At 37.5% G+C, this 533,387-nt stretch overlaps 7 protein-coding genes across 19 annotated transcripts in view; 2 read left to right on the top strand and 5 right to left on the bottom strand.

Moving 5' to 3' along the window:
* Positions 1–17,775: 17,775 nt before the first annotated feature.
* On the bottom strand, positions 17,776–79,868 carry roq (roquin). Of its 2 annotated transcripts, XR_010953572.1 has the most exons (5): positions 79,614–79,868; positions 40,764–40,926; positions 37,327–40,692; positions 33,502–34,045; positions 17,776–29,321 (listed from the first exon to the last, which is right to left on the bottom strand). XR_010953572.1 is itself a non-coding variant. In XM_067788292.1 (4 exons), exons 2-4 carry the CDS (start codon positions 40,923–40,925, stop codon positions 33,770–33,772), a joined length of 3,804 nt encoding a protein of 1,267 aa, XP_067644393.1. In that variant the 5' UTR covers position 40,926; positions 79,614–79,868; the 3' UTR covers positions 17,776–33,769. The 2 variants fall into 2 exon arrangements, 1 of the variants encoding a protein (XP_067644393.1); XM_067788292.1 differs by having other exon boundaries at positions 17,776–34,045.
* Positions 79,869–82,251: 2,383 nt separating this feature from the next.
* LOC137252495 (mediator of DNA damage checkpoint protein 1-like) lies at positions 82,252–87,785 on the top strand. Of its 3 annotated transcripts, XM_067788289.1 has the most exons (11): positions 82,252–82,390; positions 82,455–82,577; positions 82,631–82,813; positions 82,867–83,380; positions 84,226–84,783; positions 84,865–85,797; positions 85,828–86,244; positions 86,294–86,583; positions 86,657–86,729; positions 86,876–87,187; positions 87,251–87,784. In XM_067788289.1, the coding sequence occupies exons 1-11, from the start codon at positions 82,379–82,381 to the stop codon at positions 87,463–87,465; spliced, it is 3,630 nt and encodes a 1,209-aa protein (XP_067644390.1). In that variant the 5' UTR covers positions 82,252–82,378; the 3' UTR covers positions 87,466–87,784. The 3 variants fall into 3 exon arrangements, with proteins under 3 accessions (XP_067644390.1, XP_067644389.1, XP_067644388.1); XM_067788288.1 differs by having other exon boundaries at positions 84,865–86,238; positions 87,251–87,785; XM_067788287.1 differs by having other exon boundaries at positions 84,865–86,244.
* Positions 87,786–87,832: 47 nt separating this feature from the next.
* Positions 87,833–95,908, bottom strand: mge (translocase of outer mitochondrial membrane 22 homolog mge). The gene is made up of 3 exons (XM_067788290.1): positions 95,316–95,908; positions 95,092–95,130; positions 87,833–88,373 (listed from the first exon to the last, which is right to left on the bottom strand). Exons 1-3 carry the CDS (start codon positions 95,418–95,420, stop codon positions 88,065–88,067), a joined length of 453 nt encoding a protein of 150 aa, XP_067644391.1. The 5' UTR covers positions 95,421–95,908; the 3' UTR covers positions 87,833–88,064.
* A 20,324-nt stretch (positions 95,909–116,232) lies between these two features.
* Positions 116,233–484,406, bottom strand: Eip63F-1 (Ecdysone-induced protein 63F 1). Of its 8 annotated transcripts, XM_067788280.1 has the most exons (9): positions 436,289–436,625; positions 435,559–436,170; positions 412,276–412,314; positions 412,128–412,167; positions 225,158–225,301; positions 133,473–133,626; positions 133,253–133,401; positions 130,965–131,077; positions 116,233–123,559 (listed from the first exon to the last, which is right to left on the bottom strand). In XM_067788280.1, exons 2-8 carry the CDS (start codon positions 435,592–435,594, stop codon positions 131,001–131,003), a joined length of 639 nt encoding a protein of 212 aa, XP_067644381.1. In that variant the 5' UTR covers positions 435,595–436,170; positions 436,289–436,625; the 3' UTR covers positions 116,233–123,559; positions 130,965–131,000. The 8 variants fall into 8 exon arrangements, with proteins under 8 accessions (XP_067644381.1, XP_067644383.1, XP_067644380.1 ...); XM_067788282.1 differs by lacking the exons at positions 435,559–436,170; positions 436,289–436,625 and adding an exon at positions 484,063–484,406; XM_067788279.1 differs by having other exon boundaries at positions 435,559–436,625.
* Positions 484,407–497,637: 13,231 nt separating this feature from the next.
* LOC137233636 (transmembrane protein 267) lies at positions 497,638–499,773 on the bottom strand. Of its 3 annotated transcripts, XM_067756829.1 has the most exons (4): positions 499,479–499,773; positions 499,173–499,410; positions 498,797–499,114; positions 497,638–498,730 (listed from the first exon to the last, which is right to left on the bottom strand). In XM_067756829.1, exons 3-4 carry the CDS (start codon positions 499,085–499,087, stop codon positions 498,356–498,358), a joined length of 666 nt encoding a protein of 221 aa, XP_067612930.1. In that variant the 5' UTR covers positions 499,088–499,114; positions 499,173–499,410; positions 499,479–499,773; the 3' UTR covers positions 497,638–498,355. The 3 variants fall into 3 exon arrangements, with proteins under 3 accessions (XP_067612930.1, XP_067612929.1, XP_067612931.1); XM_067756828.1 differs by having other exon boundaries at positions 498,797–499,410; positions 499,479–499,771; XM_067756830.1 differs by having other exon boundaries at positions 498,797–499,410; positions 499,504–499,771.
* Positions 499,774–504,872: 5,099 nt separating this feature from the next.
* On the top strand, positions 504,873–518,438 carry Arp3 (Actin-related protein 3). The gene is made up of 8 exons (XM_067788260.1): positions 504,873–505,095; positions 505,285–505,465; positions 505,989–506,195; positions 506,257–506,364; positions 509,728–510,019; positions 510,081–510,325; positions 516,090–516,173; positions 516,255–518,438. The coding sequence occupies exons 1-8, from the start codon at positions 505,052–505,054 to the stop codon at positions 516,348–516,350; spliced, it is 1,257 nt and encodes a 418-aa protein (XP_067644361.1). The 5' UTR covers positions 504,873–505,051; the 3' UTR covers positions 516,351–518,438.
* A 9,050-nt stretch (positions 518,439–527,488) lies between these two features.
* Nulp1 (Nuclear localized protein 1) overlaps positions 527,489–533,387 on the bottom strand; it is an 8,586-nt gene continuing 2,687 nt past the window's right edge. The window contains exons 4-10 of the mRNA XM_067788255.1: positions 532,599–532,786; positions 532,224–532,534; positions 531,732–532,139; positions 530,213–530,354; positions 529,833–530,156; positions 529,424–529,710; positions 527,489–527,789 (exon numbers count right to left, since the gene is read on the bottom strand). Of these exons, the coding sequence (XP_067644356.1) occupies positions 527,611–527,789; positions 529,424–529,710; positions 529,833–530,156; positions 530,213–530,354; positions 531,732–532,139; positions 532,224–532,534; positions 532,599–532,786 (1,839 nt within the window). The 3' untranslated portion in view covers positions 527,489–527,610. The remainder of the gene's footprint in view (positions 527,790–529,423; positions 529,711–529,832; positions 530,157–530,212; positions 530,355–531,731; positions 532,140–532,223; positions 532,535–532,598; positions 532,787–533,387) is intronic.

The raw sequence follows: 533,387 nt of genomic DNA, 5'->3' as shown, positions 1-533,387 counted from the left end.
CAAAGACAAATTTACAATCTTTTAAATCTTTTGGAACAAAAATACCTGTTGTAGATTTGATTTTAAATGTTCACGTAAACTACTTAAAACTACTGATGAAGTTGTATTCTCAGATGTTGGGACAACAAGTTCACCAGATATTCTAAAATTTTGTCCAAAAACCATTTCTGCTGGAGTAGCCGAAATATCTTCTTTAAAAATTGATCGCAAACCTAAAAGTACTATCGGTAACTCTTCGTACCAATCTCTGATCCCATTTCTAGCCATTATTGAAGACTTAAGTTGCCTATGAAAACGTTCTACCATTCCATTAGCTTGGGGATGATAGGAAGACGTTGTTATTTGATGGCTTCCAAGAAGTTTAGTTAATTCTGAAAATAAATTCGACGTAAATTGAGCACCTGATCTGTAGTTATTTTCAATGGAACCCCGAAACGTGATATGTATTCGTTAAAAAATTGTCTGGCAATCGTTGCCGCAGCCGTTGGCCAACGTGTAAACCTATCAATTATAGTAAAAATATAACGATATCCTCTTGAAACAGGAAGAGGGCCCACAATATCTAAATTAATGTGTTCGAATCTACTATTAGGTATTGCAATTTTTGTAATTGGTAATTTTGTATGGCTATACATTTTTGACTTCTGACAACTTATGCACTCCTTAGACCACAAATTAATTTGTTTATTCATATTTGGCCAAAAATATTTCTTAACTATTAATCTACGCTTAGCTTTTGTACTAGGATGAGTGATTCATGTAATGTATCAAAAATTGTTTTCCGCAAATTTTTTGGTACAAATGGTCTAGGATTTTCTTCTGAAACTTCACACCATATGCTAAAACTTAACAAAGGAATTTCTATCAATTTAAGATTTCGGAAAGTTTGCCCAGATATTAATTCTTTAAGTTCGTTATCTTGCTGTTGCTCTTTTTGTAAAACTTTAAAATTTAGATTAGCATTTTTGATTGCATCTACCTCAAAATCTCGTGACAAAGTATCAGCTACTTTGTTATCTTTTCCTTTAATGTACTGAATATCGTTAGTGAACTGTGCAATGAACTCAAGGTGTCTCGTTTGCCTAGGACTGCGTTCAGTTTTCGAATTTAAAGCAAAAGTCAATGGTTTGTAGTCTGTATATACCGTAAATTCTCGTCCTTCCAAAAGATACCGAAAATGCTTAACGTTTAGGTATATGGCTAACAACTCCCTATCGAATGCACTGTACTTAGTTTCTGAAGGAGTCAGCTTCTTTAAAGTGGCTCTGATTTGCCCTTGAAGTGTTGTTGTATGACACCACCTATTGCTGTATTTGATGCATCAACATTTAAAGCAAGTTTTGCATCTTTATTAAATGATTTAACAAGTTGATGTGTCGTCCCAAATTAATGTTTTGTCGCGTTTCTTATTCGTTTTATTAATTAAATTGTATAAACAGGTTTTGTACTCAGCAAGATTTGAAATTTATCTGTGATAGTAGATACCTATAAATTTTTGTGCCTGTTTTATTGATTTTGGAAGTTCAAAGTTACGTATGGCTGCAATTTTCTCATCTAATGGTCTAATTCAAAAACCAGAAATATTGTGTCCTAAGAAATCAATATTATCAACAACTCCAAAAACTGCATTCCTACTGTTGTTGTGGAATCCCTCAAGTCGGTGTTTATTGTCTTGGAATTTGTCAGCAGTATCAATTTTTCGTCCTTGTGGTTGAAGTTAATAATTATTTGAATAGTGTTCTATTGAATTATCAATGTGGAATAGCATCGATCAACTTTTATTGTTGGCTGTTATTTAAAAACTGTGTTTTTACAAGAAAGCTTCATTCATTATTAAACGGCAATTAGCGTCTTCATTTATTCGTGATGTGTATGACGTCTGCGCTATTTATTTAATTATTGATTGAAAGAGTCAACAGGTAATACAGTTTAGTAGAGACAAGGAGCCGCAATATCAGTTTTTCATGACGGCATTCAAGCTTATTGGTCAAAATTGTTATGGACATGTATTTTCATTTATGCAACATTCATTGAGCTCAATTGAAATTATCTTATAATTGCCATCTACACACATCATATCCATCTACCCATTGCAACAAAAGTCAATTATAAATAACATTTAGATACATATTGAAAACTATAAAAATTCAAAGTAATAAATTTACAAAGTTAAATTAAATTAATACAATTAATCTATTACTAATACCCTACAATATTCATGTAAAATTTAAAGATTTGAGTTGTTTCCATGATTACATATATAAAATTTGATAGCATAGCACATACGGCGAATAGGAGACCTTTGGGAATTGCCTATATTATTTTGTTTGTTGTACGAAATTAGCTTTCCAAGAAAGGGGGTAAGACCTTCCAAGTTCGGAATTGTTCCTTGGTAAATAGTAAAGCAATTCACAAGGTCTCCTATTCGCCGTATGTGCTATGCTATCAAATTTTATGTATAAAATCATGGAAACAACTCAAATCTTAAAATTTTACATTTTATATGTCGTATACACCTGTGAATTGCCCAAGTGTTAAATCCTAGTATGTATGTGCGTACACCTGCATTGATTTCGTTAACAAAAATAGTTTTTACACTTTTTATGGAAGAAGAATATTACCAAATTAATAAGAGTTGTAAAAGATTTCAAACTTGTACTTTTTCAGACTAAAATGATTGTGCTACAAAGCTTTGTAATCAAAACGACTTCTAAAATCTTAACCATGGTATAAGAAGGTAATTCCATTATTAGTCGTCATATTAACTTCCTGACAATTAAACAGATTATGCGATTTCGTGCTACCACAGTCAACACTCAGATAGGGGTATATGACCTCAACTAACATCGTTTCTGTCAGAGTATCGCTGGTGGTGCCCAAAAAGCTCGGAGAGCATCGGATGCCTCACTTTAGCTTCAAAGCAGAGCCTCAACGTTTTTTTCATTTACATACCGTCACCTTCAACTTTGAGGTCTTGAAACTTCTAACCAACAAAAGGCTGGTAAATGTTAGAGTGAGTTAATATTGAAAATCGCCGAGCGTTGATTTGAAAATACCCCCTTATGAAAATTTTTGATTTGGCAACGCTATGCTAAATGTTGACATCAAGAGGAACTTCAATAATCTGTTTTTTTTTATCAAAAATTACAACCTAATAATGACAATTGGATTAATTACCTTTCTCTTATACCATGATTCTTAAAACATTTTGAAACTTTTTTGCAGATTTTTATAAACTTTTAGCACTTTCGAATGTTTTCTAACCTGGTTTAAATGAGGGCAATTCCCTCAATCTAGTATTCGTGGAAAGTGTATAATATTTTCCACGTTTTCTAGGCTAAATTTACCACACACAGAGAACGCCCCATTTACACAAGCACTCCTTTCGCTTTAAAAATGTAATTAGCGACGAAGATGAAATATAAAATGCATATTTTCTGCGATGAAACACTTTTAAAAGTTGCGCGCACAAAAATTCTAAATTTTTTTTTTTTTCTTTATTTCAGTTTTCAACAAATTTGTCAAAATTATAAATTTACTATTCAAACATATGTACATGGGGGTTGTGCATGATTCAATTACTAGAGGTTGTTTTTACGGTGTAAGGAAAACGGAGAAAAATTGAATCCCCTTCAGCGAAAATTGTAGTAGAAAAGTACATTTAGTAGTATATTAGAAGTGATTATAAATTGGTAAATGCCAACAGGTTTTAGGGGATATAATTCATTTTCTACTAAATATTTCGTGAATTGATAAATAGTTATGTTAGCTTGGCTATTCTTTCAGAATTTGTTTGAAGAATGCCGTACGTTGGAAATTTATTCAAAAATACATCTCAAAATTTATTTCAAAAACTCCCTATGTAAGCATAAGTTCAATGCATTTTAACATAAGAAAGAGTTAATGAAAATCATTCTGAGATAAGACGTTATTCAATATAATTCTAATATAGGGCATTTTTGTGACAATTCCTGAAATGGGAAATTTTTGAAAAATATTTTGTGATAGGACGATTTTGAACAGGCAACCGAAATGGGGTGATACTCTACTCAGCAGCCGCAATGAACTGACAAAAAAAAAAATAAAAGAAAATTGCTTATTGTCTTAGGCTGGGTTTTCCAGCGTGAGTTTATACATCGAACAAGTGGCAACGTTAAACTCTAGTCAACTTTAACTGGAGTTTAAACTCGCACTGAAAAGCCGGGCCTTAGAACTTTATTTGCCGGCCTTGACTTTGACAGAAGAGTTAAACTTTTGTGAGGCCCTGCTACACAGGGAGTATTCACCTCTTTATTCTGAAATATCGTTTCCGTTAAGTATTCATGGAAATGTTTCGGATAAACCGTTAATTTAGAATATTTGGAACACGTTCGTTTGATACTACCTCACGAAGTCCGAATATATCAAATAAGTATATACATAATATTCCATATATAAACCGATTCCCCAAATTCTTAAATGGAGACGAAGGTTGCGAACATACGGAATGAATTAGTTAACATGCTCAGTGAGTACATTTCGTTATGGCATCTCCATTATTTACTAATGACAATTTTACGTGAATCGATTTAATTGTCGAGTTTTTGACGCTGAACGATGAATTTTGAATTGGTTTAGGTTTCGTATGTTCATAGGTTTACGAAAGGGTTCGTACTTTTCATAAAACCTATGTTCAGCCACACTAATAGATCATGGCATAGTTAATAAATTCATCATAAAATTAAAAAAAATGTTTAGGAACTATGCAATTCTGTACTTATCGGGTATTTGTAAACTGATTGGTTCCTATTTCTGCTGCTAATAATTTTCGAAAAATCGCAAGGAAACAACAGTTACCGGATGTCAATTTGATATGGGAGCAAAATGGCTGCAATTGTCAAAAAATGTGTCCGTCGAGCAAACCTCTTGTGATTGAATCATGGGGGTTGTGTATAGAAAATGTAGAAACCGTAGAAATTTTTTTACAAACGTATTTTGTTGATTCGTGTAGAAAACTTTTGGCAGTAAAATAGAAAATTTTCTATGTTTCCTTAGATTCTAGACAGAGAAAATACCCCTACGGTTTATTCCCATAATTTTTTTTAAATTCATCAAATTACTTTGAATTCACACAGAGAATTAATGAAATAATTATTAATTTTTTTATATTAAAGGGCTTATTGGTTTCAATCTTCCATACAAAATTCAAATTCTTATTTTCAATAATTTGTAAAAAACAAAAAACAAAAAAAAAAAAATCCACATCTTTGAATAGCTGTGCATGCATTTATTTTGCTTATGTTCAAAGCTAAAGAGGAAAAGGCCATTCTTAATTTTAATAATTTTTTTTGTAAAAAAAAAAACCAAAATTTGTTTAAGGCTGTTCATGATGCAGTAAAACCCGAGGTGAAGCCAATTTTACAAAATGGTGTCGCATTTAATAATTCTCGCGCTCAAAACTTAAAAGTGTTCCTTCTTGATTTATTCTGCAGCATTGATTTGTTCCGTATGTATTATACAAAAATACTACAATACTACATTAATGTCATCCTGAAATATGAAATAACGCACAGGAAAATAAAGCCCGCAATTTGTATTACCCTTTGTGGGCTGGTGTTATTTCCTTTTTGTAGAGGAATAAAGCCCGCGTTCACTACTCCCCTTTCTCCGGCGCTAATTCCACTTGCATTACTTCCATCAACAACTAAGGAACATGGAAACAGATCGTTGACGTCAATAAGATGTCTAGAACAACTTATTGAAGTTGAGAATGAGTATCTGGGATGCTTGTAATATAAAAATTCAGAGCTTATAGATCTACAAAAATAAGTTTGTTGGTTATCACATTTTAATTTTGTCTGGCTAACTCTGGGCGGCCACCGTGGTGTGATGGTAGCGTGCTCCGCCTACCACACCGTATGCCCTGGGTTCACACCCCGGGCAAAGCAACATCAAAATTTTAGAAATAAGGTTTTTCAATTAGAAGAAAATTTTTCTAAGCGGGGTCGCCCCTCGGCAGTGTTTGACAAGCGCTCCGGGTGTATATCTGCCATGAAAAGCTCTCAGTGAAAACTCATCTGCCTTGCAGATGCCGTTCGGAGTCGGCATAAAACATGTAGGTCCAGTCCGGCCAATTTGTAGGGAAAAGCAAGAGGAGCACGACGCAAATTGGAAGAGAAGCTCGGCCTTAGATCTCTTCGGAGGTTATCGCGCCTTACATTTTTTTTATTTAACCCTGGAAACATTTAGAACAGCATGAAAAACTCCCAGCCTTATTATCAAACCCGACAGAGGTTGTTCTGATTTTCTCTATCTATCCACCTACCTCTCCTCTGTCTCAACCGCTTTATCCTCTCTTTCAGATCTTTTTAGACCATACAGTTCAATCCCTGTGGGTTCTTCCTGTTTATCTTAATCGACCTACTCAAATTCCTCATTCCTTTCATTCTTCCATAAATCTTCCCCATTTCCTCTTATTTTCCTGCTCTTGCTATTATCTAAGTCTAACTCCACTTTAACTCTTAAACTTATCAGAATGTTATTCTTACTTTTCCTGTTAACCTCTTATTCCTACTTTTTCACAAACTATTACGCTTATTCATACTTTCACTCTCATTTTCCCTCTTTCTCTTTATTTTTCTGACTTCCCTTCAAATTCCTCTACTTTCCCATCTCCATTTCCGCTTTTTTATATTATCTGTTCTTTCGATTTTCCTTTTCCAAAGCGGAGATACATCGAGCTGGATTTTTTCCGCAAATTTCATTAATAAAGTAGTAAAAGAGTAGCAAAATAGTAACAAAAATTTTCGCTCCCCACTAATTCAAAATTCATGACAGATTATGAGGTCCGTCAAAATTTTTATTGTTGCACTAGTGATTTCACTTGTCTGATTTTATTGCATCATGGGACTGTTGCTTCGGTAATGAAGCAAGTGAATTAAAAAAAAAAACTATTCTGTACTTGTGTCTCAATCTCTCGAGTGCTATACATAGTACATGGTACATGGTCTCTGTCTACAGTGTCTCTGCAAAATTGGAATGCTATAATTGCTTTGCAATTTAGTAAATATAAACTATGGAGTTTTGAGTTGCATATTTGCCATGACGTAGCAAATGCATATTCGTATACGTTTTGACGTCTTGTGTAAACATACTACACCAGTTTTTAAATACTATAGTTCAGGATTTTGTGAAAGTGGTGATGCTAGACCACTTTAACTTATGTGGCATATTCTTCCCAATAAATTAAGTAAATGCACGCGCTTTACATTTGCTACGTCATTGCAAATGCGCAACATCAAAATCCATAATTACTTTTTCAACATTGAAACTCAAATCTGTAAGTGTCAATTCAAAACAAAGTGTGAGAATTTAAAAATGAAAAATTGCTCTCGATCCGTAGCTTTTATTTCCTTTGGGATACATTTACTATACTAATGATCAAAACTCTACAACTTCTTAGGCCTAGTTCATATTCATAATTAACTCCTAATCGTTAATTAAATAACTAGATTTCCCATATAAATGTTTCCCTTCGATTATCGGTAAGGCAAGGTGCACATGAGAGGCTACGCGTCATAGACGCTGCAGGCGAAATTTGTACGCTTTGATGCCGAACACATGTATTTGAATGGAGAGCTGCATACGAGGCGTCAACTGCATGAAAGCGACATAGCATGAAATTTTCGTGTAGCTAAGCGTACAGCAATGTTGGTCGCTGAGCGTGCGTACGCTTGAAAAAAAGGAAGAACAAGATGTTTGTTTACATTTTTTGTATGCAAATTTGAGTAATTAGTTAAAAAATGTTAGTTTAGTTAATAAATGTGCGTGAAAGGTATATTACCAAAGCGAAAAAGAGTATTAAACACCACAACAGCTTGGTTAGACATTGTTGAAGCGTTTAAAAGGCTAAAAAGTGTTGGAACCTAGAAATCACCCTTTTCTCTAGTCCGCGGTGGTTTAAACCTGCCTTTCATAATTTACAAAGGCACGGGGATGCATACAACGTTTAATACGTATTTTCCTTTGGTTTCGGGGACGGATATAGCTGAAGAAATTTAATTTTTTTATTTTTTTCAATAATTGTTTGCTTTTTGTAACGACCATCGAAAGTAGCTTCGTGTGCAGATCTTGAGGCGTAGAGAAATTGTAGCTATATGAAATATCTTGTACGCGTCTATGACGTGTAGCCTCGTGTGCACCTTGCCTAACTATGAACTAATTTTGGAGATGCCAATTTTTTTTTCATAAAAAAACTACCACCTCTAGGAAAGCGAATTCAGTACCAGGTGTTGTCACAAATCACCCAGATTGTGCATTCACGAGTTCAAAATTGCTTCGTTCTGCGCATCTACGTCACACTTGACTGCTTGAGTGAATGAAAGAAAGAGAGAAAAAACAAGAGCTAAAGGAAAATATCGTAAAAATTGCCCATAAAAACACCTGATCTAATGTTTACATGCGCAATGCGCAATCTTCTATTGTGTGATTTGTGAGGTGTTGTTATCCCAACAGCTGATTGCTTCTTCTTGAAAATTTTCCATACAAAACCTTGTACAATAATATGTCAGTTAGTCGAAATCTATGGAAATTTTCTTTTGACTTAACATTTTTCTGCACGGTGAATTGGTTAAATTCGCTTTGCCACCACCTGGTAAAGATTCACCTTGACCTTGAGTATAATTGGTAGCACGAAATAATAAGTTACGTTCCAATGGCGCGTGAACCAGATACGGTTAGAAATTTAACAAGCAAGTGCAACAACAACGTTGTGATCCTGATATTTATCTGGTTCAATTTCTGATCCGTATAGCAGTTCTGTTCGTTTCGTTTTCTGCAGTAGATTTTATGACATCCAACCACTTTTGTGTTGGTAGCACTCATGGCTCAATTATATGGTTGGCTATCTCTACAGAAATAACATACAATAACAGATTGTCAAAATCAGCGTGTTGGTGTTAGACGAATGTAATGGAATGGAAACATAAAACTTAGCAGCTTTTGTGTGTAGTAAGAAAATTTTGTCAATGTGTTGGTTTCATTTTGTGTTTGCCATCATTCTGAATGATGACAAAGTGTGTTATCTTATCTGTCAACTGCCTGACAGGCTGTTCAATATGGCTACTTTTCAGTGTTTTGACAGGCTGTTCAATATGGCGGCGCCTATCTTCAGCGGGTGATAGAAAGAGATACAGAATGAGACGGCGATAGTCAAATACGAATCAGGTGATCCAATCACTTTGGAATTTTGACGTTTATGCAGAAGAGATCACACTTAGTCATCATTCACAATGTTTGCCATCTCCTTCTGACAATCCCTACTCCAGTGAAATGAAAAGAATAAAATCAGCTGATGAGATAAGCCAACCATATAGTTGAGCCATGGTAGCAGTGAAATAAATATGTGTACATATGTGTATACAGATAAAGTTAAAGCGGGAGTCATTGGTGCCGTATATCGTACCGCTGTAGTCGTATCCCTAACGTAATCAGCTGTTTATCGTTACGACGGTTAACCAAAAACTAATTGGTTGGCTACGATACGGTTACGACCTAAGCGGCACCAATAATCGATTGCATTGATTCTCATAAGGTTGGTCGGATCAGCTGTTATAAGGTTACCGATACGGTTACCGATAAAGCACCAATGTCTTCAGCTTAATCCAGATCGTTCCAATGAGATTTGATCGTGAGCTAGAGCTCGATAAGTCAATGGAACCTCCTAAAAAGAAACATGAAGATTTGGCACATAATAATCTAGTTCCTCGGGATGGCACTTATGTAAACGCATAGATTATCTATTGACGATTTATTGTAGATTAGGGCATGTGTAAAGGTGGTCTAAATCTTAGCATTAGAATTATATAAATACTTGGTTTGAATTTGAATTTGAAAAGCTTGGTGGAGGATCGGTACTTTCATTTTGGCAACGAACTCAAACCGGGGTTTTCTGCCCGAATATAGCTGAAGCTGGGGGAAAGATTGAAGTTCGGCCGTTCTTTAAATTTGACGTACATTACAGTAACAAAATAAATTTTTAATATTTATCTATGTAGATATAGTAAATAAGGAAAATAAACCAGGACACACGGTGAAATCTTAAACATTTGATGGAAATGTATGTATAAATATATTTGAAATTAGAAATGTCATTGCAAAAATTCTTACACCAGATAAAAGAAATAGTCAATAAGAATACACAGAAATCGTATATTAGTATTTATCAATTTATTAAATAAATCTACATAATCACATTTTGTTTTTAGTACGAAAAATATCGGCAATATGGAGTGAGGAATATTACGCAATATATGTGACCCGGTCTATGAAAAGGTGGCTTATGACTCAAAAAGAAATTGCGAGAAACAGCTGTTAACAGCGGTTTTTTTTTTTTTTTTTGAGTCATAAGCGAATATGGGCAAAGACCAGATCCAGTTACTAGGAGGAGAACTTACAACCATACTAAAAAAATTCAGGGGCCGTACAGAAATCGTAAAACGTACTCGTCCTAGAAAAAAACAACCTAATGACGGATATGCTCCAGAAGTAGAATTTTCGCCTCGCGATGATTTTAGGACAAAAGGGTTCATCAAAATCATCGACAATCTTCACAGTGAAAGTATATGGAAGTTTCAGAGAGATTTGCATTTCTCATCAACTTTTCCCCAAGTCATGGAGACCTCCACGAAGCCATAAATAACTTAATTCGTTTTTATTCTAGAGATTTGGAAGAATTTTTCATTGAAATGAAACAATTCCAAAGTTGCGTGAGCTCCAGATACACTGATGCACAAAAAACTCATAGTCATTTGAATAAGATTCTAATGGAAGATCAATTAGCCGATGTATTTCCTAACACAGAAATAGCTCTTCGGATTTTTTAACATTAATGATCACAAATTGTTCTGCCGAACGATCCTTCTCGCAATTAAAAAGAATCAAAGCTGCTTGCTGCGTTGTAGACGCGACAAGAGCGACTCGAGATGTTCGGTATACTTTGCATTGAGTCAGATTTATTGAACAAAATCGATATTGATGATATAATTGATGAATTTGCCGAAAACAAATGTAGAAAACGACATGCTTAAAATGTAGATAGTAATTTTATTGATATTATTACATTGTCACAATAAAATTTTAATGAAAGGTATAAGTTTGTATTTTTAATCGAAAAAAGAAGGGAACGGACGTGAAAAAAGGGCCCCCAAATTAGTGGTTGCCTAAGGCCCCGTTGGGGGCTAATCCGGCCATGCCTGTATGTTTGGTACTCATGCCTTTTTTATTTTCCACTTTTGGCATTTGGAAAAAATATCAAGGTTATCATATATGTAATGCTCTTATATTGCTACTACAAACGAGGTACACTCGCAAACATCAGAGTGCCGATATATCAAAGGAACCTTTTCCTTGGGTGTCTTTTTTTTATTTCGTAGGAATTGTTCTCAATAGTTTCATAGCAGATGTTTTTCTAATTTTATAGTAAGTTCTCTTGAAATTTGTTTTAACAATGGTTTTATTCAAAGCATTAATAGAAGAGACAAATTAATATTTGATTTGAAATAGTTTATAATATGCGTTCGGCCAAGTAAACATACTGTAACGAATTTAGGGAAATTCCGCTTATTTTACACCTTCTGCAAACGTTCGAATCGCTAAATTGTCGAATAAATAACTCCAATATTCAGTAATGCAAAATGGTATTTATTAGATTACTATGGGAGTAATACAAGTATACTTCACAATTATACTTCACATCGCAAGTAATAGCGTGTTTAAATCAAACTGTTTACTTTCTACACAGCTTTCGCTACTTTTATACTCTCTGTTGTCTCGTCCACTCATTTCTCCTAAGGTCTAGTAACTTCTCGAACTTCATGCTTGGTTACCAGCCATATATGTACATGTATATTTGTAGTTTATAGTCTCGCGCATAGCCATATGAGTGTGTATATGTGAGTACTACTTCGGCTGATGACTACATGTATTTGTGAGTATCTCTCCGTTACCTTGTATGTATGTGTGTAGATGATGATTGAATTTACTTTCTTAATTGGCGCTTAAATGTTTAAACGGTTATTGCCGTCCGCTTCTTTTCTCTGCCAACCGGCGTCAATTGGTCACACAAAGAAGTTTAAATCGTTTTTCACCTGGTCCTCACAGCGGAGTGGGGGACGCCCTCTCCCTCTGCTTCTATAGGCGGTTTCCGATAGAAACACTCTTGGCCGGAGCGTCATCTTTCATTCTCATAAAATGGCCTATGTTGCTCTCTGCGTAGAGCTCATACAGCTCATTGTTTTTCGCCATTCCAGAGCTGATGTTGTTAGTGTTGATGCTGCTTACCAAATAAACGAAGTCTTTTACTACACCTTTTCCAGTTTAAGTTCAGAAAATTACAATTCAAGTTCAGTATTTCCAATTTCAATTCAGAAATTTACATTTCAAGCTCAGAAATTTAAGGGCCTATTACGGTACACAACTCAACTTGGTTGGGTTGTAATTAAAACAACTCAACTTTCAGACAACTCAACTCCTGTTTGGTATTACGAATTACAACTTATTTCAGTTGAAGTTGAATTGGTGCGGCCAAGCTAAGAAAGTGATGATTTGACAGATAAATGAACAGCTGATCAATTTGTGGCAGAAATTTAAGCATTTTCAAATGTGATTTTTTTATTAATGTTATATGAAATCTATTTTAAACTGGCGAAAATGTTGGTGATTGACATGTCGCGAATACGGAAACATTCGCGTGATCATTCCAATCCCTTGGAACTACCAAGCACCAAGTAAGAAAATGTTTAAGTGACAAATAATGAGCTTCATATGAAGTTATTTTGCAGATTGGAGAGGAAGCATTTTACTCAGTACTAAACAAAATTAAGAACCATTTCCGCATACGCGTTCGTATTTTAAAATTATGCGCCACACTCCGATTCCTTGCTGACGGCAGCTATCAAATATGCTGTGGAAATGATTTTGGTGTTGGACTGGTATTAGATATAATTGAGGAGCGTATTTGTGCGAAGTAGATTAAAACCCTAACAGAAAAAACCATTTTACTCAAATAGGATTCCCAGGAGTAGTGATTAGTATCAATGGGACTCGCATAATTTCACCTATTTTGGCTGCATCCAAACTGCGACCAGCCTCGTCCAACTATGGAATGCCACTACATAAAGTCAAGAAGTTATTCAATGTAATTCGTTTAAACGTTGGTTTTTCTAGAAATGTGTACAAAATTGTTTATTATTGTTTGATTAAAAAATGTTTAACTACCGGCTTTCAATTTTTTGTTTTTTTTTGGTAACGTTTTATAAGCCCGTGCACCATCTAACTCTTATCAAAGGTGGTATCAAAAGACGGGTTTCCATCTCCGTTTTTAGGATTCGAGAGCGAAAATTAAAAATTTTCTTTCTTTCGAAAGATATTTACAAAGACCCACAAAATGGCCCGAGAGGGTCCGAAATATGAGGCCCGGTCCACAGTTTTTTTGCACAGAACATCTTTCTGCGTTGGCAGCCTTTGGCCGCGATTCGTAAAAATAATCCTGGATGGGTCCAACACCTTTCTGCATTGCTGTATACAAAAAATCTGGCAAAATACAACAACCACATGAAATTAGATTTTATTAGAATTAATGTTTGTGGTAATTCTTTACGACAGCATGACACTGCTAATACGTGTCCAAAAATATCGAGAGAGGTATTAAACGACGCGTCTTGACATCAGTATTAATAATCCGAAGGCGGAAAATACAAATTTTAAGTCGTTCAAAAGATATTAAACACAAACCGAAAAAAGACAACAACATTACAACAACCACATGAAAATCGCCAACTTCAACTGAAAATATCTCCGGACAGAGATAAAATGTTTATTTTCCGCTTTCGGATTATTGTTCTCGAGATTAATAGCGTCTTTTGGCACCTCTCTCGATATTTTTGGACGCGTATTAGCAGTGTCATGCTGTCGTAAAGAATTACAATTTTTGTTTTCGGATTCTTAAATCGGAGGTCAAAACGTGTCCTTTGATACCAACTTTGAAAATTTTTGTTAAAAATTAGGTGGTGAACCGTCTTCTAAAACGTAACATTTTTTCAAAACAACTGCAAAATTGTATGAGACAACTGCTAGTAAGCAGTTGTAAGATTTTGACGTCTTTGACAACTACACCAACACAAGGTTGTAAACGGCAATGCCACAAAAAGTTGTAAGGCTAGACAACTCAACCGAAATTTTTTTTGACAGGTTGAGTTGTAATCTGTAATACCAAATTGCGAAATTTCAACCCAACCAGAGTTGAGTTGTAAACGGTAATAGGGGCATTACAATTCAAGTTCAGAGTTTCCAATTTAAGTTCAGAAAATTACAATTCAATTTCAGAAATTTCATTTTAAATTCAGAAATTTACAATTCATATTCAGAAAGTTACAATTCAAGTTCAGAAATTCCAATTTAAGTTCAGAAAATTACAATTCAAGCTCAAAAAAATACAATTCAAGTTCAGAAAATTACAATTCAAGTTCAGAAAATTACGATTTAAGTTCAGAAAATTTCAATTCAAGTTCAGAAAGTTTTATAGATAAGTTTTCTTTCATGCAATTGCAATTACCATTGTGACATGGTAAATGTTAGGGCTAACAATCTGATTGAAGTCCTACTATCTGTTAAGAAATCATTGGACTTCTTAACTCACTTAAATCAGTTTTGCTCACATGAAGGAGATAGCGAAAAAAACCCGTTTCCTCTCCTCTCTCTAAGAGGTCAGTTACAAGGACATCCAGCTATATTCTACATAAAGGTCACAAGCACATTGATCTGCATTGAGTGTGACAGCGGTGATGACGAAATCAACGGGCCGTCCACAATCCCGCAAGTAACGTATAAGTACTGTGTGCACAGATCAAGTCTTCCTCCACCTGCCTCTCGGAACTCTGTGGAACGCTCCCACTTCCACTGCTTCCAAACTGCGGTGTCGACTGTAGTACTTTCATGGCCGGAGCGTCCTCTTGCACTTGTTGCAAAGAGTTATCCACCGTTTGATTTCTTAGCTCGGGATGTACAAGCCTTGGAGAAAACTTGGGGTACGGTTTATCCAAGCTAACATTGTCAACGAAGCATCAACACTTCCACAAATAACATATAAGTATTGCATTACGGATTATGAATAGGAATAACTTTTGAAAAATAACACCCTACTTATAATTTTCTGAACTTGAAATGCAATTTTCTGAACTTGAAATGAAAATTTTGAACTTGAATTGTAATTTTATGAATTTAAATTGGAAATTCTGAAATTGAATTGTAATTTTCTGAACTTGAATTGTAAATTTCTGAATTTAAATTGGAAATTTTGAACTCGAATTGCAATTTTCTGAACTTGGTTGTAAATTTCCTAACTTAAACTGGAAAAGATGTATTTCGAAATTATGGCTGCCAACAGTAGCGTGGTTGTCAAGGCGCATATGTACTGACTCTTTGCCCGATGACAGCAGGTACTTCGTTTTGTCCTCATTCACCATCAAACCCATCTTTACCGCTTCTTTATCAATGTCATCAGCATATCCCAGTAATTGCACGCTTTTTTTGAATATTGTGTCGGAGCGGTTAAGTTCTGCAGCTAGTAAAATTTTCTCCAGCATCAAATTAAAGAAATCGCACGATAGGGGGTCACCCTGTCTGAAACCTCGTTTAGTTTCGAACGGATCGTAGAAGTCCTTGCCAATTCTGACTGAGCTAATGGTGTTGCTCAATGTCATTTTGCACAGCCGTATAAGTTTTGCGGGGAAACCAAATTCAGACATGAATATATGAAGGGTTATAATCAATTTTCGATTGAATTGTAAAAAATTCAACGAAAGTAGAGATTTATATGTATTTTGCTTCAACTCATCACGTTTAGGTAATTTCTGAGCTGTTTAGCTTTGCTTATCGAACAATCTTCTTCAGGGTAATTTTAAAGATTGACTTAAAACCTCAAATTTCTTTTGATGTGGAGCAGTCATTCCCAGTACTGATTAAATAAAAATACATACTTGGCGCGATTAACCTTCGCAGAGATTTTAGGCCGAGCTTTTCTTCCAATACTAATTGATGGGATTAGACCTATGGTCCACCACTGTTGAAACAGCAAGTTTCTTTGGGCTCCCGTTAGAGGACATTGATGACAACTTGTGATCGGTCGCACCTATTGGATGGGGCGAAGCACTGCTACAACAACGACTATTGGACCTAAAAGTTCTATGTTGATCTGCTAGGTTAATTTCGAATCCAGTTTTCTGCGTAGAACCCGATCTCAGAATTGCTTAAACATGTCAGGGTTTCGAGTCAAGACTCTTTGCGTCACCATGGCGGCTTTGCTTTTCCCTTGAATCTCTTCAGAGGACAAGCTCTGTTGTACGCACTTGTCAATGATGTTGATAATAAGTTATTGCACAACTCCTCTAAGGTGTAATCTCTTTGGGTTGCCCAAGTCTTCCTGTTAAATTTTTTTGGATTTTATACCAGTCCGTTGCCATAGGGTTTCATAAGCTTTTCCCCTTCATAATGTAACGATTTAGTGCAATTCCGCTTATTTGCAACCTTCTGCTAACGTTCGAATCACTAAACTGTTGAATAAATAACTCCAATATTCAATAATGCAAAATGGTCTTTATTAGACTAATAACACTTCTACTTCTCGACAGATAGCGTCCTTAAATCAAATTGAAACTATGATTGCTCAGATTGCGCTCTTTTATACTCTTCGATTTCCTCGTTCCATACTTCTAGGCGTTTCTAGAATTCACTTAGTTACCAGCTATAAAATTATAACTACAGATGCACGTTAGGTTAGGTTTGGTGGTAGCTACCCTGATAGGGGAAGCTCACTGTTGAGCTCAAGGCCTAAATAGCCGCTTGGCTATCAGAGTAGATGTTAAATTCCCTAACAGTTGTAGCACTGTATAGCATTTCATCCACCGCATCCTTAATCGCAGCAACTTCCGCTTGGAATACACTGCAGTGATCAGCCAACTTAAACTTGCGGCTTACATTTAGCTCTTGACAAAAGAGCCCCCCACCAGCCTTTCCGTCAACATCGACCCATCCGGTTCCATGCCCCAGATAATTTCTCTTCCCCACTCCTCTCTCGGTGGATTCACTGGGGTGAAGGTTGTATAGGGAGCAGTTATCGGCATACAATAGTCCGTCCTGTTCGGGATAAAGTCCAAACTGGTAAGAAGGCTAGAGTGTCCGAAGTCAGAAAGCACATAGCCCATATCACGAAGCCTGACTAACGACCGGGCCGCGGCCGCCTTTCCCGCAATATCTACTGGATATATGTTCAGCATGACGTTCAGTGCCAAGGTACGTGTTGTTCTGAAAGCGCCACTGATGGTGAACGCCGTCCGTTGCACTGACACTAACATTTTGGAGGTGCTCGTCGTGTCTAGTGCTTTCCACCAGACCAGCACCCCATAGAGCAGAATCGGTTTGACCACCATCCCATAAAGCCAGTGTACTACTCCTGGCGAGAGACCCCATCTATTGAAGTGTAAAGAATTTATAAATCAACTTAAATAAAACCATTCATGACGGAACCAAACAGGTGACGGCCGGAAATCAGCTGATTGCTACTTTTTTTAATACGATTTGACATTTTAACTTCCGGCGCAGTACAATTTTGACATTAGTCCCTCCAATTACAAAAAAAAAAGTACAAGGAATTTGTATTAATGTTTGTATGTATGTATATTCATATACTTACTGATGTTGGCTGAAATGTACTAACATTCAAAAGGCACAAATAAAACTACATTTTTTTGTTTGCTTTATTGGAGCTTAGCTCCATGCACGTGTATGCATACATTTATCTGAATTATAAATAAGTTTTAACAAATGCTATAAAAAAAAAACGGTACAAAAATTATTTCGTGCATTCTTCTTTTATAGTATAAATTTTGTTATGCCTACTTGCAGAATGCATTACAGCAAAAATCTCAGTATGATTTATTTATATGATAATATATAAAATTTTAATAAGTTTTTTTTTTTTTCGTTAAAATAATCAAAAAAAATTGTAGTCATTTATTTCTTATTTTTTAATGTTCATGTTACAATCACAAAAGAGGTTTGCGTGGTAGACAAAATGTTTGACTGTTGCAGCCATTCGGTTTTCAAATCGAATTGACTAGAAGGTAAAAAAATTGCAGTTGCCCGCTAAGTTGCGAATTTCATTATTCCATGGTATCATTCTTCTGAGTTTATGGTAAATTTTTTGAATATACCAGGATCACCAGGATCTACAAATGGGGCTGCACATATAAAATTTTATGAAGTCTAAGGATAACAAGGAAGAGTGCATTAGCTACTGATAAATTGGTGTGGAGAAAACTTTATGAACATTCCTTTCCATTTAAAATTTTTGTGAATCGCTGCATATATTTAGAATCTTTGGGCCGCTTTTGCTGCATACAACCTAGTAACATAAGTAGTTTAAAAAGTATATTCTGAATGCTTGTAGTTTTTTTGCTGCAAGATTATTATACTCAGCTGAGCAGAGATCGCAGAGTATATTATTTTTGTTCGTAACGGCATGAACTAGTCGAGATATAGACTTCTATATATCAAAATGCTCTGGGCGAAAAAAGAAATTCATTTAGCCATGCCCGTCCGTCCGTCTGTCCATTCACACGATAACTTGAGTAAATTTTGAGGTATCTTAATGAAATTTGGTATGTAAGTTCCTGGGCAGATCGCTATTTAAAATGAACGAAATCGGACTATAACCACGACCACTTTTTCGATGTCGAAAATTTCGAAAAACCGAAAAAGTGCGATAATTCATTCCCTAAGAAATCGAATTACGAGCACGCCCACTGTTTACAAAAAAAAATTTTTTAACGTAAAATTTTAACAAAAAATTTAATATTTTTACAGTATATAAGTAAATTATGTCAACATTCAACTCCAGTAATGATAAGGTGCAACAAAATATAAAAATAAAAGAAAATTTAAAAATGGGCGTGGCTCCGCCCTTTTTATTTAATTTGTCTAGAATACTTTTAATGCCATAAGTCGAACAAAAATTTACACATCCTTGTGAAATTTGGTAAGGGCATAGCTTCTATGACGATAACTGTTTTCTGTGAAAATGGGTGAAATCGGTTAAAGCCAGGCCCAGTTTTTATACACAATCGACCGTCTGTCCCTCCGCTCGGCCGTTAACACGATAACTTGAGGAAAAATCGATATATCTTTACTAAACTTAGTTCACGTACTTATCTGAACTCACTTTATCTTGGTATCAAAATTGGGAGAAATCCGACTGTGACCACGCCCCGCCCACTTTTTCGATATCGAAAATTTCGAAAAATGAAAAATGCCATAATTCTATACCAAATATGTATGAAAAAATGGATGAAACATAGTGATCGAAAAGGCGTCCACCTATAGAACTATGGCCCACTGCCTTTTAAAATACTCATTAACACCTTTCATTTGATACCCATGTCATACAAACACATTCCAGGGTTACGCTAGGTTCATTTTCCTACATGGTGATTTTCCCTTATTTGACTAAGGATGGAGGAATATCGTTCCAAAAAACGTCACCCTTGGTCTACAATTTGGTCGATATATCCCAAACGTATGTGATATGGAATTAAAAAGCACTTATAAACCATTTACGCAACCCTACGAAACCAACGCATCTAAGCTCTCAGCTGAGCATGTAATGTTCGGTTTCACCCGAACTTAGACTTCCTTACTTGTTTTAAATTCAATTTGTTATAAAGATGTCAACTTTGTGCTCTGTTTTTTGCGTCCAACAAAATCTGTGTAGCAAGATCACACCTAAGCTGTACATTGAACTTTTTTTCAAAGCCAAAGCCTGAATTTAAAGCTCTAATAAAGTCAATAAAGACAAAGGAAGTATAACTCTACCATTTCTTGAAAAAAAAATAAATTAAATTTCAAATGAAACTTTTCAAATCCAATAAAACCTTTTTCAATACAAAAGAAACAAGGTTTTGAACCTTACTTTTACAACCAATAATTATTGTGATATTAAACATGTACTCTGGAACTTCATATATCGACTGCTGTGTTATATCATCCTATCCCGACTGGCGATTTAAAAATGTCCCATCTCAAACTAACGAAAAACACCATACTTAAAACTTTTATTTAGAAAATGTATGTCTCAGAAATTTTTAAACCCGCCTTATATGAGCATTAGACCGGGTTGGCCCCATACAAAAAAAAAAAAGTTGTGAAAGTCCACTCAAATTTGAAGCTGATGTTGAGAGGGTTTCGAAAACATTTTTTTAATTTTTTTTGATCCTTCGAAATACAGCGGAAATTGTTTTTTTTCTGTAACTTGATTATTTGACATCAGTTTTTTGGAATTGATAGGTAATTTTTTTGGTCTTGAAAATCTGCATATTTGCTTAATGTCCCTTCGAACTATGATGTTGTTTTAAAATTATTCGGTCAGGTAAACGGGTTTCACCCCCTAATGTATCCCTTTGGTCTTACCAAACGAAAGTACTTCCAAATTCATCACATTGTTGCTTTTGAACCATTTCCCTAAGTTAATAAACAAAAAAGTTATAGCAATTTTAATGTTATTTATAGCTACTAATCAACCTGGCTCTTATTACATGCTATTCAGTTTGTACAAATGTAAATTTTTTTCCGAAACCTTCTCAATATAAGCTTCATATTTAGGGGTGCACTTTTGCAATTTTTTTTGCGATCCGGTCTAATGAGCATTAGATTTATAATTTACAAAAATTGTGGTAGAGCGTTTTTTAAAAGAATCCTCTGAGGGTTCTTGGGTAAAATATTCAAACTAGAGGCCGATATGAGGTGATGTTCAACTCAGAAGTCGATATGTACTACTAGGGTGGCCACAAGAAATCAATTTTAGATTTTCCGCTGGGGCACCCCCATAAAATATGCAAATAGAATAGAAAATGATACATACAAAGTTTCAAGCCAATCCGATAATGTTAACACGTGCCTCATTGAGGTCAAAGTTAGGAAAAACAGCGATTTTTCAGAAAAAATTGTTGTGTGTCGTCAGTAAAAGTGAAACCTTTTATGCCAGGAACTTGACTCGTACACCATTCGATAGGTAATTTTATTTGTATTGATTTTGATCTTAATAATATTTTTAAAGAACGGTTATTTTTAGCAGTATTTAGCATTTATCAGATCACGTCATAGTGGATATCCCTAATTTTTAATTTCCATGCAAGCGTCTATGGACATTACAATATTCAATGGTATACGTGTCAAGTTCCTGCCATATATGATTTCACTTTAATGACGAAACACTAAAATTTTTTCTGAAAAATCGCTGTTTTTCCTAACTTTGACCTCAATGAGGCACCTTTTACCATTATCGGTTTGGCCTGAAACTTTGCAATAATCATTTTCTGATCTATTAGCATATTGTAGGAGGGTGCCCCGAAAGATAGAACAAAAATTAAAATTCACCACATACCTTGTAACCACCCTAATGTACTACATATATGTATATGAACATTTTTTTAGTAGGTCATGAAAAAAACTTTAAAAATCAAAGTCGAAAAAGTCAAGAAAATGAAATTTCGCAGGCTCGAAAATTATTTTTTTTAGGTATGCGTAGTGAAACTTTTTTTCCTGAGTCCAAATCCTATCGAAAAGTCGATGGCGCGATATCGGGTAACCTTCGTTCATACAAATCGGCCTACCCTAATGTACATACCTCATGGGGATTTTCGTTTTCCCAAACAAATTACAATGGCGGGTTTTTGTGCTATAAAGAATAAGAAGTACAAAAATGACGAGCAATACGGAGCTCCAAAAAATATTTTAGATGACGTTGTGCTCACTTTGGGAATTGGGATTTAAGGATTCACAGCTTCCGCAACCCAATTGCCAACCAACATACTTAGCAGGTGAGGCTCTGGCGACCAGCGATGTTGTTATATTAAATCGTTACCGAAATGATCGGGTTAGTACTTTAATGATGCTTGTTACCGCAACGTACCGGATCTATATTCGGCAAAGAGCCATCAACATCGATAACACTCCCCAAAACCTTCCAGGAGTATCTTTATCGCTGCACAAACAACAACAACAGTCTGTAAGTAAGCAAAATTGTTAAGCTATTTGTTTGTTAAAAAGTTGAAGGAACTGTGACGGTCCTCACAGAAACTATGGATATAAAATACAGACCTTAATTTCCAGTGAAATTTTGTTTTCTAATTGGAATAGTCTGGACAGAACTAAGCTAAACTTTACTGTAACCTAAATTCAAACTGAACAACTGGGCATTGGGTGACAGGGTCTGACTTCCATAAGGTAAATAGGGAAGAACTGACGGCTCAGAAAAAAAAATAATAAATAGCAATATTATAAAAGACGATAAGCATAAATATATTGGGGATTACTTTAATATACATAGGCATGAAACAAAAATGGTTTCATTTCAATGGAAAAAAGTTTAATTTGAATGTAAAAAATAATACAAAAAGTTCCCTTTAATTTGAAAAAAAATTTCATTTGACTTGAAAAGTTTCAATTGACCTGAAAGTGTTATACTACTTAAGGAACTTTTATAAAATTTTCCCTGAAGGGATCCCCTTTTTCTTTGCTTCTTTATAATTCGGAACTGTCAAAGCTCTGATGTCATAAGAGCACAAACCTCTAGTAATTGAATCATTGGCATGGTTCAACTATATGTTTGGCTCATCTCTACAGCAACAACATAGCTTTGCTTAGATTGTCAAAATCTGCGTGTTGGTGTTAGGCGAATGGAATGGAGAGAAAACATAAAACTTTGCGATTCTTGTGTGTTGTGGGAAAAGAATGCGTTAAATTGGATCCATTTACTGAAAAACTAACTTAAAGTGATGTGAAACTATTTTTTTATAAAAAATTTACAACCACGGTGTTGGTTACATATTACGGTTGCCATCTCCTTTTGACAATCCCTATACCAGTGAAATGAAAATATTAAAATCGGCTGATAAGATTAGCCAACCATATTATTGCGCCATGATCATTTAGTTAATGAATAAATGAAAAAACAAAAAAAAAAGAAGAACAAAAATACAAATTTTAAATCAACAGCAACTTTAGTAACAATGTTCAATATACATACATATCGTTCACAATTCACAAAAGCACCAACCATCTCGGTATGACATATTAAAAGATACACACAGGAAAAATTTGAAAGTGTTCGAACCAAGCCACTTTTAAAAAGCAATGTATGCATGTAATGAATGTGAAAAAATGTTTTTCGCTTCTACTGTAAAATTTTAAATTTGTTGTTTAGGGCCTTTGTGCATTAAGCTAACGATATGTATGTATGAGTGCAGCTTTCAACGTAGGTAATAACACTACTAGTTAAAATATAATCAATTAATTAATTAATTAATTATTTTCACATGATTTTTTCTTCTATTAATATATAATATTAAAATTATTTATACACATAAACACGAACGTTTGAAAAAGATGATGGTCACTTTAAAAGGTATGTTTTTATATTTATGTATGTCATATGTGGGAAATTTCGAAGAATTTTGCCACAAAATTAAATAAAGAGGTAAATAATCTCTAAATATATATATCAGCAATGGAAAGATTTTGCGAACTGTTTTCAAATATTTATAATTGGCAACATAAAAGTATCTACTTTTTGGTTTTAAACCAGAGCTACCGGACGACTCCCAACTGAAAAGGTCGCATAATAACCGTTTTTTAAGTCGAGATATGTTAATTTCAGTCAGCAAGTATATAGCTGTTACTTTTTATACTCAGCTGAGCAGAGCTCACAGAGTATCTTAATTTTGTTTTGTGAGATAGATATAGTCTTCTATATATCAAAATGATCTGGGCGAAAGCCATGTCCGTCTGTCCGTGAACGAGATAACTTGAAAAAATTTTGAGGTAAATAAATAAATAAATTTGGTATGTACGTTCCTGGGCACTCATCTCAGATCACTATTTAAAATGATCGAAATCGGACTATAACCACGCCCACTTTTTCCATATCGAAAATTTCGAAAAACCGAAAAAGTGCGAGTGCCAAAGACGGATAAAGCGATGAAACTTGGTACGTGGGATATTGCTAATCAAGGCGAATTCAGTACCAGGTGTTGTTACTCCAACAGCTGATTGCTTCTTTCTTTTTGATTATTTTCCATACAGCGCCTTGTAATTTTATATGGCAGTTAATCGAAATCAATTAAATTTTCTTCTGACTTGATATTCTTTTGGTTGAATTCGCTTTGCCACCATCTGGTATGGATTCACCTTGATTGCTAACATTGTGAATTCATACAAGTGAAAAATCTTTCTATTCGTTTTTATTCTTGCTTACCTAGCTGTCAAATAATTCCTGACAGGGAGAACGGCTGTCGCGAATGGCCAGAGAATGGAAGAAAGCTTTGTTTTTTGCTCCCGGGCTAAGAAATTGAAGTGCCATAAATTCACGTTTGTGTTTCAAACCAACTTTTGTTTCAAATGTATCCACAGAAAATGAGACTACAAATAATATTAATTTTTAAAATGTTGTTAATAGACAAAATATGAGGAGCCAGTTAAGCAAACATTTTAAAGTATGTAAATAACGCGATGTAACAGTCGTCTTAAAAATTGTTTGAACAACACTATTGAGCAAATGATTTAAGTGATCGAACAGTGATTTAACAGGTGATGCAGGCTGTTTACTATTGTGAACGTTTTTTTCAATCATTCGCCACTTGTATGAATTCACAATGATTGCTAATAAAAAATGCTCGCAATGAGTTTTGAATTCGAAATCAAAACAAGACAGCCTACAAAATGTTTGTGATTGTAGCAGCACAAGTGTGACAAGAAAAAATTTAAATTTAGGTACATTCGATTATTGAATACAAAAACAAAAACATTTAAACAGCAATCAAGGCGAATTCAGTACCAGGTGTTGCTATCCCAACAGCTGATTGCTTCTTCTTGATTATTTTCCATACATACGAAATCCAGTATCAATGTATACTAAAAATCCATTAAAATTTTGCACAGCAAATTTCTATTTTGTTTCGAAATTTAAACTTTTACCATGTTTATACTAACATACATGGTGGATGTTAAGATCTTGTAAATATGGTAGGCGACAAAAATGTATATATGTAAATATATTTTAAATTCGTAGATTTTAATTGATAAGGCCCACTTGCAAACGGCAAGTTATTTTTTAGTAAAAAAAATTTCACAAATTTATGAGCCCATGTCAAGTTAACTCTGAGTTACAAAGCTAACTGCCGTTCTGCAAGTGGGCCTAAATTATTAAAATTAAAAAAAAGACCTAAATTAGAACAAATATTATTTGAAGTTAGGCGAATTCCTCATTCCTCTAAGTGTCGCATAATTTTCCAGTTAGCGTATATTGGTTCAATAATTGATTGCTGCAAAATCTTTATCCATTGTCGAAAAAGATATTTTATTGTGACATCAATTCTCTCGAAATATATGTATATAATAACCAATGTGCGCTACTTTAAGAACACTTTACAAAAGTGTTATTATAACATGCAAGCTTTTACATTAACATTTTTATATGTAAATGCTAAAAAAAAATATTTCTAACGTTCATGTCATCTGTATGTAATTTGAGATAGTTTACTAAATTGTTTATCCTTTTCTAGTACATACACATACACACATATTTATTTATAATAATAAATAGGATCATTTTTTTAACGCGCGTACGAGTAGATAACAATTACAAAAATACAATTAGTATCAGATATCAGCATAATCATCGAACTAGCGACCGATAGAATTTTTACAAGTTTTTTTTTTTTTTGTTTTTGAATCGCACAGGACTAATTTTATATAAAAAAAAAACAATTTATATAGGGATATAGAAAAGGCTTTGAACAAAAACACCATCGATTTGAATAGTTCCTATTGCATATCGACAACTGTATGAAAAAAAACCATAGCTCAGAATTTGTTTCAAAAAAACCATTATATATTCGCGAAAGTCCGAGTGCTTTTTATTTTGGAATTTGGTAAAATATGTGGGTAATGCTGCAGGACTGACGCTGCAAGTTGAAATCTGACATCTTGCGGAATTCAAGCGGTAGTAGAGCTTACGATTTCTCGAACATGTTCGAGAAGAGATTTCTCGCGAGATTCTCGAATCTCGAATTACTCGTAAGGCTCGCGAGCTTCTCGACATTCAACTTAATCGATTCATTGCTGTGTTATATAGAGCTTACGATTTCTTCTGGAGCACAAGCCAAAATGTCCGCAAAACCACAAGTAAAAAAACCCCAAATGTATAGAATATTGGCAATGCAGCGACTGAATTGAAAGTCGAGAAGATCGCGAGTATTACGAGTAATTCGAGAATCTCGCGAGCCTTACGAGAAGAGATTCGAGAATTTCGCGAGAAGCCGTGTTCTTGATATCTCGTTGAAAAATAAAATATTGCGAACAAAATTATATGTATAATAAATATGTTTTGAGTTAAATGTCATTGAAGCAATATAATCAACAAAAAAGTCACAAGTAAAAAAAAAAAAACAAGTGTATACTGTCCATACAGCGATTAAGTAAGAATGTCGAGAAGCTCGCGAGATTTACGAGGACTTCGAGACACGAGAATCTCGCGAGAAGTCGAGTTCTCGATGTCTCGAGTCTCGAAAATCTCGCTTGTGTTCGCGAAGAAATCGTAAGCTCTAAGCGGTAGTATACCGTAACGCATTTCAAGGGCGCAATTCATAGTTTCTACAACACAATTGTCAACCACACAAACCCGTGGAGGGTTCTGTTTCTTTGGCAGGCGAGGCTCTGGTGACCCCAAACGGGGTGGGTTGGCCTAAAAGGTTCAATGGGGTGATATTAAATCGTTCCCGAGGTGGTGGGACCTTAATGTTGATTGTAACCAGAACTTACCGGATCCATATCTGCCAAGGGAATATCAACATCGAAAAACTCCTCAAAACCGTCGTGATGTGTCCATCGCTATAACAATAAGAATATCTTATTGTTACACTTTTTGTAAGCACTATCTTAACAATAGTAGCAAGTGTAACCTAAACATTTTTCCAGCTGTGATTTGCGTTTCAGTGTAGAAAGTTTGAGAAATAGTTAAAATTGTTGTATATTTTGTTTTTTCTTTCACTGCAGTATCAATAGATATAATTTCAAATTTAGATATGGTAAGAAGGTTTAACTGAGTTTAGTGAGAAAATTGTAAAGTGTGCGGTAGATAAATGATTTCCACATAATTTATGAAATTTATAATGTCGCGACCGTTACCCTCTTTTTGACCTTTCCTGGGCATTACTTAGACTGTGCAACAGCCGGCTGGGTATTGGACCAAACCCACTTTTTTGTAGATATTGAGGCTTAAGTAGACAAAGTACTGTCTCCGTTTTTCGAAGTTAGACTCCAAAAGTAGATATCGGCTTTCGAAGTTCGAAATTCTACATTTCGAAATTTTATTTTTTTTGTCAACGCGTTCAGCAAATTAAAAAAGTAAAAATGTGGTCGTGGTCCGCCTTTCTCTTTTATTTGAATGGCTGAATTCTTTTTTTTTTTTTTTTGAAAAATTACAGTTCGAGCAATTACAGTGGAGAGTATGTGCAGACATGAAAGTAGTAGCCGCTATCATGGGACTATCTGACTTTTCACCTCGTATAACAGCTGTTATACTAAATTTCTCAAAAAAAGAATTCAGCCCTACAAATAAGGGGAAAGAGCGGACCACGACGTTTTTACTTTTTTAATTTGCTGAACGCGTTCACAAAAAAAATTAAATTTTTGAAATGTAGAATTTCGAAATTCGAAAGCCGATATCTATATTTTAGGGGCTAACTTCGAAAAACGGAGATAGTACTTTGTCTACCTAAGCCTCAATCTCTACAAAAAAGTGGGTTTGGTCCAATACCCAGAAAAAAGTTGATTTTGTCGCATAGTGTTATTAGTTTTTTTTTTCAATTGTAATTTATCTCACTATATTTCTAACTTCTTCAAGGCCTTTTTCCATCTAATAACTCAATGCTTGCTTTTGCAGTTTTATTTAACTCCGATTTGTAAAGCTAAAAATATTAAAAAAAAAATTGTAATTTGACTGCTGTCTAACCCTGTCGAACGTTACTAAACCAACGTTTGTGTTACCCATGCTAGACTTTTGAAACAAATTATGAGATTTGGCGTTCATCAGCTTAGGCTCCGGTTTTTTGTGCGAGTTTTAACTCCAGTTAAAGTTGGCTAGAGTTTAACCGTGCCAGCAAAATTTTATCTTATCGAACGAGTGGCAAGATTAAACTCTAGTGAACTTTAACTGAAGTTTAGGCGCGAACCCGGCCTTAGTTGCCGATATGTATTAAAATACATATACAAATATGTATTTATCAAGCATACATATGCACATATGTTTAGTTTACATAGTAGATAGTATATATATTTTATTTATCGTTTTGCTGTATATTTTTTTTTTCGTATAAATTTTCTAGTTTATATAAATTAGTTATCAGAAAAAATAGTAATTATATTATTAAAAAACGTCAATTTCATCAAAATCAATTATCATCATGTCAGCATATCATCATCATCATGATATTAACTTACATCGCACAATAGCGTAATTTAAATTTCTTTAAGAAATATATATATAATATACAATGTAGTAGATATATGCATGTATATAATAATTTTAAATTTAATTATTTTAAATGTTAAGTTTTTTTTTATATATAATTACATGTTATATAGTTTTATGTGTGTGTAGTATGTAAATGTTGAGCCCAGCGGGTAGTAATTTTGTTTTATAGCGAAGACGCTGTTTTGTATGTAAATATGTATATATAATTTATTTTTCTTTTTAAACGACTGATAAATATTTTTTTCTTGTTAGAATCAGTCAGAAGTACGTAAAATAGCGCAACACTGAATTTTTTGTTTGCTTAATTAACCCTCAATTATGCGGATGCTGTTTAAGGCCATTTATATTTGAAAAAAAAAAAACAAGTGTTCCAGTTAAGTTTTACAGGAAAATTATTAATTTTTTAACTTAAATTTAATAACAATAAATAATTTATGTAGATGTTCATTGCTTTCTTACATATCAACGATATTTTTTGGACACCGAAATACAAAGCGACCGCTTGTGTGTTTTTATTTATGCGCTTACTAAGGGTTAAATTTATATAAATATTTTTTTATTTATTTTTATTAGTTTACTACCTGTTGGGCATTTTGTTGTATATTTATGTATTTATATATGTATGGATGTGTGGGTAGAAGATTGGTTGTAGGTGTGTGTGACTGCATAAAAGCGGCGACGTCATGCATTTAGTGATTGCATTCTACAAAAATATTACATTATTTGAGTTTTTTGTTTGTTTTTAAAGGTCTATAAAATATATAAATATATATATATATATATATATATAGTTTTAAGTTGATCACGTCATCAGAATTTTTGTTGGTAGTAACGCTAGCAGTTTCGTAATCGGTGTTGACAGTATAACAATTTAAAAAAAAAATTTCATTAATAATTACATAATAGGTGTAATTTTTGCATACCAAATTTTATGAGTTACCTGCTACCCTGTTGGAAATTCATGTAACTACATATAATTTTATTAATGTTCAACTAGTTTTGCCCGTCACGCCTACCTTATGTTACTTTAAACAGACTACTTTTACATGGCAATGGCAAAGTGTGTTTGCAACTGTATGCGAATTAGTCGACTTGCAGTTTATTGAAAAAAGGAATAATTTTAATATTACCAAATTTTAAAATATTTATGAATTCAATTGCTTTAATGTATTAAGATTTGCTGTTATTCATAGTCATCCCTATCACGCAATCCATCGTAAACAGCTTTCACACAGTGCGATCGACTATAATGGAAGTTTCGTCATAGGGCCACGTATTTCGATACGATCCGATAGCACATTGCTACCTGCTGCCATACGATTGTTACATTTTCCTATTTCTTGGCATACACCACTTGCTATCTTACAGCTTGCAGATCATAAAGTGGCTAAACATGTTATGTGCTTTGACCAAAACCTTGCGCTTAGGCGTTCAAAGTTTGATCTCCACCAGATATAGAAAATTGTTTTCGAGTCATTTCGTATTCGATATTGCCTACCAGATATTTTCAAGGCGAATTCAGTAGCAGGCGTTGTTATCCCAACAGCTGATTGCTTCTGCTTGATTATTTTCAATACAACGCCTTGTACTACAAAATGTCAGTTAATTGGGATCAACGAAAATTTTCTTTTGACTTGACATTCTTCTGCACGGCGAATTGGTTGAACTCGCTTTGCCATCACCTGGTATGGACTCGCCTTGGATATTTTTAGAGCGATACCACGGCGAATTCAAGGTAATTTGATGGCATGCCATCAAGTGATATTAATTCGTCTTGAACGACACTAAGAGAGAATTTTAAATTAGTATTTTTTATTTAATATTTTGTCCCTATATGTTGGCATGCGCTTACTTCCTCAGCTATTTTCATAAATGGCTTTAGTTAAGTCATATTAAAATTAGCTATCTGAAAAAACTCAAATAAAATATAAGTATAAAAAATAATAAGAAAATAATAAGTATGAAAAAAATTAAAATGCCTAAAACCATAAAATACTGTGCATAGCACCTAATACTGTAAATCTATGGTGTATATATGTATTACGCGTTCAAATTCACGTGTGAATATATTGCGCTTTCACCGGCCACTTCATAACCTCCACACCAGTGGCGGATCCAGGGGGGCGATGGCTCTGATCTGGAACTTATGAAAATTATAAAAGTCTGTTTTAATTACATATAATTTTAAAATTTTTAGATTTTGTGTATGTATAATGTATAAGATCGTCCTAGTCGCCCCCACCCTCTCCCAAATCGTGCTGGATCCGCCCCTGCACAACACACACTATAAAACTAAACATATCAAGGCATAGACAATATTTGCTATGAAATGTGACCGGTTGGTTAAGCCACCACTGCTGTAAATTATTATCTGCGATATTTCGAAATACATCCTCTGAGTTTCGAACCATATTTTTTGGGCTCACGCAGCTTCTTCAACACCATACTTTAGGAGTTCCTAGCGGCGAGTTATTTTTTTTTTTTCAAACTAATGCCTTCATTTCTTCTGAACCTAATTTTTAGCGGTTTCGTCTATTTGTTAATATTAGTTAAGAGTTTAGGGATATGAATATTAAGCCAACTTCTGAAGCGTTATTTCAAATTTTAAATCGTGTTTGAATGTTTTATTAGTTTGAATTTATTGTACGCACAATTTCAAATATCAGTGTTGAAAATGGAAAAAACTAATTATTTCTAAAATTGCTTAATCTGTCGTATGCAGTAGTCAAAGACAAAAATAACATCTTCGGTTATGCCATTCCACTTCGCTTGGGTTTTTTTTTTTTTGAATTATTTGTTGAGTTAGACAAACTTTGAATACAGCAGGTCTATCTGCAATCAGCGCCCAACGACAATGAGTGTTGCTTTAGATAAATGCAGCCTGGTTTGAGAAACAAATTGAACAAACAACGGTAGATCGAAGTACCCGCAACAAACTTTTCAGTTTTTATACAGATTTAATCGAAATTGACATTAGGGCTGACAGTTACGTGTTATCCTAGGATGTTAACCTTGCGAAAGTGGATGGCAGGAGTCTGCTGAAATAATTGGGTTCACTAAGGCTCACCTATCAATGGTCATTGGGGTTCTGACAGGGCGCTGTCCCATGGGTATCCATGCGGTACGTCTCAATATACTGCAAACTCCATCATGCTGCAGCTGTATGGAGGATGATGAGGTGGAATCATCACATCACTTTATGCTTGATTGTCCAGCTTTTGCCAGAACAAGGCGAAGGTACTTTGGTCGCGACTCACTTGGATCTCCCGAGGATTTATCCAAGGTTGAGATTGGTATCATTCCTAACATTATCTAAGTAGCTTTATCTACGTCACCGTTACTTTATTTTATTTTATTGTATGTGGTATCACAACGGACATTCATGTTGTCCAAGTGAGCTTCCCCTATCAGGGTAGCTGCCACCAAACCTAACCTAACCTTGCGCCTTGACGGCCATTCACTTTTTATGTGTGTAATACTCTGGTATCATCATTTGTTGTCGTTTTACTACGAAACGAGCGATATCATGCGCTATTAAATATAACTCTCAGCAATGGATAAAATCTGGCAACTGTGAAATTTGAGTTTGGTGGAAACTTATTACTATCGCTCCCAATTTAAGATGTTTTCATGGTATCCCACGATCATTTTGCTCATTTTTTATTAAAAAAAAAAATACTTATGTATGTATTTAATTTTAATTGTGTCTGCACCGATTTTGATTTCAAACCAAGACTTACTGAAAATGTCAAATACTATTTTTTTTTGTATTTTAGGTTTTATAAACGTTTTTTTTCGAATAAGTTCAAAACATTCTGGTTGTACAGGGGTGGCTTTCCGTAATTCGATAGTCGACACTCGTTGATTCGATACTTCAAGCCGATATCGAACGCTCGATGATGCCATTTTAGTTCCGGTGTTTTGGTATTATCTCTTTCGTTTGCAGATTTCAAAGGGTAGTTTTTGGAGCTACCAAAATATTTTCTTTTATAAAAAGCGTTTGTTTCTTAATATCTGAAGAAAAAATCATTCCCTAAAAGGCAATTCGACACCTAATTTGGTATCGAACGTTCGATACGACGCGTCGACAATTTGTGTTACGGAAAGCGAAAACGATTATTTTATCTTCGTTCTTGATCGATATCGAATTACGGAAAACCACCCTGGTAAGTTTTGTTTACAATGGAAGCGTGACTAAGTTCAAATTTAACACTGCAATCTCAATAAATTGACAACCCTATATTATTATATCATGACATATGAACATTATTTGCGGCAATCAACTGGCTTTGCTCTTAAGCGTACAAATTTCTTTGTTAAGTTAGAATTTTTTCAAATTTATCCGCGTACTATTTCATTTTCTGAAACTAAAAATTTCAGAAAATACACATCAATCGAATTCTACATGACTTTCACACTAATGAAAAGTTAAATGTTAATTTAGAGTTAGCTTTGTTAACAACCGCTCATACAATTTCCTACAGGGTATGTTGTATTGTTTTGTTTTTTATTCCAATAATTATCATTACAACAATTTGGGATTTGGGGGAAATGTTCAGTTTTTTTCCTTGATTTCCTATCTACATATCTACATACGTACTTTGCTAAACTATACAAGAACACAGAAAGTTTCCAACGCAAGAAATTCACTAAAAAAAAAGAAATACACATTTACAATGTAGTGACGTCAGCAAGAGTGGGTTGTCTTTACCTCTCAACTAATTTGTTTTTGTGTCTTTCTTTTACTAATGTATTTTTTTGTATATATGTATGTACATGTGTACATATATACATATGTTCGTGAGAGTTCGCATCTTATGTTTAAATTGGTTTTTTTTTTCTGTTTTGTTTGTTGTTTTAGCTTTTCCACTATTTTAGCTTACCTCGATTCAAAAATTGTGATAAATTGTTGATGGTTATGTGTGAATGTATGTATATATGTAAGTATTAAGTTGCTCAGCAATTAATTATGTACTAATATTCAACTGATGATTAATAATTTCCTCTAATCACAGTTAATAATGTATACAGTATTATTGCATATCAATTTTGCTCCTTCCCCGTTTTGTGTTGGCGCAATAAACTGTTTTGCATATTGTTTTTGTCGTCCAAACTATCTGCAACTACTGGCTCTGTCTCCCTCTTTACCCATTATAATTTAATACCACTATCGTCCGCATTTGACCAACTTTTATCAACAATTTCGGAGAGCTCTTGCTCAATATCTCTCATTCGCCCACTGTCAATGGTATTTTCTTCACTATTTCGCCCTATGTTAGCAAATTGTTGTCGATATTGTTGTTGCTGTCGTTGTTGTTGGAGTTGAATTTGCAGCTCCTTGGATTTTGTGGTTGCGGCTGCTAATGCATCATTCCAGAAGTTTGTATCGATTGTTTTTAGGCCACTAGTATTCCACATCGATGAAGTCTAAAATATAAAAATTTTATGAAAAATCTTTGATATGGCTCAATTTAGACTGGTCAAGCCTTATAGATTTTTAAAGTTATTTAAATTGTATATCCTTATTCGGATTAGTGAGCTTTTGAATTTAAATATCGGCATTTGCTTCCTACTGAATTGACGATTAAATAAAAAACTATTCCCAGGGTTCGACAGCAATCCAGAAATAACCCGATCATTATTTCGAAATTAATTTTAAATATACAGTAAATTATATCGAAAATAGTTCCGAACTTATTTTAAAATTTTCACATTTAAGCGCGATATCCAGATCACAAGAAAGCCTGTAAGCCAAACTTGAAAATTATTTATTTGAAAATATGTATTTTCCTATTTTATTATTCATTTTATTACCTTTATATTAATTCCCTTTCATGTTTGTCCCCTCATTTCCATACGAATTTTTGACCCACGGAAAAGTCTTTTCGGTAACTTCCCGTTGACCTAGACACTTGATACTTAGAACATAGACCAGATCTGGAAGACATTACAACGCAAGTGAAAAACCACCCGCTGTGTGGCGCACGGATCGAGATATACAGAAAATTAATTTTAAAATGGAAATTTTGCGATCGACTTTTAACTAGCTTTTCGGTGATCCAGAGACTTGAAACTTAGCACATAGTATACGAGTCGATGGCACTACAATTCGTGGAAAACAAAATGCTGCCAGGTGGCAGACGAATCGAGATAAACGAAAATCTCTGAAAATCACTGAAAAAACGCAGGGAATCTTGCGATCGATTTTTACGTAACTTCCCGGTAAGCTAGAGACTTCAAACTTGGGCAGTAAGTCAGAACCCGGTGACAATTCAATACTTGATCAAAAAAAATTCGCTAGGTGGCGCATGGATCGAGATATTAGGAAAATTTATTTTAATTTGGGAATCTTTGAATCCATTTTTAACTAACTTCTCGGTGACCTAGAGACTTGAAACTTGGCACACAGTTTGAGGCTTGGTGACAATGCAACAGGCATGCTTAACCAACGAACCGATATCATTTCGTTACGATTTGATTTCGTCAAATTAACGAAAAGATTTTGTTTAGTTTTCTGCCATATCAAAACGAAATCAAATCGTTTATGTTGATTATTAATTTCATACTATGCTGGCAAAGCTGATTGATGGCGGAGTCATTAAAGGTGAAAGCATTAGCCAAGCTGAATGCAACTTTTCTCATAAATTTTGGCAGTACGAACATTTGTCAGAGTATTTTTGACATTACCGCCAACGAATTACACAAACAAATTACATGGAGTTTGTGTGTATGTCCGCTCGCTGTTACCACCTTACGGCTTCACCATGGCTATAGCATTGCCAGCACAATTCAAACATAAAGTATCACGTTTTTGTTAACGTTTTTAACGTTAACGAAAGCTTTTCGTTCCGGTTAAAAACGAGATACAATTTATCTTGATAATTTCTTTATCGATAATATTTCGAAGTGATTCAACGGAAACGGTGGAAATTTTTTGATAAACGATTAGCTTAACGTTAAGGTGCATCCCTGCAATGCAATTTACAGAAAACAAAATTCCGCTAGGTGGCGCGCTAAGTGAAATAACTATAAATCCTTGAAAAACGAGGGGAATCTTGCAATCGATTTTTGAGTAAATTCCCGGTGAGCTGGAGATATGAAACTTGAGCCGTAAGTCAGAACCCTGTGACAATGCAATATTTAAAAAAAAAATTCCGCTAGGTGGCGCATGGATCGAGATACTAGGAAAAATAGTTTTAATTTGGGAATCTTTCAATCCATTTTTAACTAATTAAATCCCGGTTACCTAGAGGCTTGTAACTTAGCACATAGTTCGAGACCCGGTGACAATACAATTTAAAGAAAACAAAGTTCCGCTAGGTGGCACGCTAATTGAGATAACTACAAATCCCTGAAAAACGAGGGGAATTTTGCGATCGATTTTGGGGTAACTTGCCGGTGAGCTAGATACTTGAAACTTGAGCCGTAAGTCAAAACCCTGTGGCAATGCAATATTTAAAAAAAAATCCGCTAGGTGGCGCATGGATCGAGATATTAGGAAAAATACTTTTAAATTGGGAATCTTGCAATCGATTTTTAACTAACTTCCTGGATATCTAGAGACTAGAAACCTGAAATATAGTTTAAAACTCGGTGAAAGTGCAATGTTTGATAAAAAAAATTTGAGCTACGTAACGCACAAGTCGAACTATTTAGAAGATTAGGCCATACCTTCATGTCTAGCCTCCTGAGTGTTGCAGGCGTTGTAGAATTCCACCTCGTTGAAGGCCCAACTCAAGGCACGTCCTTGCATACTTTTAGGCGTACGCGACTTTCACCACGGTTCTTTTTCACGATTTTCAGCTGTGCAAATTAAATAGCTGATAAGCGAGGTGGAATTGTCTTGTTATGATGCGAGGTGGAATTCTGTTGTTTTCGCGTTGTCAGCGAAAACTCCACTAATTCTCTTAAATCTTGCAATTTTGAACAAATAAATAAAGATAAGAATTTTCACTTAGGAATTGCTTAAATTACTAACCAAAGTTGCAATTGCCTTTTTGTAGGCACTACTAAAAAATTAAAAATAAAAATATGATAAAAAATTTTAAGGACTACCTTTATATAAATGGACCAAAAAATAGAAGCCAATTTTACCTTTAATACAGATATAGTATTGTTGAATTTTGACTAAAAAACTTTAACAATAGCTCTTGTAAAGAATTTTGGGATTTAAAATTATAAAGGTAGAGTGCGTGTTAAATTTTAAATAATCAATTAGTTAATCCCAAATACATGGTTTGCCTTAAATTGATAGATTGCGCTCCACCTTTATAGTTTTAAATCCCAAAATTCTTTTACAAGAGCTATTGTTAAAGTTTTTTAGTCAAAATTCAACAAGACTATGTCTGTATTAAAGGAAAAATTGCCTTCTATTTTTTGGTCCATTTATGTAAAGGTAGTGCTTAAAATTTTTTTTATCATCTTTTTATTCTTCTTAAAATTGCTTCCGAGATGAGTGCTGCCACCATAAATTTAAACCTCAGAGTATCTCCTGATCCCTTAAAGAAATGCCTAAGAAATCCTTGTACTTTTAAATTGATGCATGCACACCGCAGCTTGAACGAAATTTTGTAAGAATAAGAATATTGAAAAGGAAAAGTACATATTTTTAAAGAAAACGACTTCAACTTGTGCTTTCAATGGCCCACACAATTCTATGAAAATTTTTTATGCCAAAAAACATAACGCGAAAAGAGAATAGTACTAACCTTATTAATGCCGTTATAGCCATTATCATCTGCGCCTGCTAGCATATTCTGGAACGCATTAAAACCCAACTCGAAATTAGCTGTACCATCAACTGTTGCAGAGGAGCTACCGCAACCACTTTCACGATCCCTTGATAAATTGCTCAAATGATTGAATGGCAAATCAGGAATCAAAGAATTTTGCAAACAATTAAAATTATCAAATACAAATGATCTGTGCGATTGCTGTGCTTGATGATTTTGGCGCTGACGCTGTTGTTGTTGGAACTGCTGTTGAACATTTGCTGAGCGTTGTAATTGTTGACGAAACTGTAATGCCAAACTATTCTCTGTATCGTTTGTTGAGAATACTGAGTAGTGGATGCCGCCTGACATATTACGCTCCAGTAAAGGATGTTGTTCGTGATTTGCAGTTGGATTTCTGACATCACCGCTACACCAACTATCGGTATACGTATTTGTTGTATTGGAAGCATCAATAGCTGTGCTACTATGGGTATGTCCTTTGTACATTGGGCATATGGGTCCAAATTTATTGCCCATGTCCGCAGATGTTGCAGGTACTTCAAATGTTGCGGCATCGTCATCCAATATGGAATCGGAGCGTACAAAACTATCACGATCACGAAATGGAACCGGTGAATTTACACCCATTGTATGTGCCATTGAATTGCGTTCTTGTTGTTGTGTATTGTCAGCAAATGTTCCAGCCTCAACGCTAATATTGTTGTTATGTGAATGCCAAAATGATTTTTGCCTTGATTGTAAATCACCACCACCTACCAAATTATTTTTGTTGTTTGGTATTTGGGGGGGAAGTACTGTGTTTGCACTGACACTAAAATCATTTCGGAATATATATGAATCACCAATTCCAAGTCCATTTAACGTTTTATTTAGATCCATACTGACTACGTTATTGACCTTTTTACCAAAAGTAGGGGAGGGATCGTTCGATGAATACAGCGTTGTTGGCTGCTGTGCTAGTGAACCATCTCCAATAGCACTCAATATATCACCGACAGCAGATGTGCCACCACCGCCAAGCTGTTTCTGTTCCCACATGTTAGCGAGATGTACTGGATAATGTCTAATCTTTTCCGTTGGCTGTCCTATGTTAACTTTTAACTCATTCTTTGCATTAATACCGGCCCCCGTATCGCCAAGCGCTGCGCCACTACTACTGTTATTGTGATTATTACTAAACAATGATGAGGCACGTGCACACGCTACTCTGCTGCTTACGCTAGAATTGTAAAATTCTGGGGGCAAAACATTATAAATGCCGCCGCCGCCTTTGTTTGATATTGAGCTGCCAAATGTTGTAGCCACATTGTTATTATTATTGTGATATTTCGGTGGGTTGTTGGTGGCCAAGTTCGGCGGGGGAGGCGGTTGCGGCAAAGGCGCATGTTGTGTAGATAGAGGTGGTTGAAAATTTGTTGGAAAATTTCGAGGTGACAATACACCGCCACTAGAATTACTCATTGCAACTGATGCATTAGTCACATTAGCTAAACCCTGAGGCATACGTTGCGGTAAACCGACAGATGTTGGTATAGGATAATTCAATGGATTACCAAATGTAGGCGTATCATAGCGATGTGCTTGTGTTGGCACGGATAACGTTTGTCCACTGTTTGGCTGTATAGGACTATGATGGAGCGTTAGCAAGTGATGATGTGGTGGTCCTCCATGCGCTTGTAATGATGATGATGCATCAACATAACTAGCGCGCTGTAATTTATTGTGCATATTCGATGGTGGAAGTGGTGGTGGTGGGGGCCCACCGAAACGTAATGGTGAAGTAGATACTGAGACGGGTGTAGAATTATCATTACCAGGACGTAACATAGTGATTGGAGGATGTGTTGGATTGTGACCAGCATGACTGTGACCGTGGCCACCGTGACTATGACCATGACCACGGTGACTGTGCGCATGATTATGCGTTATAAAATCGTTTTTCACATTATTGATATTATTAACAACAGCACCTCCTCCACTGTTGATGACAGATATACCAGAATTTAGACCGCTGCCACCATGCTTAGTAGTTTTACTACGATTTTTAGCACGGTACTTTTCTAATTCTTCCTCCGAATGTGCAAAGGTACAACTAGAACCACGTGGACAATTGCGACGTACAGTTAGATCACGACATAAACTTATTTTATATTTTGAGTTTGTAGTCGCCTGCCCGGTGTTGCACTCCTGCAGCTTGCGATTCCCATGATGTTGTACGAAACCCACTAATCCTACAACAACTTCATGCACAGCCTCCAATGCTTTTGCGACATCTTGCCACGACGGAGGTGGACTCTCTAGCGACGGATCAATGCCAGCTAAATGTTTAAGATGGGTACGTAAACCGGATAAATTAGCTGGATCACCTGTACGTTGCAGTGCTATAACCAATTCTTGTACAGATTGCGCAAATGAGGACGGCGTTTGAAGTTTATCAATAATGCTTTGCATATGTGATTTATGTATAGTATCACCATATAGTAAGGAAGACCATTGGTCTGGTGCTATACGTAAGCCAGCTTCAGTTGCTATTTGTACAATTTGTGCATCATGTTCACGGCGCAATGCATCGTATGTACGAAATTCTTCTTTCAATTGCATTAAAGATGAATCTGCTTCTCGTTTCGATACCTTGAAACAACTGGCACGATACAACAACTGCACAACATGTCCGATACTTGTTTTCGAAGCTTGCGGAAAGCGTGGCTCTAATCTCTGCACAACATACATAACTAAGACTTTACGTGAATATGCCGTACCATCTTCGAGTGCTTGTAATACTAGTTTTAAGACCTCTTCTTGCATAGCAGGACCCAAAAATTGACAACCACGTGAACGAACTGCTGCCCAAAGATTCGAGCTTAATTGTTGTGGATTTTGATGTTGTAAAATAAGCTCGGTAACTGTACGTTCACCCAGCGAACGCGCTGCACGCAGCACACGCTCTCGACCTTCACGTTCCATTAACTGAGTATTAACTAAAGTAACTAGTTTCCGTTGCATTGGTCGTGAGAGTGGACTACCAAAATTACCATTATTGGTTACTAACGATTTGAGGTATAATGCCAGACTTTCAATACATTTGTTAGATAAATTATAGCTGTTCAGATCTTCTGGATTCAGCTGTCGTACACTAGGAGGCGTATGCCTAGCGATAGCATTTGAATCACCATCACTTCCTGCGGAGACGCTGCCGCTATCAATTCCACTACCATTGTTGTTGTTGTTATTATTTCCAGGATTGTTACTATTATTATTGGTGTTTGTGTTGTTGGTACTAACCAACTGAAGTAGAGCGTTATTTACGGGTAGATTGTCTACATCGGTTGTGATGGAGGTCTACAAATAAATTATTTAAGAAAGTAAATAAAACTCCAAGTCGTTTTTTTAAATTTGTTCATATAAATTACTTGATCGAATGGGCATTGGCGATTGTGTAAGGTGGATAGACATTGGCGACATATAGTATGACCACATCCCAGACTTATTGGCAGACGTTGATTAACTGCAAACTCATTGCAACATATGGGACAGAAGAGAAAGTCTGTCCATGAAGGCGCCTGAATTGGCATTCTGTAAAAAAAAATATACACATTCAGAAATAAAGTACACCTTAAAGTTATGATTGCCATATGGATTACTTCTACTTTTCATTAATTAAACAAGTCGGCTTATATTTATCAAAGGGATTTAAGTAGTCTAAAATTACTCCCTTAGTATTCTTTTAGGGGGAAAATTGTGCATCTTGCTGGCGTTGTTTTGTGAGGTTGGCTGTTGATGAGCCGATTATCAAAGGCTAATATTTTAAGGCCGAACAAAAATCATACTCTACAAGTCACTTATCGTACCCGTCCTGCTATATGGGGCAGAAGCATGGACCATGACAACAGTATATGAAGCGGCTTTGGGAGTGTTCGAGAGAAAAGTTCTTCGAAAGATTTATGGACCTCTACGCGTTGGCGATGGCGAGTACCGAAGAAGATTTAATGATGAGCTGTATTAAAACGCAGCGGCTGCGCTGGCTAGGCCATGTTATGCGAAGATGATGCTCCGGTCAAGAAAGTGTTTCTATCGGAACCCGCCTATGGAAGCAGAGGTAGACGGCGGCCCCCACTCCGTTGGAAGGACCAGGTGGAAAACGATTTAAACTCCCTTGGTGTGACCAATAGGCGCCGGTTGGCGGAGCGAAGGAGCGACTGGCGCGCCTTGTTGGACGGCCATAACCGTTAGACGGTTAAGCGCCAATTAAGTAAGTAAGTAAATAATATTTTAAGGCCACTGACAGCAGAGAGCGTAGTTTCATCAGCGTGGCTATCTAATGGTAACATGGCTCTTGAACCGGATCACCTTTTCATAGGCAATTAAAACAAAGAAGGAAGGCTAAGTTCGGGTGTAACCGACCATTACATACTCAGCTGAGAGCTTTGGAGACAGAATAAGGGAAAATCACCATGTAGGAAAATTACCCTAGAGTAACCCTGGAATGTGTTTGTATGACGTGGGTATCAAATGGAAGGTATTAAAGATAATTTAAAAGGGAGTGGGCCTTAGTTCTATAGGTGGACGCCTTTTCGAGATAACGCCATAAAGGTGGACCAGGGGTGACCCTAGAATGTGTTTGTACGATATGGGAATCAAATGAAAGGTGTTAATGAGTATTTTAAAAGGGAGTGGGCCTTAGTTCTATAGGCGGACGCCTTTTCGAGATATCGCCGTAAAGGTGGACCAGGGGTGACTCTATAATGTGTTTGTACGATATGGGTATAAAATTAAAGGTATTAATGAGGGTTTTAAAAGGGAGTCACCTAGTCGTATATGTAAAGGCGTTTTCGAGATATCGACCAAAATGTGGACCAGGGTGACCCAGAACATCATCTCTCGGGTACCGATAATTTATTTATATGTACATCTAAAACCACGAACAGTGTTCCTGCCAAGATTCCAACTGCTTTTGATTTCGCCCTGCATAACTTTTTCATTATCTTCTACTTAATGTGGAAGGTGTCACACCCATTTTACAAAGTTTTTTCTAAAGTTATATTTTGCGTCAATAAACCAATCCAATCACCATGTTTCACCCCTTTTTATATTATAAGCTTTTATTTAGTTTCACTTTTGTTGTATGTAATGGAATCTTGCAAGTTAAATTTGATACACTTTCCGGTGTCCGATTGAGCTGAAATTTTGCAGACATGTATAACTCCGATGACAATGCAATATTACTTTGTTAGAATTCGATAAATTAATCGATAACACAGTTAACGGTAAAGATTTGTGTTTACTTTGGCATAACAGCCTAAGTCCCATACAAACCCGCCGGTACCTATCCGTGGATTGTGATATTTAGACGTGGTGAATTACGCGTGGTGAATCTCACGCTTGCGAAAAGCGGAGACACAACCCTCTGTTGTATTTCTGTGTATAACCATCATAACTGAATTTTTAAGGCTGTTTAACTCTGTAATCTTTTCTGTAATTTATTTTGCTTTTGGAAAAATTACCTATTTGAAAAAAGCTGGCTGAAAAATATTGGCATAACAGCTTAAGTTGAATCAAGAATGGGAAATCTTGGAAAATTTGAGCAGATGTGGCAATTTCGCGCGTCCGTTGAACGAAATATTGACAATCTGCTGATCATCGCTAGGAAATTAGCGACATTCCATCAACTAAGCAGCACTTTAGCAATACTACTGTTATTATTTGGCCGCCCAAACACACACATATTAATTGTGCATTAAATCTAAAATATACAAATACACCATAATAATTTACACGGCCAAAGCCATAATAATTTATACGGGTCATCGATTCTTTCTCTGATTCAAAAGCTGAACTACCAGCGCTACCGTCATCAGCTCAGTGTCATCATTGCCAGTAGCGCCAATAACACCAAACTCGTGCCTGACACACAAAAGTCGTTTCACTCAATAGCGCAAGTGAAATGTGCTACGCACTCACTACTAAGTAGCGTCAAAAATTCGCTTGGAGTCATTTCGTCAATGAGCTACCATTGAGCTGGCACCGTAATGGCGCTGGCGCCATGCAATTTACATCACTAAAATTGCGCGAATGCCCAGGCTCATGACTTTGTTAATCCAGATGGTGAAAACGAACACTCAAAGGAATGCAACCTTGCAAACAACAGCCGTCATTTTCAAAGTGTAAAAATTCTGTGATACAATGAACGCTAACGCGGTTAGGCTCTTATCGGTAATACTATGTTCAAACAGAAAAATAAATTGAGGAAATTTCGATTTGAATTGAGTGCTGTTCATACAACTCGATTTAGCTTACACAATAGTAATTTGATAGCTGGTTGGCTCATCTCTGCAGCAAGAACATACCTTTGTTCAGACTGTCAAAATGAACACGCACATTATTAGGCGAATGAAATGGAATGAAAACATAAAACTTTGAAATTTTTGTGTGTTGTAAGAAAATGTGTTCAATGTTTTGGTTTCATTTTGAGTTTGACAATCCCTACTCCAGTGAAATGAAAGACATGAAATCAGCTGATGAGATGAGCCAACCATATAGTTCAGCCATGCGTAACTGACGTTAAAATATACTCAATAAACACACTTTACAATGTTGCATTTGCAGTTTGAAACAATTTATTACGCAATTTTTTTTAAATTGGCAATTTATTATTACAATTTATTATATGACAAATTGCGTAATAAATTGCCCAAATAGTATAAATTGCCAATTTGGTGTGTGTTTGAACCTAGTATAAGTGTTGCATACTTTTCTGCGCACTTGATTTTGTTTTACAGATTTTTGGCGATGGAATTTTAGCTAAGCGAAAGTTGGAATATTAGCCGTGTTTTTTTATACACGCGTATAGGTTTAGTTTGCGCGTGAAAAAAAACGCCTATCCTCGCTTAGATAATGCTTAGGAGACCCATCTAGCGGCAGTGGTTCAACAACTAGCTACAGCTACAGCGTGTACCGAAAAGCGGAGACACGACCCTCTGTTGTATGCCTGTGTATAACATATAGCTAAATCAGTTGCGATGAATTGTGGACACACATAGAATACATAGAATTAGTGTACGGGCAAAGAGCGTAGATTAATAAGAGGGAGCATTGTAGAGTCGTTCATTCTCCACAAAGTGGGACGGCTACACCAGGAATACACCATACGTTTTGCTCCTGCTTCGTTTTCACCATCTGGATTAAACAAGTCATGAGCCTAGGCATTCGCGCAATTTTAGTGATGTAAATTGCATGGCGCCAGCGGCAATGCGGTGCCAGCTCAATGGTAACTCATTGACGCAATGACTCCAAGCGAACTTTTGACGCTACTTAGTAGTGAGTGCGTAGTACATTTCACTTGCGCTATTGAGTGAAACGACTTTTGTGTGTCAGGCACGAGTTTGGTGTTATTGGCGCTACTGGCAATGATGACACTGAGCTGATGACGGTAGCGCTGGTAGTTCAGCTTTTGAATCAGATAAAGAATTGATGACCCGTGTAAATTATTACGGCTTTGGCTATTATTGGCTGTGACTTTGAACTAAATAAATGTTGCGGACATAACAAGCAGTCATTTTTGAGTTTTATATTTTAGATTTAATGCACAATTAATATGGGTGTGTTTGAGCAGCCAAATAATAACAGTAGTATTGCTAAAGTGCTGCTTAGTTGATGGAATGTCGCTAATTTCCTAGAGATGATCAATAGATTGTCAACATTTCGTTCAACGAACGCGCGAAACTGCCACATCTGCTCAAATGTTGCTGAAGAACGTTATCCGCTGTCATAAAAAGTAACACTGCTGCAGCTCGGACACACCCTATATCGAGAAAGTAACAAATAGACAACTTAGCTTTTCTTTACAAATCGCTTGGCTGAGATTTTCATTTGTTGATTTAACTTAAGCTGTTATGCCAATATTTTTCAGCCAGCTTATTTTCAAATAGGTAATTTTTCCAAAGGAAAAATAAATTACAGAGTTATACAGTCTTAAAAAGTCAGCTATGTTGAGGCGGACAGCATAGCAAAAGGTATGGTGAATTCCTCGTACAGCCGTCCCACAATTTCCACAAAGCTTTAGAACTCTACAATGTACCATCTTATATTTAGAGAGTCTTTGGTAGGGGGTGAAACAAAAACCAAAGACTCTCTAAATATAACCAATAATAAAAGCTTATTTTTAAAAAAGTTTTTTTTCTTTAATTTTATTTCACATATTTGGTATAGAATTATGGCATTTTTTCATTTTTCGTAATTTTCGATATCGAAAAAGTGGGCGTGATCATAGTCGGATTTCGGCCATTTTTTATACCAAGAAAAAGGGAGTTCAGATAAGTACGTGAACAATTAGGACTGTGATATAAACTGTAAGCTTTAATAAGTTAGGTGTAAAGTTTTAATGTTAAAAATATATAATTATGTACAATATAGAATTTTTTTGTCGCAGACGAAAAAGCCTAATTATCGTTAAAGCTTACAATGAACTTATAAAGTGTTATATTTCTTTAGAGTCAATTTATTCCTTACTTTTTAGTTAATTTTATTAACCAATAATAAAAGCTTATTTTTAAAAGTTTTTTTTTTCTTAAATTTTATTTTTTACTTTTTAGTTCGTTTTATTAACAAGTAATAGAAGCTTGTTCTTAGAAAAGCCTTTTTCTTAAATTTAATTTAAATATGAATTTTTTTAAGTTTTTAGTAGGGTAAAATATTCTTTAAATTAGTTACGTTATCTTTACTTAGTTATTTGTAACGTTTCTCATTCTATCCATTTCTTTTAATGCATCTACTTACTTTTTAGTCAATTTTATTAACCAATAATAAAAGCTTATTTTTAAAAGTTTTTTTTTCTTTAATTTTATTTTTTGTTCATTTTGTTCCCACGAGTGTAGGACAAAAACGGTCCATCCCCTCAGAGGTCCATTGTAGAGGGATAAGGGCTTCAGTACAACAGGGTTCGCCCTGGTACCCTGAGACGCAACGTTAGCGGTATGAAATTTTTATACACCCTCATATCATTCAGCCCTCGGCACGAGCTCACCTTGGCATTGGGTCATAAATACTAATAATAAATCAGAAAAAATCCACATTCATAACCAACAAATTTTCTCTGTGGCAGAGATCGGCATCAGCTAACTTTTTTGATACTCTAATATATCCGCAGCAATTTGAGTATGGTGCGTATAAAACAACCAAGCGCAGCTAGCCTGATCTATTCGTTGACATACAAAAATTATTGTGTAAGTATAAGCTATGATGCATATGGATACAAGCTAAAACGGTTTCTCACGAACTATTCTCGTGTTTGGTTTGTTTTCGTATGAAATTTTTCATTGAAATATGAAGCAAAAGTTTGCTTCGAAGGGTGAATTTCAAAGCGCAACTGCTAGCTCAGCTAATCAGTTATCAGCTAAGTGAAAGAAATTGTGCTTTTGAAACGATACGTTGAACCAACTGTCAACAACCCATCGATAAAAACGTTGAGTGAATAGAGCGGAAAATTTGTATGCTCACTAATTTGCCGTAAAGTTGCAACTGTGCGTTCCAAGAAGTTATCACTAATCAACTTCGCCAGCAGTGTTGCTTTTGGAATGTGCCCTATGCTTTGTTCAACTCATTCAAATGAATTTTTATATATGTGCATACACATGTTCACGTGTTCTTGCAACAACAAAACGTTAAATACATACATACATATGAATATACAGATTTTCGAGAAAACATATCGTATGTCTTTGTCAAAAGTAGCTTCACTTCGGATATCAGCATCTTCGGTTGTCAGATCTTTCGCGTTCAACGCTAACGCGGTGTCAGGATGAAAAAAGACTCTCAACCAAATTACTGATACGAATCGCTACGTTTGAATAACCCTGACTGAGTATGAGTACACGATTTTTTATATCATGATCCGAATATATTGGGGCATATTCATAATCGAAATAAAATGTGACTAAGTTAGTTGAAGCATTTTTGACAGAGAGCACATATAAAATTGTGTCAAACAGTGTTAACTAACTTAAAATCATATTTTATTGTGACTTGGCCTATGTCGCGTTCAGTTTACAACTACTCATTGCAGATCTCTGCTCTGTCTGTTAAATCTGTTTTAAAATAATAACCGTGTTTTTTTTACACGTAAACGTCTATACGCTTATAATTTATATGGACTGCTAAGCGCCAAACTTTAAATACACCTCTGAAGTTGCTGCGCATAAAATGTGTACTAATAAATTTCAATACGCATTATACGCAGATGTAACTGAAATATGTGTTTTTGTTTCACCCCCTACACTAATTCTATGTATTCTATGTGTGTCCACAATTCATCGCAACTGATTTAGCTATATGTTATACACAGGCATACAACAGAGGGTCGTGTCTCCGCTTTTCGGTACACGCTGTAGCTGTAGCTAGTTGTTGAACCACTGCCGCTAGATGGGTCTCCTAAGCATTATCTAAGCGAGGATAGGCTTTTTTTTTACGCGCAAACGTAAACCTATACGCGTGTATAAAAAAACACGGCTAATATCCCAACTTTCGCTTAGCTAAAATTCCACCGCCAAAAATCTGTAAAACAAAATCAAGTGCGCAGAAAAGTATGCAACACTTACCGATAAGAGCCTAACCGCGTTAGCGTTCGTTGTATCACAGAATTTTTACACTTTGAAAATGACGGCTGTTGTTTGCAAGGTTGCATTCCTTTGAGTGTTCGTTTTCACCATCTGGATTAACAAAGTCATGAGCCTGGGCATTCGCGCAATTTTAGTGATGTAAATTGCATGGCGCCAGCGCCAATGCGGTGCCAGCTCAATGGTAGCTCATTGACGAAATGACTCCAAGCGAATTTTTGACGCTACTTAGTAGTGAGTGCGTAGCACATTTCACTTGCGCTATTGAGTGAAACGACTTTTGTGTGTCAGGCACGAGTTTGGTGTTATGGCGCTACTGGCAATGATGACACTGAGCTGATGACGGTAGCGCTGGTAGTTCAGCTTTGGAATCAGAGAAAGAATCGATGACCCGTATAAATTATTATGGCTTTGGCCGTGTAAATTATTATGGTGTATTTGTATATTTTAGGTTTAATGCACAATTAATATGTGTGTGTTTGAGCGGCCAAATAATAACAGTAGTATTGCTAAACTGCTGCTTAGTTGATGGAATGTCGCTAATTTCCTAGCGATGATCAGCAGATTGTCAATATTTCGTTCAACGGACGCGCGAAATTGCCACATCTGCTCAAATTTTCCAAGATTTTCCATTCTTGATTTAACTTAAGCTGTCATGCCAATATTTTTCAGCCAGCTTTTTTCAAATAGGTAATTTTTCCAAAAGCAAAATAAATTACAAAAAAGATTACAGAGTTAAACAGCCTTAAAAATTCAGCTATGTTGGTTATACACAGAAATACAACAGAGGGTTGTGTCTCCGCTTTTCGCAAGCGTGAGATTCACCACGCGTGATTCACCACGTCTAAATATCACAATCCACGGATAGGTACCGGTGGGTTTTGTATGGGACTTAGGCTGTTATGCCAAAGTAAACACAAATCTTTACCGATAAGTGTATTATCGATTAATTTATCGAATTCTAACAAAATAATATTGCATTGTCATCGGAGTTATACATGTGTGCAAAATTTCAGCTCAATCGGACACCGGGAAGTGTATCAAATTTAACGTGCAAGATTCCTTTACATACAACAAAAGTGAAACTAAATAAAAGCTTATAAAAAAAAGGGCGGAGCCACGCCCATTTTGAAATTTTATTTTATTTTTGTACTTTGTTGCACCATATCATTAGTGGGGTTGAATGTTGACATAATTTACTTATATACTGTAAAGATATTAAGTTTTTTGTTAAAATTTGACTTAAAAATGTTTTTTCGTCATCCGATTTTGCTAATTTTTATTGAGCACACATATAGTAATAGGAGTAACATTCCTGCCAAATTTCATCATATCTTTAACGACTGCCAAGTTACAGCTTGCAAAACTTTTAAATTACATTCTTTTAGAAGTGGGCGGTGCCACGCCCATTGTCCAAAATTTTACTAATTTTCTATTCTGCGTCATAAGGTCAACCCACCTACCAAGTTTCATCGCTTTATCCGTCTGTGGTAATGAATTATCGCACTTTTTCGGTTTTTCGAAATTTTCGATATCGAAAAAGTGGGCGTGGTTACAGTCCGATTTCGTTCATTTTAAATAGAGATCTGAGACGAGTGCCCAGGAACCTACGTACCAAATTTCATCAAGATACCCTTAAAATTTATTCAAGTTATAGTTTTTACGGACATACGGACGGACGGACGGACGGACATGGCTAAATCAATTTCTTTTTTCACCCAGATCATTTTAATATATAGAAGTCTATATCTATCTCGATTAGTTTATGCCGTTACGGATTACCGTTATGCGAAAAAATTAATATACTCTGTGAGCTCTGCTCAGCTGAGTATAAAAATAAAGTCCTCTATCTTTCTCTCTCTCTTCTATACTGTGCAGAAGGTAAATCATAACCCAGCGGCTACGTTGGTTTGGTCATATTATGGTAGTTGCTTAAGATCTTACGTACGGAAGCAGAGGAAGAGGGAGGCCCCACTGCGGTGAAAGCACCAAGTGGGGAACAATTAGGGATCCCTTGGAATACCTCCAACCCAATTCTCAGCTATAGCGTGCAATTATTTGCCTGCAATTGTGGCCTAAACAACCCCGCGGAAAAGATGCGTTGATGGTGAATGAGAACAAAACGGTGTGCCTGCAATCATTAAACGCCACTGTTGGGAGGCATAATTTCGAAATCGTAAAGGGTATCGTTTATTTGTGAAACAGCATTAACACAGACAACAACGTCAGTCTAGAAAACCAGCAAAGGATCACACTTGCCAACAAATGCTACTTTGGTCTGAGTAGGCTATTGAAAAGTAAAGTCATTTCTTGACAAACGAATTATGCTCTACAAATCACTTATCGTACCCGTCTTATTTAGAGCCGAAGCATGGACCATGACATCAGATGAGGCGGCTTTTTCGCCTTACAAAATCTGGTACTGTCACCAACCAAATCCTTGCCGACTTTATTTACAACTTGGACAAAGCAAATGTCGACCATATTGGACATCCACGTAGATGGCATTACGCTACAGACTATCCTACACTCAAAAATACTGGGTGTGACATTCGATCAGCACCGCCATTTTGGCGTAAGTCTAGAGTCTGAAGTCTCTAGTCGGCAGCACTTGGGGAAGAACCAATTATGAAGCATTTGGCCGGCCGCTTGTATGCTACGCGTCCCCAATTAAAGCTCGTGATATTCAATTAATCGAATATTCGATTTTCGGAATTTGATTAGTTGAAATCAAATTACATCGTCGATTATTCAAATAATTGCCTCTTGTCGCTGTTGAACGATCATTCGAATGTTGAAATAAACATCGGTAAACTGAATGAAAAATATAATCTGCCACTGCTCCGGCTGTGAATATGAATAGATTATAGAAGACATGCAGGCCTGCAGTTTCCTCCAGTTTGTTTCTTTTCGGCTCGGCGACCATATTGGGGATCGGACTCTAATCTCTTATTAATCGAAAATCGCTAATCGAATAGTTGATTTGTTTAGATTATTCGAAAAACCGCATTTTAACGATTATTCGATTTTCAAATTTCGATTTTCTACGAAGTGTGCATACAAAACAATTACGTATACGCAGCGTATGCACCAAATATTTGTCTTTGTTGAACCTCAGTTAATTCGCACGCGTTGTAGATACTGAAATCTTGGAATCTAATGTCTCAAAAACGTGTCCCCGAGTAAAATTTTCCGAACTTTCTGAATTCGAAAAGCATACAAAACTTTCAGAAATAAAACCATATTTTGGTGGGAAAGTCAAAAATTCGTCAAAAATCGAAAATTTTCACAAATTTTCGGGAACCAATTTGTGGTCATCGCAAATATCTTTATATATATATATATGTAAGGCGCGATAACCTCCGAAGAGATCTAAGGCCGAGCTTCTCTTCCAATTTGCGTCGTGCTCCTCTTGATTTTCCCTGGCCGGACGGGACCTACATATTTTATGCCGACTCCGAACGGCATCTGCAAGGCAGATGAGTTTTCACTGAGAGCTTTTCATGGCAGAAATACACCCGGAGCGCTTGCCAAACACTGCCGAGGGGCGACCCCGCTTAGAAAAATTTTCTTCTAATTGAAAAACCTTATTTCTAAAATTTTGATGTTGCTTTGCCCGGGGTGCGAACCCAGGGCATACGGTGTGGTAGGCGGAGCACGCTCCATCACACCACGGTGGCCGCCCGCAAAATCTCTTATCTTTAGCTTTACAAATAAAGGAGACATTTTTACTTTTCCAACGTGTAATACCCGATCTTTCTACGATGAAAAGTACGCTCGAAATCGAACGAGATGTTATGAGTGGTAATCGACTGACATGAGGCTTCGTGAACCGATTTCTCGAGACAGTTCAAAAAATGTATCTCGTATATAAATTATACCTCTTGGCTTCAAGAATATATGAGCAAAGTATTTAAATGCCATTTCGAATAACTCCGTTCATAACACATTGATTAAATCCAAGATTATCACAAAAGTACCTCAAATTGCTCCCAAATTGACGGCGGAAGAGCCCCGAAATAGGATTCAAAACTATCTCGAAATTATGGAAAAAATTGCCCTAGAAGTACCCTGAAATGGTCTCCAAGATCATAGTGCAATGATTACAACCAAAACCATACCGAAATTACTCCAAAGTGATCTCTTAATAACCTCGGGAGAATGCTGAAATAGTCCCCAAGATTAACAGGAAATGATCGTGAACTGGCCTCGAAATGACTACGGAAGAACCACGAAATAGTCCCCAAATGATCCCGAAATAACCCTATAATGATACCGAAATAACCTCGAATAGTCTGCAAAACCATCCTGAAATTAATCCAAAGTGATCCCTTAAAGACACCGGTAAAATCCAGAAATAGTCTTCAACCCCCTCCCGAAATTACCCAAAACCTGGGACCTATGAAGAAATCAGGAACTTAAGAAGTCAGGCGAAAAGGCCCGAAAACTCTACGCTAAACTCCAACGCCAAAAATATCTGAAACAGTATCGAGTGCGCAGAAAAGTATGCAATGTGGTCATAAGGAATAACCGGAGGTGCAGGAGTTTTTGGACAGATTGACAAGTAGTGCATCATTTCCCAGACCTTACTTACTTACTTAATTGGCGCTTAACCATTTAAACGGTTATGGCCGTCCAACAAGGGGCGCCAGTCTCTCTTCCAACCGGCGCCAATTGGTCACACCAAGGGAGTTTAAATCGTTTTCCACCTTGTCCTTCCAGCGGAGTAAGGCCGCCATCTACCTCAGCTTCCGTAGGCGGGTTCTGATAGAAACGCTTTCTTGGCCGGAGCGTCATTTGCTAGACCAGTGTTATTTATTAACTAGAATCTAACCATTTTTACTTCTTTATAGTCCGATGGAATATGCTTTATCACCTCCCTTGCAGTTTAGCAATGGGGAAAAGTGCTACCTCCGTAACTTTAAGATATACTACACATCAATCTTAAAACCGTCTGTCATTCGCTGAGTTTTGTCATTGCGTTTTCGTTCATTGTTCCGATAAGCTTCCAAATCATGCTCATGTCGGAAATTGTTTTTGAATTCTAAGGGCAAAGTAAAAATTGTTGTTAGAAAATAAAAGTCCGGATTTAACCCCAACCCATCTAAGTAACAGTCCGGATTTAACTTTTATTTTCGGCATTATAAAATAAAAGTTCGGATTTTTTTTTTTTTTTTTTTAAGTCCGAAAAATAAAAAGGATGTATGATTCGTCATGAAAATCCTATGGGTATCCCCGGGATCAAACAAAGTTTCACCTAGGAAAATTTTTTGACCCTGCCTTTTTCGACTCAAGAAAAGAAAATACCTATAACTATAGGCATGTGGTCTTATTTTGTGAACGTTTTTCCAAACATTCGTCACTTGTATAAATTCACAATGGCTAATATGATAGCTCAATTCCATTGATCAATGGCTAAAGGCTCCATTACTGATACTTAGCATAGACTTGACTTGGCTTGCGAACTGTCACTTACAGTTCTGTTAAATGAACATTGCATGTTACTGATTACTCAAAACTTGACTTAGAAGTCTGTTGAATTTTGATTTTCTATGTAAGTTCTAAGTGACGTTTACATTTTGAGATGCCATTTGTTTGTTTCCATTTCATTTTGACATTTTGTCATACAAATTGACATTTATTTAAAAATAAATTTCAACGCTGATTATGATGCCAGATTTTATGCGCCAAGTGGAGTATAATCGTGGCTAAGTTGCCAAGTTTACGCCAAGTCAAGTCTATGCTAAGTATCAGTAATGAGGGCTTAAGTATAAACTACGCCATCATGCGCCCCACGCAGTTACGCATCTAAAAAATTATGGCCGCGTTACAATGAACTTTTTCATACAGATGCATTCACGCCATGTAATGCACAATAAGTAGATTGCATGTATTTTAATGGAGAAGGGCAACCATTTGACATACAAAAGTTGGCAATTTCCAACTTTTGCTACATGCAAAAATCATTAGAAGAATTCGACATTTTCTTGGCTATGGGTGCTTTCACATTTGCAAGGGAAATTATTTTCCCCACTCTTTGGTACTTTTCCAACATTTTTCACAATTAATAACTGAATTTAAACAAAAACAAGTAAAGGTGTCTATGTTCGGGTGTAACCGAACATTATATACTCAGGGTGAGTTTCAATTGTACATTTCATTTCAGATAAATTACTTTACTACATAACACGTGGCACCGCCCGTTTAAAAAAAACAATTTTTTGCTAAGTTATAGCTTATTATTCTAGTCTACGACCCTTTTAAATTTGTTTTATGTATATCTAAGTTGACGTGGTCTTTAACCGATCCCGTCCATTTTTACTAGAAATATTTTCTGCTATAAGGAAAATATGTGTACACAATTTCATTACGATATGTTAATTTTTCTTCGAGTTATGGCTCCCGAAACATAGAAAATTGCTTAGTCAGTAGTGGGTGCCACACCCATTTTCAAAAATTTTTGTGTTTTCCAATTTAATGTTATAATTCTATTCAATAAAATTCTATTGACACAAAGCTCTTTTTCGCTAAGAAGATATAGCTTATTATTTTCGTCTACGACCCTTTCAAAAATCTTTTAACAGATCTCGTCCATTTTTCCTAGAAATATTTCCTGCTATAGGGAAAATTTGTGTACCCAGTTTTATAACGATCCGTTAATTTTTCTTCGAGTTATGGCTCCCGCAACATAGGAAATTGCTTAGTCATAAAAGAGGCGGTGCCACACCCATTTTTTTAAATTTGGAGTTTTTCCCATTTATTGTTATAAATCCACTTAGGAAATGAAATACCATTGATATAAAGCTCTTTTTTGCAAAGATATAGCTTATTTTATTCGTCTATGACCTTTTTTAAAATCTTTTATATAAAAGTGGGCGTGGTCCTTAACCGATTTTGTTAAATTTTCTTCAAATCATTCCTTATAGTAAAGGCAACCTCTATGCCGAATTTTGTTACGATAGGTTTAACGATTTTTGATTTATGATTAATAATATTTGTAAAATTGATTTTATCGTAAGTGGGCGGTGCCACGCCCATTTTCAAAAATTTTTCCAAAATTTTATCAAGAGTCTCAATATCAGTCCACATGTCAAATTTCAACATTCTAGGTGTATTATTTACTAAATTATCAGTTTTTTTGTGTTTTCCAAAATTTTATATATACAAGAAGTGGGCGTGGTTATCAACCGATTTCGCTCATTTTCAATACCAATCTATTCTGGGTCCAGATAAGCTAGTGTACCAAATTTGGTGAGGATATCTCAATATTTACTCAAGTTATCGTGCTAACGGACGGACATGGCTCAATCAAATTTTGATATATGGAAGTCTATATCTATCTCGATTCCTTTATACCTGTAAAACCAACCGTTATCCAATCAAAGTTAATATACTCTGTGTGCAAAGCACGCTGAGTATAAAAATTCAATCCAAAAATATACATACATAAGTAAGACCCATGATTCAATTACTACAGGTTTGTTCTCCACATATGAAAGAGCTTTGACACTCCAGTTTAAAAATCGGGACGTGTTGCTTTTACGAAGTAAAGAAAAAGGGGAATAATTCAATCCCCTCAGCGAAAATTTTAGTTGAAAAGTGCCTTTAGTAGTATATTAGTAGTGATAATAAATGTGTAAATGCCAATAGATTTATGGGGAAATAATTAATTTTCTACTAATATTTCTTGAATTGATAAAGAGTTATGTTGACTTGTTCATTCTTTCAGAATTTGGTTGAGAAATGCCGTGCGTCAGCATTTTATTCAAAAATACACTATTTCAAAATTTGTTTAAAAAACTCCCTATCTGAGCATAAGTTCAATGCATTTTGACAAAAGAGCATTCTGAGATAAGGTGTTCTTCAACCTAAAGGGTCTGACAAACTTGACATAGTCATAAACCCGTAGTCATAATTATAGTTTTACTTATCCATATCAATTGGCATCAGTTATTGGTGCCTTAACCTAAAAATCGTGAAATTTTCATAAAAATGAAGAAAACGCAAGAAATTACTAACATATACCACAAAAAATAAGTCTGTTAGTCAAAACGTATTCATAACAATAAATAAAATCTACAAAAAGTTAATAAGTTCTCCAACTCAAGTATTTTTAGGTTATGGATATGGCGAGAAACCAAAAACTAATTGGTTGGTTATGGTATCGTTATGGCAAGGGCTTTATGGTATGGCACCATTGACCAATTACATTGATTTCCATAAGGATGCTTGAATCAGCTGTTTTATATGGATATGGATACGTCAAGTTTAAACGACCCTTAATTCTGATATATAGGGCGTTTTTGTGACAAATCCTGAAATGGAAAATTTTTGAAAAATACTTTGAGATAGGATTATTTCGAACTGGTAGATACAGACATGGGGATACTCTACTCAGCAGCTGCAATGAATTGACAAACAAATAAAAGAAAATGGCTTATTGTCTTAGAACTTAATATTCCGGCCTCGACTTTGACAGAAGAGTTTAGCTTTGGTGCGGTCCTGCTACACAGGGAGTATTTACCTTTTTATTCTGAAATTTCGGAAAGCACTTTTCTATTAGGTGGAAGTGTTCCGGATAAACCGTTAATTTAGAATATTCGGAACACGTTCGCTTGATACTACCTAACGAGGTCCGAATATTCCAAATAAGTATATAAATAATATTCCAAATATAAAATGAATGAATTGGTTTAGGTTTCTTATGTTCATAGGTTTACGAAAATGCACGATTCCTTGGTGTCCGCACTTTTCATTAAATTACTTATGTTCAGCCACACTAATAGCTCCTGGCATAGTTGATAAATTTATCATAAAATAAAAAAAAAAATTTGTAAGGAATTATGCAGTTCAGTACTTATCGGGTATTTGTAAACTAATTGCTTCCTATTTCTACTACTAATATTTTTTCGAAAAATGGCAAAGAAACAACACAAGGAGGTCAACTCGATTTGGGAGCAAAATGGCTGCAATTGTCAAGAAATCCATTGCACGGTGGGGTATTTGATCAATCTAGCTGGCCAAAACTAAAACAGCAGTAATTTCTGTTAAAAAAGTAGTTGTCTCACTTCATTGTTATGAAAGGAAATATTTGACAGTAAATTCACGGTGTTCCGCGCAGAATTATTAAGGATCGAGCCCCGGTTGCGGAGGGACCAGGGGTCATTTTTTGGCATTACATGAGATATGTATGTCAATATGGGTATCAAACGAAAGGTATTTTACTCCGCATTTCTACTGATACTTTTAAGTAGAGTTGCCACCTCACCTTTTTTATAATTCTTGTATATCCACTACCATCTCGGAAACGGCTTAACCGATTTGAATCAAATTTGGTACATCGATATAGTATTACATTTTAAGACTTTTCACCTAGGTGTTGCCACTGAGGATGTTCTCACAAGGTTGCCACCTTCTGCCAATAGGGGTATCGGTCTCATACAAAATTGATCACCACTCAAAAAATCGCGGGTATACGAAGCGGTTTTTGTTATTAAACTTTGAAATAAACACAAGTTTATGTATTGCCAAGAAATTACTGACATGATATGCCATGAAAAAGAATATATCTTTTTGTTTCCAAAGTTTTTAAAAAATTTAATATTTACTAGTATTACAAATAGAAAAGGTAACTAGATTTGATTAAGCCTGAACAAGTGAACAAGTATTTAGGTTAGAAGGGTATATTGCTTTTTATACTCAGTGTCCTTTGCACACAGAGTATATTAATTTTGATTGGATAACGGTTGGTTGTACAGGTATAAAGGAATCCAGGTAGATATAGACTTCCATATATCAAAATCATAAGTATCGAAAAAAAATTTGATTGAGTCATGTCCGTCCGTCCGTCCGCCTGTCCGTCTGTCCGTTAACACGATAACTTGAGTAAATATTGAGATATCTTCACCAAATTTGGAGCTTATCTGGACCCAGAATAGATTGGTATTGAAAATGAGCGAAATCGGATGATAACCACGCCCACTTTTTATATATATAACATTTTGGAAAACACAAGAAACCTGATTATTTAGTATATAATACACCTAGAATGTTGAAATTTACGTGTGGACTGATATTGAGACTCTTGATAAAAATTTGATAAAATTTTTTTAAAATGGGTGTGGCACCGCCCCCTTGTGATAAAATCAATTTTACAAATATTATTAATCATAAATCAAAAATCATTAAACCTATCATAACAAAATTCGGCAGAGAGGTTGCCTTTACTATAACGAATGCCTTCAAGAAAAATTTATGAAATCGGTTAAGGACCACGCCCACTTTTATATAAAAGATTTTTAAAAGGGTCGTGGACGAATAAAATAAGCTATATCTTAGCAAAAAAGAGCTTTGTATTAATAGAATTTTACTTTCTAAATTGAATTATAACATTAAATTGGAAAACACTAAAATGTTTGAAAATGGGTGTGGCACCGCCCCTTTTATGACTAAGCAATGTTCTATGTTTCGGGAGCCATAACTCGAAGAAAAATTAACATATCGTAATGAAATTGTGTACACATATTTTCCTTATAGCAGAAAATATTTCTAGTAAAAATGGACGGGATCGATTAAAGACCACGGCAACTTAGATATAAAACAAGTTTAAAAGGGTCGTAGACTAGAATAATAAGCTATAACTTAGCAAAAAATAGTTTTGAATCAATGATATTTCACTTATCAAGTTTTACTGTAAGAGGAAATGGGGAGACATATTTCTTTTTAACGGGCGGTGCCACGTGTTATATAGAAAAGTAATTTATCTGAAATGAAATGTACAATTGAAGCTCACGCTGAGTATATAATGTTCGGTTACACCCGAACTTAGACACCTTTACTTGTTAATCCAAAAATACATCGAACTGCACACAATTTTTATACAACTTTAGATGTGCGCTGTTAGCTCCGTTGACCTGGCAGATGGGTTTTGGGGTATGTATACTATTCAGTGGACATGTGGGAACGCTACGGAGTATATTTAAAAAAATTGGAATATTTTGAAATATCGACTTTTGGCCAGCTAGATTGATCAAATACCCCACCGTGCAATTTTCGTCGATATGAAATCGAATGCACCCCATTTCTTTTTTGTTAGTACATACACTAATGCATGGTGTTGTGTTTTCCATGATTAAATTTTTTTCCACATTGAACATATTTATATTTGGACTTACAAACTATTTTCAGAAGCACTAAAAAAAATTTACATATGTACAAAATACACATACCTACTCGGATGTGTGGCAATGTAAATGTTCGATTTCAGTTGCTATAAGGTATCAAATAGAATATATAACGGGCAACAATAGATAATAGATAAATACTACAAATAAATAACGATACATATGCATGGTATGAGAATACACAAAAAAGCGATCGCGTAAACAGTGCTAATTACCGTGGAATAAGAGAGCTCCTCATGGAACTTGGGGGTGGGGAGGGAGGGATGGCCTGAAGGTTTAATGTGGCCATATAAATCGTTCCCGAGATGGTCGGGCCAGCACCTTAATGGTGCTGTGTTACCGGAGCGTATCGGATCTGTATCCGACAAAGGACCATCACATCGATAACACTCCCCAAAGCCTTCGGGGAGTAACTAATCGCTACAACAACAACAACAACAACAGAGCTTGTAAGTTTCGGTTTAGCGTGTTGAGTAAAAGGCTAAAGCTCAAAGTCAACGAACTGTGAATCTAGGACACACACCACGCTACCAGAGCACCACCTTTTTCTCAACTCCAAAGAAGGTTTTAACTGCGAGAAAAGGAGTTGCGTCCATAGTGCTTTGTCTTGAATTGAGTTCCCCACAAAGCTAATACGACTTTGTCAAATAACGTTAAGTAATATCATCAGCTCATTTTGGATTGGAACGGACTTATCTGAGCTCTTCGAAACAAAACGATAATTCACACAAGGTAGTGCTGGAGAAGATAAGATCCCTGCGGTAAACTTCGAAGTTAGCGATGGAAACGCATTCGACTTAATCTAATTCGGTGATAAGATTCCATCGGTTTTCTACTCGGCCAGCTGTACATGTACACGGAGTATAATATTATTATTATTTTATTGAAAAGATTAAATCAATTAACCTAGACAATGTAGTATTTAGCTTTAGCAACATTGGCCATCAAGCTTATTATATGCAAAGTGTAGAAATTGCTTAACAAAGCTATTAGGTAGTAAGAAAAGTAAAAATAAAATAAAAATTTATAAAATTACAATAATGTTAATCACACTTGGAAATATAAGTTGAGTTTACAAAGGAACTTAACAAACTTTTTTACGTTATCGTAACTCACATTGATTAAGACCTCCCTGAAATTGTTGGCGTGTATTTGCTGACGTAAGTTGTTTAAGTATGGACATGTTTCTATTATATGAGTTATAGTGAGGATGCTAGTAGGGTTGTTGCAGAATAAACAGGTGGGCGGCTGAGTGTTTTCTATGAGATGTTTTTGTGTTATTTTTGAGTGTCCGAGACGAAATCGTGTGTATTTTATAATGTGCCTTCTTGGCAGTCCACTAGGAAAGATAGGTGCTTGTCCACTGGGGTTTATATTTTTATAGAAATGTGAATAGTCGGCGTAGTTTTGGTTGGCTGATAACGAACAAAATTTGAGCACGAGGCGTTTTATATCGTTTTTACTTAGGGTGTTTACCAGTTTAAGTGGAGATTTTGTAGCTAGCTTTGCTGTGGAATCAGCAAGGCAATTGCCTTGTATTCCTAAGTGACTGGGTACCCATAGAAGTTTGATTTTACTAGTATTTGCAATTACTAGGTCTCTTATTTCGCAAACAGTTTTGTCGCAATAGTTGATATTCTTAATAGCGTTTAGTGTAGATAGCGAGTCCGAGCAAATAATGTATTTCTGATGGCTGTGGATTGCGTTTTGATTGCGTAAAGTATAGCAATTGCTTCTGCGGTGAATATAGAAGCTGCTGTTGGAAGTAAGGCTGATGTTAATGTGTGTTTGTCAGTGGTAACGCTAAATGCAACGGTGTGTTGTGATTTGGACCCATCTGTGTAGAGTATGTTCCAGTTGGGATAATTATCGAGAATACTTAGAAATTCCTGGAGGAATATGTCTGGCGGTGTGTCTTCTTTTTTGTATTTGGGTAGAGCCGAGAGCCATTATAACCGTATTGTCTTTTAAGTGCCATGGCGGAGCTCGGGGTTTGTAAGGTTGTGTGGTGTTGATTGGTATGTCCATATTCTTTGCGAGGTCTATAACTTTTTGCAACGCTGGTGTGTTTTTAGTTCTACGTTTCCTTTTTAGCCTGTTTTTAAGTACCGAAAGTAGTGGGGATTCGGCCTTGTCGGTTAGCTTGGTGGTTAAGCAGCCAGTGATGTATGTTATTCTGTCTTTTATTTGTGGTAATCCGGTTTCAGTAAGAATGTTGATAATTGGTGTTGTGCGGAACGCCCCAATCGCTAAACGTGCTGCGGAGTGATATATAGAAGATATTTTTGAGATGTTTCTTTGCGATGTTGATCGGAATATAGGGAGGCCGTAATCAATTTTACTCAAAATTGTTGCTTTGATTATTTTTATAAGTGTATTTGTATTACTTTCTAACTTAACATTGCTGAGGCATTTTATAGCATTAAGTCTATTTTGCAGGGACTCGCACAAGTAGTTTGTGTGGTCATTCCAATTATATTTATTATTAAATATTACGCCTAAGATCTTAAGAGTATTTACATTTTGTACATGTTGATTGTTTATACTTAAGTCTATGCTATTACAGTTTCGTTTTTTGCATATATGTAAATGCTTTGATTTAGCTATGGAAATTTTTGTGCCACTGATTTTGCACCAATCTACTAGTTTATATAATAGCACGTTAGTTTCGGTGGTAAATTTATTAACGTTTGAGACCTTTACAAAAATGCAAAGGTCATCGGCATAAAGGAAATGGTGGAAGTACTTATGTTCCTGTATTATACGACTAAGTTTATCGTATGCAATCAAGAAGAGGGTTACCGAAAGTGGCGAACCTTGAGGGATACCATTTTCAAGAGCCAACTGGCCAGTTGTGAAGTTATTGGCCCTGACCCGCATTTTCCGGTTTTGTAGGTAGTTGCGAATAAAGTTTATCATTTTTTGTCCGACTCCCCAAGATGTTAGTTGGTCAATGATAGAGTGGAGACCGACACGGTCAAAGGCTTTTTCAATGGAAAGAATGGAGACATGATTTTTCGCGGAGATAGCATTGGATATTTGTTCGTCTAGGACAAGGAGAGCATCGATGGTGCTGCAGCCTGTTTTGAAGGCTGTTTGCTGACTGGAAATAAGGTTTTTGCTTTGTATATACCACATTAGACGGCGCGCTATCATTTTCTCCATGACTTTTGAAATGCAGGGAATTAGTGATATGGGACGGTATCCATCTGGTTTATCTTTAGGTTTACCTTGCTTGGGAATAGGGATTACAAGTGCTGTTTTCCATTGTTGTGGTATGGTGCTAGATGCGAATATTATGTTGTAGAGCTGCAATAGTTTCTGCTTACCTATGGCAGGAAGATTTTGAAGAAGGGGGTAGGATACGTTATCGAGTCCAGGGGTTTGGCCTTTAAGAGTGGAAAGGCAAGAATTGAGTTCTTCGAGGCAAAGGGGGAGTTCGAGTTGACTGGATTTGTTATCTAACGTGTACGTGAGGTTAATTGAATTAAGGCTTGAACGCTTTTTTCTTATAAACTCAGGTGAAAAATTATTATCTTTGGAGTAGTCCGACCACTGTTTAGCTAATACATTGCTAATTGCCTCTGGTGTAGAAGCAATGCAGCCGTCATCAGCTTGGAGGACATGAATATGTGACGAGGGGTGGTGGCCATAAAGTGCGTTTACCTTCTGCCAAAGAGCTTTTGCTGGTGTATTGCAGTTGATGTCTTTAGTAAAGCTTACGAAGGCGGCCCTCTTTGCAATTCTAATTTCACGCTTGAACTTTGCATTTGCTCTTTTATAAGCAACTATGTTATTGGTTGTTGGGGACCTCTTAGCGGTTTTCCAAAGATTCACTTTTTCGTCTCTTAGAGCAGACACGGTGTCGTTCCACCAGTATACGGGATAGTTATGTATTCTGTGCTTGGCAATTGGTATTGTGAGATTGGCGCTATGGCGGATTTTTCTAAGCATAATTGCTGCGGTTTGGTTTATATTAACGTTTGGGTTGAGGATAAAATCATTCATACCATCCGCAATTGAATTTTGGAAAGATGGCCAGTCAGCTCGTTCTAATTTGTATCTTTTGGTTGGGTTGGGGTTTGTGTGGTTATTTTGACTAAAAAGGGAGAGAGATATAGGAAAGTGATCACTTCCATGTGGGCTATCTGCCGTTTCCCATGTAGCGGCTATATTCAGTGGTGGACTGCAAATGCTGAGGTCAATATGTGTTAGTCTCGAGTGGGTAGAGAAGTGGGTAGGGGATTTGTCGTTTAGAATTATGAGGTTATTGTTCTGGATAAAGTTAGTGAGTATTCTGCCTCTTTTGTTAAAGTTAGGGGAACCCCACATGGGACTCCATGCATTGAAATCCCCGACTAAACATATTGGGTCATGGAAGTTTATTAGTAGTTGGTGGAGGTCGTTCTCAGATATATGTTCTGATGGAGAGATGTAAGCGCTAATTACTACAAATGGGATACTGGATTTTATTTTTACTGCGACGGATAATATTCTCGTGTTCAAAGCGATTTCGGATTGTTCCAAAGAGTTATGCGCTAAGAGTGACACTCCTCTTTTGTTTGGTGAGCGTTGCTCGATATCATTTTTGTTGTAAATGCAAACGTTTTTTGGTATTGTGTATGTATTACAATTTAAATCAAGGTGAGTTTCTTGAAGTGCTATTATTTGATATTTTTTCTCTTTTATTAGTAATAAGAGTTGATTATAGTTATTTTGGTAACCATTAAGATTCCACTGAAGAATCTTAACTACCATAATCAAATAAAAAAGTTGTGATGAAAACATTGGAAGCTCTACGATCGAAAAAATTAATTTTCAATCGTAAGAGATTCCTCTGTTTCCATTGAGGGCAAGTTGATGGAGTGTATAATGTCAGTTGTTGGGGAGTGTGGTGTGGAAAGATGGGTGTCGTTTATATTGTATTGAAAAACCTGTTTGTTTAGTAATTCGCTAAATAGATTTGAGTTGCTGTTTGAGTTGAAATTGGAATTGCTTGGAAAATTGGGTTTTAGTGAGTGATTTGTTGTTGACTTGGCTTCTAGATTATTTGCGTAGTTTAAATGTAGGGAACTTTGAGAGGTTTGAGGGTTATCGTGACTCGTGGCATTTAATAGTGAGGAAGAATCACTTTTGGGTGTTGTGGGGGAAGGGGTGGTGAGAGGGGTTGTAGTATTATTACCGATGCTGGTTGGTATTGTTTTTTGTACATTGGGTTTGCTTTTCTTGTTTAATATAGCTTCTTCTAATTTTTCGTGTAATGCTTTGTATTGAATATTTTTATTGTTTACTTCTTCGGTTGCTTCTCTGAAAGAGCATTTCTTAAGCGTTTTCAACGTGATTATATCTTTTCTTTTTAGAAATGCAGGGCAATTTTTTTTGTCGGACCTATGCTGTTGTTTACAATTGATACATTCCACTTTCGTGCAGGGTAACGGTTCGTGCATACCAGAAGAACAGACATTGCATTTGGCATCAGACTTGCAGTGTTTTGCTGTATGTCCCATGGTGAAGCAATTTTTACATTGCATGGGAGATGGGATGTATGGCTCTACTTTGACTTTTAGCCATCCGACGTTTACTTCTGTAGGAAGTTCGTAGCTTTCAAAAGAGATGATATGCAGAGGTGTGTTAACAGGTTTTCCGTCCTTACCTCGACCCTCGACAATTTCTTTTTCCCTTAAGTATGTAAGGGAACCGGAGTAAATTACACCTTTCACAGTATTCAAAGTTGGGTGCGGGGTAACAGATATATCACATAAGTTTGACAACTTAGTGGCTTTTTGGAATTTGGCGGTTTGTTGGCTATTTTTAGTAAGGATCAAGAGGTCTCCCTCTCGAGTAAAGGATATTGATAGGGGTTGGTCGGTGGTTATGGATTCTAGTGCTTTATTGATAAGAAAAATATTGAAGTCTTTTATCGGTTTGTTGTTTTTGGCCTTTATTATTAAGAATTTTGGGCACGACACTGACTTTGAGGTTGAAACTCTTACGCTTATTAGGCGGACCCTCACTAAGTATCGCGTAATAGTTTGTATCACCACCCCCCGGATCGGAGGCCATGGTTAAATTTGTTAAACACTACACTGCACTTGGATTCTATTTTCTTTGTAAAGATGATTTATTTATCACAAAAAAACAAAGAACAAAAAAAAAAAAAAAAAACTCGGCACGTGTTCGGTGTTAATATATAACAATACAGTAGTGTCACTGACAATAACGAAAAAGAGTCACAAAGAAGAGACAGCAAGTACGTCTGAACTAGTTGACAGTCAATTACTCACTGACGGAGTATAATAACTTTTAACGGTGGCATGTAGTGATATACTTCTACAACCCATAAGTCAAAAGTCATATTCCTGCTAAGAATTAAGTAAATCAAATGACAACCACGTCCAATTTCATACAAGGATATATGGCGCATGTCGTACACCTCTCGGTGAGCTAGGGTTTTCAAGGGATTGTGTAGCGCAACCTTTTACAGCTTCTTCAATTGTCAGCCTCACCTACCAGTGTTTCTTTAGCAAAGGAGGATCTGGCGACCCCAAATACCTCATGGAACTAGGGGGTGTGGCCGGGATGGCCTAGAGGGTTCAATGTGTTCACATTAAATAGTTCCTGGGGTTGTCGGGCTTGTAACTTAAGATGATTTGTATAGGAACGTACCGCACCTATATCCGGCGAAGGAACATCAACATCGACAACACTCCCCCCAAACAAACAACAACGGGTGTCATATAAAAGGCTCAATAATATGTATCAGTGTTGCTTCAGACTTGGTTAATGTACCATCGATCAGAAATTCACAATGTGCCCAATCTTGTAAAAAACCTGCGCATAAAGAAATGAGCCTTACAGACTCAAAGCCTCGGGGAAGCTTGAGCGCAAACAATACGGCCATAGTAGTATAACGTCATCAAATATTGGACGAACAAACTACCTGGTTCCGTACCTGCTCTTCAATGTGGCTCTTATGGCCACAATAGTGGGGGAAGGTTGGCGAAAGGGCGCTTAAATGGCGCACGAGACGGTGAACACGTGTACAAAACAATGCAAACTGGCTGAAATTGATTTTTTTATTGCATTTATTCTAAAAACATTGTTAAAGTCCTAAACAGCGACATATATGTAGGTAGAATGAAAAATCCAACACTCTTACGGCGATCGACCCACCTTAGGCTATCCAAACCTCCAACGCACTCCCGTCGCATTGCTTCATGTAAATACTTGTGGTGTGGTGTGTTCCCTCAATCCGATCTTTCTGAAAATTTCACAACAGTGGTCACTAAAACATATTGTGACAAATATTAGCATCACTAAGCTGCTACTAAATAAATGCACAACAACAATAAAGCAGCCACGTAGAAGGCGACGAAGAGATATCTCACACACACAAATATGTAGTCATCAGCCGAAGTAGTTACTCACACGTACACACGCATATGGCTATGAGAAAGGCGTGGACTACAGATATACATGTATATAGCTGGTAACTAACCACGCATGACATATAACTGTTCGCGAAATTACTAGACCTTTGGAGAAATGGGTGAACGCGGAAACCGAGAGTATAAAAGCAGCGCAAGTGGAGTAATAACTATTCAGTTAATCAGTTTTGATATAAGCACGCTATTGGTTGTGAAGTATAATTGTGAAGTACTACTCCCATATTGCAATACTGAATATTGGAGTGATATATTCAACAGTTTAGCGATTCGAACATTAGCAGAAGGTTTGGAATAAGCGGAATTTCCCAAAATTCGTTACAATATATAAGTTTGGTAAAGTGGGCGGAGTCCCGACTCTACTAAAATGTAACTGCCTTCACTATATCTTCGTGTGGCAACTCGAACTTCGCGTAATATGTAAAGCCAAAATGAGAAAGCGTGAGCAAAAGTTGTCATTAGCAGATTAAAATTAAAATGTTCTTAGTTCTACTCCACGAAACACAAAAATATAGATTAGGTTAGGTTAGGTCCTGACCAAAGCAGTAGAAATACAAGAGGTAAAAGCTTAAATTGCAGCCGAATCAACTTTTCCAAGCAGCAATTAAAGCAACAATCTCACAGAGAAAATATTTACAAGTATATCAGAGAAAGCGGGAAACCAAAATCTAAGGACTGGAACAAATAGTTCTGCAATTACAAAATTCCCATAAAGTGCTAGCAGTTACTTTGTCCTTTGGTTTTTATTGGTATAAAAATATACATTTATTTCAATGAAAGGTAAAGAAATTTTATCAATTTATTCCTTGCTGTCCGTATAACCGAACTTTTCTGGAGGGACCTGACATCAACTTTTGTACAACGAATTTGTCCACTTTTAGCGATACTGTTCGCCACTATCTTTTCACTACTGTAATGTATTTTGTTGGTTCCCTGGTAAAGAATGGTGTCCGATACTAATCGTACGGGCCTTGTTTTCAAAAGTTATGTTTTCATCAGAGCCCAATAATGCTCAATTGGCCGCAACTGTGACCCTTTCGGTGGATTCAAGTTTTTGCTAGTTAATGTAGATTGTTATCTTCGAGCCAATTTTGGGTGACCGAAACATAATGTGCTGGAGCCAAGTCCGGCAAAAATAGGGTTGGACCATTATGATGACTTAGGAATGAAAGAAGACGTTTTTGAAGACACTCGTTCACGTAAATTTCTGTGTTGATGGTTCCCATCGTAAAGAAGGTAAAGAATACCATTTGCCTGCTTAATTCGTGTGACTTGCATATGTGTGGTTTTGGCTATTTTGGCAGAATTTCTTTTTTATACTCAGCTGAGCAGAGCTCACAGAGTATATTAACTTTGTTCGGATAACGGCAATCCGTAACGGCATAAACTCATCGAGATAGATATAGGCTTCTATATATCAAAATGATCTGGGCGAAAAAAGAAATTCATTTAGCCATGTCCGTCCGTTCGTCCGTCCGTAAACACGATAACTTGAGTAAATTTTGAGGTATCGTGATGAAATTTGGAATGTGGATTCTTGGGCCCTCATCTCAGATCGCTATTTAAAATGAATGAAATCGGACTGCAACCACGCCCACTTTTTCGATATCGAAAATGTCGAAAAATCGAAAAAGTGCGATAATTCATTACCAAAGACAGATAAAGCGATGAAACTTGGTAGGTGGGTTGACCTTATGACGCAGAATTGAAAATTAGTAAAATTTTGGACAATGGGCGTGGCACCGCCCACTTTTAAAATAAGGTATTTTAAAGGTTTTGCAAGCTGTAATTTGGCAGTTGTTGACGATATCATGATGAAATTTAGCAGAAACGTTACTCATATTCCTATTTGTGTGCTAAATAAAAATTAGCAAAATGGGATGGCGAACACGCCCACTTTAAAAAAAAATGTATAAGTAAATTATGCCAACATTCAACTCCAGTAATGATATGGTGCAACAAAATACAAAAATAAAAGAAAATTTCAAAATGGGCGTGGCTCCATTTCCAATCCTTGTGAAATTTGGTTTATGTGAAAATGGGCGAAATCGGTTGAAGCCACGCCCAGTTTTTATATTCAGTCGACCTCCTGTCCTTCCGCTTGGCCGATAACATGATAACTTGAGCAAAAATCGATATATCTTTACTAAACTTAGTTCACGTACTTATCTGAACTCACTTTATCTTGGTATTAAAAATGGCCGAAATCGGACTATAACCACGCCCACTTTTTCGATATCGAAAATTACGAAAAATGAACAAAATGCCGTAATTCTTTAGCAAATATGAAAAAGGGGATGAAACATGGTAATTGGATTGGTTTATTGATGCAAAATATAACTTTAGAAAAAACTTTGTAAAATGGGTGTGACACCTACCATATTAAGTAGAAGATAATGAAAACGTTATGCAGGGCGAAATCAAAAGCCCTTGGAATCTTGGCAGGAATACTGTTCCAGGTATTACATATATAAATAAATTAGCGGTACCCAACAGATGATGTTCTGGGTCACCCTGGTCCACATTTTGGTCGATATCTCGAAAACGCCTTCACATATACAACTAAGGGCCACTCCCTTTTAGAACCCTCATTAATACCTTTAATTTGATACCCATAACGTACAAACACATTCTAGAGTCACCCCTGGTCCACCTTTATGGCGATATCTCGAAAAGGCGTCCACCTATAGAACTAAGGCTCATTCCCTTTCAAAATACTCATTAACACCTTTCATTTGATACCCATATCGTACAAACACATTCTAGAGTCACCCCTGGTCCACCTTTATTGCGATATCTCGAAAAGGCGTCCACCTTTAGCACTAAGGCCCACTCCCTTTTAAAATACTCATTAACACCTTTCATTTGATACCCATATCGTACAAACACATTCTAGAGTCACCCCTGTTCCACCTTTATGGTCATATCCCGAAATGGCGTCCACCTATACAACTATGACCCACTCCCTTTTAAAATGCTCTTTAATACCTTCCATTTGATACCCATGTCATGCAAACACATTCCAGGGTTAGCCTAGGTTCATTTTCCTCTGGTCCACCTTTATGGCGATATCTCAAAAAGGCGTACACCTATAGAACTAACGCCCACTCCCTTTTAAAATACTCATTAACACCTTTCATTTGATACCCATATCGTACAAACACATTCTAGAGTCACCCCTGGTCCACCTTTATTGCGATATCTCGAAAAAGCGTCCACCTTTAGCACTAAGGCCCACTCCCTTTTAAAATACTCATTAACACCTTTCATTTGATACCCATATCGTACAAACACATTCTAGAGTCACCCCTGTTCCACCTTTATGGTCATATCCCGAAATGGCGTCCACCTATACAACTATGACCCACTCCCTTTTAAAATGCTCTTTAATACCTTCCATTTGATACCCATGTCATGCAAACACATTCCAGGGTTAGCCTAGGTTCATTTTCCTCTGGTCCACCTTTATGGCGATATCTCAAAAAGGCGTACACCTATAGAACTAACGCCCACTCCCTTTTAAAATACTCATTAACACCTTTCATTTGATACCCATATCGTACAAACACATTCTAGAGTCACCCCTGGTCCACCTTTATTGCGATATCTCGAAAAAGCGTCCACCTTTAGCACTAAGGCCCACTCCCTTTTAAAATACTCATTAACACCTTTCATTTGATACCCATAACGTACAAACACATTCTAGAGTCACCCCTGGTCCACCTTTATGGCGATATCTCGAAAAGGCGTCCACCTATAGAACTAAGGCTCATTCCCTTTCAAAATACTCATTAACACCTTTCATTTGATACCCATATCGTACAAACACATTCTAGAGTCACCCCTGGTCCACCTTTATTGCGATATCTCGAAAAAGCGTCCACCTTTAGCACTAAGGCCCACTCCCTTTTAAAATACTCATTAACACCTTTCATTTGATACCCATATCGTACAAACACATTCTAGAGTCACCCCTGGTCCACCTTTATTGCGATATCTCGAAAAAGCGTCCACCTTTAGCACTAAGGCCCACTCCCTTTTAAAATACTCATTAACACCTTTCATTTGATACCCATATCGTACAAACACATTCTAGAGTCACCCCTGGTCCACCTTTATTGCGATATCTCGAAAAAGCGTCCACCTTTAGCACTAAGGCCCACTCCCTTTTAAAATACTCATTAACACCTTTCATTTGATACCCATATCGTACAAACACATTCTAGAGTCACCCCTGTTCCACCTTTATGGTCATATCCCGAAATGGCGTCCACCTATACAACTATGACCCACTCCCTTTTAAAATGCTCTTTAATACCTTCCATTTGATACCCATGTCATGCAAACACATTCCAGGGTTAGCCTAGGTTCATTTTCCTAAATGGTGATTTTCCCTTATTTTGTCTCCAAAGCTCTCAGCTGAGTATGTAATGTTCGGTTACACCCCAACTTAGCCTTCCTTACTTGTTAAATGGTTAAGTTTTTCCTAACTTATAACTGACATTGGGATTATTCGTCCAAATGTACAACATTTTTTTACGTAGCTCTTCTTTCGCATTAATTTTTCTTGTTTTTGAAGCCTTGACTTCAGAAGCTAATATATTTTTAAAACTGCCTTGAAACACCAATTCATGGAAATGAAAGAGCGGTTGAGCTAGCTGAAAAGGGCGTTCCCTTTTGTTGTTGTGCTAACAGTGCTTCGCCCCGTGCGACCACTCACGAATTGTCATCAAAGTCCTCTAACGACAGTCCGAGGAAACAAGGTTGGAAATAAGAGTTTTAGAGGCGTTGGTTCCACATTAATAACACTGGTTTACAGCCAAAATGCACCAGAGACGCCATTATGAAATTCCAATGTAAAATCAGTCCCTGATTCTGAAAATCAGGGTTATTTTTAATTCTATGGTAACGTTTTTGCGATATTTACGAATTACCGTTATTTCAGAAAAATAAAAAATTGGGTCCACTTAATCATATATATCTCAAGAACGAATTGAGCAATTCCAAAACGGTTTGAAGCTTTTAAAAGGTAATAAATAATTAAAAGGTAATAAAATTTGCTATAAACTGTGCATACAACACTTTTTGATAGGCCCTGCAGATTCAAAGATAACGAGCAATCATTACGGATTTTTTCAAAATTTTTTTTTGTAAAAATATAAAAAAACTAGCAGACCCGGCAGACATTGTTCTGCCCTAAATTTGGTCTATCTGCATACATTTTAAAAAGCTTTTTCCGTCTAACTCTGCCCTCCCACTCTTCACTTTTTCTTAATCCTTTTACTCACTCCTCCCTCCGTCTTTTTCGCTTCATCTATCTTCGTCTCACTCTGTTTCTTTCTCAGTCTCCTTCTCCTTCCCTCTTTTCTCTTATCTCAAATTCTTCTTCATCATTTATTGCCAGTCCAAGTCCAGTTTGTTCCAGTCGCATTCTGAGTCCCAGTCCCACTCCGAGTCTCAGTCCCAGTCCGTCTCTGGTCTACTTCCCGGAAAAAAAGGATCGTAAATACTAATATAGGCAAATTTATGTACCAAATTTCAGGCAAATCGAATAGTACGTATGTAAATAGGTATGTGGGTATTATTAATTAATGTCTTTATTTTGGCTTAGCATGCATATTTATCAGTATTGCCAGGTTGATGCGACTAAATCGAATATCACAATGAAAATTACTTCAAAGCTCTCAGCAACAGCTTTCGTTTGATATCCATATTACACACATTCTAGGAGTATTCGGGACAATAGTTACCAGTACTTAATTATTAAATGGATATATTTACTTGAATGCTTATAACTTTTGTATTAGTCCATGAATTTTGTTGAAAGAAAGCTTGTTTTTTTTTTGTAATAAAACAGACCTTAGAGAGGAAACAAAAAAATCTGCAAAAACTAACTAACTGATATACGAATACTAACACATTGTACCAGAAGGGTACTTAAGTATTAAATGGGAATATTTACTTGAATGCTTATAACTTTTGTATTAGTCCAACGATTTTGTTGAATGAAAGCTTGTGTTTTTGTAATAAAACAGTGCTTAGAGAGAAAAAAAAATCTGCAAAAAATAAAAAGTTTTCGAGATCCTTCCTCGCAAAGTACACATCTATCTATAAATCTTATAAAATAAAGTCGCTAAATGCCATGTATGCACATAACTTCACACAGAATACTCCGATTTTAAAACGGTTTTTTGCATTTGAAAGCTTAGCTACGTGAGATGGTACAGTTAATATAATTTGAAGATATATATTATAGGGGCGTGGCAAATTGCCAAAATGTAGCTAAAAATCATAAAATTTTTGTTTAGACAGCTATAGCTCATAAACGGATGGATGGATTTCAAAAATTCTACTTTTTAGTAAAACTTTGAAATATTTACCTTCGATCTGCATCAAAAAAAAAAAAACTTGATTCATTTCTTATATCAGCCAAATTGTTTAAACAAAAGTAACATTTTTATCAAAAAATGCGTATGTGTGTTTGTTCGCTGTGAACTGTCCGCGCCAATTGCTTTTGAGTGAGGCTTGATCAACACATCAACAAAGTTTTCGAGATCCTTCCTCGTAAAGTACAAATTTTTTTTATATCTTTACAAAAAAAATTTTTAAAAAATCCGTAATGATTGTTCGTTATTTTTGAATCTGCAGGGCCTAACCTTTATTGCCTTTTAAAATCTTCAAACCGTTTTGGAATTGCTCAATTCGTTCTTGAGATATATATGATTAAGTGGATCAAATTTTTAATTTTTTTGAAATAACGGTAATTCCTAATATCTCAAAAACGTTATCATAGAATTAAAAATAACCTTAATTTTCGGAATCAGTGGGTGATTTTACATAGGAATTTCATAATGGCGTCTCTGGTGCAGAAAAAAAGTTGGAATTTGTGATCCAGTGTAATTTCTTGCTTAATTGGCGCTTCTTCTGAGGGTTAACTGGCGCCAATTGGTCATACCAAGGGAAATTAAATCTCTTTCTACTTGGCCCTTCCAGCCGAGTGGCGGCCGGATCTTATCATGGTGCTTACGGAGATGTTTCTTAATCCCTCTTGGAGGCGGGGCTAGGATGTCCCGCTTTGTGACAATTCAGCAAGATCTGTCTGTTCAGCATTTCGTTGTGCTCCTTAATGTTGGGCTCTTTGGGTGAGGCACATGTAGATGATGTTCAGGGGCCATAAAATGGCATCCCCTGGGAGCCAAACTGGTGAAGCGTAGTACATGAGCGGCGCGTCAATTGTTTCGTACGTAGTTAGCAACATGTCAAAATTTTCTTTCATGTGCTTTCGGCAAGCGCCTTGAGGATTTAGTTGCGGCCTTGTACTTTAGATACAATTTGCGCCTTGAACTTTTGGTGACTGGCAGTCGGTAGCGTAAGACCAACGACGTGAACGTCTAATATATGCGTCATCTGTTCCTTCCACATCGTAAACAGGGTGACCGTGGATGCGGTCGGTGATGGTACCAGGTCGCGCGAGGTGAAGAAACTAGAAAGACTGGGGATATAGCTGTCTATTCTAGAAACTTATTCGTCTATTGGAGGGCCATGTCCTGTTGCCATTATCGTGCAGTCACCGGCATAGGAAATGATAGTGACAGTGGGGAAGGAACTTTTGAAAAATTGAACGGACGCTTGCCGACCATTCCGATATTTTGCTGTTTATCTTTTTAGACAAGGGGGAAAAGGTCAACCTTCTATGTTTGGAGTAGCGTGCCATGGATATTTTATCATTATATTTTGTCTGCAGAATTCACCACTCCGGAACAATAGTCTATAAAAGCGTGCCCTTACTGGCGTATGCAGATGACATTAATATTATCGGCAAGAACATGAGCCACGAGTGAATTAGGAGAAAACGAAGTACGTGCAGTCTTCGAGCAAAGAGTTAGCGCCTTTGCGCCTTGGCAGCGACGCCACTGTTGGCAGCCATAATTTCGGAAAAGTAAGAGACTTAGTTTATCTGGGAACCAGCATTAACACGATAATCATCAGCTATGAAATCCAGCGAAGAATCACTCTTGCCAATAAATGCTACTTTCGTATAGGTAGGCAATTGAAAAGTAAAGTACTATCTCGGTAAAAGAAATCCGTGCTCCATAAGTACTTATCGTACCCGTCCTGCTATATGGCCCAAAAGCATGGACCACGACAACACACAGCAATGAAGCGGCTCTGGCAGTGTTCGAGAGAAAAGTTCTTCGAAGGATTTACAGACCTCTACTCGTAGGCGACCGAAGAAGATTACTATATCTCCAATTATAAATCCAACTTACCGATCCCTATCATATTGACGGCTCGCAGCTAAGCATTGTTTCCGATGTTACGGATCCAATTTCTTATTCCAAAGGCACATAAATTATATTGAGACACATAAGTAAAGGGACACAACAAGTTAAATAGGGTTACACTGAAATTAGAGCCCTTGGTCACCCCGTTACATAGAACCGGCTACCGAGGGAAGCGCTACGAGCTACATACGTCGTGTTCAGAACGCAGCAAATAATAACTACGAACGATATGCATTTTGTAGCAGAGCGGTAGGGTAGGTAAGGTGTTGCCTTCCGTGGTCATCTGGAGACCATTTTGGTCACTCCCGGAAGGTTTTAGGGACTATTTTGTTGTCATTTGGGGTTGTTTTTCGGGACTATTTCCGGTTTATCTTGGGATAATTTTTTAACTTTTTGGATTTGGGGACTATTTCCTGGTTCTCGGGGTCATTTTGAAGACAATTTCTGGTAATTTCCTGATGATCTTGGGGGCAATTTCGGGATTCCCCGAGGCCGTTTAGAAACCACTTGGGGCTAATTTAGAGATATTTTCTGAATTTCTAAAGTCACAATAATATTCCGTAATCTCCCCCAAATGATTGAGAAATTCTCTGAAAATATTCACGAAATTAGTGTTGGTTCTGAAACAAAATGCATTGACAAAATGCAAACTGACAAATGACTGCCGCTATCCGCGACATATTTAGTTTCTTCTTGCCCAAGTATGTATGTATCCTTAAAATATCAAGGAAGGAAAACCCGTATGCATTTTTGCGAGTAATTAGGTAGATTTAGGTTTAATCAAATGTGCTATGCACAGAGTGTTCCGAATACTTTGAATACTTTGCTCACGTATTCCTGGAGCCAAGACGGACAAACATATGAGATAAATTTTTTTGAGTTTCATACAACTTTTTCGAAAAATCAGTGTTCAAAGCTCTGATGTCAGCCGGTTATCACTCATCACATTTCGGTCATTTCAAACCCACTATTCATTCCAAAAAATTGTTAAAACTGCCGATTTTGGACCATTGTCTGTGCCCCATTTAGAAACTGTTTCTATAGGAATAGAAGTTACTAAAGCGATAAGAAAAAAGTGTCGACGAAGATAGTATTTTTGTATCATAAAAGTAATTATTTCGATATAACATTTAGGTAAGTTCAAATTTGCGAAGAAGATTTGTACTGATGTGAGAAAATCTTTCGGTAGAAATGGATGGAACCCTAGGAAGGATTTTTGAGGCAAAGAGAGATACCTTCCCCAATGTTTTGTCAAAGCGGTTTAACAGGAAGCGCCTCTGAAAGCCAATTATTCCTAAAATGCAAATTAATTCTGGCCCCATAAATAAAAGTGCGGAAATATATTCTTGCGAATAAATAGGTTACAAAGATGTTGGGGTTTATTCAACTTTTTTAGTATTTGCAAAAAATCTCTGTTTGGACCATTCACCACAATAACATTTTTACTCAAGTGCAGGAAATGAAAAACATTTAACTAAGCAAGTAAGGAAGGCTAAGTTCGGGTGTAACCGAACATTACATACTCAGCTGAGAGCTTTGGAGACAAAATAAGGGAAAATCACCATGTAGGAAAATGAACCTAGGGTAACCCTGGAATGTGTTTGTATGACATGGGTATCAAATGGAAGGTATTAAAGTGTTTTTTAAAAGGGAATGGGCCATAGTTCTATAGGTGGACGCCATTTCGGGATATCGCCATAATGGTGGACCAGGGGTGACTCTAGAATGTGTTTGTACGATATGGGTATCAAATTAAAGGTATTAATGAGGGTTTTAAAAGGGAGTGTCCCTTAGTTGTATATGTGAAATCGTTTTCGAGATATCGACCAAAATGTGGACCAGGGTGACCCAGAACATCATCTGTCGGGTACCGCTAATTTATTTATATATGTAATAAAACGAACAGTATTCCTGCCAAGATTCCAAGTGCTTTTGATTTCGCCCTGCACAACTTTTTCATTTTATTCTACTTAATATGGAAGGTGTCTCACCCATTTTACAAAGTTTTTTCTAAAGTTATATTTTGCATCAATAAACCAATCCAATTACAATGTTTCATCCCTTTTTTCATATTTGGTATAGAATTATGGCGTGCTTTTTTAATTTTTCGTAATTTTTGTATATCATAAAAGTGGGTGCGGTCATAGTCGGATTTCGGCCATTTTTTATACCAAGATAAAGTGATCAAAGTACGTGAACTAAGTTTAGTGAAGATATATCGATTTTTGCTCAAGTTATCGTGTTAAGGGCCAAGCGGTAGGACAGACGGTCGACTGTGTATAAAAACTGGGCGTGGCTGCAACCGATTCCGCCCATTTTCACAGAAAACATTTATCTTCATAGAATCTATGCCACTACCAAATTTCACAAGGATTGGTTAATTTTTGTTCGACTTATGGCATTAAAAGTATTCTAGACAAAGCGACGCCCATTTTGAAATTTTCTTTTATTTTTGTGTTTTGTTGCACCATAACATTACTGGAGTTGAATGTTGACATTATTTACTTATATACTGTAAAGATATACAATTTTTTGTTATAATTTGACTTAAATATTTTTTTTTAAGTGGGCGTGTTCGTCATCCGATTTTGCAAATTTTTTTTTTTAGCACACATATAGGAATAGGAGTAACGCTCTTGCCAAATTTCATCATGATATCTTCAACGTCTGCCAAATTACGACTTGCAAAACTTTCAAATTACCTTTTTTCAAAAGTGGGCGGTGCCACGCCCATTGTCCACAATTTTACTAATTTTCTATTCTACGTCATAAGGTCACCTACCAAGTTTCATCGCTTTATCCGCCTTTGGTAATGAATTATCGCACTTTTGGGGTTTTTCGAAATTTTCGATATCGAAAAAGTGGGCGTTATAGTCCGATTTCGTTAATTTTAAATAGCGATCTGAGATGAGTGCCCAGGAACCTACATATCAAATTTCATCAAGATACCTCAAAATTTACTCAAGTTATCGTGTTTATGGACGGACGAACGGGCGGGCGGACGGACTTGGTTAAATAAATTTCTTTTTTCGCCCATATCATTTTGATATATAGAAGTCTATATTTATCTCGATTAGTAATATACGCTGTGAGCTCTGCTCAGCTGAGTATAAGAACAGTTCAGAAAAATTATTGAAATAAAGGGAAATTCAAAACATCAAAATCAATATTTGGACCATCTCGGGAACTTTATACGGCCACATTAAACCTTCAAGGCCATCCCTCCTTCCCCATTCCCTAGTTCAATGAGGAGCTTGGGGCGCCAGAGCCTCCTCTGTTAATGAAACAGGATAGGTGAGGTTGACAATTGGGTTGCAGAAGCTATATATTGCGCTGGCAACCCCTTGGGATGGTTGCGCTACACAACCCCTTGAATCCACAATGCTTGTCGTTTTATACAGTGGTCACATATTCAAAGCTTTTAAACAAAGTAGTAAGCTTTTAAGCTTTTAAACAAGTAGTAGCAAGCTTTCGAGCAATTTGGTTAATTACGGTTATCCAATTTTTTATGATTAAAAATGAAATCCAGGTTTATTTGGAACTAACATTTTTCGAATAACTCGAGACCCGGTTTTAGAAAAAAGTCAACTAATCGCACACCCTATGTAAGCTTTGAAGGACTAACACCAACGATTTCCTTTTGTGTACGTAAGCAAAAACAAAGCAAATTTTTAGATTTTGTTGTTGACGATGGTAAAGCAAAACAATGACGACTACGACTGCGTATTATATCACGTCACCATTTCTATGTACAATTATAGTGTTATATTTGAGAATGTAGTATGTGTATATGTATCTAAAGATGAATGAATGTTTTGAATACAACAATGATCTTCAACAACAGAACACAACTGACTGAATAGTAGGGGGATTAATCTTTTCGTTGTACATATGTATGTATGTAAGTGAATAATTCTGTTGCTACCACTGCCAGCAATGCAATTGAAACCGACCGAAGCAACGGAAGAACGTCCACACCGAAAATGGATTTTCCACTTATGCATACATTCATACGTAGGTACCATATAAGGAAATTTATTAAAAAAAGCAAAAGCTTTTTATTAGAAGACGCAGGAATTGTATATGACAGTGTGAAGACAGAAGTCCGTGCATAAAATGCAGGTAAAAACACATAATTGAAAGTTATGCATCTAGAATTGATGATAGTTGGCACTATAGTACGGAGTGCAGCTAATGTATATATATATTACTAGATTGGTGAGTGAGAAGCCTGGCGGACAGACGTAAAGTAGGCAAATTTTACAAATTTCCATAAACGCTAGAAATAAATTGTATTTAGATATTTTGGCTTATGAGCGTCAAGTATCGCATGATCAATAAAAATATATGTAAGTGTTTATGAGGGGGGAGTGGCAAGGAAGAACGTATGTATATGCACGTAGGTATGTAGTTATATACATATATTATATATATATATATATATATATATATATATATATATATATATATATATATGGATAAATTGAATTTTATGTATGCTAAGCCTTGTTATCCACTGATGGAATGTGAACTTTCCACTCAATTATCAAAATTGGCATTATGAAATTCAATTGGCACTTCTTGACTTTTCCATTCCATTCAATAATGGCTAATCAGTAGTAGTGACTTCGTAATCGATATATGTAAACTTCAAGATGATTTTTGTTACGTTGCACTTTTTCTCCACATACATAATTTTTTTTACCTTCTCTTTTTTTCTTATTTTAACTTGTTACGCACCTTCAAAATGCACATATTACTTTTTCTTATGAATTCAAATCACAAATCGCAGCAAATTGATTCCAATTCAATAGCGTATGTTGACGTTGTAACTTTCGCAGTTTTAATGTGTGTATGCTTTTAATTGAGTACGTTTTTAAAATCTGTAGAAATGCAAAAAACTAAAAAAATATAAATCTATAAATTTCCGTCAATTATAATAAATTTTTTTTAATTTCTCTGTCAAGGAAAAGTCAAAAACGTTTAGTATGTAGAGATGAGAGACGTAGCGACTGACATTGAAGTGTCAAAAAATATGTATATATCGATTACTCGAAACATTTAACTTGAATAACTAATGATGGAACCAGAAAAATTATATCTATATGACATTTGCCGCCATCCAGTGAGTTTTGCAGCTCCGGCTCACGCTCAATTCTACGGGAATTCTCTTGGGCCCTATTCAGTAACTATGAGTTTTGAAATGTACATTTTTCTTTCATACAAATTATATGATGAAAAAGTGTACATTATAAAACTCACAGTTACTGAATAGGGCCCCTGGATCATTCAGAGACTTGAGAAGCAGATGTCGTGAAATTTTCGCTCGCACACGTGAAATGTGATAGGCAGATGTCGCCGCTGTTTTTCATTTAACTCATACCGCGAAAGGCTAAGCAGCGACATCTATTTTTGAAAAAATAGGTTTATTAAGGGCAGCGTTTCCAAAATAAAAAAAGTAATTAACAAATTATCTGGCTCACAAATTGAAATGGCACCATTAATCGATTACATTGATTTCCATAAGGTAGGTTCGATCAGCTGTTTTATGTGGTTATGGTTATATGGTTATAAGCATTGTAAATTTTACCAAGTAGCGCAATTAACAGCTGGATTTATCTGGCTCAAATCGTTGTTGTTGCATTTACATGCAAAATTATTTATCTGGCTCAGGATTTTGCCACCGGATGACGGCAATTATTATCTGGTATTTTCTCTTTTTTCTTTTTTTTTTTAATTTTTGGCTCCCTCCCTCCTAATACCGTTTCAGTACCGGTGTAAGTGTGTAAACTATATTCCAAAAAACTAACAAAATACTACCTAGTTCATTAAAAACGTTTTTTTCGAATTGTTTTTTTGAAATTTGGCAGTTTTTTCTGAAAATGAAAATTCCATTTTTAGTTTTAAAGCTTTGTGAGAAATTGGTAACGAAAATCGACGAAGTTGTGATATAAATAAACAAAAAAAAAGTGCAATTATTTTTCCGCTGTATTTTTATTGTGAAAAAATTTGCGAGTTTAAATTCCATTTAAAGTTGACCAGAGTTCATTCCTGCCACTTCGGCCGCTTAAGCTGAGATGAGCAGTAAAATTTTATGTTATCGAACAAAGTGTCAAGGTTAAACTATAGTCAGCTTTAACTAGAGTTTAAACTCGCACTGAAAAACATGGCATAAGAGACTTATTTTGTGCGGTATATGTTAGAAATTTATTGCGTTTTCTTCATTTTTATGAAATTTTCACGATTTTTGAATTAAGGCACCAATAACTGATGCCAGTTGATATGGATAAGTAAAAATATGGTAATGACTATGGCGTTATGACTATGTCATTTTTGCCAGACCCTTAAGGGCTAATTAAACTTCCTTAACCTTAACGCCATAGTCGTAGCCATACCCATATCCATAACTATCTCCAATATGATCGGTTAATGGTGCCTTAAATAAAAAAAGTGAAAATTTCATAAAAAAGAAGAAACCGCAAAAAATTACAAACATATTCCACAAAAAGTAAGTCTCTTAGTCATAACGTATCCAAAACAATGAACAAAATTTACAAAAAGTCATTAAATTCACCAACTCAAATATTTTTAGGTTGTGGATATGGCGAGAAACCAAAAACCAATTGGTTGGGTATGATATGGTTATGGCGTCAGCGTTATGGTATGGCACCATTAATCGATTACATTGATTCCCATAAGGTTTGTTGAATCAGCTGTTATAAGGTTACCGATACGGTTACCGATAACGCACCAATGTCTGCAGCTTTAAAGCCCCGACACATAGGCACTTTTTCATACAGATGAGTTTAACACAAGCTTATGTATTATGAGTAGATTGCACGCATTTTTATGGAGAACGGTAGAATGAGCGACACTGGCGCCATCTGATATTGAAAAGTAGCAATCTCCCAAATTTTGTTACAAGCAAAGCATAAGAAGAAGAATGTGACATTTGTTTTGGTTAAGGGTGTTGACACACTTTGCAAGTGAAATTATTTTTCCCACTGGTTGGTAAATTTTCTAACATTTTTCGCAGGTAAAAACTGTAATATAACAAATAAATACGACACAAAATATGTTAGCAAGTATCTTTGTTGTAAGGGGATAATGTTTATACCAGTGCTTGGCGAAATTTTTTGTGAATGGGCAAGGCGTAGTAAACTTCAATTGCCACGTCTGAAGTTCTTTTATATTTACAAAAGCAACATCTTGGTTGATTGTGGCGATGTTATTGGAATGCATAAGCTTGTGTTAAATGCACCTTTATGAAAAATGTCATTGTGGCACCGCCTTTATGGTACTTGATATTTAAGGTACGGTACAAATATCGATTGAGAATTTGACATATGTTTTAATATTCGATAACTTGATTTTCACATTTCTATATTTTTGTTTTTGAATTGCGCGGAATTTAGCTTCGGAATAAGAAGTGAAATTGGACGGAATATCTGTCAAATTATTTAATAAATAACTTCCAACAAGAAATTTTAGATTTCTTTTCGAAAATGCTAGGACAGGTAAGTAGTAACATAGTTTTGCTTAGCTTCTTCCAAAGTTTTCACACTTAGTTTTTCTGTTTAGAAATGGACGCTGGACGTCGAGGCAAATCAATACGAATTATTACATGGAAAATTGTATTTAATTGGAGGTTCTTATGATAACGGATGCAGTAAAAAGTATACGGATATAATACTGAAATCTCCTGTGAGTATTTTGTTATAAAGAAATCCAATTAATTTGTAAATGGTTCATTACAGAGCGTGGACGCAAAGCATTGTGTGTTGGATGCGACAGGCACTACCTTGTGTTTATATGATTTATATAGTGAGCTCGGCACGTTTGTGAATGGCAAACGGTTGGAATCGATGCTTAAGGAATGCATATATAGTGATGCAGAAATATGCATTGGTGAAGTGATTGGGTGTTTGTATCTAAAGGAGGCAAGTCAATTGTTTTATTTAAAAATTTGATACTAAAAAATACCTTTTTACAGCAATGCACACAACATAAAAACAATGCAACAGAAATTTTTCTGTTGCCTACACAAAGAGCACCAAGATCACTGTCTAATACGAGTACGCGTTTGTTTAGTTCGCCAGATGTGTCTCTGTCAGAATCTACAGCAGAAGACTGCAGTTTTAATATACCGGAAACACAACACATACAACAAAGGGTGTCCATTGAGGGAGATTCCAGTTTGTTGAATACCTCTGCAAAGCAATCAATTGCTGACAAGAGCGTCAACGATGATTCTTTTATACCGGAAACACAACTGCCTACAGCAACAGATGAAACACGTACCAAAAATGTTGAAAACTTAATTCAACAGAGTATGCAGCAGGATAAAACTGATGAGCTGATACGTATGTGTACGCAAGATTTCCAAGAAAATTTGTTTGGCGAAGGTGTAGACGATGATACATTCACATCCTTAATTATACCAAATATTCGACACACACCTGTGATTTTAGCACATGACCTTCATGTATGCAATAGCGGGACTAAGGGTGAGTGAAGCATTATAATTTATGTATTTATGACCACATGCGAAAAAAATCAAAATGCAAAAAATAAAGCAGGAAAGTTTGTCAATAACCTATTTTGAATGGTGCCCAGTTACAAACATGCATATAATATATGTAGACTGGCTACAAAGGTTCCAGTGATATGCACGACCTCTCATATATACATATGTATATACTAAACATGCTGTTAGATGATCTCGATCTGTTGTTCTTGTTGTAGCGATGTTTCTCCCCGAAGGCTTTGGGAGTGTTATCGATGTGATGGTCCTTTGCCGGATACAGATCCGGTACGCTCCGGTAACAGCACCATTAAGGTACTAGCCCGACCATCTCGGGAACGGTTTGTGTGGCCACATTAAACCTTCAGGCCATACCTCCCTCCCCACACCAAGTTCCATGAGGAGCTTGGGGTCGCCAGAGCCTCGGTTGTTTATGAAGCAGGATTCGCTACGGATAGGTGAGGTTGACAATTGGGTTTGGAGAAGCTATATATTGCGCTGGCGCCGGGTATATTCTAACACCCTGACCCGCTGCGTGATCTCGATCTCATTGCATGAGGTGTGCAGTGTTGAATGCTGCTTCATCACGAGGTGTAGAGTGCTCAGAGCGTTGTATTTTAATATTGCCCAACATAACTTTGATTTCCTCGCTGCAGCCGCTTTGCTTGACATCGCTCTTTTCGTTGGTTGGCGAACTCCTGTGAGTGTACTTCTCATCATAAACTGATTGTCAAGAGAACGTGTCCTCATTTTTATGTGGTTATCGCCTCACACAGTATATTGTGCAAAATCATTTTCTCTTATATACACTCATATACATTTTTTTAGACAATTCGAAGGCTAGCAGTGACGATGCTGAAATTGAGGCTCTGAATTGGTCAGCTCAGACCTCAAAAGGTGCAACAACTGAAGATTCTACACAACACACACAATGTTTACAAAGAGATGATGTTTGCACACCAGATTTATTTGATTTTCCAGAATTGGTAGATATTAATGTACCAGTTCCTTTAAACATTAAAATAAGTGAGCACAAAGAGGAAATTAAAACAACTGAACAAAATTTTAAAACGCCCGAAAAAGCTGCATCAAATGAAAATATCACGAATGTTGAGTATCCAATGCCCGATGGTGCTAGTAGTGGTGATGGATATGCTGAGGAGATCAATTTGACACCAACACAGGTGTTTATACCTAAAGCCAAACCACGGGTGAGTTACTTCGTGGATTCTACAACACAAGACTTCATTTCTAAACCTAAACAAAACGAAATGGATGAAAAAGATGACACTGAGAATGTCGGATTATCATTAAGTGGCAAAGAAAATATGCCACATACTGACTTTTGTCTGGAACAAACTCAAATTTTTCCAATACAACCCAAAGGTAAAAAAAAAGCAATTATTTCAAATCTATTACTATACCAAAATCTTAAATTTTATTTATTTGCTGATACTAAACCATTAGAAAGCAATAGTAAATTAACGTCGTCATGTGCAAATAAAGCAGCAATAGATGCGTTTGATAGAGATGTAAGTCTGCTCCCACCCACACAACTCTTTTCAACTAACTACAATGATTCGTCACGACAACATACAGAAGAAAACAAGACGAGACAAAATTTGAATTCCACTCCAGTACCAATAGCGGATACGAAACAAGCAAAAAATGTTGCTATTTTCTTCGCAGATATGGACTATACCACAGACAAGGCTGGAGATATTGTTGAAAATAGGGTAAATTGCTTTAAAAAGCCAAAGCAAAGTTCATCGTCTACGAAGAGTACACGGTCCAGGGAGGCAATTATAAATATAATCAACTGTTCGCAATCTAAAACAGAAGATATCCAATTATGTACACCCAAATGGATAGTTGATAATTTTGATGAACTTACTGTTGAACGTAATGTTGATAACGCTAAAAAACGTATGCTTTTTGGTTCTGATTCTGAAGATGAACCTGATAATGTCGAACTAAATAATTTGGTAACGAAAAAAGATTCGAAAGATTTTGAAAGGCTACTAGCTAATGTTAAAGATGCCAAACCATTAACAAAAGTTGTCGATTCACCAAAAACACTATCGATTAAGCAAGAAAAGGGCACTGGAGGCAAGGTTGTTGATTTTCAAAAGATTAGAGACGTTGTTACGAAAAAAGGTTCTGATGGCAATATTGCCAGCAAACAATCCCCCACAAAAAGAAATGTACAGCTTAACTCGAATATAACAGATAATAAAAAGAGTAACTTTGACAAAAAAAATACATCTCCGGAAAAAGGTACCAGGACACGTAGCAGCATCATACCAACAGTAGGAAAAGGGGCTATAGGAGACAAAAAAATTGGCCGCCTAGCTGAAAAACAAGATAAGTGCAGCAAAAGAATTGCACCATCAGAGGAGACAAACGTATCATCCAACGTTGATAAAGAGAAAGCCTCAATAGAACGAGAAAGACCACAATCATATAATACAGGTAAGCAGCACAGCAGAAGTACGTCGAGCGATAAGAAAACAAAAGAGCAGTCAATAGAAAAAAGAGGGAAAGCGGACAAAAAAAGTGTATCAGCAATGGAAACGGATATATCTTCCAACACTAAAGAAGCCAACGCCAACAGAGAAAGTACTCAACCAAGTTCGGATAAAAAAGATCGAGAAAGCCGCAAAAGGAGTACATCGAATGAAAAGAAAACGGTCGACGAACCCGTTGTACCTGCCAAAAGAGTGACACGCCTAAGATCTAAAACTAGTGATATAGGCGCTGATAGGGCGGTCAGCTCAACTTCAGCTCCATCGGAGCCTAAAAAATGTAGGGTACGGGCGAAAGAGGAGAACAGTGAAACTGGTAAAAGTACGTGTTAATTACTTTTCAAATTGTATTCTGATGTTTCCTTTTTTAGAACGCTTAACTCGCTCACGTTCTAAAACAGATTCACAAGAAAGTATTACATCTACGAAATCTTCAAGGTCAACACGTAGCACGAAAAAAGTCAAAAGTATAGTTGAGGAGAAGAAACAACTGACGCGTAAAAATTCTTGCAGTGAAACTTCTGCTGGTACGTCAAAATCTTCTAAACCCACTGAGAGTAAAGGAACTCGTTTGTCACAAAAAGTAGAAATTGAACGTAAGCGAAAAATTAGCACAGATAACGTCTCCTCGGATGATGAAACGAAACGTTTGCGAAGCACCGTAAGTGTGATATCATTCAAGTATTTACAGGTCATTTACTAATATAATACATTATTATAATTTCCGCTTTTAGACTCGAACGCTACAGGTTGCTATGACTATGGTAGAGCCGAAACTATTTCAATGTTTACTTGAAAATTCACCAGGTATTACAGGACTAAGTTTTTTTCAAAAAGATGACTGCAAAAGCTAACACTAAAACATAAACTTAATTTGCAACGAATTTCGTCTTTGTACCATTATTTAATAAAACCAACTATTTGTTTTTAACAAATCTATTTATTTACTGCAGGCAACTGGTGTCTTGCAAGCGATCCAACAAACGCGGATGTTTTAGTTATGGATAAAGGGAATCGCACACTTAAATTCTTAATCGCTATGGCAAAAGGCATACCGATTGTAAATTCAAAGTGGCTGGAATCTCTTAATAGTACAAAAACTGTACCACGTGGCATAACGTTCTTTTTTAGAGATAAGGATTTTGAAAATAGACACAAATTTTCACTACTTAAATCATTGGATTTGGCAAGGAAGCATAAAATATTTGAAGGCTATGATTTTTTAACTACACCAAGTATCCTGCCACAGCCGGCTGAAATGAAACGTAAATGAATAAACAAGATATACACTTTTTCCAATATTGAAATAATACTTATACCCTATACAGAGATCATAGAATGCGCTGGAGGTAAAGTTCATAATGAAACGCCACTGCCCCAACCAAACCAAAAAATTTATTTGATTTCATCATGGAATGACAAAAAACATTGGCATAAATATCGACGTAGCAACGCTAACATACGCATAACTAGCAGCGAAGGTATAATGGAATCTGTTATGCGCCAAATAACCACACCGTTAGAAACGCATATCTTTGTATAAACAACGTTTTTAGTAAATTGTGTAAATGAAATTTAAACCGGTTATTTGTTGATAAAATCAGCTATAATCGTAAACCAGTGCCAAGCTAGTTTCGTTAAAGGCCCACGACTCTTATATATGTATGTAGTTCCTGTGGGTTTCTTTTTAAATTTTAAGTGTCCTGTGTTGTACAACTTATGTTTAATAAATTTTACTAAACAATCGGATAAGTTATTTTAAGTTCAATTGAAATAAAAATATGCATAGATATGTCTTCAAATGTGCTGCAGTCCCCTATGTTTGAACGTGAATAATACTCGTTAATAAATAATTAAAGTAGTCGTTGCACTTACAATTTTTTCTCGTGTTTCGCGTTGATAAAAACAGGTTATTAGTTTTCGTTTAAGTTTTTTCAATAGTATTTAGTTTTATTTTTACTTCTACAAGAAAATTGCATATTTGTTTATCAACAAACGATGAACACCTTAGCGGGACTTCCTTCTTGCCTGAATGACCTCTAATTGGTTTGTGTGTGTTTTTTTTTAAGGATAATTAGGTTTTTGTTTGTAGGGCATTTTCTTTCGTTTCTTACAAATTTATGAGTTTAAAAATGTACGAACTTATCGAATGAGTGGTAACGTTGGTGGTGGACCTGCGCGATCCATCGCTGTGCCAGGACCAAGTAGGACTTGTTTCTGTTGCGATTTTTGCATTTCTTCCATTTGTGCGCGTTCTGTTTCAAATATAACAGGCGCAAATAGTATGACTGAGCTGGTAAAGAATATCCAGGAAGCGTTGCATGAGAACGAGTAAAGACCTTTAATGCTGGTTGTTGTAAGATCGACCATTTTACCAGTAAATCGTCGAACTGGTTCTGGGAACATTTCTGTGAGACCCAAAAGTCGTTCGCCTAAGGTTTCGTCTGGTTCCTGTAAAATATCAATATTTGTTGAAATGACCGAGGAAGCAGTAAACAAGTTATGTATAAACTCTTTTTTAATTAAAGAGAAATTTTAACTTTTTCAGACAAACTATTAAGTGCATTAATATTGTGTGGTACACAGTAAGGCGTTATCTAAACATGTATATAAATTTACTGCCGTTTGATTATGTTGTTGTTGTTGTAGCAATGCTCGCCCCACCTAATAGCCGCGACCGATCACAAATTGTCATCAATATCCTCTAACGGGAGTCCAAGGAAACTTGCCGTTTCAACAGGGGTGGACCATAAGGAAAGAAGTGTTAGAGGCGTTGGTTCCACATTACAATTAAAGAGATGGTTGGTGTCATGTGGGGACACATTGCAAGCAGGGCATACATTTTGTATGTCGGGGTTGATTCTGGATAGGTAAGAGTTTAACCTGTTACAGTATCCAGAACGAAGTTGAGCAAGAGTGACACGCGTTTCCCTGGGGAGTATGCGTTCCTCTTCTGCGAGTTCTGGATATTTTTCTTCAAGTACTGGATTCACTGGGCAATTCCCGACATAAAGGTCCGACGCCTGTCTATGGAGTTCACCAAGGACCTGCTTGTGTTTTTCCGCTTCATACGGCTGGGTTCTCAGGTGCCGTATTTCCTCAAAATGCTTACGGAGATGACTCCTTAGGCCCCTAGGCGGTGCTGGATCGTCAATCAGATGTCCTTTGGGATGCCCAGGTTTCTGGGTATTCAACAGAAACTGTTTGGTCAGCATCTCATTTCTCTCCCTGATGGGGAGTATTCTCGCCTCATTATGCAGATGGTGTTCTGGGGACATAAGAAGACAGCCCGTGGCGATTCTGAGAGCAGTATTTTGGCAGGCCTGTAGTTTCTTCCAGTGGGTGGTTTTTAGGCTTGGCGACCATATGGGTGACGCGTAGCACGTAATCGGCTGGCTAATTGCTTTGTATGTGGTCAAGAGCGTTTCTTTATCTTTTCCCCAGGTACTGCCAGCAAGGGATTTGAGGATTTTATTACGGCTCTGAATTCTTGGAACAATTGCGGTTGCGTGCGCACCAAAATGTAGATCCTGATCAAACGTCACACCCAAGATTTTGGGGTGTAGGACAGTCGGTAGCGTAGTGCCATCGACGTGGATGTTCAATATGGTCGACATTTGGGGCGTCCATGTTGTAAATAAGGTCGCGGAAGATTTAGTCGGTGACAATGCCAGGTTTCGCGAGGCGAAAAAACTGGAGAGATCAGGGAGATAGCCGTTTATTTTATTGCATAGCTCATCGATCTTTGGGCCTGGGCCTGTGGCCATTATTGTGCAGTCATCGGCGTAGGAAACGATTGTGACTCCTTCCGGTGGTGAAGGTAGCTTAGATATGTAGAAATTAAACAAAAGCGGAGATAGGACACCACCCTGTGGCACCCCTTGTTTAATTCTCCTTTGTTTTGATGTTTCGTTTCTGAATTGCACCGATGCCTGCCGACCACCCAGATAATTTGCGGTCCACCTTTTAAGACATGGGGGAAGGGTAGACCATTCCAGGTCTTGCAGTAACGAGCCATGGTTGACCGTATCAAAAGCTTTTGATAGGTCTAACGCTACGAGTACTGTTCTATGGTGGGGATATTGATTCAAACCGCAATTTATCTGGGTGCTAATGACATTTAGCGCGGAGGTAGTGCTATGGAGTTTTCTGAAGCCATGCTGATGAGGGGCTAGCTGCAAATGTGCTTGGAAATAAGGGAGCAAAATGGCTTCAAGCGTCTTTGCCACTGGCGATAGGAGAGATATCGGACGATATGACTCACCTACGTTAGCTGGTTTCCCAGGCTTTAGTAGCGGGACCACCTTGGCCATTTTCCATTTCTCGGGTATGACAAAGGTGGAAAGAGACAGGTTGAAGACATGCGCTAAATATTTGAAACCCTCTTTCCCTAGGTTTTTAAGCATCGGCATGGTTATACCGTCTGGGCCCACTGCTTTGGATGGTTTAGCGCGACCAATGGCGTCCTCAACCTCTCTAGCGGTGATGGTAATTGGTGACGCGCTGAGTTTGTGTTTATGTGCGTGTCTATTGGCTCTCCGTCTATCTTTGTCGACCGTAGGATGCATTATATATTGTCGGCAGAAAGCGCTCGCGCATTTTTTCGCATCCGACAGCACCTTATCGCCAAAGGCGATGGAAACTTTGTCTTTGTGCTTAGTCGGATTCGATAGGGACTTTACGGTGGACCAAAGTTTACCTACACCGGTAGAGAGGTTACAACCTCTTAGGTGCTCTTCCCATTTCGCCCGCTTGTGTTCGTCCACAAGCAATCTGATGCGTTGGTTTATATCCCTTATTTGTGGGTCGCCTGGATCAAGCTGTCTTATAAGGTCGCGTTTCCTCGCTAAGCTCGCGGCCTCCGCCGGGAAGTGGGGCCGGATTTCGGGAATTCTCCCGGCGGGAATGAAATGTGCCGAGGCGGATTCAATGACCTTACGGAAGGCACGCTCCCCTTGGCGGGCATCAGTCGGGATAGGGAGGGCAGCAAAGCTGCTGTCTGTTGCAGATTTATATTCTTCCCACTTTCCTTTTTTGAAGTTTATGAAAGTGCGTTTTTCGGTGACGATGAAGTCGGCGGTACTCTCGAACGAAATAAGTATGGGCAGGTGGTCGGATGCCAATGTTACCATCGGCTGCCAGTTGACGCAGTTTACGAGTTCTGCGCTCACGATTGAGATATCTGGCGAGCTATGACAGCTTCCTACCATACGTGTGGGGGCGTCTCCGTTTATTGTGCAGAACGTCGTTTCGTCTATTTGATCCGCCAACATCTCACCCCTACTGTCCGCCCGCAAGTTTGAATGCCATAGGTCGTGATGGGCATTGAAATCGCTTAAGATAATGCGATTGTTGCCAGTGAGTAAGGCCTCGATATTAGGGCGGTATCCACTGGGGCAACAGGTGACAGGAGGGATGTAGATGTTGATGATTTCTAGATTTGCATCGCCTGACCGGACAGATAGGCCTTGACATTCTAAGACATTGTCACTGCGGTCGATGCCAGGATCAAATATATGATATTGCACAGAGTGGTGTATAATAAACGCGAGGCCGCCTCCATTTCCGCTCTCGCGGTCTTTCCTGTGGACATTATAACCAGAGCAGGTCTGCAATGCAGATCTTGCTGTGAGTTTAGTCTCTTGAATCGCAGCAATGCGGATGTTGTGCCGCTTCATGAAATCGACTATCTCCGTAATCTTCCCAGTTAGTCCATTACAGTTGAACTGCAGGATTCTGAAGTGCATGAGGGGTGACGCCGCCACTCTAGGGGTAAGTGAGGGGTGACTACGCCTAGGTTGTGGAAGGCCAGGACGCAATTGCTGTTGTGGCCTTGGGACTGGGCGCCCTTGGGCAAGCATTGGGGTACCCGGATGATTTGGGTTTGCGACCTGGCAACATGGCGCGATGAAACCCGTCGAGGGGTTGCCGTCGCGGAGACCAGAACATCTAGGAAAGTGGCACCACCCAAGGCAGGAGCTGCATTGAGCGGATGTCGCAAACCTATATATTCTGTGCTGGCAGACGGTGCAAACGGAGGCAGGGACTAAGAGTCTGTTTCCCTGACCTGCACGATTGCTGCTAGAAAAGAGGGGGGAGAAGAAGACGGGGGCAGGGGCTGATGCTCAGCATTGCTACCAGCTCTACTACGAAGGTAGTAGTTATGAGTGGTATCAGCTTTTTGAGTTGTTGGCGCCGTGGGGCGCGAGCAGCAGCGGGTACTTGTTGTGGCTTGCTGAGCAGCGAAGCTGCTGGAAGGTAGTGGGGATACGCTTAGGCGTAGACTACCGGACGCCCTTGGGCGTAAGCAGCAAGGAGCCACAAAAGATTTATAAAAGTTACGTGGACGTCGGGTTTTGGGATCAAGCCCAGAACAACCTGTCCGATGCAACCATCCCTTGCACGAGACACACTGAACAGAGTATGACCGTCCTAAAAAGATTCTTTTCTGGCAAATGCAGCAAAACCATTTCTCAGGACCGGGGTCAGGAGACGGACCCGGATTGGGTTCGATATCTTCCCGGAGTAAGAGAATATGTAGCAGTCCTGCTGCAAGGAGCTGCTGGGAGGATGACAATTTGTGGGAGGGACGAAACAAATTAAATGGGGTCACACCGTTTGATTATATTATGCGACATATACATTTTCCAGCCTGGAGTTTCCAGGTACATTTTCCCCCCTTCTTCAAGAAAAAAAAAAATAGATTTATTCTTATGATCGGAAATTCGTACGACAATGATATTTTAAAAAGATTTATAAACCTTTTATAATTGTTATGAATAAAGGGTAAAACATACAAAAGGTTCATAAAAGCTATTTAATTACCTCGTTTTCCTTTTTTTGGCGGTACAGAACGTATATGGTTTATGCCGACTTAGAACGGCATTCCTGTTGAATACACAGAAACCTGGGCATCCCAACAGACATCTGATTGATGAGCCAACACCGCCCAGGGGCTTAAGGAGTCATCTCAGTAAGCATTTTGAGGAAATACGGCACCTGAGAACTCGGCCGTATGAAGCCAAAAAACACAGCAGATCCTCAGTGAACTCCACAAACGGGCGTCGGACCTTTATGCCTGGAATTGCCCGGTGAATCCAGTACTCAAAGAACAATACCCAAAACTTGCCGAATAGGAACGCACACTCCCCAGGGAAACGCAAGTCACTCTAGCTCAACTTCGATGTGGGTACTGTAACAGGTTAAATCTTCCCTATCCAGAATCAACCACGACATACAAAATGTATGCCCTGCTTGCAATGTGTCGCCACATGACACCAACCATCTCTTTAATTGTAATGTGGAACTAACGGCTCCAACATCCCTCTCATATGGTCCACCCCTGTTGAAACAGCATGTTTCCTTGGACTCCCGTTAGAGGATATTGATGACAATTTGTGATCGGTCGCACCTATTGGATTTGGCGAAGCACTGCTACAACAACAACAACAATAATTTAGAACGGCAGCTGCAAGGCAGGTAAATTTTCATTTTCATGGCAAAAATACACTCGGAATGTTTTGACAAACCACTACCCAATGGCGGCCCACTTAGAAAAACTTTTTCTAATTGAAAACACTTCTGTCTAAATTTTGGTGTTAGTTTGCCCGGGACACTAAACCAGGACCTTCGGTGTAGCAGGCGGCCGCCCTTATCAAAAGTTGATACGTACCACGATTTTTGAAGAAAAAAGCGCTGGGGATTTGAACATTTACATTAAGAGTTAAAAAAATATTAATAATACATTTTCGGCACCCTGTTAAAGCACCAAAATCGGGATTTCCTATAAGTTTTATGTATCGAAATTTTGATTTGCACTTTTTGGCTGTAGGAAATACTGAAAAGATAGCATTTTATTTACTTAGGTAATGGCACACGAATGATATCCGAATCTATTGTAACATTATTCTTAAATTTTTTTTTATATATGGCTCGAATGAAATGTTTACCGATTCTAAGAAAACGATGATCTAGTAGATAATTTGTAACGAAAAAACTAATTTCTTTGTTTTTACGAGTTACTAAAAAAATTGTTTTAGTTTTTGAAATCTCCGCGAAATATGTATGTGTTTGAAACCGGGGTCAAATTTTCAATTTTTTTAGTTATACGCTATACTTAACATACATATTTTGTTTTGACTTAACTTTATTGTAGGAGTACACCAGTTTGAAACACCCTACCTCGGAATATTTTGCAAAAGCGTTCTATCTTAGGATTTGTTTGAAACCCCCCCTATATCATAGTTGTGCTTTAGAATGCCTTAGCTTAGCTCAGGTCGTTATTCTAGATTGAAGAGGGTTTAAACATTGCAACCATCGGAGTGCATATGTTTTCTAATATCAAAACAAGAAATAAAAAAATTATAAAACCATAGGCGGGCTTTGGGATTGTGTTAGGTTAAGGCACATGGGGAATATAGAAAGATGAAAACTTTAGAAGTTGCAGTTAGCTATGTTGCTGTTGTAGCGATAAGGTCACTCCCCGAAGGCCTTGGGGAGTGTTATAGATTCGTTAGAACCAATATATCAATTGTTACCGATGTTGATGGTCCTTTTCCGGATGCCGATTCGGTAACAAGCACCATTAAGGTATTAGCTCGAACATCTCGGGAACAATTTAGTATGACCATATGAAACCACAACCGGGATTCAAGGGGTTGTGTAGCGCAATATATAGCTTCTCCAACCCAATTGTCAACCTCACCTTCGAGCGGCGAATCCCGTTTCACTAACAGACGAGGCTCTGGCGACCCCAAGCTCCTCATGGAACTTGGGGGTAGGGAGGGAGGGATGGTTTGAAGGTTTAATGTGGCCATATAAATCGTTCCCGAGATGGTCGGGCCAGCACCTTAATGGTGCTGTGTTACCGGAGCGTATCGGATATGTATCCGACAAAGGACCATCACATCGATAACACTCCCCAAAGCCTTCGGGGGTAACCTAATCGCTACAACAACAACAACCATATGAAACCACTGCTACAACATCATGAACCATATGAAACCTACAAAAATGATTTGAATTATTAAATATTGTACATAACAGCGTATGATTGCCTAATCAAAGTGAGGTTATGCGCATGTTGCCGTATATTTACAGTGCACTTTCATTGATTTTTCTTCTATCGTTTGGTATTAAAATGGTGAATGGCAAAATAAATTTAACTTACATCGTCATAATTGTCATCATCGGCGCCTTTGTTTGATGTCTGAAAAAAATGGAAGCAAACATGTAAATATTTAATAATTTCATGAATTGTAGTATCATACAACAAAAAGGTGCATCAGTGAAATTTAAATTTCCATTAGAATTCCCTTCCTTATCAAAGAGTTAAATAAAACTCTTTGTCCTTATCATTTGCCTACAACAAATAATTCAATTATAATTGCTTACAACTTTTTCAACTGCTCGTCGCTCTGGTGTTTCATCCTTGCTGCCGCCCAATGATGACATTCCACTATCCTTTTCGATAATTTCGATGTCAGGATCAGAATCCATCAAATCTTCAAACTTTATGGAATCCACTTTGGCTGCTTATGTTGTAAACGACGTACTATACGCCGTTCTCTACTGTGCAGTGGAGATATTGAAAGATCCTATTTGGAACGATGTTAATTTAGAAGTCCGATATTTTTGCTTGACCCACTACTCTCAAATCGTAAAATTATATGTAGACTTTTCGGACCCAAGATCGTGTAACTTTTTATCAATCAATATAAAAATAACGTCACAAAATGTAAAACAACCAAAAATTTGAAAAAAACACGAGAAAAGCTCTGACAACAACGCTCAATTTACTTTTTTATTAATTGAGCCTTAACACGTTTGAAACTAACTATTGCGTATTAATAAAAAATTCAATCGATTTTTTTAATTGAACTATATACATATATTCGAAAATTTGCTAATACCACCAACTTTTCTCAGATTCGGCACAACAAAAGATTTTCCGTGGGCAAGGAAAATGTACACGCGATTCGAAGTGTCAAATTGTGGTCATTACGTCATAGCGAGTGGAGTGCGTTCAGTGAATTAGATATAATTAACGAAGATATTCAACGAGTAAATTGAGTGACTGTATCTCTATACCCAGTTGCCGTTTCTATATCGATATGATAAGGCCCGTATTTTCAGTGCAAGTTTAAAAGGACAAATTAAACTTCCCTTCAAAAAACGCGAGTACTCTATAAATAATGTAAGGAATACTCCTTTGGGAGTATAGCACTAATCCAAATATAATCTGTATTCATACAAAAAATGTGCTCCAATTAACATTGCGATGTCCTAGGAGAGGAGTAGGTGATCCCACTCTCGCTTTGTTTGTGGGTATTCCATAGAGTACATACGTGAGAGTACTTTCCAAAGTACTTTCACTGTAGTACTCCATGGAGCACCCACAGAGGATCATATGCCAAAGTACTAAAGAGGGATTGTGTCGGAAAGAATTATAGGAGTGTATTTAATTTAAAATGAAAGTAAATGAAGAGGGGCAATACAACTTTTATATTTTATACTACGAATATTTTATACAAGAATAAAGAAACTAATATTTCACTATACAAACTATAGTATTGTCACGGATATTAACATCACTAAGTTATACCATCACTAAGGCGATGCCAAGGCCACGATAAGCAGTATTTACGTCAATAATCAAATCATGTATACACATATATAAGGCAGCCGAAAGATGTCACACACAGATGCATTTACTTATACGCCTATGTATGCGCGAGAGACTGTAAACTACAAACATTTACATAAATAATTCAATCATTATGTACATATCTACATAAACGAATAAATAATTGCGTCTACACATATGTACGTATACGAGCAGCGGAGCGGCAATGCACAAACACATGCATATATCTTATCTGAGTTGTCACAAGAGAGAGCAATAATTTGTGCACGTAGTTGTGGCTGGCGATTTTGTAGCCGAAACTAGTAAATTCTGGAAATCGAAGAGCCTAGAAGTATGCAACGTAAACTATAAAAGCGGGGCAGGCGAGTAAGAAGTAATTCAGTTTGATTTAAGTTGTCAAGCAGTTGCGATTAAGACGATATCTAGCGAGCAATAGCAGTATTATTTTGAATAGTAGAGTTTCATTGAGCTATCAATCAGTGTGGTTATTAAGCAAGCTATTCGTTGCACAATTTGAGTGTATTGTGAAGTACTTTAATAAAGGCCATTTTGCATTATTACAAATTGGAGTTATTTATTCAACAGTTTAGTGATTCGAACTTAGCAGAGGATTGCGAATAAGAGGATTTGCAAGTAAAATCGTTACAATTGGTGTCAGAAGAGGAATTGTTGAATAAATTCCGAAGATTGGGAATACAACTTGGGCATGGCAAAGTTCAGTGAATTGAAGATCCAGGAACTGAAAAAGGAGTTGGAGAACCGTGGATTAAATACAACCGGCAATGAGATCGAACTTCAAGCACGGCTACGAGAGGTAATGGGGTCGCAAGGAATTGATGTGGACGAGCTTGTCTTTTATCCTGATGAGGACGAAACAACAACAAAAATTGAAGAGAAAAACGAAACATCGCAGACGGTTACCAGCACAGACTTGAACATGATATTGGCTGCAATAACTGCTCAAACATCGACAGTAACATCCAAGATGGAAGCGCAAGAGGCACGTATAACAGAAATGTCATCACAAATATCCACCAACATGTCATCTCAGCTGGAATCGCAGGAGACACGCATAACATCCAAGATTGAAGCACAAGAAACGCGTATGTCAGAAATGTCGACACAGATTACATCGAAGATTGAAGCACAAGAAACTCGTATGTCAGAAATGCCGACACAGATTACATCGAAGATTGAAGCACAAGAAACGCGTATGGCAGAAATGTCGACACAGATTACATCAAAGATGGAGACACAACTGAAAGAACAAGAGGCACGCATAACAGTACAACTCGAAGCGCAAGAGGCGCGTATATCATCAAAATTCGAAGCACGTATGGACGAGAAAATAACGCAGTTTGATGAAAAAATCGAAGCCGAGGTGGACAGTGAACAACTGGAATGCGGAAGATAAAGTTGCTGCACTGTTCGTGGCATTGAAGGGGCCAGCAGCGGAAATTCTACAGAAGCGAGCATAGAAAACAGATATTCCAAATTGAGTTGCAAAACCGCTACCAAAAAGCAAATGAGACATTGCAGGAGTTTGCTTCAGATATTGAAAGATTGGCTCATCTTGCAAATGCGGACGCACCTGTGGAATACACGGAAAGAGTGAAGATTCAGAGCTTTGTAAATGGCATAAGGGATGTCGAAACGAAGCGAGCCACATACGCGAACCCAAAGCAAACATTTTCTGAAACGGTATCCCATGCATTGACTCAGGAAACGGCCTCACTATTGAGTAAACCAGCATACAAAGCTCATCGTGTAGAAGTGGAAAGACCAGATTGGGTAGACACTATTTTGGAAGCACTGAAGGGATCACAACAGAAAAATGCTGGAGTTATTAAATGTTTCAAGTGCGGCAACCCAGGTCATATTGCACGACATTGCATCAGCGGTCCCAATAGCTCCAACAATGTGGGTGGTCCTAAACGCAGAGCAGAAGGTGATGAGCAAATATCCAAGACCACTCAATCGTTAAACTAAATCGAGTCAGCCGCAAGGGGCGACAGCTGGCTCCCGCAATTGAATGCCCCATAATCTCTATCTCGCAGATTGGAAGAAGATCGAGCAATCTCACTGTTGGAGGACATGTGGACGGAAAGGAACGGTTACTGACTGTAGATACGGGTGCATCTCATTCCATCATTCGAGAGGATTTAGTCAACAAAAAGATAAGACCATTGCTTGGAGCAATATTACGTACAGCCACGGGAGAGGACACCCAGGTAATTGGAGAAGTAGAATGTGAAGTCACAATTGGGAACGTCACGGTAGTACACAATTTTATAGTGGCAGAAATTGTTGATGAAATCATAATTGGAGTGGACTTCTTAATCGACCAGGGCATCAAGATCGACATGCAAAACAAGACGATGCGATATAAAAACATGGATGTACCACTTAATTTCGGCTACGAGAGAGGCTACAGCAGTAAACGAGTGCTGGTGGAAGAGAGTCAGCAAATACCACCAAAATCCGAAGCAGTCATCTGGGCAAAGGTTGATGGAGATTGTGGGACAAACAAAATGTGGGTTGTCGAAGCAGCAAACAAATCAGCACCGAACATACTTGTAGGAAAAACCCTGGCTATGACAAAACAAGATGGACGTATTCCGGTAAGAGTATTCAATGAGTTCAAGTCACCACTCAAACTGACCAAAGGAGCTATTTTGGGAAGATGCCAAGAGGCTGAAGTAGTTATTAACTGTGAACAGCTTCAGGAACACGTTTCAGCTAGTAATACTGATCTTTCAAATGACATCACGGCATGGATGCAGGGGCTAGAGGAAGCATATCAGAGTAAGGCTCCTAAAGTACGCGAACATATTTGACCAGGATGATTCTGAACCAGGCCGCACCAACGTTGTGAAACATCAAATTGACACTGGAGATGCGAGGCCGATCCGTCAAGCTCCACGTAGTGTTCCACTGGCGAGGCGGGAAGTTGTGAGTCAAATCATTCAAGAAATGAGCGACAGCGGCGTCATCGAACCATCAGCTAGTCCATGGAGCTCACCGGTAGTACTTGTAAAAAAGAAGGATGGAAAAATGAGGTTTTGCGTGGACTACCGGAAGTTGAATGACGTAACGAAAAAGGATAGCTACCCATTGCCAAGAATTGATGACACTCTGGACTCGCTATCTGGTACGAAATGGTTTACCACGCTGGACTTGAAAAGCGGCTACTGGCAAGTGGAGGTGAAGGAGGAAGATAAAGAGAAAACAGCCTTCAGTGTCGGTGATGGTCTTTGGCAATTCACAGTGATGCCTTTTGGACTTTGTAATGCACCAGCTACTTTTGAGAGACTCATGGACCAGGTACTGAAAGGACTACATTGGAAAACATGCTTGGTGTATCTGGACGACATCATCGTATTGGGCAAGAATTTTGATGAACATCTTAAGAACTTGGAGGAAGTTTTCCAGAGAATAGCTGGCGCTGGTCTGAAGTTAAGTCCCAAAAAGTGTGCGCTGTTTAAAAAGGAAGTCAATTATTCGGGTCACAAGGTAACGACAGAGGGCATCTGCACTGCGAACGAAAAAATAGAGGCTGTAAAGGATTGGCCAAGACCACAGAACCGACATGAATTGAGAAGTTTTCTTGGGCTGTGCACATATTACCGCCGATTTGTACCAAATTTTTCCAGCGTAGCCCATAGCCTCCATGAGCTTACAAGAAAAAACAAAGCTTTTGAATGGAAGAAGGAGCGTTTGTGCACTGCCCCAATGTTAGCATATCCGATTCCAGGAGCAACATTTATTCTAGATACAGATGCGAGTGGATATGCTATAGGAGGCGTTTTATCACAACATGTCGATGGACAGGAGAAGGTAGTTGCATATTACAGCCGTTCGATTGGAAAACCAGAGAGGAACTACAGTGTTACGCGGACAGAGCTGTTGGCATTGGTAGAGTGCATTAAACATATTCACAAATACCTCTACGGCCAGCGATTCCGTGTCAGGACAGATCACGCAGCGTTGAAATGGCTTCTGCAGTTCCGTAATCCGGAAGGACAATTGGCACGGTGGATCGAGCGACTACAAAGCTACGACTTTTCCATTGAGCATCGAAAAGGTAGTACCCATGGAAATGCTGATGCAATGTCACGAAGACCATGTAGTCTGGAATGCAAGCACTGCTCAAAGGCCGAGGCTAAAGAAGACATTATAGATGTCCGGCTAATGACTATAACGTGTACGGATGAATGGGACAAGGAACAACTAAGAAAGTGTCAGCTAGAAGATACAGATCTGTCACATATTATGCAAGGGCTCGAACGAAACGAAAGACCAAGTAGAGAGGAGATGTCAGCAGAGAGTCCCATTGCGAAGTCATATTGGGCACAGTGGAACAGTTTAGAATTGATATCCGGTTGCTTGCATCGAGTATGGGAGAGTGAGGATGGTCAATGCAAGAAGAAACTGATAGTTGTTCCCAGGAAGAGGATTCCTGACGTGCTCAGCGAGCTGCACAATGGTCCAAGTGGAGGTCATCTTGGAATCACGAAGACACTCGAAAAAATTAAGCAGATATTCTATTGGGTTGGTTGCCGTCAGTCGGTCACCGAGTGGATTGCCAACTGCGAGGTATGCAACAGAGCGAAAGGGCCCAAAACCCGAAGTCATGGCCAGATGAAGCAGTATATTTCAGGTGCACCATTTGAAAGGATCGCCATGGATGTCGCAGGTCCATTTCCTACTAGCAACCGCGGAAACAAATACGTACTGGTGGTTATGGATTATTTCAGTAAATGGCCAGAGGTATACCCAATCCCAAACCAAGAAGCAGAAACAGTAGCAGAAGTGGTTAAAAACGAATGGGTTGCAAGGTATGGTGTACCAGTGGAGTTACATTCTGACCAAGGCAGGAATTTTGAATCAGCTGTGTTCCAAGAAATGTGCAAGAAGTTGGGCATTCGAAAAACACGGACAACTGCATTGCATCCTCAGTCCGATGGTATGGTGGAACGCTTCAATAGAACATTGGAGGAGCATTTAAGGAAAGTTGTAGACAAGTACCATAAGGACTGGGATACACACATATCATTATTCTTGATGGCCTACCGATCGGCAGTACATGACACAACGGGCCAAACCCCCGCAAAGGTAATTTTTGACAATGACCTTCGACTGCCAGCTGATTTGAAGTATGGGATAGATGCCGATGCGGAGAGGAATGTCAAGAAATCCACTGGTGTCTTGGAAGAAGAGCTGAGAGAGATACACGATCTGGTAAGGCAACGAGCAAAGATTATGAGTGACAAGATGAAAGCGAGGTACGATAAAGCAATTAATTCGGAAGGGTTTCAGGAAGGAGATTTGGTGCTGCTATACAACCCACAACGAAAAAAAGGTTTGTCCACGAAATTGCAGTGTAACTGGGAAGGCCCATACAAAGTTGTAAAACGAATCAACGATGTAGTGTACCGCATACAAACCACTACCAAACCACGAACCAAAATGAAAGTGGTTCATTTGGAGAGATTAGCAGCGTTTAGATCGAGAGATTTGTCTGACCGGGACGATCAGACTTAGGTGGAGGGCAGTGTCACGGATATTAACATCACTAAGTTATACCATCACTAAGGCGATGCCAAGGCCACGATAAGCAGTATTTACGTCAATAATCAAATCATGTATACACATATATAAGGCAGCCGAAAGATGTCACACACAGATGCATTTACTTATACGCCTATGTATGCGCGAGAGACTGTAAACTACAAACATTCACATAAATAATTCAATCATTATGTACATATCTACATAAACGAATAAATAATTGCGTCTACACATATGTACGTATACGAGCAGCGGAGCGGCAATGCACAAACACATGCATATATCTTATCTGAGTTGTCACAAGAGAGAGCAATAATTTGTGCACGTAGTTGTGGCTGGCGATTTTGTAGCCGAAACTAGTAAATTCTGGAAATCGAAGAGCCTAGAAGTATGCAGCGTAAACTATAAAAGCGGGGCAGGCGAGTAAGAAGTAATTCAGTTTGAGTTGAGCTATCAATCAGTTTGATTAAGCACGCGATCTGGCGGCCAATAGTAGAGTTTCATTTGAGTTATCAATCAGTTGGTTATTAAGCCAGCGAGTAGCATAAGTGTTATTGTGAAGTACTTTAATAAAGGCCATTTTTCCATTATTCAATATTGGAGTTATTTATTCAACAGTTTAGCGATACGAACCTAGAAAAAGGGTAAATAAGAGGATTTGCAAGTAAATTCGTTACAATTGGTGTCAGAAGAGGAATTGTTGAATAAATTCCAGAGGACAACAAGGACAAGGCAAAGTGAATTGAAGATCCAGCAACTAAAGAAGGAGTTGGAGAGTCGTGGATTTAATACAAGCGGCGTTAAACTTGAACTTCAGGCACGGCTACGAGAGGCAATGGAAGCGGAAGGAATTGACGTGGAAGAGTATGACTTTCATCTTGAAGGCGAGGAAGTAACAAAAATTGAAGAGAAAAACGAAACATCGCAGACAGTTACGAGCAGAGACTTGAACATGATTTTGGCTGCAATATCTGCTCAAACATCGACAATGTCATCACAGATCGAATCCCAAGAGACACGGATAACATCGAAAATTGAAGCACAAGAAACGCATATGTCAGAAATGTCGACTCAGATAACATCCTAGATGTAAACACAGCTCGAAGAACAGAAGACATATATGGCATCCCAACTGGAATCGCAGGAGACACGCATAACATCAAAGATGGAAGAACAAGAGGAGCGCTTATCATTGCAGGTGGCACAAATGGCTTCACAGTTAGAAGCACAGGAAGCAAGGGTAACATCAAAGATGGAAGCGCAGGATGCAAAAATCGCTCAATTTCAGGCAGAAGTCGATGATTTGAAGGGTCGTATGGAGCAGTTACAATTAAATCGTCCAGCAGTTTCAGCGAGTAATCCAAAGGTAAAATATAAGATACGATATATGCATGTGTTTGTGCATTGCCGCTCCGCTGCTCGTATACGTACATATGTGTAGACGCAATTATTTATTCGTTTATGTAGATACATAAAGATTGAATTATTGATGTGAATGTTTGTAGTTTACAATCTCTCGAGTACACATAGGCGTATAAGTAAATGCATCTGTGTGTGACATCTCTCTGGGCTGCCTTATATATGTGTATACTTGATTTGATTATTGACGTAAATACTGCTTGGCATGGCCTTAGCATCGCTTTAGTGATGGTATAGCTTAGTGATGCTAATATCCGTGACAGTATGTATACATAAAACCAGTGCGCGGTTGCATTTTATCAGAGTTGCCATAGTACAATTTTATTATCAGTTATTTGTATGCAATATTTTACTTTTGGCAACTCTGTTCGATCGTCATCGTGTCGTGATCAAAACGAGCAATGATCGGCTGATGGTGGTCCGCAAACGCATTACAAAGGAGTATTGTTAGAGTACTCCAACATGAAGAAAATGGAACACGTAATCCAACAATTTTTGCAGGCTTCCTTAACCCTAACGCCATATTCGTAACTATACCCTTATCCATAACCATCTCTAATGTGATCGATTAATAGTGCCTTAACCTAAAAATCGTGAAAATTTCATAAAAATGAAGAAAACGCAAAAAATTACAAACATATTCCCCAAAAAATAAGTCTCTTAGTCAAAACGTATCCAAAACTATAAATAAAATATACAAAAAGTTAATAAATTCGCCCACTCAAATATTTTTAGGTTATGGATATGGCGAGAAACCAAAAACCAATTGGTTGGCTATGCTATGGTAATGGTGTTAGCGTTATGGTATGGCACAAATCACACACAAAAAATTGCGCATTGCGCATGTAAACAAAAGATCAGCTGTTTTTTATGGGCAATTCTTACGTAATTTTTCTTTAGCTCTTATTTTTTCTCTTTTTCTTTCATTCACTCAAGCAGCCAAGTGTGACGTAAATGCGCAGAACGAAGCAATTTTAGCAAATTTAGGTGATTCGTGATATTATGGCATCATTAATCGATTATATTGATTTACATAAGGTAGGTTCGATCAGCTGTTTTATCTGGTTATGGTTTTATGGTTTTAAGTCACCATTAATTAAGGGCCAATTAAACTTCCTTAATCCTAATACCATAGTCGTAACCATACCCATATCCAATGTGATCGATTAATAGTGCCTTAACCTAAAATCGTAAAATTTCATTAAAATGAAAAAAAAAAACGCAAAAAAATTACAAACATATATGCGATACAAAATAAGTATCTTAGGCAAGGTGCACACGAGACTACGCGTCATAGACGCGTACAAGATATTTCATATAGCTAAAATTTCTCTACGCGTCTAGATCTGCACACGAAGCTACTTTCGAGCGTCGCTACAAAAAACAAATAATTATTGAAAAAAATAAAAAATAAAATTTCTTCAGCTATATCCGTCCCCGAAACCAGCGGAAAATAGTTATTAAACGTTGTTTGCATCCCCGTGCCTTTGTAAATTATGAAAGACAATTTTAAACCACCGCGGACTAGAGAAAAGGGTGATTTCTAGTTTCCAACACTTTTTAGCCTTTTAAACGCTTCAACAATGTCTAACCAAGCTGTTGTGGTGTTTTATAATCTTTTTCGCTTTGGTAATATACCTTTCACGCACTTTTATTAACTAAAGTAACATTTTTTAACTAATTACACAAATTTGCATACAAAAAAATTTAAACAAACATCTTGTTCTTCCTTTTTCTCAAGCGTACGTACGCTCAGCGACCAACATTGCTGTACGCTTAGCTACACGATAATTTCATGCTTTGTCGCTTTCATGCAGCTGACGCCTCGTATGCAGCTCTCCATTCAAATACATGTGTTCGGCATCAAAGCGTACAAATTTCGCCTGCAGCGTCTATGACGCGTAGCCTCGTGTGCACCTTGCCTTAGTCAAAACGTATCCAAAACAATAAATAAAATCAACAAAAAGTTAATAAATTCTCCAAATCAAAAATTTTAAGTTATGGATATGGCGAAAAACCAAAAACCAATTGGTTAGTTATGCTATGGTTATGGCGTTAGCGTTATGGTATGGCACCATTAATCGATTGAACATTGATTTCCATAAGGTAGGTTCGATCAGCTGTTTTATCTGGTTATGGATAAGTCACCATTAATTGGCCCTTTAGCCTTAAAAGCGCACCCTTATTTTCTTGGAGATATGGATGGAATTTAATATAATTTTTTTAAATTTATGTAATAATCTTTATGATAAGTAGATAACAGAAAATTTAGACACCCTGGAACAATCCAAAAGATATGTTTCGGTAACTCGTGACTTTAGCTCACAACTGCTAAAACGGAACAATGCGCCAAATCTTGGAAAAAACCCGCGAAAAAAGAATCGACACACATCAACTCTTCGTCTATTTTAAAGCCGCCTTCGACAGCACGAAAAGGAGCTGCCTATATGCCGCTATGTCTGAATTAGGTTTCCCCCCAAAACTTATACGGCTGTGCAAAATGACGTTGAGCAACACCATCAGCTCAGTCAGAACTGGAAACGACCTCTCCGAGCCGTTCGAAACTAAACGAGGTTTCAGATTCAGATCGTGCGATTTCTTTAATTTGATGCTGGAGAAAATTATACTAGCTGCAGAACTAAACCGCACTGGAACAATATTCTATAAAAGCATGAAATTACTGGCATATGCTGATGACATTGATATCATCGGCCTAAACACCCGCACTGTTCTGCTTACTCCAAACTGGAAAAAGAAGCGGTAAAGACGGGTTTGATGGTGAATGAGGACAAAACGAAGTACCTGCTGTCGTCGAGCAAAGAGTCAGCGCATATGCGCCTTGGCAACCACGCTCTTGTTGGCAGCCATAATTTCGAAATAGTAAAAGACTTCGTTTATTTGGGAACCAGCATCAACACTAGCAAATACATCAGAACTGAAATCCAGCGAAGAATCAATATTGCCAATAAATGCTACTTTGGACTAGGTAGGCAATTGAAAAGTAAAGTCCTCTCTCGGCAAACGAAAATCATACTCTACGAGTCACTTATCGTACCCGTCCTGCTATATGGTGCAGAAGCATGGACCATGACAACAGCAGATGAGCGGCTTTGGGAGTGTTCGAGAGAAAAGTTCTTCGAAAAATTTATGGACCTCTACGCGTTGGCGATGGCGACTACCGAAGAAGATTTAATGATGAGCTGTACGAGCTATACGCAGACATCAACATAGTCCAGCAAATTAAAACGCAGTGGCTGCGCTGGCTAGGCCATGAAAGATGATGCTCCGGCCAAGAAAGTATTTCTATCGGAACCCGCCTACGGAAGCAGAAGTAGAGGGCGGCCCCCACTCCGTTGGAAGGACCAGGTGGAAAACGATTTAAACACCCTTGGTGTGACCTATTGGCGCCGGTTGGCAGAGAGAAAGAGCGACTGGTGGGCCTTGTTGGACGACCTAAACGGTTATGGTCGTTACGGTTAAGGCCAATTTAGTAAGTAAGCTAAAACGGAAATTAAAAATTGTATGTCTGTCAAAAGATATTTCCAAAAAACATCGAAATGGCCCGAAGTGCTCCGAAATCGGGGATGATATCTATGGTATTTTTGCGCAGAATACCTTTCTGCATTGGCAGCCTTTGAAACCTCTCCCGATATTTTTGGACGAGTTTTAGCAGTTGTGAGTTAATGTAAGTCAAAACGCAAAAATATCGTACAATTTAAAAATTTTTTGAGTTGAAAACTTTGTTATGTTTACATGAATAAGGATAAGTTTTGGAGTACCGGTATACTCCTTAAATAAGATTTTTTAATAGTACTTTAGGAGTGTTTAAAGAGTGTACGAGTACACCACAATTTATCCTTATCAGGCCATATGCCAACATCACCTAATTCAGCTCGGAATACTCCTTCAGAGTACTCAATGGACTACTCACAAGCAACGCAGGAGCTGAACCAAGTACTTCATGTAATAGAATTACAAAAAAGTACACACATCCAACCATATTTCCCAGGGTCGCCGAAATAATGACACCAGACTTTTTATTCTATAAATAGCAAACAATATTCACGCCAAGGTGCGTGATAGAGTGACGGGAGAGTTTTGCGCGGAGCAAGGGCCGAGAACCATTTAATTTAACGCACATCGCGGAAAAGTTGTCATCGTCAAGCAGCATTTTGAAGCGGAACTATCCCTCATTCTTACTCCGGCAAGGTGTTGGATCCAACTCCGGAGCTAGAGATTGGTACTGTTACGACCGGGAAAAAATATTAATTTGAAACGTCGGCGCTCGAACGGCTGCAACAAACAGGATGTTTCTGGGCTGGGGTTAATAACCTACATAAAACACCTTGGTGATGATCGAGACAGATAACAGCCCATTTGAATGGCTTTTGAAAAGTGAATAACACTGACATGACAACACCTAAAGAGATGGACCGCTAATTATCTGAATGGTCTATTCCCACTTATATTTATCTACATATCTGAACAAACTTCTCCACTAGAAGGAGTCACGACAGTTTCTGATGCAGATGACTGCCCAATAATGACAACGGTCCCGGTGCCTTCTATGGATAAGCCACGTGCCAAAATTGACAGTCATCACACTTGTCTTCCAACTTTTCTACCACCACGATTTGGCACTGTCATCGACCAAATCTACGACCACATTGTTCACGACTTGAACTACGCAGATAATACAAAAATTATACATACGCGTTGAAACCACAAAGTTAAAAAACTGTTCAACACTCAAAGCACATAAATTCGATCCAAAGTACAGAAACAAAATCGCCGACTCGTTGGCCGAAGGCACTTGCGGAAACTATACACAGAACATTCTTATATGACACCATGGCTAACACATAGTAGGAGAAATATTCACAGACTTAGACCGGGCGGCCGTCGTGGTGTGATGGTAGCGTATTTCGCCTACCACACCGAAGATTCTGGGTTCAAGACCCGACCAAAGTAAAATCAAAAAGTTTTGGAACAAGTTTTTTACGCGGGGTCGCCCCCCTCGCAGTGATTTGCAACACTCCGAGTGTATTTCTGCCATGAAAAGCTGCGCAGTGAAAACTTATCTGCCGTGCAGATGCTCTTCGGAGTCGACGTAAAGCATGTCGGTACCGTCCCGCCATTTTGTAGGAATATAAAAGGAGCGCGACGCAAATTGGAAGAGAAGCTGGGCATAAAATCTCTTCCGAGGCGATCGCGCCTTGTTTATATTTTTTGTAAACATATTTTATCCCAAAAATATATACATATGATCTTTTATCTACTGAGATTTCTATCGCAAAACAGATTTTTTTCTAACAAATTTTACCGATTTTCCAGCGGCAACACGTTTTTCTGGTTCCTTATATCTCTCCATCTTTTCCAAATGTTCATCTTCAAGATCGAATTCCTTTTTTACGTCCTTTTCTTCCGCCATTGTTGCTCCGTCCTTAATTATTTTTGTGCTGAATTTTTGAAACTTAAAAACAACGGCGTTTGCTATATAATTACGAACACAAACGTATGTATATATATATGTGTAGGTTTGAATTTTTGTTGAAATTTTGCAATATTTTATCTGCAAACAATGCACTCAAAAATATATAACAAAAACTGTTTAAGGCAAATTTAGATGTCAACTTCACATAATATGACGTTTCCGAACAGTAAAATCAAATTTATTCCACGTTCGTAATTTTTGAAATAAGTGAATTGAGTACAGTGTAAAGAAAAGTATAAATCGACGTAACATACGAAAACGAACACTCTCAAAATTTCTTACGAAAACTTAACACATTCCGGTTTTAGCTGACGAAACTAACAGTTTTACTTTGTGGCTAACGAAAAGTAGCAAATATTGGTATAAGCCTGACGAAAACCACAGTACACAATAGTGTCACTCAATGATTTTGGTCGCCATATTAACCATTTGACTATGATCATAGAAATACTATATCTGTCAAAAAAAGTTAGCGTAGCCGAAGTGGGGGGAAAACTGCCTTAAGTTTTTATTAAAACTGCTAGTATTCTGGATCATCACAGTTGTTAAAGTTCGCAATTTACAAGCCGTAACGGTTAAGGCGCTACGTGTACGTAAGTTTATGGATAACTGTTGTCAATTTGTGTATACCCAAGGCCGCATTAACCCTCAACGGGGCCCTAGGCACCATCCATTTTGGGGCCCTTTTTTCACGTCCGTTCTTTTCTTTTTTCGATTAAAAAATACAAACTTATATCTTTCATAAAAATTTTATTGTCACAATGTAATAATATCAATAAAATTACTATCTACATTTTAAACATGTGGTTTTCTACATTTGCTTTCGGCAAATTCATCAAATATATCATCAATATCGATTTTGTTCAATAAATCTGTTGTGGCTCTTCAGCAGCTTTGATTCTTTTTAATTGAAGACGGATCGTTCGGCAGAACAATTTGTGATCATTAATGTTAAAAAAATCCGAAAAGCTATTTCTGTTTTAGGATTGATTTTCCATTAGAATCTTATACAAATGAATATGAGTTTTTTGTGCATCAGTGTATCTAGAGTTCACGTAACTTTGGAATTGTTTCGTTTCAATGAAAAGTTCTTCCAAATCTCTATAATAAAAAATAGCTAAGTTATTTATAGCTTCGTGAAGGTCTCCATCACTTAGAGAAAAGTTGATGAGAAATGCAAATCTCTCTGAAACCTCCATATACTTTCACTGCGATGATTTCGAGGAAACCTTTTGTCCTAAAATCATCGCGAGGCGAAAATTCTACTTCTGGACTTCTAGAACATTTCCGTCATTAGGTTGGGTTTTTCTACGACGAGTACGTTTTACGATTTCTGTTTAACCTACACCAGGTAATAATTGTTTTGTTTTTTCCTCGAAATCATTGAACTTTTCACAGAATGAAACTAAACTTTCTTCTAACGATCTGTACAAAAAAGCACACGATTGCAAATCTGCTTTTTCACTTTGCAATGACTTACTCACTGAACGCATAGCAGTCAAAATAGAGTTGAAGGCTTCTACACCCTCTGTTCCAAAAATAACCGAAATTTTACAAAATAAAAACAACCAGTGTACATTTTGAGATAATTCTTTTTTATTATTCAATATACTCTCCTTTTACTTCAATACACTTCTTTGCACGCTAATTCAATTTGTCAAATGAGTCGCAAATGTCTTTTTTAGGAACCTTGTCAAGTCGTCGGTCGTCGCCTTTTGAATGCAGTGAATTGAGTTTTATTTATTTGAGTAAAAATTACTTTCAGTTCTGATTATATATTTTTTCACTCTTTACAATTTTATGTTTGTAAGCAAATTTTAGAAGTCTTTTTAATTTTTCGGGGGCCCCTAAAATCGGGGGCCCAGGCAACTGCCTATTCTGCCTACTTGTTTATCCGTCCCTGTGTATACCTCTGAAACCACGCCAAATGACAAAGTTTTTGTTTCGGCAGTATATAGATTAATCCAAAATTTGATCTAAAGTTTCATAATTAACCCTTCAAGGCAGAAATGAGAATTTATTGGAGCACAAATGACCTAGTACCTAAATTGCCCTATATATTTTAAACTAAGCAAGATTTTCTGAATTCATATTTATATACATATGTATATAGCTACCTACTTGTTGATTTATCCAATATTGGTTTCAAGGTTCTGTCATTAGCGGTTCAGGCGATACGTTAGGTATCCAGCTTATCGATAACTACTGGCGACTAAACCGATTATTGTGCATATCTCTTAAGCCAACAGAATTTCGAATTTCACTATATAGCTACCTGGTAATAGATTAAGTAAACGTTTTATTTAAGTTTCTATCGTTAACGGTTAAGCTGCTACTTGGGCTAATCGGTTTATCGATAACTATAAGGTACTCACCTGTAGATTAATCCTCAATTTGACACACATTTCTATCATTAACACTTCAGGACAAAGTTATAATTTATCGGTACACAAATGATTCAGCACACAAACTGCCCAATATCTCTTGAACCAAGAAAGATTTTATAAACTCTCGTTTTGCATTACGTAGCCACCTACTTGTAGACTTATGCATGTACAATTTGATTCAAGGTTCTATAATTAACGGTTCAAGCGTGAGTAGAGATAGAACTTAAAAAAAAAGCATCGATACAGTTACTCATATAAAATACTCGGGTCAAAGTATCGATGCTAGTACTCATACTCAGTTAAAAGTATCGAGTATACTCGAACCAAGTGAGTACTTCGGAAGTGATTTTTTTAACGAGATCTTATGTTTTGAATTTAGTAGAAAACAAGTAAGGAAGTTAAAGTTTGGACGAAACGAACACAATATACCTAATTGTGTGCTATTACATATATTTTAAGGAAACGTCAAGAACATTAAATGAGTTAAAAGATTTTTGATCGACTTAAGGCATTCAAAAAAATTTTTTTTAAGTCAGAAAACAGTTTTCTAAACGGGGTCGCCCCTCGGCAGTGGTTTCACAAGCACGCCGAGTGTATTTCTCCCATGAAAGCTTCCCAGAGAAAATTCATCTGCATTGCAGATGCCGTTAGGGACCGGCATTAAATATGCAGGTCTTGTCCCCTCCATTTGTAAGGCAAATTAAAAATAGCACGACGCAAATTGGTAGAGAAGCTCGGTCTAGATCTCCGCGGAGGTAAATCGCATTAAGTATTTTTTCCATGGCACTAAACGATTTTTGGAGAAATTAAATAGAAAGGGGATCATAACGATTTTCCTTTCTTTTTAAACTTTTGTACTTTGGACTACCATGTCTCTACTGGAAGTATTGTTACGTACCAAATGTATATATATTGGAAATTTCTTTAAGATTAAAACTGTAAACCCCTTTTTTTTAAATTAGGCGAAGTCCTTATCCGCTTTTGATCGGATCTATATATAATACCAAGGACCACATTTCCGTCAATTTGCAAAAAGATATTAATAGATTTTGATTTATGGCTTGCAAAACTTTTAAAATTTCTTCTACTTAATGACAGCGACGCCACTCCTATTTTACAAAATTGTACCTCGTCCAAAGCTTCATAGAAGAATGAATTCCGTCGAATTGCAAAAAGATATTAATAGATTTTGATTTACGGCTTGAAAACTTTTAAAATTTCTTCTACTTAATGACAGCGGTGCCACTCCTATTTTACAAAATTGTACTTCGTAACTTTTTTATCCATTCGTCAAGTTTCCCCACTTCATCAGTATTTGTTAAAGCATTTCCCAAGGTGGGCATGGCTATAATCTGATTTCGACCATTTTCAATACCAATATATCGTCAACGATGCTATAAAAGCTGCTGACTCCATTCACCAAAGCTTCATAGAAGAATGAAAAAGCTCTATTGCATGACAAGTTTAAATGTATTGAAATTTTATGGAGTTGGTAGCTTTTCATTATTTTGTTGGGGCTGGTGATTCTGGACAATAAACACGCATTTTCCTTTTACCACCATATGTAGAAATCGTGTCCCATTCAACCATTATCAAAAGTTCTCTGCAACCAAGCAGGATTTTCTTAAAATTTTGTTGTATTATATAGGTGCTTATTTGTTGATTAGGACACAATTTCATTCAGGGTTCATTTAGCTTACTTCAATAGATTTTCGCAGAACGACAGTAATTATCGGTAAACCGATTAACCAACTTACCGCCTTAACCGTAAACGGTAGAACCTTAAATGAAATTGTGACTCAATTTACAAGCGGATAATTACATAACAAAAAACAAATTATAATTTGGCTTGCTTCAAGAGATATACACAATAATCGGTTTAGTCGTCAGTAGTTGCCGATAAACTGGATATCTCACGTAGCGCCTGAACCGTTAATGATGGAAGCTTAAATAAAATTTTGGATTAATCTACAAAGGTGTTTATATAATGCAAAAACAAGAGTTTAGCTTTATTTAGGTGCTGAGTCATTTGTGTACCGACTATTCATATTTTTGCCTTGAATAGTTAATAGAGCTTTATTCAAATTGCGGATTAATCTACAAGTAGGTGGCTATATAATGCAAGACAAGAGTTCCGAAAATCCTGCTCTCTTCAAGAGCAGTGCACGGACTTTACCACTTTATTGGTAGATCTACCAACTTCTTAGCCCATTTTCATTTTCTACCACCAAAGCCCAAAAATCCACCAACATTTGCCTTTGTAAGGAAATTGAGAAACGATTCAATTTCGAAGACGAAAAGTTACACCTTTTGGAAAATGTTGATGAAAAAATATTAATTCTAGTCAAATGACAATGATTGTTCCCTTACTTAAAGCTTTTCCATTTTACAAGACTTCCATGGAAATTCTTAACAACGAATGGCGATCATTAATGTTATATGATAAGAAAATAATAGAAAAGATATTTTCCGACGATATTCTTAAAGGATGGATAAAATTGGGAACTGAAAAGAGTCTTCTAAAAGAAAATTTGAGTGAATAAATGTTCTCCTTACCTCACAGTGGTGTAGCCGCAGAAAGGTAGTTCTCTATAATGAACGACATAAAAACCATTAAGCGTAATGGAATTTCAAGCATTTCCAATCACATATTAATAAAAGAGTATTGTATCGGACGGACTTTATTTCAGCCTCCAATTAAATTAGTAAGATTTTATAAAAAATTTTACTTTGTAGAAGGTGAATTTGTTCTTTGTATTTAATAACACACATATGGAACTAAATTTTTCTTTTGTTTTTTTCTGACAATTTTTTTTGTTGAAATTCGGTTCTTATTTTGAAAAATTTGTACACAAATTCAAACAAGAAATAAATTTGTTTATGAAAGAAATGTAGTAAATAAGCTCGCAAATATTTTCCTGCTATATTTTCATCAGTTTTTTTATGAATAATTTTGAACGAAAATAAAAAAAGTTTTAAGTAAACGATAACATGCCAAAGTCGGTTATTTTGTTTTTGTGGCAGAAAAATACTGGTACATTGGAAAATTGTTGTTGTAATGAGACGTATCGGTAAAGTTTCCTCAGTATTTCAAGCTCAAAATACAGGAAAAAGGCAAGTATGATATAGGCATTAGCTATGTATATACAAATTTATATGCATTTTTTTGTTTTGTTGACATTTTTTTAAATTGTTATTTCCGTGAAATGTGCTTTATTTGTTTTAAAATAAAATATGAATTGTTTTGTACAAATATAAAATGTAGCTATTGTTTTCTTAAAAAAAAAAAAATCTACCAAATTCTACCACTATTTAAATTTTTCGTCTACCAACATTCTCTTTTTAAAAGTCCGTGCACTGTTCAAGAGATATAGGACAATTTGGGTGCTCGGTCATTTGTGTGTCGATAAATGCTTATGCACTTCTGCTAGCGTTCGAATCGCTAAACTGTTGAATAAATAACTCCAATATTCAGTATTGCAAACTGGTCTTTATTTATATTATTTTGGGAGTAATAACTTCACAATTATACCACACAAACAATAACACCTCAAAACTGATTAGTTATTACTCAGCTTGCGCTGCTTTTATACTCTCGGTTTCCTCGTTCATCCATTTCTCCTAAGGTCTAGTAATTTCGCGAACTTCATGCTTGGTTACCAGCTATATACATGTATATTTGTAATTGGTAGCCATATGCGTGTGTATGTGTGAGTAACTACTTCGGCTGATGACTACATATTTTTATGTGTGAAATATCTCTTCGTTGCCTTCTACATATGTACATAAGAGTGATTGCTTTATTGTTGTTGTGCATTTATGTAGTAGCAGCTTAGTGATGCTAATATTCGTCACAATATCAAATATGCAAAAACAAAAACTTTGTTGTTGTTGTAGTGATAAATACACTCCCCGAAGATTTTTGGGATTGTTATCGATGTTGATGGTCCTTTGTCGGATATACATAGATGCGGTACGTTGCGGTTACAATCACAATTTAAGTACAAGCCCGACCATCTCGGTAACGATTCAATATGACCACATTGAACCTAGGCCATTTCTTTAAATTGATGATGGAATAAATAAAAAAGCTGCAGAACTTAACCGCTGTGGAACAATATTATATAAAAGCGTGCAATAACTGTCGTATGTTGTCATTATCATCATCATCAGCCTGAACACCCGCGCCGTAAGTTCTGCTTACTTCAAACTAGAAAAAGAAGCGGAAATGATGAGTTTGTTGTCCAATGAGGACAAAACGAAATACGTGCTGCCGTCAAGTAAAGTATAGGCGCATTTGCGCTTTAGCAACTACGCTATAATTTCGAAATAGTAAACGATTTCGTTTATTTTCGCATACTCCACAAGTCACCCTTCCTGCTATATAATGCAGAAAAATGGACTAAGACAACATCAGATGAGGCGGCTCTGGGAGTGTTCGAGAGAAAAGTTCTTCGAAACAAATTACAGACCTCTACGCGTTGGCGACTGCGAGTACCGAAGAATATTTAATTATGAGCTGTACGAGGTTTACGCAGACATCAACATAGTACAGCGAATTAAAACACAGCGGCTACGCTGGCAAGGCCATGTTATGCGAATGAAAGATGATGCTGCAGCTAAGAACATATTTTTATCTAAATTCGATTAGGGAAGTAGAGGCAGAATCGTTTAAAAGGTTAAGCGCCAATTAAGTAAGTACTACATACTTCACCGTCCTGGTTGGCCGAAAGCGTATTCGATCTAGTCAGCTCTCACATTGTTTAAGAAAAAGTAAGACATAAAACATGAATATCAAATTATCAACAGTTAAGTATAATATATTTTTTTTTACTCAAATAACTTTACAAAATATTGTTTAAAAATTAATTTCTATGCCATTTTCAAATATACTCATTTGTTTTAAGTGTTCTTGTTTGTTGTTTTTTTTGTATACATAATATATTTGTTTAAGTTTCTTTCGAACAAAGCTAAGTAATAATGCACGCTTCAATATACGAATGCGTACACACATACATATGCGTGTACATACATAAGTACATATAAATAAATATATAAATATGAATATTTTGATATACAAGTGATTCATAAAATTTTAGAAAACGTTTTAATTAATTAATGATTATACATAATAATTTTATAAATTATTTTTTTTTGTATTTTGGTAAGACAACAATGAAAGTCCGTTCACAAATTTAATTTGCTTACAGTTTTTGTTTATTTTTTTGGAAAATTTATTTTTTGATCCAAATTACATTTAATTTCATTTAATAATTATTATATATATATTCATTTATACATTAAGCTTGCTTTTGACTATAAATATTTATATATGTATGTATATATAGTAGGTGTGTTTGTTTATTTGTAAGAATTCATCCCCTGCAAAAAATCGTACGAAAATTATAAAACTCTTAAGAATGTCCGTACGGAAGCGGATGTATGCAACAGTACCCATAGCGATAAAAAGAAGACCTGTCCGAAAAGTGGAAAAAGGTTCATTCCGACAGTATCTGTAGAGGTATAACTAAGGTGGATCCTTCCAGTACTACCCTTTCAGGCATAAACAGGTAAAATTAGTCCCTCCTTAGTATATGCTCAAACAAAAGGGATTTTATGTGACTTAGCTCGGACTCATCCTAGCCTAGTCGCATTTTTTGTATGGTCGAACTATATAGTTGATTAAATAAACGCGTTTCTACACCATGTACAATAGGGCGGGTCGATTTAAAAATCGCTCATTGCTCTGTGAAAATCGTATTCTAGGGATCAACATAAGAAACTTTGCCGAAGGAACCATACCTCTAGAACGAATTCTGATGTCTCCCCCCTTTGGGTCGAACTTTTGGGTAGGGGCAATTTCAATTCTACCTGCTGTGTCTTGTGGTGGCTTAAAAAACAACACAAGAAATTTTACGATCTGCAATTGTGTCACAGTGATACCTTCATTTTTTAAAACGGTTGAATAAAAAACCCACACAACTATGTTTACGACATGCAAATGCATCACAGTGATGCCTTGGTTTTAAAAGAGGGTTGTAAAAACGCTAATTTCTAATAATTTTTTTAAATTTCTTTTCTATTACTAAGTTAAATTAATTTTTTCATTTACATATGTTGTGACTAAATAAATATCTAAAGAGATAAATAAACTCCAAAAAGAAAAAACATAGGCATTTCAAAGTGAGATTTTTAAAAAATTGCCCCTACGACCCAAAGGGGGGACATCAGAATTCGTTTAGAAGTATGGTTCCTTCGGCAAAGTTTCTTATTTTGATCCCTAGAATATGATTTTCACAGAGCAATGGGTGATTTTTTTGCCTCCCCACAAATCGACCCGGCCTAATGTACAACGTACATACACATATACATACATACGTACACTTGAGTAGCCTGTTGTAAAACACCAAATTGGTTTGATGTACGCTAACCAGTTAATACGTAGAGTATTTTATCTGATATTGACCGAAAAAGTCTGGACTTCCACCAATCACAAATCTCTAAGAAAAACTGCCTAAAGGGCCACTTAAACTTCCTTAACCCTAACGCCATAGTCGTAACCATACCCATATCCATAACCATCTACATTGTGATCGATTAATGGTGCCATAACCTTAAACAGCTGACATTTTCATAAAAATGAGGAAAACGCAAAAAATTACAAACATATTCCACCAACAATAAGTCTCTTAGTCAAAACCTATCCAAAACAATAAATAAAATATACAAAGAGTTAATAAATTCACCAACTCAAATATTTTTAGGTTATGAATATGGCGAAAAACCAAAAACCAATTGGTTGGTATGGTTATGACGTTAGCGTTATGGTATGGCACCATTAATCGATTACATTGATTTCCATAAGGTAGGTTCGATCAGCTGTTTTATCTGGTTATGGTTTTATGGTTATAAATCACCATTAATTGTCCCTTTAATCGATTACATTGATTTCCATAAGATTGGTTCGATCAGCTGTTTTATCTGGTTATGGATAAGTCACCATTAATTGCACCTTAAAATAGACAGAACACAAACCACATATCTTTGAAAATACTGCGTAACACAGAGAGCACAAAGCTTACAATATCACTATATCTTAAGGAATTAATAGTGGAAGCTTTTAGTTATTATTTCGGAAGCGTATGAAGATAATTTTCTGGCCCATTTTCGGATAATTAGAGTTTGTGACGTTTTCGGGGATGGGGCTACCTTTGCTACTGCTGACAGAACTCAGCAAGAAAACCCTGAAATTTCTTGCTAGAGCCGTGAATTCGCAAAGTTTTTTAGTCTATTGAAACCAAAATTAATTTGTATCGTTAGTACTAAAAACTTGGAACTAGGTTATAGAATTACTTTGCTGGCCTTTTAGGCTTGGTAGTTCACACTTCCCCGCGAAAGGCAGTAAATATGTCTGGTGCAACATATTCAAACCGAGATCAGGATAACCAATCGCCAACTTGTTGTGGCTTTCTACAACTTTTCTTCGTGGTTACGAAGTTGTGACTATATATATGCATTGTCATTCCGAGGAGGGATTCTATCGCGCCAGTTATTACATAATTGTAAGAGGTAGAAGTCATTTCTAAGAATTCACTATTTACACCAATTTATGAAGTGCCGTTTTTTGTATTTGCTCCGCAGTGGAGATTTTTTCTCAAAAAGTAAACATCTAAAGGAATATAAGGACTTCCAACTGCTAATCCAGAACTTGTTGCTTGCTGCTTGTGTTTTTTTGCTTCATACGGCTGTGTTCTCAGGTGCCGTATTTCCTCATAATGCTTACGGAGATGACTCCTTAAGCCCCTGGGCGGTGTTGTCTCATCAATCAGATGTCTGTTGGGATGCCCAGGTTTCTGGGTGTTCAACAGGAACTGTTTGGTTAGTATTTTATTTCTCTCCCTGATGAGTATTCTCGCCTCAATATGTAGATGGTGTTCTGGGGAAAGCTAACACAGGAGAGTCATATCGCCCGATATCTCTCCTATCGCCAGTAGCCAAGACGCTTGAAGCCATTTTGCTCCCTTATGTCAAAGCAAATTTGCAAATAGCCTGTCATCAGCATGGCTTTAGAAAACTTCATGCACAACCACCGCACTAAATGCCATTAGCGCCCAGATAAATTGCGGTTTAAATCAAAACCCCCACCATAGAACAGTACTCGTTGCGCTAGACCTATCAAAACCTTTTGATACGGTCAACCATGGCACGTTCTGCAAGACCTGGAAGGGTCTACCCTTCCCCCAAGTCATAAAAGGTGGACCGCAAATTATCTGGGTGGTGGGCCGGCATCGGTGCAATTTAGAAACGCAACATCAAAACCAAGAAGAATTAAACAAGGGGTGCAACAGGGTGGTGTCCTATCCCCACTTTTGTTTAACTTCTACATATCAAAGCTAACTTCACCATCAGAAGGAGTTACTATCGTTTCCCATGCCGATGACAGCACAATAGTGGCCACAGGCCCAGGCCCACAGATCGATGAGCTTTGCAACAAAATAAACAGCTACCTCCCTGATCTCTCCAGTTTTTTTGAACCATCTTTGTCTTGAAGCAGTGTGTAGTGGTTGACTGTGTCAAAAGCAGGTCAGGTGTCACGAGCACTATCCTATGATGGAGGGTATGGGTGGTTCACTCCACAATTTAGCTGGGTGTTAACTGCGGCAGTAGTGATATGCACTTTACGGAAGCAACGCTGATGGCTGGCTAGCCGAAGACTTGCTTTTAAATGTGGGAAGTAGAACGGTTTCCAACGTCCTCGCTACTGGGTAGAGGAATGATATCGGTCGATACGACTCACCATCGCAAGCTGGCTTTCCAGGCTTTGATTATGGGATTATCCTTGCTATCCCCCTTTATTCTTGAATGACAAAGGCACAAACGACGAGCAGAAACTATGCGTTATGTAGCTAATGCGCTTTTGCCTAAGGTATTTTAAAATCGGCATGACTATTCCGTCTGCGACTATTGTTTTAGAAGGCTTGGCCATTTTAATGGCTTCTTTGATCTGCAGAAGTAACGGTGAAGTGTGACGCGTCATGCTTTTGTTTACAGATGTGCCCGTTGGTTTGTAGGACATCTAGCCTTGTTAACTGAAGTATGCATTGCGAATTGGCGCCAAAAAGCGCTCGCGTATTTCCTCGAGGCCGACAGACAAAATTCATGTCAACGAACTATTCAAAAGCTGTCTAGTATGAATAACCCAAAAAAAATGCCATTCAATGAACTAGAATGCTTGCTGATTACTTTCGCTTTTAACTGTAGGGTAGTTGCAGTGAAACAAGGCAAGCTCGGCTGACTAGTTCTGCTGGGAACTTATACTAGTTTCGGTGTAGTGTACAACTAAGTAAGTGTGTATGTGTGTACTACGTTTACGAAATAATTTTTAGATTTATCTTGCATGTTTATTGCAGCATATCCTTAACACAAAACTATCACTCACGCGTTCAGACTTATGAATTATAATTTTTTTGTTTTAATTATTATTAAATTTAATATAAATCTGTAAATTTAATATCATCTTTTCTGTTATTATAATCAATGAATTAATTTTCATACGAAATATTTAACGACTTTAAAGTAATTTTTTTATTTCATTTTAATTTAGTTATTTAGCAAAGCGCTGCGTTTATAAGTTTCTTATATTGTTAAGCTTTTTACTTTGTTGCTGGTGCTTTTAAACTTCCTTTTCTTTTAAAAGCTAATAAAATTAAACTAGAATAATTAATTGTATGTTTGTATGGATGTCGTCTTTATTAATGTATGTATGTGTGTGTTTATTATTATTATTGTGAGATAATAAATATTTTGAATATTTAGGCCCGGTTTTTCAGTACAAGTTCAACTCAGTTTGTCAGTTAAACCAGGGGCGGAAACTGGTATTCCTTTCATAATATAATTCCTTTCAAAACTATTATTTTCGGATTTTTATTACCTGAGTCCAATAGAACTAGTTAAACTCGGACTTTTAAAAATAAATCCGGACTTTTATTTTTTAAGGCCAAAATAAAAGTCTGGCTTGATAACAAAGAAACGGCTTATCCGTATTAAAAAAAAATTGTTTATTTCTGATAAGCCGTTTCTTTGTTATCAATTCAGACTTTTATTTTGGCCTTAAAAAAATAAAAGTCCGGATTTAACTTTTATTTCCCGACTTTTATTTTTAAAAGTCCGAGTTAAACTAGTTCTATCGGACTCAAAAAATAAAAATACAGATTTTACTTTTATATGTGGACGTTTATGGAAAAAGTTCGAAAAATAAAACCGATGCATGATTCGATATGATATTCCTATAGGGATACCTGGGAACTCAATCACTTTCACTTAGGACAATTTTTTGACCCGGACTTTTTCGACTCCGAAAAAAAAATTATTATTTTCCGTCCCTGAGTTAAACTACGCTTAAACTTATTATGCAGTTTTTCAGTATATTTTAACTGAAGTTTAAGCTGAGCTTAAGCGGCCGATCTGGCAGGGTTAAGGGCTAATTAAATTTCTTAACCCCAACGCCATAGTCGTAACCATACCCATATCCATAACCATCTCCAATGTGATCGATTAATGGTGCCTTAACTTAAAATTCGTAAAAATTTCATAAAAATGAAGAAAATGCAAAAAATTACAAACATATTCAACAAAAAATAAGTCTCTTAGTCATAACGTATATAAAACAATGAATAAAATCTGCAAAAAGTTATTAAATTCACCAACTCAAATATTGTTAGGTTATGGTTATGGCGTTAGCGTTATGGTATGGCACCATTAATCGATTGCATGATTTCCATAAGGTATGTTCGATCAGCTGTTTTATCTGGTTATGGTTATAAGTCACCATTAATTGGCCCTTTAACTCTAGTTAACCTATCAGCCTATCAGTTAATATATCTAATGTAGGATAAAAACTGGAAAAATGTGTTGGATATTCATGTTGGATCTCAATATCTCTCAAAAGGCGGAAAATAATTTGAGAATGATGTTGAAGATCAACTCGAGAACTATACATTTTACAAAATTTCTCAAAGGTTGGATAGTGATTGGAGAATGAAGTTGGGCATCAACTAGAGAATTATCTGGTTAGAGCATGATGTTGAATATCCGTTCCGGAACTAGATTTATATTTCTCCAAGGATGCGGAAATATTTTTTCCATGTTTGTTGGGTAAACAAAATCCAGCTGTTGCTGTATCTACAAATTATCTAGATAATAAAAAAACAATAAACAATGTTGCCCTACAAAAAAGCCTACTCCAAAGACGGCTTTAAACTGTGTATGAAAAACTGCTCAGTAGTTTAACTGGAGTTTAAATTTGACTAGAGTTTAAGCAAACTTAGTTTAAGCTTAGCTTAACCAACTACTGAAAAACCGGCCCTTAATCAGGTAACTTAACAATTTAACAGCTAAACATTTTCATTTCTCAACTTTGTTCCTGCTTACCGTTTGCTTCCTTCCTTAAGGCACCATTACTGATACTTAGCATATACTTGACTTGACTTGGCGTACACTTGGCAACTTAGCCACGATTATACTCCACTTGGCGCATACAATCTGGCATCATAATCAGTGTTGAAATTTATTCTTAAATAAATGTCAATTTGTATGACAAAATGTCAAAATGAAATGGAAACAAACAAATGGCATCTCAAAATGTAAACGTCACTTAGAACTTACATAGAAAATCAAAATTCAACAGAGTTCTAAGTCAAGTGTTGCTAAGTTTTGAGTAATCAGTAACATGCAATGTTCATTTAACAGAACTGTAAGTGACAGTTCTCAAGCCAAGTCAAGTCTATGCTAAGTATCAGTAATGGGCCCTTTACTCTTTAACAGTTTAACTTTGATAAACTAACAAATTATTATATTACGATATTTTTTCTTATTTTTTGTTTTCTTAAGCAAAAAATTTGTTTTAGCATAACCAGCTTGTTTACTTTTAAGTTTATTTTTATTATGACTTGAGTATGTTGCTAATTCTTTGTTTGTATATAAAGTTTGCATGTATGTATATATATAATTTTTGTTACTTTGTAGTTAGTTAGTTTTGTTTGTTGCTGCTGTATTAATATTTGTAAGTATGTACTCTCAGTTAATGGGCGTTCAGCACTTTAAAGTAAAAGTCTCGTAAATTCTGTAAATAAAGAAAAGAAATACGTATTAAGAATTATATAGTAGAGATTAAATTTAATCAGGGACGAAGCTGTTATAACTTATAAGAGAAAGAAATAAAAGAGCTTATTTAACCATTAATCTATATACATTAGACTGGGTCCATTTATTAACCGATATCGCGCCATCGATTTTTCGATAGGACTTGGGCTCAGGAAAAAAAGGTTCCACTACCCATACCACAAAAATAACTTTCGAGCCTGCGAAATTTCATTCTTTTGACCTACTAAAAAAATAAAATGTTCATGTATACCCTGTCCCCCTGAAATTTATGGGTCGGAAATTTCTTTAGTAGATCATGAAAAAAACTTTAAAAATCAAAGTCGAAAAAAAGTCAAAAAAATGAAATTTCGCAGGCTCGAAAATTATTTTTTTGGGTATGCGTAGTGGAACCTTTTTCCTGAGCCCAAATCCAATCAAAAAATCGATGGCGCGATATCGGTTAACTTTCGTCCATACAAATCGACCCACCCTAATATATGTGCATATATAAAAGAAAGTAGTGTTAATTACACTATTTATAGCTCAAGAACGGATGAACCGATTTAACTGAAAATTGGTGGAGAGGTAGCTTAAAACAAGGAGACGGACATATGATACTTTTTATCCCGTTCTGGCTAGGGTCTTGAGATTAAAACGTGAACCTTGTAATGAATGTGTTTATAGAATATTGATAACAAATGAAAGCTGTTGATGTGTGCTTTAATACAGAGTATTTGTTTAATACCGCTGGGTGACTAGGGTCTGGAACTGGATACCCCTAGAATTTTGTGTGTAATATGGATATCAACCGAAAGCTGTTGCTTCGAGCCTTAAAGTAATTTTCAATGTGATGTTCGATTTAGTCGCATCAACCTGGCAAAACTGATAAATATGCATGCGAAGCCGAAATAAAGACATGAATTAATAATACCCACATACCTATTTACGTATGTCCTATTCGATTTGCCTGAAATTTGGTATAGAAATTTGCCTATATTAGTATTAACGATCCTTTTTTCCGGGAAGTAGACCAGAGACGGACTGGGACTGGGGTTAGGACTGTGACTGAGCATCGGAGTGGGCCTGGACTCGAAATGGGACTGGAACCAAATACATACCACCCTATGGGACTGGCAATAAGGGATGAAGAAAAATGAGAAGAACTTGAGAGAAGAGAAAAGAGGGAAGGACTGAGAAAGAGATAGAGTGAGGCGAAGATAGAGATAGATGAAGCGAAAAAGACGGAAGGAGGAGTGAATAAAAGGTTTAAGAAAAAGTGAAGAGGGGGGAGGACATAGTTAGACGGAAAAAGCTTATAAAATGTATGCAGATAGACTAAATTTAGGGCAGAACAATGTCTGCCAGGTCTGCTAGTAATGATATATTGAGATAATGCTTGTGAAAACCAATTATAAATAGAATTATTTCATTTAGATCACGATAACCAATAAATATGACAACACAATTATTTTGGTAACAAACAACCATTATAATGTAATAGTTATAATTATAACTACCAAAAAAATAGGTGTGACCATATATAACCATTGTTAGGGCGTTTCAATGAGCCAACCAACTCTGGATCACGACCAAATCTCACTGGAACGATATGGATCAGTACTATGAGCACCCAACTCATGCGTACACATAATATGGTGCCCGTTATTTACAAATTATAACATTTTTTCCCCGAAGCGCCCCATAAATCTTTATTATAAGATTGAAAACACATTCACCCCTATTCTGCATCTCGATTACGTTCCCGTTCTACGCTCCGCTTTAATCAAAGTTTGGTATTCTGCATTACGACGGAATCGTAAAGAGAAAAGGAAGAGCAAATGATTTTTCGAAATCAGCTGTTGGTACGGAATGTGTGAAGAAAATTTGTAAAAAACACTGAAAAACGTTCATGTTTTATTATGCACGCCATTTTGTACAAAAAAAAGAAAAGCAATAGAATATATTGTCGTAGTGTTATATTTTTTTGAGTGAAGTGCTTTCTTAATTGTAAATGTGTTTTTGTCGTTCTTTTGGCCAATTCACTGCCGTGGCCACCAAGTTTTGTTAAAACGGATTGCTGCACGAATATAGTTGACATTTTCTGAATTTTAAGGATGCTAATTTCATTGCACTGGTCTAAAATACTTTATAAAGGTTTATTTATTCTTTCCGCAAGGATTGTTTACGTTTTCGCTTCACCTTCCTCTACGCCGACAGCTTGCTTTGGCATATAACTGGACCCAACGAACAGACACAAATTATAGCTGTTGTTGGAAAGCAACGCATACGAAAATTGCCAGGCGAGAATGGAAAGGCAAATATTGCGAGATTTGTGTAATCCATTTGAGATGAGTGACGAATAAGAAATTGAACTTAAAAGTGGTAAAGTTTAATGACTTATTTTCTTATTTAGGTACAAAAAAACTATCGACTTAACAAGGATGCTTTCAAGTATGTGTTAGATACTTTTGCGGGGAAATACGTCTAAGGACTTCGACATCGACATGTTGTTTTTGACCTGGAAACATATAAAAATAATCATCGTCAAGCCTTCTACGTTTCTTAACAAGTTTTACTTACATTTTTGTTAAAATTCTGTTATAAATTAATAAAAAAATAAAAAGAAAATATTTTTCCGCCAACTAATTTGCAACTTAGAAAAACGGAACTACGATCGAAATGCAGAATACAAAAAATCGAACGATTCGAAGTTGGATCGAAAGAGATTGGAACACAGAATACCAAAATTGCCAAATCGAAAAAATTCCAATCCAAGTCGAAATGCAGAATAGGGCTGATTATCACAATAATCACCCCAATTATGGTTTTCAATAGTGAGAAAATTAGTGTCGGTGGTCATGAATTGGTATCGGCGTTGTCAAAGTCGATAACTATTGACAAGTTTTGATGTTTTTTTGGTATCGGCTAAAACATTATTGAAGTTGTGTTGACGTGACGTGACGCAAAATTTGTTAACCTAGTTTTTGGTGACGTCAAACGCTGCAAAACGAAATTCGGCTATTAAAAATTGGTAAAATAAGCTTTATTTATTCTTATAAACACACGTTATTTATTTATTTTTAATTAAATTTCAGAAAATGCATTCAAGGTTCGAATCGAGCTCAAGGCCAGAACAATAATTTTTTTCTAATGATAATTATTGTTATTTTTTAACAATTAACAGACGTTGACATGCTTTTACTAATTAAGACTAAGGGTCTGAGTTGGTTCCATCTCAGAAGGTATTATTATCGGAATCCGCTTATGGAAGCAGAGGAAGCGGAGGCCGCCTATTTTTTTGGAAGGCGAGTGGTGGAGCGGAGAGCTTAACTAAGATCCCTTCGAATTACCAACTAATGAAGGCAATATATACATATGTAGATTATAACAAGTAAGTATCATTTAAGTCTTTATTGACGTCAAGCGCCTTTTGTATCTGTGCGTAGGCGACGACGTAAGACCCGGCTGTTTCCATGCCTTGCACAAATCCTCACATTTTCCGCAGAGCTGTACTAACGACGATATAAAATAGCCATACAGCGATATTTTTCGCTATAAGCCTGCGGATATAACAGACACTTGCCGTCAAGTCCCAGTCCAAAAAACCGTTAATAATGGCCCTTATCGGAGTCTGCTGTCATTCGTTAAAGTTATTGGGAATGGTTTTTAGTAGGCGAATTCAAGCACAACGTACAAAATAATTGCGAACACGTGTCGTGCAGTCAGTCATTGCCATTGAGTCGAAACGTCAATTAGTGCTTGAATTCAGACCTTCGATAAGGGTTTTTATTGACATTTTAGCGTAAGTATAAACACTAAAGTATATATGTATGCTATTCTCGTGGTGTAAAAACATATTTTTTAATCAAAGATATTGTATAGCATAGTATCATTGTATGTGTGCGAGATCGTCATCATGGCGTGCGTGCGTCAATGTTGACCTTTGTTGTTTTCTGGTGCATGTTAAGGTTAATGCACGATATAATTTCATACATAAGTATGGATGCAAACATAGATACATGGAATATTCCATGGAAAATCGCAAATTTTCCCCGACTATCTCATTTTCATTGTCAATTTATTTTGGATATATCACACCCCAACGCACCAAGGAAGAAGAATATAAAATTAGTATCAGCTATGAAAGAAACAAAAAATTAAAAAAATAATATTGGTATCCACAATGTCTGGAAGTAGACTAAGCCTGTACCTGGAATATGTAAATTGCGCGTAATTTAAAAAAAAAAAAACCGGAGTGAATTTCCGTATATAAACAATGCTTTAAATAACTACTGCATCAAGTTTTCTATATAGGATATGAGAAAGTCCAAATTTAAAAGCTGACTTCGTACGTGTGCCGTACAAGAAAATCACGCGAAAGTTAAGTCAAGTTGTTTTGCTGTGTCCAGTACATACATATGTCCATCAGGAGCCTTAAGTCTTCTCTCTATGGAAATATAAGCAACCTTGTCAGCTTAACGTCATAGAATTTGCATATGATCTTAGAAATTTCGCAGTCCCGCGCTTCCATGTCAACGGCTTTATTGCATGATGACATGCAAATTTCGTCTTATTTTGATTTCGGCCAAACGGATTAAGTCGTCTACCGTCGATTCATTTACTGTTGCACCCTCTTTCGTTACCAACTATCTCTTAATGGCCGCGAACCCAGTATAGATGTATGGTTCGGCTTCAGCGAAGTCTCTTCAATGCTTCTTTGCATTCCAGGACACTTTTCGATGAATTACCATGTGATATTACTTCATTGATCGCCGCCTATAATTATATGTATATATTGACGAGACTGCAGCTTAAGCACGCTTGCTCCAGAACTTATGCAGCTTTCTTCACGCCTACGATTTCCGCTTGAAAGACACTGCAGTGACCTGACAAGCCACTAGGTTCTACTTATTTCTGGATCGACACAGTAAACACCAAATCCAACCCTACCATTAATTTGGAACTATAGCTATACACGTGTGTAGTAACGTGCTTTTTTGTGTCGCTGTCCACCAAACAAGAGCCCCATAGTAAAGTATGGGATTGACAATTGCAGTAATTATCCAATATGAGCGTTCGGGCGATAGACCCACGTGCAACCTAGCATCCTCTTGCATTCAGACAGTGTCACGGAGACTTTCTTCGCTCTATCTTCGACATGAAGCTTCCAAGACAACTTGCTATCTATGGAGTATAATTCTTAGATATTTTGTACTGTACTTTTCTTGTAGGATAACCCCTCCAAGCTTAGGCTTAGTCCATTAGGGAGCTAAATATCCAAGTAATTAATACAAGATCAGTTTTTGCCGCGTTGCCAATTAACCCGAATGCAGATGCCAAGGCATGCACATGTCGAAGCACCTGATCCATCAGAGAGCTGATTGTTGGTAGACACCCGCCGCTTATGATGACTGAAACGTCATCTGTTTGATTTTATATATTCACTGCAGACCCGTCAGACGTTGTTCTGCCCTAAATTTGGTCTACCTGCATGCATTTTAATAAGCTTTTTCTCTCTAACTCTGCCCTCCCCTCTTCACTTCTTCTTAATCATTTTATTCACTCCTCCCTCCGTCTTTTTCGCTTCATCTATCTCTATCTTCGTCTCACTCTATCTCTTTCGCAGTCTCCTTCTCCTTCTCCTTCCCCCTTTTCTCTTCTCTCAAGTTTTTTCAATTCTTCTTCATCCCTTATTGCCAGTCCCCCAGGGTGGTATGTATTTTGTTCCAGTCCCATTCCGAGTTCCAGTCCCACTCCGAGTCTTAGTCCCAATCCTAGTCCTAATCGCATTCCCAGCCCGTCTCCGGTCTACTTCCCCGAAAAAAGGATCGTAAATACTAATATAGGCAAATTTATATACCAAATTTCAGACAAATCGAATAGGACGTATGTAAATTAGTATGTGGGTATTATCAATTCATGCTTTTTTTCGGCTTCGCATGCATATTTATCAGTTTTGCCAGGTTGATGCGGCTAAATCGAATATCACAATGAAAATTACTTTAAAGCTCTGAGCAACAGCTTTCATTTGATATCCATATTACACACACATTCTAGGGGTATCCGGGTCCACGTTTTGGCCTATATCTCGAGACCCTAGTCACCCAGCGGTATAAATTACTCTGTACTAAAGCACACATCAACAGCTTCAATTTGATACCCATAATGTAAAAACACGTCCTAGTGTTACCCTGGTCCACGTTTTGGCCTATATATCGAGACCCTAGTCACCAAGTGGTATAAATTACTGTGTACTAAAGCACACATCAACAGCTTCAATTTGATACCCATAATGTAAAAACACATCCTAGTGTTACCCTGGTCCACGTTTTGGCCTATATCTCAAGACCCTAGTCACAAAAGGATATGAAAATTACCCTGTACTAAAGCACTCATCAACAGCTTTCATTTGTTATCCTTCTTCTATAAACACTTTCTAGGGGTATCAGGGTCCACGTTTTGGCCTCAATCTCGAGACCCTAGTCACCAATAGGTTTGAATACTACCCTATACTAAAGCACTCATCAACAGCTTTCATTTGTTATCCATATTCTATAAACACATTCTAGGGGTACCCGGGTCCACATTTTGGCCTATATCTCGAGACCCTAGTCACCCACGGGTACGAAAAATACCCCGTATCAAAGTATCTATAAACAGCTTCCATTTGATGCCCACATTTTACAAACATATCCCAGGATTACCCAGGTCCACGTTGTGATCTCAAGACTCTATCCAAAACGGGATAAAAAGTATCCTATGTCTGTCTCCTGGTTCTAAGCTACCCCTCCACCAATTTTCAGCCAAATTTGTTCATCCGTTCTTGAGTTATAAATACATCACATTAGAAACTTCAAAAATAACAGTATTTCTCCACTATTTAATGGATGTTATTATACAATCTATCTATTAAAAAAAAGCGCATGAAAATCCGTTGCGTAGTTTTAAAGGCTTAAGCATTCAAAGGGACTGGGACAGCAAAAGCGACTTTGTTTTATAATATGTAGTGATAGTGATACATTCAAAAATACCAAAAAATAAAGTTTGTTTGAAGAATTTTAAGGAAATGTTTAATATTTTTAACGAAAGATTATTTTTTCAATAGATGTATGCATTCTTAACCATATATATGTTGCATTAACAATTAACCATTTATGTTGCATAAATATGTATGTGCATTCCTATGTCAAGCTGATATGAAAATATATACATATGAATGTACATTCATACATGCCTATAAACCTACGCCCGAAGATAAAGAACGCAGCGAATGCTATATATGTACGTATGTATGTGTCGCATCATCCTCACTCAAAAGCAATTAGCGCGGACAGTTCACAGCGAACAACCATACAAACACATTTTTTGGTAAAAATGTTACTTACATATGTTTAAACAATTTGGCTGATATAAGAATGGAATCAAGTATCTTTTTTGATGCAGATCGAAGGTAAATAGTTCAAAGTTTTACATCCATCCATCCGTTTATGAGTTATAGCTGTGTAAACAAAAATTTTACGATTTTTTACTACATTTTAGCAATTTGTCACGCCCCTATAATATATATCTTCAAATTATATTAACTAACTGTACCATCTCACGTAGCTAAGCTTTCAAATGCAAAAAGCCGTTTTAAAATCGGAGCATTCTGTGTGAAGTTATGTGCATACATGGCATTTAGCGACTTTATTTTATAAGATTTATAGATATAGATAGATGTATTAATCTCTACAAGATTTGAGCAGACAAGATGTCAGCTAATAGCCCTATAGTCTTTCGGGCACAGAATACTCGAGCCGTTCTCCAAGATTGCGGGCCGTGGTTTAGTATTACGCAACCTTCAAAGAATAAAGATTGTTGTAAGCCATTCTAAAATCGTTCCAACCACCATCTGGAACATAGCAGGGAGGTGGCTACTATGGAGGAATCCAATAACTTATGTGTATCTAAGACGTTTATTATTACGTAGAACAGAGCTTTCGTCTCTAAGAAGATTCAAAGGAAACGCAAGGCTACCAATCTAGAACAAGGAGCTGTGTTTACTGAAAATACAGGTAAAAGGAATGTTTAAGCTGTAAAGGTCGTGGAAAGCGGAGCAGGCATGAACGAGTACAGGGATCTGTTGAGGATCTACCAGCACGAAATTCAGAAGCGGAATAGAGTATCTTGGAAAAATGTCGTTGCGGCCATCGACTGATCCAGCGAAACAACGCTGTCGAGGAAAGTCCTAGCTAGGGGAAATATAGTCCAGGTGCGCAGATGACGTTGCAGTTGTCATATTGGAAAGTGCCTTCCAACAATTAGATCTTTGATAGATTGGGCTCTTCGTGACATATATACATACTAGGGCTTATAATGTCGGGTTGGTGACCAACGCGGAGAAGACGGATATGGTCATGTGAATGTAGGAGGACGTTGGGGAGTACGTGAAGTCTATTGCCCTATCTTTCGTTGCATATTTAAACTATGGAGTCCTTGTTTGACAGATGGCCACACAAAAAAAGAAAGTACCTCAAAAAGTTAGAGGGGTATGCAGGCTATCAATGCTAAGCATAACGGGAGACTTGAAAACAACACCATTCTGTACATTCCACCTCTAGACCCGGCGGCGGAGAACATAGCCTTAGCCAACATCAACGAGTCTTAATTCCTGAGGCAGCTTGAGCACAGGTTATACGGCGATAGCAGTATACTGGATGAACATACTACCCAGTTCCCTACCTGCACCTCGATGTGGCTCCTAGAGCCACAACATCGGTGGAAGTTTGGCGCAAGGGCGCTCAAAAGGCAGATGAGGCGATACACATGCACAAGTACTGCAAGTAGTATGGTCTGCGGTATACTGCACTGATTCCGAAATGAACAGATCACTGTAGTGTTTTTCAGACGGAAGTAGTAGCTTTGACCAAAGCAGTAGAAGCACTGATGGAAAATAGCTTAAATTGACATCCAAGCAGCAATTAAGGCATAATTTAGTATAGAACATCTAGATGTGTGATGCAGTGTAAGAAACCCTCAGAAAGAAACGGGATAAAGATATACATCCATATTGAGTCTCCCTGGGCATACGGGAATAGATGAAAATGAAAAAAGCGGATGAGCTACATAAAAAGGGCACATTCCTCGAAGATTGTAAAGCAGACGTTCTAATCAGATTAGACAAAATTGAAATGAGGCGACAGTTGCACATGATGGCCACGCAGTGTAGAAGTGAATCAAGCGAAAGGCTGCAAAGGGTCGAAGCTCATGTGTATTTCTTACAATCTTAGACTCACAAAGTTTCTCTTATCATTAAAAGGAGTTGCTTGTAAGCTCATGATATGTATTCTGACGGGACACTGCCTTCAGAGTCGTATGGTTTTAAATGAGGCCTTGTCAGTGAAAGCAGATGGAGGAGGAAACGATCGAGTATTATTTGTGCTCATACCCTGCGCTCGTAAGGCTACGACTCCAGCGCTTAGCAGTGAGACAGAAGTCAGATATAGAAGTCGCTTAGGTCATAGAAAGCATCTAGTATTTGCCAAGAGGGTGGAGTTATTTTTTAACAAAGGTTCTGATTTCCCCTTAGGGGTTTTCAGTTTTATAGCTGAACAAACTTCTGGGTAGCACTATGGACTCATTCATCCTATCGTCCCTCACGGACCGCAAATGCAAATGTTGATTATTTCCTTACCTTCGTAATTAATTCGGCCGTCTTGATCTAAGTCAGCTATGGCCAATAATTGCGTAAGTTGTGTTTCTGAGAGGGGTTCACCAATCATTTCCATGGCGGTTTGTAATTCGTCACGGGTAATAAAGCCATTTCCATCACGATCAAATACCCTGTAGAGGAAATCGTAAGTATTTTAATTATAATAGCGATAAACTATTTTGGATAGGCAATTCTATCTCACCTAAATGCGGCTATTAAATCTTCGGTGACATCATCGTTCTCGTCTGGTTTACTTGCATTTTCTTCCTGCTGTTGCTGTTGTTGCTGCTCGTCACGTAACGCTTGAATGCGTCCAACCCATTGCAGGAATTCAGCCTCATTGATTAACCCATTTCCTACAACGAGTAAAGAAGGTGAGGAGAATGTTAAATGAGTCAATAAAAATAATTTTTAGAATAGATGTGTGCACATTAGTGTGCCCCTTATTTTCTGAGGTGTTTTTTCTAAAAGCGTACCCAATCAAACATAACTGATAGTTTGGTAAGTGAGATCCTGATGGCCCGGCGTAGATAGCAGGCTGTTGGTCGCAATTATTTAGTTCACCACGACAGTGGTGTGCTGTCGAGTCACTGCAGAATGGGCGTTAATGTGGTGCAGGTAGAATGGCTGATCATGAGGTAGCACTTCCTGATGAGACAACTCGACCTTAGAGATCCTCACATTAGGAGTCTCAACTTGGATAATATGCTGCTGGTAAATGAACACAAATGGGCCAAATGGGATGATCATCTAAAGAACTGTAAACTCTATGCGGGTGTCGGTAAATTGTGGTCAAACATCAAGTCCTTGTTAAACGCGACAGAAAATAAATACTTGGTACGATTTCTTGGCTTCCCTACAAATTAGAGGGATGGGAACACATTTCTTATGTCGACTCTGAACGGCATGTGCAATACAGATGAATTTTCCCTGAGAAGAAGCTTTTCATGACAGCAATACACTCGGTGTGTTAGCCAAATCACTTCCCAGCGTCGACTCCGATAAGAAAAAGTTTTTTGCAATTTAAAAACTCTTTTTTATAAATTTTGATGTTATTTTGCCAGGGAGCTGAGCCCAGGACCTTCGGTGTGGAAGGCGGAGCACGCTACCACCACACAATGAAAATGAAATGGTATATTAATCATATCCGTCTATACGACTTTCTGTTTGAAAGTAATCTAGTCCTCAATTTTAGAGACACGATGATATAATTTGGTGCACTATAAGAGGTCTTCGGCACAGTTGAAGATATTCCCGTTTTATATGATTTTTGTGTTCCCATTTCTTGGATGTTAGAAATCCCGAGATTTTCGGAACTTAAAAAAGACTGGGATCTCTAGTATGTAAGTGTGTATTTCGAGTTGCAACTTTAAATGGAAAATTCAAACTTATTATTTCGTTTATATTAGGTCGGTTGAATGTTTGTCCGCATTTTCAATACAAATCTTACAATCGATTTTTAAGTAACTTCTCATTGAGCTACAAACGTGAAACTTTACACATAGGTTAGAACACCGTGACAATGCAAGAAAAAGATAAAAATCCGTTAGGTGGCGCACGGATCGAAATAACTAGATAGGAATTTGAAAATTTTCAAACCAGCTTCTAAGTAACTTCTCGATGAGCTAGAGACTTGAAATTTCAAACTTAATTCAGAGGTCGATGACAGCCGATGACATGATACAAAAAGATTCGCTAGGGGGCGCACGGGATGAGATATTTAGAAAAATCGTACGAAACGGGCGGAATTTCGGGATTGATTTTCATGTACGTTCTCATTGAGCTACGACTGTAAAACTTCAGGATAAGACGCCGAGAAAATTTAAGAAAAGTAGAAAAAAATTCCGTTAGGTGGCACACGGATCCAAAAAATTAGATAATAATTTGGAAATTTTAAACCGGGGTTTAAGTAACTTCTCGATGAGCTAGAGGCTAAAAATTTGCAGCTTAATTCAGAGGTCGATGACAGCCGATGACACAATACAAAAAGTTTCGCTAGAGGGCGCACGGATTGAGATATGTAGAAAAATTAAACGGAACGGAGGGAATTTTGGGATTGATTTTTATGTAAGTTCTCATTGAGCTACACGCGTAAAACTTGACAGATAGGTTAATACACTGAGAAAATGTAAGAAAGGAGAAAATAAAAATAAAATAAAAAAAGATTAAGCCATTCCTTTATATCAATGGACAAAAATCAGCGAAAAATGTCTCCTTATATAAAGACACATTCTTGCTAAACTTTGTTTTTTAAAGTTTGACATAGAAATTGCAAAAATATCTATAAGAAGTAAAAATATAAAGATGAAGCGCAATTGATTGACTAATAATATCTCCTTTCCTACGTGTGCTCCACTTTTAAATTTTTACTTCTCATAAATAGTTTTGCAATTTCTATGTCAAAATTTAAAAATCAAAGTTTAGCAAGAATGTGTCTTTATATAAGGAGACATTTTTCGCTGATTTTTTCCCATATATATAAAGGGAGTGGTTAAAATTTGTATACTCAGCTGAGCAGAGCTCACAGAGTATATTAATTTTGTTCGCATAACGGTACCCTGTAACGGTATGAACTAATCGAGATAGATATAGACTTCTATATATCAAAATGATCTGGGCGAAAAAAGAAATTCATTTAGCCATGTCCGTCCATCCGTCCGTCTGTCCGTCTATCCGTGAACACGATAACTTGAGTAAATTTTGAGGTATCTCGATGAAATTTAGTATGTAGATTCCTGGACACTCATGTCAGATCGCTATTTAAAATGAACGAAATCGAACTATAACCACGCCCACTTTTTCGATATCGAAAATTTCGAAAAACCGAAAAAGTGCGATAATTCATTACCAAAGACGGATAAAGCGATGAAACTTGGTAGGTGGGTTGACCTTATGACGCAGAATAGAAAATTAGTAAAATTTTGGACAATGGGCGTGACACCGCCCACTTTTAAAAGAAGGTAATTTAAAAGTTTTGCAAGCTGTAATTTGGCAGTCGTTGAAGATATCATGATGAAATTTGGCAGGAACGATACTCCTATTACTATATGTGCTCTAAATAAGAATCAGCAAATTGGATGACGAACACGCCCACTCTTTAAAAAAAATTTTTTTAAAGTCAGTATATTATTAAATTATGTAAACATTCAACTCCAGTAATGATATGGTGCAAAAAAAAACAAAAATAAAAGAAAATTTCAAAATGGGCGTGGCTCCGCCCTTTTTCATTTAATTTGCCTAGAATACTTTTAATGCCATAAGTCGAACAAAAATCTACCAATCCTTGTGAAATTTGGTAAGGGTATAGCTTCTATGACGATAACTGTGAAAATGGGCAAAATCTGTTGAAGCCATGCCCACTTTTTATACACAGTCGACCGTCTGTCCTTTCGCTCGGCCGTTAACACGATAACTTGAGCAAAAATCGATATATCTTTACTAAACTTAGTTCACGTACTTATCTGAACTCACTTTATCTTGGTATTAAAAATGGGCGAAATCCGAGTATGACCACACCCACTTTTTCGGTATCGAAAATTTCGAAAAATCACAAAAAAAAAAATGCCATAATTCTATACCAAATACGAAAAAAGGGATGAAACATGGTGACTGGATTGGTTTTTTGGCGCAAAATATAACTTTAGAAAAAACTTTGTAAAATGAGTTGGACACCTACCATATTAAGTAGAGGAAAATGAAAAAGTCCTGCAGGGCGAAATCAAAAGCCCTTGGAATCATGGCAGGAATACTGTTCGTGGTATTACATATGTATATAAATAAATTAGCGATACCGGACAGATGATCGTCTGGGTCATCCTGGTCCACATTTTGGTCGATATCTCGAAAACGCGTTCACATATACAACTGAGGGCCACTTCCTTTTAAACTCTTCATTAATACCTTTAATTTGATACCCATATCTTACAAACACATTATATGGTCAACCCCGGTCCACCTTTATGGCGATATCTCGAAAAGGCGTCCACCTATACAACTATGGCCCATTTCCTTTTAAAATACTCTTTATTACCTTCCATTTGATACCCATGTCATAGAAACACATTCCAGGGTTACCCTAGGTTAATTTTCCTAAATGGTGATTTTTCCTTATTTTGTCTCCAAAGCTCTCAGCTGAGTATGTAATGTTCGGTTACACCCGAACTTAGCCTTCCTTACTTGTTTTATTTTCTTTTTTTTTACTTTTATACTCTACCAATTCGCCATGCTTACTTCCCTAAGCAACGAATACTCAATGCATGCTGTTGCTGCCTTGTTACTGACATTTAATGCCACAACGTAGACTTTGAATTCAAGGTCAATGCCAGTTATTCATTGAACAACGTGAAAAACTTTTAAAGATGCGCTCAACAAAATCACAATGAATATGCTGCGAATAATACTAAAAGTACTTAATATCTAGTGTGCAGGATAAACATTACATTTTAGTAAATAACAGGTAACGGTAACGTGAACTAAGTAAGAGGACTTGGACTTTACCAGCATAGATTTGCAACGCACAAGTACTCGTACTCGCTTAAATATGTTAAATAACAACCGCACAAAGAATTATAAAAGAAGTGAGTACCAATCGGGCTAATACAAGAAGATGCTAGTACCGGAGCGAAATCATTGGAAATCATATCCCGTAAAAGACTGCATACATTTCGGAACTGCCCTCGTAATCACCATGAAGTGTTTATGTTGTTACAACAACAACAACTTGAATAGCGATGGATGATCTACGAATATAACTCCAATTAATTGAAGTAAGTAGTCCCGAAGGTCGGACAAATCGCTACCGCAGCTGGTGGCAACATATCATGAAGTATTTGTTTCAATTGTTCTGCAGCGTAAAGAACGATAAAGGACGGCCCATATCAGTAGCATTTTCTAAAAGGTTCTGTGGTCTTTTTGCTGCTATAAGCACAATAACAGCAAACTTCGCTTATTCTTTCTAATAATTTATGTTGATGAAAAGGACTTTTAGTAATATCGGTTACGCAATTTTTGAATGAGTAGGATTTGACTAAATTTGGACTAACTTCCCTCAATACTTAGTGGCAATGCTACCTACCTTTCATTCAAAAATTTAAACGACCCCACGTATTAATTACAATTCGGTATCGGTACAGAACTAGGTGCTTCCACTTCTGCATTAGTATTTGTGGCGCCAGAAAAAAGTTTTCATTTTATTGTACTTTTGGTTTTTGATTTTCGTGATTGCTTATGACTCTTTATCTACATTCAAGTATATTGTCCTTTTTTGTAACAGTTTCGCGTTTTGTAAAATATTTCTTTGGAAACCCTCAAAGGTGCAAATACAAATAAGCAAAGTACTCAAAAGTATCATTTGACATATGTACAAAAATACATATGTATGTACATTAGACTGGATCGATTTATTAACCAATATCGCGCCATCGATTTTTCGATTAGATTTGGGCTTAGGAAAAAAGGTTCCACTACGCATACCCAAAAAAATAATTTTCGAGCCTGCGAAATTTAATTTTTTTTACTTTTTTTGCGGCTTTGATTTTTAAGGTTTTTTTCATGGCCTACTAAAAAAAATTTCCTTTGATTTAAAAATTTTCATGTATACCCATTCAAAAAACTGTTATCGAAAACGTTTTTAGCGGACATTTTTTGGTCGGACATGGTATACATATGAAAATTTTTTTAGTAGGTCATGAAAAAAACCTTAAAAATTAAAGTCGAAAAAAAGTCAAAAAATGAAATTTCGCAGGCTCGAAAATTATTTTTTGGGTATGCGTAGTGGAACTTTTTTTCCTGAGCCCAAATCCTATCGAAAAATCGATGGCGCGATATCTGGTAACTTTCGTCCATACAAATCGACCCACCCTAATGTACATACATTCTTATCAGACCGCATTTAAAAATTATTTCATAGGACTCCTCCAATATTGTAGCAGCTTTTAGCAGCCACAATATTTCTTTAAGGAAGCTAATGATCATTATTTGGCACCTAAACACTAAAGTGATTTTGGCTGTTTCGTAAGAAGTCACGCCAGCTATCTCTGTTTCGCGATAGCTGAAGCCAATTGGGAGCACCAACGGTGGTCAAGTCTTCCTCCACCTGCCTCTCACAACTCAGTGGAGGTCTTCTCCTGCCTCTGCTTCCAAACTGCGATGTCGACTGAAATACATTCTTGGCCGGAGCGTCTTCGCCGTAACTATCACGGACAGGACCATAAATTTTTGGGGGAATCTTTTTTCTCGAACACTCCAAGAGCCATCTCATCTTCTCTCGACATCGTCCATGGTTCAGAGCGACTTGTAGAGCGTGATTTTTGTTCATAAAGAGAGGAATTTACTTTTCAATTGCCCACTCAGTCCAAAGTAGCACTTCTGGCCAAGAGTTATTCTCCATTTGATTTCCAAGCTGACAGTAATTTTGCTGTTAATGCTGGCTCCCAAATGGACGAAATCTTATCAGCTAATGATAGGAATAGGAATTATGACGATTCAATAGGACGAGAAGAGAGGGTGAGTTCAATAGAGAGGGCATATAACGAGGTGGTCTATTTTGTGAGGGAATTCCCCCAATGCTCGACACCAATTGGAAAGAGATTATGTCAGTTACACTTTATAAAGAGATGTTACAAAAAAAAAAAAAAAAATACCCTAGCGGGTTAGGGGATCAGAATATACCCGCGGTAGGTATGCCTGTCGTCAGAGGCGACTAAAATACCAGATTCAAGGGGCTGTGTAGCGCAACCCTTCAGGTTGCCAGCGCAATATATAGCTGTTCTGTTTCACTAACAGACGAGGCTCTGGCGACCCCAAGCTCCTCATGGAACTTGGGGGTGGGGAGGGGGGAATGGCCTGAAGGTTTAATGTGGTCACATAAATCGTTGCCGAGATGGTCGGGCTAGCACCTTAATGGTGCTGTGGTACTGGAGCGTATCGGATCTGTATCCGGCAAAGGACCATCACATCGATAACACTCCCCAAAGCCATCGGGGAGCAACCTTATCGCTACAACAACAACAACATGTTACAAAAATATTGTCTAATAAACGAGTAAATGTAAATTAATCAAGCAAGGAAGTCTAAGTTCGGGTAAACCGGACATTACATACCCAGCTGTTGTTGTTTGTTTTGTGTGCTTAATAGTGTTACAAGGCTGAGCAATAATACATATACATATGGTTCTATTCTGAACTAATTTTTCTTGGAGTCATGGCTACCGAAACATAAAAAATTGCTTAGTCATAATAGGGGCAGAGCCACGCCCATTTCTTAAAATTTTAAGTTTTTCCTATTTATTGTTATAAATCTACTTGGGAAATGAAATACCATTGATATAAAACTCTTTTTTGCAAAAATATAGCTTATTTTATTAGCCAACGACCCTTTTGAAAATCTTTTATATAAAAGTGGACGTGGTCCTTAACTGATTTCGTAAATTTTTCTTCAAATCATTCCTTATAGTAAAGGCAACTCCTCTGCCGAATTTTGTTACGATAGGTTTAACGATTTTTGATTTATGATTAATAATATTTGTAAAATTGATTTTATCACAAGTGGGCGGAGCCACGCCAATTTAAAACAAATTTTTTCAATTTTTATCAAAAGTCTCAATGTCAGTCCGCACGTCAAATTTCAACATTCCAGGTGTATTATTTACTAAATAATCAGGTTGTTTGTGTTTTCCAAAATGTTATATATATAAAAAGTGGGCGTGTTTATCATCCAATTTCGCTCATTTTCAATACCAATCTATTCTGGGTCCAGGTAAGTTCGTGTACTGATGATTTTGATATATGGAAGGCAATATCTATCTCGATTCCTTTATACCTGTACAACCAACCGTTATCCAATCAAAGTTATAATACTCTGTGTACAAGTACAGCTGGTTATAAAAATAATCACACTCATACAACAGACAATAAAGCACTAATTGAACCAATGCAACAAATACACATAATGATTAAGCGACTTAAATTACTGATTCTACCTGCCTAAGCTTACCACACAAGTTGATCAGTGAGATCCACCGCCGCTTCTGGAAGAACACATAACACACACATAAACATACAAAATCATATAACTTGACAATACCTGCTCATGCATCTACGAACTATAAATATAAGACAAACGGCAACAACGGGTCTGAACGGTAAATGACACTGAAGATGGCACAACGTCGATATCGGCTTGCATCCAAACAAAATTTGACAAGGGATGACGAAAATCGTTCCAATAATCAACAACAATTATCCATGCTGACGGAAAATCAACAAAACGAAATGAATGTCGTGTAAACTGCTTTTCGGAACTTTGGCCAATCAAATGGCTGCTTTATGTAACCCCAGATTTTAACATTATTCTTCTCCTTATGGAAGACACAACCAAACGTCACTACCAAGCATAGGAGATTAGATCGTTAGAGACACTGTTACAGTAAATAAATCCAAAGTGAAGATCAGCTTATATAAATACGGTGTTATTCACCTAGATGCGCGTCTTTTTTGATATAGAAGTAGCCTCCGACAATGTGTTACTAATGAACATCTTAAAGGCCCTACTAGCACTAGGAATCAAATCAAATCACTTAGAATTCATTGACAAATTGCTGAGTGGCAGAGCTATCTCAGCGGTGGATGGTAGGTACGGCTCGGAGAAGGGGAGAAGGGTTCGAGGTTATAAATGTACTGGCCTAGACGATATGGGCTGCCAAGTGGTGGTCCATGCTGATGACCTGGAAACTTGTCAGTTTGGAGGGGGAAGGGGTTTATTTTCTGAAAATATGAATAAAAGTTTTACATTTATACCAAAGTTCCATGAGCAGAAGAGCTTGTTATTTTACTGTGGAGGTACAACATCTTCAATTGGGGGTATCGCTGGTGCTGTTTAAGCTTGTTAATTGCCTTTGAATTATTTTTGAATGCAAGATTTTGTTTATGATACAGTCTAATATATTCTCGATAATATGCATTGCGTTTGTATTTAGTCTATATCTTTATACATATATAAATTCCTAAGTAATCTAGAACAAAAGGCTCATATACTACACGTTTTATGCAATCCTCGTAAGTACTTCTGCCATATCCGGCATTCCTAACAAACCACTTTTAGACGTAAATTACAATATTATTCTCATCTTCCTCTACGCACTGATGCCAGTTCCATAGACTTATTCAAATAAGTGCCTATACTGTCGCATTCGTGTAGGTTACATAAGTATTTCTAAAAAGACGCACATACTTACCCAAATGCGTACTTACATTATGGCCTGAGATTCATACTACAGATGTTGCGGTGCGTAATTTTAAATACATGCGGATACTAATGCGAATTGCAATTATTTATAAGAAATAATTTAGTATCTACTAGCATTTATTTTTTTTTTACTAGCAGACCCGGCAGGCGTTGTCCTACTCTAACTTTCATCTTTCTGCATGAGTTTTAAGAAGTTTTTATCTCTAACTCTATCCAGCATGATAAGCATAAGCGGGGCTCTAAGAACAACGCCTAGCGAAGCGCTTCAGGTTATTCTTGACATCCTTCCATTGGATCTAGCTGGTTATCGAGCGGCGGCAACGTCAGACCTGCGTCTAAGAGAGGTGTCGTGTTGGAATAACAAGACCACAGGACACTCAAGATCCAGTATGGATCTCTGTGCGACCACAACAGTTGAGGAAACCAACTTTAAGATAAACATCCCCAGCAGGGATGACTGGACGGAGTCGGATAGGTGCCTTGCTATTGACAGCAGCATTTCCATATACACGAACGGCTCCAAGCTAAACGGTAGAGTTGGAGGTGGAATATACTCAAGGGACCTTGACCTCCAGCTCTCCTTCAGACTACGCAACCACTGAAGTGTATTCCAGGCAGAAGTTGCAGCCATAATGGAAGCCGCAGCTAAGATAGGGAAACACACCGTCGGCAAAGACATTTTTATTTTCAGCGACAGCCAAGCTGCCATAAAATCTCTTGGCTCCTACTCCTTTAATTTTGAACTAACCAAGAACGCTTAGGTATGCCCCTGTCCACATGCAAGCTAATGCTAAAAGAGCAAATCCACCGTCAAGCCGACGAAAGATGGCTACAAACACCGGCGTGTCGAACATCGAAAGAAATCTGGCCTAAATGGCGTTCTAAAAGATCCCGTCACGTGTACAACCTAAGAAGGGATACAATTTCCTCACTTTTGGGGGCACTAACTGGTCATTGCCCCAAAGGTAGCATGTAGAAAGGTTAGGAGCGCCTTATAGTCGATGCTGCAGGAGTTGTAAAGAGGATTAGGAGGAGGAAACGGTGGATCACCTCATTTGAAACTGCCCAGCACTAAGCGGAGCACGGAAGCGCTTTCTGGATGCTCCATTTCTTGATAATCTGAGCCAGGTTGTGGAGCATGAAGTCAGGGAATTGGTAGCTTTCATCAGGTCCTCAAAATGGTTCGAAGAGGAAAGATAACGGTGTTTTTCGTGGTATCACAACGGGCCTAATGCTACTGGCCTAAGTGTGCCCTCGGGCAGCCACCTCAACCTAACCTATCTCTAACTCTCCCCATCAAATTTTATTTTTTTGTTATGAATGTTAGAGAAAAGTAAAACAAAATTGCAGATGACGATAGTTACTAGGACTCGTTTATGAATTTCACATCTTTATCAGTTAGGTTTGAAAGCTGAGTTTTGAACTCCAACATTCATACTTCATATTGGGGTTAAGAAAACGCACTTTAGGCGCAATTGAAGACGCTCTTCCCACGTAGAAATAGCACAGCGAGGTAATGCTTAATCCAAAGTGACATGCGAAGCAGCACAGGAATAAATTCTTGGTCCCTACCTATGGAACGCCATTTACGATGAAATTTCCAATCTTGAGATTCGTGATGATAGTTGGATACACAGACGAAATTGCTGCATTCATTACAGCCCAAAACACAATAGAAGCACACATAAATCTAGATTTCGCGTTAACTCCAGTTGGCAGTACAAAAAACAGAGTATATAATCTTAAAAAAAGCATATCCTGCTAAAATTTTGCTTTTAAACCTTCTCCGGAAATAAAGAATCAACAAAGGTAGTCAACTATTAAGGAGTAAGGTTAGACTCGCAACTTACATATTCGGCACAAATATAATATGGGACAAAGAAATCATTTAAACAGCAAAAGGAAACTGCTGATGGGCATCATCTTATCCAAGTGGATTAGTGGAACAATCCCCATCGACCTATCAGCGCATAAAAGTCGTTAGCAAAGAAAGCAGGGAAGAAACAATTAGGTTGTGGCAAGAACGGTGGGAAAATGAACAACGAGGCAGATGTACAGCTAAACTAATTACAGATGTTGAAGCATGGAGTGCCAGAAGCTTTGGCAAGGTAAATTACTTTAAAAATATTTGCGCAGTATAAAAAGGTCGCAGATTTTAAGTGCGATGCAGACGAGAACGATGCTGAGGACACAATCTTCAAATACTCGCAATGGAGCCAGAACTAACAATTACTCGAGGAAAGAGTAGCCAAATCACTGTTGATAATGTTTCAGTGAAAATGCTGATCGACCCAGAAGAGTGGCAAAAAATCAGGAACGTCGTAGAAATCATATTCAGAGCAAAAAAAGCGGGACTACACGCAGGAAGAGAAAGAAAAGTCTTAAAACACGAGTCATATGGACCACCACTCTAAAGTTAAGCGAAAGCGTTCCCGGGGTGGGCGACGATTCCAAATGGGGTGGTTTTGGCAGTAATTATAGCCACTTTTTTTGCAAGCTAGTGGAAATAAAAGGCTAGGTAAATTAAGGAATTGCATTCAAAGCAACAACACAAAGTAAGCTAGTTGAGTTGGCTAACCGGCTTGAGATGAAATCGCTTGCGGAATAGTTGACCAAAAAATCGGCACTGTTGTGAAGGAGCCAATGAAATGTACATATGAATGTGCAGATAAACGAAAATAACAAAATAGCATCGTGGCGGCAGGGTGAAATACATACAGACAATTACACACATTCCATGTATTTATACTCAGCGTGCTTTGCACACAGAGTATATTAACTTTGATTGGATAACGTTTGGTTGTACAGGTATAAAGGAATCGAGATAGATATAGACTTCCACATATCAAAATCATCAGTATCGAAAAAAAAATTTGATTGAGCCATGTCCGTCCGTCTGTCCGTTAACACGATAACTTGAGTAAATTTTGAGGTATCTTGATGAAATTTGGTATTCCTGGGCACTAATCTCATATCTCTATTTAAAATGAACGATATCGGACGATAACCACGCCCACTTTTTCGATATCGAAAATTTCTAAAAACCGAAAAATGCGATAATTCATTACCAAAGACGGATAAAGCGATGAAACTTTATGGCGATATCCGGAAAAGGCGTCCACCTATAGAACTAAGGCCCACTCCCTTTTAAAATACTCATTAGCAATATTCATTTCATACCCATATCGTACAAAAACATTCTAGAATCACCCCTGGTCTACTTTTATGGCGATATACCGAAGTTGCGTCCACATATAGAACTAAGGCCCACTCCCTTTAAAAATACTCATTAACAACATTCGTTTCATACTCATATCGTACAAACACATTCTAGAGTCATCCCTGGTCCACCTTTATGGCAATATCTGGAAAAGGCGTCCACCTATATAACTAAGGTCCACTCCCTTCAAAAATACTCATTAACACCATTCATTTCATACCCATATCGTACAAACACATTCTACAGTCACCCCTGGTCCACCTTTATGGCAATATCTGGAAAAGGCGTCCACCTATAGAACTAAGGTCCACTCCCTTTAAAAATACTCATTAACGCCATTCGTTTCATACCCATATCGTACAAACCCATTCCAGAGTCACCCCTGGTCTACCTTTATGGCGATATCCCGAAACGGCGTCCACCTATAAAACTAAGGCCCACTCCCTTTAAAAATACTCATTAGCACCATTCATTTCATACCCATATCGTACAAAAACATTCTAGAATCACCCCTGGTCCACTTTTATGGCGATATCCCGAAATTGCGTCCACCTATAGAACTAAGGTCCACACCCTTTTAAAATACTCATTAGCACCATTCATTTCATACCCATATGGTACAAAAACATTCTAGAATCACCCCTGGTCTACTTTTATGGCGATATCCCGAAATTGCGTCCACCTATAGAACTAAGGCCCACTCCTTTTAAAAATACTCAATAACACCATTCGTTTCATACCCATATCGTTCAAACAGATTCTAGAGTCACCTCTGGTCCACCTTTATGGCGATATCTGGAAAGGGCGTCCACCTATAGAACTAAGGTCCACTCCCTTTAAAAATACTCATTAACACCATTCGTTTCATTCCCATATCGTACAAACACATTCCAGAGTCACCCCTGGTCTACCTTTATGGCGATATCCCGAAACGGCGTCCACCTATAAAACTAAGGCCCACTCCCTTTAAAAATACTCATTAGCACCATTCATTTCATACCCATATCGTACAAAAACATTCTAGAATCACCCCTGGTCTACTTTTATGGCGATATCCCGAAATTGCGTCCACCTATAGAACTAAGGTCCACTCCCTTTAAAAATACTCATTAACACCATTCGTTTCATACCCATATCGTACAAACACATTCCAGAGTCACCCCTGGTCTACCTTTATGGCGATATCCCGAAACGGCGTCCACCTATAGAACTATGGCCTACTCCCTTTTAAAATAGTCTTTAATACCTTCCATTTGATACCCATGTCATACAAACACATTCCAGGGTTACTGCAGGTTCATTTTCCTACATGGTGATTTTCCCAGACAAAATAACTTCAACGTTCTCAGCTGAGCATGTAATATTCGGTTAAATCCGAACTTAGCCTTCCTTACTTGTTTGTTATTGTAATTCTCTGCATTACTGTCAAACACATACTCGCCAGAAGTAAAAATGTCAAAGCAGCTAAAAAAGTATCAATTAGCTGATCTCTTTCCACCACCTATATGGTTCCCCCCGACGATGAAACTGTTTATAGCCAGTTGAAGTGTTTGTTCCAAGCTCGCTTGCAAAAAAGCAACTTATGGTACATTTTCCATCCCAACCCGAAAAAAAGAAAATTTGAAGGTGTCTAAACGAATTTATCGTATTATTGAAAAATCGTTTGGTATATTTTGCAGATTTTTTCAAAGGAATTTTGAGACATCTATTAAGTTTTCAATTGATGATTCGTACGATAAACAGCAAATAAATCATCCCTTTGAAGACAAATTCTTCATTTGTATCAACGCTTAGTACTTTTAGTTGAGCAAAATTGAACTGTTATACCAATTGTGACAAGTCATTTCATTAAACAATTACAATGAGCTCAAGCTAACGCATGAAAATATGCGCCATTACCCACCCATAACCCATTGAAGTGTACACATATATTGTGGCGAATTTTAGCATCACTAAGCTGTTAGTAAATAAAGGCACAACAACAAAAACATTAAAGGAAGCTACATTTGTGTACATGAACACATCAATCATCATTTACACACATACATGGAAGGCGACGAGAAGTACATGTGCAAGAGATATCACACACACACACATGTAATCATCAGCCGAAGTTCTTACTGACATATACAAACGCATACAACTAATTACCAAGCAGGAGATACAAGAGTTGTAGAAGGTGAAACGTTTAGACCTTTGGAGAAATATGCAGACGAGGCAACAGAGAGTATAAAAGCAGTGCAAGCTGAGTAATAACTAATTAGTTTTGATTTAAACGCGCTATGGTTGTGAAGTATAATTGTGAAGTACTACTCCCAAAGTAATCTAAATAAAGACCAGTTTTTAATACTGAATATTGGAGTGATTTATTCAACAGCTTAGCGATTCGAATGTTAGCAGAATGTGCATAAATATCAGAAATCCTCAGAATTCGTTACAATATATATATCCCTAAAGCTATGAGCTGTTATCCTATTGTTATATCATTACACCATTTAGTCCTTTGTTAATGGTAGCCTATTTTGTTTTGTTGTTCCTACATATTTCAGATAAACTTGTCTCATATTTACTTGTAGCATCACTAAACAAAAGCTCACTTGTTCTTACATTGAAAGCATTTAGTGGTTAAAATATGAAAGAAAAACTAAGACGTTAGGATGAATATTTAAAAGCTACGGATGCGCGTGACAATTCAAATATTTTGCCTTAATGTTTTGTAAAAGGACATCAAGAAATGTAAATTGTGGGAATAGCTAGATTATAAAACTAATCAAAGTTTTTATGAGACTACAAAGATGTGGAACAAGGTCCGAATACGGTATACTTTTTAAGAAGACAACGAAGAGTACTATAGCATCCCGTGCAATACATAGTCAGAGTGAGTCGGCCTTCTCTGCCTGAACTAAAAAGTAAAATTTTTTTCAAGTGTACTTCAAAAACCATAAAATGTTGTTCAGAAATGATACAATTTACTTCAAAATAATCATTTGTAGTTTAGAAACAGTAAACTGGACTTCAGAATAGTCAAATGTACTTCATAAGTCGTAAAATGTATTTCAGAGTAGTTAAGTGTACTTCAGAAAACATGATATGTATTTGAGAATAGTGAGTTTCAATTCAGAACCCGTAAGCTTCTAAAGTACAATTGTTTATTATGAAATCAATATTACGTTTTTTGAAGAACACCTGAAAAAGGCGTAGTTAAGCTAGAATTTTAAAAAGTTTGCAAATCACCATATCTAGGCTGCCTGATCAATCCAAATCACGGCGACAGCTGCGAGGAAATCGCTGTGGCATAGTGTGATAGCATCTGTGCTCCGTTGGAAATGAGGCTTATCAACAATCTTAATTACAAACACAATCAAATCTCTCGTCACAGGGACAAGTAGCTGCGAAAGGTTGAGTAATCAACCTGTGATCGGCGTTATTCATTGATGCGTATTATCCCTGCCAGTTTTTGATTGTAGCGAGAGCTGTGATTGGGATTGTTAGTGAAGGTGATTTTGTTCTGAAATTTAGATCACATCTCTTAAAAATTACGGTATTCCAAAAAAATTTTAGGATCTGTTAGCTTAGTGCCGTATCACAGCTGAAAATATATTGGGTTAACGTTAAAGTCTTGTCACTTTTTCTGATGGAAGATAGATGTGATTGCGATTATTGGTAAACGTGATTGTGATTTGAAATCACTACAAAATTGCGTGATCTTTTAAGAATTCCTTGTTGTTGTAGCGATAAGGACGCTCCTCGAAGGTTGTGGGGAGTGTTATCTATGTTGATGGTCCTTTGCCGGATATAGATGCGGAACGTTCCGGTAACGAGCATCATTAAGGTACTAGCCCAACCATCTCGGAAACGATTTAGTATGATCACATGGAACCTCCTTAGCCATCATGCCCTCCCACCCTCTAGAACAATGAGGTACTTCGGGTCGTTAGAGCCTCGGCTGCTAAAGAAATAGGATTCGACACGGGTAGGTGAGGTATAATTCTGTGAAGTACGATTCCCAGATGTTACCATGGGCGGGGCCACGCGACGTTGGGGTACCACATTGCCCTCAAGTGGCCCAATAAAACTAGGTTAATCCTGTACACGTGTCCACACCCCCCTAGGACCGCCGTTAGGCACAACATCATGGGGGGGAAATGCTATTTAATCGTTACTCCTTCGCATACGCATTTCTCCGCGCTCCCTTTCAGCATGCAATAATCGCGTCATAACTTGAAAATACATTTTGCTCACAACAACATTTTTGTCTGCAAATCAGGGGAACTCAATTCCTTATGAAAGGTTGCTCTGCTTTTTGTATAGAGAGCCTTTCGGTGAGAAAACGAAGGTAATGAAACTTTAGGTGTTCTGTATTTTCCAATTCGGTGAGCCAGTTTGGAGAGAAGAAGTTTGGAGAGAATCCTCCTCTCTCCTACGCATATGTCAATACTCCTTGAAACAGTCATACCCACTCAGTATCTGCGTGAGGTCTTAGTTTAGTTCGCCGTTCTTCCGCTCATACAATTCTCCTATATTCCGAACTAACGTGAAGGTCCATAGCCCTTTCCTCGATTCTTCCCACCTAGCCATTGTTCGTGCCCTTGGGTTTTTTTGGTTTCGTCAGATGGTCGGCCGATTTCAATGCCATACAGCTCGGCCATTTCACTTGACAGCAAATCTGCTGGGACTTTTCGAGATAAAATCAGGATCGCGTCGTCGGACACCGTCTGATAAACATACATATGCTATTCGTATAGCAGTAATATGGTAGGCTGCTAGTTTCTCTTTTAGGTGGATCATTTTAAGTCCGTGTTATACTGGTGCTGCATATAATATTATCGATCGGGTTACGTTGGATAATAGCTGATGGGTAGGTTCGCCTGGGCCGCTGATGTTGGGAATTATTCGGGTTAGGGCTCCATTAACTCTAGATACTTGCTCTCTCACCGTCTTGAAGTGGTCCTTAAAATTTAGTTATGAGTCAATGGTTACTCATAAATATTTCAAGAAAGCCTTTGACTTTATTTCATAATCTCCTATGGTTGGAACTAACTCATCCACAGTTCGCTTTGAGCTCACCAAAACAACTTCTGTTTTATTGCTAGCCATGTCCAGCCCAATGTTCGCCAGCTATTCCTTTATTCTTCCTACGGCGTCATTAAATAAATCAGAGTAAATCCAATTTCTTGGCCACTGCTACTACAATAATATCATCTCCATAGCCGACAATTTGCATGCCTCCGGGAAGGTCGATTTGTCGCACAGCGTCATATATAGCATTTCAGAGATTTGGTCCTAGAACAGATCCCTGTGGAACGCTACCCGCAATGTTGTGCTTTCTTGGTCCCTCATCCAAAGAGGAGTACCTGTGCCTAAAATAGCTACAAATAATTCTGCTTAGGTAACCAGTGCACAGAGCTATCTTTTATTTTGACCTCCAGTTATGGCTTCTCGGGCTGTATTGACAACTACTGGTATTTCATTTATCGTGGATTTTGATTTTAGAAATCCGTACTGGCTATTTGAAAAGCCATCTGGGCTTTCCAGTGTCAGCTGCAGATGCACACTAATAATACGCTCGCGAAGCTTTCCTGTAGAATCAAACATACAAAGTGGACTATATGAGAATGGCTAGTCGGGCATCCGACCAGGTTTCAGCAAAAGGACCAGCCTTTGACGGTGGCCAACCTAGAAATGCTTCCAGTATAGACAGCTTTCTCTGTAAGCAAAAGGCATCAACTCCGCAGCAAGTGGGCGGATATTTTTTTCGCTTTCATACTGATTTAATATTTATATGTATGTGATGCAGATTCAGTTTTATATGTGGCTAGAGCTAACTATGTGATTTATTTCCTATTGTAGCTGCCAAGGTTAGACCGCATCCGGTACAGGCTGTTTATATGATCAGAAACTGGAAAACACACATCGCGCTCGCTAGTGGTAAGTCACCCATTTGATATAAATGTTGTTAGCTTGCTAAATAGTCCGGAAAGTTAGTTGCAAGCAGTAGTAAAATATTTTATCTCATTTGGTGTGGCAACAACAAATAAAAAGGAGCAATGCAAACAATTAACTCTTAAAGCTGCGGCAAAAAAAAAATTTGTAAAGGAAATTTCCATACATTTGACAAATTGCCAAGAAAGTCAAATGAAAGGCTAAAACAAAAATTGGCTCAGTCATTGCCATTGTCAATGTCGTTTAGGCAAATACACAAATATAAGAATATCCCTGCAAAAAATAGGGCGATTAATCACTAAAGAGATTGGTCTCCCATTAATCTCTTTTGTCTATACTTCGGCATAATTGATCCCCTTTAGTCCCTTTCGGGGACAGTTGGGATTATTCAGGTTGAAATCTATGCAGCACATTTTAAGAAATATTAAAAAAAAACGGCAACGAAATGAGTAAAATAAAGAAGATTACAGGTGATTGAGTCGAATTATTTAAGAAAAATGCGGAGCCCTATACCGAAACTTACGACTACGTCGAAGAATATTTTTTATTCCTTTTTTGAAAAGCGGGCAAATAACTTGCATCAAATAAATTTGGTGGCTTGGCAAACCCTTTGACTGTGTTTCTAATGGCAGAAAATTCGACTGGACCCTATTTAAGTCCTTATTGAACCGAAAAGGGAACTAGTCTTCGTATGTTCCCATATGGGTACAAAGGGGATTGGTCCTATCGATCCCTTTCGGGTATAAAAGGGTACAATTAGTCTCTTCATAGGACATGCTCAAACAAAAGGAAACAGTTCGACTCATACAAAGAAATCAAACTTGGCATTGGTCGCATACTCCTTTGCGCTTCATCTTTGATTCATCCTAGACTACTCGCATTTTTTTCAGGGATGTTGCAGAGAAGTCATTAAACATACGTATGTATGTAGATATGTATGAATGTAGATGGTGCATACATATATTGAAATGGTAAAGAAGGGAATAGCGCACAAAAGCCACTAACAACTTATGTAACCATACACACTTTCATACATACCGAAATATATATGCAAATATAGAAATTAATGCATTGCAAAACTTGACTGCTCTTCTGTAATCGCAAAAACATTGTTTGTAGGTGTTCTCTGATAAGAATCATTTAAAATTAAATTGACTGCCACAAAAATTAGTTGTAAATACAAAGTACTAAAGTATGAACATAAAGACCCTAGAGCAAAATTCGCAAACACGCACAAGTAGGAAGGCCTTAATAGAAAGAAAATAAAAATGTGATAAATTTGCAAGTTTGGTAGGGAAGCCTTGGAAGTCTGTATGGCTTCCATTCAATGCCAAGATATTTATTTAATTTTTTGTACGTACATATGTACAGGGCATTATTCGAAATAAATATTTATTAGGATATTTACTCGATTGAAAATGTATCTTAATAAAATTATTCAAAAACAAGTAAGGAAGGTTAAGTTCGGGTGTAACCGAACATTACATACTCAATTGAGAGCTATGGTGACAACATAAGGGAAAATGAACCGAGAGAAACCCTGGAATGTGTTTGTATGACATGTGTATCAAATGAAAGGCATTAAAGAGTATTTTATGAGGGAGTGGGCCATAGTTCTATAGGTGGACGCCATTTAGGGATATCGCCAAAAAGGTGGATCAGGGTTGACTCTAGAATTTGTTTGTACGATATGGGTATCAAATGAAAGGTGTTAATGAGTATTTTAGAAGGGAGTAATCCTTAGTTCCATAGGTGGACGCCGTTTCGAGATATCTCCATAAAGGTGGACCAGGGGTGACCCTAGAATTTGTTTGTACAATATGGGTATCAAAAGAAAGGTGTTAACGAGTATTTTAAAAGGGAGTGGGGCTTAGTTCAATAGGTGGACGCCTTTTCGAGATATCGCCATGAAGGTGGACCCGGGGTGACTCTAGAATGTGTTTGTACGATATTGGTATCAACTTAAAGGTATTAATGAGAGTTTTAAAAGGGAGTGGTGGTAGTTGTATATGTGAAGGCGTTTTCCAGATATCGACCAAAATGTGGACCAGGGTGACCCTGAACATCATCTGTTGGATACCGCTAATTTATTTATATATGTAATGCCTGCCAAGATTTCAAGGGTTTTTTATTTCGCCCTGCAAAACTTTTTCATTTTCTTCTACTAAATATGGTAGGTCTCACAACCATTTTACAAAGTTTTTTCTAAAGTTATATTTCGCGTCAATAAACCAATCCAATTACCATGTATCATCCCTTTTTTCGTATTTGGTATAGAATTATGGCATTGTTTTCATTTTTCGTAATTTTCGATATCGAAAAAGTGGGCGTGGTCATAGTCGGATTTCGTTCATTTTTTATACCAAGATAAAGTGAGTTCAATTAAGTACGTGAACTAAGTTCAGTAAAGATATGTCGATTTTTGCTCGTGTTTTTTATCGTGTTAACGGCTATGCAGAAGGACAGACGGACGACTGTGTATAAAAACTGGGCGTGGCTTCAACCGATTTCGCCCATTTTCACAGCAAACAGTTAATGTCATAAAATCTATGCCTCTACCAAATTTCAAAAGGATTGGTAAATTTTTGTTCGACTTATGGCATTAAAAGTATTCTAGACGAATTAAATGAAAAGGGCGTGGCCACGCCCATTTAGAAATTTCCTTTTATTTTTGTATTCTGTTGCACCATATCATTACTGGAGTTGAATGCTGACATAATTTACTTATATACTCCAAAGATATTAACTTTTCTTTTAAAATTTAACTTTAAAAAAATTTTTTTTATAAAGTGGGCGTGGTCGTTCTCCGAGTTTGCTAATTTTTATTAGGCATACATATAGTAATAGGAGTACCGTTCCTGCCAAATTTCATCATGACTGCCAAATTACAGCTTGCAAAATTTTAAATTACCTTCTTTTAAAAGTGGGCGGTGCCACGCCCATTGTCCAAAATTTTACTTATTTTCTATTCTGCGTCATAAGCTCAACTCACCTACCAAGTTTCATCGCTTTATCCGTCTTTGGTAATGAATTATCGCACTTTCTCTGTTTTTCGAAATTTTCGATATCGAAAAAGTGGGCGTGGTTATAGTCCGATATCGTTCATTTTAAATAGCTATCTGAGATGAGTGCTCAGGAACCTACGTACCAAATTTCAACAAGATACCTCAAAATTGACTCAAGTTATCGTGTTAACGGACGGACGGACGGACATGGCTCAATCAAATTTTTTTTCGATCCTGATGATTTTGATATATGGAAGTCTATATCTATCTCGATTCCTTTATACCTGTACAACCAACCGTTATCCAATAAAACTTAATATACTCTGTGAGCTCTGCTCAACTGAGTATAATAAGTAACCGATAACCCTGTGCAATAGCCGGCTGGATATTGGACCAAACCCACTTTTTTGTAGAGATTGAGGCTTAAGTAGACAAAGTACTATCTCCGTTTTTCGAAGTTAGCCTCCGAAAAATAGATATCGTCTTTCGAAGTTCGAAATTCTACATATCGAAATTGAATTTTTTTTTTGTTAACGCGTTCAGCAAATGAAAAAAGTAAAAATGTGGTCGTGGTCCGCCTTTTTCTTTTATTTGAATGGTTGAATTCTTCTATTGAAAAATTCTGTATAACAGCTGTTATACGAGGTGAAAAGTCAGAACTTCGAAAATATGAAAAAAATTAAGTTCTAATTTTTCACCTCGTATGACAGCTGTTATAACAAATTTCTCAAAAAAAGAATTCGGCCCTTCAAATAAGGGAAAAGAGCGAACCACGACCACATTTTTATGCTCAGTTGAGCAGAGCTCAGCTTTTAAGTCAAATTTTAACAAAAAATTTAATATCTTACAGTATATAAGTCAATTTTGTCAACATTCAACTCCAGTAATGATATGGCGCAACAAAATACAAAAATTAAAAAAATTTCAAAATGGGCGTGGCTCCGCCCTTTTTCATTTAAATGGTCTAGGATACAATTTTTGTTGTTATATCGGCCTACTGATTTGTAATATCGCGAGTTAATATCGAGCTCAAGGCCTAACAATAATTATTTTATCATTATTATTGTTATAATATATTTTTTCTTAATTGAAAAAATTTTAAATTAGAATAGAAGAAAGAAAAAATTTAGACAACTGCCAAAGCTCGTTGTATAGATCCATTTCGGGAACTGCTAAATTCCTTCATCGGCAACGTTTAGGCGCCGCTGCTATAACCATATATTAAATATATTATAACAATAATAATGATAAAATAATTATTGTTAGGCCTTGAGCTCGATATTAACTCGCGATATTACAAATCAGTAGGCCGATATAACAACAAAAATTGTTAATACATCCCAGAGCACGGGGAAAAAGTGTCAATAAAATATGACACTATGGCATCATCGCCATAAACAAAGTCACTATTCTGTAACAGATGTCGCGGTGCTGTGAATATCAATTGGCAAGAACCAGAATTGAAGTAGGAATAATGAAGACAAACAAAAAACCGTTGTGATGGCTGAATAGTTATAGCAGCGGCGCCTAAACGTTGCCGATGAAGGAATTTAGCAGTTCCCGAAATGGATCTATACAACGAGCTTTGGCAGTTGTCTAAATTTTTTCTTTCTTCTATTCTAATTTAAAATTTTTTCAATTAAGAAAAATATATTATAACAATAATAATGATAAAATAATTATTGTTAGGCCTTGAGCTCGATATTAACTCGCGATATTACAAATCAGTAGGCCGATATAACAACAAAAATTGTTAATACATCCCAGAGCACGGGGAAAAAGTGTCAATAAAATATGACACTATGGCATCATCGCCATAAACAAAGTCACTATTCTGTAACAGATGTCGCGGTGCTGTGAATATCAATTGGCAAGAACCAGAATTGAAGTAGGAATAATGAAGACAAACAAAAAACCGTTGTGATGGCTGAATGGTTATAGCAGCGGCGCCTAAACGTTGCCGATGAAGGAATTTAGCAGTTCCCGAAATGGATCTATACAACGAGCTTTGGCAGTTGTCTAAATTTTTTCTTTCTTCTATTCTAATTTAAAATTTTTTCAATTAAGAAAAATATATTATAACAATAATAATGATAAAATAATTATTGTTAGGCCTTGAGCTCGATATTAACTCGCGGTCTAGGATACTTTTAATGCCATAACTCGAACAAAAATTTGCCAATCCTTGTGCAATTTGGTAGGGGCTTAGTTTCTAGGACGATAACTGTTTTCTGTGAAAAAGGGCGAAATCGGTTGAAGCCACGCGCAATTTTTATACATAGTCGACCGTCTGTCCTTCCGCTTGGCCCTTAACACGATAACTTGAGCAAACATAGATATATCTTTACTAAACTTAGTTCACGTACTTATCTGAACTCACTTGGTATTGTTATAAAAAATGGCTGAAATCCGACTATGACCACGCCCACTTTTTCGATATCGAAAATTGCGAAATATGAAAAAAATGCCATAATTATATACCAAATACGAAAAAAGGATGAAACATGGTAATAGGTTTGGTTTATTGATGCAAAATATAACTTTAGAAAAAAACTTTGTAAAATGTGTGTGACACCCACCATATTAAGTAGAAGAAAATGAAAAAGTTCTGCAGGGCGAAATCAAAAGCCCTTGGAATCTTGGCAGGAATATTGTTCGTGGTATTATATATATAAATAAATTAGCGGTACCTGATAGATGATGTTCTGGGTCACCCTGGACAACATTTTGGTCGATGTCTCGAAAACGCCTTCACATATGCAACTACTACCACTCCCTTTTAAAACCCTCATTAATACCTTTATTTGATACCTATATCGTACAGACACATTATAGAGTCACCCCTGGTCCACCTTTATGGCGATGCCTCGAAAAGGCGTCCCCCTATAGAACTAAGGCCCACGCCCTTTTAAAATACTCATTAACACCTTTCATTTAATACCCATATCGTACAAACAAATTCTAGAGTCACCGCTGGTCCACCTTTATGGCGCTATCTCGAAAAGGCGGCCACCTATAGAACTAAGGCCAACTCCCTTTTAAAATACTCATTAACACCTTTCATTTAATACCCATATCGTACAAACAAATTCTAGAGTCACCCCTGGTCCACCTTTATGGCTATATCTCGAAAAGGCTTCCACCTCTAGAACTAAGGCCCACGCCCTTTTAAAATACTCATTAACACCTTTCATTTAATACCCATATCGTACAAACAAATTCTAGAGTCACCGCTGGTCCACCTTTATGGCGCTATCTCGAAAAGGCGGCCACCTATAGAACTAAGGCCAACTCCGTTTTAAAATACTCATTAACACCTTTCATTTAATACCCATATCGTACAAACAAATTCTAGAGTCATCCCTGGTCCACCTTTATGGCGCTATCTCGAAAAGGCGGCCACCTATAGAACTAAGGCCAACTCCCTTTTAAAATACTCATTAACACCTTTCATTTAATACCCATATCGTACAAACAAATTCTAGAGTCACCCCTGGTCCACCTTTATGGCTATATCTCGAAAAGGCTTCCACCTCTAGAACTAAGGCCCACGCCCTTTTAAAATACTCATTAACACCTTTCATTTAATACCCATATCGTACAAACAAATTCTAGAGTCACCCCTGGTCCACCTTTATGGCGCTATCTCGAAAAGGCGGCCACCTATAGAACTAAGGCCAACTCCCTTTTAAAATACTCATTAACACCTTTCATTTAATACCCATATCGTACAAACAAATTCTAGAGTCACCCCTGGTCCACCTTTATGGCTATATCTCGAAAAGGCTTCCACCTCTAGAACTAAGGCCCACGCCCTTTTAAAATACTCATTAACACCTTTCATTTAATACCCATATCGTACAAACAAATTCTAGAGTCACCGCTGGTCCACCTTTATGGCGCTATCTCGAAAAGGCGGCCACCTATAGAACTAAGGCCAACTCCGTTTTAAAATACTCATTAACACCTTTCATTTAATACCCATATCGTACAAACAAATTCTAGAGTCATCCCTGGTCCACCTTTATGGCGCTATCTCGAAAAGGCGGCCACCTATAGAACTAAGGCCAACTCCCTTTTAAAATACTCATTAACACCTTTCATTTAATACCCATATCGTACAAACAAATTCTAGAGTCACCCCTGGTCCACCTTTATGGCTATATCTCGAAAAGGCTTCCACCTCTAGAACTAAGGCCCACGCCCTTTTAAAATACTCATTAACACCTTTCATTTAATACCCATATCGTACAAACAAATTCTAGAGTCACCCCTGGTCCACCTTTATGGCGCTATCTCGAAAAGGCGGCCACCTATAGAACTAAGGCCAACTCCCTTTTAAAATACTCATTAACACCTTTCATTTAATACCCATATCGTACAAACAAATTCTAGAGTCACCCCTGGTCCACCTTTATGGTTATATCTCGAAAAGGCTTCCACCTCTAGAACTAAGGCCCACGCCCTTTTAAAATACTCATTAACACCTTTCATTTAATACCCATATCGTACAAACAAATTCTAGAGTCACCGCTGGTCCACCTTTATGGCGCTATCTCGAAAAGGCGGCCACCTATAGAACTAAGGCCAACTCCGTTTTAAAATACTCATTAACACCTTTCATTTAATACCCATATCGTACAAACAAATTCTAGAGTCATCCCTGGTCCACCTTTATGGCGCTATCTCGAAAAGGCGGCCACCTATAGAACTAAGGCCAACTCCCTTTTAAAATACTCATTAACACCTTTCATTTAATACCCATATCGTACAAACAAATTCTAGAGTCACCCCTGGTCCACCTTTATGGCTATATCTCGAAAAGGCTTCCACCTCTAGAACTAAGGCCCACGCCCTTTTAAAATACTCATTAACACCTTTCATTTAATACCCATATCGTACAAACAAATTCTAGAGTCACCCCTGGTCCACCTTTATGGCGCTATCTCGAAAAGGCGGCCACCTATAGAACTAAGGCCAACTCCCTTTTAAAATACTCATTAACACCTTTCATTTAATACCCATATCGTACAAACAAATTCTAGAGTCACCCCTGGTCCACCTTTATGGCTATATCTCGAAAAGGCTTCCACCTCTAGAACTAAGGCCCACGCCCTTTTAAAATACTCATTAACACCTTTCATTTAATACCCATATCGTACAAACAAATTCTAGAGTCACCCCTGGTCCACCTTTATGGTGCTATCTCGAAAATGCGTCCACCCATAGAACTAAGGCCCACTCTCTTTTAAAATACTCATTAACTCCTTTCATTTGATACCCATATCGTACAAACAAATTATAGGGTCACCCGTGGTCCACCTTTATGGCCATATCCCTAAATGGCGTCCACCCATAGAACTACTCCCTCTTAAAATACTCTTTAATACCTTCCATTTGATACACATGTCATACAAACACATTCCAGGGTTACCCTAGGTTCATTTTCGGACATGGTGATTTTCCCTTATTTTGTCTCCAAAGCTCTCAGCTGGGTATGTAATGTTCGGTTACACCCGAACTTAGCCTTTCTTACTTGTTTATATACGTTATATACGTGTTTGTGGTTTTACTGCCGCTCCTATTTTAAAAAACATCTTTCGTTTTTTCTCCCATAATTTGCACAATCACAAAGTGCCATCTCGTAAACAAGAATGTGTAAAGAATAGATAATTTCCTTGCGTGGCTGTTTTGCTTCTAATATCACATTGCATTTAGCAACTGTCTTGATAGTATATTACATTGTGTGGGTGTGTAATTTTCCTTCTTTCACTCCACTTGGACTTTGATATGAAAATTTCATTAACTGGCATCTTGTAAAATTACTTTCGTAAAGAGATGACTACAGTCGGAAGTTCAGGTTTTAAAATAAAGAACTATATGCATGAAAAGTATAAACATGTATGTGTGGCCAGATTAGATTAGGTTCGACTGGCTGGTCCGTGACATAAGGCTGAATGAGTTTATAGATTGACCAGAATGAAAAACCACACTGAAAGCCCATTTCAAAACCCTGGACCTATGTTATAAAATAACTTCGTTATGATCCTACAGTTCCCTCTTTTCAATGATAAGAGCAAATCATTAAACTAACGTTGTAAGACCTGCGCATGATCTTGTAAGCTTTGTGGCACCGCTCTTGGTCCCAAGGCTTCTTCTAATCTCGTCTTATTTGATTGGAACATCTACGCTTAAACGATGCTTACTGTTTAGCTAGCTCATCCGATTCGATTCACATATGCCCAGTGACGCAATATATGTAGAAGCAAGTTTCCTCTTATCCCTATTAAACATAATCGTCCAATATTTGATGACGATACAATATTATAGCCGTATAGACTGCGTTCAAGTTGTCCCGAGGCGTTGAGTCTCGTTGCAGTTGTTAACGCTATGTTCTTCCCAGCTCTACAGGTGGAATGTACAGTATGGCATACAGTGCAGCCATCGGGGTTGTTTTTAACTTTAATCCGTCATAAGTTGCGTTGCTACCTAACGTCTTTTTGTCTAACACCTTCACCAGATAAGGCCTGCATACGTGAGTATCGGTCGAACGACTGTGTTGTACATGCCATATATTATATGCGGTAATAGTTCCCAGTTTCTCCCGAAGGCCCCTTTGCAGATGTAGTATGCTGCCAGAGCCCTCTTTGATCTCACCTTCAGGTTGCTTTTCCAACTTAATTTGAAGTTGCGCATCTTTTCAAGATATGTGGCCTTAGGCGAGAGATTTATCGTCATGTTCTTTAGTCTCGGGGAGTATTTGTTTTTCTTGTGAACAGGAAAAGTTCCGGTTTTGTTGGGTTTATTATTATTTAAGCCGTATCCAAGAGCTCGTTAATAGATGGCACGTATTTACATGTGATCAGAATCACTAAGTGGTCGGCGTAAGCGACTACCCTCGTTCCTTCCGCCCTAAAGATTTCTAGAATTTCATTAATTATTAGCATTCAAAGAAGAGGAAATAGCAGAATCACAGGTATAAATCACTGTGATTTAATGTCTCACTTTCCACAATTGTAAAATCACAATTTTGCTCAGCACTTGCCCACATTTTTGAAATTAACTTGTTTAACTTCGAAATAATCGCAAAAATCATTTTAAAGCAATGAAACCATAAGGCTGGCGACCGAGCGGAAAAGAGAAGCGTTGATATAATATAAATACAGGTAGGTTAGGTTAGGTTAAGAGGGCGTACGTGAATGTTACCCACACTTCCACTCGGAGACATTTTTGTTCATTGTAAGTGCCCTCAGTAAGTACAGGGGCGGAAAATTCGTTTAGCCACATTACCTGCTAGTGGTTCTCAACGAACCACTTGCCTTCCCTGATGAACACAAGAAGAAGCGAGCCGTCCACCTTTTCCCCCAGCGGGTCAAGGGGTCAGAATATACCCGCGGTAGGTATACCTGTCGTAAGAGGCGACTAAAATACCAGATTCAAGGGGCTGTGTAGCGCAACCCTTCACGTTGCCAGCGCAATATATAGCTTCTCCAAACCCATTTGTCAACCTCACCTATCTGCGGCGAATCCTGTTTCACTAACAGACGAGGCTCTGGCGACCCCAAGCTCCTCATGGAGGGATAGCCTGAAGGTTTAATGTGGCCACATAAATCGTTCCCGAGATGGTCGGGCTAGCACCTTAATGGTGCTGTGGTATCGAAGCGTACCGGATCTGTATCCGGCAAAGGACCATCACATCGATAACACTCCCCAAAGCCTTCTGGGAGCAACCTTATCGCTACAACAACAACAACAATAACGTCCACCTTCCCGGCCTCTGCCAGATTGTCGAAGAAGCGTGAGCCCAGAAATCTGAGCCTTCTTCTTTGAAGCGCCGGATATCGGCAGAGAAAGTGGTAGATCGACTTCTCTTCCTCCTCATCCTGACAGTTTCTGCAGAGGGAGCGTCGGAGCATTAGTGGGATAGCACAATGACCTGTGATGACAACCGTAAGTACCCTCACCGCAGATTTGTTCAGTTTGAGAAGGAAGTTGGTGCCTTTCCTATCCAAGCATGGCCATAAGGACCTTGAGACTTCGCATGCAACCCTATTGGCCCATAGCGAGTCCGTTGCCCTGTTCTCATATTCGTCGATTCTCCCTAGGATATAAGGATAGTAAGCCGGAACCTTTCCTAGCCATCTCATCCCCGAGTTCAATCCCTTCAATGCCGTTGTGCCCAGGTACCCAGCAAAGGGAGACATTAAGATGACTTATAGAAGCCAGAGAGGCTCTACACCTCCGCACGATGTCCGATTTTATCATGTTGGACTCTAATGCCCTTAAGGCGGCTTGGCTGTCAACAAAGATTGTTACGTCGGTGTTGGAGACCGCACTATCTTGGATCAGCTTTGCCGCTCTATCTATAGCATAGACCTCGGCTTGGAATACACTGCATGCGTCAGGAAGTCGGAATGATTGGCTTACTTGCAGATGTGTTGAGTACATCCCAGCTCCAGTTCCCTTTTCCATATTCGAGCTATGGACATTATTTCTTATGGAACATTTTTAAAGTTATTAGAGCGGCAGAAATGTTCCAAGCTTGTGAAAGTTATGAAAATAAAAATTGCTTTTCGCCTAGCATAGCTTATAGCGAGTACTCTGCCGTCAGCCTAAAACAAATACTAACCCAATTTTATATTGTAGCCATCAAGAAACTCCATGCAAAATACCAAGTCAGCAACAGTCAAAAGTTGTATGTTACGTATACGCCATATAGGCCATATATAACAAGCTAAGCCCGCAGCACAATAGATTAGCTAACAAGTGAAATGCAAATGTAAATGTTATTTGAGCAACAATGAAAGTGAAACGAAAATATCAGATAAGACGATGAGTTCACAATTTAAAATACTACACAACAACACCAAGACTGTATGAATAGCAAGCAAAGTAAGCACAAATATATTAAAGAGTAAAATTTACACAAGGGGGTGGGTCGATTTGTATGGACGAAAGTTGCCCGATATCGCCCCATCGATTTTTCGATAGGACTTGGGCTCAGGAAAAAAAAGTTCCACTGTATATACCCAAAAAAATAATTTTCGACCCTGCGAAATTTAATTTTTTTGAATTTTTTTCGACTTTGATTTTTAACGTTTTTTTCATGACCTGCTAAAAAAATGTTCATATGTATACCCTACCCGACCAGCTAAAAACGTTGGCGATAACAGTTTTTTGATAAAAAAATAAATTTTACAATCAAATTAGAATTTGTTTAGCAGGTCGTGAAAAAAACTTTAAAAATCAAAGTCGAAAAAATGTAAAAGAAATGAAATTTTGCAGGCTCGAAAACTATTTTTTTGGGTATGCTTAGTGGAACTTTTTTTCCTGAGCTCAAATCCTATCCAAAAATCGATGGCGTGATATCGGTTAATAAATCGACCCGGCAATCAATAGCAATCAAAGCAAGCACAAATATATTAAAGAGTAAAATATACACACGAATGCGAACCCCAAAAAACAATTGAAAGTGTGAAATGTGGTCACACATTTAAATTGGTGCGCCATTATGTAAGATGGGTTATGTTAAAAATATTATTGCTATTTTTGTATTAGGGTATGTGTTGATACCAATTAGTCGAAAATTCCGGGTCAAAAACTTATCCTAGGTGAAAGTTGATGGGAGCCGGGGATCCCCATACCATTTTAATGACGAATCATCCATCATTTTTATTTTTCAGACTTTTTTCAAAAAAGTCCACAAATAAAATTTAAATCCGGACCTTTATTTTTTAAGGACAGAATAAAAGTAACGGTTCATCCCAATGAAACGAATTTTTTACCAATCGATTCTCCTAAATATTTGGATTTTAAACCTATAGGGACACTTCAAAATTTTTGTTAGCAATACTAGAAATATTTCATAGAAAAACTATAACCAACTTCCATAGTACTATAATTATACTTTTCCATAGTAGACTTACACCTTTTTTTCGCCATAAAATTTTGATCCAATTGAGATATTGCCTATTAATATGATACACCGCTTTGTGTTGAAAGAAGAACGACTAGGAGTGCAAGTGATCCGTAAATATAACCGGCAAAGGATCATCAACATTGATACCACTCTCCAAAACAACAACAACAACTACAAGAGAAGGATTATGTATGAAAATGGACATAATCGGTCAGTAACCCCGCCCTACATCTGCATGTAGAAAATTACATAAAACAAAGAACTTGAGCTATTTTTATACTCAGCGTGCTTTGCACACAGAGTATATTAAATTTGATTGGATAATGGTTGGTTGTACAGGTATAAAGGAATCCAGATAGATATAGACTTCCATTTATCAAAATCATCAGTATCGAAAAAAAATTTGATTGAGCCATGTCCGTCTGTCCGTCCGTCTGTGCGTCTGTCCGTTAACACGATAACTTGAGTAAATATTGACATATCTCCACCAAATTTGGTACACGAGCTTACCTCGTCCCAAAATAGATTGGTATTGAAAATGAGCGAAATCGGATGATAACCGCGCCCTTATTTTATATATATAACATTTTGGAAAACACAAAAAACCTGATAATTTAGTAAATAATACACATAGATTGTTGAAATTTGATTCTTGATAAACATTTTGAAACATTTTTTAAAATGGGCGTGGCCCGCCCACTTTTGATAAACTCAATTTTACAAATATTATTAATCATAAATCAAAAATCGTTAAAACTATCGTAACAAAATTTGGGAGAGAGCCTGCCTTTACTATAAAGAAATTAACGAAATTGGTTAAGGACTACACCCACTTTTATATAAAAGATTTTTAAAATGGTCGTGGACGAATAAAATAAGCTATATCTCTGCAAAAAAGAGCTTTATATCAATGGAATTTCATTTCCCAAGTGGATTTATAACAATAAATGGGAAAAATTTCAAATTTTAAAAAATGGGCGTGGCACCGCCCTTTTATGACTAAGCAATTTTCTATATTTCGGAAGCCATAACTCGAAGAAAAATTTACATATCGTAACAAAATTGGGTACACAGATTTTCCTTATAGCAGGAAATGTAGTAAAAATGGATAAGATTGGTTAAGGACCACACCCACCTTTATATAAATGACTTTAAAAAGGGTCGTAGGCAAAAATAATTTTATTTTAAAATAAACAGTAGGGAAATCCCCATATCTGAAGGAAAACTGCATTATTACCCGCTAAAGGTCATCGGTGTTAGCCTATGTATCCTTTTTGCTTCTTTTAAACGAAAATTAGTTCAGAATAGAACCATACGTATATATATTATTGCGTAGCCTTGTAACACTATTAAGCACACAAAACAAACAACAACAGCATTTCAAGTGTACAGCTGGGTATGTAATGTTCGGTTTCACCCGAACTAAGACTTCCTTACTTGTTACAGCTATTTTATTGCAATTTGTTAAGTGTACATGTTAAAAAAATATTTCCGGATTTAACTTTTATTTTAGGAATTATAAAATAAAAGTGCGGATTTAATAACTACTTTTTTGAGAGACTTTTATTATAAAAGGAATAACAGTTTGGGTCCATGATTTTTTCTTATATTTAGAAAAATAATTTAATTTTTGTATAAGAAACAGCGAAAAGCAATTTTAAAAGAAAATGCTTACAATATGGAAAATACAGATTGTTGAATAGCCAACACCGGCATGCAAGAGAACCAACAATAATAGGATATATATCTACATTAAAGCGGGTCAAATTTTTTTTTCCATCAGGAGTATAGCAAAAACGTAATCTACAGATGATTCTAAGAAAAATTACTGAAGACACCATAGCTCTGAGTCCGATTTCGAGTCCCCGCCTTTTGCAAAATAGATATTTTGCATATGAATGTAGGGTTTGGCCAAAAAATCTTCATAACTTCTGATAGAATTATAGGAAAAATATCATATTGGGCTAAGTTTAAAGGTATTTTACGTACATTTCAGAATATTTATTAATATCTACAGTGTTTTGGTATTTTAGTACAGATATCAGGCTTAAATTATGAGAAATTTGCCTAAAATGAATTTTTAATTACAATATTATCATTTTTAACAAATTTCTTATAAAAAAAATTTTTTTATTTATAGCTAAAATAAGTTCAGAATATTTCCAACAACTTTCATTCAGTTTTTCTTTTTTTGAATTCGTTTTAGTAGAAAAAAATTTTCAAAAAAAAAACCTATATTTTCAATTAATAAGCAAAATAACACAATTTTTATAATTTTAATATAATTTATTTAAAAAATTATTTTTTTACTTAGAGTTGACCATTTTAACGTATTTTTCGAAATAAAAGTAATGTTATGTTATTATTTTTTAAAATCTTTTTTTGCGCTCTATTTGTGGTTGTTTTTCATGACTTTCTGCTGTAACAGCCATAACATCTTCACGTTTTTTTTCTATAACACGTTTGGAAACAGATGTTAACAACTGTAAATATCTTTCTGTTCCTTGTATATACATTGGAATATTAGGATAATCTAGTGTTGGCTCATCATAATCTAAGAATTGTACCAAGTGATCGTATGGAATATTTCTTGTGAATGCCGTTTCAGATAGTAAATTATCGTCATTAACTGATCAATTATATCAGTATAATCTGAAGCATTAAAGTCGGGGACTCGAAATCGGACTTAGAGCTATGGTGTCTTTAGCAATTTTTCTTAGAATCATTTTTAGATTATGTTTTTGCTGTACTCCTGATGAAAAAAAATTCATCCATACAATTTGACCCGCTCTAATCTACATATATGAAAGGTAGTAAAAAACGTAAAAAGCTGATAGGTCAATGATAGAAATATTAATGTCTTGCTTGAGGCGTATACAAGTTGTAGGAGGATCAGGAACTGTAGCTACTCAGATGCGAACTGTAACAAAACGAGTTTTTAATCGAATTGAATTTCTAAAATTAAAAAGAACAAGTAAGGAAGGCTAAGTTCGGGTGTAACCGAACATTACATACTCAGCTGAGAGCTTTGGAGACAAAATAAGGGAAAATCACCATTTAGCAAAATTAACCTAGGGTGACCCTGGAATGTGTTTGTATGGCATGGGTTTCAAATGAAAGATATTAAAGAGTATTTAAAAGGGAGTGGGCCATAGTTTTATAGGTGGACGCCATTTCATGATATCGCCATAAAGGTGGACCAGAGGTGACCCAGAACATCATCTGTCGGGTACAGCTAATTTATTTATATATGTAATACCACGAACAATATTCCTGCCAAGATTCCAAGGCGTTTGATTTCGCCCTGCAGAACTTTTCATTTTCTTCTACTTAATACCCACCCATTTTACAAAGTCGTTTCTAAAGTTATTTTTTGCGTCAGTAAACCAATCCAATTATGTACTATATTTTTTTTCATATTTGGTATAGAATTATGGCATTTTTTTCATTTTTCGTAATTTTCTATATCGAAGAAGTGGGCGTGGTCACAGCCATTTGTTATACCAAGATAAAGTGAGTTCAGAGAAGTACGTGAACTAAGTTTAGTTAAGATATATCGTTTTTTGCTCAAGTTATCGTGTTAAGGGCCAAGCGGAAGGACAGACGGTCGACTGTGTATAAAAACTGGGCGTGGCTTCAACCGATTTCGCCCATTTTCACAGAAAACGGTTATCGTCATAGAATCTATGTTCCTACCAAATTTCACAAGGATTGGCAAATTTTTGTTCGACTTATGGCATTAAAAGTATTCTAGACGAATTGAATGAAAAAGGGCGTAGCCACGCCCATTTGAAATTTCCTTTTATTTTTGTATTCTGTTGCACCATATCATTACTGGAGTTGAATGTTGACATAATTTGCTTATATACTGTAAAGATATTAAATTTTTTGTTAAAATTAGACTTTAAAAAAAATTTTTTTTCGAAAGTGGGCGTGTTCGTAATCCGATTTTGAAAATTTTTATTTAGCACACATATAGTAATAGGAGTAACGTTCCCGCCAAATTTTATCAACGACTTCAACGACTGCCAAATTACAGCCTGCAAAACTTTGAAATTACCTTCTTTTAAAAATGGGCGGTGCCACGCCCATTGTCCAAAATTTTACTAATTTTCTATTCTGCGTCATAAGTTGAACCCACCTACCAAGTTTCATCGCTTTAGGCGTCTTTGGTAATGGTTTTTCGAAAAATCGATATCGAAAAAGTGGTCGTGGTTATGGTCCGATTTCGTTCATTTTAAATAACAATCTGAGATGAGTGCACAGGAACCTACATACCAAATTTTATCAAGATATCTCAAAATTTACTCAAGTTATCGTGTTTAAGGACGGACGGACGGACGGACATGGCTAAATGAATTTCTTTTTTCGCCCAGATCATTTTGATATATAGAAGTCTATATCTATCTCGATTAGTTTATGCGGTTACGGATTACCGTTATGCGAACAAAGTTAATATACTCTGTGAGCTCTGCTCAGCTGAGTATAAAAAAAGTGCAAAACCAAAAGCAGGTTATCAAGAGAAACGGTTGAAATATAAGCAGGAGAAAAAAAAAAAAATTGTGAGAAAATGTGGAAACTAATCAGAATATTGTTTACCGTTAACTCCTACTTGGAACTACGTATGTGTGTATGGATGTTGAAATGAATGTACGTTACATAAAAATTCATATATTTAAATCTTTGTGTGTGTGCGTATTCTGTGCCTGCAAGTTGTTAAAGTTAACAAAGTTTTGTATATACTCCGTAAAAAATCGTACAAATAATTCCTAAACAGAGTGGTCTGCGAATGAACTCGTTTGTCTACATTTGAGGCATAATTGATGCTCGCTAGGTCCATTTGCGAGGGATAGACTAGGTTGAACCGGCGGGTCCGTGAGGACCTCACATAGACCGAATGAGTCCATAGTGCTACCAGAAGTTGTTTCAACGACCAAATTGAGAAATCTTTTCAAAATCCAGGACTTGTGTTATTAAATAACTTCGTCCTCTAGGAAAATACTTTAAGCTTTATATGACCTAAGCCTCTTGCTGGTTCTAGGTCTGACATCTGTATCACTCCTTATAACTGGAGCCTTAGCACACGCAGGTTACTGGCACAAATCGTGTTCGATCGTTTCTTTCTCCAACATGCCCTTCCTACATCTGTTATAAGTTTGACGGGTCCCTCATCGGACTACTTGAGAAGTTGGTTGACGACCAGCGTCCACAGCAGAGGTGATAGCACCCCGTCATCCGGCGTGCCCCTGTTCACCGATTTTGTGGCTTCATACAACCCCCATTGTAAACAAATATTCCTGCAATTTAACATTTTGTTAGGGCTGAATTTACTTCAATTTAGTTAAGACTATCCACGATCGCCCGTTTAGAGACACTGTTGAAATCCCCGGTATTCAAGGACTTTCTCTATGTTTATAACCGCCCTAATAATGCTTAAATTGCCTTGTCTATTGACTTGCCTTTGGTGTATGCGTTTGTGTTGTGGAGGGCAGTTTTTCATCCATGTCGGATTTTATGTACACATAATCAACCTCTCAAAGGTTTTGAACGGAAATGATGTTAAACTAACGGGCATATAGCCATGACCGATTTTATGAGAGCTACGGGAGCAGTTCTCCTAGAGCGCGGTACATGATTGAATCTTATGCACCCATTGACTATTATTTTAAGCAATTTCACGATCGCTCTACTCCAAATTTGTAGCATTGCAGGGAATATACCATCTGGGTATTGCAATTTAAACTTAGGGAAAGTCTTCGCGGCTCATTCGATCTTGGTATCGGTCAACAAGCCGGCATCACCCGCTCCGTGATCAGAGTGCAAGTGCTGACTCTTGGCTCGCCTGAATCATCTGTCGGTGGGAAATGTGTGCCGAAAGGCGATTCAAGGGACTCTTTACTATTGACCCGTTATATTTTTTTATTAGGCCGTGGACTATCTTTCCCCTTGCTAGGACTTTTCTAAACTGCGCTGTTTCACTGGAGCACGTGATATCCGCACTCGGTTAAATTCTCAACAGATCTCTATACTAGCACGCTTCGATTTCCACGGCCTTTGCCAGCTTAAATATTTCCTTTACCTGTCTTTTAAGAAGACTCAGCTCCTTGCACAAATATGGCAGCTTTGATTTACCTCTGAATCTTCTTAAAAGGCGAGCTCTGTTATATGCAGTCATTAGTATCTTTGAATGGAATTCATGAACTCCTTCAGGTATCCATATTGGTAACCTCTTGGGGTTGTCCCAGTTTCGAAACGAACTGGACCAAATTGTCTGTACGCAGATTTAAGAAACAATGAAAATACAGTTACGAATTGGGTAAAGTAAAAAAAAAAATTATTAATGGAAATAAAATGAATTAATTAAGAAGAATTCAGAGCCCTATCCGGATCATATTGTCGGCCTAGAGTCCAAGCCTACCAACCAACATAAGAAAATGTTACATGGCAGGTAAACAACTATTTGAATCCTGCTTTTCTAACTGTGTCAAAAGGTAATTTTTGGAATAATCGGTAGTTAGAAGTTTTGCTTCTACGCGATACATTCTGTTAGTCATTTAGTATATGTGAGGTCCACACCGACCGAAAAGTTCAACCTTACCAACCCAGAGGGATGCAAACAGCATATAGGCAAATCCCAAAAGCTTTTACTTTTTTGGATACGAGGATTTTACACACGGGCAAAAAACTTAAGGCCAGAAAAAAGTACAAGGACATTAAGTTTGACCTTTTGACTATCCGATCTGATGATTTTAGAAATCAAGAAAGTTGATAGTAAATTTTTGCAGAACATCGAAACGTAAAAAACGTTGGAAAAAAATTGTTTTTCCAAAAAAACCAAAGTTTGGCGGATTTCCCCATATATTCGAAAATATCCATATGTGTGCAAAGTGGGACGTATCCAGGGGCTGAAAATGTTATTTCTTTTATAATATAATTCCTTGCAAAACTATTAATTTTGGACTTTTAATATATTTGGATCAAGATAAGAATTATTCTCGGATTTTTATTACCTGAGTCCGGAAAAGCCGTTTCTATGTTATCAAGCCGGACTTTTATTTTGGCCTTAACTTTAACTAGTTCTATCGGACTCAAAAAATAAAAATACAGATTTTACTTTTATAAGTGGTCTCTTATGGAAAAAGTTCGAAAAAATAAAAAGGATACATGATTCGATATGATATTGCTATAGGGAAACCTGGGAACTCAAACATTTTCACCTAGGACAATTTTTCGACCAGGACTTTTTCGACTCCGAAAAAAAATTATTATTTTCCATCCCTGAACGTATAGTAGAGATATACGCCGCCGCCGCCGCCGATTTTGGTGGTTTTTCGCACGCCGCCGCCGAATGTCAAAAATATCGGCGCGTCGGCGCGGCGTCCGGCGCGGTAATATATTTTGTACTTATTTTAGGCTATAATTCGGCTTAAAGTTATTTTCTAAAAACAACATATATTAGGTATGCATTTCAAACCCCAGAGGTCTGAATAAAAATTTAAAATATAAGATCTCTTTTAAGTGGAATTTAGTGGAAAAATAAGTGAAAAATTTGTTGTCACTTTCTTACATTTTTTATTATAGTACTTAAGTAAATTGTTAAAGGTAAGGTAAAAGTATACAACAGCGGTCGACTGCAAAATCGCGTCCGAAAATATCGGGAGGGGTGTCAAACTGCGCGTCTTGAACTCGTCAAAAACAATCCGAAGGTGGAAAAGAAAAACTTCAACTCTGTCAGGAGATAGGAGTAAACCGCTGTTCTAGATATTACCAAATAAATAAAATTTCATTTTACAAGAACTAGAAACATCCGGAAGGTGAAGCATTTGATTTTGTCATCTGGGAGGGTTTCTCCACCAAATATTGGTAATTTTTTACGACAGCATGACACTGCTAATACGCGTCCAAAAACATCGATAGAGGTATCAAACGGCGCGTCTTGACGTTAGTATTAATAATCCGAAGGCGGAGAATAAAAATTTTAACTCGTTCAAAAGATATTAACGAAAAACCGAAAAAAGACTCACGGGTCCCTCCGAAACCGGGGTTTAAATCCATAGTATTTTTGCGCAGAACATCTTTCTGCGTTGGCGGCCTTCGGCCACGGTGATGCACAATTTTTTTTGTTGGTACGACACAACAAAACCCACATGAAAATCGCCAACTTCAACTGCAAATATCTCCGGACAGAGATACAATTTTTCTTTTCCTTCGGATTATTGTTCTCGAGATTAATACGCGTCTTTTGACACCTCTCTCCATATTTTTGGTAGCGTATTGGCAGTCGACCCCTCAACTAGACTTTTACCTTGACCAGTTATAAATAATGTATTAGCAATTTGTTCCGATAGTTACTATGTAAATAACATCAGTTTTCTTTTTTGAACGAACTATTCAACTAGATGTTTTTACATAAATACACAAGTTAGTATGTATAAAAGAGTAAGCACCGATTTCAAATATTTTAGAAACTTATTTATGTATATATACCGCTGGACAGTGAATAAATCAAAATGAATCTGAATACTTTACTTTTCGCAAACCATGAATGCAGCCATTTTCCTAGTTCACCAACTTCTATGTACCACCAAATAACGAATTGAAGTGGAGGAAGCCGCGGTATTTTTTATTCAAAATCTTCGGATGTAGCTATTTTCTCACATAAATTAGATGCATTTGGCAAAAAACAGAAACTTTTGGCTTTTAGCATCAATTTTGGCGCCTTGTTTACAAAAATCAGGCGTGTCATTTTTGAACCAAAAGCAAACCAATGTTGCCCGAAGCATTTTCCTCTGTTCTTTCCGTTGGGTTTTGGGTAATTATCAAGTTCGAGACAACTGCTAAATGTCGGGAATATTTTAATAAAGAGTATTAAGCAAGATGTTTGTTTTGAAAAAATTACCTAAAATATGGGCCTAGAATTTACACCAAAAGCTCACTTCAGATAGGGCCCATTTATATTTGACTTTTGCGTTTCTGTTATTATCGTTAATTGGAGAAAATAAACATGATATGTAAATTAAAATATTTTTTAGAATAAAGCAGATGGAGGTAAAAATTATAAAATTTTTCATGGCTTCCAGAAATTTGAAATTTTGAATGACATCGCAGGACAAAATGTAAGTTTTTTTAATTTTCGTGTGTTGCTTATAGCAATTAAAGCGGGAGTCATTGGTGCCGTATATGGTATCTCTGTAGTCGTATCCCTAACGTAATCAGCTGTTTATCGTTACGATGGTAAACCAAAAACCAATTGGTTAGCTACGATGAGGTTACGACCTTGGCGGCACCAATAATCGAAAGCATTGCTTCCTATAAGGTTGGTCGAATCAGTTGTTATAAGGTTACCGATACGGTTACCGATAAAGCACCAATGTCTGCAGCTTAAGACGTGTGTTGTCAAAGACTGTTGTATACGCAGCGTAAGCGCCAAAACAAAGCAAAATGCAAAGGTGTTCGGGCCTTTGTTTGTTAAGTTGAAGACTTAAATTTTCTATATATTGGAATTATCAATTAAATAAAATCCTTTTTCTCGAAAGGCAGCGTGAACAGTTTTTAGTTTTATTATCTAAATTTTTTCTAAACTTGATAATATTTTACAACAGAAGTCGCCTGCTAAAACACAACAAAAATTTACAACAAGCCCATCAAAACTTTCAATCGGTTTTTGCAAATATGATCTCTAGTACACGAATCAAATTTTTACCGTTTAACCAATGGGTGTCAACTCTTGACAGAAGCGAAACTTCAATTTCTCGACTTCGCATTATGCATATAAAGGTCAAAGTGCACCTTTTCGACATTTTTAGACGTATTGTAGCAGGCCAACCGGTTGTTGTTCTTGTAGAATTGCAGGCCAACCGGTCGTAAAGTATTGCGGCGACTTTGACAGATAAGCGCGCTTCAATGCTTCATATTCTACAAACAGCCAGACCGGGTCTAAACAATACATTTAACACATCTGTCGAGGCAAAGGATTCAATGTAAATCCGTCATGAATGATTCAACTCCAAAGCGAAATAAAAGTTGAAGTAAATTTAAACTTTTGATGAATTCGCATTTAATTTCCCTTCCATAAATACCTTTTACAAAATATAAATAACCATAGTTCAGGCACCCCGTGCTATTATACATTATGGTCGATATTTTCACACCAACCAAAATTACAACGCCATTGATGGGGTTACACCTGTTGGATGGTTCAGCGTCGAAAAGTAGCCTCTACAAATTCCAGTAATGTAAAGGAGCCTTTACATTTAAAGGGCGCCTTTACGTTGAATATCTGGCGGCATCCACTTACTAAAGAACAGTCATATAATGCCCCTATTGTAATTAAAACAACCTAACTTTAAGACAACTCAACTCCTGTTTGGTATTACGAATTGTAACTTATTTCAGTTGAAGTTGAATTGATGTTGTCAACCTGAAAAAGTGATGATTTGACAGATAAATGAACAGCTGATCAATTTGTGGCTGAAATGTAAGCATATGCAAGTGATTTTTTATTAATAGCAAAATGGATATTAGCATAGAATTATTTTGTGACGAAAATGTTGGTGACATGTTGCGATTAAGAAAAAATTTACGTGATCACCCCAATCCCTTGGAATTACCAAGTACCAAGTAAGAAAACGTTTAAATGGCAATTGATGAGCTTCTAATGTAGTTATTTTCGGTTAAGTAAGGAATCATTTTGCTCCTTACTAAACGAAATGAATGGCCATTTCTGCAATCGCGTTATGCACTATACTCCGATTCCTTGCTGGCGGCAGCTATCAAAAATTCTGTGGAAATGATTTTAGTGTTGGACTGGCACAACCTACAACATCTAAAGTTATTAAAGATGTATTAGGTATTATTGAGGAGCATATTTGTGCGAAGTGGATTAAAACCCAAATGACTGCAGAGTAGCAAAGCGGTTCAAAAATCGCGTTTTCCTCTAAAACAGGGTTCCCAGGAGTAGTTGGTTGTATCGATGGGACTCACGTTCGCATAATTTCACTTATTTTGGCTGCATCCGAACTGCGGCTGGCCTCGTCCGACTTCGGGATGTTGCTCCATAGGGTCAATAAGATTTTCAATGCAATCTTTCGTTGAAACTTTGTTTTTACTAAAAATGTGCACAGAACTGCTGATTATAAAATTTGTTTAAATTAATTTTACAAGGCCTAAAAACCCGCTTTCCATTTTTTATAATATTCTTTCCAAACAACTTCAAAATTTTCTGAGGCAATCATTAATCAGTTGTCAGATTTTGATGCCTTTGACAACTACACCAACACAAGGAAGTAAACGGTAATACCACAAAAAGTTGTTAGAATAGACAACTCAACCGACATTTTTTTTGACAGGTGAGTTGTAATCATCTGTAACACCAAATTGCGAAATTTGAACCCAATAAGAGTTGAGTTGTATACCGTAATAGGGGCATAAATTTCAGTGAGATTTATCGATTATCTGAGAGCTATCACATCCCTTCAAATATAATTTAACTTGTAAATCCAAATAGTGTAAATCCCTTGCGCATATAATTTTCAGTTCAGTTGTGGGAATAAAAGTAAGTTTTCGGTAAGAAACTTTTTGAGGGGTCGACTGCTAATACGCGTCAAAAATATCGAGAGAAGTGTCAAAAGACGCGTAATAATCTCGAGAACAATAATCCGAAGGCGAAAAAGAAAAATTTTATCTCTGTCCGGAGATATGGTAGTAGTGCAGTTTAGGGGCCCCACCCTAAAGTTGGGCCAAGAGTTTCGAGTGAGCTATCAAAATACGCGTATTAATCTCGAAAACAATAATCCGAAGGCGGAAAAGAAAAATGTTATCTCTCTCCGGAGATATTTGTAGTTGCAGTTGGCGATTTTCATGTGATTGTTGTAATTGTACCCACAAAAAAAAAAAAATGGTGAACGCAGAAGGACATCACCGTGGCGGTAGCTGCTAATACGCGTCCAAAAATATCGAGAGAGGTGTCAAACGACGCGCCTTGAATTCGGTATTAATAATCCGTAGCCGGAAAATAAATATTTTAACTCGTTCAAAAGATATTAATGAAAAACCGAAAAAAGACCCGCGGGTCCCTCCCAAACTGGCGGTGAAATCCATAGTATTTTTGCGTTCACAATTTTCTTTGTGGGTACGATTACAACAATCACATGAAAATCGCCAACTTCAACTGCAAATATCTCCGGACAGAGATAAAATTTTTATTTTCCCGTTTCGGATTATTGTTCTCGAGATTAATACGCGTCTTTTGCCACTTCTCTCGATATTTTTGACGCGTATTAGTAGTGCCATGCTGTCGTATAGAATTACCCATTTTATTATTAGTAGATAGTGCAAGTAGCTTTTGTTTGATGTACCAACATCTTTAATTAATGAAGACTTATAATAAAAATATGTTATGTAAGAAAGCGTTTATTAAGTGAAAATGCATAAAAGCTAACTAATTTGTTCTTAAATTTTATGCATTTTCGTTCTGCTTTATCGGCCTGTAACTTACAGATGGAAAAGGCAGTGAAGGATTACATAATCAAACTACAAATTGCAAGTAGCCGACGTAAAAGCAGTGTTTGGCAATTTTTCGGAACGTTAGAAGAGGCTCAAGTTGGAAAAACTATTGAAAAAGAAAAAGTTTTTTGCAACCTTTGTCTAACAAAACAGAAAAATGAGGATTCATCCATAATTTTTTCTTGGTAAGTTTTGAGCCTAGTACTTTTTCTATTTTACAAGTAACAAATATTTTAGTTCCAACATCCAGTCATATAGCAAAAACGTTTCTACAGGGAATCTAACGAGGCACTTAAAAACTGAACACAATATTCGTGATTTCGACGCTGAAAGTAGTTCTAACATATCAAACTTTTTTAAAAAATGTTCTAAAAAATCTTCAACGAATTCCAAATGGCTATTGGGAAGAGACTTGGCATTGTGGATGGCACGAGATTTAGTACCGTTCCATACAATTTCCAATAATGGAATAAAAGACTTCCTAAAAAAATACAAAGTTGTATTAGCTGATGGTATTTGGAGCCACATTTCAAAACCATTTCAACAACAGCGTTAGATGATGTTTATGAATGCGTTTTAAACACAGTTCGACAAAAAATCTCTGGCCAAGAACATTTTGCACTAACATTTGATTTGTGGACTGATAATTTTCGAAGAAGAAATTATATTACATTTACTTTTCATTATCTCGACAAAAATTTCCTGTTGGAAAATCTCACCTTGGAAACAAAATACATTTCAAAGTCTCACACTGGCAATAACATTTTAACAGAACTTGAACAAGTAACAGATTTTTTCAAATTAAAGCTGGGAACCAATTTTGTTGTCACTGATCAAGGTAGTAACATTAAAAAAGCCATCGATTTAGGGTGCATCAACAACCATTTCTGCCTTGGGCATGGGATACATAATTTGCTTACTATAGATGGCTATAATTCCGTCCCTGAAGTAAGCAACTTAATTGCGAAATGCAAAAGTATTGCAAGGGCCCTTCGTTTTAAAACAGATGTTTTAAGATGCCAAGCTGATACAATACAAAACGAAATTTTAGCAAATATTGACAACTTGGAGGAACTCCTTGCTTCCGAAGACTTGTGTTGGGTCGACTACGATGACGGATTTGGTCCACTAGACGATGTTCCGTTAGAAACGTATAAGCACATCAACAATCCTAATGACTTACATGGTATTTTGATGGGAAAAAGAAATGTCACTCTAAAAAACGCGGTCGCAACAAGATGGCACAGCGTTCTGTCAATGCTTGATAGTCTTGGGTCTCAAAGAGCCGCAATATATAAATTGCTGAAAAACTGTAATAAAACTGACTTGATTTTACTAGAAGCTGAAGCACAGCTTATGTACAAGTTGAAGGACTTTTTACAAAAATTCAAAGATGATGTGAACATTTTGTCTGGGATTCATATCCATCTATTTCTCTTGCATTAATTATTCGGACGAAGATAGTGACAATATTATCTGAGAACGTCGACATTGATTTGGATGAGAATAATGCAAACTTTTCACAGTTGCATTTAATTCAAAAAATTAAAAATAATATAAGAAGCAAACTAGACTATAGATTTCCAATAAATGATATATTAGTGTGCGCAGCGCTGCTTGATCCGCGCTTCAGCACACTGGATTGTGTCACGGACTACTGCAACGACAGAAATATTACGAAAGTAAATTTCTTAATTAAAATGTATAAATCCCTTATTGGCGACTCAAAAAATACCGAAGGTAATAATGATAAAGATATTTCTCCACCTTCCTCTAAAATATTGAAGCTTCCGCAGAGGTATTCCACAAATTCAAAAAATATGAATTTATCAGCAGAATGCCATTTGCTGTTGAGTTTGTCATCAAACCGAAATGTTTTAAATTTCTGGAGGGAAAAGGCTGCTGCAATGCCACTATTATCTAAGTTGGCACAAAAAGTTTTGTGTATTCCGGCAACGAGTACACCCAGTGAGCAGGTTTTTTCTATTGCTGGCCTTACTATTACAAATAAACGGTCACAGCTCAGCCCGCACAACGTAAACAAAATTATTTTTATTCACAATAACTATGGATCTTGAAAAGAAAATTTCATATAGGTATTTTTTATATGAATACTGGAAGTATATTTTTAGTGGCCTAAAATATAGACATAAAATAGCTGTTCTTACAAGATGTATCTGAATAAAAACGTCATTATACAATAAATATATTCATTTTAATCTTTAAATTCAGGAAGTGTTAAATCTAAGCATTTAGTAGAAATTTGCTGGATATAAATTTGAGAACCATACATTTTTCGAAATTTCTGTAAGGTCAGAGAGTAATTGAAAAAACTTGTGGAGATCAAAATTTATTTACCAAGTACGACGGCGTGAGCCGGCGCCGATATTTCACCAAGTCTACGCCGCCGCCGCCGATAAAGTAATCGGCGTAAACCTCTAACGTATAGAACAGTACTTGCAAGGGTATAAAGGAGAGTAGAAAAAGTATCTACGACAGTACCCGTAGAGGTATAAAGATGACCCGTCGGACACTACCAGTTCACCCAGAAACAGCTGCAATTGGCCTTTGACATGCTCAAAAAAAAAAAAAAAAAAAAAACCAATCACTTCAACCTGTATAAAGAGATTAAAACTGGCTATAGTCGCATATTCCTTTGAGACTCATCCCGGGTTCATCCTAGATTAATCGAATTTTTTGCGGGGTACATAAATATAAGTCCAGTGACTACAATATAATCATACCGAACAAAAGGCTGAGATTTTTATAACTCTTGAAACTTGAGGGCGTTCTTAAATTTTATTAAAGACACATGTTGGTAACAAGAACGTATGTATGTACGTTGATTCTAGGAAAAGTTCGCTTAGTTAATAATTCTTTTTTGTGTCTAGTCACTTAAGAGAGAGAATCGATATATGTAAGTCCATAAGATACAAATAGTGAACAGACGATAAGATGTTGATGGTCCTTTGCCGTATGAGATACGGTACGTTTCGGTACCAAGCACCATAAAAGTACTAGCCCGACCATCTCGGGAATGACTTGGTATGATCATATGTAACCTTCTAGGCCATACCGCCCTCCCACCCCCTATATCCATTAGGAGTTCGGGGTCGCCAGAGCCTCGGCTGTTAATGAAACAGGATTCGCCACCGGTAGGTGAGGTTGAAAATTGGGTTGGAGAAGCTCTATATTGTGCTGGTAACCCCTTGAATCAATTTGGTATTTTAGTCGCCTGTAACGACAGGCATACCTACCGCGGGTATATTCTAAGACTCCCCAAGGCGTTCGGGGAGTGTGCTTATCGCTACAACAACAACAACAGAAGATAAGAGGGATCCAAGGAGTTGATAAGTGCAATACAAAGTTTTATAGCTTCAGTGCTTCCGAAACCTAATTGTCAACATCATCTATGTGAGGGGAATCCTCTTACAAATATGAATGTATAATGTACATATTCAGCAGGCGAGGCTCTGGCAACCCCAAGTCCTTCACGGAACTAGGGGGTGGCTGGCGGCATGGCCTAGAAGGTTTAATATGGTCATATTAATCGTTCCCGAGATGGTCGGGCTAGTACCTTAGTGGTGTTTGTTATCGGAACGAGCCGGATCTATATCCGACAAAGGACCATTAACATCGATAACACTCCCCAAAACCTTCGGGTAGTGTTGTTGTTGTTTTGTTGTTGTTGTTTCTGTTTTTTCGAAAAAAAAAATTGTATGTAAAAAAATCTTAAAAATCAAAGTCGAAAAAAAGTAAAAAAAATGAAATTTCGCAGGCTCGAAAATTATTTTTTTTGGGTATGCGTAGTGGAACTTTTTTTCCTGAGCCAAAATCCTATCGACAAATCGATGGCGCGATATCGGTTAATATATCGACCCAGTCTAATGTACATACTTAAAAACTTTCTGGGCTCCCCTCTTTCCCATCTCCTTTCCCAAACCCTCACCTTATATTTCTCCCTCCAACCTACCAACTCTCCTCTACTCATACTAAGTACATTGAAAAAAAAGTTGGTAAAATCAACCGATTCCTGTCAGTGTCATCGCAAATACTGTTGAATAAACAATGCACAGATTGTTGATTCTTAATTAAGTGTTCCAACAGTCAAGCCAACAAAAACAAAAAAAAAATTATATTTTTTAATGTAAACATTTTTTTTTCTAAATTTTTTTTTCTATAACATTATTTTTTACAGGCTTTGATTACATCCACTAGGTGCGACCACTCACAAATAGCCATCAATATCCTCTAATGGGAGTCTGAGGAAACTTGTTGTTTGAACAGGTTTGGACTAGAAATATATATGTATAAGAATATTAGGAGCGTTGGTTCCACATTGCAATTGAAAAGATGGTTGGTATCATGTGGGAACACGTTAAACGTAGGACATACAGGATTGTGTAGAGATTCCGAGTGACACACATCTCCCTGGGGAGGTTGCTTTCCTCAACTGCGAGTTCGTGGTATTTGTCTAATAATGACGCTGTTCACCGGGCGATCTCTGGTATAGTAGTCCGATGCCTGTTTTTGTTGATGTCTCCGATGGCCTTTTCATGCTCCTGAATTTTTTCATAATATTTACGGAGATGTTTTCTTACGTTCCTAGGAGGCGGGGCCTCTTCAATCAGATGTTTGTTGGAATGCCCAGGTTTCTGAATATTCAGCAGAAACTGTTTATTCAGCATTTCATTTCGCTCCTTTATGGGGAGTATCCTCGCCTCACTGTTAAATAATGTTATAGAGACATAAGAACAGAACCATGCTCTGCTCTCTGAATTAACAATCAATAACGTTAAAATAACGATAGAGTAACATTGGCTGTTTATATGACAGAGATCTCTGTGGTACGACAGCCATACGAACAAAGTAGTGAGTGCCACGAGCGTAAGTAAAATACAGCACTACACTTCAAGTCATTTGCAAAGCAGCTCTGAATGTACAAACAAATTTTAAATTTTTCGAAGAAAATACATATATAGTTAAGTTGTTGTGTTGCCGAGCACAATTTGCCATTTGCAACTATGGATCATTTAAATATGCTTATGAAAAATAGCATAACTGATTCTAAATTTGTGAACAAATTTTGCATAAATAGATTTAAAGCACAGAAAATAATAACTCAAACAAAAGGGCCAGAAAATAATAAATCCATAATTGTATTTTGTCAGAAGAATTATTACTCCCTAATAATAGATGAAACGACTGATAAATGTATATCAAAAAACTTGGCAGTTTCGATTCGAATTTTTGATAAAAAGTGCATTGATAGATTTTTAGATTTGATACCTTTGACCGATAGGAGGACGGAGGGTATTTTTAATGCCATTATTAAATATTTGAAAAACCATTCAATACCATTTGAAAAAATGATTGGTTTCACTGCCGACAATTGCTCGATTATGATGGGAGCAAAAAGCTGAGTACAAGCAAGTTGTTCCAAATCTGCATGTTAATGGGTGTGTTTGACACATTTAAAATTTAGCTTCAATGGCCGCTTGTGATGTATTTCCCAAAAAAATTTATAAATTTTTAAAAGACCTAAACTATCATTTTTGTAACAGCCCCCTTAGGAGGTCAGACTTTCAGAGTTTTCAAGAACATTTCGGTACAGAAATGAATGTTATACTAAAGTACGCCCCCACAAGGAGGCTTTCTAGACAAGCAATCATAGATAGAATTCTTGAGCAATGGGATGCCCTCAAGTATTATTTAAATCTTTACGGATTTGAAAATAAAAGCAGTAATCAAAATATTAATCTTATAATCAAAATACACTGGATCACAAATTCCAATTTTTTTTCTGCACCAGAGACGCCATTATGAAATTCCTATATAAAATCACCCCCTGATTTCGAAAATCAAGATTATTTTTAATTCTATGGTAACGTTTTTGAGATATTTACGAATAACGGGTTTTTCCAAAAACAAAAAAATATTGGGTCCGCTTAATCATATATATCTCAAGAACGAATTGAACAATTCCAAAACGGTTTGAAGCCTTTAAAAGGCAATAAAATTTGCTATAAACTGTGCTAGCAATACTTTTTGATAGGCCCTGCAAATTCAAAGATAACGAACAATCATTACGGATTTTTTCCACTTGTAAAAATATAAAAAAAAAATGTATTTTGCGAAGAAGTATCTCGAAAACTTTTTACTTTTTTGCAGATTTGTTTTTTTCTCTCTAAGCTCTGTTTTGTTACAAAAAAAAAAATAAGCTTTCATTCCACAAAATCGATGGACTAATACAAAAGTTATAAGCATTCAAGTAAATATATCCATTAAATACTTAAGTACCCTACTGGTACACATGTGTTAATATTCGCTAACTAACTGATATTCGAATACTAACACATATGTACCAGTAGGGTACTTAAGTATTAAATGGGAATATTTACATGAATGCATATAACATTTGCATTAGTCCATCGACTTTATTGAATGAAAGCTTATTTTTTTGTAATAAAACAGAAGAGCTTAGAGAGAAAAAACAAATCTGCAAAAAAATAAAAAGTTTTCGAGATCCTTCCACGCAAAGTACAAATTTTTTTATATTATATAATGATTGTTCGTTATCTTTGAATATGCAGGGCCTAGCAAAAAGTGTTGTATGCCTTATTACCTTTTAAAAGCTTTAAACCGTTTTGGAATTGCTCAATTCGTTCTTGAGATATATATGATTAAGTGGACCCAATTTTGTTTTTTTGGAAAAAACCCGTTATTCGTAAATATCTCAAAAACATTACCATAGAATTAAAAATAACCTTGATTTTCGAAATCAGGGGGTGATTTTATATAGGAATTTCATAATGGCGTCTCTGGTGCATTTTGGCTGTAAACCAGTGATATTAATCTTATATATGAAAGTCCTATTATAAAGTATATTTTACATTTCTTTCTTATATTTTAAATGAAATAAATAATGTGAATATAGAAATTCAGTCTGAAGATATTCGAATACATTTACTTATTACCAAAATAAAAATTTTATAAAAAAATCTTATTTAGACTCCAGTCCTATTTGGATGTTGTAGCATTTTCAGGTCAAATGAAACTTTTTTCAAGTCAAATGAAACTTTTTTCATTTCAAATGAAACTTTTTTTAAGTCAAATGAAACTTTTTTCAAGTCAAATGAACCCATACTACTAAGGTAATTGTCAATATATTTATATCGTACTTTATAACGCTATTTATCAAATTTCTCTTTAAGACGACAACCTTTTCCACATTGAAGTCAAAATTTTTGCCCAAATTTTCTTTGTGAAGTTAAGGTCGGCTTAGTTTAACCTTGCCTTTTGATCGTTTCAATTTTTTAATAGATAAAGTAGCAGGGTTAAACGCTAGGCAACTTATATACTACAGTTTAACCACCCACTGAAAATAAGCACCTATATTTTTTACTTGTATCTACTCCTCTTATATATTGTTACGAATATTAGCAACACTAAGGGGTACTGCCATCTCTAAGCCGATGCTAAGCAGCGCCTTGTATGCACATCCATAAATCAATCATTATGTATCTACATAAGCGAATCAATCATTATGTTTACACATATGTACGTACACGCAGCAGAGAAGAGATGCACAAACACATTCAGATATCTTATCTGAGATGCTCCCGAAAGTATGCAATTGTAAATGGGGAAGTGTCGCTCACAAATACGCGCGCATATGAGAAGCTATACACCTGCATCTGTAGTTATAATTATATGGCAGTAACTAAGTAAATTCTGGAAGCTCCTAGAAGATGGAACGAGGAAATCACAAAGTATAAAAGCACCAAAGGTAGAGGCGCTACAAGCAGTTTTTATTAAGACGCTATCTGGCGAGCAATAGCAGTATTATTTATTGTGAAGTACTTTAATAAAGGCCATTGTTCCATTATTCAATGTTGGAGTTATTTATTCAACAGTTTAGTGATTCGAACCTTAGTAGAAGATTTGAAATAAGACGATTTGCAGTAAATTCGTTACAATATTAAGCACATTCTTCTTCTACATATACTTCGTTAATAACGTAGGAATAAAGCAACGTAGAGAACAAAGAGAAGGAACCAAAGAGCATATGTCAGCGTATTTCCTATTCACTCTCTGACACCAACTAACACATCGGTTGAATCCTCTGTATTATGCTTTGCTCTTTGACCAACGACTTACCAAACAACATAGAACCATATCAAGGTGTTGAGAGAAACATTACTTTTACCAACTATATAGTAGAGCATGTGGACTGTGGAGAGATCTTTTTTAACTATGCTGAAAAACACAACCGTAAATAGTGATATTTTCTACTCTACCTTTAATGTGTGTTAGAAAGTTTCCTGACTAAAAACAGTTTTTGGACAAAGAAGCAGAATATAACTCTAGTTTGGTTCAAATTTGCATCCGAAAACTTTTCGTACATTTTTGGATGATTTGATACATTTTTTCCCCGTTTGGTACAAAATGAAAAAATCCATTTATCATCCCTGAATGAAATCAGTTCTTTTAAGAGAAAAATCAGTTGAATTTATTGAGAATCTGTTATTTTTAAAGAAAACCGTTAACTTGTGGCCAACAGTTTCTCTTCTGTTGAAATGATCAAACAAATTTTTTCTCTTGGCAAAAAAATGCGAACAATTTGACCAAATTTTCAGTAGCTCAAGATCAAAATTTGTCTGACTGCCAGTTTGTCTGTCCGTCCGTCTGTCTAATTGAACGCAAACTAATCTGTCAAGTTTTGAGATATCGTGATGAAGTTCGGTGAGCGGGTATGTTTGGGTGTCCGATTAAACATTTGTCGGAAGGGACTGGATCGGACCTCATTTTAATACATAGCTCCCGTACAAATAATTTTTCGCAGAAGAGGGTTTTCGTCAATTCTTTCTCATTTTATTAGCTAGAAGCTTGAAATTTCACAAGATGCTTACATATGTATGAATGTATAAGGCATTCATTTCTGTACAAAAAATATTGTTCAAATAGCTCGTATACATATTATATATCCCATACACCTGATGGTTCAGATTTTATGAATTTTATAAGACTATTGCTCAGATCAATGCATGAAGGGCACGAGGCCCTCAGCATAGCCAAAAACAGTCCCGTCCTTACTTGTTATACATAATTTTACATAACAGTGCACCTACATATGTACATATGTATGCATATTCACACGTTCAAAACTTTCGTTAGTGCTATTGATTGGCAATGGTTTTTTTCCGCTTGTTTTATGTGTGTGTATGTGCCTTAGTTCAATAGTTCAGAACTATTTATTTTGTTTAATCCACTACACTGACAATGCCAGCTCACTTTTCTAACTTCCTTCCGTACTCAATTCAACTTCGGGCTATCCAAAAAAAAACATAAACGAGAAATTGCACAAAAGCACGAAATATGCCAATGATTTTTTCTTCCCGCTTATTTGATTTATCTTTTCGTACGGAGAGATAAGAAGTTTGCAAATGGTTTTAAGTCGGTGTAAGTTATGTGGCAGAAGTGCAAATTGTGGTGTAGCAAAGCAAAGAAAACTGCTCAGGAAATTAAATGCTAAACATTTTAGATATTTTGTTTAATGAAGGTTATGGATTGTGAAATTAAGTGGTAGCTGCACAATTGTGTAAATATCAATGCATTGCAAATTTAGTCATTGTTGTATTTCTGTTTTAATGCCTACTAAAGTACCACTAAATTTCATAAGCCCTTGTTTTTCTTACTCAACGCTTATGTTAGTATTTCAATAAAACTTGCATACAAGCTCTTATAATAACGGTCCATTTGGAACAAGAATGGTCCTTTACTACACCGGTCTGGTCAGTTCAACCTAACCTACGCCGTCAGGTCCGCCAGTTACTTTGTTTTGCTCACGGTATGGGGGAGTCTTGAATATACATAAGTGTAAGCATAAGAGTAACGCAGTCTTTGTAAGATATCCTATATGAAGGATACATGTAGAATGTAAGTACATGCATAGTGTGTAATATTGGTTCATGTACCGTATGGAACACTAGAAAATCTATACGTGTAAGCAGTATGTGCTATGCTATATGGAGTAATAAAGAATAAGATCGTAAGTATAGTCACTACACTGTAGCGTAATGTGTGAGCAAGGTACATGGTAGTGTTGATATGAGCGAAATCACACAATAATTCAAGGAAAACATGTCTCCTATATATAAATTAAAGTTTATGGGCATTTGCACAATTTTTATACATGCAAGTTCTCGAAGAGATGCATACACTCCTGAGCAAATGCGTCATTTTTATTACTGCTAAAAAAAGTGTTTACAATATATATATATATTGGCTTAGAGCTCAAACATACCTTGAATATAATAAAACAAAATAAAAAAATAAAATAGAATAGAATAAAATAAAATAAAATAAATTAAAAAATAAAATAAAATACAAGAAATTAAATTAAATTTAAATAAATAAAAAATAAAATAAAGTAAACTAATATAAAAAAAAAATTAATTAAAATAGAATGACAACAAAATAAAATTATATAAACAAAATTAAAATAAAACAAATTAAAATAATATAAAATAAAATAAAAGAAAATAAAAGATATCGGCAATACAAATAATTCGACAAATATATATATATTGTTTAACCACATTTGTTGTCTTTTATTATGTATATATATATATATTGGCTTAGAGCTCAAACATACCTTGAATATAATAAAACAAAATAAAAAAATAAATAGAATAGAATAGAATAAAATAAAATAAAATAAAATAAAATGAAATAAAATAAAATAAAATGAAATAAAATAAAATAAAATGAAATAAAATAAAATGAAAAAACAAAATTAAATGAACTAAAAAAAAAAAAATAAAATACAATAAAATAAAATAAAAATAAAATTATAAATAAATAAATGTAAGGCGTGATTACCTCCGAAGAGATCTAAGGCCGAGCTTCTCTTCCAATTTGCGTCGTGCTCCTCTTGATTTTCCCTACAAATTGACCGGACGGGACCTACATGTTGTATGCCGACTCCGAACGGCATCTGCAAGGCAGATGAGTTTTCACTGAGAGCTTTTCACGGCAGAAATACACTCGGAGCGCTTGCCAAACACTCCCGAGGGGCGACCCCGCTTAGAAAAATTTTCTTCTAATTGAAAAACTTTATTTCAAAAATTTGAATGTTGCTTTGCCCGTGGTGCGAACCCAGGGCATACGGTGTGGTAGGCGGAGCACTCTATCATCACACCACAGCGGCCGCCAAAAATAAAATAAAATAAAACAAACTTTACTATTTAAAATTTATAATCAATGAGTTGTCCGTTTGTTTTCGAAAAATTTTGGTTTTATCAACGAAAAATTATAGAATTGTAATTGGATTGTTACCAATTTCTTATCGGAGTGTTATGGAAAAGTTATCGATTTGTTTTTAAGAACTTATCGATTTCTCACCGAAAAGTTTTTGATACATTATAAAAGATATATCAATTTGTTTTAGGAAACTTATAAGGTGTTACTTATTTGTTATCGGCGTGTTATGGTAAAGTTATTGATTTCGTTATTAATAATGTATCGATTTGTTTTCAAAAGGCTATTGATTTCCGATGGGAGTTTTACTAGTTTGTTATCGGCATGTTATGGATTTGTTAACGACGACTCATCTGCTAGTTATGGTACCATCTATGACAAGCCGATAAGAAACCGATAACAAGTCTATTAGAAACACATAAGTCGACGATATCTATTCGTTGTCGATAATGAGCCATTCATAAATCAAAGTTTAGCAAGAATATGTCTTATATAAGGAGACATTTGTCGCTGATTTTTGTCCATTTATATAAAGGAAGTGCTTACAATTTTTTATTTTATTTTTATTTTCTCCTTTTCTTACATTTTCTAGGTGTGTTATCTGTTAAGTGTTACGCTTGTAGCTCAATGAGAACTTATAGCGTTTTCTTTTCTGAAATAAATTGTTGCCTAAGTAAATGGTAAAGCCTTAATAGAGTTGTTCCTACCCCAGAAAATGCTCAACATTTACAGTGCATACAAAGAAATTTCAACTCACCATATTCACTCATATTAACAGAGTATATGTGGAACTTAAGAGCGAATTGAGAGTTTCACAGAGTTGCACAGCCACAACGCCATTTTATACAGGGTAAAAGTGTAACGCTTTTGCGTTTCGAGCAGGCAACAATTTTCACAAAAGAACGAAGTACCCCGTAAAAGCGTTGTCTGTTTTTTAGAACAGAACAACAACCCTTGCGCGGCGCACAAAAAGCGTAACACTTTAGCCAGAAAAGAAAACGCTATTACATAAAAATCAATCCCAAAACTCCCTCCGTTCCGTTTGACTTTTCTAAATATCTCAGTCCGTGCGCCCCCAAGCGAAACTTTTTGTGTTGTGTCATCGGCTGTCATCGACCTCTGAATTAAGCTCTAAATTAAATTTTTAGCCTCTAGCTCATCGAGTAGTTACTTAAAACCCGTTTTCAAATTTCCAAATTATTATCTAATTTTTTCGATCCGTGCACCACCTAACGGATTTTTTTTCTCCTTTTGTTCCTTTGTCACGGTGTCTTAACCTGTCTCTGAGGTTTCATGTTTGTAGCTCAATGAGAAGTTACTTTAAAATCGATCTCAAAACACCAAATTTCAAAATTCTTATCTATATATTTCGATCCGTGCGCCACCTGACGGAATTTTTCTCCTTTTCTTAAATTTTCTCGGCGTCTTTCCTATCTGTGAAGTTTTACAGTTGTAGCTCAATGAGAACTTACATGAAAATCAATCCCAAAATTCCCTCCGTTTCGTAAGATTTTTCTAAATAACTCATCCCGTGCGCCCCCTAGCGAATCATTTTGTATCGTGTTATCGGCAGTCATCGACTTCTGCATTAAGTTTGAAATTTCAAGTCTCTAGCTCATCGGGAAGTTACTTAAAAGCTGGTTTGAAAATTTTCAAATTCTTATCTATTTATTTAGATCTGTGCGTCACCTAACGGATTTTTTTCCTTTTGCTGCATTGTCGCGGTGTTCTAACCTATGTGTAAAGTTTCAATCAGAAGTTACTTAAAAATCGATTGAAAGATTTGTATGAAAACCGAACAAACATTCAACCGACCTAATATAAAGGAAGGAAAAGAGATAATGAATCCTTAACGGCTTATGACGTCGGTCAAATGAAATGGCTAGTGTTTTTATTTCCACTCTCCTCTTTACAACTATTGGTTTGATATCTTTAATATTTTTTACTTTTTGGATAATTCCGCTTTGTTCGTTTGTATTTCTCTAACAGTGTTATTCTTGCCGTAAAATCTGTATCTCTAAATCAAGTATTCTCAGCTCAATTGACTTGTATTATTAAAAGAAAATATTTGTTTGAACTCCAAGTAAACAACTTGGATACAAAGTTACATAAGAAAAGTAAAATAAAGGATCAGCTGTGCTAGTTAAGACCAAATGTAGCACTTGCACATATCCAACTACTCGGTCACATCGTCAGGTCGAATATTACTATTTCGTGAGCAGCTTTTCGACGACAAACTTTCCTTGTGTCAGTGCGTATTTCTCTCTCATTACGTGTCGCCACTGCTGATACCATAGGTTTTAAACGAGTCCACAAAAACAACTGATACGATGAGTAATGACGCGCTGCATTGGAAAAATAGGATGCTGCCTATTTATGTATATTGACAGTCAAGCGGGGATTAAGACAATAATCTAACACAGTACTTCACCAAAGAGTGGCCTGAAATGTAAATAAGCACTGGGCCGACTTCGCCGGAGTATGCATCTGTATTGGGTTCGCCTGCATTAAGGGATAGAAGATAACGAAAAGGCTAATTACTTGGCAAAGGAGGGTGCACCACTCGATGAATCGACGGCAGACTTCCCAATCCGTTTGGGAGAAATCATAAGGAGACATAAGTTGCATATGATCCATCAAGCGGGAAAGGCGTGGACTGAAGCGCGGGCCTGCAAAATATATAAGATCATGTCAAAGTCTTCGAAGTTAGACGTACAGGGTTGCTTATATCTCTAAAGGCAAAATACTTAAGGCTCATGATGGACGTACAAACTGGACACTGTCTTCCGGTGTCATATACTTAGAAATTAGCCTCGGTTTAGCACATTCAGTATTCGTGTCGTGCACCCATGAGGTCAAGGCTCCAGTTACTAGGGCGGACAGAGTTGCTAGAGGTGGAAACATCTATTAACCCACCAAGAGAACGGAGTTGGGGAATTGGGGTTTTTCCGTTTGATCTTAAAACAAACATGGACACATTCAGTCTATGAAAAGTCTTTATGGACCGACCAGTTCTATTTTAACTAACCTATCAGCCAACATCTACTTGTTGCATTCGCGTCGCATAGCCTCAATTTGTTTCTACCGAGTGGGCGGCTCTCTTCGCACTACGAAAAGGATCATATGCATAGCGATGTTTCTCAATATATTCGTTATTTTTTGGGTCTCGTTGAAACCTTATAATGTTGGCTGCGGCTATAGGTAGTGATTAAAAATATAATCCCTCTACTCGTATACATCATTAGTTGGAAAATTATGCTCTATTTTACTGGATACATTTCCTTTGCTTCACATAGACGTGTACGTAACTTGGCTATCCCTAGATACCCACATTACTACTTTGACTTCGTATACTTCGATCAACCCAGTTTGTTGGGAGATGGCAGTGTTAAAATTACAGTTGAATGTATTTTCTAATAATTTTCATAATAAAAAAAATAATAAATACTTGGCGCGAAGAGATTTTAGGCCGAGCTTGTCTTCCAATTTGCATCGTACTCCTTTTAATTTTTCCCGCGAATTGGTACGATGGGACATACATGAGTTATGCCAACTCCGAACGGCATCTGCAAGGCACACCCATTTGAACTAAGAAGCTTTTCATGGCAGAAATACACGCGGAGTGTTTGCCAAATCACTGCCGAGGGGTGACTCCGCTTCGAAAAACTTTTTTCTAAATTTTCTCCACGACAAATCGTATACTATGGCTATGTCTTCCTTGATGACTGTCGCAGACGTAGCATGACCCCATTGTCCTTCTGTCTTGCACCGCTCATCGCTTTTCTATATCATCCACCAGCTGGTCATCCATAGCTTCCTGTAAAAGGATCTAGACAATCAAAATACATGAACTCGAAGCATAGTCCTTAGGATGTTTGCATTTGTATCTATCAGTAGAGAGAGTTGTCAGCGTATAACTTAAGTACCAGCGCTCGCTTGTAGTTGCAACTTATGATAAAAAGACGCTGCAAACCTGTCAGGATGAGGAGGACGAGAAGTCGATTCATCACTTTCTTATCACTTTCCTATGTCCAGAGAAAGCAGGTAGTTCGTTGAGGACCATCTATGCAGCAATATGGTCGAATGAATGTCTCACAATCCGGCACTCACTGGTGGCACTAACAATGAACAAAAATATCTCCGAGTTGATAAAAGGTTCCCCACAATGGACAAAAATGTTTCCCACTTGTTCACCGTCGACCCTAGGATCACATAGGTTGGTTACCGCATCTTGAACCTAGACCGTAAGTCAGCAACGAGCATGGCCGCCCGACTCTAATTGATTGCCCACCGTTGCAACCCCGCAAACTTACCATCCTTGTAGTTTAAACTTTATACCGCAACAATATCGAATGCTGTCAATTACTGCAACTCCATACTTGTCTTCCTCCCAAAGCATGAAATTATGCGCGGAAATGAACAATACCGTAATTTCATCAAATCAGTTCATCAGCATATTCGATTTGAACAAGTTCATTAATCATGCCTCTACCATTATGTTCAATAAGTTCAATACAAATTGACGAAAACTCAATCAGTTGAATTAAGCCCAAGTAACTCAATGGCAGCTTAGCATAAGCAAAAAAAGTGTGAAAGATAAAATCAGCCAAGTGAAAAGTTTGAAATGCATATGAGTTTATGGGAAAATTCCAGAATCATATGCTTTATACTATGTATTTATATGTACGATTAAGCTAATGTTATAATACACATTAGGGTGGGCCGAAAAAAAAATCAAAAATCTTACTGTCAGCTACCACTGGAAGATACTCACATATACCAGAAATTAGTAGATACTGCAGGCTGCCACATCGCTGCAATGTTTTTCAAGCGGAAATTGAAGCATAAGTAAAGCAGCCGAAGTTCTGGAGGAAAAGGACTTAAGCTGCCCTCACGAAAATATTGTGACGTATAATTAGCAACACTAAGGCAGACTATCATCTCTAAGCGGATACTAAGCAGTCACTTGTATCTACATAAACAAATCAATCATTATGTCTACACATATGTACATACAAGAAGCGGAGAGATATGCACAAACACATGCATATATCTGAGATACTCGCAAAAGTATGCAATCATCGGAAGAAGTATCACTCACATATACACGCGCATATGAGAAGCTATAAACGTGCATCTGTAGTTTATAGCTGGTGAGTTTATAGCTGCTAAACAAGTATTAAATTCTAGAAGAAGAAACGCCTAAAAGTATGCGAACGCGACTTCACAGAGTATAAAAGGAGTTAAAGCTGAGTAAGCACGAGTCAGTTTGATTTAAGCAAGTTATTGGTTGTGAAGTATCAGTGTTATTGTGAAGTACTTTAATAAAGGCCATTTTGCATTATTGAATATTGGAGTTATTTATTCAACAGTTTAGCGATGCGAACATTAGTGGAAGGTTGCAAATAAGAAGAATACCACTAAAATTCATTACAATATATATATTAATAATCTCACACAGTTCTTTATCAGGAACTATCCTGGTATGCAAACAAGCGTTAGAGAGACTTATCTTAGGTAAAACTATACATCTATACTGCGCTTCCAGTGATAAATTAATAGAAGGTAACGAAGTGGCCGATGAGCTGGCAAAGGAGGGTGCAGTACTCAATGAATCGACGGTAGATGTCCCTATCGGATTGTGAAAATCAAGAGGTGTGCATATGACCCATCAAGCAAAGAAGGCATGGACCATAACGCGGGGCTGATAAGATCATGCGCAATTCCGAAGATATTGCACTCACAAAGTTGCTCATATCTTTAAGGAGTTTCCTTAAGGTTCATGATGCGCGTACTAGCTGGACACTGCCTTCTGTGGCAGGAAACGGTTGGGCACGTTGTGTATTCATGTCCTGCGGTATTATTGCTTATCAATTTTTGATAACATAACTTTTGATAAATAGGAGATAACTTTCCGATAGTAAATCGATACATTTTTGTTAACTAATCGGTAACTTTTTGATAACATATCGATACTTTTTCCATAAAATTTTGAAATCGATAACTTTTGTTTTTAACAATTAATAGCTTTTCGATACATTTTTGATTGATCACTTTTTGACAAAAAATTGAAAGTTTCTTTCTTGCAAAAAAAGGCGTTAGTACCAAGTACTCGTGAAGTTTGGTGTGCAAACATACAGGTGTAAGTCTGGAAACTAATTTTTTTTCAGTTAACTACAGTTCAGCCACGGAAAGAAACAAAATAGTTCCAAAATGTTTGAAAAGGAGCTTCTTTGGAGTCTTATCGGTAACAACCCATGTGGTTTTATAATCGGCTTACTATCGATAACTAATAATAACTAATTGTAATCGGCTTCTTATTGCCAAATCACATTTTTAAAAATGAAACAGATAACTTTCCACAAACCACCGATAACAAATTGGTAACACTCCGATAACAAATATACAAGTTTCCTAAAACAAACTGATACCCTTTTTAAAATATATCGATAATTTTTCGACAACAAACGGGTAAATAGTCGATTACAAATTGATTTAATCAAAATTAACTTTTATAATGGTTTCTTAATCCCTTGGAGGGTAGTCAAATTGAAGAGGTAGCTAGCAACAAGTTATTCACGAAAAACAAAACTAGATTTTTTTTCGCCCACCCTAATGTTCGCATGTGCTCAAATTGACATGTAATGCATATGTCAGTATATGAATGACACAAAAAATAATGCGAAAATTATAGATGAATATAAAATTGAAGTTCAAGATGAATTTTGTTGTTAATATGTGAGTGGGTCCCTAATTTTATTTTCCGTTTTATCTCAAGTTCATTAGCATATGTATGTATGTATATACATACATCAATTGACACATGAATTTTGCATCGAAAATTGTATTGGCTGTAAGCGGTATGATTTGCAACACAATTCCATTATATTTATTGTGTGCTAAAAAGATGATGTCGCATAAATTGAGATGTGGAGAATGTCAGTATGCTGAACATGAGAAAATGGCGCACAACTAACGAGGTTAATATGGTAATTTTGCTGTTTTGTATATATTGTTTATACTATTTATCCCTATTAGCACGATTTAGTCTATGACATTTAAGAATAAAAAGGTGGTACCGGCTGATCAAGAATTATTGGCAGCTATTAAGCCCGGTTTTCGAGTGCGAGTCTAAACTACAGTCAAAGTTGACTATAGCTTTAATTTTTTTGAAATTTTCGTACTTTGTACTTACATATTTCTCGTCCTTTAAATGTGCTTCGCTTCCCTTTTTAACTCGCGGTAGCATTCACAATTTTTATACTCAGAGTGCTTTGCACACAGAGTATATTAACTTTGATTGGGTAACGGTTGGTTGTACAGGTATAAAGGAATCGAGATAGATATAGACTTCCATATATCAAAATCATCAGTATCGAAAAAAATGTGATTGAGCAATGCCCGTCCTTCCGTCTGTCCGTTAACACGATAACTTCAGTAAATATTGAGATATCTTCACCAAATTTGGTACACGAACTTATCTGGACCCAGAATAGACTGGTGTTGAAAAAGAGCGAAATCGGACGATAACCACGCCCACTTTATATATATATAAAATTTTGGAAAACACAAAAAATCTGATTATTTAGTAAATAATACACCTAGAATATTGAAATTTGACGTGTGGACTGATGTTGAGACTCTTGATAAACATTTGAAAAAATTTTTAAATGGGCGTGGCACCTCCCACTTGTGATAAAATCAATTTTACAAATATTATTAATCATAAATCAAAAACCGTTAAACCGATCGTAACAAAATTTGGCAGAGAGCTTGCCTTTACTATAAGGAAATTAACGAAATTGGTTAAGGACTACACCCACTTTTATATAAAAGATTTTTAAAAAGGTCGTGGACATATAAAATAAGCTATATCTTTGCAAAAAAGAGCTTTATATCAATGGTACTTCATTTCCCAAGTGGATTTATAATAATCAATAGGACAAACTTCAAATTTAAAAAAATGGAGGTGGCACCGCCCCTTTTATGGCTAAGCAATTTTCTGTGTTTCGGGAGTCATAACTCCAAGAAAAACTAACGGATCGTAATAAAATTTGGTACACAAATTTTTCCTATAGCAGAAAATATTTCTAGTAAAAATGGACGGGATCGGTTAAATACCACGGCAACTTAGATATAAAACATATTTAAAAGGGTCGTAGACTAGAATAATAAGCTATAACTTAGCAAAAAATTGTTTTGAATCACTGATATTTCACTTACCAAGTTTTATTTTAAGAGGAAATGGGGAGACATTTTTTTTAAACGGGCGGTGGCACGTGTTATGTAGTAAAGTAATTTATCTGAAATGAAATATACAATTGAAGCTCACGCTGAGTATATAATGTTCGGTTACACCCGAACTTAGACACCTTTACTTGTTAAAACATTATTTCTAAATATTTCTTACTATGCAGTGTAGGCACTGTTATTTTCTATTTTTATACTCAGCTGAGCAGAACTCACAGAGTATATTAATTTTGTTTGCTTAACGGTAATATGTAACGGCTAAACTAATCGAGATAGATACATACTTCTATATATCAAAATGATCTGGGCGAAAAAAGAAACTCATTTAGCCACGTCCGTCCGTCCGCAAACACGATAACTTCAGTAAATATTGAGGTATCTTAATGAAATTTGGTATGTAAGTTCCTGGATACTCATCTCAGATCGCTATTTAAAGTGAACGAAATCGGAATATAACCACGCCCACTTTTTCGATATCGAAAATTTCGAAAAACCGAAAAAGGGCGATAATTCATTACCAAAGACAGATAAAGCGATGAAACTTGGTAGGTGGGTTGACCTTATGACGCAAAATAGAAAATTAATAATATTTTGGACAATGGGCGTGGCACCGGCCACTTTTGAAAGAAGGTAATTTTAAAGTTCTGCAAGCCGTAATTTGGCAGTCGTCGAAGATATCTTGATTAAATTTGGCAAGAGCGTTACTCCTATTCCTATATGTGTGCTGAATAAAAATTAGCAAAATCGGATGTCGAACACGCCCACTTAAAAAAAAAAATTTTATAAGTCAAATTTTAACAAAAACTTTATTATCTTTACAGTATATAAGTAAATAATATAAGTAATTATAGGTGCAACAAAATACGGATATAAAAGAAAATTTCAAAATGGGCGTAACTCCGCCCTTTTTCATTTAATTCGTCTGGAATACTTTTAATGCCATAAATCGAACAAAAATTTACCAATCCTTATAAAATTTGGTAGGGACATAGATTCTATGACGATAACTGTTTTTTGTGAAAATGGGCGAAATCGGTTGAAGCCACGCCCAGTTCTTATACGCAGTCGACCGTCTGTCCTTCCGCTCGGCCGTTAACACGATAACTTGCCCAAAAAACGATATATCTTAACTAAACTTAGTTCACGTACTTATCTGAAGTCACTTTGTCTTGGTATAAAATATGGCCGAAATCCGACTATGACCACGGCCACTTTTCCGATATCAAAAATTACGAAAAATGAAAAAAAAAATGCCATAATTTGTACCGAATATGAAAAAAGAGATGAAACATGGTAATTGGATTTGTTTATTGACGCGAAATATAACTTTCGAAAAAAATTTGTAGAATGGGTCTGACACCTACCATAGTAAGTAGAAGAAAATGAAAAAGTTCTGCATGGCGAAATCAAAAGCCCTTGGAATATTGGCAGGAATACTGTTCGTATTATTATATATATAAATAAATTAGCAGTATCCAACGGATGGTGTTCTGGGTCACCCTGGTCCACATTTTGGTCGATATCTGGAAAAGGCCTTCACTTATACAATTACCACCACTCCCTTTTAAAAGCCTCATGAATACCTTTAATTTGATACCCATATCGTACAAACAAATTCTAGAGTGACCCCTGGTCCACCTTTATGGGGATATCTCGAAAAGGCGTCCACCCATACAACTAAGGCCCACTCCCTTTTAAAACACTCATTAACACCTTTCGTTTGATACCCATATTGTACAAACGCATTCTATAGTCAGCCCTGGTCCACCCTTATGGCGATATCTCTAAATGGCGTCCGCCTATAGAACTATGGGCCACTCCCTTTTAAAATACTCTTCAATACCTTCCATTTGATACCCACGTCATACAAACACATTCCAGGGTTACCCTAGGTTTAATTTCCTACATGGTGATTTTCCCTTATTTTGTCTCCATAGCTCTCAGCTGAGTATGTAATGTTCGGTTACACTCGAACTTAGCCTTCCTTACTTGTTTTATTATAGCTTACACCACTTTATGCTGGGTAATATGCATAAACATTAATGTGTTTGCTATTTCCAAAATTCAGTATTTTTACACGACGACAGCTAAATGTTTTTGTTTTAGACTCCAAAGAATTATCAGAACAATGAAGGCAATTACTAGGATATCTATTAAAAACTAGGAAACACATTAGATTAGAAATTTAACGGATAATCACTTAAGCCTGCAAATATAATTTGAACTTCGTAGGCAGTTGAAAAACAAAGCTTCCATAACGAAGAAACATAAATAAATTGCACTTTATATGTATTTAATTAGCGAGCTTTGCTCATATTGCTTTATACAATGGTTTTTGTAATTGATATTAGAGAAAAATTGTAAGTTTACAAACGGCGATGGTTACTAGGACATGTTTCTGAATTTCACTTCTTCATCAGCTAGCTTTTCGGGAGCTGAGTGTTGAACTCGAATCTCCAACATTCATATCAGTGCAAGCCTCTAGCTTCTAAGCCATACGAATGTCCCGTTGTTCGCTGTACAATTTTTTCTCTAATATCAATTACAAAAACCATTGTATAAAGCAATATGAGCAAAGCTCGCTAATTAAATACATATGATCATATTGATATAATAGTAACAGCGGAAGTATTAAAAACAAATACTGTAAAAATCCGAACAAATGTTACTAAGCTTTCAAAAGCGCGCTTAAAAATCATATCCACTCCATTAGGAATAAACTACATACAGAGTGTATGTGCCTACATGGTGATCAAAAGGAATATAAACAAAAAGGCAACTCTTAGAGACCAATTGTACAGCAAACAACGGGACATTCATATGGCTTAGCAGCTAAAGGCTTGCACTGATATGAATGTTGGAGATTCGAGTTCAATACTCAGCTCCCGAAAAGCTAGCTGATGAAGAAGTGAAATTCAGAAACATGTCCTAGTAACCATCGCCGTTTGTAAACTTACAATTTTTCTCTAATATCAATTACAAAAACCATTGCACTTTATAACTCTCACATCATATCGTCGCTGCGCTCACAAAAACAGTTATGTGTTTTTCAGTAACTGTTCAGGAGATCAAAAAAACGTATTTCTGGTGTCCATTTGCAAAATTTTGCAGATTTGGTATTTTTGAAATATTTTATGGAAATTATGTTATTGATGTGTGAAGGGAAAAATCATGTTTTTTAACCCATAACGACGTGATAAATATTTGCGCAGTTTTAAAGCACATAGCTGCTTTCAAACATGATTAAAATTTGCTTTTGGCGGTAGGGAAATGTATGAAATTTGTGCTCTATTTCCTCATAATGCTTACGGAGATGACCCCTTAAGCCCCTGGGAGGTATAGCTTCATCAATCAGATGTCTGTTGGGATGTCCAGGTTTCTGGGTATTCAACAGAAACTGTACGTTTAGAATTTTATTTCTCTCCCTAATGGAGAGTTCTCTCGCCTCATTATGTAGATGGTGTTCTGGGGACATAAGAAGTTAGCCCGTAGCGGTTCCGAGGGCGGTGTTTTGGCATGCCTGTATTTTCTTCAGGTGAGTAACCTTTAGGCTGGGCGACCATATCGGGGACGCGTAGCATGCAATCGGACGGCCATTTGCTTTGTAAGTAGTAATGAGCGTTTCTTTGTCTTTACCCCAAGTGCTGCCGGTAAGATATTTAAAGATTTTATTACGGCTCTGGATTTTCGGTACAATTGCGGCTGCATGCTCACCAAAATGTAGATCCCGATCGAACGTCACACCAAATATTTTAGGGTGGAAAACAGTCGGTAGCGTGATGACGATGTCGGGATCAAATGGATTATATTGCACTGAGTGATGGGTGGTCTCTTGGATTGCTGCAATGCGGATGTTATACCGCTTCATGAAATCAACTACCTCCGTGATCTTCCCAGTTAACCCATTACAGTTTAACTGCAGAATTCTGTGTTGTTGTCGCTTGCTGAACAGCGGGGCAGCTAGAAGGCTGCATATGCAGATATGTGGGTTCTATATAGTGATAATGAAATATGCAATAAAAACAAGTAAGGAAGGCTAAGTTCGGGTGTAACCGAATATTACATACTCAGCTGGGAGCTTTGGAGACAAAATAAGGGAAAATCACCATTTAGCAAAATGAAACTAGGGTAACCCTGGAATGTGTTTGTGTGACATGTGTATCAAATGAAAAGTGTTAATGATTATTTAAAACGTAGTGGGCCTTAGTTCTATAGGTGGACGCCTTTTCGAGATATCGCAATAAGGGTGGACCAGGGGTGACTCTAGAATGTGTTTGTACGATATGGGTATCAAATTAAAAGTATTAATGAGGGTTTTAAAAGGAGTGGCCCTTAGTTGTATATGTGAAGGCGTTTTCGAGATATCGACCAAAATGTGGACCAGGGTGACCCAGAACATCTTCTGTCGGATACCGCTAATTTACTTATATATGTCATACCACGAACAGTATTCCTGCCAAGATTCCAAGGGCTTTTGATTTCGCGCTGCAGAACTTTTTCATTTTCTTCTCGTTAATATGGTAGGTGTCACACCCATTTTACAAAGTTTTGTCTAAACTTATATTTTGCGTCAATAAACCAATCCTCACTTGTTCGTTGGAGCTCCATTTACTCCGATACTCACTTGGTATTTGCCAAACTTATAACAAATTGTGTTTTATTTCAAATACAATACGTATTTATAAGATATTTAAAAAGAACGTCTTTTCTTTACCAAATTACAATATTAAAAAAAGGTCACTTATATTATTGTAACACTTTTTAATTTGTATCTGTCACTGCTGTCAAACGCGTATCTACAATGAATTTGCCTTTTGCAAATTTTCATTATCCCGTTATATGCATTCCATTCGGAATAACGGCATTGCCAGCCCACTATCGATATTGCCTTCTTTTAATATGCGTTGCCATATCGTTAGTGGTGCCATTACAATTACCATGTTTCATCCCTTTTTTCATATTTGGTACAAAATTATGGCATTTTTTTCATTTTTCGTAATTTTCGATACCAGAAAAGTGGGCGTGGTCATAGTCGGATTTCGGCCATATTTTATACCAAGATAAAGTGACTTCAGATAAGTACGTGAACTAAGTTTAGTTAAGATATATCGTTTTTTGCGCAAGTTATCGTGTTAACGGCCGAGCGGAAGGACAGACGGTCGACTGTGTATAAAAACTGGGCGTGGCTTCAACCAAAAAACAGTTACCGTCATAGGATCTATGTCCCTACCAAATTTCATAAGGATTGGTAAATTTTTGTTCGACTTATGGCATTAAAAGTATTCTAGACGAATTAAATGAAAAAGGGCGGAGTTACGCCCATTTGGAAATTTTCTTTTAGCTTTGTATTTTGTTGCACCATATCATTACTGGAGTCGAATATTGACATAATTTACTTTTATACTGTAAAGATATTAAATTTTTTGTTAAAATTTGACTTAAAAAAAAAATTGTTTTAAAAGTGGGCGTGTTCGACGTCCGATTTCGCAAATTTTTATTTAGCACACTTACAGTAATAGGGGCAACGTGCCTACCAAATTTCATCATGATATGTTCAACGACTGCCAAATTACAGCTTGCAAAACTTTTAAATTAACTTCTTTTAAAAGTGGGCGGTGCCACGCCCATTGCCCAAAATTTTTCCAATTTTCTATTTTGCGTCATAAGTTCAACGTACCTACCAAGTTTCATCGCTTTATCCGTCTTTGGTAATGAATTATCGCACTTTTTCGATTTTTCGAAATTTTCGATATCGAAAAAGTGGGCGTGGTTGTAGTCCGATTTCGTTCATTTTAAATAGCGATCTGAGATGAGCGCCCAGGAACCTACGTACCAAATTTCATCAAGATACCTCAAAATTTACTCAAGTTATCGTGTTTACAGACGGCCGGACGGACGGACGGACGGACGGACATGGCTAAATGAATTTCTTTTTTCACCCAGATCATTTTGATATATAGAAGTCTATATCTATCTCGATTAGTTTATGCCGTTACGGATTACCGTTATGCGAACAAAGTTAATATACTCTATGAGCTCTGCTCAGCTGAGTGTAAAAACTTTGACAAAAAACACATAACTGTTTTCGTTAGCGCAGCGACGATATGTGTCCTGACGCATTGCCAGAAATCTTTAGGGTATTTTCCATGATTCCAATGGCGTGTTTCGAAGGAATGGTGTCATCACTGAATAGTGGCGAATGACATTTCCAAAGGCTACGCTGGATAGATCATGTTTTGGATTTTATGAAAACTCCCCGGTCCAGAAACTGAAATGACGTTATTATTATAAATGTTCGAATTCCTTATATATTTAAAGTTCCCAAGAGAGTCATCTTCGTCCACTTTCATACATTTGTCACCTTGCTTTAAACGATTGCATGCCATTTCAGCTTTAACTTCAGCTAACTTTTCAATAATGTAGTGAATTTATCGAAAAATTTAATTTTGACATTTTATATTTTATAAATTTTAAAGGAATTTGTATTTCTAAGCTGGGAGTTTTCGTTATTGCATTTTAAAGCAGTTTTTTTTATAATTTAAATTTATTTGGTTTTACAAATATTTGTCTATTTAGACATAACTGGTAAATTCTAGGCAATTGGGAACAGTTGCACAACAACAAAAGTATGGCTTTGGCTAAATGTGTTTGTTAAGAGCTCAATCATTACAGGAGTGGGTTCGAATCTCACTCCCGAGGGAAAAGGCTTTGAACAGATTTACAAGGTATAATTGAAACAGCTTTCACTTTGTCCTTGATTGATATAATGTTGTTTAAATTTTTCCTAATTATTAAATAAATTTTTGAGAAATGAAATATATTTTTTGAAAATGCCTCTCACTTGATTTAAAATTAATAATAATAATTACTTTTATTGCTTTGATAGTTTGCTTTGAGTCTAAAAGTAGAGGGCATCTAGTAAAAAAACCAAGTTGTAAATAACGCACACCCTAATGAACATACGAATATGTACATACATATGAAAGTGCATAGCTATTTGCATTCGATATATCGAGCCTTCACGGAGCCATTTATATGTTTGTAAATGTATTTTCACGTTTTTATAACAATCTGATATAAGTGCTACTTTACAAACAATTTTATATGTTAATATATATTAGAGCGGGTCAAATTGTATGGATGGATTTTTTCCCTTCAGGAGTATAGCAAAAACGTAATCTACAGATAATTCTAAGAAAAATTATTGAAAACACCATAGCTCTAAGTCCAATTTCGAGGTCCCCACTTTTACAAAATAAATATTTTGCCATTTGAATGTAGGTTTTGGCCAAAAAATATTCATAGCTTCGGATAGAATTATTGGAAAAATATCATTGGGCTTACCTTAAAGGTATTTTACGCACATTTCAGAATCTTAATATCTATAGTGTTTTTGAAAATTAGCCTAAAATGAACTTATAACTAATATATTATCCTTTTTAACAAATTTCTTATGGAAACTTTTTTCCTTTACAGCTAAAATAAGTTCAGAACATTTCCGACAACCTTCATTCAGACAGTTTTTCTTTTTCGAATTAGTTTAACTAGAAAAAATTTAAATTAAATAATTTAAAAAAATTTTTTAAGTTAAACGATTTTATGGAAAACAATACATACATGAAGTAATAATAATACCAAAAACTAGAAAATAATTAGGTGGGTCCTAGGTACTCCTCATCAATCTAGGGCGTTGATCAGACAATTAAATAAAAGCGTTGGGCGCGTGAAATTTCCAAAAATGTGAAGCGTAGCATAACCTGATAGAAATTTGGCGCGTCCAACACTTTTATTTAATTGTCTGATCAACGCCATAGATTCCAAATATGAGCCCAATCGCACCACAAATACGATTGTTTTCAATATGTCGATCCCTGCGCCACCTGGCGGCGATTTTTTTCGTAGGTCGCTTTCTATTCTTGTATGTATTATGTGTTCCAAATATGAACCAAATCGGACCACAAATACGATTTTTTGAAATATTTCGATCGATACGCTACCTATCTGAGTTTTTTTCTTATTGTTGCAATGTCAGCGGTTTCTGAACTATATTCCAAGTTTCATGCTTGTAGCTTATCGGAAAGTTACTTAAATTTAAATTACAAAATTCGTGCCGGCCGGCCGTCCACCCTGTCAAGTCAAGCTAAATAAAACCGTTTAAAAAACCTATATTTACAAGTAATAAGCAAACATTTTTTTCTACTAAAACGAATTCGAAAAAAGAAAAACTGTCTGAATGGAAGTGGTTGAAAATGTTTTGAATTTATTTTAGCTGTAAAGAAAAAACATTTTCGATACGAAATTTGTTAAAAATGATAATATATTAATTAAAAGTTCATTTTAGGCAAATTTCTCATGATTTAAATAAAAATAAATGTAAGGCGCGATAACCTCCGAAGAGATCTAAGGCCGAACTTCTCTTCCAATTTGCGTCGTGCTCCTCTTGGTTTTCCCCACAAATTGGCCGGACGGGACCTACATGTTTTATGCCGACTCCGAACGGCATCTGCAAGGCAGATGAGTTTTCACTGAGAGCTTTTCATGGCAGAAATACACCCGGAGCGCTTGCCAAACACTGCCGAGGGGCGACCCCGCTTAGAAAAATTTTCTTCTAATTGAAAAACCTTATTTCTAAAATTTTGATGTTGCTTTGCCCGGGGTGCGAACCCAGGGCATACGGTGTGGTAGGCGGAGCACGCTACTATCACACCACGGTATTGCTATTAATACAGGTTCTGAAATGTACGTAAAATACCTTTAAAGTAAGCCCAATATGATATTTTTTCTTGTATAATAAGAATTATACCGAGAGTGGACACCCTCTAGACAGCCGTAGTTGCCACCGTTTGACAGATTATCTGAGTCTAGCTTCTTCTTTGGCTTTGACGTTCTTTAATAGTTTATGAACAAGGTTGCGTACAGCTACTAAACCATTTTATGTTTGATTAATATAAAATATATATTTTTTTTTAATTTTTGTAGAGCATGACGACACTTAATCTTCCTCTGCATGCCCGCTTGCATCAATGCTCAGAGAAAGCAATTTAATTTGCCACTTATAAGCTGCATACAATAAAAATCAGGTGCGGAAACCGTTATTCTTTTATAATATAATTCCTTGCAAAACTATTAATTTTGGACTTTTAATATATTTGGATCAAGATAAAAATTATTTTCGAATTATTATTGTTGAGTCCGATAGAACTAGTTAAACTCGGACTTTTAAAAATAAAAGTCCGGAAATAAAAGTTAAATCGAGACTTTTATTTTTTAAGGCCAGAATAAAAGTCCGCCTTGACAACACAGAAACGGCTCATCCGAAAAAATACAGATTTTACTTTTATATGTGGACGTTTATGGAAAAAGTTTGAAAAATGAAAAGGATGCATGATTCGACATGATATTGCTATATAGATACCCGGGAACTCAAACATTTTCACCTAGGACAATTTTTTGAATAAGACTTTTTCGACTTCGAAAAAAAAAAAATTATTATTTTCCGTCCCTGATAAAAATAAATTCTTGTTTATTCTTATAAAAATTCATGAAAATATCCATGAATATATACCACTAAACTAGTTCGAAAATTACGTTCAGGCACTGAAAGAAAAAGACTGGTAAAATCAACCGAAATACGGGTCAATTCAACCGAAATTTGTGTCAATTTTTATCCATCGCAACAAGATGTTGAATCAACTGTACACAAATCGTTGATTCGTAATTGACCGTTTTAGTAGTCAAATGAACAAAAAAGTTGTTGCGACAGCTTTGTACGAAAGTACCTATGTTGCCATATACATACGTAAATATGTGAATACATAAATAAGCATGCTTGCTACATATACACACATATGTACGCACTTACTAACCGAAATTCAATTGTGCGTACATCAAATATGCTGGCACACATTAAACATTATACACTTTATTATTTTGTTTTATTAAACGCACTTTCACCAAATTTTATATTTTATAATTTATTTAATTTATAGTTTTGAACTTCGCTTTGCAAATAGAAATGAAAATAGTAATCACAAAACTGATTCACAATTCTTTCAGTTGCAGCTCAGCTCATTCTCAATTTCTTCTCTGAATGTAGAGTTGCCACACTTCATTGTTTCGAACAAAACTTGTAGTATAAATGTTTTATATAACATTTTAAATAGAGAACTTTTAAGTTATAGAAAAGTAAAGAATCAAATGGCAGGAAGGTAATTCACCACGGGAGTAACTTTACATGTATGTAATTCGGCAAGTTTAATTTTTGTAACACTTTAAGTTGAAATTCCAAAACAACTCAAACTTTTATGTTGTCGGAAACATTAACATCAAAAAGAATGTTTTTTATTATCTTATTAGATTCGTTCGCGTAAGTGAAAATTCGTAAAAACTTGAACAAAATGTTACTAACTTTGGAAAAATCCTGTTCGTTCAAACATAAATTTTGCAACAAGAGGGCGCAATTTTGCATTTCCCTTGGAGGAAAAGTTGTAAAATTGTACCCGATAAATAGGTGTTCCGGTATCTCATAATTTTTTGCACAGTAAATTCAAAAAAGGGATTTTTCGTTTTGTATTGATAACTGGAAAACTAGTTTTTTGTTGTTTTCCCATTTTGTGTGTTTTTTCGATTTGGTGGTTTTCTTGTTTTGGTGTTTTTTTTAACAAGTGGCACCATCGTCATAAGTACAAGGTAGAAATCGCAGTGAGCGTAAAATTCTCTTTGAAATTTGCCCATGTATTGACTGTTGATCGCTGTTGAAATAACCAGTGAGATCAGTTGTGTTAACAGAAAAATCAGTTAGATTGATTAGGATTCTGTCAATTTTACAGAATTTTGTTAACTTAAGAGCGACAATTTCTCCTCTGTTGAAATGACTAAACTAATTTGTTCGATTCGCAAAGAACTCGGTCGAATTAACCATAATTCGATTAATTTCACCGAATCTCCGTTAAGTCAAGAATAGCAAAGCCGATTTGTTGATTTTACTAGCACCATTTCTTTCAGTGTACTTATAGAAGGTATAGTGTTTCAATTGTGTTTCACAAAATTAGGGTATGACGATGTGGGGCATACCGTTCGTCGTGCAATATACTACGATGCCTTATAATTCATCCAGTGCTCAGTGAAAATCCTTACCAGGAACGTTGGTTCTTCTTTATTTAGCATAAAAAAGGCCTTAATCATTCAAACTAGCATTCATGTCTCACACGTGGGCAATGTTTGTAGTATAAGTGCTCGCACGCAGTTTAAAAGAGGTCAAAAGGAAGAATCTGGGAGCGATCATACCCCCTTTTTGGCCAACTTATCAGCTCTACAGTTACTTTCAATATGCCTGTGTGTCCTCATAGAGAGAACTGCGGCATTAAGTAATAAATGGCAGATTGATTTCAGTTCCGCTTGATAAAGGCTAGAATGACTCAGAAGCAGTGTTTCCATTTGCTACTCCGGAGTAGCAGTAGCAACTAAATATATGCTCTGCAACTGCTACATTTCTGAGCATGAACAGAGCAAAGAGCAGAGTCGTAGTATAAACAAGTGTTGGCTCTGCTAGGAGCTACGTCGTTTTTTAAAGTGGAGCAAAAGGCAGAATAAAACATATCTTTCCACCTTTTGGGATGTGATAGAAGATGCTTTTCTGCGCTGGAGTTTTTTTTGCTAGTGCTCCAGCTCTGAGTATGAGCAGAGCATATAGCAGAATAGCATTTTCAATCACTGCCCAGGAGGCGGAAAGAGAACTGTGGTCCAAAGTTCTATGAGAAGTTTCGAAATGATGCAAAAGTTATCACCAAACCATCCAGAAATGCTCTAAAATAGGTTAAAGAAAGAGCCCTCTATGACCCCTATAATAACGATTATTTGCAGACCCTTATAGTAACCAAATGTTAAGTGACCATTATGTTAATTATAACAGGTCAGAAGAGATTTACCATCACACAAATCTTTTTATTTCGGTCGCAAAATAACAGGATATCTGAAAACCCTTAGGTAATAAACCGAACTATATGATCTCAGTGATTTTGAAAATAAAAATGACAAAAAGACCGAATATATTCAAAAAATTAACATGTTTCACTGAAAAGGCCCGTTTTTGTTCGTGGATATTGGTTGCTATCCGTAATAAACCGAATTGCTTGTAATCTCTGCTAATAGATGAGGTTAGGTAGAAGCGGCTGCCCGAGGGCATACTAAGGCCCGTGCTATAAGGCCCGTTGTGATACCACAAAAATACACCATTACCTTTCCTCTTCGAACCGTTTTGAGGACCTGTTGAAGACTACTAGGTTCTTGACGTCATGCTCCACAAGCTCAGATTATCTAGAAATGGGGCACGCAGAAAGCGCTGCCGTGCGCCACTCAGTGCTGGGCAGTTGCAGATGAGGTGTACCACCGTTTCCTCCTCCTCATCCTCTTTACAAATTTTGCAGCATCGACGAAAAGCGCTCCTAATCTTTCTGCATGCATACCTATAAGGCAATGCCCACTTAGTACTTAGTATGTACTACCTACTTAGGATGTACAAGTGACGGAATCTTTTAGGATCCCATTTTGGCCAGGTTTCCTTCGATGTCTGACCCCCCGTTGTTTATAGCCATCTCTCGTCGGCTCTCTGCTAACAGACTTAAGTAAATTTCGAATTCAACTAATCATCATATATATTATTTCTAATTGCTGTTTTTATGTACGGGTCCCTTTTTCGCTCTTATTTGGAAGCCAAATCTATAAATAAAGTTTTGGTTGTAAAGATGGAGATCCGGGCTATTAGCGAGCTTTAGGCAATTTTGGTCGTAGTGCTTTTGTTTAGCTATATTTTATTAAAATAATTTGTTAAAAATAAACAATTGTAAGCACACAAAGAAATCTATTTGTACTATGGCACTATTGCGAATATTTGCACTGCATTACCGGCAGTTGCTATCATACGCTAGATGGTTTTAATTCATTAATAGAACAGCTGATTTCTGTTGATATTTGAAAGGAGACTTTTATATTGGTTGCACAAAATGCGCACGGTCCGGCTCGTACATAAATACTCTTAAATACTTGCAGTTTTGTTTACCTAAATTCAATTTGTGTGCTGTCCTTCGATTTTAGCACATATCTTTGTTGTTATTTCCTTTTGAATACTAATTTACTTATGTATGTATGTATGTGCAATATGCGTGTAAAACGATTAAAACTTTCCTAACTTTGACATGGCAATTTCCGTTTTTATTAAACTTTGACATTAAAAATCCGCGTTCCTGCTACTACTTGATGTTAAAACATTTCTGTGTATTACTTTGTTATCTTAGCCTTTGTGCGTGGGTGATAATTAGTTGCTAAAGTTCGGGAGTAAACTTAAAAGTTTTTGTAGGTGACATGGTTGCGGTGGTGAGATAAAAAGAGATGGATTGCTTAGTTCATTTTGGGTATTTTAATTTTTGTAGAGATGCAATTTTATCGGTAACCCATCCACGAGACATATAATGGAAGCTTTCAACGGCTATCACTCACTACAAAGATAAGGAGTGACGGATATAAAGGTTGGAAGTCAGTGGGGATGATATGTATACAAACGATAAGTCAGACGTATGTAGAAGCGAAGGTATCGGAAAGGCAATGAGCTTGACTATTTATCGACAGACGATTCAGAACAGAAAAGAAGAGTAGGCCGCATTACGACAATAGCGGGGAATCAACTTTCCCGAAAGGATCATATACTCCAATGTAATGAAAAATACTCGAAAGTGGGTAAAGTCATCGCAGTCATAATGAGGTGGCTGAGAAGCCTAGAAAGGCTGTGCCGCAGTAGTAATGACTAGAAAACAGAGCCAGAACCCAATCGCGGACTGGAAACAAGTCGTATGCATGGATTGGAGAGAAAGCTTCTCCATAAGGCCTCTCCAATAGACGGAGTAAGAACATCAGAGTTAATGATTCTTAGTTCCATAGCACTGCATAAAAACAAATAATAATAACAAAAATAAATAAAATAGAGGTCTATCTTTCTACTCAGGCTCAAAATGTGGACCGCAAATTATTTGCGTGATCGGCCAGCATGGATTCAGTTCAGAAACCTAACATCAAAATCAGAAAGTATTAAACAAGGGGTTCGCATGATGGTGTCCTATTTCACCTTTGTATAATTTTTACATATTCAAGCTCCCTTCCCTACCCGAAAGCGTTACCTTCGTTTCCTACGCCAATGACTGCACGATAATGGCAACAGTTCCTGGCTATCCCTCCAATTCATTAGCTATGCCCGGTGGTCTGCTATTTACCTAACATATCACCGAGCACATTGTATTGTATTGTATTGTATTGTATTGTATAGTCTTTATTTTCTCGTAAATATTTACAATTTCTAGAGTATTACAATATGAAATAAAAATACAAATAAGAAAATAGATAATGACATTAGATGCTCATTCAAAGAGCAGAGGAAATGCCATTTCATTCGTTTAGTATTATAAATGCTTATGGGGCGCATAATATTAACAAATTATAACTAATTGCTTAAAATTGAAAAGATATAAATATGTATAAGAGAAACAAAAAATTCAAAAATTAGAGATGTCAAGGTACTTTCATTGAATGGAAAAAGAAAAAAAACAAAAAAAAAAAACACCTCGATGCAAATGGACACAGGTACTTATATTATAGGTCTCAAAAGAGTTTCAATGCCCTCATGATTGAAACCAAGTAGCCACTGTTTCACTTCCCTCAGAAACGCTGCTAGCCTTCTAATGAGTCATATCTCAGCAGGTAGTTTGTTATATAGATTACGTGATACGATGGTGTAGAAGTTACGAAAAAGTGTGGTGCGAAAGCTAGGAACTTTTGTTTGAGATAACGTCTTATTTCTCAGATTGTAAAGATTGTATATTGGGCTTTGCGTATACCCGCTCCTTATAAAAAAAATTTTTAAAACTTTAAAATAGTATAAGTGCCGCACAGGAAGAATATTTAATTTTTTCAATAGCTCCATAGAGTGTGTTAAACGACCAGCTTTACATATTCTTCGGATTAGATACTTCTGTAGGATTAAAAGCGGATGGATCTTACTAGCGTAGGCACCACCCCAACAACTGACTCCGTATTGTAATTTTGAATGGATTAGTCCATGATACACCAATAACAATATTCTATTGGAACACAGTTTTCTTAAGTTATAGAAAGAACGAAGAGCTGATAACATATAAGATTTCATTACAGAAATATGTGATGACCAACTTAGATTTTGATCGATTATAACACCCAAATATTTGATTAGAGGCGACTTCGATCTCAAAACATTTACTGTCACAACTTATTTTCTCATCAAAACTGACAGTTTTGTTATTTTGAGTAAAAGTAGTTGAACACAAACGATGCCGCATACATATAGAACTGTGAAAGACAACCTCGTTTTTAGGTATTTCCTTCCCGCAAAGGTTGAAATACATCAACTTAGTTTTGCTGCTTACCACGAGCTTATGCCTTGCAAACCAAGATCTTAAAAGGTAAACATCGTAATTAATATCAGCAAAAAGATTCAATTCATTTTTCGATCCATATGCGATGGCGATGTCATCAGCAAAAGCTGTTACTTTACCAATAAAAGGCAAAGAGAATAATGAATTAATGTATATTAAAAATAAGATTGGTCCAAGAACCGAACCCTGTGGAACCCCTAGGGTTATAGGCCTGGGTTCACTTAGATTATTTTCAAGTTTAACTCTCTGAACTCATTCTCTAGATATGACGTAAACCAATTAATAATGTTACCACGAAAACCTGCGTAGCTAAGCTTGCTTATTAGAATACTATGATCAACCATATCAAATGCCTTTGTTATGTCTACAAAGAGACTCGCACAACATTTTTTATCATCAATTGACTTATAAATAAAGGAAGAAAAATCTAGAAGAGCATCTTCAGTAGAAAGCCCGGAAATAAACCCAAATTGCTTAGGGCTAAAAAATTTAACTTTGATTAAATACGACAGCACCCTATTTTTTACTGCTTTCTGAAAAATTTTTGAAATTGAAGATAAAAGAGATATGGGCCTGTAGTTATTTTTGTCATTTTTATTCCCCTTTTTAAAGAGTGGTATAACCGTAGCGCATTTTAAGTGAGCAGGAAAAACTCCGGAGGCTATACTTAAATTAAATAAATGTTTTAAAATATCAACAATGTTAAATGCTATGCTCTTTAACGTTCGATTTGATATGTTGTCATTACCACATGAATTAGAGTTACTAAGAGATTTAATTATATTAATAATTTCTGCGCCTGCAATGGCATCCAAGAAAAAACTGTTACTCGGCGGAAAGAATTCGGTATGTATTGGGTTTGTGTAGCAGGTGCAGGGCTTAGGATTACTGCTTAAATCGGAGGCTTTTCCTACGTTGACGAAGAAATCATTGAGTTTGTTTGCAACTTCCCGAGGCTCGGACACATCTACACCATTCACGTTTAATACGAGCGAGTCGCACTTTCTTTTAGAATTACGGTTTGTTATTCTATTTACAGCATCCCATTCTTTTTTGGAGTTACCTTGCGCTATGAAAAAAATGTTTTGAAAATATTTATCGCGCCTTGTACGTATTTCTTTGCTTACCCTTTTAGTCAACAGACGCGACCGATTTCTTAGCTTAGTATTCGCCGGATGCCTGTTGCTTTTTTTCCGTAATGTGTTTTTCAGCCTGATCTTTTTTAATAGAGTTTGAGTGATCCAAGGTTTAAGAGTTAAAGTTGATCTTTTAGGAAAAATAGAGATACTTGAGTAGTTTATGTGCATCGTAAGTGTTTCCATAAAAAAATTATATGCTTTGTCTACATTTGGCTCATTTAAAACTGTTTCCCATTTTTCAAAGCGAAGTGATTCATTTAAAACATAAAAATTAATTTTCGTAATAGTTGATAATATATCGCAATTGGTAATTCGCCTATTTGCATTTAAATTAGTAAGTTGAATTCCGGTCATACAATGGTCCGAAATTCCAAAGTCAAGGTTTATACCAGCATGCATATTATCTTCAATATTACTAGATCTACCATAAACATGGTCTATACAGGTCCCTGATTCTGGCCTAGTAACCTCATGAATGAAAGAAAATAAACCATGTTCTGCGAGGAGCGCAAGATAGTTGTCTAACATAGAATTGGTGCTCATTAAATCAAAATTAAAATCGCCTAATATAACAATATTTGATGCTTTTTCTCTACTTAAAAAAAGAGAGAATTCCTCATGGAACAATTTAAAAGATAATGAGTGAAATCTATACAGACATACAAAAGTGAAAGGTACATTGCATATTTGCAATGAAATTTTTATTACATCAGCGCTTGATAGACTAAAGCAAGTAACTTCACACTCGTAAAAATCACGTATAAAAACTCCAACACCACCAGCATTATACGAGTCATTTGTATTTGCAAAAAATTTATAACCAGGAATACTATAGTCATTTATTTCATAAGAAAAAATCCAAATTTCTGAGACAAATATAATATCGGGAAGATTAAAAAAGGATTCGAGGTTGCAAACTAAGGAATCTAAATTCTGCCTGAGACTTCTTACATTTTGATGCAAAACTGTAAAGGTATTGTCTTTGGATGTTAATATATTAGAGTCATTGAAGACATTAATGACTGGGCTCTTATTCGTAAGAACAGATCTTATATTCATAATTTCGAATTAAAAATAAAACAACTATTGTAATAATAAAACTTAATTAAGATTGATAACAGAAAGATCATCAAACGTTCTTATGATAACAGCTCTATCATTATCGTTTTTTTTCATTAAAAGTTTTGAATTATTTATCCATAGATATTTAAATTTCCGTTCCTTTTTTACGTTACTAGCAGCTATAAACAGAGCTCTGTAGTAATTTGTGAAGCTGTTGTTTATGTAAATGTTCTTTTTGCTAGCATCAGAAATATCGACGTATTAAGCTTATTCCTGGCTGTTCGTTTGGCTTTCATAATTTTTTTCTTGCTTTCCATAGACTTCAGCTTAACGCAAACAATGCCACTACTTTTATTAGCATTAGTATGTTTCACGCAAATTTTTCCAATGTCATCATCCATTACCTGCACATTTAATGCAATGCTAAAAATTTTTTTTACGCATTCTTTTGCATTGTCTTTGTTTACATTTGGCACACCTACAACGAATTCTACAATTGTACTTGTTCTTTCCAGTTTAATCTACTCTCCAGCTTATCAACTCTTTTTCTCAACTCTGCATTTTCTTCTTTGAGGTTTTGTATCGTATTTAGGCAATCAATATTGATTTGCTTCAGGTCAAGTATCTCTTTGTACAAGAGTTGAAGAGGTATTTTTCCGTCATTTCCATCATCGCCTGCTGCTGCCTGCTCCGCAGTTTTTTTTATGTTGTTGTGGTGCATTCGTAATGAGTACGTGTTGGCTTGCAGTCTGAGTTTGTGTTGTTGGCTGCAATGATTTTCTTCGAGACTATGATTTCTCGACGTCTAGGAAACACGTGTCGAAAATATTGAACAAACACGTTGAAGGATTTACGCCACCGAGTGCCCGACACCAAAAAATACTATATATGACGTTCGATAATGGCCTGCATTCTGGCGAGTATGCAGCTGCAATTGCATTTAAAGTTCAGAGTTGTAACAAAATGCTCAAATCGCTCGCTGGCACCACTTGGTGCAAAAAGTAGGATACGCTCCCAGCTACCTATAAAGCAATTGGCCAGCTGCGATGCTTAGAACTGACACAGAATATCTTACCATGTGTAGAGGATCACAGCGGAAATACTTCCCATAAAGGAGAGAAATGAAATTCCGAACAATTAGCTTTGGTTGAATACTTAAAAACCTGGGCCCCCTGACATCCATCTAATTGAAGCGGGCCTTTCCAGATACACACATACAAGAATTCAGCTGTTGGAGTCAAAAGAGCATAACAGGGACCTAAGAGTTCTACAAACAGTTTTGGCAAAGTCATATGCCATGAAATGCCCCGAGAACCCCGTTCTCATTGGCCAATACCCGCAACTCGCAGTAGAGTGCATGCAGAATTCTCAGAGGGACGTTTGCCACTCTGACCTCTGACACAACTTCGGTCTGAAGACTGGAATAGGCTAACTTCTTACTTAATCCGAATCAACCCCATTATACGCAAGATATGGCCTGTATGTAATGTGTCTCCAGGTGACACCAACCATCTTTTCAACTGCAATACGGAACAAACGTATCTAATACCCATGTTTCACTATTTCCACCCTGTTGAAACTGCAAGTTTCCTTCGACTTCCGAGGAGAAGAAGATATTAGCAAATACGTTGGTAGACCTATAAAATATTGAGCTAATCGAAAATGCCATCACTTGAAATAGAAAACTTTTATTTGTTTTGAAAAAAGTTTTAATTGCTTTTAAAAAAGTTTCAATTCCTTTAAAAAAGTTTCATTTGATTTGATAATAGTTTTTTTTTTTTTTAATTATTCAATGGTTTGAGAAATTTCGAAATTTTTAGGTTTAATCTTGAGTCTAATTCAGAATACAGCTTACAAAACTCATTTGAGGGTGCCATTTTTGTGCAGGATTTATTGTATATATTTTCGGTACTTGGCGTATGAGCAATTTTTGAGTGTGAATTTTTAATACTGTCTGCGGTGCAGACTGATCAGTCTGCATACTCTTGCCAGTAGGCGATTGATATCTGGCTTAGTTTTTATTCGTGATGTTCTCAATGGGACTATTGATTGTCCGTTTTTATTGCGTTGTATTAAACTCAATGTTCCAGCCAGAAACTTACGACATCATGATTTATTTGCTATTGACCTCTGCAAAACCAGGTATGCTCAAAATGAACCAATTATCAGACTGCTATCGGAATTAAATTTGTTATGTAGAGAAATAAATTTAGATATATTTGTAAATCGCAATGAATTTAAAGAAAAACTTTATATGTACTATTTTCAATATAATTAATAATCTATTTACGTTTTAGTCTGTAAGGTTTCTAAACCATAGACTTAATAAATAAATCTAAATATTAGCATCAATAAGCTGTTAATAAATAATCACACAGCAACAAAAACATGAACCAGCCACTCTTATGTAAGTGTACACATGAAAGCTAGCAACACTTATGTAGAAGGTGACGAAGAGCTATCTCACACACACAGATGTAGTCATCAGCCGAAGTAGCTACTCACAGATACACACGCATATGGCTATAAACTACAAATATACATGTAATTATATAGCTGGTAACTAATCAAGCATGAGCGACAACTGTTCGGGAAGTTACTAGACCATAGGAGAAATAGGTGGACGAGGAACCCGAGAGTATAAAAGCAGAGCAAGCTGAGTAATAACTATTCAGTAATCAATTTGAGTTAAACACGCTATTAGTTGCGAAGTGAAGTATAATTGTGAAGTATAATTGTACTACTCCCAAAGTAGGCCAATAAAGACCATTTTGCAATACAGAATATTGGATTTATTTATTCGACAGTTCAGCGATCGAACGTTAGCAGAAGGTTTCAAAAAAGCGAAATTTCCCAAAATTCGTTCCAATACGATTTATTGTCATACACTCAGTATGATTATCAAAAAAACTTGGGGTAGAGAATATACAAACTTATGTGAAAAATGTCAATTCGAATATTATGGAAAATCCATGCGACCCTTTTTTAATGAAATCTTATTGGAATTAAGGATTTTTAAAAGGATATATACATTCATACGGCGTAGCAAAAAAAAAAAAATATGCTTATAAGTATGTTTGCCTTTACGTTATCACACGTGTGTGTATATAGACGACTCCTAAAATGTTATCTACCTGTCCACGCGCAGTATTGCACATTTTTGGAACCTTTTTTAATCGGTTTAAAATAAGCGGTTGAAAGCTTTGCTGAGATTTTTCTGTGGCTTTAAGTATAAAACTTAATCGATCACAAGCCAATTTTGAATTATATTAAGCGATTAATCGTGAAAAGAAAATTTTATTTTTGCAGTAGCTTTCAGACATATGTAAACCAATGATGCCATATTTATTTTTATAAAATTCCTGCAGATTAAAGTGTAAATCTCTACATTAAATCAAAACCCCCACCAAAGGACAGTACTCGTTGCGCTAGGCCTGGCAAAAGCTTTTGACGCGGTCAACCACGGCACGCTACTGCAATACCTGGAAGGGTCCTCCCTTGGCCCAAGTCTCAAAAGGTGGACCGCAAATTATCTGTCTGGTCGGCACGCATTGTGTAATTCAGGAACATAATATCTAAACCCAGAAGACTTAAACAATACACACTTCTAATCACTTCTGTTTAACTACATCATACCGAAGCTACCTACACCACCAGAGGGAGTCACTACCGTTTACTACGCCAATGACTGCACAATAATGGCCACGGGTCCAGGCACACAATCGATGCACTTTGTAATAAAATAAACAGCTATCTCCAGTTTTTACGCCTCGCGAAACCTAACATTGTCACCGACAAAATCATCGGCGACCTTATTTACAACATGGACGCGCCAGCTGTCGACCATATTGAACATCCACGTCGATCGCATCACGCTACCGACCAAACATTTTGGGTGTGATGTTCGATTAGGATCTACAATTTGAAGAGCATGCAACCGCAATTGTTCTTAAAATCCAGAGCCGTAATAAAATCCTCAAATCTCTTGCCGGCAGCACTTGGGGTTAAGACAGAGAAACGCTCATTGCCACTTACAAAACAATTGACTGGCCGATTAGATGCTACGCGTCCCCGATATGGTCGTCAAGCCAAAATGTTACGCACTGGAATAAAATACAGGCCTGCCAAATTACTGACCTCCAAATCGCCACGGGCTGTCTTCTTATGTCCCCAGAACACTACCTACACAATGAGGCGAGAGTACTCCCCATTATTTAGAGAAATGAAATGCTAAACAGTTTCCGCTGAATACTCAGAAACCTGGGCATCCCAACAGACATCTGATTGATGGTGCTACACCTCTCAGGGGCTTAAGGGGTAATCCCCGTAAGCATTATGAGGAAATACGGTACCTGAGAATACAGCCGTATGAAGCAAAAAAGCACAAGCAGGTCCTCAGTGATATCCACAAACAGGCGTCGCACCTCTGTGTCAGGAATTGCCCGCCGAATTCAGTTCTTAAAGAAAAATACCCAGAACTCGCAGAAGAGGAACATCACTCTAGCTAAACTTCGATCTGGGTACTGTAACAGGTTAAACTCTTACCTATACAGAATCAATCCCGACATACAAAATATATGCCCTGCTTGCAATGTGTTCCCACATGACACCAAGCATCTCTTCAATTGTAATGTGGAACCAACGCCTCTAGCACACCTTTAACACCCCTCTCACTATGGTCCACAGTTGAAACAGCAAGTTTCCTTGGACTCCCGTTAGAGGACATTGATGACAATTTGTGATCGGTCGCACCGATTGAATGGAGCGAAGCACTGCTAAAACAATAACAACATTTGGTAAAGAAAAATTCGCGCTTTCCCGACTATTATGTGATTCTGACCAAAAAATAGTACAGGCTACGTTGTAAATAAGTTAGGCCTCGTCAGTAACAGCAAGTGTCCGCAATAAAGCTCGGTCCCAGAAAACTTCTGGTATTTGCCAAATGCACGGAGCTATTATACTTTAGCATAGGTCCTGGCAACTGATTGGGGTTCTTCCGTTTGGTCGTCAAACAAATTCTGAAAACACTATGGACACATTAGGTGGTCAATAAAGACCAACTTAATCTACGTTGTAAAAGTCTTATCTAATAGATGATGTAAGAGAAACGAAATTTGCCTAATGAGCTCCTACCAGTATTAATTTGAATGTTGCTCATACGCCGTGTACCCGCTCTTTTCGTTGATGTCTAAAGAAGCAAACAGTAATGAATAAATGTGTTCGAATAAACTTGTAATTAAATGAGAAATGTTCATTCATTCAAACTTACACCTTCGGCAGCTAAAATGAGAACCTTAAATGCTACAAGAGAGTTGGCAATGGGAATGTAAGTACATATGTACTTGTTATTAAGAGTTTTTTTGCTATCTTGATATGAATAACGACGAAGTTAAAGCGTTAACAAGCAAATAGCATTCATGTTCATACGTATGTAAAAAAAAAAGAAAATTGCTGTTGATAAAAAGTTTTCAAATGGTTTTAAATAATTTATGTATACAAATTTATAAACTTTAGGTGTTTGGCTAGACCGCAATCACAACGCAAAATGAAACTAGACAACGGCAGCAGTATGAAGAGTGGTGCACATACATACATATCCCTGCAAAAAATCGAGCGGTTAATCCCTAAAAAGAGCGGTCTGCGATTGATCTCTTTGGGGTATAATTGATCCCCTATAGTCCATTTTGAGTATATTTGGCATCAGTCAGTTTGAAATTTATTTAGCCAATTGAAAAAAAAAAAACAATAAAAAACAAACAGCAACAACGAAATGAGTAAAATAAAGAAATTAAATGTGATTGAATAGCATTATTTAAGTAAAATATTAGGACCATATATTCCATTATCGTAATATTTGCTTTTTTTTTATTATTCTACAACACCATTACGAAAAAAAATGAAGAATATTGTATTAGAGTTAAAAGAATTTTAAAATGCGTAAGAAGTAGAATCCGCACGGGTAGAAAAGGGATTCCCCAGTAGTACCCATAGGCGAACAAAAGAGACTTGTGTGACTATGGCTGTAGAGGTACGAAGAGAATAAGTCCGACACTATCCGTATGGATACAAAAAGGGCCTGTCAGACACTTTCCATAGGGGTACAAAGAGGAAGTGTTAAACAGTACAGAAATAATCTGTCCGAAAGTACCCGAAGGGGTAAAAAGAGGGCATGTCGAACAGTGCCCAAAGAGGTACAAAGAAGAACTGTCGAACATTCCAAAAATAATCCGTCCGACAGTACCCGTAGGGGTATAAAGAGGACCACTCCGACACTACCCGTTCAGGTATGAACATGTACAATTGTTCTCTCCATAGGACATGCTCAAACAAAAGGGATTAGTCCAACCCATATAACGAGATCAGAACTGGCTATAGTCGCATATTCCTTTGCGACTCATCCCGGATTCATCTTAGACTAATCGCATTTTTTGCAAGGATGTATGCACATTCACACATACAAGAACATTATATTAGAGTTAAAAGAATTTTAAAATGCGTAAGAAGTAGAATCCGCACGGGTAGAAAAGGGATTGCCCAATAGTACCCATAGGCGAACAAAAGAGACTTGTGTGACTATGGCTGTAGAGGTACGAAGAGAATATGTCCGACACTATCCGTATGGATACAAAAAGGGCCTGTCAGACACTTCCCATAGGGGTACACAGAGGAAGTGTTAAACAGTACAGAAATAATCTGTCGGAAAGTACCCGAAGGGGTAAAAAGAGGGCATGTAGAACAGTGTCCAAAGGGGTACAAAGAAGAACTGTTGAACATTCCAAAAAGAATCCGTCCCACAGTACCCGTAGGGGTATAAAGAGGACCACTCCGACACTACCCGTTCAGGTATGAACATGTACAATTGTTCTCTCCATAGGACATGCTCAAACAAAAGGGATTAGTCCAACCCATATAACGAGATCAGAACTGGCTATAGTCGCATATTCCTTTGCGACTCATCCCGGATTCATCTTAGACTAATCGCATTTTTTGCAAGGATGTATGCACATTCACACATACAAGAACAAATGTATTGCAATGCACTCCAACTGTGCCGAACACTCGTAAATTTGCAAAAACTGTCAACTGCAAAACAAAAAAGGGAATGCAAATAAATTGTGTCATGAAATCTGTACAGCGTTGGTAAAAAAAAACGAATAAAAAAATAACGGTTGAAATAGTGGGTTTGTGGTCGACAAGCAGCTAACAGGAAATGACAACTGTGACATAAAAATCGTGAAATGTACACGTGTATTTATTTGTCAAGTTCACGAAGAGTTGGGACCACGTTAAAGGGCTGTTATTTTAGCATGAAATGTAATTTTGAGAATTTTGAAGAAAATATATGTGGATTTAATTATACTTTTTTCGTCTTGATTGAAAACCTATCTTTAAGTATACATTAATGGGCCAGCGGCGAAGTAATTGATCAATTTAATATATCGGTACATTGAGTTGAAAGTCATTATTAATCAATTAGGGAGAATTGTAGTCACAAAATAACAAACAAAAATTATCTCATGATTTCTTTGATTTGAATTAGAACCAAATAGCTAGAAAACTAAAAATATTGCGCCAACATGCAAAAAGACGAAATTCAGTTCGAAGTCTGAGCTCTCTGGTGCGATTCAATGAACAAAAACTTCGAATTGTCTTAATTAAGGATAAGAGTAGTATTTATAAATAAAAAAACGAGTTTTTCAAATCTCACACTTTCAAAAGGTAATACACTGGTCATCTCGTATAAATTTTTATCCCGATTAGCTACGATAAGGATTGATGCACAGGAGTTGAAGTTCAGATTAAAACAAATTTAAAAGTGATATCCTTTCCTAAATTTGTTAAGATGTTGATATTAGAAAACAACAAATCAAATTTTTCATTTGCTGGGTCTGCATAGAGAATTATTGGCTTAGATAATCGCAAAATAAAATAAACTAAAAAATTGCGAAATAATGTACAAATTATGTAAAAATTATTGTACAAAACCTGTAATTATACCGAAATATTTGTGCTATTATCCTTAAAAGAATCACGAAACTGTCTAGATTTTATCAGAAGACAGCTCCGTAATGATCCATGAATTGTCCTAAAGTGATCCAGAAATGGTTTTTATTGGTTAGGAAATTATCCCTAAAATGAGTATTAAAATAAGTTAGAAGCGATCCGGAAATAATGCCGAAATAGTTTCGGAAAGAACGCGAAATAGTCGCAAAATTAAACAGTAAATAATACTGAGATAACCGAAACAAAGGATCCTTTTATTAAAAACAATTACAACTATGCCGAAACGACCATGGAAATAGTCTCGGACATAGTCCAGAAAATCATCCCGAACGCATGCTGAAAAGAAAACTAAACTGATCTCAATCCCGAAATAATATCAAGGGAAACAAGGAAATTAGCAATATAATATAAATATAGGGGTTAGGTTAGGGTAGGTTAGGTGGTAGCTGCCCTGATAAGGAAAAATCACTTGGACAACACGAAGGTCCGTTGTGATACCACATACATACAAATATAGGGGAAATTCTATACAAAAGCATTCTTAATACATTTCCAAAAATATAGAGAGGCGTATGAAAAGACGCGATTTGGATCTAAGATCGCTAATCCGAAAACGGAAGGCAAACATTTTGCGTCTCTATCAAAAGATATTAACGAAAAACAAAAAAATGACCCCGGAGTGCTCCGAAACCGGGGGTGGGATCCATAGTATTTTTGCGCAGTACACCTTTAATCATTAGCGGCTTTCGGTCGCGCTTAAAAATTACCCTATTTGGGTCCAACACCACTTTGGAGACCGAAATTGTAACCGCGCAAAACACTTGTTTTCAGAATTTCTTTTTGTGGGTACCAAAAAGTCGTCAAAATTACAACAACCATCTTTTGCGAATATCTCTTGGCAGACCCAAATTAGTTTACTTCCGTTTTCGGACTCATGATTCTGGATGCAAAATGCATCTTTTGATACTAAAATGATCCAGAAATGGTTTTCAATTGCCCCCAAAATAATTTCGAAACAATCGCAAAACGATATTGCAAGTAATTCGGAAATAATCCAAAAATTATCCTATTATGATAGATACTGAAAATAGTTTCAAAATTATACCAAAATCTATCCCGAAAAAAAAGTTCTGATGTAATACTTAATAGAATCACCAAATGATTGCGAAATAATCCGAAGATAGCCGCGCAACGAATAGTATTTAATGATTCAGAAGAGGTTTTTAATTGGTCTCAAAACTATGACAGAAAGAAGTCCCAAACTAAATAGAAAGTAATTTGAAAAGCAGAACAAAAATGATTCTGGATAGCCCCGAAAGAGTTCCCAATGCATACCTGAAAGGATCAGGAGGTAGTGTCAGCTTAAATTGAAATAAAATAAGCTTCAAGTTACTGGACAGCGCACGGCGTAGACTGTTGTAGCGTAGACTATCGTAGCGCATGTCAGAATATATGTGTGTACAAATGAATGAATATGTATGTAAGAGTCAATTAATCTCAGGCCATACCAAAGCGAGCCAAAATATATGTATGTACAAATGTATGAATCTCAAGGCAAGCTACACCACCCGCCTTTGAAAGAATGGTCATACATAGTTTGTGCACCAACTATGTATGGCCATTCAAGTCGCACAATTAACTTTTGAGTCTGTATACATTGTAATTTTGTTTATTCATTTGGCGTTCCAATATTTCATAACATAATATGAAAACAAAAATTGTAAACAAATCAAAAACATAAAGAGCACATAAACAGATAAAGTTACGTCGTAAATAAAGAAAATAACAATGTAAGTACAAAAGTATTCAAAGGTTAATTGTACCACTCGAGTAGCCATCAATAATTGGTGCACAAATCTGACTACTCTTTCAAAGGCGGATGGTGTAGCATTCAGTCAGCTTTAAATTGAAATACAATAAGCTTCAACTTACTGCACAGCGCACGGTGTAGACTGTCGTAGCGCAAGTCAGAATATATGTGTGTACAAATGAATGAATATGTATGTAAGAGTCAATGAATCTCAGGCCATACCAAAACAAGCCAAAATATATGTATGTACAAATGTTTGAATCTCAAGGCACGCTACAGTAGTCCCGAAATAATACCGGAAGTAAGCCAGGTATGCAAAGCTGTTTCAATTTAGAGTTGAAAAAATTTTTTCATCATAACTCTAATTTAGAATTTGTTCCAAATTTTTGTTGTTGGTAATAAATGCTATATGTACCTGAAGAAGCCAATAAACATAAGCTAAATTTTGGGTTTTAACATTGGAATATATATGTATGTTTTATTCACGGAACGGATGCGAAAAGGGTTCAGTATGATGCCAAAAATGTCTTGGAAATAGTCTCTGCGTGGTCCCAAAAGTACATGATCTAGTTCAGTAGGAAGTGGGTTGCACTGCCCACTTTAAAGGAATTGCTGTAACCTCAAACTATATGTCTCCTGTTAAGATGTCATTGGTCTAAATGAAATATACTCAGAGTTATAACGATTTATAAAAACGGCAGAATTTAAGGACAAAGATGACACAGCAAACTTTCACGCACTTGCGTATATCTCGATTTATACGGCCGAAATTAGAAAAATCGTTGATACTCTGCCTGTGCTTCTATACTTTCAGACTATAAGCTATTTGCATCAAGTACCATCCAAAACCGGTTGGCTGTTTTTGGCTTAACTTAGCCAAATACTATTTGAATAGTTATTATGTCCAGGAAGCGTACAGCCCGCTCTTTTCTTTTTTAAATAAAGCCAAAATACCCTTTCAGATTATTGGATATCCGTTGAATAAGTTTGAGCCAAAGACGGTCTGTTTTTCAGACGTGAATGCGCAACAAATGAAAACATCTGGACAAGAAATCTAAATTTTTAACTTACCCGAGTGACTCGCTTCGCGTATGAGATCATGAATTATTTCATCTCTCACATTTATGCCGAGATTTTTTAACATAAATTGCAGCTCATTTGCTGTGACGCGACCATCACGATTTCTGTCTAAGAGATCAAACGCCGTTCTCAAATCTAAAATAAAAAGATCAATATACATATTTTTAAATAATTGATACAACAGTTAGTCATAAGAGGAAATTTGGGATTTTTTTTTTATTCCTTAAGTAAGTACATTCGGAGATCTGGTTTGGTCTGTATGAAGAGACAAACTAAATGGATGTAATAACCCAAACTATCGGCACATATTCGCATTGATTTCAGTCACAAACCGATGCTTGAGTGATCACCATATGGCGACTGCCCGCTCAATGATATTCTACCTACCAACTTCTTAAAAGCAAATCATACGTTTTATCGAATGCCTCATCACAGCTCAAAATATATAAAATTAATGCTGGGATAGGGCATTGTTGAAACAAATTCTGAGACGACTTTTTGAACGGAATTCTTAGATAGAGCATTATTCAATATCATTTTTATTAGGGCGTTCATCAAAAGTTTGCTGAAATAGGGCGTTTTTGAAGCTGAAGCCAATATTAAGTGGCATTCCATTCAGAAGCCTTATTATTAAAAAATTAAACGAAGAACGTGTTTTGACCACAAGTGCTATTTTGGACTGCAACTGTGTGCGAAATAAACTTCTATCGCGATTAATAAATATCATTATCTATAAGTCTCGCATCATACCCGTTTTGTTATATACTGTGACGAATATTAGCATCACTGAGCGATACAAGCTCGTATGTACGTAAACAAATCAATCATCATATACACACATACATACAAGGCAAGCCGAAGTAAGTACTCACATATACACACGCATATGGCTACAAACAATATACAAATATACATGTGTATGGCTGGTACCCAAGCATGAAGTTCACGAAATTACTAGACCTTACGAAAAATGGGTGAACGAGGAAACCGAGAGTATAAAAGCAGCACAAGCTGAGGCATGACTATGCTGTTTGATTTAAACACGCAATTAGTTTTGAAGTAAGATTGTGTGAAAACTCTAAAAGTAGTCTAATAAAGACCATTTTGCATTACTGAATATTGGAGTTATTTATTCTACAGTTAAGCGATTCGAACGCTAGCAGAAAGTTTGGAATAAGTGGAATTTCCCAAAATTCGTTACAATACATAGCTAGGTATCTTGTTCTTGTTCATATAATTTTTCGAATTTAAATGGTTGAACTTCATGCAGGCCAGATGCCGTTACAGGAAGCAAAAAGTGGGGGCAGAAAGGCGTGGGTGCGAGGAGCTTGAACTGTTAGCCGCCACAAATAACGTCCGCAAATTTTACCAAAACATTCAGCGCAAGACGAAAGCTTTTAGGTCAAAAATCCTAAAGTCCTTCGCCAGCTACACAAAGTAAAAAAAAAAACATTCACAGCTACCTATAAAGAAATTCGCCAGCCAATTGTGGGCTACGCGTGTCCAATATAGTCGACGAGCTTATATAATAATATATTGGAAGAAACTGCAGGCTTGTCACCGAAACACCATCTGGACATCGATTCGGTAATACTCCCCATAAAGGATAAAAACGAAATTCTGAACAAATGATTTCTGTTACATATTCAGAAACCTGAGATGCCTAAAAGACAATTGATTTATGAGGTCCGCAAACTCTCAAAAAGATCCACCTCACAAAAATTCAGCCAATTGATTAAGATGGGCATAAACAGGGCCTAAGCCTCGTCTACAAAGAGTCAGCTAAATCGTATGCCGATAAATGTCCAGCGAACAGCGTTCTGAGAGTCCGATACTCAAAAATTGCAGTAGAGGTAAGCAGATGTCGATCTGGATACCGTACTTGGTTAAACTCTTACTTATCTAGAATCAGCCCCGTCAATGTATGTCCCGCCTCTAACTCTCATGTCCAGAAGAAGAAGAAGTCCAATTCTTTTAATGGGCCCATCACACACAAAAAAAAGCAGGATATCAAAATTTTAAAATCAGTCTTTTGACTTGGGTGTTGTCGATTTTGGGTATTAGATACGAAATATAATTTTAATTCTATGAGTCTAGTATTAGATTAAAACAAAAGTCATACGACTTAACAGTCAACCAAAATTGATATTGTAACGAATTTAGAGAATTTCTGATATTTATACACCTTCTGCTAACGTTCGAATCGCTAAACTATTAAATAAATCACTTTAATATTCAGTATTGCAAACTGGTCTTTATTTAAATTACTTTGGGAGTAGTACTTCACAATTATATTTCACAACCAATAGCGTGTTTAAGTCAAAACTGAATAGTTATTCCTCACCATGCGCTGCTTTTATACTCTCGGTTTCCTCGTTCACCCATTTCTCCTAAGGTCTAGTAATTTCGCGAACAGTTGTACCTCATGCTTGGTTACCAGCTATATAAGTATATGTATATTTGTAGTTTATAGCCATATGCGTGTGTATGTGTAACTACCCTGCAAAAAATGCGATAAGCCTAGGATGAATCCGGGATGAGTCGCAAAGGAGTTTGCGACCAATGTCAGTTTTGATCTCTTTGTATGAGTTGAACTGTTCCCTTTTGTTTGAGCATGCCCTATGAAGAGACTAATTGTACCCATTTATACCCGAAAGGGATTGATAGGACCAATCCTCTTTGTTCCCAAATGGGTCCATATGAAGACTAGTCCCTTTTCTGCTCAATAATGACTTAAATAGGCCTCAGTCGAAAGGTTTGCCAAGCTACCAAATCTATTTGATGTAAGTTGTTTGCCCGCTTTTCAAAAAGGAATACAAATATTCTCCGAAAATTTAACCCTAACTCCGGGGTATTCGTTAAGTTCTAGTAATTCAGGTTCGGTATAGGGCTCCGCATTTTTCTTAAATAATTCGATTCGATCAACTGTAATCTTTTTTATTTCTCTCATTTCGTTGCCGTTGTAATCTTTTTTATTTCTCTCATTTCGTTGCCGTTTTTTTTTAATATTTCTTAAAATGGCCTACATAGATTTCAATCTGACTAATCCCAACTGTACCCGAAAGGGACTAAAGGGGATCAACTACGTACAAATGTATATAAAAGAGATCAATCGGAGATCAATCTCTTTAGATATTAATCGCATGATTTTTTGTATGAGTACATCTGTGTGTGTGAGATATCTCTTCGTCGCCTTCTACAAAGTGTTGCTAGCTTTAATGCGTACATGTAAATAAGAGTGGCTGCTTCATGTTTTTGTTGTTGCGTGATGATTTACTAACAGCTTAGTGATGCTAATATTCGTCACAATATATTATAATTATGACCATAGTATTTGCATTTGGGACTGAAAAAGTATCACTTAATTTTTTTAGACCACCTAATATTTATGCTTGCTGTGACCCTACGCAAAAGACAGCGCTGTTTTAGCAAATTAGTTCTATACAAACTTTTTTGATTATTTTTTGCCAACCGCAACAGAAATTTGGCCAATCATATTCCGACTTTTATTATTTTAGTTTTAGCGAATGAACAGAACTATCTCCACACATCCATTTTTGCTGGTCTACTGCGCAAATTTTCTGTTTGTATCATTTAACTCAATTACATTTGCGTTGTACCATAATTTTCTATTTTATTTTAGGCTACGAATAATTTAAATACAATACAATTCATTTCATAGGGGAGGAAATCCGAAGCCGCTTAATATTTTTCAATTAAAGGTCAAGGGTGAATACAGTTCGTTGTGTTAAACAAGTGTGTGTGTGTGTACGCCATTAAATGTCGTTCATCATTAGGAATTATGAATAAACATTGCCGAAGCAGTGAACTTTGCACAATAAATTGGTTGTTGTTGTTGTAACAGTACTTGGTCCCATCCAATACTGCGACTACTCACAAATTGTCATGAATATCTTTTAACAGGAATCCGAGGAAACATGCTATTTCCACAGGGTTGGACCAGAAAGATAAGGGTATAATAAGCGCTGGTTCCATATTGCAATTGAAAAGATAAATGGTGTCTTGTGCGGCTACGTTACAAGCAGACAAATATTGGGTATGTCACCCCAGCGGGTTAGGGGATCAGAATATACCCGCGGTAGGTATGCATGTCGTAAGAAGCGACTAAAATACCAGATTCATGGGGCTGTGTAGCGCAACCCTTCAGGTTGCCAGCGCAATATATAGCTTCTCCAAACCCAATAGTCAACCTCACCTATCCGCGGCGAATCCTGTTTCACTAACAGACGAGGCTCTGGCGACGCCAAGCTCCTCATGGAACCTGGGGGTGGGGAGGGGGGAATGGCGTGAAGGTTTAATGTGGCCACATAAATCGTTCCCGAGATGGTCGGGCTAGCACCTTAATGGTGCTATGGTACCGGAGCGTACTGGATATGTATCCGGCAAAGGACCATCACATCGATAACACTCACCAAAGCCTTAGGGGAGAAACCTTATCGCTACAACAACAACAACAACATTGGGAATGTCGGGGTGGATGCTGTACAGTGTCCAGAATGAAGTTGAGCTATAGTGACGCGCGTCTTCCTTGCTAGGTTGGTCCACTCAACTGCGGATTCCGGGTATTTATCTTTAAGGAGTGGTTCACCGGGAAACCTCTGGCATAGTAGTCCGATGACTTTTTGTGTATGTCTCTGAAAATCTTTTCATGCTCCTTTTTTCTGAATTCGTAGTTCTTACGGATATTACTTCGTAAGTCTCTGGTAGGCGGGGCCTCTTCAATCAGATGTCTGTTGATATGCCCAGGTTTCTGGGTATTCAACAGAAACTGTTCACCATTTTGTTTTTCCATTTTATGGAGAGCACCCACTGGTTACATGATGCTCTGGGGCCATAAGAAGACATTCCGTGGCAGTTCTGAGCACGGTGTTTTGACAGTGTGTTCCTTCGGTCACCGTATTGGAGACGCGTAGCATACATGTTATCATGTATATTAAATTATTGTACAACGAACTTGTTTTTACTCAAAATATATTGGTTAGTTCAATAAACTTGCTAATGTCATTAGTACTAGTATTTTTAAACCTCTCCTGGATCAAACTCTACGAAACCGTCTGCTGTACATTCGCTAAAGAAACACGTAACCGTTTCTTTGTAACCTTCTTGGTAGCAAAACCTACATCTGTCATTTAAGGAGATTTCCAATCTTTCTGTAATATCTAGGAGTAATTCTAATGTAAGTTGTCGTGGAAGCTGACTGTGGAGGAGAGAGTGCAGAATGCCTAGACGGCACTTTATGCATGTAAAAGAATGTTAAAAGTGTCTGTGGGATATATAGCTCTTTCTCTCTCTAAATGAGTATTTACAGCGGTTGTATATCTTATCCTTTTGTATGCAGTGTTTGTTTGGTGGACAGCCATACAACTTACCACAAAAGAATTATAGGCGGTATGCAGGCTGTGAATGCTTGGCATTAAGGGAGCCTTGAAAATAACCCCGACATCTGCCATTCTGCACATAGAATTAACAACTGAAACGATGCTCAGTGTTCCACGATAGTTGCAATATAGCCCGTGAAGATATAACCGAAGGTCGAAATAAAGGGAAGCACTTATTACTTCGGATATTAGAAATACTTTTAACATTGTGAACTGGATGCAGATAATGACAGCGCTACGAAACTTTGGCACACCTGCTTACCTGCTCAGAGTATTTGGTACCTATTTTAGCGACAGAGTACTCCTCTTTGATACGAATAAGGGACTAAGAAGCACAACATCACCGGCGGTGCCACTCAGCGATCTGTTCTAGGGCCAACGCTATGGAATGCGATGTATGATGGTCTGCTATAAGTCGACCTCCTCGAAGGCAGGCTCATCGTCGGTCATGTAGATGATACTGTCGTAGTAGCAGTGACCAATAACCTGGATTTACTCCAGGCATTATGTAATAACGCCGTAGCAAGAATAAAGGAATAGATGACGAACAATGGGTTGGAAATGGCTAGCAATAACACAGAAGTGGCGTTGGTGACCTCAAAGCAGACGGTGGAGGAGTTAGTCCTAACCATGAGTTAGTCCTTGCAATAAGACAGACGTAGTTTTGGTGACCTCAAAGCGGTTTGTGGATGAGTTAGTCTTAACCATAGGAGACTATAAAATAAAGTCAAAGTCTCTCTTGACCCAAAACTAACTTTTAAGGTACACTTCATGACGGTGAGAGAGAAAGTATCTAGAGTTAATGGAGCCCTAACGCGAATAATATCCAACATCAGCGGCCCAGGCGAAGCTAACCGTCAGCTATTTTCTAACGAAACCAGCTCGATAATACGACCATTGTTTTATATCGAAAAGTCCCAGTAGATCTACTATCAAGTGAAATGTTCCATCTGTATGGCATTGGAATCAGCCGACCATCTAAAGATTCCAAGAAAAGCGCAAGATCACGACCATTAGTTAGGTAGCAAGAATGATGGGAAGAATCGAGGAAAGGGCGCTGGAAGTTCATGTTAGTTCGGAAAACTAGAATGGTAAGAGCGGACGAACGGCGAACTAAGCTACCATGTCACGCAAATATTGATTGGGCAACGCCGGTTTCAGGGAGTATCTACATAAGCGTAGGATAGAGGAGGATCCTTTCTGGCCACACTGTCTCACCGAATTCATGGCGAAAAACCCCTTTCGGCCCTTTTTGCCTTCTGGCGTGACATGCTTTTAAATTAGGCTTCATCAGCATAGTTGGAGGAGCAAACGAACGAGTTAATTTTGTGTTCGTGCCGTGCACTTGCCAGGCTAAGATTCCAGCTATTAGGAGTGATACAGTTTGCAGTTCAAGATGCTGCAAGCAACATATGTAGGTCCTAGAAAGCTTCTCGTATTTGTCAAGAGGACGGAGTAATTTTATAACATAGGTCCTAAATTTTGATAGGGTTTACAGTTTGATCATTAAGTAACGCTAAGAGCTCGTTCAGTCTATGTTCGACCTAATATAACCAAGTTAAAAATAGAGTCTTCAATACCAAGAGCAGAAAGGGCATCGTCTTTGGAGTTATTAAAGCACAACATGCTCTAATTAATTCGCATAACACTTAGCCGAGAATTAATTATTTTGTTTGTTTAAAAGTGCAAAGTGTGTTGGTGGAAGATAAAACATGTAACAGCTTATCTAACATTATTCAGGTTTTAGCAAAATAATCACAAAGCCCATTAATTCTAAGAAAATTTTCAGTTCGAGGTAAGGGAACTGAAACTTAAGTACCTTTTTAATATTGGGGCAGGTTCTATGAACAGACAACTGTTATTATCTGAAATGACCAAATGGGATTGTATGTGTCCCTTTCTAGCCTATCATCTGAATGAACTTATTCCCTATTTGGTCATTTTAGATAATTACAGTTGTCTGTGCATAAAACCTACTACAGCAATGTTAAAAGATACTTAAATACTATACCATTGGGAGACACATTCATACTCATTTGTGAACGTTTACACAGACAGGCACTTAAGCGAGATATAGTACTTATGTAAATAAAACATCAAAACGAAAATAAAATGTTAAAAACAAATGCGTGTGTATGTACGAGTATATTTGTAGAAATTTGCTCTATGAAATGTGAGAAAGGAAAGTCATTTTTATATCCAGCTGTACTTGTACACAGGGTATTATAATTTTGATTGGATAACGGTTGGTTGTACAGGTATAAAGGAATCGAGATAGATATAGACTTCCATATATCAAAATCATCATCCGTCTGTCCGTCTGTCTGTCCGTTAACACGATAACTTGAGTAAATATTGAGATATCTTCACCAAATTTGGTACACGGGCTTATCTGGACCCAGAATAGATTGGTATTTAAAATGAGCGAAATCGGATGATAACCACGCCCACTTTTATATATATATAACATTCTGGAAAACACAAAAAATCCGATAATTTAGTAAATAATACACCTAGAATATTGAAATTTGTCATGTGGACTGATGTTGAGACTCTTGATACAAATTTGAAAAAAAAATTTTAAAATAGGCGTGGCACCGCCCACTTGTAATAAAATCAATTTTACAAATATTATTAATCATAACTCAAAAATCGTTAAACCTATCGTAACAAAATTCGGCAGAGAGGTTGCCTTTACTATAGGGAATGCTTTGAAGAAAAATTAAAGAAATAGGTTAATGACCACGCCCACTTTTATATAAATGATTTTTAAAAGGGTCGTGGACGAATAAAATAAGCTATATTTTTGCAAAAAACAGCTTTATATCAATGGTATTTCATTTCCCAAGTGGATTTATAACAATAAATAGGAAAAAATTCAAATTAAAAAAAATGGGCGTGGCACCGCCCCTTTTTTGTCTAAGCAATTTTCAATGTTTCGGGAGCCATAACTCGAAGAAAAATTTACATATCGTAACAAAATTGGGTACACATACTTTCCTTATAGCAGGAAATATCTCTAGTAAAAATGGATAAGATTGGTTAAAGACCACGCCCACTTTTATATAAATGGCTTTAGAAAGGGTCGTAGCAAAAATAATAAGTTAAATATCAGCGAAAAATAGTTTTGTACCAATCGTATTTTGTGCCATTATAACAGGAAATGGGAAAAACATCAAATCTTGAAAAATGGGGGTGGCACTGCCCCTTTCTTACAATGCATTTCCCAATGTTTCTGGAGCCATAACTCGTCGAAAAATTTGGTGTTTAACTGGAAATATTTTCAGTAAAAATGGACTAATATTTTCAGTAAAAATCGACTTCCTTTATATAAAAGATGTTGTAAAAGTGCGTAGATGCAGCTATTTCTAGTAAAAGTTGGAAAATTTCGTTAATAACCCTGCCCTTTTTTGTAATAACGCTTTTTAGTACAAAGGCAGTTGTGTGTTTATGTTAATTGTTCTGTTATATCTTTATTTTAAAATAAACAGTAGGGAAATCCCCATATCTGAAGGAATACTGCATTGTTACCCGCTCAAGGTCATTGGAGTTAGCCTTTGTATCCTTTTTGCTTCTTTTAAACGCAAATTAGTTCAGAATATGTATATGTATTATTGAGCAGCCTTGTATGTAACACTATTAAGCACACAAAACAAACAACAAAAGCATTTCAAGTGTACAGCTGGGTATTTAATGTTCGGTTTTACCCGAATTTAGACTTCCTTACTTGTTACATATGTACATATGTATTTACCATGTACAACTCTGGTGGTGAAATGCCTGTATATTTAAGTAAACGAACCCCTCTCATTCGTATATGCGTACTTATTTTTGTAGATCCCTTTGTTATATAAACTTAAGAATTTGCCATTGTTGAAATATAGGCTTTTGCTACAAAGTACTATGAATTACATACAAATATTTTGTAAACATCAAGATTTTACTCTTGAAATATGAAGGCGGATGAAAAAATGGCAAATTCGCCCTTGACCTACTGACGTAACTGTACGTATTTCACAATAGGCGGGCAAATTATAAGAAAAAATATTTGAAGGGCTTAGAACCAAAAGGATCTAAGTAACATCAACGTTGAATTGAGATAATTAAGGTTAATGTAAATTACTTATTGTAAATTCTGGGTAAATGCGTTTGAAGTGATTCCTGTCTAAATGAATGCAGGTTAGTCAACTAATTCAAAGGATGTTTACTGCACATGGAAAATAACTGTAAATTTCCAAAAATTATTGCAAATTTTCCAAAAATTATTGCAATAAAATTTCGAACGTCGATTGTTCGGCCAAAATAACATTTTAAAATTTTTTCGAGTATGCAGTTTTGTAGCCCGTTTAATTTTAGTATAATAAAGTGTTAAACTTAAGTTCGTAGAATGTATCGCTGATTTTTGGCAATTTTTTTTTTCTTACGAGGATAAGGACTTTTTTCCATATAAAAAAAATTACGTTAAAAAATTCTTATGGGGTATAACTCAAGAAAAAAATTGCCAAAAATTAGGGAAATTTTTTACAAAACTAAGATTAACTTACTTACTGGCTTCAAAACTGCTTACTCAAAGGAGTTCTAAAAATCTTGAGAAAAAAGTCAGTTTCATTTTATTTTATTTTGTCACTGCTATACGATGATGTATTTTCATGCAAGCCTGCTTTTACATTAGTCAAGTATTGAACCCAAGTCTGCGGCACAGACGAGAGAGGGGAGAGGCTTCTTCACCTCTTTCAAATCAGCGAGACTTCTTACGAACTTAAGTTTAGCACTTTAGTATACTAAAAATAAACGGGCTACAAAACTGCATACTTGAAAAAAATCTGCATGTTCTTTTGGCCGAGTACTTAAATTTTATTGCTTGGAGGAGCGCACTTAGATCCTTTTGGCTCCAATCATTAATGCAATAAAATTTAGTACGTTTTTGGCCTGGCAAATATATGGCACTAAAATGTCCAAAATGGCTTGGATCGCATTGTCAACAAATAGACACTATATTAAATATACAAATATGGGTATAACTCAATTCAAAAAAAAAAAATTTCACTTAGATCCTTTTGGTTCTGAGCCCTTCATTTCTCAACAAAGTGCCAAAGTGATGCGCGATTTGACGACTTAAGTAGACAGGGCGTATACGCAATATTTAGTTAGGCTAAAATTTTTGATGTGTAAACGTTTTTGCTCACGGAATGGGATAAACCTGCGTGTAAACGTAAAGTGTAAATGTAAGCGTAAGCGTAATTATAGTATTTTTGAGTGGTATGCTATATGAGGGATGTAGTGTGTAATATTGGTATATTGGTAATATTGGTATGAAATGGAGTACTAGAGAATGTGTAAGCGTATGCGTAATTCACCACGATATAACGAATTACACAGTAGCTACAAAGGCCAAAAAACAGAGCTTAAAATGCTATAAAAAAAGAGCAAGAAAACGTGTTTGAAGGAACTAATGCATGGTTCTGATCCTGTTCCTTGCGGATTGGCTTATAGAACGGTGATGGCTAAAATTAAAGGGCAAAAATCAGAGCCACCTACATGCGCGATACTAATGAGAAGAATAGTCGAAACTCTATTTCCTATACACGATTACTGGTCCTATCAAATAAATAGATCCTTTAAATCAGCGGTATGATCTAGAACATAAGTATTTACGGATCTCTTTAACGCCTGCACCCAAGAAGGCGTTTTCGTCGCCCGTTCATGGAAACGTCAAAGACTGATTCTTTTGCTGAAATCTGCTAGGATGCACGACCAGCCATCCTCATACAGGTCACTTTGTATGTAGTATTCGATAGGAAAGATTCTCGAGCGCATTATTAGTGAGCGTCTCCAACAGACGCTGGAAAACCCAGGTCGCATGTAAATAATGAATTTGGATTTAGGAAATTAAGATCCACGATAGATGCAATACAAACAGTTGTCAATATAGCCCGTGAAGCCATACCCGGAAGTCAAAATAAAAGGAAGCACCGATTACTTTGGATATTATAAATGCTTTTAACACTGCGATTTGGAGGCAGATAATGACAGCGCTACGAAGCTTTGCACAACTGCTTATCTGCTCACAATAATTGGTACATATTTTGGCGACAGAGTACTCCTCTTTGATACAGATGAGGGACAAATAAAGCAAAACATAAGGGATCTTTTCTAGGAACAATGCTATGGAGTATGATTCATGACGGTGTGCGACAAACCGACCTACACGGAGGAATGCAGATGATATTGTCTTAGTAACTGGATCAGCTCCATTAATTATGTAAAGATGCCGTAGGGAGAATATAGGAATGACTGACGAACGTGAAGCTGGAGATGGATAGCAATAAGACAGAATTGGTTTTAGTGCGATCAAAGCGGACTGTGTATTATCACATATACTAGGAGTATATATTGACACAAAACTAACTTTTAAGAAGCACTTTAGGGCGGTGGGAGCCAAAGCTTCTAGAGATAGTGAACCCTTACGCTGATAATGCCCAACAACGACGACTCATGCAAAGCTACTCGTCAGCTATTATCCAACGTTACCACAGTTCGCTAATATTATATGCAGTACCAGTATGGCACGAATCTAAGTAACCCACCAAAAAGATATGCTAGCAGTTTACCGAATTACTGCAACACAAATAGCAAATGCTTATCGGACGGTGTCCGATAACGCGATCCTTGTTTTATCTCGGAAAATCCCAGCATATCTACCATAAAGTGAGATGACCGATTTGTATAACATTGGAATTGGCCGACCATAGAACAGAGCAAGGTTGCGAACAATAGTTATGTGGCAAGAACGATAGGGAGAATCGAGGAAATGGCGCTAGGTCTTCAAGTTACTTTGGAATATAGCGGAATTGTTCTAGCAGAAGCACGGCAAGCTAAATTACCACCTTACGAGTATCTACAAGAGTGTAAGATAGAGGAGAATCCTTTCTGTCCAGGCAGAACAGGCAATGCTTCTTTGCTTTTGTTAACAAAAACAAAGCGTGGTTAGGCATTAAGTTTTAGTTGAAATTTGTATCTTTTTAGGGTCTTGTTGACTATAACATATTTGTACTTTATTTGGTTAGATTTATATGGCCGCCGTGGTTTGGTGGTAGTGTGCTCCGCCCACTACACCGAAAATACTGGGTTCGTCTACCGGTCAAGCAAAATCATACCAATCAGAAATAAGTTTTTCTGAGCAGAATCGCGCCTGGGCAGTGGATTGCCAAACACTCATCCGCCTAGCAGATGCCGTTCAGAGTTGGCACAAAACATGTAAGTCCCGTCCCGCCAATTTGAAGGAACATTTTTAAGGAGCACGACGCAAATTGGAAAAGTAGTTCGACCTAAAATCTCATCGTAGGTATATCGCGCCTTGTGTTTATTTTTTAATAAAGTGCAAATAGAGAAAAAATAATAATTTAAATAAAATAAAGAAAATAAGACTAAATTATGAAGTAATATATAAAACAAATTTAAAAAAATAAAATAAAATAAAATAAAATAAAATTATTAAAATTAAATTAAATAATCAAAATAGAGTAAAAACAAAATTAAATAAAATTAAGTTAAGTTGGATAATTTTATTTAAATTAAATTAAGTTAAATTAAATAAATTTTTAATAGATGAGTTATCTATATGTTATCGGAAATCATAGAAATGTCATCGATATGTTATCGATTTTTTTTATGTTACCAATTTCTTATAGGAGTGTTTTGGAAAAGTCATTAATTTATAACCAAAAAGTTATCGCTCAATAACCGCAAAGTTATCGATATATATTATAATAAAAAATATATTAATTTGTTTTAAGAAACTTATTTGTTATCGCAGTGTTACCAATTTGTTGTGGGAGTGTTATGGAAATGTGATCAATTATTTTACCAAAAATGTATCGATTTGCTATCGAAAAGTTATCGATTTCTTATCGGAGTATTAAAAGTTTGTTATCGGCATGCGATCGATTTGTTAGCGATGACTCATCGCCTTTTTCTTATAGAGATACCTATAAAACTTTAATATAAAATCGAGGAAAAATGTGTAACATTTCTATGACAAGCCGATAAGAAACCTATAAGAAGCCGATGGCTCGATAACAGCAAACCTATTACAAACTGAAAAGTCGACGATAATTCTTCGTTATCGATAATAATCTCTATAATTTTTTCAGACAACAATATATGCTATATACATAAGCATTCGGTGAAATTTGAAGCTTCAAGCTATTTAAATGCTGTAGAAATTGCGAAAAGTTTCTTATCTCAACAATCGGTTGTAGGGGATATATGCTATATATACGACAGATCTCTTCGATTTTTTCGGACAACAATATTTGCTATATACTAAAGAATTATGTGAAATTTTAAAATTCTAGCTGTTAAAATGTGGCAGAAATTACGAAAAGTTTCTTATCTGAACAATTGGTTGTATGGGATACATACCATATATATGACCGATCTCTATGATTTTTTCAGATAACAATATATGCCATATACGTAAGCTTATGGTGAAATTTGAAGCTTTAAGCTGATAACTTGAGGAAGAAATGACAAAAATTCTATTTTCTTAAAAATCGATTGTATGGGTGATACATGCTATAGTGGTCCGATCCGGCCGGTTTCGATAAATGTCTAATCGGATACCTAAATATACTGATATTTATTGAGGGACTAGTTTGAATAAAAGCAGACAGACGGATATGGCTAAATCATCTCAACTCTTCATCCTGATTATTTCGATATACTAATTATATTTATATTTATATTTATTTTGAGTATGAGGGTGTATATGTAAGACTTCAGTCTTTTAAGATACATCAACAAATTTAGCAAGTATATAAACTTAAATCTAATACAATTTTGTTTAAATTAAGAATTGGTGGGTCTATCTATTTTTCTTTAAGGACTTACAATTTTGAGATTCGTGATACACTTAATATACCATTTGAATTTCATGAAAGGTATAAAAATTAGTTTCCAGATGTACATCGAGTTTAACGAGTACTTGGTACTCACGTCTTTTTTTCACTTACGTTGTAGTTCTTTTTTATTATTTTTTGCTATACCAAATATTTCGTTAAGGAAATTTGACATAAATGTGTGCAACATCTAACTGTCTTAGTATGTTTGTCGTTGTCATTACCATGAATTATTGTTAGCTTGCTCAGCAAAGCAATTAAATACAATTGTTTAACAAATATTTGTTTACTTCTGCAAAGTTTTCTTCAAAAGTGCTTAATATAACTTAATAATTATTTTCAAATTGTTCAACTGCCTGTCGTTAACTATGTAGTGTAGGTTTGATAATTTCGTTATTCGCTTTCATCGCGCTTAGCTTCAAGATTTATACGATTTCAGTTGTTTTTACTTCCTTTATATTAGATCGGTTGAATGTTTGTCAACTTTTCATACAAATCTTGCAATCCATTTTTAAGTAACTTCTCATTGAGCTAAAAATGTGAAACTTTAAACATAGGTTAGAAAACCGTGAGAATACAACAAAAGGGGGAAAAAATTAGGTGGCGCACGGATCGAAATAATTAGATAAGAATTTGAAAATTTTCAAACCAGCTTTTAAGTAACTTCTCGATCAGCTAGGGACTTGAAATTTCAAACTTAATTCAGAGGTCGATGACACGATACAAAATGATTCACTGGGGGGCGCACGGGATGAAATATTTAGAAAAATCGTACGAAACGGAGGGAATTTTGGGATTGATTTTTATGTCAGCTCTCATTGAGGTACAAGCGTAAAACTTAACAGATAGGATAAGACGCCGAGAAAATTTAAGAAAAGGAGAAAAAAATTCCGTTAGGTGGCGCACGGATCGAAATATTTAGATAAGAATTTGGAAATTTGGTGGTTTGAGATCGATTTTAAAGTAACTTCTGATTGATCTACAAACATGAAACCTCAGAGACAGGTTAAGACACCGTGGCAAGGAACAAAAGGAGACAAAAATTCCGTTAGGTGGCGCACGGATCGAAATAATTAGGTAAGAATTTGAAAATTTTCAAACCAGCTTTTAAGTAACTACTCGATGAGCTAGAGACTTGAAATTTCAAACTTAATTCAGAGGTCGATGACAGCCGATGACACGATACAAAAAGTTTCGATAGGGGGCGCACGGACTGAGATATTTAGAAAAATTAAACGGAACGGAGGGAGTTTTGGGATTGATTTTTATGTAAGTTCTCATTGAGCTACAAGCGTAAAACTTAACAGATAGGTCAAGACACCGAGAAAATATAAGAAAAGGAGAAAATAAAAAAAAAAAATAAAAAAAATTTAAGCAGTTCCTTTATATAAATGGGCAAAAGTCAGCGAAAAATGTCTCCTTATATAAAGACAAATTCTTGCTAAACTTTGATTTTTAAATTTTGATATAGAAATTGAAAAAATATTTGTGAGAAGTAGAAATATAAAGGTGGAGCGCAATTGATTGACTAATAATATCTCCTTTCCTACCAACTTTCCAATCCAAATAGTGTGCGCTCCACTTTTATATTTTTACTTCTTATAAATAGTTTTGCAATTTCTATGTCAAAATTTAAAAATCAAAGTTAAGCAAGAATATGGCTTTATATAAGGAGACATTTTTCGCTGATTTTTGTCCATTTATATAAAGGAAGTGCTTAAAATTTTTTTATTTTATTTTTATTATTACATTGTCGTCTGTGTGTATATTTTTCTTCGACTGGCCACGCTTTTCTTAGTTGTGAGATCTAATAAAACTTTCGTTATTTGTGCTACAAAATGAAATTCTAACATTATCGCTAAGCAGGAAGCGTGCTCGACATGCTACTCATAAATACAACTTTACTATACTGAATATATTTCTATGGCAACCCATTGGAGCTCGTTACGACTTCAACTTGGCAATGTATTTTCTGCTTAAATAAAATACAATTTCCGTCAATGTGCAAAATAAGTTGAACTTTTCTTCAAACATGTTCTCCTGCTTTTGATAAACTGCCAATAATGAATTCATATTTTGTTAAGTAAAGTTTCTGGTATCTTGAAAATACAAGGATAAGAGATTTCGTCATATTTGTAAACAGCTGGATGCTGCAGAATATAATATATTATTCTAGAGGTAATACGCAGCAATTTATAGGTCTGCTTTGGTCTCATATCTACGCTGTACTTTATTTAGGCCTGGGCCCTCAGGAAATTCAGATTCGGATTCATCCAGTATATGTGCATATTACCCTAGGAGACTAAGCCAATGATCAGTTGTCTTCTTTTCGCAATGCAGGCTTATACAAAAAGGACCTTCTCTGTGACCTACTAGATCAGATTCTCTGGGTAAGGTTAGGTTGAATCGGCCGGTCTATGACGACCTCACATAGCTTTATAAAAAGTCGATAATATTTCGATAACACATCAATAACTTCTCGATAGTAAATCTATAACTTTTCGATAACATCGGCTTTTTGAACAATATTCGATAGATTTTCGGTAACGAATCAGTATTTTTCGATTATAAACCGATAATTTGTCGATAAAAAAAATTGATATAACATTGGTAACCTTAGTAATAGAAACCAAATTTAAAACACTTCGATAGCTTATCGATAACTCGTCGATAACACACCTATTACAAAACTTTGCTTTCTTTTCCCTCCCTTATCTTCCTTACATTTGATTTCCTTTCCTTACCGTGATTTGTTGTCTGATTTCGCTCATTTGAACTCTACCCTGTACATTCTTCCCACATTACATCTGTAGTACGTACTCTGTACAGTATGCCAACACTACAAACTGTAGGCGTAGCTCTTCTTCTGTGGTACTCCATACCAATACCTGGCACTACGGATGCATTTACATTCTATATACATATTGTAACGAATTCAGGGGAATTCCACTTATTTGAAACCTGCTACTAACGTTCTAAATAACTCCAATATTCAATAATGCAAAATGGTCTTTATAAGACTACTTTGAGAGTACTTCGGAATAACACTTATACTTCACAGCCAATAGCGTGCTTAAATCAAAACTGATTAGTCATGCCTCAGCTTGCTCTGCTTTTATACTCTCGGTTTTCTCGTTCACCCATTTCTCCTAAGGTCTAGTAATTTCTCAAACTTCATGCTTGGCTACCAGCCATATACAGGTATACTTGTAGTTTGTAACCATATGCGTGTGTATATGGGAGTACTACTTCGGCTGATGATTACATGTTTTAGTGAGTATCTCTTCGTTGCCTTGTATGTATGTTGTGGAGTGTGCTATTACCTGAAGCAATAAATAAAGTTGAAGCCGCAATAAATAAAGTTGAAGCTGCAATAATTAAAGTTGAAGCTGCAATGATTGAGCCTCCCTGCCGTCGCCGTGGAGAGCATCGCCTCCAAACTGTGGCTGATTTCTTTTTTGTGAACACTAATATTGACTAGTGGGGCGGTTGCGCTCCCTAGTTTCCATTTTAAATTAAAAGAGGTAGTCACCAATGAAATTATTGGGAAAAATGAAACTTTTATTTTTTGCATTACTTAGATAGGCACGTCCGATCACACTCCGTGTAGAATTTATTTGTCTTTTCCTTTTTCCTTTGTGACGTGGGCTGCAGTTGCATTTGACATGCGCGTTGCCAACTGCCTGCGCCTGTCAAATGCACTTAAGCTCACGTCCCATAGACTAGCTTATTTTATTTTCCTTACAATGTGTGTAAATGATGATTGATTTGTTTAGAGTGGCAGCTTGCTTTATTGTTGTTGTGCCTTTATCTACTCAGTATCAGCTTAGTGATGCTAATATTCGTCACAATATGTATATACCAATATGTATATCACCCTTATAGCATACCACTTACAAAGACTACGCTTAAGCTTACACTCACACTTCAAAACTTACGATTACATTCAGGATTCCCCAATACAGTGAGCCAAGATGATTACACACCAAAATAGAGATCAGTTGGCGGTATCAGTTTTTATTATACTTAAATGTCACAGTTCCCCAGTAACTAAGATAAAGTTCTTATCATCATCGTTATTATTCATTAATCCGATTTCGGCCGTTTCGTAACAAGTCACGCCCACTATCACAGTTTCGTGATAACTGACGTCAATTAGGAGCACCAAAAGCGGCCAAGTCTTGCTCCACCGGCCTCTCACAACTCAGTGGAGGTCTCCCCCTTCCTTTGCTTCCAAACTGCGGTGTCGACTGAAATACTTCTTTGGCCAGAGCGTTTTCGTCCATTCGCATATGATATGACCTAGCCAGCGAAGCTTTGGCTTCTACCATGCCCCGATGGAATTCCGTGTTGAAAGCGTAAGAGCAATCAATTACTTTCAATAAGCGGACAGCACTCATTCCCATGTGAGAGAGCTGGTGAGGTAACAACTTAAAAAGGCTACACGCGATCTCATAAATAAATACAACATACTAAGCAAATTTCTGTTCTATATTAGCACGAAATACCACATACATACATATACAAAATTAGTGTGTTATTGTTTATAATTGTTCATAAGTTTACTAAAGTTGCTAATCATATTTTTATTTCAACTAAACTTTCACGTACTAATATCGCGTTTTATCATGTGGTTGCCATGAAATTTATCTCACTTTAAGTGGCTGATATGCTTTACATCCATGTGTAATTAAAAGTTTTTCTCGCCTTCCGTTGTACTCGTAGTAACTTGTTAACTGTTGCTATTGCTGTCTGCAGTTTGTTTGCCATCATTACACTGACAAATGCTAACAATTGTACAAAAAAACAAGTAAAGGTGTCTAAGTTCGGGTGTAACCGCACATTATATACTCAGCGTGAGCTTCAATTGTACATTTCATTTCAGATAAATTACTTTTCTACATAACATGTGGCATCGCCCTTTAAAAAAAAGTTCCCCATTTCCTCTTACAATAAAACTTGTTAAGTGAAACATCATTGATTCAAAACTATTTTTTGCTAAGTTATAGCTTATTATTCTAGTCTACGGCCCTTTTAAACTTGTTTTATATCTAAGTTGCCGTGGTCTTTAACCGACCCCGTCCATTTTTACTAGAAATATTTTCTGGTATAAGGAAAATATGTGTACACAATTTAATTACGATATGTTAATTTTTCTACGATTTATGGCTCCCGAAACATAAAATATTGCTTAGTCATAAAAGGGGCGGTGCCACACCCATTTTCAAAATTTTTTTTTTTTGTTTTCCAATTTAATGTTATATATCAATTTAGAAAGTATATACAAAGCTCTTTGATACAAAGCTCTTTTTCGATAAGATATAGCTTATTATTTTCGTCCACGACCCCTTTAAAAATCTTTTATATAAAAGGACCACTTAATCAATTTCGTTAATTTTTCTTCAAAGCATTCCTTATAGTAAAGGGAACCTCTCTGCCAAATTTTGTTACGATAGGTTTAACGATTTTTGATTTATGATTAATAATATTTGTAAAATTGATTTTATCAAAAGTGGGCGGTGCCACGCCCAATTTAAAAAATGTTTAAAAATTTTTATCAAGAATCAAATTTTAACATTCTGGGTGTATTATTTACTAAATTATCAGGTTTTTTGTGTTTTCAAAAATGTTATATATATAACAAGTGGGTGTGGTTATCATCCGATTTCGCTCATTTTCAATACCAATCTAGGTACCAAATTTGGCGAAGATATCTCAATATCTACTCAAGTTATCGTGTTAACGGACGGACGGACGGACGGAAATGGCTTAATCAAATTTTTTTTCAATACTGAAGATTTTGATATATGGGAAGTCTATGGGGTATTCCATCCCATTTCGACCAGTTCTGGACCCGACCCCTTTAGAATTGGCTGACAGTTTTTCTTCTTTTTCTAGCTTACGAAAGACGTTTTTCAGAATTTTCTCAAAAAAAGTTATGAATTTAAAAAAAAAACACCGTTTTTGTTTTCAAAATGCTATAACTTTTTCAAAAATTGACCGTTTGGAATCTTTTTTTTTTTTAATTTGTTTTTAAATGTACTTTTCGGCAAAAATAAAAAAAAATAAAAAAAAATTTTTTTTTTAATTTTTCAGTTTTTCGAGATTTTTCGAATTTCGCCATTTTTTTTTTCTCATAAAAAACTTCAATCAATTCTGCAATCATCCCCACTAATCCAGGAGTGGGCCGATTTTTTTTCATATTTTTTTTATTTAATTGAAAAAAAATTTTTCAAAAATAAAAATTTTTTTTATCAATTTTATTTATATAACAAAAAAAAAATGTAAGAAAATGATTTTTTAGTACTCTTTTCTTTATATATTATGTGTAACTAAGGGCTAAGCTTTTAATGATAGGGAAACTTTGTTAGCTAGCTAAGGTTGTAAGATCTACACATGATCTTCGACACACAAAGCCGCACGCTTGGGCCCATGCCCATTTTAATCTCCCCCAATCACTTCTATTGTGGCTCTAAGAGTCCCTTCGAGCCGCAGATGCTGAATTAGGTAGTCCGCTCGTCTTTTAATTGATAACGCTATACTACAATAGTCATATGGTCTGCGCTCAAGCTGACCCGACACACTGAGGCTCGTTGCATTTGTTAACACTGTGTTCATTGCCACCAGGCCTGCAGGTAGAATGTGCAGAGTGGCATACAATGCAGAAGTCGGGGTTGTTTTCACGGCTTTCGTAATGATTTCGAGGTAGGTTAATTTTTGTGTGGCTGTACACTAAACAAGGAACACTATGGACACATTCAATCTATGTGAGGTCTTTATTGACCGGCCAGTTCAACACTAAATAAGGACTCCATAGTACAGGATAGACTAGACAATCGCTCTAAATACCCAATGAGAGAGAAAGGGAGACGCCACTATTTTACATGCTTAAAGTATCGTTGAGGCTATCTTCACTCTCTTCCACATTGTGCTTCCATGACAACTTACTCTCTACAATAATTCCTATATATTTGGTTCTAGGTTTCTCCTGCAGGGTCACACCTCATAGCTTAGGTCGAGACCAATTCGGCACCTTATACCTCCAAGTAAACAAGACCAGATCCATCTTGTCTGCGTTGGCGCTCAACTCGACATTAGGTATGTATGTATATCTAGAAGCGCCCGATCCAGCAAAGAGCTAATTGCAACGTTACCTGCCTACGCCGTAAGTTTGACGGTTCCCACATGAAACCGCTGAGCATTTTTTTCTATTTTCATGTTTCACTGCAGTGTTGGTAAATATGAAGTAAAAAACATTAATAAGCGAAACCAAAACTTGGAAAAGAAACACAAAAACAGTCAAATTAGTATGCATAACCCGCACAGCTGATTGTACAAAACATTTAATTATAGGAAAAATTTATGTATTTATATTTATGTCGCTCATACGCTCGTGTAAGAAACTACCCATTAAATATAAATGTATATGTTTGTATGTATGCACATTATGGTGGGTCGATTTGTATGGACGAAAGTTAACCGATATATCGCCATCGATTTTTCGATAGGTATTTGGGCTCAGAAAAATAAGTTCCACTACGCATACCCAAAAAAATAATTTTCGCGAAATTTAATTTTTTTTCTTCTTTTTTTCGACTTTGATTTTTTAGTTTTTTTTACATGACCTACTAGAAAAATTTTCATAATTCGGTACAGGGACTCTTTTAGGACATTTGAGAAACTGACCTATTCGAGAAACTTATATTCATGGTGCAATTTGTTTGAAATTTCTCGAATAAGCAGACTTTCGAATAGGTTATTCTTATAAATAAAAGCTAATGCCAACACGGTTGCATTATAACTCAAGATCGGAGGAAGCTGGTTTCAAAATCATCGCTGTGTTAGTTTCGTGGCTTACACCCATTTCTGAGATATATAACAAAATGTGGACCAGGGTGAATGTGTGTATGAAACATGGAGAAAAGGAAGGAGAGGAAAGAATATAAAGTTTTATTTTTTGCAGAAGCTACAGTTAAACAAATGCCTTTGTTTACAGGGAGAGTATATACATCGCAGGGAAGAATATTATCGGGCAGGAGAACGTTCCAATTATCTATCTAAACCTTATATGTACAGATGATTGTGATTTTAAAAATTATACCTGTGTTTGTGTCGTATAGTTTCGTATTGGTTTTTGAAGACAAAAATATTGAAATCGGTATAAAGATTCCATATGAGACAATTGAGGTGAGAGAGACAGTTGGAGTGTAATAAAGAGTGGAAATGGGAGTGGGACTGCGACTAGGAGCGGAAGTGGGAGTGGGCGTGAGGGTGAAATGGAAATGCAAATGCAAGAAGCAGTGGGAGTGGCAGTGATAGTGGGACTGGGTTCAGGAGAGGGAGGAAGATAAATGGAATAAGAAATGGATACGGATATGAAGAGAAGGGGAAGATAAGGTAGAATAGAATTGGATAGAGAGTGAAGTGAAGAAGAGAGGCACACTTTTGAAATGTAGGTGAACCAATTTTAAGGCAGAACAAAGTCTGTCGGGTACTCTAGTAAAAAATTTAATAATGCTGTTAAGTTGAATGCTGTTGACATATCGAAGTTAGGAGTAAGGCAGTTTTTTGAATGCCGAATACATAAATGCCAGATAGAGAAGGAACAACTTAAAAGAATTTTTTGTGTTTCAAGCGTCCGTCCTCCATATTTTATGTAAAAAAAAGACGTGACTAACAAGTACTCGAGAGGTTCGATGTGTAAACATACATTTTTCCACGAATTTCGGGTTAGTTTTAGACAAATATTTTAAATTTAAGCTTTGTAGGCATCTGTATGAAAGCAAACCGACGTCTTTAATAAACCGATAACTCCGCTAACAAATCGATAAACTTTTGATAACAAATCGATGACTTTTAGATAACAAATCGATAACTTTTTTGGCAACATATTGATACATTTTTAATCATTTATCGATAGCCTTTCGATAATAAACCAATAACTAATCAATAATTTATTTAAAAAAAAATTATAAATTTCGGATAACAGATCGATACATTTTCGAAACCTCATCGATAAACGTTCGATAACAAATCGAAAACTTTCCCATAATAAATCGGTATTTTTTCTATAACAAACTGATAACACGTCGACAAAAAATCTATAACACATCGATACCAAATCGATAACTGGTAGATCGTAAAGCTATTAGAAAACCTTTCCTTTCTTTTGCCTCACATCTCTTCCAGATATTTCCATACCATTACTTTCCTTTACTATGCTTTCCTTATCTTTCCTCATAAAAAACTCGACCATTGATTATGCTTACGCCTATGCTTACACTTAACACCTTACGCTTACATTCAGGATTTCCCCATGAGGTGAGCAAAGATATTTACACATAAAAAAATAAAATGAAATAATTTAAACAAATTTTAAGTTAAACGGTTTTATTGAAAAGAATACTTACATTAAGTAATAAAAATACTGAAAACTATAAAATAATTAGGTAGGGCGTAGGTACTAGTCATCACACTTCTCATCAATCTAGGGCGTTGATCAGACAATTAAATAAAAGTGTGAGTCGCGTTTTAGAAATTCCACGCGCCCAACGCTTTTATTTATTGTTCTGATCAACGCTTTACATAGATTGAGGAGGAGTGTGATGACTAGTACCTAGGACCTACCTAATTGTTTTCTAGCTTTTAGTATTATTATTACTTTTCAATAAAACCGTTTAACTAAAAATTTTTTTTTTCAAGTGTTTAATTTTAATTTAATTGCCTATTATTTCTCATTCTATTTAGTTCCTCTCGTGACTTATTATTACAAGGACTCTTTCCTGATAATTTGTAACAATCTAAGTCCTCAACAATCCTTGCAAATACTTTACTCGACTCGGCGCCACGTATGCTTGTCCCTCCTCGAACTCCGAAATATTTTGATGTCACTTCTACCGGACTGTATCTAATATTTGTTCCAAATATGAACCAAATCGGACCACAAATACGAGTATTTTTAGTATCTCGATCCTTGCGGCACCTAGCGGGAATTTTCTTTCATAAATCGATTTCTCCTCCTGTAAGTAATATGTGTTCTAAAAGTGAGCTACAAATACGATTTTTTTAATATATCGATCCTTGCGCCACCTAGCGGAAGTTTTTTACATAAAGCGATTTTGCGGGGTTGAATCGAGCTCAAGGCCTACAATAATTATTTTATCATTATTATTGTTATGGTACATTTTTTCTAAATTGAAAAAATTTTAAATTAGAATAGAAGAAAGAAAAAATTAGACAACTGGCAAAGCTTGTTGTATAGATCCATTTCGGGAGCTGCTAAATTCCTTCATCGGCAACGTTTAGGCGCCGCCGCTATAACTATTCAGCTATCACAGCGGTTGTTTATTTGCCTTCATTATTTTTACTTCTATTCTGGTTCTTGCCAATTAATATTCACAGCACTGCGACAGAATGAATGTGAAAATTGTACTTAAAATTTTTTCAATTAAGAACAAATGTATCATAACAATAATAATGATAAAATAATTATTGGTAGGCCTTGAGCTCGATTCAAACCCGCGATTTTACAAATCAGTAGGCCGATATAACAACAAAAATATTGATAAAGCGATTTCTATTTCTGTATGTAATATGTTTTCCAAATATGAGCCAAATTGGACCAAAAGTACGATTTTTTAAATATACCGCTCCATGCGCCACATAGCGGAGTTTTTTTCTTTCTTTTTATTGCATTGTCATCGGGTTCTGAACTATATTCCAAGTTTCAAGCTTGTAGCTTCTCGGGAAGCTACTTAAATTTCAATTAAAAAATTCATAAACAACGCACGATACACAGAGTCAAGTTAAATAAAACTGTATAAAAACAGAACGGTTGGTCACTCTAAATATACTTATGTGTACATATGTTCATACACATCAGCATGTGGGTAAAATAAAAATATGTATATATCTATCCATTAGGCCGGGTCGATTTGTGGGGAGGCAAAAAAATCGCCCATTGCTCTGTGAAAATCATATTCTAGTGATCAAAGTAAGAAACTTTGCCGAAGGAGCCATACCTCTAAAACGAATTCTGATGTCCCCCCCTTTGGGTCGTAGGGGCAAATTTTGAAAAATCCCACTTTGAAATGCCTATGTTTTTTATTTTTGGAGTTTATTTTTCTCTTTAGAAATTTATTTAGTCAGAACATATGTAAATGAAAAAATTAATTTAACTTAGTAATAGAAAAGAAATTAAAAAAAATTATTAGAAATTAGCGTTTTTACAAGCCCCTTTTAAAACCAAGGCATAGGATAGGTTAGGTGGCAGCTGCCCTGATAAGGATAGCTCACTTGGACAACACGAAGGTCCGTTGTGATACCACATACACCAAAAATAACGGTGACCTAGATCCAGCTACTTAGAGAATCGTTGGGTAGCAACGATAAAGCTCCGAATGATACCGATCTCAACTTTGGATATATCCTCGGGAGATCCAAGTGAGTCGCGACCGAAGTACTTTCGCCTAATTCTGGCAAAAGCTGGACAATCAAGCATAAAGTGATTTGGTGATTCCACCTCATCATCCTCCATACAGCTGCAGCAGGATGGAGTTTCCAGTATATTGAGACGTACCGCATGGATACCCATGGGACAGTGCCCTGTCAAAACCCCAATGACCTTTGATAGGTGGGCCTTAGTGAACCCAATTATTTCAGCAGACCTCCTGCCATCCACTTTCGGCCAGAAAGATCTTGCTACCCTGCAAGACGTGGTATCCGCCCAACGTTTGCTGAGCTGATTCGAGGCCCAGCTATGGGCAAGGCATCACTGTGATGCATTTGCATGTCGTAAACATAGTTGTGTGGGTTTTTTATTCAACCATTTTAAAAACTGAAGGTATCACTGTGACACAATTGCAGATCGTAAAATTGCTTGTGTTGTTCTTTTTAAGCCACCACAAGACACAGCAGGTAGAATTGAAATTGCCCCTACCCAAAAGTTCGACCCAAAGGGGGGGGAGGGGACATCAGAATTCGTTTTAGAGGTATGTTTCATTCGTCAAAGTTTCTTACTTTGATCCCTAGAATACGATTTTCACAGAGCAATGAGCGATTTTTAAATCGACCCGCCCTACTATCCTTGCTTAGATAACCACAAACAAAAGACTTACCTCGCACTTGACTTGCAATAGCTCTATGATCCATTTTGTTTGTATTAAAACTTTTTGGCTACGCTGGGTGGGCAATTAGATTGGATAGCAGCTCTTAAAATGTGGCTAGCGAGCACTTTTACAAAGACTCAATAAATGAGAGAGGTCAGCGGATAGTGTGGGTAGATGGGGTGTGCTGGAATAAAATTGGATAGGTGCAGGTAGACCGTTGCAAGTAATGACTCACATTGAGCGTTTTGCTTGTGCGGTACACCCCTCCACTGCCAACAATTCGGCGCAGTCTGCTGATAATAATTTTACGTATTTAAAATACGCTATTGATACAAATGTATTTAACAAATTTTCCACACTTTCAATAGCAACAAAATATTCATTGCCAATTTATGTTTTTCTTTAGTTTGTTTACTTATTTCCTTTTTTGTTGTAATATAATTTTTTTTTTGCTGAAATGGACGGTGATTAAGTTGCTGCGCTCAAATGCTTTTTATTGCTGGTCACTGTTAATAGTTCTCTAATAATATTTCCATTTTTTTAATTTTTTTTTAAATTGGATTGTGCAATTAAAAGTTATATTAATATGATTTTACATTTGTTTAATTTGTTTTTATTATAAAGCACAACGTTAAAGCACACAAACGCAAACACATATATGTATCTTATACATTAGACTGGGTCGATTTATTAACCGATGTAAAGATTTTTCGATAGGATTTGGGCTTAGGAAAAAAAGTTCCACTACGCATACCCAAAAAAAAAAATAATTTTCGAGCCTGCGAAATTTAATATTTTTTTTGTTTTTTCGACTTTGATTTTTAAGGTTTTTTTCATGACCTACTAAAAAAATTTTCATTTGATTGTAAAACTTTCATGTATACCCTGTCCGACCCAAAAATGTTTTTTTGAAAAAAACTGTTATCAACAACGTTTTTAGCGGACATTTTTGGGTCGGACAGGGTATACATATGAAAAATTTTTTAGTAGGCCATGAAAAAAACCTTAAAAATCAAAGTCGGAAAAAAGTCAAAAAAATGATATTTCGCAGGCTGGGGTATGCGTAGTGGAACTTTTTTTCCTCAGCCTAAATCCTATCGAAAAATCGATGGCGCGATATCGGTTAATAAATCGACCCAGCCTAATATGTATTTATACATACACACATTGGTACAAACAAAAGATTCGCAGCATATCATTATGTTTTTAGCGTTTATTGTAGTTGTTCAAATTCGAGGGGCACCCCAAAATGAGAATAGCTTTATTCCCACATAAACAATTAATTTAGAGTAAATCATTTACTTTCTCCTTACTCCTACGAACCTAATATACGCTCAACCGTTTAGACGGTTGGGGCCGTCCAGCAAGACGCGTCAGTCGCCTCTTCATTAGGGTAGGTTAGGTTAGGTTAAGAAGGCGTACGTGAGTGTTACCCACACTTCCACTCGGAGACATTTTTGTCCATTGTGAGTGCCCCCAGTAAGTGCAAATTCGTTTAACCCCATTACCTCCTAGTGGTCCTCAACGAACCACTGGCTTTCCCTGGTGAACCCAAGAAGAAGCGAGACGTCCGCCTTCCCAACCTCTGCCAGGCTGTCGAAGAACCGTGAGTACAGAAATCTGAGCCTTCTTCTTTGAAGCCCTGGACATCGGCAGAGAAAGTGGTAGATGGACTCTCTTCCTCCTCATCCTGACAGCTTCTGCAGAGGGAGCTTGTTGGTATTCGTCGGAGCATTGATGCGATAACACAATGTCCTGTGATGACATCCGTAAGTACCTCACCGCGGATTTGTTCAGTTTGAGAAGGAAGCTTGTGCCTTTCCTATCCAAGCATGGCCATAAGGACCTTGAGACTTCGCAGTCAACCCTGTTGGTCCATAGCAAGTCCGTTGCCCTGTTTTCATATTCCTCGATTCTCCCCAGGCAATAGCTCAGCGGTGGCCGGAAGGCGCTTTCCACTGTGCCCAGGGACTTAACTTATGACTTATGGAAGCCAGCGAGGCTCGATACCTCCCAACGATATCCGGGTAACTGTCCCCAATTGGTAGCACCAATGGAATATAAAACGTTTTCCACCTGGTCTCTCCAGCGAAGTGGGGGACGTCTTCTTCCTCTGCTTCCAAATGAGGGTTCCGATTAAAACACTTTCATAGCTAGGGCATCGTCTTTCATTCGCTTTACTTGTCCTAGTCGGCATAGTCACTATGATGCTGTCTGCGTAAAGCTACTACAGCTCATCATTAAATTTCCTTCGGTACACGCCGTCGCCAGCGCATAGAAGTCCATAAATATTTCCAAGAACTTTGCTCCCGAGCACTCCCATAGCCGCTTCATCTGAAGTTGTTATGCATGACTTCCGTTTGCCGAAAAAGGACTTAACTTTTCAACTGCCTACCTAGTTTAAAGTAGCTTTTCTTGGCAAGCGTGATTCTTTATGGGATTTCAAGGTTATTGTAACTAAGTCTCTTAATGTTTCGAAATTATGGTTGCCAACAGTGGCGTGGTTGCCAAGGCGCAAATACGCTGACGCTTTGCTTGATGACAGTAGGTACTTCTGTTAATTCACCGCCTTACTCACCCGGCCAAAAATTGAATTAGAATGGCCTATGAAATAGCAAGGGCCTTCTTTTTATAAGCTAAATTAAGAAAAATCTGCTCCCCCTTGGGTTACGAACTAGCACACTCAGCGTCACAGCAAGATATAGAATAATTTAGAAAAAATTGGAGGTAGCCCTTACCGCTGCTGGATAGGAGTTTCTATTAAAAAGGGATATAGTACACCACGTTGAGAGTACCCCGTGCTCGTTTCGTGTTATATAGGATTCTTCAAGACTAGTTATCTTTCTCGTTAAAATGATCTTCATGAATTCCCCACGTGACCGATAAACCGTCAAACGCAGCACTTCATAACGGTTTGCTTATAGACGTTCTTAAAAGTTCCTATGTGTTCTTTAAGATGCGCAAAGTTCTCTATCTTTGTGGTGATAGACGTTAGTGCTGTCTCCACGAACTTTTCTTTGGAGTATGCGTGTTGATAACTTTTGAGCGTTTGAGTGTGCAAATTATTTTTGATGTGTACATCCAGGAGTCTTTCTAGGATTTTAAGGTGAAAGGACGCAAGCCTGATAGACTTTAATTATTGAACTTTGTATGCAAATCCCTTCCTTCTTAAGATATGAGGACTATCTTAGCTTTGGCCTCTCTATGGCATGCTTTATAGATACTAGTTAGCATTTGGAAAACATGTCAGTTGCCATTTTTAGATTTTAGTTTTAAGAATATTTGTGTGCTTCATAAGCTTTTAGCAGTCAGAAGGAATACCGGGAGAAGCGTGTACATTTCGAATTTCTTCGAAACGGCTCGACCGATTCTTATGAAATTTTGTGAGCATATTGAATAGGTCTGAGACTAGGACTGGGCCTGGAAAAAGGGAGGGGGGGGGGGGTAGTAATAGGTAAAAACTTCTTTAAAGTTATGCAGCTAGGCCAAAGTTAGGGCGGAACAACGTCTGCCGGATCTGCCAGTAATCGCTATAAAAAATGACAAATCTGTTCGTCTCCTGATTCTGTAACCTGCAGGAGAACAGGCGAAGAGCGTCTCATATAAATACTGAACATTTTTAATTCGGAAGAGGATTCCCGTCTAGTTTTATATAACACCAGTGAAACCACGAAAATGATCATGATGATTTTGATATACCGATATTCGGTATAATGGCCTGCAGTGGAGTTTTATCATTAGCGTCTGGTCGCCGTGAGAAATGGTTGCAATCGGACGTTTGTCTTACATCGGCCGACTTTTACTATGCAATGGTGTTAGATAACCCTATTTCTTGCATAGCGGTTGTCGCATAACCCGATATTGAGCCAAGCTTTTATTTGTGACGATTTTTTGATGTCAGCGATTTTAGGACCTGCATCTGAAAGGTTCGATCCCTTTGTCAAGAATGTGCCTCTACTTGTCTGCGCAAAGGCGAATGCGACATCTACTGGATTCATCGCTATAAGCGAGGGGCATGCATTCCGTGTGGGATTTGTGCTGGCGGTGAACCAGCTATATTCACTTACGAAGAACGTATTATTTATACGTGCTCATGCATAAACCAACCAAGAAGAATCAGTTGTAGTTTTAGTTTAAGCCATTTTTAGAATTACATAACAGGCAATTCCATGCTTATAATATTAAATTTCTCTATTATCTTATTTTCTGGCACTCAATTGTATTTGGTAACACAATATAGCGGATAGATTAATCTTGTGCCACTGAACGGACTTACAATATTTGTTTACGCTCACTTTAAATTGATTGAGTTTGTCACTGCTAAATGAATCAAAGGCATTCGCAATCAACAAACGATTTTGAAGGGCTTGCTACCCTTGAGCTACAAGAAGGTTTCCTAAGAAAATTATATACAAAAGCACACACTTTAATAGTGTCGTTATATGGGATATTTACAAATGATGTACATATGTATGTATATACATACATAGGAGCCTTGAAATAAGAAGGTCAATGGTTTTTTGAGCAATCATATTTGTTTCTTACACACGAATGTTATTTTGTATTATTTAGAAAATAATTTAAAACAAGTAAGGAAGTCTAAGTTCGTGTGAAACCGAACATTACATACCCAGCTGTACACTTGAAATTCTGTTGTTGTTTGTTTTGTGTGCTTAATAGTGTTACAAGGCTGCGCAATAATACATATACATATAGTTCTATTCTGAATTAATTTTTCTTCGAGTTATAGCTCCCGAAACATAGAAAATTGCTTCGTCATAAAAGGGGCGGTGCCACGTCCATTTTTTGAAATTTGAAGTTTTTCCTATTTATTGTTTTAAATCCACTTGGAAAATGAAATACCATTGATATAAAGCTCTTTTTTGCAAAGCTATAGCTTATGTTATTCGTCCGCGACCATTTTAAAAATATTTTATATAAAAGTGGGCGTGGTCCGTAACCGATTTCGTTAATTTTTCTTCAAAGCATTCCTTATAGTAAAGGCAACCCCTCTGCCGAATTTTGTTACGATAGGTTTAACGGTTTTTGATTTATGATTAATAATATTTGTAAAATTGATTTTATCACAAGTGGGCGGTACCACGCCCATTTAAATTTTTTTTTTTTAATTTTTATCAAGAGCCTCAATATCAGTCCACGCGTCAAATTTCAACATTCTAGGTGTATTATTTACTAAATAATCAGTTTTTTTGTGTTTTCCAAAATGTTATATATATAAAAAGTGGGCGTGGTTATCACCCGATTTCGCTCATTTTCAATACCAATCTATTCTGGGTCCAGATAAGCTCGTGTACCAAATTTGGTGAAGATATCTCAATATTTACTCAAGTTATCGTGTTAACGGACAGACGGACAGACGTACGGACGGACGGACATGGCTCAATCAAATTTTTTTTCGACACTGATAATTTTGATATATATCTATCTCGATTCTTTTATACCTGTACAACCAACCGTTATCCAATCAAAATTATACTACCCTGTCTACAAGTACAGCTGGGTATAATTATAAAATTGATTTGCTTTCATAAGTCACGCCAACGAGTCTGTGCATCGCTATATGTATGTATGTATTATATAAAGTAAAGGTGCCTATGTTCGGGTGTAACCGAACACGATATACTCGCGTGAGTTTCAATTTCACAGTTAATTTAAAATAAATTACATTTTCGGATTTAGTTACGAGGGATTTATTTTTGTTTAGGCTATAGAAATGTTGTGTAATGGTTGTTCGGAATAGGGGCGTGGCACTACTCATTACAATAAAACTTGTTAAGTGAAATATGATTAATGTAAAACTATTTTTCGCTGAGGTATAGCTCATTATTCTAGTCTACGACCCTTTTTAACATCCTCTATATATAAAAGTGGGCGTGGTTTTTAACCAATCCCGTCCATTTTTACGTGAATTATTTCCTGCTATAAAGAATGTATGTATTTCCAATTCAATTACGATATGTAATTTCTCTTTCAGTTATGGCTGCCGGAACATAGAAAATTTCTTAGTCAAAAAAGGAACAGTGCCACACCTATTTTCAAAAAATTTAATATTTTTTAACTTTTTGCTATAATTCTATATAGAAATTAAAGCACCATTGGATATTACGCTATAGCTTAATATATTCGTCTTCAACACTTTTAACAGTCTTATATATAAATGTGGGCGTAGTCCGTGGTTATGGTTCCCGAAACATAAAGGTTGCTTGGTCATAAAAGGGGCGGTGCAACGCCCATTTCAAAAATATTAATTTTTTTGTTACAATTCTACTTGCGAAATGAAACAACATAGATTTAAAGCTCTTTTTTTGCAAAAATATAGCTTATTTTATTCATCCACGCCTCTTTTTAAAACCTTTTATAAAAAAGGGGGCATGGTCCTCAAACCGATTTCGTTCAGGTTTTTTCTGTTTTCCAAAATGTTATATATGTAAAAAGTGGGCGTGGTTGTCATCCGATTTTGCTCATTTTAATTGGTCCCCCATTGCCAATCAGTGCCAAGGAACCCATATACCAAATTTTAATAAGATATCTCAATATTTACTCAAGTTATTGTGTGCACAGACAGACGCACGGTCGGACGGACGGGCGAACGGACATTAATTTTTTCATCCTGAGCATTTTGCTGTATAGAAGTCTATATTTATTTTATCGTTTATGCCGTTATGATCAACCGTTATGTTACCAAAATTAATATACTCTGCGTGCAAATCAGAGCGTAGGCCACAAACACAGAACGTGCTCAACAGTTTCTTCCTGCAGCTCGCACTTCCTACATCTGCTGTTACGAATGAGGCTTAACTTATAGGCATATGATGCCAGGCAGTTTCCAGTAAATATGCGCATCATGAGCCTTAAGTCTTGTCTCTTTAGAGATATCAGCAACTTTGTGAGTCTAACGTCGTAGAATTTGCACATGATCTTAGGAATTTTGCAACCGCGCGCTCCTGTTTACGCCTATTCTGCCTAATGGATCATATGCAACTCCTGTCTCCTTTAGATTTCTCCCAAACGGATTAGGACGTCTATCGTCGAGTACTGCACCATATTTTACTTCTAATGCTTCTTTGCATTCCAGGACACTTATTGATGAAGTACTGTGTGAGATAATTTTCCTATTGCGACTGCAGCTTAAACACGTTTCTTCCAGAAATTCCTGCTTTCTTCACGGCTATAAATTTCCGCCAGAGAGACACTGCAGTAATCTGCCAGAATATTGGATCTACTTATTTCGGGATCGAGTCCAACCAACCCTCTGGCGTAATTGTGGCCCCAAGGTCACTTTCGAAACTCAGCCAAGGGACCACATATTTCGTTTGCCCGATATTATATGGCGCTAAAGCTTTTTTGCAGTTGCTAACGTGATATTTTTGGCCATTAGGTCTTCACCCAGGATGTTGGGTAGTTTTGGGCTCCCTTTATGCTTATCATTGATAATCTGCATATCTCCTCAAGTTTTTTGGTTTAACAAATGCTTAAATTCACAACGAAAGAGTTTTGGTGATAGGCCCCACGTGCATCCTGAAATTCGCGGAAGCTTTCTTCGCTCTCTCTTCCACGTGGACTTTGCACGACAACTTACTATCTAGTAGAACTTCAATATACTTTGTTGTTGAAGAGTTACCTCTTCAAACTTAGGCTTAGTCCAATTAAGGACCTTATATTTCCTAGTAATAATACTAGATCGAGTTTTTCCGCGATGGCGGTTAATCCGACTCCAGACGCCCAGGCTTGTATATTCCGAAGTGCATAATCCATCTGCATTTGTCGCTTATGATGAATGAAACGTCATTTGCATATGCCGTAAGGTTGACTAGCCATCTGTTGAACCGTCTAAGCAATTGGTTGATAAAACTCTAACCTACGGCGTTCCTCTGCATACAGATTTTGTTGCCTCGCATAGACCCCATTGCGACGTGATCGAATTCGAGGAAACATTTTCACATTTTTTTTATTGATTGACGCTGTTGTAAAGGTTTCTCATCTGATGGAAAGGGCTCTAGCTCGGGATAACTAAATATTTGTGTTGTTCTTGTAGTCTTTGTAGCGATAAGGACACACCCCGTGCACCTTGGGGAGTGTTATCTATGTTGATGGCCCTTTGCCGGATGCAGATCCGGTACGTTCCGGTAACAAGCACCATTAAGGTAAAAGCTCGACCATCTCGGGAACGATTTGGTATGACCACGTGAAACCTTTTAGGCCATACCGCCCTCCCACCCCCTAGATCCATAAGAAACTGGGGTCGCCAGAGCCTCGGCTGTTGAAGAAACAGGATTCCCCACGGGTAGGTGAGGTTGACAATTGGGTTGGGGCAGCTATATATTTCACTGGCAACACCTTGAATCAATATTTTAAGCCCCTAACCCGCTCGAAGTGTTATTTACGGTCTGGAAGTGTTGCGCTAGTCAAAAAAGGCAATTTGCCTAGCGGAGCATTTTGTTAGCACTTTTTACAGCAAACTCATACCCTAATATTCCAAAATTCACTTTCATATGTAACTAAATGTCTGCACTGGCTATTTGAAAGCTATTTACCAACGGTTATACATATTTATGAATTTTTTATACACAGTGCTGGGCACCTAAATAACCCACTTTTATTTTTAGACAAAATTCACAACTGCTTTCTTTACGTTTTTTTCTTCCCATTTCCTAAGAATTTAATTTTAGTGCTTAAAACAAAAAACACATCAATTCGACAAATTTCAAACATTTGGAGTCAGAACTATTGAAATTGCTGGGATTTCTTTCCATACAAAACCATAATTTATTTTTTTATTTTTTGGAAGATGGGCAACTCCCTCTACAAAAAAATTATCTAAATTAAACAGTTTTCGATGTTGCTTTAAAATTTTCATGCTCGAAAATATTTCGAATAGAACGTTGGAAATTTTCATCTAAAATTTTGAAAATCCCTTGAAATGCTGTGAATTTTAATTGAAATTTAACAAAGGAAGCAGTTGTGAATACTGTATAAAACAAGTAGCAAAATGAACCGAGGGAAACCCTGGAATGTGTTTGTATGACATGCGTATCAAATGAAAGGCATTAAAGAGTATTTTATGAGGGAGTGGGTCATAGTTCTATAGGTGGACGCAATTTAGGGATATAGCCATAAAGGTGGATCAGGGTTGACTCTAGAATGCGTTTGTACGATATGGGTATCAAATGAAAGGTGTTAATGAGTATTTTAAAAGGGAGTAATCCTTAGTTCCATAGGTAGACGCCGTTTCGAGATATCGCCATAAAGGTGGACCAGGGGTGACCCTAGAATTTGTTTGTACAATATGGGCATCAAACGAATGGTGTTAATGAGTATTTTAAAAGGGAGTGGGCCTTAGTTCTATAGGTGGATGCCGTTTCGAAATATCGCCATAAAAGTGGACCAGAGGTGACTCTAGAATATGTTTGTACGATATGGGTATCAAAAGAAAGGTGTTAATGAGTATTTGAAAAGGGAGTAATCCTTAGTTCCATAGGTGGACGCCGTTTCGAGATATCGCCATAAAGGTGGACCAGGGGTGACCCTAGAATTTGTTTGTACAATATGGGTATCAAAAGAAAGGTGTTAATGAGTATTTTAAAAGGGAGTAATCCTTAGTTCCATAGGTGGACGCCGTTTCGAGATATCGCCATAAAGGTGGGCCAGGGGTGACTCTAGAATTCGTTTGTGCAATATGGGTATCAAACGAAAGGAGTTAATGAGTATTTTAAAAGGGAATGGGCCTTAGTTCTATAGGTGGACGCCTTTTCGAGGTATCGCAATAAAGGTGGACCAGGGGTGACTCTAGACTTTGTTTGTGCGATATGGGTATCAAATGAAAGGTGTTAATGAGTATTTTTAAAAGGGAGTGGGCCTTCGTTCTATAGGTGTTCGCCTTTTCGAGATATCGCCATAAAGGTGGACCAGGGGTGACTTTAGAATATGTTTGTACGATATGGGTATCAAATGAAAGGTGTTAATGAGTATTTTAAAAGGGCGTGGGGCTTAGTTCTATAGGTGGACGCCTTTTCGAGATATCGCCATAAAGGTGGACCAGGGGTGCCTCTAGAATGAGTTTGTACGATATGGGTATCAAATTAAAGGCATTAATGAGAGTATTAAACGGGAGTGGTGGTAGTTGTATATGTGAAGGCGTTTTCCAGATATCGACCAAAATGTGGACCAGGGTGACCCAGAACATTATCTGTTGGATACCGCTAATTTATTTATATATGTAATACCTGTCAAGATTTTAAGGGTTTTTTATTTCGCCCTGCAGAACTTTTTCATTTTCTTCTACTTAATATGGTAGGTGTCACAACCATTTTATAAAGTTTTTTCTGAAGTTATATTTCGCGTCAATAAAACAATCCAATTACCTTACCATGTTTCATCCCTTTTTTCGTATTTGGTATAGAATTATGGCATTTTTTTTCATTTTTCGTAATTTTCGATATCGAAAAAGTGGGCGTGGTCATAGTCGGATATCATTCATTTTTCATACCAAGATAAAGTGAGTTCAAGTAAGCACGTGAACTAAGTTCATTAAAGATATGTCGATTTGTGCTCAAGTTATCGTGTTAACGGCCATGCGGAAGGACAGACGGACGACTGTGTATAAAAACTGGGCGTGCCATCAACCGATTCCACCCATTTTCACAGAAAACAGTTAACGTCATAAAATCTATGCCCCTACCAAACTTCAAAAGGATTGGTTAATTTTTGTTCGATTTATGGCGTTAAAAGTATCCTAGACAAATTAAATGAAAAAGGGCGGAGCCACGCCCATTTTGAAATTTTCTTTTATTTTTGTATTTTGTTGCACCACATCATTACTGGAATTGAATGTTGACATAATTTACTTATATACTGTAAAGATATTAAATTTTTTGTTAAAATTTTACTTTAAAAAAATTTTTTTTTTAAAAGTGGGCGTGGTCCTTCTCCGATTTTGCTAATTTTTATTAAGCGTACATATAGTAATAGGAGTAACGTTCCTGCCAAATTTCATCATGATATCTTCAACGACTGCCAAATTACAGCTTGCAAAATTTTAAATTACCTTCTTTTAAAAGTGGGCGGTGCCACACCCATTGTCCAAAATTTTACTAATTTTCTATTCTGCGTCATAAGTTCAACTCATGTACCAAGTTTCGTCGATTTATCTGTCTTTTGTAATGAATTATCGCACCTTTTCGGTTTTTCGAAATTTTCGATATCGAAAAAGTGGACGTGGTTATAGTCCGATATCGTTCATTTTAAATAGCGATCTGAGATGAGTGCTCAGGAACCTACATACCAAATTTCATCCAGATACTTCAAAATTTACTCAAGTTATCATGTTAACGGACGGACGGACGGACGGACATGGCTCAATCAAATTTTTTTTTGATCCTGATTATTTTGATATATGGAAGTCTATATCTATCTCGATTCCTTTATATATGTACAACCAACCGTTATCCAATCAAACTTAATATACTCTGTGAGCTCTGCTCAACTGAGTATAAAATAATAGCGTGCTATTTATGTGACCACCACTGTACAAATGTACTATATATACTATATCCTATCCCTATGCAAATCTGTTTTGCAGTTTTACACTGGTTTATTGGTAAAAGTTCATTGAATGTCACCAAAACGAAGGTCACATGACCAAAAGCATAAATATTTACAAGCAGGGCTGGTGGGCGATAGTAGAAAAAATAACAAACAACAACAAAAACAATAGTGAAACAAAACAGCTGTTGATTATTGTATCAGTACAATTGTTATGGTGTTATGTTGGTTGGAAGCTGTAATTGTTATTGTTATTTGTTGTATTTCTATCGTGCGTTGTGAAGCAGAGCTATGGATGACGTTATCACAACGCAATGAAGGACGAGCTCCAATTTCAGCTTCCACGCATATTTTTTTATTTACATACTTTTGTTTGGTTTCTCAATCTATCAAGTAAAAAGTGTTGCCGTTATAAAACCATGAATGAAGAATAAATAACAAAGTTAAAATATGTAAATATTTAAAGTTCGTTAGTTTGGCAGTCTTTGTGGGTAGTGTGCTGGCTTGCCGTACAGAAGTTTTGAGTTTCAATTGCCGTCAAAAATTCTTGTGAAAACGTTTTTAAACAAGTTTATTCCTCGGCGGTGGATTGGCAAACCCTTCTACTATATCTCTGTTATGAAAATCTTTTTACCAAATATTCATCTGACCTATCGTTCTAAATCGGCTTATGGAACAATCAAAAAGCAGCACACCACAAATTGGATAAGAAGCTTGGCCTTGACCTCTTATTACTAAGGTATGTTGCTACAAATTATAATTGGTAATTTTAAATTTGTAAACTTGATAGCGATTTACTCATACCTGAGAACATCTTTTAATAAGAGGCTTTAAAATTACTGTTTTCGTTGGGAATAAATCAGGCGTTTATACGGGCTGAGTCAAACAAATAAGTGAATTTTGCTTTGTTAGCTCTAAGGACAATGGGACCAGTTCTCGGCTTAGATTCATATTTATATTTGAAATTCTGGCTAAAAATTCGGAATCAAGGCCCCGAATTACATGTGTCTAATTTAGAGGTGCACGTTGTCGGGAAAGTTTCGAACCAAACGCTATTTTTTTATACTCAGCTGAGCAGAGCTAACAGAGTATATTAATTTTGTTCGCATAACGGTACCCCGTCACGGAATAAATTAATCGAGATAGATATAGACTTCTATATATCAAAATGATCTGGGCGAAGAAAGAAATTCATTTAGCCATGTCCGTACTTCCGTCCGTCCGTTCGTCTGTCCGGAAACACGATAACTTGAGTAAATTTTGAGGTATTTTAATGAAATTTGTTATGTAAGTTCCTGGGCACTTATTTCAGATCGCTATTTAAAATGAACGTAATCGGACTATAACCACGCCCACTTTTTCGATATCGAAAATTACGAAAAATCGAAAAAGGGCGATAATTCATTACCAAATGGCCGCTTTCTCGATGAACTTGGTAGGTGCGTTGACGCAGGTGTTATGACGCAGAATAGAAAATTAGTAAAATTTTGAACACTGGGCGTGGCACCGCCCACTTTTAAAAGAAGGTAATTTAAAAGTTTTGCAAGCTATAATTTGGCAGTCGTTGAAGATATCATGATGAAATTTGGCAGGAACTTTACTCCTATTACTGTACGTGTGCTAAATAAAAATTAGAAAAATCTGATAACGAACACGCCCACTTTTTAAAAAAAAATTTAAAGTAAAATTCTAACAAAAAATTTTTTATCTTTACAGTATATAAGTAAACTATGTCAACATTCCACTCCAGTAATGCTATGGTGCGACAAAATACAAAAATAAAAGAAAATTTCAAAATGGGCGTGGCTCCGACCTTTTTCATTTAATTTGTCTAGAATACTTTAATGCCATAAGTCGAACAAAAATTTACCAATCCTTGTGAAATTTGGTAGGGGTATAGATTGTATGACGATGACTGTTTTCTGTGAAAATGGGCGAAATCGGTTGAAGCCACGCCCAGTTTTTATACACAGTCGACCGTCTGTCCTTCCGCTCGGCCGTTAAAAGGATAACTTGAGCATAAACCGATATATCTTTAATAAACTCAGTTCACGTACTTATCTGAACTCATAATTCTGTACCAAATATGAAACAAGTAAGGAAGGCTAAGTGGGTGTAACCGAACATTACATACTCAGTTGAGAGCTATGGAGACAAAATAAGGGAAAATCACCATGTAGGAAACTGAACCTAGGGTAACACTGGAATGTGTTTGTATGACATGTGTATCAAATGGAAGGTGTTAATGAGAATTTTAAAAGGGAGTGGACCTTAGTTCTATAGGTGGACGCCTTTTCGAGATATCGCCATAAAGGTGGACCTGGGGTGACTCTAGAATTTGTTTGTACGATATGGGTATCAAATGAAAGGTGTTAATGAGTATTTTAAAAGGGAGTGAGCCTTAGTTCTATAGGTGGACGCCTTTTCGAGATATCGCCATAAAGGTGGACCAGGGGTGACTCTAGAATTTGTTTTTACGATATGGGTATCAAATGAAAGGTGTTAGTGAGTATTTTAAATGGGAGTGGGCCTTAGTTCTTTAGGTGGACGCCTTTTCGAGATATCGCCATAAAGGTGGACCAGGGGTGACTCTAGAATGCGTTTGTACAATATGGGTATCAAACGAAAGGTGTTAATGAGTATTTTAAAAGGGAGTAGGCCTTAGTTCTATGGGTGGACGCCTTTTCGAGATATCGCCATAAAGGTGAACCAGGGGTGAGTCTAGAATTTGTTTGTACGATATGGGTATCAAATGAAAGGTGTTAATGAGTATTTTAAAAGGGAGTGCGCCTTAGTTCTATAGGTGGACGCTTTTTCGAGATATCGCCATAGGTGGAGCAGGGGTGACTCTAGAATGTGTTTGTACGATATGGGTATCAAACGAAAGGCGGTAATGAGTATTTTAAAAGGGAGTGATCCCCAGTTCTATATGTGAACGGCTTTTCGAGATATCGCCATAAAGGTGGACCAGGGGTGTTAATGAGTATTTTAAAAGGAAGTGGGCCTTAGTTCTATAGGTGGACGCCTTTTCGAGATATCTCCATAAAGGTAGACCAGGGGTGACTCTAGAATATGTTTGTACGATATGGGTATCAAACGAAAGGCATTAATGAGTATTTTAAAAGAGAGAGATATCGCCATAAAGGTGGGCCAGGGGTGACTCTAGAATGTGTTTGTACGAAATGGGTATCAAATGAAAGGCGGTAATGAGTATTTTAAAAGGGAGTGATCCCCAGTTCTATATGTGAACGGCTTTTCGAGATATCGCCATAAAGGTGGAACAGGGGTGTTAATGAGTATTTTAAAAGGGAGTGGGTCTTAGTTCTATAGGTGGACGCCTTTTCGAGATATCTCCATAAAGGTAGACCAGGGGTGACTCTAGAATATGTTTGTACGATATGGGTATCAAACGAAAGGCATTAATGAGTATTTTAAAAGAGAGAGATATCGCCATAAAGGTGGACCAGGGTTGACTCTAGAATGTGTTTGTACGTTATGGGTATTAAATGAAAGGCGTTAATGAGTATTTTAAAATGGAGTGGGCCTTGGTTCTATAGGTGGACGCCTTTTCGAGATATCGCCATAAAGGTGGACCAGGGGTGACCCTATAATGTGTTTGTACGATATGGGTATCAAATTAATGGTATTAATGAGGGTTCTAAAAGGGAGTGGCCCTTTGTTGTATATGTGAAGATAGAGATATCGACCAAAATGTGGACCAGGGTAACCCAGATCATTATCTGTCTGGTACCGCTAATTTATTTATATATATAATACCACGAACAGTATTCCTGCCAAGATTCCAAGGGCTTTTGATTTCGTCCTGCAGAACTTTTTCATTTTCTACTTAATATGATAGGTGTCACACCCATTTTACAAAGTTTGTTTCTAAAGTTATATTTTGCGTCAATAAATCAATTCAATTACCATGTTTCATCCCTTTTTTCGTATTTGGTATAGAATTATGGCATTTTTTTTTTTCATTTTCGTAATTTTCGATATCGACGCCCACTTTGGTCATAGTCGATTTCGGCCATTTTTTATACAAAGTGAGTTCAGATAAGTACGTGAACTAAGTTTAGTAAAGATACATCGATTTTTGCTCAAGTTATCGTGTTAACGGCAGAGCGGAAGGACAGACGTGTTAAAGGACAGACGGTCGGACGGACGGACATGGCTCAATCAAATTTTTTTTCGATACTGATGATTTTGATATATGGAAGTTTATATCTCTCTCGATTCCTTTATACCTGTACAACCAACCGTTATCCAATCAAAGTTAATATACTCTGGGTGCAAAGCACGCCGAGTATAAAAAGTAGAGTTTGATTAATGATGACATGTAGAACAAAGTATTGTTACGAATATTAGCAAAACTAAGGGGTGCTGCCCACTCTAAGCCGATGCTAAACAGTGATATCATGCACATCCATAGATCAATCATTATGTATCTACATAAACGAATCATAATTGCGTCTACACATATGTACGTATACGAGCAGCGGAGAAGCAATGCACTAACACATGCATATATCTTATCTAAATTGCTCACAGGAGAGGGCAATAATTTGTGCAAATATTACTCAAATGAGATGTTATAAACGTAGTTGTGGCTGGCGATTTTGTAGCTGAAATAACTAATAAGTTCTGGAATGGAAAAGCCTGGAAGTATGCAATGAGATATCAAAAAGTATAAAAGGCGCGACAGTAGAGGCGAAGAGTGAGTTTCATTTGAGCTATCAATCAGTTTGGTTGTTAAGAAAGCTAGTTGCAGAGTATAAGTGTTATTGTGAAGTACTTTAATAAAGGCCATTTTTCCATTATTCAATATTGGAGTTATTTATTCAACAGTTTAGTGATTCGAACTTAGCAGAAGGGCAAATAAGAGGATTTGCAAGTAAATTCGTTACAGTATGTTATGCGGTATACTCGAAGATTGCCGAGCAAAGCTCGGTAGCCCAGGTACTAACTGTGATACGTCGTAGACAATTTTTGGTTGCTTTCTTTCTGATTGAGTGATTTAATGTCTGTGCTTCGTTACTTTTGTGCGCCCTCTCCCCCAATCGCTCATTTAGATATATATGCAATGATATACCTTTGATAAAAAAATTAGAATCCATGCTTTTTGATGAGTTAAAGAACATTTGTTTTTGTTGTTGTTATTGATGTTTAGTTAACCCGTGAAAAACTGGAGAATAAGTTTAAGCGTAGTTTAACTGACAAACTGAGTTGAACTTGTACTGTTAGTACACGAATATTAGTATATACATATATATATATACATTAGACTGGGTCGATTTATTAACCTATATCGCGCCATTGATTTTTCAATAGGGTTTGGGCTCAGGAAAAAAAGTTCCACTACGCGTACCCAAAAAAATAATTTTCGAACCTGCGAAATTAAATTTTTTTACTTTTTTCGACTTTGGTTTTTAAGGTTTTTTTCATGACCTACTAAAAAAATTTTAATTTGATTGTAAAATTTTCATGTCGGACGCAAAAATGTCCGCTAAAAACGTTGGCGATAACAGTTTTTTGAAAAACGGGCGATAACAGTCATGAAAAAAACCTTAAAAATCAAAGTCGAAAAAATTCAAAAAAATGGATTTCGCAGGCTTGAAATTTATTTTTTTGGTATACGTACTGGAACTTTTTTCGTGAGACCAAATCCTATCGAAACATCGATGGCGCCATATCGGTTAACTTTCGTCCATACAAATCGACCCACCCTAATATAAATACATACATACAAATATACCAAAAATAGAGGCGCCTTTTCTATTTTGTTGAAAGCTTTTTTATATATACATACATACATAATATATCCGTATACACAGGGCCGCATTAACCCTCAACGAGGCCCTAGGCAACCATAAATTTGGGGGCCCTTTTTTCGAGTCCTCTCCCTTCTTTTTTCGATTAAAAAATGCAAACTTGTATCTTTCATAAACATTTTATTGCCGCAATATAATAATATCAATAAAATTACTATCTAAATTTTAAACATGTCGTTTTCTACATTTGTATTCGGCAAATTCATCAATTATATCATCAATATCGATTTTGTTCAATAAATCTGACTCAATGCAAAGTATACATAACACCTCGAGTCGCTCTTGTCGCGTTGTAGCTCTTTCAGCAGCTTTAGTTATTTTTAATTGCGAGAAGGATCGTTCGGCAGAACAATTTGTGATCATTAATGTTGAAAAAATTCGAAGAGCTTGTTCTGTGTTAGGAAATACATCGGCTAATTGATCTTTCATTAGAATCTTATACAAATGACTATGAGTTTTTTGTGCATCAGAGTTCACGTCACTTTGGAATTGTTTCATTTCAAAGAAAAATTCTTCCAAATCTCTAGAATAAAAACAAACTAAGTTATTTATAGCTTCGTGGAGGTCTTCATCACTTAGAGAAAAGTTTATGAGAAATGCAAATATCTCTGAAACTTCCATATACACTAGCGCACGTCGTTTGATTTCACTGTGAAGATTGTCGATGATTTCGAGGAAACCTTTTGTCCTAAAATCATCGCGAGGCGAAAATTCTACTTCTGGACTTCTGGAGCATTTCCGCCATTAGGTTGGTTTTTTCTACGACGAGTATGTTTTACGATTTCTGTATAACCTACACCAGGTAATAATTGTTTTGTTTTTTCCTCGAAATCATTGAACTTTTCACGGAATGAAACTAAACTCTCTTCTAACGATTCGTACAAAAAAGCACACGGTTGCAAATCTGCCTTTTCACTTTACAATGAGTTACTCACTGAACGCATGGCAGTCAAAATGGAGTTCCATAAAATCAACATGAAACCAAATTCGAATTTTTACATCTTATTCGCAACACACATCGCCTCATAACGAGTATCAGTATTTTGTGATTCATCATCAGCAATGATTTCTAGAGCTTCTAGTATGATATCAAAGGAACCGTAAACTTCATTCGTCGCATTCGAATGTGCTTCTCAGAAATTTTAGAAGTCTTTTTCATTTTTCGGGGCCCCCTATATATACATCCCACTCGAAACAAACATGCCAGTACAATTCACCGCGAACATACAAACGAACTGACTTTTGTGTCACATTTTCTACAATTTCACTCTCATCAATTTTTCATAATGCGCCTAAAGAAGTATAACATAAAAAATATAATACATAACTTCATAAAATAGTAAATGCAAAAAACTGCTAACAAGATGCACAATCAAAAACTCACCTACTTAGCTAGAACATTTCAAAACAAAAAACAATAACTCCAAAATCTGAATAAACTAGCGAAAGTAAAAATTTATAGATTATCGATATGGCGGAAAACCAAAAACTAATTGATTGGCTGTGGTAAGGTTATGACAAAGTAATTGTAAACAAACAACATTTTTTTTAATTAGCAATTATAAACATTTATTTGTAGACAATTCTTCCTCTCTGCACACCCTGCAATTATTTTCATGGCAAATTACTATTTATAAAATCTCGAACAGTTGCATTATTTATATTTGTATATAAAGTCGGAATATTTGGAGACTCTATTATCCTAGATGATACCACAGCACATAGTCGTCCATCCACAACGGCCGGTGCACCAGAATCTCCAATACACGTTTGAGCTACGTCACTTGCAGCACAAATCTTTGATTCTGGTATATATGATTTTGCCTCCGTATACATATGCACACATCTGTCCTGTGGCACTACATAAAATATAGCAGATTGGAGTATAGGAGAAGCTTTCTTAATGCCTAGAGTTGTCGAACCCCATCCACTAACTAGCATTTCTGTGTCCGGGTTTAATTCAGTACAACAAAGTCCAATTTCGTCTATTTTATCACTCCGGGAGAAGGGTTCACTCAATACAATCACACCTATATCCATATCAATTGTTTTTTCATTATAATTATGTGGAATGTTTATATCTTGTGCCTTGCGAAATTGGCCATTTTCGGGTAACTCACATAAATCGGAGACACCAGCTGCAACAGTGATTTCATCTACGGGAATATCTATCAAGCAATGCGCGGCAGTAACCACCCTCTGCATACTGATCAAAGCACCAGTGCAAAAATAACCATCATAATCATGTATTGATGCCACATATTTCCTCTTCTCTATATCCGAATTAATGCCATCCTGAATGCGATATTGGGAATTTGTATTATTGAAAAAAAAGCTAAGGGCGACAAACGCGATCGCGAAATAATTGCGTAATTTCATTGTAGTTGAAGATTTTTCGTCGATTGTTAAGTTTAAAATGAAGCATGTTATATTTTCTGGGCGCTATTTATACAAATGTTTCCTCTTGTTCTCAGAAATTAGAATACTTTTTAATCAAGCTTAAATCAATTGAGGTAAATGCTAATTAGATGAATTTCATATCAAAACCGATATGCATTGAAACCGACCCCTTCAGATTTTGATGAAATTTTGCATACAGGTACACTTTACCTATACAAACACAACGTTATTTTTAGAAATTGCATTGTGGGCGTGGCAAGGTGTCAAAGTAGTGAAAAATGCGAGAAAAATGACGATAATATTTACTTTTGCGCTGTGATAACGACGAAACGGCTCAACCAATTTCAAAGATCTTGATGCCATTGGAAATTTATTCAAATAGGGTTCGAAAACATTTCTAATACATTGAAAATGTTTTTTTCTTAAATAAAATTTTAAATTTGAAAAAAAAAAACTTCAAAGGCCAAGCGTTTTAAAATAAAATATATTTTTTTAGAAAGGTCTATTTAATATATATAACATATCCAAAAACTAAAATGGCGTATTTTTCCTTTTTTTAATTTTAAGTAAATGCATCTCTTTTTTTTTTTGATGTTATGGTACCTTTGAGCTGTGATAACTACGGAACGGCTCAACCGGTTTCAAAGATCTTGATACCAATGGAAAGGTATTCGATTCGGATTTCGAAAATATGCACTGTAAAAAAATTTTATACACTGAAAAATTTTTTCTTTCAAAAATAAAATTTTAAACTTGGAAAAAAATTCAAAGGTCAAGTGTTTTAAAATAAAATATATTTTTGTTAGAAAGTTCCATTTAATATATATAACATATCCAAAAACTAAAATGGTGTCTTTTTTCTTTTTTTTTATAAAAATTTCTAGGTAAATTCATCTCTCTATATTTTGATATCATAATACTTTTGAGCTGTGATAACTATGGAATGGCTCCACCGATTTCCAAGATCTTGGTACCTTTGGAAAGGCATCCTAATCGGCTATCGAATTCGTATACTATTGCAATGGTACCAAAATCTTTGAAATCGGTTGAGCCATTCCGTAGTTATCACAGATCAAATGTACATTTTACCGTCATTTTTCACGCATTTTTCACAACTTTGATACCTTGCCACGCCCACAATTTTTCAAAAATGCAATTTCTAAAAACGAGGTGGTGTTTATATAGGTAAAGTGTACCTCTGTGCAAAATTTCATCAAAATCTGATGGGGTCGGTTTCAAAATGTGCCTTTTTTTATAGGTTTTGATATGAAATTCATCATTATAGCTTGTGGAAGTTTTTGGGCAAATTTCGTCATATAATTTCAGGAATAATAAAAATTTAACCAATAGCTTATGCTCTAACTAAAGAAAATTTAATTAGTAGATATTGTCTATTTTTATATAAGTAAGCATTTGCACACGTGAATAGATTTCTTAATTTAATAACTGTACAATAACTGTATTTTTAAGAAACAAATAGAGAAAAGTCCAAATAAGTATACTTAATTAGTTTTATCTGTTTTCAAACTGCTAATTAGTTCTATTATACTCTCCTGGTACAAAGCCATAGTTGCTGGCACTGCACTAAATTTTGAGCAACAACACTGCCCGAAACTAACTTCCTCTGATATTGAAAAGTAGCCATCTCCCAAAATTTGTTACAAGCAAAGCATAAGAAGAAGAATGTGACATTTGTTTTGGTTAAGGGTGTTGACACACTTTGCAAGTGAAATTATTTTTCCCACTGGTTCGTAAATTTTCTAACATTTTCGCAGGTAAAAACTGTAATATAACAAATGAATACGACACAAAATATGTTAGCAAGTATCTTTGTTGTAAGGGGATAATGTTTATACCAGTGCTTCGCAAAATTTTGTATGTGAATGGGCAAGGCGTAATGAACTTCAATTGCCACGTCTGAAGTTCCTTCATATTTACAAACGCAACATCTTGGATGATTGTGGTGTTATTGGAATGCATAATAACTGTATTTTTAAGAAACAAATAGAGAAAAGTCCAAATAAGTATACTTAATTAGTTTTATCTGTTTTCAAACTGCTAATTAGTTCTATTATACTCTCCTGGTACAAAGCCATAGTTGCTGGCACTGCACTAAATTTTGAGCAACAACACTGCCCGAAACTAACTTCCTCTACAAACTTGTTTCAATCTTTGGTTTTGCCATCCAATTCAACACATTGATATATGTATTAAATTTTAAAATTCTTTGAAAAGGCGTCGAATAACACCACATAGAAATATAAAAACGACCAAGCCAACAACAAACCAAATAAACTAAAAGCCCCGACACATAAGCACTTTTTCATATAGATGAGTTTAACACAAGCTTATGCATTATGAGTAGATTGCACGCATTTTTATGGAGAACGGTAGAATGAGCGACACTGGCGCCATCTGATATTGAAAAGTAGCCATCTCCCAAAATTTGTTACAAGCAAAGCATAAGAAGAAGAATGTGACATTTGTTTTGGTTAAGGGTGTTGACACACTTTGCAAGTGAAATTATTTTTCCCACTGGTTCGTAAATTTTCTAACATTTTCGCAGGTAAAAACTGTAATATAACAAATGAATACGACACAAAATATGTTAGCAAGTATCTTTGTTGTAAGGGGATAATGTTTATACCAGTGCTTCGCAAAATTTTGTATGTGAATGGGCAAGGCGTAATGAACTTCAATTGCCACGTCTGAAGTTCCTTCATATTTACAAACGCAACATCTTGGATGATTGTGGTGTTATTGGAATGCATAAGATTGTGTTAAACGCATCTATATGAAAAATGTCATTGTGGCACCGCCTTAAAGCCTAATCTGCCATATGAAAACTAAATCAACACAACGCCATATGTACATAAGTAAGCGCGTGAAGTGAACGTATCTAATCTGTGGCTTAGTGCGTCACTACAAACCAAAAACTAGTAGCCCCACAATTGAAGGTATCAGTTAAGAAAAATTAGTTCTTCAAATATGAGAAATTATACCCTGTTAAGCTGATTTATTTTCAGATTGTAATTGCCGTGTATTATGTTTTTAAAACCCTTGCCATAAAATCGGACAAAAAAATTACACGAACTGCTGAACTGTCCAGTACGCGTAAGCAGCACAACGGATAATGATTACCTCAACTGGACTTGCCCTTAAGTCAAGCTGCAGTTGAAAACAAACCGTTAACACTTCGATAATAAATTGGCACACGCCATTCCAGTTCCCCTTTTGGCTTCAGTGTTGACTTCCGATCTGTCCTCTCTTATCCTCTTCTTTTATTTTTTCCTTTCCTTACCTTTCTCTTCTCTTCTTTTCTCTTCTCTTCTCTTCTGTTTTCTTTTCTTTTCTTTTCTTTTCTTTTCTTTTCTTTTCTTTCCTTTTTATACTCAGTTGAGCAGAGCTCACAGAGTATATTAACTTTAATTGGGTAACGGTTGGTTGTACAGGTATAAAGGAATCGAGATAGATATAGGCTTCCATATATCGAAATCATCAGTATCGAAAAAAATTTGATTAAGATATGTCCGTCCGTCCGTCTGTCCGTTAACACGATAACTTGAGTAAATTTTGAGGTATCTTGATGAAATTTGGTATGTAGGTTCCTGGGCACTCATCCCAGATCGCTATTTAAAATGAACGATATCGGACTATAACCACGCCCACTTTTTCGATATCGAAAATTTCGAAAAACCGAAAAAATGCGATAATTCATTGCCAAAGACGGATAAAGCGATGAAATTTGGTAGGGAGGTTGACCTTATGACGCAGAATAGGAAATTTGTAAAATGTTGGATAATGGGCGTGGCACGGCCCACTTTTAAAAGAAGGTAATTTAAAAGTTTTGCAATCTGTAATTTGGCAGTCGTTGAAGATATCATGATGAAATTTGGCAGGAACGTCACTACATTTACTATATATGTGCCAAATTAGCAAAATCGGATGAAGAACACGCCCACTTTTTAAAAAAATATTTTAAAAGTCAAATTTTAACAAAAAATTTAATATTTTTACTGTATATAAGTAAATTAAGTCAACATTAAACTCCTGTAATGATATGGTGCAACCAAATACAAAAATAAAAGAAATTTTCAAAATGGGCGTGGCTCCGCCCTTTTTCATTTAGTTTGTCTAGAATACTTTTAATGCCATAAGTCGAACAAAAATTTACCAATCCTTCTGAAATTTGGTAGGGGCATTGCTTCTATGATGATAACTGTTGTCTGTGAAAACGGGCGAAATCGGTTGAAGCCACGCCTAGTTTTTATACACAGTCGACCGTCTGTCCTTCCGCTCGGCCATTAACACGATAACTTGAGCAAAACTCGATATATATTTACTAAACTTAGTTCACGTACTTATCTAAACTCACTTTATCTAGGTATAAAAAATGGGCGAAATCCGACTATGACCACGCCCACTTTTTCGATATCGAAAATTTCGAAAAATGAAAAAAATGCCATAATTCTATACCAAATACTAAAAAGGGATGAAAAATGGTGATTGGATTGGTTTTTTGACGCAAAATATAACTTTGGAAAAAACTTTATAAAATGGTTGTGACACCTACCATATTAAGTACAAGAAAATGAAAAAGTTCTGCAAGGTGAAATCAAAAGCCTTTGGAATCATAGCAGGAATACTGTCCGTGGTATTACATATATAAATAAATTAGCGGTACCCGACAGAAGATATTCTGAGTCATCCTGGTCCACATTTTGGTCGATATCTCGAAAACGCCTTCACATATACTACTAAGGGCCACTCCCTTTTAAAACCCTCATTAGTACCTTTAATTTGATTCCCATGTCGTACAAACACATTCTAGAGTCATCCCTGGTCCACCTTTATGGCGATATCTCGAAAAGGCGTCCACCTACAGAACTAAGACCCACTCCCTTTTAAAGTAATCTTTAATACCTTTCGTTTGATACCCATGTCACACAAACACATTCCAGGATTACCCTAGATTCATTTTCCTACATGGTGATTTTCCCTTATTTTGTCTCCAAAGCTCTCAGCTGAGTATCTACTGTTCGGTTACTTAGCCTTCCCTACGTATTTTTATTTTCATATTTTTGTTTGGTTTCTCAATCTATCAATTAAAAAGTTTTGCCGTTATAAAACCATGAATGAAGAATAAATAAGAAAGTTAAAATATGTAAATATTTAAAGTTCGTTAGTATGGCAGTCTTTGTGGTATAGGGGTAGTGTGCTGTTGCCGTACAGAAATTTTGAGGTTCAACTGCCGTCAAAACCAACTCATGTTTCTACACGAACATATTATAAGCCGATCATTGCTCGTTTTTAACGATTGTTATCACTACACGATGTTTATTGGACTGTGGGTACTCCATAGATTACTCTGTTGTAATGCGGAGCTGGAGTATATGGTCCAGTCCTAGTACATCGCAATGTTAATTGGACCATAATTTTTGTATGAATTGTGGTTAATTTTGGAACACTCGGTTGGTCCATAGCGAGTACTCCATACATGCATGCATGGAGTACTCGCTATTTTTGTAGGGGTAGGTGAAACACAAAAAAGTTTTCCGAAGCTCTCGACTGTACCATTGGTCTAGTACAATTTTAAAACACTTTTATAGGTGTCAGTTATATTATTGGAGCACTCTTTTGATCCTAAATAAGCACTCTTTCCATGACTTAAAGAGCTCGCGCGTTTTTTGCATGAAAGATATTTTATAGGAACCCCGCTTCGGAAGCAGAGTAGGGGGGCAGAACAAGTGGAGAGCAATCTATTATACCTTGGAATCTTCGATTGGCGCCAGGTTGGAAGAAACGAAGCGACGTAGGCGAGTACTTAAGTGAGTAAATAATATCAGAAAGTGCCAGCGGAATTCCCCCCAATGGAAGGATATATGAAATCAGATTCCTGCAGTGGTCAAAAATTTTCAACTTGCTAGTCTTTGACTTCAAAGACGACCACCTACGTTTACCATCGCAACCTAAAGTAGAAGATAGAGAACTCAGCCTTATGGCAGCTTTCTGGGCACTATTCCTTAGATTTCTTTAAATAAATAAAGCTGGGAAGTTTGTAAAAAATGTGTGTGTTATATTATCCATCAAAATTGCTGACTGAAGAGATGACACTTTTATTGTTTGTTAAATATGGCAGTGCATACGACCGGCTATCTTCAGCGAGTGATAAAAAGAGACGCAGAATGAGACCACGATAGTAACTTTTAAACTCAAGTGAGCGTGTCTGTGCGCGACTGTTTCTTTTCTGCTCTCATCACAGCAGCCCCTGCACAGGCTGTTAAAAAGGGACCCCGTCTTTCATCATGCAGGCTAGGCGCCCACGGTACCATGAGAGTGGCAGCGATCTTAAATATTTCTTTCCTTGACCTATTTCTTAGGTACTCTGTTTTCCAATTATCGGCCAGGTTTGCTTGGTTATATTGCAGGTGTCCGAGAAGTACCAGTTGGAGACTGCTAACTCCTTGAATCAGCTATATATAATTATTTTTATTATTTTGATTAATGTAAGTGGATGATGCATCTCGACCGCCACCGCGACATCCAGTAGTGCCTCATATTAGAGATATACGCCGCCGATTAGGGTCGTTTTTCGCACGCCGCCGCTGAATGTCAAAAATATCGGCGCGGCGGCGGCGGCGGCGGCGTCCAGCGCGTTACTGTATTTTCTACTCGTTTACGACTGTTTAGGCCATTTATTGTTCATGTCGAAAATTGGTCGGATATGGCCGAAAGTGGTATCAACGGATGCGCATCACTGCCAGTTATAAGAAACTAATTGAGAAATTTAACCCTTTCTAACTGTTCTAAAGTTATTTAAAAAAGCAGGAGTTTTCGATGTCAGCTTAACACGGACTTTGCATCACCCAATTCACCAAGTTATTAAAACAAAACACTAAAAGAAAAGTTATATAATAAATTTATATGCTCACTCTGCATATTTTTTTCAAAAAATTAATAATGAACAATGAATTCCAAAAAAATTGTCCTCAAGTTGTTAAAAAAAGCAAATTACCTGAAAAAGGTGCCGATTTAAAAAAAAATTGTATATCCCGATTGGCTAAAAGAATAAGCGAAATCAGCGATGCAAAATCCTTTAGTAGGTTCTAGGGCATAAACACTTCTTTGAAATGATTCTTACCGCATGCTTAAGTTGAATATATATGTACGTATGAGAAGGGTTTGAAAAATCACTTGGACTTACATTCAAAAACCTGTTGTTTATTTGTGAAACTATACAATGACGTCTGAAATGTTAATTTTGATTTTCACACTTCATCAAACATCAACAGTCGAACTAGTCTGAAAACCAAGCTACGCGGTCATCCATAATGAGTTCTTATATCATAAGACCGGAATACAGCAGTTAACATCTTTCAACTTAAAATCGGTCGACTTTCGTTTTGATTTAACGAAGACTATTGAAATCAATGTTGTGAACACAAACGTCTGCAAACTTTGGTCTACATTTAAAAAATGTTATCCATGGTACTTGTAAAATTTTAACTATGTAGATGCGCCGAGGATTATACGATTTTCACCCATTACGCAATGACTTCCACTTAGATTGATGATGATTTCTAAGGAGGCATCTCTGGCCGAATAGTCACTCCCTAAAGTTTCAAGGTGTTTCTCTGGTGTAGCTCGGCAGAATAGCGCGACAAAAGCATCCGTTGGAAAGTCTTCGGAGCTACACCTAGAGCTTCTAGGAAAGTGACGTCGACGAAGGTATGAGTTCGAAGTCGCAGTCCTATAGCTTCTGTGCTGGCATATGGTGTGAGGGCCACGAGGCGTGTTAGCGACTGGTGGTCGGGATTGCTACTGTTCACACATCGGGAACTGTAGCTCTTAAAAACAGCCGAAAAAACTGGAGGCGCCCTGTGCCACCAGAGTCATGAGTATTAATAGACCATTAATAGAAACCGGAAGTCGCCTTTGCGCATGACCGCCAAGGAGCCAAAAATATTTTAAAGAAATTGTGTTCGCGATGATCATTAGGAGTTAACCCTAGGTGAAACTACGCTATGCACGAGATATGCAGAAAAAAGTGTGGCTATTTTATGTATCTCTATTTCTTTTCAGCAGACGCAGCAGTACCAATTCCAAAGGCCGGGGTTAAGTTCGAAGCCTCTGTGGAGTAAGTGAACGAGGGACAATCCCTTCGCATCTTTCTTCATTCATTCATTCTTTTGCATTCAGTCACCCCTCCTGTCCCCTCTTGAGGTGAACTTAACCTTATCCCACTTGTGAGAGCGTGAGATAATCCGACCTCTTGCAGCTGCTGACCGCGTTAGACGGCAGTTTTTGAAACCGTCAGTGTAGAGTAAAATCGCCCTTCCTTTGCATCCAGTCACCCCTCCAGCCCCTCTTGAGGGGAACTTAACCTTATCCCACTTGTCAAAACTTAGTGAGAGCGTAAGATAATCTGACATATACAAGTCTCACTGTCAAACAAGTTGCAATGTCACGTATGTGAAGATCCAGAGGTAGCTGGTTTAGGAGCACGTTTAGTGTGTCAGTTGGACACGACCTTGAAGTACATGTTATTCTTCAGAGGGCTGCCCGCTGTACTATATTCATCTTTTTAATGTTATACTGTTTATTCATGGGTATGGCGACGGTCGTATATAGCCACATTACAAGTTTGGGTTTTAAACCCCAATTTCTACTGAGGAGTATTTTACGCGAATAGAAGGGTATGTAAGATCCTACGTTTAATATTGGACTTTTAGCTAAGTTTGCTGCCTATCTCGACGCCCAGGTACTTGCCTGTCGTAGACAGAGTGTGGGCAGTACCATTTAGGGAGGGCAATAGAAACGGTGGTATATTGTTCTTGTTAGTAAACAGTATCAGCTCTTTTACTAGGGTTTACGTTAAGGCCGCTTTTGGATGAATATGCTCTAGACACCGCATTTGTCTTATGCCTTATGAACTTGGTAGCATATTTTAAAGCAAATGCCCAAAAAGGCATTTATGTCTTCGAGTGTCTTGACTGAAATACCGAATAAAGCCACCTTTCTTTTTCTATGATGATTGGAGTAGCACTAATTTGGGGATGTTGTTTATTTATATTATATGCCGTACAAACACGGGATGTAACCTTAACTAAACTGGCTTGGATTCTGAAAAGGAGTGATATTCGATTTTTATGGCACGATTCCAAGAAAATCCCATTTCAATTATTCACAAATGCCGACTATGCGACATTGCAGAACATTGACCACATCAAGCCTTTTTTCTTAGCTCTAACTAAAAGCCATTGTACTAGCAACGCCCAATGTCAATGTAGCACATGCTCGTATTTTATGTTTGTACATATCTACAATACAATAAATTAATGGCATAACAATAGCCGCGGGCGCACCTGTCAGCCGTCATCATGTCATGGCTACAGATCTCCACTAATACTTATTTGATGTACTCGTGGATGGATAATCATTTAAAAATAATTATTGCCAAAATATTTATAAAAACAAAAAAAATTTACTAATCTATATATACGTTTGTACTTATGTGGTTCGAAAATTATAAACAATATGTAAATAAATAAGTACCTAGCAAAAAATCATATAAGAAATAGTAAGAACGAAGCAAACCTATATTTCTGATAAATCGTATGATAATGCGATTAATGTTATATTCCAATTATAGAGCATTTTATGCCTTACGATAAAGCTATAAATTTTTAGAAAAATGTATGTTCTGTGGTGATATCGAATTTCCCGGCCCCTATTGCGCGGCGCCCTTGTCAGAAGTTGACGGTGTGAAATATCGAACCAGGGCGAAAAACCCAGGGCATACCCAACACAGAAATATTTTCATATTAGCCAGATCCAGTGCGCATCTGGCTCAACCAATATAAAAGTCTTTTATCAAATATCAACAGAAATCAGCTGTTCAATCAATCAATTAAATTGCACGGCCATCTGGTGTATTGTAGCAACTGCCGGTAATGCAGTGCAAATATTCGCAATAGTGCCATAGTACAAATAGATTTCTTTGTGTGCTTGCAATTGTTTATTTTTAACAAATTATTTTAATAAAATATAGCTAAACAAAAGCACTACGACCAAAATTGCCCAAAGCTCGCTAATAGCCCGGATCTCCATCTTTACAACCAAAACTTTATTTATAGATTTAGATTGCAAATAAGAGCGAAAAAGGGAACCGTACATAAAAACAGCAATTAGAAATAATATATATGATGATGTTCCTGTAGTTCTTAATGGACATTTTGGCTGACTAGTTGAATGCAGCGGTACATAAACACTGCGTAGCTACTATATATAACCCACACCTAGGTCCCATGGTAGCTAAGTCAAAACTGACAAAACTCTGAAACTTTGCAGCTATGCACACTTTCGAACTCAACAATTCAATACTTACTGATCTTTATACTCTTTTAAATATCACTTTCAATATTCAAACAGAGGAGTCACCATTCGCGATATAGCATTCCACACAGGAAAAAACAATCATGTGGTTGATTTGATGCACATTTGAGTTGGCTAGTTTGTACTCCGTTCGAACCATTTAGTACGGACAATGAATCTGCTGATATCTTTTAAAGTGTGTGCTTGAAGTGAGAATTCACACAGGAAGTGCACGACTGTTTTTTTTTGCTGTTCCCATTCTCTCAACATGCAGGCCAATTAGGCATGTGTCCGAGGAGTAACAGTTGAACACTGCTAACTCCTTGCTATGTATGTTTTTTTTTTTTGATGTAAGTGGATGATGCATTTCTACCGCTTCTGTAGCCTCCAGCAGGGACCCTACCCCGGCAAATTCGTCTGCCTTCTCGTTGCCCTCGGTGTTTCTGTGAGCAGGTACCCATATAATAGTTATAATTGGGACTCGACCTCTTGCAGCTGCTGAAGGCCTTAGACGAAGTGATGGCGTGCGCTGCTCGGCTATCTGAGTAAAGGCACACCTCACGTACCCCTTATGGCCCCTTGCGATTCCACAAAGACGCCTTGTTTCCTTTCTGTAGAACGAGGTGCATACACCCACGGAGCTAAACCAGCGCCTAATGTAGGACTCTTCCTCCACAATGCACTCAACAAAGTGTCTGTGGAGACATCGGTGCCTAGTCTTCGTGAGGGCGGAACAATGTTTATAGATAAGGATTTACGCTTTCTATCTCTTCCTTGTCCCTGCCCCATAGGCGCCCATAAGACAGTGACCTGTTAGAACATCCACTAATGCGCTAATAGAGAGGCGATTTAGAAGTATGACCGATTGCGATCGCTTTTCGTCCAGCTTGAGCCAGATTTGCGTGGACACCCTACATGTTGGTTTCATCACCCATATCTCATTAGCTTGTTCCGTGAACTGAGATCGCAGCCAGTGGTTGCAAGTATTCTGAGGAGTATTCAACCAGTCAGCACAGGTGATTGTTTGCAAGCTGGTGCTTTTCCTTGCTATCTCATTAACAGCGCAGTTTCCCGAGATGTTACTGTGGTCTTCAGCTAGCCTGTTTTAAGCTTCCCTGCACTTTAACGCCACTAGTGACGATGCATCAGTATGCAATTTGCCCACTACACACTAGCTAAAAACTGCCTGAACTAGCCTTGCTTCCAAGCAGTATTAGGAAACATTTCTGTAAGCCTGATGCCTACGCATCCATTTGATCCAAAAAAAGCATAAGGAGGCCCTAACAAAATCCACAAACAATCGCTAAACACTATTGCTAGGTTACGCAGGGTGAACCTTGTTATCAATATACACTATTCAACCCTTGCAGAAGAAGAAAGAAGAATACCAAGGGAGACACAAGTCACCCCGGCACAACTTCGTTCTGCATATTGTAACAGGTTAAAAGCTTGTTTGTACAGGATCAACCTCGACATATGTATGTCATGCATGTCCTGCATGCGATGTGTCCGCGCATGACACGCTTTATCTTTTCAATTGTTATGTGAAGCCTAAGGCTCTACCAGCAAACTCCCTATGGTCCACCCCTGCCGAAACTGCTAGTTTCCTTGGACTCCCGTTAGTAGACTTTGATGACAATTTGTGAGTGGTCGCAACAATTGAACGGGGCGAACAACAGATCATATGAAAAAAGGCTTATATAAGCTGCCTATTTTTTGGTGCATAACTGTGTACTTATGTATTTGCGATTGTATACAAATATAATCGTGTTTGCATTTGTGTTTGCTTTTGTTGTTTAGTATTTGTAGTCACACGGCATACATTGTATTCGTAATTAAAGTTATTAACTTTGATACCCTTTTGTATTCACAAATATTTCAAACTCACACAAAATTGCAATATTGAATCACTATTTATAAATTTTTTTTGCAAAATTTTTCTTTTATTGCATCACCATTTGAAGAAAACCGTTAAATTCGAGTTGAAGTTTGAGTTTAGCACAGAAAAGTGTCACGACAGCGGGTTGCTTTTAAAATTGGGGTTATAAGCTTTTTTGAACTATTTTGTAATCAAATAGCGGGAGTAATAGAAATACAGAGATTTTTTCGAAAAAAAAGATGTTTTGGAAATTTTAGAGAGTAACTGTTATTTTCCACTTTCACTTTCTTCCGCAATATTCGTGTTGTCGAACGCGTTGCCTTTTAAACACTAAATGTTAAAAGTGAAAATCGAGAGGAAAATGAAAACCATTGTTGGTCACTGCATTTGTAGTTGTGCTGGTGGTGAACGCATTCGTCAGTGCGTCGCCTGGTGTTTTCGCATTTTCCAATCATTTCATTCATACCGTGACAATTTTGCAAGTGGGGTCATCCCTACTATTATCCTCTTTCGTATTCGTTTCTTATTTCGCCAAATCCGCTCTTAATTTGTTGTTCGCAGTTTCACTCATTTTTCTTGTACTTTTGCGTTCCACTCGCAGATACAAGATATGAGTATTTCCAGTACCAACATATTTACATGTATATATTCATATATGACTGTACAGGGAACGACTGAAAGGTACAGTTTACCATATTTTGCATAATACTCTATTTTCAAAATACCCTACAGGGTATATTAAACAACTTTTTGTTTCTTTCCGATATATCTCGACCTCCTGCAGATATCTCTTTCAGGGTATTGGCTCAAACTTTCTTTAAATATGCAATTGTTTGGTTAGCTATGCATTATTGAATTCATGCAACTCAATCAAAAGTGCGGCGAGTCCAGCTACCTACAAAATTATCATGAAGTGTTACGAGCCGTGCGCATCTTGCGCAACCAATATAAAATTCTCTTATCAAATATCAACAGAAATCAGCTGTTCTATTAACTTGCCAGATTGCGCTGCCATCTAGCATACAATAGCAACTGCCGGTAATGCAGTGCAAATATTTACAATAGTGCCATATTGCAAATAGATTTCTTTGTGTGCTCACAATTGTTTATTTTTAACAAATTATTTTAATAAAATACAGGTAAACAAAAGCACTACTACCAAAATTTCCTAAAACTTGCTAATAGCCCGAATCTCCATCTTTAGAACCAAAACTTTACTTATAGATTTGGATTCCAAATAGGAGCGAAAAAGGGACCCGTACATAAAAATAGCAATACAGGGGCTTTTACAGCGAATTAAGCATGAACTTCACTAACGGTAAGCCAAAAAGCGCACCGACCAATTATTTCACATACACAAACTCTTCACAACTTGGTACAAAATTTTACTGAGTATACATAAATGCCGCACCGAAAGATGAAGATGGGTGACCTACAAGGTTTAAACCCTAACCGAGATGGTCGAGCTTGTACCAAAACTATTGGGTATTCTCTCTATCGCTGCAAGAAGAAGACGAGCTCATTATTTTACGAAATTTGCTATCTTATAAGCAACTAAGTCGGTAGACGTTGTCTTGCCCTCATGCAAAAAGTAGCCCCTCTCACTTCCTTATCGCTCTCTTTCAAATCTTTTGCCACTTTATCGGGCATTGCTCCTGCTCTTAGGAATGTTACTTGGCTGCAGTTTCCATTTCGCTATTGATGTCGACGTATTTGATGCAATATATTTTTCGTTATGAGCATGTTATAATATTGTAACGAATTTAGTGAAGCTCCGCTTAGTTTACACCTTCTACTAACGTTCGTATCGCTAAACTGTTGAATAAACAACTCCAATATTCAATAATGCAAAGTGGGCTTTATTAGACTACTTTGAAAGTACTTCACAATAACATATACTTCGCAACCAATAGCGTTCTTAAAAAAACTGAATACCGAACTACTCAGCTTTCGCTGCTTTCATACTCGCTGTTGTCTCGTCCACCCATTTCTCCTAAGGTCTAGTAACTTCTCGAAATTCATGCTTGGATACCATCCATATATGTACATGTATATTTGTAGCTTGTATCCATATGCGTGTATAGATGTACTACTTCTGCTGATAATGACATGCGGCTGTGAGTCTCTCTGCTGCCTTGCATATATGTGCGTAAATGATGATTGATTTGATGTACACAATAGTGGCAGCTTGCTTGTTGTTGTTGTGCCTTTATTTACTTACGGCCCGATTCTTAGCGTTACCGGTAAAATAGTACCCAGAACATTATGTAACCGAAAATCGTTACCAGTTGTTTTATTCGCGATTCTGGCCAAAGTTGTAACGCTGTCATCACCGAAAAACTCACCAGTGTCTGTGGTGAAATTTAAAAATTGGTTTTCTTCGCTTTACCCATGGCGGAACGATACAAGGTGGCAGCATGGGACAGCTGAATATAAACTTTTTTATTTAATTTGATACATCAACTTCCGGCGCAGTACGATTTTGTCCATCGAATTTACAAAAACGAAGTACATGGAATTTTTATTTATGTTTGTAGGTATGTCACCATGCTGCCACCGTGTATGGTTCCGCCATGGCTTTACCGAAAATGTCTCACTCGTAGATACGACGTTAACGAATAAACGGGACGATGTGTATATACATATGTGCATTCATGCATACGTTTTTACATAGCTATATTGTAAAATATACTGTGAAAGTACATGGAAGCAAATATATCTAGCAAGAGGCAACACTTTTTTACTATTATGTTTACTTATTTGCGCTCACAATTCTTTATTTTTCAGTATTGCCTTTTTCTAAACAACAGCTTATGTGTGGTTACATCGATGTTAACACCTATTTTAGTGGGTAAACAATTATCCGGCTACTTTCGTGGGCAGAATACCAAAAGGGTACAAAAGTTACCACATGAAGAAAGTTGCCGTGGTGAAGAAAATTGTTACCACATTAGAATCAGGCTGTTAGTATCAGATTAGTGATGTGAATCAATTAGTAATGCTAATATTCGTCACAATATCTTATTTGTTTGCCATAAGAAATCGGTTTGTATATTATCAACTTTTGATACTGCCTTGTTTAAATAACACAGATATTAATTATAAAGTTTCTTTTTTTATCGCTTTTTTATGCCAGAAACATATCTATGGGCGTGGAAATTTTTCCTAAACATTTTGTCGATTTAGCCTCGTGGTCGAATACGGGGACTACAAGACAAAGGACCAAGTTTGCAAAACACTCCGACGCATGAAAAATTTCAAATTATTCCTAAGATTGGCTTATTTGACCAAATTAAGTTTATTTCTAACGGATATTTTGTATGTATAGTATTTCTAAATTGAATTTATCAGTCCTACATTTATAGCATATCAATATTCACTGATGGGGCAGAATTATCAATTCTAATTTAATTCTGTATCAATAGTTGCGGATACTCTACCCATAGAGTCCCCTCTGTTTTCTAATTAATGTCTTTCCCATTTCCATTTCAACTTCTACTCTCACTCTCCCACTACCTACTACGAATCTCACTCCCACTCCGATTCCCTTCACTCTCATCTTTTCCATATTCCTCTTTTTGCCATTTCTACTAGCACTTTCAATTCTTTGGAACGATTTTCTGTCTTCCCTTGTCAAATTTGGTTTGAGACACAGCGTTCAAAACATCGAACAATCTAGGGCGAAAACTATGAACTAACACTAACTCAGAGGATCAGTTTAGCAGCCACGGTATATAAAAGCTTACCTGCAGATGACAACATAGTTACATAGGACAAACAGGACGGCAAATAAGAATGAGATTCGGAGAGCACATTAGAGATTACAACAAAAAAGCACGGAATCCAAACACTATATCAGAGTCTAGTTTCGCGAATCACATGATCGAAAATGAATGTTCCGCAGCAAACATCAATAAAACAGTTAGGGTTCTTCACATAGAAGCAAAAGGCCGACGTCTCAACGTACTCGAAAACATGTAAATCTACAAACAGAAAACATTCGAAGGTAAAATAATAAACGAACAGATAAACACAATTTCTGACACAATATTCTTAGCCTTTAAACTTGTTTACAAGAAACAAAGTAATCACACAGGTACAACAGACAAACACACAACAACAAATAAACACAAAACTATTAACGCACCAAAAAACAAACCCACAACGAAAGTCAAACAACTAAAATTACGGACTTTTACCTGCCTCAGTCAGCTACACAAATCGATCAGTAAAAACCACCTCGGTTCTAAACCCACAGCACATACACATAACTAAATATACACAAGCATCAATTTTGACAATACCTACTCATTTACCTACGAACTATAAATACAGGACAAACGACAACAACAGATCAGAAAGAAAATCGACACTGATGATGGCACAATTTCGAAACCGGTTTGTCTCGAAACCAAATTTGACAAGGGATATAGATCATTTATCCACCCTGTCGGAAAATCAACAAAACAAAATAATTCAATTCTTTCCTGCATGTCCATCCCATTTCTACTACCACACATACTCCCACTCCTACCCCCACTCTCCTCTGCGTTCCTATTCCTGTCTTTCCCAATGACATTACCACTCCTACTCTCAAACGCACTCCCACTTCCGATACCAGTCCCACTCTCAGTCCCATTCCCACTACCACGTGCACTCGGTTACTGAATAAATATACCGTATTTATTCACCATACCTCTTAAGCAAACGATTACAAACATATTTATGGTGACACCCCCAAATAATTAACCTCAATAAATATAAACGACTTTCAATCGATGTTGTGATTTCATTATTGGCGCTATATATCATACAATCGTTTGATCAAAAAACTTTGAAGTGAATGCTTCTCATCTCTTACATGGGATACAATTAGAATGAAATTACTCAACGCTGAGGCGACAACCTTATTATTAAGCTGGTTTAGGTTACATTATTAAACTCAATACAAAGTTGCCAAAATATTTGTGGAAATTGATTAATGACCACATCCATTTCTAAGATAACTTTAACGGTATTTCCAGCGAAAAGTTTGAATATAAGGTATTTGCAAAACCTTTCAGTTAATCACATCTGCTATCAAATAATGTTGCCATCTTTTCTATTTGTATGTTACCCGGTCTATGAAAAGGTGGCTTATGACTAAAAAAAAAAAACAGCTGTTTCTCGCAAATTTCTTTCTTGGGTCATAAGCCACCTTTTCTTAGACCGGGTCACATATATACTCTGTATGTATCAAAAACGTTGCCTTAATTTTAAGTGAGAAAATGAGATTTTAAAATATCATTAAGAAACTCACAAATAAGGTTTCTGTTTGCCATGATATTATATTTTTTAAAGATGAGGGTTGTATTCGATAAATTTGTTTAAAGCTATCGAGCCGTACCGATATATCTAATAGATAGATAACAGAAACAACTTTGTTTAATTCCGAAGGAGAGGGGAAGGGGTCGAGTGAATGGGAAAATAAGGGAATCTCAGAGTCCGGGTGATAGGGTGGTGGGAATATAAGATGGTGTGGTATGGGGAGTTAAAACGACAAAGAGGATGGGAAAATGGACATTTCTATCGGGAAAGCTAGCAATTTTACACTAGGCTGGATCAATGTGAAATAGTTGCATAAGACTATCCATATATTTGAACCTTAGGTTGGTAGGATTTTGTGGTTATTATTATTTTTCTGTCTTTGCAAATACAACCGATTTTTTTTTTAACTACCTTATTCTATAAATAAATTAATACTTGGGGCGATTTACCTCCGAGGATATTTAAGCCGAGCTTCTCTTCCGATTTGCGCCGTGCGCTTTTTTAATTTCCCTTAAAAGATGGCGGGACGGGACTTACATGTTTTATGCCGACTCCAAACGGCATCTTCAAAGCAGATAAAATGTCACTGAGATGCTGTTCATGGCAGAAATACACTCTGAGTGTTTGCTAAATCACTTCCGGGGCGACCCCGATGAAAAATAGCTTTTTTCTTAATTAAAAAAAATGTTTTCTAAATTTTTGGTGTTACTTTTCTCGGGAGTTGAAACCAGGAACCTCGGTGTGGTAGGCAGAGCATGTTGCCACCACATCATGGCGGCCGCCTTTGGACCTCAGCATTTGCTGTTATAGCACTACTTCGCTCCATGAAAAACGTGCGATCACTCGTCACACATTGTCATCATTATCCTCTAACAAAAGTTCATGTTATCCGTCCTGGGGTTAAATGGGGTTACACTGAAATGACAGCCCTTGGTCGGGAAAAATCCCGAGTCGCTTCGGTATATAGAACCGGCTGCCTTGAGGAGCGGCTTGTCCGACCTGATGTCATGTTGTTTAAATTTTTTCCAATTTATAAAAACAAAAAAAAAAAACTAAACATGTTTGACAGCAATCTATAATACTTGACTGAATATTTCCTCCAATATTAAAATGTGCGGGTTACCTCTGTGGGTAAGGGCAATAGACTACGAAACTAAACACCTCGACCCACCGCCTTAAAAAAAACCTAAGGAGTTTCACTTCTATTAAGGGTGGAGTTCACACCAAGCTATTAAATTAAATTTTTTTACTTCCATTATGTTTACATCGGTTGTTAATTTCGATTCATAATATATATAGCCAAACAAATACATATGTAAATGTGTAGAAATATATTTACATACTTTACAATTAATTTATTATTATTATTTGCTTTTGTCGCTTTTCTAAACAGTTTTCCTCTAGGCTCTTCAATTACTACTAATCTCTCTTCATATTCCAGTTGTTCTCAAATGAGGTATTTCTCTCCTTAATGTTCTCATGCCTGGAATTCGTGCTTTTTATCATTTATTTTTCGCTTGTACATATAAAAAAAAATGATTGTTCAAACACGTGATTTCATTGTTTTGATTTTTATATAAGCCGCAGAATCAACTTCCGAACATTGCTAAGCGACTGGGTTGTCACACGCGAAAATGTAATGAATTTTTTTTTCTTTCAAGCGAGTAAGCAAGTGTTATTGGATAATTTAACAAGCAGAGAACTTGCGAAGGCGGCAAACACTAACTTAACAGAAAGTTTGAAATTTACCAAATTTTTATTTAGTTTTTAGAATTCTTACATATCATATATATTATGGGTCCCTTTTTCGCTGTTATTTGGAATACAAATATATAAATAAAGTTTTGGTTTTAAAGATGGAGATTCGGGCTATTAGCGAGCTTTGGCCAATTTTGGTCGTAGTCCTTTTGTTTGGCTATATTTTATTAAAATAGTTTGTTAAAAATAAACGATTGTGAGCACATAAATAAATCTATTTGTACTATGGCACTATTGGGAATATTTGCACTGCATTACCGTCAGTTGCCACCATACGCCAGATGGCAGCGCAAGCTGTTTTTAATTGATTGATAGAACAGCTGATTTCTGTTGATATTTGATAAGACACTTTTATATTGGTTGCGCAAGATGCGTACAGGGCCGGCTCGTGTACATACATATATTTTTCTTTCTCTTCCATTACAATATCCGTTATTTCTTAGCTATTCCTTGTAGTTTTTTTTATTCAAAGATCTTTCTCACGGTATAGGGAATTTTGAATGCAAACGTTAGATGTAAAGGGTAAGCGTTATCGTAGTCCTTGGAAGTGGTATGCTATATGGGGGGTACAGTGTACTCTCTCTTAAACGGACACCTAAGAGACTGCCAAATTTGTCCGCTTATGAGAGGTGTCCGCTTATGAGAAAAGTATTATTGATGAATGTTTAAACAGTTTTATTTCTAAAACAAGAATATTAATACATACAAATAAGACTGAGTTAGGAGATTCATAAAGCTTTGTTCATAAATTAAAGAATAAAGTTTTGTGTACAAAATATTCAAAATACATAATTTAAAAAAGTCAGAAATTTTCGCTTGGCAAGTTTTTCCTCTAATTTCAATATCTTGAATATATGTGCAATTACTGGCATATGCTGATGACATTGATATCATCGGCCTAAACACCCGCGCTGTTAGTTCTGCTTACTCCAAGCTGGAAAAAGAAGCGGTAAAGATGGGTTTGATGGTGAATGAGGACAAAACGAAGTACCTGCTGTCATCGAGCAAAGAGTCAGCGCATATGCGCCTTGGCAACCACGCTACTGTTGGCAGCCATAATTTCGAAATAGTAAAAGACTTCGTTTATTTGGGAACCAGCATCAACACTAGCAACAACATCAGCACTGAAATCCAGCGAAGAATCAATCTTGCCAATAAATGCTACTTTGGACTAGGTAGGCAACTGAAAAGTAAAGTCCTCTCTCGGCGAACGAAAATCATACTCTACAAGTCACTTATCGTACCCGTCCTGCTATATGGGGCAGAAGCATGGACCATGACAACAGCAGATGAAGCGGCTTTGGGAGTGTTCGAGAGAAAAGTTCTTCGAAAGATTTATGGACCTCTACGCGTTGGCGATGGCGAGTACCGAAGAAGATTTAATGATGAGCTGTACGAGCTATACGCAGACATCAACATAGTCCAGCGAATTAAAACGCAGCGGCTGCGCTGGCTAGGCCATGTTATGCGAATGAAAGATGATGCTCCGGCCAGGAAAGTGTTTCTATCGGAACCCGCCTATGGAAGCAGAGGTAGAGGGCGGCCCCCACTCCGTTGGAAGGACCAGGTGGAAAACGATTTAAACTCCCTTGGTGTGACCAATTGGCGCCGGTTGGCGGAGCGAAGGAGCGACTGGCGCGCCTTGTTGGACGGCCATAACCGTTTAGACGGTTAAGCGCCAATTAAGTAAGTAAGTAAGAAGATGTAGTTGAATATCAGTTAGCAGTTCAACACCCCTGAGGTCGCTGTGATTTAAAGAAAAATCTTTTAGTTTTTTTTATAGCTAAGTAAGCCTCTTTATAAGAAGTAATCTTGTCAGCAATATCATTTGCTATTTCATTTTGAGACGAGATGGCCAGCGATTCTTGGAAAACAGGTAACATTTCAGTATTGATATTTTCCACGTCTTCATCATTAATCGAGATTTCATTATCTAAATTAATATAGTCCTCCACGTCAATTTGGATTTCGCTCTGAACTCGATTAATAACTCTAGAGAACTGGGCAAGTGCTGATAAAGGAAGCTCATCTTCTGCAGTCCAACCGCTTTCATCATTGGGCAAATCGGTTTTCACAAACCCAGCTTTAATAAAACAATTTTGTGTTATCTGTGGACTCACTTGTTCCCACAACGTCTAACAAATTTATTGATTTTGATAATTCCATAGCAGAATTTGAATCTTCCATCCGTACACAAATATTGTTACGAATGTTAGCGTCACTAAGGGGTACTTCCATCTCTATGCCGATGCTAAGCAGTGACGTGAATTCACATCAATAATTCAATCATTGTGTACACATACACGTACACGCAGCGGAGAGGCAATGCACAAGCACATGCAGATATTTTATCTGAAATGCTCCTAAAGGTATGCAATTGTGATTGTGGAAGTGTCGCTCACACATACAAGCGCATGGGGTATGAGAGAAGCTATAAGAATTATACATCTGAGTTGTGGCTGAGAAATTTATAACTAACTAAATAATTCTGGAAGCATCTAGAAGATGCCACGATGAAATCACAGAGTATAAAAGCTTCAGCGGTAGAGGCGCTATGAGCAGTTTCAGTTAAGCACGCTATCTGTCGGGCAATAGATCAGTTTCAGTTTGGTTATTAAGCCAGCTAGTTGCAAAGTAGAAGTGTTATTGTGAAATACTTTAATAAAGGCCATTTTTCCGTTATTCAATATTGGAGTTATTTATTCAACAGTTTAGCGATACGAACTTAGCAAAAGGGCAAATAAGAGTATTTGCAGTAAATTCGTTACAATATGTTTTAAAAATAACGATTTGTACATAAATTTAAAGTTTTTTATAACACCTTGATCAAGCGGCTGACAAAATGCTGTTGTATTTGCTGGGAGAAAAATTACTTTAACATTCTTCAGTTTTAGATCACGAGGATGGGAAGCTGCATTATCTAGAAATAACGTGACGTTTCGTTCTTGAATTTGCATTTTTCTATCGAACTGCACGAGAAAATTTGTCATCAAAACAGATGTCATCCAAGCCTTTTTGTTTGACCGCCATGTAACTGGAAATTTGTTCAAATTAATGTTGCAAAACGCTCTAGGCCTTGAAGATTTTCCAATAACAAAAAGGCGTTCTTTTTCTCCAGCCACATTGACGCAGTGTAAAATCGTGAGTCTATCTTTAGCCAGTTTTCCACCCGTGCATTTCTCACCTTTTAATGCAAATGTTTTATCGGGTAATGCTCGGAAGAATAAGCCAGTCTCATCTGCATTATAAATATTTCGTGAATCACATCCTTCAATCAAATATTGTACTTTGCGCAAAAACTTTTGACGTCATCTTGGTTTACACTACCGGCTTCTCCAGAAATTGTACGGAAAGTTATGTTGTGACGTTTTTTGAACCTTTCCAGCCAGCCGGATGATGCACCAAAATCGACGTAATTGAGTCTCGCTGCAATTTCTTTAGCTTTGCTCCTTATAAGTGTGCCTGACAGAGGAATACTCTTATTTCGAGCCTTCACAAACCAAGCGTAGCACAATTTTCAATATTAATTGGGCTTCAGCAGACTCCTTTTTCTCTCCGGGTTGACGTCAGTGTCCCACAAACTTAAAATTTTATCTTTGTTTTTGATAATGCTAGCAGCTTGCGTTTTGCTGATCTTACATTTCTTTGCCAACTCTCGTACACTTAGTTTTTCTTTCTTATGAATTTCAATGAAATTAACTTTGTCTTTAATACTCAACAATACTTTAGGCATTGCGATTCACGTACGTACACACACAAGAAGATACTAACTACGTGAATTCAATTCTTCGTATTTAGGGGATTCCACTACATCTATGCACGTATTAGTGAATAAGCAACAGCTGTACGAATATAGTAAAGAGTAAATGAAAAAAAACTGTTGTAAGCTGTCCGGTTATTGGAAATTAAAAAGCCCTTTGGGGCAAAAAGCAAGTATCCGCGTCCTGTTATGGGAGGGTTGTCCGCTCAAAAGGGAAAAACTTAAAAATTTCTTAAGGATTTTTTTGGTACTGAAAAAATTGTCCGTTTATGAGAGGTCTCCGCTTAAGAGAGGTGTCCGTTAGGAGAGTGAACACTGTATATGTAGAATGTAAGTGCAGGCATTGGTAATGGTTAACAGTATGGAGTACTACAGAATGTAAGCATGAAAGCAGTCAGTACAATACAGCGTAATGTGGGAACAAGGCTAGGGAGATATGAGCAAAAACAGATAGCAAATCACAGCAACGAAAAGAAAGAGAGGAAAGTTAAGGAGAGGAAAGAAAGTAATGGAAAGGAAAGGAAAGTAAATGATAGGAAAGGAAAGGGAAGGCGGGGAAAGTAAAGGAATGGAATGGAAAGAAAAGGAAAGGAATCCGCATTTTATACCCATCTGTACGGTTCTCCTTCTTCTCGGCCTAAAATCCGTTCGGAGGTTATCGCGCCTTACATTTATTTATTTTTTATTTCGTACGGTTTTCTTTCCTCCTGACCAGTTACACGATGTGCCGAAATTGGGATATCTTCATCAAAGGAAAGTAAACTAAAGGTATCGGAACTGGAACGGCAACCGAAATCGGACCAGAACCTGAAGCACACCGGACCGTAACAGAACCGGAAGACGTGTTGTCAATTTGTTATTGAAGTTTTAATTATTTGCTGGCGATGAGATACCTGTTTGCGATAGGTCTGCTATATACGAGTTAGAGACGCGTTATCAATTTCATAACGAAATTTTGTAAATTTGTTATCGATAACAATGGTTACAAATGACTTTTCATCGGCGAGCTATCGATTTTTATTATAAAGTTATCCATTTGCTATGCAATAATCGATACGATTATCTATCGAAAAGTTATTTTTATGTTAACAAAAAGTTATCGATTCTTATTAAATAACTTTAGAGGTGGTACCGAAAAGTTATCGAATTATTATAGAAAAGTTATTGGTTATTTACCGGAAATTTATCGAGTTAATATCGAAAACTTATAAATTTTGTGTCGACCTTTTACGAATTTGTTATTGGCTTATTATCGATTTGGTATCGACGGCTGATCGGTTTGTTATGAAACAGATATTGAAAATATTTCGCTATAGGCCTTACTGGGTCGCTGTCGATAATAAGCCTATAGTAAAACTATAACTTGTCAGTATCGGCTATTACCGATATGAATTTGGCGAAGCTCTTCTCAAAACGCCGGAAATCATTTGTTTCTGGTAAAGTTTCCTCTGTTTGGCTTAATTTCAACTCCTGCGAGAGCTCTAGCTAACTTATTCTAACCTTTTCTTGGGGTAATACACATCATTATTATCTTCTGTTTTTTAAACGGTAATATATATAAATTTTTCAACCAAATAAAAAAAATGTTACGTATGCGCGCTGGTACCCGTCTTTCCAGGTTTCACGGATATTTGCACATGCAATGGTAAGCTTTTAACAAAATAGTATGCATATTTTCCTTCATTCTGGCAATCAACTGCTTCCTAATGACACATATAAGAGAAAGAAGGAGAGGTAGAGAGAGAGAGGGAATAGGACAGATAGAAGCAGGCATGCTTAACCAACGAAACGATATCATTTCGTTACGATAATCAACGTTAATAAACGAAACGAAGTCATTTCGTTTCGTTTATTAACGTTAAGATCGTCAAATTAACGAAATGATTTCGTTTCGTTTCCTGCCATATCAAAACGAAATCAAATCGTTTATGTTGATTATTAATTTCAAACTATGTTGGCAAAGCTGATTGATGGCGGAGTCATTAAAGGTGAAAGCATTAGCCAAGCTGATTGCAACTTTTCTCATGAATTTTGACAGTACAAACATTTCTCAGAGTATTTTTGACATTACCACCAACGAATTACACAAACAAATTACATAGAGTTTGTGTGTGTAAGTGCGCTCGTTGTTGCCACCTTACGGCTTCACCATGGCTATAGCATTGCCAGCACAATTTAAACATAAAGTATCACGTTTTTGTTAACGTTTTTAACGTTAACGAAAGCTTTTCGTTTCGGTTAAAAACGAGATACAATTTATCTTGATAATTTCTTTATCGATAATATTTCGAAGTGTTTCAACGGAAACGGTGGAAATTTTTTGATAAACGATTAGCTTAACGTTAAGGTGCATCCCTGGATAGAAGTACGTCGTTTTACACAAAGCACAATATGGTATACATTCTTACAAATACCAAATCCAAATCCGTTTTTACTTTCCGAAATATAAATTACTTAGTTATACGGAGCAGAGAACTGCAAAAATCACAATTTTCTTGAAGTAATCAAACACTAAAACTTGCATTCCCCATCAATCATGCGAATAAACTCATATTGAATAAACTCATAATTGAATAAACTCGTAATTGAATATACTCAGCATCTGTCTTTCCAAGACTCTGTTAGCATGATTGCGATCGAATGGCCGAACAGGTTTTGCGTACGATTGTATTGATCAAACGAAGGCAAGCGGAGAATACAATCAAAGCACGAGAATTAGTATCGTTTAGTTCGGCAAACAAACACAATCGTAAGCAATGTTTATATGTAAGTAGCTTGTCGCCTTGACGTAAGGACAGAAGAATCATGCAAATATTCAGACGCATGGAGTTTTCATATTTGCCTTTTCATTCCGATGAATGTAATCGCGGTTGAGGCAAACGAGCAAACGCCTGAATTGCTTATAGGTGTTTTTTTTTCAAGCGAGCTTGAAAAAAACGCTTTAACTAGCTAAACAGTTTCATTATGCCAAAACCATACAGATGGTGGAAGTTTATCAGCTAATTGTTACTTTTTTTAGCTGCTATGACATTTCTACTTCTAATGGACCAAAGTGGCAAGCATGGGCGTGAACATTCGCAGCCCGCAAAAAATTAAATACATAACGCAAATAGCAACACGGTCTCTGAAAATGATTGTAGGCAAAAATATGCAACCGAAAACGCCAATGGTATGTTTGTGACTACGTTAGTGACATAATAAATGCATTTTCCAGTACAAAAAATAGGGCTGTATTAAACCGCCAAAAGAGAAGCCCGAGAAATATACAAAAGTTGAGAGTGAATATTTCATAGAAAGTCAGCTTTTAGGAGGCATACGAGTACATGGATTCCTTTGTTTGCATGTAGACGCCGGCGCATTTTAAGCCAAACAACATGTGGTCGTTGAACGTTGAAAAAATAATGAAGTACTCAAGCAAAAAGTGTAATAAAAACAAAAGGCGTGGAAAATAAAATGTGTATGATGAAAGACGAAAAACACGCAGAGTATACGGTTGTACTGATAGAATAGAGCTTATGCAACAATTTGCAAGGAACAAGCTCCTAATACCACAGTTAAAAAAGAAAAAAAAAAAAACAAGTAAGGAAGGCTAAGTTCGGGTGTGACCGAACATTACATATTTGGAGACAAAATAAGGGAAAATCACCATGTAGGAAAATGAACCTAGGAATGTGTTTATATGACATGGATATCAAATGGAAGGTATTAAAGAGTATTTTAGAAGGAAGTGGGCTTCTATAGGTGAAGCCTTTTCGAGATATCGCCACAAAGGTGGACCAGGGGTGACTCTAGAATGTGTGCTTGTGCTTGTACGATATGGGTATCAAATGAAAGGTGTTAATGAGTATTTTAAAAGGGAGAGGCCCTTAGTTGTATATGTGAAGGCGTTTTCGAGACATCGACCAAAATGTAGACCAGGGTGACCCAGAAAATCAATTTTCGGGTACCGTTAATTTACTTATATATTGTTACGAATATTAGCAACACTAAGGGGTACTGTCATCTCTAAGCAGTGACTTGATGCACATCAATAATTCAATCATTATGTCTACACATATGTACGTACACGCAGCGGAGAAGAAACGCACAAACACATGCATATATCTTATCTGAGGTGCGCACAAGAGAGGGCAATAATTTGTGCAAGTATTACTCGAGCGCATATGAGAAGCTATAAACGTAGTTGTGGCTGGTGATTTTTTAGCTGATAACTAACTAGTAAGTTCTGCAATGGAAAAGCCTAGAAGTATGCAACGAGGAAACCAGACAGTATAAAAGGCGACAACAGTAGAGGCGCGAGGATCAGTTTCATTTAAGCTATCAATCAGTTTCGATTAAGCACGCTATCTGTCGCGCAATAGAAGTGTTATTTTGAAAGTACTTTAATAAAGGCCATTTTGCATTATTAAATATTGGAGTTATTTATTCAACAGTTTAGTGATTCGAACTTAGCAGAAGGTTGCAAATAAGAGGATTTGCAGTAAATTCGTTACAATTGGTGTCAGAAGAGGAATTGTTGATTAAATTCCGAAGACTTCGAATACAACTTGGACATGGCAAAGTGGAGTGAATTGAAGATCCAGCAGCTGAAGAAGGAGTTGGAGAGCCGTGGATTGAATACAACCGGCATTAAAATCGAACTTCAAGCACGACTACGAGAGGCAATGGAATTAGAGGGAATTAACGTGGAAGAGTATGTCTTTCCTCTTGATGGCGAGGAGACAACAAAAATTGAAGAGAAAAATGAAACATCGCAGACAGTTACGAGCACAGACTCGAACATGATTTTAGCTGGAATATCTGCTCAAACATCGACAGTGTCATCTCAACTGGCAGAACAGAAGACATATATGGAATCACAGGAGAACCGTATAACATCCAAGATGGAATCCCAAGAGACACGAATAACATCAAAGATTGAAGCACAAGAAACGCGTATTTCAGAAATGTAGACACAGATAACAACCAAGATGGAAACACAGTTAGAAGAACAGAAGACATATATGGCTGAGCAGTTGAAAGCACAAGAAACTCGCATATTCTCGCAGCAAGAGGCACAGGAAGCAAGGGTATCATCAAAACTTGAATCGCAGGATGCAAAAATCGCACAATTTCAGGCAGAAGTCGATGATTTAAAAGGTCGTATGGAGCAATTACAACTATATCGCCCGGCTGTTTCAGCAAGCAATCCAAAGGTAAAGACTCCATCTTTTGACGGTTCTGTCCCTTTCCAAGTGTTTAAGATACAATTTGAGAAGACCGCAACAGTGAACAACTGGAATGCGGATGATAAAGTTGCTGCACTGTTCATGGCATTGAAAGGGCCTGCAGCTGAGATTTTACAAACCATTCCAGAGGGCAAACGGAACTGTTATGAAGCATTGATGGGTGCTCTAGAGAGACGATACAGAACTGAGCATAGAAGACAGATATACCAAATGGAGTTACTGAACCACTTCCAGAGGCCTGGTGAAACATTGGAAGAGTTTGCGTCGGATGTTGTAAGGCTGGCACATTTAGCGAATGCGGACGCACCCGTGGAATATACTGAAAGAGTAAAGATTCAGAGCTTTATAAACGGCATACGGGACGTCGAAACAAAGCGAGCTACATACGCAAACCCAAAGTCAACATTTTCAGGAACGGTATCGCATACATTGACTCAGGAAACGGCGTCACTATTGAGTAAACCAGCATACAAAGCTCATTTAGTGGAAGTAGAAAGGCCAGAGTGGGTAGACGCAATTTTAGAAGCTTTAAAAGGAATGCAACAGGGGAATAATGGTGCAATCAAATGTTTTAAGTGCGGTAACCCAGGTCACATTGCTCGTCATTGCAGCTCCGGTCCTTGTAGTTCCAACTTGGGTGGCCGTAAATGCAAAGCTGGAGAACATGAGCAAGAGCGTGCCAGATGTAAAGATCGAGAGCTAGCTCCAGCTTTTGAATGTCCTGTGATATCTATCTCGCAAATTGGAAGAAAATCGAGCAGTCTTGCCGTCAAAGGAAAACTGGATGGCAAGGAGCGTGTACTGACTGTAGATACGGGCGCACCTCATTCCTTAATCCGATCTGATTTGGTCAATAGGAGAGTAAAGCCATTACCTGGAGCAAGGTTGCATACGGTCACAGGCGAGTATAACCAAGTTTAGGGAGAAGTAATATGTAAAGTCTTAATTGGGAAGGTCATGGTTCTACACAAATTCATTCTGGCGGAGATTGTTGATGAAGTCATATTGGGAGTGGACTTCTTAGTTGACCATGACATCAAGATCGATATGCAGAGAAGGGTTATGCGTTATGAGAACCAGGATGTACCACTTAACTTTAGTTTGGAGGAAGGGTTCAGCAGTAATCGAGTACTGGTGGAGAAGACTCGACAAAGACCACGGAAATCCACGGTAAAGGTTGATGGATCGAATGGGCCAATTAAAGCGAAATCAAAAGTACCTGCGAGAGAAACACTGGCATTGACAAAACCAAAGGGACGCATGAAAACGAAGGAAAGAATTCCCCAGAAGGAATGCGAGGGTAGTTTTAAGCCAGGGGGCACCACTGTTGTGAAACGTGGGAACGCTACTGATTATGCGAAGCCAATCCGTCAAGCGCAAGCTCTGCGAAGTAGTTCATTGGCCAAACAACAGAGTGCGAGGGAACGATCCAGGATAATGAGTAGTAAGATGAAACGCAGGTACGATGAGAACAATAATTCGGAAGGTTTCTTGGCGGGAGATTTGGTACTGTTATACAACCCTCACCGGCGGAAAGGTGTTTCATCCAAATTTCAGTTGTGAAGAAGATCAGTGATACCATGTACCGCATACAAACCATTGGGAAACCACGAAATAGAAGAGTGGTACATTTGGAGATGCTAGCAGCGTTTAGATCGATAGATTTGTCTGATCGGGACGATCAGACTTAGGTGGAGGGCAGTGTTATGAACATTAGCAACACTAAGGGGTACTGTCATCTCTAAGCAGTAACTTGATGCACATCAATAATTCAATCATTATGTCTACACATATGTACGTACACGCAGCGGAGAAGCAACGCACAAACACATGCATATATCTTATCTGAGGTGCTTACAAGAGAGGGCAATAATTTGTGCAAGTATTACTCACGCGTATATGTGAAGCTATAAACATAGTTGTGGCTGGTGATTTTGTAGCTGATAACGAACTAGTAAGTTCTGGAATGGAAAAGCCTAGAAGTCTGCAACGAGGAAACCAGACAGTATAAAAGGCGACAACAGTAGAGGCGCGAGGATCAGTCTCATTTAAGCTATCAATCAGTTTCGATTAAGCACGCCATCTGTCGAGCAATAGAAGTGTTATTTTGAAAGTACTTGAATAAAGGCCATTTTGTATTATTAAATATTGGAGTTATTTATTGAACAGTTTAGTGATTCGAACTTAGCAGAAGGTTGCAAATAAGAGGATTTGTAGTAAATTCGTTACAATATGTAATACCAACAGTATTCTTGCCATGATTCCAAGGGATTTTGATTTCGCCCTGCAGAACTTTTTCATTTTCTTCTACTTAATATGGTAGGTGTCACACCCATTTTACAAAGTTTTTTCTAAAGTTATATTTTGCGTCAAAAAACCAATCCAATCACCATGTTTCATCCCTTTTTTCGTATTTGGTATAGAATTATGGCATTTTTTTGATTTTTCGAAATTTTCGATATCGAAAAAGTGGGCGTGGTCATAATCGGATTTCGCCCATTTTTAAAACCAAGATAAAGTTAGTGCAGAAAAGTACGTGGACTAAGTTTAGTAAAGATATATCGACTGTGTATAAAAACCGGGCGTGGCTTTAACCGCTTTCGCCCATTTTCGCAGAAAACTGTTATCGCCATAGAAGCTATGCCCTTACCAAATTTCACAAGGATTGGTAAATTTGTGTTAGACTTATGGCGTTAAAAGTATTCGAGACAAATTGAATGAAAAAGGGCGGAGCCACACCCATTTTGCTAATTTTTATTTAGATTACATATGGGGAAATCCGCCAAACTTTGGTTTTTTGGAGAAAAAAAATTTTTTTTAAACATGATATCACGCAAATATCTTTTTGTTAGTAACATTGATGGGTAAATTGGAGCTATAGTGCATTGCCGTTACTCGTCTTACATAATGCTTCAAAAAGATATAGTCAAAAGATCGAGCAAAATATATATAAATTGAGGTCGCAATGTTAAATGTACATTTATTTCAACACTTCTGTACCGATTATATCGAAATTTTAACAAAATATGGAGATATATGCAGCTGTTAGCTACGTAGAAAGAAAGAAGCGGTAATGATGGGTTTGATGGTGAATGAGGACAAAACGAAGTACCTGCTGTCATCAAGCGAAGAGTCAGCGCATATGCGCCTTGGAAACCACGCTACTGTTGGCAGCCATAGTTTCGAAATAGTAAAAGACTTCGTTTATTTGGGAACCTGCATCAACACTAGCAACAACATCAGCACTGAAATCCAGCGAAGAATCAATCTTACCAATAAATGCTACTTTGGACTAGGTAGGCAATTGAAAAGAAAAGTCCTCTCTCGGCAAGCGAAAATCATACTCTACAAGTCACTTATCGTACCTGTCCTGCTATATGGGGCAGAAGCATGGACCATGACAACAGCAGATGAAGCGGCTTTGGGAGTGTTCGAGAGAAAAGTTCTTCGAAAGATTTATGGACCTCTACGCGTTGTCGATGGCGAGTACCGAAGAAGATTTAATGATGAGCTGTACGAGCTATACGCAGACATCAACATAGTCCAGCGAATTAAAACGCAGCGGCTGCGCTGGCTAGGCCATGTTATGCGAATGAAAGATGATGCTCCGGCCAAGAAAGTGTTTCTATCGGAACCCGCCTATGGAAGCAGAGGTAGAGGGCGGCCTCCACTCCGTTGGAAGGACCAAGTGAAAAACGATTTAAACTCCCTTGGTGTGACCAATTGGCGGCGACTGGCGCGCCTTGTTGGACGGCCATAACCGTTTAGACGGTTAAGCGCCAATTAAGTAAGTAAGTAAGCAATAGACATCGTAACTAGATTATCAGAACCAAAAATATAAAGGTACAGCGCAATTATTGGTTATTTGCTTTGCTACGAAGTTTCAAATCTAGATGGAATTTAAGTAATTGTTCACCTAGGCTCGGTAAAAGCGCTTTACCACACATATCCCATGAGTTGTGATCCATTTATTTAAAGGAAGTATCTAAAACTTGTCCATCTTCTCTGTTTTGGCAGTATCATGATTAAGTGGAAAATATCAAGCGTTACTTGTCTTAATCAATTGCGTTTTAGGCTCCTTACACCCGACTTTGGGGATGATCCATATCCCAAGAATTTCACCTTTAGCATATGTTTAGTACAAATTACATTAGGGAGTAGAATTCCTAACCTTGACTTGGTAATAAACTCTAGTTTGATGTGTGTGGTCCCTTGCCAAAAACTTGTAAATGAATTCACCAGTGACAGCGAGTAGGCAAGTTACTTGGAATCTATTGAAATCGAGCTTCAAGGGCCAGATTATGTATGGCGCCGTGGCACTTTGCGTCGCAGTCACTGATATTCACAGTCTCCTATATAACACCAAACCAAAAAATTTCAGAAAGTCGGTTTGCTGTCACTCACTAAAGTGAAAAAATTACCATGTATGATAGGAATTTTTCTTCACACGAGACAAAATGACTTGATTCACTATACATTAGACTCGGTCGATTTATTCACCGATATCGCGCCCTCTGGCACAGGAAAAAAAGTTCCACTACGCATACCCAAAAAAATAATTTTCGAGCCTGCGAAATTTAATTTTTTTGACTTTTTTCGACTTTGATTTTTAAGGTTTTTTTTTTTCACGACCTACTAAAAAAATTTTCATTTGATTGTGAAATTTTCATGTATACCCTGTCCGACCCAAAAATGTCCGTTAAAAACGTTGGCGATAACAGTTTTTTTTTTTTGCGGACATTTTTGGGTCGGACAGGGTATACATGAAAATTTTACAATCAGACGAAATTTTTTTTAGTAGGTCATGAAAAAAACATTAAAAATCAAAGTCGAAAAAAGTCAAAAAAATTGAAATTTCGCAGACTCGAAAATTATTTTTTTGGGTATGCGTAGTGGAACTTTTTTTCTTGAGCCCAAATCCTATCGAAAAATCGATGGCGGGATATCGGTTAACTTTCGTCCATACAAATCGACCCACCCTATTATACATAATTTGCCCCTTAATGGCAGTAAAGCCATAAAAGAACAAATAAAATACGCACGTGTCAACGAAAAGAAGTCCCGCGGTCAAATAAGTCATTAATTTTACTTTAGATATTAGTTTAAGGGCAAATATTTTGTATTTTTATTGTCGCTACGGAATTTTTGACACTATTGTTTTTTTTCATATTCCAAGTGCATTCGAGTTTTATCTAACAAATTTCACAAAATATTTACCAGATTATAGCAAAAGTACAAATTCGCTAGCACTAACATCAGAATATATTTAACGTTTTTTGTATTCTACTAAATTATTACGTATCCACTAACACAAAATAAAATATGACAATACGTCGACTCGTAGGAACTTAAACCCCCCATGTTGGGGAATGGAGACACCTTGTGGCGACACCTGGTAACGCTTCGACGGCAAATTCACGCGACGAGCTTTTCCTCCTTCCTACAACCTGATTTCCCTTCTTCTCATAGCTTCAATATTTACTATCTTCCCCTTTTATTCAGGGCCAAGTTCTAATGGAGCAGGGGCTATTATTTAGCATAAGACCGACCATACGTGACGAAGAGTCACACCCTGCATAAGGTGCCCCATGCTCTCTATTATCGAATATGGCGGATCTAGAGAGAACAACTCGATTAATCCCGTAATTCCAAGTAATTATCCGCATCGTACTCATTGCACCACGTTAGTGTGTCTTATTATCTTGGCGTCCAGATACCTGACGCACTCTGGTTGTAATTAGTCTTACTTAGATATTGGGATCTATGTTCCATGTTTTCCCCTACACCCGCTGATGCGTGAATATAAATACAAATTTATATAAGAAGTCTTCAGCTGAACAAATCTCAAACAATAAGGTCGATTTCGACCTTTAGGCAAGGCAGGTGGCTACTCACGGAAGCAAGTAGTGTCTCTCCTAACCGTAGCCGCCAAAAAATCAAGACGTGTGAAATGCTTCCAGGCGAACTTTCACCACGCCAAGACACCATCAGACAACCTATGCAAGAAATATGTCCAAAAAAGTTTGGGGATAGCCTTCATCCAGAAGCCCTGGACACTACATACATGGTACCGTTAAAGGCCTAAACAGTACTGGTAGTAAGTTAATCTGCGCCACCACCTCTCGTCCCTGAGTAGCTACGCTTTTGAGCAGTTTCTTCCACTTTTACTGCTTATGACTACTGACTTGGTAGTAGTGTGGACGAGAATTCCAACCCCAGTAGGTAAACAAGAGACAGTCTTGGCTTACCCATATTTCCCAGGAGGAAATGGCCCAACAGCTGAATCAAAAGCCCTCAACGGATTCACGAACATCATCAATAGGGTCAATTTCCTCGTTTAGTCAGTCGAACTTGCGAGCCAACAACTGAATCAAAAGCCCTCAACGGATTCACGAACATCAATAGGGTAAATTTCCTCGTTTAGTCAGTCGAACTTGCTGGCCTTGCAGTTCTACACAATTGCTTCTAAGCTACAAAGTGGAGCTAGACCGGGCATCAGGGACATAAAAGTCATGATCAGGCAGACTACATACCTAGCCAATCAGAGTGAGATAGCAGCATTCTATGGTCCAGAGCCCTTTTGTGAACTCAGTAACTCATAAGTAACTGGGAAACAAAGCAGTTCGGACAAAACTGGATTGAATTACCATGGCAGAGACAGGCCCATTTGTTTATACTCGCAGTAACGAGAGCATCTGCCATCCCCCAGCGGGTTAGGGGGCTCAGAATATACCCGCGGCAGGTATGGCTGTCGTGAGAGACCACTAAAATATCAAATTTATTCAAGGGATTGTGTAGCGCACCCCTGTCAAGGTATTGCCAGCGCAAAAGATAGCTTCTGTAACCCAATTGCCAACCTCACCTACCCGTGACGAATCCTGTTACTTTAACAGCCGAGGCTCTGGAGAATGCAAGTTCCTCATGGATATAGGGGGTTGGAGAGCGGTACGGCCTTGACGGCTTCATATGGTCTTACTAAATCGCTCCCGAGATGGTCGGGCTGGTGCCTTAATGGTGCTTCTTACCTGAACGTAGCGGATCTACAAAGGAACATCAACATCGATAACACTCCCCAAGAGTGTCCTTATCGCTACAACAACAACAAAAACACCAACAGAGCATCTGCCAAACTCATTATTCTAAGCAGAGAGGGCCTACGAACTTTCACTGGGCACTATACGGGACACTGTAGTCTACGACATCAACTTAGTGAGTTAAATTTATACGGTGCACAAATATATCGCTTTTGAGAGTTGAAGTATGTAACGGCGGCTCACATTCTCTGTGAATTCGTCGCTCTGGCAAGGCAGAGACTCTCCCATCTAGGCGGCGTGACTCTTAATCCGTTCGTCATATAGAGTAAGAGCCTCACGAGGTACTTAAATATATAAAAAGCTTCAACGTACAGTAATAAGCTGAAAGTTCAAGCAAAATAGATCTAAACAATGATGGCAGTGCATTGAGCCCTAGCACTATGCGACAAAATCAACATATTTTCTGGGTATTAAACCAAACCCACTTTTTTTGTAGAGATTGAGACTTAAGTAGACAAAGTACTATCTCCGTTTTTCGAAGCTAGCCTCCAAAAAATAGATATCGGCTTTCGAAGTTCGAAATTGTACATTTCGAAATTTTATTTTTTTTGACCACGGACCACGACCACATTTTTACTTTTTTAATTTGCTGAACGCGTTAACAAAAAAACTAAAATTTCGAAATGTAGAATTTCAAACTTCGAAAGCCGATATCTATTTTTTGGAGGCTAGCTTCGAAAAACGGAGATAGTACTTCGTCTACTTACGCCTCAATCTCTACAAAAAAGTGGGTTTGGTCCAATACCAAGCCGGATGTTGCACAGTGTAGTAATATAATAATTACAATGTAAATAACCTTGTTCATGTGTAGCTAACATGACACTTGAGAACTTATTTATTAAAACTCCTTGCTTTCGACGCGTATCAAAAATGTGGCTTTCACGTACATATATATATTGCGTAATAAAAATATTAAAGTATCACTCTACAGTCTAAATAAATATTTAATATTCATAAATCAATGACTTCTTTACACTTTATTGCTCTTGTTGTGAAGTGCAAAAGTGATTTTTTAATCAGACATTCATCAAAGCTCAGCACTTGCTATGGACTTTATCAAATCGACTTATCTTTCGTTTCATGAACATCTGGTATAAACAGCTTTTGCATGCTGAAACTGAACCGTAAACAGTTTACATTTTATATCATGTTTATGAAAGTGAATTAATCACGCGCCTATTTAAATTCATCATAAATCCAAAAGATAAAAAGTAAATAAGCAACATTAAACCACAACCTCAAATATCAACGAACAGTCCCATAGCAAGTATTTGTATGCAAGTAGATACATACATACATACTTACTTTGTTTCTAAATATGAATACATATGGGGTATTCCATCCCATTTCGACCAATTCTGAACCCGACCCCTTCAGAATTGGCTGACAGTTTTTCTTCTTTTTCTAGCTTACGAAAGACGTTTTTCAGAAGTTTTTCAAATTTTTTCATCCAACTCAAAAAAAGTTATGCATTTCTAAAAAACACCGTTTTTATTTTCAAAATGCTATAACTTTTTAAAAAATTGACCGTTTGGGATCTTTTTTTTTTAAATTTGTTTTTAAATGTACTTTTCGGAAAATATTGAAAAAAATTTTTAAAGTTTTTTCTTGTAATTTTTTAGTTTTTCGAGGTTTTTCGAATTTCGCCATGTTTTTTTTTCTCATAAAAAACTTCAATCAATTTTGCAATCATCCCCACTAATCCCGGAGAGGGGCGAGAATTTTTTTTTTTTTTTTTTTATATTGAGAATATTTCGCTACTTCTCTAATACAATATGCATGTCAGTATGGCATCTCTGTTCAAGTGTCAATATTCTATTATACTTTTTCTCTCTCTTTTGTCATTCATTCTTTTGTACATTTTCTATTGATACATATTAAAAGTTATAACACTAAACGAGTAAGTCGCCCTCTTTTTTAAATCGGATATTTCAGCTGCAATCTCAACAGGTTATGGGCCCAGTTACCCAAAATAACCCTGCTGAAATAATTTCGATTGCGCGTAATGGTTAAAACCGACAAAGAGGCGATTCCAAAAGAAGATTCAGAAATTATCCAACAGACACGTGGATCGACTCTTGAAAGTGCATCTGAGATGGCTGTGAATTCAGTGTCCAGCTCATCCAGAATTGAGCTTTTGTCCAAGGAGAACTTTGACACTTGGAGTATGCAGGTAGAGGCGTTGCTTATTAAAAATGACTTATGGGATTACGTCAATGGTACGTGTGCTATGCCAACAGAGGGTGATGCTGCTGCTAAAGCCTTATGGTTGAAAAATGATAAAAAGGCTAAGGCAGATTTAGTTCTTTCAATTCAGCCATCAGAATTGAAGCAAGTTCGTGGCTGCGACACTTCGCGGGACGTGTGGCTCAAATTGGAGTCAATTTATGCATCAAAAGGGCCGGCGCGCAAAGCAACTCTTTTGAAACAGCTGATGCTACAAAAATTAGATGAGGGTGGTAATGTTAAAGAGCATATTGCTACGTTCTTCGATGCAGTTGATAAGTTGGAAAGCATGAGTTTACCAATAAATGGTGATTTATTGCCAATTATGCTACTATATAGTTTACCATCGTCGTACGAAAACTTTCGTTGTGCTATTGAGTCAAGAGACGAACTGCCCAAAGCTGATATATTGAAGATCAAGATTATTGAAGAGAGCGAGGCACGTAAACAAGCTTCGGGAAGTGCGGTTATTGCAATGGCCGCTGGGGAGCGTATACATGCTCATAAGAAATTTACAAAAAGTGAAGAGAAGTTCACTCCTAAACAAAACTTTAAATGTTTTAAGTGTGGTGCATTTGGGCACAAGGCAAGCGCTTGTAAAGCACGAAAAGGTGATAGTGCGAATCGCGGAAAACAACAACATCAAGAAGTAAACAAATCGTATGCAGCTTGTTATACTGCTGCTGAGAATAGTTTCAGGTCGAAACATGATTGGGTTCTTGACAGTGGATGTACGGCGCATTTATGTGGCGATATTTCAAATTTTTCGTCGATTGCCAAATCAACAAAGGTAAAACTGAATCTCGCTAGTCAAGCTTGTGCAGAAGTCAAGGGCAAGGGTAAAGTTAAGCTGGCAGTTGCTGGTTATGGTGGCGAACAACTCATTGAGTTCAACAATACATTATTTGTGCCGGACTTGCGCACAAACTTGATATCTGTTGCAAAAATCACCGACAAAGGGCATACAGTAACATTTGCCAAGAATGGAGCATATGTTAGTGACGAGAATGGCAAAACAATTCTAGTCGCTGATCGTAAAGGTGATTTGTTCTTTGTACGTGAAGGCAACGAATGCGCGATTGCTGAAGTCAATTGCTCTGAGTTATTTAAGTGGCATTGTCGTCTAGGTCATCTTAACTCCAAAGACTTAGTAAGATTAGTTAATCAGGGTACACTTCCTAAAGTGGATGTTAGCGACAGTAGAGAACTTTTAAACTGTGAAACTTGTTTGAAGAGCAAAATGACGGCTTTACCCTTTGATAGAAGCCGTGAGCATTGCAAAGAGTTGTTAAAGATCGTGCACTCCGACGTCGTTGGCCCTTTCAGGGAAGAATCAATAGGCCGTGCCAGGTACTTCGTCACGTTTATAGACGACAGTTCACGATGGTGTGAAGTTTATTTCTTACGGCAAAAATCAGAAGTTTTCACTGCTTTCAAACTTTATCAAACTTGCATCGAGAGGCAGACAGGACAGAAAATAAAGTGTCTACAATCAGACAATGGTCGTGAGTACTGTAATAACATTTTTGATCAGTATCTTTCAGATAACGGTACTTTGAGGAGGTTAAGTATTCCCAATACTCCTGAGCAGAATGGGCTCGCCGAAAGGATGAATCGGACATTGTTGGACATGTCTAGGTGTCTTTTATCACAATCTGGCTTAGGGAAATCCTTTTGGGCGGAAGCTGTTGCGACCTCGGCATACATTCGCAACAGGTGCCCATCGAGTAGTATAAATTGGAAAACACCCTACGAAAAGTTAAATGGCGACCAACCCCTGCTCAATCACATGAAAGTATTTGGATCAAAGGTAATGGTGCTCGATAAGGATCCAGGTAAAAATAAACTTGCTCCTAGATCCATAGAAGGTATATTTGTAGGATACCCACGAGATAGAAAGGGTTATCGTATATGGGTCCCCAATACTCATCAATTAATCTATGCTCGAGATATTAAATTTTTAGAGATGAATCTACCACGGTCACCAACTACGGTGGTTGTTGATGAGTTGTTATTGTCTGACAAAGAAGAAACCATCAATAATGACGAGCAAAGGGTGGTTGAGTTTTCTCCTCCGAAGTTGCAGGGAGCAAATTCAGCAAGTACTGAAGGTGATCCTGTGAAAGATGTTGACCCTGTGAATGATATTAAACAGGTTGGAAATAGGGCACCTGGAAGACCACGACTCCTCCGCGGGCATAGAGGGCGTCCGCGAAAGTTATTCCATTCTCGAAATTCAGAAGAAACATCACATGATTCCGATCCTCCAGATGTTCAGGCTGACGAACTTAGTGATGACGTATTTACTGGAATAGCCGGAATTGAAACTCGAAGTGCTTTGAAAGGTCCCGATTGTGATGAATGGAAAGATGCTATTGAAAGTGAAGTTATTAGTATTCTTAAAAATGACACCTTTAAGATCGTGAAAACCGACGGTAACAAAAACATTATTGGCTGTCGATTTGTGCTTACCAACAAGTATGGAAACGAAGGAAAAATTGAGCGGCGTAAAGCACGACTTGTAGCTAAGGGTTATAGTCAAAAATACCGTGTGAATTACAATGAGACGTTCGCTCCTGTTGCGAGGTTGGAGACAGTCCGACTGATGTTGGCATTGGCCATTCATTTTAACTTTAAAATTTGGCAATTTGATGTCGTTACAGCTTATCTCAACGGCCCTTTAGATGAAGACGTATTCATGAAGGTTCCAGACATGTTACCTGAGATGCTGAAGCGTATTGTGTCAAAACGGAGCGATAATTGTCCGATTAGTATATGTGCTGGAAATATGCTCACAAATTTACATAATGGTGGTAACGCGTGTAAGCTTAATAAGGCTTTATATGGCCTAAAGCAATCTGGTTGCCAATGGTATATTAAACTTCGAACAAAGCTATCTGAAATGGGATTGAAGCCATTGAAAAATGAACCCTGTTTGTTTTATGGTATAATCTGTGATGAGTTTTGCTTGTTATTGGTGTATGTCGACGATTTATTAATTTCAGCAAAAAGTTTGAAATGCATTGAATACGTAAAGAAGCAGCTCTTGCAAGAATTTGAGATCAAAGATTTGGGTCAAGCGAAATATTGTTTGGGACTTGAAATAAGTCAATCTGCAGATTATATAGCTTTGCGACAAACAGGTTATGTAATGAATTTGTTGAAGCAATATGGTATGGAAGATTGCAATCCTGTAATGACGCCATCCGAAGTGAGTGTTAAGTTTCCAGATTCTAAAAATCTGTCCGAAGTAAATAATTATAGAGAATTAATTGGGAGTTTGATGTATTTGTCAGTGGCAACGAGACCTGACATAGCAAATACTGTATCGCGTTTAGCACAGTATGTAACTAACCCCTCTATGTGCCATTGGTTGGCTGCGAAGAGAGTTCTGAGATATCTTGCTGGCTCGGCACATAGGGGATTAGTGTTTCGTAAGACAAATGACCCACTGATTGGCTACGCGGATGCTGATTGGGGAGGTTGCACCGTAGACCGTCGTTCATATACCGGCTACGTATTTTTGATTAGCGGCGCTGCGATTACCTGGAAGTCGCAAAAGCAGCGCATGGTCGCACTATCATCGACGGAAGCAGAGTACATTAGCTTGGCAGAAGCAACGAAAGAAGCAATATATTTACGAAGTTTGTTAACTGAGCTTGGTCTTCGAGAGTTTATCGACATAACAATTTTTGTTGATAATAAAGGAGCTCAATGTTTGGCTGGTGACCCTGTTTTTCATGCTCGGACGAAGCACATCGACATTAAGCATCACTTCTTTCGTGAAACAGTCGCCGCTGGCCATTTGAAGCTACAACACATATCAACGCAAAACATGATTGCAGATGTTATGACGAAATCACTCCCAAAAGTTAGTCATGAGAGATGCTTGGATGGACTTGGATTTTCCACTTAAGTTGACCTGCTTATTGAGGGGGTGTATTGAGAATATTTCGCTACTTCTCTAATACAATATGCATGTCAGTATGGCATCTCTGTTCAAGTGTCAATATTCTATTATACTTTTTCTCTCTCTTTTGTCATTCATTCTTTTGTACATTTTCTATTGATACATATTAAAAGTTATAACACTAAACGAGTAAGTCGCCTTCTTTTTTAAATCGGATATTTCAGCTGCAATCTCAACATTTTATTTAATTGAAAAAAAAAACTAAAATTTTTTTTGTATTTTTTCCGAAAAGTACATTTAAAAACATATTTAAAAAAAAGTAGGTAAACAAGAGACAGTCTTGGCTTACCCATATTTCCCAGGAGGAAATGGGTTTTTTTTTCTCATAAAAAACTTCAATCGATTTTGCAATCATCCCCCCTAATCCCGGAGAGGGGCAAGAATTTTTTTTTTTTTTTATTTAATTGAAAAAAAAACTAAAATTTTTTTTGTATTTTTTCCGAAAAGTGCATTTAAAAACATATTTAAAAAAATTGATCCCAAACGGTCAATTTTTGAAAAAGTTATAGCATTTTGAAAAAACACCGTTGTTTCAAAATATTTAAAACTTATTTTGAGTTGGAAAACGGTGTCTTTTTCAAAATGCTATAACTTTTTCAAAAATTGACCGTTAGGTATCATTTTTTTTTAAATATGTTTTTAAATTTAATTTCGGAAAAAATACAAAAAAAATTTTTAAGTTTTTTTTCAATTAAATAAAAAAAAAAAAATTCTCGGCCCACTCCGGGTTTAGTGGGGATGATTGCAGAATTGATTGAAGTTTTTTATGAGAAAAAAAAAACATGGCGAAATTCGAAAAATCTCGAAAAACTGAAAAATTAAAAAAAAAACATTAAAAATTTTTTTGTATTTTTTCCGAAAAGTACATTTAAAAACAAATAAAAAAAAAAAAGATCCCAAACGGTCAATTTTTGAAAAAGTTATAGCATTTTGAAAACAAAAACGGTATTTTTTTAAAAATTCATAACTTTTTTTGAGTTGGATGAAAAAATTTTAAAAACTTCTGAAAAACGTCTTTCGTAAGCTAGAAAAAGAAGAAAAATTTTCAGTCAATTCTAAAGGGGTTGGGTTCAAAATTGGCCGAAATGGGATGGAATAGCCCATATATATAAACAACATCGTAAAACTAAGTGATCCAGTGAAGCCATTAATTAAGTTTAATGTTGGCTTATCCATTTCATGCTTGCCTGATTTGTCTGCAACAGATAAGACATTTACCCATCGTAAATTAATTTACACAAAATTCCTCTACTAAAATGTTATTTGTTAAAAAAAGGAAGCATTTCGTCGAGTAAAATTTTGTAATTAGACATTTTGATATAATTTAATACGCCATAGGAATGCTAAATCCAGCAATCAACACAATAAGTGCGTAAAAAGAAGCGAACACGAGCCCTAACGCCTTAACTTAGGCAACGTTAAATAAATTTGTGTGCGTGCGTGTGCTAGTAAAGATTTGAATGGCGTTTTGTGATTACAAAATTTTTGGCTAATTAAGAGTCTGCTTGCATTTTGCGCTGTCACCAGTTATGAAATATATTTAGTGCTCCATTTCATTTTCAGCAATATTAAACGAGAAGCTTTGTTAGAATGGGTCAGTTGCCGTACGAAATAGCAAAAAGTGATGAGTATCAAGTACTCATGAACCTCGATGTATAAACATACAGGCGAACGTATAGAAAACTAGGGTTTTTAAGTTAACTAGTGCTCGCCCAGGCGTTGCAGAAAACCCCCAACGGAGGTAACAATACCAGAAACAAATAGTTTGGGCTTTTTGAGAAGAGCTTCGTCGGTTTCTTATCGGTAACAACAAATATCAACGAGCTATTATCTTTTTTTATTGATAGCGAATATTTAGCGTCGAGTTTTCGATTTATTATCAGTTTATCACCGTCCTCTTGTTGCATTTTTATCGGCTTGTCAGATTTACATGGGTTACACACGTGTCACCGATTTTATATAGAAGTTTGTATAGGTATCTATTTCATAGCAAACCGATAAGTCGTCGATAACAAATCGATAACATATTGATAACATATCGATAATTTCACATTGAAAAATCCAAGAATCGATTTAGGTAAATTTAATTTAATTTTTAATTTATTTTAATTTAATTTCATTGAATCAAATTTTTTTTAAATTTAAATTAAGGTTTTAAATTTAATTTAGTTTGATTTGATTTTATTTAACTTAAGTTTATTTAGCTTTATTTTACTTTGTTTTATTTTGTTTTATTTATTTTTTATTTTTTATTTTACTTGATTAATGTAATCATTGTTTTTGTTTTATCGGCCTACTGATAAAGTATTCAAAGCTCGAAACGAGCTCAAGGCCAGAACAATAATTTTTTGTAATGATTATTGTTTTTTTAATTTTTCTATTATTGAAAAATTTTCTTTTGTTTTTGGAATAGTAAGTAGAAAATTTTTCAGAAAACTTGCCATAGCTGCGCAGATAGATACATTTCGAAGGGTGCGAAGCCTTCATCATCAGTACGCTTTAGGCACGCTGCGCTAACCATTTAGTTATACAGCTGTGGTTTGTTTGTCTGATAAATTGCTATTTCTATTCCCCTTTACCAACTATATTAAATCAGCACTGCGCCATCTGTTGCAAGATACTGATAATGTTGGATTTGTTTATTGTCAATTACTTTGTTTGACATTTCTCAAGTGCTCTTGGTTTATTAACAATTCTTTTTGTTTTAATTATATTTCAATTATAGAAAAAATTAAAAAAACAATAATCATTACAAAAAATTATTGTTTTGGCCTTGAGCTCGTTTCGAACCTTGATTAATTTAATTTAATTTTTATTTAATTTAATTTTGTTTTGTTCTATTTTACTTTATTTTATTTTAATTCATTTTATTTCATCTTATTTTATTTTATTTTATTTATTTTTTTATTACATTTTATTTTATTTTAATTTTAATTTGTTTAATTTTTTAATTAATTTAATTATATTTTATTTTATTTACTTTAGTTCTTTAATTTTACTTTTTTATTTTATTTCATTTTATTTTATTTTATTTTTTATTTTTTTTTTTATTTACTTAATTTTTTTTTATTTTATTTTATTTTATTTTTTTTTTATTTAAAATTTTCTCCTTTCAGGGTTTACATTAAATATCGGTTATAAAGAACAAGATATTTAGAGCTATTTAATTCTATTAACTAATTACATTGGTTTGGTTATACAGCTGTTGGTAAGATTTTCTATAAATAACTACATATGTATCAGGCTTTTAAATTTATATAATTCATCGTAGATTAGTGTATGCTTAAGAATTTCCTAACTATAGAGCTTGTCGATAAAATCACAGCCTTCTGCATCGCTCGTCGCTTTTCGGTGAGTTGAAGTTTCTCAAGACTACAGTTTAATGATTTTGGGATAACTCCTGTTGAGGATATTATAATGGGAATTATGTCAACTCTGTGCAGTTTCCACATCTCCTTAATTTCGTGTGCCAGACTTTGATATTTTCTGAGCTTCTCCGCATAGCACTCCTGTAGGTTGTGTGTATTTGGAACAACTATATCTATTACGTAAGCCTGATTCTCCTGCTTATTTACGATCGTTATATCAGGTCGGTTATGTGGCATGGTTCGATCTGTTAGAATAGACCGGTCCCAATACATTTTGAAAGCGCTGTTTTCTAGCGTTGCCTCTGGGGTATATGTGTAGTATGGACATTCCGCTGTAATTAGACCATAACGCAGATCTAGTGTTTGACGTACGATCTTTGCTACCTGGTTATGCCTTGTTAGATATTCGGTAGCCGCCAATGTAACACATGCACCGGTTATGTGGTGAATTGTTTCGGGATGTCTTTGGCATCGTCTACAATTATCGTTTTCAATAGGCGCTCGCATTACATATTTGCAGTGGTTCCTTGTTGCAATAACCTGGTCTTGGATGGCCAGCATGAACCCCTCGGTTTCAGCGTAAATACCAGAGTGACTTAACCACTCATTGGATGCTGATTTGTCAACTTCTGCATGTTCTAGAGCATATGCGTGTCTTCCGTGAATAGCTTTCATTTTCCACTCTTGTATCAGAGACTGTATGTGCTCTCGATCGGAGGGGAGCTCGTGCGTCGTAACATCATGCAGGTCTAGTGGAGAATACTTCAAATCCGCCTTGCATATTTTTTCTAAGAGGGGGCTGTGTTGGTTTTGGAAGCATATGCGTAGCTTATGAACAAATTTCTTGTGCAGATGTTTTATATCTACCATGCCTCGGCCACCATCCTGGCGTGGCAAGTAGAGGCGTTCTATCGCAGATTTAGGGTGATGTGCACCAACTTTTGTTAGCAGCGTCCTTGTTGCTCTTTTCGCGGTCTCCAACTCTGTGTCCATTTGATTGTTCCGAAAGTGTATGTAAGGACGGGGATCGCGTATGTATTAATGGCTTTAAAAAGGTTGTTTCCATTTAAGCATGACTTAAGTAAGCTCTTGACCCTATCCAAGTATTCGTTTGTTGTGTTCAGCACTATTTCACTGTGCTGAATCCTTCGGGTCTGAAGCAACCCAAGGTATTTGTAACATTCGCTCTCAGACATGACATTTATCGTCTGGCTATCGCATAGCTGAAAGTTTCGCAGTACAGGTCTCCCGTTTTCTACACTCAGTCTACGGCATTTATCAATTCCAAATGACATTCTAATATCATTTGAAAAATCCTCTGTAAGCTCCAGCAGTGTGTTTATTTGATGCTCGTTTGCGCCATACAGCTTAATGTCATCCATATATAGCAGGTGTGACAGTTTGTAATGCATCAGATGTGGAGATTTAATGGTAAACCCATAGTTGGTTTCTTTTAGGATGGTTGATAATGGGTTTAAAGCGAGGCAGAACCATAGTGGACTCAATGTGTCTCCCTGAAAGATTCCTCTTTTAATAGGGATAGGAGCCGATTTTATGAGACCGTTTCTTTGACTTATATTTAAAGTAATTTCCCACAAAGAGGAGAGATGGCGCAGCAGTTTTTTAATATTCGGTACTATCTTATATATGTCTAGTGCTTTTAGCAGCTAGGAGTGTAGGACGCTATCGAAAACTTTAGCAAAGTCAATATAGGCGGTATAGATGTTCCTTTGCTTGTGATATGCTTGTTCCATAACAACAGAGTCAATGATGAGCTGCTCCTTACAACCTTTGCTTATTTTTGTACACCCTTTTTGTTCGCTGTACATGATTTCATTGGCCTCGATGTGGTGGTAGATTTTGTCGGCCAAGCAGGATGTTAATACCTTGTACAGCGTACTGAGACATGTAATTGGCCTATACTTGGATGGGTCTTCTGTATTTTTTGGGTCTTTTTGAAGTAGATATGTTTGGCTTTTCGTTGGGATAATTAATCCTGTTTGCAGGAAAGTTGTATAGTGGTGAGCTAATGCACGATGTGTTGTTATAAATTTTTTCAACCAGAAGTTATGGATACCGTCTGGTCCTGGGGATTTCCAATTATGTGCGTTTCGCACTGCTTTTCTCACATCTTCTTCGTTTAAGGTTATGTTGCTCATCTCGCTTAGGTTTTCCATCCTTCTACGTTCTTCTACAATCCACGCGGTGTTTTTGGCATGCTCGCTATCCACCGACCATATGGACCGCCAATATGCCTCTACTCGATGAATATTTGGTGGCTCAGTATTTTCATTAATTTGGTTTTCTCTAAGTTTCCTGTAGAATACTCTCTCATTATTTTGAAAGGACTTGTTTTCCGTCCTCCTCTTTTCTGAGAGTAGATATCTTCGCAGGCGGCTCGATTTAACGGCTAGTTTTTGTCGTAGAGTGTCTAGGTATTGGACCATTGTGTCGTTTGGTGGATCTTGTCTGGAGTGCGTTTTATACTCAACTTTGAAACCTTCAAGCCATTTCAGAACTTTTCTAGAGCGATTGCCCTTTATGTTTTGCGTAAGTCGACCGAGGTCAGCCCTTAGCTTTTTTATTTGATTAAGCAGCCTATGTTTCCAAGGTTGGGTGTAGGACTTAGGCTTACCGTATGCTTTTCGGCGGACTAGCCTGCCGCCAGTGGAACGAATTATTGCTGCTCCAGCTGCATATATTGCGGTCTGAAGTTCTTCAAATGAATTTACATTTTGTTGTATGTACGCTGGAAGGATTTCGGTGTTCATACATAAAACAGCAATCGCCAAATTCTTCGTGGCTTTCTTATTTTATTTTGTTTTATTTTATTTTATTTTATTTTATTTTATTTTATTTTATCTTATTTTAAACTGAATGTTTTTAGCGACCTTTTTATATGTAAATATGTTGAACTTTAGCTGGCTCGAGGTCAATAAAACTACGTTGAATAAAACCACAGGTTTTTTGATTAATTTATTCAAATATATTTCGGTTATTCCGCGATAATCGTTCTCAAGGATCTGTGTATAAATGTGATATAAACAATTTTCTTAATACCAAAAACAAAGTCAAAACATAAACAATATTTGCATATACATACATTTCTTTGCACGTCTTTATAACTTGACGCGGAGCTCAACACTGTCTATTTGATCGTTAGTAAATGACGAAACCATTGTGAATGATGACAAAGTGTGATCTCTTATCTGTCAACTGCCTGACAGGCTGTTCAATATGGCTACTTTTCAGCGTTTTGACAGGCTGTTCAATATGGCGGCGCCTATCTTCAGCGGGTGATAGAAAGAGATACAGAATGAGACAGCGATAGTCAAATACGAATCAGATGATCCAATCACTTTGGAATTTTGACGTTTATGCAGAAGAGATCACACTTTGTCATCATTCACAATGGACGAAACAAGTGAGCAACGGCATCGGTATCCGTTTTGTAGTTTAGCCGAATGTCTGCTGGTGTGTTAATTATATGTAACACTAGCCTTTACCCGCTGCCCCGTCCGCAAGGAGAAAATTAAATATATGGGCAATTCACGTTAGCCTGCTTATCAAGTTATCTGTTTAAAAAAATGTTTCTGTCTAATGCATTTAATTTTGTGATTGAGTAAAAAAAACCAAATGAGCTGATAACCTGATAGGATCATAAATTATCCCGACATACTCCAGAAAAAGTTCCGAAATGGCTCCGAGGGGATCCACGACGGATCGTGAAAACCATACAGAAATGATTCCGGAAGGATTTCAAAATGATCCCGAAATAGTCCCGAATTGACCCTGATGGATCCGGCAAACCATCAAAAAATTATGCCGGAAGGGTCCCCAAATGATCCCGAAATAATACAGAAAAAGTCACGAAACGACCCCTAGAGGATCCCCAAATGATCCCGTATTAGCCCCGAAAAGGTCCCGAAATAACCCCTACGGGATCCAGAAATGATGCCGGATGGGATCCCAAATGATTCCGAAAAAGTCCCGCATTGATTCCGACGGGATCCCGAATGGATACCGAAAATCATCCAGAAGTGATGCCGGAAAGGTCCTCAAATGATCACCTAATAGTCCCGAAATGACCCTTAAGGGGTCCTGGACGGATCCCGTAAACCATCCAGAAATGATCCCGATATAGTCCCGAAGAAGTCCCGAAATGACCCTGACGGGATCCCGGACAGAACCAGAAATCCATCCAGAAATGATCTTGGGAGGGACCCCAAATGATCCCGAAAAAGTCCCGCAATGATTCCGACGGGATCGTGAACGGATACCGAAAACCATCCAGAAGTGATGCCGGAAAGGTCCTCAAATGATCACCTAATACCAAAATGACCCTGACGGCATCCCGGACTGATCCCGAAATCCATCCAGAAATGATCTTAGGAAGGTCCCAAAATGATCCCAAAATAGTCTCGGAAAGGTCCAGAAATTACCCTGACGGGTTCCCGGACGAATCCTGAAAGCCATCCTTAATTGATCCCGAAAAAGTCCTGAAATGACCCTGACGGGACCCCGAAAGCATCCCGAAAACTATCCAGAAATGATGCCGGAAAGGTCCCCAAATGATCTCCTAATAGTTCCGAAAAGACCCTGACGGGATCGCGAACGGATCCCGACAACTATCTAGAAATTATGCCGAAAGGGCCCGCAAATGATCCCGTATTAGTCGAGAAAAAGTCCCGAAATGACCCCGACGGGATGCCGGACGAATCCCAAAAACCATCTAGAAATGATGCCGGAAGGGACCCCAAATGATCCCGAAAAAGTCCCGCACTTATTCCGACGGGATCCTGAACGGATACAGAAAACGATCCAGAAGAGATGCCGGAAAGGTCCTCAAATGATCACCTAATAGTGCCAAAATGACCCTGACGGCATCCCGGAGAGATCCCGAAATCCATCCAGAAATGATCTTGAGAGGGTCCCAACATGATCCCGAAATAGTCTCGGAAAAGTCCAGAAATTACCCTGACGGGATCCCGGACGAATCCTGAAAACCAATCTTAAATGATGCCGAAAAAGTCCCGAAATGACCCTGATGGGACCACGAAAGGATCCCGAAAACTATCCAGAAATGATACCGGAAGGTCCTCAAATGATCTCCTAATAGTTCCGAAAAGACCCTGACGGGATCCCGAACGGGTCCCGACAACTATCCAGAAATGATACCTAAATGGCCCGCAAATGATCCCGTATTAGTCGAGAAAAAGCCCCGAAATAACCCCGACAGGATGCCGGACGAATCCCAAAAAACATCCAGAAATGATGCCGGAAGGGATCCCAAATGATCCCGAAGAAGTCCCGCAATTATTCCGAAGGGATCCTGAACGGATACCGAAAACCATCCAGAAGTGATGCCGGAAAGGTCCTCAAATGATCACCTAATAGTCCCAAAATGACCCTGACGGCATCCCGGACAAATCCCGAAATCCATCCAGAAATGATCTTGGGAAGGTCCCAAAAAAATCCCGGAAAAGTCCAGAAATTACCCTGACGGGTTCCCGGACGAATCCTGAAAGCCATCCTTAAATGATCCCGAAAAAGTCCCGAAATGACCCTGACGGGATCTCGAAAGGATTCCGAAAACTATCCAGAAATGATGCCGAAAGGGTCCGCAAATGATCCCGTATTAGTCGAGCAAAAGTCCCGAAATGACCTCGACGGGATCCCGGACGAATCCCAAAAACCATCCAGAAATGATGCCGGTAGGTATACCAAATGATCCCGAAATAGTCCCGAAATGACCTCGTCGGCATCCCGGACGGATCCCGAAAATTATCCAGAAGTGATGCCGGAAAGGTCCCCAAATGATCCCCTAATAGTCCCGATATTACCCTGATGGGATCCCGGACGGATCCCAAAAACAATCCAGAAATGATGCCGAAAGGGTTCCCAAATGATCCCGTATTAGTCGCGAAAAAGTCCCGAAATGACCCCGGCGGGATCCCGGACCCATCCCGAAAACCTCCCAGAAATGATGCCGTAAGAGCCCCCAAATGATCCCGAAAAAGTCCCCAAATTACCCCGACTAGATCCCGGACGGATCCCGAAAACCATCCAGAAATGATGCCGGAAGAGCCCCCAAATGACCCCGACGAGATCCGGGACGGATCCCGAAAACCATCCAGAAATGATGCCGAAAGGGTTCCCAAATGATCCCGTATTAGTCGCGAAAGGTCCCGAAATGACCCCGACGGGATGCCGGAAGAATCCCGAAGACCATCCAGAAATGATGCCTAAAGGGACCCAAAATAACCCCGAAAAAGTCCCGTAATGATCCCGGAAACCATCAAGAATTTATCTCTCGAAGGTACGCAAATGATCCCGAAAGTACCCCGGCGGGATCCCGGACGGATCCCGAAAACCATCCAGAATTGATGCCGGAAGGGTCCCCAAATGATCGCGAAATAATCCCGAAATGATTCCGGAATAGTCCCGAAAATGTTCCAAAATAACCCCGACTGGATCCCGGACGGATCCCGAAAACTATACAGAAATGATCGCGGAAGGGTCCCAAAATGATCCCGAAAAAGTCACGACGGCGCGATCCCGGATCGATCCCGAAAACCATCCAGAAATGATCCCGGAAGGGTCTCCATATGAGGTGAAGCTAATTATAAAACCATGTTAATAAGGCAGCAGGCGCATTGGAGCGAATGAAAAGTTACATAGAAAAACACAGGTAAAGCTAATAAAAGCGTGCTAATAAAAACAATTGAAGGAGGGCGGATGGCGGGAGTAAAAGGAGAGGACCACTGATCGTTCCTCCAAAATTGTCTAGATCTCGATCTGTATGTGCCAGATACCAAAAACTATTGATTTAGGAGAAAATTTATATTGAGTTATAACAATTTATAGATTTTACACCAGAGTGGGAGATAAAGGGGGGAGGGGGCGGAGGGTGTCACTTCTTACTTTGTAAGCCCTCGACTTATTTGACCCCTTGAGTCTGTGATATTGGTGAAGGCCAGTATACGTAAAGTTATAATGTGTAAAAATTATTAAAAAGTAATTGCTCGAAGAGGTCGTGGGACCCCCACCCCTCTTTCCATGTTCGAAAAAAATTTCGCTAGTAGACTACTGTCTGTGTCCCAAATGTCATCAAAATCCGTGTAGCCATTCTGGCGTGATTCAGTCGCAAAGACGAAAAAATATGATTAAATTATAACTGGTCCTAGGGGGCGGGGCCCACGCCCCTTTTCTAAAATATATAGCTAGTAGATCCTTCTAGACTATTGGCTATATGTGTGCAAAATTTCATCCAAATCGGTCCAGCCGTTCTTGCGTGATTGAGTCACAAAGACAAACGTCTGGACAAACATCCAAACATCCAAACTTTCCCATTTATAATATACTAGCCTTTACCCACGGCCCCGTCCGCAAGGAGAAAATTAAATATATGGGATATTCACGTTAGCCTGCTTATCAAGTTATCTGTTTAAAAAGATGTTTCTGTCCAATACATTTTATTTTTGTAATTGAGTAAAAAAAGAACTAAATGAGCTGATAGCCTGACAGGATCCCCAAATGATCCCGAAATTATCCAGAAAAATCCACGAAATGACCCCGACGCTATCGCGGACAGATCCCGAAAACCATTTAGAAATGCCACGGAAGGGTCTCCAAAAGTTCCCGGAATAGTCCCAAAAAACCCGAAATGACAACGACACGATTCTAGACTTATCCAGAGAACCACAAAGAAATGATGCCTGAAGGGTACCAAAATGATCCCGAAATAGTCCCGAAAAAGTTCCGAAATGACCCTGACGGGCTCCCGGACGGTTCTCAAAAACCATCCAGAAAATATCCAGGAAGGGTCCTTAGGGGATCCACGTCGGATCGCGAAAACCATACAGAAATGATTCCGGAAGGGTCCCAAAATGATCCCGTATTAGTGCCGAAAAAGTCCTGAAATGACCCCGACGGGATCCCAGACGGATTCCGAAAACTATCCAGAAATGATGCCGGAAAGGTCCTCAAATGATCCCCTAATAGTCCCGAAATGACCCTGACGGGATCTCGAACGGACTCCTAAATGACCCTGACGGGATCCCGGACAGATCTCGAAATCCATCCAGAAATGATCTTGGAAACCCAAAATTATCCCGAAACAATATCTGAAAAGTCCAGAAATTACCCCGACGGGATCCCTCACGGATCCCAAAAACTATCCAGAAATGATGCCGGAATGTCCTCAAAAGATCCCCTAATAGTCCCGAAATGACCGAAAACCATCCAGAAATTATGCCGGAAGGGACCCCAAATGATCCCGAATACCATACAGAAATGATGCCGGAAAATACCCCAAATGATCCCCAAATAGTCCCAAAAAAGGTCCGAAATGACCCGGAAGGGATCCCGGACGGATCCCGAAAACCATCCAGAAATTATGCCGAAAGGGTCCCTTAATGATCCGATACCAGTCGATAAAAAGTCCCGAAATAACCCCGACGGGATGCCGGACGGATCCTCAAAATCATATAGAAATGATGCCGGAAGGTACCCCAAATGATCCCGAAATAGTCCCGAAATGACCCTGGCAGGATCCCGTACGGATCCCGAAAATCATCCAGAAATGATGCCGAAAGGCTCCCCTAATTATCCCGTATTAGTCCCGAAAAATTCCCGAAATGACCCCGACGGGATTCCTGACGGATCCCGAAAAGCATCCAGAAATAATGCCGAAAAGGTCCCCAAATCATACCGTATTAGTCAAGAAAAAGTCCTGAATTGACCCCGTCGGGATCCCGGATGGATCCCGAAAACTATCCAGAAATGATACCGGAAGGTATCCTGAAATAGTCCCGAAATGACCCTGACGGGATCCCGGACGGATCCCTAAAACCACCTAGAAATGGTGCCGGAAGGTACCTCAAATGATCCCGAAATAGTACCGAAATGACCCCGACGGGATCCCGGACGGATCCCGAAAACCATCTAGAAATGATGCCGGAAGGTACCCCAAATGATCCCGAAATAGTCCCGAAATGACCCCGACGGGATACCGGACGGATCCCGAAAACCATCCAGAAATGATGCCGAAAGCATCCCAAATGATCCCGTATTCGTCGAGAAAAATTCCCGAAATGACCCCGACGGAATCCCGGACGGATCCTCAAAACCATATAGAAATGATGCCGGAAGGTACCCCAAATGATCCCGAAATAGTCCCTAAATGACCCCGACGGGATCCCGGACGGATCCCGAAAAACATACAGAAATGATGCCGAAAGCGTCCCCAAATGATCCCGTATTAGTCGAGAAAAAGTCCCGAAATGAACCCGACTGGTTCCCGGACGGATCCCGAAAAGCATCCAGATATGATGCCGAAAGGGTCCCCAAATGATCCCGTATAAGTCGAGAAAAAGTCCCGAAATGACCAAGACGGGATCCCGGACGGATCCCGAAAACCATCCACAAATGATGCCGAAAGCGTCCCCAAATGATCCCGTATTAGTCGAGAAAAAATCCCGAAATGACCCCAACGGGTTTCCGGACGGATCCCGAAAAGCATCCAGATATGATGCCGAAAGGGTCGCCAAATGATCCCGTATTAGTCGAAAAAAAGTCCCGAAATAACCCCGACGGGATCCCGGACGGATCCTCAAAATCATATAGAAATGGTGCCGGAAGGTAACCCAAATGATCCCAAAATAGTCCCAAAATGACCCTGATTGGATCCTGGACGGATCCCGAAAACCATCTAGCAATGATGCCGGAAGGTACCTCAAATGAACCCGTATTAGTCGAGAAAAAGTCCCAAAATTACCCTGAAGGGATCCCGAACGGATCCCGAAAACCATACAGAAATGATGCCGAAAAGGTCCCCAAATGATCCCGTATAAGTCGAGAAAAAGTCCCGAAATGACCAAGACGGGATCCCGGACGGATCCCGAAAGCCATCCAGAAATGATGCCGAAAGCGTCCGCAAATGATCCCGTATTAGTCGAGAAAAAGTCCCGAAATGACCCCGACGGGATCCCGGACGGATCCCGTAAACCATCTAGAAATGATGCCGGAAAGTACCCCAAATTATCCCGAAATAGTCCCGAAATGACCCCGACGGGATCCCGGACGGATCCCGAAAACCATCCAGAAATGATGCCGAAAGCGTCCCCAAATGATCCCGTATTAGTCGAGAAAAAGCTCCGAAATGACCCCCACGGGTTCCGGACGGATCGCGAAAACCATCGAGAAATGATGCCGAAAGGGTCCCCAAATGATCCCGTATAAGTCGAGAAAAAGTCCCGAAATGACCAAGACGGGATCCCGGACGGATCCCTAAACCCATCTAGCAATGATGCCGGAAGCTACCCCAAATGATCCCGTATTAGTCGAGAAAAAGTCCAGAAATGACCCCGACGGGATCCCTGATAGATCCCGAAAACCATCTAGAAATGATGCCGCAAGGTACCTCAAAGGAACCCGTATTAGTCGAGAAAAAGTCCCAAAATTACCCTGAAGGGATCCCGAACGGATCCCGAAAACCACACAGAAATGATGCCGAAAAGGTCCCCAAATGATCCCGTATTAGTCGAGAAAAAGACCCGAAATGACCCCGACGGGATCCCGGACGGATCCCGAAAACCATTTAGAAATGATGCCGAAAGGGTCCCCAAATGATCCCGTATTAGTCGAGAAAGGGCCCCGAAATGACCCTGAGGAGGTCCGGACGGAACCCGAAAACCATCCAGAAATGATGCCGAAAGGGTCCTCAAATGATCCCGTATCAGTCGAGAAAAAGTCCAGAAATGACCCCGACGGGACCCGGACGGATCCCGAAAACCATCCAGAAATGATGCCGAAAGGCTCCCCAAATGATCCCGTCTTAGTCGAGAAAAAGTTCCGAAATGACCCCGACGGGATCCCGGACGGATCCCGAAAACCGTCCAGATATGATGCCGGAAGGGTCCCCAAATGATCGCGAAATAGTCCCGAAATGATCCCGGAATAGTCCCGAAAATGTCCCAAAATAATCCCGACGGAATCCCGGACGGATCCCGAAAACTATACACAAATTATCCCGGAAGGGTCCCAAAATAATCCCGGAATAGTCCCGAAAAAGTCCAGAAATGACCCCGGCGGGATCGCGGACGGATCCCGAAAACCATCCAGAAATGATCCCTGAAGGGTCACGAGATGACCCAAACGGGATTACAAATAGGGTGAAGATAATTATAAAACCATGTTAATAAGGCAACAGGCGCGTTGGAGCGAATGAAGAGTTACAAAGAAACATACAGGTAAAGCTAATAAAAGCGTGCTAATAAAAGCAATTGAAGGAGGGCGGATGGCGGGAGGAGGAGAGTACCACTGATCGTTTTTCCAAAATTGTTTAGATCTCGATCTGTATGAGCCAGATACCAAAAATTATTGATTTTAGGACAAAATTTACATTGAGTTATAACAATTTATAGATTTTGCACGAGAGGGGAAAGGGGGGGGGGGGGGGGGGGGGGGGGGTATGTATCACTGCTCACTTTGTAAGCCCTCGACTTATTTCACCCATTGAGTTTGTAATATTTGTGAAGGTCAGTATACGTAAAGTTATAATGTGTAAAAATTGTTAAAAAGTAATTATTGGAAGGGGTCGTGGGACCCCCTTCCCCCTTTCCGTGTTCGAAAAAAATTTCGTCAGTAGCCTAATATCTCTGTCCCAAATTTCATCAAAATCCGTGAAGCCGTTCTGGCGTGATTCAGTCGCAAAAACAAAAAAATATAATAATTAAATTATAACTGTTCCTAGGGGGCGGAGACCACGCCCTTTTGAAAAATATATAGCTAGTAGATCCTTCTAGACTATTGGCTATATGCATGCCAAATTTCATACAAATCCGTCCAGCCGTTCTTGCGTGATTGAGTCACAAAGACAAACGTCTGGACAAACATCCAAACATCCAAACATCCAAACATCCAAACATCCAAACATCCAAACATCTAAACATCCAAACATCCAAACTTTGCCATTTATAATATATATTAGATACTAGCCTTTACCCGCGGCCCCGTCCGCAAGGAGAAAATGAAATATGTGGGCTATTCACGTTAGCCTGCTTATAAAGTTATCTGTTTAGAATTTTTTTTCTGTCTAATGCATTTTATTTTTGTAATTGAGTAAAAAAAAGAACTTTATGAGCTGATAACCTGATAGGATCCCAAAATGATAACGAAATTATCCAGAAAAAGCCACGAAATGACCCCGACGATATCGCGGACGGATCCCGAAAACCATCCAGAAACGCCCCGGAAGTGTTTCCAAAAGTTCCCGAAGTAGTTCCAAAAAAACCCGAAATGACAACGACACGATTCTAGACTTATCCAGATAACCACACAGAAATGATGCCTGAAGGGTACCAAATTGATCCCGAAATAGTCCCGAAAAAGTTCCGAAATTACCCTGACGGGCTCCCGGACGGATCTCAGAAACCATCCAGAAAATATCCAGGAAGGGTCCCTAAATTATCCCGACTAACTCCAGAAAAAGTTCCGAAATGGCTCCGAGGGGATCCACGATGGATGGCGAAAACCAAACAGAAATGATTCCGGAAGGATTCCAAAATGATCCCGAAATAGTCCGGAATTGACCCAGATGGGATCCCGCACAGATCCAGAAATGATCCCGGAAGGGTGCAAAAACTATCCCGGAAAAGTAACAAAAAATCCCGAAATGGCTCCTACGGCATCCCGGACGGATCCAGAAATGATCTCGGAAGGGTCCCCAAATGATCCCAAAATGGTCCCGAAATGACCCTGATCGATCCGGCAAACCATCAAGAAATTATGCCGAAAGGGTCCCAAAATGATCCCGAAATAATACAGAAAAAGTCACGAAACGACCCCTAGAGGATCCCCAAATGATCCCGTATTAGCCCCGAAAAGGTCCCGAAATAACCCCGACGGGATCCCGGACAAATCCCGAAAACCATCCAGAAATGATGCCGGAAGGAATCCCAAATGATTCCGTAAAAGTCCCGCATTGATTCCGACGGGATCCCGAACGGATACCGAAAATCATCCCGAAGTGATGCCGGAAAGGTCCTCAAATGATCACCTAATAGTCCCGAAATGACCCTTAAGGGGTCATGGACGGATCCCATAAACCATCCAGAAATGATCCCGATATATTCCCGAAGAAGTCACGAAATGACCCTGACGGGATCTCGAACACACCCCTAAATGACCCTGACGGGATCCCGGACAGATCCCGAAATCCATCCAGAAATGATCTTGGGAGGGACCCCAAATGATCCCGAAAAAGTCCCGCAATGATTCCGAGGGGATCCTGATCGGATACCGATAACCATCCAGAAGTGATGCCGGAAAGGTCCTCAAATGATCACCTAATACCAAAATGACCCTGACGGCATCCCGGACTGATCCCAAAATCCATCCAGAAATGATCTTGGGAAGGTCCCAAAATTATCCCGAAATAGTCTAGGAAGAGTTCAGAAATTACCCTGACGGGTTCCCGGACGAATCCTGAAAGCCATCTCTAAATGATCACGAAAAAGTCCCAAAATGACCCTGACTGGACCCCGAAAGGATCCCGAAAACTATCCAGAAACGATGCCGGAAATGTCCTCAAATGATCACCTAATAGTTCCGAAAAGACCCTGACGGGATCCCGAACGGATCCCGACAACTATCTAGAAATGATGCCGAAAGGGCCCGCAAATGATCCCGTATTAGTCGAGAAAAAGTCCCGAAATGAACCCGACGGGATGCCGGACGAATCCCAAAAACCAGCCAGAAATGATGCCGGAAGGGACACCAAGTGATCCCGAAAAACACCGCAATAAGTAAGACGGGATCCTGAGCGGATACCGAAAACCATCCAGAAGTGATGCCGAAAAGGTCCTCAAATGATCACCTAATAGTCCCAAAATGACCCTGACGGCATCCCGGACAGATCCCGAAATCCATCCAGAAATGATCTTGGGAGGGTCCCAAAATTATCCCGAAATAGTCTGGGAAAAGTCCAGAAATTACCCTGACGGATACCGGACGAATCCTCAAAACCAATCTTAAATGATGCCGAAAAAGTCCCGAAATGACCCTGATGGGACCCGGAAAGGATCCCGAAAACTAACCTGAAATGATGCCGGAAAGGTCCTCAAATGATCTCCCAATAGTTCCGAAAAGACCCTGACAACTATCCAGAAATGATACCGAAAGGGCCCGAAAACGATCCCATATTATTCGAGAAAAAGTCCCGAAATGACCCCGACGGGATGCCGGACGAATCCCAAAAACCATCCAGAAATGATTTTGGAAGGGACCCCAATGATCCCGAAAAAGTCCCGCAATTATTCCGACGGGAATCTGAACGGATACCGAAAACCATCCAGAAGAGATGCCGGAACGGTCCTCAAATGCTCACCTAATAGTCCCAAAATGACCCTGAGGGCATCCCGGACAAATCCCGAAATCCATCCAGAAATGATCTTGGGAAGGTCCCAAAATGATCCCCAAATAGTCTCGGAAAAGTCCAGAAATTACCCTGACGGGTTCCCGGACGAATCCTGAAAGCCATCCTTAAATGATCCCGAAAAAGCCCCGAAATGACCCTGACGGGATCCCGAAAGGATTCCAAAAACTATCCAGAAATGATGCCGGAAAGGTCCTCAAATGATCCCCTAATAGTTCCGAAATGACCGTGACGGGATCCCGATCGTATCCCGACAACTATCCAGAAATTATGCCGAAAGGGTCCGCAAATGATCCCGTATTAGTCGAGAAAAAGTCCCGAAATGACCCCGACGGGATCCCGGACGAATCCCAAAAACCATCCAGAAATGATGCCGGTAGGTATCCCAAATGATCCCGAAATAATCCCGAAATGACCTCGTCGGCATCCCGGACGGATACCGAAAATTATCCAGAAATGATGCCGGAAAGGTCCACAAATGATCCCCTAATAGTCCCGAAATTACCCTGATGGGATCCCGGACGGATCCCGAAAACCATCCAGAAATGATGCCGGAAGAGCCCCCAAATGATCCCGAAAAAGTCCCCAAATGACCCCGACGATATCCCGGACGGATCCCGAAAACCATCCAGAAATGATGCCGGAAGAGCCCCCAAATGATCCCGAAAAAGTCCCCAAATGATCCCGAAAAAGTCCCAAATGACCCCGACATACTCCAGAAAAGGTTCCGAAATGGCTCCGAGGGAATCAACGACGGATCGCGAAAACCATACAGAAATGATTCCGGAAGGATCCCAAAATGATCCCGAAATAGTCCGGAAATGACCCAGATGGGATCCCGCACAGATCCAGAAATGATCCCGGAAGGGTCCAAAAACTATCCCGGAAAAGTAACAAAAAATCCCGAAATGGCTCCTACGGTATCCCGGACGGATCCAGAAATGATCTCGGAAGGGTCCCCAAATGATCCCAAAATGGTCCCGAAATGACCCTGATGGATCCGGCAAACCATCAAGAAATTATGCCGGAAGGGTCCCCAAATGATCCCGAAATAAAACAGAAAAAGTCACGAAACGATCCATAGAGGATCCCCAAATGATCCCGTATTAGCCCCAAAAAAGTCCCAAAATGACCCTGACGGGATCCCGAAAGGATTCCGAAAACGATAGAGAAATGATGCCGGAAAGGTCCTCAAATGATCCCCTAATAGTCCCGAAATGACCGTGACGGGATCCCGACAACTATCCAGAAATGATGCCGAAAGGGTCCGCAAATGATCTCGTATTAGTCGAAAAAAAGTCCCGAAAGGACCACGACGGGATCCCGGACGAATCCCAAAAACCATCCAGAAATGATGCCGGATGAGCCCCAAAATGATCCCGAAAAAGTCCCCAAATGACCCCGACGAGATCCCGGACGGATCCCGAAAACCATCCAGAAATGATGCCGGAAGAGCCCCCAAATGATCCCGAAAAAGTCCCCAAATGACCCCGACGATATCCCGGACGGATCCCGAAAACCATCCAGAATTGATGCCGGGTGAGCCCTCAAATGATCCCGAAAAAGTCCCCATATGACCCCGACGAGATCCCGCACGGATCCCGAAAACCATCCAGAAATGATGCCGGAAGGGTCCCCAAATGATCGCGAAATAGTCCCGAAATTATTCCGGAATAGTCCCGAAAATGTTCCAAAATAACCCCGACGGGATCCCGGACGGATCCCGTAAACTATACAGAAATGATCCCGGAAGGGTCCCAAAATGATCCCGAAATAGTCCCGAAAAAGTCCCGAAATTACCCCGGCGTAATCCCGGACCGATCCCGAAAACCATCCAGAAATGATCCCGGAAGGGTCTCGGTATGACCCTTACGGGATTACAAATAAGGTGAAGCTAATTATAAAACCATGTTAATAAGGCAGCAGGCGCATTGGAGCGAATAAAAAGTTAGATAGAAACATACAGGTAAAGCTAATAAAAGCGTGCTAATAAAAACAATTGATGGAGGGCGGATGGCGGGAGTAGAGGAGAGGACAACTGATCGTTCCTCCAAAATTGTCTAGATCTCGTTCTGTATGTACCAGATACCAAAAACTATTGATTTAGGAGAAAATTTAAATTGAGTTATAACAATTTATGGATTTTACACCAGAGGGGGAGATAAAGGGGGGCAGGCGGAGGGTGTCACTGCTTACTTTGTAAGCCCTCGACTTATTTGACCCCTTGAGTCTGTGATATTGGTGAAGGCCAGTATACGTAAAGTTATAATGTGTAAAAATTATGAAAAATAATTTCTCGAAGGGTCGTGGGACCCCCACCCCTCTTTCCATGTTCGAAAAAAATTTCGCTAGTAGACTACTGTCTGTGTCCCAAATTTCATCAAAATCCGTGTAGCCATTCTGGCGTGATTCAGTCGCAAAGACGAAAAAATATAATAATTAAATTATAACTGTTCCTAGGGGGCGGGGACCACGCCCCTTTTGAAAAATATATAGCTAGTAGATCCTTCTAGACTATTGGCTATATGTGTGCAAAATTTCATCCAAATCGGTCCAGCAGTTCTTGCGTTATTGAGTCACAAAGACAAACGTCTGGACAAACATCCAAACATCCAAACATCCAAACATCTAAACATCCAAACATCCAAACATCTTAACATCCAAACTTTCCCATTTATAATATAACTAGCCTTTACCCGCGGCCCCGTCCGCAAGGAGAAAATGAAATATGTGGGCTATTCACGTTAGCCTGCTTATAAAGTTATCTGTTTAAAATTTTTTTTCTGTCTAATGCATTTTATTTTTGTAATTGAGTAAAAAAAAGAACTTTATGAGCTGATAACCTGATAGGATCCTAAAATGATAACGAAATTATCCAGAAAAAGCCACGAAATGACCCCGACGCTATCGCGGACGGATCCCGAAAACCATCCAGAAACGCCCCGGAAGTGTTTCCAAAAGTTCCCGAAGTAGTCCCAAAAAAACCCGAAATGACAACGACACGATTCTAGACTTATCCAGATAACCACACAGAAATGATGCCTGAAGGGTACCAAATTGATCCCGAAATAGTCCCGAAAAAGTTCCGAAATTACCCTGACGGGCTCCCGGACGGATCTCAGAAACCATACAGAAAATATCCAGGAAGGGTCCCTAAATTATCCCGACTAACTCCAGAAAAAGTTCCGAAATGGCTCCGAGGGGATCCACGATGGATCGCGAAAACCATACAGAAATGATTCCGGAAGGATTCCAAAATGATCCCGAAATAGTCCGGAATTGACCCAGATGGGATCCCGCACAGATCCAGAAATGATCCCGGAAGGGTGCAAAAACTATCCCGGAAAAGTAACAAAAAATCCCGAAATGGCTCCTACGGCATCCCGGACGGATCAAGAAATGATCTCGGAAGGGTCCCCAAATTATCCCAAAATGGTCCCGAAATGACCCTGATGGATCCGGCAAACCATCAAGAAATTATGCCGAAAGGGTCCCAAAATGATCCCGAAATAATACAGAAAAAGTCACGAAACGACCCCTAGAGGATCCCCAAATGATCCCGTATTAGCCCCGAAAAGGTCCCGAAATAACCCCGACGGGATCCCGGACAAATCCCGAAAACCATCCAGAAATGATGCCGGAAGGAATCCCAAATGATTCCGTAAAAGTCCCGCATTGATTCCGACGGGATCCCGAAAATCATCCAGAAGTGACGCCGGAAAGGTCCTCAAATGATCACCTAATAGTCCCGAAATGACCCTTAAGGGGTCATGGACGGATCCCATAAACCATCCAGAAATGATCCCGATATATTCCCGAAGAAGTCCCGAAATGACCCTGACGGGATCTCGAACGCACCCCTAAATGACCCTGACGGGATCCCGGACAGATCCCGAAATCCATCCAGAAATGATCTTGGGAAGGTCCCAAAATTATCCCGAAATAGTCTCGGAAAAGTTCAGAAATTACCCTGACGGGTTCCCGGACGAATCCTGAAAGCCATCTCTAAATGATCCCGAAAAAGTCCCGAAATGACCCTGACTGGACCCCGAAAGAATCCCGAAAACTATCCAGAAATGATGCCGGAAATGTCCTCAAATGATCACCTAATAGTTCCGAAAAGACCCTGACGGGATCCCGAACGGATCCCGACAACTATCTAGAAATGATGCCGAAAGGGCCCGCAAATGATCCCGTATTAGTCGAGAAAAAGTCCCGAAATGAACCCGACGGGATGCCAGACGAATCCCAAAAACCAGCCAGAAATGATGCCGGAAGGGACACCAAATGATCCCGAAAAAGTCCCGCAATAATTCCGACGGGATCCTGAGCGGATACCGAAAACCATCCACAAGTGATGCCGAAAAGGTCCTCAAATGATCACCTAATAGTCCCAAAATGATATTGACGGCATCCCGGACAGATCCCGAAATCCATCCAGAAATGATCTTGGGAGGGTCCCAAAATTATCCCGAAATAGTCTGGGAAAAGTCCAGAAATTACCCTGACGGATACCGGACGAATCCTGAAAACCAATCTTAAATGATGCCGAAAAAGTCCCGAAATGACCCTGAAGGGACCCGGAAAGGATCCCGAAAACTATCCAGAAATGATGCCGGAAAGGTCCTCAAATGTTCTCCCAATAGTTCCGAAAAGACCATGACGGGATCCCGAACGGATCCCGACAACTATCCAGAAATGATACCGAAAGGGCCCGCAAATGATCCCGTATTAGTCGAGAAAAAGTCCCGAAATGACCCCGACGAGATGCCGGACGAATCCCAAAAACCATCCAGAAATGATTTTGGAAGGGACCCCAATGATCCCGAAAAAGTCCCGCAATTATTCCGACGGGAATCTGAACGGATACCGAAAACCATCCAGAAGTGATGCCGGAACGGTCCTCAAATGCTCACCTAATAGTCCCAAAATGACCCTGAGGGCATCCCGGACAAATCCCGAAATCCATCCAGAAATGATCTTGGGAAGGTCCCAAAATGATCCCGAAATAGTCTCGGAAAAGTTCAGAAATTACCCTGACGGGTTCCCGGACGAATCCTGAAAGCCATCCTTAAATGATCCCGAAAAAGCCCCGAAATGACCCTGACGGGATCCCGAAAGGATTTCAAAAACTATCCAGAAATGATGCCGGAAAGGTCCTCAAATGATCCCCTAATAGTTCCGAAATGACCGTGACGGGATCCCGAACGGATCCCGACAACTATCCAGAAATTATGCCGAAAGGGTCCGCAAATGATCCCGTATTAGTCGAGAAAAAGTCCCGAAATGACCCCGACGGGATCCCGGACGAATCCCAAAAACCATCCAGAAATGATGCCGGTAGGTATCCCAAATGATACCGAAATAATCCCGAAATGACCTCGTCGGCATCCCGGACGGATACCGAAAATTATCCAGAAATGATGCCGGAAAGATCCACAAATGATCCCCTAATAGTCCCGAAATTACCCTGATGGGATCCCGGACGGATCCCGAAAACCATCCAGAAATGATGCCGGAAGAGCCCGCAAATGATCCCGAAAAAGTCCCCAAATGACCCCGACGATATCCCGGACGGATCCCGAAAACCATCCAGAAATGATGCCGGAAGAGCCCCCAAATGATCCCGAAAAAGTCCCCAAATGACCCCGACGAGATCTCGCACGGATCCCGAAAACCATCCAGAAATGATGCCGGAAGAGCCCCAAATGATCCCGAAAAAGTCCCCAAATGACCCCGACATACTCCAGAAAAGGTTCCGAAATGGCTCCGAGGGAATCAACGGCGGATCGCGAAAACCATACAGAAATGATTCCGGAAGGATCCCAAAATGATCCCGAAATAGATCCCGCACAGATCCAGAAATGATCCCGGAAGGGTCCAAAAACTATCCCGGAAAAGTAACAAAAATTCCCGAAATGGCTCCTACGGCATCCCGGACGGATCCAGAAATGATCTCGGAAGGGTCCCCAAATGATCCCAAAATGGTCCCGAAATGACCCTGATGGATCCGGCAAACCATCAAGAAATTATGCCGGAAGGGTCCCCAAATGATCCCGAAATAAAACAGAAAAAGTCACGAAACGACCCCTAGAGGATCCCCAAATGATCCCGTATTAGCCCCAAAAAAGTCCCAAAATGACCCTGACGGGATCCCGAAAGGATTCCGAAAACAATACAGAAATGATGCCGGAAAGGTCCTCAAATGATCCCCTAATAGTCCCGAAATGACCGTGACGGGATCCCGACAACTATCCAGAAATGATGCCGAAAGGGTCCGCAAATGATCCCGTATTAGTCGAAAAAAGTCCCGAAAGGACCACGACGGGATCCCGGATGAATCCCAAAAACCATCCAGAAATGATGCCGGTAGGTATCCCAAATGATCCCGAAATAGTCCCGAAATGACCTCGTCGGCATCCCGGACGGATCCCGAAAATTATCCAGAAATGATGCCGGAAAGGTTCCCAAATGATCCCCTAATAGTCCCGAAATAACCCTAATGGGATCCCGGACGGATCCCGAAAACCATCCAGAAATGATGCCGAAAGGGTTCCCAAATGATCCCGTATTAGTCGCGAAAAAGTCCCGAAATGACCCCGACGGGATCCCGGACGGATCCCGAAAACCATCCAGAAATGATGCCGAAAGGGTTCCCAAATGATCCCGTATTAGCCGCGAAAAAGTCCCGAAATGACCCCGACGGGATCCCGGACGGATCCCGAAAACCATCCAGAAATGATGCCGGATGAGCCCCAAAATGATCCCGAAAAAGTCCCCAAATGACCCCGACGAGATCCCGGACGGATCTCGAAAACCATCCAGAAATGATGCCGGAAGAGCCCCCAAATGATCCCGAAAAAGTCCCCAAATGACCCCGACGATATCCCGGACGGATCCCGAAAACCATCCAGAAATGATGCCGGAAGAGCCCTCAAATGATCCCGAAAAAGTCCCCATATGACCCCGACGAGATCCCACACGGATCCCGAAAACCATCCAGAAATGATGCCGGAAGGGTCCCCAAATGATCGCGAAATAGTCCCGAAATGATTCCGGAATAGTCCCGAAATGATTCCGGAATAGTCCCGAAAATGTTCCAAAATAACCCCGACGGGATCCCGGACGGATCCCGTAAACTATACAGAAATGATCCCGGAAGGGTCCCAAAATGATCCCGAAATAGTCCCGAAAAAGTCCCGAAATTACCCCGGCGTAATCCCGGACCGATCCCGAAAACCATCCAGAAATGATCCCGGAAGGGTCTCGGTATGACCCTTACGGGATTACAAATAAGGTGAAGCTAATTATAAAACCATGTTAATAAGGCAGCAGGCGCATTGGAGCGAATAAAAAGTTAGATAGAAACATACAGGTAAAGCTAATAAAAGCGTGCTAATAAAAACAATTGATGGAGGGCGGATGGCGGGAGTAGAGGAGAGGACCACTGATCGTTCCTCCAAAATTGTCTAGATCTCGTTCTGTATGTACCAGATACCAAAAACTATTGATTTAGGAGAAAATTTAGATTGAGTTATAACAATTTATGGATTTTACACCAGAGGGGGAGATAAAGGGGCGGGCGGAGGGTGTCACTGCTTACTTTGTAAGCCCTCGACTTATTTGACCCCTTGAGTCTGTGATATTGGTGAAGGCCAGTATACGTAAAGTTATAATGTGTATAAATTATGAAAAATAATTTCTCGAAGGGTCGTGGGACCCCCACCCCTCTTTCCATGTTCGAAAAAAATTTCGCTAGTAGACTACTGTCTGTGTCCCAAATTTCATCAAAATCCGTGTAGCCATTCTGGCGTGATTCAGTCGCAAAGACGAAAATATATAATAATTAAATTATAACTGTTCCTAGGGGGCGGGGACCACGCCCCTTTTGAAAAATATATAGCTAGTAGATCCTTCTAGACTATTGGCTATATGTGTGCAAAATTTCATCCAAATCGGTCCAGCCGTTCTTGCATTATTGAGTCACAAAGACAAACGTCTGGACAAACATCCAAACATCCAAACATCCAAACATCCAAACATCCAAACATCCAAACATCCAAACATCCAAACATCTAAACATCCAAACATCCAAACATCTTAACATCCAAACTTTCCCATTTATAATATATATTAGATTAGATTAGATTAGATTAGATTAGATATTAGATATATTAGATTTCTAGTGTAAATCATTTGTTGTAGTGTTGTTCTTGTTGTAATATTGTTACTTTTTCGAAGTTGGGGGAGTGGCCGCTACTTGCACAGTGTGCCATAAGTGCAGTTTTTTGTGTATTTGAATGATGGCACTGTTTAACGTCGCATTTGTGTTGTGCTAGCCTGGTTTTTAACTTTGATTTCGTTGTGCCAATATACATACTTCTTCAAGGTTCTTGGTTATTGCCGTTACATGGATTATTATAAATTACATTACTTTTTTCTAATTGAGGTATTTTTGACTTAGTTTTGTTGAACATGGTTTTCAGAGTGTTGGTAGGCTTATGCTATTATTACTTTACTAATGATACGGTATATACACAATTGAAAGGGATGCCAATGGGATCCCCTGCATCCCCAGTCATAGCGGATATCATAATGGAAGAATTGCTCAACAAAACGATGGAAAAGCTAAGCCGTAAACCAAGAATATTAACCAAATATGTCGATGATTTATTTGCGATCATACGGGAGGATGAAGTACAAAATACGCTTAACATATTAAATTCGTTTGACAGAAATATTAAATTCACGATAGAACTGGAAGAAGAAAACTCATTGCCGTACCTTGACTCTATTATAATCCGCAGAGGAAATCAGCTAAAACTAAAGTGGTATAGAAAAGCAACAGCATCCAGACGAATCATCAACTTTCATTCGAAACATCCCAAAACGATGATAATAAATACAGCAATGGGCTGTATACGACGTATGTTGCAGATAACAGACGAAGTTTACCACAATGAGATTAAAAAAGAAGCAAAATTGCTGTTAAAAAACAACGAATTTCCGGAAAACATGATAAAAATACTATTAAAAAGAGCCAAATTTACAAAAAATCAACAAGACCGTGAAACCCCTAAAAAAATTTTCAAATCCGTCACTTATGTACCTCATTTAGCAGAACGACTAGCGAAGTCAGATTGTTATGATAAAGAAAAAGTAAGAATAGCCCATAAGTCTACCAACACTCTGAAAACCATGTTCAACAAAACTAAGTCAAAAATACCTCAATTAGAAAAAAGTAATGTAATTTATAAAATTCCATGTAACGGCAATAACTAAGAACCTTGCAAAAGTATGTATATTGGCACAACAAAACCAAAGTTAAAAACCAGACTAGCACAACACAAATGCGACGTTAAACAGTGCCATCATTCAAATACACAAAAAACTGCACTTATGGCACACTGTGCAAGTAGCGGCCACTCCCCCAACTTCGAAAAAGTAACAATATTACAACAAGAACAACACTACAACAAATGATTTACACTAGAAATGTTACATATAATTAACACACCAGCAGACATTCGGCTAAACTACAAAACGGATACCGATGGCGTTGCTCACTTGTTTCGTCATTTACTAACGATCAAATAGACAGTGTTAAGCTCCGCGTCAAGTTATAAAGACGTGCAAAGAAATGTATGTATATGCAAATATTGTTTATGTTTTGACTTTGTTTTTGGTATTAAGAAAATTGTTCATATCACATTTATACACAGATCCTTGAGAACGGTTATCGCGGAATAACCGAAATATATTGGAATAAATTAGTCAAAAAACCCTGTGGTTTTATTCAACGTAGTTTTATTGACCTCGAGCCATCTAAAGTTCAACCAATTTTTTTTATTTTATTTTATATAAGTGGTTATTTGGCGACCTTTTACTTTGTAAATAAGAATGTTAAAGCTGGCTTGAGGTCCGTGGATCGTAAATTAAAACGCAAGTTTTATTTATTTTATTCCGATTATAACCATGTGTAATCGAAATATATTGGGAATAAAATAAATAAAACTTGCGTTTTCATTTACGATCTACGGACCTCAAGCCAGCTTACAACATACTTATTTTATTTTATTCTGTTTTATTTTATTTTATATTATTTTATTTTATTTTATTTTATTCAATTTAATTTAATTTAATTTTATTCAATTTAATTTAATTTAATTTAAATTAATTTAATTTAATTGAAATTAATTTTATTTTATTTAATTTAATTTAACTTAATTTAATTTAATTTAAATTAATTTAATTTAACTTAATGTAATTCAATTCAATTTAATTTTATTTTATTAAATTTTATTTAATTTTATTTTATTTTACTTTTTTTATTTTATTTTAGTTTGTTTTAATTTGTTATCTGTTTAAGGTAGCATCTGGCTGAGCGTTTTACTTCAAGCTTCTGGCCAGTATACCCCGATCCAGGGATAGCTCAAGCATGTAAAGTTTTCTTCTCCGGCTAAAATGCGATGGGACTGTTTTTTAGGATTGATAGACGCTTGAAAGTTAGCAGTGGTCTTTTTGAAAGTTTTTTTCGACCCAATTTAGTGCACATTCTTGCCACTTAACAAAGCAATTCGCAAAATTCTAGAATTGTGCACAGCTGTCACAATTTGTCCTTTCCCCAAGATATTGCCTTTTTCCCAAAATGATTCGCTTGAAATATATTTCAGAATTAATTTGGCTCATTACATAATGTACATTACTGTTGGTAAAATTATTTGTTTGTCTTTAATCGCAGGAAGCGAGATTGGTATAGACGTTCTTATATCAAAACAAGTAAGGAAGGTTAAGTTCGGGTGTAATCGAACATTACATACTCAGTTGAGAGCTATGGTGACAACATAATGGAAAATAACCATGTAGGAAAATGAACCGAGGGAAAATCTGGAATATGTTTGTATGACATGTGTATCAAATGAAAGGCATTAAAGAGTATTTTATGAGGGAGTGGGCCATAGTTCTATAGGTGGACGCCATTTAGGGATATAGCCATAAAGGTGGATCAGGGTTGACTCTAGAATGCGTTTGTACGATATGGGTATCAAATGAAAGGTGTTAATGAGTATTTTAAAAGGGAGTAATCCTTAGTTTCATAGGTGGACGCCGTTTCGAGATATCGCCACAAAGGTGGACCAGGGGTGACTCTAAAATGTGTTTGTACGATATGGGTATCAAATTATAGGTATTAATGAGGGTTTTAAAAGGGAGTGGTGGTTGTTGTATAGGTGGTCGCCTTTTCGAGATATCGCCATAAAGGTGGACCAGGGGTGACTCTAGAATGCGTTTGTACGATATGGGTATCAAATGAAAGGTGTTAATGAGTATTTTAAAAGGGAGTAATCCTTAGTTCCATAGGTGGACGCCGTTTCGAGATATCGCCATAAAGGTGGACCAGGGGTGACCCTAGAATTTGTTTGTTCAATATGGGCATCAAACGAATGGTGTTAATGAGTATTTTAAAAGGGAGTGGGCCTAAGTTCTATAGGTGGATGCCGTTTCGAAATATCGCCATAAAGGTGGACCAGGGGTGACTCTAGAATGTGTTTGTACGATATGGGTATCAAATGAAAGGTGTTAATGAGTATTTTAAAAGGGAGTGGGCCTTATTTCTATAGGTGTACGCCTTTTCGAGGTATCGCAATAAAGGTGGACCAGGGGTGACTCTAGACTTTGTTTGTACGATATGGGTATCAAAAGAAAGGTGTTAATGAGTATTTTAAAAGGGAGTGGGCCTTAGTTCTATAGGTGTACGCCTTTTCGAGGTATCGCAATAAAGGTGGACCAGGGGTGACTCTAGAATGTGTTTGTACGATATGGGTATCAAATTATAGGTATTAATGAGGGTTTTAAAAGGGAGTGGTGGTTGTTGTATAGGTGGTCGCCTTTTCGAGATATCGCCATAAAGGTGGACCAGGGGTGACTCTAGAATGCGTTTGTACGATATGGGTATCAAATGAAAGGTGTTAATGAGTATTTTAAAAGGGAGTAATCCTCAGTTCCATAGGTGGACGCCGTTTCGAGATATCGCCATAAAGGTGGACCAGGGGTGACCCTAGAATTTGTTTGTACAATATGGGTATCAAAAGAAAGGTGTTAATGAGTATTTTAAAAGGGAGTGGGCCTTAGTTCTATAGGTGTACGCCTTTTCGAGGTATCGCAATAAAGGTGGACCAGGGGTGACTCTAGACTTTGTTTGTACGATATGGGTATCAAATGAAAGGTGTTAATGAGTATTTTTAAAAGGGAGTGGGCCTTCGTTCTATAGGTGTTCGCCTTTTCGAGATATCGCCATAAAGGTGGACCAGGGGTGACTCTAGAATGCGTTTGTACGATATGGGTATCAAATGAAAGGTTTTAATGAGTATTTTAAAAGGGAGTAATCCTTATTTCCATAGGTGGACGCCGTTTCGAGATATCGCCATAAAGGTGGACCAGGGGTGACCCTAGAATTTGTTTGTACAATATGGGTATCAAAAGAAAGGTGTTAATGAGTATTTTAAAAGGGAGTGAGCCTTAGTTCTATAGGTGTACGCCTTTTCGAGGTATCGCAATAAAGGTGGACCAGGGGTGACTCTAGACTTTGTTTGTACGATATGGGTATCAAAAGAAAGGTGTTAATGAGTATTTTAAAAGGGAGTGGGCCTTAGTTCTATAGGTGTACGCCTTTTCAAGGTATCGCAATAAAGGTGGACCAGGGGTGACTCTAGAATGTGTTTGTACGATATGGGTATCAAATTATAGGTATTAATGAGGGTTTTAAAAGGGAGTGGTGGTTGTTGTATAGGTGGTCGCCTTTTCGAGATATCGCCATAAAGGTGGACCAGGGGTGACTCTAGAATGCGTTTGTACGATATGGGTATCAAATGAAAGGTGTTAATGAGTATTTTAAAAGGGAGTAATCCTCAGTTCCATAGGTGGACGCCGTTTCGAGATATCGCCATAAAGGTGGACCAGGGGTGACCCTAGAATTTGTTTGTACAATATGGGTATCAAAAGAAAGGTGTTAATGAGTATTTTAAAAGGGAGTGGGCCTTAGTTCTATAGGTGTACGCCTTTTCGAGATATCGCCATAAAGGTGGACCAGGGGTGACTCTAGAATGCGTTTGTACGATATGGGTATCAAATGAAAGGTGTTGTTGAAGACATGATCCGATTTTCGGATTAAGTCCGCCCCTCCGTCTGGCAACACCCGGCCAGTGCGGCCAAAAATCATCATGGCAGCTCAGCTGTGCCTGCTGCCGCGCTCACTCTCAATGTTCAGTTTCTAATAGACCACCAGCCGTTCGCTACGCATCGATCGCATCGTTTTTTATATTTATCGCCCGCCCGCCGTCGCGCAGTTGTTTATTTAAATTTACCTTTTTTCTTTTACACCTTGAAATTTGTGAGTTGTGAATTCAAAAAAACGGAGTACAATAATACACTAATAATCAAAACTTAAAACTAGCCCGTTCCACCTTTTTATTGAAGAGTGCTAGCGAAAATTATACATGGTCCTTTTGTGCCAAAAAGGCAACCAGCGGCAAAAAACAAAGTAAAAATAAAAACACAAATATTTGGAAAAAACTAAAAACTATTTTATATAAATACATAACAAACAAAACGCGATCGGTACGGACACAAAAAAAGAACAAAAAAGTGCTTAAGTAAATAAACAAAATTGGTTTAAAAATTTAACAAAAAGGAGTGCACATACATATATATATAAAATAACTAAAACACATCAAGGTGTGACAAAAACGGAAGAAATTAATATTACAAAACAAAACGTAATAAGAGTAAAGTTTGTGCCGAGAAATCAAAAAAAAAAAAGAAAGGTTTACAAGAAATGCATATAAATAAACATACATTAAGGAAAATTTTTTAAGAAATCAAAAAATATTGGAAAAAAAATACAATTCTATGAAAAGAAGTGAACGATTTGAAAGAAAAAATTTGGTCTACCAAAAATTGTTGAAAACACCAAAAAACATATTAGGGTGAAGTGGAAAAGAAAAAAGGGGTTTGTGAGAAAAATATAATTTTGAGAAAAGGAAAATTTTCAAAAAAAAAAGGCAAAAGAAAAGATACAAGAAAAAGTTTGGGTAAACAAAATTTTTAGAAAAGAGAAAAAATATATGTAAGAAAAGAACTTCTTTAAAAACGAAAAAAACACAACATCAACGCTACAATAGGAACAACATTAACTAACTATACCAACAAGGAGGAACAAAACATCAACAACAGCAATACAACAAAGGCACAAGTAACAAAAATAAAAGCGAAAATAATGTCTGAGTAAGTACTCGGTACCCAATATATTCCCATATATATTCCCTCCGTCTAACGTACGGACCCCAAATTCTAAAAATCCCAAAATTTATATACCCCTCCGATCTAAAGATCCGGACCCTGGGTATATCACCCACATCAAAAAGCCTAAACGGTAAAATATTTTCATTTGCTTACTCACTGTTACCAACAGGTACAGTCCCTTCAAAAAACACATAAATTTTTCAACAAATAAATTTACATTGCCGTACCAACGGAAAATCCATTGCCCGGTTCTATATACCCGAAAAGTTCGTTGCGCTAAATATCGAGTTGATTATAAAAATATATACGTATATATGTAATATATGTATATACCCACTTAGTTCGGTAATATCATCCGAGCTACATATTTTTCCAGCGTGAAATTCACCGCTGCCCAATTTACCCTTATATACATATATTGCATAAAACATATTTTACAAAAAACCCATAGCAACAAACTTTGCCAAATTTTTGTCACTTTTCCTAAAGTTTATTTTACCGGTGCACCCAAGATTAATTTTGCATACAAACCTACAAGTATATGCACCCATAATACCCACACGCACTTGTATATCTTTTTGCATAAGCCAAAAACCCACCCTCAACAAAGTAATTGCATGAGCATACGTAACAACATAATAGAAGGAATCAACAAAGAAGATCATCGGTTACATATTTTGCATACATTTACTTTGTCAATACAGATCAAGTGCATTGGCACGGCAAGCAAAAGGTTGTTGCTACACCACAGTTGTCGGCAAATATATTTCACCCATATATATAAATACATACATACGTACTATATACCCATATTACTTCTGCTCAGACGCGCTGAGACAAGTACATATAACAAAGCAAAAAGCCGGTACACATTAGGCCGGTCTCAAAAAATAAAAAATAAAATCCCAGTGAACACAAATATTATAATATTTATATTATTATATACTCATATTACTTGTACTCAGAAGCGCTGAGACAAGCCCGTATTAAAAACCAAGCGTACATTAGGCTGGTTTCAAAAAATTTTTTTTGCACTTTTGACAAAATTTTTTTCGATTTTCACAGCTTAATAAAAGCTCCCATTTCTTAATAAACCAAACCACTATAATGCCGAAATCGTCGGACGAAACCCAAAAATTGACCCCTGCAGATAAATGCCTGCAGAAATTCATATATGACGGTAACCAAGTAGAGGTTTACTGCTCAAGATGGTCACCCTCCCAAGCTACCGATTTATCAGAGTGTATGCTTAAGGTCAAACTAGAAGACCTTGATAAGATATGGGCAAAGGTGCTAGAGTCCCATCGAGAAGTAAGTTTCTCAGATAATTACACAGATGTTAGCGGCTCGGTTGAGCAAAAATTCGCTAAATGCTTGGAAACGTACCAAACATGCAAATCAGAAATTTTAGAAGCCTTACAGCTTTTTAATACTGCTAGCACCAACCAACAACAAATACCCGCCCACCCAATAAACAATTCAGACGCAAACGGTTTTTATTTAAAAGTACCACCATGCGACACCGAAGTATTTCATGGTGGATACGAAGACTGGCCATCCTTTAGAGATGTGTTCACGGCAGTCTATAAAAACCACCCTAAATTATCACCCGCTCAAAAATTATACCACTTACGCCTGAAAACAAAAGGACAAGCTGGGCTTATTGTAAAACAATACCCACTGAGCGATAATAATTTCGAGCTTGCCTGGGAAGCGCTCAGATCTAGGTACGAGAACAAAAGAATACTCGTCGACAACCAATTGAAGACGCTGTTCAACCTACCCACAATATTCGTAGAAAGCGGAGAACAAATACAGAAGATGCAGACAACAATCAACAATTGCATGTCAACTTTAAACACCCAAGGAATCCCGACAACGGACTGGGACCCGATCCTCGTTTACCTCTGCTCATCCAAGCTGCCCAGTGAAAGCCTTTCACTATGGGAACAATCCCTCAGCTCCCGAAAAGAACTCCCACTTTGGGATGATATGAATAAATTTTTGACCAGCAGATACGAGGTAGTAGAGAGAATAAGTACCTATAGACCAGGCAAGGTGAAACCCCAATTTTCGAGTTTTACACCACGAACGGTGAATCAAAACTCGACCCAACTCAACAATAATAGAACCCATGCATATCACACGGAGTTCAATAAAACGGCTTCGTGTAGATTATGCAATCAATACCACGCAGTCAAATCTTGCGTTAGGTTTAGAAATTTATCGGTATCAGACCGAATCAAATTTGTGAGAGAAAATAGTTATTGCGAAAACTGTTTGTCTACGTCACACCCCAAGAACGAATGTAAAAGTAGTTTCACGTGCGTTTATTGCCAAAAGCGTCATCATTCGCTACTGCATTTGCAGCCCAAACCCCAACAATCACAACCAAACCCCAGAGCTCAAAATGCCCACGCCGGCACCCCTAGGAGAACGGACGACGAGCGAGCCTCAACATCGAAAGCCGCCGCAAGAGCCACCTCCTCCCTACAGTCTCAAGACAAAAACCCGGTTTCTTCACTCTTCTCGAGTAATCATGGAACCACCCTACTACCCACAGCAATAGTATCAGTATACTTTGCTGGCGAATTTCATAAAATTCGTGCCCTAATAGACCAAGGTTCACAAAAAACCTTTGTATCATCCCGTATACAAAAGGTTCTTGGTCTACCCACAAAAGAGTCTCTCCACCAGATATCTGGAATGGGTGGAACGGTTGTGAAAAATGCCAATAAAGTCTGCCAGATAACATTCTGTTCAGCAGACTTAACCCAAATGATAGACGCACAAGCAATAATTTTGCCGAAACTAACCAAGTTCTTGCCCACAGTCAGAGTTTCAAGCATCGATCTCGAAGAACTGTCCCATTTACCCTTAGCGGATCCACAGTATTCGATACCATCTAAAATCGATGTGGTAATCGGCAGCGATATCACCCCGCAAATCCTCACCGAAGGGCTCCTACGAAATGTGAGTGGAACATTACTTGCCCAAAACACAATATTCGGATGGATATTAAGCGGCCCTGTAGCTGAAAAGGTATCAACCTTCAGCACTCATGTCACGGAATGCACCGATGACCCCATCAATCAACTTTTGAGACAATTTTGGGAACAGGAAGAAGTTCACCAAACCCAACAACGATCAGCAGATGATGAATACTGCGAAGCACTCTACCGGACAACCACAATTCGTGAGGAAGATGGACGCTACAGAGTAAAACTACCCTTCAAATCGGAATTTCCAGCCAATCTGGCACTCGGTCATTCACGACCCGCAGCACAACAGCAGTATATCAGCATCGAACGAACCCTCGAAAGAAAACCCGAATTAAGAGACAAATATTTTGAAGTCCTTAATGAATATTTAACCATGGATCACATGGAACCCGCCTCCCAACAAGAGATAATTAGAGATGGTAAATATTTATCATTTTATCTACCCCATCATGCTGTCATAAAACCCGACAGCAAAACTACAAAAGTACGAGTCGTCTTCAACGCATCAAAAATGTCGCATTCTGGCAACTCGTTGAACGACGTGCTTCATACAGGCCCCATTCTACAAAATGACTTAATGCTCGTCATACTTAAATGGCGACTTTATAAGTTTGTTTTTAATGGCGATATTGAGAAAATGTATCGCCAAATACTCGTCCATGAAGAAGACAAAGATTTTCATCGAATCGTTTTTCGGAAACACCCAACTCTGCCGATACAAGATTTTCGACTAAAAACAGTTACCTTTGGTGTAAATTGCGCGCCATATTTGGCGATTCGAACCCTACACCAACTCGCCCACGACTGTCAAGACGAATATCCGCTCGCTAAAAATATTTTATTGAATGAAACTTATGTTGACGATATTTTGTCCGGCGGTCATGATATACAGTCCACTTTGAACTCTATGACTCAAGTTATCGAAGCTTTAAAATCGGCAGGGTTCCCTTTGAGGAAGATGTCGGCAAATCACCCTAAAATTTTAAAACCCGTTCCCGACCCTGATGTGCTAGACGTCGACTTCCTTAAATTCCATGATTCGAGTTCCACAAAAACCCTTGGAATTCAGTGGAACGCGCTAACCGACACCTTCACCTACACGTATGATCCACCATCAGCAGAAAACACGACTACAAAAAGGCAGATTTTATCAGCAGTGGCAAAACTGTTTGACCCCGCAGGATGGCTTTCACCAATAATGATTCTTGCCAAAATGTTGCTGCAACAACTCTGGATGGAAGGAACGGATTGGGACGAAGACGTGAAGCCCGGAGCTCTCCAAAAATGGACCTCAATTTATGAAAATTTACCTCATATCAGAGACATTAAAATCCCTAGGTGGGTACAGTATTCCCCCGATAAACTAATCCAGCTGCATGGATTCTCAGATGCTTCAGAAAAAGCATGTTGTGCCTGTATATATTTACGATTACAAACCCATGAAAATAGTTTTTCATCCCATTTGCTAGCTGCTAAAAGCAAAGTAGCACCCCTCCAAATCGTGAGTCTTCCACGGTTGGAACTCTGTGGAGCAGTTTTACTCTCCAAGTTAGTGAAACAGCTGCGAAGTGAGCTGAATCTACCCCAACACGAACTCATTCTCTGGTGCGATTCTGCCATCGTACTGGCCTGGTTAGAAAAACCACCCCATACCTGGAAAACGTATGTCGCCAACAGAACCTCTGAAATTCTTAAGAATGTTGACAACGCCACTTGGAGGCACGTTTCCAGTAAGGATAACCCAGCGGATTTGGGCACTCGAGGCTGCAAGCCTCAGGATTTAGTCCAATGTCCATTATGGTGGGAAGGACCTAATTGGCTTATCAATCCATCAACTTCGCGGCCAAAGGATATTTCTCACCACCCAACTCCCCCCGAACAACGACATGTGGAAGTATTCCACACCCTGCAGGAAGAAAATATAGACATACTCGACCGGTTTTCGTCGTTTTCTCGAGCACTTAGAGTCGTGGCCTATATGTTGCGGTTTATCCGAAGAGCAAGAAAACTAGAAGTTCCAGCCACGCTTAACCTCACCCACGCCGAAGTGAATGATGCCAAAATCAAAATCATCATTCAAACTCAACGGAATCATTACGGAGACAGGATAGAGCTGCTTCAAACGTCAGGACCCTTACCCAAAAAGAACACCCTTCTGACATTAAACCCCATTCTAGATGACTCAGGGATCATGCGAGTTTCTGGAAGATTAGCATATGCCACCTATAGCTTTAATGAGCGGCACCCAATTATCATATCCGAAAACTCTCGATTTTGTTCTCTTCTGTTAGACTTCCTCCATTCGCACCTGCTGCACGCCGACAAACAGCTGATGATCCGAATGGTACAGCAACAGTACTACATTCCACGTTTGAAGCAAAAGGTCAAAAAGCTCGTCTTCCACTGCAAAACCTGCACCATCTATAAACAGCAGATGAAAACGCAGATAATGGCAGCCTTGCCACCCGAGAGGTCAACGTATTCCCTACCCTTTCATACAACAGGAGTCGACTTTGCTGGACCATTTATGGTAAAAACTTCTCCCCTTCGCCGAGCTTCGTATGTCAAAGCTTACGTTTGTGTGTTCGTCTGTTTTTCCACAAAGGCTGTTCACTTAGAAGTGTGTTCTGACCTCACCACGAATGCCTTCAACGCAGCCTTTGCCCGATTTACTGGCCGCCGTGGCCTACCCCACCAGATATATTCTGACAACGGAAAGACGTTCGTCGGCGCACAACGCGGATTACAAAGAGAATTCACCACATTCCTCAAGGAAGTCGCTACAGACGTCGCCGAAAAGTATGCAACTCACGGATTCTCATGGAAATTCATCCCACCATACGCTCCACACATGGGTGGGCTATGGGAAGCGGCCGTGAAAAGTTTCAAGATACACTTTACGAAAGTAGCAAGAAACCAGAAGTTCTCCTTCGAAGAGCTTACTACCCTCTTAGTACGCATAGAGGCGGTCCTCAACTCCCGACCGCTCTCCCCTATGTCCGAAGATCCAATGGATCCCCTAGTCCTAACCCCAGGGCATTTCCTACGTGGCGCGCCGCTCTTGTCGTTACCGGAGCCAACTGCAGAGCATCTCACCTTGGTCAACAAATGGCAGAAACTGAAAGTGCTTCACCACCAGTTCAGCACACGATGGAAGAAGGAGCTGCATAAGCGGTACAAATGGAAATGCCCTCAACGCAATATTCAAGTTGGAGATTTAGTCGTGGTAAGGGATGATTTACTACCCCCGAACGAATGGCGTTTGGGACGGGTAATCACTTTACACCCTGGATCGGATAACCATGTTCGAGTGGTGGAACTCAAAACACAAAACGGACTAATAACCCGAAATATTGCCAAACTGTGCGTGCTACCAACTGCCTAGCAGTGCCAACCCTACCTCTGGTACCCTCTGCTTCATGCCCCTAGCAATCTACATATAAGCTACCCTCCCCAACGTATTTTTCTAACCCATTTTTTGAGAAATACGTATTTTTTCTTTTCTTGTCTTTACAGGACCCGCAGATCTACGGAGACCCAGAAATGCCGGCTATGTGGGCAGCGACACGCGCTAAGGCAGTGCCGGGCGTTCCTCGCAATGAAGCCTGAGGAGCGTTACGAGTGCGCGAGGAACCACCGGTACTGCATAAACTGTCTGGCAGTGTCGCACAGCACCGGGGCATGTGACTCCCCGTCCAGCTGCCGCAAATACTCACTCGGCCACCACACTCTCCTACACCGAGCTCGACAACAGGGCACCAATACGCTTCGCACGGACAGCGGACAAAGGCGCGCACCAGCCCAACATCACCAAAGGGCAATCCAAAGCCGGTCGGCTCGACAGCGCGACGAAAACCTGAGGAAATTAGTGAAAGAGGCACGGGCAGCCCTAGACAAGATCGAGGCTATCCTCAACCCAGCCACGCGTCGGGCGGGGGGGGGGAGCATGTTGAAGACATGATCCGATTTTCGGATTAAGTCCGCCCCTCCGTCTGGCAACACCCGGCCAGTGCGGCCAAACATCATCATGGCAGCTCAGCTGTGCCTGCTGCCGCGCTCACTCTCAATGTTCAGTTTCTAATAGACCACCAGCCGTTCGCTACGCATCGATCGCATCGTTTTTTATATTTATCGCCCGCCCGCCGTCGCGCAGTTGTTTATTTAAATTTACCTTTTTTCTTTTACACCTTGAAATTTGTGAGTTGTGAATTCAAAAAAACAGAGTACAATAATACACTAATAATCAAAACTTAAAACTAGCGCGTTCCACCTTTTTATTGAAGAGTGCTAGCGAAAATTATACAGGTGTTAATGAGTATTTTAAAAGGGAGTAATCCTTAGTTCTATAGGTGGATGCCGTTTCGAGATATCGCCATAAAGGTGGACCAGGGGTGACTCTAGAATGCGTTTGTACGATATGGGTATCAAATGAAAGGTGTTAATGAGTATTTTAAAAGGGAGTAATCCTTAGTTCCATAGGTGGACGCCGTTTCGAGATATCGCCATAAAGGTGGACCAGGGGTGACCCTAGAATTTGTTTGTACAATATGGGTATCAAATGAAAGGTGTTAATTAGTATTTTTAAAAGGGAGTGGGCCTTCGTTCTATAGGTGTTCGCCTTTTCGAGATATCGCCATAAAGGTGGACCAGGGGTGACTTTAGAATATGTTTGTACGATATGGGTATCAAATTAAAGGTATTAATGAGAGTTTTAAAAGTGAGTGGTGGTAGTTGTATATGTGAAGGCATTTTCCAGATATCGACCAAAATGTGGACCAGGGTGACCCAGAACATCATCTGTTGGATACCGCTAATTTATTTATATATGTAGTACCTGCCAAGATTTTAAGGGTTTTTTATTTCGCCCTGCAGAACTTTTTTAATTTTCTCCTACTTAATATGGTAGGTGTCACAACCATTTTATAAAGTTTTTTCTAAAGTTATATTTCGCGTCAATAAAACAATCCAATTACCTTACTATGTTTCATCCCTTTTTTCGTATTTGGTATAGAATTATGGCATTTTTTTCATTTTTCGTAATTTTCGATATCGAAAAAGTGGGCGTGGTCATAGTCGGATTTCGTTCATTTTTCATACCAAGATAAAGTGAGTTCAAGTAAGCACGTGAACTAAGTTCATTAAAGATATGCCGATTTTTGCTCAAGTTATCGTGTTAACGGCCATGCGGAAGGACAGACGGACGACTGTGTATAAAAACTGGGCGTGGCATCAACCGAATTCGCCCATTTTCACAGAAAACAGTTAACGTTATAAAATCTATGCCCGTACCAAATTTCAAAAGGATTGGTTAGTTTTTGTTCGAATTATGGCGTTAAAAGTATCCTAGACAAATTAAATGAAAAAGGGCGGAGCCACGCCCATTTTGAAATTTTCTTTTATTTTTTTATTTTGTTGCACCATGTCATTACTGGAGTTGAATGTTGACATAATTTACTTATATACTGTAAAGATATAAAATTTTTTGTTAAAATTTTACTTTAAAAAAATTTTTTTTTTAAAGTAGGCGTGGTCCTTCTCCGATTTTGCTAATTTTTATTAAGCGTACATATAGTAATAGCAGTAACGTTCCTGCCAAAGTTCATCATGATATCTTCAACGACTGCCAAATTACAGCTTGCAAAACTTCTAAATTACCTTCTTTTAAAAGTGGGCGGTGTCACGCCCGTTGTCCAAAATTTTACTAATTTTCTATTCTGCGTCATAAGATCAACTCATCTACCAAGTTTCGTCGCTTTATCTGTCTTTTGTAATGAATTATCGCACTTTTTCGGTTTTTCGAAATTTTCGATATCGAAAAAGTGGGCGTGGTTATAGTCCGATATCGTTCATTTTAAATAGCGATACCTCAAAATTTACTCAAGTTCTCGTGTTAACGGACGGACGGACGGACGGACATGGCTCAATCAATTATCAATGATTATTTTGATATATGGAAATTTATATCTATCTCGATTCCTTTATATATGTACAACCAACCGTTATCCAATCAAACTTAATATACTCTGTGAGCTCTGCTCAACTGAGTATAATTATCACAAGATTTCGTGGCCATGCCCATCCATTTATTCGATTGCCCGTCCGTCAAACAATAGCTTGAACACAAATTTTGTTGTAGCTCCTTTCTAAGCCATTTATCTCGTTTAAAACAACTGGTAGGTAAAAGACACCCCAATTATGAATATATATGAAAACAAATAAATGCAGGTACCACATTAGATACTTTCCTCACACGCACAAACACATAAGTACATATACAGCTTCTGAACTACCAATACAAGACAAGCGAGAAAAAAAGATCTGAAAGAAAAATGATACTGAAGATAGCACAATGCTGAAACCGGTCTCTTTTTAAACGAAATTTGAAAACTATTGACGGTAAAAAATTCTAATAATGTACATATATCTCGTTTACTTATTTGACAATAAAAACAAATTTAGCGGGGTCATTTCGTATCTACTTCAGTATTATATCGGATTTATTTCGTAAATGCTTGAAGACTTTTATCGGAACCATGCCAGTAATAGCTAAGGACGATGTCGGCATAATTTCGGGACTTTTTGAGAAGAGCTTTATCAGCATGTTATCGGTAACAATCGATATCGACGAGTTGTCCATTTGTTATCGATAGCAAGACTATCATCGAGTTATCGATTTGTTATTGGATTGTTTTTTTCGAGTGTGTTGTTATATAGGTTTCTCATCGACTTGATATCGAGGGGTTATCGATGTCTTATTGACTGGATAAACTTTTTTGAAATCTGCTTAATAACAAACCAAAGAGTCGTCGATAACGTCGCTATATAAAACATACTGAAAAAACTTCGATAACCTATCGGTAACAAATTGATAACATGCTGATTACAAACTGATAAACCGTCGATTACCTACTTAATTGTTCACAACTGAAAGTCGAATAAAACTTTTGAATGAAAACAAAAAGCTAACTTTATAGTAGTAACGTTAATGATTAAAAAAATAGCTAATAGTGGGACAAGGGGCCAAGATGGTTCTTACTGAAATCGGTGCATACTTACTTAGAGCCGGTTTCGCCATCTTCAGTTAGCCACTTATCTACAAGTTATTGAAAATTTCTTTTTCTACAAGCTAACTGAAGGCCTGCATCTCAGTTAAATTCAGGGTAAAATGTAAACAAAAGTCAGCTGTTTGACTAGTTTTCGTGTATTTACAATAGTTTTTTTTCGATTTTTTCTACGAAACATTCAGAATTATCGATTAGCCAAGTTTTGGTCACCCTGTGTTGGTGAAAACGAAAATGTCTAATGAAGTATCTGATAGATTGCTATCCTCCAGGTAGAATCGAACTTAACTGGAGACGGTGAAAATAACCGTTAATGTAAATATGTATGCCTAAAATATACAAAAATTATGCGCTTATGCAAAACATACCAGGGATGTATTAGTCCTTCTAACACTTAACGAGTTTGTAACTTGGTCTGGGGTATCTACGACCTCAAACAAAAATATGAATTATAATATTTTATTTGGCGGCCACCGTGGTGTGATGGTAGCGTGCTCCGCCTACCACACCAACATCAAAAAAAATTTTAGAAATAAGGTTTTTCAATTCGAAGAAAATTTTTCTAAGCGGGGTCGCCCCTCGGCAGTGTTTGGCAAGCGCTCCGGGTGTATTTCTGCCATGAAAAGCTCTCAGTGAAAACTCATCTGCCTTGCAGATGCCGTTCGGAGTCGGCATAAAATCATGTAGGTCCCGTCCGGCCAATTTGTAGGGAAAATCAAGAGGAGCACGACGCAAATTGGAAGAGAAGCTCGGCCTTAGATCTCTTCGGAGGTTATCGCGCCTTACATAAATAAATAAAAATAAATAAATATTTTATTTATTATCACGCAGAAATATAAGTTTATGAAAATATAAATCACAGAAACTTGGAAACCTCATGGTTTCTCTTGAAAATCTACAGCGGGGTATATAGTACACCTAAAATTAAACTGGCCTCTGTTATGAGGCGAATGCGATCTTCGACTGTCGTAGAAAGAGCTGATCAAACGAATGTGTATTCGGTATTATGACTCGCATTCGATGAATTCAGCATAATCCCAAAAGAGAGCGGTTTCCGATTGATATCTTTTGCCTACATTGGGGCATAATTGATCCCCTCTAGTCCCTTTTGTATACAGTTGGGAAAGTCACGTTCAAATATATGTAGCCTATTTTAAAAAACATAAAAAAACGGCAACGAAGTGAGTTAAATAAAAAAGATTCTAGATGATGGATTCGAATTATTTAAGTAAAATTGGTCTTATCTTTCCAGTTCGTGTATAAAGGGTACAATTAGTCTATTCATAGGACATGCTCAAACAAAAGGGAACAGTTCAACGCATACAAAGAGATCAAAACTGGCATTAGTCACATACTCCTTTAGGACCTTGAAGCTTGCTCTGTAGACGTCCCAATAAGATTGGGCGAGATTAGGAGAAGACGAGAGATGCACATGATCGACCAAGCGGGAAAGGTGTGGGTCCAAGCGCGAGGCTGTAAAGTGTCGAAGATTATGTGGACTGGGACTGTGAGCACCCTAGACGTATTGAAATTTGTTTATTTATTTATTTCAATATTAATCTAGAAAATATAAAAAATTTTCACACAGATTACAAGAAGAAAAAGCATCTAAGAAAATAAAAACCATTATTATTTTAACTTAAAAACTAATTAGCTAAGAAAAAGTTCATTTAATCTTTGTTTAAATACATCTTTCATAGAGGAAAAATCAAGATTTCCAGGGTTTATAAGCGAATTAAATTCTTTCAAAGCTCTAAAAACGGAGCATTGGTTGCGTAATTAGTTCTAACAAAGCCCAACCAGAAAATATCATGATTCCGTAAACTCCTCTGCGGGATATTAAATGTATTCTCTCAAGCAAGAAGGGACAGTCAATTAATCCACTTATTAAATCGAACACAAAAGTGAGGGACAGAATGGACTGTCTAGTATCTAAGTTAAAGTCCTTAATAATTAATAAGCAAACAACGACTCCTATAAGGAAGAATCGGGTCTCTGAAGTTTAAGGACCGCAACGCAAAGCGGACAAACACATTTTGAACTCGCTCAAGCCTCTTAATATGATAATCATAGTATGGGCTCCAGATAAAAACAGCGTATTCTAATTTGGAACGTACAAGCGAGGTGTACAGCAATTTTAAAGAGTAGGGATCAGAAAAGTCAGAGCCAAAACGTCTAATGAATGCAAGTGCTGAATATGCCTTTGCAATTACGTAGCTCCAATGGCTGTGAAACAGAAATTTGGAATCGAATACAAGACCAAGATCGATAATTTCACTTTAAGTGGATAGTGGAAGCCCATCAATATTTGCCATCATCCGGTGGCAAAATCCTGAGCCATATAAATAATTTTGCATGAAAATGCAACAACAACGATTTGAGCCAGATAAATCCAGATAGAAGTCTGGTTCAATTTGTGAGCCAGATAATTTGTAAATTTTTTCTTTTTAGTTTGGCAACGCTGCCTTTAATAAACCTACTTTTTCTAAAATAGATGTCGCTGCTTTGCCTTTCGCCGTATGAGTTAAATGAAAAACAGCGGCGGCATCTGCCTATCACATTTCACGTGTGCGAAAATGTTACGACATCTGCTTCTCAAGTCTCTCAATGATCCAGAGCATTCCCGTGAGAATTGAGCGTGAGCCGGAGCTCTAAAACTCACTGGAAGACGGAAATTGTAAGATATAGGCAGAAGACAGCGAGACTTAGAGTAGGAGACATGTGAGCATTTTTTAATATTTAAATTTAGTTTATTTCGTTTACACAAAATCGCGACATTATCTAAATCAGATTGGAGATTCGATACGTCCTCCTTACTTGTAATTGACGAATACAACTTTAAATCATCAGCATACAAAAGAAAATTAGTGTACTTGAAACAACTGGATTTATCGTTTATAAAGATAACGAACAGAAGTGGATCCAATATGCTACCCTGAGGAACTCCAGACGTCGCAATGGACGAATCCGATGAGAACCCATCAACAACGACCTTACATTTACGACACGAGAGATAGGATTCAAATCAATTTAAAAGGGTGGACTGAAATCCTATAGCTCTAAGTTTCAATATTAAAATTTTGTGACTTACTTTGTCAAAAGCCTTTGAAAAGTCTGTGTATACAGTATCAACTTGAAGTCGGTTTTGAAACGCTGAGATGCAATATTCCGAAAACACTGCCAGATTTGAGACCGTTCAACGACCTTTTACGAAACCATGCTGTTCAATGGAGATAAACCTATTTACTGCAAAATAAATCTTATTTTTTACAATAGTCTCGAATAATTTTGATATGGAGGATATCTTAGCGATTGGTCTATAATTGGCAATATTATTCTTGTTGGCGACCACCGTGGCGTGATGGTAGCGTGCTCCGCCTACCACACCGTATGCCCTGGGTTCAAACCCCGGGCAAAGCAACATCAAAATTTTAGAAATAAGATTTTTCAATTAGAAGAAAATTTTTCTAAGCGGAGTCGCCCCTCGGCAGTGTTTGGCAAGCGCTCCGGGTGTATTTCTGCCATGAAAAGCTCTCAGTGAAAACTCATCTGCCTTGCAGATGCCGTTCGGAGTCAGCGTAAAACATGTAGGTCCCGTCCGGCCAATTTGTAGGGAAAATCAAGAGGAGCACGACACAAATTGGAAGAGAAGCTCGGCCTTAGATCTCTTCGGAGGTTATCGCGCCTTACATTTATTTTTTTTTTTATTCTTGTTGCCACTTTTAAATACTGGATTAATAGAGCCTACCTTCCAGGCATCAATGAACTGTCCCCGATCAAGTGACTTATTGAACAGAAGCAGCAGAGGGGCAGCAAATGCAGAACAACTTTTAAAAAGATATGATGACAGGCCATCAACATCAGTATTTGTAGATGTCTTCAACATCATTAAGCGTTAAAGTTAATGATCCAAGATTTGTTGGGGAACCAATGTTCGTGAAACACTCCGCATCAACGTCAGTGTCGGCTTCGAAATTAAACTTAAAGAACTGGGCAAAGAGATTAGCAGCGGTAGACTGGGCTTGAGCATCATTGAGATAAACCACAGACGGAATACTTGAGCAAGATTTTCTGGAGTTGACATACCTCCAAAATGAGCTAGAACTTTATTTTATATCCTATTCAAACTTACGAATATAATTACGCTTAAGATCCTTGTTCAAAAAATTAAATTGCTTTGAATAACGTAAATATATCACTTTATGAGTCACAGAATTTGACAGCTTGAACTTCTTGAAATATTTATTTCTCAAATTTTTAAGTTTTAACAGCTGCTTGGTATGCCAAGGAACTTTGTATTTGTATTTTTTTAGAACAGGGATATGCGCTTTGCAAATTTCCTTAATCTTATGCTTAAAAATTTCATAACAGTTAGAGACTTCAACATCGGAAAATAATGTAATCCAGTCAATGGAATCAACTGCAAAATTTACCATATAAGCATCCATATTTCTAAAGCGATAACTGATAAATTAAACAACGGCACAAATAGAACTAAATTCATAGAATTATATCTTTAGAATTAACGGTACATGGTGAATACTAGGAGTGGAAAGAGGATCAAGGCACTCAGATATTGTATAATTTACATTATCATTAAAAAAAATTAAGTCTAAGATACGAGATAGCTGATTAGAAAAGCTATTTATCTGAGTAAGACCGCGACTCATTAGATTATCTATCAAATAAATTTCGGATATGCTGTTGACATTATTAGCAACAAGCTGATTACAACCATCAATATAGGACCAATCAATATTTCCCAGATTGAGGTCACCAAGAACACAGATACTGTCATGATCATGCAGATTAAATGCAAGCTCCCGAATATTATCTACATGTGCTCTATAAACACCTCCACCTCTACTATGACCAGTTTTAGCATAATCACGATCCTTCCGAAACACATTGTAGAGATTAGTATCAAAGTATTCACTGTCGTAAAAGCTCTCGTTTAGCCAAGTTTCAACGAGAACGAAAATATCATAATCTAAGTTTGAGCTCAATACGAATAGCAGCTTAGATTTAGTTCTCAACTCCGAAACGTTTTGAAAATATATTTTCAACTTCTTGCGAGCAGTCAACTTCTTGGGACCAGTTACACTAGCGGAGTTAGCAACTTTGTTTTTAATAAACTTTAGCTAGCAGCCTTTACAGTGTCGTCGACGACATCTTGAGTTCTGATAAGCTCGTGTACCAAATTTGGCGAAGATATCTCAATTATAGTATGGTGTTAATATTCTATACTTTGTTGAACTTAAACCTGTAGATCATCGGCAATTGGTGAAGCATCGGGGAGAAGTATCGATGTAAAGTATTGATACTTTACTCAGTACTTAGTAAAAAGCATCGGGTATAAAATACTCGACTATATTTTGGAAAATATCGATAATAATCACTCAGTGTACGTGGGGTTTAACGCCCTCTCCTTCTCATTGGGTATTTACAGCGATTGTAAACCATATCCTCAGCTTCTCAGTTCTTGTTTGGTGAAAAGCCACACAAGAAGAACCTGCCACAAAAACTTAGAGGAGGTATGCAGGCTGTCAATGCTTAATTTTACGGGAGCACTGAAAACTACCCCTAAGGCTGCACTGTATGCCATTCTGCACATTCCACCTGTAGACCTGGTAGCAAAGAACATAGCGTTAAAAACTGCAACGAGGCTCAGTGCCATACGGCCATAGTAGTATAGCGTCAATTATAGAACGAACATACTACTTGATTCCCTATCTGCACTTCGATGGGGATTTTAAGGCTACAATAGGTGGTTGTTTGGCGCAAGGGTGCTCAAATGGCGGACGAGGCGATACATGTGTACACAGATGGTTCCAAAGCAGTGGAAGGAGTATGGTCTGCGGTATACTGTGCTGATCCGGAAATAAGCAGATCCTACAGGCTGCCAGATTACTGTAGCGTTTTCCAAGCGGAAGTATTACAGCAGTAGAAACACTGGAAGAGAAAGCTTTAACTGCAGCCGTGTTAACTTTTATATTGACAGCCAAGCAGCAATTATGGCACTAATCTCGCATAGCACAACATCTAAAAGTGTCTTAGAGTGTAAACGATCCCTGGAAATAATCGGGACGGGGAAAATCATTCATCTATATTGAGGTTACAGGGCATATGGGAATAGATAGCAATGAAAAAGCGGATGAACTAGCTAAAAAGGGCGCATCCCTTGAAGCGTGCTCCCTAGACGTCCCGATTAGATTGGGCGAGATTAAGAAAAGGCGAGAGGTGCACATGATCGACCAAGCGAGAAAGGCTGGGTCCAAGCGCGGGGCTGTAAAGTGTCTAATATTATGTGTAGGTCTTACAAACTTACACTAACAAAGTTGCTTTTGTCATTAACAAGAGGAGGCTGTAAACTTATGACGGGTGTTTTGACTGCCTTCTGGCCTCACATGCCTTTAAATTAGGCTTGGTCAGTGATAAAAGATGTAGGAAGTGCGGGTTGAAGGAGGAAACGGTCGAGCACGTTTTGTGCTCGTGCCCTGCGCTTGCCAGGCAAAGACTCCAGCTATTAGGGGTAATACAGCTGAAGAAGCAAGTGGCATAGGTCCTAGAAAACTTCTAGTATTTGCCAAGAGGACGGAGTTATTTTATAACATAGGTACTGGTTTTTGATAGGGTTTTCAGTTTGGTCCACTGACTAATGGTAATATACGGCGAACGCAATTCCAACCAATGATTTTTGTCGGAGATGCAGGGATGAAGAGGAGATAGAGAGCGTCGAGCACTTCCTCTGTAGATGCCCTGCTCTGGACAGTATACGTATGGAATGTCTGAATAAGTATATCATCGAGTGCTTAGCAGAACTTAGCTCTGCGGCAATCGAAAATATTCTACGCTACATCCGAAGGTCAAATTGGTTCAAATTCCTACACATCTAAAGTAGGAAGGGCTATAGCCCGCACAGTGGTATCATAATGGGCCAGCCGGCCTAAGTGTGTCCCTCACATTTCTGGAGGGCAGCCACTTTAACCTAACCTAACATTTCAGTTTGGTCGTTAAATAAACTTCTGGCAACACTACGGACTCATTCAGTATGTGCGAGGTCCTCATGGACCGGCCAGTTCAACCTAACGTAACTCACTCAGTACTCGTATCGTTCTGTCATATTACTAATTCGAAATTCGATGTTCGGTAGTCAGTTAAGATCGAAAGATGCTCATAATAAGGGGTGGTCCCTTTTTCTCTTGTTTACGCTACTTTTAACAAAAGATTGTTTACAAATAAATATCAAATATACTTACTTAAGTTCAGATACTTACAAATATCATCATTGCTCATATTTAAAAATTAGTAACAACGTATTTACCACTAATCACACGGCGGATACAACACTCAAAACAGTAGTCAATGTAGGTACATAGATAAGAAAATCACATAAATGAAAGTACAAATACTTGAAGTGAAAAGCTAAATTTCAAATAGTGTATAAAAAACTTTAAAACAATAACAACAAAAATTTGTAGCACTAATTCATAAACAAAACGTGCGAAGAAAAAAATTCTAATATGCACATACTAGAGCGGGTCAAATTGTATGGATGGATTTTTTTCATCAGGAGTATAGCAAAAACGTAATCTGCAGTTGATTCTAAAAAAAATTGCTGAAGACACCATAGCTCTAAGTCCGATTTCGAGGTCGCGACTTTTGCAAAATAAATATTTTGCCATATGAATGTAGGGTTTGGCCAAAAAATCTTCATAGCTTCTGATAGAATTATAGGAAAAATATCACACTGGGCTTACTTTAAAGGTATTTTACGTACATTTCAGAATGTGTATTAATATCTGTAGCGTTTTTGAATTTTAATAGAGATATCAGGCTTAAATTATGAGAAATTAGCCTAAAATGAACTTTTAACTATTATATTATCATTTTTAACAAATTTCTTATGGACAATTTTTTTTTCTTTATAGCTAAAATAAGTTCAGAATATTTCCAACAACTTTCATTCAGACAGTTTTTCTTTTTTCGAATTCGTTTTAGTAGAAAAAAATTTCCATAAAAAACCTATATTTTCAAGTAATAAGGAAAAAAACACAATTTTTATAATTTTAATGTAATTTATTTAAAAAATAATTTTTTACTTAGAATTGACCATTTTAACGTATTTTTCAAAATAAAAGTAATGTTATGTTATTATTTTTTGAAATTTTTTTGCTCTCCATTCGTGGTTGTTTTTCACGACTTTCTGCTGTAACAGCCATGACACCTTCACGTTTTTTATACTCAGCGTGCTTTGTTCACAGAGTGTATTAACTTTGGTTGGATAACGGTTGATTGTACAGGTATACAGGAATCGAGATAGATATAGACTTCCATATATCAAAATCATCAGTATCGAAAAAAAAATTTGATTGAGCCATGTCCGTCCGTCCGTTAACACGATAACTTGAGTAAATATTGAAATATATTCACCAAATTTGGTAGACGAGCTTATCTGGACCCAGAATAGATTGTTATTGAAAATGAGCGAAATCGGTTGATAACCACGCCCACTTTTTATATATATAACATTTTGGAAAACACAAAAAACCTGATTATTTAGTAAATAATACACCTAGAATGTTGAAATTTGACGTGTGGACTTATATTGAGACTCTTGACATAAATTTGAAAAAAAAAATTAAAATGGGCGTTGCACCGCCCACTTGTGATAAAATCTATTTTACAAATATTATTAAACATAAATCAAAAACCGTTAAACCTATCATAACAAAATTCGGCAGATAGATTGCCTTTACTACAAGGAATGTTTTGAGGAAAAATTAAAGAAATCGGTTAAGGACCATGCCCACTTTTATATAAACGATTTTTAACAGGGTCGTGGACGAATAAAATAAGCTATATCTTTGCAAAAAGAGCTATATATCAACGGTATTTCATTTTCAAAGTGGATTTATAACAATAAATAGGAAAAACTTTAAATTTAAAAAAATGGGCGTGGCACCGCCCTTTTTATGACTAAGCAATTTTCTATGTTTCGGGAGCCTAACTCGAAGAAAAATTAACGGATCGTAATAAAATTGGGTACACATATTTTCCTTATAGCAGAAAATATTTCTAGTAAAAATGGACGGGATCGGTTAAAGACCACGGCAACTTAGATATAAAACAAGTTTAAAAGGGTCGTAGACTAGAATAATAAGCTATAACTTAGCAAAAAATAGTTTTGAATCAATGATATTTCCCTTATCAGGTTTTATTGTAAGAGGAAATGGGAGACATTTTTTTTAGACGGGCAGTGCCACGTGTTATGTAGAAAAGTAATTTATCTGAAATGAAATGTACAATTGAAGCTCACGCTGAGTATATAATTTTCGGTTACACCCGAACTTAGACACCTTCATTTGTTTTTCTATAACACGTTTGGAAACAGATGTTAATAACTGTACATATCTTTCTGTTCCTTGCATATGCATTGGAATATTAGGATCATCTAGTGTTGGCTCATCATAATCTTAGGAATTGTACCAAGTGATCGTATAGAATATTTCTTGTGAATACCGGTGCAGATAGTAAATTATCGTCATTCAGATCAATCATATCAGTATAATCTGAAGCATTAAAATTGACATTATATTTTTTGTAAACTATGAATCAACTCTGTATTTCTTAGAATCATATGTAGATTACGTTTTTGCTATACTCCTTATGGAAAAAAATTTGACCCGCTCTAATATACATATACGGTTACTAAAAGATTCACATTTCCTATTTAAATGCGATTTAAATATGAAATTTCACTTTCACGCATTTAGTTATTCGATAAAATTTTTAATACCAATACAACAATTAGGCTGCAGTTTTTCACTTCACTTTTATTTCGCATGTCATGCAAATTCAAATATTTTTTTTTTTTTTGATGTTGTTTAGTATATGTATTTCGATTTCTTATCCTTGTTGTAGTCACTTTAATATAAATCAACAATTTTTTTTTTTTATTTTGTTTATTTCACAGCTCAATTTAATTAGCAGTATGTTTTAGAAGTAGTTATTATCGCGTTTATTTCCTCAACCCGCCACCTTATAAATGGAACTAAGTAATTTTATGTAGCTTCTTTAGTTGATTGTGTATCCGATTTTGGCAACACCCGCTCCACATTGCTTATCTAGCCATATATACACCCAGATACAGATTGTCTTCGTATGATGATTTTGTGCTCTAATTAATGAATACTACTTGCCTTGTTAAATGACAAGTGAATTCAACCGACTAATCGGTTATGATATTCCTAAAGCGGTTCTGGCATAGGTGACGGACAGAGAGGTACATACAGCACGAATATTTAACATATATTTTATGGCACTCAGATTAGAAAAGTGAAGTGCGCCCTATAAGTTTACACATACACCGTTGTTGGCAAAAATATAGCACAAAAAATTTGCAAATGGCATTATTTCATAATTTATATAGACTTGTTAGTTCCATGTGAGACCGGCTAGGATTTTATCATTTATTTTAAACGTTTCAATGTGTAAAAATCTTTGCTCACGGTGTGAGCGAATCATGAATGTAATCGTAAGCTGTAGAGTTTAAGCGTAGGCATAAGCGTAGTATTTGTTGATGGAATTCAGAATGTAAATGTAGGTGTAGTGCGTGGTGTGTGGAGTTACAGATAATGTAAGCGTAATTGTAGTACTTATACTGTAGCGTAATATGGGAAAAATGTACGTTGTAGGGTTGTTACGAGCGAAATCGCATATCAACTCAAGTCAAACACGTCACATATAAATTAAAGTCTCTAAGCGTATGTTAATTTGTATGCATGCAAGTGTACGAAGAGATGTATGCACTCTGCGCTGTTTGGTTGCAAATGAAGATGTACTTAATAGCGAACATAAGCAAATGTGTAATTTTTATAGCTTATACACAAATAGTTTAAAAAAACAATGCACGTAATGAATTATTCAGCTTTAAGTTGATTCTTTTCTCTTTTTTTAAGTTTTTGTTGGCTGTAACATCCTTGTACATTATTTAGTTAAATTTATATGAAATAATAAAGTGTGACCGTCGTGGTGTGGTGGTAGTATGCTCCGCCTACGTAACAGAATATTCTGGGTTCAAGTCCCGGTCAAAGCAACATCGAAACTTTAGAAAAGTTTTTCTAAGCAAGGTCGCCCCACGGCAGTGATTTGGCAAACACTCCGAGTGCATTGCTGCAATGAAAGGCTTCTCAGTTAAAACTCATCTGCCTTGCAGATGCCATTTGGAGCCAACATAAAACAAGTCCTATCCCGCCGATTCGTAGGAAAAATTAAAGAGAGTACGGCGCAGGAAGAGGAGGCTGAAGGCCGCCATGCCTTGCATTTTTTATTTTAAAAAGAAAATTATAAAATAAAATTTAAAAAAATAAAATAAAATAGAATAGAATAAAATAAAATAAAATAAAATAAAATAAAATAAAATAAAATAAAACAAAACAAAATAAAATAAAATAAAACAAAATAAAATAAAATAAAATAAAATAACAATTTACAAAATAAAATATAATAAAGTAAAATAAAATAAAATAACAATTTACGAAATAAAATAAAACAGAAAATAAAATAAAATAAAATGAAGTAAATGAGACCAAATAAAATAAAATTAAATCAAATTAATTTAAATTGAATTAAATCGATTTTTAATTGACGTATTATCCGTTATTTATCAAAAACTGTTGATTTATCATGGAAAAAGTATGTGCATGTAATATACCTACAATAATATAATTATAATAAAAAGCAATAACTTGTAGGTATCAGTTGCTACCGATAAGAAAGCGCCGAAGCATTTCTCAAAAAGCATGAAGCTGATAAATCTATCTCTATTGTGGTTTAACTTCAACCCTTGGTTGAGCTCTACTGAACTTAAAAACATTAGTTTCAAAGACGACACCTGTATGTTTACACATCGCACTTCACGAGTACCAGACCGAAAAAGTGATGAAATTTGATACGTTTGTAGGTTGACTTTATAACGAACAATAGAAATTTGATAACATTTTGGAAAATAGTTGTGGTACCACCCACATTTTGAAGAAGAAAATTTTAAAATATTAATGCCATAAAATCGTTTAAGATATCATATCGAAATTTGGCTTTGATCCTTGTAGTGAATATCAGCATTTCGGTTCATCACTATGCTGCTACTTAATTAATGCACAACAACAATAAAGCAATCAGCCACACTGATGTACATGTAAATATCAAAGCAAGCAGCCCTACATACCTGTAAACAGGGAAGCTAACAGCAAAGATAATATTGCACATACATATATTTAGGCAGCAGCTAAGAGCAGAATTTATTACACTCAGAGAAAAACGCCGTTCTAAAATCCAGTACCACCGGACTCATTTTAATAAAAATCGATATCGAAGTTTCGAAAAATAGGAAAAATGCGACAATTTATTACCAAATACCAATAATCGGATGAAATTTGATACATGGCTTGACTTTGTGACGAAAAATATAAGTTTGCTAAAATTTTGGAAAAGAAGAAAATTTAAAAGTGTGGGCAGAAAAGAGATCTTGGGTCCCACAGTAGGAAAAAATCAATGCCCACTTTATAACATCATCCAATGGGTTGATATAGTGCCAAAATGTGGGTATTCCAGCATAAAAATATAAACCAAGCCAAACCTAATCCAAGAATCGACTCAAACGCCTTCTTGTGGCAGACAAAATATGCACAATATTTTCTGTAGCAAAGAAAGTACACGCAATGATGCCGTCGATTTGCTAAGAGTTATCTTCAACCCGTCGATAAAGTTGAACAGGGGTGTAGTTCTCACCGTTAGAGATACCATGGATTTCAACCTAACCAGTAAAAGTAACTTGTACGATGTGGAGTGTCGCGCTGCCTCAAAAGAAGGACTCTGTGGTTAGAACCACGCTTCGTTCCGGCGCTGCATACGCCTATTTAGAAGAAGTAGCACCAGCTGCTGCCTAACAGAAATAATACGCGAAAATTCGATTAGCAAATAACGCAGATCGCTGCAGGCATGACAATGAAGACACTGCCAGTTCTCTGAAGAATTCCCTTTATTAAGAAAAGAAATGCGAAGCCTTTAGCTCGATTTCAAACCGACAACTGATAAAATAAAAAACAACAAAAAGTATTCGAACATAGACTGATGCTATATTTCTCACCATAGCTGTAGATATATTTGGGTATGGGTGTGATGATATGATTTTTTTGCAACTTATCAAATTTATTTGCCGCCTGTTGAAGTTTGTCAAATATTTGACGTACATATTTATATTTACACCTATTAATATTTGTACATTAGAATGTGTCATTTCATTTGAATTTTTATTTTCCACTTCCTACCTCAAACTTTGATTACATATTGCAAAAACGCGTGACGCTAAAAAACTTTATTGAATTCTGTTTACAAAAAATTTCAACTATAAATTAATTAAACACAAGTAAGGCTGTCTAAGTTCGTGTGTAACCGAACATTATATACTCAGCGTGAGCTTCAATTGTCCAGTTCTTTCAGTTAAATTACTTTCCTGCATAACACATGGCGCCGCCCATTTAAAATAAAAAAGGTCTCCCAATTTCTTCTTACAACAAAACTTGGTACGTGAAATATTATTGATACAAAACTATGATGTTTAAACATCTTTTATATAAATGTGGTCGTGGTCTTTAACCGATCCCGTCCATTTTTACTAGAAATATTTCCTGCTGTAAGGAAAACATGGGTACCCAATCTAATTACGATCCGGTAATTTTTCTTCGAGTTATGGCTCCGGAAACATAGAAAATTGCTTAGTCATAAATGGGCGATGCCACGCCTATTTTCAAAAATTTGAGTTTTCCATATTACTTCCTTTATATTTGGTCGGTGAAATGTTTGTCCGCTTTTCATACAAATCTTGCAATCGATTTTTAAGTAACTTCGCATTGAGCTACAAACGTGAAACTTTACACATAGGTTTGAACACCGTGACAATGCAACAAAAAGAAAAAAATCCATCAGGTGGCGCACGGATCGAAATAATTAGATAAGAATTTGAAAATTTTCAAACGAGCTTTTAAGAAACTTCTTGATGAGCTAGAGACTTGAAATTTCAAACTTAATTCAGAGGTCGATGAGAGCCGATGATGCAATACAAAAAGTTTCGCTAGGGAACGCACGGACTGAGATTTTTAGAAAAATCAAACGGAACGGAGGGAATTTTGGGATTGATTTTTATGTAAGTTCTCATTGAGCTACAAGCGTAAAACTTAACATATAGGTTAAGACAACGAGAAAATGTACGAAAAGGTGAAAATAAAAATAAAATAAAAAAATTTTAAGCACTTCCTTTATATAAATGGACAAAAATCAGCGAAAAATGTCTCCTTATATAAAGACATATTCTTGGTAAACTTTGATTTTTAAATTTTGACATAGAAATTGCAAAAATATTTATGAGAAGTAAAAATATAAAAGTGGAGCGCAATTGATAGACTAAATAATATCTCCTTTCCTACCAACTTTCCAATCCAAATAATGTGCGCTCCCTTTTATATTTTTAATTCTCATAAATATTTTTGCAATTTCTATGTCAAAATTTAAAAATCAAAGTTTGGTTAATTTTTCATCGAAGCATTTTTTATAGTAAAGGCAAGCTCTCTGCCGAATTTTTGTTATGAAAGGTTTAATGGCTTTGATTTATGATGAGTAATATTTGTAAAATTGATTTTATCAGAAGTGGGCGGTGCCATTCCCATTTTAAAAATTTTTATCAAAAGTCAATATCAATCCACACGTCAAATTTCAACATTCTAGGTGTATTATTTACTAAATTAATCAGGTTTTTTGTATTTTCCAAAATGTTATATATATAAAAGTGGGCGTGGTTATCATCCGATTTCCTTCATTTTCAATACCAATACAGTATGGGTCCTGATAAGCACGCATGCCAAATTTAGTGCAGATATCTCAATATTTGCTCAAGTTATTGTGTTAACGTACAGACAGACGGACGGACATGGCTAATCAAGTTTTTTTTTATACTGATAATTTTGATATATGGAAGTCTATATCTATCTCGATCCCTTTATGCCTGTACAACCAACCGTTATGTTACCAAAGTTAATATACTCTATGTGCAAAGCACGCTGGGTATAAAAATTGTGAAGGACTCTGATTTTACTTAAGATTTTTAAGAATTAATTGTTATTCAATTATTATTTTTCTTTAGGAAAAACTGAAAAGAAGTAAACATTTACTGGCATATTGCGACTTCATCATTGTCAGGCAATTGCATAATATTTTTATTTATTTCAACAGGTTTCACCGGGGATAGAACTGCGGTCATACCGATGAAATTACAATCGCCCAATCTCTGGGCTATTGTGTTGTATTTGTAATTTCGGTTTCATCCCACTTTCACACTCTCGCACATTTTGAGACTTCTGCCTTTACATTATATATTTGTACAAGGCGTGCTTTTTATACCCAGCTGTACTTGTACACAGGGTATTATAACTTTGATTGGATAATGGTTGGTTGTACAGGTATAAAGGAATCGAGATAGATATAGACTTCCATATATCAAAATCATCAGTATAGAAAAAAATATTTGATTGAGCCATTTCCGTCCGTCTGTCCGTTAACACCATAACTTGAGTTAATATTGAGATATCTTCACCAAATTTGGTACACGAGCTTATCTGGACCCAGAAAAGATTGGTATTGAAAATGAGCGAAATCGGATGATAACCACTCCCACTTTTATATATATAACATTTTGGAAAACACAAAAAACCTGATTACATATTTAGTAAATAATGCACCTAGAATGTTGAAATTTGACTGTGTACTGATATTGAGGCTCTTGATACAAATTATAAAAAAAAAATTTAAATGGACGTGGCACCGCCCCTTTTATGACTAAGCAATTTTCTATGTTTCGGGAGCCATAGCTCAAAGAAAAATTAGTTCAGAATAGAATATGTATATTTATTATTGCGCAGCCTTTTAACACTATTAAGCACACAAAACAAACAGCAACAGGCTCATTCCATTTCAAGACACCCGGTCCGCGCAGGACAATATTTTTGATTTTGATGAAATTTTAATATGTTGTTCTTTGGTCAAAATAATAAAACACGTGTTTTTTTGCCTCATACAAATTTTTTTTTCAGATTTATCGGCAATTGAATTCCATAAAATGCAATCGATATTTTATTCACCTATTTTTTCAACTGTCAATAACTTTGTCAAAAATTAAGCGATTCTCATGATTTTGTCTTTGAAATATTCGTTATTATATTTACTTTTATATAACTTTATAAACAATAGCATATAGTTTAAAAAAAATTTTTTTGCACATCACTTGCCGCCATTTTACTACAAAATCACTGTAATTCTGAAAAATTACAACAAATGAATGTTTTCAATAATAAATGTTATATTTTTATTAATTTTAAGCATTTGGCTTTGATCTCGTTGTATGCTGATATGTATTGCATCAATATATGGCGAAAAAAAAGTTCGACATTCAAAAAATCATATTTCGGAAACAACGAATTTTGGCTAATGGGCATTTAGCCAAGTTGAAATATGTGCTGTTTGCTCAGTACAGAAAAAGATTAGGCAAAAAAATACGCTTGTTTTTGAAATATTAATTTTTAAAAAAAGATCATAAATTTTTACTAAATACTAAAAAAATTTTTTTAAACTATATGCTATTGTTAATAAATTTGAATAAAATTAAAAGTAATAGCGAACATTTCAAAGAAAAAATCATGAGAATCGGTTAATTTTTGACAAAGTTATTGACAGTTGAAAAAATAGGTGAATAATATACCGATTGCATTTTAGGAATTCAATTGCCGATAAATCCGAAAAAAAATTTTATGAGGTAAAAAACAACACGTGTTTCATTATTTTGACCAAAGAACAACATATTAAAATTTCATCAAAATCAAAAATCATGTCCTGCGCGCACAGGTTGTCTTGAAATGGAATGAGCCAACAGAATTTCAAGCGTACAGCTGGGTATGTAATGTTCGGTTTCACCCGACCTTGGATTTCCTTACTTGTTTGTTTAAATTTCATGTTTTTTTGCAGTAACTTATCAGATTTTAAAGCAGGACAAAGAAAAAAATCATCTAAGAATGACACAGCCTAGTGTACACTTGTATAATTCGTTTAAGCAATACAAGATCAGATAGCGCAAGATAATTACACCGGGACACAAAATAGAAAAAGTGGTCTATACATTCGATCAAGGCCATATATGGGCATGTATTTTGACGTGCTGAACTCGAATTTGATGTCCGTCGGCCTCCGTGAGAATTTTAAGTTTTCACAAATATGTATATTCTACATATATGTACTTCGATTGATTGGTTCCAAATCTGAGGTCTATAAGCTCGAACGCACCCTTAATATTGAAAAAATTGTTACTTTTAGCCATTTTTAACAGATGGTAAAAAAATTACCTCATATTGTGACTTTGTACTTCGAAATAAATATAGGTATATGTGTCTAATTAAACATACAAGTCCCTGTTGCTGTTGTTGTAGCAATGAAGACACACCCCGATGGGTTTGAGGAGTTTCATCAATGTTAACGGCCTTAGCCGATTATACATAGATAAGGTACGTTACGGTAACAAGCACCATTAAGATACAGGCCCGATCATCTCGGGAACGATTTATTATGACCACAATGAACCTTCTTGGCAATCCTAGCCCCGCCCCGCCCTAGTTCCAAAACCCATTGAATCATTCGGGTATTTTAGTCGCCTCTTACGACAGGAATACCAGTTGCGGCTATATTCTAAGCCCCCTTACCCGCTGGGGTTTATATATATACAAGTCCCTCATTTCATTTTGTGTAGCAGTGTTGTTAATGAGTTCACTATCAACAAAATTCATAATAATGCTTGTTGATTATTGCAATTCATTTAATAATATGTCAAAGTGCTATCATTAATCGCTAACTTATTACTTATCACACTTATCACTTTTGATAATTTTCTGGAAATGTCGTTTGTGCATTTATGTCAATCAGGTGGACCAAAGCCTACGAACCCTTAATTCAAGATAAACTTGGCGTGCCAAAATTCAATTACGATTTATAGCCAAGTTAACACGCTCAGCCACTGCCCATTCAACCCATTCCTACGTTTGATCCGCAACGTCAGCACATTTTGTTTCCCACCGATCGTTGCATGCGCTGCAGCGTAAGCATATTTTTATTTCATCATGAAATTCAATACCAATAATTTAATAACGCAACGCTTGTGGGAAATCAAGGCCACGGTCATTCTCACCAGCATTGTAACACACTTGCGTAAGGGTTGCGCCGCTGCCGCCGGCACTGAGGTTTTTTCGGCAAACCGCCAAAAACGTTTGGGCAGTTGCTGTCGGGGATCCGTACAACTAAGTCGATTTGTCAGTTATATACAACCATTTTTGAATAAAGTGTATTTGTTAACTTTAAATTTCAGTGCTTACTAATTTCAACTTCTTAGTTTGTTTGGAGCGGGTTGGCTCCTTAATTTTTTTAAGTGAAAGGATCCGAGATCCTTAAGTGGCGCCCGAGCAGGGACCGCTTGTGAAAGTGAATATCCTTTAAGGATCAAGTAGGAAAAAATCTGTGAAGTGAGAAAGAAGCTTACATTGAAATAAGCAAATAAAAAAATAACACAAAAAATTTAAAAACCAAAAAGCTATAAGAGGTAAAGAACCTCATATTAGAAAAAGCAAAAATATATAGAAGCTAGCTTTTCTTAAGAAAAAACAGTGTACACGATATAACACCACTTATGAACCTAGTGGTGCTGTAAGTATAGAACTTAATCAATAATTAAATATACCTTCTTTTTTTCCAACGGTAACAAGGATGGAGGAACTTAAAGTGAACGTAACGAATTTAACAGGTGCCGTTAATGCCCTGCTGGAGAAGATGAAATTTTTAGAGAGACGTGTGACGGAGTTGGACCGGACCAATAATACCTTCAGCGGTCCTCCGCGTAGCGAGGCAACAGAGGAAGTGGTGGCACAAGCCCCCATGACTGAGGCCGACATTCGCGAAATATGTCGTCTGCCTGATTGCGTAAAAGAGCTTCAAGTTTTTGATGGAAGCCCTATACACTTCGTGTCCTGGGTACACTCCGTAGAAAACATCCTTGCTGACTTCTCAGTCATCAAGGGAAAACTCTTATACCGTGCTATATTACAGCACATTCGACAAAAAGTCCGCGGTACGGCGGATAACGCCCTGATTTCCTGATGAGGCTTATTCAGCTTGCCTGGAGTTGCAGAATGTCAACTTCAGAAACGTATCGCTTCTCCCGGTAATAATCGCATAGTGGTCCCTATTAACAATTTAAACGAGATTAAACCTTCCTTCGAAGGGAGGCCACCTGTAATCCCACCCAAGCCTACCTGGCGGCAACAAGATCGCAGGGCTCCATTCGATAGAAGGGAGCGTTTTTCAAGTAACTATCGTGCTCCACCCGCTACTCAGTCTACGAATCCTCCCGTCGAAAAAATGGATGTGGACCGCTCTACCCAATCGCGTGCTGTAAATTATATCAATCGCCCTAATCCATTCAAACGTGAAGCAAGATCGGAAAACCTCCCGAGGAAACAACAAAGGCTTTTCCATTCAACGACCGGAACTGATGAGGATAACACCAAGGAAGAAGAATCGACCAGCGTACCATACTTAGAGTACACACTCTCAGATGGCCGCACCCTCGACTTCCTGATTGACACAGGGGCCAACAAAAATTTCATTAGCGAAGAAATTGCAGCTGGAGGTGATCCCGTTGAGAAAGTTTTTAATGTCCACTCAGCTGGAGGAGAGGTGCAAATTAGTAAAAAGATAGGTTTAAAATTTTTCACGGATGTGGGCTTCCCTTCAAAGATAGCTTTCTTTGTCCTTCCGGGACTGAAATCCTTCGCTGGTATTATCGGCGACGATACGTTGAGAATGTTAATGTAATGTAATGTAATGTATTTATTTATTACGGCTTTCCTAAGCCTAACTTAAATCTATTTTACATGTTTGTAATTGCCTTCTGGACTATGCAATCTATAATAGTTACATCTATGTCCTACTTTGGAGTACTATGGATGGGAGACTTCCAGATCATGCGAACAAAGTGTTGTGCTTGTGTAGTATGTAGGCATTTTACGCATGTTAGTAAAGCGCGAAGGCAACATCTGCACGGCGATGCACTGTGTTAATCGAGTGATGCGTTTCAGTATGTGCTTTGGCAACCTTTTTTGTATGCGTACAAGAGCTTGGAAGTCTTGGCGCTACATAGCAGTATAGTTTCGCTGCACTTCTATCGATGCTATGGAAGTCCGCCTGTCCAGCACTAAATTGGCAGTGTTCTGCAATAATTGTACAATTTTTGTTTAAATTTATTGGAATGACATGATTTAATATCATTCGGTAGTTCATTATAGGATTTAAGACCTTTATAATACAGATTACATTTGTCTGCTTCAGTTTTATAAGCCGGCAGATTAAAATCATTTTTATTACGAGTATTTACAGAGTGCATATCTTTTACATATTTTATATTAGTCCTCAATTACGCAGGCAAAGTTCCTTCTATTATGTTTTTAATAAATTTTATGGTATAATAAAAAAGTTGCTGTCTAATGCTAAGCCAATTAAGAGAGCATAGCATGTCCCTGATAGGTATGTCATACCGTTTTTTGAGAATGAATCTCATAGCTCGGCTCTGTTGCTTTTGTAGCTTGTATATCTGACTATCTCGCAAGATGAAAAATATAGTTGGGCAATAAATAAAATGAGGTTCGATTATAGATCTGTAGGCGATGATTTTATACCTTCTATTTAAATATTTGCAGGTTCGTTGTGTAAAATATAACTTTTTCGCTATTTTTCCTACCGTATAATCCACGTGCTCGTTGAAATTCAGCTTATCATCTATTTTTATTCCCAAGTATTTTATGGTGCTGACTTTTTCAATTAGGTCATTATTTACATTTAAGTTTTGTAGCTCACTGTTTTGAAAATTGCGTTTAGATATAACCATAAATTTCGTTTTATTGACATTCACTTTTAGTCTGTTTACGCATAAGCAACCATATACGCTGTTAAGATCATCTTGTAGCTTAGCATATATTTCAGTAATATTGTTCCCACCTTTCATCAGCAATGTATCATCAGCAAACAATTTTATTTCACAGTACTTAATGCAGCTAGTTATATCATTAATATATATATTGAACAGTATGGGTGCCAGCACAGACCCTTGAGGTAGACCAACAGGTACCTCCCTTTTATCCGATACGGACGTTCCAATCACTGTTCTTTGGTATCTGTTAATTAGGAAGTCTTGAAACCATTTTAGTTCTATACCAGAAAAGCCAATGTAAGAAAGCCTTTTCAGCATTAAGTTTTGGTCGATCGTCTCGAATGCACGCTTTAAATCCAAAAAAATAGCTAATATGTGTTTTTTCCTGCTTAAGTCTTCTTTCTAGTTAGCTACAACCAAATTCAAAGCACTTTCACATGAATGTTTCTTTCGAAAACCAGATTGTTGAGGTATAATAACTACATTATCTTCTAAATATTTTACCAGCTGATTTTTTACCACTGTTTCCAAAATTTTTTCATCACATTGTAACGTGTTAATAGGTTTTATCTCGTCAGCTTTGATGGTATTTTTAACTTTTTCTAATGGCACAACTATAGAAGATTTCCATAAACTAGGAACGAGACCTTTATCTAAGCTCTCATTAACAAGTTGAGAATAGAAAAAACCTGTATACGTTATGGAGTCTTTAACGCCTCCTTCCGACACAAGTTTCTTCCCTCCAATTTTATTTTTAAACTTACTTACTATATCAACTATCTCTGAAGTGGATACTTTCTGAAACTTAAAAACATTAGGGCCATTTTGCTCATCTATAGTACCTGCATTACTAAAAGAAGTAGGAATATTCATGCTAATCTCCAATATACTATCAATGAAATAGTCATTCAAAGACTGCGCTATTTCATTTTCCTCTGTGTAGAGTTGGTCGTTTATTTTAATTTTTTTAATACCATTGCTTTCTTTAGCCATGCTTATGGAATTTTTCAAGTTTTTCCACATAACCTTACTATCACCAGCACTATGGTTGATTTTGTTTTCCATGTACTTGGCTTTTTTTATCTTAATTAGCCGTTTATATTGGCGTTTTGCACTATAATATTCACTCCATTCTCCAGTGGATAGGCTGATCTTGTAAAGATTTAGCTTACGTTTATTTAAGTTAGCCAGCTCAAAATCATACCACTTGTTCATAAGTTTGACACTGACTTCTTTAGAGTACGTCAGGGTGGTCACTGCGCTTGATAGCGTATTATATAGGAATGTTGCCTTATTTTCGATGCTCAGATATTCAAAGTCAGTGTAGTTAAGCTGTCGTAATTCATTAACAAGGCTATCGCTTGTATAATTTTCCCAGGAAATTATTGTTCTCTTCGTTCTCATCTGAAATAGTTTATGTAATTTGATTTTGAATTTAATCGTTTCATGATCTGAAATCTGAAACTCTGTTAGGGGCAGTAGTCGACAGGAAGAACAATTTCTTAAGGATAAATAGTTTCAATTTGCCACTAAAGGCCAAAATATCGAATCAGGTTAATTACTCAATGGGAAAGGACGTATCCGCTGATATAAAACAGCACGTTGATGAAGTACTGGAAAAATACTCCGATCTTTTCCTCACTCTTAATGGCAGTGAGCTCGTGGATACAAATGTGCGAGCCGAAATACGGACCACCACCCCTGAAACTATCTACAGTAAAAGCTACCCTTATCCGGTATGTATGAGGGAAGAAGTAGACAGACAAATAACCGAATTGCTTAATGAGGGAGTTATTAGACCTTCCAAAAGGCCTTACAACTACCCAATATGGGTGGTGCCCAAAAAACCAAAGCCGAATGGGGAAAAACAATATAGAATGGTGATTGACTATAAGAGATTAAATGCTGTCACTATCGCCGATACGTACCCTATCCCAGATATAAACTCCACCTTGTCCAGTTTAGGGCAGGCCAATTTCTTCACAACTATTGAGTTAACGTCTGGCTTTCACCAGATACCTATGAAAGCGTCGGATATACCCAAGACAGCGTTCTCAACGATGAATGGGAAATACGAAGTCCTACGCTTACCATTTGGTTTAAAAAATGCTCCCGCCATTTTCCAAAGGATGATCGACGACGTCCTCAAACAATATATAGGGAAAATTTGTTATGTCTACATTGACGACATAATTGTTTTTGGAAAGGACCCGGAAGAACATTTACTGAACATCGAAAAGGTATTTGCAAGGCTTCGCGAAGCAAACCTTAAGGTAAATCTGGAGAAGACCTGCTTCTTCGAAAAAGAAGTAGAATTCCTTGGGTACGTCATCACTCCCGATGGCGTTCGCGCTGACCCAAGCAAGGTCGAAGCGATTAAACTTATTTCACCACCAGAAAATCTCAAGGATTTGAAAAGCTTTTTAGGTATGACTTCCAATTACAGGAAGTTCATAAGAGACTACGCAAAAGTGGCAAAACCTCTAACCAATCTCACTCGAGGCGAGAATGCTCAAGTGAAAGCAAATTGTCCCAAAAAAGTAAAAATTGAACTTGACGACAGGGCCCTTCAGGCTTTTCATGATTTAAAACAGCTTCTTGTATCTGCTGATGTTATTGCCTTTCCAGATTTCGAAAAACCATTTAACCTGAATACGGATGCCTCGAACTTCGCCATCGGGACAGTCCTCTCCCAGGGAGCAGTAGGCGAGGACAAACCTATAGCTTACATTTCACGATCCTTGAATAAATGCGAAGAAAACTATGCTACTAACGAGAAAGAGCTCCTCGCTATAGTTTGGGCTCTCGATAATCTGCGGTCGTACCTATACAGTGCCAAGAAATATAAGATATACACCGATCACCAACCACTAACGTTTTCTCTGAGTTGCAGAAACTACAATGCTAAACTGAAACGCTGGAAGGCCAGGATAGAGGAGTACAATTGTGAAATAATCTACAAACCAGGATAATCGAATTTAGTCGCCGATGCTCTCTCTCGTCTCAAATTCGAAGTTAATGTTCTAACCGATTCTATCATTGTCCAACCTCCATCTGTTTCAGGACATGATCCCACAAGTGCTGGACTCGAAAGAGAACCCGAAATTGACACTGCCACTCAATGCACAATGCATTCAGATGCAGATCAGGATAATTCGGATTTAATACCACATGTAGAGGCCCCCCTTAACGTTTTTAAAAACCAAATAATCTTCAGAGACGGTAATCGGCCACAATGCCTGGAACCTCCTTATCCGGGCTATAGCAGGCACTATGTGTCATTTCCTGAATCGGATACGGCCGCATTGGTTATTATTTTAAGGGAGTGCCTCAACCCAAATGTGATAAATGGGATAAAAATTCCTGAGATATTCCTCGCTTCACTCCAAAACGCGTTCATTAACAACTTCCAGAGGTACCGCATTAGAATACCCAAATGTGATAAATGGGATAAAAATTCCTGAGATATTCCTCGCTTCACTCCAAAACGCGTTCATTAACAACTTCCAGAGGTACCGCATTAGAATAAGAGGGTGGTGGAAGATGTTACGGTTCCGGACAGGATCTACGAAATAATCGAGAGGGAGCACAAACGAGCCCACAGAAATCCCCGTGAGAATAAAGCACAAATACTTGAGCAATTTTATTTTCCCGCAATGTCCAGGCAAATCAGAGATTACGTTAGGCAATGTGATACTTGGAAATTAAACAAGTACGATAGGCATCCGGCGAAACCGTTCCTCCAATATACCCCAATGCCAAATTATCCCTGCGAAATTCTACACGTCGACCTCTTCGAAATAGAGAAGCAAAAGTATCTCAGTGCAATTGATAAATTCACGAAATTTGCCAGGCTTTTCCCAATAAAGAACAAATCTTCCGTTCACCTCCGAAGAAAGCTTACTGATCTCCTGCACTATTTCTCCGTGCCGAAAATATTAGTTATGGACAATGAGAGGGGATTTTTGACTCCACTTGTCCTAAATTATATTCGATCCTTTGGCATAGAAATTTACCAAACACCTACACAATGAAGCGAAACTAACGGTCAGTTTGAGCGTCTGCACTCAACGTTGATTGAAATATACCGCTGTATTTCGGTTGAATATAAGAGACTTACTCCAAAAGAACGCATTTCTATTGCAGTGGACAGATACAACAATACTGTCCACTCTGTTATCAAACGAAAACCAGCGGATGTGTTCCTCAACCGGACCTGAAGAATAAATTATCAGGAATTGGTGAATTTCCGAGAAAAACTATGGTGGATATAAAGGCCTTATTGGAGAGGGAGTAGGAGGTCAGGATTGCCAGGTTGAACACTAAACGCACAACATCGCGTTCCTTTGAAACAGGGGAAAAGTTGCTGATTGCCAACAAACAAATAAAGGCAAAACAAAAGCCTCTTTATAAAGAAGAAACTGTCGCTGAAGACAGACACGTAACTATTGTTACCGAAAGTGGAAAAAAGTTCCACAAAAGTGACGTCAAAAACGTCTAAGATAACATTGGTCAGAAGGCAACTCTTATGCTTAGATCATTGTGACCCAGGGTTTTGGGTGCAATTAACTTGCAGCCGATCTAGTCAGATATTGGTTCAATTCCAAATAACTCGATGGCTCGACTGACGACAATCGGTGTGGTTCAAATCCACCGCGAGGACTATGCTTTAATTGACGTGAAGCAACTCGTGCCCTTAGTAGGTCATTTGCAATCATCAACGCTTATGACTAAAAAGGATCACACCCAATGTCAGCTGGGAAAACGCCTATATTCCAATGCAAATTTAACAAAAAGAATTTTGAACCAACAGTGTGCGCACTGGAGTACATAAATTGTACACATATTATAAACACCAAATTGGTGAAGAGGAAAAAAACGCTCTCATATAACGAAAAAAAAAAAAAAAAGGAGAATGGAATTCTCTTACTAGAGCCATACTAACACGAAATAAAAAAATATAATACTAAACCATTAACCCCTAACATCTAACTATCAACTAACAAAAAAAAAGAAAAAGCAAACAAAAAAAAAAAGTTTTCCAAAATACTAACCATCAACACCTTCACAAGCGGTCCAAATAATTCTTTCCTTTGTCTTCATAATTCCCCAAAGTCCCCAGCAGCAACTCACTTTCTAATACTAGGTATTTAGGTTATTAATGGGAATTGGGTATATTCTATGTGGGCCACTACTCACATCACATTCAGAATTCTTATCAACTTATGTAATTAAAAGATTTGAATAAAAAATATTCCATGTAAAACCACTATTTTATAAGTTAAACTTTTCAAAATTTTTCAAACAGATCAAAACAAATGTAAATATTGTAAAACAAAAAAAGAGGAAACAATTTTTAACTATTTCAAATTTCTTGTTACATTAAAGTTACTACATTAACTATTTTAGACGTAAGTTGACTTGTAAATTCTTATCTTAAAATTTTCTACTACAATTAAATTAAATTTTTTTACTAAGCGGGGTAATTCATAGAACTAAGTATAATTAAAATAAATCTAATCCCCGCAGCATCTGTTTATGCGCAACCGCGCACACCTATGATGTCTTCAAGATTGATTCTCCAATCATTTCAATCCGCGATGGGTACGGCTGGATAACAAATGGATACTTCAAACTAATTCACATGATCAACCTATATCGATATGAGGAAATAGCAAGTCGCCTGAAACTCGAAACATTAAAACTAAACGAAACCAACGATTTTACAGATGTTCTCTCCTACCACTTGGAGAAAGTTCAAGCTCAGCTCAGTGAACTAAAAGGCCCGAAAGATAAACGGCCTAGACACTCAATTAATTGGATACGATCGGCTTGGAAATGGATTGCCGGTTCCCCTGACGCTTCGGACTGGGATAAAGTCTTACAAGTACAGGATTCATTAATATCCAATAACAATCAACAATACAAGGTAAACTCTGAAATATTTAAAAAATCTCATGAGTTATTGCAGACTGTCAATGGCATCATAACCGCCACAAATGGAATCCGTGGGCATGATCACATTATGAAGATATCACAGGCAATCCTACACAAGGCAAGGATTCTGAGGGAGGATGTCAACGAATTGGTCCAAGCCTGTCATATGGCTAAAGCAGGGGTGGTCAACAGCAACCTGCTAGACAAAGAAGAAATCAACAGAATCATAAGCGAGATAGAGGTCCTCCCTTATAGCAATGTTATAGAAGCCATTGAGTACGGAGAACCTTCCATCTACACAAACGGCACAATGCTACTCTACGTTTTGGCCATGCCTAAGGTGGCCGAAACAAGGTACAACCATATAATCACCAGGTCAATAACAAAGAACGGTCATCGGGTGGAATTGCAATAAGTTCAGTCCTAGTTAACAAGGAGCAAACGTATGGCATCAAGGATAGTTGCACCCACCTTACAAGCGCAATGGTTTGTAAGCAAGAATCATTGGACCTATTTCGAGAGGATGATTGTGTGCCACGTCTGCTTAAAGGTGGAAAAACCAGTTGCCGATATATAAGCTGGAATGACTCAACGATTGAGGCAACCAAGTAGGACACGATCCTCTTGGACAATTTCAATAAAACTATTTGGCCAGACAATACTTCCAATGAATAGAGCGGCTCATATATTCTACAACTGTACAACGAAACGGTTAGAATCGACGGTAGAAACTCTGGAGCACAAGCAGCTCAGGCATCCAAGTACTACCTCCTGTGCTGTCCACTATTACAAATAGAAGTCTCGCAGTCAACCTCAACCTTGTCCATGAGATGACAACAGGAAACGTGAAGCTGCTTCGATACCTCAGAGGAAAAACAGACTGGTTTATCACATCGGAAATCGTGGGCTTTGCTATGTTGGTCACAGTCATTTGGTTAATTTGTAAGAGAATTACAGCAAAATTAAACAAACCTACCTTGAACATTCCGGAATTGAACAAGATCTTCCGCGGACATAGGCGCGAGGACACACCCCAAGCACCTAATCTAAGGGACGCAGATCTTTAAAGGGGGAGGAGTTAACACGCTCAGCCACTGCCCATTCAACCCATTCCTACGTTTGATCCGCAACGTCAGCACATTTTGTTTCCCACCGATCGTTGCATGCGCTGCAGCGTAAGCATATTTGTATTTCATCATGAAATGTAATACCAATAATTTAATAACGCAACGCTTGTGGGAAATCAAGGCCACGGTCATTCTCACCTGCATTGTAACACACTTGCGTAAGGGTTGCGCCGCTACCGCCGGCGCTGAGGTTTCTTTGGCAAACCGCCAAGAACGTTTGGACAGTTGCTGTCGGGGATCCGTACAACTAAGTCGATTTGTCAGTTATATACAACCATTTTTGAATAAAGTGTATTTGTTAACTTTACATTTCAGTGCTTACTAATTTCAACTTCTTAGTTTGTTTGGAGCGAGTTGGCTCCTTAATTTTTTAAGTGAAAGGATCCGAGATCCTTAGGTGCCATAATTGGGCACACTAATTGAAAACTTAAATAACATCATAATCTAAAGCAGTGGCATTGAAAACTAGCTGCGTTGGTATGGGTTAAATCATCGTAGTGGCAAAGATTTAGTCGTTGATTAACAAACAACGAGCCAAGAATTATGCCCGCATGTTTGTTAATCCTCAAAAAATAGTTCCTTTATTTGAGATCTTTGGCGACCTTTAAATTTCTAACTTTATGTTGTTATGCTGGCTCGAGGTCTGGTTTTCACAATAAAACGAAATAACTAGTTGTTTTTTCGGATACCAATTTATTTCGGTTACTCTACGGTAACCGTCTTCAGGGTTGAAACTAATAACAAACATAAAAACCAATTAACAAATCAATTCAAACATACAAACATAAAAACTGAGCCTACAATAATACGTACATTTTATTTCACCCGGCGCGTTACTATATTTTCTACTCGTTTAAGACTGTTTAGGCCATTTATTGTTCATGTCGAAAATTGGTCAGATATGGTCGAATGTGGTATCAACGGATGTGCATCACTGCCAGTTATAAGAAACTAATAGCGAAATTTAACTCTTTCTAACTGTTCAAAAGTTATTTAAAAAAACAGGCGTTTTCGATATCAGCTGAACAAGGACTTTGCATCACCCAATTCACCAAGTTAATAAAACAAAACACTAACAGAAAAGTTATATAATAAATTTATATGCTCAATGTGCATACTTTTTTTTTCAAAAAATTAATAATGAACAATGAACAATGAATTCAAATAAAATGACCCAAGGCGAACATGTCTTCAAATTGTCCTCAAGTTGTTAAAAAAAGCAAAATACCCAAAAAAGATGCCGATTTTTTCAAAAAAATTATATTGCAATTGGCTGAAAGAATAAGAGAAATCAGTGATGCAAACACTCCTTTGAAATGTTTCTTACCTCATACTTAAGTTGAGGATATATGCACGTATGAGAGAGGTTTGAAAAATCACTTTGGCTTACATTCAAACATCGTTTGTTTATAGACGAAACTATACAATAGCATCTGAAATGTTAATTTTGATTTTCACAATTCTCTTATATCATAAGGCCGGAAAACAGCAGTTAACATCTTTCGACTTAAAATCGATCGACTTTCATTCTAAAATATCGTTTTGATTTACCGAAGACTATTGAAATCAATGTTGTGAACACAAACTTCTGCAAACTTTGGTCTAGATTTTAAAAATTTTATCCATGGTCCTTGTAAAATTTTAATTATGTAGATGCGCCGAGGATTATACGATTTTCACCCATTATGCAATGATATAAACTTAGACTGCTTATCATTTCGAGGGCGGCATCCTTGGCCGAATAGTCACTCCCTAACGGGTGTAGCTCGGCCGCATAGCGCGACAAAAACAGCCATTAGAAAGTCTTCGGAGCTACACCTAGAACTTCTAGGACAGTGACGTCGACGAAGGTATGAGTTCGAAGTAGCAGTCCTTTAGCTTCCGAGATCTTGAGGCAAAAACCCCGGATCTTTCCGAAATGGCAAACACGTTGATTTCCTTAAATACATACAAACAAATCCTTTCCTAAATATTATATTTTTAAATAGAAAAATCAAGCTTTTTAAAGTAAGAACACCGGCGTACGCCGGCGCGCCGCCCATACTGCCGCCGCCGATAAAGTGATCGGCGTAAACCTCTAGTTAACAAGTGTTTGTAAATATGCTCGCAATCATCTGTTTCACTCTTAAAGTCAAGTCTTATGTCCGTCGGTGTGTTTATTATATGCAGTGTAGATCGTTTCATATACCTTTGTTCTTTTATAAGAATTCTCGCGTCGTCAAAGTTCAGTAAATGGCCGGTAGCGCCACAGTGGGCCATGAGTGCTGTTTTATAGTTCTCGACAGTGTTACATTTGTATACTCAGCTGAGCAGAGCTCACAGAGCATATCAATTTTGTTCGCATAACGGTACACCGTAATGGACATAAACTAATCAAGATAGATATAGACTTATATATATCAAAATGATCTGGGCGAAAAAAGTAATTCATTTAGCCATGTCCGTCGGTCCGTCCATCCGTCCGTCTGTTTGTCCGGGAACACGATAACTTGAGTAAATGTTGAGGTATCTTAATGAAATTTGGTATGTAAGTTACTCGGCACTCATCTCAGATCGCTATTTAAAATGAAAGAAATCGGATTAGAACCACGCCCACTTTTCGATATCGAAAATTTCAAAAAAAAACGAAACAAGTAAGGAAGGCTAAGTTCGGGTGTAACCGAACATAACATACTCAGTTGAGAGCTATGGAGACAAAATAAGGAAAATCAATCTGGGGTAACCCTGGAATGTGGTTGTATAACATGTGTAGCAAATGAAAGGTATTAAAGAGTATTTTAAGAGAGAATAGGCCATAGTTCTATGGATGAACGCCATTTAGGGATATCGCCATAAAGGTAGACCAGGGCTGACTCTAGAATTTGTTTGTACGATATGGGTATCAAATGAAAGGTGTTACTGAGCATTTTAAGAGGGAGTGGGCCTTAGGTCTATCGGTGGACGCCTTTTCGAGATGTCCCCATTAAGGTGGACCAGGGGTGATTCTATAATGTGTTTGTACGATATGGGTATCAAATGAAAGCTGTTAATGAGTATTTTGAAAAGAAGTGATCCTTACTTCCATAGGTGGACGCCGTTTCGAGATATCGCCATAAAGGTGGACCAGGGGTGTCTCTAGAATGTGTTTGTACGATATGGGAATCAAATGAAAGGTGTTACTGAGCATTTTAAGAGGGAGTGGGCATTAGGTCTATAGGTGGACGCCTTTTCGAGATATCGCCATTAGGGTGGGCCAGGGGTGACTCTAGAATGTTTGTACGGTATGGGTATCAAACGAAAGGTGTTACTGAGCATTTTAAGAGGGAGTGGGCATGAGGTCTATAGGTGGACGCCTTTTCGAGATATCGTCATTAGGGTGGGCCAGGGGTGACTCTAGAATGTGTTTGTACGATATGTGCATCAAACGAAAGGTGTTACTGAGCATTTAAGAGGGAGTGGGCATTAGGTCTATAGGTGGACGCCCTTTCGAGATATCGCCATTAGGGTGGGCCAGGGGTGACTCTAGAATGTTTGTACGATATGGGTATCAAACGAAAGGTGTTACTGAGCATTTTAAGAGGGAGTGGGCATTAGGTCTATAGGTGGACGCCTTTTCGAGATATCGCCATTAGGGTGGGCCAGGGGTGACTCTAGAATGTGTTTGAACGATATGGGTATCAAATGAAAGGTGGTAAGGAGTATTTTAAAAGGGAGTAATCCTTAGTTCTATAGGTGGACGCCTTTTCGAGATATCGCCATAAAGGTGGACCAAGGGTGACTCTAGAATGTTTGTACGATATGGGTATCAAACGAAAGGTGTTACTGAGCATTTTAAGAGGGAGTGGGCATTAGGTCTATAGGTGGATGCCTTTTCGAGATATCGCCATTAGGGTGGGCCAGGGTGACTTTAGAATGTGTTTGTACGATATGGGTATCAAATGAAAGGTGGTAATGAGTATTTTAAAAGGGAGTAATCCTTAGTTCTATAGGTGGACGCCTTTTCGAGATATCGCCATAAAGCTGGACCAAGGGTGACTCTAGAATGTTTGTACGGTATGGGTATCAAACGAAAGGTGTTACTGAGCATTTTAAGAGGGAGTGGGCATTAGGTCTATAGGTGGACGCCTTTTCGAGATATCGCCATTAGGGTGGGCCAGGGTGACTCTAGAATGTGTTTGTACGATATGGGTATCAAATGAAAGGTGGTAATGAGTATTTTAAAAGGGAGTAATCCTTAGTTCTATAGGTGGACGCCTTTTCGAGATATCGCCATTAGGGTGGGCCAGGTGTGACTCTAGAATGTTTGTACGATATGGGTATCAAACGAAAAGTGTTACTGAGCATTTTAAGAGGGAGTGGGCATTAGGTCTATAGGTGGACGCCTTTTCGAGATATCGCCATTAGGGTGGGACAGGGGTGACTCTAGAATGTTTGTATGATATGGGTATCAAACGAAAGGTGTTACTGAGCATTTTAAGAGGGAGTGTACATTAGGTCTATAGGTGGACGCCTTTTCGAGATATCGCCATTAGGGTGGGCCAGGGGTGACTCTAGAATGTTTGTACGATATGGGTATCAAACGAAAGGTGTTACTGAGCATTTTAAGAGGGAGTGGACATTAGGTCTATAGGTGGACGCCTTTTCGAGATATCGCCATTAGGGTGGGCCAGGGTGACTCTAGAATGTGTTTGTACGATATGGGTATCAAATGAAAGGTGGTAATGAGTATTTTAAAAGGGAGTAATCCTTAGTTCTATAGGTGGACGCCTTTTCGAAATATCGCCATTAGGGTGGGCCAGGTGTGACTCTAGAATGTTTGTACGATATGGGTATCAAACGAAAGCTGTTACTGAGCATTTTAAGAGGGAGTGGGCATTAGGTCTATAGGTGGACGCCTTTTCGAGATATTTCCATTAGGGTGGGCCAGGGGTGACTCTAGAATGTTTGTACGATATGGGTATCAAACGAAAGGTGTTACTGAGCATTTTAAGAGGGAGTGGACACTAGGTCTATAGGTGGACGCCTTTTCGAGATATCGCCATTAGGGTGGGCCAGGGGTTACTCTAGAATGTTTGTACGATATGGGTATCAAACGAAAGGTGTTACTGAGCATTTTAAGAGAGAGGGGGCATTAGTTCTATAGGTGGACGCCTTTTCGAGATATCGCCATTAGGGTGGGACAGGGGTGACTCTGGTATGTTTTTGTACGATATGGATATCAAATTAAATGTATTAATGGGGGTTTTAAAAGCGAGTGGCCCTTAGATGTATATGTGAAGGCGTTCTCGTGATATCCACCAAAATGTGGACCAGGTGATCCAGAAAATCATCTGTCGGGTACTGCTAATTTATTTATATATGCAATACCACTAACAGTATTCCTGCCAAGATTCCAAGGGCTGTTGATTTCGCCTTGTAGAACTTTTTCATTTTCTTCTACTTAATATGGTAGGTGTCACACCCATTTTACAAAGATTTTTCCAAAGTTATATTTTGCGTCAACAAACCAATCCAGTTACCATGTTTCATCCCTTTTTTCGTATTTGGTATAGAAATATGGCATTTTTTTCATTTTTCGTAATTTTCGATATCGATAAAGTGGGCGTGGTTATGGTCAGATTTCGCCCATTTTTTATACCAAGAAAAAGTGAGCTCAGGTAAGTACGTGGGCTAAGTTTAGTAAAGATATATCGGATTTTGCTCAAGTTATTGTGTTAATGGCCGAGCGGAAGGACAGACGGTGGACTGTGTATAAAAACTGGGCGTGGCTTCCATCGATTTCGCCCATTTTCACAGAGAACAGTTACCGTCATAGAATCTATGCTCCTACCAAATTTGAGAAGGATTGGTAAATTTTTGTTCGACTTATGGCAATAAAAGTATTCTAGACAAACTAAATGAAAATGGGCGGAGCCACGCCCATTTTGAAATTTTCTTTTATTTTTGTATTTTGTTGCATCATATCATTACTGGAGTTGAATTTTGACTTAATTTACTTATATACAGTAAAGATATTAAATTTTTTGTTAAAATTTGAATTTAAAAAAATTTTTTTTTTAAAAGTGGGCGTGTTCTTAATCCAATTTTGCTAATTTTTATTTAGCACATATAGAGTAATTGTAGTAACGTTCCTGCCAAATTTCATCATGATATCTTCAACGACTGCCAAATTACAGCTTGCAAAACTTTTAAATTACCTTCTTGTAAAAGTGGGCGGGGCCACGCCCATTGTCCAAAATCTTACTAATTTTCTATTCTGCGGCATAACGTCAACCTATCTACCAAGTTTCGTCGCTTTATCTGTCTTTTGTAATGAGTTATCGCACTTTTTCGGTTTTTCGAAATTTTCGATATCGAAAAAGTGGGCGTGGTTATAGTCCGATATCGTTCATTTTAAATAGCGATCTGAGATGAGTGCTCAGGAACCTACATACCAAATTTCATCAAGATAACTCAAAATTTACTCAAGTTATCGTGTTAACGGACGGACGGACGGACGGACGGACGGACGGACATGGCTCAATCAAATTTTTTTTCGATCCTGATTATTTTGATATATGGAAGTCTATATCTATCTCGATTCCTTTATATATGTACAACCAACCGTTATCCAATCAAACTTAATATACTCTGTGAGCTCTGCTCAACTGAGTATAAAAATGTGACAATACTTTACAAAAGATGGATAAAGCAATGAAACTTGGCAGGTGGGTTGACCTTATAACGCTGAATAGAAAATTTTAAAATTTTGGACAATGGGCGTGGCACCGCTCACTTTTAAAAGAAGGGAATTTAAAAGTTTTGTAAGCTGTAATTTGGCAGCTGAGTATGCAATGTTCGGTTATACCCGAACTTAGCCTTCCTTACTTGTTTAATATCAGACTTATGTTGTGATAATCTAGTGTTAAATTTTATATTTAACTGAGGTGCATAGACTAATGACTTGAAAGTTGAAGATTTTGCTGCTTTATGTTGAATCTTGGCGGAACTTGCTCTCCTTAATATGTAGTGTTTTAATCGTATTTGTTGGAAAATTATTGGTTTTTAATATTGAAAATATATCTTTTTTGATTTCTTTGTGGTAAATTTTGTCTGAAGTCTGTAACATCCGTTGTATACAGCCCATTGCTGTATTCATTACGATTGACTTGGGGTGTTTGGAATAATAGTTAATAATTCGTCCTGATGATGTTGGCTTCATATACCACTTTAATTTCAATTGATTTCCTCGTCTCTTTATTATAGAGTCCAAATAAAGTAATTTTATGCTATATACGTGGATGACATAATATGCGTTTTAACTACTACTAACGAAGAGCTTGTACTGGAGTACCTCAACAACCAACACGGATATATAAAATTTACAATGGAAACCGAAAAAGACGGAGGAATCAACTATCTAGACCTCACAATAAATATTGATAAAGATGCCAAAAGATTTAACTATGTCATATATAGAAAGCCAACGGCCACCGACACAACAATACATAATACCTCAAATCACCCCCAACAGCATAAAAATGCAGCATTAAGGCAGTTGGTTTGGTTGGTTTTTTTTTTTTAGTAGATAAGCTGAGAAGGACAAATGGAGAACCAAAAAGAAATAATGAAAAGGAAAATAATAACACCTGAACAACTATGACATATACTGGAAAAGCAACATACAAATTGGCAAACTTCTTTAAAAAATACTGCATTAACACAGTGTTCAAGACATCGAACAATCTAGGGCTGAAACTAAGAACTAACACTAACTCAGAGGATCCGTTTAGCAGCCACGGCGTATACAAGCTTACCTACGGATGCCAACATAGTTACATAGGACAAACAGGACGGCAAATAAGAACGAGATTCGGAGAGCACATTAGAGATTACAACAAAAAAGCACCGAATCCAAACATTATACCAGAGTCTAACTTCGCGAATCACATGGTCCAAAATGAATGCTCCGCAGCAAACATCAATAAAACAGTTAGAGTTCTTCACATACAAGCAAAAGGCCGACGTCTCAACGTACTCGAAAACATGGAAATCTAAAAACAAAAAACATTCGAGGGTAGAATAATAAACGAACAGATAAACACAATTTCTGACACAATATTGGAGCCTTTGAAACTTGTTTACAAGAAACAAACTAATCACACAGGTACAACAGACAAACACACAACAACAAATAAACGCAAAACAATTAACACACCAAAACAACAAACCCACAAAGAAGGTCAAACGACTAAAATTACGGATTTTTACCTGCCTCAGTCAGCCCCACAAATCAATCAGTAAAGCCCACCCTTGGTTGTGAATGAGCACCCAGCACATACACATACCTAAATATACACAAACATCAATTTTGACAATACCTGTTCATGTACTTACGAACTATAAATACAGGACAAACGCCAACAACAGATCAGAACGAAAATCGACACTGATGATGGCACAACGCCGAAACCGGGTTGCCTCGAAACCGAATTTGACAAGGGATGACGGAAAATCATTCCAATATACGTAATTTACCTTCCTATTCCACTTCTACTGTAAATTTTATATTTTTGTCAAATTTGTTAAGGGCGTCAAGTTTATTTCCAACTTCACTTTCATGGACTAATGCGAATAAGTCATCGACATACTTCATTAGAAATCTTGGTTTGCGTTCCAATTTATCCATAGCGTTGTCCAATAATTTTTCCATGAGTATGTCGGATATCACTGGTGAAGTAGGTGATCCCATTGGCATTCAACTGTGTGTATATGGTGTCATTAGACTTAAAATATCTGTTCTCTTGAATACAAAACTTTACTATACCCACTAATAACTGTTTAGGTATCACAGTAAATTCTTTTATTTTCGTCTATTTTTCTAGTCTAAGTCAAGTACTGGTTGTACAGGAATGCTGAAAGAATGAAACCACGTCAATGGAAATCAATATTTCAACGTCACAAATGTAGTTGTTGTTTATTCTTTCTTTTAAATCTAACGTGTTTTTATGTTGTGTTTTGAAGTCGTCGTTACGTTTCTTAATATCTCTGCGACATATTTGCATAATCCGCACGCAGTTAATCCAACCACTGAACAAATTGGTATCAGCGGTGTTCCTTCCTTATGTATCTTCGAGAGACCATAAATCCTGGCTAGTAGTACCATGCTTGAGGTAAGTTTGTTTCCCTCCGCTCTTTTCATTATTTCGATTTGGAAAACTTTTTCGACTAAACAGTTACTTTTGTTCTGTAATCGCCATGTCGGATCTTGTCATTGGACTCTGTAAGTCGTCAAGTCAGTTAAAATACTTAGTATACTGTTATTATATTCCTCTAGTTCCAAACGTCACTCAGGAGGACGTGAAATAAAATTTTTATATTTTTGTAGGATCAGTTTGAATTAAAAATTAACCGTAAAATATTAAAAAATCCAAATCTTAATATGGCGAATATTAACAGTGCTATACATTATTATGCTGTTACTAAAAAAATGCACAACAACAATAAAGTAAGCAGCCACACTTATGTACATGTACACAATAAAGCAAGCAGCCAGACCTACACATAACCAGCAGATTGAAGAAAGAGAAACAATCACACATCACGTTATCATCAGCTAAGAGTAGAAGTTGTTACTCACATATACACACGCACATAGCTAAATAACCAAGTATAAGATACAACTGTTACAGAAGCATGTTCGTGAAAAGTCTAGACCTTAGGAGAAATATGCGAACGAGGCAACAGAGAGTATAAAAGCAGCGCAATCTGGGGAATAACGATTTAGTTTGATTTTAACACGCTTTAGCGAACTACGCTATTATTGGAATTGTGAAGAACTACTCCCAAAGTAGACTTAATAAAGGTAATATTGCTATACAGAATATTTGAGTTATTTATTCGACAGTTCAGCGATTCGAACGATAACAGAAGCTGCAAAATAATCAGGAATTCCCCAAAATTCGTTACAAATATATATAAATTTCGTGTCACGTTGTTTGTCCGCGATGAACTCCTAAGCTACTTAAACGATTTCAATCAAATTTGCACCGTTTACAGTTTGGTCTAAATTGAAAGATAGGACAGCGTTCCTGTGAAGTTTTTTACCGGGAAGTGGACTAGGGACCGATCTATTCAAACAAATTCTATTCACGGTTCGATTTGCCGGAAATTTTGTATATAGGTAGGCATTTGCCTAGATTAGTATTTACGATATTTTTTTCCGGGAAGTGGACCAAGGACCGATCTTTTTGAATAAGTTATGTTGTTGGTTCGATTTTCCTAGATTGTTATTTATGACACTTTTTCTGGAAATGGAGCAGGGACCGATTGAGACTGGGACTAGGACTTGGACCAAGACTGGGAGTGGCACTGGGACTTATAATGGAACTGGGACTGGGACTGAGATTAGGATTCGAACTGGAACTGGGACTTGGACTGAGATTGGGACTTGGGGTAAGACTGTGACTAGTAAAAAGGGATGGCGAAGAACTAGAAAGAAGAAAAAGGACGGAAGGAAAAAAAGAGATAGAGAGATATGGATACATGGAGCGGAAAAGAAGTACGAGAAAATACGGAGAGGGAAAAAGAGACGCAGAAAAAGAGAAAGGCATAGAGAAGAGTGAACAAAAAATAAGGAAAAGGGGCAGAGAGGGAAAGGGAGAGTAAGAGGTAAAAATTGCTCAAAACTTATGCAGATAGACCAAACTAGGGCAGAGCAACGTCTGCGGGTCTGCTAGTAAAATTATAAATATCTGTATTAAAAATCAATAAAAAGTTCATATTAAAAAAAATAATATCACAATAAAAAGAATTTGACAACAGAAGAAAGACAATACCAGCCACATCGCCGAGCACAAGGAACTCGGTGCCCGAAAGTTACGAGTTTCAGAAACAATTCTTTCCGCGTGTATATGCGAGCAGAAAAAAATGTTGAGACTGTTGAGAAAAAAACGCCCATTATTTTATTGCTTGATTCTAATAAAAAGTTTAAAAATATATACATATATTTTGCTAACATTGAACAATGAAAACATTCTGACGCATGAGCGTTTGTTTACAAAACATGTTTTTTGAAGTGCGCAAATAAACAATAACCTACTTCGATGTTGCTACTCTGATTGTTCAACGCATTGTACAGGTTTACAAGTATGATATGTATGAGAGGGAAACAATTTCTTTCCCTTTCTAACACATGGCAGTTTGACACTTCGGTCAGTGTCAAACTAGCGTGGAACCCAGTGGAAGCTGCGTGGAACATGAGTTTTGACACTGAACGAAGTGTCAAAATTACCGGGGTTGCTTCGTCGAAAGCGACACAGGGAAGTAAAAAGGGATCGGAATATCAGATATGGGTTGCTGTGATGGTAAATTTTTTTGAACGAATTTAGTAGGAAATTTTAAGTGCAAAGACTTCAATTGGGGTATCTGAGGACGCGTAGTTATTTCAGAATTAAGAATACAAACACGTGAGTTAAGTTTTTCTACCCGTTCAAAAGTTCTCCGCGAAAAACAGTTTGAAACCGAGGTCGACTGCAATAACCCGTCCAAAAAAGCGGAAAGAAAAATGAATAGACGCGTTTTGTCCTGTTGTCAATAGTCCGAAGAGAAAAAGTATTCGAATTATTGGAAGCGAGGCGAAAACGCGTCTATTAATACCTCCCCCGACGGTTTTGGTCGTGTTTTAGCAATCGTCCCCGTAAAAAACTATCACAATTTGTTAATTAAAATTGTCCAAAATATATGGTTATGAAAGAGAGATGTAATTAAGTGCTCGTTTGAAAGTAAATAAGTATATTTCTTTGTAATATAAGAAAAAAAATGTTAAGCAGTTTTCGATAGCAGCTACTAAACTTTGTTTGGTCCTAAGAAGTACAACAGTGCCAAATAGCATCCACAAAAAAAACGAACAAGAACAAGCATTTTATCAGGTGAGCGTGGCTGTGTATGTGCGTGCTGCTACATATCCTACATGTAGACCTGTACAATGCCCTCTCAATTCACACGCATATGATTCGCTCCATTGTACAGGTTTACAAGTATGATATGTATGAGAGGGAAACAATTTCTTTCCCTTTCTAACACATGGCAGTTTGACACTTCGGTCAGTGTCAAACTAGCGTGGAACCCAGTGGAAGCTGCGTGGAACATGAGTTTTGACACTGAACGAAGTGTCAAAATTACCGGGGTTGCTTCGTCGAAAGCGACACAGGGAAGTAAAAAGGGATCGGAATATCAGATATGGGTTGCTGTGATGGTAAATTTTTTTGAACGAATTTAGTAGGAAATTTTAAGTGCAAAGACTTCAATTGGGGTATCTGAGGACGCGTAGTTATTTCAGAATTAAGAATACAAACACGTGAGTTAAGTTTTTCTACCCGTTCAAAAGTTCTCCGCGAAAAACAGTTTGAAACCGAGGTCGACTGCAATAACCCGTCCAAAAAAGCGGAAAGAAGAATGAATAGACGCGTTTTGTCCTGTTGTCAATAGTCTGAAGAGAAAAGGTATTCGAATTATTGGAAGCGAGGCCAAAACGCGTCTATTAATACCTCCCCCGACGGTTTTGGTCGTGTTTTAGCAATCGTCCCCGGTAATAAAGTATCACAATTTGTTAATTAAAATTGTCCAAAATATATGGTTATTAAAGAGAGATGTAATTAAGTGCTCGTTTGAAAGTAAATAAGTATATTTCTTTGTAATATAAGAAAAAAAATGTTAAGCAGTTTTCGATAGCAGCTACTAAACTTTTTTTTGTCCTAAGAAGTACAACAGTGCCAAATAGCATCCACAAAAAAAACGAACAAGAACAAGCATTTTATCAGGTGAGCGTGGCTGTGTATGTGCGTGATGCTACATATCCTACTTGTAGACCTGTACAATGGTTCAACGACTACTGTTAAGTAAGCACAAATAATTGACGACCTCTGATTAAAAGTAACGAATTACATACATACGTATTACCTTCACATATTTGAAATGTGTCGTTTTGTGAGAACAATGTACGTGGTAGAGTTGATATCAGTGAAACCAAATTATAAAAATTTAAGAAGGCAAAAAAATATATCGATGATATGTAAAAGATGAAACATAAGAGGATGAAAAAGCGGTATAATAAAAAGATCGACAATGATTATCGATATATGTAGTTGCGAAGATATGGCAAGGCAAGAAAAGACAAGGAAAGGAAGAAAAAGGTAAACAGAAAAAGGGGAGAGAAATGCAAACCTAATAGCGTTTTCTTTTCTGGCTAAAGTGTTACGCTTTTTGTACGCCGGGCAAGCGTTGTTGTTCTATTCTAAAAAACAGGCAACGCATTTACGGGGTATTTCGCTCTTTTGTGAAAATGTTTGCCTGCTCGCAACGCAAAAGCGTTACACTTTTACCCTGTATAAAATGGCGGTGTGGCAGTACAACTCTGTGAAACTCTCAATTCGCTCTTAAGTTCCACATATACTCTCTTAATATGAGTGAATATGGTGAGTTGAAATGTTCTTTGTATGCACTATAAATATTGAAAATTTTCTGGGGTAGGTGTAACTATTAAGGCTTTACCATTTACTTAGGCAACAATTTATTTCAGAAAAGAAAACGCTATAAGACATTGTTTACTATATAGTTTGGCAGCTTAAGTAGAGGTTATGTTCCGAATAGAGTGGAAGGCAGTGGACTAGGCAGTCGAATGTCATATAATGAAGGAATGGTGTTCGGAGTTTTTTCAAAGTTAAAAACAAAAATGATAAAAGCTTTAATATAAATAAAACTATTGTTTTAATAACAACAAAAACGCCATATATATTCTGTATACATAAATTTGTAAGGATTATCTCACTTTAAAATTTGAATTAAATAATCTAAATTTTTTTTTGAAACTGAGTCGAGAACTGTGCGTGTGAATGTGCGAATTTTCACCGATCAGCTGTTAGTTGCGCTACTTGGTAAAATTTACAATGCTATAAGAAGTCCGAACTGAAGCCGGATGGGATGTTATCAAATCGTTGTCGATTATTTGTTGACGATGGGATATGGAATTTTATCCATTTCTTATCGACGAGGTATCAGTTTGTTCTCGGTGTGTTGTCGACGAGGTATAGACGAGTTAGCAATTTATGATATAATTGCTGTTGATACCAAAAGTTACTGATAAGTTATAAATATTTTAAAGACGAATATCGGTTTCTTATTGATTTATTATTGTTGCGGAAGTGAAGAGAAACTGTCGTTTTCTCAGTTCATTATTTGTTAATTTACAAAAAAATTTAGATAGCGTAGCAGTTGTAAAAATTTTAATCTATATTCCTTTCCTCTCTATTTTCTCCTTGTACGATCACTCTACCAACTATCATACATATGACATGTGTTCGGACCTGACATAAAGAAGATAGATTTCAGGGTTTCCTAAGCTGCACTAGGTTAAGTAAGGCGTTTCCACTTGAGGAGGACTGGGGAGCTGATAGGGTTTGTAAAACGGAGTTAATTACGCCCTACCTGACGAGCCCAAAATAGACTGTGCTATCTGGCAGGAATCGTAATATTTTAAAATTTTTTAACTTTGGTTATGTTACCAATGTTGGTTGTACACAAAAGAATCGAGATAGATGTAGACTTCTATATATCAAAATCATCAGTATCGAAAAAAATTTTTATTCAGCCATGTCCGCACGTCTGTCCGTCTAACCGTCCGTTAACGCGATAATTTGGGACTCCAGCGGGTTAGGGGGTCAGAATATACCCGCGGTAGGTATGCCTGTCGTAAGAGGCGACTAAAATATCAGATTCAAGGGGCTGTGTAGCGCAACCCTTTCAGGTTGCCAGCGCAATACACAACTTCTCCAAACCCAACTGTCAACCTCACCTATCCGTGGCGAATCCTGTTTCACTAACAGACGAGGCTCTGGCGACCCCAAGCTCCTCACGGAACTTGGGGGTCGGGAGGGAGGTATGGCCTGAAGGTTTAATGTGGCCATATAAATCGTTCCAGAGATGGTCGGGCTAGCACCTTAATGGTGTTGTGTTACCGGAACGTACCGGATCTGTATCCGGCAAAGGACCATCACATCGATAAAACCCCCCGAAGCCTTCGGGGAGTAACCTTATCGCTACAACAACAACAACGATAACTTGGGCAAATATTGAGATATCTTCACCAAATTCAGTATACGGACTTACCTAGACCCAGAATAGATTGGTACTGAAAATTAGCGAACTCGGGTGATACGCACGCCCACTTTTTATATATATAACATTTTGGAAAACACAAAAAACCTGATTATTTAGTAAATAATACACCTAGAATGTTAAAATTTGACGTGTGGACTGACATTGGGACTCTTGATAAAATTTGAAAAAAAATTTAAAAATGGGCGGGGCACAGCCCACTTGTGATAAAATCAATTTTACAAATATTATTAATCATAAATCAAAAACCGTTAAACCTATCGTAACAAAATTCGGCAGAGAGCTTGCCTTTACTATGAGGAATGCTCCGAAGAAAACTTAACGAATTCTGTTAAGGATCACGCCCACTTTTATATAAAAAAATTTTTAAAGGGATCGTGGACGAATGAAATAAGCTATATCTTTGCATAAAAGGCTTTATATTAATTATATTTCTTTTCCTAAGTGGAATTATAACAAGAAATAGAAAAAGATTCAACTTTTTGAAAACCGGGAGCTATAACTCGAAAAAAACCTACGGAGTAGAATGATCGTCTTCGAATGCACTAGAGATGATGATTTCACTTGGATGATGTGTTCCCAGTTATTTTATAACGCTGGTCGAAACAATAAACATATTGTTACGAATATTAGCAAAACTAAGGAGTGCTGCCGTTTCTAAGCCGATGCTAAGCAGTGACGTGAATGCACATCAATAATTCAATCATTATGTATCTACATAAACGAAACAATAACTGCGTCTACATATATGTACCATGTACGTATACGAGCAGCGGAGAGTCAATGCACTAACACATGCATATATCTGAGATACTCCTATAAGTATGCAGCGAGAAAAACTATAAAATTGTGCAATTGTTACAGCTGAGAAGTTTGAGAGCTACTGGACTAGTAGATTCTGGAAGCGCCTAGAAGATGTATAAAATTGTGCAATTGTAGTTACAGCTGAGAAGTTTGAGAGCTCATGGACAATGCTAATAGATTCTAGAAGATGCGAACGAGGAAACCAGAGAGTATAAAAGGCCGCAGATGTAGAGGCGCTGGAATTCAGTTTGATTTGAGTTGTCAAACAGTTACGACTAAGACGATATCTAGCGAGCAATAGCAGTATTATTTTGAAAGTCAGTTTCATTTAAGCTATCAGTTTGGTTATTAAGCTATTCCTTACACAGTTTGAGTGTTATTGTGAAGTATTTGAATAAAGGTCATTTTTCCATTATTCAATATTGGAGTTATTTATTCAACAGTTTAGCGATACGAACCTAGCAAAAGGGAAAATAAGAGGATTTGCAGCAAATTCGTTACAATTGGTGCCAGAAGAGGAATTTTTGAATAAATTCCAGAGGACAACAAGGACATGGCAAAGTTCAGTGAATTGAAGATCCAGCAACTAAAGAAGGAGTTGGAGAGCCGTGGATTGAATACAAGCGGGGTCAAACTTGAACTTCAGGCACGGCTACGAGAGGCAATGGTCAATGCAAGAAGAAACTGATAGTTTTTCCCAGGAAAAGGATTCCTGACGTGCTCAGCGAGCTGCACAATGGTCCAAGTGGAGGTCATCTTGGAATCACGAAGACACTCGAGAAAATTAAGCAGAGATTCTATTGGGTTGGTTGCCCTCAGTCGGTCACCGAGTGGATTGCCAACTGCGAGGTATGCAACAGAGCGAAAGGGCCCAAAACCCGAAGTCATGGCCAGATGAAGCAGTATATTTCAGGTGCACCATTTTAAAGGATCGCCATGGATGTCGCAGGTCCCATTTCCTACTAGCAACCGCGGAAACAAATACGTACTGGTGGTTATGGATTATTTCAGTAAATGGCCAGAGTAATACCCAATCCCAAACCAAGAAGCAGAAACAGTAGTAGAAGTGGTTAAAAACGAATGGGTTGCAAGGTATGGTGTAACAATGGAGTTACATTCTGACCAAGGCAGGAATTTTGAATCAGCTGTGTTCCTAGAAATGTGCAAGAAGTTGGGCATTCGAAAAACACGGACAACTGCGTTGCATCCTCAGTCCCATGGTATGGTGGAACGCTTCAATAGAACATTGGAGGAGCATTTAAGGAAAGTAGTAGACAAGTACAATAAGGACTGGGATACACACATATCATTATTCTTGATGGCCTACCGATCGGCAGTACATGACACAACGGGCCAAACTCCCGCAAAGGTAATTTTTGGCAATGACCTTCGACTGCCAGCTGATTTGAAGTATGGGATAGATGCCGATGCGGAGAGGAATGTCAAGAAATCCACTGGTGTCTTGGAAGAAGAGCTGAGAGAGATACACGATCTGGTAAGGCAACGAGCAAAGATTATGAGTGACAAGATGAAAGCGAGGTACGATAAAGCAATTAATTCGGAAGGGTTTCAGGAAGGAGATTTGGTGCTGCTATACAACCCACAGAAAAAAAGGTTTGTCCCCGAAATTGCAGTGTAACTGGGAAGGCCCATACAAAGTTGTAAAACGGATCAACGATGTAGTGTACCGCATACAAACCATTGGCAAACCACGAACCAAAATGAAAGTGGTTCATTTGGAGAGGCTAGCAGCGGTTAAATCGAGAGATTTGTCTAATCGGGACGATCAGACTTAGGTGGAGGGCAGTGTTACGAATATTAGCAAAACTAAGGAGTGCTGCCGTCTCTAAGCCGATGCTAAGCAGTGACGTGAATGCACATCAATAATTCAATCATTATGTATCTACATAAACGAAACAATAACTGCGTCTACATATATGTACCATGTACGTATACGAGCAGCGGAGAGTCAATGCACTAACACATGCATATATCTGAGATACTCCTATAAGTATGCAATGAGAAAAACTATAAAATTGTGCAATTGTAGTTACAGCTGAGAAGTTTGAGAGCTACTGGACTAGTAGATTCTGGAAGCGCCTAGAAGATGTATAAAATTGTGCAATTTTAGTTATAGCTGAGAAGTTTGAGAGCTCATGGACAATGCTAGTAGATTCTAGAAGATGCGAACGAGGAAACCAGAGAGTATAAAAGGCCGCAGATGTAGAGGCGCTGGAATTCAGTTTGATTTGAGTTGTCAAGCAGTTACGACTAAGACGATATCTAGCGAGCAATAGCAGTATTATTTTGAAAGTCAGTTTCATTTAAGCTATCAGTTTGGTTATTAAGCTATTCGCTGCACAGTTTGAGTGTTATTGTGAAGTATTTTAATAAAGGCCATTTTTCCATTATTCAATATTGGAGTTATTTATTCAACAGTTTAGCTATACGAACCTAGCAAAAGGGAAAATAAGAGGATTTGCAGCAAATTCGTTACAATATTAAACAAATCGATAGAGGTATGGTCATTTTACTATAAAAATAAAATAAATGCAAAGCGCGCCAACCTCCGAAGAGATTTTGGGCCGCGATCTATTCCAATTTACGTCGTGTTCCTTTTATTTTTCCTACAAATTGGCGGTATGTAGATCCCACATGTTTTATGCCGACTACGAACGGTATCTGCAAGGCAGATGAGTTTTAACTAAGAAGATTTTAATGATGGAAATACACTCGAAGTGTTTGTCAAATCACTGCCGAGGGGCGACCCCGCTTAGAAAAGCTTTTTTCTAATTGAAAAATACTTTTTTATAAACTTTCGATGTTTCTTTGCCCGGGTCTTGAAGCCGATACAAAAAATTTTCAGGACGAAGGGCCACTTGTAAAATACCGATATTGCGGTGTTTGCATCCCTAGCAATATTCACAAATATTTTCAGGCATTTCTAGGTTTTCAACGTAGATGCACATGCAAGTCGTAATTCTACTTATGACAACATGAAAAATTATGCATTAGTCGCTCGATGCAACTTTCGCTTGCAACACACATAAAAGTGCTAAATTTAACACGTGACGCAATATTTTTAACGACAAAGTACTAAAAGCTATAAACAACGACGCATGATGACAAAAAAATTGTTCAAATTTAGTGCAACAACTAAAAATAGCCACACACAGATACGAAAAGCCGATAAAAAGTGTAGGGCAGAGATAAATATTCCAATGAGATGCACAAACTGATGACAGCTACGATTAAGGTGAATAGATTCGGTCAAAGCGGTCAAGAAACGTTTAAGATGGGTACCGGACAAATGCGTGCCAACGACATTTGGTTAATGAAAAAATTTGTTGTCCTTATAATACCCACATGTGCTGGTGCATATGATATTGTTAGTTTAGCTCTTCCTCCAATTTGCGTTGTGCTCCATGAAATATTTCCTACAAATGGACTGAAAGGGGCCCACATGTCTTATGCTGATGAATTTTCATTGAAAAGCTTTTCATAGCGGAGTGTTTGCGAAATCACTGCCAAGGGTCGACCACGCTTAGGAAAACTTTATTCTAATTGAAAAAACTAAATTTTCGATGCTGCTTTACCCGGGACTGACTTGAAACCAGGAGCTTCAGTTTGGTAGGCGGACCACGTTACCACCACAAAACGGCGGCCGTTGATGCTATTATGTTAAAATGTAGCAGAAGCGGTATTCCCGCTTTTAGATATGGGCCCGCTGAAATTTATCAAAATTGACTTACAACCACGCCCACTTTTTTGAAAACATAAGGTCGTACACAGTAGTGATATTTTGAATTTTAAATTTTTTCAAAATTTACGTTATTTCATCTTACTTTTATTATGATGAGCGTTTGCTATGACATTGCGCAAAATCGGTTAAGAACCACGCCCATATTTGTATACCCAGCTGTACTTCTACACAGGATATTATAACTTTGAACTTTGCCTAAGACAGATAAATATAGTTCCAAACATGTACGGGAGGGTACTTGATCTGGTATTTGTTTATGATACATCAAAATCCATTCTTAGGAGGGGTGAACCTCTTACTGTACCTGAGGATCCTTACCATCCTTCGCTGGAAATAGTTTACGAATTGGAAGAGAGTTCTCGGAGTTGCACTACCACAGAAAACAACTCTAGTTATAGATTCGAATTTGCGAAGCCTAATTTTAATAAACTCAAACAAATTTTATCTCCAATAGTTTGGCCCAAATACGGTGCAGATATTGACAAAAACGTTTCTGACTTCAACGCCGTCATTCACGCTATTCTGGAAAGACATGTACCTAAGCGTAAACGTGTTTTCACTGAACTAGTCCAAATATGGTACACCAAAGAACTGAAATCTTTAAAAAACAAAAAATTGCGTTCCTTCAAGCTGTACAAGAAGACGGGGTCACACTCCGACTACTTGAAGTACTCTATATTGCGTCATTAATATTTTGAATTAAATAAAAAGTGTTACAATACCTATCACTGTGCCATGAAAAAGAAAATAACTTGCAATCCGAAAGCTTTCTATAATTTCGTGAACTCTAAACGTAGGGTTAAAGGCTTTCCTTCTGGTATGAAATACCGTGATGATTTCTCTAGCGACGATCAAGTTATTGCTAATTTATTTGCACAATTTTTCAAATCTAACTATTCCGCTGAATTAATTTCTTTGTCTAGTGAATACCCGTATCAACTTGACTCACTTAACGCAATTAATATTCCATCAATATCTCCAGAAGAGGTTCTTACATATTTAACTTCTTTGAAGGAATCTTATAAATACGGTCCTGATCTAATTTCCACATGTATTCTCAAAAGATGTGCAGAACACATTTATCTGCCCCTAACTGATTTATTCAACATGTCCCTAATACCCCTCAACAAAAACGGCAGTAGGTCATGTGTAGAAAATTATCGAGGAATTGCAAAATTGTCTGCCATCCCAAAGGTGTTTGAAGCCATTGTTACTAATCAGCTAACATTTTCCATTTCTGCATTGATTGCAGACTCTCAACATGGATTCCGTAGAGGCAAATCTACCATTACCAACCTACTTGAATTCACAACGCATGTTTCTAATGATTTAGAGAAAATCTTCACACCGATGTTATTTACACTGATTTCAGTAAAGCATTTGACAAAGTTTCCCATTCATTGCTTATCCACAAGCTGGATCGACTTGGTTTCCAACCAGGTCTCACTCAGTGGATATCTTCTTATCTCTGCAGTAGAACGCAACAAGTAATTTTTAAAAATACTCTTTCAGATGTCATTAATGTTATCTCTGGCGTCCCACAGGGCAGTCATCTCGGTCTCATTCTGTTCTTGCTATTTATTAATGATATCTGTACCATAATAAAATATTCCAAAATTTTAATGTTTGCTGATGATGAGGAAAAGGTTTTTAAGTCTTATGAGTCTATTGAAGAACGTTCATTGCTTCAAGCGGATTTAAACTGCTTAGTTGCTTGGTGCAACGCGAATTCAATGCCTCTGAACATCAGTAAATGTAAGTTCATGTGCCTCTCTCGGAGATCTTCGCCAGCAGCCTCTTACGTAATGGATAATTTTTGTCTTGCATCAGTAAATTATTTTGTTGACTTGGGAGTCACGATGGATGCTAAACTTAGTTTCAACCTTCATATTATGGCTACTGCCAATAAGGCTAGAGGTGTTCTATCATTCGTGAAGAGATGATCTAAAGAATTTAGTGACCCTTATGTAACCAAAGCCCTTTTTACCACATTAGTTAGACCGATACTAGAATATGGATCAGTAGTCTGGAATCCACGATTTCAAGTTCATGCAGCTAGGCTTAAGTCAATACAGAAGCAATTTTTACTTTTTTCTTTAAGGAATTTTCATTGAGACTCTGCATATAATCTTCCACCTTATACTAGTCGGTTAAGGCTTATCAATCTTCCAACTCTCGCTAGCCGTAGAGAAATGCTAGGCGTATTATTTATAGCTAAACTACTGAATGGACTAATTTCTAGCCCCTTTCTTTTGAACGAAGTAAACTTCAATGTCCCATCACGAGTGTCAATACATTACAAACCTCTCCTTTTGAGGCAGTGTAGAACTAATTTCGAATTAAATGAACCTTTCCGGTGTTTGTGTTATGATTTTAACTCTCACTCGAATTCATTTGATATAACGGATTCACTTTTTACTATAAGGAAAACTGTCCTATCCTATCTTAACTCGTAACAAAATAAAAATTAAAAAAAAATAAAAATCTTTATATGCTAAATCGTTAACTTATTTAAAAATTTACTATATGTATAATTTTCTACTGTTATGTATATAATACTCAGCTGATGATTTTTATTCTGTAGCTGAGCAGTTTTAGATCTCGATGCTTAACAAACCTCCATCTATCAACAACTCGGCAAAAACAAAAACAAATCCGTGCGTCATGCGGATGCGCCCCTCGTGTCGGTTGGGCGGGCTTTGGAGGGTATTAATCCGTTGGGTTTATTATTATTATAACAGTTGGTTGTACAGGTATAAAGGAATCGAGATAGATATAGACTTCCATATATCAAAATCATCAGTATCGCAAAAGAAAAATTTGATTGAGCCATGTTCGTCCGTCGGTTAAGGACCACGCCCACTTTTATATAAAAGATTTTTAAAAGGGTCGTGGACGAATGAAATAAGCTATATCTTTGCAAAAAAAGAGCTTAATATCAATGGTATTTCATTTTCCAAGTGCATTTATAACAATAGGAAAAACTTGAAATTTAAAAAAATGGGCGTGGCACCGTTCCTTTTATGACTAAGCAATTTTCTATGTTTCGGAAGCCATAACTCGAAGAAAAATTAGTTCAGAATAGAACGATATGTATATGTATTATTGCGCAGCCTTGTAACACTATTAAGCACACAAAACAAACAACAACAGAATTTCAAGTGTACAGCTGGGTATGTAATGTTCGGTTTCGCCCGAACTTAGAATTCCTTACTTGTTACAGTTAGGTTGGGTTTAACTGGCCTTTCCGTGAAGATAGGCTGAATGAGTACATAGTGGTATCAGAAGATTGATCAACGACCAAACTGAAAATCCCAATCAGAAAAAAATAACTTCGTCCTCTTAGCCCATACTAGTTTGCTAAGACCTATGCCCCTAGTTGTTTCTAGATCTTATATCAGTGTCCATGAGGCTACAGTCCTCTCTTTTTAATGATAATAGTAAGCTTGTTAGTTTAAGGTTGTAAGACCCAACTTTAGAGGCCTAGGAATTTAGTATATCCCGAAGCTCTCAATCCACCAAAGAGCTTATTCTTGGAAGGCACTTTCCAGTTATGACGACTGCAATATCATCTGCGTACGCCATTAGATTAACGGGTCTCTCGTCGAACCGCCTGAGCAGTTGGTTACTAATCAGCGTCCATATCAGCAGCAATTATACCGCGCTCCGTCCTCATAAAACCTCCATTCCTTCGCTGGAGCAGGATGTTCTTCAATGTAATTAAGACGGCAATATCTAAGAAGGTTTCTAAGGAGTACCACTTGTTTTCCAAAGCTTTCTTTACTTTTATAGTCACCCTACGCAGTGTCGTGTCTACCGACTTGCAGTTGGTTTACGCGTCTTGTGTTGTGGAGAACAGTTTTCCATCCATGCTAAACTAATCAGCTTCTCGAGGGTTTTGAGGAGAAATGATGTTAAGCTATTGAGTCTGTAGTCTTTGTGATACATACGACTCATCTTCCACGTCTTTGGTAGACAAATTATGAAAAAATCGGCTATTATTTTAAGCCGTTCAGCGATCGCTTTACTCGAAATTTGTAGCATGGCTGGAATTCCACGTTCATTTTCTTTATAAGTGTTTGGACTATATTTCCACTTGCTAACACTTTCCTCAACCGCGCTGTTCTGTTTCCCTGGAGCACTCCATGTCCGTACAGAAATTTCTCCATAATACTCTCTGATGAAAGGAAAAGACTGGTAAAATCAACCGAAATACGGGTCAATTCAACCGAAATTTCTGTCAATTTTTATCCATCGCAACAAAATGTTGAATCAACTGCGCACAAATCGTTTATTCGTAATTGACCGTTTTAGTAGTCAAATGAACAAAAAAAGTTGTTGCGACAGCTTTGTACGAAAGCACTTATGTTGCGGCATTTGCAAGGTAGATGAGTTTTCACTGAGATCTTTTCGTGGCAGAAATACAGTCGAAGTGCTTGCCGAACAGTGCCGAGGTGCGACCCCGCTTAGGAAAATTTTCTTCTAATTGAAAAATCTTATTTTTAAAATTTTTATGTTGCTTTGCCCGGGGTGTGAACCCAGGGTCTTCGGTGTGGTAGGCGGAGCACGCTACTATCACACCACGGCGGCCGCCATATACATACGTGTAATATGTGCACATACATAAGTACAAAGTACAGAGCGCAGTGATCGTAAAATTCTCTTTGAAATTTGCTCATGTATTGACTGTTGATCGCTGTTGAAATGACCAGTGAGATCAGTTGTGTTAACAAAAAAATTAGTTAGATTTATTAGGAATCTGTCAATTTTACAGAATTTTGTTAACTTAAGAGCGACAATTTCTCTTCTGTTGAAATGACTAAACTAATTTGTTCGCTTCGAACTCGGTCGAATTAACCATAATTCGATCAATTTCACTGAATCTCCGTTAATTCAAGAACAACAGAACCGATTTGTTGATTTTACTAGCACCATTTCTTTCAGTGTATATATTTCTTTCACCTGTCTTCAAAGAAGACTCAGCTTCTTCCTCCGCCATGGCGACTTTGCTTTACTTTGCTGAATCTTCTTTGGGGACAAGCTCTGTTGTACGCAGTCATAAGCGCCTTTGATAGGAAGTCATTCGATTCCTCTAGTCCTCTGGCAACCTCTTTGGGTTGTCCCAATTTTGTTTCTGAATGCTTCTGGAATTTGGTACCGTTCGTTGACCTAGGGTTTCTAAAGGTTCCTCCCTTCTCTACACTATTGAAGACGATCCTGAAGCTGATATACGCATGGTCGGATAAATTGGTGGAAACATCCATATATCTTCAAACGAATTCATAAAAATTTATTTGGGAAAATCAAATCAAGTTCTAATTTTTTCGAAAGCGAGCTCACATGCTTTTATGAAGCGTATTTTTTACAAAAGTGAAGTAAATCGGTTGGCAACTACCTCTACTCGATCACAAGTTAACCAATTGTTTTTTATACAGCTGGGTATATAATGTTCGGTAAAACTCGAACTTAGACTTCCTTTCTTGTTCTCCTCTTATGTTTGCGCAAATAGATGACCGCGAGATTGCCTAATAAATATCTATTTAAAAATAGCTAGAGGTGTATGTAGAGTGAATTACCCTAATTTATTTATGTCGCTAATATAAGAAATATTCCCTAAATTTAGAACAGTAAATACGTTTGTTGAAAATGAAAAAATACAAATATTATTTTGTATTTAGTGTAACGAGCCGGATCCGTGCGCATCTTGCGCAACCAACAGCCTCTTATCAAATATCAACAGACATCAGATGTTCTATCAATTAATTACAGCTTGCGCTGCCATCTAGCGTATGGTAGCAACTGCCGGTAATGCAGTGCAAATATTCACAATTGTGCCATAGTAGAAATAATTTCTTTGTGTGCTCACAATCGTTTATTTTTAACATTTTTTTTAATAAAATATAAATTATAATAAAGCTCGCTAATAGCCCGAATCTCCATTTTTACAACCAAAACTTTATTTATAGATTTGTATTCCAAATAAGAGCAAAAAAGGGACCCGTGCATAAAAACAGCAATTAGAAATGACTTATATGATGATTGTTATAACTTTTTATTTACAGTGCTTATATCTATGCTTCGTATTTGTAAGTATCACTCCCTCTAAACCGCCCAGGTGTGAATTTGAAGCTACAAGAAGAACCCGAACAACTTACGATTTTTTATTCAGCACTCTATATAAAGTTTAAACAAATTATAGTCGATATGCTCCACCAACCATCACATCGTCGGCGTGAGAGATCATCTAATTGCTGGTTGACAGATTTTCAAACAGACAAGAAGGCATCTAGACAATGCTTGGAGGGAAGGATATACACTGACACTCCACTGTGTTGTGCATAATGAGGTCGTCGCCGTGGTCCTCACTGAAGCTTGTTGGTATTCCCTCGAATTTACCAATTTACAGTCGCATATTCGAACAATTTTGCAGTGTCTGGTGGTAAACAGTATATTTCAGAGCGTTAGAACCATGCGTTGAGAGTGAGGGCAACATGTTGTTGTTGTTGTATTAACGACAAAGACACTCCCCGAAGGGTTTGGGGAGTGTTATCGATGTTGATGGTCCTTTGCCGGATATAGATCCGGGACGTTCCGGTAACAAAGCACCATTAAGGTACTAGCCCGACCATCTCGGGAACGGTTAATACGACCACTATAGAAAATAATAATTTTCTCTTTAATTTTTTTTTAAGATATTTTTGATGACTTCAAATATTTTCATTTTTTTGATAATAAACAAGAAACAATTTAATAATAAAAAATTTTAAATATAACAAAGAATATTTATTACAATTATATAAATAACCCTACATCTACTCCCCCTAGTAAATGTGGAGTTATCTACTTTATTGAATTACTTAATGTTTGAATATTATTTCAAAAAGAAAATTTTAATGTCAGTGTATTTATAAATTTTCAATATTAATATTTTAAAATTAAAATAAATAAAATTTTAAAAATATATAGTTGTATTATCAACTATAACCACATTCAACCTTCTAGGCCATCGCCCCCCCAAACCCCTAGGTCCATGAGAAATTTAGGGCCGCCAGAGCCTCGCCTTCTAAATATGTGTATACTACATTCATATGTGTAACAGGATTCCCCTCGCGTAGGTGAGGTTGACAATTGGGTTGCGGAAGCTTTGAAGCTGTAAAGCTTTGTATTGCGCTTATCAACTCCTTGAATCCTATTGAGGGCACCCAGCTGTATTGACGCCACGGATGAGTGTTTTTCTAATATTTGTTTTAAAATAAATAAATAAACGATATTCCAAAATGTAGTATGTATATCTGATATGAAGTAACGTGCAGGAAAACAACGCGTGTGGTCTGTATTTCCTTTTCCTGAATGGGAATGGCTATAGCTTCGGAGCATCCCATTGTCCACAGCTAAGGAATATGGAAACAGACTTTTGACGTCATTGAGATGATTGACGATCTGGAACAATGTCATGAAACTGCCAATGTGTATCTGGGAGGCTTGTAATAAGAACACTAGGGATTGGCGGTACACGGTCCCGCGACACAACATTTATCTATGTAGACGAACCGTTAAAAGGGTGGCTCATTAAGCAGAAAAATGTGGCTGGCGAAATATATAAAGTGGCAGAGGTTTTACAGAAACGATGATTAAAAAATCAGAGCTTCTTTGAAGTCAAAAATGAAATATGTGACTTACCAGAACCTTATTTTAAACAACTCTGGCTCACCATGGAAACATTTAGATAATATGAAACAGCCATATGATCAAACCCGACAGATATGTTTCCGGCTTTCTCTATCAATCCATCTGCCTCTCAGGCTCATCTTCTTCATGCTCCCTTATTTCCTCTCAGCCCTGCTGTTATTTTTTATTACATATCGACTGCAGAGTGAAATATCATCCTATATCGGCTGCCGTTTCGAAAATGCACGCCCTGTCTCAGAAAACATTTGAATAACGCCCTATCTTAGAAGTATTTTCATAAACGCCCCATCTTATTTCAAAATGTATTGAATTTGAGCTCAGACAGGGCATTTTTTAAACAAAATCTTATATAAGGTGTTTTTCAATCGAATTCGGAGATAGCGTGTTTGTGAAACAAATGCTGAAATAGGGCTTTATTCAAATTTGTTCTTGAGATAGGGCGTTTTTGAAACGGGATAGGATGATATTCCACTCAGCAGTGCAAATCTTACGACTCACAAATTTGCCTAAAGAATGAGACGGCCTTCTGTCGTCACATACTTATAAGTTGGGCCTCGTCAGTAACAGCAGATGTAGGAAGTGGGAGCTGCAGGAAGAAACGGTTGAGCACGTCCTGTGTTCGTATCATGCGCTCGTCATGCCAAAGCCCAGCTACCAGGAACAGCAGACGTGTCAAATCTCGAGTTAGCTGTTAAGCTAGGTCCTCGAATACTTTTAGTATTCGGACAGAGTTATTATATAATATGCTGTGGCGAATATTAGCCGTTCTATACATCACTATGCTGCCCCTCAATAAATCTACAACAATAATAAAGCAAGCAGCCACACTTATGTACATGTAAGCATTAAAGCTGACAGCAAAGAAAATATTTCACATACATATATGTAGCCGGCAGCTAAGAGCAGAAGTTGTTACTCACACATACACGCACATAGCTAGAAGAAAAAAAACTACAGCTATAAATATGTATAGCTAGATAACCAAGTATGAGATACAACTGTTCTAGAAGGCATGTTCCTGAAGCATCTAAACCTTTGGAGAAATGTGGGAACGAGGTAACGGAGAGTATAAAAGCAATGCAAGCTGAGGAATCAGCATTCAGTTTAATTTAAATACACTATTAGTGAAGTACGCGATAATTGTGATTATAAAGACCATTTTTCCTATTGGAGTTATTTATTCGAAAGTTCAGCGATTCGAACGTTAACAGAAGGTGCATAATAATCAGAATCCCTAAAAATTCGTTACAATACATAAGTCATGGCATCTAGTTTGGTCGATAAAGAAATTCTGGTAACACTATAGACACAATCTGTCTATGTGAGGTTTTTATTGACAGGCCAATTGAACCTAGCCTAACCGAACCACTCAGCAGTCGATTTTATAATATTTGTTAGTGAGTAAGCTCTTGTGCGCGTTACGGTGGCCATAAATTTACTCATACGTTTTTGAGAAAAGTAATATTACTCACCTCTTAATTCTTCCTCGCTGAAGGGCTTCTTTTTCACAGGCTGTAAGCAAAGAATTTAAATTACATTTTTTTAATAAGTATAAGTTTAAGTAATTCATCTATATTTGTTTAAGTAAAATATTAGATAATAATAATTAATGCAACTTACCTTTGTCGTACGCTTCCCCAACAATGCTGTTCCCAGCATCTGAAATAAAAAGAGAAATAAATATTGAATGCAATTAAACATTATTGGATTGATAACATATAAGAGAAAATAAGGTATATTGAGCAAGATAATTATAATAGAAACACACATGGCGATGTACATGGATCATTCGAAATTTCAAAAACGTTTATTTCCAAATATTACCGAACGAACTTGAGTGTAATATAGTGTCGCTGTGCCACTAGGCAATTCCGACGCTTACGTCCACGTTCGTGCACTTTAGGCAACGTAAGCAATCTGGGTGTAAGACGTGGTACTCAACTCCATGCGTCGAGGTTGATCGACTTTGCCGTGACTCGAAATGTGGATATCGATATTAAAATGTTCTAGTTTAAAAAGATACCCGAAGATATTTGGTTGTCTCTGAACAAAGAACATGAAAACAAAGTTATCGACACTGTGCCTGCTACAGTGTTGTGAATGTGCAAACCCTACAAGGTCCAAATATGTATCAGCCCGGATACTAACCTTGTAGCATCTAAGATACGTGAACGCTTTTCTTCAACGAATAAAGTGCAAACAGTGACACAATTAAGGTCTGTTACCGAAAATTTACTCACAGTAAACAGCTGATGATTTTTCCACTCGGCTCTCACACCTGCTCACTGAGAGAAATCTTCTGAACAATATAACTCAGCAGTGCTAGCACTTTCTGTCTCACTTTATGATTCCACCGAGTAACAAACAAAACAAAACTTTACAGTGGCATTGTTTCCTATATAGTTTGGCAGCATAAATTGAGGTTATGTTGCGAATAGAGTGGAAAGCAGTAAAAGAAGGCAGTCGAATGGAGTGGAATTAAGAACAGCAGGAAGAGCGGGCTTGCATTGCGTCAATATGCCTTCAATCTTTATATTGTAACGAATTTCCTGCAAATCCTCTTATTTGCAATCCTCTGCTAAGTTCGAATCACTAAACTGTTGAATAAATAACTCCAATATTGAATAATGGAAAAATGGCCTTTATTAAAGTACTTCACAATAACACTTATACTTTGCTACTCGCTGGCTTAATAACCAAACTGATTGATAACTCAAATTAAACTCTAATATTGGCCGCCAGATCGCGTGCTTAATCAATAACTGATTGATTGCTCAACTCAAACTGAATTACATTTTACTCGCTTGTGCCGCTTTTATAGTTTACGCTGCATACATCTAGGCTCTTCTATTTCCAGAACTTACCAACTATTTCGAGTGTTTATAGTTCTCATATAGTTTCTACTTGTTTACAATTTTCTACTTTTCAGCGTCTCTCAGATGTATGTGAGTTTGTAGTTTACAGTCTCTCGCACACACATAGGCGTATAAGTAAATGCATCTGTGTGTGACATCTCTCGGCTGCCTTATATATGTGTATACATGATTTGATTATTGACGTGAACATCGCTTAGCATCGCCTTAGTGATGGTATAGCTTAGGGATGCTAATATCCGTGACACTGCCCTCCACCTAAGTCTGATCGTCCCGATCAGACAAATCTCTCGATCTAAACGCTGATAGCATCGCCAAATGTACCACTCTTCTACTCCGTGGTTTCTCAATGCTTTGTATGCGGTAGATGGTATCACTGATCTTCTTCACAACCTTGTACGGGCCTTCCCAACTGCACCGAAATTTGGATGGAACACCTTTCCGCCGGTGAGGGTTGTATAACAGTACCAAATCTCCCGCCAATAAACCTTTCGAATTATTTTCCTTGTCGTACCTGTGTTTCATCTTACTACTCATTATCCTGGATCGTTCCCTCGCACTCTGTTGCTTGACCAATGAAGAACTACATCGCAGAGCTTGCGCTGGACGGATTTCCTTTGCATAATCAGTATCGTTCCGACGCTTCACAACAGTAGTGTGCCTTGGCTTGAAACCACCCTTGCATTCCTTCTTCGTTTCAGTACGTCCGTTAGGGCTTTTCAATGCCAGTGTTTCTCTCACAGGTACCTTCGGTTTTAATTTGTTTGGCCCATTTGTTCCATCAACCTTTACCTTTGAATTTCGTGGCCTTCGTCGAGTCTTCTCCACCAGTACCCGATTACTGCTGAACCCTTTTTCCAAACTAAAGTTAAGTGGCACATCTTGGTTCTCATAACACATCACCCTTCTCTGCATATCGATCTTGATGTCATGGTCAACCAAGAAATCCACTCCCAATATAACTTCATCAACAATCTCCGCCACAACAAATTGGTGTAGAACCATGACCTTCCCAATCAATACTTCACATATCACTTCTCCCTGAACTTGGTTATACTCGCCAGTGACCGTACGCAACTTTGCTCCAGGTAACGGTTTTACTCTCCTGTTGACCAAGTCAGATCGGATCAAGGAATGAGATGCGCCCGTATCTACAGTCAGTACTCGTTCTTTGCCATCCACATTCCCTCTGACGGTAAGACTGCTCGATTTTCTACCAATTTGCGACACAGATATCACAGGGCATTCAATATCTGGATCTAGCTCTCTACCTCTTACTCGCTCTTGCTCATCTCCTCCAGCTTTGCGTTTACGGCCACCCACATTGTTGGAACTATTAAGACCAAGATCGCCATGACGTGATATGTGACCGGACTTCCCGCATTTGAAGCATTTGATAACTTTTTCACTTCGCTTTTGCGATCCTTTCAGTGCCTCCAATATTGCGTCTACCCACTCTGGCCTTTCTACTTCCACACGGCGTGCGTTGAAAACTGGCTTACACAGAAGCGACGCCGTTTCCTGAATCAGAGCTTGTGACACCGTTTCTGCGAATGTTGGCTTTGGGTTCGCGTATGTGGCTCGCTTCGTTTCCACGTCCCGTATGCCATTTATGAAACTCTGAATTTTTACCCTTTCAGTGTATTCCACGGGTGCGTCCGCATTTGCAAGATGAGCCAATCTTTCAATATCTGAAGCAAACTCCTGCAATGTCTCATTTGCTTTTTGGTAGCGGTTTTGCAACTCAATTTGGAATATCTGTTTTCTATGCTCGCTTCCGTAACGTCTCTCTAAAGCGCTCATCAATGTTTCGTAATGGTTCCGCTCGTACTCTGGGATGGTCTGTAAGATTTCCGCGGCAGGCCCTTTCAGTGCCACGAACAGAGCTGCAACTTTATCTTCAGCATTCCATTGGTTCACTGCTGCGGTCTTCTCAAACTGTAGCTTAAAGACCTGAAAAGGAACAGAACCGTCAAAGGATGGTGTCTTTACCTTTGGATTACTCGCTGAAACAGCTGGGCGATTTAGTTGTAACTGCTCCATACGACCTTTTAAATCATTTACTTCTGCCTGAAATTGAGCCATTTTTGCATCCTGCACTTCCAGTTTTGATGATACCTGTTCCAAAATTTCTGCCGACATTTCAGATATACGTGCCTCTTGCGCTTCCAATTGAGATGCCATATATGTCTTTTGGTCTTCCAGTTGAGATGACACTTGCGACGTCATTTCTGAAATACGTGCCTCCTGTGATTCCAGTTGGGATGCCATATATGTCTTCTGTGACTCCAGTTGGGATGTTATATTTGTATTTTGTTCTTCCAGTTGGGATGACATGTTGGTGGATATTTGTGATGACATTTCGGACATTTGTGCCGATATTGCAGCCAATATCATGTTCAAGTCTGTGTTTGTAACTGTCTGCGATGTTTCGTTTTTCTCTTCAATTTTTGTTGTTGTTTCGTCCCCATCAGGATAAAAGACAAACTCGTCCACATCAATTCCTTGCGACTCCATTACCTCTCGTAGCCGTGCTTGAAGTTCGATCTTATTGCCGGTTGTATTTAATCCACGGTTCTCCAACTCCTTTTTCAGTTGCTGGATCTTCAATTCACTGAACTTTGCCATGTCCAAGTTGTATTCCCAATCTTCGGAATTTATTCAACAATTCCTCTTCTGACACCAATTGTAACGAATTTCCTGCAAATCCTCTTATTTGCAATCCTCTGCTAAGTTCGAATCACTAAACTGTTGAATAAATAACTCCAATATTGAATAATGGAAAAATGGCCTTTATTAAAGTACTTCACAATAACACTTATACTTTGCTACTCGCTGGCTTAATAACCAAACTGATTGATAACTCAAATTAAACTCTAATATTGGCCGCCAGATCGCGTGCTTAATCAATAACTGATTGATTGCTCAACTCAAACTGAATTACATTTTACTCGCTTGTGCCGCTTTTATAGTTTACGCTGCATACATCTAGGCTCTTCTATTTCCAGAACTTACCAACTATTTCGAGTGTTTATAGTTCTCATATAGTTTCTACTTGTTTACAATTTTCTACTTTTCAGCGTCTCTCAGATGTATGTGAGTTTGTAGTTTACAGTCTCTCGCACACACATAGGCGTATAAGTAAATGCATCTGTGTGTGACATCTCTCGGCTGCCTTATATATGTGTATACATGATTTGATTATTGACGTGAACATCGCTTAGCATCGCCTTAGTGATGGTATAGCTTAGGGATGCTAATATCCGTGACAATATCAATATTAAAGATAAATGTAAAAAAAATAACTAAATACTTGAATGTAAGCAAACATTTCCAATTAATTACTGCAAATAAGGTCTCCCAAATGCTATATATTCCAAAATTATTACAGTTTATGTCTATTTAAAAATTTAACTTGATTTCTTTTAAAGATTTTCTTAATAGTGATGTTAGTGCGTGTGTGCTTATTTTGAGCGATCAGCTGTTGCGCCAATTTTGAAGGTTTAAAATGCCGCAGGTCTTATAGTGTCAAAGGGGAAATCTCTTCATATGGCTAAACATTAAACAGGGCCCGTATTACGTGTTATGATCCGTGAAAGTAGCCATATTGAACATCCTGTCAGGCAGTCGACAGATAAGATATCACACATAGTTATCATTCACAATGTTTCAAATCACCATAGCTCTGAAAGGGTGAATCGGATTAATGGCATGTGCGAACTAGGTTAGGATAGGTTGACCTCGCCGGTCAATAAAGACCTCACATATATTGAATGTGTCCATAGTGTTACCAGAATTTGTTTGACAACCGAACAGAAGAACCCCTTAATAGTCACACGTAATACGGGCTCAGTTTTTAACCTCTTCCAAAATTTCAGGCTATAGACTATAGTTGTACTCGTAAGAAGGTAGTTTCAACACTGAATTGAACACATAAGCGTCATAGCACTTATATTAACAACAAAATTCCCAGCACAGTAGAGCTGGATTCGATTCGATTTTTTGAAAAATCAATTTGTTTGTTTCGATTCTCAAACAAAAATCGATTTAATCGATTAAATCGAGTCGAAAAAAATTGATTGCCGCTTAATAGTTTACACGGTTTTCACCTTTCGACAGTTTCTTCCTCTATCGTTAAATGGCGCTAACTCGCAAATCAAGGGGTACGACCTGGTTCTCCGCTTGGTCCTCCCATCGAAGTGGGATTATTAGTGTATTTGATACTGAAATATCAGTAGTAGAGAAACAAACCTCGGGTACCAAGGAGCATTAACAATTTTTGTTTAGGATATTCCATTTTGTACGCAGAAATTTCTTCGGTAAATTCTGCCTTCTCTGCAAAGCTAGCTTAGAAATCAAACAGAGATAAACTCTTGTCATTAACGCTCTATAAATCTCTCATCGTATCTCTTCTAATGTATGGATCGGAATCATGAACCGTGTCGAGAGACAATGGGATGGCCCTATGCACTAGAGAAAAGTCCTGGCGACGATTTATGGATCTCACCGTGATGCCAACCGCTATGTCATGATGTGGGAATGCACAAAGACGCTCTGGCACAGATAGTATACATATCGGCACCCGTATTTTGAAGCAGACGAAGGGGGAGACCTCCAGTAAGAAGACTTTATCTCCCTTGGTCTCAGTTATGTTGAAACAGGAATGCTGGCGTGATTTGTAATGCAACGCCAAAACCGTCTAGGCGGTTGAGCGCTAATCGAAGTTACCAACACAATGGCGCATAGTCATGGTGTGTGGTAATAAATAAAGTCGAATCTATTTTATTTTGACTATGAATATGAGCCAGTGAAAATAAATTTTATAAAAAATTAAAATAAATATATTTTCTGACCATTTTGATTATTCAATATTAAATTGTACCTACTATAACTGTAAGATTATCAAAACTTCGAAGGCTAAAAAATCGATTCTCTCGATCGAAAAGATCGATTAAATCGATTAAAAATCGAATCGAAATCCAGATCTACAGCACAGTTAGTCGTGTCACTACTAAGAGGCCTCGACAACAATTGAAGTACTATAGGGAAACTCACTTTGTCTTACAAGACACCAGCTGCAGGGATTGTTTATTTATTCGAGAGAATATGCAAGACTAAGAAGAAATTTGTACATAAAATAACAAAATAAATAATAAATTATAAAAATAATTGCTCAACATATTTGTGAGCGAAATAATAGGAGTGCGAGTAAAACCGTTTAAGCACAACAATATGCATAGTAGACTGGGTCGATTTTTTAACCGATATCGCGCCATCGATTTTTCGATAGGATTTGGGCTCAGGAAAAAAAGTTACACTACGCATACCCAAAAAAAATCATTTTCGAGCCTGTGAAATTTCATTTTTTTTTTTTACTTTTTTCGACTTTGATTTTTAAGGCTTTTTTCATGACCTACTAAAAAATTTTCATTTAATTGTAAAATTTTCATGTATTCCCTGTCCGACCCAAAAATGTCCGCTAAAAACGTTGTCAATAGCAGTTTAAAAAAAATATATATATAAATTAATAAACATGAAAAAAAATATATATATATAAATAATCATGAAAAAAACCTTAAAAATCAAAGTCGAAAAAGGTAACAAAATTAAACTTCGCAGGCTTGAAAATTATTTTTTTGGGTATGCGTAGTGTAACTTTTTTTCCTGAGCCCAAATCCTATCGAAAAATCGATGGCGTGATATCGGTTAACTTTCGTCCATACAAATCGACCCACATTAATACATAGGATCGAGCAAACTATAAATTGCACCGATTGCATATATATATTTATGTGTGTTTTGTAGTTGTGACTTTACAATCCGTGCATTCCGTGCCATCCGCGCACCGTTTACAAGACAAAGCGAATCCCCCTTATATGTACATATATTGCGAACTACATATTTCTTTGTTAATAACGTTTTCTTTTCTGTAAAAAATGTTGCCCTCATGTTGCACTCTTAACTTCTATCTTTTGATCTAGTCACCTGCCACGATGCAAACTGGCTCCTCTTCGTAGTTAATGAGACCCTTTTTCTTATTCGGTGGAAAATATTTTGTGAAAAGAAGAACAAACAAACTCACAAGAAAGCTGGGAAAAACCAACAGGGCGACACTATTTTCAGAAAAGAAAACGCCATAAGTATTTTAGCAGTATAGACTCTACATACTGGCGTCTAATATACATACATTTGTATGTGCAACATTTTAATCTATTTTCGCTAATTATTAACAACACTCTCTGGTGGTACACGGATTTTTGGCAACGCATTTAAAAATTTCGAATATGCTTAAAATACTTTCAGCAGCGATAGCCAAAATTTGCCAAAACAACACAGTAAATTAGTATTTGCAACAATTGCAAATATTTAAATTACAAAAAGACAATTTTTAATTATCTATGTGGTCGCCCTGTCCGTCAATTATTAGCTCTAATCCTGCACTTCTCGGACGAAAACTTGTGAAATTGCCAAATAATAAAAAAAAAATGGTTGAGAATGATCGAATAACACTAAAAAGTACGGAATACACTCAAAAAATTTTATTGGTAAAACTAACCGAAAAACTATGTTAAAACGGCTCCAACCTATAAATATGGGTGAAATCAACCAATAGAAAATAGTTAAAAACCTTTACTGAAGTCGTGGTTAAAAATTGTTAATTTTACCAAAAAGAAACGGTTGATATTTTACCATGTGAAGTTGGTTGACCTAACCATAAAAGTAGGTTCGTATGGCTGCAACCTATAAAAATTTGTAAAATTAACTTATATTAATAGTTATTTCCATCTAACCACAAAAGTTGGTAAAAAGTAGTGTAAAAATTGTAATATAACCACAAAATCTGTAGAATTAACTATTTTTACTGTTAATTTACTATAAAAATTGTATTGTTACAAAAATTGTGGTACATGGTACTAAACGGTGAAAATTGTCATAGTACTATTTATATTGTAGTCCTACAATATAAATTCTGTGATAACAATTTTAATGGTTTAGTACTACCACAACTTTAGATACAATAAAATTTTTGTAGAATAGTTAAAATAACATTAAAATCTTTGTGGTTACATATCTACTTCAATTTAAATATCAACGTTGTAAAGATTAAAACATAAAATTTATATTTTATTCACGAAAACTTATTTAAAAAAAATAAATAAATGTAAGGCGCGATAACCTCCGAAGAGATCTAAGGCCGAGCTTCTCTTCCAATTTGCGTCGTGCTCCTCTTGATTTTTCCCTACAAATTGGCCGGACGGGACCTACATGTTTTATGCCGACTCCGAACGGCATCTGCAAGGCAGATGAGTTTTCACTGAGAGCTTTTCATGGCAGAAATACACTCGGAGCGCTTGCCAGACACTGCCGAGGGGCGACCCCGCTTAGAAAAATTTTCTTCTAATTGAAAAACCTTATTTCTAAAATTTTGATGTTACTTTGCCCGGGAGTTGAACCCAGGGCATACGGTGTGATAGGCGGAGCACGCTACCATCACACCACGGTAGCCGCACCATAATAAAAATAATTCACAAAAAGTTACAATGTTCAAGCCTTTTCCGCTCTTCTTAAGTTATCCATAACAGTCTTTTAGATAACGTTTTAAACATAAATGAATATGTGTACGTTCAGTTTAAAAAAAAAACCAAAAATAAGGTTAAACCAGAATCTATTCTAAACCTCTTCAAGCATTCTTTTTTTTAACATCGTTTTAATCACAAGTTTTCAGTTTCATACCTAAATTTTATTTATTCAGAAATCTCTCAGAGAACTTTATATTAATAAATAGGTTCATATAGTATGAATAAATATACATTAAATTTTCTCCAGAAAAAGTAAACATACTTAACTTCTAAAAAAAAATATATACAGCGTAGTAAAATCTTTTAAAGCGTATTTTTAATTATCCATAACAGTCTTTACGAAGATTACATACCGTTTGCATGAACCTTTTTGCAAAACATATTTTAAAAAATGGCTTGAATTTTGAGGATAGAATGTGTTTAAAACACCTATGACTCAATTTTCCTTAAAGAGGTGGTTGATAACTTTTGAAGAAGTGCTTGTTGATTGGCTGCAGTTTAGATATGGTGAATTTTCAATTCCAGGAAAGTCGTAGCAACACACATTGTATCGCAGGCTTTAACATCAGCATATCCCTCAAATAAAAAAGTTTTATTTTGTTTACCAAATAAAATTCTAATTTTATGTTTGTACTTACATTTGCGATTTTCCATTGCTGAAGCTTGAAACGAAACTCCACTTTTTCTCCTAATTTACGTTCCCGGAATAAGTATGTCAAGTCCTGCTCTTCCAAATATCTTAGCCCGTTAAGTGTAATAGATTAATCTACAATTCGTGAAAATATTACACATTTAATAAGTTTTAATTATTTCTTTTACAAACTACAATCGATGCATGTAATTATTTCCACACTTTTTATGTGAGCAATAAAAGCAACAACACAACCAAAGCCAAATAACGGAATGGTTGCATGACGCAGTTTCAGCAGCATATTTGTTAATTTACAAAACTAATTATTAATAAACTTACCTTGTAAATTTTGTAAAATGTCGCTGAATCCCCAAGTTTCTAAAAAAGATTCTAGTCGGTCCTTTTCAGAAGATTCTAAAATATTCTTTTCTATTTTTGTAATTTTGCACACAATACTCATACACGACGGGCTTCCTCAAAGTTTTCAACAAACTGATTGCAATGAGCGTCGGCTTCAACAACAACAATTTCAGGGAGAAATATTTTAACCGATTGGTACTGGTATAATTAACCAAGGTTTATTGTTGGTTTAACGATTTTTTGAAATAAACAATTTCATAGTAAAATTAACCAAATAAGAGCAGTTAAATCACACTAACAAAATAACATTGGAAAAAAATACGACTTACGTCGGTTAATTTTACAGACGAAATAGTAAGCGAAGAAAGCAACAATTTGTGAATTGGTTAGTTCTACTATATTTATTGGTAAGAAAAAAACAATAAAATGTAAATAAAAATTTAACTTTTTCTAATAGTTAATATAACAAGATAAAATTGTTTAAATTACAACAACAAATTATACAGAGTATGCACTAACCGAAAAAAAATTGTTAATTTGACCAACGTTTGCTGTTAGCTGAGCATTTTTCAACAACAATTTCCATTGTAGTAAAATTAACCACGGAAATTGTTAGATTTAACCAATGTTATTTTTCTGGGTGTAGCTTGCTAGTAAAACAAAAAATATTCTTTCGCCATGTGTGTATTTGGCTACAAAATCGATATTTGATCCTCATAAATTACGCACATCTGGAACACTGGTTCTTTGCCTGCCATCGATCGATGCGATCGCTTTGTATTTCGCGTTCTTTGAGCAGAAAACGGGCAAATGGGTTTATAGTTTTATGCTCGAAAACTATACCATATTTCGAATCGCGGTGAAGTCGATCAACCTCAACAGATTTAAATAATAGTCATGCAATCTCTGAGAAAAAATATTTTTTTCGAGAGGAATAGTCAATTGGTTTTTATTGCTTTCCTTAAAAATTCTGATTGCCACTTACAATATTATTCGGGATTACCCTTCATATGTCACCAACGTTTTCTTGGATATTAAAAAGATATGTATGAGCCTACATGAAAATTACCTAATTTATATGGTTGCTTGTTTAATATATGGTTCAATTTGTAAACAATAAACACACAAAATTTTAAACATTAATAATAAAAAACAATAAAAATTAAAACGGTGCAAATGGGCTAATCAATATCTGTGATATATTAGCGCTAGCAGGAAAAAAAGTTGACATAGACACACTTTACATTAACCCTCTTCCGGCATACGCAAAAACAAAACTTTTTATGTAGTAGACATATGAAATGGTTTTAGCAAAATTTTAATACTTTAATACATTTCATTTTTATAACACTTTTAATAAACCAATAAAATGCAAGAAAGAAATATATGCACGAACAAATTTAAATGTTAGAGAGTTCACGAAAAGAAAATTGATAATGTTCTCCGAGTTCGAATGATTCGACCGGTTCGCTTCTTCATGTTTAAATATACAAGCCATGAAACTATTTCTAGGTTTTGACAAGTAGGGGTGTCTAAATTCGGGTGTAACCGAACGTTATATACTCAACGTGAGTTTTAATTTCTTTTCAGATAAATTACTTTTTCGAATTTTGTTACGGGGAATTTATTTTTTGAGGCTCTAGAAATGTTGTGTAATGATTGATAGGAATAGTGGCGTGGCACCTCCTATTAAAAAAATATGTTTCCCAATTTCCTCTTACAAAAAACATAAATCCAAACCTATTTTTGCTAATATAAGGCTTATTATTCTAGTCTACCACCTTTAAAACATCTTTTATATAGAAGTAGTAGAAGGACCACGCCTCCACCGATCCCGTCAATTTTTAAACGGTTTTATTTAGCTTGACTTGACATGCTGGCTGGTTGGTTGGTTGGCTGGCTGGCACGAATTTTGTAATTGAAATTTAAGTAACTTCCCGATAAGCCACAATCTTGAAACTTGGAATATAGTTCAGAACCCGATGACAATGCAATAATAAGAAAAAACTCCGATAGGTGGCGCATGGATCGAAATATTTAAAAAAATCGTATTTGTGGTCAGATTTGGTTCATATTTGGAACACATAATACATACATGAATAGAAAGCGGCCTATGAAAAAAATCACCGCTAGGTGGTGCAGGTATCGAGATATTCAAATAAATCGTATTTGTGGTGCGATTTGGCTCATATTTGGAAAAAATATTACATATAGTCCGGTAGAAGTGACATCAAAATATTTTGGAGTTCGAGGAGGGACAAGCATACGTGGCGCGGAGTCGAGTAAAGTCTTTGGAAGGATTATGTATTGAGGACTTAGATTGTAACAAATTGTCAGGAAAGACTCCTTGTAATAATGAGTCACAAAATAAAATGAGAAATAATAGGTAATTAAATAAAGACTAAAAACTTGAAAATAAATAATTAAAAAAGAATTTTTAAGTTAAGCGGTTTTATTGAAAACAATACTTACATTAAGTAATAATACTACTAAAAGCTAGAAAATAATTAGGTAGGTCGTAGGTACTAGTCATCGCACTCCTCATCAATCTAGGGCGTTGATCAGACAATTAAATAAAAGCGTTGGACGCGTCAAATTTCTATTGATAGTAATTAGTAAGACCAACTGAACATTAATCAGGTTATGCTACGCCTCAAATTTTTAAAAATTTCACGCGCCCAGTGTTTTTATTTAATTGTCTGATCAACGCCCTAGATTGATGAGGAGTGTGATGACTAGTACCTAGGACCTACCTAATTATTTTCTAGCTTTTATTATTATTATTACGTAATGTAAGTATTCTTTTCAATAAAACCGTTTAATTTAAAAAAAAAATTTTTTATGATTTTATTAAAGCTAAAGATATTTGCGATGACTACAAATAAGTTCCCAAAAACTGTAAACAATTTTTGACTTTGTTGCCAAAATATTGATAACAACGTTTTTGACAGATACTATATACCAGACATCAATATTGTAACGAATTTAGGGAAATTCCGCTTATTCCAACCCTTCTGCTAACGGTCGTATCGCTAAACTGTTGAATAAATAACTCCAATATTCAATAATCCACAATGGTCTTTGTTAGACTACTTTGAGAGTACTTCACAATAACACTTATACTTCACAACCAATAGCGTGCTTAAATCAAAACTGATTACTGACTACTCAGCTTGTGCTGCTTTTATACTCTCCGTTACTTCATTCGCTTATTTCTACTAAGGTCTAGTAATTCCGTGAACTTCATGCTTGTGTACTAGCCATCCACATGTATATTTGTAGTTTGTAGCCATATGCGTCTATATATGTGAGTACTACTTCGGCTGATGGTTACATGTGTTTATGAGTATCTCTCCGTTGCCATGTATGTATGTGTGCAGATGATGATTGATTTGTTTACGTACATACGTGTTGCTGCTTAGTACCGGATCAGTGATGGTAGTATCGCTTAGCGATGCTAATATTCGTCACAATATCTACTGATCGATCAAATTAACAACGAAGAAATATGTGATACATACATGGCGTATACGTAATTTTTTTGTATGAATACTTCAAAGTAAATCGAAGTTCGTTGAATAATCGTTAAAGAACTCAATTGTTATGATCGTTCGAATAATCTAAATAAATCAGTTATACGAGTAGTGAAATTCGATTAATAAACCTACAAAAACTAAGATGGAATACTCGATTAATCGAATTATTCGAAAATTTTTAAGAACCCTAATAAGTGGGAATTTTTGCAAATCATTATTCGAAATCGAATCGAGTTATTTAAATAATAAGACATTCGAATGGTAAGGTATTACTCGAATAGTAATCTTCTTTTCGAACTATTTGAAATGAGAAGTATTATTATTAGTTTATTCGAATACTGTTTATTAGAAAATAATCCTACTAATAATAGCCATGTACCATGGTTAAAAGTCCAGACCACTTTTTATGTGTACCAATGTTTTTGAAGACCACTCTAATGCACGCACATTCATTGTAAAAACAAATAGCTTTTAAAAATGCGATTTGAAATAAGCAAACAAAAAATGATAATTTTTTACGTAAAACTCATTAATTAACAGATTTTAGCAAAACTTTTCAGGAAAATGTGAAAAATACCATTTTGGCAGAAAGTCAACAAACCCACTAAAAATAGACGAAATCAAAAGCAAAAACTATAAATTATTTGTTTACACTGGATAAATTTGGAAATATAAACAAACAAAAAATAAATATGGTCAGCGGTAACACGAGGGAAGATGGGAAGTTGGCCAAACTTTTATTTTTACAAATTTAGGCCTCTATTTAGCATAAGCCTGGCAAAGTAGTGAGTTCAGTATGTCAAAATGTGGCATAGGAGTACATATCTGGGTTTGATGATTGAGCTTGGGACCAGCCATGGAAAACCAACCTCCAATGAAAACTAACAAAAAGCCTGCGCTAAAAAAAACTGATGACGACCATTGTAAACGTTTAAAAGACTATAGTTTGAGGGCATGCACCTGGAATGTCCGTTCCCTTAAAAGGATTGATGCCCGGCTGGTTTGTGTCGTCGCTAAGTCAAAAGTTGACATCACCGCCATCTAAGATATGCGAGAAACGAAACAAGAAAAAGAGACAATTAAAAGCTGTGACATTTACTATAGTGGCAATGCAAATAAGCGCACTTTCGGTGTTGGATTCGTGATGGGAGAGAGACTTTGCCGCCAAGTATTGTCGTTCGTATGCGGAAAGTCTGTGTTGGAGGAGGAAACGATCGAGCACGTCGAAGACTGCAGCTATTGGGTGTGATACGGCTGCAGATCTAGAAGCAGCAAGTGGCATAGGTAATAGAATGCGTCTAGTATTTGCCAAGAGGAAGCAGTAATCTTATAACTTTGATAGGGGTTTTCAGTTTGGTGGTTACAAAAACGTCTGGTAACACTACGGACTCATTCAGTCTATGTGAGGTCCTCATGAACCGGTCAGTTTAACCTAAACTAACTATCGTTCACGCATATGAACGAACAGTTCGCCGCTATTCTAATAACCGACGGAAGATGCGATGAAGGACATATCCTATCAGCCCCTATAACGCACATATGAGAGCTGCCCCACCAAGATACAAAAGTTATGCTTGGCGACTTAAGCGCCATGGCAGGCAAAGGTGTTTTTGGTCCCAAAATCGGAGAAGTTAGCTTCCACAATGAAACTTTCCCTAACAGAATGAGATTGATCGACTTCGCCGGTGCGCAAGACAAAGTCAAATCCAGCAGCAGATTTAAGCATAAAAATACACATGTAACCAGATATACCCAACTGCCTTTGCGCGGCTAATCTTTAAAACAAAAACACAAGGACAGTTAGACTCCGAAAGGACGCAATCGCAACAGTTGGTTACCGGAGACCAGGGAAAAATAACTAGCACGGTAAAGATGCCGCATTGCAACCAAAAACAGAACGCTGCCTACAGGGCTACATTAAGAGCGAACGCCACAAGAAAAGTGTGCGATTGCTACCGCCAGATGAAAAGGGAAGCGAAACGACTTTACAGGAAGAAGAAAGCAGAGGCATAAAGGCCTGAATGCGAGAAGCTTGAGCTGCTAGCTCCCAGAAATAGCGCCCGTAAAAGCTGTACAAAAATTCGGCGACAGACAGACTCCTGTAAAAGCGAAACTGGAGATCTGGTAACCGATGACTAGAGAGAGATTAGATTAAGGTGGGTACACTTATATATGCTCTTAGATGGAGAGAGCGATGAAAATCCCGGGGATGATGATGAACCCATTTGAACCCCAATGATGAGATGAGAAATACACTAGGCGTGTTTACCGAGGGGTCACCCCTGTTGCCCCTTACTAATCTCAACCTTGGATAAATCCTCGGGAGATCCAAGCGAGTCGCGACCGAAGTAACCTTCGCCTTGTTCTAGCAAAAGCTGGGCAGTGTATTGAGACGTACCGCATGGATACCCATGGGAAAGTGCCCTGTCAAAACGCTAATGATCATTGATAGGTGAGCCTTAGTGAATCCAAGTACTTCGGTAGACCTCCTGTCATCCACTTTCGGCCAGAAAGATCTTGCTACCCTGCAAGAGGTGGTGTTCGCTCAACGTTTGCTGAGCTGACTCGAGGCCCAGCTATGGAGGAGCAAACCATAGGTGGCCAGCGGAATCCCGACATCCATACAGCCATCTTCATCCTGTTCAATTATACCGATGCGGGCTAAGAGATCCGCTTGACAGTTTCCCGGGATATCACTATGACCCGGGACCCAGAATATCTTAATTATAAAATAGTTCGATGCAATCGTAAGCGAGGTCAGGCACTCCTAGACCACTCTCGATGTCACTGTAGTTGAACTCAAGGCCTTGATAGCCGCTTGGCTATCAGGGTAGATGTTGAATTCCCTAACCGTAGTAACACTGGGTAGCATTTTAACCACCGCAGCAACCTCCGCTTAGAATTCACTGCTGTGATCAGCCAACTTAAACTTGCGGCTTACATTTACCTCTTGACAAAAGACCCCCCCCCCCCTCCAACATTTCCGTCCAACTTCGACCCATCCGTGAACAAGTTAACCGGTCCCCTACCCCAGATGAATCCTCTTTCCCACTCCTCTCTCGGGGGAATGAGTGGGGTGAAGGTTATAGAGAGAGCAGTTATCGGCATACAATAGTCCGTCCAGTCCGGGATGAAGTCGAACATAGTAGGAAGGCTAGCGTGTCCGAATTCAGAAAGCCCATAGCCCATATCACGAAGCCTGACCAATGACCGGGCCGCGGCTGGCTTTCCTGCAATATCTATTGGATGTATGTTCAGCATGACAGTCAGTGCCAAGGTAGGTGTTGTTCTGAGAGCGCCGATCATCGCCGTCCGTTGCACTGACACTAACATTTTGGAGGTGCTCGCCGTGTCCAGTGCTTTCCACCAGACCAGCACCCCATAGAGCAGAACCGGTTTGTCAACCATCTCATAAAGCCAGTGTACTACTCCTGGCGAGAGCCCACCCCCCCCCCCCCCCCCACAAATATTTGGCCTAACATTGGCTTGAACACCCGCGGAGTAAGTTCTGCTTACTCCAAGCTAGAAAAAGTAGCGGAAAAGATGTCTTCAATAAAATCGGATACGCGATACTCACAGAGCGATAATTTGCATTACATATTCCTAAGAAAAAAAAAACAAAAGAAACATAAAAGATATTCATTTTCGGCCATTCTTGCTTTTAACAATCAACACTGTAATTATTGTAAAATTTCTAATACCATTTTCTCCTGTCGTACTCTTCGATTAAATGTGTTAATTTACAAATTTTGTTTAACTATTGCATGAACTTTTAGTATAAATTTCAGATATTTATTTGTTTACGCTATTTATTTTGTTAAATAAACATCTACATATGTATGTATGTAGTTATTAGATTCATGAACATTTTACTATTATTTGTGTGTGTTTGGAATTTAAATTGCTCGATTGGTGAAGATGCCTTTGCTGTCGATAATGCAGCGGTCTTTATTATTATTTTATTTTGATTTTAGCGGGAAATTTGCTTTAATAGTTTTGTTTAGCATGCTTTTGTTTCTAATAAATACAGAATTCGTCATTATTTTTTCAAGGAATTTCATAGAGAAACGTGTGTAAAATTAATTTGATCAGATCAGGTAGATCGATGACTTCAGTATTTTATTCGAATGGCTAACACCAATGGACCTTGAGCGGGTAATAATGCAAATTTTTCTTCAGATATGTGGATTTCCCTACTGCTTATTTTAAAATAAAGATATGACACAACAATAAACATAAACACACAAGTGCCATTGTACTAAAGAGCGTTATTACAAAAAAAGTGCAAGGTTATTAACGAAATTTTCCAACTTTTACTAAAAATAGCTTATTACCTGCATCTACGCAATTTTACAAAATCTTTTATATAAAAGAAGACGATTTAACCCATTTAAGTAGTCCATTTTACTGAAAATATTTGCTGTTAAAAGACATACATGTGCACCAAATTTTTCGTCGAGTTATGGCTCCAGAAACATTGGGAAATGCATTGTAAGGAAGGGGCAGTGCCACGCCCATTTTTCAAGATTTGAATTCTTTCCCATTTCTTGTTATAGTGGCACAAAATAAGATTAGGCTAAAATTATTTTTCGCTAAGATTTAACTTATTATTTTTGCCTACGACCCTTTTTAAAGTCATTTATATAGAGGTGGGTGGTCCGTAACCAATCTTATCCATTTTTACTATAAATATTTCGTGCTAGTTATAAGGAAAATATGTATACCCAATTTTGTTACGATATGTAAATTTTTCTTCGAGTTATGGATCCCAAAACATTGAAAATTGCTTAGAAAAAAGGGGCGGTGCCACACCCATCTTAAACAATTCTAGTGTTTTCCAATTTAATGTTATAATTCAATTCAGAAAGTAAAATTCTATTGATACAAAGCTCTTTTTCGCTAAGATATAGCTTATTATTTTCGTCTACGATCCCTTTAAAAAGCTTTTATATAAAAGTGGGCGTGGTCTTTAACCGATCTCGTCCATTTTTTCTAGAAATATTGCTTAGTCGTAAAAGGGGCGGTGCAACGCCCATTTTTTAAAATTTGAAGTTTTTCCTATTTATTCTTATAAATCCACTTGGGAAATGAAATACCATTAATATAAAGCTCTCTTTTGCAAATATATTGCTTATTTTATTCGTCCACGACCCTTTTAAAAATCGTATATATAAAAGTGGGCGTGGTCCTTAACCGATTTCGTTAATTTTTCTTCAAAGCATTCCTTATAGTAAAGGTAACGTCTCTGCTGAATTTTGTTATGATAGGTTTAAAGATTTTTGATTTATGTTTAATAATATTTGTAAAATTGATTTTATCACAAGTGGGCGGTGCCACGCCCATTTTAAAATTTTTTTTTTCAAATTTTTATCAAAAGTCTCAATATCAGTCCACACGTCAAATTTCAACATTCAGGGTGTATTATTTACTAAATAATCAGGTTTTTTCTGTTTTCCAAAATGTTATATATGTAAAAATTGGGCGTGGTTATCATCCGATTTCGCTCATTTTCAATACCAATCTATTCTATTATACAACTGGGTATAAAAATAGCAGCACCCAAGTAATTTGGACATCTTTTTTGTTTCTCTATGAAGCGGCGCCTTGAAAGACACGAAAGTCAGATTGAGCAATGCATTAGAAGGAATTTTGTTAAAATTAACATTTTCGAATTGAAAATACACTTAAAAAATAGCACGTTTACTCAAATATAATTGCAATTTCTATTAAAATCCAATCCGAATCAATGTTATCCCTAATATTTAACAGACTGTGTTCTTACTGGGTCGTTGCTCAAGAAATAATGATGTGCACATATGTTTCTTGGCGAGACCACGAGTCCCCTGTGTCTTTTGCTAAACAAAAAGGTAGCAGAAATCGCATGAGTTTTTTCTAGAGTTGAATGATATACTTCATTTATTTATTTATTAGTCTACAAATTTAACAATTAATCAGACTAAATATAGTTATGGATTACAGATAAATTACAGGAGCATGCAAAGTGAAATTTATATTATAAAATATGTATTATATTATTAAATCAGTTGTCGGGATGGACTGTGATGCCGAGCAACGGGAATTGATTATTAGTGCTGTCGGAATGGACGTGATTTCGAGCAGTTATGTATATTTAACAAACAATAAGTAGGACTTCGGTGTGTGGGAGGTTGGAAAGGACGTGGTTCCAAGCCACCCAAATGATTACGTATTTAAGGTAGTCAGAGTGAGTCACACGTATCAATGTTTTTGCGGTGCTTATTGAAATCAGTACACAGACAACGAGGAGGTTCATGGATTTCAAAGTTCGACCTGCATGTGCTTATATGAAGCGGTTGAAAATGTCTAGATGGTCTAAAGAGAATATTAACTTGGTCTAAAGGGAATATTACTTGACAAACGAAATTTTTCATAAGCACTTCTTGAGCGGTTTTTTTGCGGCTTTTGATATCGTTTTTCCTGTCGCATAGCGATACAGAGATTTGTGCCTGTGAAACACACGATGCCGTAATACTAAATTTCGGAGGCGTATCATAAAACGCATACATTTAGGGGATTGTTGGCGGGTCGTGATATACCGAGATTGGGAGCCCTACTGCATACAAACTCCAAAGCTCCTTTATGCCAGCCGCTAGGCTTCCCGACAGATGCAGGGATGGCTTTCTGACACTAGCTTAGAATTCAGAAAACCTTCAATGTTATGACAACCGATAACAGCAAAGGTTGAGTTTGGCCGAAAATGGATTGCATGGATTAAGCATAAAAAATAAAGATTTTAAGCTACTATGCTAGGCGAGATTATCTTCCAAATGACCTTCCAGTTCTGTGCTATGCGAGATTATCAATGACCGCCTGGTTGTCAATTCAAAAGTTTACGCAACTGTAGTTTGCGCATTTTTCTACCAGTATCTCTACTGCCCTGAACCCAGCTTCCACTTCCGCCTGAAAGACACTTTAGTGAGCTGACAACTTGTACAATATCTTATTACCGGATCGACACGGTATACTATAGACCATGCCGGTTCAATTAGTTTGGCTCCACCTGCTTGGACGTGTATCGTATCTTCCGACCTTTTTGAGCCCTTGGCCCCCTTTCACCTCTATTGGGGTTCTAGGATCTCCGACGAAGCACAGCCTTTGATACTTATTAGGGCAATATAATGTAGAACTTTGTTTTTAAAATAGTAGGTTATGAATCTGTCAAATATTTTAAAATTTTTAAAAAAGGTATTCAAGTTCTTGAGCGTACAACCCTCTTGGGCGGACAAAAGTTGGCTAACGGTGAGTGTCCGCCCAAGCGAGGTTTCACTGTATGAACCCTTAACATTGAATATCAAATAGTAAACTCAAAATTAACTCTGCCTATTATGGTAGTAGAATTTATCTAGTTCAAAACCTCACTTACCAGCGCTCCGATCATAGTCGACCACTGCAGCACCCAATCGTTGGACAATTCTTAGTGCTGTACGGTACTGCGAGAGAGCCCTCTTACTCCCTCTTACTTCGTATCCTTCTCCTTCCTACTTCTCCGTTTGGATTCGTCTCTTTTCCACCACGGAGCTTGTTGAATCTGCACTACTTTCACTCCCCGCGTCCGACGCATCGCTTATAGCTCTTTCGACTTCCTGGGCTTGCGACTCCGTTCTCCCTCTTTCATCATCATTATTGAAATAAGATATTGAGCCATTCCTTTTGCTCGTATTACCAGGTGACCGACAAGGCGGGCTCAGGGTCCCAAATTTAATATGAGGGAAAGAACCGTCAGTCACAACAGCGCCCCTTAATGTGGTAAGGCCATCACGACTTCCCGAAGTGACCCAGTATCGGGATGGCTCCTTTGGAATATATCCGAATTTTCCCTCTGCCTGTAAATCATCCAATAGGCACAGTCCGAACAACACCCTTGATAAGGGGATTATCAAAAGTACTGTAACGAATTTAGGGAAATTCCGCTTATTCCAAACCTTCTGCTAACGTTCGAATCGCTAAACTGTTGAATAAATAACTGCAATATTCAATAATGCAAAATGGTCTTTATTAGACTACTTTGAAAGTACTTCACAAAAACAGTTATACTTCACAACCAATAGCGTGCTTAAATCAAAACTGATTACTGATTCTTCAGCTTGCGCTGCTTTTATACTCTCTGTTTTCTCGTTCATCCATTTCTCCTAAGGTCTAGTAATTTCGTGAACTTCATGCTGGGTTACCAGCTATATACAAGTATATTTGTATTTTGTAGCCATATGCGTGTGTATATGTGAGTACTACTTCGGCTGATCATGACATGCGTTCGTATCTCTCCGCTGCCTTGTTTTTATGTGTATAATTGATGATTGATCTGTTCACTTACATACGAGTGGCTGCTTTGTGATGCTAATATTCGTCACAGTACATTTGACGCTCTTAAAGAACGTCTGATTCTTTCTAATGAGAAATGTTTGGTTTTAAGAGGATGATGATTAGATAATACTCATATACTCTACACGTACATAATATCTCAGCCATTTCATTAATTTTAAAGTTAGTACAAATTCACTTGTATAACCAGGATTTTATTTTTGTACTAGAAGACCCGGCAGACGTTGTCCTCCCCTAAATTTGGCCTATCTACATACATTTTAATAAGTTTTTTCCGTCTGACTCTGCCCTCCCCCCTCTTCGCTTTTTCCTAATCCTTTTATTCACTCCTCCATCCGTCTTTTTCGCTTCATCTATCTCCATCTTCGTCTCATTCTATCTCTTTCTCAATCTTCTTCTCCTTCTCTTTTTTCTCTTCTCTCAATTTCTTCTCATTCTTCTGCATCCCTTATTGCCTGTCCCAGAGGGTGGTATGTATTTTATTTCAGTCCCAGTCCCAGTCCCACTCCGAGTCTCAGTCCCAGTCCTAGTCCTAATCTCAGTCCCAGTCCGTCTCTGGATAATATATTACTCTGTACTAATGCACTCATCAACAGCTTTCATTTCATATCCATATTGTATAAACACTGTCTAGGCATTCATTGGCCCACGTTATGGCCTATATCTCGAGACCCTAGTCACCCAGGGGTATGAAAATTACCCTCTACAAAACTAAAGACTCTCCTAAATTAAAAAAAATGTCATAGTACCTCTAAATAGCAGGCCCCCTCAGAAACCCTCCCCCCCCCCCCCCCACCCTCTCGGCGGGCCTGGTGATGTGCTATACTTGATATCATTCGCTAAAATATTTTTTATTGATAAGCAGGTTGTTTAATTAAACACCAAGCAATTACACGGAAGTATATTCGCGCCACCGAAAATATGAGTGCCAATGCGTATACGTAACATTTTATTATTACGTATAAACAAATAAAAAAATTTGCAATAAAATAATATTGCGATTATAAACTGAGATATAACCTATCCCATCTCTCAAGTTAGATCAAACTATACACGGGGTGCAAAACAACTTCAAAATCGGTTCAGTAGTTTAGGAGTCCATCGCGGCCGAAAATGTTGTGACACGTGTTTTTTATATATTAAGATGACAGACCCATGATTTTTTTACAATTCAATTTCTCATTGAGTGGCAAAATTGAGTGCAAAAATTTGTTAAAAATATTCTCGAATGTGATGAGCCGAATGAAAAACAAAAGTTTTTACAGATGACAAACCAAACCAAACAAATCAACCCCTCTCTACTGATCGACTGATCAACCGTTATACATCTGATTTCAAATTCTCGAAACCGCAATCGGAATCTGAAGTCTAAGTCAATCGGAAGTTCCGATGAATGTTGTTGTTGTGTTAACATATCAAAATCGTTTTCGCAGCTCTGTTTCATTCCTAATGTGTACGTCAGTACAATCGCGAAGACGGACATGACGGATCGGTTCGGACAAGGTCTGTCGGATCTATTAGCATTGAATATTTGAAATAGTATGATAGCGATATATGAAGCTTACCTTTAACTGTTGGCGCAGTCCGCTCATTGAGCTCATCAATAGTTAAAATGAGCTTAAGAGAAAAAAATATTGCTGTTATTGATAAGACGTGTAACGCAGCGTTTTTAAGATTTGATATTTGTATGTATTTTTTATACAAACGTGATAATTTTAATGTTTTATTTCTTAATTTATTTTTGTCAAATTATGCGGAAATTATTTTCTTTTTATTTATTTAACATATCATAAACCAAACACTTATCAAAAATAAATAATTCGTTGTTGTTCCACTTTCATAATTTTGTAATGTATAGCATATGAACTTGAAAAGGGTTTTGAACTTTTTTTAAATTCTCAGAAGTGATACATATTCAGAAACTCTTTTCCAATAAACAAATCAATTCCAATACTTATAAATCACTCTTTGATGGTGGTTAATGGGTTTCAAAGCACATATCTATTTAGTACATATTGTATTTGTATTTTCATTATAAATTATTATTTTTTATATATTTTTAGTGAGACGAGTGAGTAGCCTTTCAGCTGATGAATTGTTTTTGACGCAAACGCGAGCATATTTTCGTAAATCAAAAGATTTCGGAAACTGACGGGAAAACTCGCACGTTGAAGCTTCTGCAGATTTAGGAAAATTTTTAGTACGAATCCACTAATGCGCTATATGTTTGTATGTACGTATTTTGAAAATATATGCAAAAATATATAATGTATATTGGTAATATATAAAACGCACAGGAAAAACTGCACCGGCGAACACGTAGTACTACGCACACATACATATATGTATATGTATATATGTACGTATGTACGAGACTGTGACAGCAAAGGGTCGTTAAGCCTCTAGCTTATATTGACACTAAACCAAAAACTGAATAAAAAACAAACCGGGAACATTGCGTAAAAATAAAATTATATTTTTCAGAAATAAACACAGCAATGGGGGTAATAAATCAAAGAAATGAATCAAGAAAATTTTTTACACACGATTTACGAGTTATCGTGTAAACACAAAATCACTTGAGTGTACGCGCTAAAGTTTTCGAATGCTTAACGTTCCGCAGCGGATTTTCAAATAAGATTGGAAATTGTGCGGCGAATAATGATCACAAGCACCTAGATTATTACTATTACCGGCGACGATGTCGACGGCAGCGCACTATGGCCCAACACACTTCCGTTTTTGATAAAAAGTTGAAGAAGCGATTAGTCAAAAATTGAGTGTCCTAGACCACTATATCTACACAGTTTGCTATTGTGACGAACATTAATAGTCTAGGATGAATCCGGGATGAGTTGCAAAGGAGTATGAGACCAATACCAGTTTTGATCTCTTTGTATGAGTTTAACTGTTCCCCTTTGTTTTAGCATGTCCTATGAAGAGAGTAATTGTACCCATTTATACCCGAAAGGGATCGATAGGACCAATCCCCTTTGTCCCGTATGGGAACATATGAAGACTAATCCATTTTCAGTTCAATAAGGACTCAAATAGGAACCAGTCGCATTTTTCATGGCAGAAAAACGATCGAAAAGTTTGCTAAGCCACTAAATCTATTTGATGAAAGTTGTTCGCCCGCTTTTCAAAAAGGAATAAAAAATATTCTCCGAATTTAACAATAACTCTGGCGTAGTCGTTAAGGCCGAGTAATTTAGGTTCGATATACGGCTCCGTATTTTTCTTAAATAATTCGATTCAATCACCCGTAATCTTTACTCAATTCGTTGCCATTTTGTTTAACATTTCTTAAAATGCGCTACAAAGATTTGCACTAAAGGGGATCAATTATACCGAAACATAGACAAAAGAGATCAATCGGAGATCAATCTCTTTAGGGATTGATCGCACGATTTTTTGCAGGGTAGTCATCAGCCGAAGTTGGTTCTCACACATGCATACGCATATATGTAGCTCAATTTCCAAGCAGGAGATGCAGCAGAAGGCGAAACATCTAGACTTTAGTAGAAGTGTGCGAATGAAGCGACGGAGAGTATAAAAGCAGCGCAAGCTGAGTAGTCAGTAATCAGTTTTCATTTAAGCACGCTATTGGTTGTGAAGTACAAGTGTTATTGTGAAGTACTCTCAAAGCGGTGTAATAAAGACCATTTTGCATTATTGAATATTGGAGTTATTTATTCAACAATTTAGCGATTCGAAAGTTAGCAGAAGGTTTGGTATGAGCGGAATTTTCCTAAATTTGTTACAATATATAATAGCAGTGGAAATTTATATCAAATTTCGTAATTTCTTTCAATTTCGATATTTTTGGACTTTGTAAATTGGAACTATGCAATCCAATCTCAAAAAACATCTAAAATACCCTTTGGGGGAGCTAAAAATTGTACTTTGTTCAAAAATTTCAGAGATATTCAAATAAAAAAGGCGTGAGTACCAAGTCCTCGTGAAATTCAATGTGTAAACATGCAGGTGTAAGTCTGGAAACAAATTTTTTTTTTAATTTAACTAAAACTCGGTCAATGGTTGACGTTAACCCAAAACAGGGGTAGCTCTACCAGAAACAATTAGTTTCGTGATTTTTGAGAAGAGTTTGGTTGGCTTATTATTTTATAGGTTTGTAATCGGCTTCTTAGTGGTTTTCTATCGGCTTGCCATAAAAGGGTGACACATTTGTCATCGATTTTATGTTATATTATTTTATAGTTATCTGCACCATAACAAACCGATGAGTTGTCCTTAACAAATCGATAACATATCCACAACAACAGGTGACACTCTGATAAGAAAGCCACAACTTTTCCATAACACGACGATAGCAAATTGGTTACACTCCGATAACAAATCTATACGTTTTTTTAATTAAATTGATATCATATAAAATATCGATAAATTTACGGTAAGTAATCGATAACTTTTGATAACAAATATCTTACACAAAATGTGTTGAAAAATGGGGATAACTGTCGATTGAATTTAATTTCATTTTCTTTTATTTTATTCAATAAATTAATTTTATTTTATTTGTTATTTTATTTTGTTTCATTTTATTTTATTCTATATTATTTTTGTTAATTTTTAATTCCATTTTACTTTATTACATATTTTTTTTAATTTTTTTTTTTATTTTTTATTTATTTTATTTTATTTCATTTTATTTCTTCCTTATTCTGCACTAGCTTTGGTTTATCTGCATAACTTTTCAGCAGTGTTTACCTCTTACTCTCCCTTCCCCTCTCTCCTCCTTTTCCATATCTTTTTATTCACTCTTCCCTCTGCCTTTATCTTTTTTGTGTCTCTTTCTCCATCTCCGTGTTTTCCCTCACTTCTTTTCCGCTCCATCTACCCATATCTCTATCTTCGTCAACTCTGGCTCATTCTCCTTCCCTCTTTTCTCTTCTCTACAGTTCTTCTCCATCCCTTTTTCCCACTCCCAGTCCCACCCCAAGTCCAAGTTCCAGCCCCAGTCTAAATGTGAAAAGTCAAGCGTGACATGACTCGACTATACCACTTCATCGTCCTCCAAGCAGCTAGAGCAGATAGAGTTTCCAGTTGCATGGAGTGCATGGAGATTGAACTGTCACAGTGCGCATCATTATTGATAAATGAGGCTTGGTGTTCCCAGAAGAACAACGCTATCATCCAAAAGGTAGCCAGCGAAATTCCGAATTCAGAGTTGTACCCATTCGAGCTAATTTATCTGGAGATAATGCTACGGTCCGAAGGCCATATGATCCCAATCTTATAAACGTTCGAGGCAGTCTCAAGCGAACTTAGGAACTCTGAGCTGTAGTAGCTTCTTAGCTATCCGAATATAATAATATACGCAGCATCAGTTTGGAACGACCGAACTGTATGGCATCGACATGGAGCGGCCATCTGAAAATTCCAAAAACTTCGGAACTAATCAAGAACCTTCACGTAGGTGCGGGATAAAGGGCAGTGAAATGAACGAAAGCACGAGGAACTTAACTGCCTTCTCAGACATGTAATAAGTGCTCATGGCGGTTTAGAAGAGTATTTTCAAAAGCGTAGGATAGAAGACGGCCCGTGCAGTACGCCCTCATGAGAAGCATTATGGCTTTATTGGGCCACTTGGAGGCAGTGCTTTGCACAACGTCCAATAAAAATGTCCAATACATCGACTGGCTGCTGAGTCGAGTATCACCCAGGTCAGCTGCCATTTGTAAAACACCCTATCTCAGAAAAGGTTTGAATAACGCCCTATTTCAGATTTGTTTCATAAACGCTTCTTCCATGTCAAAATATATAGAATTTGAGCTCAGCTGGTGAGTTCTTGAAATTCTGAAATAGGGTATTATCCAAAAGTTTTCTGAAATAGTGCGTTTTCGAAAAGGTGGCCGAGATATGGTGATATTCCACTCAGCAGTCGATATGTTGAATTCGCGAAAGACGCTGCAGTTTTTGGGCAGCTGGAATATGAAGTTTACCTCAAGCTCCTAGCACTACCAACTATCTCCTTCTACTTCAAATTATCTGTGAAAAATTTAACTCGCTCACTGCCATCCCGCTCTCGAGGAAATTCCTGTGCTGAGTCTTACACAGAGAACAGTTGTTTGCACACAATAGTCTGTCTTGTTTGGAATTGAGTTGAAGTTTGCTAGAATGGTCGAGTGCACTAAGACAGAAACTCTAAAGCGCATATCAAGTAGCCTGTTCGATGGCCGGCCTGCATATTTTTTATAAAACACTTCTCCTTACTGCTTCATAAAGTACACTATAATTCTGAAATTATTTTTGGCTATCTAATCAAGTCGCATGGCCCACAGTACAGCGGTGCCGGTGTTAACGTTAACGGTAGCGGTGATAGTGACGCCAACCGCGAGCACCTATTAGACAACAACCAAGAGCCAAGTTTGACTTGCGTCAATACACAAACGGCAACAGAGCAAAAACAAATGTTGGGCGAAGATTGTGATCTCTCTCTCATGTTAATCACCCAAACAAAAGCTTTGAGAAAGCGAAGCAAAAATTAATTCATCACAAAAGTGAAAATAATACAACAACAAAAATTAAATAAGCTGAAAACAACGAAAAAATGTCTATAAAGCAGCGCACAAAAAAGATTAAGAAACACTGATTTGTATTGAATATGTACCACACGGAAATTTTGCTGTCAAGACAATTTCAGCAGATCCCATTAAAAATGTGAAGCTACAAGCAGGTACTTGTCTGCATATGATCTTCGTTTCCAGGACTGCCATCAGAATAACATGTCATCCAAATTTTCATCGGATCCGGAACCGTTACCGTTGAACTTCCCAGCAGTAAAACTTCAAACCAGTGCCAAAAAAGCACCGTTCTAAAGCTATACATCTCGCTTCTCATGTTGTTGTTGCTGTTCTTTTTTTTTAATGATAAAGACACTCCCCGAAGGCCTTGGGGAATGTTATCGATGTTGATGGTCCTTTAGCGAATATACATAGATCCGGTACGTTCCGGTAACAAGCACCATTAACGTACTAGCCCAACCATCTCGGGAAGGATTAATATGATCACATTAAACCTTCAATTTAAATTGTATATCTCCACCACAACTCCGAAATAGTAAAAGACCTCGTTTATTTGGGAACCAGCATTAACACAAACAACAAGTTCCGTCTAGAAATCTGGTAAAGAATCACTCTTGCCAACAAGGCTATTTTGAATTAAATTTGGCAATTGATCTCTTTGAATTGAACTTACGGCAGACGAAGATTATGCTCTACATATCACTTAGGTGGCTTTGGGAGTATTCGAGAAAAAAGTTTATCGAAAATTTTATGGGCCTCGACGCATCGGCGATGGCGAATATCGAATCAGATTTAATGATAAGCTGTACGAGCTTTATGCAGACACCATCATAGTCCAGCGAGTTAAAACAGGTCGTATTATGTGATCGAACGCTGATGCTCCGGCCAAAAACGTATCATAATCGTAACCCGCCTATGGAAGCATCTCCAATTCGCTGCAAGGTCCAGGTGGAAAAAGATTTAACGGCTACGGCCGTCCAACAGAGTGCGCCAATTAAGAGCTAAAAATAATTTGACTCAGCCAGTTCCGTCCGTCCGTTAACCCAAGAGCTTGAGTAAAACTGAGATATCTTTACAAAATTTGGCATACTGGCTTATCTGTACTCATGATAGCTTGGTATTGAAAATGGGCGAAATCGACTGTAACCACGCCCACTTCTTCGATATCGAAAATCTCAAAAAAATTTCGTTGTTGTTTTATCGGCCTACATGGGTAAAATTTAAACAATAGTCAAGCTCTAGGCCAAATCAAATATATAGAATTTAAACCACAAAATGATTATGTGTAAACATATTGTAACGAATTTACTGCAAATCCTCTTATTTGCAACCTTCTGCTAAGTTCGAATCATTAAACTGTTGAATAAATAACTCCAATATTTAATAATGCAAAATGGCCTTTATTCAAGTACTTTCAAAATAACACTTCTATTGCTCGACAGATGGCGTGCTTAATCAAAACTGACTCTAGCGCCTCTACCGTTGCTACCTTTTTATACTCTTTGATTTCCTCGTTGCATCTTCTAGGTGCTTCTGTTCTAGAATCTACTAGTTGGTTATCTGCTATAATTATAACTACAGATGTACGTGTATAGCTTTCATATGCGCGTGTGTTTGTGAGCGACACTTCCACAATTATAATTGCATATCGCTGATAAGATATCATCATTTATCATCATTTATTGCAAAAATAGTATTAGTACAATAAGATCTAGGATCTTTTATAGTGCAACAAAAATATAAATCGCAATGTAGAAAAGAACAAAAGCAATAACAGTAGGTTAAATTATAATATTAAACATAGAGAAATATCTTAATTTACTAGTATCTAAAATAAACAAATAATTAAATTCAATAACAAAACATTGTATACACTCATACATATTGATGGCGAAAACTCAAGAAGTATAATGGTTTCAACTAAAATGAGCATAAAGAACATTTTTAAAGTTGCTTTTATTTAGACTACTACGAATGAATACTGGAATAGAGTTCCATAGGCGAATAGCATTGACAAAGAATAGCCGTCCAGATGTTAGATAGTTATAAGTTGGTACTATTAGGTCGTTGATTCGAGCAGACCTGGGGAATATTAGCTTATCATAGAGGTAACTAGGCTCCTTATACATGATAAGTTGACAAAGGAAAATGCTGTTTCTAGCTTTCAGATATTCGAAGATTTCACAGCCCAGTAGACGTGCTCTCCAGCTGGATATATGATCAAATCTAGCTAAGCCGAATACATAACGTGTAACATGATTAAATGCTACATCAATTTTATGAGCAGACTGGGAGCTCAGTTTACTGTACACTAGCTCAGAGTAGCAAATTATCGGCATAATCAATTGAATTGCAAGTTTTCTTCTAACATTGACCGGAGTATAAATAGCAGACATTCGTAAGTTTCTTAAGATATTGTATACTTTCTTAACCACCGAATTTACATGATCATCACACGACAGCGTCGTGTTAATAACAAAACCAAGATTAGTCACTTTTGAAACGAGTTTGAGACATTTACTGGCAACGCGCAAGGGCGGAATACTTGAGAAACTTATTCGTTTTTTAGATATAGGCAACACGTATGATTTCTCACTGTTCATGCATAAGTCATTTTTCTTAGCCCATTCAAATATGGATGTTAAGTATTATTCAATCTTGAGCATAAATCATTTGTCCCCTCATGATTTCCCGACAAATATAGCTGGACATCATCAGCATATGCATACATATGAGCATGCTGGCATACATTAAATATGTCATTAATAAAAATACTAAAAAGTAGTGGACCCAAGATAGAGCCTTGGGGTACCCCTGCCAATAGTGGTTTTAGACCTGAAGTTTCGGAGCCGGCTTTGATAAGCTGGGATCTACCCGTCAGATAACTTCGCATGAGCCGCACTGCGGAGTCATCAAAACCAAAATAATTTTTTAATTTTAAGCACAGCATCTGCATGTGTTTGTGCGTTGCTTCTCCGCTGCGTGTACGTAATATGTGTAGTCATAATGATTGAATTATTGATGTGACTTGAATCACTGCTTAGCATCGGCTTAGAGATAATAAAATCCCTTAGTGCTGCTAATATTTGTTACAATATATTTGTCAATTTTTATTTACATATATCGATATTTCGACTTCATTCTGGAGTCATTTTCAGGAACTATGTAATCGACCAGGTGCATTCCATTGTTCCTGAAGATGACTTCAGAATGAAGTGGAAAAAGCGACATAAATAAAAATTGACAAATATATGTTTACACATAATTGTTTTGTGGTTTATATCGTTTTCACACAGAAACTTAATCGAATCACAATTCTATTTAATAAAATAATTAAGTTTCCTTTTTCATACAGGGCCTTTTGCTTCATTAAGCGAACATCTGTCAGCAGCCCCAAAAAAATATTTCGTTTTTACAAAAAATAGTTAAAATGGAAAGCAGCCGTTTCCTTCTTAACTAAAAATACAATAAAAATAAAATGCATGCCCAACTACCCATAGATGTTGCACCTAACCAAATATGTACCTATTTTCGAAAAAGCCATATTATCTTTTGCAGCAAATGCAGCGAAAATTTAATTTTAAATTTTTTTGTGTTTTTGTATTTTTCGCACATAAATTATTGAAAATTATTTAGTTTTGGTTGTCATTTGTTACATTGAGAATAAAATTCGGAGCACCAAGCAAAAACGACTGGATTTTTCACTCGATTAGTAATTCAATAAAGCCACAATGAGATAATTAAGAATTTGTATTTTGTATGCAAGATTGAGTTCAATTAGGCCTTTAATCTAGAAAAATTGACTAATTATTTCATTAAGCATCTGTGTGAAATTGGCATTAAATTCTATATGATTTGGCCTAGAGCTTGACTATTGTTTAAATATTAATCTCAAAAAATGGAAAAAAGAATGAAAGACGACGCTCCGGCTAAAAAAAGAATTTTTATCCAAAACCGCCTATGGAACCAGAAGAAGAGAACGGCACCCACTTCGCTGGAAGGACCAGACGATTTAAATTTCCTTAGTGTGGCCAATTCGCGCCAGTTAGCAAAGCGAAGCAGCAACTGACGTGCCTTGTTGGACGGCCGGTACCGTTTAAACGGTTCATTGCCAACTAAGTTAATAATTAATAAATTCTGAGCCGTAGAAGACATCGAGCTAAAATTTGGCATCAAATACGATTAGTGACGCCGCCCTTTTTAAAACGAAATCATCAACATCGATAACACTCCCCAAGCCCTACGGGGAGTGTCATTGGCGCTACAACAACAACAACAACAACTTCCTTGTTTGTTTGTTGTTTGGAATATTGGGTTTATTTTCTCAGGGATTGTTGAAAATTGATTTTTTGTAAGTAAATCATATATATCATATAAATGTCAAAACGTAGTAAAATGAGTACAACTGGAGTGCCGCTGCGTAGAACTTAGACGGCCCATACATGACACAAAAGCCATGCGCAAATATAAAACGACGGAATTTGTGCAAATGAAAATTTTGACATAAACGGCTCAAACACACTGCGCAATATTCATTTTTCAACTAGCGCAACAAATGAAACGTGTTCTAATTGTATAAGAAATTATTATGTATTATTGAATTTGTGTGAATTCCTGTTACAAGCTAGAGATGATCCTTACGCCTTCGATATTAACATTTTTAAGCAACAATTACTGATGTTATATTATCAGAAACCACAGGTAAACTGTGTAACATTCACCACACACGAAGAAAAAAGCATGTGCAATATTTGTAGACATGCGTAAATATCAAAATCGTTTTGATTTTAGCGCAGTTCTCAGCGCAAATAGCGCAACCAGTGCACACGCGGGGCAAATCCTTGTGCAAATGGATAATTGGCACAAGGATACTTGAGCCGTGTAATTGGCGTATAACGTACATTGTGAATGAAACTAAGTGTGATATCTTATCTGTCAACTGCATGACAGGATGTTCAATATGGCTACTTTTTAACGTTTTGACAGGGTGTTCAATATGGCGGCGCATATCTTCAGCGGGTGATAGAAAGAGATACAGAATGAGACAGCGATAGTCAATTACAAATCAGGTGATCCAATCACTTTGAAATTTTGACGTCTATGCAGAAGATATCACACTTAGTTTCATTCACAATGTTTACGTACAAATGCGCGCTGAAAAGTATCAGCTCTTATAAAATGACGAAAGTATGGCTCTTAGACTAGAGAATATACGTAATACTCCTATATTGCTAATAGAAAATGCTCGCAATGTGTTTTGAATTCGAAATCATAACAAGACAGCCTATAAAATTTTTGTGATTGTAGCAGCATAAGTGTAACACGAAAAAATTCAAATTTAAGTACATTCGATTATTGAATACAAAAACAAAAACGTTTAAAAAGCAATATATCGGCCTTCTCATGTTTGGGAATGTACCTAGCCTTTTGTTGCAATACAGGAGTATTACATATATGGACTAGAGCCATTTCAAATCGAAAGCGGTAAAAAAACTTGCATCTCAACAAAAAAACAAAAAATAATAAGACAACTCACTGAAATAATAATTTCATACACTACACTTTTTTAAGTGTACCCTATGTATACAGCTGAACTTCCAAAATTGAATGCCAAAAATGAAAACGCTTTTAAACAATGTCAAAATATTTTGCGACTTCCATTCATTTAAAATGTCTTTCTAAATTATATCATACATCACATCGAATTTTAAATATGTTGCTGAAATATCTAATTTATTCGGCAATTTATGTCGTCGTTTAAATTTACGATACGACTATTGGCTATATAAATAATTCCATATACATATGTATGTATATACATATGTATTTATGTACATATGTTTGATTAAGAATTAATAAAAAATTAATAGTCAAATATAACACACACATAAACATACATATGTACATACATCGACCCTCGCTATGATAAATTTCTTAATTCCAAGAATCAGGTATACTTTCTGCGGTATTATTAGGGTGATTAGATCACTAGTCCTAGCAGATCCGGCAGACATACTTAGCTCTGTCCTAGCTTTGATCTATCTGCATAACTTTTAAGCAGTTTTAACTCTTACTCTCCGTACCGCTTTCTCCCCTTTTCTTTATCTTTTTATGCACTCTTCCCTCTGCCTTTCTCTTTTACTGATTCTCTTTCTCATCTCCGTCTTTTCCCTTACTTCTTTTCCGCTCCATCTATACCTAGCTATCTCTCTATGTTCGTCCAACTCTATCTCTTTCTCCGTCCATATTTTCTCTTCTCTCTAATCAAATTTATACCACTTCTTAGCATATATGAAATGGAGAAATGTTGCATATACGAAAGTTGTGTAACAGCACGTATAAAAACAGCCAAATTAGTTCAATTAGCAATAATATCGTGAGGAATGTTACCATCACTATTACTTACTTAATTGGCGCTTAACCGTCTAAACGGTTATGGCCGTCCAACAAGGCGCGCCAGTCGCTCCTTCGCTCCGCCAACCGGCGCCAATTGGTCACACCAAGGGAGCTTAAATCGTTTTCCACCTGGTCCTTCCAACGGAGTGGGGGCCGCCCTCTACCTCTGCTTCCATAGGCGGGTTCCAATAGAAACACTTTCTTGGTCGGAGCATCATCATTCATTCGCATAACATGGCCTAACAATCACTATGCTGTTAGTAAATAATCACAACAACAAAAACAGCTAGCAGCCATACCTATTTACAAGGCAACGAAGAATATTCCATACACACAGCAGCTTGAGGCAGAAAGATTATTTCACATACATATATGTATGTAGCCGGCAGCTAAGAGCAGAAGTTGTTACTCACACATACACACGCACAGAAAAAAAGCATAAACTACAGATATAGCTAAATAACGAAACATGAGATACAACTGTTCTAGAAGCCATGTGCTTGAAACGTCTAGACCTAGGGAGAAATTGCAGAACGAGGTAACCGAGTGTATAAAAGCAGCGCGAGCTGAGGAATCAGTAATCAGTTTGATTTAAACACACTAATAGCGAAGTATAATTGTGAAGTAGTACTCCCAAATAGTCTAAATAAAAACCATTTTCAAATACTGAATATTGGAGTTATTTATACGATAGTTCAACGATTCGAACGTTAGCAGAAGGTGTAAAACAATGACAAAATCCCAAAATTCGTTACAATATGAATAAATTAAGCACTCTCAAAATGTTTTCTTACTATAAATGAACACTTAGTCCGATTGAATAAAGGAAATAAAAAAAATATTGAAATTGGTCAAACCGTTTTTAAGAGAATTGACGAGGACCATAAGTTTTTCGACTTCAAATCAGCTTCTGGTAGCGCGGAAATGAGTTTCTTGTACGCTAATACGTCATTTCCCTGCAAAGCTTATAAGGCTTGGCCAAATGTTGTCGAAAACCACCATCACCAGCTCCGTAACGATTGAGAAGGACCTCTTCAAGCCAATTGCGGCTTCAGACAAAGCGACTCCATATAGAGCGATTTCTTTAAACTGATACCGGAGATTATTCTAGGAGCGGGTCTTTCTGCTATAAGTTCGGCCCTCTCTGGTTTGCGGTGAATGAAGACAAGTATTTGCTATCATCGAAAAAATAATCGACGTATGCAGTATTTACAACCACTTTACCGTTGACGAATATAAATTCGAGACTGTGAAGGACTTCTTCTATCTAAACATCCACATTAACAGCGAAAACTTACGAAATCAAACGAAGAATAACTCTTGCGCCCAAGTGTTACTTTACACTGAGTAAGAATTCGAAAAGTTAAGTCATCATACCTGTTCTGTTGTATGGCTCAGAGTCATAGACTGGTTTGAGAGAAGATATGTAGTGTCATAGAGTAGTCGAGAGAAAAGTTGGCGATGTTATGAGAATGAGAGAAAAAGCCCTTCTCAGAAAGTCTTCCTATCAGCACGCGCATTTGGATGAAGATAAAGGCGAGACTTTCATTGAGCTGGGGAAAAGGTGGAGGAATACGATCTAGGTGCTCCCAATGTGAGAGAGTTATCGTAAAACGGGGATGGCCGGCGTTATATGTTACGAAACTGCCAGAAATCGCTTAAGTTAAAATGCGCCAATTAGTGATGAATGCTGATGTCTTTGCTTTGTATTTGTATACTCATTGCTTGGTATTTGTTGAGTAAGAGTTTAGAATAAAGTCAAGGGATAAGTAAATATATTGTTACGAATTTTTGGGGTTCCTGATAATTATGCACCTTCTGCTAACGTTCGAATCACTGAACAGTTGAATAAAAAACTCCAATATTCAGTATTGCGAAATGATTTTTATTTAGACTACTTTGACAGTCGTACTTCACTAATAGCGTATTTAAATCAAAACTGATTATTATTCCTCACCTTTTTTACTTTCTGTTGCCTCGTTCGCATACTTTTCCTAAGCTCTAGACGTTTTACCAACATGGATTCTAGAACAGTTGTATCTCATGCTTGGTTATTTAGTTATATACATGTATATCTGTAGTTATGTTTTTCTTCTGGCCATATGGGTGTTGTTGTTGTTGTTGTAGCGATAAGGTTGCTCCTTTGCCGGATACAGATCCGGTACGCTCCGGTAACACAGCTCCATTAAGGTGCTAGCCCGACCATCTCGGGAACGTTTTTTATGGCCACATTAAACCTTCAGGCCAACCCTCCCTCCCCACCCCCCAGTTTCATGAGGAGCTTGGGGTTGCCAGAGCCTCGTCTGTTAGTAAAACGGGATTCGCCGCTCGAAAGGTTGACAATTGGGTTTGGAGAAGCTATATATTGCGCTGGGAACCTTAAAAGGTTGCGCTACACAACCCCTTGAATCTGTTATTTTAGTCCCCTCTTACGACAGGCATAACTACCGCGGGTATATTATAACCCCCTAACCCGCTGGGGGTGCCATATGCGTGTGTGTATTTGTGGTTAACAACTTCTGCTCTTAGCTGGCGGCTACATATATGTTTGTGAAATAATCTCTCTGCTTCACTCTGCTGGTTATATGTAAGGAATATTCTTCGTTGCGTTGTGCATAAGTATGGCTGATTGCTTTAATGTGTACATGTACATAAGTGTGGTTGCTTGCTGTTTTTATTGTTGCGATTATTTACTAACATCATAGTGATGCTAATATTCGCCACAATATGTATATTTATTTTTTCTCAATAGAAACATATTCTTTTGAAACGCCTTAAGGCATCAAATACCTTTTTCATCAACCTTAGGAATAAGATGCACTGATCTTTGGTACATAAATCAGCTTCAGAATGGAAAGTCGGACTGAAAGTTCTAATGATTCAATAATTTAGTGGGCGTGAGATCGCAAGATGTTTTCGGTTTTGCTAAACAAATGTTTACACTCATATATGAAGAATAATAAAACAAAATAATCAAAAACAAATAAAAAACGATTTAAATACAATTTTGAATAGTAAAACAGGTAAATTTGACTGCGAACAACGTCATTGGAAGCCAAATATCGTAAATTAATGCAGCGCACAAACATTTATATTTGCACAAGTGCGTGTATTAGAACGTTTCTGAAAAAAAAAATTTATTTGAAAAAGTATATATTTAACCTGGATCAATAGGGAGCTAAACCAACTGACTACTGAGTTGGTGTCAAAAAAAATAGTTGTATCGAAACACGATCTATCGAAAAATATACTACCGTGCATTTCTTTCTGCGCTCAATGTATCATTGGGAATGATTACGTTAGGATGAACTGGCTAGTCTAAGAGAATCTTACATAGACTAAATGAGTCCATAGTGTCACCGAAGTTTTTTAACGGCCAGACTGAAAACCGCTATCAAAAACCAGGACCTATGTTACAAAACTATAAACTCCATCCGCATGCCAAATACCAGAAGCAGATCTAACAGCTGTATCACTCCTTATAGCTGTAGTTTTAGCCTGGTAAGCACAGGACACAAGCACAAAACGTGATTGGTGCTTTCCTCCTTCAACCCTCACTTCTTACATCTGCTATCACTGACAAGGCATAATTTAAAAGCATGTAACGCCAGAGCGCAGAGTCCAGTCAGAATACGCATCATGAGTCTACACTTCTCTCTTTTCAATAATAAAATTAACTTTGTTACTCTAAGGGTGAAAGACCTCAACATGATCTTCGAAGCTGTGCAGCCCCACATTTCGTTTCACGCCTTTCCTGCTTGATCGATCATGTACAACTCTCGCCTTCTTTTAATCTCACCCAATCTGATTGGGACGTCTACCGCTGGATGCAGGGCGTTTAGCGAGCTCCTCATATCTTTCATTTCCATCAATTCCCATTTGCCCAGGAACCCAATGTAAATGTATATTTGTCCCAATCCCGATTTGTTTCAGGGACTGCTTGGAGTCTTAACACTTTTAGATGTTGTGGTATGAGGGATTAATGCCCTAATTGCTGCACCTTACTTACTTACTTAATTGGCGCTTAACCGTCTAAACGGTTATGGCCGTCCAACAAGGCGCGCCAGTCGCTCCTTCGCTCCGCCAACCGGCGCCAATTGGTCACACCAAGGGAGTTTAAATCGTTTTCCACCTGGTCCTTCCAACGGAGTGGGGGCCGCCCTCTACCTCTGCTTCCATAGGCGGGTTCCGATAGAAACACTTTCTTGGCCGGAGCATCATCTTTCATTCGCATAACATGGCCTAGCCAGCGCAGCCGCTGCGTTTTAATTCGCTGGACTATGTTGATGTCTGCGTATAGCTCGTACAGCTCATCATTAAATCTTCTTCGGTACTCGCCATCGCCAACGCGTAGAGGTCCATAAATCTTTCGAAGAACTTTTCTCTCGAACACTCCCAAAGCCGCTTCATCTGCTGTTGTCATGGTCCATGCTTCTGCCCCATATAGCAGGACGGGTACGATAAGTGACTTGTAGAGTATGATTTTCGTTCGCCGAGAGAGGACTTTACTTTTCAATTGCCTACCTAGTCCAAAGTAGCATTTATTGGCAAGATTGATTCTTCGCTGGATTTCAGTGCTGATGTTGTTGCTAATGTTGATGCTGGTTCCCAAATAAACGAAGTCTTTTACTATTTCGAAATTATGGCTGCCAACAGTAGCGTGGTTGCCAAGGCGCATATGCGCTGACTCTTTGCTCGATGACAGCAGGTACTTCGTTTTGTCCTCATTCACCATCAAACCCATCTTTACCGCTTCTTTTTCCAGCTTGGAGTAAGCAGAACTAACAGCGCGGGTGTTTAGGCCGATGATATCAATGTCATCAGCATATGCCAGTAATTGCACGCTTTTATAGTATATTGTTCCAGTGCGGTTAAGTTCTGCAGCTAGTATAATTTTTTCCAGCATTAAATTAAAGAAATCGCACGATAGGGGGTCACCCTGTCTGAAACCTCGTTTAGTTTCGAACGGCTCGGAGAGGTCCTTCCCAATTCTGACTGAGCTGATGGTGTTGCTCAACGTCATTTTGCACAGCCGTATAAGTTTTGCGGGGAAACCAAATTCAGACATAGCGGCATATAGGCAGCTCCTTTTCGTGCTGTCGAAGGCGGCTTTAAAGTCGACGAAGAGGTGATGTGTGTCGATTCTCTTTTCACGGGTTTTTTCCAAGATTTGGCGCATTGTGAAAATCTGGTCGATGGTAGATTTACCAGGTCTGAAGCCGCACTGATAAGGTCCAATCAGCCGGTTCACGGTGGGCTTCAATCTTTCGCACAATACACTTGAAAGGACCTTATATGCGATATTAAGAAGGCTGATTCCACGATAGTTGGTGCATTTTGCAGTATCCCCCTTCTTGTGGACTGGGCAAAGAACACTTAGATTCCAACCGTCGGGCATGCTTTCGTCCGCCCATATTTTGCTAAGAAGCTGCTGCATGCGCCTTACCAACTCCTCGCCGCCGAACTTGAATAGCTCCGCAGGCAATCCATCAGCGCCCACGGCCTTGTTGTTTTTCAATCTGGTTATTGCTATTCTAACTTCGTCATAATCGGGCGGGGGGACATATATTCCATCATCATCGATTGTGGGATCGGGTTCTTCATCTCTGCGCGGTGAATTGCTGCCTCCATTTAGGAGAGCAGAGAAGTGTTCCCTCCATAATCTAAGCACTCTCTGGACATCAGTTACAAGGTCGCCGTTTTCATTCCTACAGGAGTTTGCCCCGGTCTTAAAACCTTCCGTCTGTCGCCGTATTTTTTGGTAGAATTTTCGGGCGTTATTCCTGGTGGCTAGCAGCTCAAGCTCCTCGCACTCACGCCTTTCTGCTTCTGCTTTTTTCTTCCTGAAAAGGCGTCTCGCTTCCCTTTTCAACTCACGATAGCGTTCACACACTCCTCTTGTCGCGCTCGCTTTTAACGTAGCCCTGTAGGCAGCGTCTTTTCTTTCGGTTGCAACGCGGCATTCTTCATCATACCAGTTGTTTTTTCGTGGCCGCCGGTAACCAATTTTTTCCTCGGCGGCAGTATGAAGTGCTTTGGAGATATGCTCCCACTGCTCCTGTATTCCTTCAGGATGAGTTGTGCCCTCAGAGAGCAGGTGTGAGAGTCGAGTTGCGAAATCATTGGCAGTCTGTTGTGATTGAAGCTTTTCGACGTCTAGCTTACCTTGTGTTTTTTGTTTCTTGTTTTTAGCCGCGTTGAGGCGGGTGCGTATTTTGGCTGCAACGAGATAATGGTCCGAATCGATGTTAGGTCCTCGGATCGTTCGCACATCTAAAACACTGGAGGCATGCCGTCCGTCTATCACAACGTGATCGATCTGATTGCGAGTATTTCGATCAGGAGACAGCCATGTAGCTTGATGTATCTTTTTATGCATGAACCTCGTGCTTGATATGACCATGTTTCGAGCACCGGCAAAGTCAATCAGCCTCAGTCCGTTAGGAGAAGTTTCATTGTGTAGGCTGAACTTTCCGACTGTAGTGCCAAAAACACCTTCTTTGCCCACCCTGGCGTTAAAGTCGCCAAGCACGACTTTTATATCATGACGGGGGCAGCGCTCGTATGTGCGTTCTAATTGTTCATAAAAAGTGTCTTTCACCTCATCGTCTTTCTCCTCTGTCGGCGCATGGGCGCAGATGAATGATATATTAAAAAATTTTGCTTTTATTCGAATAGCGGCGAGACGCTCGTCCACAGGCGTGAACGCCAGCACTTGGCGACAAAGTCTCTCTCCCACCACGAATCCGACGCCGAAACTGCGCTTATTCGCATGGCCACTCCAATATATGTCACAATTTTTGATCTTCTTTCTTCCTTGCTTCGTCCAACGCATTTCTTGGATGGCGGTGATGTCAGATTTTGCTTTGACGAGGACATCAACCAGCCGGGCATCTGCACCAATCCCATTCAGGGAGCGGACGTTCCAGGTGCATGCCCTCAATTCATTGTCCTTCAAACGTTTGCCATGGTCGTCATCAATAGAGAGTGTATTTATCCGAGGCTTGTTGTTATATTTCATTGGAGTATGGTTTTACGTGGCGGGTCCCAAGCCCAGCGCACAACCCGCTCAGCGGGGGTGAAAATATTACTTGGCACGTTTATATAGCGAGCCGCTTGCTCCAAGACAGACGCCCGCTTGCAGCCGCACCTAGAGGTGTACAGACGCTGCCGATGAAATCTCCCCCGGCTAGCCCTTAAACCGATTATGTCAGAGTGGCCTAGCCAGGTTGTCGCCTTCTCACATTAGCTCACCGCTAAACGGGTGTTTAGCGGCTACCCAGAGGATACTTGGCCGCAAGCGACCGGCAGTAGTGAGCTGCTTGAACCGCATGCAAAAGAATCGCTCTGGCCATTCCCAGGTGAATGGCGGTCAGAAGCTTTCCCCACTTTCGTGGACTTCTACACACGGCCCCACCCTCCAGTTGCTGCACCACTGTCAACGTAAAAATTTACGCGGCGACAGTTTAAGCTATTTTCCCTCACTGGTTCTACCGCTTTGTTTACAGCTACTACTTCCGCCTGAAAGACGCTATATGAAGATTCTAGGATCTATTTATTTCCGGAGGTGACATGTCATAATCCCAAGTGGCATATCCCCAAGTAAAAAAATTGGGATTATGACACTCCCAATGCAGTGTCATAATCCCAAGTAGAAAAAAGTCATAATCCCAAGCTATTATTTTAAAGTTGTAAATAAGAACCGGTCTTTACAGTTAGGAATATAGATATTTTACTTTGAAGGGAATGAAAGTTCTGAATCAGTTGAAAAATTTAGTGTGAACGAAATGGACGCCATAAAATATGTATATATCTCGGGTGCGCGAAAAAATAGTAAGCTTATTTATATCTAGTGTGAAAAACAAATTTATACCTATAAAACGACGTGGTAAACTAAAAAAAATAACATTATTGATGATTTTTGACAGCCTTGTAAGTACTTGTTATTATAAAAAATTTTTGAGCTGATAGGCCTTAGTTAAATAAAACACAATATTTAAAGTTGTATTTTAGTTTTGCTTCGTCGATATTTCGATTTCAGTCTGCAAAAAAAATAACTACAAACGTTACCAGTGTTACCAAAAGGGATGTCATGCCTCTTTGGATATTGACCAATTAACGAATGATTGCATAATGCGAAAAAGCGTCCATGACCATGATTGTAATCAAGAAGGCCCAGCAAACAAATTTCAAGTGTTGTCGAATCTAAAAAGCAGCGCTTCCCAGCCGACTTTAGATAACAACCGGCTTAGAAATATTTACAATGAAGAAGTGGGAAGGGATGTCGATTCCTCTAATGGCATAACCTATGCAAGTGTTAAAAGGAGTCTTTTTCGCATTAAAGCGAAGGCAATGCCACCTGTACCACAAACTCCACAGGAGGTTATATCGCTGTTTGAAGACACAAACAATATAAAGGAATTCGGGATGTGTAAAAGTGTTGAGAAACAAAAGTTGTATCAAACTACGGTGAATGAACTTGATTTTGCGTACACCGTTTCTTACTCAGCGCCTATGGGCGATCTCATTCAAAAGCATTTCACCGAGCGTCATTATTTAATTGGATATAAGCAACTGCTTATTATATACATCGGACACGAAAACGATGTAACTATTAGCTGCATCTTGAAATAATCAGAAAATTGCTATCATATCATATTTTTGGGGAAAATCCAAACGGACATAAAGCCATAATTTCAAAATGGCCTTAAGTCTCATATAAATTTTAGTCGAATGGGACATAAAAACCATTTTTGCGGAGAACACCTTTCTGCGTTGGCGGCCTTCGGCCGCGCTTATAAAAGATAACCTTGGGCTACGCCATGCCAAGTCCGGGTGTGTGGTATAACCGTGGCTACAGCCACGGTGATGTCCTTCTGCATAGTACATCCTTCTGCGTACAACAGCATTACAACAAACACATGAAAATGCTCAACTTCTTTTGCAAATATCTCTTGACAGAGGCAAAATTTTTAATGAAATAGGGTGACATGAAATCATTAACAAAAATATGGCTTTATGTCTCATTCCGAAAAAAAAACCTATGGCGTTATGCCCCATTATATTGAGACTTTATAGCGTATGCCCTTATGTCTCAATGGGATGGGACTTGAAGCCATTAACTTTATGTCCTCTGGCTTTAAGACACCCCACCATAAGTGATTACGCAAAAACTCAACTTTCACCGTTTTAGGTATTTCCTATAATACATTTGTTAATGACAAAAAAAATAACTCAAAAAGCGTACGACCATTTATTTGGATTTATCAACAGTAGCCTGTTACGTCTGGAACCCACAAGTTTCATGACCGATTTTGAGCTGGGACTCCGAAATGGTATTAAAAAAATATTCCCTGATGCTAAGCTAAAGGGTTACTGGTTTCATTTCAAGCAAGCAGTGCGAAGACGAGCAATCAAGTTCGAAGAGTTGAGCAAAACTCTCAGCAAAAGCAGCGATGCCAAAAGGCTTCTCAATAAATGAATGTCCCTGCCACTTCTTGATCCGGACAACATTTTAGTTGGGTTTATTTTATGTAAGCAGGAAGCACTAAACAATGAAGCCTTTCAGTATGACCATGGCAACGTTTTTGACAGAATACTGGAGTATTATGAAAGGCAGTGGCTTGGAAAGGTAAATCTTTATAACTTTATGTACCTAAATGAAAAGTAATATACGAAATTTCTTTTAGATATCTCGAGACCCTAGTCACTCAGCGATGTAAAACTTACTCTGTACTATAGCACACATCAACAGCTTCAATTTGATACCCATAATATAAAAACACATTCTAGGTGTATCCGTGTCCATGTTTTGGCCTATATCTCGAAACCGTAGTCACCCAGCGGTGTATAACTTACTCTGTACTAAAGCATACATCAACAGCTTCAATTTGATACCCATAATGTAAAAACACATTCTAGGTGTATCCGGGCCAAAGTTTTGGCCTACATCTCGAGACCCTAGCCACCCAGCGGCATAAAACTTACTCTGTACTAAAGCACACATCAATAGCTTCAATTTGATACCCATAATATAAAAACACATCCTAGTGTTACCCTGATCCACGTTTTGGCCTACATCTCGAGACCCTAGCTTCCCAGTTGTATGAAAATTATCCTGTACTAAATCACTCATCAACAACTTTCATTTGACATCCATATTGTATAAACACATTCTGGGGGAACCCGGGTCCACGTTTTGGGCTATATCTCGAGACCCAGTTGTATGAAAATTATCCTATACTATAGCACTCATCAACAGCTTTCATTTGATATCCATATTGTATAAACACATTCTAGGGGTACCCGGGTCCACGTTTTGATCTCAAGACCCTAGACACGTAGCGAAAAAAAGTTAGACGTTGGCCGATTCTCAGACCTACCCAATATGCTCACAAAATTTAATGAGAATCGGTTCTGCCGTTTCGGAGGAGTTCAGCCTCTAAAACCGTAACAGAAGAATTTTATATATTAGATAAGGAAATTTCTGAAATTCTTTGTTTATTTGTATTTCTCAAAATAATTAATTAATATAGTTATTTTTGTTATATTTGTTTAATGCATTTGACCAAAAACTTGAAATTAAAACTGCTAATAAAAACCATGTAAACCTAGTCTTATTTGGTGCGTTTTTTAGTTAAAGATGTCATAATCCCGATTGGGAACCCTGGAACATATACATCAGAGACCGGTACAAGGTCAATTCAAAGATGATTAAAAATATTTTACATATTTTAAGGCTCAAATTTCCTTTTATATTATCTTTATATTTTCATGATTTCCTCTTCCTATGCTTCCACGGCAAGGTGTCGCTGAGAATACCTTCCTGGCCGGAGCATCTTCTTTCATTAGCGTAACATGGTCTAGCCAGCGTAGCCGTTGTGTGTTTTATTCGCTAGAATAAGTTGATGCCTTGAAATAGCTTCTACAGCTTACTCGCCGTCGCAAACGCGCAAATACTCATAGAACCACCTCACAATGTAGCGAAACGGAACGAAAAGGACTTGTTGAATCAGACTTTCATTTGTGGAGACATGGCTTTATTTCTATATAGACACCTTTGCCTAAAGTAGCATTTGTTGCCAACAATAATTTGGTCAATTTGCACAGCCGCATAAGGATTGGTTGCAAACCAAGTTCAGACTAAGCGGCATATAAGCAGGCAATTTTTGTGCTATGGAAGGCACATTTAGCAGGTCTGAAGCGGAACTCAGAATGTCAAATTAGTCGGAAGTTTTCCACCATATTTGAATACCTCCGCAGGCAATGTCGTATCAGGTTGTAAGCTCCGGATCAGCATCTTCCCTGGGTGCTTCATTGCTGCCTTCGGCTAAGAGGGCAGATACTGCTCACTACATAATCTAAACACTCTCTAGACATGAGTTACCAGGCCACCGTTTTCCTTCAATTTTTCGCCAAATTTGCTGGTAAAATTAGGTGAACACTAGAAGCTCAAGCTCTTCATGCTCTTCTTCTACGTCCTACCTCCCTTCACACACTCCGCTCGTTGCATACATAATTATAATGTGGCTACAATTAAAATTTATATTCCAATGCTTTGCAATGGCCCATAAAACAAATAGCCAATATTTAATTTTGCCATTTTAATGTCTTCGATAAATGCAGGGAAAACACTCAGATTTGTGTTAATGAGATTGTGCTTGGATTTGTATTTCGCATAGATACGATAATTTATGCGCAGAAAATATTGATGAATAATATAAGTATAGTGCATCTCATAATTATAGCACAATATTTTTTTAGAAAATCTAACTGTTCAGAATTCTTGGTGATATAATTTACAAACAATTATTTTAGCAGCAAAAAAAGGCCTTAAAGGGATTACCAAAGTATTATCGAAACAACTGTCGCCTTTTCCGTCCTTATGCCATGCTGCTTCATTTTATCCCAAATTATTAAATAAATTAAAACTAAAAAATTGCTTTAAAAAGATGAGCATTCATTGGTTAATACTTCGTGTCTCTTTAAATATGTAGAACAAATCAAAACCAGTTCATAAAAGGAACCGCCAACAACAAGCGTAGCTTTGGTACAAGCAAATACAAAAAGTATGTAGTGTTCAAAGAATAAACTATTGTAGCGAATTCAACGCTAAACTGTTGAATAAATCACTCCAATATTCAGTATTGCAAGCCGGGCTTTATTTAGATTACTTTGGGAGAGTACTTCACAATTTTACTTCACAACCAATAGGGTGCTTAAATCAAAACTGATTCGTTATTACTCAGCTTGCGCTGCTTTTATACTCTCGGTTTCCTCGTTCACCCATTTGTCCTAAGGTCTAGAAATTTTGTGAACAGTTGTAGCTCATACGTGGTTAGTTACCAGCTATATGCATGTATATCTGTAGTCCACGCCTCTCCCATAGTCATATGCGTATGCATGTGTAAGTAACTACTTCGGCTGATAACTACATATTTGTGTGTGAGATATCTCTTCGTCGCCTTCTACATAAGAGTGGCTGCTTTATTGTTGTTGTGCATTTATTTAGTAGCAGCTTAGTGATGCTAATATTCGTCACACTATGAAAAGGAGGCAATTGGGAGCAGTTTCAACATTACAAGAATTAGAAGTTATAATTAAAGTCGCCTTGTGCCTCCTGATGTCAGGCTATTCCAAATTTCCATTATTTAAAGCTATTTTTTTTTAATTTCTCTTCTCGGTTAAAGCCGGAAAAATGCTTAACACTAATTGATGATACATATCAAATCATTTGAGGGATCATTGTTTGAATGTCTCCAAAAATCGAGAAAAAATTTGTTTTAAAGAATAATCCATTTATCCAAATAGTCGGATTCATTTGGCGAACTTGCAGTTTTTTGATCCACAGCCAAACTTAAGGCTGAACTTCATGAGCTTCAGATGCTGACTGATTGTAATGAAAACACAACGATCTATCAGAAACTCTAGTGCAGGTTTCAAGACCTGGTGGCTGACATACAGAGCGTGCTATAGAAACACTTATGCTTATTGTTTGATGACGAGCTCGAGGGTGCTAAAGAAATACTTCTGGTAAATGCCAGATTACCAAATCGATCTCTCATTACACAATATACGTTGCGACGGCCGACGACGTATTAATAGCAATAAAAAAAAAATAAATAAATTTAAGGCGCGATAACCTCCGAAGAGATCTAAGGCCGAGCTTCTCTTCCAATTTGCGTCGTGCTCCTCTTGATTTTCCCTACAAATTGACCGGACGGGACCTACATGTTTTATGCCGACTCCGAACGGCATCTGCAAGGCAGATGAGTTTTCACTGAGAGCTTTTCATGGCAGAAATACACCCGGAGCGCTTGCCAAACACTGCCGAGGGGCGACCCCGCTTAGAAAAATTTTCTTCTAATTGAAAAACCTTATTTCTAAAATTTTGATGTTGCTTTGCCCGGGAGTTGAACCCAGGGCATACGGTGTGATAGGCGGAGCACGCTACCATCACACCACGGTGGCCGCCAATTAATAGCAATATTCCAACTAAAAATAATAAAGCCCCTGCCAGAAACCGACTACCGGCTGTGTTGATCAAACAGGGAGGCAAAGAGCTGGTTAAGAACTTAAATAAAAAGAAAAGAAGAAAGACTTAGCGTAATTTACCCCCGACAAGATTTATTAAAGCGTACTGATGATGAAGGCTTAGAACCTTTCGAAATGGATCTATCTGCGCAGCTATGGCCGGTTATCTGAAAAATTTACTATTCCAAAAACAAAATACAATTTTTCAAATAAAAAAAATTAAAAAATAATAATTATCATTAAACAAAATTATTGTTCTGGCCTTGAGCTCGAATCGAACCTTGAAAGATTTATTTTTTTTTTTTTCAACAAATTTGCGGGATGGGATCTATATGTTTTATGCCGACTCTGAACGTCAGCTGCAATGCAGGTGAATTTTCACTAAGAAGCTTACCATGGTAGAAATACATTCGAAGTATTTGCAAAACCACTGCCTAACGGGGGACCGCTTAGTAAAACTTGTTTTTAATTGAAACCAATTTGTTCTAAATTTTAGATGTTGCTTTGCCTGGGACTTGAACCCAGAACCTTCGGTGTTGTCGACGGAACACGCTACCACTTCACCACGGCGTCAACAAAATAAGCTCACGTACGGCAGACAATAATCGGTATCCAACATCTTTTTATCGACTTAAAAGCTTTTGTTGTCTGTATGCTTCTTTATCTAAATTAGAGTTTCCGTCAAAGTTTACACGGCTCTGTCTAATGACATTTAGCAAAACCTTCAGCTCTGTAACTAAACAAAGCTTCAAGCAAGACGACTTGGTTTTGCCTAATACTGGAGATGTTAAACCTCTCGATTTTAGAAGCATTTTTACAATCTATCTTCTTTGAACTGAGTAAGTGATTGAAAAGAAAAGTCCTCTCATCATAAGTACCATTCCCAATGTACATCTCGGAATCATTGAGGTGTAGTGAAAAATGGTATGGCCATTGGAGTGTACGAGTGCAAAGATCTTTGAAAGAATTATGGTGCTGTGCATGATCCCAAGGGGGTGTGTCGAAGGAACTTCAACGATAAGCTGTAAGAGCTTAATACGGGCATGGACATAGTGCAACGAATAAAAATTCGATCTCTTCGTTGACTAGGTTATATTATGTGAATGTAGGACAACGCTCTGGCCCAGAAAGTATTCCTATGGTCACCCCTGTTAATCAGTAGAGGAATGTGGAGAGCTCCATTGAGCTGATTTTTAACTATGATGGACCAGCAAGCTAAAGAGTAACTTTCGGCATGCTGGAGTTATCCTCATACTGGATTCTGAGATATGAATAGCTTTAAGCTGACAAGTAGAGTCCCTAGTTTAACTGCGCTACAAAAGAAGTATGGACGTGAGCGTATGTAATCATATTTGAATATTTGGAATATGTTTCCAAACCCAGTAACGAGAAGTTGGTAAAGCGCAGGCATCAGCTTCTTTGCAAAATATGCTGCGATGAGTGTATGCCTGATGAATGGAATCTAAGTTATCTTTGCCCTGTCCAGAAGAAGGGGGATCCTTCAAACTGTGCCAGCTAGCGGGATCAGCCTTCTTAGTATCGCATATAAGGTCCTGTCAAGCGTATTGTGCGAAATATTAAAGCCCACCGTGAATCACCTGATTAGACCGTATCCGTGGAGGTTCAGACTTGGTAAATTTACAATCGACCAGATTTTCACTATGCGAAAAAAAAGCCAGCGAAAAAAGAAATTACACACATTCCCCCTTCGTCGATTTTAAAGCCGCCGTCGCAGCGCGAAAAGGAGTCGCCTATTTGCCATGTCTGAAATTGGTTTCCCCGCAAAACGATAAAGACACTAGCCGAAGTCTTTGGGGAGTGTTATCTATGTTGATGGTCCTTTGCCGGATATAGTTCCTGTACGTTGAGATAACAAGCATCATTTAGACAATATCCTGCCCATCTCGGGAACGATTTAATATGACTACGTTGAGCCTTCCAGGCCATCCCGCCCACACTGAGTCCATAAGGAACTTGGGGTCGCCAGAGCTTCGCCTGCTAAATATGTGTATGATACATTCATATTTGTAACAGGACTCGCCTCCATGAGGTGAGGTTGCCATTTGGTTTGCGGAAGCTATGAATTGCGCTTATCAACCCCTTTAACCTCTATTGAAGTTACTGGCTTATGCTGACGACATTGATAAAATTGGCCTGAACAGGCGCGCCGTAAGTTCTGCTTACTCCAAACTAGGAAAAGCAGCGGAAGGATGGGCTTGGTGGTGAATGAGGACAAAACGAAGGACCTGCTGTCATCAAGCAAAGAGACAGCGCATTTCCGCGTTGGCTGCCAACAGCGGAGCCATAGTTTCGAAATAGTAACAGACTTCGTTTATTTGGAAACCAGCATTAACACAAACAACAACACCAGCTTAGAAATGCAGAAAAGAACCACTCTTGCTAATTAATGCTACTTTGTAGGCAAATTAAAAGTAAAGTAAAGTCCTCTCTCGGCATACGATGGTCATGCTCTGCAAGTTGTTTATTGTACCCGACCTGCGGTATGGTGCAGAAGCATGGACCATGACAAAATCAGATCAGGCGGTTCTGGGAGTTTCCCAGATCGAAAGAATTAGGACCTCTACGGGTTTAGCGACGGCTAGTACCGAAGAAGATTTAATAATGAGCTGTATGAGTCCAGCGAATTAAAACACAGATGATGTTCCAACTAAGTAAGTATTTTTATCAGAACCCGCCTATAGAAGCAAAGGAAGTGGGCGGTCCCCACTACACTGGAAGGACTAGGTGGAAAACGATTTAAGTTTCTTTGCTGTGATCAATTGGCTCTAGCTAACCAGAGTGGTGCGCTTTGTTGGACGGTCATAACCGTTTAAAGGGTCAAGTGCCAATTAGGTAAGTAAGTAAGGCTTTTGGCGTCACATAGGTACTTCTTATACATTATGTTTCGTCAGTGATAGCAGATATAGGAAGTAGGTGGAATAAATTCTTCAACACGTTCTATGTTTGTGTCCCACCCTCGCGAGGTTAAGTCTTCGGGTAACGCTAAAGACATATTCAGTCTATATGAGGGCAGTTCAACTTGAGCTAACGTTATACTAAATCGCTATTAACTTTTAACTCTCGACTTTTTCTTATTATATAACAAAAAGTTAGTGTATATTATCCTTGTATAGTATGAACACCCCATCACCACCTATTAATTGTATGTAAGGTGTCGGATAAAACATATTGCTCTGCATCATCGCCAAATTGATGACCACAAATGAGTAAAGAAAATTTATTTATTACATGCGCTTTGCTCATTACGATGTGTTTAATAAATTTGTAAACGACCCAAAATGTATGGGTTAATATGTATGTTTGTACATAGTTGTATGTAAATCCACAGTACAGTGTTTTTATACTCAGCTGAGCAGAGCTCACAGAGTATATTAATTTTTTTCGCATAACGGTAATCCGTAACGTCATAAACTAATCGAGATAGATATAGACTTCTATATATCAAAATAATCTGGTCGAAAAAAGAAATTCATTTAGCCATGTCCGTCCGTCCGTCCATCCATCCGTATACACGATAACTTGAGTAAATTTTGAGGTATCTTAATGAAATTTGGTATGTAGGTTCCTGGGCACTCATCTCAGATTGCTATTTAGAATGAACGAAAGCGGACTATAACCACGCCCACTTTTTCGGTATCGAAAATTTCGAAAAACCGAAAAAGCGCGATAATTCATTACCAAAGACGGATAAAGCGATGAAAATTAGTTAAATTTTGGACAATGGGCGTGGCACTGCCCACTTTTAAAAGAAGGTAATTTAAAAGTTTTGCAAGCTGTAATTTCGCAGTCGTTGAAGATATCATGATGAAATTTGGCAGGAACGTTACTCCTATTACTATATGTGTGCTGAATAAAAACTAGCAAAAAATCGGATAACGAACACGCCCACTTTTTAAAAGAAGAAGTCAGATTTTAACAAAAAATTTAATATCTTTACAGTATATAAGTAAATTATGCCAACATTCAAGTCCAGTAATGATATGGTGCAACAAAATACAAAAATTAAAGAAAATTTCAAAATGGGCGTGGTTCCTCCCTTTTTCATTTAATTTGTCTAGAATACTTTTAATGCCATAAGTCGAACAAAAATTTTCCAATCCTTGTGTAGGGCATAGCTTCTATGCCGGTAACTGTTTTCCGTGAAAATGGGCGAAATCGGTTAAAACCACGTCCAGTTTTTATACACAGTCGACCGTCTGTCCTTTCTCTTGGCCATTAACACGATGACTTGAGCAAAATCGATACATCTTTACTAAACTTAGTTAACGTACTTACCTGAACTCACTTTATCTTGGTATTAAAAATGGACAAAATTCGACTATGACCACGCCCACTTTTTCGATATCGAAATTTTCAAAAATTAAAAAAAAGCCATAATTCTATACCAAATACGAAAAAAAGAATGAAATATGGTGGATTGGTTTTTTGACGCAAAATATAACTTTGGAAAAAACTTTGTAAAATGGGTGTGACACCTACCAAATTAAGTAGAAGAAAATAAAAGAGTTGTGCAGGGCAAACTGGAAAGCCATTAGAATCATGGCAGGAATACTGTTCGTGGTATTACATCTATAAATATATTAGCGGTACCCGACAGATGATGTTCTGGGTTATCGGTTAAAGCCACGTCCAGTTTTTATACACTGTCGACCGTCTGTCCTTTCTCTTGGCCGTTAACACGATGACTTGAGCAAAATCGATACATCTTTACTAAACTTAGTTAACGTACTTACCTGAACTCACTTTATCTTGGTATTAAAAATGGACGAAATCCGACTATGACCACGCCCACTTTTTCGATATCGAAAATTTTCAAAAATGAAAAAAATGCCATAATTCTATACCAAATACGAAAAAAAGAATGAAATATGGTGGATTGGTTTTTTGACGCAAAATATAACTTTGGAAAAAACTTTGTAAAATGGGTGTGACACCTACAAAATTAAGTAGAAGAAAATGAAAAAGTTCTGCAGGGCCCTTAGAATCATGGCAGGAATACTGTTCGTGGTATTACATCTATATATATATTAGCGGTACCCAACAGATGATGTTCTGGGTCACCCTGGTCCACATTTTGGTCGATATCTCGAAAACGCATTCACATATACAACTTAGGGCCACTCCCTTTTAAAACCCCCATTAATACTGTAACGAATTTACTTGCAAATCTTTTTATTTGCAACCCTCTGCTAAGTTCGAATCACTAAACTGTTGAATAAATAACTCCAATATGTAATAATGCAAAATAGCCTTTATTAAAGTACTTCACAATAACACTCAAACTGTGCAACGAATAGCTTGCCTAATAACCAAACTGATTGATAGCTCAAATGAAACTCTACTATTGCCCGCCAGATTGCATGCTTAATCAATAACTGCTTGATAGCTCAAATCAAACTGAATTCCAGCGCCTCTACACTTGTTGCCTTTTATACTCTTTGATTTCAACGTTCGCATCTTCTAGGCGCTTCCAGAATCTACTAGTCCATCAGCTCTCAAACTTCTCAGCTGTAACTACAATTGCACAATTTTATAGCTTTTCTCATTGCATACTTTAAGGAGTATCTCAGATATATGCATGTGTTTGTGCTTTGACTCTCCGCTGCTCGTATACGTACATGTTACATATGCGTAGACGCAATTATTGTTTCGTTTATGTAGATACATAATGATTGAATTATTGATGTGAATTCACGTCACTGCTTATCATCGGCTTAGAGATGGCAGCACTCCTTAGTTTTGCTAATATTCGTAACAATACCTTTAATTTGATACCCATATCGTACAAACACATTCTAGAGTCATCCCTGGTCCACATTTATGGCGATATCTCGAAAAGGCGTCCACCTATAGAACTATGGCCCCACTCCCTTCTGAAATACTCTTTAATACCTTCCATTTGATACGCATGTCATATAAAAACATTCCAGGTTTACCCTAGGTTCATTTTCCAACATGGTGCTTTCCCCTAGTTTTGTCCACAAAGCTCTCAGCTGAGTATGTAATGTTCGGTTACACCCGAACTTAGCCTTCCTTATTTGTTATTATTACCTATTTGCATTTATAAGTATGTATATACATATATATTTATGTATGTACCCTGAAGAAATTGTGACTAGATTAGAATGAATCTGGGATGAGTCCACAAAGAAGCATGCGACTATAGCCAGTACAGCTTGATCTGATGATGCCTTTTGAGTGAGCGTGTCTTATGGAGAGAATAATTGTATCTGTTCATGTCTGAACGGACATATCCTCCTCTTTCCTCCACGAGTAATGCAACAAAAGGTACTAATTATTAAGAAAAACAAGAAATAACCTTTTTAGTAAAAAGTACCCATATTTTGGTCTTGGCATGGAGCTCTTCATGTTCTTATACCTTTCATGAACATGAAATAGTATATTAGCTTTGGTCCGATGTTTGTAACGTTGAGAAATATAGAAGATAGACTCACCATTAAGTATACCGAGTTGATCAGGGCGACGAACTGAATTGATATAGCCATATCCGTCTGTCCGTCCGTCTGTCTGTTTGAACGCAAACTAGTCCCTCAAATTTTGAGATATCTCAATGAAATTTGGACAGGGATGTATTTTTGTATTATATTAGATATTTGTCGGATCCGGTAGGATCGGACCAGTATAACATATATCTCCCATACAACCGATCGTTCAGATAAGACGATTTTGGTCATTCCTGTCGCAATTTAGAAAGTACAAACGTGAAACTCAGTGATATACATTCTAATATATCATAGACGATTTTCTGAAAAATTCATTTCGATCGGAGCTATATATAATATATATCCCATCGTTCAGATAGGAAGGTTTTTGGCCATTTCTCCCTTAATTTAGAAAGTATAAACGTGAAACTCGGTGATATATATTTTAATATATCATAGAAAATTTTCTGAAAAAATCACTTTGATCGGAGCCATATATAGTATATATCCCATACAACCGATCGTTCAGAGAGAAAGTTTTTTGGCAATTTCTCCCTTAGTTTCCAATATAAAAACGTTAAACTTGGTGATATTTATTCTAATATATCGTTTCATGAAAAAATCATTTCGATCGGAGCTGTATATAATATATATCCCATACAACCGATCGTTCAAATAGAAAGATTTTTGGCCATTTCTCCCTTAGTTTCCAATATAAAAACGTAAAACTTGGTGATATATGTATATTCTAATATATCATAGAAGATTTCCTGCAAAAATCATTTCGATCGGAGCTATATATAATATATATTCCATACAACCGATCGTTCAGATAAGGGGGTTTTTTGCCATTTTTTATTTTATATTTATCTTAAAAATCGTTTAGGTATGTACATCTCTTCACTACATATTTCTTATTTTATACATCCGATTATTTGGAGATTACGAACGGGATAAGATTATTGTACAGCCCCATTCATGAAAGGTATGAGGCCTTCGGCACAGCCGAAGACAGTCCCGTCCTTACTTGTTAAATTTTTTGTTTTTTACTTCCTTTTAATTTTATTTTCTCCTTTATTTGAACACATTTCATTAGAATTTTGTTTTACGAGCCGGGCCCGTGTGCATCTGAGGCAACCAATATAAAAGTCGCTTACCAAATATCAACATAAATCAGCTGTTCTATCAATCAATTAAAACTGACGGCTGACGGCTTGCGCTGCCATCCGGCGTATGGTAGCAACTGCCGGTAATGCAGTGCAAATATTCGCAATAGTGCCACAGTACAGATAGATTTCTTTGTGTGCTCACAATCGTTTCTTTTTAACAAATTATTTTAATAAAATATAGCTAAACAAAAGCACTGCGACCAAAATTGCCCAAATCTCAATAATAGCCCGTATCTCCATCTTTACAACCAAAACTTTATTTATAGATTTGGAGTCCAAATAAGAGCGAAAAAGAGACCCGTACATAAAAACAGCAATTAGAAATAATATATATGATTATTATTCCTTAAAATTAGCTATATGACAGACTAAGTTCTTTCCAACTGTACCCATAAGGGGCTCGTAATCAATTGTAATCCAGTCAGTTATAAAGCGGTCCACTCTCTTTAAGAATTAATTGTACGATTTTTGGCAGGGTATGTATGTCTGTTAGTAGGTATAAATGTATTTTTAACATGAGAAAAATATTAGAAATATGAATCAAAATAGAACAGATGAGTTTAGCAGTTTACTACACAAGTCCATCGAAAATTTCATTTTCGTTAATTGGGCATATATGTATGTACATACCTTAGCAATAAGAAATTGTGCAAAAGTACCTATACATATATATATTTGAAGTCATATACATCCGTACATACATATATAAGAAAGTTTATGTATAGACTCTAGAAGACTCATCTTGTCTTCGTCGGAGCTTCTGCAAAGAAAATATCAAGTATGCGGTCAAAAATTGGCTCCGTAGGTTGAATACTTTCTTTCCTCATCGCACAACTTATGCTTCCGGGCTCGCTGGTCTCTATAATATCCTGCGCAACGAAAATGATTACTTTGCAAAAGCTCCGACGAAGACAAGATGACCCCTGGAATATTCGAAAGAGATATTTGGAAGGGTTTGTGTTCCTGTGGGTATACAAGCCGATTTAATTAAGACCTGTGCATAGATATAGACTTATATCAGCGGATAAAAGTCAGCGACTGCCCACGTCATGCCAATGTATGAAGATATTCCAGCCCAAGTGCTTTTATAAAAGCCCATCGACAGCACCATAGAGATAAGTCCTCCCCTGCGTTAGAGAGCTGGAGTGGGAAAGATCTTGTTCTCACTGTCGTTATTTGGCGCTAACTAGGGATGATCGCTGTTCTATGTTGAACAAATCACCCAGGCGTTTAAGCGCCAATTATGAGAACAAAGAATTGTATACATATTACATATAAATTTTTTAACAACGTGAACACGTCTTCGTAATTCAAGCATTCCATGGTAAGCCGTAATTGAATGCGCAAAAATTTAGATATCTTTATGAAATTTGGTACACTGGCTTAAGGGCGAATTAATGGTGACTTATAACCATAAAGCCATAACCAGATAAAACAGCTGATCGAACCTACCTCATGGAAATCAATGTAATCGATTAATGGTGCCATACCATAACGCTAACGCCATAACCATATCATAGCCAAACAATTGGTTTTTGGTTTCTCGCCATATTCATAACCTAAAAATATTTGGGTTTGTGAATTTTATAAATTTTTGTAGATTTTATTCATTGTTTTGGATACATTAGGACTAAGAGACATATTTTTTGTGAAATGTGTTTGTAATTTTTTGCGTTTTCTTCATTTTTATGAAATTTTGAAGATTTTTAGGTTAAGGCACCATTAATCGATGACATTGGAGATGGTTATGGATATGGGTATAGTTACGACTATGGCGTTGGGTTAAGGAAGTTTAATTTGCACTTTATCTAGATTCGGAATAGATTAGTATTGAAAATGGGCGAAATGGAACGATAACCACCACGATATCGAAACGCGATAATTCATTACCAAAGACCGATAAAAAGATGAAGCTTGATACTTGTGTTGATCTTTTGACTCAAAATAGAAATTTATTAAAATTATGGAAAACGGGCGTGGCACCGACTATGTTTGAAAGAAGATTATTTAAATGTTTTGCAAGCCCTTAATCAAAAGCTATTCATGATATAATAATGTTGAAATTTGGAATGGTGGTTTTTCTGAATATTATATATGCATGTATATACTTTGTGAAAATTAACAAAATGGTTTGGCGACCACGTCCACTTAAAAAAAAATGATTTTAAAGTGTAATGGTAACAAAAAGTTTAATATCCTTACGGTATATAACTAAATTATACTTCAGTAGTGGTTTGGTGTAGCAAAGTACGGTAATTCAAACATTTTGGAAAAGGGGCGTGTACCCGCTAATTTTTTAGGTTATCTCCCCATAATACTATTAATTCCATAAATCAACCAAAAATCTACCAATCCTAACAAAATTTGGTATAAGGATTGTTTTTAAACAAAATTCATAATAGAAATTTAGTTAAATTTTGAAAAATGAGCGTGGCATGACCTACATTTTGTAGAAGAAAATATAAAAGTTTTGCAAGATGTAAATCAGAAGGCGTTAGTACCCCTTTGCAATTTTGCGGAATTTTTTTTAGTTAGTTAATTGAAAAAATGCCTTCGATTTGTTCCGTACCAACCGTGGAATGCTCCAAATATATACATATGTAGGTTAGATATGATGAACTTCAGAACGTACGACTACTGTGTAATTAATTAATAAATGTAAAAGCGCTTAAGTGGTTCAATTAATTATATGTCAAATTGGTAAAGAGTTTATATTGCACAAAAGAAATATGAAACAATGTTTAATATATATATTCTTGTTAGGTTAGGTTGAACTGCACGATCAACCTCATAGACCGAATGCGTCCATAGTGCTATTTCTCCAAGATGCTTGAGGGCCAAACGAAAAAAATTAAGTATCAACACTCCGGCTAATACCATAGGAATTATAGGACCCATTTTAATTTCTTCATCGCGATGTGATAACTTTGCGACTCTTAAAGCCGGAACGTTGAACTTGGAAGCGCAGAACACGAAAACAGAAAATGATCCACCATTTATTCCTGAAGCCTTCATTTCCTAATGCAGGCACCAGGAACAGGTGACCACCGAAAACCAGCTGACTGGTACTTTTTTAATATGGCTTGACACTTAAACCGCCAGCATGGTACGATTTTGGTATTAGTCAATCTTTTTACAGAAAAAAATGCATAGAATTTTTATTTATGTTTGTATGTATGTCACCATGCTGCCACCTTGTATGGTGCCGCCATGCATTTCCTATAGCTGATTTCACTGATGAAGCCTAAACTATAGTATGTGAAGCCAGAAAATGAAGCCTTGTTAGTACGTCGGCTCCGTGGAGTGGTAGCAGCGCGCTCAGCTACCACATCGATAGTCCTGGGCTTAAGGAGGGGGAAAAGCAACATCAAAATCTTTAGAAAATAGGATTTTCCATTAGAAGGTCGCCCCTCGGCTGTGGATCGCAAACACTTCGAGTGAATTTCTGATATGGAAAAGATTCTCATCTGCTTGCAGATGCCCTTTAGAGCCGGCATACAACATATAAGTCCCGTCACGCCGATTTGTAGGAAAAATTAAAAAGTAACGCAATGCTAATTGGTAGAGAAGCTCGGCCTAGTTCTCCTCGGAGGCATATCGCGCCTTGTATTTATATTTTTTATTTTGTTAGTATGCCCATCAAGAGCTTCAAGATTTCTATTTTTAGAAATAGGGCAAGAGCACGCTTTTCCTGCTACATTGATTATATGCAACCGTTTTTCTTTTATATTTCCCATACGGATTGAGGATCTACCATATATGCATCGGTGGCTGCACCCTCAGTTTCCACCTCACTGACCTTTTCATGCCCTAGAACCCAGTTTAGAGTTTCGCGCGCTGAGGAAATTCTCTTAATTCTTACTTACAATTCACCACATTTCGCGGTGAAATGCTATGTGAAAATACTATACGAATATTTCTAATAATGATGTTGTGCATAGAAAGTTCAAAGAATCCTAACTCGATTTTTCTTTCGACATGTTCTTGTTGCTGTTGTTGACTTAAACTCCAAAAAACACTGTTTGAAGACTTGGGAAGTGTAGTGACGCTTCTACAGTTCATTGCTGGGCACCTGCACCTTGTGGTACTAGCCCGTCTGCCTCAGCTCTTGCGAAAGGTATTCCTACCGAGGGAATATTCTAATCCGTTTAACCCGCTTGGGTATTTATTACAAGCTAAATTATATATTGTGACGAATATTATCATCACTACGCTCATACTAAGTAAATGAAAGCACAGCAACAATAAAGCAAGCTGCCACTCTTGTGTACATCAAATCAATCATCATTTATACACATACATACAAGGCAACGAGCGATATTGTACACACACACATGTGGTCATCAGTTGAAGTAGTTACTCACGCATACACACGCATATGGCTATGCGAGAGGCTATAAACTACAAATACACACGCATATAGCTGGTAACCAACCAGGAGATTCTAGAAGGAGAAACGTCTAGACCTTTGGAGAAATATGCGGACAAGGCAACAGAGAGTATAAAAGCAGAGCAAGCTGAGGAATGACTAATCAGTTTTCAGTTTTTATCTAAGCACGCTATTGGCTGTGAAGTATAAGTGTTATTGTAAAGTACTCTCAAAGTAGTCTAATAAAACCCGTTTTGCAATATTGAATATTGGAGTTATTTATGCAATAGTTTGGCGATTCGAACGTTAGCAGAAGGTTTGGAATAAGAGGAATTTCCCTAAATTCGTTACAATATTATATAAAATTCGGACCGTATGGATTACGATATAGCTCAGGGCTTACTTAAATTAGCTATGGCAACAAAGCGTAGGGGCAAGTGAGACTCGGTGCACCAAAAAAAACCTTCTAGGTTTCATCAAAGATTAATATAGGGGCAATTGAGTACATAATACATTCTCAGTCGATGTATTTGACAACCCCTACGCCTTCCTTACCTTAAAAAAAACATAACAACTATACCAGGCCGTTATGATATTCTTCTCTTATGAGCTTATTCATTCTAGAAACTCCCGTCTTCTGAAAAGATTATTAAAGTTTGAGAATCGAGTCCAGTTTCTTCATTGCTATTAGGAAAGTGACTTAGAGCGATAATGAAAACTACTAGCTAAGGTTGTTAGCGTGTGGAGGCTGAATTCTCCGCTTTCGCTTTCTCTTCCGCCAGTACGCCGTCGTAAGCGAACGAAACATTGCATGATATGGCTATTATGCGAGATCAATTGACATCTAAGAAGAACTGGTGGCTAAATGCACGGAATAACTTAAATGAGCCCATTAGGCTCAGTATGCCTTCATGAAGTGTTTGGGTCAAAAGGCTGAGGACGGAACTCACTGAATACGATATGCAAATGACCACTAATACTTGTCTTTATCCAAGGTCACTGCAACCCATGGTGTCTTTACACTGACGGAGTTGGATCTCTGGAGAGAACGCACTTACGGATACGTATTCTGCACAAAGTTAGCAACTTGTGTATAAAATAAGAAGTGGACTACTTCTCCCTGTGCTAGTATTTGATACTAACTATAGAGGTATTTTCCTGGGAAGGCTATCAAAAATGTTTTCCAGATTATGCGTAAATCTTTTCAACGCCCAGTGGACTGCTTGTGTGCTAATAGGGGGTTTGAAATGAAATTTGCAATGGACTAATACTGTCATACGAGAGTCTTCAATGTTATACGGATAACTATGCTATTATGAAGATTAAGAAGAAGATTAAGAAGAAGGCGTGTGAATTATTAAAGAACTATTTTTCCACTATTTAGTTAGGAAAATAATCTAAGCCTGCTTGTCAAGGATAAAACACACAATGGATAAGTTTGTCCTATGACAGTCTTCGATATGAATTATTGTATACCAGAAGGAATTGGGAAGATTGTCCAAATGTCCTATGGACTATGAGCGAAAATGTCTACAACACTCTTAGGTTTGCAAAGCATAACTGTCAAGGGATACTTCCAGGAATAGGGTCGACATCTTCCCAGATAGTCAGGCGAGGATTAATGACTGACACAGTAAACATGTAAGTTTTCTAAAAATAAAATCGTAGATTACCATAATATATAAAGAAAAGAATACTTAAAAATCATTTTCTTACATTTTTTTGTTATATAAATAAAATTGATAAAAAAAAAATTTTTATTTCAATTAAATAAAAAAAATATTTAAAAAAATCGGCCCAATCCGGGATTAGTGGGGATGATTGCAGAATTGATTGAAGTTTTTTATGAGAAAAAAAATGGCGAAATTCGAAAAATCTCGAAAAACTGAAAAATTAAAAAAAAGACTTTAAAAATGTTTTTGTATTTTTTCCGAAAAGTACATTTAAAAACAAATTTTTAAAAAAAAAGGTCCCAAACGGTCAATTTTTGAAAAAGTAATAGCATTTTGAAAACAAAAACGGTGTTTTTTTTTTAATTCATAACTTTTTTTGAGTTAGATGAAAAAATTCTGAAAAACGTCTTTCGTAAGCTAGAAAAAGAAGAAAAACTTTCAGCCAATTCTAAAGGGGTCGGGTTCAAAATTGGTCGAAATGGGATGGAATAACCCGTATATAAAAAGAAGTGTACATTTTGATTGTCACTCCATAACTCGAGAACGGCTCGACAGATTGCCATGAAATTTTTAGGAAAGATACAGGAAGGAGAGATGATGGTTAGTTGATTTTGAAATCCCAAATCGGTTTAGCCATATATATATATAAATCAAATTCTGTGTGTGTGTGTTCGCTATGGAAGCGTATTTCCCACACATCAATGATCACCAAATTTTGGCTAAAGGTTCCTTCAATCAACGGGAAGGTTCTAGGCTAAAAATAATTTGGATATATAAAAGGGGCGTGGCACCTCCCATACAAATGAAATCTTAGGTACTGCATAACTATGAAGGTATACATGCCAGAACATTGAAATTCCGTAAGGAGTTATATAAGGTCAATCCCTAACACCACCAAGAAAATGTGGAATTGGGAAAAAGGGGGCGTGGCACCTCCCATACAAATCTATATATATAAAAACCAAATTCTGTGTGTGTATTTCCTATGGAAACGTATTTCCCACACTTCAATCATCACCAAATTTTGGCTATAGGTTCCTTCGATAAAGACGAAGGTTTTTCATATTTCAGAATTAAGAATTTTAAATTTATATTTTTTTTTTTGGCTATGCGAACGAGCAACCTTAGCTCCCAAAAAGATCATGTTAACAAAATCAATGATCGCATTCAAAACCAAATTCCTGGCGAAATAACGAAATATAAATCGATCGACACAGTTACAGATGAAGATCAAATTGTGAATTATCCTATTGAATTGCTAAACTCTTTAGAACCACCTGGAATGCCGGCGCATATATTAACTTTGAAAATTGGCTCACCAATAAAGCTTCTTCGGAATTTAGACCCACCAAAATTGTGCAATGGAACCAGACTTTGCGTTAAGAAATTAATGCCGAATGTAATCGAAACAACAATCATAGCGGTAAAGCAAAGGTGAAGATGTGCTCATACCACGGATCCCAATGATTCCTAAAGATTTGCCGTTAATTTTTAAGCTCTTTCCTATACGCCTTGCTATTGATACAATAATAAAATGTTTTAAACGAAAATTTTACCAAATATGCGTAGATACCTAATTCAGTTCAATTTACAGAGCAATAAACTAAATTGTAAACAAACAAAGCAGAAAAAATTACGCAACATTCATTCGATCCCGGGTGTTACAACGTACGCAGGGTAAAGCTAGTACAAACTAAATTGTGAAATAAGTGAATATTTTTAGTTTATTTGATTTTTTTTTTGTTACGAGTTAAGATAGGACAGGACAGTTTTCCTTATAGTAAAAAGTGAATCCGTTATATCAAATGAATTCGAGTGAGAGTTAAAATCATAACACAAACACCGGAAAGGTTCATTTAATTCGAAATTATTTCCGCACTGCCTCAAAAGAAGAGGTTTGTAATGTTGACGCTCGTTGAAGTTTACTTCAAGAAGAAAGGGGCTAGAAATCAGTCCATTCAGTAGTTTAGCCATGAACAGCGTTGCAATATATTTTTTTCTCCAAGTCGTCAGACGCCGCCTAAACAATCGTCAAAAATCGTCATATCTATGGCAACAAGGACGAAGTTGGGTTATTACCAGGGGAAGTACGATTGTATTCGCCGGCAACCAAAATGAGATCGCCGGATTTCATTCAACAATATTAACTTTAAAAGAGCTCTTCTGATTGTTATTTTTTGTTGCCACATACAACATATAAAATCGTTTTCAATTCATTTATTTATTTTATAAATAACAAAAACGTCTTAAAAGATAAATTTTGTATTACATACACAAGATACTTGTTTTCAGTCATTTTAACAATTATTAGTTTTTTCTCTTTGAGCTCGATTATCCTCCTATATCATTTTAGTTTCTTAGATATACATTTTCGCGTTCATTTTTTTAGCATATTTATTTGCGGTTCAATATTATGACAGGAAAAGTTATTCAATTTTAAATAATCTTGAGCTAGCAATATTCCTTTTAATGTATCAGATTCCAGACGGTTTCGGATTTTTGTTTTGTTTAAATTTATTTTAGAAAAAAATCGTTCTATATTCGCTGAAGAGTGTGGCAAGCACATTAGATCTGCAACTAATGCACATAAATTAGAAAAAGCGTATGTAGAGTCAGGTCCTTTGATAGTAGGAGTAGTTTTCCAAAAAACTTCTGGACGAACCTTAGAAATGTTTTCAAAATAGAGGAACTGCGGCATTTGTGGTATAGCGTTTAGTTTTTGGGTAATTCTGGCCTAACCATAAGTCCAATTCACCTCTTTTTCATCACATTTTGTTTTGTGAAATATCATCTATAGCGTACTTTATCAAAAGTTGTATACGACCAACAGTTTACAATTTATAAGACGAAATTCGGGTGAGCCCGAAATGCCGCTTCCCCAAAAATTGGCGGGTAATGTGATATGCAAACGTAGGTTAATTTGGTATAATATACCATTTAACCCTAATAATAACCAGATCAGTTTTACTAAAGAAAATATTAAATAACTTCTTTTAAAATTTACCAATTTTATTAATAAAAGATAAATAACTTCTCAAAAGATAAAATAAAATGCCTCCTTGGCTCGTTCATATTAAAAAAGAATAAATTATTGGAGATATCAAAATTGCTTAAAAACTTCAATTTGTGCAAGTCTCGCAAATAAAAATTGGATTTTTTTGGGAATGCAGACGTTATGAGCCCCAAACCGTATTGCACTGTAAACAAGCACTGCATTCGGATATATTTCTATCGTCCTTCCATAACTTTTCGCAAAAGGAGCAACTCCGTCTGGAGGCATTTCAACAAAATGCCCTTGGTTCGATTCTGCGTAGACGACGCTTACTTCGGTTATTCTTTACATTCAGCTTTTTTAGCTTTCGCTGCTGGTTTTTTGAAGGTTCCTTTTCTTTTTTAATTTTTGGTTTCACTTATTCCCGGATCTTCCGAAAGCTTTGTTCCAACTGATTCTTATATGGTGATTTTGTTAATACTGTCGCTTTTGACTTTCTTCCTCTTCCAGTAGCAACTGGCTTTCTAATCTTTTGGCAATGGTGAAATCTGCCATGGTGAAAAGATTCCTTTACTGGTTGATGCCACAGGTTCTGGAGAAGTCACTCGATTTGTATTAGACGTCGGTGAAGTAAGAGTACGTCCAGTCTCCGAAGTTCCATTGTTTTGCTCGGAAACTTCAGAGTTTTCGGCAGTTACGTGGTCATACATATCATTTGCAGCAATATAGTCTGCATCAGTAAAAATATTTCAATCGAATGGGTATATGCCAGTACATCTAAAACCGTTAACTGCAACCTGGCCGGTCTGAACCTTATAATACTTTTTGGAAAAGAGACCAACTAAATCGAATTTAACTTTTCGTCCGTTTTCTCTCATAAAACTCTTTAATTCGTTACTGTAATAAGTCTTGAGTGGGCTCATGAATGCTCTGTCTAGCGGTTACATTTTATGAGTGAAATGCGGAGGCAATGATATCATCACCACTCCGTTTTCACGAGCTAAGTTGATCACTTCATTATTTATTACTGCAGTATCCATCTAAAATCAACATTATTGGATCTATTTCTTGGTGTTTCAATATTTAAAATAAATCTTACACAGAAGGCAGGATTAAATCGTCATTTTTCATTACAAAATCGTCCAAGCGTCATTCTAGTTGAAAATCGTCAAAATGACGACGGCGTCGTCAATCTGTCAACGCTGGCCATGAATAATACGCCTAGCAGTTCTCTATGACTAGCGAGAGTTGGAAGATTGATAAGCTTTAACCGACTAGTATAAGGTGGAAAATTATACCCAGAGTCCCAATGAAAATTCCTTAAAGAAAAAAGTAAAAATTGCTTCTGTATTGACTCAAGCCTATCTGCATGAACTTGATATCGCGGATTCCCGACTATTGAGCCGCATTCTAGTATCATTCTAACTAATGTGGTAAAAAGGGCTTTGGTTACATAAGGGTCATTAAATTCTTTAGAACATCTCTTCACGAATGGTAGAACACCTCTAAAAAAATAATATGAAGGTTGAAACTAGGTTTAGCATCCATCGTGACTCCCAAGTCAAAAAAATAATTTACGGGACGTCAGCGGGAACATTAATGACATCTGAAAGAGTATTTTTATGAATTACATGTTGCGTTCTACCACAGAGATACGAAGATATCCACTGGGTGAGATCAGGTTGGAAGCCAAGTCGATCCAGCTTGTGCATAAGCAAGGAGTGAGAAACTTTGTCAAATGCTTTACTGAAATCAGTGTAAATAACATCGCTGTTAAGATTTTCTCTGAATGGGATTGGTGCAGATGCCCGGCTGGTTGATGTCCTCGTCAAAGCAAAATCTGACATCACCGCCATCCAATAAATGCGTTGGACGAAGCAAGGAAGAAAGAAGATCAAAAATTGTGACATATATTGGAGTGGCCATACGAATAAGCGCAGTTTCGGCGTCGGATTCGTGGTGGGAGAGAGACCTTGTCGCCAAGTTATGGCGTTCACACCTTTGGACGAACGTCTCGCCGCTATCCGAATAAAAGCAAAATTTTTTAATATATCATTCATCTGCGCCCATGCTCCGACAGAGGAGAAAGACGATGAGGTGAAAGACACTTTTTATGAACAATTAGAACGCACATACGAGCACTGCCCCCGTCACGATATAAAAGTCGTGCTTGGTGACTTTAACGCTAGGGTGGGCAAAGAAGGTGTTTTTGGCCCTACAGTCGGAAAGTTCAGCCTACACAATGAAACTTCTCCTAACGGACTGAGGCTGATTGACTCTGCCGGTGCTCGAAACATGGTCATATCCAGCACGAGGATCATGCATAAAAAGATACATCAAGCTACATGGCTGTCTCCTGATCAAAATACTCGCAATCAGATCGATCACGTTGTGATAGACGGACGGCATGCCTCCAGTGTTTTAGATGTGCGCACGATCCGAGGACCTAACATCGACTCGGACCATTATCTCGTTGCAGCCAAAATACGCACGCCTCAACGCGGCGAAAACCAAGGAACAATAAACACAAGGGAAGCTAGACGTCGAAAAGCTTCAATCACAACAGACTGCCAATGATTTCGCAACTCGACTCTCACACCTGCTCTCTGAGAGCACAACTCATCCTGAAGGAATACAGCAGTGGGAGCATATTTCCAAAGCACTTCGTACTGCCGCCGAGGAGAAAATTGGTCACCGGTGGCAACGAAAAAACAACTGGTACGATGAATAATGCCGCGTTGTGTGTGAACGCTACCGTGAGTTGAAAAAGGAAGCGAGACGTCTTTTCAGGAAGAAAAAAGCAGAAGCAGAACGGCGTGAGTGCGAGGAGCTTGAGCTGCTAGCCACCAGGAATAATGCCCGAAAATTTTACCAAAAAATACGGCAACAGACGGAAGGTTTTAACACCGGGGCAAACTCCTGTAGGAACGAAAACGGCAACCTTGTAACTGATGTCCAGAGAGTGCTTAGATTATGGAGGGAACACTTCTCTGTTCTCCTAAATAGAGGCAGCAATTCAGCGCGTAGGAGTTGGTAAGGCGCATGCAGCAGCATCTTAGCAAAATATGGGCGGAAGAGTGCATGCCCGACGGTTGGTATCTAAGTGTTCTTTGCCCAGTCCACAAGAAGGGGGATACTGCAAAATGCACCAACTATCGTGGAATCAGCCTTCTCAATATCGCATATAAGGTCCTTTCAAGTGTATTGTGCGAAAGATTGAAGCCCGCCGTGAACCGGCTGGTTGGACCTTATCAGTGCGGCTTCAGACCTGGTAAATCTACCATCGACCAGATTTTCACAATGCGCCAAATCTTGGGAAAAACCCGTGATAAAAGAATCGACACACATCACCTCTTCGTCGACTTTAAAGCCGCCTTCGACAGCACGAAAAGGAGCTGCCTATATGCCGCTATGTCTGAATTAGGTTTCCCCGCAAAGCTTATACGGCTGTGCAAAATGACGTCGAGCAACATCATCAGCTCAGTCAGAATTGAGAAGGACCTCTCCGAGCCTTTCGAAACTAAACGAGGTTTCAGACAGGGTGACCCCCATAGTGCGATTTCTTTAATTTGATGCTGGAGAAAATTATACTAGCTGCAGAACTTAACCGCACTCGAACAATATACTAAAAAAGCGTGCAATTACTGGGATATGCTGATGACATTGATATCATCGGCACCCGCGCTGTTAGCTCTGCTTACTCCAAACTGAAAAAAGAAGCGGTAAAGATGGGTTTGATGGTAAATGAGGACAAAACGAAGTACCTGCTGTCATCGAGCAAAGAGACAGCGCATTTCCGCGATGGCTGCCAACAGCGGAGCCATAGTTTCGAAACAGTAACAGACTTCGTTTATTTGGAAACCAGCATTAACACTAGCAACAACATCAGCACTAAAATCCAGCGAAGAATCAATCTTGCCAATAAATGCTACTTTGGCCTAGGTAGGCAATTGAAAAGTAAAGTCCTCTCTCGGCGAACGAAAATCATACTCTACAAGTCACTTATCGTACCCGTCCTGCTATATGGGGCAGAAGCATGGACCATGACAACATCAGATGAAGCGGCTTTGGGAGTGTTCGAGAGAAAAGTTCTTCGAAAGGTTTATGGACCTCTACGCGTTGGCGATGGCGAGTACCGAAGAAGATTTAATGATGAGCTGTACGAGCTATACGCAGACATCAACATAGTACAGCGAATTAAAACGCAGCGGCTGCGCTGGCTAGGCCATGTTATGCGAATGAAAGATGATGCTCCGGCCAAGAAAGTGTTTCTATCGGAACCCGCCTATGGAAGCAGAGGTAGAGGGCGGCCCCCACTCCGTTGGAAGGACCAGGTGGAAAACGATTTAAACTCCCTTGGCACCGGTTGGCGAAGCGAAGGAGCGACTGGCGCGCCTTGTTGGACGGCCATAACCGTTTAGACGGTTAAGCGCCAATTAAGTAAGTAAGTAAGAAGATTTTCTCTAAATCCATTAGAAACATGAGTTGTGAATTCAAGTAGGTTGGTAATGGTAGATTTGCCTTTACAGAATCCATGTTGAGAGTCTGCAATCAATGCAGAGGGAACCCCTTTAACCCTACGTTTAGAGTTCACGAAATCATAGAAGGCTTTCGGATTGCAAGTTATTTTCCTTTTCATCTTACAGATGTACGTATTATAACACTTTTTATTTAATTCAAAATATTTATGACGCAAAATAGAGTACTTCAAGTAATCGCAGTGAGAGGCCGACCTTTTGAATAATTTGAAGAAGCGCGATTTTCTGTTTTTTAAAGACTTCAGCTCTTTAGTGAAGCATATTTGGACTGCTTCGGTAGACACACGTTTTTGCTTGGGTACATGCATGGTGGAATAACCAGGTGAAATAAGCTGTCAATTGTCTCGCTCTAAATTCTTCTTTGTTCTGTCATTCGGCTATCTGAAAATTTTTCACCAATGTTGTCCCCAAAAAAGTGTATTTTTTTTTTTTTTGCATTTTTCAGGAGTAAAAAATGGTAGTTTTAGTACTTTTTTCACATAAACTAGTAGGCTAGTAGGTGAATATCGATGGACCTTTACTGGATTTAATTACAGATATTCATCATTTGAGTAACTTTCGTGTTGGCTTTCATAAGTAAGGCCGTTCTTAACTATTACGTTCATATTGTTGATGTTTCCATTATATATAAATTGAAACAGGTCTTTGTTAAAATAAACTATTTGTATTCACGTCATATCCAACAAGGATTTTGGCCTGTGCAGCGCTACTGAAGACTTTCGAGAAATGTTTTTGTCATTCCTGCATCAAGAACACCAAAACTGTCGTATTACCTTATATATGTAAAAACTTCGTTAAAACAATGGATTTTTAAATATAGTTACAAAAAATAAAAATTGTAACTCACTGTTGTTGTTTTGCCCTAAAAATTAGACCACCCACTAAGATAAGAGAGAATTATGAATTGCAATTTAGAATACGAGCCTCACCCGTGCGCATCTTGCGCAACCAATATAAAAGTCTCTTATCAAATGTCAACAGAATTCAGCTGTTCTATTAACTTACAGCTTGCGCTACCATCTAGCGTATACTAGCAACTGTCGTCAATCAATTAAAACTTACAGCTTGCGCTGCCATCCAGCGTACAATAGCAACTGCCGACAATGCAATGCAAATATTCACAATAGTGCCATAGTACAAATAGATTTCTTTGTGTGCTCACAATCGTTTATTTTTAATAAATTATTTTAATCAAATTTAGCTAAACAAAAGGACTACCACCAAAATTACCCAAAGCTCGCTAATAGCCCGAATCTCCATCTTTACAACCAAAACTTTATTTATAGATTTGGATTCCAAATAAGAGCGAAAAAGGGACCCGTACAGAAAAACAACAATTAGAAATAATATATATATGTATCCGGCTCGATCGGATCAACATGTTCTAGTCCTAGGCCGACTTCCGCGGGCTAGAATATCCCGTGGCATATTTTAGTAATTAATAACTTGGTAACATTAGTAATACATCATGAAATCAACTGTCAGGAGTTTTTGGGGGATCTTCTGATCTAGTTTGTATAATATATTAGAGGGCATATGTTTAAGTTCCGACTCTCAATGACAAATCAATTTTTAGGGATAGAAACACATTTAGAAGTATTATGGTCACTTCCAAGTTGGACTGTAAAACTTTTCACCGAACCAGAAACACATCTAAGTGCGCAAAGTTACTATAGTTCAACTAAATAATTGATAACACCTCTCCCTTTTATGTCCGGTTTTTTGATGAAAGCTTCAACTTTAGTTGAAGTTGAGGTAAGTTTACTTTAGACGCATTACTGAATTTTACTTTCATTTTATTCGATGCCACACTCGCACTGGTCGTCTATATCCGCTTTTGTACTGGCGTTAGGTGACACTGATATGCTGAAAAAACAGTTTCTTCGTAGCAAGGTATTAATTCTCTGCTCCTATTTTTTCAAAGCGGGTAAAAATTTTACCCTCTTCCACCATTGAAAATACATCACCGTTTCAGATAGCGCACATCTTCTGTCTTTGTTTATTTACTTCACCTGGTGATTCCACCATGGGTACGTGTTTTTCCAAAATACCGTAAATGGTGGTATAAATGTCAGAAACATTTTTGGCGATATCTACACCGCATTTGGGCCAAGCCGCTGTAGATAAAGTTTGATTAAGTTTACTAAAATTAGCCTTCGCAAAGTCAAATCTGAAACTAGAGTCGTATTTAATTGCAATGCTACTCGGAGAATTTCCTTCGAATTCGTATGCTATTTCCAGGAAGGCTCATCTATAATACCTATCCACTTAAAAACCGGAAATGTCCTATATATTACTACCGTTAGATTATTTCTATATAGGTTCCTTTTTTAATGAACGTATCGAATAAATAGTGCTAACTGTTTTTACAAAAATTCAATACTTACCGCCACGGGATCGAAATTCTCTTCTTCCCCTGAAATCTTGAAGCTTTCAAAGTTTAGAGTTTGGGAAGGAAATTTTGGTTTTATAAGTATTTAACTTCTTCAGCAGTCTTTGAAAATTGTCTATGCTTACTTTTATAATCAAATCACCGTAATCTACAGGCCTTGATATTTTTTTATTTTTTCAATTCACTTTTTTGTAAAATAAAAACAAAAAGCATGTATGCTGTAAATAATTTCATAATCGCCATCGGCAAACAAAAAATTAACTAAAAATTAATTATTTTCACACAAATCGACAGACAAACGAAAAGACAGCTGAGCGCGCAAGTTTATGCGAGACTGTCAATAGGCCACGCTGTGTAGTGCACATGATGTGGTTTATCACACACAGCTGCGCACACCTCCACAATTTACCCTCCTCCCCCTCTTTTAAAAAAGCTTCGAGTGCACAGTTTGCAGATGCTATAAAGTGTCACACTTTTCGCCATATTTTCCGCTTCTCATTCATTATATTTAATTTAATGAGTGCACAATATTTTGTTTTTGTTCTTTCACATATACACATATACTAAATGCCATTGTGTTGAGGATATGCGATTGTGGTTCGTAACATCTGTTAACCGCTTGTTGTTAGGCGATTGGCAGCTGATGACTTGTATATTGTCCACGTGCATGGTGGATGGTATGCTTAACACGAAAAACGTTATAAACGACATTTTCTGCACCACCAAACTTCCTGCAGATTACCGTTAATAGTAGATACTAGTGGTGGGAGAATAGCGATGTTTATGAGGAAAATACATCGACGCATCGATATATGTGGTTAAATGAGTTCGATTCGTGACTGGGTTTATAAAAAGTCATTGCGGACTTTTAGCGAACAATATTTTTAGTTTCAAACAGTTGATTGATAAAAAAAAGTGTTCTATGAACGGCGAGTTGAGCCAACCGACAAATAAAATAACTATTCTTAAATTTTAAAGAAGAGGACTTCTTAAATAATTTTTTACACTTCATCTTAACATTAAGAGGAAAAATATTATTCATAACCAACAATTTAAAGGGCCAGTTAAACGTCCTTAAAAGCAGAGTCATTGGTGCCGTTTGTCGTATCGCTGTAGTCGTATCCCTAACGTAACCCACAAATCACACACACAAGATTGCGAATTGCGCATTTAAACAAAAGATCAGCTGTTTTTTATGGGCAATTCAAACGGCATTTTCCATTAGCTCTTATTTTTTTCTCTCTTTCATTCGCTCAAGCAGTCAACTGTGACGTAGATGCGCAGAACGAAGCAATTTCGAACTCGTGAATGTGCAATCTGGGTAGGTGATTTGTGAACGTAACCCTATACGATACATTGTGATCGATCAATGGTGCCTTAACCTAAAAATTTACAAACATATTCCACAAAAAATAAGTCTCTTAGTCATAACGTATCCAAACAATGAATAAAATCTACAAAAGGTTATTAAATTCACCAACTCAAATATTTTTAGGGTATGGATATGGCGAAAAACCAAAAACCAATTGGTTGGCTACGATACGGTTACGACCTTAGCGTTACGATTTGGCACCAATAATCGATTACATTGATTCCCATAAGGTTGGTCGAATCAGCTGTTATAAGGTTACCGATACGGTTACCGATAACGCACCAATGTCTGCAGGTTAACCCTAACGCCATAGTCGTAACCAAACCCATATCCATAATAGAGCTTGGACTATCCGCATATTCGAATATCCGGATATCCATACGGATATCCGTTGACACGGATAAAATCAGGACGGCATGGACATCTGGTTAATATTCGTTTGTGAAACTATCCGGATATCCGGATTTATGAAGATCCGGTTAATAACCGTACTTTTGGATCTCCTGTGAAAGCACCAAATTTATGTACCATATACATATATTTATTAAACATTAATAACACAAAAAAAAAATTGTTGATGTTTGTAAAATTGCAGCATTTTAATTTTTGACGTTAATTTAATAATCTACAAACATATTTTAATTTTTCGATGTTTGCTTCGTTCTATTCTTATATGCAGATATTCAATATATGGATATCCGGATTTTCCATTTACGAATCCGGATAGCCGGATTTTTTGCTTAGATATCGGGTTATTCGAATATCCCGTTTATCCGGATAGTTAAAAAATCCGGATGCAGTCCTAATCCATAACATTTTCATAAAAATGAGTAAAAAGCAAAAAAGTACAAACATATTCCACAAAAAACAAGTCTCTCAGTCAAAACGTGTCCAAAAAAATAAATAAAAATACAAAAAGTTAATAAATTCTCCAACTCAAATATTTTTAGGTTATGGATATGCGAAAAACCAAAAACCAATTTGTCGGCTATGATATGTTTATGGCTTTAGCGTTATGGTATGGCACCATTAATCGATTACATTGATTTCCATAAGGTTGGTTCGATCAGCTGTTTTATCTGGTTATGGATAAGTCACCATTAATTGGCCCTTAAGGCGATTTTAAACTGCAGTTTAAGTTGACTAGAGTTTAACCTTTCAACTTTGTTCTATAACATACAATTCCGCTGCGCATCTCAGCTTAAAGCTGGAGTCATTGGTGCCGTTTGTCGTATCGCTGTAGTCGTATCCCTAACGTAATCAGCTGTTTATCGTTACGACGGTAAACCAAAACCCAATTGGTTGGCTACGATACGGTTACGACCTTAGTGGCACCAATAATCGATTGCATTGATTCTCATAAGGTTGGTCTAATCAGCTGTTAAAAGGTTACCGATACGGTTACCGATAAAGCACCAATGTCTCCAGCTTAAGCGACCGATGAGGTAGGGTTAAGCTCTAGCCAACTTTAACTGTAGTTTAAACTCGCACTGAAAAACCAGGCATTAAATGCCAAAGTACTGCCGGACAGCCGAATAAACACGTTGAGTAGCGAAAAAAATTGGTGCTCAATAATTTGAGGTAGATCGAACTTCTCAACAGTACGTTCAGAAAGTTATCACTCAATGACGAAACAGCTGTGTTTTCTGAAAGCGCCAATGACATGGTTGCCAAGCAGCGGATGCGCCAATCTTTCTTTGATAAAAGCAAGTACCTGGTCTTGTCCTCGTTCACCGCAATTCCATCTTCTTTAACCCCGTTATCCAAGGAGGAGCTTAGGGCGTATTTGCTAAGTGAATTTTAGAAATAAAACTAGCAAACACCATCGATTGTACGCTCTTATAAATATAGAGTGAATTGAGTGGGGTTGTGACGCTGGACAAGCAGTCCTAGTACCGTGGTATTGCTGAATTCCGAGTCATTCCTCGCCAGCAGTTCTTCGCACTATCCAATAGGTGCGATCAATCCCAAATTTTCATAGATATCCTCCACTGAAGTTCAAGCAAACCAAAGAGAAATGCGTGGTAGAGGCGTTGGTTTAAAATTGCAGCTGCAGATATCCGGTACGTTACAGTAACAGTCACCATTGAGGTACCAGCCCGACCACTTCGAGAACGATTAAACATGACCACATTGAATATTCTCAGCCTTTCTTTAATTGAAATAACGTGTTTCTAAATCTTGAGATACAACTTTGCCCGGGAGTTGAACCCAGGACCGTCGATGTGGGAGGCAGCCGCCTAATATATTGCTCATTTGCTGCAACGTCGTCATAACTCAAAAAACATGACTTTTGAGTTAATAACACATAAACGTGCCCAATATCATGATCTATGTTGTATAAAAAAATCTTCGTGATCAGTTAAAAATTTAGCACGTGTTATAAAAATGAAAATATCCCTTTATATGCACAACATATGGCAGTTCAAATCTTTGAATGACTCTCCTGGAAAATTGTGTTTTTGAGTTATGACGACGTTGCAGCAAATGAGCGATATGTACATACATATGTAAATAATAATTGATAAATAAGCTTTCAATTCATTTTTATTGTGGTTCTAGCTTTAATTCGCCACAAATGTTTTTTAAATATATTGGTATATAGTTAATTTTTTTATATCATTATGAATGAATTGTTTATTAATTATTTTAAGTTAATATCTTACATAAATATGTGCAGATAGTATGCATCAAAATACCATAATTAAAATTACTAGGAAGGAATGAAACCGATTGAAACTTTCCGGATTCTTTTTCAGTTCAGGTCAACTTGAGAACGGTTTGAGATATACTTGCATTTCGTTCCATTCTGGTTGAAAACCATCGATATCATGGAATATTTTCGTTAATAATAATGTGAATACTTTTTGCGCCAATGTGGATAAATTTTAATGTACATACATAATAAGTGTTCATGAAACCCAAAAATAAAACAAAATATAGTACAACATGCTTATTTTACATCAATGCTATCGATAGTGTCGTCGATAGTGCCGTTGATAATTCGTCGATCTCTAATTTGCATACTTTAGCTGGATATGTAAACAAGGGATTTTATTGAATGAAGTTGGATATAAAGTGTAAAAATAAGGATGTATTTATACATTTTAATAATATTAAGTGATATTGTACTACATTATGCATAAATCTAAACGAGTTAAAAGTGAAGTGAGGCAAATAATAAATTTGCTTACCGAAAGTGGCACAACAGTGGATTCCATTTCGTTCCGCTTTATTATCGTTTGAGAATTGAATTTAAAAATAAAGAAAAATTCCATATGAAAAATTTGCCCTTTAGCTTGAGAATGCCATCAACGGTTTTTTGAAATGCATTTGAAAACTAACGTTTGAAATGTGAGAAATGGACTGATTCTCAAATGTGTCTCAAACTGAGAATTGACAAAATTGTTTTTTGGGTTATTGCACAAATATGCATACAAATGTACATAGTACATATATGTATATATACATTAACCTGGATCGATTTGTATGGACGAAAGTTAACAGACATCGCGCCATCGATATTTCGATAGGATTTGGGATCAGAAAAAAAGTTCCACTACGCATACCCAAAAAAAATATTTCGAGGCTGCGAAAAAAAATGGCGAAAGGGTCAACACACCCCAAACCCAAAAAATATTTTTTTTTAAAAAACTGTTTTAAAAACATTGGCGATAAGTTTTTGAAACCGTGTGTAGAAGTCCACGAAAGTGGGGAAAGCTTCTGACCGCCATTCACCTGGGAATGGCCAGAGCGATCCTTTTGCATGCGGTTCAAGCAGCTCACTACTGCCGGTCACTTGCGGCCAAGTATCCTCTGGGTAGCCGCTAAACGGATGTTTAGCGGTGAGCTAATGTGAGACGGCGACAACCTGGCAATGCCACTCTGACATAATCGGTTTAAAGCTGGAGTCATTGGTGCCGTATGTCGTATCGCTGTATCCGTATCCCTAACGTAATCAGCTGTTTATCGTTACGACGGTAAACCAAAACCCAATTGGTTGGCTACGATACGGTTACGACCTTAGCGGCACCAATAATCGATTGCATTAATTCTCATAAGGTTGGTCGAATCAGCTGTTATAAGGTTACCGATACGGTTACCGATAAAGCACCAATGTCTCCAGCTTAAGGGCTAGCCGGGGGGAGATCTCATCGGGAACGTCTGTACACCTCTAGGCGCGGCTGCAAGCGGGCGTCTGTCTTGGAGCAAGCGGCTCGCTATATAAACGTGCAAGTAATATTTTCACCCCCGCTGAGCCGGTTGTGCGCTGGGCTTGGGACCCGCCACGTAAAACCATACTCCAATGAAATATAACAACAAGCCTCGGATAAATACACTCTCTATTGATGACGACCATGGCAAATGTTTGAAGGACAATGAATTGAGGGCATGCACCTGGAACGTCCGCTCCCTGAATGGGATTGGTGCAGATGCCCGGCTGGTTGATGTCCTCGTCAAAGCAAAATCTGACATCACCGCCATCCAAGAAATGCTTGGACGAAGTAAGGAAGAAAGAAGATCAAAAATTGTGACATCTATTGGAGTGGCCTTACGAATAAGCGCAGTTTCGGCGTCGGATTAGTGGTGGGAGAGAGACTTTGTCGCCAAGTTCTGGCGTTCACACCTGTGGACAAGCGTCTCGCCGCTATCCGAATAAAAGCAAAATTTTTTAATATATCATTCATCTGCGCCCATGCGCCGACAGAGAAGAAAGACGATGAGGTGAAAGACACTTTTTATGAACAAGTAGAGCGCACATACGAGCGCTGCCCCCGCCATGATATAAAAGTCGTGCTTGGCGACTTTAACGCCAGGGTGGGCAAAGGTGTTTTTGGCCCTACAGTCGGAAAGTTCAGCCTACACAATGCAACTTCTCCTAACGGACTGAGGCTGATTGACTTTGCCGGTGCTCGAAACATGGTCATATCCAGCACGAGGTTCATGCATAAAAAGATACATTAAGCTACATGGCTGGCTCCTGATCGAAATACTCGCAATCAGATCGATAACGTTGTGATAGACGGACGGCATGCCTCCAGTGTTTTAGATGTGCGCACGATCCGAGGACCTAACATCGACTCGGACCATTATCTCGTTGCAGCCAAAATACGGACTCGCCTAAGCGCGGCTAAAGCCAAGGAACAAAAAAACACAACGAAAGCTAGACGTCGAAAAGCTTCAATCACAGCAGATTGCCAATGATTTCGCAACTCGACCCTCACACCTGCGCTCTGAGAGCACAACTCATCCTGAAGGAATACAGGAGCAGTGGGAGCATATCTCCAAAGCACTTCGCACCGCCTCCGAGGAGAAAATTTGTTACCGGCGGCCACGAAAAAACAACTGGTACGATGAAGAATGCCGCGTTGCAACCGAAAGAAAAGACGCTGCCTACAGGGCTACGTTAAAAGCGAGCGCGACAAGAGGAGTATGTAAACGCTATCGTGAGTTGAAAAGGGAAGCGAGACGCCTTTTCAGAGAGCCAAAAGCAGAAGCATAAAGGCGTGAGTGCGAAGAGCTTGAGCTGCTAGCCACCAGGAATAACGCCCGAAAATTTTACCAAAAAATGCGGCGACAGACGGAAGGTTTTAAGACCGGGGCAAACTCCTGTAGGAACGAAAACGGTTACTTTGTAACTGATGTCCACAGAGTGCTTAGATATGTAGGGAACACTTCTCTGCTGTCCTAAATGGAGGCAGTAATTCACCTCGCAGGGATGAAGAACCCGATCCCGCAATCGATGATGAGGGAATATATGTCCCCCCGCCCGATTATGACGAAGTTAGAATAGCAATAACCAGATTGAAAAACAACAAGGCCGTGGGTGCTGGTTGGAATCTAAGTGTTCTTTGCCCAGTCCACAAGAAGGGGGATACTGCAAAATGCACCAACTATCGTGGAATCAGCCTTCTTAATATCGCATATAAGGTTCTTTCAAGTGTATTGTGCCAAAGATTGAAGCCCACCGTGAACCGGCTGATTGGACCTTATCAGTGCGGCTTGAGACCTGGTAAATCTACCATCGACCAGATTTTCACAATGCGCAAAATCTTGGAAAAAACCCGTGAAAAGAGAATCGTCGACTTTAAAGCCGCCTTCGACAGCACGAAAAGGAGCTGCCTATATGCCGCTGTCTGAATTTGGTTTCCCCGCAAAACTTATACGGCTGTGCAAAATGACGTTGAGCAACACCATCAGCTCAGTCAGAATTGGGAAGGACCTATCCGAGCCGTTCGAAACTAAACGAGGTTTCAGACAGGGTGACCCCCTATCGTGCGATTTCTTTAATTTGATATTGGAGAAAATTATACTAGCTGCTGAACTTAACCGCACTGGAACAATATTCTATAAAAGCGAGCAATTACTGGCATATGCTGATGACATTGATATCATCGGCTTAAACACCCGCGCTGTTAGTTCTGCTTACTCCAAACTGGAAAAAGAAGCGGTAAAGATGGGTTTGATGGTGAATGAGGACAAAACGAAGTACCTGCTGTCATCGAGCAAAGAGTCAGCGCATACGCGCCTTGGCAACCACGCTACTGTTGGCAGCCATAATTTCGAAATAGTAAAAGACTTCGTTTATTTGGGAACCAGCATCAACACTAGCAACAACATCAGCACTGAAATCCAGCGAAGAATTAATCTTACCAATAAATGCTACTTTGGGCTAGGTAGGCAATTGAAAAGTAAAGTACTCTCTCGGCGAACGAAAATTATACTCTACAAATCACTTATCGTACCCGTCCTGCTATATGGGGCAGAAGCATGGACCATGACAACAGCAGATGAGCGGCTTTGGGAGTGTTCGAGAGAAAAGTTCTTCGAAAGATTTATGGACCTCTACGCGTTGGCGATGGCGACTACCGAAGAAGATTTAATGATGAGCTGTACGAGCTATACGCAGACATCAACATAGTCCAGCAAATTAAAACGCAGTGGCTGCGCTGGCTAGGCCATGAAAGATGATGCTCCGGCCAAGAAAGTATTTCTATCGGAACCCGCCTATGGAAGCAGAAGTAGAGGGCGGCCCCCACTCCGTTGGAAGGACCAGGTGGAAAACAATTTAAACTCCCTTGGTGTGACCAATTGGCGCCGGTTGGCGGAGCGAAGGAGCGACTGGCGCGCTTTGTTGGACGGCCATAACCGTTTAGACGGTTAAGCGCCAATTAATCAGTTAATAAATCGACCCCGTCTAATATACATACTTCCATCAACGATATTTGATTTATGACTCCAACATTTGTTAATTATATAAATTACGTGTTGATCTGCAGACTCGTACTAGTAAATGAAGTTATCACTTGAAACGATCAGTGGTACTCTCCTCCCCCGCCATCCGCCCTCCTTCAATTGTTTTTATTAGCACGGTTTTATTAGCTTTACCTGTATGTTTCTTTGTTCATTCGCTCCAACGCGCCTGTTGCCTTATTAACATGGTTTTATAATTATCTTCACCCTATTTGTAATCCCGTTTGGGTCATATCGAGACCCTTCCGGGATCATCGTCCGCGATCCCGCCGGCGTCATTTCTGGACTTTTCCGGGACTATTCCGGGATTATATTGGGACCCTTCCGGGATCATTTGTGTATAGTTTTCGGGATCCGTCCGGGATTCCGTCGGGATTATTTTGGGATATTTTCGGGACTATTTCGCGATCATTTCGGGACTTTTTCTCGACTTATACGGGATCGTTTGGGGACCCTTTCGGCATCATATCTAGATGCTTTTCGGGATCCGTCCGGGAACCCGTCGGGGTCATTTCGGGACTTTTTCTAGACTAATACGGGATCATTTGGGGACGCTTTCGGCATAATTTCTGGATGGTTTTCGGGATCCGTCCGGGATCCCGTCGGGGTCATTTCGGGACTATTTCTCGACTAATACGGGATCATTTGGGGACGCTTTCGGCATCATTTCTGGATGGCTTTCGGGATCCCGTCGGGGTCATTTCGGGACTATTTCGGGATCTTTTGGGGTACCTTCTGGAATCATTGCTAGATGGTTTTCGGGATCTGTCCGGGATCCCGTCAGGTTCATTTCGGAGCTATTTCGGGATCCTTTGGGGTACTTTCCGGCATCATTTCTATATGGTTTTGAGGATCCGTCCGGGATCCCGTCGGGGTCATTTCGGGAATTTTTCTCGACTAATACGGGATCATTTGGGGACGCTTTCGGCATCATTTCTGGATGGTTTTCGGGATCCGTCCGGTATCCCGTCGGGGTCATTTCGGGACTATTTCGGGATCATTTGGGGTACCTTCCGGCATCATTTCTAGATGGTTTTCGGGATCCGTCCGGGATGCCGTCAGAGTCATTTTGGGACTATTAGACGATCATTTGAGGACCTTTCCGGCATCACTTCTGCATGGTTTTCGGTATCCGTTCAGGATCCCGTCGGAATAATTGCGGGACTTTTTCGGGATCATTTGGGGTCCCTTCCGGCATCATTTCTGGATGGTTTTTGGATCCTTTCGGGGTCCCATCAGGGTCATTTCGGTACTTTTGGGCAACATTTAAGATTGGTTTTCAGGATTCGTCCGGGATCTCGTCAGGGTAATTTCTGGACTTTTCCGAGACTATTTCGGGATCATTTTGGGACCCTCCCAAGATAATTTCTGGATGGATTTCGGGATCTGTACGGGATTCCGTCAGGGTCATTTCGGGAATATTAAGGGATCATTTGAGGACCTTTCCGGCATAACTTCTGCATGGTTTTCGGTATCCGTTCAGGATCCCGTCGGAATAATTGCGGGACTTTTTCGGGATCATTTGGCGTCCCTTCCGGCATCATTTCTGGATGGTTTTTGGATCCTTTCGGGGTCCCATCAGGGTCATTTCGGGACTTTTTCGGCAACATTTAAGATTGGTTTTCAGGATTCGTCCGGGATCCCGTCAGGGTAATTTCTGGACTTTTCCGAGACTATCTCGGGATCATGTTGGGACCCTCCCAAGATCATTTCTGCATGGATTTCGGGATCTGTCCGGGATGCCGTCAAGGTCATTTTGGGACTATTAGGTGATCATTTGAGGACCTTTCCGGCATCTCTTCTGGATCGTTTTCTGTATCCCTTCAGGATCCCGTCGGAATAATTGCGGGACTTTTTCGGGATCCCGTCAACGTCTTTTCGGAACTATTAGGAGATCATTTGAGGACCTTTCCGGCATCATTTCTGGATAGTTTTCGGGATCCTTTCGGGGTCCCGTCAGGGTCATTTCGGGACTTTTTCGGGATCATTTAAGGATGGCTTTCAGTATTCGTCCGGGAACCCGTCAGGTTAATTTCTGGACTTTTCCGAGACTATATCGGGATCATTTTGGGACCTTCCCAAGATCATTTCTGGATGGATTTCGGGATCAGTCCGGGATGCCGTCAGGGTCATTTTGGTAGTAGGTGATCATTTGAGGACCTTTCCCGCATCACTTCTGGATGGCTTTCGGTATCTGTTCAGGATCCCGTCGGAATCATTGCGGGACTTTTTCGGGATCATTTGGGGTCCCTCCCAAAGATCATTTCTGGATGGATTTCGGGATCTGTCCGGGATCCCGTCAGGGTCATTTAGGGATGCGTTCTAGATCCCGTCAGGGTCATTTCGGGACTTCTTCGGGGGTATATCGGGATCATTTCTGGATGGGTTACGGGATCCGTCCAGGACCCCTTAAGGGTCATTTCGGGACTATTAGGTGATCATTTGAGGACCTTTCCGGCATCACTTCTGGATGATTTTCGGTATCCTTTCGGGATCCCGTCGGAATCAATGCGGGAATTTTTCGAAATCATTTGGGATCCCTTCCGGCATCATTTCTGGATGGTTTTCGGGATTTGTCCGGGATGCCGTCAGAGTCATTTTGGGACTATTAGACGATCATTTGAGGACCTTTCCGGCATCACTTCTGCATGGTTTTCGGTATCCGTTCAGGATCCCGTCGGAATAATTGCGGGACTTTTTCGGGATCATTTGGGGTCCCTTCCGGCATCATTTCTGGATGGTTTTTGGATCCTTTCGGGGTCCCATCAGGGTCATTTCGGTACTTTTGGGCAACATTTAAGATTGGTTTTCAGGATTCGTCCGGGATCTCGTCAGGGTAATTTCTGGACTTTTCCGAGACTATCTCGGGATCATGTTGGGACCCTCCCAAGATCATTTCTGCATGGATTTCGGGATCTGTCCGGGATCCCGTCAGGGTCATTTAGGGATGCGTTCTAGATCCCGTCAGGGTCATTTCGGGACTTCTTCGGGGGTATATCGGGATCATTTCTGGATGGGTTACGGGATCCGTCCAGGACCCCTTAAGGGTCATTTCGGGACTATTAGGTGATCATTTGAGGACCTTTCCGGCATCACTTCTGGATGATTTTCGGTATCCTTTCGGGATCCCGTCGGAATCAATGCGGGAATTTTTCGAAATCATTTGGGATCCCTTCCGGCATCATTTCTGGATGGTTTTCGGGATTTGTCCGGGATCCCGTCGGGGTTATTTCGGGACCTTTTCGGGGCTAATGCGGGATCATTTGGGGATCCTCTAGGGGTCGTTTCCTGACTTTTTCTGTATTATTTCGGGATCATTTGGGGACCCTTCCGGCATAATTTCTTGATGGTTTGCCGGATCCATCAGGGTCATTTCGAGACCATTTTGCGATCATTTGGGGACCCTTCCGAGATCATTTCTGGATCCGTCCGGGATGCCGTAGGAGCCTTTCGGGATTTTTTGTTACTTTTCCGGGATAGTTTTTGGACCCTTCCGGAATCATTTCTGGATCTGTGCGGGATCCCATCTGGGTCATTTCTGGACTATTTCGGGATCATTTTGGGATCCTTCCGGAATCATTTCTGTATTGTTTTCGCGATCCGTCGTGGATCCCCTCGGAGCCATTTCGGAACTTTTTCTGGAGTATGTCGGGATAATTTATGATCCTATCAGGTTATCAGCTCATTTAGTTTTTTTTTTACTCAATCACAAAAATAAAATGCATTAGACAGAGACATTTTTTTAAACAGATAACTTGATAAGCAGGCTAACGTGAATAGCCCATATATTTAATTTTCTCCTTGCTGACGGAGCCGCGGGTAAAGGCTAGTATTTTCATAAAATCGTTTTTCTCTACTACAATTCTTATTTTTACCTCTTCCTTTTGATATTATAATGCCGTCAGAGATAAACTCACAAAACATATATGTGACCCGGTCTATGAAAAGGTGGCTTATGACTCAAAAAAGTTGAGAATCAGCTGTTAAAGATAAACAATGCATTTCTTCAGTTTCTTAGTAGTTTTTCTTTTTCTTTTGCATTATGAACAGTCATGCCCAAAAATCAAAGTACAAACCAGTTTCTGACCCATATGTTGGCTCCATTGCCATCGAAAAAAATGCTATCAAAAAATCTGAGGATGCTTCACCAGCCACCAAAGTGGAATCGAAGGAACCCAAGGCTTCATCGTCTTTCATTTGGGCTCTTATTTCTCTACATTTTTAGTACACTTTTCAGCAAGCTAGGACTTTCTAGTTTTCACCGTGAAAGAGCGTCTCAAAAACTATCGAAACCATAAAAAACTGGAAAAATATTTTTTGAGTCATAAGCCACCTTTTTATTTCATATTATGATATTATGGTATTTCACACCTACATATATCTAAAGCAACCAACTTCGTTTTCTTATTATAGACCGATCTGCTTAATAGGGTTGCCAGACGTCCCGCATTGGGGGGACATCCCATTTTGACTTTTTGTCCACCTTGCTACGGAAGGTAGCGTAGGTCCCCCATTTTCGCCCGCAAACGTTCACTTCTTGCTAACGTTTATATATTACTGGCGGATGAAAAAATCGAATTTTACGATGTGTTGTCATCACTAATAGGATGAACTGATATACAAAATGAATGTATGTACATATTTTGGGGAATTTAATAACTTTGTTTGATCTCATGGAATTTTATTTATGAATTGTTTTTGTTTTTGGTGTATGAGTGAATAAATCAATGATTTTCTTCAATATAATTAGTTTTATTAGTACCCCGAAAGATATCCCTTTTTGCTATCTGTTGTACCCCCAAATTCCCCAATTTGTTATTATTTGCCCCCCTTTCGACATTTTCGGTCTGGGACCCTACTGCTTAATCGATGCAATGATAGCTAGATACACATCGACACAACGCTTAGAAAATTCCTGGAGAAAAGAGTGTTCGTAAACAATGTTTGTTTTGTTGATTGCTGTTTAGATCTCGGAGTGTCTTTAGCAAATAGAAAACAATTTTTATCGCTATTGTAAGATATTATTAATTATCTAAGTTATATAATAATGTAATCTTAATACATTTTATAAATGGCTAAAATATCACAATATTTGCCGATAATTTATGTTTTCATGCATATATCCATATGTTATGATGTGAGTGTAACTATTAATACCTCTATACTACATATTTATATTATTTATGGCTCATTAATATATGTTTCATACATGTATGCAGTACGTTGTACATGGTACAAGTAAATTTATTATATTTTTCCTTGCCAAACATGTATTTTTATTTACTTTTATCATTTTGACTGGAAGATGCACCCCATAAGTATGTAGTATATATAAAGAATTAAGTAGGTATACATAATTTTTTTATTCGTTATACTAAAAATGTTTTATAGCGTTACTGTACTTTCTTTTAAAAGCTTGTATTATTTTTAAGAATCGGGTCTAAGACTTACTATAATTTATTATTGCCAAAAGTTGTTAGTGTAATAAAATAAGCTAAGCCTAATTAAATCTGTTGTGCTATCACTTTGTAGAAGTTCACTTTGAACTTCACGCTTTCATATATGTATATAATTATTAAATATGGTGTATGTATGTCTAAGGTACATATGTCTATGACTACTCAACAAATTTCCAATAATATTAACTAGGTATAGTGAAAATTTAAACATTCATATAACGATATCCACCACTGCTAATCCGGTAATTATCACTCAGTTTTATATACTGACCGAGGAAATATTGTACTGGTCCACTCCGGCATATGCCATGCAAATATACCAAAAAATGTGGTATTAACACAGTTATTATAATATAGCCAACATATGGCATACGGGCAGTATGTCCAACTGGACAAAACCAGTAACCGCGACGAACAGAGTCGCGTGTGTGATGCGTCATGAATGCACAAAGCAGCACTCCAAATGTTAGAGATGTCTTAAAATAATTCAGGCAGGCCGTGCAAATGTAAAAAATTAGTAGTACCAAAAGTATGCTCGAGCAGTGTAGAAATGGACGACGTGTTAAATTGGTAGCATCCTGCAATTGTCAGATATTTAGCATACATGTATAATAAATAAAAGGCAGTAGCTCGCAACCTTATACCTCCAAATATAGGGAATGCGCTTCTATAAAATGATCAATATCAATCAAGGATGATATAGCGAAGCAAATAAATATTAAAAACCATCCCAGCAAGTTGCTCGTACGGTCATGAAATTGAACAGCGTATGCAATACCAGTTAATGCTCCAATTATAGCATGTGTTGCATTGTCGGTTAGTGCTTTCAATAGTGGATGTTGTGTTAGTTCGACGAAGTTATCACCCAAAAGGCAGGTGAGTGTGAGAAGTGTTGTAAGTATGATGCGTATGTAGACCATAATATGGCAGTGCATTTGCTTTTTATAGACACAGATATTATACTAAAATAGATAAAAATGCAATGCGCAGAAATTGGGCTTTAGCAGAGAAGAAATTTACAGCAGATTTTCTATGGTGGACGGCCTAACTGTCTTGGATTTGCATTTTTCGTCATTCAATCGATATCCAGGACTATGTGGCAAGTGTTGAATTGATTCTTGCAACGTTTTCCTTCTTATTCATATATTTCGTGATCAATTTGTTTGAAGTGTTGTGTAAGTAAGTTAAATTACCATTGCCTAAATATACACTTATCTTAAACAAAGACACTCTCGTATACGCTCGCGCTCTGTTTAGACTTTTGTTAGAGAAGAAATTTACACGAAATTTTAATTTAAATGTTGCATTAGTGTAATTTAATTTTACCTATTTCTGTTGTTTCCTGGTATACCTTTTTACTTTGATGGCCATGTGCGAATGAAGGCGTTATGGTAGTTTTGGGTGGCCTCCCACTTTTACCTCAAAAGCAGAGAATACAGATATATCCTCTACTTTCTCTGGCCCAAATCATTTTTTCGCTCTGTTTACAATTTTCCACCGTTTACAATTTTTGTTGTTTTCGCCGGTATATAATCAGCTGTGAATTGTTTTCTTTTTTTTTTTGCCACCTCTTGGGAATAAACTATATTTATCTGATGAGGAGAACTTATCGATTAAATGCCTGCATGCCAATTGTGCAAAATAGTCGAAAGTCTCTCGTAGATTTTATCAAACCGTCGGTTCATTTTTCTTTTGATTATTTTCCTGTAAATCCCGTTTATTTAGTGGAAATTTAAAAAACAGTTAAGTTTTGCTATAGTTGGACCTTGCAGATTTGGCCGTTTGCATATATATCGCTGATTTGCTGCAACGTCGTCATAACTCAAAAAACATGACTTTTGAGTTAATAACATATAAACGTACCCAATGTCATGATCTATGTTGTATAAAAAATCTTCTTGATCAGCTATAAATTCAGCACGTGTTATAAAAATGAAAATATGCCTTTGTATGCGCAACATATGGCAAATGAGCGATATTATCTGATGATCACTGCTTGAGCGGCCACAGTGGCCAGGTTAAAGGGCGAATTAATGGTGACTTATAACCATAAAGCCATAACCAGATAAAACAGCTGATCGAACCTACCTTATCGAAATCAATGTAGTCGCTTAATGGTGCCATACCATAACGCTAACTCGATTACATTGATTTCCATCAGGTAGGTGTGATCAGCTGTTTTATCTGGTTATGGCTTTATGGTTATAAGTCACCATTAATTCGCCCTTAAACTCTAGTCAACCTTAGACCACATCTACACATGCCTTAAGGGCCAATTAATGGTGACTTATAACCATAACCAGATAAAACAGCTGATCGAACCTACCTTATGGAAATCAATGTAATCGATTAATGGTGCTATACCATAACACTAACGCCATAAAGCCGGAGTCATTGGTGCCGTATGTCGTATCGCTGTATCCTTATCCCTAACGTAATCAGCTGTTTATCGTTACGACGGTAAACCAAAACCCAATTGGTTGGCTACGATACCGTTACGACCTTAGTGGCACCAATAATCGATTGCATTGATTCTCATAAGGTTGGTCTAATCAGCTGTTAAAAGGTTACCGATACGGTTACCGATAAAGCACCAATGTCTCCAGCTTAACCATATCATGGCCAACCAATTGGTTTTTGGTTTCTCGCCATATCCATAACCGAAAAATATTTAAGTTGGTGAATATAATAACTTTTTTTAGATTTTATTCATTGTTTTGGATACGTTATGACTATGAGACTTATTTTTTGTGGAATATGTTTGTAATTTTCTGCGTTTTCTTCATTTTTATGAAATTTTCACGAGTTTTAGGTTAAGGCACCATTAATCGATTACATTGGAGATGGTTATGGATATGGGTATGGTTATGACTATGGCGTTAGGGTTAATGAAGTTTAATAAGCCCTTTAATCTGCAATAAATCGTCAATAGATAATCTACGGGTTTACATATGTTCCATCCCTGGGAACTAGATTATTTTCTGCCAAACTTTCACGTTTCTCTGGTTTTGTGCTTTCAATTAAAAATTTCACTCCAGAGGTGGTATTTTTCCTATAACCGATTTTCGTTTTTAACTACTAGTCGGTAATTAAAAAACTAGATTTCGATAATCGGTACTTATGAACAAATTTTATGGATGTCGATTTTTTCAAAGTAGGGTGTTATCTCTAATTGAAAGCACGAAATAAAGGAGAAAGGTGAAAATTTTACACTATAGTTTGTCTTCGCGTTTACATATATATGTCCCGTCCCTAGAAACTAGATTATTAGCGGTCGAATTCTCACGTGTAATGTAGGCAGGGCCGGCTCTGCCATATACGCGACCGCCTAGGGCACCAAGTTCTAGGGGGCACCAAATTCTATAAACACTTTTGTACTAAAAATCCTTTTTGAAAAAAAAAAAAAAAACAAAATAAACAAAAAATTGTGTAGGGCCCTTTAAAAAAATATTTTCACCTTAGTTATATTTTACAACAAAATTTGTCTGGTCTCATGCCCAATTTAGTATTTTGTTGACGATACCAATGTCGGTTGCGAGTGGCGAGCGTAGCTTTTCGAAACTGAAATTAATCAAAACGTACTTGCGTTCGGCCATGACTCAATAAAGGCTTGTCGGTTTAGCATTGCTATCAATAGAGCAGGAAATTGCGCAAAAATTAGATTTAAGTAAAATTATATCAACTTTCTCTGAGTTGAAGGCGCGGAAAATGTAGTTTTAGTAAACTCTAAGATAATTAAAAATACTTTTGTGTGTTATATTTTCGTTCTTTTGTTGAAAAAAAAATATATTTAATATGCAAAAGAAATATTTTTTTCTTTTTGACACTAAGTTTGAATTTAATATTTCTGATCTCTAATTTTCTGATCTCCAATTTCTTTCTATAAATACGGGAGAAGGGGGCCGCAAATAATAACTCGCCTAGGGCCCCCATTTCTCTTGAGCCGGCCCTGAATATAGGAACCGGATTATTGACTGTCAAATGGTCCGGTGTCTCTCTTATATCGTGTTTCCATTTAGAGATGTCACCCTAAGGTTCTAAGTGTAGAAAAATATATCGGCATAAATATAATTTCTTCATAACTACAGTTTTCAGACGCTTTCAACGTCTGTTTCGCACTTGTTGAAATTCCATCACTTATAAGAAATCAATAAGCCGTCCACTCCCGAAGATCTTTTGCATTCCCTGTAATTCGGGATTTGAAAATAACAATCCTGCAGTTCAGCATTTTTCGGAATTATCCAGATTTGAGTTTTCATTCTAAAATATGAGTTAGCGTAAATGCATACGAGAAGGTAAACATAAATAAATATTTTTTTTTTTTTTTTTTGAGATTTGATAAAATAGCTGAAACGTTTGATTCCACTGCCAGGTAGTTCTTCAAACTTGATAAATAATTCAAAAATATTATGTAGAATTAGTTACTGACAAAAATTCCCATCTTGATATGTTTCGAATAATCTTGCAAATTTAAAAATGTTCTTGTGTTCTTATATTAATTATAGAAATAGTTCTTGACAAAAATTCCAAGCTTGATATCCTTCTTGTAAATCATCTTCTTTGTTCTTATATCCAGGGCAAGTTCGCCATTTAATTTTTTTTAATTATATGTATATATATATGATACTTAATTATTTAAACAAAAAATAATAATAATCGTATAAATGAAAAGAAACAATCAATTGAGTTACTTTGGTAAGATTCATATTAATAAAAATATCATTAAAAGAAAAATTATTAATAAAAAGATCATATGAACTTCTAATCTCATTCAAAAAAGGACAAGCAAAAGTCTTATGATATACATCATCAATCAAACCACACCTACAATAAGGGGAACTGAAAATTCCAATTTTGTGTAGATATGATTTATCATATGTGTGACCAGTTAAAATTCTGTTAATTCTTTTAATATCATAAGGAGGAGGACTAATTTTATGAAACCAACAAAAGTTTTTTCTTATATTAAAAATGGGAGCAAACAAATTTGAGTGATCCCTTGAATAATTTAAACAATTTAAATAAAAAGCATAAAAAATCATATTTCTTAACATTTTTTGAGCCTCATCAACAGTGAATTTAACATTTTTAAAAACACCATCATAAGTAGCCTTTTTAGCTAATTGATCAGCTTTCTCATTGCCATAAAAGCCAACAAATAATATGTATGTTATCAAATTTACTATCAATAATTTTTTTAAGCATATATGACACTACTTTATTTTTGCTTGAATTCCAAGCTAAAAAAAAAACTGACGAAACTTTATCGGAACTTCAAAACACAAAAACAATTTCTATCATGAAAATGCAAGACCACTATTCCCCCAAAATTAGAGAGTTTGACAGGTTTTTGTTTATGTTTTACATTTTATTTTTAAAACACGCGAAAATTATTTCGGTCTCTAATGGTTCACTTTTTTCACAAGAAAGTTGATTTTAATTGTGTTTTTATGCTCCAAACTTTCAAACTAAAAACAAAATTTTCATGTGTCAGAAAAAAATAAAGAAAAAACGGCCGAATGTCAAAAAAAACCTATCGAAATACCTCCAAACTGGCCCGTTTGTTTTTAATGAAATATATTGAATTTTCCTTGTATTTCGTTAGTTTTTTGAAATATAGTTTAAACACTTACACCAGTACTGAAGCCGTATTGGGAGGGAGTGGGACAAAAAATTTAAGATAAAATTCAAAAAAAAATACACGAAAATAAAGTAGTGTCATATAGGTATTATCAATTCTAATAGCAATAGAATTAAGAGTATTATTATTTTTTACAATATGACATGAAACTAAACTATCAGTAAAAATAACTACATTAGAGCAATTATTAACAAAGGCAACATCAATATCAAAATTTATAAAGAAATTGAAAATTTGTTTCGTTTTTAACAAAAATTAAAAAATGTGCTAGTGTACATAGCACAAGTGTTACTTGTGATGGTAATAGTCTAATTGAGGGGTCGACTGCTAATACGCTACTAAAAATATCGGGAGGGGTGTCAAACGACGCATCTTGACATCAGTATTAATATCCAGAAGGCGGAAAATAAAAATTTTAACTCGTTCAAAAGATATTAACGAAAAACCGAAAAAAGATCCGCGGGGACCTCCGAAACCGGGGGTGGGATCCATAGTATTTTTGGGCAGAATACCTTTCTGCGTTGGCAGCCTTCGGCCGCGTTTATAAAAAATAACCCTGGGATACGCCATGCCAAGTCCGGGTGTGTGGTATAAACGTGGCTACCGCCACGCTGAAGCACAATTTTTTGGTGAGTAAAAACACAACAACAACCACATGAAAATCGCCAACTTCAACTGCAAATATCTCCGGACAGGGATAAAATTTTTCTTTTCCGCCTTCGGATTATTGTTCTCGAGATTAATACGCGTCTTTTGAAACCTCTCTCGATATTTTTGGTAGCGTATTAGCAGTCGACCCCTCAACTAGACTTTTACCATTGTGATAGTTCAAGAAATTCAACACACTTCTCTAATCTAAAAAATACCCGCATCATATTAAAGCATAGCAACTGCTTATCTCGGATGCCGTCCCGAAATCGTCCTACAGAAAATGTTTGAAGAACGGCCTGTTTCAGAATTTGAACATCCAAATCTATTACCTTTCATTTCCTCTTCATGTTAGCAACGTCATGTAACTTCTATTTTTGTTGATCTCTTGTTTTTCTGCCTACTGTCAAGGTGACGCATAAAATTGACAGATTCACAAATGTCAGCGACTTTTTTCTTTTCTCGATAAAAGAAAGAAAAGTGAATTGAATAAGAAAGGTGTGGTTGAAAAACCTAAAGTTTACTATTGGATTAATGCTTCAGATTATCAAGAAAAACTATTAAAAATACTTGATAAAGTGAGAAAACTATATTCTAAAGTATCTATATAATGGCAGGACGTCTACCGGCGTGTGTGATCGATGTAGGCACAGGGTGAGTATTGAGCGAGAGCAATTGCTGTAGAAAGAAGAGGAGGTCGCTGGTTCATTGTTCACAATACGTGCGTGTTGGTAGGCATGCGGCCCCACCGAACCAAATAGGATGACAAAAAATTCCAATCAAAAAGAAAAAAGGTCTTAACAAATTTTTAAATCTACATATATCTTTTGGATATTATTACAGCTATACAAAATTGGGATATGCTGGAAACAAAGAGCCGCAATTTATTATACCATCGGCAATTGCTATTAAGGAGACGGCACGGGTGGGCGACACCAACACCAGACGGATAACAAAAGGTGTTGAGGATTTGGATTTTTATATTGGTGATGAGGCGTTCGATGCTACTGGCTACTCAGTGAAGGCATGTGTAAAGCTAAATTGGTGCATGAATATAAAACAATGCAATGACGAATGATGACTAATCATACATTTAGAGATAACATGATGCAAGTCTTCATCAGTATTAATAATTCGAAACCGTAAAATAAAAATTTTAACTCGTTCAAAAGATATTAACGAAACCGGGGGTGGAATCCATAGTATTTTTGAGCAGACACCTTTTTGCGTTGGCGGCCTTCGGCCGCGCTTATAAAAAATAACACTGGGCTATGCCATGCCAAGTCCGGATGTGTGGTATAACCGTGGCTACCGCCACGGTGATGTCCTTCTGCGTTCACAATTTTTTTTTGTCGGTACAAATTACAACAACCACATGAAAAGCGCCAACTTCAACTGCAAATACCTCCGGACAGAGATAAAATTTTTATTTTCCGGTTTCGGATTATTGTTTCGATATTTTTGGACGCGTATTAGGAATGTCATGCTGTCGTATAGAATTACCCAAGTCTTATATAGCATACTTAATAAAGTTATTTTCTTTTTAGTATCCGGTACGTCACGGCTTAGTGGAGGATTGGGATTTGATGGAACGATTTCTGGAACAATGTATTTTTAAATATTTGCGTGCAGAACCAGAAGATCATCACTTTCTTTTAACTGAACCGCCATTAAATACGCCAGAAAATCGCGAATATACCGCTGAGATTATGTTTGAAACATTTAACGTTCCTGGTCTCTATATTGCCGTGCAGGTTTGTTCCATTTTGCAAAATAAGTGCATATAAAATAAGCATAACAATGTTCGCCTCACAGGCTGTTCTTGCTTTGGCTGCTAGTTGGGCTGCTAGGCCTGTGGAAGGTCGCACATTAACGGGTATTGTTGTAGATAGCGGCGATGGAGTTACACACGTTATACCCGTGGTAAGTATTGAATGTACAATTATATGAATGCCTTGCTTTCTTGTCTTTATCTTATCTGTTTAAAAATCGATATAGTAGGAAATCACATAAGATTATTTGTTAAATACATAACAAGTAAGGAAGGTTAAGTTCGGGTGTAACCGAACATTACATACTCAGTTGAGCGCTATGGTGACAAGATAAGGGAAAATAACCATGTAGGAAAATGAACCGAGGGAAAACCTGGAATATGTTTGTATGACATGTGTATCAAATGAAAGGCATTAAAGAGTATTTTATGAGGGAGTGGGCAATAGTTCTATAGGTGGACGCCATTTAGGGATATAGCCATAAAGGTGGATCAGGGTTGACTCTAGAATGCGTTTGTACGATATGGGTATCAAATGAAAGGTGTTAATGAGTATTTTAAAGGGAGTAATCCTTAGTTCCATAGGTGGACCCCGTTTCGAGATATCGCCACAAAGGTGGACCAGGGGTGACTCTAGAATGTGTTTGTACGATGTGGGTATCAAATTATAGGTATTAATGAGGGTTTTAAAAGGGAGTGGTGGTTGTTGTATAGGTGGTCGCCTTTTCGAGATATCGCCATAAAGGTGGACCAGGGGTGACTCTAGAATGCGTTTGTACGATATGGGTATCAAATGAAAAGTGTTAATGAGTATTTTAAAAGGGAGTAATCCTTAGTTCCATAGGTGGACGCCGTTTCGAGATATCGCTATAAAGGTGGACCAGGGGTGACCCTAGAATTTGTTTGTTCAATATGGGCATCAAACGAATGGTTTAATGAGTATTTTAAAAGGGAGTGGGCCTTAGTTCTATAGGTGGATGCCGTTTCGAAATATCGCCAAAAAGGTGGACCAGGGGTGACTCTAGAATGTGTTTGTACGATATGGGTATCAAATTAAAGGTATTAATGAGGGTTTTAAAAGGGAGTGGTGGTTGTTGTATAGGTGGTCGCCTTTTCGAGATATCGCCATAAAGGTGGACCAGGGGTGACTCTAGAATGCGTTTGTACGATATGGGTATCAAATGAAAGGTGTTTATGAGTATTTTAAAAGGGAGTGATCCTTAGTTCCATAGGTGGACGCCGTTTCGAGATATCGCCATAAAGGTGGACCAGGGGTGACCCTAGTTTTTGTTTGTACAATTTGGGTATCAAAAGAAAGGTGTTAATGAGTATTTTAAAAGGGAGTGGGCCTTAGTTCTATAGGTGTACGCCTTTTCGAGGTATCGCAATAAAGGTGGACCAGGGGTGACTTTAGAATATGTTTGTACGATATGGGTATCAAATGAAAGGTTTTAACGAGTATTTTAAAAGGGCGTGGGACTTAGTTCTATAGGTGGACGCCTTTTCGAGATATCGCCATAAAGGTGGACCAGGGGTGACTCTAGACTTTGTTTGTACGATATGGGTATCAAATGAAAGGTGTTAATGAGTATTTTTAAAAGGGAGTGGCCTTCGTTCTATAGGTGTTCGCCTTTTCGAGATATCGCCATAAAGGTGGACCAGGGGTGACTTTAGAATATGTTTGTACGATATGGGTATCAAATGAAAGGTTTTAACGAGTATTTTAAAAGGGCGTGGGACTTAGTTCTATAGGTGGACGCCTTTTCGAGATATCGCCATAAAGGTGGACCAGGGGTGACTCTAGAATAAGTTTGTACGATATGGGTATCAAATTAAAGGTATTATTGAGAGTTTTAAAAGTGAGTGGTGGTAGTTGTATATGTGAAGGCATTTTCCAGATATCGACCAAAATGTGGACCAGGGTGACCCAGAACATCATCTGTTGGATACCGCTAATTTATTTATAAATGTAGTACCTGCCAAGATTTTAAGGGTTTTTTATTTCGCCCTGCAGAACTTTTTCATTTTCTTCTACTTAATATGGTAGGTGTCACAACCATTTTATAAAGTTTTTTCTAAAGTTATATTTCGCGTCAATAAAACAATCCAATTACCTTACCATGTTTCATCCCTTTTTTCGTATTTGGTATAAAATTATGGCATTTTTTTTTCATTTTTCGTAATTTTCGATATCGAAAAAGTGGGCGTGGTCATAGTCGGATTTCGTTCATTTTTCATACCAAGATAAAGTGAGTTGAAGTAAGCACGTGAACTAAGTTCATTAAAGATATGCCGATTTTTGCTCAAGTTATCGTATTAACGGCCATGCGGAAGGACAGACGGACGACTGTGTATAAAAACTGGGCGTGGCATCAACCGATTTCGCCCATTTTCACAGAAATCAGTTAACGTTATAAAATCTATGCCCATACCAAATTTCAAAAGGATTGGTTAGTTTTTGTTCGAATTATGGCGTTAAAAGTATCGTAGACAAATTAAATGAAAAAGGGCGGAGCCACGCCCATTTTGAAATTTTCTTTTATTTTTGTATTTTGTTGCACCATATCATTACTGGAGTTGAATGTTGACATAATTTACTTATATACTGTAAAGATATTAAATTTTTTGTTAAAATTTTACTTTAAAAAAAATTTTTTTTAAAAGTAGGCGTGGTCCTTCTCCGATTTTGTTAATTTTTATTGAGCGCACATATAGTAATAGCAGTAACGTTCCTGCCAAAGGTCATCATGATATCTTCAACGACTGCCAAATTACAGCTTGCAAAACTTCTAAATTACCTTCTTTTAAAAGTGGGCGGTGCCACGCCCATTGTCCAAAATTTTACTAATTTTCTATTCTGCGTCATAAGTTCAACTCATCTACCAAGTTTTGTCGCTTTATCTGTCTTTTGTAATGAATTATCGCACTTTTTCGGTTTTTCGAAATTTTCAATATCGAAAAAGTGGGCGTGGTTATAGTCCGATATCGTTCATTTTGAATAGCGATCTGAGATGAGTGCTCAGGAATCTACATACCAAATTTCATCAAGATACCTCAAAATTTACTCAAGTTATCGTGTTAACGGACGGACGGACGGACGGACGGACGGATTATTTTGATATATGGAAGTCTATATCTATCTCGATTCCTTTATATATGTACAACCAACCGTTATCCAATCAAACTTAATATACTCTGTGAGCTCTGCTCAACTGAGTATAAATAATATACATCGTTGGCATAAAAGAAGAAAAAGCGTACCTCCGTTTATGAAAACTACATATAACTCAACGCGTAAGTGTCGGACAAAATCTAAAACAACCATTGTTTTATATCAAATTTTTGCTTGATTTAATTCACAAGGAAAATGTTTCAAGCTGTGAACATTGTTCAGAAAATCCGTCAAATTGATTTAAACATATAAAACATGCCTTCGGTTTGGGTCACGCTCTTTTAATAATATAAAAACAACAATATGCAATAACTACAAATAAAAATTTTTTTTTAATTCTTAGGCTGAGGGCTACGTAATTGGATCTTGCATTAAACACATTCCCATTGCTGGACGTAATATCACCTCATTCATACAAAGCTTATTGCGCGAGCGTGAAGTTGGCATACCGCCTGAACAAAGTTTAGAAACTGCCAAAGCAATTAAAGAAAAACACTGCTATATTTGCCCAGATATTGCAAAAGAATTCGCCAAATATGATACGGAGCCAGGCAAATGGATACGCAACTATACAGGAACTAACGCGGTTACCAAGCAACCCTTCAATGTGGATGTCGGCTATGAACGTTTCTTAGGTTGGGTATCACAAAATATTAAATTGCATTTTGTCAAAAGCTACTTAATATTTCGTTTTAGGTCCTGAGATATTTTTCCATCCTGAGTTTTCAAATCCAGATTTTACCATTCCTATATCTGAAATTGTTGACAACGTTATACAAAATTGTCCGATTGATGTACGACGACCCCTATACAACAATATTGTTTTAAGTGGCGGTTCAACTATGTTCAAAGATTTTGGACGTCGTTTACAACGTGATATAAAACGATCAGTAGATACACGTCTGCGAATTAGTGAAAATTTATCAGAAGGCCGTATTAAGGTAAGATTTAAAGTAAAGAATTTGTAGTGAAATATTTTCTAGTCGAATTGTATATCAGACTGAGTTGTTCCTCATACGAAATAAAAAAGTTGCCCCTAAATTTAAAGATAGTTTTGAGCTGGTCTCGGACCAATTTATTTTAATTTTCTGCATCCTTGCAAATACAGCCGAATTAGCGTTTTTTTTAGTGTAACTGGGCTATTTGACCTTCAGTTTTTAAACTTATGTCATTATTTTTGTCTTGAGAATATCTTTATATTCTTGTAATGTCCTTTTCTGTCTCTTTACATAAACTTCAATCTGCAAAAATCTCTGTTTAGGAAACATGAATGCACATAAAGTGAAATGTTGGGAATTCAAGTATGAAATGATTTATTTCTTAAAAATTTTAGTAAACTTTGCGTTATTGTTGTTGTTGTTGTAGCAATGCTCGCCCCACCTAATAGCCGCGACCGATCACAAATTGTCATCAATATCCTCTAACGGGAGTCCAAGGAAACTTGCCGTTTCAACAGGGGTGGACCATAAGGAAAGGGGTGTTAGAGGCGTTGGTTCCACATTACAATTAAAGAGATGGTTGGTGTCATGTGGGGACACATTGCAAGCAGGGCATACATTTTGTATGTCGGGGTTGATTCTGGATAGGTAAGAGTTTAACCTGTTACAGTATCCAGAACGAAGTTGAGCAAGAGTGATACGCGTTTCCCTGGGGAGTATGCGTTCCTCTTCTGCGAGTTCTGGATATTTTTCTTCAAGTACTGGATTCACCGGGCAATTCCCGACATAAAGGTCCGACGCCTGTCTATGGAGTTCACCAAGGACCTGCTTGTGTTTTTCCGCTTCATACGGCTGGGTTCTCAGGTGCGTATTTCCTCAAAATGCTTACGGAGATGACTCCTTAGGCCCCTAGACGGTGCTCGTTCGTCAATCAGATGTCTGTTGGGATGCCCAGGTTTCTGGGTATTCAACAGAAACTGTTTGGTCAGCATCTCATTTCTCTCCCTGATGGGGAGTATTCTCGCCTCATTATGCAGATGGTGTTCTGGGGACATAAGAAGACAGCCCGTGGCGATTCTGAGAGCAGTATTTTGGCAGGCCTGTAGTTTCTTCCAGTGGGTGGTTTTTAGGCTTGGCGACCATATGGGTGACGCGTAGCACGTAATCGGCTGGCTAATTGCTTTGTATGTGGTCAAGAGCGTTTCTTTATCTTTTCCCCAGGTACTGCCAGCAAGGGATTTGAGGATTTTATTACGGCTCTGAATTCTTGGAACAATTGCGGTTGCGTGCGCACCAAAATGTAGATCCTGATCAAACGTCACACCCAAGATTTTGGGGTGTAGGACAGTCGGTAGCGTAGTGCCATCGACGTGGATGTTCAATATGGACGACATTTGGGGCGTCCATGTTGTAAATAAGGTCGCGGAAGATTTAGTCGGTGACAATGCCAGGTTTCGCGAGGCGAAAAAACTGGAGAGATCAGGGAGATAGCCGTTTATTTTATTGCATAGCTCATCGATCTTTGGGCCTGGGCCTGTAGCCATTATTGTGCAGTCATCGGCGTAGGAAACGATTGTGACTCCTTCCGGTGGTGAAGGTAGCTTAGATATGTAGAAATTAAACAAAAGCGGGGATAGGACACCACCCTGTGGCACCCCTTGTTTAATTCTCCTTTGTTTTGATGTTTCGTTTCTGAATTGCACCGATGCCTGCCGACCACCCAGATAATTTGCGGTCCACCTTTTAAGACATGGGGGAAGGGTAGACCCTTCCAGGTCTTGCAGTAACGAGCCATGGTTGACCGTATCAAAAGCTTTTGATAGGTCTAACGCTACGAGTACTGTTCTATGGTGGGGATATTGATTCAAACCGCAATTTATCTGGGTGCTAATGACATTTAGCGCGGAGGTAGTGCTATGGAGTTTTCTGAAGCCATGCTGATGAGGGGCTAGCTGCAAATGTGCTTGGAAATAAGGGAGCAAAATGGCTTCAAGCGTCTTTGCCACTGGCGATAGGAGAGATATCGGACGATATGACTCACCTACGTTAGCTGGTTTCCCAGGCTTTAGTAGCGGGACCACCTTGGCCATTTTCCATTTCTCGGGTATGACAAAGGTGGAAAGAGACAGGTTGAAGACATGCGCTAAATATTTGAAACCCTCTTTCCCTAGGTTCTTAAGCATCGGCATGGCTATGCCGTCTGGGCCCACTGCTTTGGATGGTTTAGCGCGCCCAATGGCGTCCTCAACCTCTCTAGCGGTGATGGTAATTGGTGACGCGCTGAGTTTGTGTTTACGTGCGTGTCTATTGGCTCTCCGTCTATCTTTGTCGACCGTAGGATGCATTATATATTGACGGCAGAAGGCGCTCGCGCATTTTTTCGCATCCGACAGCACCTTATCGCCAAAGGCGATGGAAACTTTGTCTTTGTGCTTAGTCGGATTCGATAGGGACTTTACGGTGGACCAAAGTTTACCTACACCGGTAGAGAGGTTACAACCTCTTAGGTGCTCTTCCCATTTCGCCCGCTTGTGTTCGTCCACAAGCAATCTGATGCGTTGGTTTATATCCCTTATTTGGGGGTCGCCTGGATCAAGCTGTCTTATAAGGTCGCGTTCCCTCGCTAAACTCGCGGCCTCCGCCGGGAAGTGGGGCCGGATTTCGGGAATTCTCCCGGCGGGAATGAAATGTGCCGAGGCGGATTCAATGACCTTACGGAAGGCACGCTCCCCTTGGTGGGCATCAGTCGGGATAGCGAGGGCAGCAAAGCTGTTGTCTGTTGCAGATTTGTATTCTTCCCACTTTCCGTTTTTGAAGTTTATGAAAGTGCGTTTTTCGGTGACGATGAAGTCGGCGGTACGCTCGAACGAAATAAGTATGGGCAGGTGGTCGGATGCCAATGTTACCATCGGCTGCCAGTTGACGCAGTTTACGAGTTCTGCGCTCACGAATGAGATATCTGGCGAGCTATGACAGCTTCCTACCATACGTGTGGGGGCGTCTCCGTTTATTGTGCAGAACGTCGTTTGGTCTATTTGATCCGCCAACATCTCACCCCTACTGTCCACCCGCAAGTTTGAATGCCATAGGTCGTGATGGGCATTGAAATCGCCTAAGATAATGCGATTGTTGCCAGTGAGTAAGGCCTCGATATTAGGGCGGTATCCACTGGGGCAACAGGTGACAGGAGGGATGTAGATGTTGATGATTTCTAGATTTGCATCGCCTGACCGGACAGATAGGCCTTGACGTTCTAAGACATTGTCACTGCGGTCGATGCCAGGATCAAATATATGATATTGCACAGAGTGGTGTATAATAAACGCGAAGCCGCCTCCATTTCCGCTCTCGCGGTCTTTCCTGTGGACATTATAACCAGAGCAGGTCTGCAATGCATATCTTGCTGTGAGTTTAGTCTCTTGAATCGCAGCAATGCGGATGTTGTGCCGCTTCATGAAATCGACTATCTCCGTAATCTTCCCAGTTAGTCCATTACAGTTGAACTGCAGAATTCTGAAGTGCATGAGGGGTGACGCCGCCACTCTAGGGGTAGGTGAGGGGTGACTACGCCTAGGTTGTGGAAGGCCAGGACGCAATTGCTGTTGTGGCCTTGGGACTGGGCGCCCTTGGGCAAGCATTGGGGTACCCGGATGATTTGGGTTTGCGACCTGGCAACATGGCGCGATGAAACCCGTTGAGGGGTTGCCGTCGCGGAGACCAGAACATCTAGGAAAGTGGCACCACCCAAGGCAGGAGCTGCATTGGGCGGATGTCACAAACCTATATATTCTGTGCTGGCAGACGGTGCAAACGGAGGCAGGGACTAAGAGTCTGTTTCCCTGACCTGCACGATTGCTGCCAGAAAAGAGGGGGGGAGAAGAAGACGGGGGCAGGGGCTGATGCTCAGCATTGCTACCAGCTCTACTACGAAGGTAGTAGTTATGAGTGGTATCAGCTGTTTGAGTTGTTGGCGCCGTGGGGCGCGAGCAGCAGCGGGTACTTGTTGTGGCTTGCTGAGCAGCGAAGCTGCTGGAAGGTAGTGGGGATACGCTTAGGCGTAGACTACGGGACGCCCTTGGGCGTGAGCAGCAAGGAGCCACAAAAGATTTATAAAAGTTACGTGGACGTCGGGTTTTGGGATCTAGCCCAGAACAACCTGTCCGATGCAACCATCCCTTGCACGAGACACACTGAACAGAGTATGACCGTCCTAAAAAGATTCTTTTCTGGCAAATGCAGCAAAACCATTTCTCAGGACCGGGATCAGGAGACGGACCCGGATTGGGTTCGATACCTTCCCGGAGTAAGAGAATATGTAGCAGTCCTGCTGCAAGGAGCTGCTGAGAGGATGACAATTTGTGGGAGGGACGAAACAAATTAAATGGGGTCACACTGAAATGACAGTCCTTGGTCGGGAAAAATCCCGAGTCGCTCCGGTACATAGAACCGACTGCCTTGGGAAGCGATAATGTGTCATTAGAAAGTATCAAATGAAAACGCTTAGCATCATTTGTAATTGAGAATACGTAGTCAATTATAAATAAGAAAGTATCACTTAAAAATGCGAAAGAGCTACATATATGGAAATGAGAATAGTCAATTGTAAATGCGAAAGCGTTATATAGAAATGAGAAAAGTAAGTAAATTTTGAATGAGAAAGCATTAAGTGAAAATGCGAAAGTTATTAAGAATAAAAATTGTTAATTGAGAATGCAAAATTCGTTTTATTGAGTACTTTAAACATTGAATTTAAATGCAATGACAATAACTACAAATTGGTATGGGGCAGCGCCCATGAAAGAGATGCACACATGGTAATAGGCGAACAACGGACCTCCTTTGCATTTTATTTACGCACATAGCACAATTGTCTTTAAACCCCACTTTGGTAGCGCTCGAAAAGTGCGGTTATAAGTTTTTATTTGGTCAATTACCGATTGACTTATAATTAAACTCAAATATGTATGTATAACTTACTGCATACACTTTCTAATCGTAAAGTGGTTTATATAAAGGTATAAATAAGGAGTCCGAAGTCTGTGGGACACAATGGGAATAATCAACAAGGCCTTATTAATACCTAGTGTTATTTTAGTGAAGTAAGTGGGTAGTGGTTAAATACCATCCTTACAACTGACGCTTTCGAAATTACATCTGACGCTTTCTAATTTTCAAATGACGCCTTCTCATTTACAAGTGACTGTTCGCATTTCCAAATGACGCTTTCGCATTTACAATTGACTAATCTCATTTACAATTCACTGTTCTCATTTAAAACTGACTATTCTCATTTACAAGTGACTATTCCCATTTCCATGTGACGCTTTCGCATTTACAATTGACAGTTCTCATTTCCAAATGACGGTTTTGCATTTACAATTCACTATTCTCATTTACAACTGACTATTCTCAATTACAATTGACGCTTTCGAAATTTCATTTACAGTTTTCTCATTTACAAGTGACTATTCTCATATCGAAGTGCCGCTTTCGCATTTACAATTGACTATTCTCATTTCCATATGACGCTTTCGCATTTATATCTGACGCTTTCTCATTTACAACTGGAAATGGTGTAGAGTTTGCCAGTAATGTTCTCTATAATATAGTAGGGATGGTAACCATACTATTGTTTATCCATTTAACCGGCAATCTTGAATTGATAAATTTGAAATATACATTGGAACTCATGCGCACAGGCTAAGCCAAAAGCGATATACTGAAACTTTTTTTCTCATACCTATAAAATTATTCTTTTTGTTTGCAGCCAAAACCAATTGATGTACAAGTAATTACACATCATATGCAGCGATATGCAGTGTGGTTCGGCGGCAGCATGTTGGCATCTACGGTAATGTTAAATAATAAATTGTTAACAAATTTTTAAATAATTATTTTATTTAAATTTATAATGTAATGATTATTATTTTAGCCTGAGTTTTATCAAGTGTGCCACACAAAAGCTGCCTATGAAGAGTACGGTCCTGGAATTTGTCGTCACAATCCTGTATTTGGCACTATGACATAATCATATACCATGCTGTGTTCACAGACAATTTTTCGTTACTTTTCTGCCTAATATTTGATTTCTATTTCTAATATTATTTTAATATTCTGGTAATCGTTTCGTAAAAAAATAACACTGTATTCATATGCTAAGTTATAATGTCGTAAGTAATAATTTACAAGTCCAAATCTAATCATCAAGCTGCATTTTTTTTCGTATTTATGTTTTATTAAATATATTATGCTTATTATACAGCTGTATGTAAAATTATTCAAATGTTATCAACGCATTTATTGCAAAGTTGATAGTTTACAATTATAATAATATATATTAACAATTACATAGCAATATGTGCGTATGTGAGTGCTGCATTTAAGTTTGATAGAAGAATAAAAGAAAAACCAATAACACAAACAGGCTTATATGCATGTCTTCCATTAACATAATGGTATATATTAGGGCTGTGAACTGCATCCGGATTTTTCAACTATCCGGATAAACCCGATATTCGAATAACCGGATAGCTAAGCAAAAAATCCGGCTATCCGGATTCATAAATGGGAAATCCGGATATCCGTATGTCCGGATACTGGAATATATAAGTTGAATATCATGATTCAATTGCTAGAAGTTTGTTCTCCAATGATGGCAGATTTTAACACTTTAGCGGGTTAAGGCCTGAAGGATTAATGTGGCCACATAAATCGTTCCCGAGATGGTCGAGCTAGCACCTTAATGGTGCTGTGGTACCGAAGCGTACCGGATCTGTATCCGGCAAAGGACCATCATATCGATAACACTCCCCAAAGCCTTCGGGGAGCAACCTTATCGCTACAACAACAACAACAATTCAACACCCTTCAGTGAAAATTGTAGCAGAAAAGTATCTTTGGTAGTATATTAGTAGTGATAATAAATTTGTAAATGCCAAAAGTTTTTGGGCAAATAATTAATTGTCTACTAAATATTTCGTGAATTTATAAAGTTTTGTTGGTTTTGTCATTCTTTCAGAAATTGTTTGAAGAATGCCGTACGTTAGAATTTTATTCAAAAATGCACTACCTCAAAATTTGTTTCCAAAACTCCACACGTGAGCATAAGTTCAATGCATTTTGTCATAAGTGGGAGTTCATGAAAAGCATTCTGAGATGAAGCGTTCTCAATGTAACTCTAATATAGGGCGGTTTTGTGACAAATCTTGAGTTGGGAAATTTTTGAAAAATATTTTGGGATAGCACGATTTTGAACAGGCAGCCGACATGGGGTAATACGCTACTCAGCAGCAGCAATGAACTGACAAAAACTAAAATAAAAGCAAATGGCTTATTGTCTTAGAACTTTATATTTCTACCTTGACTTTGACAGAAGAGTTAAGCTTTCGTGCGGTCCTGCTACACAGGGAGTATTCACCTTTTTATTCTGAAATTTCGGAATGCTCTTTTCCGTTAAGTATTCATGGAAGCGTTCCGGATAAACGGTTAATTTAGAATGTTCGGAATACGTTCATTTGATACTACCTCACGAGATCCGAATATAACAATTAATTATATACACACTATTTCAAATATAAGCCTATTCTCCAAATACTTAAATGGAGACGAATGTTCCGAACATACGGAATTAATAGAACAGAAGATCGACTTTTAATACGCGCCCAAAAATATCCATAGAAGTGTAAAAAGACGTATATTGACCTCGATAACAATAATTCGAAGGCGGAAATAAAAATTTTAGCTCGGATAGCTTCAAAAACGAATATTAACCGGATATCCATGCCGTCGGGATTTTATCCGTGTCAACGGATATCCGGATATTCGAATATGCGGATAGTCCCAGCCCTAGTATATATGTATGCGTTTCTCATATATTTTATCATCTAAATTATTAATGTTAAGTTTGTGTTTATGTTCAGCTATTTAAAGTAAACGTAAAACAGTATAGACTAAAAGCAAAAGTGTAAACCTAAATACAAAATTTAACTACATTTTGGCCAATTACAATTAAATTGAAACTATTAACGAATAAAAATGTGCGCATGTACGAAACTATTTTTGTGCGAAAATTGTGATTCTGTATTAGAACTCAATAAAAATCAATGTGAATATTAAAGGATTCTTGATTTCCAATAACACGGATATTAATTAAAGACGATGTTGGGTTAATAAGGATATGGCAGTAATTTAGTAGGCATGTGTTGCTGTTCAATATTGATGTTACGCACCCAGACAACTTATTTTTATTCCAAACCTAGCCGTCCGTTTCGCCGTACTGCATCTGCGAAAACTAAGTCGTTACCATGATGGAAATAATATCGCACCAATTGAATAACTTTTAAATTAGTTTATTTATCGGAAAATTAGTGAAGATTTTTTTTGTGGACGTTAAATTTACTTGAAGTTCATTCATCTTATTTGATCTTTTTTTATACATTTTTTTTTTTTCAATAATTTACGAAAAATAGAAAAAAAAAACAAAAAATACAAAAGTTTACTTTGCAGCATAAGTGCAACAACTATGAATAGATGCGCATGTATTTTATTTTGGTTGTCTTTAAAGTTAAGAACGAAACGGCAGCTCTCTATTTTTGTGAATGGCATATTAATTTTTGGAGCTGACAAATGTTCGTTAATGAAGAATGAAGCAAGCCCTATATGAAAAGAAAATAATTATTTTGTAAAACAAAATTGTGAGAAAAATAGATATTGGGCGTTATATCATTGAAAATAGGAAATAACGCTTGCGGGCTTCACTTTTTTTTATCGACAAGCGTTATTACTACACCTTTTTCAGTTTATATTCAGAAAATTTCAATTCATATTCAGAAAATTCAATTCATATTCAGAATTTCCATTTTATATTCAGAAAGTTACAATTGATATTCAGAAAGTTGCAATTCGTATTCAGAATTTCCATTTTATATTCAGAAAGTTACAATTTATATTCAGAACTTCCATTTAATATTCAGAAAAGTGTAATTCATATTCAGAAAGTTTCAATTGATATTCAGAAAGTTACAATTGATATTTAGAAAGTTGCAGCTCATATTCAGAATTTCAATTTCATATTCAGAAAATTGCAATTCATATTCAGAAAATTAACTGTTCGCTTGTAATTTTTATGTTGCATACATACATATGTACATATGTATTAATTGTAATTTTCTGAATATGAATTATAATTTTCTGAATATTAATTGTAATTTTCTGAATATGAAATTGAAATTCTGAATATGAATTGCAACTTTCTGAATATCAATTGTAACTTTCTGAATATCAATTGTAACTTTCTTAATATGAATTGTAATTTTCTGAATATGAAATTGAAATTCTGAATATCAATTGTAACTTTCTGAATATAATTTGTAATTTTCTGAATATGAATTGAAATTTTCTGAATTCTCATTATTCGAATAAACTAAGATTTAAACATTGTATAAATTCAATTTTTTTTTCATAAAAACTAAAAACAACAAGTAAGGAAGGTTAAGTTCGGGTGTAACCGAACATTACATACTCAGTTGAGAGCTATGGTGACAACATAAGGGAAAATAACCATGTAGGAAAATGAACCGAGGGAAACCCTGGAATGTGTTTGTATGACATGTGTATCAAATGAAAGGCATTAAAGAGTATTTTATGAGGGAGTGGGCCATAGTTCTATAGGTGGACGCCATTTAGGGATATAGCCATAAAGGTGGAACAGGGTTGACTCTAGAATGCGTTTGTACGATATGGGTATCAAATTAAAGGTGTTAATGAGTATTTTAAAAGGGAGTGGGCCTTAGTTCTATAGGTGGATGCCGTTTCGAAATATCGCCATAAAGGTGGACCAGGGTTGACTCTAGAATGTGTTTGTACGATATGGGTATCAAATTAAAGGTATTAATGGGGGTTTTAAAAGGGAGTGGTGGTTGTTGTATTAATGAGGGTTTTACAAGGGAGTGGTGGTTGTTGTATACGTGGTCGCCTTTTCGAGATATCGCTATAAAGGTGGACCAGGGGTGACTCTAGAATGCGAAAGGTGTTAATGAGTATTTTAAAAGGGAGTAATCCTTAGTTCCATAGGTGGACGCCGTTTCAAGATATCGCCATAAAGGTGGACCAGGGGTGACCCTAGAATTTGTTTGTTCAATATGGGTATCAAAAGAAAGGTGTTAATAAGTATTTTAAAAGGGAGTAATCCTTAGTCCCATAGGTGGACGCCGTTTCGAGATATCACCATAAAGGTGGAACAGGGGTGACCCTAGAATTTGTTTGTACAATATGGGCATCAAACGAAAGGTGTTAATGAGTATTTTAAAAGGGAGTGGGCCTTAGTTCTATAGGTGGACGCCGTTTCGAAATATCGCCATAAAGGTGGACCAGGGGTGACTCTAGAATGTGTTTGTACGATATGGGTATCAAAAGAAAGGTGTCAATGAGTATTTTAAAAGGGAGTAATCCTTAGTTCCATAGGTGGACGCCGTTTCGAGATATCGCCATAAAGGTGGGCCAGGGGTGACTCTAGAATTCGTTTGTGCAATATGGGTATCAAACGAAAGGAGTTAATGAGAGTTTTAAAAGGGAGTGGTGGTAGTTGTATATGTGAAGGCGTTTTCCAGATATCGACCAAAATGTGGACCTGGGTGACCCAGAACATCATCTGTTGGATACCGCTAATTTATTTATATATATAATACCTGCCAAGATTTTAAGGGTTTTTTATTTCGCCCTGCAGAACTTTTTCATTTTCTTCTACTTAATATGGTAGGTGTCACAACCATTTTATAAAGCTTTTTCTAAAGTTATATTTCGCTTCAATAAAACAATCCAATTACCTTACCATGTTTCATCCCTTTTTTCGTATTTGGTATAGAATTATGGCATTTTTCGTAATTTTCGATATCGAAAAAGTGGGCGTGGTCATAGTCGGATTTCGTTCATTTTTCATACCAAGATAAAGTGGATTAAAGTAAGCACGTGAACTAAGTTCATTAAAGATATGTCGATTTTTGGTCAAGTTATCGTGTTAACGGCCATGCGGAAGGACAGACGGACGACTGTGTATAAAAACTAGGCGTGGCATCAACCGATTTCGCCCATTTTCACAGAAAAGAGTTATCGTCATAAAATCTATGCCCCTACCAAATTTCAAAAGGATTGGTTAATTTTTGTTCGACTTATGGCGTTAAAAGTATCCTAGCCAAATTAAATGAAAAAGGGCGGAGCCACGCCCATTTTGAAATTTTCTTTAATTTTTGTATTTTGTTGCACTATATCATTACTGGAGTTGAATGTTGACATAATTTACTTATATACTGTAAAGATATTAAATTTTTTGTTAAAATTTTACTTTACAAAGAAATTTTTTTTTAAAGTGGGTGTGGTCCTTCTTCGATTTTGCTAATTTTTTTTAAGCGTAAATATAGTAATAGGAGTAACGTTGCTGCCAAATTTCATCATAATATCTTCAACGACTGCCAAATTACAGCTTGCAAAAGTTTTAAATTACCTTCTTTTAAAAGTGGGCGGTGCCACCCCCATTGTCCAAAATTTTACTAATTTTCTATTCTGCGTCATAAGTTCAACTCATCTACCAAGTTTCGTTGCTTTATCTCTCTTTTGTAATGAATTATCGCAATTTTTCGGTTTTTCGAAATTTTCGATATCGAAAAGTGGGCGTGGTTATAGTCCGATATCGTTCATTTTTAATTGCGATCTGAGATGAGTGCTCAGGAACCTACATACCAAATTTCATCAAGATACCTCAAAATTTACTCAAGTTATCGTGTTAACAGACGGACGGACGGACGGACATGGCTCAATCAAATTTTTTTTCGATCCTGATTATTTTGATATATGGAAGTCTATATCTATCCCGATTCCTTTATATATGTACAACCAACCGTTATCCAATCAAACTTAATATACTCTGTGAGCTCTGCTCAACTGAGTAAAAAAATAGTTTGCTGCAAAATGAGTTTCTGAAAAATGTATAGAAATTTTTTTCCAGTTCCGGCGATGCCAAAGCAGCAAAGTGCAAAATATGTGAGCTTCAGATGGCTTACAATAATTCCAGAATATCTTCACGATATGCAGAAGTCATAGAAATTCGAATAGTCGAATCTGTCACTAATCGAATGCAAACAACTAGTCAATCAGTGACAATCGATTTATTAGCTAAACAAAATTTTCTAATCGTCTAATCGATTATTCGTTTAGTGGATTATCAAAAGCTCTAGTTACTACCCCGTGCGCTATTTCGTCACAGATCGTTGTTCACCTAAATTCTAACACAGTTCGGTTCTCTACCGTGGGACCCCTCAAGGATTCTTCCTCCCTACTCTTACCGTTTAAAACTTATTCAGCTCTCTACGTTACGGCGCAGTAAGGAGCTTGCAGGTGTGTTATTTGTAGTAAAAATTATTAGAGGGAAATTTTATTTAATGTTCCCTTTAGACCATCTAGACATTTTCAACCGCTCATTTAAGCACATGCAGATCGAATTTTGAAATGCACGAACCTCTTCGTTGTCTGTGTATTGACTTCAATAAGCACTGCAAAAACATTGATACGTGTGACTCACTCCACGTAATAAAAAAATATCTGCTGACTACATTAATACGCAATGATTTGGGTGGGTGGCTTGGAATCACGTCCTTTCCAGCCTCCCACTCTTATCACCAGCTCCAATAACTTTGGGCGGGTTGCTTGGAATCACGTCTTTTCCAACCTCCCACACATCGCAGCCCTACTTGTTGTGTGTCAAATATACATGGCTGCTCGAAATCACGTCCATTCCGATAGCTTTTAAAGAATTTCCTATTTTAGAATCTTTTTCAAAAGCACTCTATCTTAGAATTTTATTGAATAGTTAAACTCCTTACCTAAGAACTTTTGTCAATAACGCGCGATCTCTGATAATGATGTGAGATAGTATTTACTTCACAGAAATTCTGTTATACATAGAAAGTTTTCGAACTGGAAGCCGAGGTCATATGCGACATGAGTTTACATTAGGGTAGGTCGTTTTGTATGGACGAAAGTTAACCGATATCGCGCCATCGATTTTTCGATAGGATTTGGGCTCAGGAAAAAAAATTCCACTACGCATACCCAAAAAATAATAATTTTCGAGCCTGCGAAGTTTCCTTTTTTTTTTTTGACTTTTTTTCGACTTTAATTTTTAAGGTTTTTTTCATGACCTACTAAAATAGTTTCATATGTATACCCTGTCCGACCCAAAAATGTTAGCTAAAAACGTTGGCGATAACATTTTAAAAAAAAAAAATTTGAATTTTACAAATTAACATTTTTTTAGTAGGTCATGAAAAAAACCTTAGAAATCAAAGTCGAAAAAAGTCCAAAAAATTAAATTTCGCAGGCTCGAATCTTCTAGGCTAGAAGCTCTACGAAACTTTCGTGCACCACTGAAATTAAGTATAACTCATATTTGGAAACAAATTACTGTTGGATGCCGTATCCAAAAAGTAATCAACTGGCAACACTAAATGTAACTCGAAGGAGCTTGACAGCGATTTGTAATAACGTTGAGTAAGAAGATGAAGAGCAGCCGAAGCAGACGCTTTTAATTCACACATATTTTATAACTTGTAATTTTATTAATGTATTTGATAATCCTAATGAAATAAACCTAATTTATATTGTCGTGGTAATAATAAACGCGTGATAAGGTCACAACAACTACATATGTCGCATCGCATTTTTTTTTTTTTTCGAGATTTGATTGCATGGAGGAGGACCTTCTTATCTTTGTATCCCAGTTCTAGGTTATTGTCCAATGCATAAAATTATTAATTTCTGGATTAACTTTCCAAAGTATGTAAGTAATTTTGGCTCCACTAGTACACAATGGTAATACCAACTGGCCAGAACCATGTGCAGCAGCTTGCTATTTGTATTTAACTATCCGTGCTTTGTAAACTGGTATTTAAAATGGCACCACGCCAGGTTTTATTCAATTTGTCTTTAGTTGTTAATTATCCATTAAATTATGGTAATTATTTTTCATATTCACTCTAGTCATGTGTACATGACTGTATATTAAAATATGAGGATATTTTCTATCCCGTTGTCCTCGGTGCAGTTATATGTATTTTTGTTATTTATTAAATTTGTATTTATGTCCAATTTAATTTGGTAAAGGTCTTTAATTTGTTGATATTTTTTCAAATCTTCAAAATCACTGAATTCACTGATTCAGTAATATATTTACATTTATGTAGAAGTTCGGTTTTTTGTTCCGTTGATCCACGGTGGCATTATGCATAATCCGGTAATTTGTCTTATCCAAGAATTATGGTCAAATTTGGTATATATAATTATTTAACTAGTCCAATCCTTTTAGCTCATACCTTTAGTTTTTATGTTGTTTTATTTTAGTACAGATGTACATCGTAATTGGTTTTATATTGTAGCCAGATTAAGTGAAATATGATTATATGCACATGACTGTACATTTATGTATTAAGTTAAATTTTTTATATGTTCCGTTTGTCCTCGGGGACATTATGTATTATGTATTCTATTTCCCACAACGGTATGTATGTATATACATAAAACGATAGCTTTATGTATGTTTAATTTTACACATTTTTGTAAATTTATTATTTTTCTTTTAAACATTATAAAATTCATTTTTTCGATTATTGGACCGATAGCACTTGTATGTTTTTGCAGCTGAAATGGCGTATAAAACGAAGGTTTTATACAAATATTTTAACACTTCCCGTGAGTGGTTTATTTATTATTTGTTGAAAATGTTGATTTTTTTTAATTATTTGACGCGAAACACGTTTTACTTACGCGCAACGCTGTGAAATTCCTTGCGGTCTGGATTTGTACTCAACCACATGTTATAAAGTCAAATTTTTCATATGGTTGAGCTGCAAGGAATTTCAGCGAACCGTTCACGACGAGATTGAAAACGCGAATGCCGCATCGCATTTCACAGAAAGCACAATGAACGCACATGTCGGCAGAAAATTGTAAACCATGAAGACAAGGAAAAGATAAAAAAATAAATAAATGTAAGGCGCGATAACCTCCGAAGAGATTTTAGGCCGAGCTTCTCTTCCAATTTGCGTCGTGCTGCTCTTGATTTTCCCTACAAACTGGCCTAACGGTACGTACATGTTTTATGCCGACTCCGAAGGGCATCTGCAAGGCAGATGAGTTTTCACTGAGAGCTTTTCATGGCAGAAATACACTCAGAGCGCTTGCCAAACACTGCCGAGGGGCGACCCCGCTTAGAAAAATTTTCTTCTAATTGAAAAACCTTCTTGTTTTAAAATTTTGATGTTGCTTTTCCCGGGGTGCGAACCCAGGGCATACGTTGTGGTAGGCGGAGCACGCTACCATCACACCACGGTGGCCGGAAAAGATACATGTTCCATTATTTTTCTGAAAAGACATATTTATTTTTGCCAAATAAAATTTTAAGATCATCATGAGTTTTAGCACTTCATTTCAACGGCAACTACATTTTTTACTCATGCTCCATTTTTCAAATATAAAAATACGAAAAAAATGTATATCAACTTACAAATTTGTCTCTGGTTTTGTAGAAGTCTATTTATCTTTTATTTTCTCTAGAATGTGATTTTTAAAACATCAACTATTTTTGCCTTACTTTTTTTCTTTCCAGACTGGGTATAAATAGTTTTTTTTGGTAAATGAATAATTTTTAAAAGCACAATTAAGATATATTTGCCGTGCGAGTAGAATTCAAATCTTAGCAAATGATTTTTTCCAAATGAAAAAAAAATAAAATAAAATAAGAGATTAAAAAAGTTGGAGAGGTGGAACCTTATGTTATGCCACAAGAAACAGAACAACTGGCTTTAAAATTAATTTAAAAAAATTGTTGAAATAACTGAACTATTTTGTGGATATTCAAGTGTTTAGTTAAACAAGTCATAATAATGAAATTTTAGTTAAAATATAATGTAGTTTGATTTTCAGATCAAAATTTATTTTATAAGAAACCCTTTTTTCACTTACATATATCATTTCGCTCCACCCTAATCTACATATAGGCTGTGCTGTTCTATAGATAACTCAACTCACATTTTGCGAGTTTAAAATTTAAATACACTTTTTTAATCTTAGTTTATTTATATTTTAAATATTTTTGTTGAGTTAACAATAATATAATATGTATGTATGGATGTACGTTTTTTTTATTTATTTTTATTTTTTTTATTTGTGTTTTAATTTCAAGCAAAAGTGCAATAACATTGAATACATTTTTTATTTTTTAATATATATATTTTTTTTACCAAGCTAGAGTATATCAGCAAATAAGTGAAGGACTGCCCTATCAGAAAATATTTGAAGAACGCTCTATCTCAGATTGCTTATGTTTTTAAACGCCCTATCTCAACAACAACAACAACAACAGAACACCCTTTTATGTCTAAACAACGGTTACACAAAGTGCTATCACGAATTCAATCTAAGTTAAATGGTACATTTGCAGCTTAGATAAGACGATTTTGAAACAAGTTGTGAATAGGGCTTTCTTCAAACGGATTCTAAGATATAGTCTTCTTAAATGGGGAATACTAAATTTTTTTTTTAGGTAGTGTGTTTTCGTACTGACAGCCGAGATATCTGATGTATAACGCAGTAGCCGATAATGTGCATTAGGGTGGGTCAAATTTATTGTTGAAAAGGCACATCCAGTTTATGAATCTATGTGTCATACTGAGTAATATTGTACATGGGACCATAGGTCTGAAATAAATTTCGAGCCTCCCTAATAATGTTATGTCCCAATCCCAATAGCGGCTCTCACAAATAAAATACATGAAAATAAATGTCAAATTCGGATTCGGATTGGGATATAAAATTTTCTAACAAAATTAGGGAGGCTCGAAATTCATTTCAGACCTATGGTCCCATGGACAATATTACTCAGTATGACCCATAGATTTAGAAAGTGAATGTGCACCTGAAGTTTTTTCCCCTCATTTTTCCCCCATACAATTTGACCCGCCCTAATGTATATGGTTTAAATATTTAATGATTTGGTTGTTTAACAGATTTAACAATAAAAGCAAGCCCCAAATGTCATATTTTATATGTGCATTCGCTCTGTTAATGTATTAAAAAATTTACAAAGTATGTAAATGTATAGATTTTTAAGATGCTTGAATATTTGCTGATTACCCTTTATTACGGTTTCATATGTATAGTATAATTACAGATTTAACAAAAAATAGTAAATTCAAAGCAGAATATTCAATTTGCAGAAGAGCAAAAAGATGAAGTACAAAAATTCAATCGAAATAATCACTAGTGTCTTCTTCTGAGCTGCCATTTTCATCGCCATCCGCCGCTTGTATAGGCTCCACAATACGGAAATTTTGTAAAAAATCACGCATTGCATCCACAATATTTGTTAATGATTGTGTGAGCTCACGGTATGAGGCAGCACTTTCGGTATCGCCTGTAGCATCTACATATATTTAAAACAAAATATAAATATATTTGAAAATTTGTTGGTAGTTCTTATACACAGACTAAGTAAAACTTTATAAGAAACCGTTATAACATCTTTTAATTGTTATAAATTATATAGTTAATTAGTCTAGAACTAGTACCTAACTTATATGTGTTCCCTAGGATACTGATAAGGATAGGTATATCCCTATCCGTAACGCTTTTCCTATCCCTGTGCTTGAGAAGCGGATTAAGAGAAGAACCAACAGCACGAACAGAGGGAAACAGTAAACCCTCAAATCGCGGGCACTTCAGATATACTCTCGTACTCTTTGCCGCGGGCCACCCCGCTTAGAAACACTTTTTGCTAATTAAAAAACCTTTTTTTCTAAATTTTGACGTTACTGAGCGGGGGTTGAACGCAGTACCTTTGGTGTGGTAGGCGGATCATGCTACCACCACACCATGGCGACGGCCTTTTAAATAATATCCACATTTTAACTTTTTTGTAACAACTTACATTGCATTTGTTAAAAATTTGTAAATAAACAGACTCTGGTCTTTAGATATTCTTCAGGCGTAGGAACAATATACCAGTGGTTTGACTTCTTCTATTCGCTCCTTTGTTAGTGATTCTCTAAATCTATAATTTTCACACACATATGTACGTAAGTTCGACAAGGAAGAAAGCTACCAAAAGACAGAAACACTCTGCTTGGCTTTATCACCAATTTGATAAAACTCAACATCCCTGGGAGTATACCCGAGCATTTTTCAAGCGGAAGTATTCGCCATAATCCAGTGCGCTACTCCAATGAAACAATTGCCATATTCAGTGACAGTTAGGCCGTCCTCAAGGCAATCTAAGCGTTTGAAATAAAATCAGCACTGGTCCTTCAGTGCGTTGAAAAGCTAAATCAACTAGGAGCACATAACGAACTACTATTGGCCTGGGCTCCTGGCCACAGGGGAGTTGAGGGTAACGAGCAGGCGGAGAACCTGGCCAGAGAGGCAGCAACGACACGACCTATTGGTCCCGAGCCGTTCTTGCCAGTAGGCCCGCAGGAAATTAGGGGGCATCTATTAGTAGAAGAAAGGGAAAAGAAGGAAGAACACTGGCGCAATATGCCAGGCCTGAGACAATCTAAGTTACTGTTAGAGGGTTACAGCACAACTCGATATAGGGCATTAATAGACCTCTCGAAAGATAACCTAAAAATCCTAACGGCTTCTCTTGCAGGACACTGTTGACTGAACAGTCACATGTAAAAACTGGGTATAATATCGAACAACACATGCCGATTTTGTGATCGATCAGCGGAGACGGCGGACCATATCCTCCTGGAGTGTGACGCAATCTCAAGACGTAGGGCTAAGTTTATGCGGTCACCATAGCCAGAGCATTCTCACATCAAATCCCTCAAGCCAGGTGAACTGCTAGGGTTCATCAGAGATGTCGGCTTGGATGAGGTGCTATGAAGTAGCTGGGAGCACAATAGACATATGGTCGCAGTGCGATCATCAATTATCTATCTATCTATCCCGTTCAACGCAAGTTTTTTGTGCAAGAAACCATATGAATATCAGATTTTTTCAAGCACATTTGCCTTTTTCTCAAATACATTTGGAAAAGGTATAGTATATATTTACCATCAGCTGCAGCATTTTCCAAATTGGCATTCAACGCCTGTAACTGACGATCCACTTGTGCTACTTCGTCATCCTCATTATGTGGTGGAGGAGCCACTTGTGGTGCTGGTAAAGCATTATCTCTTGGTATGCCACCACCATCAGCATGTGCATTTTGTTGTTGCTGCTGCTGTCCTGCTTGTTGCTCTCTACCACGATTTATTACATTGAATGACGGCATTAACGATTCGAAAAACATGAGCACCGAGCGATTTGTGCCAGTTGTTGGGCTACTGGATGATGATTTTCTGCAAAATACAGCCATATGTATGTATGTACATTTCCAAATGTTTGTAGTTTGTATAAAAAATGTATAATTGAATTATTTTAATTTAATAAATAAGTTTAAACATATTAAAAATCTATATACCGTTCATAGCAATTGACTGAGTCCAGCGGTGGCAAAGGATCATACATTAATATCGGATCCTTTTCCTTAGCAATGAATGGTGCTAACGGCACTTTCTCTTTATAATCAGATAGTATCACATGTCTTAATATAGGACGTGGAGGCGATACATAACGAACTGCACGTTTCTGATTATAATCATCAATTATTTCGTCCTTTTTATCGACAAGATCCAAAATCGTATTCACATTACGCTCCAACCAAGGCAACATATTATTTTGACGCCATACCACTTTGGCACGACAAATGTATAATGATACAAGTTGATGCAACGAAGGCGATTGACTAAATTATAATTTTGAGAATATATTTGTATATGCATATAGAATTTCATAACAAACCTGCTTGATATTGATGAACTAAAGTATGGAGACGCAACAACACGCGAATCTGTATTCACTGACAACTCATCCAATAACGGATATAAAACACTTGGAAACATAAGCAAAGCATACTGAATAGCCTTATCGGATTGTTCACATTCTAAAATAGTACATAATTAAATAAATAAATAATACATGTGTGTATTTAGATATAGCGAATTAAAATAAAATTATTAAAATTCTTCTTCACTTTCTATGCTAAAATAAATTATTGAACTATATGTATCTGCGTTTAATACGTTTCACATTTGTAAAAAGGCTTTAAAATGCGCTGGTTGTTGTTGTTGTAGCGATAAGGTTACTCCCCGAAGGCATTGGGGAGTGTTGACGATGTGATGGTCCTTTGCCGGATACAGATCCGGTACACTCCGGTAACACAGCACCATTAAGGTGCTAGCCCGACCATCTCGGGAACGGTTTGTGGCTACATTAAACCTTCAGGCCATCCCTCCCTCCCCACCCCCAAATTCCATGAGGAGCTTGGAGAGCCTCATCTGTTAGTGAAATAGGATTCGCCGCGGATAGGTGAGGTTGACAATTGGGTTTGGAGAAGCTATATATTGCGCTGGCAACTTGAAGGGTTGCGCTACACAGCCCCTTGAGTCTGGTATTTTAGTCGCCTCTTACGACGGGCATACCTACCGCAGGTATATTTTGACCCCCTAACCCTACCAGTACTAAGCGCTTTGCCTTGTTCTGTTTCCTGCTACAACAAAAACAACAACAACATAGTTTATTGATTCCAAGTGTCAATAATGAGGTAATCTATATTAATATGGAATAACCTGGAAAATTCTTCGCAGTAAAATTAAATTTTTTTCTCGATACTCTACATGTGTAGTTAACTAAAACTACTGATGTTGTTGTTGTAAAGATAAAGACACTCCCCGAAGGTTTTGTGGAGTGTTACCGATGTTGATGGTCCTTCGTCGGATATAGATCCAGTAAGTACCAACAAGTACCATTAAGGTACAAGGCCGATAATCTCTGAAACGATTCCATATGCCCTATTGATCCTTTCTAAATTATAAATTTGTATCGCCAGATCCTTGCCTTCTGAAGAAACAGGATTCGCCACAGGTAAATGAGGTTGACAATTGGGTTGGAGAAGCTATAAATTGCACTGGCAACCTCCTTGAAAGAGTTGCGCTACACAACCCGTTGAATCAAATAACTGAAAGCCGAGCGCACCGATTAATAACTGGCAAAGCATCTGAGGTTGTTCTTGATTTTTAATACAAAAACAACAACAGTGATGCCATTATTTATTAGTTTATTCAGATTGCAAAATCTAACCATTTCAAATTCAAAATTAGGATTTTCTCAAAAACATTTTATTTGTTTTAAATTCCATCCCTTCAAGCTGAATAAAAGACGCTTATGTGCCTACACCTAATATATTAATGAGAAACGCTAATATTTTAATTAAACAATAATAATTAAGTTATTGCTAAACTTTAATATTTATAACACTCACCTCCAAGTTGGCAGAATAACGCCAAGGCGTATGAATAGGCCATATTTGGCAATTGTGATAGATTTCGTGAGGTATCATATTTCTCATAGAATCTGATAAGCCAGGCATATTGTTTGCTACGCAGTGCATAGTAATCAATAACTAATACAATAGCCAGTGGATCTACCTCGGGGTTAAGATTCAAAATAAGTTTTGAAATTTCAAAAGCTGTACGACAACAAGCACGTGCTTCCAAGTATTGCGCATGTTTAAATAAAGCAATAAAAAATGAACGATTCTCTTGGCGACGATAATCTAGACGACAATTGCCCGATGTCAAACTAAAGCTGGGATGTAAAGAGGACTCTAGCACTAGAACGGCGCGTTCAATTAATTCCGAGGCTAAGCTATAGTTTTCTGTCATTTTGCCTGATGGCGTGAAAAAAGTATAATAAATGTTATCAATATATAGTTATTTGACAAACACACATTTATTTTTTACTAATCACTTACACAATTCGCTCAACTGTATTAATGAATCTACATGATATGGGCAACGCCGAATCAGACTTACAAAGAAGTCAGAATCAGTACGTTCGACTGCTTGCAAAAACATATTCTGTACGCTTTGATAGTATTGACTGTGCTCAAATGCAAACCATTGAATCTTTTCCATTGTATTACTGCTACTAGTAGTTGCTAATTGTTCCGGCAACTGTACAGGTTTCATTGTAATGATGTTCTTTGTTATTGGTGGCCAAGATTCTTTAGCGGATACCATGTATGTGGACTTTAAGGTCAATTTTTGGCGACCACGTTTATTTCTGTAAAGGATGATGAAAATTACTTGTATACCATCAAAAACAAATTAACCATGTTTTATCTTACTCAATTCTAACAACACGTTTGCCAAATGTGCGTCTTAATTCATTTTGTGGATTCAAATGCTTCAATTCAACGGTTAATAATGACTTGTCGAGCTCTATGTGTGGAGGTTGAAGTTTTTGATTTTGGCTAGTGGCATCGTGGACTTTACCAATAAGCGAATCTATGTCGCTCAGATATTTATCAGTTAGCTAAAAAATATAAATAATAAAATAAATATCCACAGAAGTAAAAAAATTAAGTACATATCGTTAGGTTAATTCACAAAATCCCTACCCAATAGATTTTATGTATGTACATTAGGGTGGGTCAAATTTATTGTTGAAAGGCACATCCAGTTTCTGAATCTATGGGTCATACTGAGTAATATTGTCCATGGGACCATAGGTCTGAAATGAATTTCGAGCCTCCCTAATTTTGTTAGAAAATATTATATCCCAATCCCAATAGCGGCTCTCACAAATAAAATACATGAAAATAAATGCCAGATTCGGAAGAATCGAAATTCATTTCAGACCTACGGTCCCATGGACAATATTACTAAGTATGACCCATTAAGCTGGGTTGATTTGCATGGGCGAAAGTTAACCCATATCGCGCCATCGATTTTTCGATAGGTTTTGGGCTCAGGAAAGAAAGATCCACTAAGCATACCCGAAAAAAAAATTTTCGAGCCTGCAAATTTGAGTTTTTTGCTTTTTTTTTTCTTTGATTTTAAGGGTTTTTTTCATGACCTACTTAAAAATTTTCATTTGATTTTAAAATTTTCACGTATACCCTGTCCGACTCAAA

Source organism: Eurosta solidaginis, chromosome 5 (assembly GCF_040869045.1).
Source record: "Eurosta solidaginis isolate ZX-2024a chromosome 5, ASM4086904v1, whole genome shotgun sequence".
Lineage (NCBI taxonomy): Eukaryota > Metazoa > Arthropoda > Insecta > Diptera > Tephritidae > Eurosta > Eurosta solidaginis.
The sequence above is the reverse complement of the archived record's forward strand: the minus strand, read 5'-3'. Positions and strand labels throughout refer to the sequence as shown.

Excerpts from the sequence above, each read along its gene's own strand:
- roq (XM_067788292.1), bottom strand. The coding sequence starts at position 40,925 with ATGCCAATTCAGGCGCCTTCATGGACAGACTTTCTCTTCTGTCCCATA. Across the intron at positions 40,693-40,763 it reads GCCAATGCCCATTCGATCAA|ACCTCCATCACAACCGATGT; the intron begins GTAATTTATATG and ends ATTTATTTGTAG. Across the intron at positions 34,046-37,326 it reads GCTATAACGGCATTAATAAG|ACTTCATCGATGTGGAATAC; the intron begins GTTAGTACTATT and ends TTTATATTTTAG.
- LOC137252495 (XM_067788287.1), top strand. Across the intron at positions 82,578-82,630 it reads ATATAATACTGAAATCTCCT|AGCGTGGACGCAAAGCATTG; the intron begins GTGAGTATTTTG and ends GGTTCATTACAG. Across the intron at positions 86,245-86,293 it reads GAACAGTGAAACTGGTAAAA|AACGCTTAACTCGCTCACGT; the intron begins GTACGTGTTAAT and ends TTCCTTTTTTAG.
- mge (XM_067788290.1), bottom strand. The coding sequence starts at position 95,420 with ATGGATTCTGATCCTGACATCGAAATTATCGAAAAGGATAGTGGAATG. Across the intron at positions 95,131-95,315 it reads GACGAGCAGTTGAAAAAGTT|ACATCAAACAAAGGCGCCGA; the intron begins GTAAGCAATTAT and ends CATTTTTTTCAG. Across the intron at positions 88,374-95,091 it reads ATGATGACAATTATGACGAT|GAACCAGACGAAACCTTAGG; the intron begins GTAAGTTAAATT and ends GATATTTTACAG.
- Eip63F-1 (XM_067788279.1), bottom strand. The coding sequence starts at position 435,594 with ATGAGCTCAATGAGCGGACTGCGCCAACAGTTAAAG. Across the intron at positions 412,168-412,275 it reads TGGGGAAGCGTACGACAAAG|CCTGTGAAAAAGAAGCCCTT; the intron begins GTAAGTTGCATT and ends CTTTGCTTACAG. Across the intron at positions 133,627-225,157 it reads ACGCGAAGCGAGTCACTCGG|GAAATGGGTTAATCAATGAG; the intron begins GTAAGTTAAAAA and ends TACTCGTTGTAG.
- LOC137233636 (XM_067756829.1), bottom strand. The coding sequence starts at position 499,087 with ATGCACTGCCATATTATGGTCTACATACGCATCATACTTACAACACTT. Across the intron at positions 498,731-498,796 it reads CGCATTCCCTATATTTGGAG|GATGCTACCAATTTAACACG; the intron begins GTATAAGGTTGC and ends TGACAATTGCAG.
- Arp3 (XM_067788260.1), top strand. The coding sequence starts at position 505,052 with ATGGCAGGACGTCTACCGGCGTGTGTGATCGATGTAGGCACAGG. Across the intron at positions 506,196-506,256 it reads GTCTCTATATTGCCGTGCAG|GCTGTTCTTGCTTTGGCTGC; the intron begins GTTTGTTCCATT and ends TTCGCCTCACAG. Across the intron at positions 510,020-510,080 it reads CGGCTATGAACGTTTCTTAG|GTCCTGAGATATTTTTCCAT; the intron begins GTTGGGTATCAC and ends ATTTCGTTTTAG.